Genomic DNA, 576,716 nt, shown 5'->3' with positions numbered 1-576,716 from the left:
GCGAATGCTCTCAAACTAGCATGCCATGGACTTATAAGTAGTGATGGTAACTCATTACAGCACAGTCTCAGCACACCCCATCAGCCTGCCCTGTAAGGAAGAATCCCCTAAGTGACATTCTCACCTGATTTTACCCTCTGTGGAGCCATTATCTGACCTGCCCCTGGAACAGCAAGTGGGGTTACTTCTGCAGGTGCCTAATAGATATATGTTGGATGAGACCACGACTGTGTGAATGTAACTAAAGCCAACAGAAAGAATTAATGAGACACAAAAGGAAAATAACTGTATAAATTCACTTAAGGGTACCTGGAGTTGTCAAATTCACAGAGATAGAACACGGAGCGGTGATTGCCAGGGGCTGTGGGGATGGGAGAATGTGGAGTTACTGCTTAACAGGTGTAGAATTTCCCTTTGGGAAGATAAAATTGTTTGGAGAGGGAACACTCTTTGATATAAATTGTAGCAATATTGTTTTTTGGCTCTGTCTCCCGAAGCAAAGGAAATAAAAGTGAAAATGAACAAATGAGACCTAATTAAACTTAGCCTTTGCACAGCAGAGGAAACCATGAACAAAATGAAAAAATCTACTGAATGGGAGAAAATATTTGCAAACAATATGACCGATTAGGGGCTAATATCCAAAATGTATAAACAGCTCATACAACTCAACATCAAAAAATCAAACAACCCAATTTAAAAATGGGCAGAACTGAATAGACGTTTTCCTGATGAGGAAATGCAGATGGCCAACAGGATGTTAATTATTAGGGAAATATAAATCAAAACCACAATGAGATATCACCTCACACTAGTCAGAGGGGCTAGGATCAAAAAGAAAATAAATAACAAATGTTGGTAAAGATGTAGAGAAAAGGGATTCCTCCTGCACTGTTAGTGGGGATTGGTACAGCCACAGTGGAAAACAGTATGGAGTTTCCTCCAAAAACTAAAAACAGAACTACCATATGACCCAATTCCACTCTAGGTATATATGAAAACATTAATTTGAAAAGATACGTGCAACCCAACATTCTTAGCTGCACTATTTATAATAGCCAGGATATGGAAGCAAACCAACTATTTATCAATAGATGAATGAATGAGTAAAGAAGATAGGGTGTATGTATACACACACACATAAATATATATATATATATATACACACACACACACACACACACACACTACTCAGCCATGAAAAAGAACAAAATTTTGCCATTTGCAGCCACATGGAATGGACTTGGAGGGCACCCTGCTAAGTGAAATAAGTCAGAGAAAGACAAATACTGTATGATACCACTTACATGTGGAATCTAAAAAATACTACTAGTGAATATAACAAAAAAGAAGAAAACCGACAGAGAAAACAAGCTAGTGGTTACCAGTAGGGAGAGGGAAGTGGGGAGCGGCAGTACAGGGGTAGGGGATTAAGAGGTACAAATTAGTGCGTCTGAAATAAGCTGCGAGATGTATTGTACAACACAGGGAATGTAAGCAATAATGACTATAAAAGAAGTATAGCCCTTAAGATTGTGAATCACTATATTGTACAGTTGTAACATATAATATTGTACTCAACTATAACTCAATTTTTAAATTTTAATTAATTTATTTATTTAATTTTGGCTGCCCTGGGTCTCTGCTGCCACGTGGGCTTTCTCTAGCTGCAGCAGGCCGGGGCAACTCGTCTTGTTGCAGTGGGCTCCCTTGTTGCAGAGCACGAGCTCCAGGCGCGGGCTCCAGTAGTTGTTGCTTGGGGACTCTAGAGCCCGGGCTCAGAAGTTGTGCTGCGTGGGCTTAGTTGCTCCACAGCGCGTGTAATCTTCCCAGACCAGGGATCAAACCCGGGTCTCCTGCATTGGCAGGCGGATCCTCATCCACTGCACCACCGGGAAAGTCCTATACCTCAATTTTTAAAAATGTTGGATCAATATCTTGTAATGACCTATTGTTGAAAAGAAATTGATAAAGGATGTATATATATATATATATATATATATATATATATCTGAATCACTTTGCTGTACTAACCATAAACTAGCACAATACTGCAAATCAACCATAGTTCACTTTTAAAAAACATTCTGGAGATGAATAGTAGTGAGGGGGATGCAACAATGGAAATATTGTTAATTCCACAAAACTACAAATTTTGTATATTAAATCTGAATTTTTAAATTTTTACTGTGATTTTATTTTATCACAGTAAAAATCAGTTAAAATAAAAAAAAAAAAAGAACAAGACAGCACTGGGGAAAGAGATAGCTGAGATAAAGGTGCTTTAAAGACACTCTAGCTGTTTCCCAAGAATTGATGCTTTCAAATTGTGGTGTTGGAGAAGACTCTTGAGAGTCCCTTGGACAACAAGGAGATCAAACCAGTCAATCCTAAAGGAAATCAACCCTGAATATTCATTGGAAGGACTGATGCTAAAGCTGAAGCTCCAATACTTTGGCTACCTAATGCCAAGAGCCAACTCATTGGAAAAGACTCTGGTTCTGAGAAAGATTGAGGGCAGGAGAAGAAGTGGGCGACAGAGGATGAGATGGTTGGATGGCATCACTGACTCAACGGACATGAGTTTGAGCAAGCTCCAAGAGGTAGGGAAGGACAGGGAAGCCTGGCGGGCGTGCTGCAGTTCGTGAGGTCACAAACTCAGACACGACTTAGCGACTGAACAACAACTTTATCTGTGCAGATAAAATTTATAGTGAAGAATGTGGCCTGGTTCTTAGACTTTAGACTCACTTCAAACCTCTGGGTTCTCTGGCTTCACACACCTGGGGTTTATCACATTGTGATCTGATCCTTCACGAAGGTCTGGGCTGACACTCTTGTGACCCCCACGGCTCCAAAGAACCTTTGCCTTCAAGAAGCTTGTCTGCTCAAGATGAGATACTAGGATGAAAGTGCTTTCAGAATCATGAGTGTCATAGAAGTTATTTTAGAATGGAGATAGGCTCCTGGGCAGAGACTTCCATTCCTCCCTCTCTGTCTAAGGTCTGGGGACATGAGGCTCCTTGCAGGCAAACTGCCCCCACCCCCCTCCCACACACCCACCCACCCCCAACTGCTCCTTCGTTATGTTATCTGCAGAAGTGGGCTTGGGCCTCAGTGCCACATTCTGACTCGAGCGCCCCATTCCCAACATATTTCAGTGACACTTGTCCTCTCCCGATGACCCCAGGTGAGTCCAGTGAGGACCCTCCCTGAGACCCCCCAGACTCCTTCCTCCTTCCTTCCAATTAAAAAACCAGCACACGCGACTATACTCACACACCTGCTTTCTCTGTTCCACAGTAGTCGCTGGTGTCGACGCTGTATGGTCACCTGCCCTTGATCAAAGCTCCTACCGGCCGTTTTGAACGCAGGCAGGGAGAGGTCAGAGGCTGAGTCTCATTCAGTGTGTATTTCTGTGCAGCCAGACGGACTCCAGGAATTAATTAAATCACCAGATCAGACTGCTGGCTTTTCTTTCCTCCTCTTCTGCTTTGGGCTCCCCTCCCCATTCAAAGGGCTTCCCAGATGGTGCTAGTGGTAAAGAACCCCCCAGCCAGTGCAGGAGACCTAAGAGACATGGGTCCTATCCCTGGGTCTAGAAAGATCCTCTGAAGGAGGAGGCACGGCAACCCACTGCCGTATTCCTGTCCGGAGAATCCCTTGGACAGTGGTGCCTGGCGGGCTACAATCCACAGTGTTGCAAAGAGTCAGACACAACTGAAGCAACTTAGCATGCACCCTCGCCCCATTCAGAAGGCCCCAGGCCTTCAGGCCTCATCAGCTTAAGCTTTGGCCCCAGAAGCCTGTCTGAGGGGCTAAGCTGGCCACAGAGGAAGCCCCAGGCACCCAGTCCTCCCCAAGAATGCTGGGCCAGCAGGGCGAGGAGGAGGCAGAGAGGAAGTAGGCTGTCTGACTCTTCACGGATACCTGAGTTCAACTCCCCAGGAGAAAGGGGGACGCAAGGCCTGGGGTTGAGGGGTCCTTGAGATGTTTCTGGATCCCGACTTCCTCCTCCTCAGCTCCATTCACCCTCCATCCCTGTGAGCTCTCCCTCAAGCCCAGGGTGGGTGGGTACCCTCCCTTCTTAGCTCCCAGTGTTCACAACTTCCAGCAAGCCTGTCTGCCCCAGGAGAAGAGAGAGAGGCTGGTAGCCTGGAAAAAGCTCGAAGCCCTGAGGATGTTCCTTGGCATCCTTGGCCCTACTGTGAGGGGAGCTGCGGGGGGCAGAGCATGGTACCATCAACACAGCCAGCGCACGAGAGAAAAAGAGGTGGGGGACACTGGTGGCGTTGCCAGGGTAGAGCCATCTTTTACATTCTAAATAAAAATCCAAAGGAAAAAAAAAAAAAAGCAAAACTCATAATGTTATTTTTGCAGCTATGACCCAAACCTGGGGAGCCAGTCAGGGAATGGGGGACAGAGGGTGTCACTGAATTCCTGGCCCAAGAAGCCAGGCCCCAGCCTGGACACAGCAGCTTGGCAACGCGACCCGCTTCTCGCCAGGGCCTGCACGGAAGGGAGGCTGAGACCCCAGCGCCAGCCCCGCCTCCTGCCCCGGAGACCCCACAGCCGCCTTTCCCGGACTCTGAATTTTGGATCCTCCAATGGGCCTCCCATCAGTTTGGCCTCGGACCAGCCGGCTGCTGTCTCCTCATGCCCCAACCCCACCACGCCTCCCTCCTCTCGCCACTCCCGCCCTGAGACAATGCGACAACGCTCTGCTGCACAACACAGATGGGCCCGACCGCACCGGCAGTTCTGAGGCCGTCATGGAAAGAAACCAAGAGGGAACAAGAGGCACAGTGCGTGCCCAGCCCCACCTTGGCCCTGGAACGTGAGCCGGAGGCCTGCGCATGCGATCACAGAGGAGAACGCGCCGGAACACGACACAGCCCTGCCCTTCTGCAAACGGCCAGAGCCCGCGGCCACACACGGCAGACCCTTCCCTGCTCCCTTGCAGACAGCAGCGTTGGCCAGGCTCCCCAAGCTTGAGCTCTATCAAAAAGATCCAGGAGGGGGCTTGTTGACCGTCGGACTGTGCTCTCGGCCCAAGAAGAAAGCCCAAACTGACAATTGTTCTCACTCTCTCATATGTGGCCAAGGAGCCCTGGCTCAGAGAAAGAGGAGGACCTAGGGGGAGCCACGCTTAGGGCAGCCCCTGGTGTGCCTCTTAAGAGGAGTGGGCCTTAAGGACTTGATAACTTGTCTCAATCTCCTTTTCCATATCTGTAAAATGAGCCTAATGACACCCCACCGGCTGACTGTATTAAAGGAGAAAATAAGCAAGTACTCCCTGATCTGAGTTACAGTTATGGCAATGATTATCCAGTTGCTTGGTTAATCAACATAAATTTATTGATCACCTACTATATGCCAAGGACATGCTCCACATTGCCTCATCTTATCTTCACAACAACCCTAAGAAGAAGGTATTAGTCTTCCCTTTTTACAGACAAGGAAATGGAGGCTTGGGCAGCCAGGTTAATCATTTGCTCCAAGTTACATTGCCAGTAAGTGAAAATTCTTGCAGGTGTGGGGCCTCCAAAGCCCATGCTTTTTGTACCAAAGGCCTCTGCCCGGATCTCTAGGGCATAAAACATGCACAAGAGACAGGACACACATGGGTGGAATCAATGAAGATAAGGTTAGTATGAGCAGAAGGTGTAGACTCAGGCTGGAGGAGTTCAAACTCCGAGGAAATTCAGGTGTGCAGATGGCAGAAATCAGGTCCACTGTCCAGTGAGCCTGGAGACACCTGGGGCCAAGGTGAGGGCTGGGTGATAGCCTCTGGTAAAGGGCTCCTGTTGGGAAGGGGAGTGAAGGGGGCTGGTTCAGTGCAGCAGTTTACAGAGGCCCAGGGGACAAGTGTCTGTGAAAGTTCTGCTAGAAGCTGTGACGGCCACACTCCCCACCCCAACCCAGGGCACAATTACAACTCAGCCAGGTTCGCCTTCATTTTCTGCAACTTCCCCCTCTTCACCCTCTATCCCCTTGGGGGTTCCCGCCTATCTAAGCACCCAAAGTTTCCAGGTTCCCCCCTTCTTCCATTGGTTCTCCACCCCTAGAATCATCTAGGGCAGCATCCCCAGCTATTTTAGCATCAGGGACTGATTTTGTGGAAGACAATTTTTCCATGGACCTGGGGTGGGTATGGTGGTTTGGGGATGATCCAAGTGCATTTATCACACACTTTATTTCTTATCTAATGCCTCTGCTTATCTGACAGGAGGAAGCAGTCTGAGGCCCATAGGTTAGGGACCCATGTCCTAGGGCACCTTTAAAAACACATATGTGGACCCTAAGCTAGAAATTCCATTTCAGCTGGTCTGGAGGAGGTGAAGAAGGCTGATGATCACCTGAGAGATAAAAGGACTTGCCCAGGGCTGCAGGGAGGCCTGGACTCCCCTAAGCCTTCCTAACTTGGAGCTCAATTCCTGCAGGTTGAAATCACAAGCACATGCAGGGGGCCTAGGGGGGTGTTGGGGGGCAGGGGAGGGGTGGGCACCAAGACAAGCACTTGCCCACAAGTATCTTCTAGTGATGGGACTTCCAGGTCAGAGCTCTTCTCTTGGCCTCGCTCTGTCCCTCAGTGATGACCACCACCGCTCTCTACTGGATGTAAAAACCACGTTCCTTGGCAAAGTGTGACTTTTGGATTTTGAATTCCCAGATGGCTTGGTGGTAAAGAATCCACCTGCCAATGCAGGAGACACGGGAAATCTGGGTTCAATCCCTGGGTCAAGAAGCTCCCCTGAAGGAGGGCATGGCAACCCACTCCAGTTTTCTTGTCTAGAGAATCCCATGGACAGCAGAGCCTGGAGGAAGTGAAGAACAGGGAAGCCTGGCAGGCTACAGTCAAAGAGCTGGACAAGACTGAGCGCGCACACAGTGAAAAATGCTTCTTTGAGAGCCAGGCTGAGTAGCGCCCAAAATAAGTTTTCAAATTCCTGTGGACTACAAAGCCTGTAAATAGAACTTGATGCCACTCAGGTCAGCCCTGAGGGCCCTTAGCCTTGGTTTCCAGGTCTTGAATTGAAAAATAAACATTAATAGGGCTTCCCTTGCGGTCCAATGGACTCTGCACTTTCACTGAAGGGGATCTGGGTTCTATCCCTGGCCAGGGCACTAAGATCCCACATGACATATGGTGAGGCCAAAAGATAGCAGAAGAAAAAAAGAAAGAAAGAAAATAAATACTAATAATATCTAACTCACAAAGCTTTAGCAAGGATAACTAGAAATGATGCTCACAAAGAGCAATGCTTGACAGAGGAATTAGCTCTCCGTCCTCTCATAAACACTCAGGATCTGCTGCAGGCAGATCTGGTGGGGAGAGGACAGCTCCTGTGTTCACATGGCTCCCTGCCGAGGGGGAACTCAGGCCGTTAGAGAGGCGATTAGTACACAGAGAGCTGGGGGCCCCGGGGACACAGCAGGGACACACCTAACCCATCTGAGAACACACATCAAGAAGCTTCCGTGAGTCAGATTGAAGGGGAAGGGAGGCCAGGCAGCCCTGAAGGAAGGGTGAGTACAAGGAAACCCAAGTAACTGCAAGTTACAGCTGAAACAGGAACAGTGCCTTGGTTTCCCAGGGCTGCCGTAACAAATTATCACAAGCTCGATGGATTCAAATGACAGAAATTGATCTGCTCACAGTGCTGCCAGCGAGAACTCCAAATCAAGGTGCCATCAGAGCCAAACGCCCCGCAGGAGACTCTAAGGGAGAATACTTCCTCATTTCTTCCTAGCTTCCAGGGGTCTTGGCCATCCTTGATGTTTGTAGCTACATGACGCTAATCTCTGCCTCTTCTTTCTGTGTCTCTTCTTCCCATAAGGATGGTTGTCATTGGCCTTCAGTTCAGTTCAGTTCAGTCGCTCAGTCTTGTCCGACTCTTTGCGACCCCATGAATCGCAGCACTCCAGGCCTCCCTGTCCATCACCAACTCCCGGAGTTCACTCAGACTCACGTCCATCGAGTCCGTGATGCCATCCAGCCATCTCATCCTCTGTCATCCCCTTCTCCTCCTGCCCCCAATTCCTCCCAGCATCAGAGCCTTTTCCAATGAGTCAACTCTTCGCATGAGGTGGCCAAAGTACTGGAGTTTCAGCTTCAGCACCATTCCTTCCAAAGAAATCCCAGGGCTGATCTTCAGAATGGACTGGTTGGATCTCCTTGCAGTCCAAGGGACTCTCTAGAGTCTTCTCCAACACCACAGTTCAAAAGCATCAATTCTTCAGTGTTCAGCTTTCTTCACAGTCCAACCCTCACATCCATACATGACCACTGGAAAAACCATAGACTTGACTAGAGGGACCTTTGTTGGCAAAGTAATGTCTCTGCTTGGCCACCTAACCCAGAGTGAGCTCATCTCCATCATTAATTACACTTGCAAAGACCCTATCTCCAAATAAAGTCATGTGCTGAGGTTCCCAGGGAATGTGACTTTGAAGGGATCATGATTCAACCCATCACAGAGGGCAGGGGTGGAAGTGGAGAGACATGAGATTCTCAGAGGTAGGCTGGGGACACACACAAACCCTGGACTTCATTCAGGGACATGTGTGACAGGTGGGAGCATTTTAAAATTTAAGTTTTTGAGAGATGTGCTGCCTATGGGATGGAGGGCAGACCTTTCCATCTAAGAACAGAGTTGGATGTTCACAGCAATTCGGTGAGAAGTACTGGTAACTCTCGACAGTCAGTGGGTTTGGTGGCGATCTGGAAGTGGGAAGAAGGAAAGAAGCCACATCGCGTTCTCCGGTTTCTGACTCAGGGAGCTGAACGAAGGCACCTAGCAAGAGGAAGGAGATGGGAGATCCAAGTGAGATGCCGAGGTTTCGCGAGCTCAGGGGAGCTCTTGGGGCTGTGGAATGAGCCCATGGAAGGACCCGGCACCCTGAAAAGAGAACAATGTGTAGTGTGGGGAGAGAAGGAGGCTCAGACCAGGGAAGCACATTTAGGGCTCGGGCTGACGCAGGGCTCACAACAAAGACTGGGGAGGAGGGAAGAGAGGCCAGGGCAGGGGGCAGTGGGCAGTCACACGGGGGCAGTGGCGGTCCTTTCCCTGACCCTCGCGTCCTGTCCAGTTTCCTTTCCACTTCGCTGCGGTGAAGTACTTGACCTCTCCTGAGATGATGGGAGACTAACCTCACAGGGCAGACTGTACAGTTCCCTGTTTATTTACTCCAGCACGTTCTGTGCTCCTGTTACCTAACCTCAGCCTGGACTGGGCAACCCTGGTTTTACCTCTGTCAGCTTCTTTCAGCCTCAGACCCCTGAGTTATCCAGAGCCTCCCATCGAGTCATCTCTGGCAAAGAGCCCACACCCTCTGCTCCCTCCAATAGGGCAGAGGTTAGGCCCATGTGGGCTAATATTGATTGCCTGAGATGGGGCTGGTCTGATTGGAGACGTGCCATAAGTAAAAATTACATGCACATTTCAAAGACTCAGCCTGAAAATCAACGTCAAATATCCCATGAATAATTTTGCATTGATTACATGCTAAATCCACATTTTTAATATATTGAGTTAATTAAAATATATTATTAAGATGAATGTCACGTATTTCTTGGTACTTTTTTAAAACTTTTTTGGGGGGACATGTATACACTGCTATATTTATTCATTTTTGGCCGTGCTGGGCTCTCCCTTGCTGCAGGCAGGTTTTCTCTAGTTGCAGAGAGTAGGGGCTACTCTCCAGTTGCCACGCACAGGCCTCTCACTCTAGGGGCTTCATTTGTTTGCGGAGCACAGGCTCCAGCAGCACAGGCTCCAGCAGCTGCGACTTGCTGGCTCTAGAGCATGGAGGCTTTAGTAGTTGTGGTCCACAGGCTTAGTTGCTCTGCAGCATGTGGGGGTTTCCCAGACCAGGGTTCAAACCCATGTCCCCTACATCGGCAGATAGACTCCTCTCACTGTACCACCAGGGAAGCCCTGTACTTTTTTAAAACCTAACATCACCCATGTGAGTGAAAGTGAAAGTCGCTCAGTTGTGTCTGACTCTTTGCAACCCCATGGACTATACAGTCCAGGGAATTCTCCAGGCCAGAATACTGGAGTGGGTAGCCTTTCCCTTCTCCAGGGAATTTTCCCAACCCAAGGATCGAGCCCAGGTCTCCCCCATTGCAGGCGGATTCTTTACCAGCTGAGCCACAAGGGAAGCCCGTACACCTGTGACCTGCATTCTATCTCTTTTGGGTAGTGCGGCCCTGAGACCTTTCTTGATGTCACAATTTACTTGACACAGAAAGCTTTCCAGAGTCCATCTGGCGCAGGGCACGAGAGGGGAGAACGGCACACTGTATGTCGCACCTGGTTTTTCATGGTCTCATTTTATTTCTCAGAACTCACACGATTCCCTCTCACTCCCTCACTTTTTTTCCCCTCATTTTTTAGATGAGAAAACCAGAGGTCAAAATTTAACTGACATCTCAGTTCCTGGATTTTTTCCGGTAACACAATGTTGTCAAGTCTAATGGTGGTAAGAGTTTTTAAGGAACCCCCTTCAGTTCAGTTCATTCACTCAGTCATGTCCAACTCTTTGTGACTCCATGAACCGCAGCACGCCAGGCCTTCCTGTCCATCACCAACTCCTGGAGTCCACCCAAACTCATGTCCATCGAGTTGGTGATGCCATCCAACCATCTCATCCTCCATCATCCCCTTCTCCTCCTGCCCTCATCAGGGTCTTTTCAAATGAGTCAGCTCTTCACATCAGGTGGCCAGAGTATTGGAGTTTCAGCTTCAACATCAGTCCTTCCAATGAACACCCAGGACTGATCTCCTTTAGGATGGACTGCTTGGATCTCTTTGCAGTCCAAGGGATTCTCAAGAGTCTTCTCCAACACAACAGTTTAAAAGCATCAATTCTTCGGCACTCAGCTTTCTTTATAGTCCAACTCTCACATCCATATTTGACCACTGGAAAAACCATAGCCTCAACTAGACAGATCTTTGTTGGCAAAATAATGTCTCTGCTTTTGAATATGCTGTCTAGGTTGGTCATAACTTTCCTTCCAAGGAGTATGCGTCTTTTAATTTCATGGCTGCAATCACCATCTGCAGTGATTTTGGAGCCCCCAAAATTAAAGTCAGCCACTGTTTCCGCTGTTTCCCCATCTATTTCCCATGAAGTGATGGGATCAGATGCCATGATCTTCATTTTCTGAATGTTGAGCTTTAAGCCAACTTTTTCACTCTCCTCTTTCACTTTCATCAAGAGGCTCTTTAGTTCTTCTTCACTTTCTGCCATAAGGATAGTGTCATCTGCATATCTGAGGTTATTGATATTTCTCCTGGCAATCTTGATTCCAGCTTGTGCTTCTTCCAGCCAAGCGTTTCTCATGATGTACTCTGCATAGAAGTTAAATAAGCAGGGTGACAATATACAGCCTTGACGTACTCCTTTTCCTATTGAACCAGTCTGTTGTTCCATGTCCAGTCTGAACTGTTGCTTCCTGACCTGCATATAGGTTTCTCAAGAGGCAGGTTAGGTGGTCTGGTATTCCCATCTCTTTCAGAATTTTCCACAGTTTATTGTGATCCACACAGTCAAGGCTTTGGCATAGTCAATAAAGCAGAAATAGATGTTTTTCTGGAACTCTCTTGCTTTCTCCATGATCCAGCAGATATTGGCAATTTGATCTCTGGTTCCTCTGCCTTTTCTAAAACCAGCTTGAACATCTGGAAGTTCATGGTTCACATATTGCTGAAGCCTGGCTTGGAGAATTTTGAGCATTACTTTACTAGCATGTGAGATGAGTGCAATTGTGTGGTAGTTTGAGCATTCTTTGGCATTGCCTTTCTTTGGGATTGGAATGAAAACTGACCGTTTCCAGTCCTGTGGCCACTGCTGAGTTTTCCAATTTGCTGTCATAACGCAGCACTTTCACAGCATTGTCTTTCAGGATTTGAAATAGCTCAACTGGAATTCCATCACCTCCACTAGCTTTGTTCATAGTGATGCTTCCTAAGGCCCACTTGACTTCACATTCCAGGATGTCTGGCTCTAGGTGAGTGATCATACCATCGTGATTGTCTGGGTCATGAAGATCTTTTTTGTACAGTTCTTCCGTGTATTCTTGCCACCTCTTCTAATATCTTCTGCTTCTGTTAGGTCCACACCATTTCTGTCCTTTATTGAGCCCATCTTTGCACGAAATGTTCCCTTCATAACTCTAATTTTCTTGAAGAGATCTTTAGTCTTTTCCATTCTATTGTTTTCCTCTATTTCTTTGCATTGATCACTGAGGAAGATATTCTTATCTCTTCTTGCTATTCTTTGGAACTCTGCATTCAAATGGGTATATCTTTCCTTTTCTCCTTTGCTTTTCACTTCTGTTCTTTTCACAGCTATTTGTAAGGGCTCCTCAGACAACTGTTTTGCCTTTTTGAATTTCTTTTTCTTGGGGATGGTCTTAACTCCTATCTCCTGTACAATGTCACGAACCTCCATCCATAGTTCATCAGGCACTCTGTCTATCAGATCTAGTCCCTTAAATCTATTTCTCACTTCCACTGTACAGTCATAAGGGATTTGATTTAGGTCATACCTGAATGGTCTAGTGGTTTTCTCCACTTTCTTCAATTTCAGTCTGAATTTGACAATAAGGAGTTCATGATCTGAGCCACAGTCAGCTCCCGGTTTTGTTTTTGCTGACTGTATAGAGTTTCTCCATCTTTGGCTACAAAGAATATAATCAAGCTGATTTTGGGGTCTACCATTTGGTGATATCCATATGTAGAGTTTTCTCTTGTGTTGTTGCAACCCCCTTAGACAGTAATAATCATAATCTCATTATGTACATAAAATGTCTTATATCATTTACATCATCCCATTGGCTCAAAAAAAAAAAAAACTTAAGACTTCCAGCATAAAATATTTTCATTTTAAAATTTTGTTTATACACAGTAGAAAATTTAAAAGTACAAAGAAATGGAAAAGTCAGCCTCCCGCCCCTGACTTGCTCCCTCTTGCCACTCTCTGCTTCTCCCTCCCCTCCCTCCACCCCTGGGAGCAACACGCCCTGTGTATCTTCCTAGTGCTGGTGATGCACAAACAGAATCAAACGTATGTAGACATATGGCCATTTTTTGATTAGCTATTCGGGACTTTATTATTATTATTCTACTATTTTAACCATTTTAACTGCATGGCTCACTGGCACTAAGTACATTCACATTGTTATGCAACTCTCACCACATATATAGGCATTAAAAAAAAAAACTTAAATATCAGCAGACTGTATCCACATTCCACGTGTTACCATTTGTACTTAGCACTTTATCTTGGAGAATATCAGTACATCAAGGCCTGCCTTTAACTGATATGTCATATTTATATGAAAAGGATTTTATAAATCACAAAATACATTCATTCAGGAAACTAAGTTCAAGGAACACCAGTTTTCCTTGACCGTGACAATGACGGAATGAGGGTGGGACCCAGGCTGACTGATTCCAGTCCGAGCCTGCTTGGACTGGAATCTCCTTGACCTTCCCCATGTCCCCATCTATGAAAGAACAGAAGCAATTCCTGACCCACCTACTTGAAGCTGATGTGGAGACTGAAAGACCTAATAAAACCTAGAAAGTACAATTCAAACAAGAAGCACCATCATTACTCTCATTGTAACTTTTTTTCTTAACGTTTTTCATTGTGGTAAAAGTCACATAATATAAAACATACTGTTTTAACCACGTGTAACTGCAGAGTTCAGCGGCCCTAAGTACGTCCGCATCCTTCTGCAACTCTCACCATCACCCACCTCCCGAACTTTTCACCTTCCTAACCTGAAACTGTCCCCATTAAAACACTAAGTCCCCATTCTCCCTCCCCACCCCCAATCCCCCCCACCCCCAGCCCCTGGCATCCACCAATGTACTACTGACTTTATGAATTTGATTATTCTAGGTACCTCGTAAAAGCGAAATCAAACAGTATTTGTCTGCATCTAATAAATATATTTATTTTTAATGTATTTTTAAGGTTACCTTAATGTATGTCTTACATACAGATTGTAACTTCCTTTTGTTCCCCTTGTGCTTTGTAGGTTCTCATTGGTTATCTATTTTATACATAGCAGTATACCTTTGTTAATCCCAACATCCCAATTTATCCCATCCCCACTTCCCCTCAAGTCACACCTTGGAGAAATTTCAGCAACATAGGGGAGGGCAGGTGTATTGGGACAGGGGGACTCTTCCTTCCTTCGAATCACACCGTCCCTAGGCCTGTACTATTGGCCCCCACCCAGCCCTGCTCTAGATCCTGGCTGCCTCCTTAAGAAGGTTTGGAATGTTCTGAAGGGCTCAGGCATGATGGCTGAGACCCTCATCTCTTGGGGAGGAGGTGGCCCCCAAGGACAGGCTTCCTCAGGAAGGAGACGCTATTCACAGAACCGAGACATAAACACAGACAGAGACAGGCCCTGGAAGTCTGGAGCAAGGTGAGTGGAAAAGTGTCCTCAGCCCAGGAGTGGCTGGTGGTTTATGTACAGCCGGCCGCAGGCTGACCTTTTCCAGGCCCGGGCCCAGCACAGGAAGCTGACTGCGCCCACCAGCACAGCTCCGGCCCAGACACCAGGAGGAAGGCGAGCTACGGGAACTGCAAGGAATCTGCCTGGCCCAGGGGTCTGGCTTGCACCGCCCATGCGAGCAATCAACTGCTTAAAGGGGGGGCTGCCTCATTTCACGTGGCGGCCTTGCCCACAGCCTTTGTGTCTGAGGCTTGCTTCTTAATTGTTCCTGGGTCTCCTCTGGCAATCAGGGTCTTGGAAGGGAAAAGGGAGGGGGGAGAAAGGAGACAAATCTCCTAGGAAGAAAAAGCAAACCCAGACTTAGCCAGGCTAAATCCAGCCACTGGCCAACCAGCCTGGATGTGGCCCACATGTCTTCCCAACTTTTCCAAGATGGCCCCATGGCCCGCAGATGTGCAGGAAAGTTATGCTTACTCTGTGTGATCACAAAGACTGAGCTTCCCCAGGAAGGTTCTGGAGTCTGTTAGAAGAGCCCATGAGGCACAGATCTCCAGAAAATGTACCTAACCTTGGCTCCTCTCCTTGGCAAAGATTCACACTACCTCTGCCCAGAGTGGTGGAAGGCCAGTCCACTCATCCTGTTTATAGAAAAGTGGCGGGGAGGGCAAGAAGACAAGTCCCAGCCTCTAACAAGGCTTCTCACCAGCCTGCCCTGTTTGCGCAGTTCTTTGCCACACTGTCAACCATTCTTTCTTCCTAAAGCCAGCCTGTCAGTATCAGCCGGTCAGTGATCTATGCAGTGGGTCCTAAGAAAGAAACAAGTATGCAAGGCTAAACATTCAAAGCAGACACATTGCAGAGAGTCATCCACTTAACAAAGAAGTTAATTACGAAATTTCTCTGAAGAGACAACTTTCCTAGAGCAGGTAAGACACAACTTTATTTATGTCGTATCAGTGTATTCACAAAAACCTTTTTGGTATAAACCTAGAAACCTATGCTTAATATAAATGTATTGGTTGTGCTGTCTTTTTTAAAATAACTTTATTTATTTATTTAGGCTGCGCTGAGCCTTTGCTGCTCGAGCTCTTCTCTAGTTGCAGACAGCAGGGACTGCTCTCTCTCTGGGGTGAGCTGGCGTCTCTGCGGCGTCTTCTCTTGTTGCGGAGAGCAGGCTCTAGCGCACTCAGGCTCCAGTAGCTGCGGCAAGTGGGCTCAGTAATTGCGGTTCCCGGGCTCCAGAGCACAGGCTTAATTGTTGTGTCCCACTGGCTTAGTTGCTCTGAGGCATGTGGGATCTTCCCAGACCTGGGATTGAACCCATGTCTCCTAGATTGGCAGGCAGATTCTTTACCACTTAGTCACCAGGGAAGCCCTTGTGTTATTTTTCAGTTCTCAGGATAAAAACTTGACTTGGGCAGGTTTAGGGATGGTATCATTATTTCTACCATTCAGGTCAGGAAAGTGAGACTCAGTGTCTAAGCAAAGACAGGCATTCCTAAGGCTCCACAATGACCGGCTGACGGTTCTGTTTCTCAACCTGCCAAAATCCCACTGTTGTCCCTGCGCTGTTTACAGAAAGTGGAGTAGAGGGTACCAGGGGCTGGGATGAGGAGGGAAAGGGGCGATATTACTTACTTTGTGAAGAATCTCTATTTGGGATGATGGAAAAATTCTGGAAATGGATAGTGGTGACGACCGCAAAACATTATAAATGTACTTAGTATACACTGAATGTACACTTAGAATGATTAAAATGGTAAACTGGATATATATATATATATATATATGTGGGCTTCCCTTGTGGCTCAGACAGTAAAGAATCCGCCCGCAATGTGGAAGACCTGGGTTCGATCCCTGGGTTGGGAAGACCCCCTGGAGAAGGGAAAGGCTACCCACTCCAGTATCCTGGCCTGGAGAATTCCATGGACTGTATAGTCCATGGGGTCACTGAACACCTCCATGTACAAGACTTTGGGCTGTGTGCTGTGAGGTGGGGAAAAGAGACAGGGTCAGCACCTTCTGTGAGCTCCTGTCAGCTTGATAATGTGTGAGATAACTGCTACGATGCAACCTCTCTGGGAAACGCATAGAAACCACCTCCAGCCGAGGGAGGGCTCCCAGAGCTGGACCTAGATGGGCTGATAGGATGTGATCGGTGTCTGAGGAGGAAGTGGGTGCACCACACCTGTGGGGCAACTGATACCTGGGACCGATGGCCTTTGGAACACCCAAGGGAGCAGCAAGAGGTGGGCAGAGAGCAGGTCAGTCTGAGAAGAAGATCTGAGTGAGGGCAGAGAGGCGAATGAGGCTGGACGGGACGCTGGAAGTGGACAGTAGGGTGTCCACCCGACTCTGGGAACCTGGAGATTCCAAATGTGCCCATCAGCTTCCTGCCACTTCCAAAGTAAGTGGTAGATGGGCTGGGTACAGCTGGGTTTTTTTAATGGGAATGTGTCCAACAAAGATCATCTGTGGCCCACTTAGCTAGTGTGTGTCTCCAAGTAACTTCTCTCCTGGGGTCCCTGCCAGCCCCAGACACCCACCAGCACCCAAGGGAGCTCTGAGCCTCCCAAGCCTGACCCAGAGGCCTAGAGAGCCCATGGGCTCTTGAAGAGCTGGGCTCCAGTCTTCCTTGTTCCTTGCCCTCAGACAGCAGGGACTTCCTGTCCCATCAACCTCTGACCATCCACCCTCCCACCATTGCCAGCTAAAGGGGAGGAGAGGAAGCCCTGAGGCTCACAGCAAAGCCTCAGTGCACCCCTGAGTCCCAGGAGTGCTCCGATAGAGTCTGGGCCAGCCAGACCTGCTTGGCCATCTATTTGGCTGCAGGATACACAGAATGTACCTTTGGGTGCCTCCAGCAGGTGTGTGTGTGTGTGTGTGTGTGTGTGTGTGTGTGTGTGTGTGTGTGTGTGTACACGCGCATGTGCAGATATGGGCTTCTCGGCACAGGTGTTGGGTAACCTAATGCCCAGCCCGCAGCCAAAGAATCAAGACAGGCTTTGCTTTTGAGGGGGCCGACAAGCAAATCTGAGAAGGTTATTGTCCCTGAGAACCCTGACGTCACAATCCCATTGCACCGAGTCCTCCCTCTTCTCATGGACAGCCGGTCCAGCTGAAAGCAAATGCAGAGCTGCCCATGAATTCAAGCTGTGTGCCTAAGTTTCCACCAACACCTAGGGATGCAATAAGTCTGAGCTGACCTAGTGGTAAAGGGGTCACAGGAAGACCAAGCCCAGGGGGTTTGTAGCACATGGGAGTGAGGCAGGCTTACCCAGCCCTTCCTCCCTTCTCTTAGGGTGGTGGTGATGGAGGCCAAGATGCTGCGACTGATGGGGAAGGAGAGAAGTTATAGGTTTGCTGCAGCAGAATCTCTGGGGCATTAGCAATCATGCATTAAAATTTCCTTACGCTTCCCAGATGGAGAAAAAGAAAAGTCAGCTGCCCCAAGGAGAGAGACATGAAGAGGAGCCTTCTTTCAAGTTGAATCATGTGCCCAGAATAAATTAATCCACACTGCTGTCGAATCCTCCTGCTGGACCCTCACTCTAACTGAGGTTCTTTTTAAAAAAATATTTATTTATTTACTTATTTATTTGGCTACACTGGGTCTTAATTGCAGCATGAAGAATCTTCCATCTTCACTGCGGCACGTGGGATCCAAACCTGGCCCCCTGTATTGGGAGCATGGAGGCTTAGTCCCTGGACTACCAGGGAAGTCCCATAACCCAGATTCTTGCCTCATTCTATCAGCCACCTTCCACATCTCCCCTGCCCCAGCCTTATTCAAGTTTAGCCCTTTACTATCCCTGTCATCTACTGCCTGCCATTCCCTTAGGACTTCATTCCAGACCCTGTTAAGAAAACCATACGGTCACCAGCTTCCAGACTCCACTGCCCCCACTCTGCACACTCCAGGATCCCCCTTCAGATTGGAAGAAATAAGAAGAATTTGGAGTCTTTTCCCCCCAAGCAAGTGGGCATCCATAAGTGGGCGAAATCGGAGCATACTCAGCGTGCAACCTTCTGGTGTTGGGATGAACGTGTAGGCCAGGCCTCAGCCCTGCCAGGATGCCGGGCACTTGGCCTCTTTAAATGCAAATGTCCCTTGTGGCAGCCTTGGCCTCTTCTGCAGGGGTGGCAGCCACCCTGGGAGGAAAGATGAGATTTAAATTGGTAATCAAGCACTGTACCAGATTGGACTCTGACCTTGTTCAGAATTCCACTGGCCTGTGTTCCCTGACCGGCCACCCCCCTTTCTGCCCAATTGTTCCAATTGTTCCCTTGGGTAGCCGCCTGCTATCTAGGCAGTAAGGCAGGCTGTCACCAGCTGCTGCCTTCCTGGCTGCCTTCCACCTGGCTGGATCAGAAGACCTTAAAAATCAAAGAGCTCTGCCTTTCCAGTCTCTTTGCTACCTCTGCTGCTGGAGCATGAGAGTGGTCTGGATGAGGCCTGCTTGCAGGGCATGGGAAGAGGTGAGGGCAGGCCCAGGGAGCTTCTTTTATGCATTCTTGGTTACCAAAGCAATTCCCAGACAAGGTCAGGAATGGCCAGTGTGGGCCCACATGCCTGCTACATCCATGGAAGCAGCTGGAGCCAACCTTCCCCTGCCCCAGAACCCCCTTTGCTTGCTGCAAAACACTACACTTTTGCTCTTTTCTTTTTCCTGGGAAGTCTTCCACCTTCTCTTCTGCATGTCTAAATTCTGCCCTTCCCCCCAGGGCCTGGAGAACCACGAGCCTCTATAGAGTACTTGCAACCCTATCATCCCATCACTTAATGGCAAATAGATGGGGAAACAATAGAAACAGTGAGAGACTTTATTTTCCTGAGCTCCAAAATCACTGCAGATGGTGAGTGCGGCCATGAAATTAAAAGACGCTTGCTCCTTGGAAGAGAAGCTATGACCAACCTAGACAGCATATTAAAAAGCAGAGACGTTACTCTGCAAACAAAGGTCTGTCTAGTCAAAGTTATGGTTTTTTCAGTAGTCATGTATGCATGTGAGAGTTGGACTATAAGGAAAGCTGAGCACAGAATTGATGTTTTTGAACTACAGTGTTGGAGAAGACTCTTGAGAGTCCCTTGGACTGCAAGAAGATTCAACCAGTCAATCCTAAGGAAATCAGTCCTAAAAATTCATTGGAAGGACTGATGCTGAAGCTGAAACTCCAATACTTTGGCCACTTGATGTGAAGAACTGACTCATTGGAAAAGACCCTGATGCTGGGAAAGACTGAAGGCAGGAGAAGAAGGGGACGACAGAGGATGAGATGGTTGGATGGCATCACCGACATGATGGACATGAGTTTGAGCAACTCTGGGAGTTGGTGATGGTCATGGAAGCCTGGTGTGCTGCATTCCATGGGGTCACAAAGAGTTGGACACAACTGAGCGACTGGACTGACTAACTGATCCTTCTCTTACCTCCTCAATTCACGATTCAAACCAAGTATGTAGGGCATTTAGTTGCATGCTGATTTGCCATGCTGTCTCACTGTTTTATCTCCCGAACAAGATGGTAAGCTCCATGGCTTGGGTATCGCCTAGAACTGGCACTTAAAAGGTCTACCGGGAATCAGTGGATGAAAGGACAAATGAAAGAATATATGGATTGTGTGGGTCAGAGCAAAGTTTTCTTGAACACCCAGAATTCTTCCCAAGAAGAGAGCTCTTCTTTCTATTGGCTTTTGTCGCATTGATGGAAACTTTGCTTCCAATGCCTCCGAGAGCAGAGGGAAACCAGGAATGTTTCACCAGGAGGAGTCAGTATCCAGTTGAATTTCCATCAGCATGCAGGGCACTGATGGCTGCTGGGATCAGATGTCCTACCCTTTTTGATCTAATTAGGATCACAGAATGTGCCCACATGAAGCTTTGTTTCCTGTAAATGCACACACAGTTTGTAAGTGCAGGAGGGACCCAGGCAAGGCTGTCCTAAACAGACAGCATGTGAAGGAGGCAGAAAACAGGGCTGTTGGATGGAGGCAGGGAGGAGGCCGGGTGTCCAAGAGACATGAAAGAGCTCCCTACTCCCTCTTCCCCAGCTAGGCTCCATCTGTCCAAGTCTGCTCTCCCGCCCAGGTGAGCAAGAGCCAAAGATGGGGCCAGGACAAGGGACAAGACTGGGAGCGGGGTGGAGGATGGACGGTTGATTCAGGTGGTTCATCCGAGAGACAGCACCTTGCGTGCAGCCCCATCGGAAGGCAAGGCAGCTACCACGCATGCGCTATCCATCCAAAGCGGAAGCAGGGAGGGAGGCTCGAAAAGCCAGCAGAGGAACTTGGCAGGTGGTCCACTGGTTAAGAATCCACCTTGCAACGCAGGGGAAGCAGGTTCAATCCCTGGTCAGGGAACCAAGATCCCACATTCCACAGAGCAACTGAGGCCTGCAGGCTGCAACTACTGACCCTGCGAGCTCTGGAGCCCATGTGCAGAACTGGAGTCAGCATGCCCCAGTGAAAGGCCACATGTAATGCAGCAAAGGTCTCGTGGGCCCCAGTGAAGACCCGAGGCAGCCAAATGAATTTTAAAAAATTTAAAAAGGCAGTGGAATAGCAGACCACACAGGCAAGAACGAAGATCTGGAAAGACAGGTGAAGGGAGGGCTGTTACATCTTTGTACGCAGAGGGCCCAGGGGTTAGGGTAGCAGGTCATTGATGAGCTCTGTCCAGGGGCTTCTGCCTGCCATCTCAGAAGGAAGTCAGGAGCTGACAGCCAAGCACAGAGCAGCCTGTGTGGGAACCCGTGTGCCATCGGGCTCCTCTCTCCTAGGCTGCCATGAGGGCAGAGATCCTCTGACAATAAGAGGCTATGTGCTCGTCTCCTGGGCAGAGGAGGGGCTCAGAGATGAGAACATGAACGGAAGGGAAGGTGGCAGCATCCTACCTACAGGCCAGAGGACCGAGTGTGGTGGGGTGTCAAGAAGTCATTCTGGGGCTCCCCGAGGAGCAGAAATGCCCACGTGAGGTTTTCCAGCAGCGCCCCACCCCTGGGCCCTTCCCCTGTCTCGGGGCCATTCACCCGCCTGTGCACGCAACCCCATCACTGATGAGAGTGAGCTGAGTTTGCCAGTTCCACTCCTGTTATTACTCATACTTTTCCCAGGGAAAGGAACAGACCCGGAGGAGAAGGCAGTTGCCCTGAGCTGGCCTAACTCTCAGCTAACTCAGCCCCTTACTCTCAAGAGGGATATTATGACCCATTTTACAGCCCCTACTGACATCAAAACTGTTAGTCCCAGAACAGGTGTCCAGGTCAGAGAACACCTCACTCCCCAGGTGTATTTCCTCCTGCTCCAGAACGTCCCCCAGGACCCCAGGAGGAAGGGCAGGCAATGAAGGAGTAGAGTTCAAAGGCCCAAGTGTATGTACAGGGGAGCTTCCTGTCCCACTCTAGCCAGAGACACGGAAGTTAATACAGTCTCAGAACTGGGGAGGCAGGGGTGCATGCAGGTGCCGTGGGGAGGGTGGGTCAGACACCTGGCATGTCTGATGACCGCACGCTCCTGAGAGCACACACATGGCACTGCCGAGGCTGGGGACAGAAAGCAGGCCAATTAGGAAACCAGTGCTCCATCCCCAATCCCTCGGCACTGGTTAGGACCCTAGTTCCTATACCTGGCTGGGCGGCAGAATCTCCCGGCAAGCTCAGCAAACATGCAGACTCTTGGAGCCCCGCTGCAGTCCCACCAGGTCAGGACCACGTTGGGTGGGGAAACTGGGCTATGTGTGTCCAACAAGCTCCCCTCGGGTTCTCAGGCCTCATTCCCCTCCCTGAGTTTAGAGTTGCTGGATTTGAATAGGGTTTCTTGTAAATTGATGATGGTCTTGTTTGAGGCCACAGACAGTCCTTCCTAAACAGACCCTGTGCCCAGAACATGGACTGGATGGGCCAGATCTACTCTGAGAGAAGCACTTTACAGCCTGAGCATCCCGCTGGTGCACTTGGCCTCCCCTTTGATTACCTGGGATGGGGTGACTCCCATTACCCCACAGGACCTCTTTCCTAGCATTTTGTTTGTTTTCACAAAATCAACTATTACACATACTTGATGACAGAAACTTGAATGCTATTCTTCCTCCTGTTTAACATGTGTGCCAACCAACCTCACCTGCCAAAGGTAACGTGGAAACCCATCACCCACTGGCTGGCTCAAGATGAACCCAAGGGCACTAAACCATTATGTTATTTTCTTTGGAGCTTCTGTTTGCCTGAACAACAGGCTGCAAAGCGATTTGGAAAGTCAGGCTTAGACCTGGGGTAAAATGGGCAAATGGGCAAAATGCCTGGCCAGGAGAGACAATTTCTTATCTTTTTTTTCTATTTGTTTTTGGGGTTTTTTTTTTGTTTTTTTTTGTTTTTTTTACTTAAGGTATGTATAAGGTCACAGAAGAAAGAGCACTGCTTCCACGTGGCTGGTGCTGAACATTTGCAATTTACCAATGACATCTCCCCCACTCATGAGTTTTCCTAGATCTGAGTCACCCACAGTGAGGCTTACTTAAGTGGAGAAAAATTCCTGAAGTGAATGACTTGCATTCTGGCTTGGGAGGCAATGCCACAGAAGCTCTCACTCTCACCCACACCATCAGGCCTGACGGCTGATGAAAATTGATGGGAAAGGTTGTGAAATTGGGGCTTACAGAAACAGTCTCAGGCGGGTAGAGGGAATTCTGCTAGCAGACTGCTTTCAGGGTTGAACGGCAGCTGTTCCCTGCCTCTACAGCCTGCTAGCCTCTGCCCTGCAGATTTTGGACTCACTAGTCTTGGCAATCACATGAGCCAACTCCTTAAAATAAATCTCTATATATACACATCCTATTGACAAATGCATGGCCTAAGAGACAAGAACACGCTCACACACCCAACACCAGCCCAGCAAGGGAGACCTTTAGTCCCTGCGATGGGCCAGACTGTCACAGTAACAAAATCAGCATTGACCTAGACTGCAGTTTCTATGTGGCTTCCGGCAGGGACACCAAAGTGGTATCCAGGATGGAGTCCATGTCCTCCAGAGACTTTCCAACTCGCCACCAAGTTAAGGAACTTCAGCACAGAAAAGGACCCCAGTGGAGCTCACCTAGTCCACCTCCTCTGTTTCACGGATGGGGAAACTGAGGTTCTGAGAAGGGATGGGACCCACCTCAGGCAGTGCAACCTGACAATGGAAAAGTTGGGGAAAGGTTCTGAGGAGAACATTCCAGACAAGAAGAGTGTGAGTATGAGCGATTGTGTGTGTGTGTATGACGCTCACACTGAAGGTGGAGGGAAGGTGAGGGTAAAGACTGAGGAGAAAGAGGAGGGAGAAAATGCGGGCTCAAGGGGAATGTTCACGTGCTCACCAGGCATCCCACATTTTCCTCACAAAGTCAGGTTTCTGGGGAACAGAATTACTAACCGTGCTGTCAGCTGGGGCCCAGCCCAGAGAGGGAGCCAGCTCGCGTGCTCCCCGTGGGAGTCTAGGAACATGGACGCGGAGCTCAGGCAAGCTGTCTGGGCTGGAATCTGAGGCAGGTGGTGGGTTTTACTTTGTGTAACTACAGGAAATAGTTGAGGTGAACGTGAGACGGAGAGAGAAGAGAGCTCAGGACACAAGAACAGAAGTTGGTGAGAGGAGATGGAGCAGGAAAATAAATGGAGGCCCAGGAAAACCAGGAACGTGTGTGGTGTCAGAAGATTTAAGGGAAGAGTAGGAGTTTTTTCCTTTCAGTAGGAAAAAAACAGGTCAAAAGAATCAAATTCGTTCAGAAAGGGCGCAGTGGCTCTTACAGATGGGCCTTTGGTGCTGCAATGAGAGCCTCGCTGGCCGCGTGGTTGACGGACAAGCCAGAGAGATGTGAGCCCAGGTGAGAACCCAGGGGGGACGTGGTGGAGAGGGCAGGTATGGAAACCGCCCTCCAGAAGGTGGGAGGAACAGTGGCAGGGCATGTAAAGGCAGGAGGGAGGCTTTCCTTTTTCTTAAATGAATGAGACTTGAATGTGTTAAATGCAGATGGAAAACAAACTGGCCCAGGGGAAAGGGCTAAAGACCTGGGAGAGAGGAGATGTTTACGGGGATCAACACGCTGTGAAACTGGGGGTGCCGGTGTGGGGGTGGCTAAGAGGAGATCACAGGGACTTCCCTGGAGATCCTGTGGTTGAGGCTCCGAGCTTCCACTGCTTCCACCGTGGGGGGGACGGTTTCAGGGAACGAAGATCTCACGCAGTGAGATGCATGTGGTGTGGCTATGCAGTGTGGTAGCCATGCAATGTGGCTAAAAAGAAAGAAAGAAAGTTTAGAACAAAAAAGAGAGAGACAAGCATGGACACAACTTCCACTGTGACCCAGAGAAACATCAAAGGGTGCAAACAAAGAGAGAAGGTTTGCTGGCCAGGAAGGGGAAAGTTCGCTTCTGCTGATCTTTATTTTTCTCTTCTTTTTCTAAATAAAAGGGCCCTCATCTTTGGGACACAGGCTCGTTCAAGTCAGAGGAGGCACCGGAGGGTGACAGGCTTAGAGTCCCTGGGTGACTGTCTTCCAGGGCAGGTGGTCGTCCCAGGCATGCATCTGATATGGCCTATGAAATGGAGATTGGCCTCAGACCCAGACTGATGAGACGATGCTCTCAGGCTACCGGCTCACGGTGGCCACAGTGTGAGGCTCTGTGGAGACACATGACCATAGGTACGCTTGTGCAGCCCGGGGCCCGTGTAGCCACTCGTCATCCATCAGACCCCTGGGACTCCCTGGACAATACCTGTCTCAGTCCATTTGGACTGCCATGACGCAGTGCCAGAGACAGGATCGCTTATTAACAGTAGACATTTACTCCTCCCAGTTCTGAAGGCTGAAATTCCAAATCAGGATGCCAGCATGGTCACGTAAGGGCCCCATTCTGGCTTTCTGGTTGCATCTTCACATGTTGCAAGAGGCTGGGGAGCTCTCTGAAGTCTCTTTTATAAGGGCACTAATCTCCTTCATGAGGGCCCCCCGCTAAAGGCATTAGGGGCCACCTCCCAAAGGTCTCATCTACGAATACCATCACACTGAGGATGCGGCTTCAACATAGGAATTCTGGGGACACACATTAAGACTGCAGCAAAGCTCTAAATCCCCCTTCCCCAAGAGTGGTCATCACAATCCCCCCAGGTCAAAAACACATGTGGCGACATTCAATATCCTTTCCTGTAGCTCTTGGAGGGCCAGAATTCTAAGCTGTTGATCCTTGTGTCCCTGCTCAAAATTGCTCTCAGTGTGAAACTGATGCATTTTTGGCTGAATTCCAGTCCTGATGCAAATAATTTGGCTCAGCCACCACTCAGAGATGGCTCCCAGAAAGACCCTCCTCCGGTGCTGGCCTGCTCACATACGAGAGTTTTAACAAGGAGACGTCCAGAGGAGACATGCCACCCCAGCGCCTCTCCCAGCAGCCATATCAGAAAGGAGAACTCCATATCTTCAACCCTTCCCAGCACAGCTGCCTTCCAACCAAAAGAGAATTGCTGGGAGCTTGTAAAGCCCCAAGCCCTCAGCTTTCATTGTCCGGCAGGCAGTTCCTTCGCCTTTCCCCTTATTAATTCAACAGCAGAGAGTACTACAAAGACTTGGGCCGAATTCCAACCACATCATCGCTGGGGAAACAATAAAATGCCTGACTGACTCTAAAGGCTGTATCTGTCACAGAGATAAAGGCCAGTCTCCGATCCTCTCCGACAACGCGGGGCTCAGAGTTCAGCTCAGGAAAGTTCGGTTTGCTCATGGCAGAAACCGTGAAAACTTTTCCTGCTTGGAAGCCCCTATTGGCCCTTCTATAGGACAAACCCAGCAAGAGAGACGAGGCAGCAGACGGTGCTGCCTGTTCGAGGGCCCTGAACTGGGCTGAAAGAGCCCCACACCCACATATACCCATGTGCACCACAACACGCAGGCCCGTGTGGTCTGACTTAGCAGATATCTGGAGGAGGTATCTGGACAAGATTATCTGGAGTCCAGCTGATTTGCAATCAAGAGTACCATTCCTGGACTTCCCTGGTGGTCCAGTGGTTAGGAATCTGCCTGCAGGGGAAGCAGTTTCGATCCCTAGTCTGGGGAGATCCCATATGCCACAGGGCAACTAAGCCTGAGTACCACAGCTACTGAGTCCACGCTCTAGAGCCCGTGCTCCTCAACAGGAGAAGCCACCTCAGTGAGAAGCCCCACACAACTAGAGAAAGCCCCTGCAGCAATGAAGACCCCGCGTGGCCTAAAGTTTAAAAAAAAATGAACTACTATCCCTTACCTCAAAGACTCACGTTTCTGTTTCATTTGACCCTTAGAACTAGCCCATGAGCATCTAAAATTCGCATTCTTATTCCCATTTGGGCTTCCCAGGTGGCACTAGTGGTAAACAATCTGCCTACCAGAGCAACAGACGGAAGAGAAGCAGGTTGGATCCCTGAATTGGGGAGACATCCTGGAGGAGGGCATGGCAACCCACTCCGGTATTCCTGCCTGGAGAATCCCATGGACAGAGCAGCCTGGCGGGCTACAGTCCACGGGGTTTGCTAAGAATCGGACACGACTGAAGAGACTTAACACGAATATTCCCATTTTAGAGATTAGAAAACTGACACCCAGGTTGTGAAACATGCTTGGATCTTAAGTGGCAGAACCACTCAGATCTTCTGACTCCCTGTTCATGGCTTTTTCCTATGAGAGCACACTGCCTCCCTTTTTTAGAGAGTGGCCATTGCATTGAAAGTTAGAAGCAGACTCTGAAGATGTTGTAATTTCTTCATCTTCTCAAGGCCACTTGGCACCAAAGCATCAGAAATGGTCTCCTCAGAGATAAGGTGTAAGAACCACTCTTTGGCATGAGCTTTGACCAAGTCACAACACACACTCTTGCTGCCTGATCAGAGCCAGAAGGTGAGGAAAACTGTCTCAGGATATCTGCTCTATCCACCAATGGAGATTCCATCCAGGCCTTCATCAGGCCGCGTCTTCATGGCATCAAGGGCAGACAGGGTTCCTTCAGTGCTTCGGCTGTATACCAGGGAGGAGGCCTTTCCTCCCAAGGGTCTGGGTCTGCTCTTGCCTGGATTACCCTGAGAGGTTGCTTACAGCATAGGGGAGAACTAGGGGCTGTCCAGAGCAGATTCAGTGAGCAGATCCCAGAAGAGCGGTCCCAGGAGTCCTAAGACCACTTCATGGGCCTCTGGTCACTTTCAGGACAGGTCCAAATGGGTCTGGTCCTAACTGCCGCTTCCTGTTGGAGTGCACGTGTATGACTTCACATGAACTTGCATCACCAAGAACAAGCTTTGATTGTTAGGCTGTGGTCGTCGTCTTGACTCCTTAATTGTACTGGAAGGGACATGAGGGCAGGAAGATGGGCAATCGGTTTCCCAGAGCCATAACCTCCCATTTCTCAGTCCTTTACCCTCCACAGAAGCCCTTCTTCCCTCTCAGGTCCATGACATCCCTACAGGCTCTTCCTATCAAAACCTAATCTCAAGAAGGGATTTACAACTTCAGCAGAATCCAAGTCAACTGGAACTGGAATGATGCCTTGACTCTCCAGGCAAGGAGAATGTGGTCATGGCAGCCCTTCCGGGAACATCATCTGTGAGAGGTCAGAGCCTTTCCAGTCTCCTTTAACAAAATCCTTGCTGATGACTCTGCTTCCTTTGAAGACTTTGCATGACCCTAGTAGGGATAAGGAACTTGGCACCGACCGACACCATTTCCGGGAACACAAGTGAGCCACTCTGGGTCCAGATACCTGATATGAATGTGTTTGAACTTGCACTTCGACATGTATTCCCAAGGCACTGGTCCCAGTTGACAAGCAGAGAAACCATGCCTCTTCTCTAGGTCACACGAGCGTCACCAGACATGCTGTGGCTCCAACACCAGGACAATTAACAGTTCACTGCCCCTGGGGCTCCCCAGGTAGGCAGGGGCTGGAAGCAGCAGCCCTCGTCCTGCATCTCATTCACACAAGTCTGAACCGTCAGGGCACATTTTTGGAGCACCTACTTTGTGCCAGGCACCTGGATAGAGGCTGAGAACCCAAGCTACGTGGGCCCAGTTCCTATGCTCCTCATGGTCAAGAGGAAGACACAGAAGAAACTGACAACTCCATTTAACACGTGGGTGCCTTGTCACAGCTCTTAACACGGCTGGGGTGCTAGGAGAGGAGTGTCCCTAACCCAAACTGGAAGGCACAGGGATGCTGGGGGGGCCAGAGAGGTAGGCGTCCACTTGCAGAGATGATTTCAGTAAAACAGGGAAAGTGAAAGGACAGAGATATAAACAAAATCTGTCGTAAAAAGAAGTCTTCCTAACTCCGGCTCCCCTTTCGTTTCTTTTTATCATCTCCCACCCTTCAAAGCAAAGATTTTTCAAAGTGTCTTTCTCTCATTCCCTGCTCCACTGAAATTGCTCTAAAATCACCAGTAACCTCCTGATTGATGAGCCAACATGCCTACCCTTCATCTCCTAAATCCCTGTGGTCTCCGGTCTCCTGGCCATGCCCTCCTCTAGTGTCAGTCTCCCTGACCCCACCCTCCTGCCTTGCTGCCCGCCAGGCTCCTTGTGAATTCTCTTTGACTCTCCTCTTTCTTTCCTGTTGCTCATTCTCCCCGCGGCCACCTGACCCACATCCAGCTCCAGCTTCCAACCGCCTGATGATATAAAACATTTGCCAAGTGCCTAGCGTGTCCCAGATATTGTGCATAGCACCTCCCATGTATTATCTTTCTTGTCCTCCTATAATTGTGCAAGACAGGACTAAGATTCCTTTCTTACAGAAGTGGAAAGCAACACACTTGTAGACTGTCTTGCTCAAGTTAGCCCAGCTAGTAAGAAGTGAAGCCAGGGTTCAAATTCAGCTGGAGTTTTAAACATCTTCCCGAGTCCCCCAGGTTACACCACCTCTGACTGTCTCTCATGGATTCCCTCCCCCTCATCCAGACAACTATGCTCAACTTCCCATGAGCAGGCCCACCCCTGGGCACCTCAAACTTACTATGTCCACAAGACAGTTTGGATCCTTGCTCCCTGCCGGCCCTGGCCCTCTCCATCATCCCTGCCTCCTTCCCGTCACGTATATGGGCTCCCATCCCAAACCCTGGTCTGCATCATCCCAGACGCCCCTCTCACTGCCTCCTTCCTCTCCCACCCTCCACGCCGGAGTCTCACTCCTTAGCCTTCCCACTTCCATGTCATCTCCCCCGTCTGTCCTCCACACTTCGGATTTCTCTTTCTAAAACTCAACTCTGACCACACTATCCTCTTATTGAAATCCTTCACTGGTGGCACAGTGCCCTCAAGTCAACCTCCAAACCCTTTGGCTTGGAAGGTAAACACCGTTTGGGACCCAGTCACCTGCCTCCCCATCTTGTCTCTTCCTCTCTCCCAGGCCGTCTACAGCCCAGTCACCTCAATCTCGTGGTCCCAGGAAAGCCCCAAATTTTCCCATCCAGTGACTTTGTATGTGCCTTTTCCTCCGTAACACCTATATGGCAAACCCTGTGAAGTTGCTTCAGTCGGGTCTGACTCTCTGTGACCCCATGGACTGTATCCTGCCAGGTTCCTCTGTCCACGGGATTTTCCAGGCAAGAATATTGGAGTAGGTTGCCCTGCCTCCTACCCATAAAAGACCCATGTCTCTATGTCTCCTGGATTGCCAGGTGGTTTCTTTACCAGTGGGATTCCCCTGCAGCTCAGCTGGTAAAGAATGTGGCCACAACGCGGGAGACCTGGGTTCGATCCCTGAACCCCTGGAGAAGAGAAAGGCTACCCACTCCAGTATGCTGGTCTGGAGAATTCCACGGACTGTATAGTCCATGGGGTCACAAAGTGTATCGCCACCTGGGAAGCCCGTGGTTAACCCTACTCATCCTTAAACATGTTCAAATGACACCTCCTCCAGGAAGTCCTTCATCGCTCCTCCCTTCACTCCTGCCCAGGCACATTTCTGTACCTACTCCTCAATCTTCGCAAGCATCAGAGCATCAGATGACATGAAACTGATCCTCAGTTACATACCCCTGCACCCCTAACTAAGTTGTATGGCCCTCTTTGTAGATGTTGACTTAGTGATCTTTGCACGGTCCTTGACAAAATCTTTCTTTAATCAGCATTGATTGATTGCTTAGTTGATTCATCAATTAAGTATAAAACAAGGTCCCCTGTGAAGAAACTGCAGTCCAAATGCGAAAGAAAGTCAGTGTTGGGCGAGGTGATCAAAGATACTCATGCCAAGATGGAAGATACTCATGTGACCAGGAGTCACAGAGGGCTGCAGAAACTCAGGGGAGGAAGATATTGAAAGCGCTTAGGGGGCTGGAGGAGCAGGAGGTTTCCTGGATGGGAAGCAAGTTAATCCATGCACAATCCATGCAGAAGCCCAAGCTCTGGCTTCACATACACCTGGTTTCTTTCCAGCAGCAGCAACAGTTGAGCAGAGATTGGTGCCAATGAGCACCCAGGATCCCTTCCATGTAATTAGCAAGTCTCTGGGGGAGGCCTGAATCCCACAGTCTGGGATGCAGACAAAGCGGATCTGTTCCAGTTATGCTAATTGCTGCCTTTCTCCCACAGAGGACGGGGCGGTGAGAGATTCCAGGAGGCAGCCGTGCGGGAGGGGGAATTCCTCAGCTCAGGCAGCCTGGCCCGCACAGGGAGGGGCCCTGCCAGCTTCACCAGGAAAAGCCGGGTGCAGAGCCTATGTGTCAGCACCATGGGCTGTCTCCGAGAGGTGTGCTTTGAAAACCAGGCATCTTCCTCTCCAGGCACCCTAAAGCTTAAAACGGCACTTTAGAAAAACTGCTTTCTCCTGAAAGCTGCTTTTTAAATGCAAATGACCCTGGAAGAAGTAGCCCGAGAAGTTCCTAAGACCTTTGTATAAATGGGCAGGTATGCCGCTTTACCCAAAGGATCTGCGGGCCTGGCAAGGCAAGTGCCTGAGCTGTGGAGGAAACATTAGAGAAGTCAGGGGGCCCCAGGTCACAAATCCACTCCAGCTGCAAGTGTACCCTCCCCCCCGCCCCCCGACTATTGCCCAGAGGCCCAGTTCCGGACTGGCCTTTCCTTCTGCCACCATCTTGGACCGAAGACCTCGCCAGTACCCAGGGGCACCCACCACCCCATTCCAACGCCTCCTTCTCCACAGCTTCCTCCCCTAGGAATCAACAGCACCCCTGAGGCCACGGGCACCTCTGTAAGTTTACAGCCCTCAGCTACTCCACAGGGTGCTGGTCCAGGATTTTGAGGGGTTGGGTGAGAGCACTCGCAGGGTCTCTCCAGCTCCAGCCTGAAGCAGATTCACAGCAAGGGCTTGTTGAGACAGATCACCTACAGTTTCTGCAAGTCTGAGGTCAAACCTGAGAACTGGCCTTTCTAACAAGTTCCCCAGTGATCCTGGTGCCAGTGCAGGGAACCCTCTCTGAGAACCACAGCTGTGTAACCTTGTCACTCAAACTGTGTTCTGCAGATCAGTATCCCTGACATCATCTGAGAGCTGGTTAGAAATGCTGAACCAGAGCTGCAGTTTAACAAGGTCCCGGGTGACTTCTCTACACAATAAATTTTGAGATGCCTTCACCAAAGCAGTGTTTCTCAGAGTATGGGGCAGACCACCTGCATCGGCATCACCAGGGAGCTTGTTAATAACAGACTCCCCTGTGTCCACAGCAGCACTATCCACAATAGCCAAGACGTGGAAACAGCCTCAATGTCCACCGACAGAGGAATGGATAAAGAAGATGCGGTGCACACATGCGATGGAATACTACTCAGCCATAAAAAGAACAAAATAACACAGCAACCTTGATGGCAAGCACAGATGATCATACTAAGTGAAGTACCTGGGAATGAGAAAGACAAACATCATACGATGTCACTTACATGTATGTGGAATCTAACCTATAACACAAACATTCATTATATGTAGAGTCGAAAAAGAAATTACGCAAATGAACTTACAAAACAGAAAGAGACTCAGACTTAGAGAGCAAACTTATGGTTGCCCAGGGGGAAGGATGGGGAGAGGGGATAGTGAGCTTGGGATGGATGTGTACACACTGCTATATTTAAAATGGATAATCAATAAGGACCTACTGTATAGCACATGAGACTCTGCTCGATGTTATGTGGCAGCCTGGATGGGAGGGGAGTTTGGGGAAGAATGGATATACGTATGTGTGTGGCTGACTCCTTCACAGTTCACCTGCAACTATCACAACATTGTTAATTGGCTCTACCCCAATATAAAATAACAATTAAAAAAATTATTAATGATGTCTTTAGAAAACTTTCAGAAAGAAAAAAAGATATTGTCAGATTCCTTCTAAGGTATCACTTCAATTTTCTATTAACAATATGTGACAGCATCTTTTTCCCTACATCACAGCAATTAATAAGCATTATTATTCTTTTTCACGGGCTTCCTTGGCAGCTCAGCTGGTAAAGAATCTTCCTGCAATGTAGGAGTCCTGGGTTCAATCCCTGAGTTGGGAAGATCTCCTGGAGAAGGGAAAGGCTAACCACTCCAGTATTCTGGCCTGGAGAATTCCATGGACTGTATAGCTCATGGGGTGGCAAAGCGTCAGATATGACTGAGTAACTTTCGCATAACATAACATTCTTTTTCAGTTTTTGCCAGTCATATTGGTATAAAGTCATTATCTCATTGTTACTTTAATTTCCAGCTCCATATTAATAAATTGAGCAATTTTTCCTAACAAAAAGAAAAGAAGCATCCTGAAAGCCCACCCTCCTAAAATAAAACAAAATTTTAAAAACTTCTAGTGCATTACGTTGTTCCTTAAGGTAACTGACTTCCTTTCTTAAACTGCAACACATGCGTTAACTCCTGGTCACGCATGTCTCAGCATGGATTTGTTTATCATAGGGTTTCAGCCTAAGCTATGCCCTTCCTGAAGCTTCTCTCCAGCCAGCTTACTAAGAGACGGGGGAGGCACTACATGAGGCGACATGGGCACTTGGGCCTCAAGTCCAGTTTGATGACAAAAGCCGAGGATGGTTTCACCATATCTTTCAAAACCAGTCCTTGCTCACAATTTTATACCGAGTTTGCAGAGGTAAGTGTCTTGTGCAGACATAAGACAGTAAGTGACCATAACAAGAGTTGGTTGAAAACTTGAGTGAAATGACCCATTTGACTGTGTTCATCCCACTAGACCACACTTGAACTTGATCCCTCAACAGGTAAAATTACAGCTTCCATTGACTGCGGGCTTTCCAGAGGCCAAAAAATCTACATCCCAGTCTCATAATGGGTCGCATCTAATTTCCACATGTCCTCATATGTTGGGAGCCAGCCTGAGGAACTCCGCCCATGGCAAAGGTCATGAGGAAGGAAGCTTGGCATACGCAAAGGCGTGATCAAGCCTCAGGAAACCCCCTGTTCCCAAGCATCTAACCCCCAAACCAGAGTATTTTACGGGGAGCTCTCCCCCATAACCATTTCTCTCAGAGAAGGAGTTAACTTACAGCTCCAGTTAATAAAAAATCCTGGGCGTGACAAGAGTGTTTCAACTTATGAACTCTGAAGGTTCTCTGGCCTGCCTGATCAGGCTCGTCTGGCCGCATGTGATTATTTACACCCTCCCAACTGTGAGAGGCACGGGATGTTTTAAAACTTTCTAAATACAGACTCTTTTGAGAAGTTAGAAGATCATTAGTATAGTATTAGTGGGTTGATTAGGAATAATATTGGTGAAGGGTTTTTTCTTCATTTGTCATGCCAATAATTACTGCTAATTCCCTGCCCTGGATGTGACAAGCATGTCTCAGGTCAAACCTCTCTGCTGACAGACCAGCTTGTGTGACAACCTCTCAACCATAAACAGCACAGAGAGTTTGGAGTATTAACATAGGGCTTTTTTCATTGATGAGTCAATGATTGCCATCAGGCCTCCATATCCTTAGGTACCTGGGAATATATTAATCAATGTATTTGGAATATAGAAAAGGAAATATAGTAGTTTTTTGATGTTAGCAATACTAGACTTTTTGAGTTAATGAATTTTCTCTTTTGTTATAGATCACTGTACTTTGTTATAAATCACTGTGTCCTTGCTATGCAAAAATGTAACTTTATCACTATCTTAAGACTAAATAGATCTTAAGGGGAACATTGGTGAAGGGTTTACATTTGTTGAGCCAATATTTGCTGCCAAATTTCCATATTCCTGCCCTTATAATGAATATAACTAACATATAGGAGAAATAAGTATTAACCTTTAAGATTAATCATGTTAAACCTTAGGTTAAGTAAATTCCTTTCTTGATTGTAACTCACTACACCCTCACCCTATAGGAATGCAACTTTATTTGGAGGGTGGCGCCTGATTTAAGAAAAAAATCACCCCTGGAAAAATAAGTTTTCTGGTTAACTGACCAGTATCAGAAAGGGCCATAAAATGTCAGCAGACCTCATGGCCAGAAGATGATGAAACTCATAAGACCTTTGTATAATTTTATATGAAGCACCTGATTGTGACAAGGGTCAGGTCTGCTGACCCCCACATGACTCTGTATTCATCCCTATGTATAACAAAAAGGTATATAAACAAACCTGAAAAATAAAGAAATCGGGTCAGTTTCTGGAAAGACTGATTCCCCCGTGTCGTTTCTTTCTTGCTCCCCGCTTTCCTGGCTGAATTCCCATCTGAGATGTGGGTACTCACCAAGCCTGCTAATTCTGCCTGGGCTTCTGAGGTCGGACCAGGGAGGCCTCAGTGCCTCCTCTCCTTCGGGAGAATGGAAAGACGCCTGTGGCCTACGTAGGTGGTGACTGGTATTCCATGTAAACCAGTTATTCAGCCTCTTTTCTCCACTAGTTCTCCTACTACACTATCTGTTTCTAATCTCCCTCTATATCTGTAATTAAGGAAGTTTTTTCCAGGACGCCGATTCCGTCCCCACCTTCGAATTACCCTGGATCCACCGGGGCTGGACCCCGGCACTCATACATAAAGTTATCCATGTCTTCCCAAAGATGGTTCATTTTGGTGTTTTGTGAGCTTTGCTGCTGGAGAAATCTTCACCTTAACTTATAAAGCCCACAGTACAAAGGGAGATGCCATTTCTCAGGGCAACTGGTTTCCTGTTCCAAGTTTCTATGTTGGGTACCAAATGAAAGCCTCCCCCTCCAACCCCTCAGCACCAAGACCTCAGACAAGTCCCCAGATTCTATAAGAGGAATAAGAGATGTGTGAATACACAATAGTGTTGGTTCTATTAAAGCCTCATGGCAAATTGCTTTGGGCCACCCTCAAAAGCCCTTCCCAGCTCCAAGTCCTAAGACTGAAGCCAAACATTTTTCTCTTCCTTCTCACCGGCTGGGCTTTAACAGAGAGTCAGGCATTTCAGTATCTGTTCCTTCAGTCACTGAATGCCTGCTGGCTTCCACCCCTGATGTGTCCAGTCCAGGCTCCTTCATCACCCCTTGCCTGGCACTCAGCTCTGGTCCCAGGGCTATGCCAAGAGGGGTGGACAAAACTGAGGCTTCCTATCAACACCTCTGATCTTACTAGTGGTCTCTCCTTATCTGTCTGTAACCATTTTATTGAGAAATAGTTAACATATCATGCAAGTCACCCAATGAAAGTATACGATTTGCTGATTTTTAGTATATTCAGAGCTGTAAAACCACCAGCAGAGTCATTTTTGGAACATTTTCATCACCTCAAAAAGAAACCCTGTACCATCCCCTCACCCCCAAGTTCCTCGGCCAAAGATAACCAACAATCAACTTTCTGTTTCTATAGATTTGCCAATTGTAGACATTTTCATATAGATTCCATTCTATTCCACTCAGATGGAATCATAAAAATGTGGCCTTTAGGACTGACTGATTTATCTTGGCATAATGTTTTCAGAATTCATCCTAACTGTAGGAGGTATCGGACCTTAATTCCTATTTATGGCTGATGATATTCCATTGTATGGGTATTCCCTTTTTTGCTCAACCATCCTTCAGTTGACTGACATCTGGATTGTTTCCACTTGGGGCTATAATGAATAATGCTACCATGAGCACTTATGTACCAAAAAACCATTGCCCTTTACTTTTTGAAAGAACTAGAATGAAAAACAGTCCTGGTGGTCACCCCAACATTTTGGGTGGAAAGCAGCTAATACAAGGAGAGAAGGCAGAGAATTCCTTTGGAGCATTTGCTAGAGTCAAAAACCTCAGGTGCCACTGAGCTGTGAGATCTTGACTAATCCACTTGCTTTCTTTCCTTCATTTTCCCACTTTAATTAATTAATTTAACTTACTTTTTTATTAATTTTTATTGGAGTCTAGTTGCTTTAAAAAGTTGTGTTAGTTTCTGCTATACAGCAAAGTGAATCAGCTTTACATATATCCCCTTTGGGGGATTTTCTCTTTTGTAAGGGAATTGGAAGACCATAAATTAGGTCATTATTAGAGTATCAACTTGTTATGCACGACTTAGTCCAGAAAAAAATAAGGGAAAATTGCCATCATGATGGAATTCAGATTTTCCACTCACAGCCAGATGCTCCAAACCTTCCTTCCTGCCTCCATGGTGACCAGACCCTTTACCCCAAAGTCTTCCCCAGGCCTTCATGACACCCCTTGATAGTGTTGGCTGCTTTATGACTTCATGGAATTTGTTTAAATCCACCAATAGGCATTGGGAAGTTATATATACATCTATAGACGAGGACGGTCCAGCTCCCACTGGGAACTTTAAACTCTTGTCAGCACCAGCTAAGCGTTCTTCCAGAGACTCTTGTTCATGGAATCATCTGCACATCTTTAGAGCTCAGGTGAATCTTGTGAATACCAGGTGATTGCCCTTCCTATTTTGCATGGATTAGGACATGCTCCTCAGCCCCTCTGCTGCTGCTGCTGCTGCTAAGTCGCTTCAGTCATGTCCGACTCTGTGCGACCCCACAGACGGCAGCTCACCAGGCTCCCCCGTCCCTGGGATTCTCCAGGCAAGAATACTGGAGTGGGTTGCCATTTCCTTCTCCAGTGCATGAAAGTGAAAAGCTAAAGTAAAGTCGCTCAGTCGTGCCCGACTCTTAGCGACCCCATGGACTGCAGCCAACCAGGCTCCTCCATCCATGGGATTTTCCAGGCAAGAGTACTGGAGTGGGGTGCCATTGCCTCCACCATCAGCCCCTCTAGTCTTGGCTAAGTCCTAGACAGAATATTCATCTTTTGTGTTTCCTGTCTTCTGATAATTACCAGCCTCTGATGAGCACATCACAGCAGGTACGGGCTTTCCCTGAGTCTCCCTTCCTCTCCGGTCACCACTGATTATCTTTCCCCATTCTCTCTTTGAGTCCTACATGCCCAGACTCACTTGTGCACAACCTTTGAGCTTGCATGCTGTGTGCTAAGTGTCTTCAGTCAGGTCTGACTCTTGGCAACTTCTTAGTTACCGAACAACAGCAACAGAAAGATTTGTACCACGTGGACTAAATTCTTGGTAGAGGAATAATAACTTCATGAAAAACTATCTGAATGACTGTATAAAACCACAGTTTTAAAAAGAATTCAGGGACTTCCCTGATGGACCAGTAGCTAAGACTCTGCATTCCCAATGCAGGGTGCAGGGGCCCCAGGTTCCATCCCTGATCAAGGAACTAGATCCCGCATGCCACAGCCTAAGTTGAAGATCTCACGTGCTGCGACTAAGACCCGACCAAGAACTGGTGCAGCCAAATAAATAAATAAATGCATTTAAAAAAAAAAAGTATTCAGTTCAGGAAATTTCCTGGAGGTCCAGTGGTTAAGACTCAGCGCTTTCACTACTGAGGGCCTGGGTTCAGTCCCTGGTCAGCAAACTAAGATCCAGCAAGCTGCACAGTGAGGCCACAAATAAATAAATAAAAATAATAATAAACTAAGAACATTCTAGTCAAGTCCTATTTAACCAAATTCTCTGGACTTCAGGGCTTCCCTGATGGCTCAGATGGTAAAGCGTCTGCTGCAATGCGGGAGACCCAGGTTCAATCCCTGGGTCAGGAAGATCCCCTGGGGAAGGAAATGGCAACCCACTCCAATACTCTTGCCTGGAAAATCCCACCGATGGAGGAAACTGGTAGGCTACAGTCCATGGGGTTGCAAAGAGTTGGACACAACTGAGCAACTTCACTTGTCAACGGACTTCGGCCTCAATAAAATCTGAAAGATGATTATAAACAGTAAATAAAATGGAGGGAATAGGAGGTCAGCTATTTACCATATTATGCAAATCCTAGGGCACTGTTCCTTGCAGGTGGTCTTCCTATAATCCAAACTTCCTTTGGATCACGGTGGACCAGATGTGAATGTCCTCTGATTTCCTGGGGCTGTTGGCATTCTGAAAGGAGACAAGACGTCTCCAGGGTGGAAGCCACCCAGGAAGGTAGCAGCCACCGGGTCCCCTCAGCTCTTATTCTCCAGGCAGGTGCAGGGTCGGGGAGGAGGATGCCCGCATCCTGCAGGGAACAGGAGCCGCAGGGGGAGGACCAGGTGGAGCCAGCATTCCCAGGCAGGCTGCCAGCCCTGAGCGGAGCCTGCAAGCAGGCGGTAATTAAAAAAGCCAGGAACGTGAGACTTCCCCAGAGTGTCCACAGATGTGGTCTGTGGTCTGACCTCATGGGAAACAGTGGCAGCACCTGGGATTCAGCCGTCAGCGCTGCTCCCTCCCTGGCAACGTTGTTTGTGAGGCCGTCCCTCAAGGAACGAACTGACTGTTCTTATACGGGATACTCTGATGGACTGCTTAGCGTGGGGAAGACATACCTCCCAACTCAGGTGAGCTCAGGTGAGCTTAGAGCTGCCCCCCGCCCATGTCTCACAAGGAGGGAAGAGGTGCTGACACGGGACTTGGTCACACTGGATGCTGCCCCCTTGTCAACCTGTCCCTCTCAGCCCGAACGTTTCCACTGAGTCAATGTTGGCGAAGTGTTTTAAATATGCAGTGCAGTTCATTATCCTTCCTACCTCCATATTCAGTAGAGTCGAGTGATTAAAACAGCAGATTTGAAAGAGACCTGGGCTCAAATCCCAGCCAACCACTTATTGTTCTGACCTGTGACAATTCAGCCTCTTTAAGCCTAGAGTTTCGTATTTGAAATCAGTTCAGTTGCTCAGTCGTGTCCAACTCTTTGCGACCCCATGGACTGCAGCAAGCCAGGCCTCCCTATCCATCACCAACTCCAGGAGTTCACCCAAACCCATGTCCACTGAGTCTGTGATGCCATCCAACCATCTCATCGTCTGTCGTCCCCTTCTCATCCTGCCTTCAATCTTTCCCAGCATCAGGGTCTTTTCAGATGAGTCAGTTCTTTGCATCAGGTGGCCAAAGTATTGGAGTTTCAGCTTCAATATCAGTCCTTCCAATGAACTTTCAGGACTAATTTCCTTTAGGATGGACTGGTTGGATCTCCTTGCAGTCCAGGGGACTCTCAAGAGTCTTCACCAACACCACAGTTCAAAAGCATCATGAAAAAAACTCTGGGACTTCCCTGGCAATCCAGTGGTTAAGACTCTACACGTCCACTGCCGGGTGGCGGGGGGGAGGTGCCAGGGTTCAATCCCTGGTCAGGGAACCAAGGTCCCACATGCTGCATGGTGCAGCCAAAAAAGAAAAACAACTCATCACATAGCAGCGGAGTGAGGATTAAATGAAATGGGACTGGGAAGGCTTTGGTTTCACACTGGGTTGTCTATTCTTCCAAAACCTTCTGCACCTGCGTTGCTGCGTGAGAGCTGGAGTGTCCAGGGCTCCCTTGCAGCCTGTCCTTTATAGCAGCTCCTGTCCACCAGCCAATCCCAGGAGCTCCTCTCCTCAGGGAGCATCCTGTCCCGCCTCATGAGGTGGTTCTGCTGGTGAAACATCTCCAGGACACTCTTTAGGTATGTGTGTATTTCCGGTATCCCACAGCAAGTCAGCTGGGCAAGTTTGGAAAAATTTTGGTGACTGCCAATCTCCTCCTCACCTGCACACCATAGAGCTTGTTTCCTCATTGTTTGTTCTTTTATGAGAAAGTCTTTGAATGAATGTTCCTTCAAAGAAAGCAGGTGGTCCCCTCCTCATAATAGGTTAACATCCAGATTTACACAGAGAACAGACAGACTCATAGGTGTCTTCTGGAAGGTAAGTTCTTCTAGTGCTGTTGTAAGAAAAGGAAAAAGCACAGTGTCTGTAGCCCTAAGTGTAAGTTCAAGTTCATCCACTTACTGAGAGGCCCAGGACCAGCCACTGACTTTGAACTTCAGAGTCTGCTTGCCATCTCTCTCACACGTGTTATCCATGTACCTGCCACAATGAGGAGGCAGAAGCCTGCCAGGTGCTTTCTTCTCCTCCCAAAGTCAGGGTGACCAGCAAAGAAGAAACCCCTCTGATTGAGGGGCATGACTTTGACCCTAAGCCAACCGTCATACGGGACCAGTGGTCACTGGCTTCCTGTTTTTGCCACATCTCCCCTCTGGGCCCCATGAGCTGACCCTGCGTCAGTGTTTCCACTCCTTTCAGCTCTTGCATTAGTTGAAAGCTGATTAGGAAATTCTCATTTGTTTTCACTTGGATTCCCTGGGAGACAGACTGTCTGAGATGGAGGTTTGAGGGCAAGACTTCTACTGGGCAGGGGAGGAGTTGAACTACGATGTCACAACAGCCCAGCTGACCCCACCAGGGGATGTGTAGCTCCTCCATCCCTCCAGAGTGGTCCTGTCCTTGGCAAGGAGGCCAGTTTGTGGACTGCCTCTAGGGAAGGGCTGTGACCGTGAGTATCTTGGTTGACTGAGGGTAATTCCTGGAGAGAGGCACCAACGAGAGCCCTCAACTGCCAAGGCTCCCAGCAACCAGTGGGATGAGTGAGTGCCTCAGTTCCAGAGAGGGCTTCTGGGTGGCCTCCACACATCCACCAGACCATCTGGGTGGTATTTTTTTAATGTTCACATTTTTAAGTTTAAAAATATAAATGCTGTTGTAAGTAAGTAATTGTGTTTGCTTCAAATGGTTCTATCCAAAAATAAGTTTTATATATCTGGAAAGGGCAAACCATAGCTCCCTGAAGAAGTAATTTTGTCAGCAGAAAACTAAGCTGTAAAATACCTAATTTAACGTAAAAATGTTACAATTTAAATGAAGAACTAATGAAGATGGGTTGAAAAATCCAATGTTAAGAAATCAATTATCCTCAAACATATCTATTAATACAAATACAATGCAATTCCTATCTCAGCAGATTTTTGTAGAAATTGATATTCAGATGAAAATGCAAATAACCTAGTATGACTAAAACAGTTTCAGAAAGAATCAAAATTGGAACGCTATCAATGCCCAGTCTCAAGGCTTGTCATAAAGCTACAGTAATCAAGGAAGAGTGTTACTGAAATCAAAACAGACCAATAGATCAGTGAAACACAGTCTAGAGAAAAAACCACACATTTGTTATAAAAAATGGATTTTTGACAAAGGAGCTAAGGAAATTCTGTGGAGAAAGGATAGTCTTTTCAATGAATGCTAAAGGAAAACTTAAATATCTGTGGGGGGAAAAAAGAACTTTGATCAATAAATCACACTATGTACAAAAAAATTTTTTTTAATATCTCTAAACCTAAATATAAAGCCTAAAATTATAAAACTTCCAGAGATGACATAAGAGAAAATCTTTGTAACCTTGGGTTAGTTAATATTTCTTACAGAGGGTACTAAAACTAACATCCATTTAAAAAAATTATAAATTATATTTCATCAAAGTTTTAAGCATCTGCTCTTCAAAAGATACTGTTCAGTTCAATTCAGTTGCTCAGTCATGTCCAACTCTTTGCGACCCCATGAATCGCAGCACGCCAGGCCTCCCTGTCCATCACCAACTCCCGGAATTCACTCAGACTCACATCCATCGAGTCAGTGATGCCATCCAGCCATCTCATCCTCTGTCGTCCCCTTCTCCTCCTGCCCCCAATCCCTCCCAGCATCAGAGTCTTTTCCAATGAGTCAACTCTTCGCATGAGGTGGCCAAAGTATTGGAGTTTCAGCTTTAGCACCATTCCTTCCAAAGAAATCCCAGGGTTGATCTCCTTCAGAATGGACTGGTTGGGTCTCCTTGCAGTCCAAGGGACTCTCAAGAGTCTTCTCCAACACCACAGTTCAAAAGCATCAATTCTTTGGCTCTCTGCCTTCTTCACAGTCCAACTCTCACATCCATACATGACTACTGGAAAAACCACAGCCTTGATTAGACAGACCTTAGTCAGCAAAGTAATGTCTCTGCTTTGGAATATGCTATCTAGGTTGGTCATAACTTTCCTTCCAAGGAGTAAATGTCTTTTAATTTCATGGCTGCAGTCACCATCTGCAGTGATTTTGGAGCCCCCCAAAATAAAGTCTGACACTGTTTCCACTGTTTCCCCATCTATTTCCCATGAAGTGATGGGACCGGATGCCACGATCTTCGTTTTCTGAATGTTGAGCTTTAAGCCAACTTTTTCACTCTCCTCTTTCACTTTCATCAAGAGGAAATTTTTAGTTCCTCCTCACTTTCTGCCATAAGGGTGGTGTCATTGATATTTCTCCCGGCAATCTTGATTCCAGCTTGTGTTTCTTCCAGTCCAGCGTTTCTCATGATGTACTCTGCATGGAAGTTAAATAAGCAGGGTGACAATAGACAGCCTTGACGTACTCCTTGTCCTATTTGGAACCAGTCTGTTGTTCCATGCCCAGTTCTAACCGTTGCTTCCTGACCTGCATACAGATTTCTCAAGAGGCAGGTCAGGTGGTCTGGTATTCCCATCTCTCTCAGAATTTTCCACAGTTTATTGTGATCCACACAGTCAAAGGCTTTGGCATAGTTAATAAAGCAGAAATAGATGTTTTTCTGGAACTCTCTTGCTTTTTCCATGATCCAGCGGATGTTGGCAATTTGATCTCTGGTTCCTCTGCCTTTTCTAAAACCAGCTTGACCATCAGGAAGTTCACGGTTCATGTATTGCTGAAGCCTGGCTTGGAGAATTTTGAGCATTACTTTACTAGCATGTGAGATGAGTGCAATTGTGCGGTAGTTTGAGCATTCTTTGGCATTGCCTTTCTTTGGGATTGGAATGAAAACTGATACTGTTAGGAGAATGAAATGTTAGGAGATACTGTTAGGAGAATGAAAAGACAAACCATAGCCTTGGAGAAAAGATTTGTAGATCATAGTCTGGTATTTTATATCCAAAGTACATAAAGAATACCCAACTCAGTAGTAAGAAAACAAATAACGTCTCCCAAAATGGAGAAAAGATTTTAACACATAATTTGAAAAACAAATGACCATATGAAAAAATGCTCAACATTATTAGTCATTAAGCCAATGCAAATTAAAACACAAGATTCCACCACACACTTGTTAGTGACTGAAAATCAAAATACTGATCATAAGTATTGATGAGGACATAGAATTCTCATACATTGCTGCTGGGAATGCAAAATGCTACAACTCCTTTGGAAAACAGTTTGGCAGTTGCTTAAAAGGCTGAACATGCAGCTGTCATATTATCAGCCATTTCTCTTCTAGATATAAACCCAAGAAAAATGGAAGCAGATATCCTTCCAAAGATCAGTACACAAATGTTCATGGCAGCTTCATCTGCAAGACAGCTCCAAGTCCATGAAAAGGTGCATGGATACACAGATGGTAGTACATCAACATAGTGAGGTGAAAGTGAAAGTGAAAGTGAAGCCGCTCAGTCGTATCTGACTCTTTGCAACCCGTGGACTGTAGCCTACCAGGCTCCTCCCTCCATGGGATTCTCCAGGCAAGAGTACCGGAGTGTGCTGCCATTTCCTTCTCCAGGGGATCTTCCCTACCCAGGGATTGAACCCGGGTTTCCCACATTGCAGGCAGACACTTTAACCTCTGAGCCACCAGGGAAGCCTATAGTGAGGTACTACTCAGCAATAAAAAGGAAGGGACTATTCCATGGTTGGTTAAGTCCATGGGTTCAGAGGAACTGAGGACAGGGATGGCTGACTATGAGTTATGCTTGGATTAACCTCCACCTTGTTCAAGGATCAACTGTAATCATACAGAAACTTCTTTGTGAATGTTCACAGCATCATCATTATTTGTAATAGCCCCAAATCTTAAAATAACCTATTGTCTGTCCACTGATGAATGGGTAAAAAATGATGGAATTTATTTAGCCATTAGAAGGAAGTAGTGATACTTGCTACAACCTGTGAACCTCAAGACATGATGTGAAAGAGTCAAGCACAAAGACCACACACTACATCTCCATTACGACATTTGCATTGGCAGCCTGTAGATACAGAAAATAGACTGCTGGTTGCCCAGGGTTGTGTAGAGAGGGTGGGAAAGGGGAGTGACTAGTAATGGGTACAAGGTTTCTTTGAGAGTTGAAGAAAATGTTCTAAAATTAGCTTATGGTGATGGTAGCATGACTCCCTTGTTGTTGTTCAGTTACTCAGTCGTGTCTGACTCTTTGCAACCCCAAGGACTGTGCACACCAGACTTCCCTGTCTTCCACCATCTCAGAGTTGAATCAGAGATCCCATTCAACCATCGCGTCCTCTATTATCCGCTTCTTCTCCTGCCTCCTTCAGTCCTTCCCAGCATCAGGGTCTTTTCCAATGAGTAGGCTCTTCACATCAGGTGGCCCAAGTATTGGAGCTTCAGCTTCAGCATCAGTCCCAGCATCAGGGTCTTTTCCAATGAGTAGGCTCTTCACATCAGGTGGCCCAAGTATTGGAGCTTCAGCTTCAGTGTCAGTCCTTCCATTGAATATTTGGATTGACCTCCCTTTAGGATTGACTGATTTGATCTCCTTGCTGTCCAAGGGACTCTCAAGAATCTTCTCCAACACCACCATTCAAAAGCATCAATTCTTCAGCACTCAGCTTTCTTTATGGTCCAACTCTCACATCCATACATGACTACTGGAAAAATCATAGCTTTGACTAGATGGACCTTTGTCAGCAAAGTAATGTCTCTACTTTTTAATATGCTGTCTAGGTTTGTCATAACTTTTCTTCCAAGGAGGAAGCGTCTTTTAATTTCATGGCTGAAGTCACCATCTGCAGTGATTTTGGATCCCAAGAAAATAAAGTCTGTCACTATTTCCATTGTTTCCCCATCTATTTGCTATGAAGTGATGGGACCAGATGCCATGATCTTAATTTTTTGAATGTTGAGTTATAAGCCAGCTTTTTAACTCCCTTAGTACGATTAATAGCCATCTAATTGTATATCTTCAAAGGGTACACTTTATTATATGTAAATTGTAGCTCTATTAGAGCTATTTTTAAAAATAAAGCTGTTTTTTAAAAAATAAAAAAGAGATTACTAATGCATACAGAAACATGGATATATCTCAAAATAATTATGCTGCATGAGAGAAAAAAGAGATTACTAATGCATACAGAAACATGGATATATCTCAAAATAATTATGCTGCATGAGAGAAAGTGGACAGGAGAACTTACTCTACCAACATTCCACTTACAAGATAGTCTAAAGAAAGCAGGTCAGTGACTGACTGAAGAGACGGTGTGGGGAAGGATTGCCAAGGGGCATGAGGAAGATTCTGGAAGGGATTGCCATGTTCATTACCTTGATTGTGGTGATGAGGTCACAGTTTCATGATGGCTTCACATAGAAAAGCGTCAAATTATGTGATTTACACAAGTTCCATGTCTGGTGTGTCCATTAAAACTTAATGGTGTATAAAAGCGTCAAATTATGTGATTTACCCAAGTTCCATGTCTGGTGTGTCCATTAAAACTTAATGGTGTAGAAGTGTTTAATGAAGAAGCGGTGGAGGGCGAGGGGTGGGAGGAGGAGGCTGGAAGGAGATGTATTAATAGTTGACTTTAAAAAATGCACAACCTAAAAGTTGAGCATTATGTTTTATTTGGCAGACAAAACTGAGGACTTCAGCCAGTAGACAGCTTCTTAGATTTTTCAGAGGGATTGCTCCAAAGAGGCAAGAGAGGAGCCAGGATATACAAGAGTTCTGCAACAAGCATCAAAAGAGTACTGTTAATTTAAAGAAAGCTAGGACTTCCCTGGTGGTCCAGTGGTCAAGAATGTCCCTGCCGATGCAGGGGACACAAGCTCCATCCCTGGTCCAGAAAGACTCTATATGCCACCAGGCAACTAAGCCAGTGCGCCACAACCACTGAAGCCTGAACGCTCTGGGGCCCGCGCTGTTTGACAAGAGAAGTCACCACGATGGGAAACCTGAGCACCGCAGCTAGAGAAAGCCCCCGCACAGCAGCAAAGACCCAGTGCAACCGAAAGCGAAATAAATAAATTACTGTTTAAAATTAAAACAAAAGTCAAACCAGACATCTCAAGTTAATGAACTTAGTTGTTTTCTGGGTATAAGAAGATGCAAGAACCTGGGCTCATTGAAATCATTCCTTCAATATGAACCTTACTCATCTAGGGGCCAGTATCCTGTATTTCCCATTGTGAGGCCCCTCCGGGTGCACCACTGGCTGGATGGCTGAAGCATCCTTTGTGGATCTGGCAGGCAGCTTTTTTCCCTTGTATTCTTCTAACTAATCTTTAATTCTTTGGTTTAAAATCAATGTGATTTTTAAAAATTGTATTGACATATAGTTGATTTACAATGTTGGGTTTAATTTCTGTTGAACGGCAAGAGGACTCAGTCATACATTCTTATTTTCCATTATAGCATATATCACAGACACTGAACATAGCTCTCTGCTCTGTACAGTAGGAACCTGTCGTTTATCCAGCCTGTGTATGCTAGTTCAGGCACTATTTCTCCTGCACATAATAAAGAAGCTCGCCTTGAGGGAGGGAAGAGCAGTAGTGCTGTTGGGTCCCCAAGAGAATGAACCGCAGGGCTTGTGAAGCCACGTTGCCAAGCGTTTCTTTCTCTTAACTAATTTTTATTAGAGTATGGTTGATTTACAATGTTATGTTATTTTCCACTGTACAGCAAAGTGAATCATTTGTGCATATATATATATATCCACCTTTTAAATCCTTTTCCTATGGAGGCCATTACAAAGCATTGAATAGAGTTCCCTGTGCTATACAGTAGGTCCTTATTAGTTATCTATTTTAGTCGTGTGTAAATGGGGTTGCCTTTGGACCAGCCAGAAAGAATCCGACATAAAGAGTTTGGGGCAACCTAGTCAGAAAGGACAGATGTGCTTGTCTAGAAAGGACACAGGACCCCCAGGAGGACTGATAGCTCCGACCGAACAAAGAAAATGAGTTGAGGTAGCGATGGAATACATGCCTTCACAGTGACTGACTGAGGCGCGGGCCTGGTAGCTAATCCCACTGAAGTTGCCCCGGGAGAATGACCAGGGCAGAAGCAGAGACATGCTTACTTTTAAGTGCGCTCTTAGCGTCTCCATTCCAGGGAGATTATCCCACCCTCTGCCCCTGGCCTCAACGCTTTTAAGTTTCTATATGGCATCTGACTAGGATCACACGTCTCCTGGGAAAGTATAAACAAAGTTAAGTGTGAATTCCTTTGGGCTGAGACAATTAATGCTGGTCCAGATAACTCTGCTCCTTGCTGGACTGAAGCCCTGCTTGCTTAGACCTGTCCTCGATTCCAGTCTCTTCCAGCAGCCCTTTCCCACCACAGCACATACATGCACTGATATGATGTAAAGAAAGTCAAGGTTACATGGTATCAATAACCACAGATCTTTAGGAAAACAAATGACTTGAACCCTTGTTTATATTTGTTTTACAATCATTCCTTTTATTTTCTTAATAAGCTTCTTTTTAAGGAGAGACTATTCCCAACTTCTAGATAAACCCAGTTAGAAAAGACAACTTTGACACCTTTCTTCTCTCCAGGCACCTACTGCTACCATGGAAACCACTGGGAAGGAAGGGGACAAAAAAATACTGACGCTCAGAGGATCCACAGGGTCAGGAGCGGAGAAGTGAAATCAGCTGTGAAAACCCAGAGTATTTTAGGGGGTTGGTTAGAGAAAAGATTCCCAAGGACTAGCCTATCTGTAAGGTGACCACCTTGACTCAATGTTTTCCTACCCTAACAGGAAACTTTCCTTTTTAAAAAAAATTTAAATTTATTTATTTTAATTGGAGGCTAATTACTCTACAATATTGTATTGGTTTTCCCATACATCAACATGAATCTGCACGGGTGTACACGTTGATGCACTCAGCTGCTTCAATAATTTGAACTAACAAGCATCTTTTTTTTTAAACAATAGCAGTAGCCCTGTACTGGTTAGAGGTCTATTAGCCATTGATATACATGAGCAGGACTGAGTTCAGTTCAAAGCTTCCCATGAAGCCCTTGAGGATGTCAGCTATTCTGAGTAAACCAGAGCCTGGAGAAGTAGAAAGTCAAGGCAGTTTGGAAAATGGAGCCTCTGAGGGGTATGGGAGGGGAAGTGCTCAGCACAACCAGAGAACTTGTATCAGAAGTCAGGAGAGGAGGCACCGGAGCAGGAAAGAGGGCAGAAAAAGAACAGGAACCCTCAGCCAGCAATAGAGAAACCACCAAGTAAAGGATGGTGGTCCACCCATTATATGGAAATCTCAGCCATTTAAAAAGTTCTCATTATCCAGTGCTCCTTGACAGCCCAGAGGAGAGAGATGGAGTCGGAGGTAGAGGGGTGGCTAGGGAGGGAGGTTCCCGAGGGAAGGACATATGTATCCCTACAGCTGATTCATGTTGATGTGTGGCAGAAACCAGCACAATTTTGTAAAGCAATTATCCTCCAATTAAAATGAAGTTTTAAAAAATAAATAAAATGAAAGAAAAAAGTGATCATTAAACGTTATTGCAACAAGAAAAATATTCCTGTCACAATGTACAGTGAAGAAAACAAGAGACATAAAAAGGAAACATCAGAGTCTGACAAACTCCGGTGGTGACTGGTTTAGTCGCTAAGTCACGTCTGACTCTTGCGACCCCATGGACTGTAGCCTGCCAGGCTCCACTGTCCATGGGATTCTCCAGGCAAGAATACTGGAGTGGGTTGCCATTTCCTTCTCCAGGGGATCTTCCTGACCCAGGAACCAAAGTCGGGTCTCCTGCACTGCAGGGAGATTCTTTACCGACTGAGATACAGTCAGCTCCTATTTCAGCTCCCTATTTCAACAAACTTTATCTAGTTCAATACTTGAACTAGGGTCGGCCTTGAAAGAGCTGGTCTTCTTTTCCCCCTCCTTCCGGCATCCTGACTCAGAACCCAAGTGCGTTTCATTACTATCTTGTTTCAGCTCTGTGGGGCCTGTGGTCTAGCAACACTGGGAACATAGCTATAGTTTCTCGCACCGTTTCTATGGAGGAAAGCTTGAACATTTTCAACATTCAATTTAAAAATGAATGTTTATTCATTAATTACAGAGGCAATGGCACCCCATTCCATTACTCTTGCCTGGAAAATCGCATGGATGGAGGAGCCTGGTAGGCTGCAGTCCATGGGATCGCTAAGGGTCGGACACGACTGAGCGACTTCCCTTTCACTTTTCCCTTTCATGCATTGGAGAAGGAAATGGCAACCCACTCCAGTGTTCTTGCTTGGAGAATCCTGGGGACAGAGGAGCCTGGTGGGCTTCCATCTATGGGGTCACACAGAGTCAGACATGACTGAAGCGACTTAGCAGCAGCAGCAGCCTAGAAGTATAAACTTTATCCTCATACTGATGCTCATTCACATTTGACTCTTTGCAACCCCATGGACTGTATAGCCAACCAGACTGCTCTGTCCATGGGATTTTCCAGGCAAGAAAACTGGAGTGGGTTGCCATGTCCTCCTCCAGGGGATCTTCCCGACCCAAGGATCAAACCCGAGTCGCCTGCATCTCCTGCATCGGCAGGTGGGGTCTTTACCACTGAGTCACCAAGAAGCCCTTACAACCCCTGTTGTTGTAGTTTAGCCACTAAGTTCTATCCGACTCTTGCGACCCCGTGGACTGTAGCCCACCAGGCTCCTCGCCCATGGGATTCTCCAGGCAAGAATATTGAAGTGGGTTGCCATTTCCTTCTCCATTATAACCCTTATAGCATTGTGCAATATAGCACAATTTATATTGTTCTTTTAGTAACGACTCTCTTCTTCTAGGCAGACTTGACCAGACTGTGTGCTTTGTCTCACCCTCCGCCCCCGCCCCCGCCCCCGCCATCTACTCTTGGAGGTGGGGAAGGGGGCCTCACTCCCAGCTCTTTCTAGGGCCCTCTCATCTCTCTCCAGCAACTATGACACTTGCATGCAGCCTCTTCATGGCCTGCCCTGCCCTGCAACCCTGACAACATTTCTAAGAAACATGCCTTGAGGGGAAAAAAACATTGAAGCACTTTGAACAGCAAGTTGGAAATTGCTCTTCTCATGCTTAAAATCATTCTAGGCCATTGACATTGACATGGATATTCTAGGTCGTTGCTTAAACAACAATTTATTTTCTCAGAATTGTGGAGCCTGTAAGTCCAAGGTCGAGGTGTTGGCATGTTTGGTGACACCCCTCCTTGGCTTGTGGATGGCTACCCTCTGTCTGTCCTCACGTGGTCTTTTCTCTGTTGCAAGCATCCCTGATGTCTTATAAGGACATCAGTCATATTGAATTAGGGCCTACCCAAATGACCTCAGAGCTTCCCAGGAAAACCTGTATGACTAGGGAGTTTTTTGAGTATGTAAGGTAAAGGAGAACCTTTTATTAGCTTTTCAATTTCTTTAATATTTGTTGATCTACTCAAAATATTTATTTCTTATAGTCCCAATTGTGACATTTAAAAAATTTTTCTCAGGTTTTACCCAAATTTCAAATTGATTTTTCTTAGCATCTATTAGCATACCTTTCTTTTGTGTTTTTTAAAATATCTATTTATGTATTTGGCTGTGTTGGGTCTTAGCTGCACGTGGTGGCTCTTTAGCTGTGGCATGTGGGAATCTAGTTCGCTGACCAGGGATCGAACCTGGGCCCCCTGCACTGGGAGGGCTGAGTCTTAGCCACTGGACCCCCACAGAAATCCCTTCTTCTATTTATAGATTTCATCCAAATGGAATTATTCTTTGCAAATGATGTGAGATAGGGATCTAATCTTATGTTTCTCCTTTAGTTGAGTCTACTTTCCCAGGCATCATCTATTCTGGGAACCATCCATTCTCTGATCAATGATTAATGGAGCCCCTTTATCATATATAAATGTCCACATTTACATTAAAAAGTATTTTCTTTCTGTCTTTCTCCTTTCCCAATTCAAATGTTTGCAAAACACAGAAAACTTTTTACTGTATATATTTAATAATCACAACAACTGTACAAGATATTATCTCTTTGTCTCTGAAGAGTAAATAGAGATTCAGAAAGATTGTGTTTAGCCTAGAACTCACCTAAGACTGAGTGGCATGCCAGTATTTCTGACTCCAGATTGATTGGTCTTTTCCCAATTCCCCTACTGCCTGTCTAAGCACCTGACTTCCCGTACCTAATTTTATTCATTATATAAATACCTATTGAACACCTTAAATGTTCTGGACACTATTCTAGGATCTGGGACGGCAACAGCAAAATAGCCAGATAAAAATCTCAGCCGTCCTAGAACTAACATGGCCAAGGGCCCAGGGTAACTGAAAACAGAGGCGGAAACTAAGAAAACCACATTTGGTAACAAGGGCTATTCCAGTACCTGCTCGACATCCATCTTTTCCAGGGGTTCAGGGCTTCCATTTGTAGAGTCAAAGAAAGCCCCGTGAAAGTTGCTTGACTCCGATTTGTAGAGGGGCGGCACTGAACCCCCAAGTCAGGCAAGACACAAGGGAGACACCCAGGCTACACCTCTACCTCTGGGCAATCGCAAAAAGTTCCTTTTGTTGGTCAGCCCTTTCTTCTGTTCCCTGAACGAGGCTAAGAACATATCTCTTACTCTCTGAGCCAATCCCTCCCCTGCATTCATGATTAAGGACTAGTATTTCAGAATGTCTTGGGGGGAAGTGAAGAGCAGACACCTCCCACCATCATGAAGACCTCTTGTAGGGAGGAGTCTTCTCATTTTAAATGTTTTAACATTTAAGACTAGAAATAAAGTCAAACATATGTACTCCATCAACTTCATAGTGATAAATCAGGTCTAGTTGACTAAAAATTGACTACAAGATGGAATAATTTAAAGGATGACTTAAAGGGAATAAAAAATGAATTCCCAACGAACAGTTGGCAATATCCATTTCCATTTTTATAGATAGTAACTGCATTTTCAGCTAGGCCCCCAGGCACCCTGAATAAAAACATTATTTTCGCGGGACTTCTCTGGTGTTTCAGTGACTAAGACTCCATGCTCCTAAAGCAGGGGAGTCAGGTTCGATCCCTGGTCAGGGAACTAGATCCCACATGCTGCAACTTAGAGTTCTCATGCCACAACTGAAAAAGCTTCACACCACAATGAGGACTGAAAATCCCACATGCAGCAACTAATGCCTGGCACAGCCAAATAAATAAATCTTTAGAAAGAAGAGGACAGTATTTTCTAGCTTCTGGTGTGATCATCTGACTGTCTTCTGGCCGAAGAATGTGGGCAACTCTTCAATGATGCTACTAAAAGGGAACATGTCTTCCCTTTCTAAGTTCCCAGGGATTAGAAGTGGACCTAATGGGGGACACTTTGGACTGTGTGGTGGGGAGAACATCCTATGAATGTCACAGCAAAAACTAAGAGCCTGGCTTTAGGGAACACAACCTCAGTACCACCTGGGGACTTGAACATAATACAGGATTCATCTTCTATCTGGTTTAAGTCACTGTTAGCTAGATCTCCTGAGACCAACATTTCCCAAGGTCCTCCCCATTCTTCCAAACATCCACCTTTGGGACTTTCTGTCTATGCATCTGTGCGTGCATGCTCAGTCATTTCTGACTCTTCGTGACCCCATGGACTGTAGCCCTCCAGGCTCCTCTGTCCATGGAATTTTCCAGGCAAGGATACTGGAGTAGGTTGTCATTTCTTCCTCCAGGGGACCTTCCCAACCCAGGGAACAAACCTGCCTCTCTTGTGTCTCCTGCATTGCCAGGTGGATTCTTTACCACTGAACCACCTGGACTTTCTACTGTGATTCAAGTAACTTCTCTTCCTGTTCTTTAGTGAAAGGAGTTGTTGTCCACTTCTTACCAACAATTAGATTCAAACAGAGAACATATCTTACATTAAAGTAACTTTTTTGTTAAACCCTAGGCTTAAGCAACCATAATTCTTTCAAATTTTAAGAAGTGAGATGCTAGACCATGAAGAATTTTGTAGATTTTTATTGTTTTACTATTAAACATTTTAATCTTAAAAATGGTTAATCATAAAGTAAAAGCTAACCATACATTTGTTTTTATACATTATATACACTTGAGAAATAAATAGCATTCTAAGCATTTAAAAAAAGCATCATTATATACAAATAAGGCTTCTAGACGAATGTATAAATACAGGACCCACTGAGGATTCCGTTCCCAAGGCTTCCATTACAAATGCAGGAGCAGAACGTGACCAGGATGCACAGTCATAACACAAACCTTACTTTGTCTAGAAAGCAGTCACAGAAGCAGCAGGACAAGCACACAACTGGATTGAGAAAATACTCTGAACTGAGGTCTTTGACGGGTTATGTCTTCAGAAGTTTGGCATTGAACAATGATACAACTTTGGCACAATACAGATGAAAACAATGTCCTTTAAAAACCTAGTGTTAGTCCCTCAGTCATGTCCACCTCTTTGTGATTCCATGGACTGTAGCCCTACAGACTCTCCTGTCCATGGAATTCTCCAGGCAAGAATACTGGAATGGGTAGCTATTCCCTTCTCCAGGGATCTTCCTGACCCTGGTGGCTAAGACAGCAACGAATCCACCTGCAATGCAGAAGATCCAGGTTCAGTGCCTGGGTTGGGAAGATCCTCTGGAGAAGGGCATGGCAACCCACTCCAGTATTCTTGCCTGGAGAATCCCCTGGAGAGAGGAGCCGGGTGGGCTACAGTCCGTGGGGTCACAAAGAGTCGGACACGACTGAACAGCTAACACTAACAAACACTTAAAAACCTAAGTACAGAGAAAATAGCTCTCCCCCCAACCCCACCTGCCATCACAACTCCTTCCAAATAATATTCATCCATAAAAATCCTAACCCCTTGGCACAGTTGTCCTCCCAGTTCTATATTAATAAAAGGGTTTAGGGTTTCATGGCTGGCTCTGGAAAACCTTCCTTGTTTGTCACGTCTGGGGCATGTTGGTGGGAAACGGCTGTAGGAGAACTGGTGAAGTTGTAGAGACGTGCATACCATGGGCTTTAGCTCCAGGAAGTCTGGGTCCTCACCTGGCTCCACCACCAACCTGATATATAATTCTAGGCCCGTGGCTGAACCTCACTAAGCCTTGGTTTTGTAACATAGCGATAATAGTAGCTGCCCTGCTCACCTTCTGTTATGAGTCTCTAATTAAGTGATGCATGTTCAAATCTTTTGAAAATTACAAAAGGGTTCCTCAGATATCATGTATATTCATTCAAATCAAGATCTAGAAGTAGGGGCTTTTCGAAGAAGTTCAGCACAGAAAGGGCACTGGTATTTGAACAAGATAATTCAAGAAGGAACAAGGATGGCATTAATTACATCTTGGCATCTGCTGTGTGCTGGTTTCCATATGAATAGATATGTGTAATCCCCTCCCATCTTCCTACACAGAAGAGATTTTGCCAGTCATGTCCAGCAACTGGTCACCATTCTGTCCCCAAAACATATGACACTCTGCTGGTGATCAAAGATGTCACTCTGAAGGAGGATGCATGTCAACTATGAAGAAATAGGCAGAAACCACTTGAAGCCTCAGGGTCCCCAACTCTTACATCCTATAGCCCCTCAGTGCCCCTCGTGCATAGTCATGGATCATCTAAACTGGAAGGGAGTCTAGACATCCCAAACCCATCAGGCTTCAAATGAGGAGAGGGTCTGCAGAAATTTACCAAGGTGTCTACTGCCACCTGCTAACTGTCAGTGCTTAGCAAGTATTTGTCCAGTCAAAAAATGAGCAATGGAAAAAATAAGAAAGCCCATGATATGTGCTTTAGAGAGAAAGTTGGGGAGCAGGACGGAATAAAATATAATTGGGACAGATTACCGGTTACCCACTGAACCACAAGAGTGAGAGTTTCTGCACCTCCCGGACCTACTCTCCGCTCCCTGGGTGAACAAGGCCCCAGGTCCTGACACCAGCCAGCTCCCAGCAGAAAGACCTCTCACTCAAGTCAGGTGAGGCCAGGCAGTGGACAGCCTTCCACACAGAGGCTCTCAGAGCCCGTGACCCTTGTCAGGTGGAGCACAGGCTCATGCAGTCACTGAGAAACCAGCCCGGTGGATGCAGAGGTTGAGGCAGCGGCCCTTTGCTCTCGGACCTGGAGGGAGAGCAGTCCTAGAGCAGCAGCGGGGCCAGCAGGCACGGCGGTGCGCGCTCCCTGGCGGCGAGAAGTCCCAGCCTTCCCGGGAGGCACAGAGCTGCCCCGGAGAGCGGGCTCCTCCCAGTGCTCCAGGGACAGGGCCAAGCCGGGTCCTCCCATCAGGTGGCTCCTCCGCTGTAACGTCCCTCCACGGGCTTGGAGGTCGGGTGGGTGGGGGGCCCTGCAGGCACCCTCAGAGATGCTCCACGGTTGGACTGAAAGGAACCACGTGGGAGTGGAGTTGTTAGTTGGCTTCGCAGCTCTGCACCTCTGCTTACCACAAGACCAAGCTTTCTTCCACTCCTCTCCGCCTGTGTTACCTTCTTCCCTTTCAGAACAAATGGAGAGGGTTCTGCTCTTTCCTCCCCCTCCCCCCAGAAGCCACAGAATCAATTTGAGGAACACCACATGAGGGCCCACTCTGGATTCCTCGCTCCCTACATCTCAATGATGCCACCTGCATATTTAGCAGAATAATCACCTTCAGCATGCACGTATATGCACGTGCATGCACATACACACACACACACACACACACACAGGCAACCGCCGGGAAAATGATCAAGCCCTCTTTGCTTTGCTCTAAAAACACAGGAGAGCCTGCAGTATGACCGGAAGGGGGCAGAGTCTAAATCTCAGCTACACTAACGCACCATGGAACCTCTCGGAGCCTCAGTCTCCTTTCCTGTGAACAGATGAACAGCATTCATAGCTGGAGAGAGAATACTCCAGCCCAGAGATGTCACCACTTCCTGGCGTTAATTTATTACTGGGGAGCCTGTTGTTTTCTAGTCTTTTGAGGGCAAACGAAAGGACAACTTGTTTTCTCAAAGAGATAGTTTAAGAGAATTATGGCATTCTCAACTGTTAGGAAGTTCTGGAGTGGGAAAAAGAAGTATGTCAGAATAGCAATCCTTCCCGGGTATGCAATTTACATGGCTCTTCCAAGAATCAGTGAAGTAAAAATGTGTGGAAGCACTTGGAAAGGTATACATTTAAACACAGACATGAAGAATTAAAATTATTATCATAGCAGAAAATCTTGTAAGCCTACTCTAGACTGAGTCTCTTAATTACATGAGCAGTTTTCAGGATGCCACAAGTCCTGTGATCTCCAAGTGTGTGGTCACGGTGATGCTCCTGAACACAAGACAGAGCAGCCAGGATGTAGCTCAACCCTCAGGGCTGGCAGACAGCTAATCACAGGGGGACCCCGGCAAGGGTGCAGCTGCTTGATAATTGATATCTAGATCGAGGCAAGGTGACTCATCTGAGCAAGTGGAACCTCCACGCTCAAGAAAGAACACAGGCTTTCGAGTAAACCAACCGCTTCAAATCCTCACTCTGTTGTCACCAACTGGGGAACCTGAAAAGAGTGATCTAACCTCCCTGAGTCTCAGGTCCTCCAGCTGTCCACAAGGTTAACAGCACCAGCATCATGGACTTGATCAAAGGAAATGAGATGCTGTATGGAAGCACACACGCAGGGTGGGCACATCTACGTGCTGGGGAGCGTTGTTATTTAGTACCTCTGACTGGACCAGGGGTTGGGACCTGGGTGGGGGCGGTGTCTCCCTCCTGCTCAGCAGGCATTTAGGCTCAGAGGGTGTTGACTGAGGCCCCTTCTGAAAGGACCCTCTGCTTCATACCACAGGATCAGCCTTCCTCAATTCTGAAATGATGAGACTCCAGCACAGGGCAAGAGGGACACCAAAGCAAGATGACCCCTTTATCTGTTACAGCAACATGCACACTGAGCATTCCTGCTTCTCAGAAAGGGAGAAAGCTGGACTTCCCCAGTGATTAGAACTCCATGCTTCCAATGCAGGGGTCACAGGCTCGATCCCTGGTTGGGGAACTAAGATCCCATATGCCTCACGGCCAGAAAACAGAAAGGGGGAGAATTGCCTACTTAAATCCACTCACACCAACCTGGGTCCCAGAAAATCTTACAAGGGAAGCGAGCCTTGTGCTTCTCCCTAACTCCGCCTAACTCCCCACTCCACCCTGGTGCCCAGAAGGCAACCAGGAGCCCTGGAACTTCCCATGGCCCTGGTCACTACACAGAAGTTCAATCTAAGATGGGAACATGGGTACCAAGCTTGGGGACTTAGTCACTGAAAGACCTCATTCCAGCAGGACCACGGCTGTGACACCCACAGGGTGAAGCAGAACAAGAGGCAAAGAGACATTCACAGCATCCGACATCCTGTCACACCCAGCAGAAGGTCGGCCTCATAAAGGAAGGGACATTCATCTGCTTTTGTTGGCTTCTGTGTCCCAAGTGCCCGGACGCACGTCCAGCCTGAGGACCCGTCAGCAGGCACTGCATGAACCGCTGAGCACATCCTGCTTACCTGGTTTCATTTTTCATTCTCCAGCCATCCCGACACTTGTGAAACCAGAGCTCTTGGCCAGGCGATATAAGGGTGTTCTCAAGATCTTCTGCACAAAAAGTCAATCTAGAAGGAAAAAGAAACCACTGATGTAGCCAAAGCTCCAGGGGTAGGGACACGGCTGTGCATCAGCCATATGGTGCTTTCTGGATCCAAGGCAGATGGAGTAAGAAGAAAAGAGAAGTTTTCATCTCACCCATCCTGACTCAAGACCCTTCAGAACTCCCCACCGCTGCTACAAGCACACCAAAAGGGTTTCACTTTGATGTTTCCCGTGATTCGGCTCATGCAGCCTTTAATCACAACCCTTCCACCTTCTTCCCTCTGTCTGTCCAAATGGCCACCTGCCTTCCAAGGCATAGCCTCTCTGAAGCCTCCCTGATTGCTCAGGACCTTACTAAGCTAACCCTCTGTTGACTTCTCAGTTTAATGAATTGGCACATCCTTGTATAAATGTCGTTTGTGTTACTGTCGTTACTTCTTATGGCACAGAGTTAATAGCGAAGGTGTTATCTCATTGTAACACATTATATCCTGCCTTGAATAGCTGCGAATTCCTGTATCTGTAGGGGACTATAAACTCCTTGAGTGAAGGAACTCAAGGTCCCTCCAGCATGGTGTCCAGAAATACCCACTGACAAGCATAACTGGAACTCAGCTGTGAGTTAATAGAAAAGATTCAGGAAGTAGACAACAAAGATCACAGGAAGAATCAGTAGTCTTAAAACTATTTCAGCTAAAACATACAGCCCAACTTCCAGCCCATCAGCCTTGGTGATAAGTGGTCAGCGTGACCCCATGGCCTGTAAATCTGACCATGATACTTAGCAGTAGGACAAAAGTCACATTCTGAACAGTCTTCCAAACTTTTACCAGGAAACCCAAACAGCCCATAAACACCCATTACACTCAATCAGAAAATACAAATGAAAACAGCAGTAAGTGACCAAGTCACACCCAGAGGAATGGCAAGAATATCCACCAAAGGAAGGGGAAAAAGAGAACTTTTACTCATTGGCTGAGATGAAAAATTAGTCCAAGCACTTTTGAAAGGGATTAATATCCAGTCCAGTTAGTAAATACATATACTATAACCCAGTGATTTAACATTCCTCCAAGAAGCCCATGGGCTTCCCGGGTAGCTCAGCTTGTAAAGAATCTGCCTACAATGCAGGAGACCCAGGTTTGATTCCTGGGCCGGGAAGATCCCCTGGAGGAGGGATAGGCTACCCTCTCCAGTATTCTTGGGCTTCCCTGGTGGCTTAGACAGTTAAGAACCTCCCTGCAATGCGGGAGACCTAAGTTTGATCCCTGGCTTGGGATGATCTCCTGGAGAAAGGAAAGGCTACCCACGCCAAGGCAGGAGCTGCAGGAGACACGGGTTTGATTCCTGGGTTGGGAAGATTCCCTGGAGAAGGAAAGGGTAACCCATTCCGGTATTCTTGCCTGAAGAATCCCCATGGACAGAGGAGCCTGGAGGGCTACAATCCCTGGGGTCGCAGAGTCAGACACAACTGATTAACTAAGCACAGGCCCTGACCCATGTGCACAAGGAAAACGTCCCAGGATGGTCACCTCAGCACTACTTATGACTGCAGGAAAGCAACAACAAGGTAAATATTCAGCAGAACAATGGCGAAACTATTGTTTGCTCAATGATGGCTTGCGTACCGGAGTTAAACACGAATGATGCTCAGACTCTCAGTCATGTTTGACTCTTGGCGACCCCATGGACTGTAGCCTGCCAGGCTCCTCTGTCCATGAGATTTTTTAGGCAAGAATACCGGAATGGGTTACCCGTTCCTTCTCCAGGGGAGCTTCCCAACCCAGGGATCAAACCCGTGTCTCCCACAGCTCCTGCCTTGGCAGGCAGATTCTTTGCCACCGAGCCACCTGGGAAGCCTAAACATGAGTAGATGGGATCGATATGTGTTGTATAAATTTCATAAACTATGTTGAATGGAGAAAAGCAACTTTGAAAGGAATATCCACTCATGTAAACTTCAGAAGCAACCAAAACAATTCTACAGGTTGCGCATGGATACAAACAGAAGCAGTGAAAGTATAAACATCACGAAGAGGGAAACGCTCACATGTGTTAATGTTGGAAGATTAGTACAATTGATTTGGAAGGGCAGGAGTCAGGCAGCAGAGGGGCTTCTGATTCATCTGTAATGTTTTACTTTTTAAAATCTCATATCTGAAACCAATATGGAAAATGGTTCACATTTGTTAAGGCTTGGTGGTTTATTAGATTTGCTTCCATCTTTCAGGACTTCCCTGATGGTCCAGGGGTTAAGACTCCACGTTTCCACTACATGGGGCACAGGTTCGATGCTTGGTGGGGGAACTAACATTCCGTATGCTGTGTAATGTGGCCCAAAAAAAAAGTACCAAAAATAAAAAACGATCACATTTCAGCTGCCACACGTCGGCACAGGCTGCACTTTCAAGCGTCAAGAGAAGGAGAAAGACACACGATTATCTAGACCACAGCCTTTGTGCTAAAGTTCCCCTCAGCGGGCACCCACCCCTACTACACCCCAGTGCCCAGGTCTCTAGACCAGAATCACCCAGATGAGCGACCCAAGGCTCCACCCCTGCATGGCCAAGATGCAATGTAGGTGACGGATGGAAATGAGACACTTGAAGAACTGTAATGGAGAAAATGCCAGAAGAGGTACAGAGAGTGGAGCCTGCTTCCCATCGACCCTAGGCTGGCAGTGACCTCCCAGAGGCTGGCTGAAGGGTCTGGCCAAGGAAACCCTCCTCTCTTGATGAATGTCCTCCAGGTTTCCTGGCTCCCACTTAGCCAGAAGCTGCTCAGAGAGTCAAGGCACGTTTCAGGGGCTGATTTAGGTGTGGATTTCTCATGTTAGGCTTGGTTAACAGACATTGGGAAACTGCCAGCTGGCATAGCACAGAGGGATCGCTGTTCCTTGATGTTAGGGCCCCACCCACATCCTGGAGTCAGAGCTTCCCAAGGAGGGGTAGAATGCTCTGAAGATAGGATGTCAGGGAATCTAGGACCCCCACAGACCTCATGCAACTTCTGTTGCATGTACAGACCCCAGAGCAAACAGATTAACAAACAGCACTCCTGGTCCAGTGATTAAGAATCTCTGCTTCCACTCCAAGGGGCATGGGTTTGATCCCTGGTTGGGGAACTAAGATCCCACATGCTACTTGGTGCAGCTAAAAAAAAGTAATTGAACTCGTACTAGGGCGTATTAACCAATATTAAAACAAAAGAAGGCAGCTCTCCTGAAGCGCCCTGTCCAAGAGAAACCCCCTTCCTCCAGGCCAGCGCAGGACATGGCAAGTGGAACAAGGACTGGGTTCCAGCCTCCACTTGCCCACCCCTCTCAGCCCAGGGCCTGTGACCAGGGCACAAGCTGCACAAATTGATCTGGAATTCAGTCTTCTTTGCAAAGCATTTGTGGTTTTGCCCCCGTGCTTTGGATAGGAAAAGATGGAAGGTGCATGCTCGCAGGAGGAAATGACAACTCCCTCCAGTATTCTTGCCAGAGAATGCCATGGACAGAGGAGCCTGGTAGGCTACAGCCCATAGAGTCGCAGAGTCAGACACAATTGAAGTGGTTTAGCACGCCCTTCACATGTGCACTTATCCAAGAAAAGGATTTGCAGAGGCACATGCCCTCTGCTAACCATGGACACGGGACAGGAAGAGGGTCATGAGGAACTTACTTCTGCTGGGTTTCCCCAGACTTGACCCGGATGCGTCTGATATGCAGCTCCTGCTTGGAGCCGCGGGGCTGAGTCAGGTAGCTGCGAAGCTCCTTCCACAGGTTGTACCAGGACTGAGACTTGTCCTCCCACGTGAGTCTGATCTTCAGGAGGTCTCCCAAGTCCTCCTCGGTGTAGACTAGGAAGGTGTTGGTGGCATTCAGCCCGATCTGCTCCACCCTGCAAGGGGAGAGGAACGCTGGTCTCTGTCCCCTACCACCTGGAGACTGCAGCACCATGCGGGGTGACACGGTGACAGCCCTTGCCCCTCACGGATGGGAGAGAAATGGGCAAGAGGCCCCTCTCGCCACACCCTCCACGTCCCGGCAGCAGGACCAGCATGGAAGCTCAGCTGCGCCCCACACGAGCAGAGAGCTAACACCACGCACAGCACCCCGGCTTCCTATCCAATGCTCGGGAACCTGAGCATCTCATCATGTAGGCGACTTCCTTGGGGGGAACAGGACCAGGAAAGAACAGAAACGAGAAAAGTGAAAAGTCACATCCCCATTCAGCGACGTCTCGCCCCCTCACCCCACGGGCATCCATCTCCCCCTCTCCGGAACTCCCAGCCCCTCCTGTCTGTCCCTCTCACTCAGCACCTAGGGGAGCCTGCCTCTCCCCATCTGTGTGCATGAGTGTGTGCACACAAGTCTGGTCCCCCACGCTCAGCCCCCAGCCTTGAGAGCAAGTACTCTGATTGCATTTCTTGGCAATCCCAGCATTACTCAGCAGGGCACTCTGCACCTTACAAGTGCTCAACAGGTCTACACTGATTACCATGTGCCCCTCCCACAGATAATGGGAAATGGGCCACGGATAACATGCTTCAGGTTCCAAATTTCCTAAAGCCTCAGGAATCAGGTGTTGCCTGAATGAAACAGCAGTTTCTGCCCAGCTGATTCAGCAGATTCTCACGCTGCTGATTCACCCCAGGAGCTTCCCTCCCAGAAATGTTGTGAGCCCAGGGTTCCCGGGAGAGTGTGAAGCAGGAGGGAGGAACCATCCAGCGCCTCCCCTGCAAGTGCTCACATGCCCCTGCGCACCTCTCCGACTTGTTCTCTGTCCTGCACCCAGCAAAGAAAACCCATGACTTACATTTCCAAAGGCAGAACCTGGGAGTCTGTGTTGGTGCCATAAAGGGTGACATAAAAGGTGGGTTCCATTTCTCCCATGTTCTTGTAGCTGAAGACATGGATTTTCATCTGATAATGGTAAACTGCAGAGATAGCAGAACAAAGACATTTGTAAGCCTCGCTTGTCATCTTAGGATACCCTGACCCAAAGTGAGTCACCCACCACAGTGAGTTTTTAGGGACTGACATCCTTTTGGTCCAGCCCAACCTCTAACCTCCCTCTGACCTCATTCTCTCCAATGGCCTAAGAGGGCACTGCAGTATAGAAGGAGCCCTCTGTGATGACCTGGAGGGGTGGGATGGAGGGGGCGGGAGGGAGGCTCAAGAGAGAGATATATAAGTATATCCTGCCTTGAATAGGATATTCAAGTATGTAAGTATATATATAGCTGATTCACTGACACATATGGTAAAGCAATTATCTCTTCTATTAAAAATTTTAATAAAAGGAAGAAGGAGCCCTGAACTTGGGGTTTGGGAGAACTTTGGGGGACTCTGACCTAGATGCTTTTGAGCTATGTGATCTTGAATAAAAGAATAAGGTATTAACCTCTTGAACCTCAATTTCCTCATATGTAATATAATACCCACAAAACTTTTGGTTTTATAACATTTTATAAAAATGTAAGATGTCATTTCAATTCCCTGTTAGGCCTATCTCTGATCATTTTGATAATCAAATGAGAAAACAAATATGAAAAGCTAAATACAAGATAGAATTTTTAAGTTATTGCAATCATAGAGTGATAAGGAGCCCCCATCATTTACTTTTAAATATTTAACTTTCCTAGGGCATGCACATTATAATCTGGTTTGCAACGATGAGATCAAACTGTAGGAATGTGCTTGTTATAGAGCATGGTGTTCGGAAATAGGGAAAAGGTCCTTTCGCAGGGCAAGGCGGGCAGGGATGAAGGTTACCTCTGAAAGGCATGCCCGCCCGGGTTTTTAGGTACATTTTGCTGTTCCTCTTGTTCCTTGTTTTCTTGGCATTGTAGCCAATGCTATTACAACGGTTCTTCCTGCAACTGAGACAGATTCCCTTTTTGAAGCGGTTGGAGTCTGTGCACTGGAACGCAAAGCTCGGCTTGTCCTGATTCACCAGAGAGTCGACAAAAAGATGCACTGCCCGCTCGTGCTCACATTTCAGCACCTCTGCGATGGCTGGGAGAGAGGGAGACGGAGACGTCAGGACTGAGCTGCTCCTCGGTGATTGGCCTTCTCCATCAGCAAGCACTCATGCATCAGTTATCACTATTTTTCTTGTCACTATTCGTATGCTTGTTTGTGTCATTCTTAACACATGCTGTGCTTTCTTTAGAACTGGAGGCTAGTCCTGCCACTGAACTGCTTGCCCGCCAGGTAGGAAGACTGCACCGACACACACAAAGCAATAAAGAGCAAGGAAGTACGTAGGACAAGCACTAAACAGGGTGATGGAGGCCAGTTGTGCAGGAGGAATCACCAAGTCCTGATGGAGTTGTGTGGTCACAAAATACTGGAAACGGATCTAAAGCTAAACATCACCTAGTCCAGGGATCGGCAAACTACACCTTGCAGGCTGGTCCATTTTTAGTAAAGTCTTATTGGAACACAGCCACACTCATTCATTTGCCTGTTGTCTCTGGCTACTTCCGCGCTATGGCAGCAGAGCAGAGTTTTGAAACAGAGAGACTGATGGCTTGCAAAGCTGAAGATACTTACTAACTGACTCTCTAAGAAAATGTTTGCCAACTTCATTCTAGTTCTTTCAATTAGAGATGATGACCCACAGACCCTTAAAGCTGAAGTCATTTGCTCAGGGTCACAGAGCCAATTGGTTGCAAAGTTAGGAGCATAATTTGAATTTTTCTGACCCAGAGTAATCATTATTTCTTGCAACCAGAGGCTAAAGCCAATAGTTCTAGTAAATCCTGGGACCTTCAGAAACATTTGGCAAAGCTTCCCTTTTCCTTCCTCATTAACATCACCAGACTTAAAAAATGCCATCCTCTGATCACTTGAGGCAGAGCTGCACTCTCCTTGCATAAACTCCCAAGCCCCACAGGACCTCTTGGATGTTACATAACACCTTGGGAGAGGGCAACCTAAGACTGAGTGACAGAGTGGGGCATACAAACAGCAGAGCATCAGAGCAGAGAGAGCCAACTGGGGCCAAGACTTAGAAACCCTAAAAGACTGAGGATCCAAGGCAGTGAGCAAATGAGAAACCCAGCCCATCAGTTTCAGCAGCAAATTCAGTTCTCCCCAAGACTGCTGGGAATAGGCTTAGGCATTCAGGAAGACAGACTTGTTAGTGAGTGAGGAAGTGTCTTGATTTTACTTCTTTAAAATGTTATAAAAAATTAAATTACGGTGCATCCATGCTAAAGAATATTATACAACCTTTAAAAAGGAAAAAGGTAAATAGGTCTATGTACTCTGATGTCTAAGAATGTCCACAATATATACTAGGACTGAAAAAGGAAAGCTGCAGGACAACGTGATTTTGAAAAGTACCACACGCGCGCGCGCGCGCACACACACACACACACACACACACAAATAAATCTTCAAAGCAAAAAGCCTGGAAGGATACACACAAAATATCTATGTTGGCTACCTCTGGAGAATAAAAATAAGAGTGGGTGTGGGAGATGAGAGGGTATTTTTACTTCTTGCTGTAGGCAATTCTATAATGCTTGATTTTTTTCCCAACAAAAAGGTATTCCTTCTGTAACAATAATAACTATGACCTCAAAGCATAAGACAGCAGACCAGAGGCCACAGGAAGACTGTTGCAGGATGATGAACTGTAGGCTAAACAGTGTTGAAGGGCCACTGTGGGGAGAAGTGGGAATAACGAAATGGATGCTGTTGGGAACAATAATAGCTCGGGCTGATTCAGGAGGAGATGCAATAATTGAGTCAAAAGAAAAAATAAGGAACTCACTTCCATATGCGATCGACCCCAAGACGTCGTTGAGTCCACAGCCTGGCTGGAAGTCACCCCCGTTGGGGTAGATGTCGATGTGACCCACAGGCATCTGAATGCCGATGCTCAAGCCAAAGGAGCGCGTGTAGGTGTGCAGGACATCCACGAAGTCTGCGTCGTCAGGGGACAGCCTCTTGTGGATGTCTGCCCCTTCAAACAAAGGCCCAGCAGGATCCAAACCTACAGCAGAAGGGGGAGCCAAGACGGGCCATGTCAGGTGAGCGGAGACCCAGTGGATAGCTGAGTCTGCGAGCGCAGAATGAAGACGTCCGCACCGTGGGAATCCTGCACAGTTTGGTGCCTGCTGTATAGGAATGCTGGCTTTCTTCTCAAGACTCCACCTGACTCAATAAACTGGTCATGAGGTTCAACCGACATGTGGATCCAAGGAACCACAGACTGTTGGAACCGAAGCGGTTCTAGAAAGAACTTGGGCTGGCTGAAACTAAGCCATTCCTCCCTTTTATTCTGCCACTAGGAGCCTTCCACAACCTTGATCTTAGCCAAAGTTTGACAGAATAACTGAGCTACCTATATCTTCGAGAAGGAAGACTCAGTCTCCCCAAACTGAGCTATCTGCATCGGGACTTCCTCTTCCTCTTCTGCTAGTTATGAGTCAGGCCCAGGAGTGGAATGGCAAGAGCCGGGTGCACCAGAAATACTGAGCATCTGCAGGCTTCCAGAATTCCTCTCTTCTGTAGGCGCAAGCACAAAACCCTTTGCCTGCAACCCTTCTGTATCAAACAAACAAGCAACACTGCAGAGAGCTCTGGTTCTCAAATTTAAAACAGCACAAATATCTGTGGGGAGCTTCTTACAAATTCAGGTTCCACTGTGTAATTATGAAAAACTCTGGAAGGACACACAAGTCCCAGATTTCCTGTGTGTATGTGTGTTGGGAGAGAGAGCAGGGCAGGTAACCATGAAGATAGTGGCAACAACAGAGACAATTTCACTGTCTTTTATAATATCTGGGAACCACGTGACTATAAAGGGTTTCCCAGGTGGTGCTATGCCAATTCAGGAGATGTAAGAGACATGGGTTCAATCCCTGGGTTGGGAAGATCTCCTGGAGGAGGGCACAGCAACCCACTCCAATATTCTCCAGCCAACGACAGAGGAGCCTGGCAGGCCACAGTCTATAGTGGTGCAAAGAGTCAGACATGATTGAGGTGACTTAGCACACATGCACACAAGTATAAAACCCATTCCAAAATAGAATTTGCAAAGCATCAAATGCAGATTCCCTGCCCTCCAAGAGATTCTGATTGATAGGTCTGGTGTAGAACCAGAAAGGCTTATTCCCCAGGTGATCCTGGTGCAGAACCAGAAAGAAAGGCTTATTCCCCAGGTGATTCTGGTGCAGAACCAGAAAGAAAGGCTTATTCCCCAGGTGATCCCAAAACTAAGTGGTCTGTGGACCAGATTTTGGAAAAAAAAAAAAACTTCTCCCATGCCTCAGTACTATCTAGAAAATGAAATCTGAATGTCTTAATTCATATAGTTCATGTGCGATATTAAAAGAGTAAGTGCTTGTCAGTGTAAACACTAGCTACTATTACCAAGTAATTACGGGAGCTGAATTCAACCCAGCCTAAAAGGTTCTTTGTTTGCCCTATACACAGAGAAAGAGAGAGAGGACCTAGAGAAAGCGAAGAAAAGATTGTGTGCCATTGGGAAAGGTTTGTTTAGTCTAGAACAACAGTTCTCAACTGGGAGGGGTTTTGCTCCCAAGGGGACCCCCTGGCAACATTTGGCCATGTCTGGAGGCATCTTTGGTTGTCACAATTGAGAAAAGGGTGAGTAGAAGCTGCTGGCATCTAGTGAGTAGAGGCCAAGGATGCCGATAAACATCCTACAATGCACAGGTCAGTGCCCACACAAGTACTGTCTGGCCCCAAACATGAATAGTGCTGAGGCTGAGAAGCCTGGATCTAGAGACAGCAAGGTAGGGAGGAGAATGACCGAGAATAGAGCTGTGACAGCAGGAGATGGGTAATAGAACCCTGTTCCCCAGATCCCAGCGCACTGGAACCAGGAGGCACGCAGTGAGGCTTACGGAGGGTGATTTTAGGAGAAATGAAAGGCAGAGCTGTTGTTCAGAGTGGATAGCAAACCTGTGGAACTCACTACTCATGAGAACTGGTAATAACTGAAACTCTACCTAGTTTCTAAGAGAAGTTTAGAAATATGTATGAATGACAGAGGCAGAAAGAGAGCCCAGGCTGCCTGGGGGCTCCTCTCTAGCCCAGGACCTAAAAGAAAGACAGCGCAAAAGCAGTGGCCTCCCTGAGAAGCCCTCGATGACTCTTTTTAGCAACTGAACGGACCCAGTACTGACACAGGTGGCCTCTCCCTGCCTCTCACCATGTGCCCTGAAGAAAAAAAGAAAGAAGAGAAGCATTTTGCTTTGCAGCCAATAAGAGGGGGGCTCTTGCATCAGTGAACAAAAGTCTCCACCAGACAGTCAGCGCTATGGAAACCAAGCTGGGCCAGAGGAATGCCGCTGGCTGACAGGGCTTCTCGAAAGGCCGGCTGGCTGGCAGGCTGAGCCTTCGCCTCCCCAGGCTGACCCTGCCTGACACGTAGCCAAGGCCCACAAACCCCGCGGGAAATTTGCACAATTTGCTTAAGTAGGAAGGAGAGGGTGAATGCATCCAGTCCAAAAAGAGAGGATGGAGAAGCAGCCCTCCTTCCATTCAGTCAGACTCCCCCAGAGGTGTCCTGTCCAGCAAATGGAATACACACCTGCATGCGTATGCACACACTCTCTTGTGCACACACATAACGCCCAGGAGAACCTCTGCCTCCTGGCCTGGCAGGAAACTGTCACAGCTGCTGCTTCCCTGCCAGCAGGAGGCCGGCAGCATGGCCCAGGGGTGAGGCGCAGGCCCAACGGCCCGGGTCTGCATCCAGCTCTGCCATCAGGGTGTCAAATACCGGGCCTGTGATTTAAGCCCTGAGTCCTAGCTTCCCCATCTGTAAAATGAAGCCCAAAGAATTCTTTGGCCTGGATGCTATATGGCTTACAGATGGCACAAAGGACCGGTTACACACTGAGTGCTTGACATTGGGTTGCATCTAGCCCACAGCCTGCAGCTGGCCACTTAGTTCTTGAATGAACAAATCTGCTTGCTTCTTTCTTTATAAGTAACAAAATGCAAGTACAATTAGAAACCTATGACCTCTTCCCTAGCGGATCAGGGAGTTCCCTCAGAAGCCTAAGAGGGTAAAACTCCAGCAGACCCCAAGTCCACAGTTCTCTGATCCAAGCAAGACTGGGGTTCAGGTACCCCGTGCAGGCCCAGGCTAAGGACCCCTACTGGCCTCTGTGCAGCAGCCTCCCTGGCTTCTGGACTCCACACAAGCTGCCATCTCTGGTCCTCTTGCCAGTCAGGACCGCCCGGTTCCCAGGCCCATGGGAAGTCTGAGGGGTGAGGAGAGGGCACAGGTCTCCCTCATCAGACATGCATGGCAACATGCGTCAGGTCAGCCAGATGCCCCTGAGGTGCTGCCTGGCAACTGGACAGAGGCCACTCCTTGTCATGTTCGCCCCGGGGCCCCGCTCTGCAGAGAGTCTGCAGAGAAGGGGCCGCACTCCGGACAAGCTGGCCCCCACACTCCCTGCAGATGGCCCGAAATACTGATCAGCATTCTGCCCGAGAAGCCCTCATCTCAGCAGCTCCCACCCAGACAGGCAGGGGGAAGGAACCAGAACGCTCTGACGAGCTCCATCCCACTTCAGATTCAGAGACAGGGAGAGGGAGGATCTGCCGTCTGTCTCCGTTGCCAAGGACACTGGCCCTGGGGCCCTGGCGGGGGCTGTGTGTGCTGCCTTTGCACACAGCCAGCCCAGCTCTGCAACACCAGGCCTCTCCTGGGGGCGAGGAGGAGGCACGCAGACAATAGAACCCAGAGGGGCTCGAGGCCCGTGGGCTTTGCTCCAGCCAGGAGTTACTGAGTAGTCACCTGTGGCCACACTGCCCGTTGGACAGTTCAGGCCCCGCTGACTTGAAAATCAAAAGTGAAGCTCTCAAGTTATGCTGGATCAAACAGTTGGATCGAAAGGAGTGTGTGTGTGTGTGTGTGTGCTCATTAGACTTAAGCCCGGGGACAATGATTTGAGGAGGGCGACTAAACCTCACAAATGTGACTGCACCGGGTCTTCGTTGCAGCGTGCAGGATCTGGTTCCCTGACCAGTGATTGAACCCGTGCCCCTTGCATGGGGAACAGAGTCTTAGCCACTGGACCACCAGGGAAGTCCCTCTATATAGTTTCACATCTACCCCGCTGGCTTGTTGAAACTCGACCTGTACTAAGTCATTCTTTAGCTAAGGACTCCCTTCTACCTGAGTCCTGTTTCAAAATGAATACACATGGCCAGGAAGGAAATGATTACTTCTTTCCTTCTGGGTGACCAGTTGGGCCCTCAATGTGTTGGAGGTGTGCGGGAAGCAGGGAGGGAGAACTAACCAAAGAATGCTGGCAGGAGGGCAAAAATTCAGGGCAACAAATTTGCCTCTGACTTTCTCCTAGAGGAAGCTCTATGTATGTGTTTCAGGGGCCTCTGAGTGGGAAAGAGTCCTTCCCACTTTTCCCAGTCACTAGATGATGTAAATATTTAAATCAAATTCTCACATCAGAAGATCACCAACTCTGCCTATGGAGTGTGTATCTCTCTAAATAAACTCAGTTTCACTTAAAAAAAAAAAAAGCACCTCAATAAGATGGAAAATTCGACTTTCTATTGCCAACCTGGGTACCACTACCAGAAAGGTCCCTTTAAGGACAAAGTTTAACCACACATTTTAAACAGGTCATTATCACTAATAAGTAACACCAACCAAACACTGGAAAGAGGCTCTTGGTGAATGAAATAGAAGTCCGAGGCAGAATTCAAACCACAAGCCACACTACTCATTCCTTTCCCTTGAGCTCCTGGAGCGTGGCAGCAGAGACTGAGTGAGCGGCAGAGCTTGCAGGCCGGGCTTTACCCCAGGGCTGCCCTTGAGTCTCTTCAGCTGTCTGGGTGCTTCCTCACCTTTTGCACTAAACCAGTGGTTTTCCAAGCATGCTCCCTGGTGCTCAGGGACCCAGAGATTCCTCCTGAGAAGGGGGAGGCTCAAATAACAAACTTAACACTACCCACAGATACCCAGCTTTAACCAGAACATCCTTCTATCTGATTCATATATTGAAGTCCTGCACAAGTTCAGTTTTCCAAGGGCTCCGGGAGGGAGCCCCAGGAGCAGCCCTGAGTGAAGGAGCCATGCTTACCCGTGATTCTGCCCACCGTGCCTTTCACGAAGTTGCCCGCGTACCCGGCCACGTGAGCTCCGAGGCTGTAGCCAATCAAGTGAACATTCCCAAGAGAAAAGTCCTCCTTGCCCTGCAGAAAGTCACAGAAGGGAAGGAGTGAGGAGGCTGGTCCTGAGCACACAGGTTGCCAGCAATTCAACAGCAGTCATGCCAGGGAAGGGACAAGGAGCCTGGAGGTGGCTGGTAGCACTGGCAGGGCAACATGGATGGGACACAGCCAGGTAAGGGGAGGTGGAAAGGGCTTGGTGGTACTTCAGTCACCCTGCACTGGGGACAGGGTGCAGGTTGTGACTAGAAGCTGCATACCTGAAAGTGAAGGTCACTCAGTTGTGTCTGACTCTTTGCAACCCCGTGGCCTATACAGTCCATGGAATTCTCTAGGCCCAAATGCTGGAGTGGGTAGCCTTTCCCTTCTCCAGGGGATCTTACCAACCCAGGGATCGAACCCAGGTCTCCCACATTGCAGGTGGATTGACAGCTGAGCCACAAGGGAAGCCCAAGAATACGAGATTGAGTAGCCTATCGCTTCTCCATCAGATCTTCCCAACCCAGGAATCAAACTGGGGTCTCCTGCACTGCAGGCAGATTCTTTACCAACTGAGCTATGAGGGCCCTTCCCCTACACGTTTCTGGCAGTGTCTAAGGTGGGGATGGGTAGCAGTGCAGAGGTCAAAGCCACCGGACAAACTGGAGACTAAGTGCCAGACACGGTCTGCAGCAGGGTGCTCCCTACCCATTCTCTTAGGCCCAGGAGCTGCCCACCTCCTCGTCGCCAGCCTGTCTGGGATCCCAGAGTCGAAGCATCAGACCTTGATAGGGAAGGCACTCAGTGATGAGGGTGAGGGGGGTTTGACCCCATGGCTCAGGAACCAAGCTCAACTAAACAACCTAGGCAGAAGACTGAGGACTATTTGAGAATCCTGACCAGAATTTTGCCACAATTCATCAGATTCATGGGCTTCTAAAGGAAAGTCAGGTTAGAATTGCCCAGATAATTGAGTCACTCCGCCAGTGTATCCCTGCCTCCCATTAAGTCCACTGAGCCGGGGCAAATCGTCAACCTATAAAAGTAAATGTAAGACCTCAAGATCTGTTTTCCATGTATATTTTATGCAAGGCATTAGGCTGCATTTGTTTGAACCAACCCTTCCCACCCTCAGCCCAGCCACCCTTCAGAATAAGAGCAGACATCAGTAGGTATTTAAGATTACAAGGTTTTGGGCTTCTCTGGTGGCTCAATGGTAAAGAATCCACCTGTCAATGCAGGAGACACAGATTCCCTCCCTGATCTGGGAAGATCCCGCACATCTCGGGGCCGCTAAGCCCGTGTGCCACAACTATTGAGCTTGTGCTCTAGAGTCTGGGAACAGCAACTACTGAGCCCATGTGCTGCAACTGCTGAAACCCGACACTCTGTCCACGGGATTTCCCAGGCGATAAAACTGGAGTGGGTAGTCATTTCTTCCTCCGAGGGATCTTCCCCACCCAGGGATCGAACCCACATCTGCTGCCTTGCAGCAGAGCCATCAGTGGAACCCTCACAGGAGAATCCACCTCAATGAGAAGCCTTTGCACCGCAAGCGGAGAGTAGCCCCCGCTCGCTGCAGCTAGAGAAAGCGCGTGCAGCGATGAAGACCCAGCACAGCTGAAATTAATTAATTAAATTTTTTTAAAAAAAAAAGATTACAAGCTTCCGAAGGCATCAGCAAGTAAATTCCTGCAAGGAAAGTAACAGGAAAAATCCAGAAATGAGTCAATAATTAGAAAGCTTTCTAAAAGTTCCAGCTTCCAAAATATTTCAAGCGATACTTAATTCAGTAAAAATTTGAATCTCAAAGATATTCTCGGTTCACTGTAATAATCCGATCTTTGTTTCCTAAAAGGGTTCGGATTCAAGATCCTTCTCAGAAAAGGAGATGATTCCCTTCAGTCCCATTGTTACCTGAAGCCAGTCGAGCATCTGTGCGATGCTGAGTCCCACACCCCTTGTGTTATTGACCGCATCTACGTAAAGCTGGTGAGCCAGTGGGAGCCAGTCCACCACCACGACGTTGGCTCCTTTCTCTCTCGTCTGCAGGGCTGACACCAGTTTGTACAACCAGTTCTCAAACATGCCACTCATCTGCAGAGAAAACAGGACTTAAAAAAAAAATTCTTTCTCTGGGTTTGAAAAATACTAGTGAATATGAAATTCAGTTCTGTGACCCTTTCCCGCAGCCATGGAACATTCACATTGGTCCCCCAGACACCAGCGCTTGCCCATGAGCGGGGCCAGCCACAGTCAGGATTGCTATGTGAGCGAGTGTCTTCCATTGCCCTTGATGACGCCTCCAGCTTTTCCCATCGAAAATGTCCAAGCTGGTATCCTGTGTTCCTGCCCCACTGACCAATAGGGCTGCTATGGGATACGTGCTGGTGGCCAAGCCAACCCGAGGTTAGCCCTGTTACAGTCAGGCAAGTAAGTGACCTGGTCCAGCATTCAGAAGCAGCTGAGAAGGGTTGCCCTGGAGAATGGGTTTCTTTCTCAGAGATGCAAGGAGATTCTGTCTCTTAGGCAAATGCCGAGTTAACAAATGACCCCTTCCCACAGCCCATCTCTGCCATCCCTCTTGACCCTAGAGGAGGGAAGATCTGTTGCTGGAATCCCAAATTAGAACTCAGAGCACATTTTCTCACAGAAACAAAGTGTAAATGGTGACTAGGTCCAGTTGTAAACCTATCCATGGGTGCATTATTAGATAAATAGATTTCCTGTGCCTGGCCTGGGAACCCAAAGGCCATTTACAATCTTGCTTCTATGGGAAACTGCTGTTCCAAGTTCCAAACAGATTACAAAAGAACCTTCTGGAATGTGTTTGTCGGTTGCAGGCAGTTTGTATTTGCATTTTGACCAGGGGGGCCTTTAAAAGATCCAAATGGATGATTATAATCATAGGCTGTGAGGTGAGGATGGGCAGACAGGCCCTTAATGATCCCTTCGATTGCATTTGGTACATAGGTGCCTACATAACACCGCCTAGCCAGGCCTGACCCCAACAGTTGGTGATAGACCTAAAGAACCAGCAAGCATGTAACGGATATGAATTTCTCATCATTAAGGGGAGGAACGTCCCCTCCCAATTAGCCCAGGCAGAAGCCTGCTCACTTAACAGTGCCATTTTCCTACAGACTGTCATTAGATGAATGGATAAATCCCTCGCTGGTCCAAAGCTTCTGAGGCCGAGCATTAAAGCCCTTTTTTTGTTGAAGTTTGTTATGGGCTTTTTGATGTGAATGGCTCAGCGAGGGCATAGAAAGACTCCAGTGGCTTTAAATGGAACTATCTCTATGCAAACAGGAGGGCACCGTGCCAACCAGGGCCAGCCAGCCAGGCCAGCTGGCTCCTCACAGACTCTCTGAGCCAGTCAAGTTGCTTCAGTTCAGCTGAGCTCTCGCAAAGGGATGGCCCCCGTGAGGCAGCGGTTGACCAATGTAATTAAGTGTAATTAGAGGGTCCCTTAAGAGCCAGTGGAGCTAGGCTACTGCCCTCAGGAGAGCCACTTTCTGAAAGCCCACTGCGTGCCAGCATTAAATGCCACCCTGCTGGAGTCCAGATTGCCCCCTCAGCAAAGTGCCCATTACATTCTTCACAGCTGTCTGAAATACAAGCAGCCCACAAGAAAAGAGGGGGAGAAAGAGCAGAATCTGGAAGCACCAGTATGCTTTTTAATTGACCAAAACAAAGGAGACCAAATTCCATGTAGAGCTGGAGAGCTACCTCCCCCCTAGGCTCACCGTCCATCCGTGAATGATGAAAAAGGTCTTGGCTGTCACGTTGAAGCCACAGTCCTCTAAGGGCTGGCTGCGGCCAAGGGAGAGATCGCATCCTTCGTGCTCTGGGTCCTCCGAGGTGCGGAGGTTAAATCTCACAGGAGGTTTGGCAGCAGTCGGTACCACCCTGGATTTGTTGAACTCATCTGGGGAGAAAGAAAAGAGCGTGTGGTAACCAGCAGGCCTGGGTGGTGAGAGCTCTGGGGTCCAGTTCTTGTTCACTCTTGAGCAAATTACTTAACCCCTCTGGGTTTCAGCTTTTACATCTGCTGAATGTTTCCATCTCATCTCACAGAAGAGTTGCAAAGATGTTATAAAAGGCACACCTCACCAAAATTTAAGTGTTAATTAGTCGCTAGTATCAACTACTGTAGGGCTTCTTACCCTGGCCCAGAGGATCTCCACAATGCAGGGACCAGGGTTCCATCCCTGGGTTGAGAAAAGCCTCTGGAGGAGGGCATGGCGACCCACTCCAGTGTTCTTGCCTGGAGAATCCCCTGGAGAGAGGAGCCTGGTGGGCTACAGTCCATGGGGTCGCAAAGAATCAGACTCAACTGAGTGACTAACACACACAAACACACACATCAATGACTGAATCTGAAGTAAAGAAGTCTCCCTTACCTTCCTTCCTTCTTTCTAATCCAAATGAGCTCTCTTTCCTTCCCTCAAGCTACTAATTTCAGAGAACGGGTCCTCAATTCTTCTCTTGAAATGCTTGGGACCACTTGCATTACTGGAGAAGGAAATGGCAACCCTTTCCAGTATTCTTGCCTGGAAAAGTCCCATGGACAGAGGAGCCAGGTGGGCTACAGTCCATAGGATCTCAAAGAGTCAGACATGACTGGGCAACTACACTTTCACACAGACTTACATTTCAGAATTCAGAAATTTTCACATTTTAATCAGGTATTATGATGTGTGTATATACACATATATATATAGACACACACACACTATATATATATATATATATGTGTGGTTTGGGGCATTCCTCATTCATCAAACACAACAATAACATTTCTGTAAGGAAATACATGAATACTCATACTCAAGGGTGAACAAAAGAAAAAGAAAAAGATTTTAAAGACCATCTTGTTGGTTCAGGTCAGTTTGGGATGCCAATTGTGTAAGAATTCAGGTTAGGTAAGGCCAGGCCTTGCTGCCAAACAAGCTACCAGTCAAATTTTTCAGTTTTGAAAGATTTTGGAATTGGAGGTAAGGAACTTTGACCTTTTAAACACTGGGCTTCCCTACTGCGCCCACGTCAATTCTGGCACTTACCCCAAACACCTCATGCGACCTCAGTGCTTCTTGCAGTACCAGACAGGTGCCAGACACTTTTTTACCTTATTAAATAAATTATCAAAGCCATAGAGATGCTCGTAAGAGCAGTAAAACCTCTCCTTTCAGCTCCATCGTGTACACACACACACAGCACTATCTAGGAGATGGCCCTACTTCAAAACACAGCCCATGTTACTGATGGTCCCAAGACCTTTTAACACTAGGTACTGTCATCATCAGGGCTTCCCAGGTGAATGTAGAAGATAAGGGTTTGATTCCAGGGTCAGGAAGATCCCTTGGAGGAGCAACCCACTCTAGTATTCTTGCCTGGAGAATCCCAGGGACAGAGGAGCCTGGTGGGCTGCCATCTATGGGGTCGCACAGAGTCAGGTACGACTGAAGTGACTTAGCAGCAGCAGCCCTGTTCTAATCATCCAGGATACCACCCCTGATATCAGGCTAGGAAATTAGACAGTCAAATTGTCCAGTCACCCAGAAATCAAGGGAAAATGGACCAAATGACCATACCAGGAGCTTAATTATCCCAGAGTTAAAAAGAAAGGAAAAAAAACACAAACAAATGGAGTCATGGAAAGAGAGACTACAGTGATAGAGGGGTTGGTGGTGAAGAGGCCAAGGGGGAGGACGTACCAGGTGTAAAAAGGATAAGGTTCCAGAAAATGCAACTAAATACACATGAGCAGAACTCTGTCATTAATGAACAAAAGCCCCAACTGGCAGAAATTTGAACCATGGATATAATTTGTTCAAAATCTCCCAGTTTCCACCTGGATAGCCACTCATAGAGACCAGATGGGAAGTCTAGGGAAAAAGCAAAGAGAGTCTGCTGGCTTCCCAGCACTGACTCATGGATAAACCCACATAAGGTGAACATAAAACATTCACTTTAGCACCTGGCTCTCTCTGACCCCACAGTTCTCTAGCTCATTTCTACTACTTCCAGCCAGCATCACTTCTGCCTCTGGGAGGGACTTCATAGTCGTCCTTCATCCAGATGTCCCCAAGCTCATCCTCTCCTCTCCTCCAATTCCTTGCTCAGAAGTCAGCTTCTCAGTGAGGGAAGTCTGGTCACAGACTAAAGCTATACCACCTTCTCCCTCCAGCCCTCTGTACCTTCCTCCTCTCCTTTATTTTGCTCCATGACACTGAGCACTATTTCTATGTTTTAAGAAGTTGACTGGCTATCTTCTCATCACTGAAATGCAAGATTCCTGGGGGTGTGGGTTTACACCTGTTTTGTTCACTGCTGTATCCTCTTAGAAGCCTGTGTGCTCAGTTGCTCAGTTATGTCCGACTCTTTGGGATCCCATGGACTGTAGCCCACCAGGCTCCTCTGTCCATGGGGTTCTCCAGGCAAGAATATTGGAGTGGATTGTCATTTCCTCCTCCAGGGGATCTTCCTGATCCGGGACGGAACCCACGTCGCCTGTGGCTCCTGCATTGGCTGGGAGATTCTTTACCACGGCGCCACCTGGGAAGCCCCACTCCTAGAAGGGTTCCTGGCAAATAAAGACTTCTTTGAATGAAGGAAATAACCCCCAAATACTTAGAATCACAGAACATAGAAGTTGAAAGGAATGTTAGCATTTTATAGGAGAGGAACTAGAGATGAAACCTACCCTGGTTCAAGTATACCAGAGTTGGGAATGTGTTAAGTAATTTTTCCATTCATTCAGATTAACCCTCCTGCTCATACATAAGCAACTTGGACCAACATCATTTGACCCAGTCTGCAGTTCCTTGAGTCGCAAAGAGTCAGACACAACTGAGCGACTGAACTGAACTGAACAACAGGATAGTAGAAGATGAGCTAATAAGATATGCCTCAGGGGTTCCCCACTCTCCTCTGCTTAACCGACTGACCTGGTACTCCTGTGGGGTGACCCTACCCTTGCTCCTCCAGGGCATGCTTTCTCCAATAGAAGAGACTGAAAAAGGAAAGCTGGCAGCTGGAAGGAAGAAAGGTAGCAAGAGGAGGAGCGAAGGCTGGAAAGACTGCTGGAGAGGAGGAGGAGGCTGGCAGCCTGGGGTTCTCTGTCCAAATTACCCACCAAATCCTCCCCGAAAACGCTCCTCAAACCAGAGCCAGCTACCCTGGCGCCTAAAATTTCAAAGCACCTAGCCGAGATTAAAAAGAAGAGCGCCAGATGACAGCTCTTTCTAACAACCTTCTTGCCTGGAAAACCCGCAGGTTCAAAGAGGAGGGCAAGGTTGAAGAGCTGCTGGCAGCCAACTCTGCTGGCTGGACAGCATCGATAAGAGTGCATATTAACGGCAAAGGGGTGGAGCCGGACCGAGCGCGGGGGAGCACACCCGGCAGCCGGCAGGCTCTGGGATGCCCTGGTCAGAAGCGCCGAGGAACAAGCGAACTGCAAGACCAATTAGGAGGAGCGAATGGACAGCGCAGGCGGAAAGCAGGGAGGATGCTGCAGGATCGAGGAAGAAGGGCAAGACAGAGGGCACTGGCCCCGAAAAGAAGCTCTGGGGGTGGTAATGAAATAAGTGAAATAAGTTACCTTGCAGCCGTCCCTCTGGACCAAGGGGTATGGGGTCTCCCGTGGCAAAGCAACAATAGGCGCTCCACAGGCAGAGCTGAAGAACGGTGTTTCTCATCCTTACCACCCCCTCGCACTCCCTTCTCCAAACTGGGACTTTTAAAAAGACTGAAAAAACAAGACAAAAAACACCTCTCGAAGTTTCCAGCGGTCCAAGCCTGTAAAACCCCAAGTGGGAAGCCCTCGCTCCACCAGAGAGCGGTGGCCTTAGACAGCTGAAGGTGGAGAAGACGGAAGATGAAAACTCGGCTAAACTCAGCCGCGGGGTGGTGGGGGGAATGTGAAGGGGCTTGAACCAGAACCAGACCGGCCCTCTCTCGGGCGCCTGCCCAGGAAGCCAGGGCTCGCCACTGTCACCCAGCGAGCTCCCGGCGAGGTACTTTTTAAGTATTGGGAGTCATCTGATCCATCGCCAGATGGTGATTTGCATAATTTATTCCCTTCCCCGGGCTCTGATTGGTCACACCTTCGCTGACTCCAGAACCAAAGACTCCCCAAAGTTTGAATGAAAGCGCCGCACACTCACCGCGTGGACACTCAGCAAGCGCAGGCTTGTTTCCTCCCCAACCGGCTCCGGGGGCAGCAGCGCTTTCACCACCCTACTTTTTCCCAGTGTCCATTTCCGGACCCTAGATTCTCTGCCACCCCCTGCAGCTCCAGGGGAGTCTTTGCCCCATAGCCCTGCTCGCTCTGTGATCGCGATCCCTGGAGAAGGAAGGTTGCCCTCCCCAAGGCGCAAAGCCATCCGCGCGCGCGCACAATGCTCTCTCCTCGCCCCGGGCCAACGGTCCGAATGGAGAAAAGACACCTGGTCACCCTGTGATCCTTCTTTACTCCCTTTCCTGCTGCGAGCGAGGCCCGTGACAGGTGCAGACTGCGCGATCCGACAATAACCGGGCAGAGTTAAGAGGCTGTGGGCGGTAGCCTGGGTGTCAGAATCGCTCTGACCCCTCTTGGAGTGCTAGCTTCGCCACTAGCTACAGAACTTAGGACAAGCCACGCAACTTCCCCAAAGCCGTTCCTTCCTCCCCCGTACACCGGTGGTAACAGTTCCTGTCGGTTAGGGATGTGGCAGAAATTAAAAGATCCAGGATAATACCATCTGAGCTTCTCTGGTGGCTCAGCTGGTAAAGAATCTGCCCGCAATGTGGGAGACCAGGGTTCGATCCCTGGGTCTGGAAAGATCCCTGGAAAAAGGGCATGGCAACCCTCTCCCGTATTCTTGCCAGGAGAATCCCATGGACGGAGGAGCCTGGTGGGCTACAGTCCATGGGGTCGCAAAGAGTTGGACACAACTGAGCGACTAACACACACACACAGGATAATACAAACAGCGCTGGGTGCGGTGCCTGCCGCGTGGTAGGCGCTCTCGTACCTGGGGCTGCAGGGCTAGAGGGACGCCAGGCGACACTCCCCTAAGGAAACAATGAGCCGGGCTTGGGGGTCTCAGACTCGCAACCAGTGCCAAGTGTCGAGGCGGAGGCGCGCCCCCCCTTATCGAGGAGAATGAGGCAGCTTCTTCCTCTCCGTCGTCATTTTGCCCTCCTCTTCTTCCCTTCATTGCGCGCGTCCCTGCTCCTCCCGCGGGTGCCAGCTCCAGGTTCGCGCTCGGATCCCCGGGACCGCACCCCCCCTTCCCGAGCCTGCATTTGGGCAGGGGTCGGGGGCTCGGCCCGGGGCCCTCGGCCGCCGGCGGCCAGCACGACTCCGGAGCCGCTGCGCCTCCACAGCCCTCGGGAGGGCCGAGGAGGCGGGAGAGAGAAAGCGCCGCGGCCGGCTGCGCACCGCCATCCGCCGGCTTCCCGCCAGACTACACCTTTGACGGCAAGTAACCCCGCGGAGCGGAGAAGGCAATGGCACCCCACTCCAGTACTCTTGACTGGAGAATCCCAGGGACGGCGGAGCCTGGTGGGCTGCCGTCTATGGGGTCGCACGGAGTCGGACACGACTGAAGCGACTTAGCAGCAGCAGCAGCAGCAACCCCGCGGAGGCCTGGAACCAGTCCAGCTCCTGCCGGCCGAGAGGAAAACCGCCCGGGCAGCCCGGCGTCCCTTCCTCGCCGGTGTCTGCGCCCCCGCCTGGGGGATCTGTGTGGGGAAACCAGTCTGGAGCAGCTGGTCCTGTTCCGACTTATCCTCGTTCCGTTTGTCACTGCAGTTGCCAGCGCCCGAAGCGCGCTTCGTCCGTCCTGTGCTAGAATTCATTAACAAGAGGCAGGCCTGCTCTATTTTTTCAGTGTAAACCTCACTGGTCATGAGTAAATGGTATTTCCAGATATTTCCCCCCTCTTCTCAACGCTCCCCTTCTTCACTGGCAAACTCTACAGACATAAGTCAGGTATCATCTCTATTCTACAGATGAGAAAATTGAGTCAGAGGAACAGGGTGTAGCTCTGAAGCAAGTATCTGATAACCAGTTCTGTCTCTTCTGCTCTTAGTTTGATTTAGCCAGTTGGCCTCTAAATAGGAATGTTTGGGTGCCAAATCTCCATCTCTTGCCTGGTTGAGTCAGTAGGCAGCCTGTGAGTCAAAAATCCCCCTCTCTGTTCTGAGTTACTCAAATCATGGCCCCTAGAACTTTAAATGGACAGTGTGGAGGGTGTGTCTTGGGGACCTCTGTCACAAATGAGATTCCCTAGAAGAGCTAGGTACTCCTGCAAAGCTGGTTATCCTACCTGGAAAAAAAAAAAAAAAGATTCAACAAGATCAATCCTCATCTTTTAACTGCCAAGGCTATGAAACCATTTAGATTTTATTACTGGTTGGTTAGAGTGCCCTCCTGTGTCTCTATATTAAAACATCATGTGAGAACTTTCAAAGCACATAATGAAGCTATAATCACAGCATTAGAGTGACATATAACATCAACTCTCTTATGCAAAGCATAACATATATATAAAATATGCAAAATATTTTCTAGAAGAACCTCAATGAGGGCTTGGGAGCCTCCTGTGTGGAGGAAGACCCTGCCTGGGGAGTTTCAGCAGAAACTTTGTATCGAGGTCTCACGTTACTCTAGCAAAGGTTCTGAGCATTTTTCTAGGCAATCTACCATCTGAAGACACCTTCCTAGGTTATAGGAATGAACTTCCCTTTAATAAGAGGAGCCCATTTTCCACTTCAGAAGCTGAAAAGCAAAATCACACCTTGCCAGCCTCCCTTGCAGCTAGAGTTCCTGGTTTAAACTCAGCCAATCAAACTCTAAGGTGAAAGCCAGTGAGTCTAAAAGCACACAGCCACTCCTCTGCCAACAGGGCAGCAGGAGCCAGCTCTGCTTTGGGTAGGGGAAGAAGAGGATGGGATGGTGGTACCCTCAGGCATCCCCAGACCAGCCTGCAGAGGGACTTGGGCAATGCAGTCTGCCTGAGTATACTTTCCAAGCCTGGTTCTTTTGCCCTGCAGATATTCTGATATTTTGATTGCAGTAATTCTGATTACTATTAAAAAAAATATGTTTTTTAATAGTTCCACTATACATTACAATTATTTTCAATACATTAATTAAGATTTTTAGTTGGAGTTTCAATATCAAACTCTCAGAAATTAACAGAATGAACAGACAGAAAAGTAGAAGGATATACTAGACCTGTAAAGCACTATGAAACGATTCAACTGTAAGATTTATACAGTTTCCACACAACAGCAGGACACAAATTTTATTCAAGTTCCCATAAACTATAAATCAAAAGACACTGGGACATATTCAGGAATTCAAACAAACTAAGGTGCAAAAACTTCATGGTCTAAAAGTTATTGAAATCATACAGAGTCTGTTCTCTTATCACTGTGGAACTGTGTTAGTAACTCCCACAATTGCACTCATCTCACATGCTAGTAAAGTAATGCTCAAAATTCTCCAAGCCAGGCTTCAGCAATATGTGAACCGTGAACTCCCTGATGTTCAAGCTGGTTTTAGAAAAGGCAGAGGAACCAGAGATCAAATTGCCAACATCCTCTGGATCATCAAAAAAGCAAGAGAGTTCCAGAAAAACATCTATTTCTGCTTTCTTGACTATGCCAAAGCCTTTGACTGTGTGGATCACAATAAACTGTGGAAAATTCTGAAAGAGATGAGAATACCAGACCACCTAACCTGCCTCTTGAGAAATCTGTATGCAGGTCAGGAAGCAACAGTTAGAACTGGACATGGAACAACAGACTGGTTCCAAATAGGAAAAGGAGTACGTCAAAGCTGTATATTGTCACCCTGCTTATTTAACTTCTATGCAGAGTACATCATGAGAAACGCTGGACTGAAAGAAACACAAGCTGGAATCAAGATTGCTGGGAGAAATATTAATAACCTCAGATATGCAGATGACACCACCTTTATGGCAGAAAGTGAAGAGGAGCTAAAAAGCCTCTTGATGAAAGTGAAAGAGGAGAATAAAAAAGTTGGCTTAAAGCTCAACATTCAGAAAATGAAGATCATGGCATCTGGTCCCATCACTTCATGGGAAATAGATGGGGAAACAGTGGAAACAGTGTCAGACTTTATGTTTTTGGGCTCCAAAATCACTGCAGATGGTGACTGCAGCCATGAAATTAAAAGACGCTAACTCCTTGGAAGAAAAGTTATGACCAACCTAGATAGTATATTCAAAAGCAGAGACATTACTTTGCTGACTAAGGTCCATCTAGTCAAGGCTATGGTTTTTCCAGTAGTCATGTATGGATGTGAGAGTTGGACTGTGAAGAAGGCTGAGTGCCGAAGAATTGATGCTTTTGAACTGTGGTGTTGGAGAAGACTCTTGAGAGTCCCTTGGACTGCAAGGAGATCCAACCAGTCCATTCTGAAGGAGATCAACCCTGGGATTTCTTTGGAAGGAATGATGCTAAAGCTGAAGCTCCAGTACTTTGGCCACCTCATGAGAAGAGTTGACTCATTGGAAAAGACTCTGATGCTGGGAGGGATTGGGGGCAGGAGGAGAAGGGGACGACCGAGGATGAGATGGCTGGATGGCATCACGGACTCGATGGACGTGAATCTGTGTGAACTCCGGGAGATGGTGATGGACAGGGAGGCCTGGCGTGCTGCGATTCATGGGGTCGCAAAGAGTCGGACACGACTGAGCGACTGAACTGAACTGAACTGAACCAGTATCAAAAGATATTTGAAAATAACCCACAGATTTTCAAGTGCAATGTGACATTTACCAAGAGCAGTCTTTTACTTAGCCATTGAAGGTCTCAATAAAGTTAGACTGAATAAAATACAGAAGGTGATTGCAGAGAAGAAAGCATTTAAGTGAGAAATCAATATCAAAGATATTTTTTAAACTCCATGCATTTGGAAATTAAATGTCCACTTTTAAAGGATGCTTGTATCTAAGAAGCCATACGAAGGAAAATTAGAAAGTATTTGTAACAGAATGAAAATGAGAGGCCACCACCTGTAGGCCACCAGGCTCCTCTGTCCATGGGATTTTCCAGGCAAGAATATTGGAGTGGGTGCCATTTCCTCCTCCAGGGGATCTTCCTGACCCAGGGATCAAACCCATGTCTCCTGCATCTCCTCCACTGACAGGCAGATTCTTTACCACTAAGCCACCTGAGAATCCTGTGTGTGTGTGTGTATGTGTGTGTGTGTGTGTGTGTGTATCACTTTGCTATACATCTGAAACTAACAAAAGAAATGGAGTATATAGTTAAATGCACAGCTTACTCAAACTCCACTTTCCAAGGTCAGAGAATGAAATGAAAAATAGAAAAGACTATTAGGCTGAGATGGGACTTAGTTCAGTTCAGTTCAGTTCAGTTGCTCAGTCATGTCCTACCTTTTGCAATCCCAAGAACCGCAGCACGCCAGACCTCCCTGTCCATCACCAGCTCCCAGAGTTCACCGAAACTCATGTCCATTGAATCAGTGATGCCATCCAACCATCTCATCCTCCTCCTCCTGCCCTCAATCTTTCCCAGCATCAGGGTCTTTTCCAATGAGTCAACTCTTTGCATTAGTTGGCCAAAGTATTGGAGTTTCAGCTTCAGCATCAGTCCTTCCAATGAACACCCAGGACTGATCTCCTTTAGGATGGACTGGTTGGATCTCCTTGCAATCTAAGGGACTCTCAAGAGTCTTCTCCAATACCACAATTCAAAAGCATCAATTCTTCGGACTTAAGACAACTCTAAAGAATGAAAAGGCTTTAAGCCCCAAATCTTGGCTGGCACTTGGATCCCCTGAGTGATGTTGACCACAAAGTTGGAAAGAGAGTGCCAAATCTCCATCAAGGAGGTAACATCCTCTGCTTACTTGGCTCTTAGCTCTGGGCAATAAGCAGGAGTTAAAGTAGCCTGACTCTTGGTAAATTCAAAGACCTGAGGTCTCCAACTCCTAAAGCTTGTATTTCTCAGAAGCAACACTTCTTCCAAAAGGAATAAGCTAGAGGAGCATTGCCCTGTGTGGGCCTGTGATGTTAACAGGTGTCCCATGGAATAAATAGGGCAACACTGAGTTAAACAAGTTAAAACAGGCTTCTTCAATGCAGGACTTCTTGGGACATTTGCTACACTTTAACTCTCAGTAGCTTCAGGTTTGAGATTAAGACCCTTCAAGGACTTTTGGACTCAGAGAGAGAGGGAGAGGGCGGGATGATTTGGGAGAATGGCATTCTATCATGTATACTATCATGTAAGAATTGAATCGCCAGTCTATGTCTGACGCAGGATACAGCATGCTTGGGGCTGGTGCATGGGGATGACCCACAGAGATGTTATGGGGAGGGAGGTGGGAGGGGGTTTCATGTTTGGGAACACATGTAAGAATTAAAGATTTTAAAATTAAAAAAATAAAAAATTAAAATCAATTGAAAAAAAAAAAAAAAAAGACCCTTCAAGTGGCCTATGACACCCTCCATGAACTGGCCCAGGGACACTACCCTGTCGTTTACCCGCCTCCTCTCCTCTCCCTGCCTCCTGGCAATCCTGGCCTTGTCTTAGCTCCTCTGTCTGGTCTGTCCAATTCAATACCCACGAGCTCTTGAGTACTCGAAATGTGGCAAGTCTAAATTGAGATGTAAGTGTCAAATGCATACCAGATTGTGAAGGCTTGAACAAAAAAAAAAATATTTTAAAATTTTGTTCTTTTTTTATTTTTGACCTCACTGCAACTCATGTAGGATCTTAGTTCCTTGGCCAGGGACTGAACAAGTACCCCCTGCAGTGGAAGCTCAAAGTCTTAACTACTGGACCACCAAGGAAGTCCCTATAATTTTCTCTTTAAAGCTTTCTCTTGTTTGAATATTTGCTTTATTTGGCTGCCTCAGGTCTTAGTTGCAACAGGTAGGAACCTCATTGCAGCACAAGGACCCTCTAGTCCTGGCTCTCTGGCTCAGTAGTTTCTCCACAGCCTGTAGGATCTTCCCAGACAAGGGATCGAACCCACATCCCCTTTATTGGCAAAGCAGATTCTTAAACACTGAACCATCAGGAAAGTCCCCCCAAAACTTTTTATGCTGAGTAAATGTTGAAATGACAATATTATAGATGCATTGAGTTGGATAAAATGTCATAATAAAATTAATTTCATCCTTTTCTTTTTACTTTTTCAATGATTGCGGGAGAATTTTTCATTCCATATGTGGCTCACATTTTATTTCTAGTGAATGTTCTAAAGGAGAAGGCGATGGCACCCACTCCAGTACTCTTGCCTGGAAAATCCCATGGATGGAGGAGCCTGGTAGGCTGCAGTCCATGGGGTGGCTAAGAGTCAGACACAACGGAGCAACTTCACTTTCACTTTTCACTTTCATGCATTGGAGAAGGAAATGGCAACCCACTCCAGTGTTCTTGCCTGGAGAATCCCAGGGACGGGGGAGCCTGGTGGGCTGCCATCTATGGGGTCGCACAGAGTCAGACATGACTGAATCGATTTAGCAACAGCAGCAGCAGAACGTTCTAAAGCATCAACATTTGACCTTTGGCCTATTTAATGCTAACCCTTATCAGACTTCAGATATCTGCTTGGGTCCCTTCTTCAGATCCCTGGTGTAGATTTCCTGTAATAATGCTCTTTTCTTTCATAGGACTTACCCAGGTCTTTAATTAGACATTATTTGTTTGGCTATTTGATTCATGTCCCTCTCCCTGTAGTGTATTAAGTCCCATGAAAGCAGCAGCTGGATTTGTTTCTGTTGTTATTCTTTCTCCCAGAGCCTAGCATTAAGCTTGGTGCATAGAAGACTCGTTAAATATTTGTTGAATGACTACATAAATGACATATGAGGTCAATCTCCAGGAAAGAGATAAACTATTCAACTTTTGCTAAATTAACCACAGAACCCTCACCCCATAAACGGTTTAGTGAAGGATCAGAATTCCCCAGGAATATAGTTTGAGAAGCACTGGATTGGGGGCTGTAGCTACAGAGAGAGAGTTAACTGAGCCCCAGTTGAAATCTCATCTGCAATAGGGCCTCAGCTCTCCTATGCTCTGAAGGTAGCTCTGGTTTGTTTTATGTTTCCTTTCTCTACAAATCACAAGCTTCAAGCCCCTGAATTCTTCCACTTAGAAGACAACTAAAGCAGGGGTCCTCAGCTTCCTGGATCTAGTACCTGTACCTAATGGTCTGAAGTGGAACTGATTCAATAATAGCAAAAATAAAGTGCTTAATAAATGTAATGTGCTTGAATCATCCCGAAAGCTTCCCCCCACCCCCTATCCTCAGTCTGTGGAAAAACGTTCTTCCGTAAAACCAGTCCGTGGTGCCAAAAAAAGTTAGGGAACACTGATCGAAAGGAAGCAGAGTAATTCTCCTTAATAAAGACATTTTCATGCAAATTCATACACAGCTTATGCATGATTGTATGTTTCTCTCCTGCATCTATACAAGCATAGAGCGGGTGAAATATTGAGTTTAATTAGGAGTTTGGGTAGTTTAAAGGAATTTACCTAAGAACCATGTCAGGCCTGATGCATTTCTTTTGGAAAAGAGAGCATGATAAGGGGCTATGTGATCAATTGACCCAAAGGTTGAGGCCCAAGGAAAGATGGTCAAGTCAGACACTCATACCTCCTGAAAAAAACAACCAGGGTGGTTCAGTTCACGTGTTATTTTAACTCCCAGCGTTAAAACGTGCCTTCTGGGATACCATTGTTTTACAATGTTGTGTTGGTTTCTGTTATACAACAATATTAATCAGCCATATGTGCACTTATATCCCCTCCCGGTTGAGCCTTCCTCCCACCCCACCCCATCCCGCCCATCTAGGTCTTCCCAGAGCCCAGAATTGAGCCTCCTGTGCGGTACAGCAGCTTCCCACTAGCTATCTATTTTACACGTGCTAGTGTATATATGTCAATTTTAAAAAACAAATGCACACATTAAATGCAAACCTTTGCAAAATAGTTTTTTAATAATTAAAAAAAAAAAAGTCTTCTGAAACTAGCCCTGAATACAAAAGCTAAATGGTCACTAAGGGATTGGCAAAGAGCCTGGGGATTCTGAGCAGCCTGGAGACCAGCACCATCCAGGGAAAGGACCAAAGGACCACAGGCGGCCGTGGGCAGAGTAAGCCAGCTGAGCAGACCCCACTGTCCCACCTGCCCTACCTTTTCCCTCACCCATCACCTCCACACAGCAGAACAGAGAAAGGAAAAGACGAGGCAAAGGGGCTCATTGCCAAACTGAGGAGCTTTTTAAGTGTTTGCAGACTGGAGAACTGGATCACCAAACTAAGTTCATTTTTAAGTGCTCTGGGACTGTCCAAAGCTCTGGGTGGGGATGGGGGGAGAGAGGGGGGAGGGGAGGGGGGGGGAGGGGGGAACAAGAACAAAAGCTTTTAAACCTGACTCCAAAAGGTCCATTTTCTAGCAAAAAGAACTGACCTAAGGATATCTAAATAGACCAATAACCACAAGAAAAGATTGGAAGAGACCAACAAGCTTATCCACATAGACTCCCAACATGCCAGATGGACGTGATTCCCCAGGCAAATTTCCTTAAACTATCAAACCCTTGGTTACATCTCATTTTTCATCTATTTCTGTACCTACACCTATTAACACATACTCACAAGCTTGCTAAATTAAATTAGTAATGACTAAGGTCGAGTGGCCTTTAAATCCTGCCTACCAATTGGCCATATGGGCTAGACTCTCCCTACTCCTCCTCCTAAACGGTGCTCTCACACCTTCTCTTTTCCCCTCAAACCCCCAGCATCATTCCCGTCCTTACTCTTAGCTGATGACCTGGCTTCCCACTTTACTAGAAAAATAAAATCTATCTCAACAGTACATCCACAAGCCCCCACTGCTGCATTCCCACCTATTTGCACCTGTACCCATGTCCTCAACCTCACTTCCAGTTCCCAAAGATGAGCTGTCTGTGCTTCTAAATAACCTCCTCCCTGCACACACACACGCTCCCACACACACACACACACATTCACACACTAGATTCCATCCCTTCTCACTTACACGTGGGCATCACTTCAACAATTCCTCCCTCTCTGATGGATCATTTCCATCAGCATACATACAAACACAAGTTACAATTTCTCCATCTTAAAACATTCCAGGGACTCTACTTCCCTCTCCAAAGTCCTCCTATTTCTCTACTGCCCTTTACGGTAACATTTCTTTGGACTCCCTGGTTCCAAGCCCTTTCCTCCCATTCCCTCTTGAGTTCCACCTCTTCCCCAAAACACCTCTCTCCAAGGTCACCCTGCACAGCCAGGGGGATCTCGGTTCTCCTCTGACTCCATCACAGTCATTCCCTCCTCCCTGAACTCATCTGATTTTCCTCCTCACTCACGGGTCCCTCTTCCTCAGTTTCCTTTATTGACTGACTTGGAGAAACCCCAGGTTCATCTATGGGCCTCTTCTGTTTCATACCTAAAAATCACTCCCTTGATAATCTCACCTGCTTTCATACCTTCAAAGCCATCCGTACGTGATTCTCCAGTATATTCTTCTAGACTGAACTTCCTCTCCGAACTTCAAACTTGTTTATCAACTTATAGGCCTAAAAGGCACCTCAAACTTGCCATGTTGAGAACTCAATCTCTGATCTTCCCCCCACATCTACCCTTGCCTCTGTCTTCCAAATCTCAATAAATGGCAAACTAATCCTTCCAGTCACTCAGGTCAAAACCTAGAGTCAGCTTTGCTCCCTTTTTCCTTATTCCACAATCAGTATCCAACAAATTCCCATGACTTCACCGTCCAGATTCATCTGTGGCTGGTGAGAATGAGAAGTTGCCGTGTAGCACCGGGAGAAGTCTGGTGTTCTGTGATGACCAGGAGGATGGGATGGGGGGAAGGGAGGGACGTTAGCAAGGGAGGAGATGTATGTGTAATTATGGCTGATTTGCATTGTTATATGGCAGAAACCAACACAACATTGCAAATTTTAAAAAATATACCTGTATTTAAATGAAAAAATAGAGGAAAAATAAAGATTCATCCTGAATCTAACCATCACTTACCATCACCATTGCTCCCACCGTGGTCCAAACCACCATCATCTGTCACCAGAAATAAACCGCCTGTAATACACTCCTGCTGCTGCTGCTGCTGCTAAGTTGCTTCAGTCGTGTCCGACTCTGTGCGACCCCATAGACAACAGCCCACCAGGCTTCTCTGTCCCTGGGATTCTCCAGGCAAGAACACTGGAGTGTGTTGCCATTTCCTTCTCCAATGCACGAAAGTGAAAAGTGAAATTGAAGTTGCTCAGTCGTGTCTGACTCTTAGTGACCCCATGGACTGAAGCCCACCAGGCTCCTCCGTCCATGGGATTTTCCAGGCAAAAGAGTACTGGAGTGGCGTGCCATTGCCTTCTCCCAATATACTCCTTTGATGCCTCAATTCATTCACTGTAAAGATTAGTTCTTACAGAGACTTTCCTGGCAGCCCAGTGATTGGAACTCCATACTTCCACTGCAGAGAGGGCAGGTTCAATCCCTGGTAGGAGAACTAAGATCCTGCATGCCTTGTGGCATGGCTTAAAAAAAAAAAGATTTGTTCCTAGAGTAACGTGTGAAGTTCTGCAAGTTCTCTTGACCTCTTGGACGGTGATGCAGACGCTGCTCCCCAAGCTCACCCCTCCTCATCCTGGCACTCTGACTGTTCTTTCAACACGCCCGGCATATTTCCACCTCAGAGCTTCTGTTTTTGCTCTTACTGCTTCTGATCCCCAGATATTGTCAGAGCTCACCCTCCCACCTCCTTCAGACTTTTGTTCACATGTCACTGGGGCTTCCCTGACACCCACTTAAAAATTCAAAGCTCCTCCCAGCACGTCTCCTTCCCCTGCTTTTTTTCCCCCTGCTATTTTTCTCCATAACACTTCCCACCATCTGACATGTTATACATCTTGGCTACTTACTTGTTTACATCCCACTAGGATGAAAGGGATTTTTGTGTATTTTAACCATTTCTATATTCCCAGTTCCAGGACTTAACAAATACTTGTTGAATAAATGCATTAACAAATTCTGAAGCCTTTTAAACTTTTTCAGAGCCAGAGAGAAAAATAAAAGCTTCAAAATGTTTTCTACAAAGTCAGAGTAACATTGATACCAAATCTGACAAAGACTGAAATGCGAAAGAGAGAAAGAAAACTAGAAACCAACCTCAGTTCAAATATTTTCAGTAAATATTGCCAAATAAAACTCAACAGTGCATTAAAAGGAAAATATATCATGACCAGCTGAAGTACATTCAATATAAATCTGGCTCAATTCAAGGAAATCCATAAAGATAAATGCAAGGAAATCTATAATTCACCACATTTATATATCAAAGGTGGACCCAAAAAAGTTACTTCAACAGATGTTTGAAGAAATTAAAAATAAGATAATCCAATAACAAGGGTGATTACATAATTACTGTGCAAAAATCTCTACTCTTCCAATGCCATGGAAAGTGTTCTTTAGCATATAAGCATGATAGATAAAAGAAAAACATAATAATCTTGACTACACAAAATTAAAAAAAAAAAGACTTTAAACAAACTCAAACTCTAAACAAACTTATCTACATAACAGAAACAGACTCACAGATGTAAAGAACCAGACTTGTGGTTACCAAGAGGGAGGGGGAGAGCGAGAGGGATGAACAGGAGCTTGGGGTTAGTAGATGCAGACCATTACATTTCGAATGGATAAACAACAAAGTCCTACTGTATAGCACAGGGAAGTATATCCAATCTCCTGGGACAAACCATAATGAAAGAGAGTATTTTTTAAATGTATATATGTGTATAAACTGAGTCACTTTGTTGTACAGCAGAAATTAGCACAAATCAACTATTCTTTAATATTTTTAATGTCAAAAATAAATAAAATTAAATTGAAACCTGCCTGCAGCTTGAGGAGAAAAAAAGACTTCAGACAAACTCAAAAGACAATTTAAGGATTTCCTTGGTGGTACAGCGGATACGACGGAGAAGGCAATGGCACCCCACTCCAGTACTCTTGCCTGGAAAATCCCATGGAGTCTGGTAGGCTGCAGTCCATGGGGTCGCTAAGAGTCGGACACAACTGAGCGACTTCACTTTCACTTTTCAGTTTCATGCATTGGAGAAGGAAATGGCAACCCACTCCAGTGTTCTTGCCTGGAGAATCCCAGGGATGGGGGAGCCTGGTGGGCTGCGGTCTATGGGGTCGCACAGAGTTGGACACGACTGAAGCGACTTAGCAGCAGCAACAGTGGATACGAACCTGTCTGCCGATGCAGGAGACACAGGTTCGATCTCTGGTCTGCAAAGATTCTGCATGCCAAGAGCAACTAAGGCCTGTGCACAATTACTGAGCCCTGCTGTAGGGCCCGCAAGCCACAACTACTGAAGCCTGTGTACCTAGAACCCTTGCTCTGCAACAAGAGAAGCCACCGCAGTGAGAAACCTGAGCACCGCCACGAATAGTAGTCCCTGATCTTCACAACTAGAGAAAGCTCGAGTGCAGCAATAAAGACCTAGTACAACCGCTAATTAATTAATTAATTAATTTTTACAGAGATAATTTAATCTGTGTTAGAAAGCATTATATACAAGAACTCACTTTCTAGATTTTTAATAAAATTTTATCCCCCCAAAATTTAATATGTCACTTTCATGCAAATTAGAAAATGGATTTCCTTCCTCAAGATACTTTACTTTGGGGAAGAACTATAACTATGCTAATTTTGTTAGGACAAGACCGTTCATCGCTGTCTTCCAGAAAAATGGCATAATAAATATTAAAACCGGGAACTTCCTTGGTGGTCCAGTAATTAAGACTTCGACTTCCAATGCATGGGATGCCAGTTCAATCTCTGATCGGGAGTTAAGATCCCACATGGCTGGAGGCCAAAAAACCAAAATATAAAACAGGAACAATATTGTATCAAATTCAATAAAAACCTTAAAAATGGTCCACATCAAAAAAAGCTTTCAATAAATATTAAAATCTATGATTTCTATGATGTGAAAAGTATCTGTTAGGTTAAACAATATACAACCCACACAACCATTAAGAACATCTGTAGTCTAGACTTAAATCATTGTAAATAGTATTATTTACTTAAATGAACATCCACCAGGATTAAGTTAGTGTTGGATATAACCTTTTTTTTTTATGTAGAATTACAAGCATTCTTGGTCCCCTCCCCCACCAAATTCCAGTAATACCTTCTAATCATCGGAATAATCCTAAACACTGCCAGAGTTTTCCAAAATCCCCCAGGAGATGGCCCTCCTCTTGGAGAACCGTGATGTAAGTTGACTGGAAGGCGTAAAGGAAGACTTTAACTCTTTATTTTACACTTTTCCATACAGTTTGAATTTTTCACCATGTGCATGCATATAAAATGAATAATTAAAATATAATATATAAATAAACTACATTACTACTCTGTAGTAATGTAGTAGTAATAAAACATTACTACTCTAGAAAGGAACTAAATATTAGGGATGGAAGAGTGATTCCAATAAAAGACACAGTATTTATCCCAATACCTAATAGTAGCAGAGATCTAAAGTCCACCAGAGTCTCAGCAGTAACTGGTTGAAAGAGCATGTTCTAGAAAGCCAAGAGTTTGGATTTCTCCCCTCCTAAATCAACAAGCACCTCTACTTTGTCTTGCATCTCGAAACAGATGGATGGCATAGAGTGCGACAGTGTTCAGACTTGCTCAGATGAGAAAGTACCTCAAAGTCACGATGCTTTTTGCTGAAGAGCATTAAATTTTAAAATATTTCATTCTATCACATGAGCTATGATCTCACATAAAACTGCTTATTTAATAAGTGTGTTGCTTTAAAATGTTGGTTTAATTAGGCTTATGCACTATAAAACAAGGTGGAAAAACAATTACAGATACAGATGAACACCCAGCTTTAGAAGCAATATTGGCCAGTTCCGAATTTTTACAGTACTACTCCTTCGCTGCTTATTTGTGGTCTTTTATCTGTTGGAAGCGCGCAAGTAGTAGGAAGCACAAAAACTTATTTTTAAGAAAAATCATGCCTTTCCTGGAAGCCTAAAATAAGTTCAAAATAAAACTTTTTAAGAAGGTAAAATTGAAATTAAAGGCTGTAGTTTGGTTAAGAGTATTGTACCAGTGTCATGCCCTTAGTTTTGATCACTGTACTGTGCTCACGTAGGATGTCAACATTAGAAGGGTAAGGGATAGGAAAGGCTCTGGACTATTGTTACAGCTTTTCTGTAAGGTAAAAATTAACCCAAAATAAAGTTTTTTAAATTATGGGAAAACACTTGAATTTGAGAATACTGTGTACATCAATTTTTTTCCTGCAAAAAAAATTCTCCTGAGAGAAGGCAGTTATTCCCTTTCAGTTAAGAATGTTTTATCTCTTCTGGGGACTTGCCTGATGGTCTAGGATCTACCAAAACAGGGATCCCAGGTTCAAGCCCTGGTCAGGGAACTAGATACTGCATGTGGCAACTAAGCCCTAAGCAGCCAAATAAATAAATGAATAAATAAATAAGAATGTTTTATCCCTTCTTGAAATGCACCAGAGTGAGCACAATTTGGAAAACACAGTTTGGGGCTGGGGAAAGCAACCTGAGATCCCAGCTTGCAAAAAGTCCTTAAGTGATTTTAACCCACACCCTCAACAAGAACCACTGGGGAAATGCTGTCTGAGGTCTCTTTCCAAACCCTTCATCTTGTCCACTCGGCAAATTCTTATTTATCCTTAAAAGTCTAAGTCAGAAATCACCTCCTCCATGAAGCTCTCCTTGCCAGGAAGACACCAAGAAGAATTCTAGAGACATTTTTTCCCAATGAGGTGAATTTACACTGTAAGCCAAAAGGAGCCTACTCCTTCAGGGGTAGACCATAGTGGATGTCATGGTTCATCACCCAAATGCCCCCTTCAGGTCCAAGGCAGGCATCCCCCTAGAGACGATGGGAGCGTCAACTAGTGAGGACTGGTAACTGTGTCTCTTCCTGGGAGTTACTCTTGGCTTAAGGGAATTGCCTGCCCAAAGTCACTCTCCCTTCTTTCAGGGCAGCCTGTATATATATTGTCCGGTCAACTGTAGAGTACCAAGGCCAGGTTCCCTTTGCCCCAGTTCAACACAGCTCTGCAGGCCTGACTGTGACGCCTCTATGGCATCGCAGTTCACCTGCCCGCTCTGCCTACTCCTGCTGCCCTGAACGCTCACGGGTAAGATCCCAGGAGCATTTCCCTGATAAGCCACCTGCTCACAAAATCCTGCATCAGAGTCCATCTTCTGGGGAATCCACCCTATGACAATCACAATTGCCAATATTTGGAATTATCCTATCCACTTCAAGAAACGCATCCTTCATTTTGCTGTACAAAGTCATTACCCACAGCATAATTGACTGCAACATGTTTCTAACAGTAACATATTGTAAAATCCATCAACAGAGAACCATAAATCACAGCTATGGTCGAATGATATGCAGCTGTATAAAAGAATAAGGAGGCGCTTTATGTCATTATATGATGCAATCTTCAATTTATAAATTTAAGTGAAAAAGAAAGACATAGAAGAGTATGCATTCATATTGAGGTTTGACAGAAAACAGCAAAATTATGTAAAGCAATTATCCTTCAATAAAAATAAATTTAAAAAAAGACTGTGCAAAGTATGCTATCATTTTGTTTAAAAAGCACAAAAAACACATGTACGTGTTTATATATTTTTACATTTATTTTATCTTATTGCACTTTTTGTCTGCTCTGAGTATTGTCGTGTGAGTGTTTTTTCTAGCTGTGACAAGCAGGCACCAACTACTCTCTTGCTGTGGTGCTCGGGCTCCTTGCGCTGGCTTCTCCTGTTGCAGAGCACTGACTCTGGGTGCTGAGGCTTCAGCAGCTGCATCACTCAGTAGTTTTGGCTGTCAGGCTTGGTTGCTTCTCGGCATGTAGAACCTTCCTGGACCAGGGATCGAATCCATGTCCCCTGCACTGGCAGGCAGATTTTTAACCAGCGGACCACCAGGGAAGTCCCATGCTTATATATTTGTAGAATATTTCTGGAAGAATTTAGAAAAAAAACTAGAAACATTAGTGGCCTCCGGGAAGGACATTTGAATGGCTATGGTACAAAGTGGAGATAACTTCTTCAGGGGGGGTTTGTTTGTTTGTTTGTTTTTTACCCCATAGCTTTTTTGAAGCTTTTGAATTTCAAATTATAGAAATACTTTGTTCAAAGCTAAATAAATGAAAATAAAAGAAAGTAAATGTTAAGGACTGAAAGGAGGCCTTGGGCTTGGAGAGCATTAGCCATGGAAAGTCCTCAGGAAAGAGGTTTCAATCGAGCCATGGATACAGAACTCTTCAGGGGACACAGTGAGCGCAGAACAGAAAAAGAGGAAGAGAGAAAGAAGAAACAGAGGTACCTCTTTTGAGATACCTGGGAGAGCAGGCAGGAGAGGTTCCTTGGGCTTCCCTCGGGGATCTGGGCCAAACAAAGCCCCTTGCTGGGCTGGCAACCTAGAACCCCAAACTACTCCCATCCAGGAACAAGCCTCGCCAATCAAGCCCCTCTCCTTTAAGCATCTGACCTGGGAAATGCCAAAGAATTTAGTAGGAGCCTAAGAGGGAAGCCAAAGAGATTCACTGAATCGGAATGGCAGAGGGGCCGAACCCAGCCATGAGATAAAGTAAAGATGCGTGGAGCAGCAGAGATTGTGGGGAACAATCCTTGAAAGATGAAGGCATCAAACAAGAGAAAGCTGAGTGACAATAATGGTGGCTACACGAGGCTAAGGTTCACGAACGCTGCCAGACCTGTCTTAGACAGGAGGGTGAGGAAGTGTGGTCCTCAGAACAGCAACATCAGCATCCTCTGACAGCTTGTTAGAAATGCACATTCTTGGCCCAGCCCCAGGCCAACAAAACCAAAAATTCTGGAGGTGGGGCCCAGTGATCTGTGTTTTCACCAGCCCTTCAGATGCACTTACTCTGATGCACCTTACAACCTCTGCTGTAAATCTTAGACCCAGAGGTCCAGCTGTCCTAAGAGTCCTCTGTGCGTACGATTCCTGCCTGTGTATGTCTTTACAACAAACCCCACTCTAAAGTCAGCATAAGCTTCCTAGCAGAAGATCTTGTTTCCTGCTCCAAATGTGCCTAATACAATCTTACCACAATGGGAAAACCAACTCCTACTCTTGTTTGGAGACTCAGCTCAAAGGCCACCTCCTCCGAGAAGCCTTCCTTACAGATCTCTCTCAGGCTGTGTCGCTCTGCTATGTTCCTGTAGTCACCCTCTTTGTTGTTGTTCAGTCGCTCAGTCGTGTCCAACTCTTTGCGACCCCATGGACTGCAGCACGCCAGGCTTCCCTGTCCTTCACCATCTCCCGGAGCTTGATCAAAGTCATATCCTTTGAGTCGGTGATGCCATCCAATCATCTTATCCTCTGTCACCCCCCTTCTCCTCCTGCCCTCAATCTTTCCCAGCATCAGGGTCATTTCCAATGAGTCAGCTCTTTGCATTAGGTGGCCAAAGTATTAGAACTTCAGCTTCAGGATCAGTCCTTCCAGTGAATATTCAGGATTGATTTCCTTCAGGATGGACTGGTTTGATCTCCTTGCTGTTCAAGCAACCCCCTAACGTCTGGCATATCCTATGTCCTGTAATCAAGGACCTATTTGTTCATTTCTACTAGAGTTGGGACTGAGTCTTCACTGTATCTCCAGCACTGGATTCTCAGTTAATACTAGTTCTTAATAGCTATTATTATTATCAAGTAGTCAATAAGTAAGCATATATGGAATGATTACTATTTTCCATGGATCTTAGTAGCTTCCTTAAACAATGCCTAACTCCTCTCTTGTGAAGTTTCCCAGGAGGGCAAGCCTGATGAGCCAAGTGATAATTGTTACTAATGGGTGGTAACTATCCAAGCTGAATTAGCCCTTTGTTTTTGTGCCAGGAATTCCACATAGTTGGCAGATAATCACAGGGCAGAAGCCACAGAAGATGGCCCTGGGACTGGCCCAGCTGACTGGGTCCGTGTTTGAGATGCAGATAAAAGGGCCCTTCTCTCAAGGATCCTGCCTAACACGGAGGCAGATGCATAACAGATCATTTTAACACACACTACCAGTTCTAAAAGATGATACAATAAGATAACCAAGGAAAAAGAAGAGGAAAGAAAATAAGAAAGTATTCAGTATACATGCATAACATATATGAGTGAACTAGTACTGTGTGTGTGTGTGCGCACGTATGCTCAGTTCTTTTTAAGGGTATAATCTAAAACTTGCATGTGCTGTTCCTACTCACATCCTGTTGGCTGCAATTTAGTTATGTGGCCATAGTTTTCTGTAAGAAAGATTGGGATGTGTAGTTCTGCCCAGCTAAATATCAGGGTGTTTTATTAATAAAAGGAAAGAGAGCATGCATGATATTGGGATCAGGTAGTTACTCTGCCCTAATGTCTGCCCTTGGAAAATCCCATGGACGGAGGAGCATGGTACGCTACAGTCCATGGGGTCGCAAAGAGTCGGACACGACTGAGCAACTTTACTTACTTACTTACTTAATGTCTGCCCTTGGAGAAGGCAATGGCACCCCACTCCAGCACTCCTGCCTGGAAAATGCCATGGGCAGAGGAGCCTGGTAGGCTGCAGTCCATGGGTTCGCTAGGAGTCACACACGACTGAGCAACTTCACTTTCACTTTTCACTTTCATGTATTGGAGAAGGAAATGGCAATCCACTCCAGTGTTCTTGCCTGGAGAATCCCAGGGACGGGGGAGCCTAGTGGGCTGCCGTCTATGGGGTCGCACAGAGTCAGACACAAGTGAAGCAACTTAGCAGCAGCAGCAACAGCAGCAGCAGCAGTACTGTAGCCTGCCAGGCTCCTCTGTCCATAGAATTTTCCAGGCAAGAATATTGGAGTGGGTTGCCATTTCCTTCTCCAGGGCATCTCCAGGGATCGGATCTGTGTCTTCTGCGTGTCCTGAATTGGCAGATGGATTCTTTACTGCTGAGCCACCTGGGAATCCCCGAACTAACACTGTGAGGGGGTCAGTTCAGTCCAGTCACTCAGTCGTGTCCAACACTCTGCGACCCCATGGACTGCAGCACGCCAGGCCTCCCTGTCCATCACCAACTCCCGGAGCTTGCTCAAGTGCATGTCCATCAAGCTGATGATGCCATCCAACCATCTCATCTTCTGTCGCCAGCCCCCTTCTCCTCCTGCCTTCAATCTTTCCCAGCATCAGGGTCTTTTCCAGTGAGTCAATTCTTCTCATCAGGTGGCCAAAGTATTGGAGCTTCAGCTTCAGCATCAGTCCTTCCAATGAATATTCAGGACTGATTTCCTTTGGGATGGACTGGTTGGATCTCCTTGCAGTCCAAGGGACTCTCAAGAGTCTTCTCCAACACCACAGTTCAAAAACATCAGTTGTTCAGCACTCAGCTTTCTTCATGGTCCAGCTCTCACATCCATACATGACTACTGGAAAAACCAGTGGATAATGAGTGAATAAACAAGGAAAATATATATAACTGTTACTGTCCTCATTTCTACAACTAGTCACAAGGCTATAGTGAATAGTTGTGACTTTCTTCTCCCTATTCCCCATTTCATATTCCATCGGTCCTCAGCCACTATCTTAACTGTTTGCATTCTTTACTTGGTACCAAAACCCAAACCTTCATTCCTGAGAAGTCTGAATCCTCAGTGGACCTGCCTTTCTTCAGTTCAGTTCAGTTGCTCAGTCATGTCTGACTCTTCACGACCCTGTGGACCACAGCACCCAAGACGGATGGGTCTTAGTGGAGAGTTCTGACAAGATGTGGTCCACTGGAGAAGGGAATGGCAAACCACTTCAGTACTCTTGCCTTGAGAACCCCATGAACAGTATGAAAAGGCAAAAAGATAGGACATTGAAAGATGAACTCCCCAGGTCAGTAGGTGCCCAATATTCTAGTGGAGATCAGTGGAGAAATAACTCCACAAAGAATGAAGAGACAGAGCCAAAGCAAAAACAACACCCAGTTGTGGATGTGACTGGTGATAGAAGCAAGTTCTGATGCTGTAAAGAGCAATATTGCATAGGAACCTGGAATGTTAGGTCCATGAATCAAGGCAAATTGAAAGGGGTCAAACAGGAGATGGCAAGGGTGAACGTCAACATTTTAGGAATCAGTAAACTAAAATGGACTGGAATGGGTGAATTTAACTCAGATGATCCTTATGTCTACTGCCTTTCTTAGTGGCTGTATTTTCACATTAACTTCTATCATTGGACATGAAAGTCCTAAGAGACACCCCTAAAGAACACCCATGGTTCTAGACATAGTCCTCTTTGTCCCAGTGAAATGATAGTAACCAAATTTCCTCAGGAACTGGGGTCAGTCGTGCCTGCAGTATGCATAAGCAAGTGGCACTCTTGTCTTCCAGTTCAATGGAATCATTACGGAGTCTCCCGGTGGAAGAACCGTTCCTCTCTTGGGAACTAAGACCTCCATAGCCACAGATCCCAAAGATGCAAGAATTGCAGGCAAAAATTCTGTGAATGGGTTAAGTGTCAGTATTAGTGGAGCCACTCCCAGTCTGTCCCTCGATTTCTAGACCCTATGCTCTACCTGTGGGATAAAGCAGCACCCTGTCTTGGTTACCGATTCAAAGCACAGTCTACATCCTGTAGGCGGAAACCTCAGCATTCAGGTTGTTAATCCCAATTAGCACTGTATCCAAGTCTTCTATTCCATCACTCAGGCCAAAGGGGCCACGTGGTAAGCACAGTGATGTCCATGGGCTTGAGTCCATTGTTAGTTCTTGAAATCAGTTCCTTGGTCAGAAGTAAGATTATATCAGTTCAGTTCAGTTCAGTTCAGTTCAGTCACTCAGTCATGTCCAACTCTTTGCAACCCCATGAATTGCAGCATGCCAGGCCTCCCTGTCCATCACCAACTCCCAGAGTTCACCCAAACTCTTGTCCGTCGAGTCGGTGATGCCATCCAGCCATCTCATCCTCTGTCATCCCCTTCTCCTCCTGCCCTCAATCTCTCCCAGCATCAGAGTCTTTTCCAATGAGTCAACTCTTCGCATGAGGTGGCCAAAGTATTGGAGTTTCAGCTTTAGCATCAGTCCTTCCAAAGAACACCCAGGACTGATCTCCTTTAGGTATACATCAAGTGTATGAAGCATCCTATAAATTCATAGATGGTGATGGTGCTACATGTCAAAACTGGAGGAGGCAAATCCACATTCAGAATACTATTTATTCCATTGGGAACAAAACATTCTGCCCTTCCTTATGAAAGGGGCCCAGTGTAATCAATCGGCCACTGTGTGGCTGGCTGATCTGCCAGGAAAAACTGCTCCTTTGGGGGCTTATGATGGTCCCTGCTGTTAGCAGGTTAGACTTTCAGGAAGAACAGTATCCATATTAGTTTTGGACTTCCCATGTGATGCAAGTGGTAGAGAACTTGTCTGGCAATGCAGGAGATACAAGAGCATTAAATTCCTCCTGCTTCACAGTCCCAGCTGTTTCTTTTAAGCTGGTTAGCCCTACCATTACAGATACATTTGATTGGCCTGAGTTTTGAAGGTACTTTCATAAATTCATTACACCGCCACTATTGTTTGCCTGGGAAAATCTTGTTTCACACCTCAAGGTTCAGCTTGAAAATTATCTCCTTTCTAAAGACTTTCTTGTCTCCTGCTTCCCCCCACGTCATCTCACACTTGCCCTTGATTTCATTGCTCTGCGCCTGGACTCTCTCAGCACTTGGATTCTATCACTTGTTCCAAATTATCGTTCCCGTGTCTGTCTTTGACTAGGCTGAAGATTTCTTGTGACAGAAACTAAATTTTATGCACCTATTTATATGTGTTAAACATGATAGGTATGTAATAAACTTTCACAGAACGAACAAAAGTGATAATGGTGACTTCCTCTCCTTAGAACAAGCACAAGGGGCTGGCAGGAGGGATGAGAGGGGAATTATTGTTTGATGGGATCAGAGTTTCCTTTCGGGAAGATGCAAAAGTTCTGGAGATGGATAGTGCTGAGGGTTGCACAGCTGTGTATTTCATGCCACTGAACTACACACTGAAAAATGGTTAAAGTTGTAAATTTTATGCATGTCTACTTTGCATAATTTTTTAACAAAACTAACAATAAAATACTGTTTATTCTCACCTACAAGATGAAGTTCCACACCCTATTTCTGAGATTGACCTCCAGGATCAGGACCTTCCCACAAGGAAGGAAGCAAGTCCACGGAATTTCACTGCAGCCTTACTTACAAGAGCGAACGCAAGGCAGGAGAAAGGACAACTCAAATGTCCAGCAGGAATATGGATAAATAAGTTGTACCAAATCATACTATTAAATACTCTATAAAATTGAAAATGAATCAGTGAGAACTTCATTGATTAAGCTTATGTGAATTAATTCACAGATTAAGCTTATGTGAAAAATAAAGGCTGCAAATTTTATCTACAGTATGACTTAGTAAATCTTAAAATGAAACAATATAACATTGTTTATAGCCACATTCATATATATACTGTTAATAAAAGTATAAAAACACGCAATTTCAGGTGAGTGATTAACCTGAAGGAAGGAAGCAAGAAGGGCTGAGAGTCTCAGCCTTCAATATTTTATTTCTTACAAAAGGAGACAATTCTGGGCTTTCCTGGTTGCTCAGTGGTAAAGAACCCACCTGCCAACGCAGCTGATGCGGGTTCGATCCCTGAATCAGGAAGATCTCACGTTCTATCCAGCTCGAGGGCCGAGAGCCACAACTACTGAGCCCACATGCTGCAACTGCTGAAGCCCGCGTGCCCAACAGCCCGTGCTCTGCAACAAGAGAAGGCACCGCAGTGAGAAGCCTGGGCGCCGCATCTAGCAAGTAGCCCCCACTATCTGCAACTAGAGAAAAGCCCATGGAACAGCGAAGACCTAGCACAGACAAAGATTAAGTAAAGGAGAGAATTCTGAAGTAAATCAGGCAAACAATCACACATTTGTTCAATCAAGTGAACGGGCTCTATGGAGGTCAATTCTATTTTTCTGTGCATCGCTGTCTTCTTAAATGATTTCATTAAAAATTCGATAAAGTAAAGGTCCAGTTCCTTTGTGATACATGTTTTGACTAACCAAATCCTCGGGACACAACAATTTACAACTCAAGCATGTACTTATTTACTGATGCATGAGGCAGTGCCAGAAGATTTGAGTTTGATGAAATAATTGCAATGGGATGATTTGGGTGACAAAAACCTCACATCAAACCACCTGATGTACATAAGCACAAGTAGGTACACACACACACACACACAGAAAACAACCAGCTGCAGAGTGCTGAATGAAAAATCCAGAGTGCCCGCAGGAGTTCAGCAACAGAATAGAAATGGAATGTCTTCTCTCTTGTATTAGGAATCAATTAGGTCACTGAAAAAAGGAAAATGAAAGTGTTAGTCTCTCAGTCATGTCTGACTCTTTGCAACCTCATGGACTATAGCCCACCAGGCTCCTCTGTCCATGGAATTCTCCAGGCAAGAGTACTGGAGTGTATTGCCATTCCCTTCCTCAGGGGATATTCCCAACCCAGGAGTCCAAGCCAGGTCTCCTGCATTGTAGGCAGATTCTTTACCATCTGAGCTACCATTGCTTGACAGTAAAAGGTTCCACTAAGGACAGCCAGTGCAAGTAAGCCTGTTACCCAGAGGCTGGTAACATTGCAGGCAGAGGAGCCGTGAGGAGGGCTGATTTCTCATCTTCTGGCCTAAGAGGGCCTCCCAGGAGAGCCAGGCTCTCTCAATGAGGATAAGCAGGAAGGGAGGGAGCCAGTGGCCACCTGCCCAAGATGCCAGCCACTCACAGAGGAACTTTGCCAAGGCCTCTAGTGCACAGAATCCTTAAGAAGCCTCCAGAGCAACTGCTCACTTACTGCAGAAATCTCTTTTATAGCACCTATCAAACCTCTGGGGCTTCCCTTGTGGCTCAGCTGGTAAAGAATCCACCTGCTATGCAGGAGACCTGGGTTCAATCCCTGAGTTGGGAAGAACCCCTGGAGAAAGGAAAGGCTACCCACTCCAGTATTCTGGCCTGGAGAATTCCATGGACTGCAAAGAATTGGACACAACTAAATGACTAACCTCTGTTAAACACATCCAGAGTTGGGGCCCCACCCTTTTTGAGGAAGCCAATTCCATTATAGGCCATTTTGGCCGTTGGAAGAGTCATATTTTTTAAGGAAATAATCAGAACTAAAGCAGGAGGTATAATAGTACAAGGGTTTCCCAGGTGGCGCTAGTGGTAAAGAATCCGCCTGCCAATGCAGGAGGCTCAGGAGACAAGGGTTTGACCCCTGGGTAGGAAAGATCCCCTGGAGGAGGAAATGGTAACTCACTCCAGTTTTCTTGCCTGGAGAAACCCCATAGACAGAGGAGACCGGCAGTCTACAGTCTATAGGGTCACAAATAGAAACCACTGATGTAGTGGGCTTCCCTGCGGCTCAGCTGGTAAAGAATCCACCTGCAATGCAGGAGACCTGGGTTCGATCCCTGGGTTGGGAAGATCCCCTGGAGAAGAGAATATAGCTACCCTCTCCAGTATTCTGGCCTGGAGAATTCCGTGGACTGTATAGTCCATGGGGTCACAAAGAGTTGGACACAACTGAAATTTAGCATGTACAATCGCTGTGTAAAACGTGTATGGGCTATCTATCTGTCTCTGCATGGGTACCTGGGAAATCATACACCAAAATATAAAATACTGACACTTTGGGGGAATTCGCTGGCTGTTCACGGTTAGGACTCCGTGCTCTCTCTTCAGTAGCCTGGGCTTGGCCCCTGGTTAGGGAACTAAAATCCTGAAAGCTGAGTTGAGCAGTCAAAAAAATAAAATACTAACAATCTGATTAAACTCTCTGAGGGCTGGAGTTATTTGGTGATTTTTTTATTTTATCTATTTATTTGTCTGTATTTTTAAAATGAGGGCTGCTCAGGTGGCTCAGTAGTAAAGAATCCAATGCAGGAGACACAGGAGACATGAATTCAGTCCCTGGGTCAGGAAGATCCCAAGGAGAAGGAAACGGCAACCCACTCCAGTATTCTTGTCTAGAAAATCCCATGGACAGAGGAGCCTGGAGGGTTATAGTCCATGGGGCGGCAAACAGTTGGACACAACTTAGCAACCAAGCAACAACAACAGACTTCCATTTCGTCATTTCATCCCTGACCCAGCAAGGGAGGTGGTGTTAGCAGGCCTTCCCACTGTCCAGGTGGGTTCATTACGAATCAATAAATATTTCCTGCCACACAGCAGGCATGGATATTCAAAGAGACTGAGAGCTTTGAGCAATGTTATCCCCCAGCGCTTCCTCAAAGGCTCATCAGTAAAGAATCTGCCTGCAATGTGGGAGACGCAGGAGATGCAGCTTAGATCCTTGGGTGGGGAAGATCCCTTGGAGGGGAAAAGGGCAACCCACTCCAGTATTCTTGCCTGGGAAATCCCATGAATAGAGGAACCTGGTGGGCTATAGTCCATGGGGTCGCAAGAGCTGGACATGATTGAGCAACTGAGCATACACGCACGAGTTTTCTAAAACAAGCAAGTTTCACTTTGGTGAAGTGGGAAGAGATAGTATTATACATATTAAAGTTTGGTGGGAGCCTTCTGAATGGGAGAAAATAATAGCAAATGAAGCAACTGACAAACAACTAATCTCAAAAATATACAAGCAACTTATGCAGCTCAATTCCAGAAAAATAAATGACCCAATCAAAAAATGGGCCAAAGAACTAAATAGACATCTCTCCAAAGAAGACATACGGATGGCTAACAAACACATGAAAAGATGCTCAACGTCACTCATTATCAGAGAAATGCAAATCAAAACCACAATGAGGTACCACTTCACACCAGTCAGAATGGCTGCGATCCAAAAATCTGCAAGCAATAAATGCTGGAGAGGGTGTGGAGAAAAGGGAACCCTCCTACACTGTTGGTGGGAATGCAAACTAGTACAGCCACTATGGAGAACAGTGTGGAGATTCCTTAAAAAATTGCAAATAGAACTACCTTATGACCCAGCAATCCCACTGCTGGGCATACACACCGAGGAAACCAGAATTGAAAGAGACACATGTACCCCAATGTTCATCGCAGCACTGTTTATAATAGCCAGGACATGGAAACAACCTAGATGTCCATCAGCAGATGAATGGATAAGAAAGCTGTGGTACATATACACAATGGAGTATTACTCAGCCGTTAAAAAGAATTCATTTGAATCAGTTCTGATGAGATGGATGAAACTGGAGCCGATTATACAGAGTGAAGTAAGCCAGAAAGAAAAACACCAATACAGTATACTAACACATATATATGGAATTTAGAAAGATGGCAATGATGACCCTGTATGCAAGACAGGAAAAAAGACATAGCTGTGTATAACGGACTTTTGGACTCAGAGGGAGAGGGAGAGGGTGGGATGATTTTGGAGAATGGCATTCTATCATGTATACTATCATGTAAGAATCGAATCGCCAGTCTATGTCTGACGCAGGATACAGCATGCTTGGGGTTGGTGCATGGGGATGACCCACTGAGATGCTATGGGGAGGGAGGTAGGAGGGGGGTTCATGTTTGGGAACACATGTAAGAATTAAAGATTTTAAAATTAAAAAAAAAAAATAAAGTTTGGTTGGGAGATACTGCCATGGTTCTTCCTCACCAATGTAAAATAAGCCCTCTTTTGTTTTGCATCCATTGGTCTCCAGTTCTGTTGTATTCTCAGGGAGGCAAATGGACCCAAGCTGGGCCATCTGAAGAGAGGTGAGGTCAAAGCTTGAAGTGTGGCCGGATCACACTGGACCCACTCCACCCAATCTAAAGAGAACGAAGCTTTCCAGTAGCCATGAGAGATTTAAGCATGTCCACACTTCAGATCACTGAGTTGGGAAAAACCAGTTTCCTCTCAGGAAAGGAGGTTATACTCAGCCCTCCCCTTCCAGCAATGCAGTGATGTGTTTGAAATATTTATTTATCCATTTGGCTCCACTGGGTCTTAGTTGTGGCACTGGGGGTCTCTGTTGTGTCATTGGGGATCTTTTGTTGCAATGCATGGACTCTCAAGTTGTGACTCATGGGCTTATAGTTATGGGATCTTAGGTCCCTGACCAGGTATCAAACTCACATCCCTTCATTGCAAGGCAGATTCTTAACCACTGGGCCACCAAAAGGAGTCCCAGAAGTGCAGTGATTTTAGAGCTAGTCCAGCTAAAGACAAGTTAGAGCAGGGATGTTTTGGTCTGAGCACTCCTGAAGAAGATCTTATAATAACACCTGGCCTTTGCACAGCACCCTGAGAGAAAGTTTCTCAGGCATCATCTTCACTGACTCAACCCAGAATTCTCTCTCCTCCAACCATTCCAGCGAAAACACACATTGTATCCAAATATGGTCTGTCTACGCATATGTCCACTTTCCTGGGAAGAAGGGTCCAAGCTTTCATCAGTTTCATCAGATTCTCCAAGGAGCATGTTGACCCCAGAAGATTTAGGACCACTGGGGTGACAGGTACAGCCCAGAGATGGTTTTTCAGAGGGCCAGCTCTGATTCTTCCTCTGTTATGGGAAGAACGGGGCTGCGTGGTTTCTACTACCTTTTCCAGCTCCGACTTCACATTGTCCAGCCCCCTGGAAGCCAGAACTTATTCCCAGAGTCCGGAGGTAGCCCAACTTTCACTGTCTGTCAGGGCCTCCCACGAGACTGCTTTTAGAGCAATAAGGATGTCTGCCTGCCTGGTGACAGGATTTGTAGCCAACAAAACCCTCCATGCAGGCTGTCTGGCTGCAATTTATTCCGCTCTGTCACTTTGACTGCAGCCAAATGCCAGAAGAAATTTGAATCTGAATGCTGCTGCTTCTGAAATAAGCTTAGAAAAATATACAGACTCTCCTCAACAAAGAGAAAGCCTAGCTGAATTTGAAGAACCCCGTTTGGGGCGGGTTAAAGACACACAGGCAGACACTGTCCAATGGAGGCGAGTCTCGGGAAACCAGACAGAGATTAACTTCTTATTGGAAGGAGAACTTGAGCCTGCAGGAGATGCAGTAGCTTTACCCAGAAAGATGGATGAAGGCAGGGTGTGACCTGAAAGGATGGGGATAGGTTAGAAAACCGTTACTGAGCTCACCTGAAGCTTCTATTGGCGAAATCATGGGGCTTAGTAGGGGAAGGCAATGACACCCCACTCCAGCACTCCTGCCTGGAAAGTCCCATGGATGGAAGAGCCTGGAGGGCTGCAGTCCACGGGGTCGCTGAGGGTCAGACATGACTGAGCAACTTCACTTTCACTTTTCACTTTCATGTATTGGAGAAGGAAATGGCAACCCACTCCAGTGTTCTTGCCTGGAGAATCGCAGGGATGGGAGAGCCTGGTGGGCTGCTGTCTATGGGGTCGCACAGAGTCAGACACGACTGAAGTGACTTAGCAGCAGCAGCAGCAGTAGGGGAAAGGCTACTTCCAGTGGAAGGATGTTCGTTGCGGCACAATTTGCAACAGAAGCAGATGGAGACACGTGTGCCTACTCGTGCATCACTAGGAGACCAGGTAAATGCACGGTGGAATACTACCTGGCCATTAAAGAGGATGCAATAGGTCAGAGCAGGCGGGTATCGAAAACACTTTTCTTCTTAAGTGAAGAAGAAACAAGTCTCAGCACCTGGAGCGCATACAGTAGGTGACACTTCATGGGAATACGCTTCTGTGTTCATACAATGTCTCTGCAAGAATTCTCAAGAAACACGTTAGGAGTGGAAAGCAGACTGGTGGCGCTAGTGGTAAAGAACCCGCCTGCCAACGCAGGAGACATGAGAGACGTTGGTCTGATCCCTGGGTCGGGAAAATCCCCTGGAGGAGGAAACGGTAAGCCACTCTGGTGTCTTTGCCCGGAAAATCCCATGGACAGAGGAGCCTGGTGGGCTACTGTCCACAGGGTCGCAAAGAGTCAGACACGACTGAAGTGACTTAGCACTTTTTACTAGATACTTTATCTAGACCTTTCAGATTGCTTACCATGAGCCTGTATTCCTGCTTGAAAGTTTAAGTAAATAAAGAAGCTTTGAAAGAAAAAAAAAAAGCAGCAGCCACTTTCCTCCAAAATCAGCTCTGCCATGGAACCATCTTCCCTTCCCAGACGTAGTGGTCTATTTTATGTGTGAACTGGCTGGGTATATCTAACTTGCAGATAGATAGACCCTGGGAAGAAGGGTCCAAGCTTTCATATAGAATTTGCCATATGTCAGCAACAACTTACATAACATTTATATTGAATGTACCACTACCATATTTACTTTGTATTGAGTATTACAAGTAATCTAGAGACAAGAAGGTAATACTGGAGGATGTATGTAGGTTATATGTAAATACCATGTCCTTTTGTATAGGAGACTTGAGCATCCTCCAATTTCCGGTTTCCATGGGTGTCGTGGAAAACCACCCCGTGTGGATACTGAGGGGCCACTGTATGGTAGGTTCCCTTCCTCTGGAGGGCCCGATATGAGGGCGTGAGGGGATCTCTGTGACCAGACCCCTGGAAAGGCAGAGGTGAGGGGACCTTTATTGCCTGCTGGGGAAAGGGCCAGGTGTGAGACTCCCTCGGGCGGGGGTTGGCCACGGACCTCGCTCTCGGGTGGCAGAGCTGGGAGGAAGGCAGCCTACCCTGCCCTCCATCAGCCAGCACGTGGGGCACCCTTGCCCTGGTCTTCCCACGGACACTTTGGTTACTCCCTTAGGATTAACCGGTTGGTTCCTTTGTCTCCTCCTGGCCCTTCCTCACGATGTGACTTTCTTTTTCTTCTCCCTCTCTCCACGTCTTTTCTCTTCCGTGTCTGCTTTGTGAGCAAGGTTACACCAACACGGCAACAATAAAGATGTTGCCAGGTTTCTGGTTCCTCCCTGCTGTGATCCTATTTGCCTCAGTTCAGTTTCTGGAGCCAGCCATTTCTGCTGAGTGGAAAAGACAGTCAATCAGCCAGTTACTTTGTCTCAGAGAACCAAGAAATAAGTTTAACCGTTTTCCCCCAGCTTTTATTGTTGGACCAAATCAGACCAGGCAATTCAAGATGATTGAAAATGACATGTATAGATATCCTCTTTTTTTCTCTCTTCCCAGCTCATGACACACTGCATTATTCATTCCGAGTGTGTCATTCAGTCTTCATTTCACCATGAAAGGGGGCATAAAATGATCTGAAACTAACATCCTTGCATTGGGTGGTCCCTTTGAAATAAGTCTCCTTCCATGGATCCCAGCTTTAATTAAGCAGTCCATCCACAAAGTTATGATTAAGGCATCACTTTAGGCACTGAAAGGAAACAAAGGAGCAGAAAAAGAGCTTATGTGCAAGAGGGCTACATAAAGCACACACATAAATAGATCATAAATTAGCTAAGCAATATAGAGCTAAATAAATGACAAATGAGATCACTGTGGGCTAGAGAGCTCTGAAGGCTCCGGCCTGGGCATTGATGATAGACAGAAGTCAAGAAATAATCCTTCTCTAACTTCCATTTTAGGGATTTCCCTGGTGGCTCAGTGGCAAAGAATCCCCCTGCCAAAGCAGGAGACACGGGTTCCATCCCTGGTCTAGGAAGATCCCCTGGAGAAGGAAATGGCAACCCACTCCAGTATTCTTGCCTGGGAAATCCCGTGGACAGAGGAACCTAGAGGGCTACAGTCCATGGGGTGGCAAAGAGTCAGTCACGACTTAGCAACTGAGCAACAAGCACAAACTTCCATTATATCACTCCATCCCTAACCTAGCAGGGGAGGTGGTTCCAGCAGGACTTCCCACTGTCCAGGGGGGTCCAGTTTGAGCTAATAAATATTTCCTTTCACACAATAGAATGAATGCCCAAAGATATGAGAGGTTTGAGCAATGCTACCTGCTTACAGCAGGCTTCCCCAATGGCTCAGTGGTAAAGAATCTGCTTCCAATGCGGGAGACACAGGAGATGCAGGTTCCATCCCTGATCCAGGAAGATGCCCTGGAGGAGGAAATGGCAACCCACTCCAGTATTCTTGCCTGGAGAATCCCATGGACAAAAAAGCCTGGAGGGCTACAGTCCATGGAGTCTCAAAAGAGTTGGACATATTGAGCACCTAAGCATGCCCCCACGCATTAATGCTACCACCAGGGCTGGAGCCTCCCTGGTGCTCCGCTGACTATATGAGAGAAATAGACAAGCCTGTCCAAGCGAATGAGAGCATCAACAGATACAAAAGCCTAGAGACAAAGAGGAGGGCGAACAAACCAGGCACACACATGCACGGGCGTACACATACGCACAAACACACGTGCATACACACGTGCACACACACGCACAAACACGGGAACACATACACTCCCCGTTTTCCTCAAATTACACTTCTGCCTGAGAGAGTATAAACAAGCAAAGGATTAATCATGCATCAGCTGAATCAGGATTTGAAAGGATAGCTTTAACGGATGGGCCCTTGTGCCCCCTAGGAATCCACCAAGCCCTTTCCGCAAGATTAACATGATGGTCTGCAAGCTTTCACCTGGGTCTTTCTGACTTCCTGTCAGAAACTCTTAAAGGAAGTGATAGCAATTCTTTTCAACAAAATAAATACATAAATGAAAGGAGCTTGATTATCCAAGCAAAGTTACACACGTTGTCTCAGAACTGATAACCTTTGGCACAATTTCAGTTACACACAAAAGAATTATCAGTGAGATGAGGAATTTGCACAAGGGGCAGGAAACAGTGGGGTGAGGTGTTTGCTTCAGCTCATTGGTTCTGCAGCTTCAAATGGACAAGACTCTGTCATCAGGTGACCAGCTCAGATCACTCTACCTGGGAACTGTTGCAACCTCAGCCAGTGTGGGCAGGAAAGAATGGAGTGTGACCTTCCAAGAGATATGGCCTCCACTTTTCCCTGGTCCGTGGGTCTGTTTATCTACACAGTCAGGATAATAAATTCAAAGAAAAGTTTCCACGTGGGAACAACTCCTGCCATCATCTTGACCTTTACTCCCAGGTAGATGGTCAGTGTGAGAAGGGGGAGCTTTCTGGGGGCCTCTGAATGAATTCACAAGCAGAGTGAAATCTAACTTCCTCCATGATATTTCCTCCACCCGGCCGCTGGGCTCTGTAGTGTCCACCTTCGACAACCTTTAGGAAATACAGACTGAGATCACGGAACGCTTGCCAGCAAATCTTCACCCATTGGTGGAATCCCTTCCTGTGTCCTGGACAGAGTTCATCCTGCCGTCGGTGCTGAGATGCAGGTGATGAAGGGAACAGGCCAGTTCAGCAGGCAATCAGCTCATTCTATTTAAGTCACTGTAAATACTAGAAGCCCTTTATTTGAGGTTAAAGCTGTTCCTGATAACGCCCAGTATTGATTTTAGTTCTGTCTGTGCCCTTATTCATGTGGTGGCCCGAGTTCCAGAAGATTGTCCATATGAATCCCACCTCCAAGTCCTGTCTGATCCAGGCCAAATGCCCTCTGCTTGCCTTAGTGGAACCCAATGACTGTGAGCTTCAAATCCAACAGGCCATGTTTGGAATCCCTTCTCAGCGATGGTGGAGCAGACAGACTCCAAGATGGTCCGATGAGACCCACCCCTGGCCTCAGGCCCTTGTGTAACCTCCTCCTCCAAGTATGGGCGACACTTGCGACAAGCTTCCCACCCACAGAATACGGAAAAGCAGTAGCAGCAGGGTTAGTTGCTCAGTTGTGTCCAGCCCTTTGAGACCCCACGGACTGTAGCCCACCAGGCTCCTCTGTCCAAGGGGTTCTCCAAGCCAGAATATTGGAGTGGATTGTCATTCCCCTTCTCCAGAGGATCTTCCTGACCAGGGGATCAAACCCAGGTCTCCTGCATTACAGGCAGATTCTTTACCATCTGAGCTACAGGGAAGATCTAGAATACAGAAAAGGTGACAGGATATCACTGCCATGATTGTGTTACATAAGATTCTAACAGACCTGGTCTGGTTTTGATGGGCAAAGGTGGTTTGGAGCAGGGAACAGTACTTGAGAATGTTAAATCTGGAAACCGCCCTAACTTAGAGGGTTTCAGAAAGGAATGATATCTGAATGGGTGGCAGAAGACAGAGGACTAAAGAAGGGGGAGCCGACTTACGCCATGGGCCTTGTTTAAGGAATCAGCACCAGGACTTTAACATTCCAAGCTCCAGCACTGGGAGGGCTCCGTAATGGTGACGGCATCATCTCCAGAAACCGTGGCTCCCGCTCTGTGCTCAGCCTAACTTAGACTGCTGGCGGCACTGCTGCAAGTATCCCAGTGTTTCACTTCATTAGGTCTGAGCCAAAGAGCCTTATTTTTTAATAATGTTTATACGTTTATTTTTATTCCCGGCTGTGCTGGGTCTTTGTTGCCGCCTGGGCTGCTCATAGTTGCAGACTTCTCACTTTTCTTGTTGCAGAACATGGGCTCGAGGGCGTGCAGGCTTCAGTGGTTGCAGCATATGGGCTCAGGACTCTAGAGCACAGGCTTCATAGCTGTGGTGCATGGGTTTAGTTGCTTCACAGCATGTGGGATCTTCCCAGACCCCACCTTTGAACCATGGTGTTGGAGAAGACTCTTGAGAGTCCCTTGGACTGCAAGGACTGTCAATCCTAAAAGAAATCAGTCCTGAATATTCACTGGGAGGACTGATGCTGAAGCTGAAACTCCAATACTTTGGCCACCTCATGTAAAGAACTGGCTCATTGGAAAAGACCCTGATGCTGGGAAAGATTGAAGGCAGGAGAAGAAGGGGACGACAGAGGACGAGATGGTTGGATGGCATCTCTGACTCAATTGACATGAGTTTGGGTGAGCTCTGGGAGTTGGTGATGGACAGGGAGGCCTGGCGTGCTGCAGTCCATGGGGTCTCAAAGAGTCAGCCATGACTGAGCGACTGGACTGAACTGATGCGGGATCTTCCCGGACCGGGGATCGAGCCTGTGTCACCTGCATTGACGGGTGGATTCTTATCCAACAAGCCGCCAGAAAAACCCTGGAAGAGCCTTGGAGTTGGGACCGCACCCTTTTGACCTTTGAGACTCCTCATCGAGTCCGTTTCTCACGCACTGTAGGTGCTGGTTCAGTTTCAATGACCTGAAGTCAGTTGGGAAGAAAGCTCAGTAATTAGTCTATGGAGAACTTTGCTGGGAAAAGAGGGGAAGAAAGGCACAGAAGAAAGGAGCTGAGGGAAGAGAAAGAGGAGTTGGAGGAGGGAGGGAGAGGCAGAGTGGGAGCCCCAGGGATGCTGAGAGCAGGACCCCCAGGAAGGAGTGAAGGAGATGGAGGGGCTCTGAAGCGAGAGGGCAGGGGTAGGGTCTCCTGGAGGGCTCCTGGAGTAGCAGACTCAGGCTTCTTCCAGGAACCAGAAACAAACTTGCTGATATGAGAACAGCCATGTGGTTGCCAAGTGGGGACCAGGAGAGGGCATTTGGGATTAGCAGACACAAACTATCATAGACAGGATGGGCAGACAGCAGGGTCCTGCTGCATAAGCAGGGGGCTGCACTCCATACCCTGTAATAAACCCTAGTGGAAAAGGAAAATATAACAGGAGAAATGAACGATGGAAAAAAAAGGAATTCTTCCTCCGGGAATAAGAGAGCATCTGGACCCAGCAGTGCTGGACGCGATGCACGGTTCCCAGAACAGGAGCACCACCTAGGCACAGTCACTGGTACTTGCCAAAACTATGTCTCAATTTTTTTATCCCCCTTGAAAGTGTGGCCACTGTAGAAATCACCGCTGAAGGTAAGTGGGAATGACGGGCAATTGGCAGCCAGGGGCCAACAGCAGAGAATCATCCTTTCACCCAAAGAAAGGAATAAAAACTTTTCCATAGTTGCACTTGATTGTATCTGCATTAAGAAATTCAAGCAGAATACCCAAGAAGTAATAAAAATGATGGGTACTCATGGATTGAGGGGTAGGAGGGTGACAGAGACGGGGAAAAGGATAAAAGTGAGGAGACTATTTGTATTGCTTTTTAATATTTAAAAAATATTTAATATTTTAATATTTAGTATTTTAATTTTTTGACTTTTGAACCACCTGAATGTATTCCCTGTTGTTGCTATTGTTGTTGTTTAAAGAAGTCAAGACTTTAAAAAATTGTCTAGTGAATTTCAAATGCATCAAAGAAAAGAAGTCCCTTCAGAAACAAAGAGAGGGGAGCAGAAGTTGGATCCTATATCTAGTTCCTTTCAAAGCTGGGAGTGTCACAAAGTAAAAGATGCTAGGCCAGTATTATTTATTAGAGCAGTTGGGTATGGTGGGGCTCACTTGCACAGAAATCAACAGTCTCTTCACCTGTGTAGTGAGAAGGTTAGGCTAGAAGCCCTCATCAGCCCCCTGCAGCTCTCACGCTCTCCCAGCCTTTGACTGGCAGTCTTAGCTGGTTTGGTGTTAAAGGCGGGGCACTGCTTGTCCCCACTACAAGCCACCCTTTGCAGGGCTGAGGCTGCGCCATCCTCTCTTTCCCCTCCTGCCCCATTCACACTCTCACGTTTGAAAAGCTTGAAAGTCAGCCCAGTTTGAAGGAAATACATAGTTCATGACATCAGTCACATTTACACGTCAAGGTAAACAGAACTTTCCAGCCACACCCTTTGCCCACAGAAATGTTTAAAAGCTTTAACTGAATGCTAAACTGGTGCCATCTAGTGGCCCAGGGTGTCACTCAGCACCTTGTTCTTCAAGGGAAGCTTTTGTGAACACTGGGTTTCTTTCCAGGCTAGCCCTTGGAAAAATTGTGAAATCCAAGGCAAATTTTCCCATAGTTACATCTTCCCCTCTTGAATTCTCCCCCGTGACAGGTAGGTGTACTGGAAAAAGAGCAAATGTAGGTGTCCAGACGCCGATTAGCTGTAAGAACCAGGGCAAGTGACCAGCTCCCCTGAGCCTCAGGTTCATCCTCTGTGAAATGTGGGTAGCTCAATCATCCTTTCAAAGTCGATGTGGGGAATAAGCATGACGAAGCGTACATAGCACTCAACATACAGTAGATGTACTCTAAATATTAATTCCATTCTCAAGTACATCTTTTTTTTTTGCAGCACCACTCAGCACGCAGGATCTTAATTCCATGACCAGGGATGGAACCCATGCTCCCAGCAGTGGAAGCTTGCAGTCTTAATCACTGGACCACCAGCGAAGTCCCTAGTACATCATTATTTTAAAAACTGGAGTGAAAAGGGAATTTCCTGGTGGTCCAGTGGTTAGGACTCGGTGCTTTTACTACCAGACAAGGGTCAATGCCTGGTCAGGGAACTAAGATACTGCACAGCCAAAAAACAAAACAAAAAACAGGAGTGAAAAGATAAATATTGAGCTCTGGTTCCTGGAAGTATTCAAATAGAGGTTGGATAATTTCCTGTTTGGATGCCAGCAGGAAATAATTCCATGCAGAGAAGTCACCAGAAGAGGCATTAAGGAACTCAAGTGATGGGGGCAAAGTTAAGGGAACTAACAAGAGACACTAGACATCCAGAGACTAGCAACCACTGAAAGACATTTCCATATCTACAACAGATTGGACAAGAAGGTATCAAAATGGAGTCAAGAGATATCCGAGCTTGGAGGATGGACCACCTGGCTGAGGCTGGAGTTATAAAGGGATGTAGGCACCCCAGGACCTGGTGCCAAGGCAGGAAGGAGGCTATGAAAAATAGCCCAGCCTATTTGCCTGACCTTCCAACTCCTACCTAAACTCACCATGGGCCACACTCAACCAGAAGTCAGCTGGCAGGGAGGCTCGGGTTGTAATCTCTGGGCTCAGCTTCATGGGGCACAGATGTCAGAGAATGGATCTGGGGGAGACACCCAGAGAGTATCCAGTGCAGGGTGTCATAGAGGAAATCCTTGTTTGGGGGGAAAGAAGCAGATTAAGTGATGTCCATGAATAAATTCTAAGGAGAAGTGTTAGGGGAACCACTGACTGAAACCACTCATCCTGGCCAGGCAAGATAGTAACCACTTACATGAGTTAAGGGGATTCTTTACTAGCTGAGCCACCAGGAAAGCTCAAGAATACTGGAGTGGGTAGCCTATCCCTTCTCTAGCGGATCTTCCTGACCCACGAATGAAATGGAGTCTCCTGCATTGGAGGCAGATTCTTTACCAGCTGAGCTAAGACCTGGGTTTGGTCCCTATCTTACAGAAGGAGAAACTAATAAGAACTAAAGGAATGCAAAACTAACAAGCTATTAGTACCACCAACTGTCAGAAGCTGGGAAAGATAAAAAGGAGAGAGGAGACTCCAGTCCATACGCCCTACCAACTTCCCAGAATCCTTCTCGATGAAATCCACTGTGACTGGGCAATGCATGCACCGCCAGGAAGGACCCTGGGTCAGTTGGTTCCAGGGATCCGGGAGAGCCAGGGGAAGAAAGTCTTAATCCCTTAGCAGGATTTGCTTGGCTCTCCCCAGCCTGAGCCTTCCATACAAAGCTATTTGATCTCCCCTTAGAAATTGGCTTCCTCTGCCAGGAAAGGGGAATTCTTTACATGACAATAAGGAAAATGTAACCCCCTTACACCAAGGGTGGAGTACGGTTGGCCAGAGAGAACCCAGAAATTAATCCCACCCCCATAAAACCTAGGACTTCAAGCCACGTGGCAGAGCAGCTCTCCTGGTAGCCCTTACCCCGCTGCTCTCTCCCTGGGCACTCTTTCCTAACAAAGCTCTGCCAGCAAGTGTATCTCCTCAGAAAGTTCATTTCTGAGTGTCAGACAAGAGCACACTCTCACCCTGGAAGGGATTCCCCTTCCTGTAAGAGAAAAAAGGTAGGAATGAATATCTAACTTTGTGCTATTCACTATGTCTTTTAACTTTCTCTTTTTCCTAGCAACCCAGCACAATGGGTTTATTATCTTTTCTTTTTTTTCTCTCACCCACAGATAAAGGAGAAAAGCTCAGCAAAACCAAGTAACTTGCACTGAGACAACTGACTGGGGAGTAGTGGAATTCTATCCTAGTTACTGGATGTCAGTGCCCCCTCTAGAGCTTCTGGGGTGGCTCAGCTGGTAAAGAACTTGCCTACCAATGCAGGAGATGCAAGAGACACGGGTTGAACCCCTGGGTGGGGAAGATCCTCTGGAGAAGGAAATGGTAACCTGTATCAGTATTCTTGCCTGGAAAATCCTATGGACAAAGGAGCCTGGCAGGCTACAGTCCATGGGGTTGCAAAGAGTTAGACCAACAGAGCAACAGAGCGTGAACGCGCGCGCGCGCGCACACACACACACACACACACACGCAATGCCCCTCTATCCCTCAAATGACCCCCTCCCCGCTAGTTCTAGCTTTGGGAGGTTGGGGAAAGACTGATTGGAGGCAGGGAGGAGCTGGCAGAAGCACCCCCTCCTAAGAGGCAAAAGAAAAAGGACTCCACCCTTGGTGTAAGGGATTACATTTTCCTTATTGTCATGTAAAGAATTCCCCTTTCCTGGCAGAGGAGGCCAATTTCTAAGGGGAGATCAAATAGCATTGTATGGAAGGCTCAGGCTGGGGAGAGCCAAGCAAATCCTGCTAAGGGATTAAGACTTTCTTCCCCTTGCTCTCCCGGATCCCCAGAACCAACTGTCTGAATATTATTCTAGGGGGCAGGGGAGGTGGATGGTAATTCTACAAGACAGAATATTGAATAGTCACTCATCTGAAAATCCTCAAAGGCATTCTTTTCTGAGAAGATGGTTGGACTAATTTATATTGGCCAGCTGATTGAACAGCCAGGCAGATGAATCTTCTCCTGAGAGACTGATAGCCTCAACTGAAAACAGTTGTTTGGACAAACTGTCAAACTCCTGCAGGGCCCACTTGACATCTGTGTTTGTCAGGTCAGTGAGGAGAACGGCTCTGACCCTGAGAGGCTCAGGGTCTGTTGCCTGCTGCTCCCTGGAGATCTACACAGCAATTGAAGCCCCAGTGGTCGCCATCAAAGAGAATTCACTGGAAGAAGGTCCCAGGGGAGCCGTGTTTCAGTTATGCTTGAGAAGTCCAGAGGCATTTGCTGTTCCATTCCTGTTACCCAAGCGTGGCCTCTCTGTATACCAGAGCCAAATCAAATCAGGGTAGCTTCGTGGTAGGATAAAAAAAATCTGCCTGCCAATGTGGGAGATGAGGGTTCGATCCCTGGGTCAGGAAGATCCCCTGGAGAAGGAAATGGCAACCCACTCCAGTGCTCTTGCCTGGGAAATCCCATAGACAGAAGAGCCTGCCAGGCTTCAGTCCACGAGGTCTCAAAAGAGCAGGACAACACCAGAAAAGGAAAGCTTTATTTCTTTGCCAGGCAAACAGGAACACACCGAGCTCCTGCCTAGAAAAACTAGGTGTCTCAATTCCAGAGGATTTGATGAAGTGTTTTATAGTCAGTTCAGTCAGTCAGTTCAGTCGCTCAGTTGTGTCCGACTCTCTGCGACCCCATGAATCGCAGCACGCCAGGCCTCCCTGTCCATCACCAACTCCCGGAGTTCACTCAAACTCACGTCCTTCGAGTTGGTGATGCCATCCAGCCATCTCATCCTCTGTCATCCCCTTCTCCTCCTGCCCCCAATGCCTCCCAGCATCAGAGTCTTTTCCAATGAGTCAACTCTTCGCATGAGGTGGCCAAAGTACTGGAGTTTCAGCTTTAGCATCATTCCTTCCAAAGAACACCCAGGACTGATCTCCTTTAGAATGGACTGGTTGGATCTTCTTGCAGTCCAAGGGACTCTCAAGAGTCTTCTCCAACACCACAGTTCAAAAGCATCAATTCCTCGGCCCTTAGCTTTCTTCATCACCAACTCGATGGACATAAGTTTGAGTGAACTCCGGAAGTTGGTGATGGACAGGCATGCCTGGTGTGCTGTGATCCATGGGGTTGCAAAGAGTCAGACGTGACTGAGCGACTGAACTGAACTGAACTGAACTAGCTTTCTTCACAGTCCAACTCTCACATTCATACATGTCCACAGGAAAAACCATACCTTGACTAAATGGACCTTTGTTGGCAAAGCAATGTCTCTGCTTTTTAATATGCTATCTAGTTTGGTCATAACTTATGTTTTATAACAGTGGCTCAAAGATGGGGTCTCTGACAAGATTAGGGTGTGAGCTGGGCTTGCAGTCCCTTAATCTCTTAGTCTTGGTGAACTTCTCTGATCTCTTTAATCTTGCCTCAAGTGGTCTCCTAGCTGCTGCTTCTTGAATAGCAACAGTTGGGATCCACCCTTTGGAACTCAGGGAAGGTCATGGAGGCTGGAGTCTTGCCCATAAGAAATGGGGGACAGAAAGGCCTCCGAGCCTGGGAGTCCCACAGGCCTCCACTCAGTTTCACTCCCACCTTCTTCACCCTTACCAAACTCATATTACCTCATCTGCTACAGCTTTTCTGGTATTTTGCAGAATTTTCCAGACTCTAATCTGAGGTTTCTGGCCTTACCAATCCACCTAGTGTCAGAGCAAGAGGAGTCGTCCTTGACATTGCTTTCACTGGGGTCACCTTGATGAATGCAGCAGCAGTGGGCTGAGAAAGGGAGACTGTGACCTGGGCACAGAGAACATTGTAACAGCTGGAGGGAAGCTTGGCAGCCAGTCAAGAGCTGGACGGTCCTTGGAACTTCCCTGGCAGTCCAGTGGCTAAGACTCCATGCTCCCAATGCAGGAGGCCTGGGTTTGATCCCTGGTCAGGGAACTAGACCCCCAAATGCTGCAATGAAAGGTCCTTCATGCCACACATAAGACCTGGCACGGCCCCCCTCCAAAAAAAGGAGAGCTGGACGGTCCAGAGGCAGGATGGAGAAGCACAGGCTAGCCGTAGTGAGCCAAGGTGTTGCTGTTGTTCAGTCGCTTAGTCGAGTCCAACTCTTTGCAACCCTATGGACTGCAGCATGCCAGGCTTTCCTGTCCTTCACCATCTCCCGGAACTTGCTCAAACTCATGCTCATGGAATTGACAATGCCATCCAACCATCTCATCCTCTGTCGTCCCCTTCTCCTCCTGCCCTCAATCTTTCCCAGCATCAGGGTCTCTTCTAATGAGTCAGCTCTTTGCATCAGGTGGCCAAAGTATTGGAGCTTCAGCTTCAGCATCAGTCTTTCCAATGAATATTCAGGATTGATTTCCTTTAGAATTGACTGGTTTGATTTCCTTGCAGTCCAAGGGACTCTCAAGAGTCTTCTTCAGCACCACAGTTCGAAAGCATCAATTCTTCACCATTCAGCCTTCTTTATAGTTCACTCTCACATTGGTACATGGCTACTGGAAAAACCAAAATGGACCTTTGTTGACAAAGTGATGTCTCTGCTTTTTCGTACACTGTCTAGGTTTTTCATTGCTTTCTTTAAAGTGAAAGTGTTAGTTGCTAAGCCTTGTCCTACTCTTTGCTGACCTCTATCTACGGAATCTTTGCAATGTTATTTATTGCATTTAATAGACTACGATTTCATGTAGAAGTAACTTTTTGTTTTTCTTTTTGGCTAAGCCACTCAGCTTGTGGGATAATAGTTCTCTCACCAGGGATGGAACCCAGGCCCCCAGCAGTAGAAGATAGGAGTCCTAACCACTGGGCTGCCAGGGAATTCTCAATGACGTAAATTTTTTTATTTCTTCTTCTTTTTTTTTTACATGTACACACTGCTTTATTTATTTTTGGTGATGCTAGGTCTTCATTGCTGCACACAGCCTTTCTCTAGTTGCAGTACACAGGCTTATTGCAGTGGCTTCTCTTGTTGTGGAGCACCAACTCTAGGCTTGTGTGCTTCAGTAGTTGGAATACAGGGGCTCATTAATTGTGGCTTGCAGGCCATAGAGTGTACAGGCTTCAGTAGCTGTGGCACCTGGGCTCAGCTGCTCTGTGCCCTCTGGAATCTTCCCAGACTAGGGATTGAACCTGTGTCCCCTGCATTGGCAGGCAGATTTTTGTCCATTGTACCACCAGGAAAGATGCAACTTTTAAATGCACTGGGAAACCAAAAAAATCCATGTGACTTGCTTTATCACAGTGCTGTGAAACTGAACCCACAATATCTCAGAGGTATGCCTGTATTGAGAGAAGTGGAAGACTGTGTTACAGGTTCAGCTATGGGCTGGCAGCACAGTTAGGCAGGCTAATGAAGGTACCAACTTTTACAGCTTACAACTACAAAATCATGTGACTTTTACCAAAATTTCTTGAATTCATCTACCACTCTCCATTCTCTCTGCCAAAAAAATTAAACTGAACCTCATCAGTTCAAGCCACTCCCATCTTTTACCAGCCTCTGGCCTTGCCCCTGAGGCATCCCAAATTTCTTTCTATAGCGTGATCTTTTCAAAAGTTAATCTGATCAGGTCACCTCTCCCATGCCCATCCCCAAAGGTTTAAACACTTTCAGAAGTCCCTCATTGACCTTGAAGATGAAAGTTGCTCAGTCATGTCTAACTCTACCATCCCATGGACTAGACAGTCCATGGAATTCTCTAGGCCAGAATACTGGAGTGGGTAGCCTTTCCCTTCTCCAGGGGATCTTCCCAACTCAAAGAGCAAACCCAGGTCTCCTACACTGCAGGTGGATTCTTTACCAGATGAGCCACGAGAGAAGCCTGTTGACTTTAAGTTAAATTCAAAACTCCTTGACAGATAAATAGGCTCCCTCCAGATCAGGTTTGCCACTCGCCCTTACCTCTCCCCACCCACAACCAAAAGGAATCCAAGCCCTTGCAGTTCCCATAGCAGAATTTTCTTGCTGGCAATAATAATTGTTTCTCTCTTACTGTATTGCCATGACCAGCTAGTTCCTTCTGGTCATTCATGGTGCAGTTGCCATGTCGTCCGCTCGGGAGAGGCTTTCCTACTCTACATGTTCACCCTACTTTTGCAATTTCACACTGTATTCTGACTGGCTGTTCACCTCCTAGTTACCTATCTCTCTGTCCCTACCCTCATTCCAAGACTGTGGGTTCCTTGGCAGCCGAGGCTCTCCTAGTATTTGTTAGAGCATAACATCCAGCACAATGGCAGCACATCCTAAATGTTCGATCAATATTCATTGAATGGCTAAGTGAACAAATCAACTGATTGCTAAGGATGACCCCTATTTGCAGTACGCAATTGCTTTAATAATTAAAATTTCTTAGAAATAAATATAGTAAAATTAAAATATACTTTTCCCAGTACATGCAAAAGAAAGCCTGTTTTCCCTTGAGTATTTTCCCAAGGGTTTGTAAACTTGTGCCATGGACCTTTTTTATACTATGGTTTGTGAACCCCTTCACAGGATATTTTTGTGTGCATGTCCGACTCTTTGCAACCCCATGGACTGTAGCCCTCCAGACTCCTCTGTCCATGGGGATTCTCCAGGCAAGAACACTGGAGTGGGTTGCTATGTCTTCTTCCAGGGGATCTTCCCAATCCAGGGATTGAACCCAGGTCTCCCACATTGCAGGCAGATTCTTCACCTTCTGAGCCACCAGGGAACTCCTGTATTTTTAAAATACAAATAATAAAATACTGTTACAAAGGAACCAATATGATTGCTGTGTGGTTTGTTGCCTACATTCATAGTGGAGAAACATGTTAAATTTCAGATAGAAGTTCTAACCTCACTGTTTAACTAAACAGATTGGAGGAAAATATGTATCTCAAATACAATTTAAAGAGTTCACTTAAATTTTACAGAAAAGTCACTGAGGCTATAAAAGGAAGACCCAAAGTGAAGTGCTAACACCACCAGTGACCCTAAGTGAATAACCAGTAAGATGACCTGGGTGAGAAAATGCACCTTGGCGTTTTTATTTTCAAGGAAAATAAATCTTTTGCCATATGAAGATCTACAAGTTGCAGTGGGGAAACCAGATGGCAATCTTGAACCAGATGCTTCAGTTAGTACATACTTTATATGGGCTGCTTTACAATTGATTGTGTGATATTCTCAAACTGAGAATTTATGATTAACATAATTGCATCCCATCCTTTGGATCTCCCTAATTTTTCCTTTTGGGCTTCCCTGGTGGTCAGTGGTAAAGAACTTTCTGCCAATGCAGGTGATGAGGGTTTAATCACTGGGTTACAAAGATCTGCTGGAGAAGGGGATGGCAACCCACTCCAGTATTCTAGCCTGGGAAATCCCATGAACAGAGGAGTCTGGTGGGCTACATTCCATGGTGTTGCAAAGAGTCAAATATGATTTAGTGACTAAACAACAACAACAGCGAATTGTCCCTTTACAAATAATTTTCATATAATCACATAACCAAACCTAATGAATCTTGATGAATAAATGTCTCATCTATACCTAAATAATATATAGTATTGTCCTAGAACTACAAACTTGTTTCGCTTTGTTTTTATATTGGAGTATCCTTGATTACCTCATTTCACTTCCCTGGTGGCTCAGACGGTAAAGAGTCTGCCTACAATGAGGGAGACCAGGGTTCAGTCCCTGGGTTGGGAAGATCTCCTGGAGAAGGAAATGGCAACCCATTCTAATATAATTGCCTGGAAAATCCTATGGACGGAGGAGCCTGGTAGGCTACAGTCTATGGGGTCGCAATGAGTCCGACCCGACTGAGCAACTTCACTTATCCTTGATTAAGTATGTTATGTTAATTTCAGATGTACAGCGAAATGATTCAGTTATACTTCTACATATGTATTTTTTTTTCAAAAGTCTTTCCCATTTAGGTTGTTACATTATACTGAGCAAAGTTCCTTGTGCTATACAGTAGGTCCTTGCCGGTTACACATTTTAAACAGAGCAGTGTGTACATGTCAATCCCAAACTCCCTAACTATCCCTCCCCACCTACACTTCCCCCTTGGTAACTATAAGTTCGTTCTCTAAGTCTGTGACTCTATTTCTGTACAAACCTGTTTTTAATTGACAGATATTTAAAATACATAACTTTATTTCTGTATACAAAAAAGGAGAATTTTGACACGGTCCCTAAGCCTCTGATTCGTTTTCAGATCTTCTCAAACATTTTCCACATTCCCTTTCTCCTCCGCCTTCCCCCACCTCTACAAATCTCGTTTCTTTTGGCTGGGACTCTCGCGAGTGTCGAGGTCTCATGAATTCTCCCATGAGCCACCGCTCTTCCTTTTCCGGTAAGCGGCCTGAGGTGAGTGTGTCTTCGGCGTCTTTCTCTAGTGATGAATCCTCCGGTAATCCCTGCCATCCTGGCATTCTCGGCGCCAATTTCGAGACCCTCAGAAGAAGGATTCTCGCACCTACTGATTCCTCCCTGGTGGAGCAGTCCTGTGCTGGGGGACGCGTCGGAGCCCCCGGCTCGGCGCCCCTCTGCTGTCGGGCCTCTACAGGCCGCAGTGGGCGAGAATGGGGGTGACGAGGTTAGACGCCGGCTGTGGTCGGTGCCGACTCCTGAGGGCCAGTGTCTCGCGGTGAGTGGTGGCCGCGAACGCAGCGCATTTGGGGCCGAATGGAGAGAGAGTTTTGAGGGGGAATAAGGTCAAGTCGGGTCGAGGTTTACTCAGTGGCTGAACGTGAGTTGAGCTGCGCTTAACGCGGATAATACCCTGAAAGTGTATGGGAAGCTTGGCTTTCTTGCGAATCTGTGTGAGTAAAGGAGGTTACTGTAGAGGGGTGTCGTTAGGTCGCGTTAACTTTGACCTGAAGGATCTGATGCTGAGCAGGGCGCTGGGCTCCTCCGCACGGATACTTGGATCCAGATTTGGATGGAAACGGGCTGTGTTTTCTTTCAGAGGGTTAGGGGAAGGGCGTCTGTGCCACTAGTCTTAGTGTCAACGCTGCTGTAGGCGTCTAGTGGTGGTAGCTGAGATGAAACTGGATTGAGAGGAGGATGGCTGCAATGATGGCATTTCTTAGGACACCTTTGGATTAATCATGAAAACAACTACTCTCTGAGCAGCTGTGGACAGAGTTTATAGTACATATTAAACTGTGAGTTGTTGTAAATACATGTTGACAGTTATTCTTGCTCCCAGGTGACTCCTAAAAATGGTGCGCTATTCACTTGACCCAGAAAACCCCACAAAATGTAAGTGAGCAAGCAGCATTTCTTATTTTGGAGTATGAGACACCCAGATACCAAGATTAACCCAAAAAATTTTTTTCCGGTATTTTTTAGCATGCAAATCAAGAGGTTCAAATCTTCGTGTACACTTTAAGGTATGTGAATCGTAGTTATGTTCTGAAAGAGTTGTTCCTTGAGTATTTTTTAACCATTCTGAAAAGGTAGCTGCGATGATGGGTTTCTTAGGACACCTTTGGATTCACCATGAAAATAAATCATTTCTGAGCAGCCACCTTTTAATGAACACCTTGACTTAGGATTTGTGGAATTGGGTAAAATTACTAGAGAACTGCTTGAGAAACTAGTGCACAGATCAAGATATGGGAAACGTAGTTTACAAGATAATGGAGAATACATTAACAGTGAATAAACAGGTTTAGGATTCACATTTCTCCACCTTCAAAGCAAGCCTCCCTGGCTCATAACAGATTGTGTAATATGTTTCAAGAGGGGAAAGGATTTGGCTCTTGATAAAGGTTGACACTTTGAAAATACTAGAATTTGTTTAAATCTGATTTTTTTAAAGGGTAGCTAATTCACAGCTTACATTATTTATGTTTAGAACACTCGTGAAACCGCCCAGGCCATAAAGGGTATGCATATCCGAAAAGCCACCAAGTATCTGAAGGACGTCACGTTAAAGAAGCAGTGTGTGCCATTCCGCCGCTACAACGGTGGAGTTGGCAGGTGTGCACAGGTAAGAGTTCCTAGTTGTCCTTTAAAAAGACATTTTGTTAGGGAAGGGAGTAGATAAAGTAAAAATGGCCAATGTCTTCCTTTACTGAGGCTCCTTACGGTTGCTGTGATGACAGTCTTTGGGACACCTTTGGATTAACCATGAGAAAAAGCATGTTTTGAACAACCTTGATGTTGGTCAAAGTAGATTCATCATGTAACATTGATTTAATTTTTTTTTTTTTTTAAAGCACAAGCAACTTTATTTTTTCAATCTTTTTTCTTTTGTAACATTGATTTAAATAGAGGGAAATTACTAATAAACTCTCTGGTTTTGTTTTTTAGGCCAAACAGTGGGGCTGGACTCAGGGTCGATGGCCCAAAAAGAGTGCTGAATTTTTACTACACATGCTCAAAAATGCAGAGAGTAATGCTGAACTTAAGGTACCCACACTACAAGCATCTTTACACACGCAGCTTGGGTTGTTGACTCAGTAACAGTTGTTGTCTGGATCTATTTTCTTGGTTGACTTGTTTTTACTTTGACTTGATGAAAGTAGCAAAATTTCCCATTAAAAGGACTATCTTAAATCTCTACTTTCAGTTTCCAACAGGAAAAAAGGTTTTTTTAATAAAGCATTTCAGGAGCATGGTCTGCAGTAATTTCAAGCCTAAAACTCTAGAATTACCCACACACACAGACATAATCCCAGTACATGCAAGAGAAACGCTTTTTCTCCCCTTGAGTATTTTATCAAGGGTTTGTAATCTTGTGCTGTAAGTGTTAGTGCTCAGCTCTGACCCCGTGGACTGTAGCTGGCTAGGATCATCTGTCCATGGAATTCTCCATGCAAGAATACTGGAGTGGGATTGAACCAGGTTTCTTGCATTGCAGGCAGATTCTTTACCATCTGAGCCACCAGGGAAGCCTTTTTTATACTGAGGTTTGTGAACCCCTTCACAGCATATATTTAAATACAAATAAATACAATTACAGAGGAACCATATGATTGACATGTGGTTTGTTGCCTACATTTATAATGGAGAGATGTTAAATTTCAGAGGTCAAAACAGCAGTGTGTAACTGAACAAATCCTGTACCAACCAAACAGATTTATCCATTTGAGCAGTTACCCTTTACCTTTTTGCATTTGAAAAACTGGGTTAGAACTGGAATTAATATAGGTCTGTTTAGCTGTAGCCCTTGTAGCTGCTAATCCTTGCCGTCATCAAGCTTAGACATAGATCCTTTGAGATTCCTGTAACTCCACTCCCTAATGAATACCACTTATAAAATAGGTGCAGTTACCAGTACTGAGTTTTGGTAATTACTTAGATTTAAGGGAGGGAACTTAGAATGAAATTAAAAATATATATATATGCTATTTAAAGTCATAAGGACTTGAATGATACAGTTTATGGTGTTAAGATAAAGGTATTACCTGATATAAAAATTTTTTTAAATGTTACATGATTTTGCTCCCTTTTCCCAGGGCTTAGATGTAGATTCTCTGGTCATTGAGCACATCCAAGTGAACAAAGCCCCCAAGATGCGACGCAGGACTTACAGAGCTCACGGTCGGATCAACCCCTACATGAGCTCTCCCTGCCACATTGAGATGATCCTTACTGAAAAAGAACAGATTGTTCCTAAACCAGAAGAGGAGGTTGCACAGAAGAAAAAGGTAAATTACTTAGTCTCTGCTGTTTAACTTGGCGTATTAGATTGTGGTTGCTGTGATGACTAACTTAGGACACCTTTGGAATAACCATGAAAGGAAGCTATTCTGAGCAACCACCAACCTCTTATAATCATTTTATTTTGGCTTTCATAAGTCTCATTAGTTTTTTTTTTTAATCTTGGAAGATTATTTTTTATTTTAATTGGAGGTTAATTACACTGTTGTGGTTGTTTTTGCCATACATTCACATGAATCAACCATGGGTGTACATGTGTTCCCCATCCTGAACCCCCTCCCCATCCCATCCCTCAGGGTCATCCCAGAGCACCAGCCCCAAGCACCCTGTCTCATGCATTGAACGTGCACTGGCGATCTGTTTCACGTGTTTCAGTGCTATTCTCTCAAATCATTCCACCCTCGCCTTCTAGAGTCCAAAAGTCTGTCCTTTACATCTGTGTCTCTTGTCTCGATTATAGGGTCATCGTTACCATCTTTCTAAATTCCATATATATGCATTAATATGCTGTATTGGTGTTTTTCTTTCTGACTTCACTCTGTATAATAGTCTCCAGTTTCATCCACCTCATTAGAACTGATTCAAATGTATTTTTTATTAGCTGAGTAATATTCCATTGTGTATATGTACCACAGCTTTCTTATCCTCATTAGCTTCTTAACATCGAGCGGGAATTTCGTATCATTCAGTGTGTTAAAACTGTGTGATTATATGCTGATGTCCACACCTAGATGGCCATGACCACTTCAGATGTAATTTATCTGGAACGGGGCACCTCCTCCCTGCAGTCCCTTTCTCCAAGAAACTTATTTTCAGTAAATGATTACATTTAGTTCTTTAGCCTGGAACCTGGGAGTGACTGAAATCCTAATGGATCTGTCTTCTGTCGATATTATCCTCCATCCTTTTTTGCCACTTGGTTATTTCCAGCTGGGCTCCCAGCCTGTAGTCTTCCTTCTCTTACTGCTCTAATTGCCTCCTGGCTGCCTTTCTCTCTGTGCCACTTCTTTATGCCAAAGGACTCATTCCCTTTATGATGAAATTTCGATTACCTTCATTAAGATATAACTTCCTCTTTTAGATGTGTGGTTCTCCTGGAATCATTCTTCTAATAGTGCTTTTATTTTTTCTTTCCCCAGATATCCCAGAAGAAACTGAAGAAACAAAAACTTATGGCCCGGGAATAAATGCCGCAAAAAATAAATGCAAATAAAAGTGAAATTGTTGGTTGTCTTAATTAGTAAATGTATTTCAAGCGTTAGCACAAAATGGATCAAATGAGTTTTCATTAACAGGTTGTTTTGCATCTTTTGGTAGGAATTGAGAACATGGGAAAATTTCTGACTCTCTTTTCCACCTACTTTATTGAACTTAAAGCACCCTAAGTCTGCTACTCGGAGAAGGCAATGGCACCCCACTCCAGTAGTCTTGCCTGGAAAATCCCATGGGCGGAGGAGCCTGGAAGGCTGCAGTCCATGGGGTCGCGGAGAGTGACTTCACTTTCATGCATTGGAGAAGGAAATGGCAACCCACTCCAGTGTTCTTGCCTGGAGAATCCCGGGAATGGGGGGCCTGGTGGGCTGCCAGCTATGGGGTTGTATAGGGTCGGACACGACTGAAGCGAATTAGTAGCAGCAGCAAGTCTGCTACTAAAGTAGCATTTACTGTATTGAGTTATGCATCCATAAACTGGGGTTGTAGAGGCTTTTCTGTATCACAAAGAGGAACCTTAGCAGTGGTTGACTTGTCACCTCCTAACCCAATCCAGCCCTGAGTTTATGTTGATTTGCCTGTTCTGGACTTTTCATCTAAATTACAATGCTTTGACTTAGCATGTGTTTTTATTTCAGGGTTTTTGTTGTGGCATGAGGTGTTAAGTTTCATTTGTGTCCTCTTTACAACCTCCGGGACTAGCCTGCCAGGCTCATCTGTCCATTGGATTATCCCAGCAAGAATACTGGAATGGGTTTCCTCCAGGGGAATCTTCATGGCTCGGGGATTGAATTTAGTGAACATTGGAGGACCTGCAGGACTCCTAAAGCAGCATTTACTGCTACTGCTATGTGTGTGAGTTGCTCAGTCGTGTCCAACTCTGGGACCCCACCGACTGTAGCCTGCCAGGCTGCTTTGTCCATGGAATGATCCAGGCAAGAATACAGGAGTGGATTGCCATTCTCTTCTCCAGAGGAACTTCCCAACCCAGGGGTCGAACCCTGGTCTGCACTGCACGCAGGCTCTTCACTGAGCTACCGCAATGTAGGATCAGTGGAAGTTGCTTAGTCCTGTCCGACTCTGCGACCCCACAGGCTGCAGTCCATAGGGTTCTCCAGGCCAGAATACTGCAGTGGGTAGCCATTCCCCTCTCCAGGTGATTTTCACAATCCAGGGATCAAACCCAGGTCTCCCGCACTGCAGGCATATTCTTTACCAGCTGAGCCATCAGGGAAGCCAGGATCAAAGACTAGCTGTCCCAATGGGAGTGAAGTGGTACAGCCATTTTCTGTAAAGAGAAATCCCTCTCAAAATCGACTTGAATGTTAATTTCCCCTGCTCTGGAATTTAAGACCCTTGTAGTGGGTCTTAAAATGGGGAAGGAAGTGTCAACCCACTCTGGAATTTTTGGCCGGGAAGTCCCACGGACAGGATCCTGGCCGGCTACAGTCCACTGGGTCGCAAAAAGTCGGAGACTTAGCGACTGAACAGGATGAGGAGCTCAGCCACAGCTGCATTCGAAAACAGCCTAGCCGTCGCTGTGAAGCAAGTTTTCACACAGGTGGTGAGCCGCTAGCAAACGCGCCATCCTCCGGGCGCAGCGTCCTGGGTCTCGCTGAGCGACGGGGCACCTAGGAAAGCGAGCGCTTCCGCTTCGCCTGCCCGTTCGAGTGACGGCTGCGGCCGCGCCGGAAGTCGTCCACGCCCCCTGCGGGCGTCCCCGTTACGTCCGGCGCGTCGTCAGGCTGACGCAGACGCGCCTTTGTCGGCCCCTCCTGCGGTGCCATTGGCTCGGCTGTGGTGACTCCCCGCGACCCTCTTTCCGGAAGCGTGGATAGTGTCCCTGGGACTTGGTCGTCGCGGGTGAGCCGGACCCGGTAGTGGTCTGGGGGGATCGGGGCGGCCTCGGTGCGCAGCGCGGCTCTCCTGCCCTCACGGTACACCAGCCCCCAGCCCCGCGCCCCCGCCTCCCGTCCACCTCGCCCTTTGCCTGCCCTGCGCCCGCATCCACCCGCTCCTGCCTCTTCTTACCTCCGGATCCGCTCTCTGGCCTGAACTGTCGGTATCACTTTTTATTATCGTCACCCCCGTTCTCTCTTCCTCTCTCCTGTCTCAGTCCTTACCTTTGACTCGGCCTGACCCGCTCTCTTGTCTCCAGACTGATTTCTGGAGGACTGATTCCTTCCAGGAGCTGGTTTTCCCTCCACAGCTGCTCCCTGTTCTCATAGAACTTCAGCTTTTTCCTGTTCCATTGTATTGGATTAAGTCGAATGAAAGAAATTCTTGTCCTCCAGCAGTTTCGATCCATTTATCTCAGTGTGTTGTAATATTCGAGAATTGGCTTAGAGACAGTAAATAAAATTATTTTTATCAATTTATCATAGCCACCTCTAGACCGTTCTAAGCCAGTTTCTAGGCCTTTCTAAAGCCATAATTATGACAAGTAACTAGTAGTAATTGTTCTTGAGAATTTATTTAAAACAATTTCAAGTAGGTTAGAAACGTGAATCTTTATGATGGAACGGTTGCAAGTCATCGTATTATCCTAGTTCTCGGTAGCATTGCTAGTTGTTTTGAAGGGTTTCATTGCTTTTTAAAGTTTGTTAGAAAGGGGAATAACGTGGAGATTGTGTGTTTTGGGAAGGAAAAATGGAAGAGCGTTTAGCTAGGAAACCAGAATTAGGAGTTCTGGTTTTAGCCAGCTCTAGTTACCTAAAGTGTGGGCTTTGGACAGGTTACAACTTTTGAATCTGTTTTGGGTTTTTTTTGTTGTTTTTGTTTTTCCTTATAGTAACAACACTTAAATAGTACTTATCATATTCGGACGCTGTTCTGAGCTTTGTATTCCTATTATCTAGTCCACACTACATCCCTTTTATATAGGTACTAATATATATCTTTTTACACATGGAAGAATTAAGGCACTGTCTGGTCAAATAACGTGCTCAGGAACACTGTCTAGAAAATAGTGAAAGCAGGTCTCAAATCCAGGCAGCTGCCCTGGTTCCTGCTTGATTATTATGCTTAGGTACTTGTAAGACCTAAACCAATCTGAAGCGCTTCAGATGAGATTCTAAAAGTCTAGTAGCCCAAAATAATGATTCCTGGTAAGATGCTGAAAAAGACTCATGCTTCTTTGGTTTATTTTGACCAGAGGATATGTTCTTTAAATTTTTGGAACAAAATGTTTTTTGCAAATTCCTAAATTATTTTAATTTAGCTAGCACGTGTGAGGACACAACGGAAGTCAAGTTAGCACACACATGAGCTGCTGCTGCTGCTAAGTCGCTTTAGTCGCGTCCGACTCGGTGCAACCCCATAGATGGCAGCCCACTAGGCTCTCCCATCCATGGGATTCTCCAGGCAAGAACACTGGAGTGGGTTGCCATTTCCTTCTCCAGTGCATGAAAGTGAAGTCTCTCAGTCGTGTCCGACTCTTTGTGACCCTGTGGACCATAGCCTGCCAGGCTCCACTGTCCATGGGACTCTCCAGGCAGAAATACTGAAGTGTGGGTTGCTATGCCCTCCTCCAGGGGATCTGCCTGCTCAAGAGATCCGACCTGCGTCTCTTCCGTCTCCCGCCTTTCAGGCGGGTTCTTTCTACCACTCGTGCCACCTGAGACTAGAGGACTGTTTTAAAGAATCCAGTTTTGAATCCTTTGTAAAATAGTGGTCATTCCCTGATGTACATTTACATTTTTATTTCAGATTGGATTATCTATATCATTCCTCGCTTGTATTGTGAATCATTTTAAATTGCCTAGTTTAACAATGCTTACTCATTCACCAGTAATTAGTCCGAATTCCTTAATGTTTGGGTGACTCCTTTTCTTTATATGTAAATAGAAATTCTAGAGTACCCAACCTTACTAGGTGTTTTGAAGATTAAATGAGCTGATGTGTATAAAGGGCTTAATTGCCTCATTCTCAGTGCCAAGAAGTGTTGGATGATGACCCCATAGACTGTAGCCCTCCAGGCTCCTCTGTCCATGGGATTTCCCAGGCAAGGATACTAGAGTGAATTGCCATCTCCTTCTCCAGGGGATCTTCCCCACCCAGGGACTGAACCCATGTCTCTTGCATTGACAGGCGGATTCCTTATCATTGAGCCACCTGGGAAGCCCTGTCTTTCCTTCATCACCAAATTTACGGTTGTGAAACAGTGATTGGAGAGTTTTGGCGGCAGGCTTATCCTCACTCTTATTTTCAAGTCTGCCACCTCTTACTCCTTTCCCTTGTAGACAGCAGCACTTTTATGAATAGACTCTTGCTTTACGATAGTACCTGTAGTGTGATTTAAGTTTTTCCTTCAGTGTAGAAATAGTCTTTTTATATATTTTAATCTAGGTGAATTCCTTCAGTCATTAATTTGTTTTTTCTGCTGTTTGTCAGTAGTTCAGGAACTCACATCTGGGACAATGGTGTGCATTCCCTGCATTGTCATTCCAGTTCTGCTCTGGGTCTACAAAAAGTTCCTGGAGCCGTATATATACCCTCTGATCTCCCCCTTTGTTAGCCGTATGTGGCCTCGGAAAGCTATACGAGAAACCAATGATAAAAACAAAGGCAACGTAGACTATAAGGTAAGAACATTAAACTGCCTGGAATGGGTGGGGGCGGTACACTCAGGGTAAAAGAGTGACTTTTGGAAAGTCAAGTTCTTTGAACCAGAAGCTTCATTAATATGTTTAAATTTCCAGAGAAGGAGAAATACGTATGATATCCCTTATATGTGGAATCTAAAAATGTAAATGATACAAATGAACTTATTTACAAAACAGAGACAGACTTACAAAAGGAACTTATGTTTGCCAGAGAGAAGAGTTAGAGAGTTTGGGATGGACATATACACTGCTATTTTTAAAATGGATAATCAACAAGGACCTACTGTGTAGCACATGGAACTCTGCTCAGTGTTATGTGGCATCCTGGATTCGAGGGGATTTGGAGGGAGAATGGATGCATGTATATGTATGGCTGAGTCCCTTCACTGTTCATCTGAAACTATCACAACATTGTTAATCAGCTATACTCCAATATAAAATTAAAAGTTCAAAAGAAAAAAAATACTAAATTCTAAATTTCTCTCTTTTTTAAAATAGGGGTTTGGAATTTTCTTATAAGAGATGTAATGAGTAGATTCATAGAGGTTTTCTTCTTGTAATGCAGTTATTTTTTTAAATGAATATTTAGACAGCTTGTTTTCCTTAGTGTTGGTGATTGATAAATTCAATCACCTGCACAAATTTAGCCATCCTTCACATTTCCAGTAGGTTTTTCATTCTGAAGTTTGTGTTTTTAAAGAGAATATCTCTTATAATGTCTTTTTGTGGTAATGATATCTAAAATGTTTTCTCATTTTAGGGTGCAGACATAAATGGATTACCAACAAGAGGACCAACAGAAATGTGTGATAAAAAGAAAGACTAAACTGATTGTCCCAAAGGATCTCATTGTTTTAAAAATGGACCTGATACTATGAAGCACCTTCTTTTTAATTGTCTCTGATCTTTTTCCAAGACCAGAATTTGGGTTAGATGTTAATAGTTTAGACATTTACCTGACGCTAATCAGGGAATACCTGGTATTTGTATTTAAAATGTAGCTAGTTATATTTAACAACCTCATTTCTGAGTTCCTTTTTCATTAAAGTAGCTTTCATTTCTTTTATTGCAGTTTTAAAAATATGAGTAAATATATAAGGTTTGTGCCAGTGGACACTGTTACTAAGTCAGTACCTAGAAATTTTGGGGGTCTCTAGCTTTTTTTATTCAGGCTCTTCAAATTTGAGGAGTGTAATTTTACTGTGAAACATTGCAGTGAGACTGTGCAGTCAAATGAAAGGTAGTTTTTAAAGATGATAATGACTTGAAATAAAGATGTAATTACTGTCCAACTCAAAGGAGTAGCTTATCTGTGAGAATAGTAATTACTATTTATTGCTCTGAGGAAGATAGAAAAGACAGGGAAATAGGGGAAACCTCTCTGAAAAATGGAACATCTTTTACATAAATGTCTAATGTGTAATATAAAATTCTAATCCTTGTTTTGTTCCTTCTGTTCCTACAAATGTATTAAATATTAAATAGCTTGTTGTTCTTTTTTCTTTTAAATATTTAAAAGCAAGATTTTTTAACCATATCAGAAAGCAGGATTGGAAGAGTGTGATGGCATCAGGATAGTTATGGGGCAGTGATACTTTCTTCTTTTAAAAAAAAAAAATTTAGATTGTGTCAGTTATTTTGTTCCATAGTAATACACCCTAAAGTTAGTGGTTTTTAGCAGCAGTGATGTGACTGGTAAGTTACTTGCTGGTCTGGACCTGTCTGCATGGTCTTTCATCCCTGGGCTTCTTCCCTCTACTGTTGGGATACACAAATATTCAAAGATGACAAGACATACCTAATGTTTGTTCTCTCTGAAGCAACGAGAAGTTAGAAGGAACTCCCCACTTTGGGTCCCCAGTGAAGTCCTGGATCTTAATTGAGGCTCTGTTAAACTGTGTCTGGTTAAGTCATTGATCCACCTTGAACTTCCTTTGATAGAAATGAGTCTGTTTCAGCTTTTCTACCCCAGCACACCTGAGGGATTAGATAAATTCCTGTTAGCAGCTAAATCCAGTTGATTAATTTGGATTGCTTTTTAAGGTATTAAAAACTATATTGTGAAAGTAGCAGATGTTCATAGTAGAACAAGGCAAGGACAGGTTAAATGAAAAATGAATGTTCTTTCTCTACTCTCATTCCTTTATTCTGGCTCCAAAGATAGTAACCACTATTAGCTTTTCCTATTTGCCTGCAGTGCAGGAGACCCGGGTTCGATCCCTGGGTTGGGAAGATCCCCTGGAGAAGGAAATGGCAACCCACTCCAGTATCCTTGCCTGGAAAATCTCATGGACAGAGGAACCTGGTGGATTGCAGTCCATGGGGTCGCAAAGAGTCGGGGACGACTGAGCGACTAACATAACACACACATAGCCATCTAGCAACTTTGTTAAAAGTAGTTTTTATTAAACATACCATTTACTAAAAACCAAATAATATTGCAAGGTTTATAATATCCTTATTCTCATAGACCGCAAAGGATTTACTCATTTAGCTGTTGCTTTTATCTCATGATTTGTCTTCATATTTCTAAGTGATACATGTATACAGTTGTTGGAGCTATCAGCTGTAAGCATGGGAGAAGGCAATGGCACCCCACTCCAGTACTCTTGCCTGGAAAATCCCATGGATGGAGGAGCCTGGTAGGCTGCAGTCCATGGGGTCGCTAGGAGTCAGACACTACTGAGCAACTTCACTTTCACTTTTCACTTTCATGCATTGGAGAAGGAAATGGCAACCCACTCCAGTGTTCTTGCCTGGAGAATCCCAGGGATGGGGGAGCCTGATGGGCTGCCGTCTCTGGGGTCACACAGAGTAGGACAGGACTGAAGTGACTTAGCAGCAGCAGTAGCAGCTGTAAACATTACTGACTTCTGCCATGACTGAGATAGAGCTATTTTACACTATATTACCTCTTCTCCCACACATCCTCCAAATACTTTTTTGTAAATTTTGAGTCAAAATTTGGAAAATTTTACCAACTGATCAGTATGTATATCATTATGTGTGCTCTAGATGTCTTCCATTCGTCCCTCCAAATCTTTGCTTCCCTCACCCTACCCTCCTGCTCAAGAAAGCTGTATGGACTACATCAGTGGGCTTCCTGTGACCTCTGGGATTTGTTGGTTTGGCCAGTGGTATCCAGGAGATGGGAGAGGGTAAAGGAAGGTGTGAGGTCAGGGTATTTTTTCCCTTGGCTTCTTCCCTTCAAGGTGTCTTCAGGTCAGATGTGTTCCTCAGTCAGAAGTCCCTGAACCTCATGGTGACCAACTCCGCACGACTCCTTGCAGTTTCCACTGACCTCTCCCTCTCCTTGCTGCTTTGGCCCTGGGGGTGATGGCATCTGTTAGTACTGGCTCTGGGTCGCTGCCTTATCTCACAGGTGCCATCGTCTCCTTGCTGGGACACTGGTAGGATGAGCAGGTGACTACGGCTCACCGTTTGGGTTGTGAGTGTAGTGCGGTCAGTTTCCCTTCACGGAGCATCGCTTTCCTGCATTACTCTCCCTTTTCTCCCGCTACGCGTCCTCCGTTGACTAGGTGCTGCCTGGGTGCGGGCCACAGGGCCGGTCCTTGGGACTTCTCTTCACCACTCCTGTGTTGCATCTCTTGTTCCCTGGATCCCACAGCTTCCTCTGTGGGTTTACTCCTTCACTGCTCCTGAAGCATACCAATTTTTCTAATTCAGTACTGAATTTCATAAAGTTAATACAGATAATTTTGAAAAGTGATCCCCTAGATCATCCCAGTTCATTTAAACCTACCTTCCTTAGAATTGCTGATCTTCTAGGGCCATTTCTACTTCTAGCAATCTCACATCAAAGAGACTAGTGGTTCCCAATCTTGTATTTTTACATACTACTAAAAATATATTTTTTAACAAGTTGAGCAGATTTCCCTGGTGGTCCAGTGGGTTAGAATCCGCCTTGCAATGCAGGGGCCGCAGGTTTGATCCCTGGTCAGGGAACTAAGATCCCACTTGCCACAGAGCAGCTATGCCCAAGCGCTGGAGCCTGAGTGCTGAAATAAACAGCCGGTGCTGCCAGAAATTTTGTTAAGCTGAAGAGGATGATCCATAGTTAGGGGAAGCGCACTGACAAACCGCCCACCCTGGCCAGGTGCCACAGGAACCATTCGCGTGAGCTGTTTTATGACAGGAGGTCCTGGGAGGGAACACAGAACTAATGAGGCTCCACCAACGGGAAGAGTTCAGGAAAGGTCGGAATGAGACACCACATGTCCGCCCATCTCCCAGAATCCTCTCTGGCGTTCATCTTGGCTGAGCAAGGCATGCACCACCAGAAAGGACTGTGGAGTTAGAATGATTGGCTAAAGAGAACCCAGAAACTAATCCCGTCACCATAATACCTCAGACTGCAAGCAATGGGACAGAGCTGTTCTCCTGGGTTCCCTTACCCTACTCCACCTGGGTGCCCTTTCCCAATAAAATCTCTTGCTTTGTCAGCACATGTGTCTCCTCAGGCAATTCCTTTTTGAGCGTTAGACAAGAACCGGGTTTCGGGTCCTGGAAGGGGTCCTCCTTCCTGCAGCATAGTTGCCAACATTTTATTTTGCCAAGTGGGACTATATTAAAAGGATGTGATTTATTATCACCGTTATTTCATAAAAGACATTTTGACAGCAAAAGAGTGAAAATGAACATGGAAATAACAGCCCGTTACCATGAATACATTTATAAAGGAGATCTTTGTGTTTTCATGAGAAATTCGCAATTTTGGCCATGTTTTTATGGTTGCTGAAAAATCATCTATCCTTGGACTGGATTTGGTAGTCACTGTTCTACACCACACAAGTATTCTCTTGCTCCACCCCATATCAGCCCTAACATGTCAGTCTGTATTATATGTATGTTAAGTGTAGAGTCTAGGATTCCAAAGCCATACCCTTAAATTGTCTTGAAATATTGACCCCCTGCAGAGCAGTCACGGTGGCTGATACCTTGTCAGACAGACCTTAGTGGGAATAATGGGGCAGAAGTGAAGAGTGTGGACTAATTAACATTGACTTATTTTCAAGGTTTGATTTTACCTTTAGCATGACTTTTTATCTTAAACAAGTGTGCAATAACTGATTTCATTCTAGTTAACTGCATTTCCAGTCTCTTGGACGGACACGTTTTCTCAGACAGCCCTTTGAGGTTTTCCTGAAAGACTTGGGTTTTGTCATGTCTTTTTCATTGTTAAGCTTCATTCCAAGGAAACAAGTGAGTCAGCACTTACTCAAAATGACCCTTTCTGACATGTTGATCTGTTCAACAGATTGATGGGATTGAAAAGAACTACCCACTGATCCTAAACCTCTTGAGCTATCTAAAGCTAAATGTCCCAGGTTCACTTATAGTCAAAAGAAAATCCTCCCAACAAAACCACCAGCTAGTTCTGTCTTCAAAGTCCTATTTATTAATAAGGCAACAGTTCCTTAGGGAAGAAAGACTTCTGGTAGATGAAGGGAGAGGTTGGATTGAGAAGGTATGACTGAGAAGGGTATGGTGGAGTAGTTGCAAAGTATACTTAAATGGTCCAAATGTTGAGCTGATACGGACCTTCAGATATGCCTAACCCCATCCTCTCATTTCTACTAAAATGGTTAAATGACCTAAAAAAAACCCAAATGTGGGAACAGGGCACGCTTCCTGCAGGACTGCTACGTACACTTGTGCTCTGTGCACTGCCCGTTTGCAAAGGGTTCCGTTCACACAGAAAACACTCGTAAATGATGCCTCGGGATCTATGCACAGCACATCCACGGTTCTAGAGGTCCTGCTCCTGACTTGTAATTCAGCGGGTGAAGTTTCACACTTCCTAGGTGTCTTCATTTTCTATTGTTGCATAACAGAGTATCACAAACTTAGTGGCTTAAAACAACCCGAGTTTATTATCTCACATTTTCTGTAGGTCAGCCATATGGGTATAACATGGCTGGATTGTCCACTTAGGGTGTCACCAGGCTGAAACCAGGATGTTGCAGTTCTCATCTGGGCTTCCAAGTTCACTGGTTGCCAGCAGAACTCATTTTCTTATGTCTGTAGTACTGCAGTGTTCCCACTTTTCTCTAGTCAGCCTAGAACTACTCTTAGCTCCTAGAGGCTCCTTGTAGTTCCTGGGCATGTGGCCCCTATAGTCAGCTCACAGTAGGTATGTTCGCTTTCTTCCAAGGAAGGCAGAGCACATCTTTGACTTCTAAACTGGGACCACCAGAGAAAATGCTTTTAAAGGGCTCATGTGATTATGTCAGGTCCAAGTAATTTTCCTAATTTAAGGTCAACTAATTTTAGATATTAATTACATCTGCAAAACTCTTTTGCAGCAGCATTTAGTTGAGTATTTGATTGTTATTTGAGAGAAGATGTGTTTACATCAGGGGCCAGGAGAGAAGCTATTGGAGGTGATGGAATTTCAGCTGAGCTATTTCAAATCCTAAAAGATGATGCTGTTAGAGTGCTGTACTCAGTATGCCTGCAAACTTGAAAAACTCATCATTAGCCACAGGATTGGAAAAGGTCAGTTTTCATTCTAATCCCAAAGAAGGGCAATGCCAAAGAACCCAAACTACTGCACAATTGTGCTCATTTCATGTGCTAGCAAGGTAATGCTCAATCCTTCAAGCTAGGCTTCAACAGTATGTGAACTGAGAACTTCCAGATGTACAAGCTGGATTTAGAAAAGGCAGAGGAACCAGAGATTAAATTTCCAATACCCGCTGGATGGATCACAACAAACTGGAAAATTTTTCAAGAGATGGGAATACCAGACCACCTTATCTGTCTCCTGAGAAAACTGTATGCAGGTCAGGAAGCAACAGTTATGCAACAGGACGTGGAACAACAGACTGGGTCAAAATTGGGAAAGGAGTGTGTCAAAGCTGAATACTGTCCCCCTGCTTATTTAACTTGTATGCAGAGTACATCATGTGAAATGCTGGGCTGGATGAAGCACAAGATGAAATCAGGATTGCCAGGAGAAATATCAATAACCTCAGATATGCAGATGATACCACCCTAGTCGCAGAAAGCAAAGAGGAACAAAGAGCCTCTTGATGAACATGAAAGAGGAGAGTGAAAAAGCTGGCTTAAAATTCAACATTCAAAAATCTAAGATCATGGCATCTGGTCCCATCACTTCGTGGCAAATAGATGGGAGAAATAGAAACAGTGACAGACTTTTATTTTGTTGGGCTCCAAAATCACAGCAGATGGTGACTGCAGCCATGGAATTAAAAGATGCTTGCTCCTTGGAAGAAAAACCATGAAAAACCTAGACAAGTTATTAAAAAACAGAGACATTACTTTGCCTACAAATGTCCATATAGTCAAAGCTATGGTTTTTCCAGTAGTCATGTATGGATGTGAGATTGGACTATAAAAAAAGCTGAGCACTGAAGAATTGATACTTTCCAACAACATCCGCTGGATCATGGAAAAAGCAAGAGAGTTCCAGAAAAACATCTGTTTCTGCTTTATTGACTATGCCAAAGCCTTTGACTGTGTGGATCACAATAAACTGTGGAAAATTCTGAAAGAGATGGGAATACCAGACCACCTGACCTGCCTCTTGAGAAATCTGTATGCAGGTCAGGAAGCAACAGTTAGAACTGGACATGGAACAACAGATTGTTTCCAAATAGGAAAAGGAGTACGTCAAGGCTGTATATTGTCACCCTGCTTGTCTAACTGCTATGCAGAGTACATCATGAGAAATGCTGGACTGGAAGAAACACAAGCTGGAATCAAGATTGCCAGGATAAATACCAATAACCTCAGATATGCAGATGACACCACCCTTATGGCAGAAAGTGAAGAGGAAAGGAACTAAAAAGCCTCTTGATGAAAGTGAAAGTGGAGAGTGAAAAAGTTGGCTTAAAGTTCAACATTCAGAAAACGAAGATCATGGCATCCGGTCCCATCACTTCATGGCAAATAGATGGGGAAACAGTGGAAACAGTGTCAGACTTTATTTTTTGGGGCTCCAAAATCACTGCAGATTGTGACTGCAGCCATGAAATTAAAAGATGCTTATTCCTTGGAAGAAAAGTTATGACCAACCTAGACAGTATATTGAAAAGCAGAGACATTACTTTGCCCACTAAGGTCCGTCTAGTCAAGGCTATGGTTTTTCCTGTGGTCACGTATGGATGTGAGAGTTGGACTGTGAAGAAGGCTGAGTGCCGAAGAATTGATGCGTTTGAACTGTGGTGTTGGAGAAGTCTCTTGAGAGTCCCTTGGACTGTAAGGAGATCCAACCAATCCATTCTGAAGATCAGCCCTGGGATTTCTTTGGAAGGAATGATGCTAAAGCTGAAACTCTAGTACTTTGGCCACCTCATGTGAAGAGTTGACTCATTGGAAAAGATTCTGATGCTGGGAAAGACTGAAGGCAGGAGGAGAAGGGGACGACAGAGGATCAGATGGCTGGATGGCATCACTGACTCGATGGACGTGAGTCTGGGTGAACTCCGGGAGTTGGTGATGGACAGGGAGGCCTGGCGAGCTGCGATTCATGGGGTCGCAAAGAGTCGGACACGACTGAGCGACTGAACTGAACTGTGGTGTTGGAGAAGACTCTTGAGGGTCCCTTGGACTGCAAGGAGATCCAACCAGTCAATCTTAAAGGAAATCAATCCTGTATATTCATTGGAAGGGCTGATGCTGAAGCTCCAATACTTTGGACACCTGATGTGAAGAGCCGTCTCATTAGAAAAGACCCTGATGCTGGGAAAGCTTGAAAGCAGAAGAGAACCAAGGGGACACGATGGTTGGATGTCATCACCAACTCAATGGACATGAGTTTGAGCAAGCTCCAGGAGATGGTCAAGGACAGGGAAGCCTGGCGTGCTGCAGTCCATGGGGTTGCAAAGAGTCAGACACGACTAAGTGACTGAACAACAACACCAGCAACATCCTAACTTGGCCCCAGCAGGAAGCAGACACAAATACACAGTGACCCCGCTCCTGAGTTCTTCCAGCGTGAAGCACAGGATAGCTCCACTATCCACCATTAGGAACTGCAGTGGTCTGGCTGTCCGAGTAACTTTTTTCTGAGGCGTGGCCTCAGGGCTCCAAATAAGGAAAGATGAACAGGGACTCTGTGCACTTAGCTGTGTAGCTGGGCCTTCCTACAGGCAGGAGGGACTTGAGAACCGAGTAACCTCTCACTCAGCCAGGCAATCAGCACCCCGGACCTGAGCAGTCACATCCTCTGAGCATTCTGGCAGCTGGGTCTTATCTGACTGCTAAAGGCTGGCATTGCAGGGAATTCATCATCATTGCATGCAGGAGGCCTAAGGGACTGCTCATTCCAGTCTTCTGCACAGCTTACTGGCTGTCCAGTAAGTGTCTGTGTCCTCGCAGGTCCCCCAGTCTCAATTTCTCATCTCGAATAGAGAGACTTGGTTAATTGCCAGTGTCCCTTCCCGGTGGCAGTTTTATTTGATTATCTGCTCATCCAGCCTCTGGATGAATGCACCCTCTGTTTGAATACATGAAGTGATTGGAATCTCATTTTCTTTCCAGGTAGACCATTTCACTACTAGGAAGCTTAATTTTACTTCACAACCTATTGTGAAGTGTTTTTCAGGCCATTAAATTAGCTTTCTACATCAACTCTTTCTCATAGGATTGTCTGGAGATTTTAACAAAATACAATACATAGGTCGTAACAACTTGTAAATGTGAGTGTTTAATTATTAGTATTGATCTTATTGTCAAAACTTCTTACATGGAACTGAAATCTGCAAGCTGTAACTTCAGACCTGTGGTCCTAATTTGGTTCCCAGGCACACCAGAAATAAATGGGTCATGACCTCTGAAAACAGTAATCATATTTTTCTCAAGTCTTCTCTCTCTCTCTTTTTTTAAAAAGTATTTATTTGGCTGCATCCAGTCTTAGCTGTGGCTCGTGGGGTCCTCACTGAGTCATCAAGGATTTTCAGTAGGGTGCTCGGATGCTCTAGTTACGGGGTTCAGGCTCAGGTGTTGTGGCCTGTGGGCTTAGTTGCTCCACTGCGTGTGAGATCTTAGTTCCCTGACTGGGGATTGAACCCACATACCCCTCATTGCAAGGCGGGTTCTTAATCACTGGATCACCAAGGAAGTTCCTCTCAAGCCTTTTCTTAATCTAATTGTGCATCCTCGGTGCTGTCACAAAGAAGGCAATGGCACCCCACTCCAATGCTCTTGCCTGAAAAATCCCATGGACGGAGGAGTCTGGTGGGCTGCAGTCCATGGGGTTGCTAGGAGTCGGACATGACTGAGTGACTTCACTTTCACTTTTCACTTTCATGCATTGGAGAAGGAAATGGCAACCCACTCCAGTGTTCTTGCCTGGAGAATCCCAGGGACGGGGGAGCCTGGTGGGCTGCCATCTATGGGGTCTCTCAGAGTCGGACACGACTGAAGCAACTTAGCAGTAGTGCTGTCAGCCATTTCACACTGGGCATGAAACTTCTCTCCCTCCTGACTGCCCTTCACAGGATAATCTAGTTCTGGTTAATGTACAGTATATGTCCCTTAGGAGGGGCACCTGGAAACTGGCAGCTGTCATATATGTGAGTTGATTACCACCTGGATTATGTAGGTGAATTAAAATGTATAGAAAAAGGCATGCTACATGCATTACTCACTTTATCTCACAGCAACTATGGCATATGAATGGAATGTTACTGTCTCCAGAAGACAACAAGTCTCAAAAAGGCTGAGTGACTATTATGGGCTGCATGTTTGTCTCTGCCCCCCTCCAACCCCAATTTATATATTGAAGCCCTAACCCCAGTGGGACAATATTAGGAGATGGGGTCTTTTGGAGGTAATTAGGTTTGGGTAGGGTCGTGAGGGTGGAGCGCCCATGACAGGATTAGTGTCTGTATTAGGAAAGAAAGAAACTAGCCCCTCTTTCTCCACCACGTGGGGCTACGATGACAAGAGCCATCGGCAAACCAGGAAGAGTGTTCTCACCAGATACCAGATGAGCCAGTGGCTTGATCACCAGAGGCTGAAGTCCCCAACCTCCAGAACTGTGAGAAATAAGCATCTGTTGTTTGAGCCACCCAGTCTGTGGTATTCAGTTACAGGAGATAACGAAGAACTGACTAGGGGAGTGACTGTCTCAAATCATTCAGCTCATAATTATGGAACCAGAATTCAAAGTCAAGTCTGACTCCAAAGTCTGCTCTTCTCTCTTCAGAAAAGTTGGAAATGGGAGCACTGTTCACCGACAGGCTTGAAACAATAATCTAGAGATAGTTTTGATACTGCTTGTGGAGTGGCCTTCTAATAGGCAGAGGTCTTTTTAGGCCCTTTGTGAAGGGGCCTAGGTGAAGATTTGTTCACAGGTGGAATCTGTTCCAACTTGCACCACAGGAAAGCTGCACTTCCGGACTTTGTAAACTGGTAGTTATAAAAGATTCAATTTAGGAGGTTTTGAGAGACCCCTGGTCTACCCTTTGGCTCCACCTTATGACCCAGCCCTTCTTTCCCTCCTGTTTTTGTTTTGTTTTGTTTTGTTTTTCAGTAATTATTTATTTCGCTGCGTTACGTCTTGGTTGCAGCTTTTTTACGTGGGATCTTGTGTTGCAGCACGTGGGCTTCTGTCTAGTTGGCATGTGGGATCTTAGTTCCTGCCCAGGGATTGAACCTGCATCCCCTGCATTGCAAGGCAGATTCTTAACCACTGGACCAGCAGTGAAGTCCCTCCTCTTGCTTTTAATGTTCTGAATTTTGTATTTCATGTGTTTGCAAGTCACTTTAAATACTTTGGAGAAGAATCTAAACAAACTAACAACTGAATAATTAGTCCCAGCTCTTTCCCCTTTTCTCCATCATAGCTAATCTGAGTTTTCCAGAGTACAGGCAAGCTCTTTTAGTAGCCTGCTCTACTTACTGAATTTATAGTTATCTAATACCTTCTAGGATCCTTTTAATTTGAGCCATAGCCTACCCATTTTTTAACAGTTTTCAGTCTACAGCATTTAAAAATCTTTAATCATACTCTTTTTTTGGAATAGGTGATATGTTCATGAGGTACAAAATTCACAAGTTATAAGAGTGCACACAGAGAAAGATTTCTTCTTCCTGTCCTGGTTCCCAGGAACCCACTTCATCTCCTAAAAGTCAGTGAGGTTTACCAGTTTCTTCCAGAGTTATTTTTTTAAGGTGTAAGCAAATACACACGTAGGTATGTATTTACTTTCTCTAAGTCAAAAGTAACATACAAAATACATTGCTTAGTTTTCTTCTTTGAAATAGATGGGGAAACAGTGGAAACAGTGTCAGACTGGTTTTTTGGGCTCCAAAATCACTGTGATAGCAGCCATGAAATTAAAAGACGCTTACTCCTTGGAAGGAAAGTTATGACCAACCTAGACAGCATATTGGAAAGCAGAAACATTACTTTGTCAACAAAGGTCTGTATAGTCAAGGCTATGGTTTTTCCAGTGGTCATATATGGATGCGAGAGTTGGACTGTGAAGAAAGCTGAGCGCCGAGGAATTGAGGCTTTTGAACTGTGGTGTTGGAGAAGACTCTTGAGAGTCCCTTGGACTGCAAGGAGATCCAACCAGTCCATTCTAAAGGAGATCAGCCCTGGGTGTTCTTTGGAAGGAATGATGCTAAAGCTGAAACTCCAGTACTTTGGCCACCTCATGCAAAGAGTTGACTCATTGGAAAAGACTCTGATGCTGGGAGGGATTGGGGGCAGGAGGAGAAGGGGACGACAGAGGATGGGATGGCTGGATGGCATCACGGACTCGATGAACGTGAGTTTGAGTGAACTCTGGGAGATGGTGAAGGACAGGGAGGCCTGGCGTGCTGCAATTCATGGGGTTGCAAAGAGTTGGATATGACCGAGCGACTGAAATGAACTGAACTGAACTGAACTGATATCTTAAAAGTATATCATGGCATCCAGTCCCACCACTTCATGGCAGATAGATGGGGAAACAATGGAAACAGTGACAGATTTTATTTTCTTGGGTTCCAAAATCACTGCAGCCATGATGATGGTGATTGTAGCCATGAAATTAAAAGATGTTTGCTCTTTGGAAGAAAAGCTATGGCAAACCTAGACAGCATATTAAAAAGCAGAGATATTATTTTACCAACAAAGTTTGTCTAGTCAAAGCTATTTTTTTTCCAGTAGTCATGTATGGATGTGAGAGTTGGACTATAAAGAAGGCTGAATACTGAAGAATTGATGCCTTTGAACTATGGTGTTGGAGAAGACTCTTGAGAGTCCCTTGGACTGCAAGGAGATCCAACCAGTCCATTCTGAAGGAGATCAGCCCTGGGTGTTCTTTGGAAGGAATGATGCTAAAGCTGAAACTCCAGTACTTTGGCCACCTCATACAAAGAGTTGACTCATTGGAAAAGACTCTGATGCTGGGAGGGATTGGGGGCAGGAGGAGAAGGGGACGACAGAGGATGAGATGGCTGGATGGCATCACCGACTCGATGGACGTAAGTTTGAGTGAACTCTGGGAGATGGTGATGGACAAGGAGGCCTGGCGTGCTGCGATTCATGGGGTTGCAAAGAGTCGGACACGACTGAGCAACTGAACTAAACTGAACTGAACTGATACCTTAAAGGTATACCATGCCATCCAGTCCCATCACTTCATGGCAGATAGATGGGGAAACAATGGAAACAGTGACAGATTTTATTTTCTTGGGTTCCAAAATCACTGCAGCCATGATGATGGTGATTGTAGCCATGAAATTAAAAGATGTTTGCTCCTTGGAAGAAAAGCTATGACAAACCTAGACAGCATATTAAAAAGCAGAGACATTATTTTGCCGACAAAACTATTTTTTTCCAGTAGTCATGTATGCATATGAGAGTTGGACTATAAAGAAGGCTGAGTACTGAAGAATTGATGCCTTTGAACTGTGGTGTTGGAGAAGACTCTTGAGGGTCCCTTGGACTGCAAGGAGATCAAGCCAGTCAATCCTAAGTGAAATCAATCCTGAATATTTATTGGAAGGACTGATGCTGAAGCTGAAGCTCCAATAGTTTGGCCACTTGATGCAAAGAACTGACTCATTGGAAAATACCTTAATGCTGAGAAAGACTGAAGGCAGGAGAAGGGGACAACAGAGGATGAGATGGTTGGATGGCATCACCAACTCAGTGGACATGAGTTTGAGCAAGTGCCAGGAGATGGCCAAGGACCGGGAAGACTGGTGTGTTGCAGTCCATGGGGTTGCAAAGAGTCAGACATGACTGAGTGACTGAACTGAACTAACTTAAAAAGAGTAAGTGTATCTTGAAGATCAGTGGCTATTAGATTGCCTTTTCTCTTTTAACATTACCAAAAAAACTATAATCACACTTAATAACAGATTATCAAAATATAGGAAGCAAAAATGGGCAAAGTTGAAAGAAGAAAAGAGATAGTTTATAATAATAGTTGGAGACTTCAATACAGCTCTCTCACTGATAGAACCACCAGAGAGAAGGTAAGTAAGAAAACAGAGGACTTGACCAATGCAGTGAGCCAACTGGTTCTAACAGACACATGAAGAAAACTTTACTCAAAATCAACAGGGTACACATTCTTCTCAAGTGCACATGGGTCATTCTCATATAACAAGAAGCATAGGTTAAGCCATAAATTGTCTCAATAGATTTAAAACATAATATCCTGTAGAGTATCCTCCCTGACCACAATGAAAGGAAATTAGAAATCAATCACAGAAGGACAACTGGAAAATTCACAAATTTTTGGAAATTAAAAACCACACTTTAAAAAAATTTTTGGCCATGCCAAGTGGCATGTGGGATCTTAGTTCACCAACCAGGGATTGAACCTGTGGCCCTTGCATTGGAAGGGCAGAGTCTTAACTACTGGACTGCCAAGGAAATCCCTAAAAGATACACTCATAAGCAACTAGTGGATAAAAGAAGAATTCACAAGGGAAATTAGAAAATATCTTGAGGGAATTCCCTGGTGGTCCAGTGGTTAGGACTCCAAGCTTCCACTGCCAAGGGTGTGAGTTCAACTCCTGGTGGAGGAACCAAGATTTCCAAGCTGCATGATATGCCCTCCCCTCCAAAAAACCGTTGAGACAAATGAAGATAAAAACACAATGTAGCAAAACTTATGGGACACAGTGAAAGCAGTGCTAAGTGAGAAATTTATAGTTATACATGTTTACATTTAAAAAGAAGAAAGATCTCAAATCAACATTGCAATTTAAGGAACTAGGAAAAAAAGAGCAAACTAAACCCAAAGCTAGCAGAGGGAAGGAAATAGTAAAGATTAAAGGCAGAGATAAATGAAATCAGGAATAGAAAAGTGATAGAGAAAATCAACGAAACCAAACTATGGTTCTTCAAAAAGATCAACAAAACTGACAAATGTTTATCTAGATTGCCTAAGAAAAAGAGAGAGAAGAGTCAAATTGCTAAAATCATAAGTGAAACATTACAATCTATGCAATAGAAATTGAGAAAGATGATGAGTACTATGAGCAACTGTACACCAGCAAAATGGATAATCTAGATGAAATAGACAAATTCCTAGAAACACAAAACCTACCAAAACTGAATCATGAAGAAATAGATATCCTGATTGATCTATGACTAGTAAAGAGATTGACTCAGGAATCAAAAATCTCCTAACAAAGGAAAGCCCTAGACCTAATGGCTGCTTCACAAGTGAGTTCTACCATCATCCAAAGAAGAATTAACACCAATCATTCTCAAACTTTTCCCAAAAAATTGAAGAGGAGGTAACACTCCCTAACTCATTCTGAGTTTTTCCTTGCCCTAATGTCAGCATTACCCTAATGTCAGAGCCATTACAAAGAAAAAAAAGAGAAACATACAGATCAATATCTCTGGTTTATATAGATTCAGAAATTCTCAACAAAGTACTAGAAAATTAAATTCAACAGCATATTGAAAGGAGTATACACAAGCAAGTGGGCTTTATTCCTGGGATGCAAGAATTCTTCATCATGTTGTTGTAGGGCAGAAACCAACACAACACTGTCAAGCAATTATCCTCCAATTAAAAATAAATTTTTAAAAAAGAATGGTTCAACACACAAAAATTGCTCAATGTAATATATCACATTAACAGAATAAAGGGGAAGAAACTCGACATCATCATTTCAAATGATGAAGAGAAAGCATTTGACAAAATTCAACATCTTTTTATGATAAAACACTCAACAATCTAGAAATAGAAGGAAACCAATATGATACTACTACTCAGCCTGATAAAGAAGGGAGATCCTGACTTGTGCTGCAACATGGATGAACCTTTCGGGCATTATGCTAAATGAAATAAGCCAGTCCCCAAGAGACAAATGCTGTATGATTCCATATGAGGTATCTTAAACAGTCAAAGTCATAGCGACAGAAAGTAGAAAATGGTTACTATTGGTGGGTTGGGAGCAGCGGGGAAAGGGAGGTAGTGTTTAATGGATGCTGAGTTTCAATTGGGGAAGATGAAATAATTTTGCAGACAGGTGTTGAGGACAGTTAAACAACAATATAAATGTATTTAATACTACAGGAATATACATTTAGAAAATGGTTAAGATAGTAAATTTTGTTTGTTAACCGTAATAAAAAGTTTTTAAATTATCAAAAAAACCCACTATAGTAAATATTTTGCATGTACACTATTTTATTTATGTACACTTTTTTTTTTGGCCCCACCATAGGGTATATGGGATCATACTTCCCAGACCAGGGATCAAACCCATGCCTCCTGCAGCAGAAGCACAGAGACCTAACCACTGGACAGCCAGGAAATTCCCTTGAGTGTACACTCATATTTGTAAAATAGATTTCTAGAAATGTGTGTTGCAATGTCAAAAGGTATGTGTTTCATAATTTTGAAAATATTGTCACACTGTTGGCTGTGCTGACATACACAGCCTCCAGCAATGTATGGGGCCTAGTCCCCATATCTTTGCCAACAGTATGCTATCAAATTTTTTGAATGTTCACCAATCTGATTTGAGAAAAAGATTTCAAGGTAGCTTTCATGTGACTTTATCCTGTTATAAGAAGAGTTTTGGTGTTTAAGAGCTGTTAGTGTTTCCTTTTCTATTAACTGTTCCTGTGTTGGGTAGCGGTGTTTTGAAACCAAATGCAGGCATATACAGTTCTTTTAAATTTCATCCAAATCTTTTTGTGTTCACTGTTGTAGTTAATTTAAAAAATTTTGAATTGTAGTTTTCCAACCAAGTCTGTTGGCTCTTGTTATATCTTTGCCAGCCAGTGGATTTCGCTGGTCAGTTTCTGACCACAATGTCCAGTTCTCCAACTGGGATTTCCTGAATTCCAGGGACGTCCAGAGACTCTTTGGTCCCAGAGTCATAAAGGTCAATTTTGAGCTACAATCTCTCCTTCCACCATCACCTCTCTTTCACCGTAAAAATTCAAGTTCATAATTAGATCACCAAAAAACAACCATAAAAATCCATTCTCCTTGAATTTTGCCATTATATGTTGTTTATATTAGAAGGTGAATTCTTGGAATTCTGAGTAATCTAGTTGTATAACATTCGGTAACTTAAAAAACCCCCAACTCTTTTTTTATTACATTTTCTCAGGGGTAAAATTGAGACAATAATACTTCACTTACAAGATTATGAAAATTAGGTCCAATTACGTATATATTTTGATATATTACATGTGTATGCATGTGTATATGTTTGAATATATGTGCATATATTATTTTTGTATATATTGAATATAGACATATATGCACACTGTATTGTGTGTATGTTAAGTCGCTTCAGTCGTGTCTGAATGTGTGTGACCCCAAGGATTGTAGCTTGCCAGGCTCCTTTGTCCATGGGATTCTCCAGGCAAGAATACTGGAGTGTATTGCCATGCCCTCCTCCAGGGGATCTTCCCAACCCAGAGACTGAACCTGTGTCTCTTACATCTCCTAGCATTGGCACAACTAGCGCTACGTGGGAAGCTGTACAAATGCATACAAATTGAAAAATACATTTGCAGTCCAATTCTACTCCTCAGACTTTTAAATAAATTGAAATTGTTTTACTTATTGTGTGTCAAGCTTAGTTTCATTTAACAATCTGCTGTAAAAGTCTTTCCTTGTCGTTAGATAACTTTCTACATCCTTCTTTTCAAAGGCATGGTGTTCTGTTGTATGGATGTGTCATAAAGCATCCAGTCAGGCCCCTGTTGTTGAACTTGTAGTATTTCGGTGACATTTTTTAGTCAAGTACACAGTTTTGCACACACAAACAATAGGGAATGATGGATTACCCAGTACATTAGTTTGCTAAAACTGCAATAATAAAGTAGCACAAACTGGGTGTCTCTCTTTAAACAATAGAAATTTATTGTCTCACAGTTCAGGAGGCTGAAAGTCAGAGATTAAGGTGTCTGCAACACTGATTTCTCCTGAGGGCTGTGAGAGGGTCTGTGACATGCCTCTCTGCCAGCTTCTGGGCTTTACTGGCGATCTTTCAGGTCCCGTGGCTTGTAGGTACACAGCCCTGAATCTGCCTTTATCTTCACGTGGCATCCTCCTTGTGTTTCTGTTTCCAATTTTCTCCTTTTATAAGGTACCTGCCATACTGAGTTAGGATCCCTTCTAGAGACTTCATTTTTCTAAAAATGTATGTATTCATTTAGCTGCACTGGATCTTTGTTGAGGCACATAGGATCGTTTTAGTTGAGGCATGTGGACGCTTAGTGGCAGTGTCTGGGATCTATTTCCCTGACCAGGGATCAAACCCAGGCCCCCTGCATTGGGAGTGTGGAGTCTTAGCCACTGGACCATCAGGGGAGTCCCTCTAGTGGGTTCATTTTAATTTGATTGCCTCTGTAAAGATTGTATCTTCAAATAAGGTCACATTTTAAGGTACTAGGAGTTAGAACTTTACCATATGAATTTTTTTTGACAAGGGAAGTATAATTCAATCCATAGCACCTGGTGAAATGGTTTATTAATTAATATTTTAAAAGTTTGGTGGTGGTGTCAGCTTAATTGCTAAGTCATGTCTGACTCTTTGCAACCCCATGGACTGTAGCCCACCAGGCTCCTCTGCCCATGGGATTTTCCAGGTAAGAATAATGGTTGCCATTTCCTTATCCGAGGGGGAAGCGGGGATGGATCTTCCCTACCCAGGGATTGAACCTGGGTCTCCTGCATTGCAGGCAGATTATCAGCTGAGCCACCAGGGAAGCCCCGCAAAATGTTTACTAAGTGCCTACGGGAGCCTTGGACTATGCCAATAAACAGAAAGTCCCTTCTTTAGGAAATTTACATTCCAGCAGCAAGGAGGCAAATAAACAGATAACTCTACAATGTGTCAAGGGGTGAATAAAGGCGGTGCATAAAAGTGAAGGAGGGGAAAGGATGGATAGTGTTGGATTAGGGGACAGGAGGTGAGGGTTGGGAAGTGTCCCTATTTTATGCAGGGTGGACAATATCACATTTGACCAATCTTGTAGGAGATAAGGGAGAAAGTCTTCACAGTGGTCTAAGTTAATTATAATTTGTTTTACTTATTTAATTGTCTTCTACCTGAGCGCCGAAGAGTTGATGCTTTTGAACTGTGGTGTTGGAGAAGACTCTTGAGAGTCCCTTGGACTGCAAGGAGATCCATCCAGTCCATCCTAAAGGAGATCAGTCCTGGGTGTTCATTGAAAGGACTGATGTTGAAGCTGAAACTCCAATACTTTGGCCACCTGATGCAAAGAGCTGACTCATTTGTAAAGACCCTGACGCTGGGAAAGACTGAAGGCAGAAGGGGACGACAGAGGATGAGATGGTTGGATGGCATCACTGACTCAATGGACATGAGTATGAGCGAACTCTGGGAATTGGTGATGGACAGGGAGGCCTGGCATGCTGCAGTCCATGGGGTCACAAAGAGTTGGTCACAACTGAGCGAATGAACTGAACTGAACCAGAAAAAAGGGCTTCCCTGGTAGCTCAGCTGGTGAAGAATCTGCTTGCAATGTGGGAGACCTGGGTTTGATCCCTGGGTTGGGAAGATCCCCTGGAGAAGGAAAAGGCTACCCATTCCAATATTCTGGCCTGGAGAATTCCATGGACTATAGGGGTCACAAAGAGTCGGACATGGCTGAGCAACGTTCACCTCACTTCACCAGAATGTAAGTTTCTTGAAGGCAAGAAACAATACAGTTGGTAACATTCCAGTGCCTAGAGCCATGTCTGGAATTCATATGGCATGCAATAAAATATTCTTTACTGAAAAAAGGGGAAAGAGTGGTCCAAGCAGAGGAAACAGTAGGTACCTTAGGTCCTGACCTGCAAGAGTGTGCTGAGTACCTGCAAGGAGGCCCTTCCAATTAGGTCTGACAGAGGCAAGTGGAGGTGAGATTTGAGGGGTGGGATGGGGTTGGGATTGAGGCATCTTGTAGGCCATTTAAATACTATTGGATTCAAAAAAATTATGTATTTATTTTTTGGCTGCACTGGGTTTTTGTCACTGCCAAGGCTTTTCTCTGTTTTCGGAGAGCTGGGGCTACTCTCTAATTGCAGTGTGCAGGGTCCTCACTGCGGTGGCTTCTTATGTTGCTCTGCGGCTCCTGTGGCTCAAGGGTGTGAAGGCTTCAGCATGTGCAGTTTCGGGGCTCTAGAGAACAGGCTCCACAGTTGCGGGGCACTGGCTTAGTTGCCCCATAGCATGTGGGAATCAGAGCTGGAACCATGTCTCCTCCCACATTGGCAGGTAGATTCTTTACCACTGAGCCTTCAGGGAAGCCCCAGTGGTTTTGATTCTGAATGAGGTGAGAAGCCACTGGAAGTCTTTTAGCAGGCAAGGGACACGGTCTGATTAATGGAGATGGAAGGAGGGAATCATGTTTAGAGGTTCAGAGAAAATCAAGGTTACAGAATAATCTCATTTTGAGATTTGCAGTATATTTCATTCTTTGGGTAAACCTAGGAAAAATTCCATCATTCCATAGCCATTTATTTGATCATATTAGAAACCATTTACTACTGAAGGACTATGGTGGAATAATTTTTTGTTGTTGATTTGGTTCAGTTCTATTTAACGCTAAAGGAAATTTCAATTTTGCAGGTATAAATTTTATTAGTACGATGTTGATGAGGACGTCCCTGGTGATCCAGTGGTTAGGGCTCTGTGTTTTCACTGCCCGCTCCTTGGTTCAGTCCCTTATCAGGGAACTAAGGGCTACTCTCTAATTGTGGTGCTTGGGCTTCTCATTGTGGTGGCTTCTCTCATGGATGAGCCTGGGCTCTAGGGCTCGAGGGCTTCAGTAGTTGCAGAAAGTGGCTCAGTAGCTGTGGCTCCCGAGTTCTAGAGTACAGGCTCAATAGCTGTGACACATGGTCTTAGTTGCTCCCCAGCATGTGGGATCTTCCCGGATCAGGGATTAAACCTGTGTCTCCTGCATTGGCAGGCAGATTCTTAACCCCTGAGCCACCAGGGAAGCCCTATGCATTTTCTGTTTTCTAGTTACTTTCTGAGTAGCATGGGTATTTCTACAGTCCCAAACTGGGAATGTGTTGGCAAGATAGGTAGCCATTTGGGAGTTTTCTTTTAAATTTATTTTTATTTATTTATTGGGTTTTTTTTTTTTTTTTGATTCACTGTACGGCTTGTGGGAATCTTAGTTACATGACCAGGGATTAAACCCAGGTTCATGGCAGTGAAAGCCCAGGTCTTAAACCACTGGATCACCAGGGAATTCCTGGAAGTTTTCTTTTATTTATACTTTAAAACTTTTGAGTGTGTTTGTTTTCTACTACTGCTACAAAAAAATTGTAACACATCTAGTGGCTTAAAACAAACAAAAAAAAATTATCTTACAGCTCTGTGGGTGAAAAGTCTGACTCAGTCTCAGTGAGCTAAAATCAAGGTATCGGCAAGACTGTGTTCTCCTCTGAAGGCTCAGGGGATAATCTGTTTCCTTGCCTTTTCCAGATTCTGGAGGTCACTCCCACATCCTGTCTCTCATCATTTGCGAAGCCAGCAATGCCTGAGCCTTACGTTGAATCACTTGATCTTCTGCCAGAGCCATATTTATGACTCACTTTTTCTGTCTCCCTCTCACTTTCTACTTTTGTGATCACAATGGGCCCACTCTGATAATAAGGGATAATCTATTTTAAGGTCATCTGATTAACAACCTTAATATTATCTGTAACCTTAATTCCCCTTTGCCATGTAACCTAACATCTTCATAAATTTTGGGGATTAGGATGTGGACATCTTCTAGGTGGCCATTATTCGAGCTGCCACATGGAATAATTTTAATTTAGAGAAGAACTGCAGGGTACAGACAGTTTCAGAATATCCTCCGCCCAGTTCCCTTAAATGTTGGTATCTTACTTAACCATCACACATTTGTCAAAACTAAGAAATTAACTTTGGTTATCCTTAACTAAAGTCCAGCTTTATCTGGATTTCATCAGTTTTCCCACTATTGTTGTTTTTGGTTCCAGGATCCAATCCAAGATACCCTTTGCATTTAGTGTGACGTTTTTTATGGCTTTCTTGTTAGTGCTTCTGCACTAACTAAGACACTGAAATAATCAAGTCAGTCAAAGTTATCGTGCTATTTGTGCAGGCAGTATTGAATGTTGGTGACCAAGGATGATACTTTGCACATTACAAACACAATAAGTAGTTTTCAAAAGACTGCTACTCCAACTCATGCATTATATATTGTGAAAACCATTCCTATTATTATTCTCTGATTTATCATGTTTGCTTAGCAACATTATAACAAGTGCCTAGGAACACTGGTTTCTAGTGAAACTTTTATTTTAAGCTATCCAAAAAAATACAAAAAGGAGAGGATATTAAATCTCACAAGCAGGATTGCCTCGAATAGAATAAGTTGCTTCTTGGTCTATAAGTCAGTTCTGAAGAGATGCTCACAATCGTTGCTAGGTCATTCTAGGGTAGAACAGACTGTGTACTTTTTGTACAGGCAAAATTCTAAAGTACTTTGAGGTTTATTTTGGTGCTTGACTCTCTTTTTGCTTCATAAATTTAATTATCATGTAATTCATATATATATTACAGAAAAATTAGAAAACACATATAAAAAAACTATTTTTAATCATGCATGATCTTATTCCCCAAAGAGAATAACTGTTAATATTCTTTTAGCCTCTCCTCTTTGGGGAGTATACACATAAGTATTACAAACATAATTTATTATCCAATTTTCAAAAATAAATTATATTTTTATGAAATAATACCATACCTTGAGAGTGCCTTGGACTGCGAGGAGATCCAACCAGTCCATTCTGAAGGAGATCAGCCCTGGGTGTTCTTTGGAAGGAATGATGCTAAAGCTGAAACTCCAGTACTTTGGCTACCTCATGAGAAGAGTTGACTCATTGGAAAAGACTCTGATGCTGGGAGGGATTGGGGGCAGGAGGAGAAGGGGGACACAGGATGGGATGGCTGGATGGCATCACTGACTCGACGGACGTGAGTCTGAGTGAATTCCGGGAGTTGGTGATGGACAGGGAGGCCTGGCGTGCTGCGATTCATGGGGTCGCAAAGAGTCGGACATGACTGAGCGACTGAACTGAACTGTTTCTACTCCATGTATCATGAACACGGTAGACATGGCATTATTTACAGTGGTTGCATAGCCATGTCCACTTCTTTTTAGCTAGGCTCCCAGGTATCTTGTATTTTAGTATATTTGTTGTAGTAATTCTGCAAATTCAGAGAACCTGCTGGCAATAAAAGCTGGAAAAGTATATATAAGACCTCTATAATACTTCATTATACTGGCATATACTATTTATATTAAGGGAATAACACTGTTACCTATCTCACAGCGTTATTTGAAGAAATTAAGTATTGGACAGCACACAGAAAACAATCCGTAATCTGAGTTGTTAAATTACCATCATGACACCAATAAGCGTTCTGTATGGGAAGTATAATCATGGTCTTGTATACATATGTTATGAGAAAACTGGCTGGAGAGGTGAACTAAAGGCTCAGTGACATCAGTCTGGTAACCTCAGCTTGCTGCTGCTGCTGCTAAGTAGCTTCAGTCGTGTGCGACTCCATAGACGGCAGCCCCCCAGGCTCCCCCATCCCCGGGATTCTCCAGGCAAGAACACTGGAGTGGGTTGCCATTTCCTTCTCCAGTGCTTATCTGACTACAAATTCCCTGCTTTTGGCGCTGCACCATATCAACACTCTTGTTATGTCGGACCTGTTCTTTCTGACAGGATGGCAGGCTGTCCCTGCTACCCGAGCTCCGTCGAACACTATTTCCCTATTTCCCAAATTCTTCAGAGTCCTCCAAGGAACTGCTTGATTCTGAGGTGACTATTGGGTTGGAATGAACAGGGACCTTTAATAAACGTAAGTTCCCAGCACAAACGCTGCGGGGTAAGCCAGGACGTCAGCTCTAGGGTGAGAAAGTCAAGCAGCGTCTCGGTTTTGCCACGTGGCTTTGCCGTTACCCTGGAGGCGCAAGCCGGTGGAGAAACGCCTAACGCCCCCAGCTCAGGACTACGTTTCCCAGAAGCCCGCGCGCCGCAGCCACGTGACCGCCAGCTGGCGCGCGCTGGGCCGTTCGGCCCCCAGCGGCGTTCTCCGCTTGCTTCTCTCTTTAGTCCCCGCCTCCGGGCCTCCGCCTTGACGCTGCCCGGGCCGGAGCCGAGCCGAGGAGCCGGAGCCGTGGAGACGTGGGAAACATGGAGGCTTGAGGCGGCGTGCGCCACCCCAGCTGCGGCGGTGACCGAGGCTCGTCGTGTCCCCGCTGTTACCCAACCGTCTGTCCGTGCGCTGAAAGCGGATCTCCCCGCCGGCTGAGGCAGGTGGGCTGTGGCGCCGCCCCCCGGCCGCGCGACCCTGGAAGCCGGGCGGGGCCGCCAGCCCCTCGTCAGAGCGGCTTTGGGAGCAGCCTCCCCTCCCCCGGTCGGGGCTGGGCAAAAGAGTGCCCCAGCCGTGCAGGCGCTGTGCCTGGGCCGCGAGAGCCGCCCCCCGCATCCAGGATTCAGTGGCACTCGGCGCCGAGAAGTGAGGGGGTGTGTTAGCCAAGCGAGTGGGTGGGGGCGGGCCTCAGTCCGTGTGGGCCACCGAAGAGCAAGTCGGTGATGCGGGAGGTGGGATTGAGGTGACCGGTGGGCGTGTGATGGGCAGCCGAGCAATAATATTGATTTTGGGGGGGGGGCAGTTTTTATTGAGATGTCATTTACATAGCATAAAATTCACCCTTTAAGAGTATTATCAAAGTATAACTCAGTGTTTTCTTTTTTTTAAAACTCACTGTATTTTAAAAAGCATAGTCACGGGGTTGTGCAGCTATCTTAATTTCAGAACATTTTTGTCACCCAAAAAAGAAACCTGTACCCTTAGAAGTCACTCCTTATTTTCCACTCCCCCACTCCCTGGCAGCTAGTGATTGTGTTTTAACTGAAAGGTGAGAGGGTGGGAAGTTAGCTCGTCGAGTGTTGGTGAACACTGAGTACTGGGTTAACAGAGTTGATAGGATGAAAGTACTGAAATACAGAGAAGTACTGGGATGATTGTAATAGGGCCAGCAGAGGAGTGCACAGGATAGACTTGCTAAGGGGAAGGTTGGAGGGAGAGATGTGTAGAGAGAAAGTGTGCTGAAAGAGATGAAAACGTGTGTGTAGACTGTGGAAGAGGGACCCCTGAAGAAAGTGTGTGTGTGTGTGTGTGTATTTTTAGAGCACTCTTTCAGAGGGACCCTGACTGTGTGTATGTGTGTTTAGAGCACTCTTTCAGAGGGACCTTGGCTTTGGGCGGATCAATTGAGGTCTCAAGAGGGGAACTGGAGGTGGGAGGGAAGAGGATCTATGGGAGTAGGTGAATGGTTGCTGCTGAGCTTGAAATTTACCAATGTAGATTTCTGAATGGTTATCCTGCTTTGTGTTGTTTATCTTAGATAATTCTCTCTGCAACTCAGATAGACTGAGCAAATATAACTCTTCCCATTCTGCAAATGAAGAATCAGTCTTTTAGCTGATAGGTGACTTCCTGAAACTCATTAGATTAGTAAATAAGGCAAAATGAGTGGGAATAAAATAGTAATTGATGCACGTGGATTAAGTGGCAGAAAATTGAGGTGGGGCAGATGTTATAGGAGGGCTTCCCAGATGGCTCTGTGGTAAAGAATCCACCTGCCAAGCAGTAAATGCAGGTGAAACTCGGGTTCAATTCCCTGGAGAAGAAAATGGTGACCACTGGGTCACTATTCTTGCCTGGAGAATCCCATTGACAGAGGAGTCTGGTGGGCTACAATCCATGGGGTCGTAAAAGAGTCAGACACTACTTAGTGACTAAACAACAACAACAAATGTTACAGGAAGGAGTTTTAAACTATTCACCTATTAAATGTCTTAAATCCCTATTATAATGATAAATAGGTCAGGGACTTTGTACTTTTTAATTTGGAAAAGTTCAACCTGGGCTAACGTGATATACCCCCATGTACCCATTACCCAGCTCTAACAGTAACTCAGGCTAATTTAGTTTCATTTATGGCTCTGTCAGTTCCTAGTCCCGCTCCATTTTGTAAATACTTGAGTATATATCTCTAGAATATTGGGTCATTCTTTTTAATATACCCACATTATGATTAGCATACACCCCAAATAATCTTTTATATTTAGAAGGACTTATTTTTTAAAATGTGGCATCCATCTGATACTGAATAAGCAGTGCAAACATTTTGATGTTTGACTTTCTGAAAACTACAGTATTGTTTCCAGATTTTTCCAGTCAATCCTGCTCTCCTGATGCTTCTGTTTTCTTGGTTGATATGGTTCATCCTTCTATAGAAAGTTTTAAGAATTGTCACTTTGGCTGGCTTTTTAGTGGATGGAGTTTTGTGAGAGCATGAGAAAGATAGAAGTGAACTATACCACAAAACGCACAAATAACTATTATATCTGATAATGCTTTAAGGATTTGGGGAGTTTGATCATGCTTCTCTCCTCTAGATGATTTCACATATTGTTAGAAGTTGTTTAATGTGTGTATGTTAGTTTTCTATGATTACTGTAACAAATCACAAATTTAGTGGCTTAAAACAATACAAACTTAATTCTTTTTAAAATTATTTGGCTGTGCCGGGTCTTAGTTGTGTCATGCAGGACCTTGCATCTTCGCTGCGCCATGGGTGATCTTTAGTTGTGGCATGTGAACTCTTAGTTGTGGCACATGGGATCTAGTTCCCTCTCCAGGGCTGGGATCCCGGCACCCTGCATTGGGAGTACAAGAGTCCCAGCCAGTGGACCGCCTGGGAAGTCCCCAAACTTATTCTTTTGAAGTTCTGTGTTTTAGAAGTCCAAAATGGGTCTCACCAGGCTAAAGTTAGTTGGTCAAGCCTGTCTTCCTTTTGGGAAGTTTCTAGGGGAGAATCTGTTTCCTTGTCTCTCCCAACCGCATTCCTTTGTTTGTGACCCTCTTCATCTTCAAAACCAGCCGCGTTGCATCATTCTGTTACGCGGTTGATCTGACCACAGCTGGGAAAGATTCTCCATTTTTAAGGATCTTTGTGATTAGATTAGGTACACCTGGGTAATTCAGAGTAATTTCTCCCAACTCAAAGTCCTTAACTTAATGATTCCTGCTAAGTCCCTTTTGTTATGTAAAACACCAGAATCACAGGTTCCATAGATTAGGATGTGGACATCTTATGTTCAGGGATACTTTGTTAAGTGATTTTGTTTCCTGTTACAAATGCAGTGTGTCATCTTTCACTTCGTAAGATAATGGGGTTAGTGCTAGAGAGGACTGTTTCATTTTCCCTTTAGTGACGGTAAACAGATAATGTAGGAAATGTCTGTGACATTTGTAGAGTGACACCTTTAAAAAAAAGTGTAATAATGTGTTAAGTCTTTCTGTCTTTCGGTCTTTTTCATTTGGTCTTTTTCACATTCATGTTTTTTCAGTATTGCATGCTTGTAATCAGAGTGTACCCATAATGCTCAAGTCACAGGACACTCTGGGGCAGTGATGGTTCCCTGCCTGGAGTGAGAGACCAGGTGCTGTCTGTCCTAGTGGGTGATGGAGGCACCTCCAGTTCAATAGGAAGACAGAGGGAGATAAAATTTTAAGGAAGAACAAACTACTGTGAGAGTTGAGCTCGAATTCCCTTCCAGGGTTTTCCTTAATGTAACTCAGCTGCATGGTTGTGGGCCTGAAAAGCAGAGGAGCAAGATGGCCTTTGCTGCTCTTCCTTTCCCAGGCTGTGGAGAAGACGCTGAAACTTCTCAGTGGAGATTTCAGGAAGTCCTGTACTTTGGCATTCTGTTTCTTGAGGGAGTTCCACTTTGCAGCTTAGCTCTCAGGGTCTTAACTGCCCCTGAGCATGAAGGTCCTATCTCTCCGATGGTGGTGTGTTTTAGGTTACCGCTAGGGGCTTCCCTGGTGGCTCAGATGGTAAAGCATCTGCCTGCAATGCAGGAGACCAGGGTTCTGTTCCTGGGTCGGGAAGATCCCCTGGAGAAGGAAATGGCAATCCACTTCAGCACTCTTGCCTGGAAAATCCCATGGACGGAGGAGCCTGATAGGCTACAGTCCATGGGGTCACAAAGAGACCGACATGACTGAGTGACTTCACTTTCACTTAAGCTAAATATAATGAAAATATAATAATAATATTAATAGGTAATAATTACTTATTATTATTAAAAAGTATAATGGGAATCATTAAATATCTGTGCCTATCTTTAAGCTTATTTTCCCTCGTAAGATTCTTAGCTGAGCTTAATGCTATGAACTTCTTAAAAGCTGCTTGCAGTTTTAAGTGATCCTTGTGTTGGTCTGTTCCCAGACAAGTAATTTAGTAGGGCTGAGAACAAGTTTACATAGCTCTTATATGCTACAGACTTTTTGTTTTCATTCTTTTAGGAAAGTTTGGTCAATAGTTTTTGATGTCTTCTCTAGATTTTAGCGTTGTTTTAAAAATTCAGACACCAGGCAAGGGGTGGAGATGGGTGAAATGGGTGAAAGTGATCAAAAGATGCAGACTTCCAGTTATGAAATAAATCATCTAGGAATGTAATGTGCAGTGTGGTGACTAGTTAATATTACTGTATTATATGTTTGAAAGTTGCTAAGAGTACATCTTGAATTTCTCGTTACAAGAAAAAAAATTAACTTTATGGTAGTAGATGTTAACTAGACTGATTGTGGTGATGATTTTGCAATACAGTATTTGTTGTGTTGTACACCTGAAACTAATGTTATATGTGAATTATATCTCAGTTGAGAAATGCAGGCCCCCAAAGTGACTGTAACTCTCCGATAAGGTCATTGGGGGGGGAAAAAAAAAACCAAACGTTTTTTGGTATGTTATTTGACTGATAATAAATTTCTTTTTTAGACTGAGTCAATCACAGAATCTTGACAATTATTCCTTCAAAATATCTCTTGCAACCCTCCACCTTAGAATATTTTCAGAGCCTCCTGTGTCAGTCAAAATTTGATTTGGCTATACATGCAAATACTAGCTTAAACATATCATTACTTTGTTTCTTATGTAAAAGAAGTCCAGAGGTGGACAGCTCAGGGCTGATGCAGTGGCTCTACTGTCGTTGGGGTGCTATGCTCAGTCGTGTCTGACTTTGTGACCCTACGGACTGTAGCCCACCAGGCTCCTCTGTCCATAGGATTTTCCCAGCAAGAATCCTGGAATGGGTTGCCATTTTCTCTTCCCAGCCTAGGGATTGAACCCATATCTCCTATGTTGACAGGCAGATTCTTAACCACTGAGCTGCCTGGGAAGCCCACTGTCATTAGTGACCCATCCCCTTTTCCAGCTTCTCACCCTGTCATCTCTAGGGTACGGCCCTTGATTTCTGTGTCCAGATGGTAATTTATGGCTTGTCAGATAAATGATCTGACACCCACAAGATGGTTATGGACTAGATGTTCAGTTCAGTCACTCAGTCGTGTCCGACTCTTTGCGACTCCATGAACCGCAGCACGCCAGGCCTCCCTGTCCATCACCAAGTCCTGGAGTCCACCCAAACCCATGTCCATTGAGTTGATGATGCCATCCAACCATCTCATCTTCTGTTGTCCCCTTCTCCTGCCCTCAGTCTTTCCCAGCATCAGGGGCTTTTCAAATGAGTCAGCTCTCCCCATCAGGTAGCCAAAGTATTGGAGTTACAGTTTCAACATCAGTCGCACCAATAAACACCCAGGACTGATCTCCTTTAGGATGGACTGGTTGGATCTCCTTGCAGTCCAAGGGACTCTCAAGAGTCTTCTCAGTTCAGCACCACAGTTCAAAAGCATCAATTCTTCGACATTTAGCTTTCTTCACAGTCCAACTGTCACATCCATACATGACCACTGGAAAAACTATAGCCTTGACTAGACGGACCTTTGTTGGCAAAATAATGTCTCTGCTTTTCAATATGCTGTCTAGGTTGGTCGTAACTTTCCTTCCAAGGAGTAAGTGTCTTTTAATTTCATGGCTGCAGTCACCATCTGCAGTTATTTTGGAGCCCAGAAAAATAAAGTCAGCCACTGTTTCCACTGTTTCCCCATCTATTTCCCATGAAGTGATGGGACCAGATGCCATGATCTTAGTTGTCTGAATGTTGAGCTTTAAGCCAACTTTTTCACTCTCCTCTTTCTCTTTCATCAAGAGGCTCTTTAGTTCTTCTTCACTTTCTGCCATAAGGGTGGTGTCATCTGCATATCTGAGGTTATTGATATTTCTCCTGGCAGTCTTTATTCCAGCTTGTGCTTCCTCCAGCCCAGCATTTCTCATGATGTACTCTGCATATAAGTTGAATAAGCAGGGTGACAATATACAGCCTTGACGTACTCCCTTTCCTGCCCAGCATTTCTCATGATGTACTCTGCATATAAGTTGAATAAGCAGGGTGACAATATACAGCCTTGACGTACTCCCTTTCCTATTTGGAACCAGTCTGTTGTTCCATGTCCAGTTCTAACTGTTGCTTCCTGACCTGCATAGATATAGATATTTTGAAATCATCACTGTACCTAGGAGGAGTTCACTAGTTTAGAAGACCGAGAGATAGATACAATATTATGGTTACAGTGGGCATAGTAGAAGAGATGCCCTTTAGTAAAGTATCCCCTTCGGGCATCAGCTTGCTTTCTGGCCTTTTTTGCTTCCCTCCCTATTCCAGCCATGTTGAGCTGCTTTCAGTTCCTGGAATGGACCCTGCCTGTTTTGCCTAATCCTATGCCTACTCACAGGATTTTCTCTTTACTTTGAACCCCTGCACCCAACCAGGCCAGTCCTTCAGGTCTTAGCTTTTTATGGCATGACCTCTGGGAAGCTTTCACTGAGTATTGGATAGTTGCCATATTATAATTTTTTGTTGATTTGTCTGGATCTCATACTCAGCTGTAAATAAAATCCATCTTTCCCAGTTTTAACCTTGGCTCTTAGTATTAGGCTGGCCATATGGTAGGCACTCACAAAATACTGACAGGGTCGTGCTTCCATAACCACTATGATGGAGCTTAGGTATTGCTAGTTTGTTTTATCAGCCCTGTAACTCTTTGATATTGGCACATTGAGTTGTTAATATGAATCAATAATTGTGAAATAGTAAAGCTCATTCTCTCCAATTTAGGAGAGTTAATTAACTCCAATTAAGAGTTAATACTTAAAGCAACACTTGTGGATTGTTAGGTAATTTATAATATATAATATTTATATTTTATATAAAATGTTTTTATAATAGTTTATAATATTATAAAAGGTCAGCACCCCCATGTCTTACCTACTGTCCTTTTTAGTGTGGTTCCTGGAGACAACTACTTCTGTGTTCGTAAGTAATATGTCTAAATGGCTATATTGTGATTTATCAATTTTAGGTAATAGCTCTTGACTCCTGTTATGGTAGAAGAGGTCCTTTTCCTCCTCCTACCCCTCTTCCAGCCCTTTTGGTGTGGGCACTTAAGAACTGGCGCTTAGCGTTTACACTATAATGACTGCATAAATGTCACTGCTGAACTGAGTTTACCTTGTTTTCCCGCCCCCAGCTCTATTTACTTTGTTTCTATGAGCACATTACTGATTGTTACCAAATGTGTGGAAGGACCTGTGGGGATTGGAACCCAGGACACTTACCCAAGAGGTTACTCTGGCTACTGCTGTTGCCACGAGCAGTGAGTTGTTTTTCATCCCTGTCCCAGAGGCTTCATTGTCTTTGTTGGTGCGCAGGTAAAGTACAACCCCAGACCTTGGCAGTTCGCAACTTGACTTGAATGTCTTGAATGAAGGCTCCTCCCTTTTGTTCATACTTTCGGTTTGGAACTCCTGTTACTAATCTGTTAAGACCTTCTAAATGGCTCTTACTATTTTTTGTGTCCTGTTTTCTATTTGTCTTGTTCTTTTTTAAAAAAAATATTTGTTTTTGTTTATGTTTGGCTGTGTCCAGTCCTAGTTGTGGCACGATAGGATCTTGTTGGCGGAACCTTTTGTTGCAGCCGGCGGGCTCTTTGCAGTGTGCAGGCTTCTCTCTAGTTGCAGTGCGTGGGCTCAGTAGTTGCAGCATGCGGGCCTAGTTTCCTTGTGGGCTGTGGGATCTTAGTTTCCTGACTAGGGATTGAACCTGTGTCCCCTGCGTTGAAAGGCAGATTCTTAACCACTCGACCACAAGGAAAGTCCCTTGTCTTCTTGTTCTTGATTATGGGTGTTTCCTTGACCTTATCTTCTGTCTATTGAGCTTTTAAATCAAGTTTTAATGTCAGGTTTCTTTTCTTGTTGTTTATTTCCTTGACATCTTGTTCTTGGTTTATGGGAACAGTGTGGTACAGTGGTAGAGAGCGTGGTTTTCTGCACCTGGACTGCCATGGCCTGAAACCTGATCTGTCACTTTCTAACTCTGTCGTCTTGATCTTGGGCTTGTCACTTAACTTTTCTTTGCCTCAGTTTATTCTCCTAGGCCCAGAGTTGGCAGACATTTTGTCTAAAGGGCCAGATCGTAAAAATTAGGCTTTGTGGACCCAGAGGCAAAATGAAGAACATTATGTAGATACTCACATAACAAGGGAGAGAAAATTTCTACAAGTGTTTATTGATGAAGTAAAAAAATACAGTGCTAATAATGATTGAGAGCTTTTTTTGCTCATAGAGGTTTGCTAATGAGAAGAATGAAATTTCTTTTGGGGAAGAAGGGAACCATATTACTTAGTTGGAGTTCTGAGTTACTGTTTGCTATCATCAGAATTTATCACAGATGTTTATATCTAATGCTGATGTGTAATGAGATTTTCTGTATTTCATCTTTGAATATACCTTTTTGTTATTGTTGTTTAGTAACTAAGTTGTGTTCAACTCATTTGTGACCCCATAGATTGTAGCCTGTTAGTCTCCTCTGTCCATGGGATTTCCCAGGCAAAGGTAAGTATTGCCAGTGGCTTCCCTGCTGTCTCGGGGAAAGAAGCCACCTGCCAATACAGCAGGCGTGGAGCCACAGGTTCAATCCCTGGATCAGGAAGAGCCCCTGGAAAAGAAAGTGGCAACCCACTCCAGAATTCTTGCTTGGGAAATTCCGTGGACAGAGGAGCCTGGCAGGCTTTAGTCCATGGGGTTGCAAAGAATCAGACACGACTTAAGAGACTAAACAACAAATATTGCCAAATACTGACATCAATTTATGAGCATATATATTAACTTTTTGGCCACACTGCATGACTGGTGGGATCTTAGTTCCCCAGCCAGGGATCGAACCTGGGTCCATGGCAGTGAAAGTCCAAGTCTTAACCACTGGACTGCCAGGAAATTCCCTGTGTGGTTTTAATAGAGTGTGTTAATTGCTTAGAAGACATCTATAGAGTTATGTTAGATTCATTTCTGATTTACCCTTTAGTAAATCATTCCACTGTGGAGTGATCACTTCCAGTTAAGATTATGTGGAAACTCTTTGTTGCACAGTAAAATAGTTTTTGAAATGTGGAAAGTACTTTTGTACCTGCATTGAGGTCTGAAAAATGCTATTGGAAGTATAGTTTGACTTTGAAAAATTTATCTATTGCATACTTGTGTGGGATTGGAGATCTCAAGTCTTATTTTGATTTCTGACAGCATCAGAAGCGTGTAAAACAGCTTGCTGTTACTTGTGATTCACACAGTATCAGTTAATTTTACAGATCAGTGCTGTTGGCCTCTAATTTTAGATTGAATTCATTGAGAAATGTTATTAAATCTGGAGCAAAAACTAATTTCCAAAGCCATTCAGTGTTTAATAACAGTGGTTGAAGGGGGTTCTTCTTGTTCAGAACAATTTCAGTCTCAACCCTGAGCTTGAAAAATTTAAATAAAACTGTACTGTTGCTAAGCCATTGTATTGTTGTTTGGTAGAATGTATCAGGATATTCAACTTTTATTTCTAGAAAAACTTTATGGAATTGATAGTTAAGTTCGTGAGAGTGGATGAAGTTAACTATTGGCACTCCTGGTTCAGTAGCAAGATAGATTCAAATATTTTATACAGAGTATTCTGCTCATTTAATGATAGGCTTTAAACACTTTGCATTTAAAAATATATTTAATTTACTTAAAAATAGAAATACTAAATCTACATGTTAGCATAAATAACATGTTTTTGTAAAAAGGTGTTTATTTTCCGAAGTAAAACAAAAGTTTGTAAACACCTTGCATTTTCACAAGGTTTGTAAACTTGTCCAGGTGAGCTTTTTTACTACCATACACGTTTGCCACCATCTGTTGTTATTCATCTTAGCAGATTTCACTTCAGGTTGTACTGAGTTACTACTATCTTTTCAATTATTTTGGAAACCATTCATGGCCGCAGTTCTTCTATACAGACTGTTCTTTGAGCAGTTATTCTCACTAAAAGACAAGTGTTAAGGATGTTTTACTTTCTCTGAACACATTTCTTTGTCTGCTATAACCAAACATGGTTTAACTCATGATTGGTGAATGACTTGCCTTGCTTGGTTAACAGATGAACCATTTGGAATCTTACTCAGTTGTAGCCTCATTTTCATTTTTGTATTTTTGAGAAGACATTCTGCTTGTGGTGAGATGATTTTACATTTTCAAATTTTCCTGATTGTTGTTCTGATGAGTTGGGAGTGAGTGCTGTGTGGTGGGGCAGGTCATGTTGGTAATATCTTCCCATCTTGTGTTCTGACACAGCTGTGATGCTTTTACGTGATAAATGTAGTACTTCAGCATCTAATTATTTATTTCATTTACCTACCTATTTGGCTGCACTGCATCTTAGTTGCTACATGCAGGATCTTTAGTTGCAGCATGTGGGATCCTAGTTCTCTGCCTAGGGATTGAACCCAGGCCCCCCACATTGGGAGCAAGGAGTCTTAGTCATTGGACCATCAAGGAAGACCCTTCAGCATCTAATTCGATTAAAAAAAAAAACTACACTCCTCTGTGACTTAAAAGTGTGACATCCCGGGATTACCCTGGTGCTCCAGTGGTTAAGAATCTGTGCTTCCACTGCAGAGGGCATGAGTTCGATCCCTGGGCAGGGAACCCAAACCCCACATGCTGTGCCAGAAAAATGGGGGAAATATGAATGCACATCAAAAAGAAACACTAGAAGATAAAACAGAAATTACAAAAAAAGGAAAAACATGACCTCAGAGTCTGCTTTGTTCTTGTTTTGATGTGAGAGCTCCCCACTGGTAATTTAAGATGTTGAAGTGGCAGTATGCCTGACACCTGATCTGCTGTCAATGTCACATGTGTCATCGAGATTTGAGTAGCAGTATAAACTACCAGATACAGTCCTTGTCCTCGCAACTCAACTCTGTTGTCGTATCTCGAAAGCAGATTTAGACAATTGCAAACAAATGACCGTGGCTGTGTTCTCATCGAACTTTGTTGACACAAAAGTTTTAATTTCATATGATTCCACATGTCACAAAATACTGTTTTTCTCTTGACTGCTTAAAAATGTAAAAATCATGCTTCATGCAGCAGGCTGGATTTAGAACTTGGGTTATCATTTGCTGACGCATGATCTAGGCAATGAGAACAACAGTACTTGCCTCAAAGGATGTGGTGAGGGTTAAACAACTCAGTGTGTGTCTAGCACTTTGAATAGGACCTGGGGATATAGTAAATGCTATGTAAATCTTTGCACTTATTATTTTTTATTATCTCCCTGAAGATATTATTTTTAATTTTTTTCCTTAGAATCACCTGTTTTATGATTAATTTCTTTGGTTTGTTACTGTTATTATTTGTTTATTTATTTTCCGATTGGAGGCTTTCCTCTCACAAGTCGAATCATTTTTGGTGGCCCATTCTTAATTAAGATCAAGACTCCCAGCATTGATTGGAAGCTCTGTGTGTGAGCGGATTGTGGTGAGTGGTGGGTTGTAGGCAGCAAGCCAGCTTTTTAAATGGGGGAAATCCCATATGTCTCTATCTTTTCCTCTGGTTCCCCCTCCATTTCTCTTAGGAAGAACCCTCCAGTCTCCTGCCTGAGAGGCTGGGAAAGCTTCTGTGTAGCTGTGCAGCAGGCCCATCTGAATGTCACTCCCCTGTTTTCATCCTCTGCCTCGTTACTGTCTCCATCCTTGGCTTTAGAGTCCATAGTCTCTCCAGTCAGATTTCTGCAGAGCGCGCACACGATTTCCTACTGGGGCGGGACGGGGGAGACGCGCAGACTTGAGCCCGTGCCTCACCCCGCCTTTCATGGTGCCCTTCTCAGTTCTGTTGCCTTCCCAGTGCTCCGTGGGGTGGATTGGCTTGCTTCTTGGTAGCATCTCCTTTGGCAGGTGGGTATGCTGGGGACATCCTCAGCTCTGCCAGTTCAGTCACTGCCTCTCTGTCACCTTTCCATCTTTCACACTTCCTCTGATCTTACACTTGTAGGCTTATATCTTTTTATTTTCATTACTCTCGTTTCACTGAAGTGGGATACCCAACTGGACTTACTCAGTATAGCACTTGGAACATAGTAACCTTGAAGAGAATGTTCCATTACTTGGACTAGTGGCACTTGTGGTGTCTCACGTGTCCTTTGGCCAGTGATTACTGCCCACTGTTTCTCTGGACTCTTGTTTCAGGGATGAGGTTTTGCCTCAAAGTCTGTTGTGTGCAAATGTGTGTGTATGTATACGCACATATATACATTCTGGAATATAGTTTGTGATTTATGGAGTCTCCGCCTACGTTGTGACAAAGTGCACCTAGCATGTTATTTGCATATTTTGAGGGTGTTAGGACAGAATTTGGTGAATCAGTCTGTATAGAAGAGGAGATTCACTTTTTATGTGAAGAACTCGCCCACCAGTGCAGAAGACATAAGAGACTCGAGTTTGATCTCTGGGTCTGGAAGATCCCCTGGAGGAGGGCATGGCAACCCACTCTGGTATTCTTTGCCTGGAGAATCCCATGGGCAGAAGAGCCTGGTGGGCTACACTCCATAGGGTTGCAAAGAGTTGGACACGACTGAAGCAGCTTAGCATGGATGCACGCACATATATCAAATATTTCACAAATTAAATGCAAAATATTAAGCATATCATTTCTTGTTCAGAGTATTGTTTTCACTCATGACAGTAAAGCTGACTAGAGGAAATAACTGATCAGAAAATACTGAAAAGCAGTATTATATAAGAGTCAGCAGACCAAGGTGTAGTTAAATTAACTATGAAAAGGGAAAGTGTAATTGCTCAGTCATGTCCGGCTCTTTGCGACCCCATGGACTGTAGCACACCAGACTCCTCTGTCCATGAAATTCTCTAGGCAAGAATACTGGAGTGGATTGTTGTTTCCTTCTCCAAAATTAACTGGTAGTTAGTTTAACTTGGTAGTTAAGTTCCAAATGAGTGGTGAAGCTAATGAGCACCCTTGGACTAGAGACAAGAGTGTGCTTGTGTTATGTTTAGTGACCAGGGTTTCAGGTGCTGTGGGACAGGTGTGCGGGGGAACACGGGTGTGGAAGGCCAGAGCAGAGGACTGGGTGAGCACCCTCGGTGTTGAGAACAGACCCGCCTTACTTTGTTTTGGTTCCTGTTTGCAAATTGAGGTTCATACACTGCTTGTTTCAGAGTCACTGTGGATACTTTTAAGAAAATGTAGATGCCTGGGCACTACCCTGACATTCTGAATCTTTGAGGCATAAGCATTTGCATTTTTAGCCTCATGCTCCACTGGTGTTTTTTACATACCTTTGAGAAGTACTGGTGTGGAGGATGGTTGGAAATAAAGTTAGAATGTGAGCTTTCAGACTATATGGAAGGTCTTGAATCTCAGTACTGGGCTTTTCAGGTAATGAAGAATCATTGAATGCTTTTTGAGCTGGTGAGTGAAGTGGTAGAAGTGGTAACTTCACTAATATTAAAAATAGGCTTAATATTTTTCCTTGGCTTACCCTACCCTGAGCCAGGTCCTTTACTGAGTGCTTTTTTGCATGCGTCATATTGCTTCATCCTTAAAAAAATCTTAGGGGTTGAAGTATTGTTGTTTTCTTGTGATGCAGTGGGGTTTGATAAATGGTAAAATGGAGAATCAGACTGATTATTCAGTCTTAGCAGGGTCTATCAGACACTAGAACCTTTGGTCTTAATTTCAATGCTGGACTGAATTTCCTGTTTTTTAAGGATTTATATAGTAGTGAAGTGTACAGTGAATCAAAATGGAGAGATTGGAAGCAAAGAAATCAAAGTACTCTTGCGCTAAATCACGTGAGATTGAAGAAGCCTGGTCCTGAATGGAGGCAGCCGGAAGATCAAGAGATTTGTTTAAAAGATGACATGGAGAATTGTGGGTATTGTAGAAGAACCCACAGAACTTGGTGATGTTGTCGGAAAGTCACCCTAGTAAAGTGTTGAAGACCAGGCACCCTGGGCTTAGCCTAGGTTCCAGTCCTGCCTTTGCTACTTACTATGTCTTACAGACACATGGGACCTCAAGTGTTTGGTAAATTACTTAACCTGTCTGTGCCTTAGTTTCCTCACCTGTAGAATGAGGAAGCTGTGCCTGCCTTTCAGGTTCGTTACTGGGGACTGGGTGAGTCAGTGAGTGTATCGCGCGTTGTGTAAGCCAGCGTGCCCCTAGTGCTGCCGCTCGTGTGGCTCCCCTGCCTCTGGTGCTCCTGTGTATTTACGTAGCTTCTTATAATAACTCCGCTGGAATGCTTATCAAATGTGCTTAGTAATTTATTGACAGATTTGTCTCTCCCACCAGGATTTGAGTCCATTAATGGCAGGGACCTGGTGTTTTTTACTTCTTTTTTCATTTTCAGTAAACATCACATCACCTACATTTATAGTAAGTGTGTAATAAGCATGTGTGGAATATACGCTTGGGTATGTGAGTGAGATAACTTGAGCCAAGAATCCTGATAACATTGACAAGGAATAGTGACTTTTGGAGGGGTGACTTGTTTTAGGCGACAAATGTTAAATTCTACTTTAAGATTTTTGATGATAGCAAGACATCAAATTGAAATATTCAGTAAGTAGAGATTTATGCTTGGGTTTTGACTGAGAAGTCAAGACAAAATATTAGTTCTGGTGCCACTCAGTAGAGTTTAAAGCACAAACCAGAAGCACATAAAGATCCTTCCTGAAGGACAGCAGAGAAGGAGAACAATCCATTTTTTTTTAACTTTACATGTTTCTGGTTTTAAAAAAAGGTCAAAGCAGTGTAGGAAGACATAATGTGAAAACTCCCTTTCCTCCAAATTTCCAGTCTCATTCTTCAGAGGTAACCAGTCTTGGACCATTGCTTATGTTTTCTTCCAGAAATTATCTAGTCTGTATAAGAATTTACACGTTTATTTAAACTAATGGGATTTTACTATATGAACTGTTCTGTGTCTTTGTGTTTGCTTTTACTGATAACTTGCCATATGGGGATCTCTTTACACGTTAATGCATAAGGTCTACCTCATTCTTTTCAGTGGCTGCATTGTATTCCATTATATGCTTATTCTATATTGTAATTAATCTCCAGATGATGGTCATTCCGGTTTTATTGACAGCTTGCTATTCCAAATGATTAACTTCTGGATGTATAGAACTTGTCAACTTGTATGAGTTTACCAAAACCAACTTTTTGGCATACTTAAAAATCTGATAGATGTTGCCAAATACTTAAATTCATGGTGGGGGGTGCCTGTTTCCTTACTACTCTCTCACTGCGATTAAAGTTTTGTTTTTCAACCTTTACTAATCTAATGAGTAAAAATGATACTTTGCTGTTTTAATTAGCATATTTTATTCTTCATTTATACTGAAGATCTTCTAATATATTTATTAGCTGTGAGACCTTGGCTATTTCAGGAAGGTTTTTTTTTTTTTTTTTGAGTACTGTCTCTGTAACAGGTGCTTTAAGTTACCTAGGGATATCAAGATGTAAAGCCTGATTCATGCTTCTCAGGAATAATCTACCTTGGGAGATATAGCATATATACTCCAGAACAATGACATTTAAAGGTAGTTTTTCCATAATGGGGACTTTACGCTAAAGTAGTGGGAAGAGAAGACTGGTTTTGAACAAGAGTGGTATCAGTTTTACATATGTTAAGATTGAGTTACTGATTACATTAGCTTCCCTGGTAGCTCAGCTGGTAAAGAACCCGCCAGCAATGCAGGAGACCTGGGTTGGGAAGATTCCCCTGGAGGAGGGCATGGCAAGCCACTCCAGTGTTCTTGCCTGGAGAATCTCCATGGACATGGGAACCTAGTGGGCTGCAGTCCATGGGGTCACAAAGAGTCGGACACGACTGAGCAACTAAGCACAGAACTGACTGTGTTGCATTAAAAATAGGTCTACTAAAAGCATCAGCATGCTGCTTATTTCTAGTATAAATTTCTGTAAGATACGGTGTTATCCACAAAATTACTGGAGATACACGTGTGTGTATATATATATATATATATATAAATATGCATGCACGCTCAGTTGCTTCAGTCACGTCTGACTCTGTGGCTCTATGGATTGTAGCCCACCAGGCTCCTCCGTCCATGGGATTCTCCAGGCAAGAATACCCAGGTGGGTTGCCATGCCCTCCTCCAGGGGATCTTACCAACGCAGGGATCAAACCTGTGTCTCCTGTATTGCTGGTGGATTCTTTATTGCTGAGCCACCGGGGAAGGCCTTATATAAATATAAATGTAAATATAAATATATGTTATGCTTCCCTGGTGGCTCAGAGGTTAAAGCGTCTGCCTGCAATGCAGGAAACCTGGGTTCGATCCCTGGGTCGGGAAGATCGCCTGGAGAAGGAAATGGCAACCCACTCCAGTATTCTTGCCTGGAGAATCCCATGGACGGAGGAATCTGGTGGGCTACAGTCTACGGGATCGCAGAGTCGGACACAACTGAGCAACTTCACTTTCACTTTCTATATTATCCTTAAGTTTGGGCTTCCTTGATGGCTCAGTGGTAAAGAATCTGCCTGCCAGTACAGGAGATGCAGGTTCGAGCCCTGGATCTGGAAGAGCCCCTGGAAAAAGAAATGACAACCCACTCTAGTATTCTTGCCTGGGCAGTCCCATGGACAGGGAAGCCTGGCAGGTTACGTGTAGTCTATGGGATCGCAGAATAGTTGGGCATGACTTAGAAACTAAATAACAACAACAACAAATCCTTAAGTTTGAAACATAACTCAAGTGTTCTAGGCATTCCAATCAGAGGTTGGGATAGGAGAGATCTGAAAGTAGAATCGTGGACACCATTGGTGAGCCTAGGAGACAGGCTCAGTTACTGACATATTGAGAAAAAGAGCTAAAAGCCGGAGAAGTCTTCCGACGCACAGTGAGAGTGAAGAGCAATAGGAGTTGTGGTGATTGGCTAGTGGGTTTTTGAAGTTCCAGTTTATTCTGATTTTCGTTAGTAAGGATCTTGGGGGTTCCACACACATTGAGTACAGGTGATTGTGTGTGTGTATGTTTGGAATCCTTGGTGTGAATCAGATGCAGAAGAGACGCCGTTGGGCCTCAGTTTCCCTCTTTGCTTTCTGTGAATGTGGGAACAGGTGGAACTTTCTGGCAAGAGTACCTCATGGGTAATTGTCTGCTTGGCTGAGCTTGTTCCTTGGTGTTGCAGCTGCCTCGGGTGCTGCCTTCACTCTCTGTTCTCAGCAGATAGTACTTTGTTGTTGCCCAGGGGAGTGAGGGTAGGGGTAACTGAGCAGGATGTCCTAGGCAGGCCTGTTGCCCCTGGGCTCTGGCCGTTTTTTGGCTCTCTGCCTCTGGACTTGGGTTGCTGTTCATACTTTTGGTGCCCTTGATTGAAGGCTCTTTTGCCTTCAGTTTTTCTTTTGTCATTTTTCTTTTCAGCCCATCTCCAGCTGTTTTATATTTTATAGGGATTCCTCACAGCTTCTGGTTTTCTGTGTCTTTTTGAGCATGGCTGTGTAGTAATTGACAGTGTGTGTGTGTGCGTGCACGCATGTTATTTCTAGGGTTGGGTGAAGGAAAGAGGAGAAGGAGACATTGCATTTTGTGTTCAGTTGGCTGTCCTGGTTTTCCTTGTTAACATTCTGTTCAGTCTCCTCTTACAGCTCACAGGCTTCATTCATATTGTTTTAGAGAGATTTCATATTGGCCCTGGGTGGAGCAGTTGTTTTCATACTTTGACCTGTCCTAGCAGCTTTGAAAATAAAATTTATTTCGTATAAATCAGTAGAAAATAGGCAAAGGATATAAGCAGGTAATGGCCTCATTCACAGCACGAGAAATGAAATGCAAATTAATGCCATATTGAAAACTATTTTCACTTATCAGTTGGTGAAGATTGAAAAGTGTGATTAAAGATCGGTGACTGTTGAGTGGAGAAATAGGCATTGCTGAAGTGGGTGGAGGTCGGCAACCTCTAAGGAAGGCAGCAAGGCAGTGTAGGAGAGGGAAGATGATGTCCCCCCTCCCCTTCTGAGTTCTTAACTGAGGCCCTGTGGTAACAGGGCCTGTGGTAAAAGGTCAACAGGGGAGAAAAGAGAAGTTTGTTAGCATGCACACCTCATGGGAGACACCTAGGGAAAAATGAGTGGCTCCTGAGGTGGCTCAATTCAGGTTTAAATACCATCTTAAAAGGGGAAGGGAAAGGGGAACGTAGGCCTCGTAACGCAGAGTAAATGATTTTTAGGAAGGATAGATGGGCCTCAGAAGCACAGATGAGAGGTGTGATAGTTTGTGACAAAGTTTATCTCAGTGTTGTGTCAGCTTCTTGGCTCCCCTGGGATAAGAATCAATCTTCTTTGGTTGATGAAACTGATCAGTTTATGATAATGGAGTTCCTTTTGGAGAGTCTGGCTTCAGGCAGATAAGGAGGGTTCAGAAAAGGCCTCACCCTGCATTTACCGTTTTCAAGTGTGTGCAGCTCAAAATAAAGTGTCACTGTGGCATATTTTGAGGTGGCATATTCTGCTGCCCTTCAGCAGTATCTACCAAAATTAGAAATACATGGGATCTTTGACCCAGCAATTCTGTTTCTGTGGATTTATTGTACCTATATACTGATATGTGTGTGAAGTACCTTGTATACCAGATGCTTACTGGTGAGTTATTTGTAGTTTACAAAAGACCATAAATTACTTAAATGTCCATCATTATGGGACTTACGGAATTAAAAACCAAAGTGTTACAGAGTTAAGAAAAATAAATGCTTTATATATAGATATGTAATGATTTCTAATATATGTTAACTGGGAAGAGCAAAGAGGCATATGTAGTGTGTTACGATTTGTGTAAAAAGGAAAAAAATATGTGCTTATATATACACAGAAAATCTGTGGAATGACACCCAAGAAACTAGTAATATTTTCTCTGAGTTGAGAAACTAGGTGGTTAGAAGGGATGGGAGAGAGACTTTTTACTGTATATCTATTGAACCCTGTATATTTTGTACCATGTACGTTACTATAGTATTCAAAAAATAAAATACAAATAAGAAATCAAGTCTGACTTAAATTTTCATTAATAGACTCTATGATATTGTTGCCTTATGAGGTGGATGGATGGAGTTTTGCTCTTTTGAAAAATTTATCACTTATGGACCTAATTCAACTCCCAAACTAAATTTTTAATGGATTGTTGTTAAGGTACCTAAAGAAAAATGAAGTACTTGTCTATTTGATTGAGAACAGAATGTTCTGATCTTCATTTTTTTCCTCCAGTAGTTTTATATGCAGCATTTTAGTTTTTATTTTGTTGTTGCTGGCTGTGCTGGGTCTTTGTCGTGGGGTGCAGGCTTTCCCTGGTCGTGGCACAGCGGCTTCTCCAGTTGCAGAGCGTGAGCGCTGATCTAAAGCCCAAGGGCTCAGTAGTTGTGGTGCAAAGCTTAGCTGCTCCCTGGCTTGTGGGAGCTCTTAGTTCCCCAACCAGGGATGGAACCCATGTCCTCTGCATTGGAAGGCAGATTCTTTATGTGTCTTATCTTTCCATCCCCTTAATAGGGTTTTCATAGACCAAAAGTTTTTAATTTTGATGGAGCTCAATTTATTGATGTTTTCTTTTATGGGTTGTGCTTTTGTGTAATGTCTTAAGTATTTCCTGACCCCAAGTCACGGTTTTCTCCTGTGTTCTTATCTAAAAGTTTTATACTTTTTAAGTTTACATTTAGCTCTGTAATTCATTTTGAATTAACTTTGGTATAACATGAAAGGTTTAGGCCAGAGTGTGACCTGTTGATACCCAGTTGTTCTAGCATTATTATTTGAAAAAATTGTCCTTTTATTGAATTGATTTTGTTGAAAAACTCCAACTGGCTGCAGTTTGGTGGGTCCATTTCTAAGTTTTTTGGTTTTGATTTATGTGTTTGTCACTGTGTCTTTGGATTTAATTCTCTCTTTTGACCAAACATGTGTGACCTGTCAGTAAACATACATAGTGATGGAAATTTTAAATTTAGAGTTTAAGAGCTGTCAGCTTTAATAATTTGTATTATAACATTAAACTGTTTGCTACAAATAGATCTCCTTAAGGTTGTTAGTTATAGGCATCATAAAAGAATACTTCACATTTTTATCACTGTTAATTTAGTTATGATGTTTTTTTGTGTTTTCCACATATGTTAAAAATTTAAATTTGAGTCAGAAATGGAATAGTCAAGGAGGTGAAAAAAAATTTAATTAAAAAATATCAAAGTAATATATAGACATAGGTTAAAAATCAAATAATATGATGGATGGACTTATGATGAAAAACTGTACTACCACCCTCCCCACTCTCAAATCTCTGAGCTGTTGCTTCTTGCTACTTACCTCCTTATTTATAACTAATATGCTTTTACTATTATTTTCTGATTCACTTCTAACATTGACCTCCTACCTACTTAGTGGAAGTCAGAGATTGTACCTTCTTAAAATAATTTTTTTAATGTTTATTTTTATTTCTTTGGCTGTGCCGGGTCTCAGTTGTGGCATCTGGGAGTAGTTCCCTGACCAGGTATGGAACCCATACTCCTTGAATTGGAAGTTCAGAGTCTTAGCCACTGGACCACCAGGAAAGTTTCGATTTCACATTCTTAAGCCACCACTCTCATTTCTTTTTCTGGCATTTCCCTAGTATAGTTATTACCTCACAATTTTTGGTTTAGTCTTTATATTATAGTGATTACATAAATATTCATAACCTGAAATGAGTTATACCCTGTGACTACACAAACTTTTCTTGAACAATGTTTTTTTTCCCCCAGAATACATAATTAAATCATTTACTTTGTGTTCTGAGTAATAGTCATTCCTTCCCCCCTTCCTTCCATATTCTCCGGTATTTTAAAACTCTACTGAATAAGGTCGGACACATCAGGTGACCTATGGTAGTTCTGTGTTTTCTTCCCCAGAAGGTCAGTGGGCCATGCTGACCCTTGTTCCAGCTGTTGCACAGCTCTTGACCTGTAATTTCTCTTCACCTATCTTGTGTTGAATCCTGTTTCCTCAGTTCCGTGTCTTCATTTTTCTTGGTTTATTTCCTTATACCGAAATTTTCCAGTAGCTTCAAATGGGTGCATGGCAGGTTTTTGAGTGTTGGGAAATCTAAAAATGCTGTTCTACCTTCATACTATCTGGGAGCTTTTGGCTAGGTGTAGAATTCCAGTTAAAATTTTTTTTTCTTAATTTAAAGGTATTGCTTCCTTATCATCTATCTACCTTCCAGTATTGCTGCTGCAAGATTAAGAAACCAGTTTTTTTCTTTTTAAGAATTAATGTATAGACAGACAGGAATAGAGGGTAGTGAAACAAAACCTTTGTATCTCTTCCCCATTTTCAGCAAATCTAAACAATAATCTATTTCTATTCCTTTCTCTTTTCTTTTCTAGAAAGTATTTATGCGACTGAAGGCTCCCCTTTCCTCACCCAATAACATTATATGAAAGTATTCTTCTGATTTTGCTTTGTATTTTTCCCGTATATGTTTTAATACTTGTAGTAGCTATGAATATATCCATAATATTGTTTGTACACTTTAAAGTCATATAAATGAAATTAAACCATGTCATTATTCCATAGCTTTCTTTAAATAAATATTTTTGAGATGTGTGCATGTTGGTAATTGTAGATCTGGTTAACTCATTTTCACTAGTGGATTGTATCCCATTGTTGAGATTAAAAGAATAAAGGGAGGTATGATATTTTTTAAACTAGGTTTATAGTTTCTTACATTTAGGTCATGGGTAGGAAAAGTATGAAAATTATTTTGAGCACACTTGAAATTTCTTTTTATTCTTTGTAGGTTGTTTTGTGGAAATGAAGGATTAAGGACAAGTAATCCACCAGATTAAAAGATGGGATCAAACAGTAGCAGAATTGGTGATCTTCCTAAAAATGAGTACTTGAAAAAGTTATCAGGCACAGAATCTGTCTCTGAGAATGATCCGTTCTGGAATCAGCTTCTATCATTTTCTTTCCCTGCACCAACAAGCAGGTAAGAGGTAACTTGGAAATTGAAAATTTGTACTGAGAGCCGCATAAACTTGTGTGGCATACTGATTTTTGAAAAAAATTTTACTTTAATGTTCTCTCTCTTCATTTGTTGTACATGTACTGGTAGAAAACTCAAAAGTTATGGAAAGGAGAAATGTTTTTCTCTTCCCTTTTTCCCACTGAGCCACCTCCTTTCTCCAGAGATGATTCCTGGTAGCAGTTTCTTTTGAATCCTTCCAGAAATAGTAAAACCATGTATTTCATGTAGTTTTACAAGACTGTTTAAAGACAAATGCTAGCATACCACACATACCTTGGTTTTTTCTTCTTGGTTGCTGTCCTTGCTTTTTTCCCCACAGTTAATATGTACCTGCCTTATTCTTTTAAGTGACTGTAGAGTATCAATGTGCGCTTAGTAGCTCAGCTGTGTCTGACTCTTTGTGACCTCATGGGGTGTAGCCCGCCAGGCTCCTCTGTCCATGGGATTCTCCAGGCAAGAATACTGGAGTGAGTTGCCAGTCCCTTCTCCAAGGGATAGTCCTGACTCAGGAATCAAACCAGTGTCTCTTTCATTGCAGGCAGATTCTTTACCGCTGAACCCCTGGGGAAGCACCAATAGTATCCACAGTATATGAAATCAGTTTATTGGTGAACGTTTAGATTGTTTCCAGTGTTTTCTTATAACAGATAATGCTCCATATATAATTTCTCATGCATACAAGTAAATTTCTAGTATAAATTCCTCAAAGTAGAATTGCTGGATCAGAGGTTATGTGCATTTGTAATTTTGGTAGATATTACCAAACTGCTTCATGGAAGTTGTACTAATATATACTTCTACCATCAATATATGGGGAGGAGGTCTGCTTTCCCACCCCTTTATCAGTTTAATGCATTTTTAGACTCTGGCCTTTGCCATTTTGGCAGGTGAAAACCAGTATTTCCTTTTTAACTATTATAAAAACTGACCAACATATAACTATGTAGAGTGACTAGAATGTTGAATTCCCATTATTTAGTATGTAGATTTTAAGGATTTTTATTTATTTTTAATAGTTTTATTATGATAGACTGAACAATGGGCCCCCTAAAGATATCTCTGTGGCCTAGTCCCTGAAATCTTTGTCTATGATGATATGTTGTAGCATGTATCAATATTTCATTCATTTTTATTCCTGATTAAGATTCATGTATATGAATATACAATTATTTGTTTGTTTATTCATCAGTTAACAGCCATTTGGATTATTTCCATATTTACTTCATCTATATTTTAAAATATTCTAAAGTAAAGTAAAATACAGACATTTTCTTTATAATCATAATACCATTATCACATCTTAATAATCACAAAATTAACTGAAAGTGAAAGTGAAGTCGCTCAGTCGTGTCCTACTCTTTGCGACCCCATGGACTGCAGCCTACCAGGCTCCTCCCTCCAGGGGATTCTCCAGGCAAGAGTACTGGAGTGGGTTGCCATTTCCTTCTCCAGGGGATCTTCCTGACCCAGAGATCGAACCGAGGTCTCCCACATTCCAGGCAAATGCTTTATGCTTTTGCATAATGCAAATGCAAATGAGCCACCAGGGAGTGGTAAAAATTAACAGTGATACCACACAAAATAATAATAGTTTCACTTATCCAGTCCTTCTTAAAATTTCCCTAGTTGTTTTGTAGTTTGTTTTTTATAATTAGGAAATAAATAAGGTGTATACATTGTGTTTGGTAGTTATATTTCTTGAATGTCTTTAATCTCGAATAGAGGTATATATTTCCCAACTCCTGCCACTATTTTTTTTTCCCATATGCCTATGCTGTTCATTTTTTTTTTCTTTTAAGAAACTAGGTCAGTTTTTCTGTAGACTGTTCCACCTTCTAGATCTACCTGACTACTTCTTATATTTTGTTTTTTTTTTATTTGAATTTTCTATAAATTGAACATCAGATTTAAAGATGATAGAATTTGGGTTAAACATTTTTGGTAAAAGTAATTCATAAGTGATGCTAGGTACCTTATATTATGTTCAATTAGGATACAGAAAATGTGCAGTCTTAATCAGTTATCATGTTAAGGCTGAGAGGTTTGGTTGTGGTTTAGCATCCATTGATGATTTTGGTTCCAATCACCTATTTCATAAGAGATTACAAAATGGTATTATTTTTTATTTGGTCATTTCTTGTGCATTTATTAACTGGAATTCTCCTGTAAAGGAGTGCTTTCATGAATTAAGTTATAGTAAAATATAGTTTTTATTATATTATTACTAAAGGGAAACAATTCTTTTCTTCTACTGATTTTCAGTAATGAAAATGGTTCAATACTGAGAACTAAGTCTGTATTTCTTCTCTCCCTGACCCTAGAGTTGGAAGAGCTATCACTCTGTCTTTTGACTATGAATTAAATATATATATATGTAAAATGTATGTATATGTGTTATCTTTTAACAATCAAGGTTATGTTTATTTTCTTATGTTTGAGGATTCAGGATTATTGGCATTTGCTTTTTGTGAATTGTTTATATATTTTGGCAATACGTTTTGATTTCTGAGTTTTAGATATAGTTGGATTGGACTCTACAAGGTTGACTTAGTTTACAGTTTTGTGATAATGTGAGTTAGTTATATATTATGGGAAGTGGCTACATATTAGTGCTTCTGAGATCCTTGGAAAATTAAAGGTGGTTTTGGATTGATGAGAGAGGTCAAACTGAAGATGAGCTATAGTATCAGTATATTTTGAAATCATTTCCTTAATCCTGAAGGAATTATCATTGAGTATCTCTGCTCATATTGTAATAAGACTTAGAGGAAAAAAGAGCATATAAAGATAATATTATTTATTATTCAAAATAAATTTTCTTTTCACTTATGTAAACTGTACTACAGTCCATTTGTGCTCTGCTAAAAGACATTAAAGAGACTTAAATGAGTTCACATGTCCAGAGTGTCCAACAAGGTCTTCCCTTGTGGTGGCAGTGTGAGAGGAGAGTCTGAACTGCAACAGCTGGAGTCACGGTAGGACAGGCATTTAGGAAGTTTTGTCCCCTGTTGACTATTAGTTGAAAGAAATGCAGCTGAAACTGTAACCATAGGAGACATTATGCTTCCAGAAAAAACCACAAGGAAAAGTACTGCAAGCAGTGATAGTAGCTGTTGGATTGGGCTCTAAAGGAAGGGTAGAGAGATTCAGCCGGTTAGTGTGCAAGTTGGAGATAAAGTTCTTCTCCCAGAATATGGAGGCACCAAAGTAGTTCTAGACGACAAGGATTATTTCTTATTTAAAGGTGGATAAAATTTGAATGGGAAAGAAAAAAATTAATAATAGCTAAAGTGGAGATCAGCCCTGGGATTTCTTTGGAAGGAATGATGCTAAAGCTGAAACTCCAGTACTTTGGCCACCTCATGCGAAGAGTTGACTCATTGGAAAAGACTCTGAGGCTGGGAGGGATTGGGGGCAGGAGGAGAAGGGGATGACAGAGGATGAGGTGGCTGGATGGCATCGCTGACTCGATGGATGTGAGTCTGGGTGAACTCCGGGAGTTGGTGATGGACAGGGAGGCCTGGCGTGCTGCGATTCATGGGGTCGCAAAGAGTCAGACACGACTGAACAACTGAACTGAACTGAACTGAAAGTGCTCTTAGATGGAAAGGAGGAAGAAGATTGTGTGTGTGTGTGTGTGTGTACTTGATTTATGCTGAAGAGCTGGCACTTCAGAGCTTTGGGAAAAGGATGAACTTCTAAGCAATAGTGGTGGGAATAAATTGTTAGCCATTATTGTCTATTTCTTGATTTCTGCTGGTACCTTGCAGTTTGAATTATTATGGCTTTATAGTTTGTTTTGCTAATTACTGCTTTTTCTCAAAGATCCTTTGTTGTTCACATGTATTCTTCATGTCATTTTTATGTTAATTCATCCTCATTTATAAAGGAATCTTAGAGTAAAAAGCTGTAAAGTAAGTAAACTGTACATTATGGTGGAAGAGGGATAGCTAGTCAAAATATCCAGAAAAGCTTTGTTTGTGGTGGTGCGTATACTTTTGTCACTTTGTTTGAAGTCCCTCTCTCCTCTCCCCTGCCCTCAGCTCCTCAGTGCTAGTATTTGGTATGTGACCTGTAGAATGTTAACACTGAGCAGGCCTTGAGGTGGAAGGTGCCACCTCATTGATAGTTAGGGATGGTATTAGTTGCTTTATGAATTTTTCAACTCTAAGATGACTGTATCTGTAGGGAAAACTCTGAATCCAAACATTTCTGAGATTGCTCACTCCTGGAATTCCTTGGATCCCATATGTGCTTTCCTCAAGTGCAGCCAAAAATTGGTGTCTGCCAACTTTTTTTAGAAGCACTAAGTCCTTTAGGACTAATCTAATCTCTCCTTACTGTAAACTGTTTTTGGCACCAGGGTAGCAAGATTTTGTTATAGTTTCCAGGCATGGTTGAAAAATGTTCAGATTCTTCAATAGTTTTCAACTTTTCACCTTATTAAAATTCCTTGTGAAGCAAAGGTGTGAAATAAAATCAAGATTAAATCTAGAGTAAATTTTAAGTAATATACTGCTTTTCTTAATAAAGTGTTTTAAAATTATTTATATGACTGATTTCATACTAAAGTGAAAAGGGGAAGTGTTCACTGCTTAATCATGTCTGACTCTTTGTGACCCCATGAACTGTAGTCTGCCAGACTCCTTAGTTCATGGAATTCTCCAAGCAGGAATACTGGAGTGGGTAGCCATTCCCTTCTCCAGGGAATCTTCCTGACCCAGTAATCAAACCCAGGTTTCCTGCATTGCAGGCAGATTCTTTACCATCTGAGCCACTAGGGAAAATATAGCAACGAAATCAAAATCAATGCAGAGCTAAAGACAGAGGTAGTAAAATCATCTTTGTCTGCAGTAAATAGTTAAGAGATACATGAAACAGAGTTGTAAAATATAATGTCCAAACACTAAGCTATATATGTGTATTTCAGTTCAGTTCAGTTGCTCAGTTGTCCGACTCTTTGCGACCCCGTGAACCACAGCACGCCAGGCCTCCCTGTCCATCACCATCTCCCGGAGTTCACTCAGACTCACATCCATCGAGTCCATAATGCCATCCAGCCATCTCATCCTCGGTCGTCCCCTTCTCCTCCTGCCCCCAATCCCTCCCAGCATCAGAGTCTTTTCCAATGAGTCAGCTCTTCGCATGAGGTGGCCAAAGTACTGGAGCTTCAGCTTTAGCATCATTCCTTCCAAAGAAATCCCAGGGTTGATCTCCTTCAGAATGGACTGGTTGGATCTCCTTGCAGTCCAAGGGACCCTCAAGAGTCTTCTCCAACACCACAGTTCAAAAGCATCAATTCTTCGGTGCTCAGCCTTCTTCACAGTGCAACTCCCACATCCATACATGACCACTGGAAAAACCATAGCCTTGACTAGATGGACCTTAGTTGGCAAAGTAATGTCTCTGCTTTTAAATATACTATCTAGGTTGGTCATAACTTTTCTTCCAAGGAGTAAATGTCTTTTAATTTCATGGCTGCAGTCACCATCTGCAGTGATTTTGGAGCCCCAAAAATAAAGTCTGACACTGCGTATATAGTTACATATAAACCTTATGGTAGCCACAGACCAAAAATCTACAATAGATACATACGCACAAAGAGAAAGGAATCCAAACATAACTCCACAGTTAGAAGAGAGGACAGAAACTACAAAAACTACCAGAAAATGATGAACAAAATGGCAATAAGTACATACCTATCAACAATTACTTTATAAATAGACCACATGCTCCAATCAAAAGACATAAAGTGGCGGAATGGATACAAAAGCGAGACCCATCTATGTGCTGCCTGCAGGAAACTCATTTCAGATCTGAAGACGCAGACTGAAAGTGAGAGGATGGAAAAGTTTTCCCATGCAAATGGAGACAGAAAGCAGGGATAACAATACTTATATCAGATGAAGTAGACTTTAAAACAAAGACTGTAATGAGAGACATTACATAATGATCAAAGGATCAATACAACAAGAAGATATAACAGTTGTAAGTGTATGTGTATATATATATATGTACCCAATATAAGAACACCTAAATTCATAAAGCAGTTAACAAACTTAAAGGGAAAAATTAACAGTAACACAGCAATAGTAGGAGACTTTTAACACCCCACTTACATCAGTGGACATATCATCCAGACAGAAAATTTGTAAGGAAACCCTGGTCCAGATGACACATTAGACCAGATGATTGATACATACATATACATACACACATACATCCATACATATAAACATTCTATCTAAAAGCATGAGACACGGTAGGCCACAAAATAAGTCTTAGTAAATTTAAGAAGATTGAAATTGTATCAAGCAATATGAGACTACAGATCAGTTATAAGAAGAAAGAAAACTACAGAAAACTCTAAATGTATGGAGGGTAAACAATATTCACTAAACTCTCCAGCCCATTATATGTCCATTTTATTGTCATATGATTATTCATAGTAATCTCTTATAATCCTTTGTATTTCTGTGCTATCAGTTGTAATTACCTTTTCATTTCTAGTTTATATGAGTCCTCTTTTTCTTGATGAGTCTGGCTAAAGGTTTATCAATTTTATTTTTTCAAAGAATCAGCTCTTAGTTTCATTGATCTTTTCTGCTGTTTTAGTCTCCGTTTCATTTATTTCTGCCCTGATCTTTATTACTTCTTTCCTTTTTACTAACTTTGGGTTTTGCTTCTTTTTATAATTCATTTAGGCATAACGTTAGATTGTTTGAGATTTTTGTTGTTTCTTGAGATAGGCTTTTATCTCTATAAATTTCCCTCTTAGAACTGCTTTTGTTGTATCCCATAGGTTTTGAATCATTATATTTCTTTTTTCATTCATCTTCAGGTTTTTTTTTTTTCTCTTTGATTTCTTCAGTTACCTAGTAGTTACTTAGCAACATGTTGTTTACTGTCTATACCTTTGAGGTTTTCTGTTGGTTTTTTCTTATAACTGATCTCTAGTCTAATATTGCTTGATAGTATTTCAAGAAAAAAAATGGATTAATTCCTAGGATATGCAATCTTCCAAGACCAAGTTAGCAATAAATAAAGAATATGAGCAGACTGGTTACCAGTAATGAAATTGAATCAGTAATCAAAAAGCTCCCCAAAACCAAAAGTCCAGGACCAGATGGCTTCACAAGTGAATTCTCCCAAACATTTAAGGAAGAACTAACACCTACTCTTCTCAAGCTATTCCAAAAAAACTGCAGAGGAAGGAACACTTTTGAACTCATTCTGTGAGACCAGTGTCACCTAGATACTGAAAGTGGATAAAGACCACACACAAAAAAGAAAATTACAGGCTAATATCACTAATGCAAAAATTATCAACAAAATATTAGCAAACTAAATTTAGTAGTACATTAAAAGGATCATACACCATGATCCTTGATGAAAGTGAAAGAGGAGAGTGAAAAAGTTGGCTTAAAGCTCAACAATCAGAAAATGAAGATCATGGCACCCGGTCCCATCACTTCATGGCAAATAGATGGGGAAACAGTGTCAGACTTCATTTTTTGGGGCTCCAAAATCACTGCAGATGGTGATTGCAGCCATGAAATTAAAAGACGCTTACTCCTTGGAAGGAAAGTTATGACCAACCTAGATAGCATATTGAAAAGCAGAGACATTACTTTGCCAAGTAAGGTCCATCTAGTCAAGGCTATGGTTTTTCCAGTGGTCGTGTATGGATGTGAGAGTTGCACTGTGAAGAAGGCTGAGCACCGAAGAAATGATACTTTTGAACTGTAGTGTTGGAGAAGACTCTTGAGAGTCTCTTGGACTGCAAGGAGATCCAACCAGTCCATTCTAAAGGAGATCAGTCCTGAGTGTTCATTGGAAGGACTGATGCTAAAGCTGAAACTCCAGTACTTTGGCCACCTCATGTGAAGAGTTGACTCATTGGAAACGACTCTGATGCTGGGAAGGATTGGGGGCAGGAGGAGAAGGGGATGATAGAGGATGAGATGGCTGGCATTGCCAACTCGATGGACGTGAGTCTGAGTGAACTCTGGGAGTTGGTGATGGACAGGGAGGCCTGGCGTGCTGCAGTTCATGGGGTGGCGAAAAGTCGGACATGACTGAGTGACTGAACTGACTGACTGACTTCATGATCAGTTGGGATTCATCCCAGGGATGCAAGGATGATTCAGTATCCACAAATGAATATGATATACCATATTAACATATTTAAGACCAAAGCGTATGATCATCTCAGTAGATGCAGAAAAACTGACAAAAATTCAGCATCCATTTATGATTTAAAGAAAAAAAGAAACCCTCAACAAAGTGTAGATATAAAGGGAACATACCTCAATATATGACAGGCCCACGTCTAACATACTGTGTGGTGAAAAATTCAGAGCATGCTCTAAGATTAGGAACAAGACAAAGCTGTCCAATATTGTCCACTATTTTGTTCAACAGAGTATTGGAAGTCCTAGCCAGAGCAGTCATAACAAGAAAAAGAAATTAAAGGAGTCCAATTTGGAAAGGAAGAAATAAAACGGTCACTCTTTGAAGATGACATGATACTATGTATAGAAGATTCTAAAGATACCACCAAAAAACTATGAGAACTAATAAATGAGTTCAGTAGAGTTGCAGGTTACAAAATTAGCATACAGCAATCTGTTGTGTTTCTGTACATTAACAATGAACTATCAAATAGAAATTCAGAGAATAATCCTATTTAAAATTGCATCAAAAATATTTGGGAATAAGTCTAAACAAGGAGGTAAAAGATGTATACTCAGAAAACTATAAGACACTGATGGAAGAAATTGAAGACAACACAAACAAATGGAAAGGTATACCCTGCTCATAGATTGGAAGAATTAATATCGTTAAAAAGACCACACTCCCAAATGCATTCTATAGATGTAGTGCAGTCCTTATCAAAATACCAATGGCATTATCTGTGGAAACACACAAGACACTAAAGAGCCAAAAATATCCTGAGAAAGAACAACAAAACTGGAGATATCACATGCTCTGATTTGGAACTATACTACAAAACTACAATGATCAAAAAAAGCATGTTACTGGCATAAAAACAGACACAGATCAGTCGAACAGAATTGAGAACCTAGAAATAAACTCATGCACTTATGTTCAGTTAGTCTATAACAGATGAGGCAAGAATATACAGTAGGGAAAAGAAAATCTCTTCACGAAGTGGTGCTGGTAAGACTGGACAGCTACATGTAAAAGAATGAAATTAGAGCATTTAACACTGTATACAAAAATAAAACGGATTAATTACTTGACATAAGACCTGAAACCATAAAACTCCTAGAAGAAAACATGGGTAGCATATGCTCTTTGACACTGCTGTTAGCAGTATTTTTTGTGTATGTCTCCTCAGGCAAGGGAAACAAAAACAGATAGACTAGTGGGACTCAATCAAACCAAAAAGCTTTTGTAGAGCAGTGGAAACAATTGAGAAAATGAAAAGGCAGTCTACTGAATGGGTGAAGATGTTCGCAAATGATCTATCAGATGAAGGATTAATATCCAAAATGAATAATATAATGAGGGATTAATATCCAAAAAGAACTCAGACATCTTAACATTAAAAAAAAAAAAAGCAACCAGTTTAAAAAAAATGGGTAGAGAACCTGGATACACCTTTTTCCAAAGAAGGCGTACAAATAGCCATTGGACACATGAAAAGATATTCAGTACCACTGATCATCAGGGGAATGCAAATGAAAACCACAGTGAGATACTACCTCACACCTGTCAGAATGGCAATCATCAGCTCAATTCAGTCGCTCAGTTGTGTCCGACTCTTTGCAACCCCATGGACTGCAGCACACCAGGCCTCCCTGTTCATCACCAACTCCTGGAGTTTACTCAAACTCATGTCGATTGAGTCGGTCAAAAAGACAGCAAATACATGTTGGTGAGGATCTGGAGAAAAGGAAACCCTTGTGTACTGTTGGCAGAAATGTAAATTGGTGAAGTCTAACTGTGGTGCTAGAGAAGACGTGAAAGTTCCTTGTACTGCAAGATCAAACCTGTCAGTCCTAAAGGAAATCACCCCTGAATATTCATTGGAAGGACTGAAGCTGAACTACCTGAGACAAAGAGCTGACTCATTGGAAAAGAGTCCAGTCTTCCTGATGCTGGGAAAGATTGAAGGCAGGAGGAGAAGGGGATGACAGAGGATGAGATGGTTGGATGGCATCACTGACTCAATGGACATGAGTTTGAGCAAACTCTGGGAGAAGGTGAAGGACAGGGAAGCCTGGCATGCTGCAGTTCATGGGGTTGCAAGAGTCAGACACGACTTAGCAACTGAACAACAACAAAGTCACTATGGAAAAAAGTATGGAGTTTCCTCAAAACATTAAAAATAGAACTACCATACAGTCCAGCTATTGCCCATCTGGGTATTTTTCCAAAGAAAAAGAAAATGAGATACATGAATCCCTATGTCCATTGCAGCATATTTACAATAGCCAAGAAATGGAAGAAACTGAAGTGTCTGTTGATTGCTGAACGTATCAGAATTCATATAGCCATTTACTTTTACCGTTTGGATTGCTTCCAGTGTTTTCCTATTACATATAATACAGCAATAGCCTTATATGTATGATAGAAGTGATTTCTATCCTGTGAGTAAAGGATGGTAAAATGACTTCCATTAATTCTTTCAGTTCGTGTTGGCAGGGCATGAGAAACAAGTGTTAACAGGTCAGGAAGAGACTTTATGGAGCACTAATAGTGCTTCCACATGTATTTCTTGTTTTTTTGAAAACTGATAAGGCTGGTCACATGTGGTGGCCTGGCAGCTTGGAGGGTCCTTTGACCACAGAGGACTGATTGGAAAGATCAAAATCTGTCCACGTGTCCCCCATTTTTGGTACATTTGTTGGAAAGCTGAGGATTAGAATTGTGATTCCTTGTGGGTTCTTGTTAAGTGGATTTTGGTGAAAGCATTATTTTAAGGAGTTTTCTTTGGGGTAAGTGAGTGGTAGATTCGAAAGTCAACAAACGTTTACTAACACGCGAGGCATCATTTTGTGGTTCATGCACTCTAGTGATAGAGACAAACAAGTTAACTAAGTAAAATGCAGCATTTAGAATATTAGAACATGAAAATAAAGGAAGAAAAGTTGAAAGATGTGAAAGGGAGACTAAAATATGAGGCAACTTTGATACTTCACGCTTTAAACTTCACACATTGTAATAAAGAAAAAAATTGATGTTGATTAACAATAGACATGCACAATTGGACTATGTCTAAATGCTGTTTCTTGACTTTGTAATCCACAGATTTGCAGTAAATCCCTAAATGTATTTCATGTAATGTATGAATAACATATGAAACATATTAAAAACCGATATCTACGTCTCAGCTAAAAAAAGGATGCTTTCTAAAACTGTTTTTGTTTAGTCGCTAAGTCATGTCTGACTCTTTTCATGACCCCACGGACTGAATAGCTTTCTAGGCTTCTGTTTCCATGGGATTTCCCAGGCACGAATACTGGTGTAGATTGCCAAAAGCTTTTATTTTAAATTGATATTTGATTAGAGCATTAACACTGGATGAACTTAGCTTTCTAGATTTGAGAGCAGTGCTGAGCAGTGTAGTGATACCTTGTATGCTTACCAGGAATGAGAATCATTTTGCCAAAAAGTGGGCAAAGCGTAGAGAATAGAGACAGCAGAACATGATCGGGGGAGCGTAGATTTTGGAGTCAGGCTGACCTCAGCTCTGCTGCTTATTAGCTTTGTTAGCTTTATTAGCTTTGTGAATTTAGTGTGTGTGCATGTGTGTTCAGTCCTGTCCGACTCTTTGTGACCCCATGGACTGTGGTCCATCAGACTCCTCTGTCCATGGGCTTCTCCAGGCAAGAGTACCAGAGTAGGTGCTGTTTTCTCCTCCAAGGGATCTTCCCAACCGAGGGATCAAACCCAAATCCCTTGCGCCTCCTGTTGTTGGCAGGCGATTCTTTACCATTGAGCCACCTGGGAAGCACAGGGAAGCCCCTTAATCTCACTGAGCTTGTTGATGGTTCTGTAAAATGGCAATGATATTACCTACCATGTAGATTTGTAGGGTGGAGAAAAACCATAATGTACATAAAGTGTGTGACTTTCCTCTTCTCTCCCATTAATTTAAAAGATCAAGGTCTCTGTCTTGAAAGTTACTCTAAAATACTTGAGGGGTGAAAATAAGCAACACAGATTTAACCAATTTTCTTACGACTGTTTTATTCTCTGATTGAAAATCGTATGACTCTGTTGGATTAATCATTCAACTATTTTAAAAATCAGGCCAAACACAGAGTATGGTAATATTTGTCAATGTCCTTTTTATAAAGGCTACTTTTTAGAAACCTTTATTGCATAATGAAAATTGTATTATGTATACTGAGCACTAGATGGTGCTCAAATAAGGCAAGAAGGCAGCTTTTGGCACAGTCACACAATCACTAAGCTTATTTTTTCTCAGTACCAAAGTAATTCATGTTCATTTTTAGCACCTTTATATACAGGAAAGCTCAAGGAAGGCAAAAAAAGATTAAAATAATACTAATCCAAAGTAACCGTTGTTGACTTTTGGTGAATATCTTGTCAGTTCTCTCATTTAAAAATGCTTGCACCATATTCCACACATTGTTTTGTTAACTCACATGTTCTCATGTCATTGTTTTCACATCACATAATTTTAAGTGATTATAGAATGTTTTGTCTTATAGATGTCCATAATTTATATCATTGAACGTTTTGGTTGTTTCATATTTTTTTTTATTAAGTGTAAAACTATGATGAACTTGATTGCAGTCAAGTCTTTGTGCTATCCCTAGTTGTGTATCAGGGCTTCCCTGATAGCACAGATGGTAAAGAATCAGTCTGCAGTGCAGGAGACCCCAGTTCGATTCCTGGGTTGGGATGAACCCCCTGGAGAAGGGATAGGCTACCCATTCTGGTATTCTTGGGCTTCCTTTGTGGCTCAGCTGGTAAAGAATCCACCTGCAATGTGGGAAACCTGGGTTGGATCCCTGGGTTGGGAAGATCCCCTGGAGAAGGGAGAGGCTACCCACTTCAGTATTCTGGCCTGGAGAATTCCATGGACTGTATAGTCCATGGGGTTGCAAAGAGTCAGACACGACTGAGTGACTTTCACTTTCACTAACTGTGTAACTAGAGTGAGTTCTTAGTAGTTGATTTGCTGGTAAAACAGTCTTTTTTTTAAAAAAATCACACAAATCTTTCATTGTATAAAAGTTAGAAAATACAGAAACAAAAGGGAAAAGAATAGTGTATCCTCATCACATAGAGATAACCACTTTTGATATTTTGGTATGTTTTTCCATACTTTAAAAAAAATGTTCATTTGGTTGCATTGGGCCTCAGTTGCATCGTGCGGGATCTTCCGTGTGGCGCGCCAACTCTCTAGTTGTGTGCTCAGTAGTTGCGGCATGTGGGCTCTCTTATTGTATGCCTCCCGTTTGTTAGGCACTGTTTTTAAGGGCTGGAAACTTTGTAGTGAACATGAGGGACAAGGTTCCTGTCCTCATGCAGCTTATATTTTAGTGGAAGAGATGGGCACTAAACAAGTAAAGAAATGAATGCATAAAGTCATTTCTGAAAAATGAAGCAGAGCAAGCTCATGGAGAGTGGTCGAATGGGAGCAAATGCCAGTGGGAGATTTCTTTAGCCAGAGGGTCTTGGGGAAGCAGCATTTAAACAGATGTGAGTGAAATCGGGGAGCCCTGCATGTTCTGGGGAAAGAGTATTCCATCAGATAGAAGGAACAGCAAGTGTAACAGACTTGAGGCAGGCCTGCATTCTGCATGTTAGAGGAATAGCAAAAAGGCCAGTGTGGCAGAGCAGTGAGCAAGGAGACAAATTACATAAGGACTTTTGGCCGTGGTGAAGGTTTTTTGTGCTGTGTGGTATTACAGAGACGAGCATGCTTTCATGTTGGTATTTGGGAATTTAGTCTAGTCTGCTGTAATTTATTAACTCTCCTATAATGTAGAAAGGTTTTACTCACATAGTTTGTTGTTACTCACATAGTTTGTGGTATCATTTACATAATATAAAACTTATCATTTTAGCCATTTTTCTTTTCAGTTTAGCCATTTTTAAGTGTATGATAAACGGTGGCATTAAGTACATTCCCAGTGTTTTACAGTGATCACTGCTCTCGATTTCTAGAACTTTCCCTCATCTCAAACAGAAACTGTGCACATTAAACTCCCTATTCCCCCACTTCCCAGACCATGGTGATCTGTACTCTACTTTTTGTCTGTGAATTTGCCTATGCTCAGTACCATGTATAAATGGAATTGTTTAATATTTATCCTTTTGTGTCTGACCTTTTTCACTTAGCATAATATTTTCAAGGTTAATTCATGTTGTAGTTAGCACACATCAGAATTTCCTTTCTTTTTAGAATGAATAATATCCATTGTATGTATTTCCCACATTGCATAGTGTTTTTTTAAGTATCAGTTTGTAGAACTTTTTATATTTCTTTTAAATAAATGCCTTTCATTTCTCTTCCACATTGTTAGGTTCTGGTTCTCTCTCTTGATTTTCTTTTTTCAGGGATCCTCTTTGCATTATAAAGAATATGTTCATTCTCCTAAGAGACTGGACTGATGTGAACACGAGTGTTAATTTAGCAGTTACGTATCGAGTACGTGCTATGTGCCAGGTGCTGGGCTCACTGCCTTAGGTGGGTTTCCTCATCTAGTTCTCAAATCAAGTCTGTGAAGTTGGTACTATTAATATCCCTGCCTGTCAGAAAACAGGCTTGGGAAGGTTTTCCCAAGTCATATGGCTAGTAGTTAGCATGGACCAGATTCAAACCACCTTTATGTATCTTCAAAGATGAATTCTGTTGGGTATCATGCTACATGGTCTCCATTTGGAAGTATAGACTGATCACTGTCTGAGCTTCAAATAATGGCTAAAGAGATGCAGCATGAACTTACAGATGTTCATCTTCAAGAAAACAATCCCCAGGTTTATATACTCACGTTTTCAAGCACTTTGAAAATGAGGTTTGTAACAACACATACATTGTTTGAGTGCCATTATTTACAATATGAATGTAATAAATATATTATTTACAGTTAATATTGATGGATAACCTTGTCTCAAGTGGAGTGTGTCTTCTCTGTTTAAGGGGAGCTGCCAGAATGAGCCTTTCTCAGAATTTCTTCATCTGTTTCCTCCATTGAGAAACAGGAAAAGAGACTTTTACTAAATTCGGTCACAAGTTTTTAACTGACAGAAACTATTAAGTGACTATACATTTTTTTTTCTTTGAATTTTTGATGCCTGTCTCTGCTTTCATAGTTTTATTCTCTTTGGCCCACTTTATGTATGATTTTATTAGAGCTTCTCAAGTTGAAACAATCTGCTTTGTCATTAAGGTGGGCCTGGGATAACTCCGAAACCGTTTCCTAAATTCTGGTTTTTTCATCATATGTTCAGGTGACCAAGATAGTGTACTTGGCCATTTTTCTAAGGGAATAAATAACTTGAGACTATTTTTTGCATCTTATTTTCCCAAGTTGAAGAACCAAAAGAAGTTCAGTTTTTACATCTTGAGTCAAAACCTTTGTTCCCCTTTGTTTTATTTATATACTTTTCTATGCAGAATCATTTGAAAAGATGCTTGAGTTTGTCCAGGGTTGATTGCTCCCTTAAACTAAAAGCTTAAGTGGAGGAAGACAACTAATACTGTTTAAAGCATTAAAACAAGGGAGAAAATGAGTTTTGCTCCAAGTGTACCCTTCTTTCCTTTTCTCACTGTGTTGGTTGGAATCTGAATTTTTAAGTCATTTTTTCTGTTGCTTTCTTGAGGAAAAAAATGCTGTATGATCTTGCTGGTAGTTGCTGAAATTTTGACATTTTAATAGTTAGGGTTTCTTTCATTTTGGCAGTTGAATGACAGCATATAGGATTGTCTGTGAATCACATGAATATAAATACTTTTTGGTTCTACTTGGTGCATTAAAAAGTGCTATAATAAACTTATATGTAGTTTTTATCCTTTGACTTTCTCCTATGAATAGACTCTTTTAAAACCTTAATGTTCCCACAGTTTAACCACTGAATGGGCTGATTCTTGTTAGTTTTGTGAATGATTTCCGTAATTCTTTCTTTGCTAAAGAAAGGGGAAAATGTCTTTAGAAGTGCTTCTATGCTTTTCTGAATGGTTACTTGTTGATTTTACTTAGGTTGCGTCTTAAGCTGACAAACATACAATCTGTTGGAGAATGTATGCTGTAGGCTGAAAATGACACTGTTAATGTAAAGTGTCAATTTTGACATCATTTTATAGTGGAATTTTCAGTGAAAAAGACTTACAAATTTTCATGTTTATTTTATGAACCTCATAGCTACTTAAATTGTTTAGCAAATCAGTGTCAGAAATCTATGAATAAATCTCCCTTCCACAATTTTCTGCCCATCTGGTTTTCATTAAAAGGTTTGAACTATGAGTTTATCATCTTTTGTTATTGAGATTCATATATGAGATTGGTGTGCTTAAAAGCAAAATAAAACCAGTCTAAATTACTGAAAGTTGTGAGTTAGGGAATATGTAATTTAAAATTTTAGCTTTCTTACCAAACTATTGTTTATGATTTCCTAGCTATTACAAAAATGATCTATCATCTTACCACTTCCCTTATTAGACTTAATTTTTCTGTTTTCTTCTACTTCTTTGTCATTCACATACTTTTTAAATGATTTAAATCATAACATATCATTTTTATAATGGATAATACATCTATGACAACTTCATTTAGGTATATATGGAAACTCTGATTAGTTACTTGTAATGTTCTAGGTTGATGTTATGTGGGTTTGCCTTAATAAAAATGTAGCTAAATATTCATATTGAAGTTGTATTACATGGACTTCCCTGGTGACTCAGGTGGTAAAGAATCTGCCTGCAATGTGAGAGACTTGGGTTTGATCCCTGGGTTGGGAAGATCCCCTGGAGGAGGGCATGGCGACCCACTCCAGTATTCTTGCCTGGAGACTCCCCATGGACAGAGGAGCCTGGTGGGCTGCAGTCCATGGGGTCACAAAGAGTCAACACAACTGAGCAACTAAGCACACATTCTTATTTTGTGACCTAAGTTACTTAGCTTCTCTGTTTCCATCACTTGTAGGGATGATGATAGTCCTATTTCCTTAGTCAACTTTTCAGGGTTTTTAAAAGAAGTCACATGAAATAATCAAGGTGAGAGAACTTAGAATAGTATATAGGCTTATTATATACTGCTTCCCTGATGGTTCAGATGCTAAAGAATCTGCCTGCGATGCAGGAGACCCAGGTTTGATCCCTGGGCTGGGAAGATCCCCTGGAGAAGGAAATGACAATTCACTCCAGTCTTCTTACCTGGAGAATTCTATGGACAGAGGAGCCTGGTGGGCTACAGACCACGGGGTCATGAAGAGTTGGACACGACTGAACAACTAACACTTTTACTTTATACATATTGCAAGTTGTAGCTAATCAGCAGATATATTTGCATATCAACAATTAATATGCTGAAGTCTTTTTTTTAAACAAACAAATTTATTAACATGTATATGTCACATGTACCTGGAAGATACCCAAGGAAACTTAGTACCTCCCCAAGATGGCCAAAGCCACCTGCTTAAATATCATCTTTAGCTAAAGACAAAAGAAAGGTTTCTTTTGGTTGAGGGAGTCAGGGAGGAAAGCCAGTTACAGGAAGTTAGCAGGAAAAGCTCAGGCTTCTCTGTCCATGGAATTCTCCAGGCTAGAATACCGGAATGGATAGCCATTCCCTTCTCCATGGGATCTTCCCAAGCCGGGGATCGAATGCAAGCCTCTGTATCGTACCAGGGAAGCCCAAAAGCACGGTACACAAAGGTAAATCTAAATTTAAATGCCTTCTCCATTGGTAAGTGTTTCTGGAAATTTAGTCATTTTTCTCTTCCTGGTAATAGGAGACACCTTTACATAAATGAAGATTGTCTTTATAAGTGTAATTTCACCTTCAGTTCAGTTCAGTTCAGTCGCTCAGTTGTGTCCGACTCTTTGCGATCCTATGAATCGCAGCCCGCCAGGCCTCCTGTCCATCACCAACTCCTGGAGTTCACCCAGACTCACGTCCATCGAGTCAGTGATGCCATCCAGCCATCTCATCCTCTGTCGTCCCCTTCTCCTCCTGCCTTCAGTCTTTCCCAGCATCAGAGTCTTTTCCAATGAGTCAACTCTTCGCATGAGGTGGCCAATGTACTGGAGCTTCAGCTTTAGCATCATTCCTTTCAAAGAAATCTCAGGGTTGATCTCCTTCAGAATGGACTGGTTGGATCTCCTTGCAGTCCAAGGGACTCTCAAGAGTCTTCTCCAACACCACAGTTCAAAAGGATCAATTCTTCGGTGCTCAGCCTTCTTCACAGTCCAACTCCCACATCCATACATGACCACTGGGAAAACCATAGCCTTGACTAGACAGACCTTAGTCGGCAAAGTAATGACTCTGCTTTTGAATATGCTATCTAGGTTGGTCATAACTTTTCTTCCAAGGAGTAAATGTCTTTTAATTTCATGGCTGCAGTCACTATCTGCAGTGATTTTGGAGCCCCCCAAAATAAAGTCTGATACTGTTTCCACTGTTTCCCCATCTATTTCCCATGAAGTGATGGGACCGGGTGCCATGATCTTCATTTTCTGAATGTTGAGCTTTAAGCCAACTTTTTCACTCTCCTCTTTCAGTTTCATCAAGAGGCTTTTTAGTTCCTCTTCACTTTCTGCCATAAGGGTGGTGTCATCTGCATATCTGAGGTTATTGATATTTCTCCTGGCAGTCTTGATTCCAGCTTGTGTTTCTTCCAGTCCAGCGTTTCTCATGATGTACTCTGCATAGAAGTTAAATAAGCAGGGTGACAATATACAGCTTTGACGTACTCCTTATCCTATTTGGAACCAGTCTGTTGTTCCATGTCCTGCATACAGATTTCTCAAGAGGCAGGTCAGGTGGTCTGGTATTCCCATCTCTCTCAAAATTTTCCACAGTTTATTGTGATCCACACACCTTATTACAAGAAGGTAACTCTTAACCTCGTTTTCAGAGCTTCTTCTGTTTCTGCAGTTTCTCAATACAACCAGCCCAAAATGATCTTTATATCAAAGAGACATATTTTGGGGTGGCACACTCTGCTCCCCTAATTCCCAACTTTGAGACTGCCCTACTAAGTTCTATTTTTGTTTTGTTTTTTTTTTTTTAATTTTATGTTTGACTGCACTGGATCTTCATTGCTCTGTGCGGGCTTTCTCTGGTTGTGGGAGGCAGGGGCTACTCTGGTTGGCAGTGTGAAGGCTTCTCACTGAGGTGGCTTCTCTTGTTGCGGAGCATGGGCTCTAGGGCACGCGGGCTTCAGTAGCTGTGGCGCGTGGGCTCAGTAGTTGCCGCTTCTGGGCTCGAGGGCACAGGCTCAGTAGTTGTGGTGCACAGGCTTGGAAGCTCCGTGGCTTTTGGGATGGTCATGGATCCGGGATCTAGCCTGCGTCTTCCGTATTGGCAGGTGGATTCTGTTATCACTGAGCCACCAGGGGAGCCCCTTATTGAGTTTTAGAATCTAGAAGCTGAGTGAACCATTCCAAGTGAACCATATCTCAGTGAACCATTCCAAGTCCTGAGAATAGAATCGTTGTTCAGTTAAAGGGTCATGTCTCATTTTAGGACGCAATTTTTCAAGTCAGCTTCCAAAGGTAGGCCTATATGGTGCAAACAATCAGATTTATTAAGAGTCATTTCTATAGAAACACAAGAAAAGTGAAGGTTAATGACTGAAGCAGAGTGTAAGCCCAGTTTTTGAGTCCTGAGAGTAGCTGGTTAAGATTTCTAGATGTTGGGCTCAAAGAATCTTTTTTCTTTTTGTTGTAAAATACAACTAGCAAAATTTACCATTTTAACCTTTTTTAGGTGTACATTTCACTGGCATTAAATGCATTTACACTGTGTGTAAATGATCACCGTCTAGATCACCCTCTAGAACTTTTCAACTTTCCAAGTATATGCTGAAGTCTTTGAACATACTTTTTAAATTTTTTTGGCCATGCTGAGAGGTGCATGAGATCTTTGTTCCCTGACCAGGGATCAAATTCAAGCTCCCTGCCTTGGAAGCACAGAGTCTTAACTGCTGGAACCACCAGGGAAGCCCTGAACATATCTTTTTTTGTAGAAAGTTAAACAGTTCTTTTCCTAAGTCTCCTCTTCCCATGTTGAAACACTCCCAAATTCTAAATTATTTGAGTTCAAATTACTGAAAATCTGCTAAATATAAACAGTACTTAGTTGCAATTTTGAGTTTTTAAAAATAAATTATTTTTCTCTGTAGTGTGAATAATTTTTCAAAAATTTCTGATTTTGTGTGGGAATCCAAATTGTTTCTGCATTTGAGAATATGATAAGATTCTCTCTTAGATTGCATTGTTGTTCTTCCACCTTTTTCCTTTCCTTAATCTCTGAGATCCAATACCATGGTCTGACAGTTTCCATTGGCACTCTTACATTTCTTAAAAATTCAAAGTGTGGACAGATGAAGGATGAGACACATGGGTTGATAGAAAAGAGAAAGTCAAAATAGAAAAAATATGTTGGATAGTAGAAATTGCCTGAAGGACCACAAACAATTCCTTCTGAGGCTGTATGTTGGCCCTGTGATGTAGGTCATAGGTCATCAGTTACCAGCCTAAGTATGCAGTTTCTGTTAACTCCAGTGGTGAGTATTTTACTGGCCAAGTGTAGCTTATCTGACCTGTTATACCAGCTGACTGAGATATGGTAAATAACTCATATATATTTTTGAGTAAAGTATTAGTTGCTCAGTTGTGTCTGACTCTTTGCGACCCCACGGACTGTAGCCCGCAAGGCTTGCCTGTCCATGGAATTCTCCAGGCAAGAATACGTGTGAAAATTATCAGGAATAGATACTAACTTCATTAGATGACCCATTTTATATATTTATTTTGGTTGTGGGCACTTGAATTCTTGAACTACAGGCTTCATATGAAATTAGGTTTTTTCCCCTACCAACAAATGTTCCTTCTTGTTTTATTTGTCACTTTTGGAAAACTGCTTGTCATCTGACAGTGGTACTCTGTTGATGAATGAAGGGATGTATGCTGTAACACTGAGCTCTGGTCTTTTTATTTTCATATACAAACTAAGGGCAGTGTCTCCCTGAGGTTGTGGTGGAGAGCAGATCTAACCATAAGGCCAGGGTTGTTTTTATTTTCTTCTGTCGCCTTGTGAATTGTGGCTGATGACATCTGGACACATTTTCTGCATAAGAGGGTAATACAATTGATTATCTCTTTTTATAATGAAAAAATACCCACAGTTTTAAAACATTTTTAATTGGAGGAGGATAATTGCTTTGCAGTGTTGTATTTCTGCCATATAACAGCGTGAATCAGCCATAAGTATACATATGTCCCTTCTCTCTTGAGCCTCCCTCCCACCCCACCCCTCTCAGTTGGTTGTCTTAGAGCTGAGTTTGCTGTATCCACTACTTTTTACTTTGTATTTGCTAAGTTTCTTCATTTTCTATCACAGTCGAGCATTTCAGTATCCTCTTCCCTATACCATTCTTCATATTAAGGCCAGAGTTGTTTGCCATGTCAGAGGATTGTAATTCAGAGTTTAAATCCAGAGAAGTTGTAAACTCTATACAGTGGTTCTTGATGTGCCCCACCTCCACGTTAGCTAATACAAAAGTTGATTGCCTGGTACAGTGAATGATTTTACGTGGTGTTGAATAGAACTTTAAAAAAAGTTACAGTGGCATGGTAATTTGCCAGTTAGATGTTACATCCTTTATGAGTTCCTCTCCATAGGCGATTTTAAAGGGGGGGAAAATCTGAATTTGTCTTGAAGGTTCTTATGCTTGCTTACTGTCAACATGTGCTTATCTGAATATAAAAATCATTGGATTAGGTGGAAAAGATCTGGGTTTGTAATTTTGCAGATTTAGGAATATTTGTGGGTTAAGCCACAGTTATGCATTTTGGTGGGAATGGTAATTGGTTAGATCTTTCTGGAATGCAATTTGCAGTATTCACCAAAACAAAAATGTCATTGATCTAGCAATTCCACTTCTAGAATTTATATTCAAGAGATGATTGGACAAGTTTAAGAAATGTATGTAGAGATGTATATGTTTAAAGACAATTGGTAGCAATGTTTATGATAATTGAAAATTGCTAACAATCTAAGTGCCAGTAAGGAGATGTGATGAATGAACAAGCAAATAAAAATGGTGCATCTGCACACTGGAACAGAATACAGGCAGTAATAATGAGTGTTTATAGACACTGCAAGGAGATCCAACCTGAAGGAGATCAACCCTGGGATTTCTTTGGAGGGAATGATGCTGAAGCTGAAACTCCAGTACTTTGGCCACCTGTTGCTAAGAGTTGACTCATTGGAAAAGATTCTGATGCTGGGAGAGATTGGGGGCAGGAGGAGAAGGGGACGACAGAGGATGAGATGGCTGGATGGTATCACTGACTCGATGGACGTGAGTCTGAGTGAACTCCGGGAGTTGGTGATGGACAGGGAGGCCTGGCATGCTGCAATTCATGGGGTTGCAAAGAGTTGGACATGACTGAGCGACTGAACTGAACTGATAGACAGAAAAATCCACAGCATGTTAAGTGGTTAAAGCCAGTTACAAAATCATTCATATAGCATAATCTTGTTTAAGCAAGACTGTGTTTTTAATATATGTATTTTTAAAATGTATATATTTATATAATTCTGTTTTAAGTTTTTATAGCTTTATTTTTATGATTTTTAACTTGTTATTTTGAAATAATTATAGATTCATAAGAAGTTGCAAAAAAAAAAAAAAATAGTACAGAGAGATTTCTTGCATCCTTTCCTGTTTCCCCCAATGGTATCATCTTTTGTAACTCTAGTTCAGTACCCGAACCAGGAAAGTGACATTGGTATAAGCCACAAAGATTATTGAGAGTTCAGCAGTTAGTGCAGTCATTTGCATCTGCATGTAGTAGTTGTTTAATCACTAAGTGGTGTCCGACTCTTTTGTAACTCCATGGACTGCCAGGCTTCTCTGTTCATGAAATTTCCCAGACAAGAATACTGGAGTGGGTTGCCATTTCCTTCTCCAGGGGATCTTCCCAACCCAGGGATGGAACCTGTGTCTCCTGCTTGGCAGGCAGATTCTTGACTACTGAGCCACCCGGGAAGCCATGTAGAGCTCTGGACAGTTGTGTCACATGTTAAACACCACCACAGTCTAGACGCATCACTGTTTCATCCTGGCAAGGCTCCCTTGTGCTTTCCCTTCATAGCCACACCCATTTTTGTTTTACTGGAATATAATGCTTTGCAGTGTTGTGTTAGTCTCTGCTGTACAATGAAGTGAATCAGCCATATGTATACATATATCCCCTCCCTCTTGGACTTCCCTCTAAACACCCCCATCCCACCCCTCTTGATGGGACCCCCATCCCACCCCTGTAGGTCACCACAGGATGCCGAGCTGAACTCTTTTGCCTTACAGCAGGTTCCGTCTAGCCAGCTGTTTCACATGTGGTAGTATATGTATGTCAGCCCAACTCCCAGGTCATCCCGCCCTCCTTTCCCCAGCCCTTGTCTGCGTGGCCTTTCTCTACTCCTGCATCTCTGTTCCTGCCCTAGAAAAGAGGCTCATGCACTGGTTCTGCCTCCCCCATCTCTAAACCCTGGCAGCCACTCTTCAGGTTTCTGTCTCTATAATTTTGTTATTTCAGGAAGGTTATTTAGAATCATGCACTAGGTAACATTTTGAGATTGGCTCTTTCACTCAGCATGGTATGCTTGAGTTCTGTCAGCTTATTGTGTATATCATAGTTTACTCCCCCCCCCGCCCCGCCCCCCCGCCCCCCTGCTGAGTAGTATTCTGTTGTATGTATCCTATAGTTTGTTTAAACAGTGACCTATTGAAGGACATCTGGATTGTTTCCAGTTTTTTGTTTTTATGAATAAATCTTCATAAACATTTGTGTCCAGGTTTTTCTATAGGTTTTTGTGTGAACGTAAGTTTTTATTACTTTGAGATAAATACTTAAGAGTACAATTACTGGGTTATGTGGTAAACGTTTAGTTTTATACAAGACTGCCAAAACTGTTGTCCATAGTGGCTGTATCATTTTACATTCTCATGAGTAATGTATATGATATCCAGTTTCTCTAAATCCTTGCCGCATTTGATGCTATCACTCTTGTTAATTATTTTAACAGCTCTGATAGGTGTCTAGCGTTACCTCATGGTGGTTTTAGCATAGTTCGTTTTTGCCGTAACAAATAAAAATCAATTTCCTTTTTAAAAAAGAAAAATTGCTTTGATCTAAGTTTCTTTCCTGCCACTTATTAAACATCACTTAATACTGAGAAGTTTTGCTAGGTGAATAAGGAATATTGATTTCCTTTGTAATCCACTGGGGTTGTGATTCTACTGTAGTAACATATTAATGGAAATAAAATCAAAGCAGATCATCTGCCATTGTTTGACATAGCTGTTTTGATGCTATTTCAAAATGTAGAACTACTTCAAAAATTACTACATTATGCTGTCTACTTCCCCTCTGCCCTGTAGAGAGGAGAAGGGTGAAGATTGGTAGATTAGTTATAAGATGCATTAAGGAATAAATAAATGCAAAGTTGACAGTTTAACATTCATGGATTTGTTTCCATTTGTTGTTGAGTATGTGGAGCTGAGTGCTGAGTACTTTCTGTGTAGTGTGAATTGCACTCTTAAGCATTTATCTCAAAAAAATAAAAACTTATGTTCACACAAAAACCTGTACTTTCTGAGTACATCATAGTGTAGCCCTCACAACTGTCCTATCAGATAGTCTCATTCTTACCTTCATTTACATGTGAGGAAACTGAGATGCTCAAATTAAGTATCTTGGCCAGTCCTACCAATTGGAATGAGGAAGCTGGAGTTGAAATATGTGGCTTTGGAATTTTTCATTATATGGGAGCATATGTTGTCTTCAGTAATGGGAATGGTTGGAAATCTATTGTGCCAGAGTGAGTTTGTTAATTGATGGTAACGGTTAAATTGAGAGGTAGCACACTTGGGGTATAAGAATTGAAAGTGACCAGCCTGTGAATCTAGTGGCTATAGAGTCATCCATATTATTTCCATTGCTATTTCTTCCTAGTGTTCCAGTTTGATGTATTATTTTAGTGGAATTAAACTAGAATTTTTAAAGATAATGTACTTGACTGAGTTCTGCTCTAGTAACAGTTAGTGGTTTATCTAAGTTTACTGGCCCAACAGTGGGCAACACTGGTCAGTCATAGTGGTTGTTGGGTGAGCACACGGTTAGGCTTTATTGTATGTATCTCTAGGGACACTATTATTGTTGTTGATGCTGGTCACATTATCTTTTTGTCTTTTGCTAAGAATCTGAGGATGATTGAAGATGTTTAACCATTGTATACCTGAAGCACCTTGCTGGTGCTGTTAAGAGTTCTGTTCGTGTATATTTTTGAGTATCTGTTTGTTGGTTTCCTAGTTTATGTAGGATAAAATCCAAACTCCTTAAGGTGGCATTAAAGTTCTTCTCTCTTTTGCTTTTTTTTTTTTTTACCTTACAAGTCTTCTCTGCTACCTACTCTCCCCACTTACTTGGCTTTCTCATGGTGAATGTTGGTGCACTCAGCAGAGGTGGCAGAGATGACATTGATTATTTGAGACATAACTTAGAAGTCGTCCAGCCATGTTACTGATACTCAGTGGGGCCTTTTGTGAAAACTCTCACTGGAGCCGGTAGAGAATGAGAGGTTGGTTTTGATGACAGTTCTCTCCCGAGGGATAGTCTCTTCATGAAATCAGAGCAGAGAAGGGGATAGACTTACTATATAGCCCAGAAATGGCTGTGGTAATGTTTAAAGAACTTCCCTGAAGTTGTGAAAATCTTGATAATCATTCCCTTGCTGAATTATCTTCAGGAAAGCCAGTGGAGGTTCTTAAAACAGGACAAAGCCCTAGACCAGTTTCAGATACTCCCATGTGCATGACAGATTCTCGAGCATGGCTCTTCGGCTCCATCGGTCCTGTTGTCCACTGGGATGTCACTTGTAAAACTGAGATTCCTGTTCTGTGAATCCATCTGGTTTGGTTGCTGCAGGAGTGATAGTGCTCTGAGGAGGAGGAGCTGGTCTGCTCTCACATACAGGGATTGCTTCGGACAGAGCCACACCTGATCCTTGGATCAATAGGATTGTTTATCTATTAGAGTTTAGTTCCCTTAGCAAATGTTTGCTTGAGGTGACTAGTTTTCAGTATTTATTCCTAATCTCCCATTAATGACGTTTCAGATGGACCTTGTGGAGTTAATGTATACAGGAAGTTTGAAGACCTCTGTGGTGTTAATTTATTTAATCTGTATTGGTGTGAATATTTGACTGCTCCTTCTTTGCCCCTCTATTGTATGCTTCTGGTGCCCCAGAAGCTTTGTTGCTTTCAGAAACAGTATTCAGTTTCTAATTGTAATTGTCTTGGAAACAGGCATATTTTGCAGTTGAGTTTTACTTTTATTTACTGCAAATGATGATTTGTTAGTTGCCTGCTGCCAGAACATCTGAGCTCATTTGTTTAACTCAACGGTACTGTGCATAGATGCCTGTAACACGCGGCAGCAGTTACCAGCCATCCCAGTTGCTTACCACCCCTTTTTAGCTCTAAATCAAACAAATGGGAAAGAAGATTATTCTTAAAATGTTCCAAGAAGTTTAAAATTTTGGAGGATGGGAGGAAAGGAATTCTATTATAACAGTGTGTTGCTTTTGGCAAGGGTGTCCCTGGCTGGTTTCTTTTGTAGAAATAACAGTTCAGAGTGCAGAAAATGCAACAAACAGAGCTCTGTAAATCCTTAATTTCATAGGTAACTGTCATGTGTTTTTCTTCTGGCTGAGCCACTATCAGGTGTGGTGGGGGGAGGCATGGGCGAATGAGACACTTTCCCTCTTCTCACAGAGCTTATAGTCTGGACATTCAAGATGCTATGACCTGTGGTGGTGATTTTTGAGGCTGGGTATGAGCTGTGTTGGATTGTGGCCATCAGTAGGGGACCCAGGCCCTAGGGGCCTAATCGCAGAATGGCAGTGCTGGCTGGCTCACCACCAGACAGAGCTTTCCAACAAAGGTGGGATAATTCCTTGAGTGACCAAGAAATCAGCCTGCTTCAAAAAGATACATTATTTTACATTTGGAAACAAATCTGGTTTTGAATTGTGCTGGAGAAGACTCTTGAGGGTCTCTACCACTGCAAGGAGACCAAACCAGTCAATCCTAAAGGAAATCAACCCTGAATAGTCATTGGAAGGACTGATGTTGAAGCTGAAGCTCCAATACTTTGGCCACCTGGTGGGAACAGTAAGCTCATCAGAAAAGACCATGATGGTGGGAAAGACTGAAGGCAGGAGGAGAAAAGACAACAGAATGAGATGATAGAATGGTATCACCAACTCAGTGGACATGAGTTTGAGCAAATCTGGGAGATAGTGAAGGACAAGGAAGCCTGGCATGCTGCAGTCTGTGGAGTTGCAAAGATTGGACCTGAATTAGTGTCTGAACAACAACAACAAAGGTGTCTTTAAAAATATTTTTTAAAAAAATTAAACTTGGGGATGGACATTGCCTTGAAATCTAGAGAATGTGAAGTATTTCCTGAGGGAGGGGAAGAAATCAATTTTGTCCTCTTAAGTGTCTGACAAAAGGCTTTCATTGATTCGGTGCATTTTTATTAAGTGCCTGATTTGTACTAGGCTGGGAATGTGTTGATGAGCCAGGAGCCCCCTGTCTAGTGGGGGACATAGATAGATAAATGGTTTGTCTTGCTACAGGGTGCTCAGTTTCATGATTGAGTACTTTTGGGATAGAAACCAGGCTTCTTACCAGGGCTTAGGTGATCAGAGGTGGTTCCCTGGAGGAAATGGTGTCCAAACCATCCTCACTGATACATGTTGGAATTAATTCTTTTTTCAGGCTTATACTGTATTCAAAAGAAACCAGAACCTTGTTTTGGTTTTTGTTTTGGGAACACTCAATACCTTTCTGTTGAGTGTAAGTTGAGAAACTGAACTCTGTACTCCAGACATCTGGTATATTTCTCCAGACTTGTAGTTAGTTTACTGTTCTCCAGTGTTGACTAACCTCTGCTTCCCAAAATCTGCCAGGCTTCTGTGGCTGCCATGCCTTTGCATACACATTCCTTGTGTCTTGAAAGCCTTCCCTTTTTGTCTGCCCAGCTGCCTTCTCTTCCTCCTTCGGGATGGTTACCTCTTCCGGGATGCCTTTCTTGACTGCTCATAGGGTGGGTTGGGTGCACCTCCCGGAAGCTCATGCATAGGGCTGGGTTTGATCTCTGTACTTCCCCTGCACCAGAGAGTCTGTTTCTTCACTCCAGTGTGTAGCCTGGAGGCAGAGACAGCATATTTCACAGAGCCCGGCATGTCCTGGGCACCCAGGCAGTGTTTGTTGAACAAGTAAATTCTGAAGCTTTTGAAGGTTATAGCTACATGTGTATAATTGAAGCTCTTGGTTCCAGCTGGTTTTAAGAGAGTGTTATTGACTGAAGAAAGTAGACGTACCAGTGAAACAGATTTTATACATGTGGTCTAGTTATTAACCTCGTAAAACTCTTCACAATCTTTTGCATTTTATACCTCTTTATTTTTATTTTTTGCCGAAGTAACCCATAAACTGAGTAATTCATAGTTCCTACTTCTTGCCAACTACTAATGTGTATTATTAAATCTGACCGCAGTGATTTATTAATTAGAAGTCTTTCACTTTTTAGCAAAAATCAATTTGATTTAGCGTATGTCAGTAAAAGGAAGGGGCTTATGTGATGAAGAGACAGGGCTGTCTCCTAGAACCCCAGAAACACAGCTAGGCTTCAGGAAGAACTGGTCTCAAGAATTAGAAGGCCAGTGGGAATCCTGAGTGTCTTTTTTGTTTATCTCTGCCACTCCGTGGATAGAGGATGGCTCCCTGTAACCCTCAGCTTGGCAGCCCGTTTCCAGCCATGTGGATAACCTGTCTTTCCATCTCAATTCCAAATTCCCTAAGACTCTGGCATAGCTTAGACTCTGATCCAGTCAGCTATGGCCAGGGAGTGGGGTCAGGCTGAACAAGCCTGTCTGCCTCTGCTCACCCCTGAGGAGTAAGTTGGTGGGACTGTAGAAGAAAGGGAAGGGAGGACAGCAGACAGATAATGTGTGGTGGGCAGACACTCCAGAAATACCTAATGCGGGGATAAAGACCAGGGACGTATGAACAGTTGACTGTACAATCATTTCTAGGTAATTTTGGCTAAAAGTTTTTCAATCTTAGAAGAAACTTTAAAGATTTACTTTGAAAAAATATTTATCTTTGAATATGAATATAATGTGGGGCTTCCCTGGTGGTTCAGAGGGTAAAGCATCTGCCTGCAATGCAGGAGACCCGGGTTCAATCCCTGGGTCGGGAAGATCCCTTGGAGAAGGAAATGGCAACCCACTCCAACATTATTGCCTGGAGAACCCCACGGACAGAGAAGCCTGGTGGGCTACAGTCCACGGGGTCGCAAAGAGTCAGACATGACTGAGCGACTTCACTTTCTTTCTTTTCTTGAGATTCTTAAGGTAATAGCATATTCATTGAAGTAGTTAGTTCTACTACTAGTAGTTAGTAGCTTTGTGTGTATGTACAACACTTCTTATGCATGATACTGACTTCAGTTGCTGGGAGACAAGTTCTGGATATAATAGATATAAAATTATAATAAAATATAAAATATATATAAAATTTAATAGATATAAAAGGTTAGACTGGCATGTATGTGAAGTTTTCTAGTGGCCACATTAAAAATGTAAAATGAAACAGGTGAAATTCATTTTGAAAGTATATTTTATTTGGCTCAACATATCCCCAAAGTTACAATTTCATGAACATAAGGACTAATAATGAAGTATTTTCTGTTTTTTTTAACAATTTTTGAAATCCGGTATGTATTTTGTATACCAGTGCATCTTGGTTTGGACTGGTCACATTTCAAGCGGTCAGTCACTACGTGTAACTAGTGGTTACCATATTGGACAGCATAGTTCTAAAACAGTTAAAGTAATCCATTTTCTTTCATAGTTTCTCTAAAATTTTCTTGTCAAAGGCGTCAGTACTTATGGATTGTTCTTTTCAAAATATGCTTCAGTGGCAACAGCAGAGCACCCTAGGAGGTAGGGATTTTTCAGCTTGCCCTGAAAGAGTTGCCTGTGTGGAGCATTCACGGTGTGCCATGTGTATGGGCAGAAAAGAACATTTTCAAACCAGTCACCAGGCTGTTAAGGGCTGGTTCTTTTTTTTTTTTTTTTTACTTTATTTTACTTTACAATACTGTATTGGTTTTGCCATACATTGACATGAATCCACCATGGGTGTACATGCGTTCCCAAACATGAACCCCCCTCCCACCTCCCTCCCCATAACATCTCTCTGGGTCATCACCGTGCACCAGCCCCAAGCATGCTGTATCCTGCGTCGGACATAGACTGGTGATTCGATTCTTACATGATAGTATACATGTTACAATGCCATTCTCCCAAATCATCCCACCCTCTCCCTCTCCCTCTGAGTCCAAGGGCTGGTTCTTGTTCTTACTAGACTACTGACTGATTCCTGGAATGTTACTTAAACTCCTTGGAAGCCTCTGTTTGCTTATCTATTAAAATAGGGTTTTTAACTGTCCTCATTAGAAGAGGTTTTCATATGCTAATAAATTTTGAAAGGGCTTTGAAAAACTTCAAAGATTTTACATTACACAAACTGAAAGCATTATTTTTATTTATTATCAGGGAAAAAAGTACTGCATTTTGGCAACAGTAGTAGCTATCATTGAGGTTTTACTTTATGCCAGGCACTGTTCTAAGTGCTATATTACATAATTTAATAATAACACCTTTTGAAGCAGGTACTTTTTTTTTTTAATAATTTCTGTTTTATGTATGAGAAAGCTAAAAGATAATAATCCTAAGTTTACACTGCTAGTAAGTAGTTGAATTGGAATGCACTTTGTTTTAATTGTGGCAGAATACATACAACATAAAATGTATCATTTTAACCATTTCTAAGTGTTCACTTCTGTGATATAAGTACATTCACATTGTTGTTTAATTATCTCCATTATCCATCTTGGGAACTTTTTCATATTCCCCAGCTGAAACTCCATACTCTCCACATACTAGCTTGCCATCTCCCTGCTCCCCACCTCACTGTTCCCAAACGCACCAGCAGCAACCACCTTTCTGCTTCGTCTCTATGGGCTGCCTACTCTAGGAACCTTATATATGTGGAGTCATACAATATTTGTCTTTTTGTGATTGGCTTATCTCACTTACTGTAATGTCTTCAGTGCACATCCGTGTTGTAGCGTGTGTCAGGGTTTCCCTTTTTAAGGCCGAATAATATTCCATTATACACCTGTACCATATTTTGTGCCATCATTCATCCTTTGATGGACATTTTGTTGCTTCTGCCTTCTGGCTGTCGTGAATAGCGCTGCTGTGTATTAGTGTACAAGTATCTCTCCGACTCCATGCCTTTAATCCTTTTGGATGTATGTATACCCAGAAGTGGAACTGCTGGATCGTATGGTAGTTCTGTTTTTGATTTTTTGAAAAATTGGCATACTGTTTTTCACAGTACTTGCTCCATTTGGCATAACCATCAGCAGTACACAAAGGTCCCAGCTTCTCTACATACCCTCCAACACTTCTTTCATTTTCTTTTCTTTTCCTTCTCTTTAAAAAAAAATAACTCAGCCTTAATGGATGTGAAGTAGTATTCATTGTGGTTTTGAGTCACATTTCTCTAAATGACTAGTGATAGTGAACATCTTTTTTCTTACACCTGTTGGCTATTTTTATGTCTTTGGAAACATAAAGTCTGCAAAATCTGAATCCTTTGCAGATATTTAAATTGCTTTTTTTGTTTTTGTAGAGTCAGAGTTTTTTAGAAATGTATTTTGGGTATTAATGCCTTATCAGCTATATGATTTGCAAATACTTTCTCTCATTTGGTTGGGTTGACTTTTCACTCTGTTGATAGTATTCCTTGATATGCAAAAGTTTTTAATTTTGATGTAGCCCATTTGTTTTCTTTTGATGCGTGTGTTTTTGGTGTCATATGTAAGAAACCACTGCTGAATCCACTGTCATGAAGCTTCCCTACTTTTTAAATCTAAGAGGTTTATGTCTGTCTCTGTCTATGCCTCCTGTCTTTGTCAGTTTGCATCTGCCTCAGTTTTTCTGTATATTTATAAATTATTGGAGTTTATACATGTGTTTTGTCTCTTGTTTCTTTTTCAGTGTTGTTGAACTGTTTGAAAGTATTATAAAAAATAATAGCATTTATCTAAAGAAGTTTAATCTTATGATAAGTACTTACCTTGAAGCTGGGCACATGAGTCTCCCGCCTTGTGCTCTGCGTTTGGAAATACCTTTCTTGAATTTTTCTATAAGTCCCTCCAGTCCCGCCTCTCCTCTCTGCTTACATACCTAAAAGGCAACGCGCCCCAGTTGCTTTTTTTTTAGGTGTTTCATGTTGAGAATTATAGTAAATTTTCTAATTACATTGAGAATAGAAGTTTTATTTTGCTGATTTACTGTTTACCAATGTACACTGTATTTTCCTTCTGAGTTTTTATTATGTTTATTTTTATATATTCCTTTAACTGGTTAGTATGAACATGATTGAAAGTGAAAGCTACTCAGTCATATCCAACTCTTTGCGACCCCATGGACTATACAATCCATGAAATTCTCCAGGCCAGAGTACTGGAGTGGGTAGCCTTTCCCTTCTCCAGGGGATCTTCCCGATCCAGGAATTGAACTGGAGTCTCCTGCATTGCAGCTGGATTATGATTAGTGTTATAGTTAGGAACATGATTAGTGTTATAGTTACTAATTACCTTTCTTCTCTTTCTCCAGTACTGAGTTGAAGCTCCTAGAGGAGGCAACCATTTCAGTCTGCAGGTCTTTAGGTAAGGAGGAAAAATGAGTGTGTGTGAGTGTGTGTGTGTGTGTGTATGTGTGTGTGTGTGTGTATGTGTATGTGTGTGTGTGTGTGTGTGTGTAATGTGGGGCAGTTATTTTAAAATTTCTGTTAACAAATTTTGTTACTGCAATATGAATTGAATTGATGAAGTGATATATTTTTGATGATGATAATTATGATTGTACTAATTATTCTTGGTGCTCATTGATGCCACTAGAGGGTACCATTCAGTTAACAGCAGTGAGACGCATGGTTGCATAATTTGCAGTCATGGTAATGGACTCTGCTAAGACATAGAGCTTGTTCTTTTTGCAAATTTTGAAATACTGAGAAAAGCCCCCAATATTGTTTGTTTTGTAGTTGCACGTATAGTTCCTAGAGAATATAGGATCATTCATCCTTTGCCAGTTGCAAAAGATGCTGTTGTTGGTTATGTTAACTAGAATAATTATTACTCATTAATAGGAAAATATATTCGGAAGCTCTTCAAATTAGTAATAACAACCTTGTGTTAATGGTAAAGTGCCTGAGCTCTGGAATTATTTTATGGTCTTAATTATAGCTCTGCTACTTAATTATTAGCTGAGCTTTAATTTCTTAATCTAAATTGCAGAATTTTTGCAAGGAAAAGTCAGATAACATGAAATATCCAGTACAGTGCCTAACATTTGTCATTATTCATTATTTCTGTCAATAAATGTTACCTTTTTTGGACCTCACTTCTCAAATACTTTACTGTCCAATTGGTAACAATTGGAAAGAAATGTATGGCTTAAAAAATGTGGATAATTATACTTACATTTCACTGTTGCTTTGAAAATTAGAGGTAGTATATCTGTGAAACAAGTGGGGCACAAGAGCTTAACGAGTGATGACAAGCTTGTTTTTAAATCAGGCTTATGGATATGCTCCATGTAAGCTAACTCCCCTTTAACTTACTCTGCCAGAAACAGTCTTTGATGAAATATTTTTGCTTTTAAAAACAAATTATGTTGGTAATGATAGAGGCGTTATTATAATAGTTGCCTTGAATTTTTTCTTTAGTTATAACCATAGATTTTGAGAATTTTGTACTAAATAGAGCTGACTTTCAAAAACCTGTGTGACAGTTTGCTGAAAATTAATTTTGTATAACAGTGATATCAGTGAAGTTATTATGATATAGTTTTTAAGTGACCTTGGGGTTTTTACAAAAATAGCATTTTAAAATTGGGAATAATACTTATTAATACAATGTGGAGAGCATACTAAAATGTAAAAAAGGTAGTATTTGCTCATATTCCACAACCTTCACAAAGCTGTTGTTAATATTTTGCCTTCTGTTATTTCTTCTTTGGATATACGTTTACATACGTATTAAATACACACATACAATTATTTCAATCTGTGTTTTTCACTTGGTGTTATATATTTAAGTATGTCATTCTGTATTTAAAACCACTTTGGAGAATAGCAAAAAGAAAAATCACTGCTAATCTTTTGTGATAAGATCAAAATCTTAGCAGAGTATTCTGTGTGTATTGATTTATATGCACAGTTTTATGTAAATGATATTATTTATATGTTATTTTCACTTAGCAGTACTCAGGAGCTTCTTTTCATGTCAATAGATATAAATGCATATAGATTTATTCAAGGGTTTTGTGGGTATATGACAATTCTCTTTTATTTTTTGGTCTGAAAATGTTTTCATTTTTCCTTTACTTTTGGAAGAGAGGTGTGCTGGGTGTAGAATTCCAGTTTGGCAGTAATTCTTTCCATACTCTAAGGACACCATTCTGTTATTTTTCTGGTTGTTCTCATTTTGTTGAGATTAAAGCTGTCAGTGTTAGTGTTGTTCTTTTGAAAAAAAAAAAATGGAGGTTTTTCCCTTCTGGATACTTTTGTGTTTTTTTTTTTAATCCTTTGGTTTTCAGCATCTTAGAATATGCTCAGGAGTATTTTTCCTTCCTTTTTTCTTTCCTTCATACCTTTTTCCTTCCTCCTCTTTCCTCCCTCCCTCCCTGCTTGTTAGATCTGTGGTTTGATGTCTTCCATCAATTTTGGAAAATTCTCAGCCATTATTGGTTTATATTAATACATTATTTCTGTCCTGTTCTGTCTTTTCTCTCCTTCAAGGGTCTCTGTTATACTTCCGTTAACATTTTCACTATGTCCCATATATTTGTTAGGCTCTTTTTTTTTTTTTTTTTGTATTTTACTTTTTTTTCCTCTCTGACCTTCCATAGGATATTTTCTATTAATCTGTCCTTAGTTTACTAATCTTTTCTTCTGTTAAACCATCTATTGAGATTTCTAAAATGAAAGTTAAATATTAGAATGGCGTTAGATTTATAGAAAAGTTGCAAAACCATGTAGAGAGTTCCCGTATAACCCTCATCAGTTTCCTCTATTGTCAACAACTTACATTTATACGGCATATTTGTCCCAACTAAAGAGTTAACGTTGGTACATTACTATTATCTAATCTTGACCCTCTTTTCAGATTTTACTAGTTTTCCCACATGTCCTTTTTCTTTTTCAAGATGCTACATTGCATTTAGTCATCAAGTCTCTGTAACCTCCTCTGGTCTCAGACTTTCCTCATTTTTAATGACTTTTAAGCGTTTTGAGAAATGCTGGTAGAGTATTTCCAGAATGTCCCTCTATTTGTTTGATGTTATTCTCATGGCTAGATGGGAGTTACGGGTTTGTAGGCATCACAGAGGTGATGTGCTGATCTCAACACATCATATCAGGGGTACATGCATGAGTTTCACTGATGATGTTGACCTTCACTGTGTGGCCAGTGTTGTGTTTGTCCATTTTCTCCACTGTAAAGTTGTGTCCCCTGTTCTCTGTTGCTTTCATTTTGAAGGACAGTTTTTCTAGATACAGAGTTCTTGGTTGGCATTTATTTTCTCTCGTCCCTATGACTAGGTTATTCCATTGCCTTTTGGCCTCTTTTCAGATGGAAAGTCTGCTGTTTAATTGTATTGTTGTTCTCTTGTAAATAAGTCATTTTTTTTGTTGCTAATTGCTGTCAAGATTTTGCCTTAACTTTTACAAAATTTTGAAATTTATTCTTTATTCTATTTGGGGTTTTACTTAGATACATAGATTAATGTTTTTATCAATTTGGGGATGTTTGTGGCCATTATTTTTGTTGGGCTTTTTGTATTCATCTTTATTATTTGTATCTACACATGAGGCACTCTGGGTCCAAGACAAATTTCTTTACCTCATAGTGAATTTTAAGTGCATTCCTGTCTGTTTCCCCCTAGTTCTTACCTGTTAGAATAGTGCTGTGAGAGCCAAGTCAGTTGTTTTATGTAAGGAGGTGAAGATTGCTCTGTGTTCACCTTGTTTGCTTCTTACCAGTTGTTTTTTGGGACTTGTTACCTTTGAATCTGTTTAGCAAAGTATCAGGTGAGATGATTGGCATTGAGTGTTCTGGTTGGAGTAGACAAAAGTACTTTTAGCAGTTAGGCCTGCTAATGATCCAACAAATAAAACTTTTGTTCAGTTCTATAGGATTTGTGTTTTGTTAAAGGGCTTCCTGTTTTTTGGGGTGGAAAAGGACTGTCCTCATTCAGCATTTTTCATGAGCATTGATTTTTGTGTATTTCTTCATGGGTGTTTTATCTTTAATTCCTTATTAAAAAAAATTTCCCACCCATACAAAAGCAGACAGAGAATAATACAATGACCTCCCATATGTTCATCTCCCAGTTCCAGTCATTTTCAACTCATGACCGGTCTTGTTTCATCTGTTGTTCGGTTGCCTAGTCTTGTCCGACTCTTTGTAACATGTGGACTGGAGCATGCCAGGCCTCCCTGTCCCTCACCATCTCCTGGAGTTTGCCCAGGTTTGTGTTCATTGCATCAGTGATGCCATCCAACCATCTCATCCGCTGATGCCCTCTTCCCCTTCTGCCCTTGATCTTTCCCAGCATCAGGGACTTTTCCAGTGAGTCATCTATTCATATCAGATAACTGAAATACTGGAGCTTCAGCATCAGTCCTTCCAGTGAATATTCAGGGTTGATCTCCCTTAAGATTGACTGGTTTGATCTTGCTGTCCAGAGGACTTTCATGAGTCTTCTCCAGCACCACACTTTGAAAGCATCATCTGTATCTCTCACTTATTTATTGGCATATAAACATGTGTAGAAAAGTGCACAAATAAAAAAAGTATATATGAATCCAAAAACATATCCTCACATAATTAATTTGGCACAAACCTTAAGCATTATATTTTTCATCCATAGATATTGTGGTATGTATCTCATAGTAATGATTTTTTAAAGGAAAAAATACCATTATCTACTAAAAACAAATTTTTAGTATCATAAAACATCCAGTGACTCTTCAGATTTCTATTTGTCTCAGTTTGTTTGAATCAGGAGCCAAATAAAGTACACACGTTATTATTAGTTAATGTGTCTTTACAATTCTTTTTCATAGCTAATTTCTCCTGAATTTCTTTCCCTCCTCCACCGCCCCCAATTTTTTCTTATTGAAGAAAGTGAATAGTAGAGTTTTCCACAGTGAGATTTTGTTGATTGCATCTTCATAGATGTTAACATGTCTCTGTCCTCTGTGTTCAGTACATTGGTTATTGGACCTTGAGCATCCATTGGGTATTCCCAATGGGAATAGGCATTTTAGTGAGATTATTATCATTATCTGAGTATTACCTAGACTTTGCTTGAACTCCTGTGGACACAGAGAATTCCTTTTTCACACAGTCATTTTAGTTAACAGATTCAAGCTCTAGAGTCAAATTAGTTTTCTACAAAGTATTATCATTACCTGAATTTTACAGGTGAAGAAACTGAGGTAGAGAGGTTAAAGAAGTTGACAGGTGTCACACAGCTAGTCAAGTGGTGGAGTTGAGCTTTGAACCTAGTCACTTTTTATAGTCTAGTTCCACATGCCTTTCTGCCTTCCTGTCAGATATCCCCTGTTCTTACTCTGGCTCCTGAAGCTCCAGAGCACAGGCTTTAGGGGCGTGGGCTTCAGTTAGTTGCAGCACGCCGCGTCAGGAGCTGCAGTGTGCAGGCTGAATTGCTCTGAGGCATGTGGAATCTTCCGGGACTTTTAAGCTAAACCCAAAGCTTAAAAGTAGGAAATTTTTGATTCAGAGTGAAACTCTAACAATATCTAATCCCATGCCTATTCTAGATTATGAAAGCTGGACAAAACCTGCCCTAACTTAGTTGCCCCTTGGTACTCATTAGTGGAGTTCTTCACCCAGCAGCAGTGGGCATCACCTGGGAGACTGTCACAGATGCAGAATCACTCCACACATGTGGAATCAGAATATAAGCTTTAATGAGAATGCTGTGTGATTTAAATGCCTGTTGAACTTTGAGAAGCACTGTCAACTTCAGTAGTGTAGGGTGGCCATGGGATTCTGCACTTCCAACAAGCTCCCAGGTAAATGCTGTTGCAGCTAGTCCACGAACCACACTTGGATTAGCAAGGTGCTACACATTTTATCATAATGAGAAGATTATGCAGTTACTTGGGTCTGCTCTCAAGCTGTGACAAGAACACATACCCAGTAGATCAGTTCAGTTCAGTTCAGTCATGTCCGACTCTTTGCGATCCCATGAATTGCAGCACGCCAGACCTCCCTGTCCATCACCAAATCCCAGAGTTCACTCAGACTCATGTCCATTGAGTCAGTGATACTATCCAGCAATCTCATCCTCAGTCGTCCCCTTCTCCTCCTGCCCCCAATCCCTCCCAGCATCAGAGTCTTTTCCAATGAGTCAACTCTTCGCATGAGGTGGCCAAAGTACTGGAGTTTCAACTTTAGCATCATTCCTTCCAAAGAAATCCCAGGGCTGATCTCCTTCAGAATGGACTGGTTGGATCTCCTTGCAGTCCAAGGGACTCTCAAGGGTCTTCTCCAACACCACAGTTCAAAAGCAGCAATTCTTTGGCGCTCAGCCTTCTTCACAGTCCAACTTTCACATCCATACATGACCACTGGAAAAACCATAATCTTGACTAGACGGACCTTAGTCGGCAAAGTAATGTCTCTGCTTTTGAATATGCTGTCTAGGTTGGTCATAACTTTTCTTCCAAGGAGTAAGCGTCTTTTAATTTCATGGCTGCAGTCACCATCTGAGGTGATTTTGGAGTCCAAAAAAATAAAGTCTGACACTGTTTCCACTGTTTCCCCATCTATTTCCCATGAAGTGATGGGACCAGATGCCATGATCTTCGTTTTCTGAATGTTGAGCTTTAAGCCAACTTTTTCACTCTCCACTTTCACTTTCATCAAGAGGCTTTTTAGCTCTTCACTTTCCGCCATAAGAGTGGTATCATCTGCATATCTGAGATTATTGATATTTCTCCTGGAAATCTTGATTCCAACTTGTGCTTCTACCAGCCCAGCGTTTCTCATGATGTGCTCTGCATATAAGTTGAATAAGCAGGTGACAATATACAGCCTTGACGTACTCCTTTTCCTATTTGGAACCAGTCTGTTGTTCCATGTCCAGTTCTGACTGTTGCTTCCTGACCTGCATATAGGTTTCTCAAGAGGCAGGTCAGGTGCTCTGGTATTCCCATCTCTTGAAGAATTTTCCACAGTTTATTGTGATCCACACAGTCAAAGGCTTTGGCATAGTCAAGAAAGCAGAAATAGATGTTTTTCTGGAACTCTCTTGCTTTTTCCATGATCCAGCGGATGTTGGCAATTTGATCTCTGGTTCCTCTGCCTTTTCTAAAACCAGCTTGAACATCTGGAAGTTCACAGTTCATGCATTGCTGAAGCCTGGCTTGGAGAATTTTGAGCATTACTTTACTAGCATGTGAGATGAGTGCAATTGTGTGGTAGTTTGAGCATTCTTTGGCATTGCCTTTCTTTGGGATTGGAATGAAAACTGACCTTTTCCAGTCCTGTAGCCACTGCTGAGTTTTCCAAATTTGCTGGCATATTGAGTAGACCTGGGCTAATTGGACAGTTATTGAGCACTAAACAGGTGTACTGTAATGGTGTACTTATTCCCGTGTACGTTTTTTCTTTACAGTTTTGAGTTCTGAGATGAGACAACTTTTCTCCTATAGTTTCTATCGTTTTCACTTGTGAATAATTTTTTACTGTTTATAATTAAGACCAAGCAGCAATTTCTCTCATTGCTAATTCCCCAAATTAGATTTGAAATTGACAATAAGCTTGGTCCCTGAGCAACTTCAATTTGACATTTGGTTTTAGAAATGTTATGATATGCCCACTTTGATTTCAATTCTTAACTTTAACTTTTTAAAACGTTTTCTTCTCTTGCAGTTGAAAATAATCCTCGAACAGGAAACCTTGGTGCACTAATTAAGGTCTTCCTTTCTAGAACCAAAGAACTAAAACTTTCAGCAGAATGTCAGAAGTAAGCTGGCTGCTCTCTCTAAATTCAATTTATATTTAACAGTATGACAATTATTCACTTATTGGTAGAAATAGGTTATGGTCTTTTGAAAGCTATAAAGGAATTATTCTCATTATTCAGGGAAAAAGTAAAAGAGGTTTTAATTAACTGTCCAAGTCATTTGGGTGAAATTGTAAATTCTGGAATCTGATTTTAGTTAGCATTTTAAATAGTCTTTAGAAATATGTTCTTTAAGAAGATTAATTGTGTAATTTAAAAAGTTAATTTTTTCCTATTTTGACTGCTGGATATATCTAGTTTAATGACTTAGTGTGAATATTATTCCATTCTACATTTGTGTCCTTTATTTCTTGCATATTAGATGAATGAAGGTTCAGATTAGACATTATGGTTTTATATTTATATAGTGGAAGGTTCACCTTTTATGCACTCAAGAATTTTTTGAAACTATTTTTGGATGATAGTATCTTAAAAGATTGCTCATTTCCCTGTTTCCAAACAATTTATGTTGAATTCAATTAAAATTGTTTTGAGTCCATAATTATTAATACAAATAGCAGGTATACAAAAACTGTACAACTGGTGATGCCCCATTTAAAATTTGGTTGTGTATTTGCATATATTTTCTTTATGTTACTGTATTTTTTATTTTCTCTGTTTTTAGTTTAGTTTTGTTTGAATTGCTTATATGCCTAAATTGACTCACTGTGTAAAATACAGAATAAAGTATGAGGTAGACTGTAGTAGATGTCATTGGTCCAGTGTCATAAATCATGGGCCATGAAGAAAGATATGGACGTTACTCTAATATTACAAGCAAAATGAGAAATTATGGACTAGAAATAAATGGATTGTGCTCGTGATTAAATACTGATTCTTGTGTGATTTGTTCTTTCCAGCCACATCTTCATCTGGCAGACACACAATGCTTTGTTTATTATTTGCTGTTTGCTGAAAGTGTTCATTTGTGAGATGTCAGAGGAAGAGTTACAACTTCATTTTACTTATGAAGAAAAATCTCCTGGCAGTTACAGTAAGTCTTGCCTTAGATGACGTTCTGGGGTAGTGTGTGTAACATAAGGATAGAATTTGAAAAATAAAAGTATAATTTTGAAAATTCTACTTTTCCTCATAATTTTCATTTTTAAATGAACTGACACCATTCCTATTTCTTTGCCTATATTAATTTGAGCTAACGGAGACTCATAGATTTTTTCTTTTTTTTCTTTAAATAAGGGAGCTGGTAGGATTGAAACTTCTATTTATTTTGACTTCTGCATATATCACAGATATTTCTTTTTTTAGGAAGCAAATGTTAATTTAAATGCCATTACTAGGCTTCCCAGGTGGCATAGTGGTAAAGAATCCTCTTGCCAAGTCAAGAGATACAGGTTTCGTTCCCTGGGTCAGGAAGATCCCCAGGAGGAGGAAATGGCAACCGCTCCAGTATTCTTGCCTGGAGACTCCCGTGGACAGAGGAACCTAGCGGGCTACAGTCCATGGAGGAGGGTGGCGAGGAGTCAGACATGACTGAGTGACTGAGCATGTACAGTAGGCTTGTATGTTATTAAGGGAGACAACCAATCAGTATTACAGATTTTATAAATGTTAAAAGTTACTTTCGTGGGGCATAACAGTCTCTGAGTCTGGGTATATTTGGGACTCCTTGATCAGAAATAACAATTTTATTTTCTTTTGCTCTTATTCATCATTTATTCTTTCACATCAACCTACATACAAATATTCAATGGCAAGAATATGACAGGACCTCATTAAGGGCACAGTAAAATATAAACAAAAAAGATGGAAGCTCAAGCCTTATTTTTTTTTTAAAAGAAGTAACAAATAATTCTGTTACAATAAATGTTACAAAGAAAACACATTTGATATGAAGACAGAAAATAATAGATCAGAAATAACAGGATTTTTCATTCTTCTTGACTACAGTAATCTTTTGTTCTTTGAGAAATAACATTTTAAAGGATAATTTTATGATGCCAAAGTATATTGCCTTTTTCTGAAGTTATAGGAAGAGTTTATCATTTTCTTCTGATATTGGTGAGAATTTTTTTTTTCCCCAGTAGTTAGGAGGGCCTATAATTTTCAGGATCAGCTGCTGGTGTTTCATTTCTTAGCATTAAAACTTACAATCTGGAAAATAAAGAGATTATTAACAAATGAAATACAAGGAATGCAGTTTTTAAAAATTTATATTTAATTAAAGGATAATAGCTCTACAGTATTGTGTTGGTTTCTACCAAACATCAACATGAATCAGCCATAAGCATACCTATGTCCCCTCCCTCTTGAACCTGCCTCCCACTTTCCTCGCCGTCCCACCCTTCTAAATTATTACAGAGCCCTGGTTTGAGTTCCTGGAGTCACACAGCAAATTCCCGTTGGCTGCCTGTTTTACATATGGTAATGTGTATGTTTCCCTGTTAACTCTCTCCTTATATCCTTCCCTCTCCTTCCCCCACACCTGTATAAGTCTGTTCTCTGTATCCTTCCCCCACACCTGTATAAGTCTGTTCTCTGTATCCTGCGCTCTTCTTCTTTCCCCACACCTGTGTAAGTCTGTTCTCTGTATCCTTCCCTCTCCTTCTTTCCCCACACCTGTGTAAGTCTGTTCTCTGTATCCTTCCCTCTGCTTCCCCCACACCTGTGTAAGTCTGTTCTCTATGTCTGTGTCTCCTTTGCTGCCCTGCAAATAGAAGGAATGTAGTTTTGCATCTGCCTTTCATGTTTGCTTCTCTCTTTCTCAAGGCAAAGGCACTTTTGCTTCTGAGTTTCCTGGGTTCATTTTTTCAAAACACCTCTCCCTTTATTGGGCTTTCTTGCCCACATAGGGCTTTATACATTAATATGTTTAATTTACTACTTGGATAATCAGCCTTCTATATTTGTTAAATAGATACTGGTGTTTAGATGATTAGAGCTTTTAATGGGGATTGTGCCTTTCATGTGTTAGTTTTGTTAATGTTAGGCTTTGTCTTTCTGGTCCCAACTGTGCCAAAGGTAGTTCTGTTAGTGAATTGCATTCCTTTCCAGGAAGTTCTGTCAGCAATAATGGAGTGAATGTTTATCCCCACTGAGCCTGAGAGCATAGTCCAGCCATCACCTGCAAACCCAAAACTTTGTTTTGCGTTATGTGAGAAGAATTAGGGAAATGTTGTGCTTTGTTTAATATAATATCATTTTTATTTTAATATAAAAGCATTTATTCATGACTTACCATTGAGAAGATTGATGTGCTTGAGAGATACAGTGTACATTTTTGGTGACCCTTGCTGTACCTGTACTCCCCACTCGCATCCATGCTTGAGAACCGTGGTTTTATTGTACATCCCAGGTGGCTTCATGTCGAGTCAGGGCAGATGACACTCCTCAGTCATGGCCACTTTATCACGATGGATGTCTCACTGAAGGAGCCATCAGTGAGGGCGGCTAGTTGATGGTTCTGTGTGTTGACAGACTGTCCTCTTCCTTTATTTGGTTAGCAGTTCAGGATTTTATAATGCTCTTTTGTTCTTTTCACTTGCAGCTGAGCTGCTGTTTGTCCACCAGCTTAAGTCCAGTGGACATCTTCTTAAGGTTAAAGACTTGCTGTTTTTGGCATATGTAAAATTATTTTCATCTTAGCTTTAGGTTGTTTGTTTGAGACTCCTTATCACTACTGTAAGTCTCAGTGACATTGATATTTTCAGCCACTGCTGAGTTTTCCAGATTTGTTGGCATATTGAGTAGACCTGGGCTAATTGGACAGTTATTGAGCACTAAACAGGTGTACTCTAATGGTGTATTTATTCCCATGTACATTTTTTCTTTACAGTTTTGAGTTCTGAGATAACTTTTCTCCTATAGTTTCTATCATTTTCACTTGTGAATAATTTTTTGCTGTTTATAATTAAGACCATTAAATGATTGCACAGATACTGTTGAATGGAAAAAAAATGGAACCTCTCAGTACGGTAGCTGAAAACATTCATTGATTAGCCAGTGTATGAACATTTGACTTAGCTGTGTGAAAGACTGTTCAAGAATAGATAAATATACAATGGTAAGGATTCTTTGAAGGTTAAATTGACAAAAGTAGAAGACTGTCTGCAAACAGCTGAACAAATCAACTGAGGCTTATTAGGATCGTTGGGTTATTGTAGCATACTGCATTTTTTTGTTTATCCCAACTCACTGTAATATTGCCGTGATCAAATGGATATTGCTGCCATATTCAGTGAAGCTGTCTTTATGAAGGTAAAGTGACTCTCAGTATGCTTTCAGTTTATAATTGAAATATGTGAGGATTTCATATTTCAACATTTTCCTGTGGGCTCTCTATGACATGGTAGTAGATTGTTTGCTGGAGGGAATTTGTATCATTATGCAAAGATAGCTCTTTCCACGATTCCATGCTTTCAGGAATAGTTAAAGGGACAAAACCAGCCCTAGGCAAAACTGTGAAGTACTACAAAATTGTCTGCATTCTTCCTTTGCTTTCGGTGCAAGTTTTTCTTTCCTCAGTGTTAGTATTATGTCCTGTTCTTGCTGACACAATAACTGATATTTTACAGTTTGTATGCATAAAGCCAATATTTTAAGTCCTTGGGGACCTAAATCTGTTGCTGGTTTCGTTAAGCACTTAGGGTAGCGTGTTTCCTTAAGCCTTTGATAATGCTGACTGTGAACTTCTATTTGTTTGATCTTAATCTAAGGCCCCAAGTAAGGGAGGGATTTACATTTGCTTCTAAAGGGACCCAGAGATCGCAGCATCGACCACTTTAGTCTCCCTTCGTAGTTCTTGGCTTAATGGGGCTGTCAAGGTCAGTGTCCCAGTGGCCAGACTGAAGGCTTAGGTCTCCCAGTAGCTGGCTTCATCCTCAGGGACACCCTGTCCTTAAGAGTGTGCTTCTTGCTCAGTGTTCTACTTCATACTGAAGCTTGTGGTTATTCTTTTTGGTTGTGGTACTAGGGTCCTTGGGAGATTTCCTTTACTTCCTGGAAGCCCATTAGTGCACTGAAGAGTTTATTTTAGCCAAGAACTCATTATTTTTGTACAGGAGGGCTCTTTGGAGTAACTACTCCACAGTACTGCTGCCAGTGGAAGGCAATTATCGTTTTTTTACAAAGTTTAAAACAAATTTTTCAAATGAGGGAAGATACCTTTGGATGTTGAGAGACTGAAGATAGAAGCAAAAAGGAGGCAGCCTTGGCAGAGAGAGCTGGGCAGAGCAGGGGCTGTGGGCTTGAGGGGCCTGAGAACCAGTTAACACAGCTGTGTGCAGATTAGAAAAGAGACTTGTCAAGTCCAGGTAAAAGGCTTGCTTGAGTACGTTTTGTTGGCACAGAGTAGTTCAATATATATGTTTTTAAATTTTTTTCATTTATTATTTTTTATTGGCATCTAATTGCTTTACAATATTGTGTTAGCTTCTGCTGTACAACAAAGTGAATCAGCTCTATGTATACATATGTCCCCTCCCTCTTGAGCCTTCCTCCCTTCCCCGTATTTATTTTTTTAATTATTTATTTTGTAGGACTTGCTCTCAAGCATAGTGGATTAAATATACATGATCATCTTTGCTTTCTCCTGAAACCGCCAGAAAATATCAGTAAAGGAATTTTGAACAAGTTATGAATTCATTAGGTTAAAGAGAAAGAGGGGGAGACAGTGTTAATCACAATTTGCAAGTTGGAAAACTGAGTGTTGCTGAGCTAAACTGACCACTGAAAGCTGGGAGCTAAGTGCCTTCAGGGTTGGAGAAACAAGCCCGTTCTTGCCACAGAATCTGGAGAGGTTTAGGAATTGGAAGTGCCAGGCGTCTCCAAAGGCAGACAAGCAAGGGGATTGACCGGAAGGTCTCTACTCTTGTGACGTACATCATGGGACCACCCCTTTCCCAGTTTAATACTGAAATCTGTTCTCTATAGAGGCTGGACCAGCGGAGCCTCCCTGTATGAGTTCTCGGCACGGTGGAGGCAGTGGTGTAGGGAGAACAGGGTTGGGAGAAGAGGCTACCCGTGAAAGAGTAAGGCATCTTGACTTGGCTTCTAGAATGCTGACGTTGGGCTTGTACCCACTCCACTCCCTTTCCTGCCATAAGTGGATACTCTTCTGAATAAATGAACCAAAAAACAGGGAAAGACTCAGAGAAACTGACATTTGGGTGCCCTTCCGTGAAGTGTCTCAGAGCCCTCCGCTGGCAACCCCCGCGTGGCAGGCTGTGCCTCTGCACCTAGAGCTTCCGTCAGCGTGTGCCTCTCCCGGCAGGTAAATGGGAGCCAAGGATCCCATACAGGTGAGAAGACTTACGATTTATGAGAGACCAAAACAAACAAAAAATTAAGTGAAATGGAAATTTATGGGAAAAAAGTCTGTAATCACACCTCTGGAACACAACCACTTTCCTTCACATTCACGTCTGGCTTAAAACTTTTTTGAAACTCTTCGGAATTACCTTCCAAATCTGAGGTGTGTTTGGAGGTGCTTAGGCTCATGATGGCGGGCTTTACTGCTCTTTCTCTGCTTGCTCTGGTCCCTCATGCCTGGGGCCGCTAAACCAAAAATTGTGCTCGGGGCACACAGTTGTATTGAGTGACATGTATTTTATTTTTGTCTTAATACAAAACTTCATAGTTTAATCTCATTAGTTATGGATAAATAATACAAAAAACCCCCCACAATAGTTGAAAAATGTGACTCAGAGAAAAAAGAAAGTGTAGATTTAGCATAGATTTATTCTTTTAAAATATTCAGCTTATAAGATTTATAATCTGACTTTGAAGAAAAATAAAGTGTTTCTGGGAAATCTTGACTTGTTTTTGGTCGTGTAACAGGGGAGAGTGTGATTCATGCTATTTTGTTCACTCCCCTTCTTTTATGTAATCAGTAGAATAGAATGAATTAAATTTTACTAACAGCACATTTTATGATTAAATCTCATGGACTGTATTATCCTTGAGGGTAAACAGAAGCATTTCTGTTTGACCACAGTAATAGCACTCAACCAGAATTATTGCAGATTTTATTGGAATGGGTAGGACACAGGTTTATAAACATTGTAATGCATGGAAATGTAGACCAGTTTTATTTTTAGAGAAGAGTGACTCCATTTGCTTTTCCTTAATTGATTTATGGAGGCATGTTTGATGCTTAAGTATGATTTTTAATACTTTAGGATAATGCAAGTATTAGCTTTACAATTAAAATAGACAGTAACCTAGATCCTCAGAAAAACCATGATTTTTCTGAGTATGAGTTTGTAGTAAGTATAATCTAGCTATGTGTCTTCATTTTAAGAGTCTTTTGCTCTGAACTTTCAAGTCCTCTTTGGAGTGTGGCTCTGTTAATTCTGAAGTTTTAAGTACCTGTGTTAGCACAGTATTGGGCACCATTTAGAAACTGACAGTTTGACTGTTTTAAATTAATTATTTTTGGCTGTGCCGAGTCTTCTGGCTGCGTGGGCTTTTCTCTAGTTGCAGAGTGAGGGCTACTCTGCAGTCTCGGTGCAGAGGCTTCTCACTGCAGAGGCTTCCCTTGTTGTGAGCTCTAGGGCACATGGCTTCAGTCGTTGTGGCACGTGGGCTCAGCAGTTGTGGCTCGCGGACTTCAGAGCACAGGCTTAGTAGCTATGGTGTACAGGCTTATTAGTTGCCCTGTAGCATGTGGGATCTTCCCAGATCAGGGATTGAACTCGTGTCTCCTGCATTGGCAGGCAGATTCTTTACCACCGAGTCACCAGGGAAGCCCTAGTTTGACTTTCTGAATGTAAAGAAAACAGCAGCCATTTGCTCTCTGTCTTTTAATAGTCCTTTCAGTAACGACGCGTAACCTGATTTAAGTGACCCGTATGTTTCTTTTTTCTGGCTGCTGCTTAGTTTTCCATCAGTGCTATTTTTTCCCCTTCCTTGAGTAAGTGCTGTCAAAAGTTTTCTTTTCTCCCTTTCTTCCACACCTGCCACCCCTCTGACTCTGATGGGAGGCGTTTTATCAAGACAATGTTTTGTTATCTCTGGTTCTCTCCCTAAGGTCAAAATGAGACAGTTGAGTCTTCTCCACGATACTGAATGGGTGCCAAACAGAAAGCACTAACAGGGAGCAACCACAGCTTAGTTTCACGTGTAGATGATTAGAGCTGTGAAGTGAAGTGAAAGTCTCAGTCGTGTCCAACTCTTTGCTACACCATGGGATTTTCCTGACCAGAATACTGGAGTGGGTAGCCATTCCCTTCTTCAGGGGATCTTCCCAACCCGGGGATCGAACCCAGGTCTCCCACATTGCAGGAGGGTTCTTTACCAGCTGAGCCACAAAGGAAGCCCATTAGAGCTGTGAGTGACCAGAAATCTTGTCTTTCTCTATCTTTGCTTTCTCGTATTTGTGCCTCCCTCTGCTGATACTCCTAGGGACTACTGAAGTAGCGTTTGGGCTTTAAAGTGGGAGAACCTCAAGGATGGGGTGAGGTTTCAGTGACCTTGTTCTGCAAAATATTCTTAATAAAAGATTGTATTTATTCATTGTTTGAAATAGTTAAGTCAAGGACTTGAGTATGTATTGATGGCTGTGTAGGATATCACCTTGATGTGTAAAATCATCTGTGGTATTTCCAGTCTCTTGCTTAACGTGGCTCAGAATACTCACCAGGGATTTGTAGGGTCTTCAGTGACACTTGGTTTGGTTGACTGGATTTTTTTTCTAGCTTTGTGTAGAAACGGGTCTTTGAAAGTAATTTGTAAATTCCACCCCACCCTCCCTTTGGAAGTCTGAATTTAGGTTAAATCTGAACTCTGCCACTTGTTGTAGGTAAATACCCTCTCTGAGCCTTGATCTGTGAAATGATGATGATACCTACTCCTTAGGAGTGATTGTTAAGATTAATGTGGGCTAGAGAGAATGGAATGTTTCTGGTTTAAAGTATTAAAATATTTGGCTGGAGCTATAGAGGCAATTTAAAACTCTTTAGGAGATTAAAAAAAGCACACACACAACTCTGGTTTGTAAAACTTCACAACATAGTAAACACATTCAAATCTCTGCAAAGTCCTTTACTCAGAGAACATCAATTTACTTTGTCATGGACCTGCAAACTGTAAGAAATGCATGAATGTGTTACTGTAATTTTTGGCAGGTGAATTTTATATTTACTTGTTTTTAATTGAAACTAAGGAAGATGTTTGGCCTCATATGGAAGCTGAGTGATGAATGATGCATGGAAACTAAGGCAGTATGAGTGACTTGTTTAATGTAAAGCCTGATATGCAGTCAAATCTTATCATTCTTCACTTGCCTTGCAATTATTTGCTTCTAGAGTAACCCCAGAAATAAGAATATAGTATTATGCAAGAATGTTTTTGTTTTAGTAAATGGAAATTGTCAGAGATTTCACTTGGAATTTGCTTATTCTTATCTTTAGTTTTGTTAGAACTTTGGCCTTGAAATACTGTTTTACTTGTATGAGATGGATTTATCAACATTATTTTCATTAGGATTACATTGATAACGAAGCTGTGAATGTACTCCTTAGTTAACCGGCTGTAAACTTGACTGAAGTCATGATTTGGATGGCACATGGATCCAAAGAGAGGTCTTTGTCACCATTTTAAGATTTGAAATTTAGATGTGTTTACACCCGTGGAGGGGAAAAAAAAAATCCAGTTAGTTGCCATCTGTGGGTCCTGAGCACGTGTTCCCTCACCTCTGTAATCAAAAAATTTGTGCAGGCTGCTTGGCTAAACCAGGGGTATGTTAGTAAACTGGCCAACTTATTTGGTCTAAAGTGTTCTTTAGGAAATGAGTGAGTGATTCTGAAAGTTACTGGGTCTGGGTCACCACAGTCTCTAGGGTAAGGCATGGAATGACAGTTCAGCAAATACATACTGAGTATATATTATTAATACTTGCCAACAAACCACTTGTTGGAATAGGTTATTAACTCACACGGGTCATGTTGGACAGCTCTGGAGGAGAAAGGTTGAGTTGGCTCTTCTGACTTTCCTCCACTTGTTGAGCTAAGTGGTAGTGACCTACTGCTTCTAGAGTGAGACTTAACGTGGTTATTGAACTTGAGTCTTGCTGTGTATTCTTTTTAGCATTGATTGATGTCTTCAGTATGATTTAATATTCTCTTCAAGCTTTGCACTGACCTCTCAGAGGGCTGCTGTGCCACTTCTATTTATGGCAAGGCAGGAAGGAATTTCTTCAAACTGAATACCAAGTGATATTATGGTCTAGAAAAAAGAATTGCTAAACTTCTCTTTGAGATGCCAAGTGCTTTGATGTTTTAGAAGCAACTGCTAAATTTGGACTTGGACACCTGTATTCAGTTCATTGAACATGTATTGAGTGTACATTATGTGCCAAACTCTTTGTCTGTCTGTCTTTTTCCCATAAGAGGGTCAAAGTCCAGTGCATGTATGTGTGCTTGCAAAGTTGCTTCAGTCGTGTCCGACTCTTTGCAACCCTTTGGACTGTAGCCCACCAACCAAGTTTCTTTGTCCGTGGGATTCTCCAGGAATACTGGAGTGGGTTGCCGTGCCCTCCTCCAGGGGATCTTCCTGACCCAGGGATTGAACCCTTGTCTCTGGCATCTACCTGCACTGACAGGCAGGTTCTTTACCACTAGTGCCACCTTTGGAAGCCCCAAAGTCCAGTAGCGGCCTGCAGGAGCCTGCTTTACCTGTAGTCAGAAGCTCTGGGATAATGCAGCCAGCATTTACAGTAACAGACAGATGCACAAGGCATAGATGCTGTGTAGATGATTGTTTTTATTTAAGGTGAGCAAGAGACTTGGGTGTGTGCCAGTGTTGAAGGATATTCTGAGGAAGTGGATCCTGGGAGTGAATTGAAAAAGTAGTGGGTTAGAAAGAAGTCATAGAAACTGAGGGAAGAAAGAATTTTGTAGATACAGGTGTCAGTAACGTCCAAAGCTGAAAGCCACATATGATCCTGATTGACTTCGTAAGTTAGAAAGTCACTTAGGTTTGAGAAGTTTGGGACATAGGAGCATTTCTGTTGCAACAGTAGTTTGCAACCAACCTTTGCTGCTTACTTTGTGACTTGGGAAAGCCATTTTGACTTTGGTTTTTGTAAAGAGGTGTTTAGACCCTCAGTGAGTTCCAGTCTATAATCAGTGGGGCTCCATGAGTTCAGAGAACGCACTTCTGGGTCTGCAAGGAGATCAAGGGTAGGGTCAGATTTTCATTGGGGGAAGAAGTGCAGGTAGTCTATTTCTGGTTTAAACAAAACAGCTGAAGCAGCTTGAGTTTTTATCTGTTTTATATATTTTGACTTCAGTACAACTTTTATTTGAAAAGACATAGTACAGTATAAGAAATTTGAAAACCGCTGGTCTATGGAAGTCATAGTTGCCTTCAGACATTAAAAGCAATATAATTAATAGCTGGTGTTCAAAATTCCTCTACTAGATAAAGGTTATAGTAGATGTTAACTTGCTCAGCGTATAGATTTTATTCAGAGGGCAACTTAGTATCTGAGTTTCTGTAATAATGATTATTCTCATTAGGAATGAAAACTGAACTTCCAAACAACTGAATTCTATTTTATACTTTGTTAAAAAAATTTTTTTTATGTGTCTCACCAGGTTCTGATTCAGAAGATCTTTTGGAAGAATTGCTCTGCTGTTTGATGCAGTTAATCACTGATATTCCACTCTTGTAAGTTCTGGCTAAGCCAGGATTACTTTTCTCTTCTTAGTGTATTGAAGATGCCAGTTGATCGTGTTGAAGAGTTTGTGGGTTGTGGTGTAGTGCTTTCATGTATTGCTTTTATGTATGCCTCCGTGTACATCCATGGGCTTCTTGCTATCTTGTGTGATAACAGTTAGACTTTGATGACCCGTCATCAACACAAGAATTTTATGTTGTTGAGGGGAAAATAAACTCTTTAGCAACACGAAGCATATGATAAGCACAGAATTAATCTGTGTAAACCAGGGTTTGAGAGAAAAGCAGTTTGAATCTGATACATACATGGTAGATATAGCTCCTTGTCCATCCATTATTTATTCTTCCCTTCTTCCTTGCTTCTGGATTTTATATCTGGTCTCTTTTGGAGAGGTTGGATTTCTATTTCTAGCTTCTCTTGAAGCTGGATGTGGTCAGTGAGATGTAGGGGGAAGTCCTCCAGTGAAACTTACAGGCACAACTCTTTATGGGGACCTGACTCACCTAAGAGACACATTTATATTTTCATCTGCGAGAGCCCACTGTCCTATTCACCAGAGTGTGGGCAGGGTCTCCTTAGAGTTGTGTTGGACATCTTGGCACCATGAGCTAGGAAACTTACAGCAAAGTCTACTTTGACGGCATTGAGCTGTTGAACCAAAGTTCTACCACTACCACTACAAAGATCAACCACTACCCCGCTCCTGCCCCCACCCCTGGAGTTCTCATGTAAGAAAAATAGACCTTGTTTACACTGTTATAACTAGATTTCTGTTACTACAGCTGAATGCAGTTCCTGTATAATTCAAAATGTTTGTTACTTTTAAAACAGTTATTCTCAACCTTATTTGTCTCTCAGAGGAGCCTTTTTAGAATTTTTTTTCTTAATTGCCTCTCCAGAGTCCTAATGAAATTTGAATACTACAAATACACTGAATATGTGTGTATGCTTTATGACTTTTTGGAAGGGCCTACATCATTATAATATCTGTGAAGTTTTTCTCCCCTGAACACACCAATTTTCACCCACTGGAGGGTGATCTCTTACACCCACTATTAAGAATGCATATTTTATTATTAAAAAAAATTTGTTTATTTTTGGCCACACCACATGGCAGGTGGGATCTTAGTTTCCTGACAAGGGATCTAACCCATGCTGCTTGCAGTGGAAGTGCAACATCCTAGCCACTGGACAAATGGGGAATTCTCGAGAATGCACATTTTAGAGGAGTTATTTTTTGAAATAAAAAAGTAGGTTTTAAGTTTTATCATCACAAAATCTCAGTCTGTTTAGAGATATTGTTGGAAATAAGCCCCTTGTCTGTGGCCCCAAAGGAAAGATGGGTATTTGTGAGAAAACAGGCCTCTGTTGTGCATGAGCGCAGCATCCAGAATTGTATTGTGACAGTTGCTCAGTCGTGTCCAACTCTTTGCGACCCCATGGACTATACAGTCCATGGAATTCTCCAGGCCAGAATACTGGAGTGGGTAGCCTTTCCCTTCTCCAGGAGATCTTCCCACCCAAGGGATTGAACCCAGGTCTCCCACATTGCAGGTGGATTCTTTACTAGCTGAGCCACAAGAGAAACCCTTGTATTATAGGCTTATTGTATTATAGGAAGAATTGTATTATAGGCTTAGAAATGAGAACCACCAAACCCTGTTGTGACCTGGTCTGGTCATGTGCAGCCTGGAAGGTAGGGCTGAGATAGCTGAGGAATCACCAACAGGGAAAGGGCATGGAGAAGGTGTCCCAGGTAGTGGAACTCTTACGACAGACACAGTTCTTTACATGCCTGGTATCCTTTCTCACCTTCTTCTCCAATATTGTTGGGGGAAGTGTGTGCCCAGCTTAGTTTACAGGCTCTTTGGGAACTAAATGTGGCTCCATGACAGTTTGGGCCAGTTACACGTAAGCAGAAGTCAGGAGCTTGCAGAGCATGTATCTTTAGCTCATCACCCTTGGCCCTTCTCTTCCTACCTGGATGTGGAGGCAGTGCTCTGGCCTTCTTGAGTCTAGGATGATGGGTGCCACACACAAAGGACAGTGTCCCAGGAACATGGGGTGTTGGTAATGTTATCGAAGGACTACACCAGCCCTTGATGACTTATCTTTGATTTTCTTCTTATGTTAAAAGAGCAAACAGTTACTTTGGTTAAGCCACTGTGGTTAGCGTTCTGTTACATATGGTCAGATGTGGGAGGGGGAACACACATATTGCTTGTTGTCCTTGTTTAGTTGCTAAGTCGTGTCTGATTGTTTAGCGACTCCATGGACTGTAACCTGCCAGGCTCCCCTGTCCATGGGATTTCCTAGGCAAGAATACTGGAGTGAGTTGTCATTTCCCTCTCCAGGGCTCTTCCCAACCCAGGGACGGAACCCGCATCTCCTGCGTTGGCAGGCAGATTCTTTACATTTAGCCACCAGGGAAGCCCTGTGTATTGCCTACCATTTGTTTATTATAGTATGTGTGAGGCTTCTTGTGTTCCTGATGTTAATTTTAAAAACAGCACCACCTCTATTACATTTGTTATTACCAAATACCAGCAATTTCATATATATCCTAAATAAGTACCTTGTTTTTGTTACTGTTGTTGATAAAATGTTGTGGTAAAGTTAAGGGGGATGGAAATGATAAATCCCCTTGGGTAGTCAATAAGCCATGAATACAGTGTAGAGACCAGCCACTTAAACACTTGGAGAGCAAGTAGACAGTGTTGTAATATATCAAACATTTCAGTGTTTTAATGTGTTTATACTTTTTAAATGAACTGAAAATGCACAGACAACCAGATGTCTTGTATTATGTACACTCAGCTTTAACCAGCTGCTGAAACAATTTCTTATGATTTAATGTTCTTGGAACTCCATCTTACAAGAAGGTTTGTCTTGGTAACAGTTTCCATGTGAAACCAAACTCCTCTTCAAATGTTTCATCTACTATAACCATAGTGCAGTGTTACGGATCAGCTTATAATTTAAGGAGGAATATTAACCTGTGAAAACTGGCGATGCTCTGACACACCTGACTGTCATCTGTCTTGCTATAAACGTTGAAGTTTAATGTGCTGCCTTAGTGGCTGAATAGCAAGAGGTATCTAATTTTAATGGCCTTTGTGGGTAATTCAAAACTTTTCTAGCTTAAACATTTGAGACTCTGAAATCATTCTGTTAATATTGAATGCAAGTGATTACCAAGAACTAGAGTGATTACAAGAATTTAGAAATCTGTAAATTTAATTTAACTGATTCTTCATCATTGGGCGAACAGGATCTACTGTGGTAAACTCCTAGAATTTCTAAGAATTCATCTGCAATGAAAATTTTTTTTTTAAGTTGTAAGTGGATTCTGCTTCTCAGTTTGGATTTGTTGATAAAATATTAATTCTATGAGGTGTTAATCTTCAGTGTCAGATTAAAATTGCACACCTTCTGGGAATCCTTCCTTATTAACCCCATACCTCTCAGCTTTTATAAATGTATTTAAAAGAAAGATTAAGTCAGACATGGTCTTGTGACTTGACATTTTTCAGCATGTATTGGGTTGATCCACTAGAATTAAAGTGTCTTTCAAAAGTAAAACTTTGTCTTTTTAACTGTTGTATCTTCTTGATCTCAAGGAGTTGAATGGGAGAGGTATAAGATATGCTAAAGGTATGTCTCTTAAGACACTAATGGAGAGTGAAATGGAACATGGTTGGCAGGCTAGGGTTGAAAGCACTACACTTAGAATTTGGGACACTGGCTGAGGTCTTCTCGTTTTACCATGGCGGTTGAATGGAGACCCCATGACTGTACCCAGTGATGGATGGGGCCCTAGCAGCGTAAGCAGTAATGTTGGATGAGCCCAGTACTTGATGCTTTGAGCACTGCTGAGGATGCTTTTCTTTTATTATGAAATAGAGTTTGTTTTGAGAGCTTGAACAGGGTTTCTTTCCTTTTCTGTTTGCTGCTGTTTCTGTCAAAGCTCTCACTCTCAGCTGTTTACAGTGAGGCTGTTGTTGAGAGCAGGCTCTGCTCCTTCCTCTGGGCCCCAGTCTGGACAGGTCCTGGGAGGTCTGCTCAGAGCGGGCCTTGCTGTGAGCTCTGGCCCCTTCCTCTGAGATCCGTTTATGTGTCTTCTCCTTTATTAACCTGTGAACTCAATGAGGAGGAAGGACCAGGGCTCCTTAATTCTCAGCCTGGCCCTGATGGGCAGATATTTTAATTCTGTAATCTAAGAAACTTTATCTAGTTTTGTCGTAAGTTACATATTGATAAAGATGTGATACTCATAACAAATTGCCTTCACTGCCTTTTCTGGGGGAGTGTGTGTGTGTGTCTGTGTGTGTCTGTGTGTGTCTGTGTGTGTGAGTGAGTGTGAGTGATGGGACTTAGTCTGCTGCTTGGGTGCAGGAGGTACCTGGTATCATCTACTGGCCTTGTCCGCATTACTCGTTCTGCTTCGTTCACGCTGCTGTTCTTGCTAGTTTGGAACGTGCCAGGCCACTCCTGTCTTTAAGGCCTGTGGCCTTTCGTCTCCTGCCTTGAATATCTTCCCTCAGGCATCTGCATGGCTCATGTCCTGTCCTCCTGCAAGCTTCCTTCCTTCTGCTCAGAGTTTGGCTTCTTGGAAACAGTTGCTCTGCCTGCCCTAAAATAGCACCCCTTCATAGTCTGTCCTTTCATCATGCTTTATTTTTTTGTCCTAATGCTTATCACTACTTTTCATATTATTATTTCATGTTATTTTATTTCTCAAATAAAATTAGAATGAAAGCAACGTGGAAACAAGGGCTCTTCCTGTGCCAGCACTTGTTTTGCTCACTTCTGTCCCCTTAGTATTGAGGTTAGCCTGGCATGTGGAGGACTCGAAATAATTGTTGAATGAGTAAGGCCCTGGGGATACAACCTATTCAGTGTGCTTAAATATTTTGTTTGTTGCTCATCATGTGGTCTGTATGGAAACAGGGTAGTGTGCTAAGGGATAGTCCATTGCAGATAGAGTGGCTCAAAGCCCCTTGCAGTTGGTAAAAAAAGTGAAAGTGTTTGTCACTCAGCCATGTCTGACTCTGGTACATGGTATTACAAACGCTAGGTGTCTTACAGACATTCGCAGTGTGGAGGCGCAGCCAGAAACTGAAACACTGAGAAATCACATCTCACAACATGTAAGGAAATGGTAGATTGTTGTTGTTCAGTTGCTAGTGTCGTGTCCAACTCTTTGTGACCCCATAGAATGCAGCGTGCCTGGCCTCCCTGTCCTTCACCGTCTCCCAGAGTTTGCTCAAACCCATGTCCATTGAGTCCATCCAACCTTCTTGTCCTCTGTCGCCCCCTTCTCCTCCTGTCCCCAATCTTTCCCAGTATCAGAGTCTTTTCTAATGACTCAGCTCTTTGCATCAGGTGGCCAAAGTATTGGAGCTCAGATAATTAGCTATAAATGCTGACTAGTCAGGGGCCATTTAGTTTAGGGAAAATCAGCGTTATATCTCAGTAGTACTCTTGCCTGGCAAATCCCATGGATGGAGGAGCCTGGTAGGCTGCAGTCCATGGGGTCGCTAGGAGTCAGACACAACTGAGCGACTTCCCTTTCACTTTTAACATCGATGCATTGGAGAAGGAAATGGCAACCCACTCCAGTGTTCTTGCCTGGAGAATCCCAGGGACGGGGAGCCTGGTAGGCTGCTGTCTATGTGGTTGCACAGAGTTGGACACGACTGAGGCGACTTAGCAGCAGCAGTAGCAGCAGCAGTCCTTAGATTATCCCTTCACAGTGTAATAATTTCTTTTTCATTAAGCTAATCTCCAAAAATATATATATTGTGAATATACTTTGCTATGTGTATTTACTGTGTTAGGCCCTGGGCAAAGAAAGACATGACTTTGGAAGAGCTTTGAGATGGATGGATGCATAGAAAGCCCACTGAGAGGAACAGTTGGTACATGCTGCAGTCATTTGGAGCTGTAGTGATGAGCTGTGGCCAGACCTTCAAGGAGGCAGAGAGGAACTGCATAGGGACCTTTGGGTTATATATCATGTGTTTGGGGAATACAAGTGGATTCATTTGATTATAGCAGAGGGTTTGTGGGAGACTAGGGCTGGAGAAGCTGTGTTGTTTGATGAAGTAAAGACTTGCATGTTAGAAGGACTAAATGTTGATGATGTTTAAGGTTCTCTTTATAAAAATGTATAAGAACATAATACATATATTTTAGAGCTAATTTCTCTGATATCCATTTTGGATGTATTTGGGGAGGAATGGAACTGTTAAGAATCTTATTTATAAAATTAACGTTGCTGGATTTATGAAGGTAAATAAAGTGATATAAAATACATACTTACTTGATTCACAGGTGTTGGTATTGGCTTAGATGTCATACTTTATAAAATTTGAATGTTGAAAACTTTTGGTGCAAATGATGAATAGGTGGTTCAAGAACCTGAAGAGCTGTAAACAATTCCTTTATGAAGTCTGCAAGTCTTTGAGAGTGAAGGAATTGGAGACCCCGTGTTGGCAGTGAAGGGCCTAACTGTTGGGAAAATGTCTTTCTGGAGCTCTGCGTGTTGATACCCAAACTTGTTTCAAATCCAGCCACAACAGAGTGGGTGGCTAAAAGAAGTCAGCATTTAAATTTTAGGTGCTGTAAATATCTAGTATAAATTTCTGGCTGGATTAGGTATTCAAGACATTATAAGCACTGAATTAAAGGTGATAGCATTTTCAAATACCAAGACATAATTAAGTTCACAGTAGCTTATTAGTTTGAAACTTGATTTCTGGTGCTTCCGCGGTGGGTCGGGGGGAAATCCTAGTTTAAAAAATGTAACATGTAAGTCTTTACTGGGCTTACTGAAGAAATCTGACTGAGATATATCCAGTACCACAAATGTTAATATTACAAGATATGTGCTCATATTGTTCATAGTCACATAATTGAGTATTGTCGAGACATGTAAGAGACATTTTATAGTAGTAAAAAAACCCATTAATTCTGAATCCAGAAGCCAGTGTTTGAATCTTAGCTTTACCGCTCATCAACAGTGTTACTTCAGGCCTCAATTTTCTCATTTTAAAATTGAGGTGCATAGATCATAGACTGTCACTTGGAAAAGACACTTGAAGGCATCTAGTTTGGTTTAATATTTTAGATGTGGAGATTGAAGTGCATCAGTTTGGAGATCACCTCACGTAGCCATTGAGGGATGAGCTGGCAAGGCGATAGTGTAATACACCACGACCTTGGCTGCCTAGAGGGACCAGCAGCTGGGAGGGGGCCTCTCATCCTGGGATGAGGTCTGTTGAGGGCTCTCACTGCCAAGGATCTGTTGCTTAAGATTGTGTTGAAGACCAGAGTAAATCACTTGAAACTGCTTTTGTAAATTTTAAAATGCTTTATGATTATATAAAGTGTATATAACCACTGAGGGTCCAGTGGTTAAGCATCCACCTTGCAATCCAGGGGATGCGGGTTCAATCCCTGGTCAGGGAACTAAGGTTCCACACTGCTGTGGAGTACCTAGGCCCACGTGATACAGCTTCTGCAGCCTATGCGCTCTGGAGCCTGCACACCATAGCTGCTGAGCCCGAACACCACAAGTGGAGTCTGTGTGCAATAACGAAGGCTCCAGCATAACGCAACGAAGATCCCACAGGCCACAACTAAAACTGACATAGGCCTCCCCCCACCGCCAGAGTGTATTGCTTTACACATAGTGGCGCTTCTCTGGTGGCTCAGATGGTAAAGAATCCGCCTGTAATGCAGGAGACCCAGGTTCAATTCCAGGGTCAGGAGATCCTCTGGAGAAGGGATAGGCAACTCACTCCAGTATTCTTGCCTGGAGAAGTCCCATGGACAGAGGAGCCTGGTGGGCTATAGTCCATAGTGTTGCATAGAGATGGATACGATTGAGTGACTAACACACACATTACACATAGTAAGTGTTTAAGAAAAGCATTGGCTATGTTTTGTTCTGAGTTAATTTTCCTATTTTAAACTTCTCAATAGAAACTAATAGCCCTTGGTCATGAACTAGTATAGTGGTCATGGAAAACAGGATGTGTAAGAATCAAAAGAACAAGGCTGAATCCTTTGTGTGAGAACTGAAGTAAGTTTCTGTTGTGTCAGGCTGCTTCAAGGAGCTTCTCTGACTGCTTTGGAGGACTGGCTCTAGCCTGGCATTAGGTGTGAGAGACTAGCAGCAGCTGGAGCAGAGTCCTGAATCCTGACATTTTGCCTTGTTTGAATATTTCCTTGAAAGTTATTGATTCTATAGAGGTATATAATCATTGAATTTTTAGAACAGGAATTAAGCTTATGTATGTACTCAGTCATGTCCGACTCTTTGTGGCCGCATGGACTGTAGACCACCAGGCTCCTTTGTCCATGGAATTTTCCAGGCAAGAATACTGGAGGGGGTTGCCATCGCCTACTCCAGGGGATCTTTCCGACCCAAGGGTCGAACCTGTGTCTCCTGCATAGACAAGCGGATTCTTTACCACTAGTGCCACCTGGAAAGCCCTTATCTTATACATTTTCATTTTGTGTATGATGGCACTGAAGTAGAGAGAAAGGAAGTGACTTTCCTAAAGTCAGTTTCTAGCATTCTTGTGTATAACTCAGCCCTGAAAATGTTGAATTTCTGCCTTCAAAGAATCTTTACTCTTATACAAGCAAGACTGGTGACTTCCTTGGTGGTCTAGTGGTTAAGAATGTGCTTTCCAATCAGGGGACATGGGTTTGATCCATGTTTGGGGAACTAAGATCCCACGTGGCTTGGAGGAGCTAAGCCCCTGTGCCACAACTAGAGATGCGCACTCACTGCAGCTCCTGAGCTCGAGCGCTCTAAGCCTGTGCTCTGCCCCAGGAGCTGCCTGCGCACCACAGCTACAGAAGCCCCTGCACGCTGCAGGGAGTGCCTGTGGGCTGCAGTAGAGACCCAGTGCGGCCAAGGTAAATTAATAAATAAAAGTAGAAAAATAAAAGCAAGACTGGTACAGGATGCTTTCGTTAATTTCTTTTCCTGTTATTAGTACAAGTATCGCAAAATATGAATGAGCTGGTTTAACATTAATAACTGAATTGTAATTCTACCAACGAACAGTTGACTTTTTTTTCCTTTTAAATTTTTTGTCCTACTTATGTATCAATAAGTTAATTCTTTATAGAGTTGTTTCTTTGGGGGACATAATCCAGATTACATTACCTTTGGATATTTAAAGCTAGTCTTTGATGCTGATGTACTTGTCTTAGATTATAATGTGTATGTGCATAGGGTTTGGGAGAACAGTTGAGAAGCACAAAGGGGTTATGCTGAGAACTGATGTTTTATATCTCTTTACTCTCCAGAGACAATCCTTTTCATTATTAGCTATTTTGATGGTTTATACATACACCTTTACCCTTATCTTTCCTTTATATATTTATCTAAATAATATAACAGTATTTCATTTTTTTAAATTAAAGGCTTTACTTTTCAGAACAATATTAAATTCACAGCAAAACTGAGCAGGAAGTACAGAATATTCCTGTATCCCTCTTCCCACATATAGCCTCCTCTGCTGTCAGCATTTCTCACCACAGTGGTACATGTATTATAGTCGATGAACCTACATTGATGTATCACTATCACCCAACTCATAGTGTGCATTAGGGTTCATTCTTGTTGCATTGTACATTCAGTGGGTTTTGACAGGTGTATAATGACATGTGCCTGATGTGCTCTTGTCCGTGGACTCTCAGAGTCAGACACGACTTAGCGACTGAACAACAACAGCTACAACATCCATCATTATAGTTTCATAAGCATACTTTCACTGCCTTAAAATTCCTCGGTGTTCTGCCTGTTCATCCCTCACACCCCCTTAAACCTTGGTCGCCTCACTGATCCTTTTACTGTTTCCATATTTTCACTTTCTCTAGAGTGTCATGTGGGCTTCCAGGTGGTTCAGTGGCAAAGAATCCGCCTGCCAATGCAGGAGACATTGGTTCAACCCCTGGGTTGGGAAGATCCCCTGGAGAACAAAATGGCAGCCCACTCCAGTATTCTTGGCTGGGAAATCCCATGGACAGAGGAACCTGGCAGGCTATAGTCCGTAGGGTCGCAAAAGAATTAGACATGACTTAGTGATTAAACAACTATAATAATAGAGTGGATAATAATATAGTTGGAACCTACAGTACAAGCTTTCTTAGATTGGCCTTGTTCATTTAGTAATGTGCATTTAGGTTTCCTCTGTGTTCACGGCTTGGTAGCTCATGTCTTTTTAGATCTGAATAGTACTTCAATGGATGCAGTATGAAATAAATTCCCTTGATACATCTATGCACATATATAGCCCTCATATAAGTTTTAGAATTGGAATTAAGTGTGACCATTTTAAAATTTGATAAAAATAGAGTCAGTTTGGTAAAAACTTGTTCCCTAAAGGGAGTATATCATTTATAAGTTCCATCAAAAACATTTAACAGAGCCTTGCCAATATAGTATAGTATAGATTTTTTTGTAAGTTAAAAGTGGAAATCAAGATGGCAGAGTAGAAGGACATGTGCTTATCTCCTCCTGCGAAAGCACCAAAATCACAACCGGCTGTTGATTTTTCAACAGGAGAATGCTGGAACCCACCAAAAAGAGATACGCCATGTCTAGAGACAAAAATGGAAATCATATTAATGATTCTTACATGCATTCTCTCATTGCAAGTGGGGTTGAATATCTCTTCATGTATTTAAAAGCCATTTCTAAGTTTTGATGAAGGTTCAGCAGTCATTTCTAATTTTTGAGAGCTCTTTTTCTCTAATTGTTCCTTGCTTGTGATGGAACTTTTAAGTGGGGATAATTGTACTTTGGATACCCATGTAACAATTTCAGCATATTTGCTTTATTATTGTGTATCCACCTTATCAGTGCATCTTAATTTTTGATTTTTTAGAATGTTTCTAAAAACTCTTCTTGGTTGAGCTTTATTTCAAGAAGATAATATGGCTGTTTCATCCATTTGATGCATCATTACATATATAGCATTAGTTCTTTGAGAAACCGTAAACACTTGGAATGTGTTTAATATATTTGATCCACTCCATTAATATTTTACATATGATGAAGTTGACAGATAAGGTGACTGATAAAGGTAATTGAGTGACATTTCTGATACTAGAATGCAGATTTCTTGACTCCTAATGTCCAGATACTTTCCGCTCCATTGTTAGTACTTTTATAATTGAGGAGTATTACCATGTTTTTGAAATTTTTTAACTTCAAAACTTCTCTGCTATTGACAGTATCTGAAATATACCACTTTTTAGTCTTTCCTCATATTTTACTTCTGAAATCTTCATGTTGGCATGACATTGATATTTCTAATGTTTGGTATTAATTCTTTGAACTTGTCAGTTGTTTTTGTTAAACTTATGTTCCATTTACAGTACTGTCAATTTCTTATCCAATAGTAAGTCAGAGGAGGATGTTTTTTTCCTGCACATTCGTTGACTTTGCCCTTAGCCAACACTAACACCCATTTCATGAAGTCTTTTGTCTTTATCCAAGTGTTCCACTCTGCCCAAGCAGAGCAGTGCAAGGTCATGGCGCCTGTCTTTTTTCTTCACATGAAATTAATAACTTGCTCCAACAGTAGTTTGTTCTAGGACATTTCCAGCCCAGATGGTGGAAAGTTCTTGGGATAATATGGCAGCCGAAGGAACGTTTTAGCTTTTTAAAGTTGACTTTGTTTTGGCAATTGTGTAATGAAAATCTTGTGAAGATTATACAAGGGCATAAAACAAGAAAGATCTGTTGGCTTAAAACATTTTTCATCTTTTAAAAACCACCACACTCAGCATGGTGGAACTTTGGTTTCTTTCAAGTATTGGCCTGTCTTGGCTCTTTTCCTGATTATTTGGCACCTAAGATAGCCCAATTAATAGATTTAAAATTTTGTTGTTTTGAGTATAATGTTGGCTTGAATTCCTTTTTTGAGCATTATAGAAAGTTACAGCAAGAATTGACCTTAGAGATCATCTTGCCTAATGTACTTATTTACAAATAAGAAAACTGAGACCCAGGGGAGTTATTTTTTGAAATGAACAGAGTAACTTCAGTAGAGAATTTAGAAGCAGAGCCTCTGTTTTCTAACTTGGGGACAGTGACTCATTCAGCATACAGCAGTATGTTTTAGGTTTTTGTTTATTCTTATTTCAGTGTCATCAGATTTTAATCAGTAAAAGATTGATTTTATCATTTATGATAATCCTCTATTGTTAGTTCTTGATTAATTTCATTTTCAAGCAGGTGATACCTTTATGTTGTTCAAATACCAATCTCATAAAAGTGCACATGAACCATCTCCTGCCTGTCCTTGTTCCCCATCTCTCCAGCCCTCCTGTTTGTCTCCATAGTAACCACTGTTCATGCTTGGTTTCTTACGTATCCTTCCTGAATTTTTTTATGCATGTATATTCAATTATGGATTTAGATTCTTATTTCCCCCGTATTCATGTAAAAGGTAGGAAATTATGCAATGTTTTGAATTTTCTTCTTTTTTCAGTTAGCAGTCTATCTTGGCAGTTTCCGTATACAAGCATTTAGAGAGCTTTCTCATTTTTGTGTTTTAAGTAAAAAGTTTTTTGAGATATACTTTAGGTACTCCAGAATTTACCCTTTCAAAGTATCTATTTACATGGTTTTTAGTAAACTCACAAAAGTTGTAAACCTGTCACTGCTATCTAATTCCAGAACTTCATTACCCCAAAAGAACCCCTCTACTTATTAGCAGTCATTCCCCATTTCCCTCGCCCTCCTGCCCGTAGTAACCACTAATCTGCTTCTTGTCTGTATAGACTGTCCCTTTGCAGACATTTCATATAAATGGAATCATACAGTGTGTGGCTTTCTGTATCTGTCTTCATTCATAGCGCAGCATGGTTCATCCATGTTGTAGCATGCCCCAGTACTTCATTTCTTTTTATTGCTGAAAACTATTCCGTTGTAGGAATATATACCACATTTTGTTTATCCGTTTGTCAGTTGATAAATATTCCGGTTGTTTCTACTTTTTGACCATTATGAATAATACTTCTGTGAGTATTCATGTACAAGAGTTTGTGTGGACATGGTTTTCAGCTCTTTTGGGTGTGTATCTAGGAGTAAAGTTACTAGGTCATGTGGTAACTCTGTGTTTGACTTTTTGAGTAAATGCCAAACCTGTCTTTAGTGGCCTCATCATTTTACATTCCCACTAGCCTTGTATGTGAGTTCTGATTTGTCTACATCCTTTTTCATTCATTTTTAAAAGTTGCGTTGTATTCTCTTGTATGTCAGTATCAGTCTATATTTAATCATTCCCCTATTGATGGGCATTAGGATTGCTAACATCTTTGTGCTAATGTCATTTGCTCATTCTTATATTGGCATCTTTATTGTATCTATTTCTAGGGCCCATTTTGCATTAGAATTGTTAGTCCTTTTTGACAGTGTGTTTTTTCTGTATGTGCCTTTTGACTCTTTTTGCTATTAGTGTGTGTGTTTTTGCCATGATAAATTTTTAGAAACTATTTTTAAGAAATGGAATTTATCAGTCTGTTACAGCTCTTAGGCCTTCCAAGTTTCTTCTTACCTTTTTGGCCTCATCTCTTACCACTGTGCTTGCAAACTCCCTTCAAGACGCATTGGCCTCTGCCATTCTTTGAATAGTCTAGGCATGTTCCTACCTCGGGGCCTTTGCATGTGCTGGTCTTTCTTTCTAGAAGATTTTTCCCTTGCTTGTTTATTTCTTTCAAATCTTTGTGCAAATGTCAACTTCTTGTTGAGTGTTCCCACTTAAAATTATAACACACCTATGATAGATGTCAAATTTTGAGGTTAATGAAATATGTATTTACTTTTTAAATAACAAATTAGATGTTAGAATACTGTTAGTTTCTTATGAAGGAACAAAAATTTCTAGGTGTAAAACCTTTCAAATAGTGCTGAAATGCTTTTAATGACTAAATGCCTTCAATGAGACTGAATCTGTGGCTTTGCTAGTAAGTTTAACTTAGGTCTTTGGCAAGTGTAATGGTTAATTTTTGTGTGACAGCTTGAGTTGAGGGATGCCCAGAGATCAAACGCTAGTTCATTATTTCTGGGTGTGTCTGCGAGTGTGTTTCTGGAAGTGATTAGCATTTGAATTGGTAGATTTTGTGAGAAAGATCATATGCACTAGTGTTGGTGAACGTCTTGCAGTCCATTGAGGACATGAATAGAATAGTAAGGTGGAGGAGGGGCGAGCTTGCTCCCTGTCTTTAGTTGAGACACCCGCCTCTTTCTGTCTTTGGATGTTGGCACACCTGTTTCTTGGGCCTTCCCACTCAGGCCGAGGCTTTCCTGCTTCTCAGGCCTTTAGGTTTGGACGGGAACTACACCGCTGGCTTTCCTGGGCCTGCAGATGGCAGATAATGGGACCTTTTAGCCCCCATGATTGCGTGAGCCAATCTTTTACAAATAAATTACTTTCCATATTATATATCCTTATATCCTGTTGGTATATTTAGGAGAGCCCTAAATAATGCAGCAGGTGTGGCTAGTTCATTGCTATTGTCTAAATGTTCCTGTCCTCCACAAAATCATATTTTAAAACCTAACCTCTGCAGTTAGAAAAGACCTTGATCCTGGGAAAGATTGAAGGCGGGAGGAGAAGGGGACGACAGAGGATGAGATGGTTGGATGGCATCATCGACTCAATGGACATGAGTTTGAGTAAACTCTGGGAGTTGGTGATGGACTGGAAGGCCTGGCGTGCTACAGTCCATGGGGTCACAGAGTCAGACACGGCTGAGTAGCTGAACTGAACTGAACCTCTGCAGTGATAGTGTTAGAAGGTTTGGGGCCTCTGGGAGATGATTAGGTCACGAGGGCTGTGCCCTCATGAATGGGATTGGTGCCCTTCTAAAAGATACCCATGAAAATGTCCTTGCTGCCTTCCATAATACGATAACACAGCAAAAACACACTTAATCTTTGTGAACCAGAAAGCCAGCTCTCATCAGGTACTGGATCTGCAGGTATCTTGATCTGGACTCTCTGCTTCCAGAGTTGTGAGGAGTACATTTTCATTGTTTATTATATGAGTTTGTTATTGCAATTCAAAAGGACCGAGACACTGGGTTGTTTTTCCTAGCTGCAAATCTCCGGCACTTTGATTGTTTACAGTGAAGTGAGAGACAGAAATAATTCAGAAAACCTTTGGTCAAAATGAGATTAGAGATGATCCTCAGACCTTCTCTGCTGATACTTTTTTTTTTCAGGAAATTTTCCAGTGGAGACAGCCAGTTTGAAGCAGTCTTTCTCCCACTCATTTTCCTTTATGTCCTTCCCATTTTGAAAATTTAAATTAAATATAGTAAAAAATAGTCACCTGTAATCTCATCGTCCAGGATTGCTGTTTTTGTTCTTCTCATATTAACATCTGTAGGTGTATTCATTCATACGATGCACAGTCCTGACCTGCTGTGTTTGCTCAGCATCACATCATGAAATAAATATTTAAATATATTGTTTCAAAAGCAGATGGAATAACTTGTTTTTTGAAGCTAGCATACCCTGATACTGAAACCTAACGATGACATTCCACAAAAAAGAAAGTCACAGACTTACATTTCTCATGAATATAGGAGAAAAATCTCTAAAAAAAGTAGCAAATTGTATCCAGCAACATAAGAATAGAATTATACAGTATAAACAAGTGGGCCTTATTATCTCAGGGGTACAATATTGTTAACACTTGAGAATCAGTATGCCACATTAATAAAATAGAAAAGCTATTTGATTGTCTCAGTAAATGTGGAAAAAGCGTATGACCAAATTCAACATCTATTCATGGAAAAAAAGACTCTCAGCAAACTAGGAAGAAACATCTTCAACTAGATGAAGGGCATCCATGAAAAACCTGCAGTTAACATCACACACAATTATGAGAAACTAAGAAAGCCCCCTTCAGCGATCAGTGCAAAGAAATAGAGGAAAAGAACAGAATGGAAAAGACTAGAGATCTCTTCAAGAAAATTAGAGATACCAAGGGAACATTTCATGCAAAGATGGGCTCGATCAAGGACAGAAATGGTATGGACCTAACAGAAGCAGAAGATATTAAGAAGAGGTGGCAAGAATACACAGAAGAACTGTACAAAAAAGATCTTCATGACCCAGATAATCACGATGGTGTGATCACTCATCTAGAGCCAGACATCCTGGAATGTGAAGTCAAGTGGGCCTTAGAAAGCGTCACTAAGAACAAAGCTAGTGGAGGTGATGGAATTCCAGTTGAGCTATTTCAAATCCTGAAAGATGATGCTTTGAAAGTACTGCACTCAATATGCCAACAAATTTGGAAAACTCAGCAGTGGCCACAGGACTGGAAAGGGTCAGTTTTCATTCCAATCCCAAAGAAAGGCAATGCCAAAGAATGCTCAAACTACTGCACAATTGCACTCATCTCACACGCTAGTAAAGTAATGCTCAAAATTCTCCAAGCCAGGCTTCAGCAATATGTGAACCGTGAACTTCCAGATGTTCAAGCTGGTTTTAGAAAAGGCAGAGGAACCAGAGATCAAATTGCCAACATCTGCTGGATCATGGAAAAAGCAAGAGAGTTCCAGAAAAACATCTATTTCTGCTTTATTGACTATGCCAAAGCCTTGACTGTGTGGATCACAATAAACTGTGGAAAATTCTGAAAGAGATGAGAATACCAGACCACCTAACCTGCCTCTTGAGAAATCTGTATGCAGGTCAGGAAGCAACAGTTAGAACTGGACATGGAACAACAGACTGGTTCCAAATAGGAAAAGGAGTACGTCAAGGCTGTCTATTGTCACCCTGCTTATTTAACTTCTATGCAGAGTACATCATGAGAAACGCTGGACTGAAAGAAACACAAGCTGGAATCAAGATTGCCGGGAGAAATATCAATCACCTCAGATATGCATATGACACCACCCTTATGGCAGAAAGTGAAGAGGAACTAAAAAGCCTCTTGATGAAAGTGAAAGAGGAGAGTGAAAAAGTTGGCTTAAAGCTCAACATTCAGAAAACGAAGATCATGGCATCTGGTCCCATCACTTCATGGGAAATAGATGGGGAAACAGTGGAAACAGTGTCAGACTTTATTTTTTTGGGCTCCAAAATCACTGCAGATGGTGACTGCAGCCATGAAATTAAAAGACGCTTATTCCTTGGAAGAAAAGTTATGACCAACCTAGACAGCATGTTCAAAAGCAGAGACATTACTTTGCCGACTAAGGTCCATATAGTCAAGGCTATGGTTTTTCTTGTGGTCATGTATGGATGTGAAAGTTGGACTGTGAAGAAGGCTGAGCGCCAAAGAATTGCTGCTTTTGAACTGTGGTGTTGGAGAAGACTCTTGAGAGTCCCTTGGACTGCAAGGAGATCCAACCAGTCCATTCTGAAGGAGATCAGCCCTGGGATTTCTTTGGAAGGAATGATGCTAAAGCTGAAACTCCAGTACTTTGGCCACCTCATGTGAAGAGTTGATTCATTGGAAAAGACTATGATGCTGGGGGGGATTGGGGGCAGGAGGAGAAGGGGACGACCAAGGATGAGATGGCTGGGTGGCATCACCGACTCGATGGACGTGAATCTGAGTGAACTCCGGGAGTTGGTGATGGACAGGGAGGCCTGGCGTGCTGCGATTCATGGGGTCGCAAAGAGTCGGACACGACTGAGCAACTGAACTGAACTGAACTGAAAGCTTTACCTCCTCTGTGATTAGAAAAAAGTCAAGGGTGTTTGCTCTAAGCATTTCTGTTTGCTATTATATGAGGCCCTAGACAGTTCAAGGAAACAAAACAAAGAATAAAAGGCATAGAGATTGGAAAAGAAAAAGTAAAACTGTCTTTATTTGCTGGCAACGTGATTGTTTATGTAGAGGGCCATGAGAACACAGAAAAGCTACTTGAGCTGAAAAGTGAGTTTAGCAAGTTTACAGTTTACAAGATAATTATACAGAAATCACATACTAGTAGCAAACAACTGGAAACTAAAACTTTAAAACTTCCGTTTTAAAACAATGTGAAAACATGAAATAGTAAATTCAACAAATATGTGTACAACTTACACACTGATAACTAAAAAGCATTGCTCAGTGAAATCAAAGAAGACCAAAAGGTAGACATACCTTGTGTTCATGAATTGGAAGACTCAATGTTGTTAAGATGTCAGTATCACCCAGATTGAGCTACAGAGTCCATTTATCACATTTGTACCATGTTTTTTGTTTGTTTTTTTCCTAGACACTGACAAGCTGATTCTAAAATGTACTGGGAAGGGTAAAGAACCTAGAGTATCTGAGGAGATAATTGAAAAAGAGGAACAAATGGAATACTTACATCTGTCTCTTCCCACTGTGCTCTAAAGCTACAGTTGTGTTTTTGCTTTTGAGGTTGAGTTCTTGTTTTGGCTGTGGTGGGTCTTTGTTGCTGTGCGTGGGCTTCCTCTAGTTGTGGAAAGTGGGGACTAGTCTTTGTTTCGGTGCCCAGGCTTAGCACCGTGGTGGCTTCTGTTGTTGCAGTCAGGAGTTGTGGTGCGTGGGCTTGTGGTTCCATGGCAGGTGGAATCTTCCCAGTCCAGGGATCAAACTGGTGCTCCCTTGCACTGCTAGACTGATTCTTAACCATATGGACCTCCAGGGAAGCCCAAAGCTACCGTTTTGAAGGTAATATGGTATTGACCAAATAATAGACAATCAGTGGATGAGTTTAGTGAAAAAGTGTTAGTCACCCAGTTGTATTCGAATCTTTTGTGACCCCATGGATTGTAGGCTGCCAGGCTTCTCTCTCCATGGGATTTCCAAGGCAGGAATACTGGATTGGGTAGCCATTATCTTCTCCAGGGGATCTTTCTGATTCAGGGGTGGAACCTGAGTTCCTGGCCTTGCAGGCAGATTCTTTACCATCTGAGCCACTAGGGAAGCCCTGGAGGGAGCCAAGAAATAGACCTGCACTTCTGTGGCCAATTTTTTTTTTAAGAAAAACAGCAAAACTATTCAATTGGGGAGGGGAATGTTTTTAAACTATTAGTGCTGGAAAAGATAATTATACGAGAAAACGAAACAAAGAAAACTTTAACTTCTACCTTCACGTGTAACACAGAATAATACACACAGTCTTGGTTTAGGCAAAGAAAACTTAGAAAGGATACAGAAAGCAATAGGCAAAAAAGGAAAGTTTTGATAAGTTAAACTTCTTCAAAAATAAAAATCCTGCCTCCTCAAAAGAGACTATTCAGAAAAGAACAGTCACGCCACAGATGGGAGAAAATGTCTCTGAAACATAACTAAAAAAAGAATTTAGTCTTGAATATATAAAGATCTCTTACAATTTAAAAATAATTAGGCAAATAACCCAATTAAAAATGAACAGAAGATTTAAATTGATACTTCACAATAAGGATCTGTAAATGGCCAGTAAACATATTGAGTTTTGATGTTATTAACCATTAGAAAATGCAAATTAAAGGTATAGTAAGATATCACTACCACTAAAATATAGATACCACTACCACTATCAATACCACTAAAATAAGTGTTGTCCAAGGTTTTGGGGGGAGGGAAGGATATAGAATATGGGGTATTTTTAGAGCAATGAAACTGTTCTGTATGATACTGTAATCATGGGTACATGTTATTACATTTGTCAAAATTTATTGTGATTGTAGAAGTCACATGGCAATAGTGAACTGTAATATAAATTATGGACTCTGGGTGATGATAATTTGTCAATGTTAGTTAATCATTTTTAACATATATGCTACTCTGGAGTGGTGGAGGAGGCTACACATCTGTGGGGGCAAGGGATATATGGGAATTCTCTGTATCTTCAGTGTTGCTGAGAACCTCAAGCTGTTTTGAAAATTAAAATCTGTATAAAAAATTGCTGTGATATATAAAATGGTACAACCAGTTTGAGGAAAGGTTTGACAGTTTCTCGTGAAGTCAAACATCCACTTCTCTCATCTAGCAATTTTATTTTCAGGCATCCACCTACAAGAATTGAAAATAAGTGTTTGCAGATGACTTATATGCAAGTGTTTATAAGTCTTTTAAAAATACTTTTTCATAATAGCTCTGATATGGAAACAAATGCCTCTTAACATCATCTTGTTGTCTCTCTGTACTTTATCCTGGGTTATTTCTTATGACTTAATGTCCAAATCACTGAATCTCTCTTCAGCTGAGTCTAAATAATCTGCTGTTAAACCCGTTTATAGAGGTTATTTCTTTCCCTCCTTCCTTCCTTCCTCCCTCCCTCCCGCTTCTCTTCTTGCGTCCCTCTTCTCTCCTTTTTTCCTTTCTTATTTATTTACTTATTTTTAAAAATCAAGTTTTAAAATTTGGCTGTTGTTTTTTTCAGCTCAAGACATTTTTTTCTAGCACTTAAAAAAAAAGCCTGCTATATTTATATAGTTTACAGATCCTTGAGAAAATTTTGATTTGATAAATTTGGTTTTTATTCCATAAGTAGAACAAGTGTATTTGTGTTTGGTAATTAATTACGATTTTTTCTTTTTCCTTTTTTCGTTTTTTTTTTTTTAATTCTTTATTAAATCATACATTGACATGAATCCACCATGGGTGTACATGAGTTCCCAATCATGAATTAATTACTATTGATAGAGGTTTCTTTGTTTTGTAAGTGTATTGTGCTTCTTGTTCATGTAGTCTTCTCTCTTTATTTGCCCTTTTTGATTGTTTGCTAGTTTTTGTGTTTGTAGAGTTGTAAAAATAATATGATAGGATGATTTTATCTTTCTTCAGAGAGGATTGTCTGTTTCTCTGGGTGCCTTGGATTCTTCTTAATTCTGTTTCAGAATTTTCCTGGCCACCCAGGGAGCTTAAAGCTCAGTTCCAGTCCATGAGACTGTTGATTTCAGGATCCCCTTGAGAATCGCTGCCCTGTATGGGGAGTGGATTTCTGCAGCTTGCTCCCTGGACAGCCTTGGACTCCAGCTTTTGTCCCCTAGACTGTCAACCCTGTCACAAGCACTGCTCAGATTCCCAACCACCGCTTATGGATCAGGAAACATCCCAAGGCCAAAGCAGTTTCAGAAGTCAAGCTGACCTCTTTAGGTTTTCCTAATGCCTCAGTCTTGGCCTTGTATTAATAATTCTTCATATTTTACTAGCTGTTTGGTCTTTTTAGAACATGCCCTTCCAGACCCTCCATCAGTGATTTTTGTTGACTTCATCAGGAATAGTCTTCTGAATTTTCTGTCCATCACTGCTGGAAATGGAAGTAGTCTTAAATCCTGTTAGCTCTTCAAATATTATATAGTTCTGTAAGTTAATGTGTAAGTGGTGTCTTATTACATTTTCATTATTTTCTAATATTAGTTGATACTTTTGGGTTCAGCAAATATTTTCTTGTATGATATAGAGTATGAGAAGCTTTATGGTTGTGGGTTTTCTGGAAAAGGTGAAGCTAGTGCAAAGTTTTGAATGACAATATGAGTCAGCCAAGCAGTTTGGAGGTGAGCATAGAGGGAGCTTGAGGCCTCACACAGACTTGGGAAATTGAAGAAACATGGTAAATAGATAGATAATTGATGGATAGTTACATTTTATCCATGTGTGCCTTCAAAATGTATTTAAGTGACTATTTCAGAGGTTTTTCTATCTAGATCATTTCCCCCCATTGTTCAGTTGCTCAGTCGTGTCCCACTCTTTGCAACCCCATGGACTGAAGCACACCAGGCTTCCCTGTCCCTCAGCATCTCCCGCACATGTCTGTGGAGTCGGTGATGCCATCCAACCATCTCATCCTCTGTCATCCCCTTCTCCTCCTGCCTTCAATCTTTCCCAGCATCAAGGTCTTTTCTAATGAGTCACTTCTTCGCATCAGATGGCCACAGTATTGGAGCTTTATCTTCAGTATCAGTCCTTCCAATGAATTTTCAGAGTTGATTTCCTTTAGGATTAACTGGTTGGATCTCCTTGCAGTCCAAGGGACTCTCAAGAGTCTTCTCCCACACCACAGTTCAAAAGCATCAATTCTTTGGTACTCAACCTTCTTTATGGCTCACCTCTCACATCCATACATGACTACTGTAAAAACCATAGCTCTGAGCATACAGACCTTTGTTGGCAAAGTAATATCTCTGCTTTTTAATATGTTGTCTAGGTTTAGCATAGCTTTTCTTCCAAGAAGCCCAAGCATCTTTCCATTTCATGGCTGCAGTCACCTTCTGCAGCGATTTTGGAGCCCAAGAAAATAAAGTCTGTCACTGTTTCCATTGTTTCCCCATCTGTTTTCCATGAACTGATGGGACCAGATGCTATGATCTTCGTTTTTTTGAATGTTGAGTTTTAAGCCAGCTTTTTAACTCTCCTCCTTCACCTTCATCAACACACTCTTTAATGCCTCTTTGCTTTCTGCCATAAAGGTGGTGTCATCTGTATATCTGAGGTTATTGGTAGAACCCAAATCTGTGTTCCTTATTTTGAAGCTGACTTTTAAAATACTAGTTATTTTTAGTACCGCTTATGATAGAAAATGGAGTAAATGAAAATATGTTCAGTAATATTTTTGCTGTTGCTACTAGTTCTCTAACTGTGGCCCTAGGAGTCTAGTGAATTATTTGGGCGGGAGACATGCTGTGTGGCACTTGGGATCTTGGTTCCCCAACTAAGAATCACACCTGCACCAGCTGCACAGTGGAAGTATGGAGCCCTGCTGGACTGCCAGGGGATTCCTCTGTGTGTGTGTGTGTGTGTGTGTGTGTGTGTGTGTGAATTCTTCTGTATGTGTGTGTGTGAATTTTTGTGCAGAGCACTGAATCATAAAATAGGGTTTAGAAGCTGTGAGTTTCAGATATTTTTTTGTCATGTAAAGTTTGTGCATCAAGGAATGTATTTTTCTTGGTTTTGGTAAACCCAAAATTAATTTCTCACTGGGCACACAAGCACAAAGAGACTACTCAACAAGTATGTGTGTACTTGTGGCCAGTCAGTGGTGCCAGAGATACAGTTGTGAATAAGACATAGTTCTACTTGTGGGTTGGATAGGACAGACAATAAGCAAATTTATATATAATGTTAGAATGTGACAAGTACAGTGGAAAAAAGTAATATCATGGTATCTTAGCCAAGATTGTACAGGAAGGCTCCTTATGAAGTGAACCTTTTAATAGAAACCCAAAGTCAGAGAGGGAATCCTGTCACTCTGTGATGGGAGAGCTTCTAAAGCAGAGGCACAGCAGAGGAAAGGCCTTAAGGTGGGTACATGAATAAGACATAGATTGTAGTTGTGGGAAGGGTAGGTAAAGAAACTAATATATAATGTTAGAATGTGACAAGTACAATAAGAAATGAGACTATTCTACAAGTATGTGTGTACTTGTGGCCAGCCACAAGATGCCAGAGATACAGTAGTGAATAAGTGAACAGGAACTAAAGAGTCTCTTGATGAGGATGAAAGATGAGAGTTAAAAAGCTGGCTTAAAACTCAACATTAAAAAAATGAAGATCATGGCATCCAATCCCATCACTCCATGGCAAATAGAAGGGGAAAAAGTAGAAACAATGAGAGGCTTTATATTCTTGGGCCCCAAAATCACTGTGAACAGTGACTGCAGCCCTGAAGTTGAGACGCTTGCTCCTTGGAAAGGAGCTATGACAAACATAGACTGCATATTAGAAAGCAGAGAGATCACTTTGCTGACAAAGGTGTGTATAGTCGAAGCTATGGTTCTTCCAGTAGTCATGTATGGATGTGAGAGTTGGACCATAAAAAAGGTTGAGCACCGAAGAATTGATGCTTTCAAATTGTGGTGCTGGAGAAGACTCTTGAGAGTCCCTTGGACACAAGGAGATCAAACCAGTCAATCTTAAAGGAAGTCAATCCTAAATATTCGTTGAAAGGACTGATGCTGAAGCTTCAGTACTGTGGCCATCTGATGCGAAGAAGTGACTCATTGGAAAAGACCCTGATTCTGGGAAAGATTGAAGGCAGGAGGAGAAGGGGATGACAGGGACGAGATGGTTGGATGGCATCACCGACTCAATGGACATAAATTTGAGCAAACTCCAGCAGATAGTGAAGAGCAGGGAAGGTTAGCGTGCTGCAGTCCATGGGGATGCAAAAAGTCAGGCGTGACTTAGCGACTGAGCAACAGTAGTCATGTGCACAATCTGTTCTCTGTTGATTTGTGGATCCATTTTATTGTACATTTCTCTAGAAACACAGGTTTGTCCTGTACACTCAGTTCTCAGTTGAATTCCATTGGTTTGTCTTCTTTTTTTGTCTGTGTATTGTCAAATACCATACTGTTTTTATTGCTACAGCTGTGTAACATGGCTTGATATCTCATAGGGGAAGTTCCTCTCTTCTCTTTTCAGTTTCAAGGTTGACTTAGCTATGTGTTTATTCTTTCAAAAATGTTACAGTTTCTGAAAGAAGCTCAGTGAGAATTTTAGTTGTAATTAACCTGTGTAGAATTATGTTTGTGATATTTTGTCATTCAATTCCATTCAGTCATCCTGTTTGCCCTTTATTAGTGTTTTAATACTAATAAATGAGTGCTGACCAACAGGATGAATAAGATATTCTCTAATAAGTCGGTTAGTGGTATTCTGGATCGTTTTTTTCATGAAAGTCCCTTCGCATTTTTATTGGAATGAGTATTCCTTTTGTATTATGATTGTGTATTATATGACCTCAATGTGTTTCTTTCTTGCTTTTTTTTGCTATTCTAAGTTTTGTATGCCTGGCATGCTATTCTTTTGACTATTCAGGATGTTCCAGTTAGTTCCAATCAAAATTAGAGCAATAGAGATCCCTCTTGTCTCTCTATCCTTTATCCATTGAATGCCTATTATGAACTCGAGTTGGGAATACAAACAACTAAAAAACAAAAGAATCCCTAGCTAAAATCTCATGTATTCTGGTAAGAAAGATAGACTTGACTATAAATCATTGCCTCTTACACTTTAGGTCTTAATGTTGCTTTTTCAGAGGAGCTTTTCTTTGATCCTACAGTTAAGATTGGAGTACTGTATAATCTTTTCTTCTTGTTACTTGCTCTTTTTTCTTTATGATCCTTTTTGGAGTAATTATTACTTGAGTTCTTTTTTTTCCACTGAAGTGTAACATCCACAGAGGTTATTTGTTGTTAATGGATGTATCTCCAATGTGTACAATTTATTAATGTGTAATATAATGCCTGTTTAGACATAGTAAGAATAAATTCTTTATAAATATTTGTTGAATGATGTATCAACTGGAATACAATATGATAAACACATTGAGTTTTTATCTGTGGATCTGTGAAACACACCAGTGGCTCAGATGGTAAAGAATCCACCTGCAGTGCGGGAGACCTGGGTTTGATCCCTGGGTTGGGAAGATCCCCTGAGAGATCCAAGGCAACCCACTCCAGTATTCTTGCCCGGAGAATCCCCATGGACAGAGAAGCTTGGCAGGTCGCAAAGAGTCAGACACGACTGAGCGACTAAGCACAGCACAGCACATGAAGCACACAGGAAGGATTACTTAGTTTCATTCATTTAAGAATTTTGAGGAATGGATTTTCAGTTTGATATGAAAATGTCATTTTGAGTCAGTACTCTTTTATGCTACCAGCTTTCCCTACCTTCCAACATCAAAACCTCTTTGCAAAATTCTGTGGCAAGAGAGGATGGTCCAAGGGTTGAAACTTTTCCTGTTGTCCCATTTGTGAAGTTGTTAGGCCCAAATAATTTCAAAGGAGAACAGCCTTTTGTTCTAAATCTATAGTCTTTCCTTAAGGTTGTTACATCTAGTATTTATTAGTAACCATAGTCTTTAGTTTAGACAAAGGATAACCATTTCTTCCTGGTTCTGGGACCTAGAGTAAGATATTGAATTGTAAACCACTAGTGTTTTTTATTTTAAATTATTGATGCAATGACTGAATACATTAACAAATATATTGGAGGTAGTCACCTATCCAGATTACTGTACCCGGTGGCAGGATATTTGTTCTTCAGGATTTGTCTTCAAGCCCTGACTATAGAGTATAGATTCCTGGTGGGCATGGGCTGTATGAATAAATGATTGTTGTGATTCAAAATCCTTTGGGCTTTGCACCTAAATCATCATTAGCAAAGAATTAATGAACCATAACACAGCACATCAGGACTGTTTTTGATTCATTTTGAGAAATAAGAGGGAATAAAAGAATTGCCTTTAATGTGGTTAGTATTTACAATAATATTTATGGAAATTTCAGGAAAGAGAAGTGTCATACTGTATTACATTTCTGAGCAGAAATGAGATTTATTCTTTTGGGTTTTATTTTGTATACTTCCAAAAGATATTTCTATCCATATGAACTCCATATATATTTGATAGAACTTAAAAATCTGGTGAAAGTGAAAAGTGGAAGTGTTAGCCACTCAATTGTACCTGACTCTTTGCGACCCCATTAACCTGCCAGGATCCTCCATCCATGGAATTCTCCAGGCAATAATACTGGAGTGGGTACGCATTCCCTTCTCTAGGGGATCTTCCCGACCCAGAGATCGAACCTGGGTCTCCTGCAGGGAAGTCTAAAAATCTGGTAAGCTTGCCCATTTCTAGAATAAAATCATCTTTAATTTGCTTGATGAGCTTCCTGTAAGTAGGTGTTAAGTGTTTTCTTTGCACTTTGCATGAATATTTCAGTTCTGTAAAAATATTTTGATTTTTTTTTTTGGAGCTGTTACTCTTTTTGTTGTGTTGTTGAGATCTTCACTTTCCTGGTCTAACACGTTACTGTTTTGCCTGATAATTGTGTTTAAAGTTTTGCAATAATTGAAAAATTTTGATGCATTTGTTCCTGTTTGTGCTCCCTACTCAGCTGAAATTGTTTCCTTTTTATTTGATCTGAGGTTTGTTTCTAAAAGGGGTTAATGATTTTTGGAGGACAGTAGTAGTCTTTCGTAAAAGAAATGTGCTTAAGAAAAGGATAACTTGTTTACTATTCATATTTTGCTGAACAGGCAGAGTTGGCCTTGAGACCGTACACTCTTAAAGAGAAGATCTAGAGTTTACCATTGTTCTTATTATAAAGGGAATATCAACTCAGAAAGTCATTGTTGTCGTCCCTACCCTGTGACTTCTCTTTGGTTTTACAATCTGAATGTTTGTTTCTGTGTTATAGCTAAACAGGGGTAAACATACGGGCTTTAGAGTGGATCTTTGCTCTCAGTTATTTCCATTATACGCTAATATACTTGTCATTCATCAGTAGATGGAACTGGAAAATAAGAAAGTAATGAGATATTTCACCCATTACAAGAACTAATGACAAGGAAAGGTTCCATATTTTTACTTGACTTAGTTTTTATATTAAGCATATTAGTATTTTTAAAATAATCCAGAAACGTTGAATATTTTGATTTTATTTTTAAATGTATAGTTTACTTAGAAAAGAGCAATATCTTCCTAACTGATCATTATTCTGCTTTGTTTCTTGTTTTTTCAGAGATATTACGTATGAAATATCAGTAGAAGCTGTGTCAACAATGGTGGTTTTCCTTTCTTGCCAACTCTTCCACAAGGAAGTTTTGCGACAGAGCATCAGTCACAAGTATTTGATGCGAGGTCGATGGTATGTTTCTATTTTAAATTTGTCAAGTTCTTTATTGTATTTATCTATAGTTCTTGTCTTGTCCTCTTTTCTTAGTGTTGTTCCATATCTCCAAACAGACATTTCCTCTGGTTGTTCCATCAGAACTTCAGACTGATCCCATAAGGATGTGCTCTCCTGGCTAAAATAGCCATCCTCCCCACCCCCTTCATCCTCCAGCTTCTTTACCTTCTCTGGTGGTTTCTTTATAGAGTTGAAACTGTGAAGTCCTCTTTTTCTTCCTGCTGCGTCATTCTGTATGTCTTAAGGAGTCATCCAGTCTTATTTGTTCACTGAAATTATTTCTAGCTTCCCGTTCCCATTAGCTCCATTGAAACTACTATACAGTGTATGCTTCATAACCATGTGTTTGGACTTCCCTGGCAGCTGCTTCACTGACCATCCCTCCTTTAATTTAGGCCGCAAATATTTATTGTATGCTAGGCATGACACACACACACATGCCTTTGTCTTTCTCACATCCCTCTTGCCACCTTGATTATACCTATGGCACATTCACAGAATCCTTCAGGACTCTTCTGGAACACATTTGAAAATCACTAATAATAGAGATGAAAAGGCCTTAAGCATTGGCTCAAGAGCCTGTTTAAAAGCTTTCCCCAGCTTGCAGGAATTGATTCATCACTAATTTATGAACACATTTTCCTTTTAACCTATTTTCTCTCCCTTCTCCTCTCCATCCATTACTGAAAGATAGAGTCTTAACATTGAAAACAAAAGTCTGTATATGTATGGATATATTTTTGTATGCATGCATAGATTGAATGATTTCATATTTTTATTTATTTTAAAAAATGTAAGGTTCAATAATTATATTGGTTGTATGTTGAATATTTTGGATATATTGGGTTAAGTCAAATATTACTGTTCACATCAGTTTCTGTATTTTTTAACTCTTGCTTTTTCCTATTGATTCTGTTACTACCTCCCTTCAAGTGTCGAATACTGTATTATATACTGAATTTGTAATATCTCACCTGTTGTACTGACTACAAATAAAGTAACTGAAGCTTAAGAGTTGAAATGATATGATGAATAACATACAGCACAGTAAGAGGAAAGCCAGAATTCATTCAACCTGAAGTCTGATCTCAAAGCCCATAACCGTCTCTGTTTTGTGACAGTGCTAGATTTTCTTTGAATTGTGCTAATCCCTTTTATGTCAATAGATTATATTTATCACAATAGAGTCAGTTGACTCCCCAAAATATGAGTTTATTTTATTTATCTTTTTTTTTTCTTTTTGTGTAGTCTTCCATACACCAGCAAACTTGTGAAAACCTTATTGTATAACTTCATCAGACAGGAAAAGCCGCCTCCTCCAGGAACGCATGTGTTGCCTCAGCAGTCGGATGGGGGAGGACTGCTCTATGGACTGGCATCAGGAGTAGCAAGTAAGTCTTACCAGAATTTGTCAGTTCTGTGGTGTATGTAGTAGGTTTTGTCCAATTAGTCATAAGAAATTCTGTTCACTTGGCTGCCAGTACTGTTATATTGCATCTGTGTAGCTGGTTGAATGTGAAATACCGGAAATTATAATTTATAGAGAATTTTTTCATTTGGTGCACTGATTTATACAAGGAAGTGGATATGCAAATCATGCATAGATTGTTAACCTATAAGATAGCATTTTTCGAGAAGAATATAAACATGCATATTGTATGCATTCTAGCTGTGCAAAATAAATACAGTTATGCTCTTGGAAACTTTTTATCACTTACGTTTTATGAGGAAATTGTTCTATTTTAGGGGCTTTCTTGAGTAGGATTTTATATGACTAATTAAGTGTAGTTTTTTTATTATACACAGTGTTTCCTTTGTTTGGTGACAAATTAGCACATTTTGAAGAGGCTTGTAATAAATTCTGAAGTGGCACAAGCATGAATTTTGTCAGATTGGAAGCAAATTTCATTAACTGAAGAATCCTTTCCCATCATCCAGTAAAGCCTCATTTCTGCTTCACAGTGTTTTGACTTAAAAGAGACTAGAAATACCAGAGGACCTAGGTCATGTGAGGTTACGTCAGCTGAACTTGTGCTTTGTTCTGAAGGAGAAACAAAAACTAGGCTGGCGCTTTGGCAGTTGTAAGGTCTGTGTGGGTGCTCTTACTTAAGAAACCATGTATGGTCCACTTAATTACACAGTGAAGAGTTCAGCTGTCTGAAGGAATTTTAAATGGAGCTGAGTTCTGCAGCTGAATTAGGCAGTGACACGCTCTCCACACTCTAGCCAGGGTGTCAGTTTGATAGGAAAATGGAGTACTGTGTGATAATTTATGAGATGATTAGTCTCAGGAACCTCTTTGGATTGAAAGACCTCTGTTCTAGGTTGTCTTCTTTTGACTTCTTTTAGTATTATAAGTTGTACATTTGTAATCACTCTTGGCTTTGTCTCTGGTGCTGAGCATGCTGCCTTGACCATCAGATCTATAGAGGTTCATTCTCCGAGTCACCCCTCTTGTGGCCCTCATTGTTTCAGATAAGGAGGCTTTCAAGGCTTGCTCTTGTGTGGTCTCTAAAGGCAGCACAGGAGGGGCTTTGTGTGTTCCATGGAAAGGCTTGATTAATCTGTTAGTAGTTTTTCTTTTGGCCACATGGCATGTGGGATTTTTAGTTCTCCGACCAGGAACTGAACCTGGTTGCTTGGCAGTGAGAGTCCAGAATCCTAACCACTGGACCACTGGGAAATTCCCAGTGTTTTCTCTTTTCAGTCATTAAACTAGTGTTAGTGTTCAAAAGCTGAGTATTTTCTAGTACTCTCCAGTATGGTTGGAGGAGATAGGATAAATTCATTAACTGCTTTCTTTGGAACAATGACAATACTTTACAGTTTTTCAAAGATGTGTATAGTTCTTGATTTTTCTTGCAGTTATATGTCATCATAAAGAAAGAAGTCCAGTATGGTATATGATGTCATCTGTACTGGGTGCCAAAAGACTTTTTAATTTCAGATATACTCTGCATATCAGAAAGAAGTTGCCAGTTTGTCTCGCAAATGTCTATCAAAGTTGGAATAGATAATCTCTTAAGACTATTTCCACAAAATTTTGAATGATTCTCTAATCTTTTCCCCTACCATTAAGAAGTTTAGTATTCAGCTAAGGGCATTAAAATAGACTTAGGATTTTTGTGTGCCTATAGTGATAAAGCATTTTGCATAGCTTCTTAAGTCTTCTTAAAACTATTCATGTAAAAGTATAAGTGATGGAGTAATTTATTATTTTATAGTATGTGGCCCAAAAGATTGAAAAAAAAAAACAACCAAAGGATATTTTTCTTCTAAAAAGCACACTTACGTATTTTGTGCAAAAAAGAAACTTAATGAGAGGGAGGTTCAAAAGGGAGGGGATATATGTATACCTTTGACTGATTCATGCTGAGGTTTAACAGAAAACAACAACGTTCTGTGAAGCAGTTATCCTTCAATAAAAAAATAAATTAAAAAAAGAGAACAGTCATAGCCATGTAATTTTGAATTAAGCTACACTCCATGAAAGTCAATCAAGTTGACAAAGGAAATATTTTAAAAATTTATTTGTTTTTAATTGAAGGATAATTGCTCTACAGTATTGGATTGGTTTCTACCAAACATCAACATGAATCAGCCATTGATTTACCCTTGTCCCCTCCCACCTGAACGTCCCTCCCACCTCCCTCCCCAAACCATTGCTCTAGGTTGTTACCAAATCCCCGTTTGAGTTCCCTCAGTCATACAGCAAATTCCCATTGGCTTTCTATTTTACATTTGGTAATGTATGTTTCCATGTTACTCTCTTCATACCTCCCACCCTCTCCTTCCTCCCCTTCAGGCTGTGTCCGTAAGTCTGTTCTCAGTGTCTGTGTCTTCATAGCTGCTCTGCAAATAGGCTCATCAGTACTACTATCTTTCTAAATTCTTTCTAAATTCTAAATCTAAACAGTATATGATATTTGTATTTCTCTTTCTGACTTATTTTACTCTGTATAATAGCTCTAGGTTCATCCACCTCATTAGGACTGACTCAGATGCATTCCTTTTTATGGCTGAGTAATATTCCATTGTATATATATACCACAGCTTCTTTATCCATTCCTCTGTCAGTGGACATCTGGATTGCTTCTGTGTTTTAGCTATTATAAATAGAGCTGCATTAGGGAACACGTGTCTTTTTCACTTTTGGTTTCCTCAGGATAACATGCCTAGTAGTGGGATCGCTGGGTCTTATGGTTGTTTTATTCCTAGTTTTTTTAAGAAATCTCCATACTGTTCTCCATAGTAGCTGTATCAGTTTACATTCCCACGGACAGTGCAAGAGAGTTCTCTTTTCTCCACACCCACTCTAGCATTTATTGTTTGTAGACTTTTTGATGATGGCCATTCTGACTGGTATGAGATGATACCTCATTGTGGTTTTGATTTTAATTTCTCTAATAATGAGTTGAAGTTGAGCATCTTTTCATGTGTTTGTTAGTCATCTGTATGTCTTTGGAGAGATGTCTGTTTAGGTCTTTTGTCTACTTTTTGATTGGGTTGTTTGTTTTTCTGGGATTGATTTATATGAGCTGTTTTTGAAATTAACCCTTTGTCAGTTGTTTCATTTGCTATTATTTTTTTTCCCATTCTGAGGGTTATTTTTTTGTTTATAGTTTCCTTTGCTGTGCAGAATCTTTTAAGTTTAATTAGGTCCCATTTGTTTAGTTTTGTTTTTATTGCCATTACTGTAGGAGGTAGGTCATAGAGGATCTTGCTGTGATTTGTGTCACAGAGTGTTTTGTCTATGTTTTCCTCTAAGAGTTGACAAAGGAAATTTGACTTTAGTAGTGTCATCTTTTAGTTTGATGATCTTTTCGTTGGTAGTTAAAGAATTTTCTTTAATATTAGCTTGAGAAAGATACGATTTGGAAGGTCCTCACCAAAAAAAAAAAAAAAAAGAGAGAGAGATGCTAAAGCCAAATGTAAATTGTAAACCCTTTTGGATTACATTCATTTTCATTGGGATTAAATTTTTCCTGGATTTAGAAAGCATTTCCTTTCATAGCAGGATATGTATAGTATGGTTTGCTTAAATTATTTCCTTTGAATTAGGGTGCCTTATTTCAAAGAATACAACAGTTTTCAGCAGTGAGGTTTTTGTTGTAACTGGAAAGGAAGAAGAGACTCTTTTTGTTAGAACTGGGGTCCAGAGGAGTAGTGAGCCATACATCTGGACCTTCAAAGAGTTTGGGAGGGCCCTCTCTGGTTTATTCTCAATTTTTCCAGATTTATATTTGATTGTTTCCCAGACTTTAGCAGAAACTCTGCTGCTTTTTACATGCCTGACTTTCTTCCTTTTTTATACTTTTGCTTGGGGTTATCTTTCTAATCTAGAATCCTACTTCCTCCTCTCTCTGCTGTTAAGTTTTCTGACCCTCCATCCCTTAAGATTCATCTCAAGTACCACCTTCTCCACAAAACACTTCCTTTTCTACCTCACAGCTAGATGTGGATTTTTCTGAGGCGCTTAACACTCTGCTTTGTCTTATGATTACTAGGTTCAAGCCTCATTCTCCCTCCATTGGTTCTATATACAATAAAACTTCACAGTTCACAGAGCAACTTTTATGTATCTCACTTTATTCTTATAGCAACCTTGTGAAATAAATGGTTTTACTTTTTTAATATAGTTGGTAAAGAGCTGTTTCTAGTTATTAAATTATTTGTCTAAGATCACATAGCAAAGAGGTCATGTTGGTTTGCACTTTAGCTCTGTTCTTTTGACTCTTGACCTTTGCTATCTGGGCTTTTTTTGTTTTTTCATTTTTCCCTATTTAAAAAATTTTTCAATTGAAATATAGTTGATTTGGGGCTTCCCTGGTATCGCAGCTAGTAAGAATCTGCCTGTAATGCAAGAGACCCTGGTTTGATTTCTGGGTTGGAAAGATACCCTGGAGAAGGGATAGGCTACCCACTGCAGTATTCTTGGGCTTCCTTGCTGGCTCAGATGGTACAGAATCTGCCTGCAGTGTGAGAGACCTGGGTTCAATTCCTGGGTTGGGAATATCCCCTGGAGGAGGGCATGGCAACCCACTCCAGTTTCTTGCCTGGACAATCCCTTGGACAGAGGAGCCTGGTGGGCTACAGTCCATGGGATGGCAAAGAGTAGGACACAACTGAGCAACTAAGCAGATTCCCACTCTTTTTTAGGTACTTTTCCTATATAGGTCCTTACTGTTTGGCCTTTCATTGTCACCACTCAAGTCCTGAGAGTATAAGCTGCTTCTTGACTTATGTGAGGGTGTCACTGCAGCAGAGCACCTTATATTCGTAGACTGTCAGTAAATACTTGTGTGTAATTAAATACCAAAGCTAAGACAGCTACCTCAGGACCAGGAGCTGACTGTGGCTCAGATCATGAACTCCTTATTGCCAAATTCAGACTTTAATTGAAGAAAGTAGGGAAAACCACTAGACCATTCGGGTGTGACCTAAATCAAATCCCTTACGATTATACAGTGGAAGTGAGAAATAGATTTAAGGGACTAGATCTGATAGAGTGCCTGATGAACTATGGATGGAGGTTTGTGACATTGTACAGGAGACAGAGATCAAGACCATCCCCAAGAAACAGAAATGCAAAAAAGCAAAATGGCTGTCTGAGGAGGCCTTACAAATAGCTGTGAAAAGAAGAGAAGCGAAAAGCAAAGGAGAAAAGGAAAGATACACCCTGTGAATGCAGAGTTCCAAAGAATAGCAAGAAGAGATAAGGAAGCCTTCCTCAGTGATCAGTGCAAAAAAATAGAGGAAAACAACAGAATGGAAAAGACTGTGGAGATCTCGTCAAGAAAATTAGAGATACTAAGGGAACATTTCATGCAAAGATGGGCTTGATAAAGGACAGAAATGGTATGGACCTAACAGAAGCAGAAGATATTAAGAAGAGGTGGCAAGAATACACGGAAGAACTGTACAAAAAAGATCTTCACGACCCAGATAATCATGATGATGTGATCACTCACCTAGAGCCAGACATCCTGGAATGTGAAGTCAAGTGGGCCTTAGGAAGCATCACTACAAACAAAGCTAGTGGAGGTGATGGAATTCTAGTTGAGCTGTTTCAAATCCTAAAAGGTGATGCTCTGAAAGTACTGCACTCAATATGCCAACAGATTTGGAAAACTCAGCAGTGGCCACAGGACTGGAAAAGGTCAGTTTTCATTCCAATTCCAAAGAAAGGCAATGCCAAAGAATGCTCAAACTACTGCACAATTGCACTCATCTCACACGCTAGTAAAGTAATGCTCAAAATTCTCCAAGCCAGGCTTCAGCAATACGTGAACCGTGAGCTTCCAGATGTTCAAGCTGGCTTTAGAAAAGGCAGAGGAACACAGAGATCAAATTGCCAACATCCACTGGATCATGGAAAAAGCAAGAGAGTTCCAGAAAAACATCCATTTCTGCTTTCTTGACTATGCCAAAGCCTTTGATTGTGTGGACCACCACAAACTGTGGAAAATCCTTCAAGAGATGAGAATACCAGACCACCTAACCTGCCTTTTGAGAAATCTGTATGCAGGTCAGGAAGCAACAGTTAGAACTGGACATGGAACAACAGACTGGTTCCAAATAGGAAAAGGAGTACGTCAAGGCTGTATGTTGTCACCCTGCTTATTTAACTTCTATACAGAGTACATCATGAGAAACGGCTGGACTGGAAGAAGCACAAGCTGGAATCAAGATTGCCGGGAGAAATATCAATAACCTCACATATGCATATGACACCACCCTTATGGCAGAAAGTGAAGAAGAACTAAAGAGCCTCTTGATGAAAGTGAAAGAGTGAAAAAGTTGGGTTAAAGTTCAACATTCAGAAAACGAAGATCATGGCATCCAGTCCGATCACTTCATGGGAAAAAATGAGGAAACAGTGGCAGACTTAATTTTGGGGGGCTCCAAAATCACTGCAGATGGTGATGGCAACCATGAAATAAAAAGATGCTTATTCCTTGGAAGGAAAGTTATGACCAACCTAGACAGCATATTAAAAAGCAGAGATATTACTTTGCCAAGAAAGGTCCCTCTAGTCAAAGCTATGGTTTTTCCAGTGGTCATGTATGGATGTGAGAGTTGGACTATAAAGAAAGCTGAGCACCGATGAATTGACGCTTTTGCACTGTGGTGTTGGAGAAGACTCTTGAGAGTTCCTTGGATTGCAAGGATATCCAACCAGTCCATCCTAAAGGAAATCATTCCTGAATGTTCATTGGAAGGACTGATGTTGAAGTTGAAACTCCAATACTTTGGCCACCTAATGGGAAGAACCGACTCATTTGAAAAGTCCCTGATGCTGGGAAAGATTGAAGGCGAGAGGAGAAGGGGACAACAGAACATGAGATGGTTGGATGGCATCCCTGACTCAATGGGCATGAGTTTGAGTAAACTCCAGGAGTTGGTGATGGTCAGGGAGGCCTGGTGTGCTGCAGTCCATGGGGTCTCAAAGAGTTGGACACTACTGAACAACTGAACTGACCTGAACACTCAAGGTAAATGTAAACTCAGTTATATAACATGTCTATGACTTATTGAAGTCTTATGTTTGCCCATCACTTCAGTAGTTAATTTGGTTGTTCAGTTGCTAAGTAGTGTCCAACTCTTTGTGACACTGTAGACTGCAGCACACCAGGCTTTGCTGTCCTTCACTGTCTCCTGGAGTTTACTCAAACTCATGTCCATTGAGTCGGTGATGCCATTCAACCATCGTATCCTCTTTGGTCCCCTTCTCCTCCTGCCTTCTGTCTTTCCCAGCATCAGGGTCTTTTTCAGTGAGTAAGTTCTTTGCATCAAGTGGCCAAAGTATTGGAGCTTCAGCATCACTCCTTCCAATGAATATTTGAGATTGATTTTCCTTTAGGATTGACTGGTTTGATACCCTGCAGTCAAAGGCACTCTGAAGAGTCTTCTCTAGCCACAGTTTGAAAGCATCAAATTTACATACATGATTTTACCTCCTTGTTGTTTAGTATTTTCTTTTTTTAACATTTTATTGTGGAAAATTTCAAAGATGTGCAGACTATGCATAACCCATCTTTAAGACTTATCACCATTTTGCTTTTATCCCCACTTTTAAAAAGCTTTCTTTGAAAATAAGCTCACACACATATATATATAATAATTCCAAAAATAACCTCTCCAAATTATCAGTATATACCTTTAACCAGACTGATTTATTGTTGACATTTTAATCTGATTTATTTTGTATTTGTTTTCCTCTCCACCCTCTATTCTGCACACACGTACACACACAAGTTTTTTTCTTTTAACTATTTGAAGATAAATTATATGCATCATGGCCCTTTACCCGTAAATACTTGAATGTGTTTTTTTTTTTAAAGGGGATGTCTCTATTTTTTAAGACTTAAAAAATTGAAGTATAGTTATTTTATAGTGTTGTTAGTTTCAAATGTACAGCGAAGTGATTCAGTTATCCATATATATACACACATATATATTCCACAATATATTAAAAGATAATTGAGTATAGTTTCCTGTGCTACATAACAGAAGGTTCTTGTTTTTTACCTATTTACATATAGTTTGTATATGTTAATCCTAAACTCTTAATTTATCTCCCCATCCCCTTTGGTAACCATGAGTTTGTTTTCTGTATCTGTGAGTCTCCTTTTGTTTCATAAATAAGTTCATTTGTATCATTTTTTTGTTTGTTTAGATTTCACAAATAAGCTATTTCATATGATACTTGTCTTCTTCTGTCTTACTTCACATAGTGTGGTAATCTCTTAGGTCCATCCATGTTGCTAGAAGTGGCATCAGTTCATTCATTTTTTATGGCTGAGTAATATTCTGTTTTGTGTTTGTTTGTGTATGTATATATATATGAAAGTGAAAGTGTTCGTCGTTCAGTCATGTCCAACTCTTTGTGACGCTATGGACTGTAGCCTGCCAGGCTTCTCTGTCTGTGGAATTCTCCAGGCAAGAATACTGGAGTGGGTAGGCAATCCTTTCTCCAGGGGATCTTCTCAACCTAGGGATTGAACCCAGAGGCAGATTATTTATCGTGTGAGCCACCAGGTAGCCCTACGTGTGTGTGTGTGCGCGCGCGCGTGCGTGTGTGCACGTTAGCCACCAGGGTAGACCTACGTGTGTGTGTGTGCATGCGTGCGTGTGTCAAAGCCCAGGAGTGGGATGCAGAATCTTATAGTAGCTCTATTTTTAGTCTTCTGTGGAACCTCCATACTATTCACTGTAGTGGCTATACTAATTTACATTCCACCAGCAGTGTAGAAGGTTCTTTTTTCTCCACACCCTCTCCAGAATCTGTTCGTAGACTTTTTGGTGAAGGCTATTCTGACTGGTTTGAGTTGATGATTCATTTTAGTTTTGCTTTACATTTCTGTAATTAGTGATGTTGACCATCTTTTCTGCCTGTTGGTCATCTGAATGTCTTCTTTGGAGAAATGCCTGTTAGTTCTTCTGCTTATTTTTGATTCGGTTTTTATTGGGTTTTTTTTTTTTTGAGTTGTATGAGCTGTTTGTATATTGTGGAAGTTAAGCCCTTGTCAGTCACATTATTTGCAAATATTTTCTCCCAGTCTTTTGTTTTGTTTATGCTTTCCTTTGCTATGCAAAAGCTTTTAAGTTTGATTAGATCCCATTTGTTTATTTTTATTTTTATTTCTTTTGCCTTGGGAGACTGACCAAAGAAAACATTTGTAAGATTTACGTCAGAGAATGTTTTGCCTGTGTTTTCTTCTGGGGGGTTTATGGTGTGTTGGATTATATTCAAGTCTTAAAGCCATTTTGGGTTTATTTTTGTATATGATCTGAGGGAGTGTTCTGACTTCATTGGTTTACATGTGACTATCCACATGTCCACCATCACTTGCTGAAGAGACTGTCTTTTTTCCATCTTGTCTCCTTCATCGAAGATTAGTTGACTATAGGTGTGTGGGTTTATTTCTGGGCTCTCATTCATACTTTTGTTTCTGTGCCAATATCATGCTGTGTTGATTACCATAGCTTTGTAGTGTTATCTGAAGTCTGAATGTGTTATGCCTCCAGCTTTTTGTGTTCTTTTCCTCAGGATTGCTTAGGCAATTCTGTCTTTTGTGGTTCCACATAAATTTTTAGGATTATTTGCTCCAGTTCAGTGGAAGATGTCATGGGTAATTTGATAGGGATCGCATGAAGTCTGTAGATTGCTTTGGTTAGTATGTATGCCCTTCTTTCTGTTTAACTATTGGTCCAGAGGTATTGGTCTTGTTAGTAAGTGCTTGGATGATGTTTGATTACCACTAGTAAGTTTATTGAAGTAAATGAGAGTAATGAAAATTAACTTCTATAAATTCTGTTCTTTTTTTCTCTTTTTGTTTTTTAAATTATGAAAGTTTGATAACACATTTATAGGAGGCTTGGAAAATACAGAACGAAGTTACATATAGTTCCATTCTATATTACAGTTATTTTCAGTAGATAAGTTAAGATTTTTAATTGGAGTTTTCATATCAAACTCCTAAAAGTTAATAGAATGAATATGCAGAAAAGTATAAGAATATAGTAGATCTGAAAAGCACCTGGCTCAGATGGTAAAGAATCTGCTTGCAATGCAGAAGACCTGGGTTTGATCCCTGGGTCAGGACAATCCGCTGGAGAAGGGAATGACTATCTACTCCAGTATTCTTTCCTGGAGAATTTTATGGACCGAGGAGCCTTGTAGACTGCAGTCCATGGGGTTGCAAAGAGTCGGACATGACAGACCGACTAATACACACAAATACAATTTTCACACAGCAGTAGGATACAAAGTCTATTTAAGTTCCCATCGATTATAAACTAGGAGACACTGGATTATATGCAGGGACATAAACAAGATGCAAAAATCTCATGGTCTAAAGGTATCAAAATCATACAGAGTCTATTCTCTTATCACTGTGGAATTAAGTTGAAAATCAATAACAAAAGATACTTGAAAGTAACCCACATATTTTTAAGTCCAGTGACATTTACCAGGAGAGATCTATGACTTAAGCCATTGAAAACCTCAATAAGGTTAGAAAACTGAAAAAACAAATTTTGTTCTTTGTTTAAAAAAATAATTTTCATATATATGTCAAATGTGATTTATTTATTTTTCTGGAAGTGGTCAGAGTGAATTATATATTAATATGTTACTTTATCTGGTAATATCTATAATACATGCTGACAAACTTTTATTCATAGTTTTGGAGTACAAAATTACACTCTGGTCCCTTTCTAGTGCCTGAATTTGTTCTGCTGGGAGCCCATCATGGCAGATAATTGAGTCAATACTATTAACCACTGGGGAATGTGTTGTTTTGAGGCATCTCTAATGGGTTTAACTGACCCTCTCCTTTTGTATTACCTTGCTTTCTCTTCTTGCTCTCTGTAGCTGATATGGTCTAATTTATTAGGATTGGTTAAGTCTGACAGTACGGTACTACAGCATGAAATAAGTTGGAACTCCAAATTCCCTGATTCTGGACACTGTATTTTCTTATTCATCTAGAGTAACTGCCCATTAACTGTTTTGGCAGATAGCATTCAGTTGTTAATGGCTTCATTATTAATTTTATTATCTAAGTATTTTCCATATGTAACTTTTATGTCCTGTCCCCCTTCAGATTTTATAATACAGGTACAGACCTTTCAGTGTATCTATCTCAGATATAATTTTGTTAGTGTAATGTCATCCATAGCTCCAGCCAATGCATAAGATTTACTCTAATTTGAGCCCTGGATTGTCATTAGAAAAATATTAATATTTGGGGGCTTCCTGCTTTATTCAGAGTTAGGTGCTAGACATCATATTGAGAGGATTGATACATTCTAATTACAGTGTGGAAAGCAGAGTGTTTATGTAGGTGGCACGTGTAAAATAACAGAGAGTATTAATATAACTAGGGATTTTGTGACTGTTCTACGTAGACGAGATCTCATTTCCTGGGTTCCCAGTGAAGATTTGCTGTGAGGGCAGTAAGTAGTGTGGTTTTCCCAGATAGCAGACTTTTAGAGTTAAAGTGGATTCCTACAGTTTTCCCTGACTTAGGACTGATGCACAAGGATCTGTATGAAACTGGACCTTGTGGTCCTCCAGTGGCAGGAAGTGCTGAGCAGGCCTTTTGTGAGTTCAGATGAGGCCCCTTTCTTCTTGTATCTCCTCTGTTTGGATTGCACCACAGAGACCTCTCAGTTGCTCTTTCTCTTCTCTCATTCCTGAAAGTCCTTGTGGATAAGAGTGGATTTCCAGAATTTGATATGGAGAATTGGGTTATTTGGGATGGAGCCCCAGCTTAGCATGGTCCTTAGACAAGTTCTTTAACTCTTTGTATCTCATTATTCTAGTTATAAAGCTGAAAAATAAGGGTTTTTGTATTAGGTTATTGTTATTGTGAAGAGTAAGTGAGATACTGTATATAAAACCAATTTTAAAACTATACAACATCCCTCCTCAGGTAAATGACTCTTATTATATGTACCAAAACTCTGCAGTTTCTTGCTAATCAAAATAAAAATAATTTAAAAGAAAATATATTAAACAGATGACATAAGTGACTGGAAAGTCTCTTAACAAATTTATATAAGACAATTAAAAAATCTGAGAGACTATTTTATCTTTTTTGTCTGCTCAAGCCTTAAAATTTAGGTAAAAAATGTTTTGAAATACTGACCAAACTGAATATACCAGTCATACTTTTGCTCATTCTCCAACTCACTTTTCATTTTATGTGGTGCAAAATTTGGCTAATGACAGTCAGAAAGGAAAATCTGATTGTTAAATAGATATTGCCCACAAGAGATTTCTCCTTGCTTCCTAAATGAACTTGCCTTGACAACAGTCACTGTGGTACTAGTTTTTCTCACTAGTTTTTCATAAGATTATATTTTCTTTTTAATATTTTGTTTATAAAATTAGCCAAAAATTTTAGTAAAGAAAAAATGCTGACCCACCCTGAATTGTAATAAATATTTCAAATGTTCAACTAGTCCAAGATATCTTAGTTAGTTGGTAAGACAATTGATTCTTGATGCTTACTTTAATCTATAAGCAAACCACCTTATACTGTTAGAGATGTTTTACAAAACATGTGAATGAAGACTTCTACCTGTGTGACTTGTTATGTGACGGAGCAGGGTATATGGTGGTAACATTTTGTCAGATCACCGACTCAATGGACATGAGTTTGAGCAAGTTCTGGGAGTTGGTGATGGACAGGGAAGCCTGGTGCGCTGCAGTCCCATGGGATCACAAAGAGTCGGGCATGACTGAGCGACTGAACTAACTGACTGCTGTAACAAAATACCATAGACTGTGTGGCTTGAACAGCAGATATTTATTTCTCAACAGTTTTAGAGGGTGGAAAGTCTAAGATCAAGGTCCTGTCTGATTTGGTTCTTGGGGAAAGCTCTCTTCTTGACTGGTTGCACAGTATCTTCGCATGGTATTTCTTCACTGATGTCTCTTCTTCCTCCTACAAGGTCACAAATACAATCCTGGGGGCTCCACCCTGATGACCTCAGCTAAACCTAATCACTTTCCAAAAGCCCCACCTCTTATTACCACCATATTAGGATTAGGGCTCAATATATGAATTTGGTGGGGAGGACTCAAAACATTGAGTCAGTAGTAGGTATTAAGTAGGTCATGAAGAAATTCTCACTGAAATTCTCGGTTTTGGAGGCTGCTAGTCCCTTATGTTTTTTGATAGCTAAGGTACCTTTTAGCTCCAGTCATTCTTTATTTTAAACCACAAACTGTATAGTGGTAGTGCTGAGGGTTGGTGGCCAAAGTAGATCACCCACAGCCCATTCAAACCTCACTAATATGTTTAAAAACAAACAAACAAAACAGAAGTGGCATTACAGAATGCATAAGGAGATTTTCCAATAATAATCCTGTGATTGAAACAAATTATTTTCTTTTCTGATTTTGGAAAGTGAAAGTGAAGTCACTCAGTCGTGTCCGACTCTTTGCGACCCATGGACTGTAGCCCACCAAGCTCCTCTGTCCATGGGATTCTCCAGGCAAGAACACTGCAGTGGGTTGCCATTTCCTTCTCCAGGCGATCTTCCTGACCCAGGGATCGAACCCAGGTCTCCCACATTGCAGAAAACCTGCTATAGTGTAACATCAAAGATTTCAAGGGAGGAAATGAAGCCAGGTTGAAAGAAGAAAGGGGAGGAGGCAGGAGAGGGGGAGCGAAAGGGGTGGCCTTACAGACGTCTCCTGCCACCTACAGATATCCAGGCGTTATGGGACTTTTCCCTGGGCTGCCAGAGAAGGGAGGACTGGAACTCAGCCCTACGAGAAATCAGAACCAGAATACGAGTTCTCTGCCAAGAAGAGGTGATCAGTCTCCAATCCTCAGCTCAGGCTGAGGGCCCTTCCACCAGATTCCTGCGTCCAGGACTGGGGACTAGAAAAACAGGGAAGGATAGGAAGGGTTAAGGAGAGGAAAGAGAGAGGGAAGGGGAGAGCGGTCAATAAAGTCTCTTGTTCCTTATCAGTCGGGGCACTCTGGCCAGTTGTCTGCGTCAGGAGGAGACCAGGGACAAAAGGGTCCCAGTTGCGGCCACTCTGTCTGGTCCATTGGCAGGCAAGCTGGCCCCTGAGTACCCCGAGTGGTCAGGATGTCAGTCTTGGCGAAGAAGAGTCCCCGCCAGAGTCGCCATTTGTTGCAGGAAGAGGGACCCCTTCCAGGGCCCGAAACTGGGCCCTTGTCTAACACTCAGAAATGAATTGTCCGAGGAGACACATGTGCTGACAGAGCAAGAGATTTTATTGGAAAAGGGCACCCTGTTGGAGAGCAGTAGGGTAAGGAAACCCAGGAGAACTGCTCTGCTGTGTGGCTCACAGTCTCGGGTTTTATGGTGATGGGATTAGTTTCCGGGTGGTCTTTGGCCAGTCATTCTAACTCAGAGTCTTTCCTGGTGGCACACGCTCAGCCAGGATGGATGGATCTGATTTTGGAGGCCACCCCATATTATGTCCTTTGGAGGGATTTTGGCTTTAGATTTTGATAATTTGGTATCATGGAAGAAGCACAAGTATTTGGCTGTTGGTAGTAGACCTAAAACTGAATGCTGGTCTTGCCATTTACTAACTAGATGTTCCTGGGCTATTTAACCTCTCAGTGACTCAAATTCTTCAAGGTAAAATGAGGATAACTCTTTCCTTTGTAGGGCCTCTGAGGTCATCAGATGAGCCAATGTGTAGACAAGAGCCTGTTACCCAGTAGGTACACAATAAATGGCCACTATTAGTAGCAAGTATTACATAGTTATATTTGAAAGATAACTTCTGTTTAGAAAAAATTCAGTGACATTTCAATGATTTACTAAGATTTTTAATGTAAATTATGAAAATATCTGTTATTTGGTATATACATTTATAGTAGAGACTAAAGATAATCACTAAAAGAGTTAGGTTGAAAGTTTATATTGTGAGAAGAAAAAATAAGTTATAACATTTATTGTTTTTCTTTTGATTCTATCCTTTGATCTTGTCTTTTAATATATTTTCAGGCTTCTAAGTAGCCTCTAATACCTAAAAAAAGGATGAAGCAAAGGAAGAGTTGACTTTGAAATTTCTTGTGTATTTTTTCATTTTAAGACAAAGCTGTGATGTGATTATAACTGAGTATTTAATGTTTTAAAGAGCCAAGCCTAGTTAAATGTGTTCTGCCAAACTGCTTTCCATCATAAGTACTGAGGTTTTACACAATAACTTCTGATATATGGCTTTTCCATTTGAATGAGCCATCAAAAATGTTTTTTTTTCCTTTGCTTGCTGTGCTGGCTGTCCCAGCCAAACTATAATGCCAAAGTAGTGATTATTTGTTTAGGCAAATGCTATACTAGAAATTAATAAAGATTTGAAGATTAAAATTTATCTCCCTCAATTGTTATTGAAAAAAAGTTACTGAATTCCTTATGATAGGTATGGTGTGTAGTAGTTGTAATTTATTTTATGTGACGATTGTTTTTGTCTTCAGTTTTGGCTTCTTCTGGGCTGACTCATTGAGAGAAAGAAAAACTACAGTAAGAGAAAAAGTATGTGACACTCAGAAACAGGCATAGTTGTGAAAACATTCTAATTAAAGCACTTTGAACTTTCAAAAAAGAAAGTGGTTTATAAATAATAATTATATTCTAGATTCATTTTTATTTGGAATGATCTGATATCTGATAGGTCTTTATATACCAGGTGAAAGAGTGACTTTTTCTTTCTACTTGTTTATTTTCAGGAGTGAACTCATTTTGTGGCTTATAAAACATAGTTAATTTCAGATTCTGTTTCCTTCTAATGGTTCCTTGCAGGGCTACAGTGAGCATTTAGATTAGTATCTGTGACACAAACATCATATTTTGTTGTAGAGTCATAATATAAGTTACTTTACTTTTAATTGCTCTCTGAAAAAAGTATTATTTTAGGGACTTGTTTGATAGTCCAGTGGTTAAGAATCTGCCTGGCAGTTCAGGGGACACGGGTTCAACCTTGGGTCTGAAACGATTCCACATGATGTGGGGCAGCTAAGCCCCTGCACCACAACTACTGAGCCTGCACCCTGAAACAAAACATAGCCCCCACTTGCCACAACTAAAAAAAGCTGTTTTGCAGCAATGAAGACCAAGCACAGCCAACAAATTAATGAGTAAAAATTTTAAAGTATTATTTCAGATTTAAGAGTTTTAAAAAATTTTTATTAAATGATATTCATTGAAAATGTCAAAATAATAGTATTGACTTGTTATCTTTTATCCTTGTAATTTGCTGGAAATCACTCCTAAACCAGTTTCTAGAGATGGTGTTGAAAAGTCAGTATGCCAGCCCTCTGTTCTCATTTTGTTCTTCACTGATTTGAAGGGAGGACTGAAGCTTCTTTTATCCTACAGATAGTTTGGGAATCAGTTCATTCATATTCACCAGGAGGAAATCAGAATAATGCAATCAATTTCAAATGAAATCTTAGGAATAAATTTCTAAGACTTGCTGTCAGTGTTACTTATTTGACATCAGTGACTTAATCTGTTTTTGAGAATCTGCTAACATAATTTATTTTATTGTGGAATTTAACATATTAACGATACTTTAAACATAAGAATACTAAAGTCACAGAATTCTAATTTTGGGGAATGTAAATCTTATTTGAAAAATGAAGCAATTAGAGCAGATTTGCCTTAAAACTGTTAAATTCTATCACAGTCAGTGAGTACAACTTTCATTAAGGAGCTGCTTTAAAATTTACATTGATTTCAGCGTGGACGTTTGGAGTAAATAAAAAGATTAGATTTATTCAAGATAACTTGCTGAGAGAATTTGTGAATGGTAGTAAAAACCCCCATAAATTATAGTTGGTATAATTTTGAGACCATTTTTACATGAATAAATAATAATATAAAGTCTAGAGTTAGGATTCAAAAACTTCCCTCTTAAAATGTTTCTGCACCTTACTTTGAAATGCATAAAATAAGCTACATTGATGGGGAATATGGGGATGCATAGATGGATAGGGATGTTATCTTAAATAAAGCAAAATGTTGATATAAAATCTAGATGGTTAGGATATAGGTTTTTAGTATATATATAATTTTAGTATATATATAATTCCTTCAACTTTTCTGGATGTTTAACCATCTTTATAATAAAATGTTTGGGAAAAAATAGAATCACTGTGATGTTGGATTCAGTCAGTTCAGTTCAGTTCAGTCCCTCAGTCGTGTCCAGCTCTTTGCGACCCCATGAATCGCAGCACACCAGACCTCCCTGTCCATCACCATCTCCCGGAGTTCACTCAGACTCATGTCCATCGAGTCAGTGATGCCATCCAGCCATCTCATCCTCAGTCGTCCCCTTCTCCTCCTGCCCCCAGTCCCTCCCAGCATCAGAGTCTTTTCCAATGAGTCAACTCTTTGCATGAGGTGGCCAAAGTACTGGAGCTTCAGCTTTAGCATCATTCCTTCCAAAGAAATCCCAGGGTTGATCTTCAGAATGGACTGGTTGGATCTCGCAGTCCAAGGGACTCTCAAGAGTCTTCTCCAACACCGCAGTTCAAAAGCATCAATTCTTCGGCGCTCAGCCTTCTTCACAGTCCAACTTTCACATCCATACATGACCACTGGAAAAACCATAGCCTTGACTAGACGGACCTTAGTCGTGGATGATGGATTAGTGTTGTAAATTTCAGCTTGTGGACTAGTGTTGTAAATTTCAGTTTGTCCATTAAAAAGTTATCTCCTAACTTCTAATCCTTCCAGAATTTCTAGCTAAGTTTTTAAAGAATATGGTTGTCTGGCCAGACCTGGACTCACACCCTTACTGCCAGCTAATTAGCTCTATAACCTTGTGACAGTTTTGTATCTTCTTCAAGTCCTTTCCCATTGGTGAAAATGGAATCATGATTCCTTTCAGGATTTGATAAATGCCTCTTCATTTTTCTCTTGTACTTTGCCAGACTGTGATCCTTGAAGACCCATTAAATCCAATTGGATGCAGTGGTGGAGAGAGAGAGGGAGGTACCATTCATCGTGTTGGCCAGCAGCCTCCGGAATCAATTCTGCAAGGCCATGGGGGTCCCATACTTGACAGAGGCTAAACAAAAGAAAGGAGGGAGAGAGCAGTGGTTAGCCATCCTCACCAGAGCACGGATAGCTTTTGGCATCAGATAGGTCTGATCTGGAAACTGGGCTCCGGTTTTGTTACTTATTTAACTTCTCTGAATCCTAATTTTCTGGTTTTAAAGGTGGAACTTAGGACTTCCCTGGTGGCTCAGTGGTAAAGAATCTCCCTGCCAATGCAGGAGACACAGGTTCTATCCCTCATCAGGGAAGAGCCCACATGCCGTGGAGCAGCTAAACCCACATGCTGCAACTACTGAACCTGTGCTCTAGAGCCCAGGAGCCACAACTGCTGAAGCCCCCGCTCCCTAGAGCCCGTCCTCTGCAACAAGAGAGGCCACCGTGGTAAGAATCCCATGCACTGCAGTGAAGAGTAGGCCCTTGCTTGCCACAACTAGAGAAAAGTCTGTGCAGCAAGGAAGACCCAGCACAGCCAAAAATAAATAAATAAATAAAAATCTTTTTAAAAGTAGGACTTAGAATATCTTTACCTGTGGGCTTTTGTTACATATAAATAACATATGACAAGTAGTGAATATATGTCTAGAACATGGTAAATACTGATAATAAATACTAGCTATAGTTTGCCTGGCTCATCTTCCCCAGCCCCACCTGTATCAATTCCTCTAGTTTTCCAAACACATTACATATTTTTATCTTACATGTTTCATGTTCCTTTAGCTTTTCCGCTTAGAAAATTAAGAAAATTCCCCCCCCCGCCCTTTATAGGTTATAAAAAGGGAAGAGAATCACAGATCCAGGATCTTAGCATCTTTAACCGTAACTTCAGTTTGAAAACCTTGCTAGTTAGCAGTACCATTTTTCAGGCCATTTGAGTGGTGCAAAGTGAAAGTGAAAGTCACCCAGTCATGTCAGACTCTTTGCAACCCCATGGACTGTATAGTCCATGGAATTCTCTAGGACAGAATACTGGAGTGGGTATCCTTTCCCTTCTCCAGGGAATTTTGCCAACCCAGGGATCGAACCCAGGTCTCCCACATCGCAGGCAGATTCTTCACCAGCTGAGCTACCAGGGAAGCCCGAGCGGTGCAAAAGCAAGCCGAATTGGAGCTAATTTTGCAATTCCGCATGTCACAAGTGATAGACCGTGCATTTTCTTCCGCATGTCACAAGGTGATAGACCGTGCATTTTCAGTCTGACCGGTGTTATAGTCTCTGTGGCTTCCGGTGCTGCAGATTAAGGGGTAAATGTTGAAAAATTGTAAACTTGTCTTTTCAAAATTCATTCTAATAATACTTCCTATGCCTCTTTGAAGTTAGTTTCTAACCCTCAGTTTATTCTACAAAGTGTACACAGATGAACAGATATTAGCTTTAAGAAAGGTTTTATTTCAGTCGTAATTATTCCAAAGTATAAATTGTTCCACAGATATTTCTAAAAGTAAAATAGTTTTGCCAAGAATTGTCTGTCGGTCCAGGGGTTAATCCCCCGTGCTTTCACTGCTTTGGATTTCTCACCCCTTCTCCCCCGACCCGGTGTCTTCTATTGTCTGCTCTGACTGAAGCCAGCAGGCAGAGAAGTTTGGAAAATAGAGTTCACAGGTTTCTAGCCCCCTGTATTACAGATCATAGATGGGGAGAGTGTGTGGAAATGAGAGCAAAAAGATACTAGATGTCCAGATCTGTGATACTTATTTTGCAGAGGTTATATAATTTTCATCAAGTCACACAGCTCGTAGATATCATGTGTGGCTATCTTTCTCCACACTGTATGCTCTGTGAATGTGAGAAACATATGTGTGTTCATAGTCTTAAGCATTATGGCACAGGGGCACTCAAAGTTATGAAAATTTTAAAGAATAAGATTAGCTATAATTCTCCCACTATAATTAATCAGTTATTTCCATTTTTTTCATTCTTTTCCTTGTCCTTGTATAGAGGTATATTTTTATACATATAACAAACTAGATATTAAAATAGGTATTAAAATATGCAAATATTGTTTATCTTGTCATTAAGGTTATGAAAATAAAATTACTATATACTTGAAAAGTTTGAGTCCTAATAAAGGTGCAGTTTAAATTCAAGCTGTTACTTTTATTAATTTCATTTCCTGACTTGGTCAAATCAGGAGAGCAGGCAAATTTTTGCTGTAAAGCAGCTAAAATTACTTCCTTCTTTTGGCTGTATGATTAATAGCACATGTTTTGAGGTATCCGGTTGCTAGTATTCAAAGGGAAGATGTCAGGGTCCCAATACTTGTGCCAGTTCTCGTGTTGCTAATGGAGGTCACTGGTTTATCTGGGCACAGTTTCCCTGAGTGAGGGTAAAGAAAGGACTCAAAAGACAGGGTATATATCAAACCATTCAGTCATGTCTGACTCTTTGCGACCCATGGACTGTAGCCCACCAAGCTCCTCCGTCCATGGATTCTCCAGGCAAGAATACTGGAGTGGGTTGCCATTTCCTTCCCCAGGGGATCTTCCCAACCCAGGGATCAAACCCAGGTCTCCCACATTACAGGCAGACGCTTTAACCTCTGCGCCACCAGGGAAGCCCAAAAGCCAATTAGCTGTTCCATCATCTTAAGTAGGAGGATATATTTTGGGGACGCTTCAAAAGATATTCAAATGTGGCATGATAATGACTGCTGATTGGTCTCCTCCCATCTTATCTGACTACATGGATGCCAAGAATAGATCATATTTCTAGGCCTCTTTGAAACCGTGTATGTATGTGGTCTGTAGTTCAGCCAAGGCAAGGTAAGGAGCAGTGGTATAGGCAGACATGCAGATAAGAGTTCTTAAAGGAAGTGGGTGTCACCATCTCTTATCTGTTGACTTGAATGAAAATATAATGGCTGGAGCTGGATTAGCCACATTGTATCCTGAGTAAATGTAGAAGTGGAGATAGTACACAGTGGAACACAGGAGAAAAGGAACCGGCTCTGGAATATCATGGAGTAGTGTGCTAGCTCTGCTACACCTACTTTTGGACTTCTGTTGAGGCCATAATTAATAGAGGTCTGTTACTTGTAACTTTCCCTAATCCTGACTTATACTTGGTTGACCATGTATGGTGTATGAGACAAGGTAATGTAATAAACTAGCTTTCTAGGACAGATTATTTGTAGGAGTTATCAGAAGAGTCACACAGAGACCAGAAAAGTGTGATGAGATAGAATAGAACCTAGTACTTCTCCCTCTCCGCATACCAGCTTATCTTCAGTTCCCCAGCATTTTTGTTACACTCTTCACAAAATACAGCATTTGCGTTCAGAGTAAAAGAAACAACAAGACAGTGAATTATGTAAGTAATCTTTTTTTGTTGTTGAATTCTGTCAACCATAGTAATTTATGCATTATGGAGAAAACTGTTAGAGCCATTAACAGTGCTTTCTCAGGCAGCCTGTAACAGCTGAGGCAAATGAATAATAGCCTTCAAGATCCAGGAGTTTGTCAGGAACCACTTGACAGTGTTCAGGTTTCATGTTTTATAAATTAATGTACACTTACGTTCTACTTAAGTAATCATATCTACATTTATTACTATTAAGATGGGATTACACGACAGTCCAGTGACTTTAATTAACTTTCTAAAAATCTTAGTGTAAAGTTAATGGTCCAGGAAAAAATATCATGTTTGTTTTCTGACCTTGCTTATTTCTGGCACATCATGGATGATCTCCAGAACGTTTAGCCTACCTGTTGGAGGAATAACATGTGTATGGTTTGAGTCTAGTGGAATTTCTTAGCCGACTGGATTTTTCTTCCTCTCTTCTGTCAGTTATGTGATAACACTGTAAAAAAGCCTGAAACTTAGATTTAAGCCTGCCAGTTTTGTGACCTTAGGGAGTGATGGAGGGCATTGAATTTCTACTTTCTGGTAGCTTTTGTGATCTGCTGTTTTGTTATTTTTCTGTCTCTGCTATTCTTTTTTGGGGGGCTGCACTGCATGGTTTGTGGGATCGTAGTGCTCTGACCAGGGATTGAACTTGGGCCCTGGTAGTGCAAGTCCAGAGTACTAACCATGGGACCACTAAGGGATTCCTCTGTTGTTCTTTTTACTTCTAATATTTCTCTCATGTCTTCAAAGTCTTCATATCCTTAATCTCTCTTAGAATTTCAGTTGTCTTTCTGAATTCTGAGTAATTTCTTCAGATTATCTTCCAGTTCACTCATTCTCTTTCCTATTGTCTCATCTGTGAAATCCTTTCACGGAAGTTTTCTAATGTTTGAAATATAACATAGGTGCAATAAACTTTATCCATAGTTAAGTGAGAGGTTGATTAAGGTGAAGCCTTAGAATTGACTGTTGAAATGTAGTAAGATGGAACTTATTGGTACTTTGTCAAGAATCACTTTGGTGGAAAACTAGTTAGGGTGGGTTGAGAGGAGAATGGGAGTCAGAGAATGTGAAGAAAAACAAGGCAGCAACTGAAAGGGGGCATGGGTTTTACAGAAGTTTTTTTGTTTATTTTTGGTTGGGAAAATGGCACAACATGTTTATATACTGTGATAGGAATGATCCATTTCAGTTCTATAAATATTACTAAATGCTTGCACTTATAGAACTTACATTTTAGTAGAGATGGAAAAATTCTTATTCCTTTAAACAGGAGTGAAGGCAGAGTATGTACACACTGACACAGATGTGTTTGTGGATTTTAAAATGGAAATACAGGGTAGTTATCTGATAGACTCTATTGAAAGTCAGTTGAGCATGAAGTTTGGGGGTTGGTTTTGGAAGTTTACAAAATGAGAGCTGTAGAAGAGTTAAAGAAATGGACACCAAAGAAACGTAATAGGATTGCTGGACAGAGCTGACAGCCCACTTGAAATCCACAGGGAGGAACTTAAACGCAATTGGAATGGTCATATTGTTGTTCTTCAGTTGTGTATAGCCGCTTTGGAACGTGGAGTTGGTGGAGAATTGGATTGAGTCAAGGCTGGGGTTCTGCTCGGCAGATACAATGGAGGAAAGCAGGAGTGTGAGGGAGTCGGGAAGGAGTCTGCGAGGGAGTGATCCTAGTCTGGTCCCCCGAGTCCGAACTGGGTTAGGAAGGAGTGAAGACATGGGGTTGGTGGTGGACAAAGACAGAGGGGGTAGAGAGGGCTGACCAGGTCAGACATTGTTGGAATTGGATATCAGAGGAGATGTCCTGGAAATCTGGGAGGTGGCATTCAGAGTGGAGTATATGAATTCAGAATTGGGGTGGTAGTACAGTCATTAGCAAAGAGAATGTGCAACTAGGGCATGACCATGGGAGTGGGTAGTTGGGGTAGGTTAGAGAAAGCAAACAAGCAGATCAAGGCCTTGACAACCATATTGGCTTAACTGTGAGTGTGTTGGTATTTTTATTAAAGATTTTTTTGTTATGGACCATTTTTAAAGTCCTTTTTGAATTTGTTACAATATTGCTTCTGTTTTATGGTGTGTTTTTTTGGCTGCAGGGCATGTGGGATCCTAGCTCCCTGACCGGGGATCAAACCCACACCCCCATTATTGGAAGGTGAAGTCTTAGCCACTGGACCATGAGGGAATTTTAAAATGAGGACTGGACAGTGTGGAGGGGCAGACAGTGAACCAGGCGCTCAGCTAAGGAAAAAAGCAGGAGTGACAACGCTATCTATAGATGACTGCAGGAAGAATTGTTGATGAGTTATGTGGTCTGATGGGATATTTCAGAGCACCTGGGATGTCAGGAGAAATGGTTTGGAAGCTGTAATGGTTCTCTGTGGTACGTGGGTTGTGGGGAGAGAAAAGCACATCCCCACTTACAAAGGCTCCAGAGAAAGAGCTGTCCTTGGGGGATACCCAGGTTTCTGTTAGATCAGGGGCAAAGAGGTTGAGCTTGAAAATATTGAGGATTTTTTCTGATGAAATATGTGAGTTCTGGAGGTGATGGGGAGAGAGCTATGGGAAAGTCTAAAACAGTTTTAGAATTGCATTAAAAAATTTTTTTTTTTTTGGCCATGCTGCAAGGTTTGTGGAATCTTAGTTCCCTGGGCAGTGAAAGTGCTAAGTCCTAACCACTGGACCACCAGAGAACTCCCTGGTTCCATTATTATTAAAATAGATTTGTACACGAGTCAGTTTAGTTAAACTAGACGTATAATCAAGCACACTAGATCTCAGTAAGTCTCCTTACGCTGCAAAAATCCCACTCAGGGCATGTGTACTAAGGCTTAGTGTCTTCATATTTCTTAGATGAAACATGAAGTTCTGATATTTTCTCTCCTTACCCACTCTGGAGACTACTCATGTTAGTATGTGTTTATGGACTGCTAACTGGATTGTATTGAATGTTCTAGGGATATTTCTTCAGTCTCATGAGTACTTTCAGACCATATGATCTATAGTGTTCACTCTTATTTGTATTTGCTACCTCCAGCTTTCATTTGGGGATCATTTAGGTCTTGGGAACTTTTTGGGTTTATTCATTTGGTTTTCTGTTTTTCAGCTATTTATGAAAGTCCTCTCATTTCATAGATTCTAGTTTCCTAGTCCCTTCTAAGCTTTAAAAGCAGCTGTTGCTGCCTTTAAGGCATTTAAAGATTCATTTTAAAATAGTCAAAATTTTGGAAGAAATACTTCTCATCTTTTCTTGAATGTCACTTTCAACCAAAGAGTAATAGTTACTCATAGACTCTCAGTTTTAATGCCCAGAGAAGTAACAGCTGGAGACCTATATGGAAAAAATGATTGTTACTGAGGTGGGAATAAATCTGTTCTACATACTTTATTATAGTCTTTTGGTTTATATTTACTCTTTCACAAGGCAAAGTTGGATGCTAATTTCAGTCCAGTCACTCAGTTGTGTCCGACTCTTTGAGACCCCATAGACTGCAGCACGCCAGGCTTCCCTGTCCATCACCAACTCCCAGAGGATTTTATTATTAGAAATTTATTTGTGGATTCCAAATTGATTCTTTTTGGTTATTAATACTGTTTAAGTTAGTAAACTTATTAATATAGTTTCGGACAAAATCTCTTGCATAATTCACACTTTAATCTTGATCTTTATTTGGAGAAAATAATTTCATACAAATGTTTTTACAGTAAAGGTAAATTCAGTCTACAAAAATGAAAAATTAACAATTACTCATTTTCCTACTTGGTGTAATATAACAAACTACATTGTCAGGGTGCAGAGAAACCACAGTGTAGAAGGGAGACATTCATCTCAAGCATCCTACAGTTGGCAGGGAAGACAGTCATGCCAGCCAAGGGCATGCAGTAGTACAGCCGTGTGTAAGAGACAGAAGGCGTTTGTAGTTAACAATGAAATTTATAGCCCTGATAAGGACCTATAATTTTAACATGGGTGACAAACAGTACTGTTGGATGTAGTACATTCAGCTGAAGGAGGAGTGAATGGTTGTATTTGGTTGAAAGGTACTTACTGTTTCTCTTCCATCACTAACACACATACCTATATTTTATGTTTTGTTGGAGATGCCTCACTGCCAGTAGATGGAAGGGTGGCCAGGGTGTTGAGGGGTTACAGACCATGTATCATTGAAAAATATTTTGGGACCAGGGCTTTTTTGGTTGAAAGAGGGGAACTCTTGTGAAACTATACACTGCCAGATGCTTAGAACTGTGATATGAGGGCTTGTCCTGTTTCCCTACAGGAATATTTCTCCCAACTTCACCCACATCCATGCAACCACCATGACTTTGTCTTATCTGAGTACAGATTGAATTCCAATTTACTTACTTCACTTTTTCAAAAATTTAAGCACATTATTTACTCTATCCTTATAGTAAATGGTAAAGTCCTTGAAAATTGTGTGATTGATATCCTAGTTTATATATTTCTAATGTACATAACTCTGAAGATTTTTAAAAACTTAAAAATCTTAACCATCTCTCACTTCATCAGTATGGGGAAACTCTGCTTTAGAGGCCAGCCCTGGGACAGATGGAATGAAGTTACTGGGGAACCAGATACGGGCCTGTTCAAGGAAGGACTGTCTGTTCTCTGAGCACACAGGCACAATGCCCCTTTCTTATTTCCTGGATCATAGTTATTTGCATGGGAATATGAGATAGGATTTAGCTCAGAGGACACTAGGTTTCTTATTCATTGTGTTTCCTTTCATTGTCTACACTTTAGGATTCCCACCTGGCTCATCTTAGGTTCTCATAAATGTTTATTTAGAGGTGTGATTCTCGAGTTTTACTTAAACAAATGAATTCTGTTACCTTTCATTGTTTTTCCTTTTTGAAAACAGGTGTTATCTTCATAAATACTGAATTATTTCAGCAGATTTTTTTTTCAATTTTTCTTTAATAGTTCTATTTTCTACTCTTAAAAGAGTAAGACTTTTAAAGTTTCATATGGCTTATATTATGCTGGATTACAAATCAGAGATTCTGACAGATTTCAAACTACAAAGGTAGATAAAATGTTTTAGTGTGCTATGAGTTTCTAAAACATTTTCCTCTGTTCTTTTATGGTGTGTTTTTTTCTCTTTTCTGAGATGGTCAAAGCATTCCTTTTGGGAGACAGGCTGGGGGTAGTAATATCATGTTGTTTTGTGTTAGGAAAATTGAATTTGACTCAGAACTGTTTTAGGAACTAACAGTCACCAGATATTTTAAGAGTGCTTTAAATGTGAACATATGTAAAAAAGTGAAAATCTTAGTGACCTTCTCACCACCCTTTCCCCTTTCCTAGCACTATAGTATGATTGGCTGTAGTTCAAGATTGTGTATGTTGCTGTTTTATATTCATTTTAAAATGAAAAAAAGAATTGCTAATGAAAGTTTCCTTAATATAGGCTGATTACATAGAAAGAGAGATACTTGAGGACTGGGTGGGCCCTTTAATAAATAGGGTATGTTTTCATCAATAAACTAATATTTTAGTATATTTCTTTTAAAAAATACTGTTCTAAAGATATCATGTAAACTTTTTCAAATTTCATGGTTTCTTTTACTACATTATTTTAGAAATCAAAACATTGTAATCAGAAAAGCAAGTCACATTTAGTACCAGTAATCAGAGGTAACCACTCTAAGCGTTATGGTATATACTTATACTTATCTTACAAAAGGGAATGCCTACTGTGTTTTTTTAGCGGGATGCATTTTAAGTTTAACATATAGAAAAATGTAAAATTAGTATATAGTTCAGTTCATTATCAAAAATGAATGAACATACATGTAATTACCAGTCAGGACCAGTATCCCCAGCACCCCGGAAACTCCTCTCCTAATAGCTCTCCTCTCTCAGCTGCAGGGGAAACCGCTGCTGTGACTTGTAGCACCATAGATTAATTTTGAACTTTATATTGATGGAATCATATGCTATGACTATCATATGTATTCTTTTCTGTCTTCTTTGATTTGTAAAATTCATTTATGTTTTTTCATGAGGCATAGTTTGATCATTTTTGTATTAGTCCATCTTAAGACTATCTCATATTGTATTTCTCTTTCATACTGTAATAAGTATTTGATTATTTCCAACTTCTGCCTGTTAAAATAATGCTGTGTACATCTTTGTACATGTCTTTGCACATATGTAAGCATTTTATTGAATATAATAATTAGGCAAATTGCTGGGTCCTAGCTGTGCACCATTCACCTATAGTGGGTACAATTAAACAGTTTTCCAAATTATTTTCACCTATTACACTCTCACTAGAGTATATGAGAGATCACTTTGTTCCATATCCATGCACAACATGTTTTTGGAGAAGGAAAGGATGGAGTTGTGTTTATTGAGATATAATTTATATACAGTAAAATTTACCTTCTGTTAGTTTAATGAATACATATAGTCATATACTAACCACCATGAGAAGGCAATGGCACCCCACTCTAGTACTCTTGCCTGGAAAATCCCATGGACAGAGGAGCCTGGTGGGCTGCAGTCCACGGGGTCACTGAGAGTCGGGCACGACTGAGCGACTTCACTTTCATTTTTATGCATTGGAGAAGGAAATGGCAACCCACTCCAGTGTTCTTGCCTGGAGAATCCCAGGGACGGGGGAGCCTGATGGGCTGCCGTCTATGGGGTCGCACAGAGTCGGACACGACTGAAGTGACTTAGCAGCAGCATAACCATAAGATATTGAACATTTCCATCGTCTTAAAAAGTCTCCCTGTGTTCCTTTGTAGTCAAACCATAACAACTGGCTCTCCAAAATAGTTAAGCATTGCAGGTATCTACCACTTAATATCATTAATCAATTCATGAAAATCAGAGATTCTGCCAAAAATACTAATCTAGAACATATGTACCATTATTTTAAATTTTAAAAACTGTATATATAATAACTCAAAATATTCAACCGATTTTTAAAAGTACACTAAATGCCAGTGTTTAACAAACTAGTGTGTTTTTATATAAAATGCTTAAAACATGGCTTCCTGATCAAAGTAATGACTTAAATAATAATTTTTTCTCTTCTGTTTAGTCATTTTTTTTCCTCTTTCTTGTTTACAACCTTTTCAGCTTTTGCCTCTTACTGTATAACACTTAGCAAAATCAAGGGCTCATTGTGAAAGGTCTTAGAAAACACATTTAGTATATGTGCCCAGTGGTGGAGAATGTCTCTCACAGGGCATGACACTGAGATGCCCTCTTAGTTATCAATAACATCTGAGACATTCGTCTTCTTTATTTTTTTTTTAGCACTCAGTTCAGTTTCAAAATGTCAGTGATTCTGTCATACCAATTACCTTTGTAATGAAATTTAATTCCCTCCCCCCCAATACATTATTTTTTTTTAATGTTTTGAGTTTTGGAGGTATAAATATAAAAGATTATTTTATAAACACTAGTTGAAAAGGATTAAACTGAGTGACATGTTCTAGGAAGTTTAGATATTAAAAACTAGGTGACAGTCTACTGGGAAAATGTTAATTTTGTTGACATTCTGAGTGATACGCCTGGCTTTCTAACCACAGGCTTGGTTTTCTCTTGTGTTGATGAATATGTCACAATTAATTCAGCCAGTTCCTTCGTATTTAATATTTAAGTATATATGTTTTCGTTGAGCTTTAAGATGGCTAGCTCTCTATTTGATCTTTGTATTCATTCTTTTTTTTTTTTTTTTTGGCTGTGTTCAGTCTTTGTGTGGCACACAGGCTTTCTCTAGTTGTGGCGTGGGCTTAGCTTGCTGCAGCACATGTGCTTTAGAGCACTCAAGCTCTCGAATTGTGGTGTGCGGGCTTAGGGGCTCCGCAGCATGTGGGATCTTAGTTCCGCAGCCAGGGATAGAAGCCTTGTTCCACTCACTGGAACGTGTATTCTTAACCAGTGGACCTCCAGGGAAGTCCCTGTATTCATTCTTTAGAATAAACGGTAGAGTTGGACTTGTTAGGCCAAATAATCTGCACACTGCTAATGCTTGTGATGCACATTACTTAATTTCCCTTCTTAAAAATGGGGTCCATTTACAGTCCTGCCTCTGGTGTCTGAAAATAGCTGTTTCCTAGTATCCTCCTCACAGTTAAAGTATTATAATTTGAAATGTAGGACTAAAGCCAATTTTTGAGACCTATATTTAGACATTTAAAAATAGCATGCTTTCCCTTTAAATACCAAATATAAAATCCCTTTTGTTTATATACTTTTAAAATATAAGTTCTGTCTTATACACTGTAAAAATAACCTTTGGTAAGTAACTGAAATACTAAAGAAAGTAAAGTTGAAGTAAAGGAGCAAATTAAGTTCATAAGTTGAAGCCCTCTAAGGAATATAAAACATGAAAAAGATGTAGCTCTTTTCCATCAAGGAGACCACAAGAAGGCTTGTGCGTAAGTTACATAAATTGTCCAGTGATGTTCAGTTGCTAAGTCATGTGAGCATGCCAGGCTCATGTGTCCTTCCCTGTCTCCTGGAGTTTGCTCAAATTCATGACCTCTGAGTCAGTGATGCTATCTAACTATCTCATCCTATGTTGTCCCCTTCTCCTTTGCCTTCAGTCTTTCTCAGCATCAGGATCTTTTCCAGTGAGTTGTTTCTTTGCATCAGGTGGCCAAGGTATTGGAGTTTCAGCTTCAGTCCTTTCTATGAATAGTCAGGGTTGATTTCCTTTTGGATTGACTGGTTTGATCTCCTTACAGTCTAAGGGACTCAGAAGAGTTTTCTCTAGCATCACAGTGCAAAAGCATTGGTTCTTCCGCACTCAGCCTTTATGGTCCAACTCTCACATCCTTTTATGACTCGTGGAAAAACCATAGCTTTGACTATATAGACCTATGTGAGCAAAGTGATATCTTTGCTTTTTATATGCTATCTAGGTTTCTCATAGCTTTCCTTCCAGGGAGCAAGCTTCTTTTAATTTCATGGCTGCAGTCACAGTCCGCAATGATTTTGGAGCCCAAGAAAATGAAATCTGTCTCTGTTTCTACTTTTCCCCACTTCTGTTTGCCATGAAGTGATGGGACCAGTTGCCATGATCTTAGTTTTTTGAATGTTGAGTATCTAGTCAGCTATTTCACTCTCCTCTTTCACCCTCATCAAGAAGCTCTTTAGTTCCTCTTTACTTTCTTCCATTTTAGTGAAACTGATGTGAAGAGCTGGCTTATTGGAAAAGACTCTGATGCTGGGAAAGATTGAAGGCAAAAGGAGAAGAGGGGAGCAGAAGATGAGATGGTTAGATAGCATCACTGACTCAGTAGACATGAATTTGAGCAAACTCTGGGAGATAGTGAAGGACAGGGAAAACTCTTAAGAGACATGTACTCTGCAAAGAAGTTAAATAAGCAGGGTGACAATATACAGCCTTGACATACATAAACTTGTATGCAGGACAAGAAGCAACAGTTAGAACCAGACATGGAACAATGTCATGACTGATTCAAAATTGGGAAAGGAATACGTCAAGGCTGTATATTGTCATCCAGCTTATTTAACTTATATGCAGAGTACATCATGCAAAATGCCAGGCTGGATGAATCACAAGCTGGAATAAGATTGCTGGGAGAAATATCAACAATCTTAGTTGTGCAGGTGATACCACTTCAATGGCAGAAAGTGAAGAGGAACTAAAGAGCCTTTTGACAAAAGTGAAAGAGGAGAATGAAAAAGCTGGCCTAAAACTCAACATTCAGAAAGCTAAGATCATGGCATCTGGTCCTATCACTTCATGGCAAATAGATGGGGAAAATGTGGATACAGTGTCGGATTTCATTTACTTGGACTCTAAAATCAATGCAGATGGTGGCTGCAGCCATGAAATTGAGACACTTGCTCCTTGGAAGAAGAGCTGTGACAAACCTAGACAGTGTATTAAAAAGCAGAGAGATCACTTTGCCAACAAAGGTCCACTTAGTCAAAGCTCTGGTTTTTCCAGTAGTCATGTATGGATGTGAGAGTTGGACCATAAAGAAGGCTGATCACCAAAGAACTGATGCTTTTGAACTGTGGTGCTGGAGGAGACTCTTGGCAGTCCCTTGGACAGCAAGAAGATCAAACCAATCAATCCTAAAGGAAATCAACCCTGAATGTCCATTGGAAGGACTGATGCTGAAGCTGAAGCTCCAATACTGGCTACCTGATGTGAAGAGCTGACTCATTGGAAGAGACCTTGATGCTGGGAAAGATTGAAGGCGGGAGGAGAAGGGGCGACAGAGGATGAGATGGTTGGATGGCATCATTGACTCAATGGATTTGACTTTGAGTAAACTCAGGGAGACAGTGAAAGACAGAGAAGTCTGAAGTGTTGCAGTTCATGGGGTTGCAAAGAGTCCGAGGTGACTTAGTGACTGAAGAACAACAACATGGTAGTTGGAACATTCTTTGGCATTGAGGATCTTTGGGATTAGTATGAAAACTGACCTTTTCCGGTTCTGTGGCCTGCTGAGTTTTCTGAATTTGCTACAGTTTGCTGCATAAAGTAGCACTTTAACAGCATCATCATTTAGGATTTTAAATAGCTCAGTTGAAATTCCAGCATGTCCACTGTCCACTAGCTTTGTTCCTAGCAATACTCCCTAAGGCCCACTTGACTTTACATTCCAAGATGTCCAGCTCTAGGTGAGCAACCACACCATCATAGTTATCCATGTCATTATGACTTTTTTGTTTAGTTTTGTGCATTCTTGCCACCTCTTATTAATCTCTTCTGCTTCTTTTAGGATCTTACCATTTCTGTCCTTTATCATGACCATTCTTCATGAAATGTTCCCTTGATACCTCCAGTTTTCTTGAAGAGATCCGTAGTCTTTTCCATTGTGTTGTTTTCCTCTTTGTCTTTGCCTTGTTCATTTAAAAAGACCTTCTTGTGTCTCCTTGCTGTTCTCTGGAACTCTGCATCCAGTTAGGTATGTCTTTCCCTTTCTCCCTTGCCTTCTGCTTCTCTTCTTTTCATAGTTGTTTGTAAAGCCTACTCAGACAATTGTTTTGCCTTCTTGCATTTCTTTTTCTTTGGAATGGCTTTGGTCACTGCTTCTTGTACAGTGTTACAGACACCTGTACATGGTTCTTCATGCACTCTATCTACCAGACCTAATCCCTGAATCTATTAGTCACCTCTACTGTATAATCATAAGGGATTTGATTTAGGTCGTACCTGAATGACCTAGTGGTTTTCCCTACTTTTTTTTTTTATCATGCTTTTACAGTTTTTAATGTATGAAATCTGAAACAATTCAGATTTATCACTGACAAAGAGGTAAATACATACATCAATTTCTTGGGTTAACGTTGTGGCTAAACTCACTTTAAAATTCAGGGTTCTAAGTGACTAGGGAGTCCTCCATACCTTGAAGAGCCTTCCTTCCCAGTGAGATGAGTCCCTACTAAACCTGTGCTAATATCATCGTATTTATCACATTTTAATTATCAGTCTTCCGTTAGATTGGGGATTCCTTTAGGGCAGAGACAGTTCACTTTGTCTTGAAATAGGTACCAAATTATTTGTCAAATGAGTAGTGAACAACACTAATCTATGATCTGATTTAAAATCCTAAAATTTAAACATTTATACCAAGGCTTTGATTTAGCTTGTGCTAAATAACTTCTAAAATCTGTAGGTTTGAGGCATTTTATTATAAAAAGCTGGTACGCATAAGAGAATAAGAACTTGAAGTCATCATACATTTACTTCATTTTTTAGTTTGACCTTCTAGTAAATCTTTAGCTTCATTGATTTTGGCTGCTATATAAGGAGATCCTCCCTTGTCTGGGTGATTTAAAAGCATAATTCGTCGATGAGCATCTCTTATTTTGGCTTTATTGGCAGTGGGGCTTACACCTAGTATTAATGTTGCTTCCCGTTTTGTCATTTGGGGTTCAAACCCACCTCTGTAATAGCCACCACTGAAGGCAGAGTTTGGTAGACTTTGAAAAACTTGTTTTACTTGAGGCTCCATATGCTTCCTGGCTTGCGAAGCATAACGACCTGCAAATCCTGCAGCAGCAGTGGTCAGTCCAGCTGCTACCACTGTATTGGCCATGGCACCTGCTCGGTTCCCGTGCCTCCACCAGGAGCGTGGTTCATCCCAGCCCACCAAGTTTATGCCTCTCTCACAAAGCGATTCGGCCACCACCAGCACTGACAAACCACCTAGGCAAGGGCGCCCTAGGACTTTTCCCTGCTTTTTGCAGTATAAGCCTGAATGTTGTAATAAGGAGCTCATGATCTGAGCCACAGTCCCCTCCAGGTCTTGTTTTTGCTAACTGTATAGACTTTTACATCTTTGGCTGCAAAGAACATGATTAGTCTGATTTTGTTATTGACCGTCTGGTGATGTCTATGTGTAGAGTCATCTCTTGGGTTGTTGGAAAAGGATATTTTCTATGACCAGCATTTTCTAATGACAAGACTCTGTTAGCCTGCTTCATTTTGTACACCAAGGCCAAACTTGCCTGTTAATTCCAGCTGTCTCTTGGCTTCCAATTTTTGCATTCCAGTCCCCTGTGATGAAAACATCATCTTTTTTTGATATTAGTTCTAGAAGATGTTGTAGGTCTTCATAGAACCGGTCAACTTCGGCTTCTTCAACAATGTTGTTGGAGCATAGATTTGGATTACTCAGATGTTGAATGATTTATCTTACATATGTAAGTATGGTCAAAACCAGACTTTCATAAGTACAGTACTGAAGAGAATTGTAATCAGAGTACTATAAAAGCAGTTATTTTTTGCATTATTAGAACAGATGAGTCTGATTTGGACCTTGAGGAATTTTTTAAAGCAAAAAAGTATGAGAAAGAAATGAAAGAAAAAATTTTAAAAATGGAAGAAAGTAGAATGCCTTCTTTGGTTATTTGTAAACTTGAAATGTCTGTAAACCAGTGTCAGTTCTCTTCACTGATTTCTGAAATATTTTTTCTTCCAGGGTCATCCTTTGTCTCCCCATAAACTCATGACAGTTTATTTGCTTTTCTTTTCTATATTTGTTTCTCCTTTTGACTATAAACTTCATGGATAGGGTCTCATTGTCTTTGGGTTCATTAGTGTCTGATCTAGTTTCTTGCACTTCGACTGGTCCATACCAGTACCTTACTAAATGATGAGATGAGTGTATGTAAGTGCCCAGGTGATAAGTACATACTTGGTGACAGTATGTTTCCTCTGTGTCTGGTATGTGACCCTTAAAAGAAATTAACTTCAACGAAGTTAGGTGATCTTCAGATATTTTTCCCATGCAAATGTTTCTCACTGGTGATGCAGTTATTCTGTATTTTGATGGTATCAGTGTCAGATCCTGATTGTGATATTATACTATAAATTTATAAGATGTTACCATTAGAGGAAATTGGTTGAAAGGTTCTTTTTTTTTTTTTAATGAGAGCATATGCATCTATAATAATCTCAAATTTTTAAAAAAGATCACTAACCAAACAGTAGTGTTTTGGAACTTGATAGCACATAATGAGCTCCTTATTGCAAAATTCAGGCTTAAACAGACGAAAGTAGGGAAAACCCCTAGTCTACTCAGGTATGACCTAAAGCAAATCCCTTATGATTATACAGTAGAGGTGATAAATAGATTCCAGGGATTAAATCTGATAGACAGAGTGCCTGAAGAACTATGGACAGAGGTTCATAACATTGTATAGGAGGTGGTGACCAGAACGATCCCCAAGAAAAAGAAATGCAAAAAGGAAAGGCAAAATGATTGTTTGAGGAGGCTCTACAGATAGCTGAGAAAAGAAGAGAAGCAAAAGGCAAAGGAGAAAGGAAAAGATAGACCTAACTGAATGCAGAGTTCCAGAGAATAGCAAGGAGAGATAAAGCCTTCTTAAGTGGACATCACAAAGAAATAGAAGAAAACAATAGAATGGGAAAGACTAGAGATCTTCAAGAAAATTAGAGATACAAGGGAACGTTTCATGCAAATATGGGCTCAATAAAGGACAGAAATGGCAAGGACCTAACAGAAGCAGAAGAGATTAAGAAGAGGTGGCTAGAATATACAAAAGAACTATACAAAAAAGGTTTTAATGACCCAGATAACCACGGTGGTGTGGTCACTCACCTAGAGCCAGACATCCTAGAGTGTATAGTCAAGTAGTCCTTAGGAAGTATTATTACCAGCAAAGCTAGTGGAGGTGATAGAATTCCAGCTGAGCTATTTAAAACCCTAAAAGTTGATGCTGTTAAAATGCTACACTCAATATGTCAGCAAATTCTGAAAACTCAGCAGTGACAACAGAACTGGAAAAGGTCAGTTTTCATTCCAGTCCCAAAGAAGGGCAATGCCAAAGAATGTTCAAACTACCGTACAGTTGCACTCATTGCATATGGCTAGCAAGATAATGCTCAAAATCCTTCAAGCTAGGGTTCATCAGTACATGAACTGAGAATTTCCAGACATATGAGCTGGATTTAGAAAAGGAGAGGAACCAGAGATCAAATTGCCAACATCTGTTAGATAATAGAGAAAGCAAGGGAATTCCAGAAAAAATCTGCTTCTGCTTCATTCACTACCCTAAAGCCTTTGACTGTGTGGATCACAACAAACTGTGAAAAATTCTTAAAAAGATGTGGTTACCAGACTACCTTACTTGTCTCCTGAGAAACTTGTACACAGGACAAGAAGCAACAGTTAGAACTGGACGTGGAACAACGGAATGCTTCAATATTGGGAAAGGAGTATGTCAAGCCTGTATATTGTCACTCAGCTTATTTAACTTGTATGCAGATTTACATCATTCAAAATGCTGGGCTAGATGATTCACAAGCTGGGATCATGATTGCCAGGAGAAATTATGAACAACTTCAGATATGCAGATGACACCACTCTAAAGGCAGAAAACTAAGAGGACCTTAGCCTTTTGATGAGGATGAAAGAGGAAAGTGAGAAGTCTGGCTTAAAATTCAACATTCAAAAAACTAAGATCATGGCATCTGGTCCCATCACTTTATGGCTAGACTTGATGCGGAAACGTGAAAACAGTGACAGATTTTATTTTCTTGGGCTCCAAAATCACTGTGTATGGTGACTGCAGCCTCAAAGTTAAAGGAAGCTTGCTCCTTGGAAGGAAAGGTATGATAAACCTAGACAGCATATTAAAAAGCAGAGACATCATTTTGCCAACAATGGTCTGTATAGTCCAAGCTATGGTTTTTCAAGTAGTCATGTATGGATGTGAGAGTTGGACTGTAAAGAAAGCTGAGTACTGAAGAATTGATGCTTTTGTACTGTGGTGTTGGAGAAGACTCTTGAGAGTCCCTTGGTCTGCAAGGAGATCAAACCAGTCAATCCTAAAGGAAATCGACCCTGAATTGGAGCTGTAGCTCCAATACTTTGGCCACTTGATGCGAAGAGCTGACTCATTGGAAAAGACCTTGATACTGGGGATGATTGAGGGCAAGAGGAGAAGGGGGCAACAAAGGATGAGATTGTTGGATGGCATCACTGACTCAATGGACATGAGTTTGAGCAAGCTTTGGGATATGGTGATGGACAGCGAGGCCTGGAGGTGCTGCAGTTCACAGAATTGCAATGAATTGGACTTCACAGCACTAAACAACAACACTTAATTGTGTTAGGGCACTGGTTTGGCTTCTAATAGAGATCAGATACCAGTGGCATAAAAAAAATAGAAGATTTACATTTCTCTCATGTGAAAGTCTAAGCTAGTCTAGGGGTATAGGCAGGTTTGCTTCCTGAGGCCATTCAGAGAGTATAGTTCCTTCTCTCTTGTTTTTCCATTCTCTTGGTCGTGTCCTCATGCACAAAGCTGAATCTGCCTGCCCACTCCTCTACCTGAGTTCTTGCACATGTGAAGCATGAGGATTGGAAGAGAAAATAAGTTCTTTTTAAGGATATAATCTAAAACTTGTATGTGCTGTTCCTACTCACATCCTGTTGGCTGCAATTTAGTTCTGTGGCCATAGTTTTCTTGTAAGAAAGATTGGGAAGTGTAGTTCTGCCCAGCTAAACATCAGGGCGTTTTATTAATAAAAGGAAAGAGAGCATGATATTGGGATCAGGTAGTTACTCTGCCCTAATGTCTGCCCTTGGAGAAGGCAATGGCACCCCATTCCAGTACTCTTGCCTGGAGAATCTCAGGGACGGGGGAGCCTGGTGGGCTGCCGTCTATGGGGTCGCTAAGAGTCAGGCATGACTGAGCGACTTCACTTTCACTTTTCACTTTCATGCATTAGAGAAGGAAATGGCAAGCCACTCCAGTATTCTTGCCTGGATAATCCCAGGGACAGAGGAGCCTAATGGGCTGCCGTCTATGGGGTTGCACAGAGTCGGACACGATTGAAGCGACTTAGCAGCAGTAGCAGCAGCAATGTCCGTCCTGGAATACTTGTTCAGTGACTTCCTTGGCAAAACTGTCTTCCCTATTTCACTATACTTATAGAGGAAAAGTATAGATACCTTAAGAGTTAGGTATATTTGTTGGATCATGATGGCAATAAAATTGATATGAATATTTGCTTCCCCTTTCTCTAAACTCCTCAGAGACAAAGTATGATTTTTTTCTTGTTTGTGTTTTTTTACCTGGCATAAGGCCTAACCGTAATTAGGTACTTGCTGCCTATTTTTTCTGTATTGATTGAAATGTCTCTAGCAGAATTTTCATAAGTATTTATCTGACCTGCTTTCTCCTAATTTCTTCATGATACCTGTTTTGTTACAGGATTACAGCTCAAATATATGAATGTGACCCTTTTATCAGATTTTTATAGCTATGGAAGACAGTACAGTATGTTATCATGTGTTTTTGGTATAGTTTTGCTTGAATAATTAGTGTTTTATAATGTAGATGTTAGATGTAAGAAATCAGTTGTAGTGTGGCAAGTGGCATGTTTAGTAATGTGAAGAAAGTAATTTACCTTAATTCCATTGTCTTAATAGTTTGAGTTCAAAATTTCTTAAAATGAGTTGTTTTTTCTTTGATTATTATTTTACTGATGTTTCACTTTGTCACACTTTATATTTTTCTCACATTTTTATTCTTAAGGATAAATAATCTTGAGTCACTACTTTTAAAAGGTTGAATCACCAACACTCAGTTTTTTCTTTTAGTTAATTTCAGTACTCTTAGTTAGATGAATTTTATTTTAAGCATTTATTTGGAGACCTGAGGGATACAATTAAAGAACTTTGGAGATCATTCTTAATTTGGTTTTTAGAACAGAAGGAAATATACTGTAACTTTCCCTTATTTTTCTGGTGGAGAGAAACTTTTTTTTGCCAGCAGGAAAATGCAATTCCACTAAGATTCTTGGGTCAGAGATCAGAGGCTTGGATCAGCAAAAAGAAACGAACTTTTGGAAGAATTTTAGTCCAATATTATGGGCCAGTTTAAACTACAATGTAGGCAATGGCAGGGTGCCTCGCTTTTCCCTATAAGGAAGGAAAAGCCACATGGCAGTGATATTTACCAGAGTAAGGAAGGAGGGCTGTATGTTGGGAGGGGGTGAGGTGGGAGAGCTTCTCAATAAAATGTTCATTTGTCTGACATTATAAGCAGCTTTACAGCCCTCTTGGAAAAACTTGAAGGGGGTTAAAAAAAAAAAAAGACTTGAAGTTCTGTTAAAAGAGAATCAGAATTTTGTTTGTTAAATTTGTCCAGGGCTAGTCGACTCTTATTTCTCCTAGTAATGAAGATGTGCAGCTGTGAAGAGAATCCAAAAAAAAAAAAACTTATATTTTACCTTGGAGAGCATTTTGTGATTATTTTTACTGCCGATTGAACTTTCTAGTTGTGTTTTTCTTTGCTTGCAATCCTGGAACACACAGTGGTGGATATAGGGGTAGGTAGTTACGGAGCAGACTCTGAGTGGAAGGAAGTGACTGGAAATTTTTTAAAATGTCAAGATAAACAGCAAATCAGTCCCAAAGCAAATAATATTTGGCTATTGGTTGTACTTTCTTATATAATTTTGCTTTTCTTATTAAATGCCTCAAATTTGCCAACTATATTGTGAACATTGTTTTGAATAAATTTAAGTTTGTGTGTAGTGATCACTTATTTTTTTAGTTTGTTTTTAATTGTGTGTGTGTGTATATATATATATATATATACACACACACACACACACATACTCACATTATTTTTTTTAAATATTTTTTCCATATGGTTTATCATGGGATGTTGAATATGGTTCTCTGTGCTATACAGTAGGACCTTGTTTATCCTTTCTGTATGTAAAAGCTTATATCTACTAACCCCAGCCTCCCACTCCATTCTTCCCTCACCCATCCCCCCTTGGCAACCACTAGTTTCTTCTCTATGTCTGTAACTCTGTTTCTGTTTCATAGATAGACACGTTTGTGTCATATTTTAGATTCCCCATGTAAGTGACAGTCTTTTTTTCTTTCTGACTTATTCCACTTAGTATGGTCATATCCAGTTGCACCCATGTTGTTTCAGATAGCATTAGTTCATTCTTGGTTATGACTGGATAGTATTCCCTTTTATGTATGTTGCCACATCTTCTTCCTCTGTTTGTCTGTGGATGGACAGTCAAGTTATTTCCATGTCTTGGCTATCATGAATAGTGCCACTGTGAACATAGCGGTATGTGTACCTGTCCCTGGAGGCTCACAGGCAAAGAATCTGCCTGCCGGTGCAGGAGGTGCAGGTTTGCTCCCTGGGTTGAGAAGATTCCCAGGAGAAGGAAATGGTAACCCACTCCAGTATTCTTGTCTGCAAAATCCCATGGATAGAGGAGCCTGGCATGCTGCAGTCCGTGGGGTTGCAAAAAGTTGGACATGACTTAATGACTAAACAAAAACAGCTGGATATATGCAGAGGAGTGGAATTGATCATACGCTAATTCTGTTCTTAGTTTTCTGAGGAACCTCCAACAAATAAGTCTTTTGCCTCTTGTTTAGGTTTATTCCTAAGTTTTTTGTTTTTAATGTGATTAAATGCATTTTTTAATCCAGTTTCAGTATCAAGGAGACTTTTCTGGCCTTGTCAAGTGAGTATATAGCTATGATTCTTGTTCTGTACTTTGGCACTGTATATATAGTATGAGAAATATTATAATATATTTTATATATATATAACATTGGGGTTTGGTAGACTTATTTGTAAAATAAAAATTTGGACTTGGTTTGTTTTTAAAAGTTGGCTCTTTGACTCTGGTTTACACTCTTCTGAAGTTATTTATCCATTCAGACTTTCATTGTCTTTGCCAATTTGGGTATTTTGTATTTTCCTAGATATGCATATTTTGCTTAGGTTTTCAAAAATATTGGTATAAAGTTGTACATGAAATTTTCTTATAGTTGCATATATGTTTTCATATGTAAAGGAAAACTGAGAAAGGTATATAAGAAACTTAATAATATCCTGATTATCTTTGGAAAGTGGAAGTGGAATTATGGGAACAGGAAACGATAGTCTTTAGAAGTCTTATGTCCATGGGCAATATGAGAATTTCCAAATGATGGACCTGTTTTACTTTCATAATCAAAAAAGAGTATTATTTAAAACTTTAGAATATGAGAAAGTATACAGTATTGTACATAAATAGATTCATCTTGCTAGTCCCAGCACGTTTGTTGTGTGTTTTCTTCTCAAGCTGGACTCTGGACTGTCTTCACCCTGGGTGGCGTGGGCAGCAAAGTGGCCGCTGCCTCAGAACTTTCTTCCCCTCTGGCCAACCAGAGTCTTCTGCTTCTGCTGGTGCTGGCCAACCTGACAGATGCTGCAGATGCGCCAAACCCCTACAGACAGGCCATCATGTCTTTTAAGAACACACAAGGTTCGTGGTACTTTTTTACTCTGAATATTCTTTTCTAATGAGGAAAGAGGGTATTGCTTACCCCAAATTGTTTACTGTTTTTCAGCAGTGGGGATAACTGTCAATTTGTGTATTTTCATATTGGTTTAAGATGAGAAAAACTTAAATTTTATGTCCGTATTCTCAGGAAGGTCAAGTAAATTTCAGATGATAACTGCGGTTCTTTATATCTATTTATATTTGCATTTCTTTCCAAGATAACCAAGCCAGCATGGGCTTAATTTAGGTCCCCATTTCCTACCTACTGGGGCTTCCCCTGGCGGCACTAGTGGTAAAGAATCTGCCTACAGTGCAGTAGGTGCAGGAGATGCAGTTTCAATCCCTGGGTCAGGAAGATCCTCTGGAGGAGGGCATGGCAACCCACTCCTGTATTCTTGCCTGGAGAATCCCATTCACAGAGGAGCCTGGCGGGCTACAGTTCATAGGGTTGCAAAGAGCTGGACACAAATGAAGTGACTTAGCACATAGTCCTACCTATTAGGTGAAGGAATTAACCAGGAAATGATATGTTGTTTGAAAATTTTTATTTAAAGTCTGTGTTCCAGTTAGAGTTTTATAGAACTAAAAATAATAACAGAGCTTAGTAAACTTTTCCTGCAAAGGGGCAGATGACTTTGCAGGGCCTTCTGGTCTCTGTCACCCCACCTCTTAACTGACTTTGTAGTATAAAAGCAGCACAGAAAGAAAGTGAAAGTCGCTCAGTTGTGTACAGCTGTTTGCAACCCCATGGACTAAGGAGTCCATGGAATTCTCCAGGTCAGAATACTGGAGTGGGTAGCCTTTCCCTTCTCCAGGGGATCTTCCCAACCCAGGGATCAAACCCAAGTCTCCTGCACTGCAGGTGGATTCTTTACCAGCTGAGCCACCAGGGAAGCCCCAAGAATACTGGAGTGATTAGCCTATCTTTTCTCCAGTGGATCTTCCCAACCCAGGAATTAGACCAGGGTCTCCTGCACTGCAGGCGGATTCTTTCAGCTGAGCCTCTAGGGAAGCACAAAAAAGCAGCACAGGTAATACATAAGCAAATGAGCAAGGCTGGGTGCCACTGAGACTTTATTTCCAAAGCAGGTGGTGGTCTGTGGGCTGTCATTCGCCAAACCCTGAAGTAGAGCATGCGCAGATATTTTCATATTGAAACAGTAATCACTTATGAAAAGGTTACACTCCTAAAGCAAGATTAATATGGTAGCTAGGTTTTCAAAATGTATCCAACACTAGTGTAATTAAGATGGGTTAGAAGTGCAGCTATTGGATGGGAACACTTTCAAGGCTTCTGGTGTCCTATGCTTGTTCCTTTCCAGAGCTGTGCTAGAATGTCTCTTATAGACAGCAGATGAATGTGCCAGTTTTTGTGCCTTTGTCAATTCTGGCATTTTTATTTGCAGGGGATATGTGTGTTTGTCTAGGGCTTCCCAGGTGGCACAGTGGTAAAAAAATCCACCTGCCAATGCAGGAGATGCAAGAGTTGCAGGTTCGATCCCTGAGTAGGGAAGATCCTGTGGAGTAGGAAATAGTAACCCACTCCAGTATTCTAGCTTGAAAAATCTCATGGACAGAGGAGCCTGGTGGGCTACAGTCCTTAGAGTTGCAAAAAGTTGGACACGACTGAGCAGATACACATGCGCACAAACGCGAGTCTCTAACAGTTTAATAGGTAAGTAATGAAAACTCATACTTCCCTGGCTATTCAGTCGTTAAGACTCTGCACTTCCAATGCAGAGGGCGCAAGTTTGATCCCTGGTTGGGAAACTAAGATCCCATATGCCATGCAGTGCAACCAAAAAGAAAAGAAATGAAAACCCATGTATCTAATAGTATTTTGTATTCTCATTTCTGTACTCTTCTTAGTGACAGTGTGACTTTAGGGTTAAAAAAGGAAGTTTTAGAGGCAAGGTGATCTGAGTTCCTGTCACACTCCTGTTATTTCAGAGCTATCAAGCCTTTCACAATAAACCTTATCAGGCCTTATCTCATTATCAGGCCAATATCAGGCCTTATCTCGATAAGCCTCAATGACTTTTTCAGTAAAATGAAGATAGTTTCACCTGATCAGATTTGTGTAAGTACTGCACAAGGTAAGGTTTTAAAATAATTAGCTCGGACTTGGCAGCATAGCAGGTGTTCAGTATATGGTACCTGCTGTTGTTACTTTTACTGTGCTAACCAAAGGATACTGTTCAGGGTTAAACTTTTAAGAGTCATCTTTGGAGAGACTGTGATATAGTGATTCAGAACATTGGCTTTAGGGTTAGACTGACCCTAAAGGAGTCATATCCCAGATTTTATTTTAAGTATTAGATTCCTTATTAATGAAGCAGGGATTATAATCTCTGGCTCATAAGATTTTATAAGAATTAAGTGAACATTTATCATAGGACAGACTCACTAAATTATTGCTGCTTTTGTAAGAAACAGTATAATGTGGTGGAAACAACAGGAGCCAATCTGGAATGTTCTTGGAAAAGTTGATGTATGGCAGAGGCCATCACAATATTGTAAAATAATTATCCTCCAATTAAAATAAATAAATTTTTTTAACAAGTTGCTTAATCTCTGTAAGCCTCTACTTCTTTAAACTGGTCAGAGTAATGACATGATTGTCATACAGGTTAAATAAGGGATAATATGGATAAAGCTGTCAGTATAATGGCTGGTTCACAGTACTTACTAGCTAGTAACAGACACACAACATATGTATTCCATTGGTAGTCAGTCTGGTGAACTTGTTGTTTTACTGCCATTATAAGGAGGAGTAACTGTGTCCAGGACCCTCCTACACTGCGTTTTCTGTAGATTGTGTAATATTTGCATCCTTAATATATTCAGCCTTTCCTTTTTCCATCCCTTGCAAAAATATAGGTCAATCTTAACAAAACAGTTACTTTTGTATGTGTCGAAAATACAGAGTAAGTACTAAACAAGGATTAGAATTGAAAAAATAATCTTGTGTTTTGAATGTGGAGGAAAAGTGAGGGCATTTTGTAATATTGTTAAAGATATTTTTAGGTACATTATTCTCACAAATGTAAAGTTATAGAAAGGAAAATCTGAGAAGCTTAGGGCTGTGCTATCAAAGACTTCGCTGGTACATGTTTCTTTTCCATAAGAGCACGCCTTCTGGAAATGTTAGAACAGTGTTGTGTTTGTTTGTTTTGTTTTGCTAGTGGTTCTGTGTCTTGAAAAAAAGTTCTTTGTGCTTACTTGTTAAAACATGTTAAAGTATTGTTCTTTGTGCTGTCTTGTGCTAGTATTTTATCTGTTGAAGCTATAATTTTCTCTTAAGTCAGTTAACCTAGCTTTACCTCCTTTTTAACTTCCTAACCTTGCTTGCTTCAGTTTTTAAGCAAATTCAGTAAACTGTAGGAAAGGGACTATGTCAGTTTTGGAATATCGAGAATTTTTCCTGTGTGGGTTGTAATTTATGCTTTTCATCACTTCAGTAATTCTACTTAAAAAAAGTTTCTTAGTAGTTGTAGTCAATTAGTTTTCAGTTTTCCTTTAAACAAAAATGTTTTATAAGTTTTCCAGTAGTTGTCTTAGATTTGGCATGTTCTGTCTAGTATAGAAGACAGTGTTGAGCAAACTGATTTTAATATTTTTGTTATTTAAATTATATATTATCCTAGCCACTTTCTTCATAAATGGATTAATTGCATAGATGAATACTTTAGCTCTGATAATTCATTTGAAAAAAATTAACTTCAAGGCAGTTGTTTTGTTTTGTCTTTTTAACTTTTATTTTACAAGAGGATTTCCTGTTTGTCTCTGGATATTTTTATTTAGGACTAATGGCTGTTTAGTTTTGGTATTAATAACAAAGCATTTCAATGTCATGGTTAAATTATATGTGTTAGAGTTTTTTTTTTTTAACCTACCTCCATAGCTATATTTATTTAAGTTTATATTTTATTGACAATTTAATTCAGCTGTATTAATGCAAAAATAGTAATGGAGTCAAACTACATGACTTAGTTTAGGTTGTTTTTTTTAATACTTGGCTTAAAAAAAGCCACTCTGTTGCATGGTATTTGCTCATATATTTATAATCATTGGAAAGCTGTGGTTTAGATAGTACCAAGAAATAAATTGTCCTGGTTTGGGTTGGATTGGGTTGGGTTTTTGTGTTTCTTTTTGTGGGGGATTGTGTGTGTGTGTGTGTGAGAACATTTCAATTCTATTCTCTTAGCAAATTTCAAATATACTATCAAGTGTAGTCATGTGTTAGTTTAGTTCTTTTTTAAGTAAAATTTAGAACACTAATTGCAATTTTGAGCCTGAAATGTAGCAACTTATATAAAATTAATTGGAATTGAATTGTATACATTAACAGTGCTTTTATTATTTATATTAGACAGTCTAGAAAATGTAATATTTTTAAGATTTTGTGTTTTCTGTGTTCCAGATAGCAGTCCTTTCCCCTCATCAATTCCACATGCTTTCCAGATTAACTTCAACAGTTTGTACATGGCCCTGTGTGAACAGCAGACATCCGACCAAGCTACTCTTCTTTTGTATACATTGCTCCATCAGAACAGCAATATTAGAACGTACATGTTGGCTCGCACAGATATGGAAAATCTTGTAAGTATCATATTAAGCATAGTGTTTGTATTTTATAATATTTTGAAGAGTAATTTCTTTTCCCAGGAGGATATGTATGTTGTTGGCCTGCCTACAAAGGTGGATGGTCAGGAGTTTGATAGGGGGATGCCATCAGGCAAAGGCCAAGGTCTGAGTTTTACAGTGTAGGAGGCAGTGCACGTAGAGATGGGGGTCACAGAGCAGAGGCAGAGGGCGCATGGCACAGCAGGCTTCCCTGTCCTTAAGGTCCTGAACAGCCAGCCTGCTGCCCATGATTCAGCCTGGATCACTCCCATAAGACATGGCTACCATTCTCAAGAAGATATATACCCTTTTGGTTCCTTTCCACTGCTAAGTGTCCACCCACCATGTTCAAGTCACAGTTGCTGTGTATTACTGATAAGTATGGCTAAAAGGAAGAGTGATTTTTTTCAACTCAACTCCCAAATGTCCTATCCCTTCAACCGGCTTAGATGCTAAGGCCGTCTTGAACTCAATTCCTGGAGTGTTATAGTTATTTTAAGGTACTATTTGCCAGGCATCACAGAATTGCACATTATCCTTCACTGTGTGAATGAGATTGGTTCCAAATTTTTGCTCATAGACAGAAACCCCTCTAGGCAATCACTGATTTCCATTGTAACTAATATGTAAATAATAATGTTTCTATGAAAAGTAAACTACCTCACTAAAGTGTTAATGTCACATTTGAAATACATAATATCTAGGTAATGTTGAACTATTCATGCATTAATAAAATTGTGACCATCTCTGAAATAGCCAGCAGCTTGCTGGTGGCAATAGGAATGTCCCCTCTACACCAGTTTTTACAGAGTGATAGCAGGATTCCCCAGGGATTTGGTGGGCCATTTTTTTCAGCATTTAAGATGAAAATAGTAAGCATAGAATATTAGAATTTGTTTGAAGAGTATATTCTATGTCAAAGTGACACTAAGGACAGAAAAATGTGATGAAAGAACCTGTTTGCACACCAGCTGTATGTGGAAAGCATTAGCTTAAATAGCAAAATTGGATGTGACAAGGTTCTGTTCATGTGAGTAAAAACTTGTAAAGAAAAGGCTTATTTACTAATGGGTGAGTGAATATAAGGAAACAGTTCTGAGCATGGTGTAACCTAAGGGAAATGATGGCAATAGGCAGAAAGCCCATGACATCGTCTGCTCTAGAAAGTTCCATGGTAAGGATGTTTGTTGGTACATAAGATCATGCAGGAGAACAATTGTCTGTATATGATGACTTAACACCAGTGAAGAGTTAAAAGGTTTTGTTTGGGGATTTTTTGGGAGAGGAGTGGGGAGAGGTGAGGCTTGTATTGAATATTTGTTTTCATTTTTAATGTTTTGCATGGATTACTTTTATAGTATTTTAGCTGATGTCCTTCCCTGTCCTTTTTGTTCTGTAATTTGTTGAATCTGATTAGAAAATATGTTACTAGGAAATTCACTATGCTGGTCTGGTTTTGTTGTTAACAATTCTTTTATCCTAGCATCTTTGCTATTAAAAAGGTAATGTTTAACATATTACAGTGTTTCTAAGAACGTTGTTGTTTAGTCGTTAAGTGGTGTCCAACTCTGTGACCCCAACGACTGTAGCTTGCCAGACTCCTCTGTCGTTGGGATTTCCCAGGCAAGAATACTGGAGTGGGTTGCCATTTCCTTCTCCACAGGATCGTCCTGATCCAGGGATCAAACGAGCCTGCTGCATTACAGGTGGCTTCTTTACCGACTGAGCCACCAGGGAAACCCTGTTTCTGAAAGTACCATACTGTATAGTTCCTGCTAGGCTGCAGACTTGCCTCTGTTGGGTATCGGGTGCTGGCCATGAGCCTAAGTGCTCTCTGTAAGCTCAGCCTTGTCTTGGCTGCGTTGGTCTCACTGCTGTGCGCAAGCTTTCTCCAGCCGCAGTGAGCTGGGGCTGCTCCCTGGTTGTAGTGCACGGGCTCCTCATTGCCGTGGCTTCTCCCGCTGCAGCGCTTAGACTCTAGGGCCTAGGCTCAGCAGTTGTGGCGCACGGGCTTAGTTGCCTTAGGACATGTGGGATCCTCCCAAACCGGGCATCAACCCCGTGTTCCCTACATTGGCAGGTGGATTCCTAACCACTGGACCACCAGATAAGTCCCTAAACTCAAACTTTATACAGTGGCAGAGCTTTGCAGTAGGGGATGGTTTTGTCTTCTGATACCTCAGCTCTGCAAATGGAAAGTAATTTCAGTCACAGGCTGACTTGTGAAATTAAAGCAAAGGATACGTGATAAAAGTATAGAGGTTGAAAACATTAGTTTTATAATAAAGTATTTGAAATAATAAATTAAAATTTTTATTCACTAGGTTTTACCAATTCTCGAGATTCTGTATCATGTGGAAGAAAGAAATTCACACCATGTGTATATGGCTCTTATAATATTGTTGATCCTTACAGAAGATGATGGCTTCAATAGATCCATTCATGAAGTGGTAAGTTTCCTTCATGTTGATCAGAGCTACTGAATGGACATGTCAGTCCATAAAATTTACCACCCTTAGTGTACCCTTCTTCCTTCTTGTAGATGTTTCTGCAAATGCCTGACTTAGTATTTTTCTTCAGATTTATGAAGTGGTCTTTTTTTTTCCCTTCTGAACGACTATTATTAACTGCTATTAAAAACTCTCCCCAAATAGTTTCTTTAGTTTTTTAGATAGAAATGTTTATGCTGTCCTGAGGTCATTTTTCCTCTCCATTTCTACTTTTTAGTTGTGCTGGAAATGATCAAATAGATTTTCTCCTTTTATAGAGAATGAATGAAAGAATAGGGAAGAAGAAAAGGACTGAAAAATTGTTTTATAAAACAATGTAAAATAGTGTACTATAATTTAACTCCTAGTGAGTTCCATTCCCAAACTAGTTTTTTCTTCCTCAGTGGTATTTTGTGTCAAAGTAATTAATGTACATAGTTTTAAAACTTACACAGAAGTACTAGATTTCAGTGCAAAATAGCAGACCCCATGTCCATCCCATACCTGATTGCCCCTCCCCCAGGACAAATGCCATCAGTTTTGTCCATGTTTCTAAATATTTCTTGATTTTTCAGATTTATAGATATTAACTGTTACCATCCTAAGATAGAATATATGATATTAGTTCTCCTTACCATACATCTTGAGTGTGGCCTCTGGGTTCCTAGGCCTGTTTCCAGCACAGAGACTTTCCTCTCCCATCTTATTACCATTCTGGGATAACTCAGCTTTTTACATTATTGTGATTTTGTTAACTGTTACTCTACCCTCAGATGGACTGTGTGGTAATTGTGTTTCCTTTCTTGTACATGTTTTAATTTTTCTGTAGAACATCATTGCTTTGTTTTATGTTCATGTACCAATCACTAATGCAACTCCCGCTACTTCAACAAAACTGAGAATCCCCCCTCAAGCTGTTACAGCATACTGCCTATTTCCTCAGTTTCATTTTTGTTTTTAGCTCCTGTCTTCATCCTCATTAGGGGCTTTCCTCAAATATGTGGTGATTCTTGCTTGTTTATTTCTCTTTAGGAGCAGGCACTAAAACTTTGTTTGAAAGTTCTTTGTGTGGGCAGGACTTAATCAATATAATGTGCTCTACATAGTCTATTTCTCTGGATATCCTGCTCTCTGTAAGCCTTTTCTTTTGGGGTGGTCAGTTTCTTAGAAGGGATTCTTACAGTCTGCTATGGGGGTCTAGTATGAGACAAGACTGGGAGCTTCACTCTTCAGGTATAAACACTTGCTTCTTTAGAAGAGATTTTATGTGATCTTTTCTCTCCTGTTCCCATTGAAGTTATTTTTGCCTCTTATGTAGTATGACTATCATTTCAACTAAGGTTTAAGGAATACTGGTGCTATAGAATGGAGAAGGCAATGGCAACCCACTCCAGTACTCTTGCCTGGAAAATCCCATGGACAGAGAAGCCTGGTAGGCTGCAGTCCATGGGGTTGCTAAGAGTCAGACACCGCTGAGCGACTTCACTTTCACTTTTCACTTTCATGCACTGGAGAAGGAAATGGCAACCCACTCCAGTATTCTTGCCTGGAGAATCCGAGGGACGGGGGAGCCTGGTGGGCTGCCGTCTGTGGCATCAGAGTCAGACACGACTGAAGTGACTTAGCAGAAGCAGCAGCAGTGCTATAGAAAGAGGATAAAACATATAAAATTTTTGATTCTCATATTTAGTAAAGTACCTGAAGAAAAAAAATTGCATTGCTTTAGTTTTTTTTTTTTAAGAGCATTTGTCTTTCTTTTGATAAGGAATGAAAAAGGATGATTTTCAAAAATGGTTTTCAATTAAAGTACAAAATAGAAAGTGTACAGATTTTAAAGGTACAACTTGCAAGTTTCTACACATGTCTATACCTGTGTTAATAACACCCAGATCACGTTATTGAACATTTCTAGCATAATAGAAGACTCTCTTTTGCATATTCTGGTCAATACCCTACACCACCCAGAGTTAACTACATTCTAGAAGAATTCCCTCCCAGTAGATTAGCTTTTACCTCTTCCTGAAATACAGTTGTTTCTGGGGAAAAATTGGTACAGGATACATGGACTCTCACAGCATTTTTCTTAAAACTACAGTTATTTCAAAATAAAAAATTTATTAAAATTTAATTTAAAACAGTGGGGAGAAATTTGGAAAAATACTTCTCAAGAGAAGATATATAAACACATGGAAAGTATATAAAAATGGTATATAAGTATATAAATGGTATATAAGTATATAAAATGGTATATAAGTATATAAATGGTATATAAGTATATAAAAATGCCTGTCACTGGGCATTAGGAAATGAAATTAGTGTGCTCTCTTCTATTTTGGCTTCTCTCACTCAGCACAGTCTTGCTGAAATTCACAAATGTTACTGCATCATTAGTTTGTTTTTTTTAATTGCCATATACCATTCCGTTCTGTGAATATGCCACTTCCCCTTCTTGGTGAGTATTTGGCTTTTTTTCCACTTGGGGCCTATTTTTGCTTAAGCAGCTGTGTGTATATGATCCAGCAATCCCACTCCTGGGCATATATCTAAAGAAAACCATAATTCAAGAAGATACATGCACCCCAGTCTTCCTTGCAGCACTGTTTACAATAGCCAGGACGTGGAAGCAACCCAAATATCCAGAGGAATGGATAAAGATGTGGTACATATATACAATGGAATATTACCTAGCCATTACAAAGAATGAAATAATGCCATTTACAGCAACATGGAGATTGGGGAAATATTGTATGATATTGCTCTTAATGGGCTTCCCTTGTGGCTCAGCTGGTAAGGAATCCACCTGCAATGTGGGAGACCTGGGTTCGATCCCTGGGTTGGGAAGAACCCTGGAGAGAGGGGAAAGGCTGCCTACTCCAGTATTCTGGCCTAGAGAATTCCATGGACTATACAGTCCTTGGGGTCGCAAAGAGTTGAATATGACTAAGCAACTTTCACTTGCTCTTATGGGAAATCGAAAAAGAAATGATTCAAAGGAACTTATTTGCAAAACGGAAGCAGACTCACAGACTTAGAGAATGAACTTATGGTTTTAAGGAGGGACGGGTGAGGGGGTGGGAAAGTTAGGGAGTTTGGGATTAACATGTACACACTGCTATATTTAAAATGAATAACCAACAAGGACCTACTTGGAGCACGAGGAGCTCTGCTCAATATTATGTAACAACTTAAATGGGAAAATAACTTGAAAAATACATGTATATATGTATAACTGAATCACTTTGCTATACACCTGAAACTATCACAACATTGTTAATAAACTGTATAGTAATATGAAGTTGAGACTTTTAAAAAATTGTTTTCACTGCATATGCTATAATTAAATTTTATTTCTATTTCTTGATGAAAAAGAGGTATAATCAAAGATTTGTACATTTAAAAGTTTAAGATTACCCTCGTGTGTGTTCTGATTATGCCGTAGATAGGAAAACTTCTTTGAATAATCTAAAAACATCTGTTTTACTTGTTTTTGGCGGCACTGGATCTCCGTTGCTTTGCTTGGCTTTCTCTGTTTGCAGGGAGCAGGGGTTTCTCTTCGCTGTGTTGAGTGGGCTTCTCATTTTGGTGGCTTCTCTTGTCGCAGAGCACAGGCCCCAGACAGGCAGGCTTTGGGAGTGGCAGCACGCGGACTCAGTAATTGGGGGCTCATGGGTTTACTTGCTCCGCGGCCTGTGGAATATTCCTGACCAGGGCTGGAACCCATGTCCCCTGCTTTGGCAGATGGATTCTTATCCACTGTGCTACCAGGGAAGTCCCAGCAAACTCTTCACAAACATTGTCTGTTACCATATTCGTTATCTGTTTTTCAGTCTCTTTCTTGGTTATTGGGTGAGCCCCAAGAATAATCTGGGATTTTTTGTTCCTGAAAACAGACACAGCATTGCTAATTTCCTATGCTCTTTAAATCAGGAGCTGAGCATATTACATGCTGATCAGTTTCGTTGTCCCATTTATAAATATGCTTGCTGTGGAAATACTTGCTTGTGGCTCAGAAAAAAAAAATGTGTACTTTAAAGCATAAAAAGTGAGTTGTTTATGAGAAAAGTTTAAAATTAAAGGAAATCTAAATGGCAGTATTTGTAAATGTTATAATTGACTACCCAGAAAATTCAAGACTCTAGTGTTAGAAATGTTAAGAAAGTTGAACAAACTTTCTCGATCACAGATCCAGAAACTAAACTATACAAACTAAATATTGTTTCTGCATACAAATAACAAAAACCTTCAAAATGTGGTATAGAGAGAGTACTTAACAATAGCAGTAAAACTACTGTGAACCTAGGAATCAATCTAAAAGAAGTATAATTTTTTAATGGCACGAATTGTCACTAGTTGTTAAGTTGTATCCAACTCTTTTGCGACCCCCATGGACTATGGCCTGCCAGGCTCCTCTATCCATGGGATTTCCCAGTCTAAAACAGTGGAGTAGTTGCCATTTCCTTCTCTAGAGGATCTTCTTGACTTAGGGATAGAATCTTCGCCTCCTGCATTGGTAGGTGGATTCTTTACCACTGAGCCACCAAGGAAGCCCAAATGAAAAATACTAAATATGTATTAATAAGAGAGAGATACTGTGTTCACAGATGGGAAGACTCAGTGTCATAAAATTATTAATTTGCCTTTGAATTAATTACTATGTTCATCTGATCAAAATCTTAGCAGTTTGTGTGTGTGTGTGTGTGTGTGTGTGTGTGTGTGTGTGAGCCTTGAAAAGCTAATCCCAGAAATTATAGGGAAAAGCAAAAAGCCTAGAAGTTTTTGAAACATTTCATTGTGGAGTTATTCACCCTACCAGATAGATCAGTTGTAAAACTTTTATTGTACTAAGATTGTGTTTTATTAACAAGGGAATAGAAAATAGACAAATGGAAAGAACTTAATTCAGAAACTACACACTCAAATATGGAAATGTGAAGTGTGATAGAAGCTCAGTCACTCAGTCTTGTCCGACTCTTTGCAACCCCATGTACTGCAGCACACCAGGCTTCCCTGTCCATCACCAACTCCCAGAGCTTGCTCAAACTCTTGTCCATTGAGTTGATGCTGCCATCCAACCATCTCATCCTTTGTCGTCCTCTTGTCCTCCTGCCTTCAGTCTTTCCCAGCATCAGGGTCTTTTCCAGTGAGTCAGTTCATCACATCAGGTGGCCAGAGTGTTGGAATTTCAGCTTTAGCATCAGTCCTTCCAGTGAATAGTCAGGACTGATTTCCTTTCGGATTGACTGGTTTGATCTCCTTGCTGTCCAAGGGACTCTCAGGAGTCTTCTCCAACACCACAGTTTAAAAGCATCAATTCTAAGTAGTAAGTAAATTTTTTTTCTGAGTTTGAGAACATGGCTCATCCAAATGGAAAAAGTAGAATTAGATTATCGTGTCCCACATACAAAGAGAAATTCCAATTGGATTAAGACTAGCTATGAAAAACTGCACTTAAAAATCTTCAAAGAGAAATTAAAGGATAATATTTCTATAAACTTGCTGAGAAAGGGATTTCTTAAGTGTAAAATGTATAAACCATGAATGAAAATAAATGTTTGACTACATTAAAATAAAAATTTTCACTGTTTGAATAAGTGAAAATGAAAAAAAGATACAGAAAGATGGGTTAGCATTTTTAATTGTAAGGACCCTTATAATCAGTTGCAAAAACAAAGTGTTGCTAGAATAATGGACAAAGTAATAGAAAACAGAATAAAAACCTGAATGACTGGTCTGATAAGCATCTTTAATGGATGTTCAACTTGATGATTCATCAGCATCATTCTTATTAAGGTAACTGAAATGTTGTGTGCTCATCAGATTGGCAAAAAATATGAGATGTCATATGTTAGGTGAGGATATAGAGAAAAAGGACTCTCATATACTGGTAGTAGCAGTATAAACCGACAGAACCACTTTTGAGAGGAATTTAGCCTCTCACATTCCTCATATTACCTGCGAAAATAAATATTTTACCTCCTACCAATTCCATTTCCTGATTTGAGTCCTAGGAAAAACTTTATTCACAAGAGCACATTTGAAGGACTGTTCCTTGTAGTACTGTTCATAGTGTTCCAAAAACTGCAAACAGCAAAAACATAAATGAAATACTACAGAGGAACTGTTAATACAATGAATGAAATAGAACTACATGGACTGATCATAATAAATTCAAAAATATTCATAATAATGAAGTATCACATTTAGGAGAGTGGTTGCCAGAGGTTAGCTGCGGAGCTTTAGGTGCTTTACAAGTGAAAATATTAACATTTGCTAAAACTGGGTGATGGATACAGTGGTGTTCTCTAACCGGAATATTCAGTCAAGCTTTCTGAGTTGATGGAAATCTTCTGTAATTGCACTGTCCAATATAGCAAGCAGCCCTTGAAATGTGGCCAGTGTGACTGACAAATTGAATTTTTAATTTTATTAAATTTTAATCTGTGGCTGGTGCTGCTATGGTTGGTGCTGGTTGGATACTGGAGCTCTTTACTTTTTAGTTAATAATATTAATATTATTAAATTAATGCTAATTATTAAATTAATATTATTTAATTTAGTTAATAATATTAACTAAAATATCCCTGTTAGCTCAGTCGGTAAAAAATCTGCCTGCAACGCAGGAGACCCCAGTTCAGTTCCTGGGTCGGAAAGATCCGATAGAGAAGGGATAGGCTACCCACTCCAGTATCCTTGGGCTTCCCTTGTGGCTCAGCTGCTAAAGAATCTGCCTGCAATGCAGGAGACCTGGGTTCGATCCCTGGGTTGGGAAGATCCCCTGGAGAAGGGAAAGGCTACCCACTCCAGTATTCTGTCCTGGAGAATTCCGTGAACTGTATAGTCTGTGGGGTCGCAAAGAATTGGACACGATTGAGTGACTTTCACTTACTTAACCAAAACATACATACATACGTAATTACTAATTTTTAAAAACATTTATATGGTTATTTCTTTTTGGCTGCAGCAGGTCTTAGTTGCAGCACATGGGGGTTTCTTTGCGGTGCCCGGGCTTCTCTCTAGTAGTGGTGCACGGGCTTAGAAGCAAAACATACACATATTTTTAAAAGAAACTGTTCAGTGGCTTTGCAGTTCTACTTCCTAACAAATTCTTGGTGATGTGCTCATGAAGTCACTAAATACCACAAACAGAGTAGCTTAAAAGGGATTTTACAGGTATTTTTGTTTTCTAAATGAATGTGATTCCTAACTTAAGGTATTTAATGTCAGGATACAAAGAGTATGGAGAATAAGGACTCCCTGTTTCTGAGTTTACTGTAGTGACATTTTGGATAGTGAGGGCAAGGATCTATGTTGCAGCATTGTTTTTCACAGGGGAAAAACTGGAAATAACCTAAATTTCCATAATAGAAGAGTGGATAAAACAATGGGGCCACCTGGCACAGGACTATCTATCCAGTGTTTGGATGGAGTGAAGTAGAGATGATGTTTAGCTGTTTACCTGGCATGGCACCAGAGAGAGCAGTCATCCAGTAAGAATGGTTCTCAGCTATTTGTCCTTTGTTCTCTACTCTGCATTAATTGCCAAACCAGGAGGAGGTCCTGGGGTAGTGGCTGGGGGAAGCAGCTATTTTACTAACTAATATAGAAGTAGTTCATAAAAAAAAATTAGTACTATTAATACTAGGTTGGCAAATGTGATGAATATTCATTTTTCTTATATGTATCCATATAGAAGAGTTTCAAAGATGTATTGAGTGAAAAAACTATGATGCAAGCAGATATTTCAGAATATCAGGTTACTAGTGCTGCCATAGCAAACTGGGTGGCTTAAAATGAACAGAAATTGATTGTTACTGTTCTGGAGACTAAAAGTCCAAAGCATGGTGTCAACAGGGCCATGCTATTGCTGAAGGACCTAAGGGAGGTGATTCCTGTCTCTTGTTATCCGTCCTTGATGTTCTTTGGCTGGCAGCTGCATCCAGCCTCTGTCATCACATGGCCTTTTCTCATGTGCCTCCTCTTCTTATAAGGACACCAGTCATATAGGATTTTATACTACCCTAATCCAGTATAAGCTCTCTTGATTTACAAAGACCCTATTTCCAAATAAAGTCTCAATGACAGGTTTTGGGTGACACCAGTTTGGAAGACACTATTCAGTATGATACATTATGATGTTGTTTATGTAAACTAGAAACTATACAAAGGAATGCGTGTGTGTGTGTGAGTGTGTGTGTGTACATGTGTTTCTGCGCATGCGCACATGTTTCAGTTTGCTATACACATAAAGTATTTGAAATGGACTGGAAAGATATATTCCAAACTCAAGATAGTGGCTGTTCCTCTTTGGGGAAATAAAATGGAATTTTTATCTTAAAAAATAAAATATTAAGTGTTAATGTTAATGAAATGTTACTGTCAATTGTGGGAGTATGTAAGTTAATTATTCTTTGTGCTTTTCTATGTATAAATTTAATTTCTTGAAGAGTTGATACCATATATTACTATGTAATATTCTAGCCTATATAACATATGGAAGAAATGTATTCAATAAAGATAAATCGTATGGGGAAAAAGGCTGAAAAGAAGATATAAATAATTATATGTTTTTTGCAGAGAAAGGTATTTTCAGATCCTCCAGGGCTTTTCTTCTACATATTAATTGAGTTATTTTAGCATAAAATGATAAATAGATATAATATGTAATCAAGCTGATAAATCTATAGGTATTAAACTATATGAACATTGAATGCAAGAGGTGAGGAATTTCTTTTATAAGAACCAAATAAATAGGTCAAGATCTACAGCTAGGTAATGAAGAAAATTTTCTGTATGCTGCCTGTTATATATCAGTGTCCTGTGGAAAGCTGTGTGAGCTCTATAACTAATTATTTTTAATTTTTCTTAGACACTACCAGAATTTCCAGACAATAATTTACTTTTCACAGTAAGAAAAGATGGACCTTTATGTGAATGCTAAATTGTATTTCTGATTTTCATAGTAATGTCGTAAGTTTACTATGTGGATACTTACTAAATATTTACTGAATGTTGAATGAATAAGACTACTTTTATTCAAAACACTTGTTCCATCCAGTTTTCTAATTGACACACACAGGCAGATGTTAAGAACCAGTGACCTCGGTTTCAAATAAGGGTGGCTTATGATAATTTATTTGTAAACACAGAAGCCAAAGGAGAAGAGAAACCAAGCTATATTCAGGCTTGTGACCTTTTAAAAGACAGAGACTCTTCTCACTAGTTAAGCTGCCTGTTGAGTGTCCTGGGTTAGTATTCCCCTGTAGACTTAGAGCTGTGATTCTTAACCTTCTTGGTCTTTACATTTAAAAATAGTTGAGGACAGCAAATAACATCTTTATGTGGGTTATTGTTCTCTATGTTAACTGTATTAGGAATTAAAACTGACACTTAAAAAATATTTGATTAGTTAATTTAGAAATAATTATTGCAATAAACCCATTACACATTAGCATCAGTAACAGATTTTTATGAAAGTAACTGTTTTCCACAAACAAAAATTTAGTGAGAAGAGCAGCATTGTTTTATGTTTTTGCAAATCTCTTTAATGGATTGCCTCAACAAAGTCTCAGGTCTTCTTCTGTATTAAATTAATTGTGCCATTAGGCATGTTAGGTAGCCTTCAGAAAACTGAACTGTACACTCGTGAGAGAGAGTGCAGAGAAACGTCTTGGTATTAGGATGAAGATAATTTTGACCTTGAGAATGCTCCAGAAATGTCTCAGGGACTCCTAGAGGTCCCAAGACTGCATTTTGAGAACTTGCCTTTGACACTAAGTCAGAGGAACTGAACATCGTGTCGTTATAAAGAGTCCACTGGCAAATGTCACTGTTTTGAATATTTTCAGGTAGTACCATTTGTTTTACACGTAGGTTACCTCTTCTAGTTGATTAAGGCATTATTAGTCATGAATAAATGGAAATGCTTCAAATTTTACATTTTTTACTTCACAGACGACACTCAAGTTACCATGTACTGGGCATTTCTAAATGCCATCCTTGTGTGGTACGGAGCCTGCTGTCCATGGCCAGGGTTGGGTTATTTGTGATGGGGATGCTGGGTGACATAGGTCTCTTGCTAAAGAGTTGAACTGACTAGAACAAATAATTTCAAGATTTGTATGGAAATACAAAAAACCTTGAATTGCCAAAGCAATCTTGAGAAATAAGAATGGAACTGGAGGAATCAACTTGCCTGACTTCAGGCTCTACTACAAAGCCCCAGTCATCAAAACAGTATGGTACTGGCACAAAGACAGACATATAGATCAATGGAACAAAATAGAAAGCCCAGAGATAAATCCACACACATATGGTCACCTTATCTTTGACAAAGGAGGCAAGAATATACAATGGAGTAAAGACAATCTTGAACAAGTGGTGCTGGGAAAACTGGTCAACCACTTGTAAAAGAATGAAACTAGATCACTTTCTAACACCGCACACAAAAATAAACTCAAAATGGATTAAAGATCTGAATGTAAGACAGAAACTATAAAACTCCTAGAGGAGAACATAGGCAAAACACTCTCAGACATAAATCACAGCAGGATCCTCTATGATCCACCTCCCAGAATTCTGGAAATAAAAGCTAAAATAAAAAAATGGGATCTAATTAAAATTAAAAGCTTCTGCACAACAAAGGAAAATATAAGCAAGGTGAAAAGACAGCCTTCTGAATGGGAGAAAATAATAGCAAATGAAGCAACTGACAAACAACTAATCTCAAAAATATACAAGCAACTTATGCAGCTCAATTCCAGAAAAATAAATGACCCAGTCAAAAAATGGGCCAAAGAACTAAATAGACATTTCTCCAAAGAAGACATGTGGATGGCTAACAAACACATGAAAAGATGCTCAACATCACTCATTATCAGAGAAATGCAAATCAAAACCACAATGAGGTGCCACTTCACACCAGTCAGAATGGCTGCGATCCAAAAATCTGCAAACAATAAATGCTGGAGAGGGTGTGGAGAAAAGGGAACCCTCCTACACTGTTGGTGGGAATGCAAACTAGTACAGCCACTTTGGAGAACAGTGTGGAGATTCCTTAAAAAATTGCAAATAGAACTACCTTATGACCCAGCAATCCCACTGCTGGGCATACACACCGAGGAAACCAGAATTGAAAGAGATACATGTACCCCAATGTTCATCGCAGCACTGTTTATAATAGCCAGGACATGGAAACAACCTAGATGTCCATCAGCAGATGAATGGATAAGAAAGCTGTGGTACATATACACAATGGAGTATTACTCAGCCATTAAAAAGAATTCATTTGAATCAGTTCTGATGAGATGGATGAAACTGGAGCCGATTATACAGAGTGAAGTAAGCCAGAAAGAAAAACACCAATACAGTATACTAACACATATATATGGAATTTAGAAAGATGGCAATGACAACCCTGTATGCAAGACAGGAAAAAAGACACAGCTGTGTATAACGGACTTTTGGACTCAGAGGGAGAGGGAGAGGGTGGGATGATTTGGGAGAATGGCATTCTAACATGTATACTATCATGTAAGAATCGAATCGCCAGTCTATGTCTGACGCAGGATACAGCATGCTTGGGGCTGGTGCATGGGGATGACCCACAGAGATGTTATGGGGAGGGAGGGGGGAGGGGGTTTCATGTTTGGGAACACATGTAAGAATTAAAGATTAAAAAAAAAAATTGAACTGAGTGGAAAAACTATGGGCACTTACATGAAGGTGAAGATGATATTTCTTTCCTTGTTTATTTCTGTCTGTTTCCATGCCCTTTTCTCATTTTAAATATTGTTTGGAATTTGGGGGAAGGCAGACTTAGCAGAGAAATGTCTTTTATTGGTCTTTTAGAAGAATTAATGTCAACCATATTATTTAGATTTAGTCATATTTTTCTGATTTCATGGATTAAAGTTATGAGGTTTTGGGAGCTGCTACTGTTTTGTTGTTGTTGTTTAGTAGTCCGTAGTTTCCTGCTCTTGACTTTTTCTGGCAGTTACTGTTTTATTGTTGTCATCATGGTGATGAGGAGGGGAGGGAAGCACTTATGTGTGTGGTGGTATGCTCTTTCCCTGGAAATAATGCATGGGTGGTTCATGCTGAGTCGCTCGCTGTACACTTAAAAGTACTTTTCTATACTTATGTGTTGGTTTCTCTAGATAAGAATTCTAGAATGATCATCTGTTCCTCCAAATTTTGTAGACGTTTTTATGTTGTCCTTCAGATGTATACTGTTCAAGATGAGAAATCTAATGTTAGTCTGCTTTTCTTTCTTTTGGTGATAACATGTTTCTTCTGTCTAGAAGCCAGTAGGATTTTGTCATAAACTGTAGACTCAGAAATCTTACAGAATACATTTTGATTTTTTTCCCCCAGTATTTTTGCTTAAAGTGTTGCAAGTTTCTCTTTCCCTCAAAGGAATTTTCTGTTACTAATTTTCTGTTTTTCTTCTACAGTCCTTCCTTAGTGTCAGTGGGGATTGGTTCCAGGACCTGCCGTGGATGTTCAGATCCGCAGATGTTCAGGTCCCATAGTCAGCCCTCTGTATCCGTATCTGAGGATGCAACCACCTAATATGGAGGACTGACTGTTATGCTTATTGAAAAAAATATCTCCATATAAATGGACCCATGCAGTTCAAACCCATGTCATTCAAGAGACTGCAGTCTCTTCTTTCTAGAACTCTTAATAAGTATATTTTGTCTTATATTTTGTCTTTTTGCCTTTTATTGCTGTTTTCTGAGGGGACTTCTGAGTTTTGCCTTTCAGATCACAAATCTCTTTTCCATAGTGCCCGTTCTGCTAGTTCTTTTCTCTCTCTTAAGTTTCATTCATCACTCTTTTTAGTCTTGAGTGGCTTTTCTTCATTCTGTGATTCTCATTTCTCATAGTGGCCTGTTCTTATTTTGTGGTTAACAGTATTCTGTCAGATCTCATCAAAAATACTGATTAGAATTTTTAAAAAGTTTCCCCAGTCTCTTAATTTATCTTTGTTTAATTGGGGGTCTGTTTGTTCTTCTTGTTTAGTTTCACTTTATTTATTTCATGCAATATTATTTATAATACTTATTTCATACAATTTAGCTTTCATATTATTTTTTATTTAGTAAAATTTTAATTATAAACCCAATAAATGTAAACATAATTGGAAAAAATAGTATAATGAATTTCTGTGATTCATCAACCGTCTTATGTTCTTATTTCATCTACCCACTCCACCCTCTCTGCCTTTTCTGTTTTGGCTAAAATAGATTTCTTAATCGTATAAATCACATATATAAAATTTCATTTGAAAATATTTAAATATTTCATGCCCATAAATGTGAGCATAAAAAAATAAATATAGCACCATTATCACATCCAACAATATTGACAATATTTTATTGTGCCTACTAATATTGTTTTCTTTAAAATGTCTTTCTTGAGTTGGTTGATTTGAATCAGTTTCCAAAGCCTGCTTAATGCATTTAGTTCTTAACTCTTAATCTGCAGCAGTGTTTTCCTCTCTCTCCCTACTACACCATTTATTTTTTATAGAAACTGGCTTGTTTATTTAGTAGAATTTCATACATTTGGCTTTGGCTGATTATATCATTGTGTTATTTATCATGTTTTTCAGTCCTCTGTATTTCATACTTACTGGCAGTTAGAACAGAGGCTTGATTGGATTCAGCTTATCTTTTAGATTACTGAATTTCTCTGCTTTTTCTGTAGCTTCTTGTTGTCTGTTCATAGTTGTAAAAGAAAGTCAGACTCACTTGTTTTGAAAGGTGGAGGTGTGCCTCCTTTCGGAAGATGTGGATGGTAAGAGTCCACTGCAGAGAGAGGGCAGGAATCAGCCAGAAGTCTTGTTCTTTTCCAGGAATAGATGGAAAGAATGTGGCACCTTGGCTCCATGTCAAGGAGAAAAGAAGTGGGGGTGACCTCAGTGGAAGAGGATGTTAGGAGAGTTCTGTGCCAGTGGCGCCTGTTGGGTTTTGTGCGTTTTGCCTCCTTCACTGTGGCCCAGAATTGGCTGTGGTGTTGTGCAGTTTTTCTGTCTGTCTCTCTGGGTTGCATGGCTGTGGAACTACACCAACTGAAGCTAGACAGTTCTCACTTACCGAGGCATGGAGGCAAGCCCCAGAGCCTCCTGCTCTGAAGAGTCTGAGCAGAGCGTGGGCCCATCTCTTCTTGAAAACCTTGGCTAATTTACACTGTTGGTCTCTCCTTGACACAGGGATGCAGATTTTCTGTGGTTGTTGCGACAACTCTACTTTTCAAGACACTCCTTGGTTTTCTTATTTTTTGCTTTCAAATGAGGGACCTCTGACGGTTGTGCTGTCAGTCTTCTCTTCCGTACCTACCTTTTTAGATACAGCTCCTTTTTGTCTACTAATGATATTGTCGTCTATTTTTCTTTTAATTTGAGAATGAAGAAGAAGTAAATACATCACAGTTTTGCTATCTTGAACTGAAATTGTCATGATTTATTTTTACATACTATGTAACTCACCTTCAGAGCAAATCCATGGCTTATCAGAAATTGTAGGCATGGATAATCCCTTCTTCCATAAAGCAATCATACTTACTTAAACTTTTCTTCCCCATTACAGATGTTAAAAAATATTACTTGGTATTCAGAGCGGGTTTTAACTGAAATTTCACTGGGAAGTCTCCTGATACTGGTTGTAATAAGAACCATTCAGTACAACATGACAAGGACAAGAGTAAGTATTCCATAGCTGTTTTTCTACCTTTGTATATACAGTGCAATAAAGACTATAGTTTAAAGCAGTCTCAATATTTAGAGTGCTAACATTCTCATGGAATATGGTAGAAAAGTTTAGATCAGCATATATTCTCTGTGTTATGATCCTAAGGTAATGTTTCTAGTGTCTATGTCTATTTCATAGGTTGTATGATCAGAGAGATTTTACATGAATAGTAAATAAGCAGTGTAGCACCTTTAGATAAAAGATATTGTATGCCTTTGCCAAACTGATAAAACTGACTTAAGTTTAAGAAGTGGCAACAACAAACTTTAAGAAGATGCAGACACAAGGAAATATGAATTCAGATGAGACAGAAGCATAGAAGAAAAGATAATAGTTTCACTTTAAAGAGTGAAAGGAAAATTTCAACTAGGTTGTATTTGGTATACCTTAGAGCAGATGTCAGCTCCAGCCACTAGAGAAGTAGTATACAGAATTCATAGCTCAGGGACATGGTCAAGTTTACTGCACCATTTTTAGTTACTCCCTTCTGGGAGGCTGACGTAGATACACGTCTACAATCTTTTATCTGAAACTCTACATGTCTACAGTCTTTTATCTGAAGCTCTTGGGGCCACATGTGTGTTTTAGAATGGAGAATTTTTTTATTTTAGAAAGATAATTATAGTTCTTACACTACACAATATGTAATTGTTAGGTTCTGGAGCCACACACTGTAACTAGACATTAATATTTCTGCAGTGAAATATTTCAGTCTTCTCCAGGGTGGGCTTAATGAAGACCATAAATACCATCATCGTCTTTTGTGCCAGATGTTGCTTCCAAATTAGTGGTGAAAAAACTTTCTGCACTTTACGGGTTTTGGAATTAAAGGAAACGGATTGTGGGTCTGAATTTTCTGAAATTAGTGACAGTTGACTTTCCACTTGCTTCTGGTTAACCTTGCTGAAAATGTCTAGAAGACCTGATGTGTGTTTTAAACTTCTCTCTGATGTGTGTTCAAACATCTGCTCTCTGGCAGGACAAGTACCTTCACACAAACTGTCTGGCGGCTCTAGCGAATATGTCTGCGCAGTTTCGTTCCCTCCATCAGTATGCTGCCCAGAGGATCGTCAGGTAAACACAGCTAAGAAAGAGATGCTGGTTTTGGTTTTTTGAAAAGAATACTATGGTGGTCCCTTTTAAATGCTATCTATGAGGAATATCACATTTTTCTACTTAATTTTTAATCACCTTCTTGTTTGGTTAAAAATACCTTGTTCTGCTTTGTTTGCTTTGTTTTCTAATGCAGACTTTTTAATCAGAGTCAGTTGTATTTGCTTTCAACCTTTTTATAAAAATCTAGGTTTAAGCTTGTGTGATAGCCTTTTGCAGAGGAGCAGGTCTATTCCTTAGTAATGCAAACTAAATCTTGATTCACGTATTTGCTAAGCATCACTCTGCCCTTATAAAGGAGTTATCTACTTGTTTTAGAGAATTTTTTTCATAGCAGTTAACCATTTTATTATTTCCTGTTGCTGGAGAAGGAAATGGTGACCCACTCCAGTATCCTTGCCTGGGAAATCCCATAGACAGAGGAGCCTGGCGGGCTACAGTCCATGGAGTTGCAAAGAGTTGAACACGACTGAAGTGACTAAGCATGCATGCATGCATTGCTGCCATCATGGATTACCACAAATTAGTGGCTTAACACACATTGTATGGCAGAAATCACTACAATATTGTAAAGTAATTAGCCTCCAATTAAATAAGTTAAAAAAACCACACACACACATTTGCTATACAATTCTGTAGGTTAGACATTCAACAGGGGTCTCACCAGGCTAAAATCAAGATATCAGGAGGTCTGTATCCTTTTCTGAAGCCCCTCGAGGAGAGTCTCTTTCCTTGCCTTTTCCAGCTACCAGAAGCTGCCCACATTCCTTGGCTCATGGCCCCTTCCTGTGTTTTCAAAGCTAGCAACAGTAGGCTGTTGAGTCCTCCTCACATCTCATCACTCCAATGACCTCTTCTATTTTGAGGACTCCTGTGAATGCCTTAACCCTACCTGAATAATGCAGGATGATCTACCCACCTCAAGGCCCTCGGCTGAATCACAGCTCGAGTCCCTCTTTCCTTGTAAGGTCAAATATTCACAGGTTCATGGAGAGGCGATGTGGACATTCTCAGGGAGCCATTATTCTACTTGTCAAAACATTACCAGAAACTCCCGTCCCTTCCCTGTTCTTTGCCAAAGACAATCTTTCAGGTTAGGAAAACTAATTAACAAGCCAATGAATGAATATCATCTGCAAGATTTTACAAATACGGGTACTTTCTCATGTTCGGGCAGGATGCTCAGTATTGTCCTAGCAACTCCCAAGTAGACCATCTGTTGTGCGTTCAGTGATCCTAGATTCTTTCTTTCAGTGGTTGGTTTTGAGGCAGTGCAGCGCTGACGATCAGTGGTGTTCCAGTCATTGGTGATGATCACAGCTCCATGTCACTTGTAAACTCAGATCGCACTTTCCATCCTTTGGTTAGAGACAGTTATTGACCTGGGCTCATTTTTAATAATTAGTCATAATTAACTTACGTTCTTAGTCTATTTGTCTTCAGAATTTAGCACAAGATAATTTTCTTTGACTCACTGCTTTAATAATACATCATTTTGAATTTTATTTTATTTTTTTGGTTTGTACTTGAGAGATTGTCCATTTGACTGACTTTGGACTCAACTTTGGAACTCAGCTTTCTGTGCTGACTAAAGTAGAAAGCCAGTGGTATTTGGAGAAATAAGAAATATTAAACTCATGATTTGGGAATATTTAGATCAAGTTTATTATCATTAAGGAGTAGTGCTTTAATTCATTTTACTGGCACGCTTTTTTTTTAGCATTTAGTGCACAACTGTGTTAGGCAGTGCCAAGCATATCAAAATTAGTTATAAGAATTACTGCCCTTACATAGTTTGTAATTCAGTAGCCAAGATTAGGCAAAAAAAACAACGTATAATAAATTCCAGCAGAATGTAGTAAATATTAGAGTGAAAAGAAAAATCTCTGCAGTGAGGGTGAGAGGTTGGTTTAGAGAATGGTGAGGTCACATCTCATTAAAAAATTGGGCAAATAAATAGAGAGGGACAGCTCTAGAGACTGGCCTGATAGGGGAAAGCATCAACCAAACAACCCAAAACAAGAGGTGAGAGAGCATGGTTTACATTTAGAAGATAACTGCTTCATTCATTTGATATGTTGTGGACTGGTGCAGGGATTATAGGAGAGAAGCTTGGAAGAACCAGCTGGGTCCTTCCTGTGGAGGAGTTTATAAACTATTAGATTCACAGTTCAGGACAATAGAAGGAATAGAAAAGATCTCATTTTCTATACCAACAAAAAAAGAAAAGTCAATGAGTGAGTTGTAAATGGATCTGAAAAGAAAGACTTTAAATGTCTAGAGTTATCAGTGTTAGCTGATGTTGGTCTGCTGTTTGTCACACTGAAGGCCGTGCAGTTCTCACAGTTCCCCAGTGTGGTCAGCGCTTCTGGTCCAGGTGCCATGATGGAGTAGCTAGACCAGAGCATCTGTATCGCGTTGGAGGGAGCTTTAGAAAGGCGTAATGTTGGCCCCACTTCAGATCTGCCGAATCAGAACCTTCCATTTCTACAAGATCCCAGAAAGATTTGTTCATGCCTTAAAGTTTGGAAAGTACTTTGAGTTTGGGCCTGGAAATAAGATTTAATTCCTTAGGAAATACTTGTCTTGAATTGGAAGTGGGAGCAAGCTTTTTTTGTATCTTGAGGAAACTCATTCTCCACTAAATGTTTGTGTTTAGGGTATAAAATCGTAAAGTATAATAAGGAACACATAACCCAAAACTGTTTAGATACACAGAAGATTTATTACAGCAGCACATCTCAAGACTCACCAGATGCTGTAACAGCCCCTTCAAGTGAGAAATCATTAGTTTTCACATTTACGTTTGTTAAATCCTTTTTTAGGAAGGGACTGCACAGTTTTGTATCCATCATTTGCAAGCTTAGAGGAGTCAGTATTTCATGTGCTCATCAACAAAATGCAAAACAGAGTAACGTGTTTCATTACTGTGAAAGTTAAATGTGAATAAAGCTTTAAAAAGTCTTCAGTTCAGTTGCTCGGTTGTGTCTGACTCTTTGCGACCAAATGAATCGCAGCACACCAGGCCTCCCTGTCCATCACCAACTCCCGAAGTTCACCCAAACTCACGTGCATCGAGTCAGTGATGCCATCCAGCCATCTCATCCTCTGTCGTCCCCTGCTCCTCCTGCCCACAATCCCTCCCAGCATTAGAGTCTTTTCCAATGAGTCTACTCTTCGCATGAAGTGGCCAAAGTACTGGAGTTTCAGCTTTAGCATCATTCCTTCCAAAGAAATCCCAGGGCTGATCTCCTTCAGAATGGACTGGTTGGATCTCCTTGCAGTCCAAGGGACTCTCAAGAGTCTTCTCCAACACCACAGTTCAAAAGCATCAATTCTTTGGCGCTTAGCCTTCTTCACAGTCCAACTCTCACATCCATACATGACCACAGGAAAAACCATAGCCTTGACTAGACGGACCTTAGTCGGCAAAGTAATGTCTCTGCTTTTGAATATGCTATCTAGGTTGGTCATAACTTTCCTTCCAAGGAGTAAACGTCTTTTAATTTCATGGCTGCAGTCACCATCTGCAGTGATTTTGGAGCCCCAAAAAATAAAGTCTGACACTGTTTCCACCGTTTTATATGGAATGATTTCATATGGTATCTAAGGTGTTGTTTCATATTAAATGACACTGTGTGTTCCACAAATCTTTGGTATTCTAGGAAAACTGCAAACATACATGATATGGGTATTGCTCACCTGTGAAATTTTTTGAAAGTACTGTGAATATGGATATTTGATATGATCATTATTTGGAACTATAGGGTTATTAATTCAGTTAAAATATTGATGTAGAGTAGATCTTATGCAAGAGATTGTTGTGAGTTACAAATACATTATCACGTACTTCTTGCCCTTAAGACTTTCCCTGTTGCCTCTCTCATCCCACCACCTCCTTCCTCATAGCTCCTTCCTCTGGCTCCTCCAGCTTTGGCCCCTGGTCGCGACTTAGCAGCACCAGCAGCTCAGCTGGTAAAGAATCCCCCTGCAATGCAGGAGACCCCAGTTCAATTCTTGGGTCGGGAAGATCCCCTGGAGAAAGGATAGGCACCGGTATTCTTGGGCTTCCCTAGTGGCTCAGATGGTAAAGAATCCACTTGCAGTGTGGGAGATCTGGGTTTGATCCCTGGGTTGGGAAGATCTCCTGGAGGAGGACATGGCAACCAACTCCAGTTTTCTTACCTGGAGAATCTGCATGGACAGTGCAGCCTGTTGGGCTACAGTCCATGAGGTCGCAAAGAGTCGGACACAACTGAATGACTAAGCACACACATACTTTTCTCCAGCATTTCATATTAGGTTCTTCTCTCTTTGCTTCTTTTCCTTGGAAGTTCACATCTATGCCTGTGACTTTACCTATACTGAAGACCATCCAGATCTACATATATAATCCCAGTCTTTTCTCTTTTTTCCTGAGGCAGGCAGTACAGTGTAGCAGTTAAGAGCACAGATTCTGAGTCTGGGACCTCAGCTTCAAAACTGACTAACTGTGGAATCTTGGAGAAGTTACTTAATGGGGTGACGATGGTTGCTATCTCCATGAATATTTGTAAAGTGATGCGTAGTGTTCACCATGAGTGTTGGTCACCTTAACCCTAACTCTTCTAGCTTTGCTACTTGAATGTTCCACACTTTTGTCAGACTTTTATTATGTTTAAAACAAAACTCATTTTTAAACATGCTCTTCCTGTTGAATTCCATGTCCAAGATAATGTCCCTCATTGCAGCCATCTAAATTACCAAGTCAGAAGCCTGCAAATAATTCTGTAGTGTTTATTCCTTCTCGTCACATGCTCTATCTGACTGGACCCTGGCATTCTTCACTCTTATCTTTGTAGTGTGCCTTTATGCCCTCTTTTCTGGTTTACCTTGTCTTGGTTCATGTGTTTATCATCTTCATCCAAAACTAGGTCTTTAGTTGGCCTTGCCCTTTTGCTTCCCTCCCTGCTCCTCTGCAGTTGATCTTTGCAGTGTTCCATTCATTTGAAAAGCAAATCTGTATTGCTTCCTATGCTTAAAACCCTAAAATGGCTTCCTGTTGCCAGCTGGTAAAAATTCAACCTCCTCATAAGTCATGACTCTCAGACACAGGTAGGTTTTGCCCTCAGGGCACATCTGGCAAGGTTGAGAGTCAAGGTGTTTTTGTTGTTGTTTTGTTTTCTTGCTATTTTATTTTTTCTTTAGGCACAACTGGGGAGGAGGTTGCTTCTGACATCTAGTGGGTAGAGGCCAGGGATATTGCTAAATATCCTGTAATACACTTGACAGCAAAGAACTGTCTATCCCCAACAGCAGTGCTGGGCAGCCTTGTCCTAGAGTGACATGATCTGAGCCCTGCCCTTTGCTTTTTTAAAAAAAATAATTATTTGGCAGCACTGGGTCTTCCCTGGGCTTTCCTGGTGGCTCAGCTGGCGAAGAGAGCCTGCAATGCAGGAGACGTGGGTTTGATCCCTGGGTTGGGAAGATCCCCTGAGGAAGGGAGGAGGGAAAGGCTACCCACTCCAATATTCTGGCCTGGAGAATTTCATGGACTGTATAGTCCACGGGGTTGCACAGAGCTGGACACAACCGAGTGACTTTCACTGTGTCTTAGTTGTGACAGATGCACTCTTGGTTGTTTCATGTGGGATCTAGTTCCCTGACCAGGGATCGAACCTAGGCCCCCTGCATTGGGAGTGCGGACTGTTAGCCACTGGACCAGCAGGGAAGTCCCCTGCCCTTTGCTCTTCATCTTCTATTGCTACTTGACACTCAGCACTCTGTCCTTACTGAATCATTATAGTTCCCTCCTTTCTCATAGTTGCTCTCCTGTGTCTGGATAATTGTGGTCTGATACCAGAAAGAAGTTGAGGCAGTTCCTGGAGGCACCTCTTCTCTCTGTAGGTTCTTTCCCACCAGCTTCCTTACCCTCCATTCTGTTTTATCTTGAACCTACAGTGGTCAGGTGCCCTCCACCCCCACCACCAGTACAGCTTCTAGGCCTTTTTTTTTCTTTAAACCCACCCCTCTGGCTCTGTTTATTTCTTTGTAGCAGTCTAGCGATCACACAGTCAGTTTCTGGTCTGGGAGCTAGTTTCTAAGGTAGAAATGGAGAGGAAAGGGGCCAGGGAAAGGAAAAAGTCACATGTTAGAAAATATGGATTCTCACAGAGGAGAGTGTTGAGGAGAGAGAACTTCAGAATCTTGACCTGGCCAGTGTAGGTCCTTGTGACTGACTCACTGACCTGGCCCAAAGTTGTAAGTCTTGTTGCTTAAGCAGAGTAGTAATTACTGGGGGTAAAGGATATGTCTTGAATTTCTTTGGATCACTTTATGAGAGTAGCTGTCAGTAGGCACACAAGAGGATTTTAATAAATATCAAGTGACTGATTCTTAGAAGATGGTCTGGCATCCTGAATTTAAAGCTTGGTTCTGGCACTCATCATTCTTGAGACTTCATCTAAATTGATTCATCCCGCTTTGCAGATATTTGCTGCTTCTTAAAACTTGTGAAGTTAATGACAAAACCTATTACTGAAAATTTTATGGTCTTTTAAATTTCCTGAGAATAAAATAATATAAAACATAGATTAGATTGTCACTGAAACCATTTGGTTAGAACAGTACAGTGCTGTTGGGATATTTTTGGTAAAATCTGATCATGTAATTTAAAAAATTTTTTAATTCTTCAATCCATAATTTATGCCACCTTTTCTTACTGTTAACAGCCACTAGCAGTAAACACATACTCTTCAGACTGTAACCAGGTTCACTGCTTTCCATCTTTTCTTTGTCTAGCCCAGATTGGTAGTTTATGTAAGGTGGCTTGTTTTGCTCTGTATATATGATATATGTATATATAACTCAGCTTTTTTCTGAAGACTACAAAAAGCACAGGTTGGCTTATTTAATGCTGGGTTGTTAGTTCCTCTGTTTTCAACAAATTTAGATCTTTTAGAATAGCTCATGGCCTCAAAGAAAGTTGGACAATTTGCTTTTAAATACCTTCTAGTATTAGCTTACCATCTTAGGCTTCCTCACTTTTGTCCTCACTCAATTAAGTCTTCAGGAGTTCTTTTTTTTTTTTTTTTTTCCCCCTAAACCAGCTAATACATTGAACTGGAAACATACAAGACAATGTTAAGGAGCAAAACGGACTTTTTGTCGTTGGGATGTGTTTATATTATACAACATAAAATATTCAAATATATAATAACACTGGTTGTTTCTCCTGATTTTGATGTTTCAGGAATACCGTCTTATTTTAAAATGTAATGTCCATTTGATGGGGAATTCATACCTGTCACCTGTAGTGTCTCCTTACTTGTCTCTCTTTTGTTATATTTAGGATTAGGGAAAGTCTGGAGACTTACATAATTTAGGGTGTTGGTGTTGCACAGCTGATAAGTGCTGTCACAAGTTTGTCCAGATTAAAATCCCACGCTCATTCCCCAGCACTTCATGGAAAGACTGGCAGAACATTATTAATGAGAGTAACTCACCTACCATGGGACCATCGATCCAAACCCTCTGGGGGTTCTGAAACAGATGGTTCTCTGTAATCTAGGGTGGACAAGCCCTTGGTTATTCCATTTGCTGCTCTCGAACTCTCATTTCAGCTTCCTTATATAGCTAAGTCCTTACAGTTACAGTAGCAAAGACTGGAGGGTCTTTCTTTTCCCCATCCTCCCCCTTCCTTTTCTCTATTTCTTTTGCTCTTTCTTACTTGAACTGGATAATTGAGAAAGGTATGGATGTGTCAGGTCTTGCAATGCATAGTATATGGATATGTTCCTGGAAAATAAACATGGAAAAGACAAGAACTGTATCTTCAGTCTGAAATGTTTAATATTTTTCTTACATCTAATCCTTGATGTTAGATTTTACTTGCAATTTAGTAAGTATGTATTGAGCTTTTGCTACATATGTACCACTGCCAAGGTCTTCTTTAGTTTCGTATTTGTTTACATTTTAATTTCAAACTAATGCCATTCATTGTATCTAGAAATTAAGTGTTATAGTCATATTGGTTTTATTTTTTAAAACTTAATTCAGTTTCAGCCTCATACCATTATCTGATTTCATTGTAGTCAGGAAATTGTTTCTTTAGGGAAGAATTATCTGATATTAAGAGTAATAGCAAGTAGTTCAGCTTTGTTTCTAAAATCTTGGTAAGTTGTTTAACTTCTGTTTTCCATCTCTAAGATGATATATGATACCTACTTTGTTGTAGTGTTGTCAAAGTTAATAATTGGCTTATAAAGTCTTTTGTAGCTCTACTTTATAATAACATTTTGAAGTCATTTTAGTCTAAAAATAAATCTACATAGCTTTCCTACCAAAAAATCTCTTGTTCTCTGTTAATATCCCTAGATTGTGATTCCTTGCCCAAAGGATCATCAAATTGAGGGACATACTTGGGAAATGTAGGCAGTGAAGACCTCATTGAATATATATAGGAAGTTTTTGTTTTGTTTTTTAGATGAAGGGGTTTAATAATAGTATTTTATTTTGGATTGGTAGGAGGTCTGAGCAGTGGTTTTGCAGTGTATTTCTTTTAAACTTATGTGATTTATTTTTTAAAAGACAGAATTAACTTGTTCTAGCCCAGTGCCTGGGCCATAAAGTAGTTCCAGTTTCTCCATTGCTTTGGTCTTTGCTGATCCTTGTTTGCTCTTGGCAAAGCAGTAGCCAAGAAAGGAAGGAGAGGAATGTTTTGCCTTAAAAATCTGGCTTCCTGCACTTCCTACAGCCAGTGGTACTTTGAAAGTAGCTACATTTTTTAAAGGAAAGCTGTGACATGGTTTGCTTTTCAATTTAGCCCTTTCTTTAGAAGTTAAATTGAGAGCATTTAGACAGCTCCCAGTTGAAAACTTGTAAGTTTCCAATAGAAAATTTCTTACTGTTCAGAGATTCCTGCCATCATACAGCATAGCATCTTGGTAGATTTGAGGGGACATGTGGAAAGTTTGTAACTGAAAGTTTAAGTTTCAGTTTAGACTGCTGCACATTCAAAATGTCAGTTTTTAAAGAAGCATCTCATACATTTATCTGAATTTTTGTTTCTTTTAAGTAAAAGTTGACCTTTGTGGACAAGATTGTCACATGGAAAGTTAAACATTAGAATAATTTGCATAGCACTTTATAAAATGTTGCAGTCACATTACAGAGGTAATGAATGGGAGAGTTCAGACCTTGTTCTTTTAGCCTAGAATTATCTAGCCCCCATTCCTGTCTACTGCTGTGAAGGATCTGAGATTCTTACTCTACCTTCAGGTTAACAAATGAGCCAGCACAGTTTTGTGGGTCCTGGTAGAGACTCAAGATTTCATGGGGGAGTCAGAGACAAAGGACAGTTTATTGCTCACAGTAGTGTGAACCAGAGTACCCTAATTTTCTCGTGAGGTTCCCCATGCTCACAGAGCAGCATGTCCAGGGTCCGGTGACATGTGCACACGCAGTGGTTTGCATTACAGTAGAGAACCCCGGGCTTAGGAAAGTGAAAGGTGCTCAGTCGTGTCTGACTCTTTGCAACCCCATAGACTATACAGTCCATGGAATTCTCCAGACCAGAATAGTGGAGTGGGTAGCCTTTCCCTTCTCCAGGGGATCTTCCTGACCCAGAAATCCAACTGGGGTCTCCTGCGTTGCAGGCGGATTCTTTACCAACTGAGCTATCAGAGTTTAGGAAACCCCATCTTTTATAATAGGCTTCAAGCAAACCTGCCCAAACTTTGCTTTGGATGGAGACACCTTTAAAATATTTGATAGCAGCAAACTGCCCTCTGTTTTTGAGGGGAGTCATTATTTCTACTTTCTGTGTCTGTTCACTCTACAAAATCCATGAAAAGAAAACCCAGAGCACGAGGCTGTTAATGCTTCTGCTTACAAGATGTGCAGAAACATCAGAGAACTGAGGGGAACTCTTCCCCTGTAGTCTTAGTGCCTAGTTATGCCTTTCTGTTGCCAATTGGAAAAATCTGTCATCAGGTCATTAGGTGGCTTAGTTGATCCTGTTGTAGCTTTTATATCTCACTTGCTAACACATTGGCTTTCTGTGTCTAAGAAGCACTAAAGGACTAAAGGCCTCCCTAGCCTCTGGGTTGCCCACGTGTCATAATGAATCTTCAGCTCTGGAGTCAGTGTCATGAATGCAGCCCTTAAAACCTTGTTTCTGAGTGGCTTTGACATTACCCAGATATTTTGGTATTAAACACAAATCATGAAATTTTATATTTGGAAGGCCCTTTAAAGAACATCTAAGAGAAGTTTGCATGTTTTACATGCGGCGTATTGACACCTGGGTTTATTATGTGCCTAGTGTCAGTGAACGCTACTGCAGAAGTGGATGTAGCAGTCAGGCTTCCCAGCTCCTTGCCTAGTGTTCCTCCCAGAACAAAAGAGAGAAAAGGTGTATGTTCATGCACACGTATTCCCCTCCTTCCCCGTACATACATAGTTGTGATACCTGATATGCTGATAATGCTAAGGTCAGGTTAGAGAAATAAAAATGACTTACTGAAGCCTTTTCCTTCTTGATAAATTGCACATGCTTCATGGACTTAGTTAAAAAGCATTTTCCAAGACAAAGAAAACCAAGGGTTATTCTAAGAGGAGAAATGAGAGTAAACAGAAGGGTAAAGAGATTTAAAATGACTCATGTGTTCAATATAAATACACAGAGAATCGGATATATTATACTTGATCCAGGGACCCACAAGGGAAGGGAGAATGTGGTTTTAGGACAGATGGGAGGATCGCTGGGAAAAGGCAGATACTGCAGAGGTAGGTAAATACTCCCACCACCAATCCCGATGAGTACTCTGAGCATTTAACATTTGTTCATTCACTTAATGGGCCTCAATTTCCTCATTTACAAAATGGGAATATCCTCCTAGGACTGCCATGAGGAATAAATGGGTTATTATGCCTAAAGCACTTAGAATATATTGTCTTTTCAATAGCAGTCATCTAGGAATTACCAGAAGGAAAAAATTCTTTCTTGTTAGAGGACAGACAGCACCATGTCTTGTTTATGGTGGCTCAGTAAGTATTGGAATGAATGATGAAATTCTGACACTGATTGGATTTAAAGAACATAGTTAAAATCTTTGGCTCTAGATGAGGAGAAAACAACATGCCGTATAGACCACTGTTGTTATTTTTGTTTTTATTTATTTATTTTTGTACAGCTGGCAACTGCCATATGCTACACACTGGGCCCTATACATGTTATTTGTGTTATATGATGATACATGTACTGTTATTTTCTTTATTTTTTTATTTTATTTTTTATTTTTTTTAAATTTTATTTATTTTTTTTTCACTTTTTTTAAAAAATTTTAAAATCTTTAATTTTTACATGTGTTCCCAAACATGAACCCCCCTCCCACCTCCCTCCCCATAACATCTCAGTGAGTCATCCCCATGCACCAACCCCAAGCATGCTGTATCCTGCGTCAGACATAGACTGGCAATTCAATTCTTACATGATAGTATACATGATAGAATGCCATTCTCCAAAATCATCCCACCCTCTCCCTCTCCCTCTGAGTCCAAAAGTCCGTTATACACAGCTGTGTCTTTTTTCCTGTCTTGCATACAGGGTCGTCATTGCCATCTTTCTAAATTCCATATATATGTGTTAGTATACTGTATTGGTGTTTTTCTTTCTGGCTTACTTCACTCTGTATAATCGGCTCCAGTTTCATCCATCTCAACAGAACTGATTCAAATGTATTCTTTTTAATGGCTGAGTAATACTCCATTGTGTATATGTACCACAGCTTTCTTATCCATTCATCTGCTGATGGACATCTAGGTTGTTTCCATGTCCTGGCTATTATAAACAGTGCTGCGATGAACATTGGGGTACATGTGTCTCTTTCAATTCTGGTTTCCTCGGTGTGTATGCCCAGCAGTGGGATTGCTGGGTCATAAGGTAGTTATGTTATTTTCATTTGATAGTGAAGAAACTAAGTTTCAGACAAGTAGTTAGTTTATGGCCACCTTGCTGAACAGTGAGAATACTGGGCCTTTATCTGTCCTCCAACCCAATACTCTACTACCTCCCATTGTCAAGTGCGTCTTATAAATGAAGCTTTAAACTAAAAGCATGCAAATAATTTGTGTACAAGGTATTTTAATATCACATCCTGTCCTGAGTAAGTTATTTTCGATCTTCCTAAGCATGTGATTCCCCTTGTTGACGTATTTTTTAAAAATTGTTGACTTTTAGTAACTGAGGAGAGTCCAGGGTGAATGAGGGGGATCTCAGACTCTTTGTAATACTGTAGCAGCTTTTCTCAGTTGGGGTTCCATGAGGGAGTCCAGCCCTGTAGAGAATGAAATGAGTGAGAGTTTGCTCAGTTCTTCCAAGGATGGCACACAGACAACACCTTCCTAAACATGTAGGAGAGAAGTTGATTGATTAACCAAACTCACACCTTCTTAGGAATTCTGGTTGAAGAGGATCTGAAGGGCTTTTTCGGTTTGAGACCCACATGTTAAGATAAACTACTATAGGAACCCAATATGACACTCCTGTTAAATTTTTCCATCATAACTACCAGGAGTGCCTGTTTTCTTACCTTCATTAGTCAAACATAAAGACCACACTGAAGCCCAGGAAGACTTGTATATTATTCACTTAATGAACTTTCATGCACTCAGTAGTCCTAGAAATTCAGGAGTGTACATAACCCTGTCATTATTTACTACTTAAGCATAATCATGGGACCTTTGTATATAAGGTAGTCAGAGACCTTCATATCATTACAGATTTCCCATTTAGAGTCACTTAGTCTTAAATAAATTACTGGGATTCTAAATGTACCCTTTGAGAAACTAGAGTAACTGCTTCTAATAATGTTTTCTTCAGAGTATTTTATGACATGGTTGTGATTTTTTAAAACAAGGGTAGATATTTAAGGGTCATTTAGTCATTTATCAGATATTTTCTACGTCTGCTTTGTGTTAGACATTGCTGGTCGTGGGAGATTCACGTCATATATTTGTGCTCTGCTTTCAGAGAGTTTCTAATCTGGCCAAAGCAGTGGGTTAATAACCACAGGGCAGCATAAGAAGTATGCTGATGATGGGGTGGCAGGGAGAAAGCACGACAGCTGATCCGAGTACCACTGCAGCCTTCCCCAGTCAGGCAGTACTCAAGTTTTCCTTCTTTTATACTGATGATAAGAGAGGTGGTTCTTTTCTCCAACTGACTTGCTCTCCTAGGTTAAAATTGCATTTATATAAATATGGTTCCCTTTTAGCTAGTTACAGAAAAACTCACAAAACTTAACTTCAACTAACTTGATTCCTAGAGAAAGCTCATGAAATTTTTTTAATATGTATTAAAATAAAAGCAATTACTGCATAAGCTATCTGGCAAGCTGACCTTAGAGCAACTTTATTTTCCTATTCTGAAAACTTTTCAATTTTTGCTATATTTGTCAGATTATTGAAATACTCATATGACTTTAAAATTTGATGTGACTGAAGATGCAGATTAGATCAGTGCTTCCCAGATGGAGTGGCTTGGGAAGTGGCAAGGAAAGTGTGTGCTGTGTGTTGTTGTGGAAAATGTACTCATATAGAAAGGGACATGTCAAACCTGTGAATTTGTAGATTATCAAGTTAGCTAGAGTCAGTGGACAAAGTTTTAAGTATTCTTTTAAAACTTTTCAAATAAGTGATCAGGTTTTTCCTTTTTAGCTTGGAACTTCAAAATGTATTTAAAGAGAATACTATAATGAATCTTTAGGTTCCCATTCAACAAACATATTGATTCATAACTGGCGTTATTGTGTTTATGTCTCAACCTTTTCCTCCTTTGTATTGAAGCAGTTTCTGACAGTTTACGTAGTAAAACTGCATTGTTTTAAAGGATGAGTTTTTAATGAACATCTATTATGATTTGGTCCCTCCACAGGTGGTAGAGAGGAAAATAAAATCATTATTACCACTGTCATTCAGATATGGACATTGGCCATATTTTTAGTGCTTAGTCATTTAGAATCCTGTTTCGTTTAGGACTTACTCTTTGTCACACACAGTGCTTGTCATTGTTATTTGGAGATTCTCCAAGTGTGGCCGTAACCCTGTATGTGGTACATAATTTCTGTTTCATAGGCGAGGAAACAGAGAGAGAGATGAGGAAGCATGTTCAGGATCAGATGCCTCGGAGGGTAACAGAGCTGAAATCGGAATCCTTGAGTGGCCCCAGCCTAGAAGTGTTATTTCTTCTCCTTATGGCAGACCTGACGTTGATAAATACTGAAAAGGAGAAACAGATGTCAACACTTTAAACCCAAGTTCTCCAGTTATGAATGAGTGGAATATCTACTGTCTAGAATTCCTACAGTCTCTTTTTTCTTGAATCACACCAGTGTGGAGGTTTTCAGTTTCCTTCGCAGACCACAGAGGTGCCATGGACCGAAACCGCTCTTTATATGCCGTTCCCACTGTGCTGACATTTGCACCAGTGTTACGAAAGCGCTGGTGCCTTAGCATAAATCAAGGCAGTGGCACCAGACTATACCGGGGATCACTGTGTTTTCCACAGTCACACATTTGCAGGTGAAAAAGAAAGCCACAACAGTAAAAATGATTAGTTGTGATAAATCTTGACTCTTGAGCCCATGTCTTTGTAATATTCTATGTGATGAAGTGAAGTTCACATGAAAACATATCCTTGCATACTGAACTACAGTGATTATGTGTGTGATGGAGTTGTGAGCTGGACCAGCCTTTTTTTTTTTTTTTTTTAAATAGGATACCATTTTCCCATGAAAGAACAAGTGACAATCTGTGGTTATTTAGACTTGGCAGACATTTTCTTGAAAATTAATAAAATGAGCCTGTCACTTCAAGAAGACAACCTCTGGTGTTGGTTGCCAGTGATAGAATTGGAACTTACAAGCAAAAATAGAATTTTAAAAACCTCGTTTTGGCACCACGAGTTTGACAGCTTCCCAATAATTAAAGATGTTTGTGATGACATTGAAGATTGTATTAATAAACGTGGGACTTTGGGGAAACTGTATAATGCAGTGTCGACACATTTGGGAGATCTGTGTAACTCAGTGAAGTGGTATTTTTCAAATGACCAATGCATGAAGTTTCAAAATTATGTGTGAGTGAAAAGATTCATTAAAAGTACAAAAATGTAGGTACAAAAAAATTTAGACTAATGGATCTGAATGCAGCAGACTCAAAGGTTTTTTGGATATGGTGTCTGATGCAACCTTTTTAACTTGTCTTTAAGAAACTACCACTTGTTTTCTTGAAATATCAAAGAATAGTGTCTGCACCTTTCTGTAAAGGGCATTGAAATACTGCTCCCTTTCCCAAGCTGATACCCTTTTGAGGCTATATTTTTTTGCGTGTACTTCAATTAAAAAAACATATAGCAGGAGGTTTGACTTCAGAAGTAGGAAGGAGTATCTGTTTTCTGTTAAGCCAGAGAGTAAAGACTTACAGAAATCAAAAATAATGCTCCTCTTCATTGCATTTTCTTTTGGATTGAAAAGGAGTTGTTTCTCATTATTTTATTTATGTTAACATGTAATGTGTTCATGATTATATTTAAATGAATTAACAAGAGTTTTAGATTTTTCTGTTTCACTTCTACTATAGTTAATGTTTATATGTTTATCCCACATATAAAAAGTTCTTTGGGGTCCTCAGTAATTTTTCAAGGGTCTAAAGGAGCCCTGAGATAAGTTTAGGAATCATTGTTTTAATGCCCTTGTAGAGAGAGGGATGGAGACAGTGAATGTGAGTGTGTTTGTATCACAGGGGTCACTGTATATACTTTTAAAATATCTACTGTTTCTGAATTAATTATACCCCTACTTCCTTCCATCAATATAATCAATACCTGGCTATGTTTGTATTATTCATGCTTCCATTTAATAAATATTTATTGAGAACAGAGTTATCAGAGTTTGGAAGAGAAAGGGGATATATAGAATATATAAATCATGTTTATTCCCTGTTAGAGCACATGGTTTCTATCTTTAAAAGTCAGAAATTGGGGCAGTTGCTGTACTAAATTATCTTTTAAGTTTATTGCCCATCTTGCTTGGGTGTAGCTATAAAATAAATTTGTCCTGGTTGTCTATTGCTGTGTAACAAACCACCCCAAAACTTAAAACGATGATGTATAGTCCTCTTCCCCAGTGCTGTGGATTGATTGCTTAACCGAGTAAGTCTCACTCCAGGTTTTTCACAGACTTGCATTCAGACAGCAGCTGGGCTGGGTGTCCAGTGTGACCCAGTCTCCTGGCCAGCAAGTGATGCCAGCTGTCAGCTGGGAGGTCTGTTGAGATGGTGACTGAAGCACCTCATTTTTCTCACATGACCAGTGCACCAAGCTTGGTTTTTTCACAAGTTCCCAAGAAGGATGCTCCCAAAAATGAACATCCCAAGAGTGACAGAAACGGTTTCTGAGACTTCCCCGGTGGTTCAGTGGTTAAGAATCCTCCTTGAAACACAGGGTACCTGGGTTCGATCTCTGGACAGAAAACTGAGATCCCACGTGCCATGGAGCAACTAAGCCCAAGCAACACAACTGCTGAGCCTGCGAGCCACAGCTAGAGAGCCCCTGGACTGCAACAAACCCTGCGTGCAGCAGCTAAGACCTGACGCAGGCAAACAAGTAAATAAATGTTTAAGAAAAAAGAAAAGAAACTAAGGTTTCTTATGACCTAACTCAGCTGTCCCTGAACCTCGCTTTCAGCACATTTTATCAGTCCTGAGCAGGTCAAAGGACCAGAACAAATTCAAGAGATAGGGGACCACACAAAGACATAAACCCTGGGAGGCTTGGTTCATCTCTGGCTGTCTTTGGATGCTAGCTGCCACAAGACTAATAAATTGTTACCCAGGGTAGCTGGAGAAATGAACTACTGCTTTCATCCTCAAATTCTAGGCTGAAGATAAATGTCTAAATTTTGATTCCAAAGAGAAAATTAAGCCGAATCTGCTCAGATGCTATCTGCATTTCGCAGAAGGTCTGTGACTTTTGCCTGTGTTCAGTTTCTTTGGTTCAGAAGGAAACGCCCACTTTCCAGTAATGATGTCTTTACTTGCACCAAGGTGGGCGGGGTTCCTGTCCTGGAATTGCTCATGGGCTACACTTGCTGGTCACCCAGTGATTGACAATGGCTAGCTCTTATCTTTGGGTTGAGAAAGCTTAGGGCTGTGTGACCTTAGGGCAGTGTGACCGGCTAGATGTTCCATCTGACGGGCAGCTGCAGGAGTCCTGTTTGAGGGAGGTTGAGGGGCAGCATTGAATATGGAAGGCAGAGCATAGAGATGGTTTAGGGGGCATTTGTGTAGCAATCACATGGACTCAGGTTGAATGTGTGTTTGCTGTGGCTTTGAGCCTTTGCTGAAGAACATGATGGGGGGTATGCTTCAGCTCAGGTTCCCCTTGGTGGTGCTGTTGCGCTATCAACTTCCAAAGAGAACATCTTTTGTACCTTTTTTTTTTTTTTTTGGCAAACATTTTATTGGACACCTGAGGTGCACCAGACCCTGGGCTAGACTGAGGGGAACTACCGAAAGTCATTCAGTCGTGTCCAACTCTTGTGACCCCATAGACTGTAGCCCACCAGGCTCCTCTCTATGGGATTCTCCAGGCAAGAATACTGGAGTGGGTTGCCATGCCCTCCTGCAAGGGATCTTCCTAAACCAGGGATCAAGCCCAGGTCTCCTGCATCGCAGGCAGATTCTTTACCAGCTGAGCTACCAGGGAAGCCAAGGGGAACTCAGACATGGTTACTGTCTTCATAGTCTAATCATTGCTATTCACTTTCTTGACATTTTCTGAAAAGGGGAAAAAAATAACATGTAATTGAACACAAGCCAGGTCTAGAACTGCCAGTAGATGCTCTGAAGGTAGACACAAATTTGCCTAAAGACGATGTATTCACACAGTTTAAAAATGTTTTAAAGTTACATAAAAGAGTATCAAATAGTCCTTAAATATATTTTTAAATGCCCAATATCACTCTAATAAGAAAAATGCAATTTCACTGAGATGCCATTTCCACCTGTCAGATTAGAAAAACTTGTTTGCATGGTTATGTGGAAACATTCTTGAACTTTTCTGGTGAAAGTGTAAAAATGGTACAACTCCTATGAAGAACAGTGGCCATATGTGAACAGATCCTAAATGTATTACCCTGTGACTCAGTAGTCACACCTGCATTACAGTGTATACTTTATTTTGGCAGTATTTTTTAATAAAAAGGTTAGAAACAACTCAGGTATCCATCAGTAGAGACATTTCAGTAAATATGGTACACTGATACATATGTATGTATACATTTGTATGTAACTACAAAGACTTTAAAGAATAATAGTAAGGGTACTGAGAGAGGACTTTCCAAGATATATTACATGAAAAAGTAAAGCATGGGCCCATACATATACGGTAGTTCCCCCTTACCCGAGATTTCACTTTTCTCGGTTTCTGTTACCTGTGGTCAACTGTGGGTTGAAATAGTAAATGGAAAGTTCCAGAAGTAAATAATTGATAAGTTTTAAATTGCATGCCATGTCCCACAGTTTTAAATTGCATGCCATGTCCCATGAGAAGTGAATCATCCCTTTGTCGTGCATCACTTAGTAGCCACATCGTGTGTTTGTGTGTCCTCTGTGTTGAGAAGGTTCAGTTCAATAATATGATGGCTTCAAAGATTCCCTGAGTCTATCCAATAAAATTCATAATGCTGTGTATTTGGGCATTTAAGGTGTTTGCACATATGCCTGCACATATGGCTCTGGGAAGCAGATCCTTGTGCGTGCATGGGGGACGTGTTTGACGATGAACAGTGCACACTGGAGTGAGAACCGCACCCTCCTCTGTTCGCTGTATGATCTTGGACTAGTTACCTAGCCTTGCCATGTCTACGTTTACTCATCTATAAAATGTGGGTCATAATAATTCCTATTTTGTAGCATTATTGTGAAGATTAAATCAGTAGCAGTATGAAAACCTTTTAGAACAGTGTTTAGCACATTTATATGTTAGCCAACCTCTTCTCCAAATTTGGGGATAAAATGGCAGACTTGATTCTCAGTGACTGTTACTGTTCATTATTAACGACCCTCAAAACTCTTCACAGATATTTGTTCATAGCTCGTCTTTTAGGTGCTCTGCCGCAAAGTGATCCCTGGGGTCTCAAGCAGGAGGCCCTTATGGATAATTTGCATGAAGATACCCAGAATGAGCAGCTGCAGGGGAGTTCGCTTCAAGGAGATAAATCTCATTATACTCCCGAATCTCAGGTGTGTCTTTGTGTCATTAGGTAGCAGGGAAAGTCTTCAGGCGTCTTTCTGGGGAGAGCACGTTCATCTTACTAGATGATGTGAGCCAAGAAGAGACCTGTTTGGACTAATCTGACTGCTCGGTTACATGCTGTGTTCTCCTGCCACCTCAGAGGCTACATAGGTGCCTTTTGGAGCAGCCAGTTCATACTTTTCCATCCCCCTAGATTCTTATTCTTAAAAAGCTTTATGTTCATTTCCCATTTATTGATAATTAGCTTCTATAATTCATCCCTGCCTATTTTCCTCCCTGAGTTGCACCGTTTATGAAAAAATTTCTGCATGTTGATTCTCTTCAAGAGGGCTATGCTTGATCACATTGAAGCGCTTTTGAAATACAAATAACATGACTGAGAATGGCTCTTTATATAAATATTTCCATTAATGTATTGGGAGTTGGTAAAGCTCACGTGGTAAAGAATCTGCCTGCAATGCAGGAGACCCCAGTTCGATTCCTGGGTTGGGAAGATCCCTGGAGAAGGGATAGGCTACCCACTCCAGTATTTTTGGGCTTCCCTTGTGGCTCAGCTAGTAAAGAATCCACCAGCAATGCATAATGGATATTTCACACACCACCCTCACAGAAAGGAAAAGCTATAAGTTCTTTCTGATAGGTTTAAAAATAAGGTTTTAATTTTTAGATTATCTAAGAGTGATACCTGAAGTGTGAATAAAGCATTCCATCACCAAAAAAAAAAAATTAAATTTTCAAGTCTTTTATACAGATTCTGTTTTCCTCATATCCAGATTCAGACCGTTCATGTTTAGATTGAATTAGCTTAAATAGATTTTGTTTGCAGAAGTCTTTGCTTCTTTGTGAAGAAAAAAGGATAGTATGAGGGTTTTATAGTAGTCTGGTTTTTTATTGCAGTTATGAAATAGAATATTTTGTGATAATTAAAAGATTTAAGCTTTTTTTTCAAGCCACAGGTATTTTTTTTTTCTTTCATGGTGATGTATAGTCCTTAGTTAAAATTGTGCTTTGCTTTTCTACCAAACCATTTGCATCTATTTTGCTCATGTATACTGTATTTCATGTTGTTGTTCAGTTGCTAAGTCATGTCTGACTCTTCGTGAGCCTATGGACTGCAGCACGCCAGGCTTCCCTGTCCTTTACCATCTCCTAGAGTTTGCTCGAAGTCATGTCCATTAAGTCAGTGATGCCATCCAACCATCTCATCCTCTGTTACCCCCTTCTCTTCCTGCCCTCAATCTTTCCCAGCATCAGGATCTTTTCCCAGTGAGTTGGCTCTGCATCAGGTGGCCTAAAGTACTAGAGTTCCAGCATCAGTCCTTCCAATGAATATTTAGCATTGATTTCTTGTAGGATTGACTGGTTTGATCTCCTTACTGTCCAAGGGACTCTAAAGAGTCTTCTCCAGCACCACAGTTGGAAAGCATCAATTCTTCGACATTCAGCCTTCTTTATGGTCCAAAATAGCTACTAATCCTGACTGATCCAGACACTGATACCAGTGTAATCTTACGCCATTTTGTTTAGATTTTCTTAAAATTGGATCATGTACCAAGTGTTATGAAGTCTGAAGTAACGATATATCTCCTGCAGGTAGAAAAAAAAAGTGAAAATAAACCTTATTGAAGACTGCCTGTCATCATTTCCTATATGAAGTGTTCACAGCTTGAAATAGTGTTTTCCTTTAGCCTCTTAGTCTTTATAGCAGTTGATTATGATACTGTGCTATGTTGAAAGGATTTCATCAAGTACACCAGTCACATTTAGGTTCAGCTATGAGTAACTGAAAACTGACAATCCTAGTAGTTTTTTCTTTTTTAAGACTTTTTTATTTATTTATTATTTTTGGCTGTGCTGGGTCTTCGTTGCTGTGTGTGGACTTGCTGTAGTTGCAGTGAGTGGGGCTACTCTTCACTGTGGTGCCTGGGCTTCTCGTTGCGGTGGCCTCTCTTGCTGTGGAGCACAGGCTCCAGGCATGCAGGTTTCAGTAGTTGCGGCTCCCGGGCTCTAGAGCAGGACTGAGTAGTGTAGCACACGGGCTTAGTTGCTCTGCAATGTGTGGAATCTTAGTTGCTTCCATGATGAGGGATCAAACCCGGACATTGGCAGGTGGATTCTTACCCATAGACCACCAGGAAAGCCCCTAATAGGTTAAAAAAGAAAGAGAGGTTTTTTTTCTTCCAGGTAAAAGTTAAAGTAGACCTTCACGGGCTGATAAGGAGGCTCTGCTCCAGGAAGTCTGTGTGAGCATCCTTTAACTGCCATAATAAATCACCACAGTCTTAACTCCCCAAAACAACACAAATGCATTATCTCACAATTTTGTAGGTCGGTAGTCTGACTTGACTCACTGGTTGTCTCTGCTCCAGGTTTCTTCACAAGGCCTAAATCAAGCTGCTGGTCTGCTGGGCTCTTCTCAGGAGACTCCAAGGAGAATCTGCTTCTAGGTTCCAGGTTGTTGGCAGAACTGGTTCCCTGTGATGGTAGAACCAAGGTTCCCAGTTCTTTGCTGATGCTCAACTGGGAGCTACTTCATAGTTCCCAGAAGTCACTCTCTAGTTCTTGTACATCTCAGAGCCTAGTGGCATATCAAATGGTTCACATGCTTAGAATCTCTTTTTTTTTTTTCTGCCACACCCCCCTGACTCTAGCCAGAGAATGTTCATTGCATTTCAGGGCTCTTGTGATTAGATTGTGCATATCTGGATGGTCCAGGATAATCTCCCTATTTTAGGGTCTGTAATCTTAAAATAGGGAGTTATGCGTGTGTGCTCAGTAATATCCTACTCTTTGAGACCCTTTGGACTATAGCCTGCCAGGCTCCTCTGTCCATGGGATTTTTCAGGCAAGAATACTGGAGTGGTTTGCCATTTCTTCCTCCAAGGGATTGTCCCATCCCAGGGATTGAACCCATGTCTCCTGCGGCTGCTGCATTGCAGGTGGTTTCTTTACCTGCTGAGCCACTGGGGAAGCCCAAAAGGATGCACTCAACATGGACTCGAACCCAGTGACCCTGAGATTCAGAGTCTCATACACACAGATCCCAAGGATTAGGGCGTGAGTAAATTCCTTTCATTGTACCTCCACCAGCCCTAGGTTCTGATCTGCCTATTTATGGGCCCAGTCAGCCCTAGGTTCTGATCTGCCTATTTATGGGCCCAGTCAGCATCTGAGTTTAAGCCACAGGATAGAGGAAGAGACAAAGAATAAAAATGAGGCAAGGCACCAGGTGACTTTTAAGGAAGGTTTCCAGAAGATGCCTTCATACCTTATAAGCCAGAACTTAGTGACCTGACCACATGGAGCAATAGCGGAAGCTGAGAAATGTAGTTTTTATTCACTGCAGCCATATGCTCTGCTAGAAGAATCTGTTCCTATAGAAGGGGGAAAATGGGCCACTGGGAAACAACCAACAAGTTAACATTTTTCCAGTTTCTGGAAAACAAGCAACTGGAGGGTGTTGTACTAGCACAAGTACCACACTGTAAACAGGGCAGCAGTGGCTTCCTGAGTGAGCTAAGGGCCCTCAGGGGCAGATTGAAGCGAACCCTCAAATAAGCGGTGTCCCTTGACACCAGAGCGCGAATTTCTATACCTAGAAGAGCATCTCGTCTTGATTTATTCATCTATTCTTGTGTAACTGGCGCAGTGCTTTTACAGCGTGGATTTTAGTAAATATTTCTGCAGTGAACAAAAAATGCTATTGCTCATGTGGCACTTGGAGTAAGATTGTTTTATAAAGTTACAGTGGATTTTTTTTAATCCAACTTTCTGTGAAAATACACTCTTGGATATTGAATTCCAACTAGAAATCCCCACAGTATATAACCAATCCGTCCTTTTTTGTATTATGTGGGTCCTTAATACCTGCAACATTTAAGGTTCTAACCTACTGGGAAAAAATGTGCAAGTATGATTTAGGAATAAGAAATTCAGTTTCAAGCCAGTAAAATTTCTGTAAGACCAACTGTAAAATAAGACAGAAAATAGTAAGTTGTTCAAAGTGCTATAGGAACATGGAAGTGGGGAGTAACTCTTACCTAGGATAAAATGGATGAGTCCATGAAGTCCATGGCAGTCAGCTGTGAAAGTATGAATAATATTTCAGCAGGTGAAGACAGGGAAACAGTAGAATCATATATGTAACTGAAAAAACATCAGTGTGCTGACAGGGAAGATGGATTTTGGCAAGTATTTAGAACGTCCTTTCTTTATCATCTGGTGGCTCAGGTAAAGAATCTGCTTGCAAGGTGGGAGACCTGGGTTCAGAGAGTCCCTGGGTACCATGAGATTGCAAACAGTCGGACACATCTGAGCAAGTAACACTAATGCAGCCTATGTTATTACAGAAGAAATACTTTTTTTTCTCACTTTATATCAATGAATGTTTACTTAAGAGCTTTGCTGGTCTGCAGCCTCTATTCCTTTTCCTGTTAGCAGAAGTAAAATCAGATACTGGGACTTCCCTGTCAGTCCAGTGGTTAAGACTTAATGCTCCTAATGGAGGGGGCATGAGTTTGATCCTTGGTTAGGTAACTAAGATCCCATATGCCACACAGAGCTGCCAAAAAAGAAAAAGATTTTCCTAAGAACCAACAATAAAAAATTAAAAAGAAAAATCAGATACAGATACTTTGTTTTAGGAGTCATATTAATGTAGCCCTCTTCAAGACTAGTGAGAACTATATTTGCATTTAGACTCTGACTAAGGTTCTTCTGGTAATTTTTTAGCTTTAGATACGCTGGTACAGTATGAGGCATTTTAATGGCTGTTTAACGTCATAATCTTTGGATCAAGACTGCCATTAATTCAAAGGAACTGGACACAAATAGATTTACTCCACCCTGTTCTGTTTTGCAAAGTGGGCATGCTGACACTAATAGCTAAAAAGGGTGTGGTAGCTTTCATATATTTCAGAGTCTTTCACAAAGAACAGTGTAACAATAGCCTTCATTTCAGCTTAACCTAGGAAAGGACTAAGGTAATTAAAGCTATTCGACAGTGGCTGCACACCTTTGAATGCAGCATAAGAGAGACTGATGAAAAGTCAACACAGTAAGGTTCCTCTGAAATCCAAGATGCTGTGGATCTGATTTTGTGTTTTGTTCTCCTGTAGATACCATTTTCCCTTGGTGGTGGCCACATGAGCCGCCAGGGTTCTCAAGCCACCCTACTCCCCTGAGAACAGCACTGCTCTACTAGTATCTCTGTTCCTGCTGCACTTTCACATCAGATTTTGTTTGAAGAAAGGGTTTCCATTACTTTAAATACGTATGTTGCAGAAAGCAGGGGACCCCTTTCAAGGCCCACAGAGTGGCTCTTGTCTAACACTCGGAAATGAATTGTCCGAGGAGACGCATGTGCTGACGAAGCAAGAGACGTTACTGGGAGGGGTGCCCAGGTAGAGAGCAGGAGGGTAAGGGAACCCAGGAGGACTGCTCTGCCGTGGGGTTCACAGGCTCGGGTTTTATGATGGGAGGGTTGGTGTCCGGGTTGTTTTTGGCCAGTTATTCTGACTCGGGGTCCTTCCTGGTGGTGCATGCATTGCTCAGCCAAAATGGATGCCAGCGAGAAGGATTCTGGGAGGTGGTAGGACACGTGGCGTTTCCTTTTGACCTTTCCCAAACTCTTCCGGTTGACGGTGGCTTGTTAGTTCTGTGTTCCTTACTAGGACCTCCTATTGTAAAATAACTCACACAAATGATTACTATGGTGCCAGGCCAGGATGGGCAGTTTCAGTCAGTGTGCTTCCCCTAACACATACATACATACTCACCTCCATGAATAAATGACTAAGGTGAAAATTAGAAAAGACTTCCTGAAGTGATATAGTAATGATGTAATTGATCTTAAGTTTCCTCGCACTTCTCAGAAGGCAGTATATTATTCTAAGGTATGATAGCCATCTTAAAAGATCTAAACGAATATACTTTAGAATAATAGCATTTTTAAAGTAACATTAGTGAAGTCAATGTTTTTTAAATAAATAATGGGTTTATTTGGCTATTTTAAGCTCTGCATTTTCTTATATACATGTAATTTAGAAACATTTTCTTTTGTCTTTTTTTTAATGTCTACATATAGGTTATTGAGTTTTTCTACTTGGCTCTTAATCATTTACTCTCTCTTGTTCTCTGCTCTCCATAGAATTTTATCTGTTAAAAGATACAATGTAGGTTCTTGTGGAGAAAGTCTGTTTTATTAATTATAAGGCACATGTCCCATACTGCCAAACCAAGTATACTGAGTGTTTTGAATTAAATATTTATTATTTCATTGACTGTTTCCTCTGACTTCCATTAAGACCTCCAGAAATAATGCTTCTCTAATAAACCTTTTGTTTGTTTTGGGCCAGTATGCAGATTGGTATGGAATGAACCATTGCTCTAGTACTTAGGGTGTGGTAAGTTTTTCTCAGTAGCATATCTAACTTCAGTATAGTTCATTTCTGGCAAGATGTTCAGTCTCTGTCATGGTAGGAAACACTTGGGTTTTGTTCTCATTAGATAATAGTACTTATTTGGAAATAGTGACAAGTTTTTGATAATGGCATGGAATAAGAAACTTTAGACATGTGCAGAGATTAAAAAGGGCTTGATATTACAGGTCTGTCTTACTTTTTTAATTAAGACAAAGCGTCTGTGCATATAGAACTGAGCTTGGGATCTATAACCTAATTTTCTTCTTCCCTTGAATACATTTAGTGTGTCTGACTAGCAAAGACCAATATTTCATCATGGGTGATGGTTATTTTTAATTTTTAGGACAGTTTTTTAAATTGCTTTATTATGTACAGGAAATTTCACCTCTTTGTATATAGCTTTTTGAGTTGACAAAACACCTATAGCATGAATCTACCACCATGATCAAGATAAAGATAATTTTTATTCCCCTGTACAACTCTATAGGCATACCCTTCCAGCCACCCAAGCCTTTTTCTGTTCCTGTATATGTGAAATCATATGATATGTAGTCTTCTGAGTCTGGCAGTTCATCCATGTTGTTGTATCATTCCTTATTACTGAGTAGTATTTCATTGTATGGATACTACAGTTTATCCATTTGTCTATTGAAAGACATTTGGATTGTTTTCATTTGGAAGCATTTACACATGAAACTGCTACGAATATTTGTGTAGTTTGTGGGACTGTAAGTTTTCATTTCTCTTGGTTATATGCCTAAGAATGGTGTCTTTGGGTTTTTTTAATCAGTATATGTTAAAGAAGGGGTCGTTAAGAGTCGGACACAACTGAGCGACTTCCCTTTCACTTTTCACTTTCATGCATTGGAGAAGGAAATGGCAACTGACTCCAGTGTTCTTGCCTGGAGAATCCCAGGGACGGGGGAGCCTGGTGGGCTGCCATCTATGGGGTCGCACAGAGTTGGACACGACTGAAGTGACTTAGCAGCAGCAGCAGCAAAGAAACTGCCAAACTCTTTTCCAAACTGACTGTACCATTTTGCATTCCTACTAGCAATGCATGAGTGTGCATTTTCACCAATAACTAATACTAACTTTTTGTAAAAGCCTTTCTAGTAAATACATAGTAGTATCTTGTTGTGCTTTTAATTTGCATTTCCCTGAGGATAATAGTGTTGAGCAGCTTTATGTTCATATAATTGATTTAGCTTGTTTATATTCACGTATTCATATAACTCGTTACATTCATATAACTTCTTTGCTGAAATGTCTATTCATACCTTTTTTTTATATTGGGTCATTTGGTGTTTTGTGTTTTTTTTTTTTTAACTATTGAGAGTTCTTTATATATTTTGGATATAAAACACACAGGTATGTGTTTGCAGAGATACATCGACCAGTCAGTGACTGTCGCTTCCTTTCATAGCATCTTTCAAAAAGCAGAATTTTTTATTTTGATGAAGTCTAATTTGTCATTTTCTCTTTTATGAGTCATATTTTTGATATCCCTTTGATATCCTTTTCCTAACCCAAGGCTACAAAAATATTCTGCAGTGCTTTCTTGCATAAAAGTTTTATAGTTTCAGGTTTTATTTTTCATTTTCTTGCATATGGTACAAAGAAGGAGTCAGTGTTTATCTTTTGCTCATGGATATGTAATTATTCTAGAAATAACTGTCAAAAAGATATCCTTTTTCCAGTGACTTTGGCAATTTAGCTCCTGGAGGTTTTTTAAAGAATTTATGGAGATGAGCCTTTCACCATCAACGTCCTTTGTATTTACCACATATAAGAATGAATAATGAATGAAAGAGAAATTTAATAAGTCAAAAGAACAGTGATAAAACTGGCAAACATTTGAACTCCCTGCCCCCATTTTTCAAGAGACTGACCTGGTTGTTTTATGTACGGGGTCATTGAAATATGCCCCCTGCAGCTGTACCTCAGAGCTTTGTCCAGCTTGTCACTGAAAGAGCCCATAAACATCCTTGTCCCTAACCTGTTCCTTTCTTCTCCAGGTTTCACTCTGATGGTGGTCTGTCTTGAGTTGATAATCATCTGAATCACAGAAGCCACACTGCAAATTATTAAAGGCACATTTTTACCTTTATATTGATAAATTGACTTAATGTTGGAATGATAGATTTATAAACATCAAAGCATTTTTTAAAGTAAAGAATTAGACTGAAAACAACCAGACTCACTTGGGTTTAAAATGAGTCAGCACCTATGCTCTGTTGAAGTGTGAAGGAAAAATTGCTTCCCTTTCTGGACAGTATACTGCTTCCCTGGTGGCTCAGATGGTAAAAGCATCTGCTTGCAATGTGGGAGACCTGGGTTCGATCCCTGGGTGGGGAAGATCACCTGGAGAAGGAAATGGCAACCCACTCCAGTACTCTTGCCTGGAAAATTGCACAGATGGAGGAGCCTCATAGGCTGCAGTCCATGGGATCGCAAAGAGTTGGACACGACTGAGTGACTTCACTTTCTTACTTTCTTTCTCTTCTGGACAATAACGATTTGTATAGCAGACTTTGAATATGCTTCACGTACAAGTCTTGCATTTGAGAAAAGATTCAGTACAGTTCAGTTGCTCAGTCATGTCCGACTCTTTGCGACCCTATGAATTGCAGCACTCCAGGCCTCCCTGTCCATCACCAACTCCCCGAGTTCACTCAAACTCATGTCCATCGAGTCCGTGATGCCATCCAGCCATCTCATGCTCTGTCGTCCCCTTCTCTTCCTGCCCCCAGTCTCTCCCAGTGTCAGCATCTTTTCCAATGAGTCAACTCTTCGCATGAGGTGGTCGAAGTATTGGAGATTCAGCTTTAGCATCAGTCCTTCCAATGAACACCCAGGACTGATTTCCTTTAGGATGGACTGGTTGGATCTCCTTGCAGTCCAAGGGACTCTCAAGAGTCTTCTCCAACAACACAGTTCAAAAGCATCAATTCTTCGGCACTCAGCTTTCTTCACAGTCCAACTCTCACATCCATACATGACCACTGGGAAAACCATAGCCTTGACTGGACGGACCTTTGTTGGCAAAGTAATGTCTCTGCTTTTGAATATGCTATCTAGGTTGGTCATAACTTTCCTTCCAAGGAGTACGCATCTTTTAATTTCATGGCTGCAGTCACCATCTGCAGTGATTTTGGAGCCCAAAAAAATAAAGTCTGACACTGTTTCCACTGTTTCCCCATCTATTTCCCATGGAGTGATGAGACCAGATGCCATGATCTTTGTTTTCTGAATGTTGAGCTTTAAGCCAACTTTTTCACGCTCCTCTTTCACTTTCATCAAGAGGCTTTTTAGTTCTTCACTTTGTGCCATAAGGGTGGTGTCATCTGCATGTCTGAGGTGATTGATATTTCTCCCGGCAATCTTGATTCCAGCTTGTGCTTCTTCCAGCCCAGCGTTTCTCATGATGTACTCTGCGTAGAAGTTAAATAAGCAGGGTGACAATATACAGCTTTGACATACTCCTTTTCCTATTTGGAACCAGTCTGTTGTTCCATGTCCAGTTCTAACTGTTGCTTCCTGACCTGCATATAGGTTTCTTAAGAGGCAGGTCAGGTGGTCTGGTATTCCCATCTCTTGAAGAATTTTCCACAGTTTATTGTGATCCACACAGTCAAAGGCTTTGGCATAGTCAAGAAAGCAGAAAGAGATGTTTTTCTGGAACTCTCTTGCTTTTTTGATGATCCAGCGGATATTGGCAATTTGATCTCTGGTTCCTCTGCCTTTTCTAAAACCAGCTGGAACATCTGGAAGTTCACGGTTGACGTGTTGCTGAAGCCTGGCTTGGAGAATTTTGAGCATTAGTTTACTAGCGTGTGAGATGAGTGCAATTGTGCAGTAGTTTGAGCATTCTTTGGCATTGCCTTTCTTTGGGATTGGAATGAAAACTGACCTTTTCCAGTCCTGTGGCCCCTGCTGACTTTTCCAAATTTGCTGGCATATTGAGTGCAGCACTTTCACCGCAATTGGAAATAGAAAAGATTAGAGCTATATTTTCTTTATATCATCCTAAGTTACAGCATGTGTTCTTGGAAACTACTAAAGTACTCCAAGTAAAGACATTAAGAATACCTAAAATTTACCATGGTTTGAGTGTGAAGGTAGAATTTGCATAAGTTTTGTATTTTTGCTTCTGATTCTGCTTTGTCCTGATACTGTTCTCAATGAGTAACAGGAAAATGCTTGCGGACAGCTAAGTGGTCTTTAAGGTTTTTCCTGTTTGGAGTCCCCCATTTTAAGTGATGATGAAATTGGAAGAAGCAGAAAGGTCTGCCTGCTGCTGCTGTTCTCACATCCACTGTCAGTCAGGTTCCTCCCATCGTCTCATCTACTCGCCTCAGCTGGGAGGAGAGGAGAGTGTACTGAGCCCACAGGGGAGAGGTCGTGTTGATGGGATGATGGATATTCTCATCATTTCCAACTGAATGGTCGCATCTTGCCCCCTGTACCATTAAATAGTTTCCTAAGGCTGCCGTAACACAGTACCAGAAACTGGGAGCTTGAAACAGCAGAAATCTATCATCTCACAGTTTTGGACACTAAAACTCCAAAACCAAGTTGTCAGCAAGGCCACGTTTCCTCAGAAACCTGTAGCGTAGAGTACTCCCATTCCTTTTCTAGCTCCTGGTTCTGCTGGCGTTCCTTAGCATTGTTTGGCTTATAGTTACATCACTTGAGTTTCTGCTTCTGTCATCAAAAGGCCATCTTCTCCCTGTCTGTTTCTGTCTCTCTTCCTTTCTTATGTGGAGACCAGTCAGGTTAGATTAGTGCCCACCCTACTCCAGTATAACCTCATCTTAACTAACTGTGTCTGCCGCAACTTCACACCCAAATAAATGACATGGGATTCTTTTTAAATTTTAAAAAATCTAGCAGTTAGGCCCTTTGAGAGAAATTATTGTCTCAGTTCCTGTTGCTAGTGATTTGTAGACCTTTGCTTACTCTTAAGGAAGGAAGTAATTTTATGTTTATGGTTATGACTCTGAATCCCGGCCCAGCCTACAGTGTGATTGTTGTTGTAGTATAAAATGCACAGATACTCTCATAAACAGGATAACTTGTGGATTATTGAATATGGGACATTAATTTCTGTCAGTTTTCCTCTAGTGAATCAGTAAATACTGTGCTTTCTTAATGCTAGGCATTGTTCTGGGTGCTAGGAAAGCAAACATGAAAATTCAACATCTTCCCTCAAAGAGGTTATGGTTGAGTGAGAAGACAGATAGGAAGACAGGTACAAGTACATTTTGTTAAGTGGTATATTGGCAGTAAGCACAAGGCAAAATGGGAAACTAAAATTCAAAGCACCAAAATGTGCTTGAAGCCATCAGAGAGGGTCTCATAGGACAGAAACACTTACTGAATGAAGGAAGAGGAGTTTGCCAAAACAACAAGGAGATGGGATGAACATCTCCAGATAGTTTTGGCAGCAGGTGCAAAGACCCAGAGGCAAAAGAACATATGCCTGTCTTTTCATCCAAGGAAGGGTGTCCTGGTGTGTCTGTCAGTTACTGTGGCAGTAAGGATAATACTCTAGTTAGTTTGGTGAGAGCATTAGGCTGGTGAGACCAAAATTGGGCTTTTCATCTGCACCCACCTCCACCAGTGAGCTTTCTCAATTTCACAATGACCACATTCTTGTAGCAAAAAACTCCCATGATCCTTGCCTGCCAGCTCACAGATGTGGTTATAGAGTGTGCCACCATGTCTGTGTGGGTGAAAAGTGAAGGAGTGTGGTTCTTTCAGTGCATATCCATGAGCACACTAAAAAATGACTCCAGAATGGTCTTCTGATGATGGGTTATTAGCATAATTTCCATATATGAAGGCTTGTTCTTATTTTTAATGACCTCAATAGATTTTGTGTTGCATTTTTATCTTGTGTGTATTTTTCTAGGTCTATCTGCTATAGAAAAGATGTGACATAAATATTTAATTAGTCTGAACAGAAGCGGCCTTTCTCATGGCTCTAGATTATTTTACTTCTCTGAGCTGAGACTTGTGCCATGTAGATTGAGAGAATTAAGACTTGGAACTCAGATTTTTCAGAATAATTTTACAATTGCTGTAAATCTTTCTGTGCCTTTTTGTCAAGAGCTGCTGCTGCTAAGTCGCTTCAGCCGTGTCCGACTCTGTGCCACCCCATAGACAGCAGCCCACCAGGCTCCCCCCGTCCCTGGGATTCTCCAGGCAAGAACACTGAAGTGGGTTGCCATTTCCTTCTCCAGTGCATAGAAGTGAAAAGTGAAAGTGAAGTTGCTCAGTCATGTCCAACTCTTAGTGACCCCATGGACTGCAGCCTAAAAGGCTCCTCCATCCATGGGATTTTCCAAGCAAGAATACTGGAGTGGGTTGCCATTGCTTTCTCCATTTTGTCAAGAGAGAGTTTGTAGAATAAAATGACCATAGAAGTGAGCAAGCTTTTTTGATGGCCATAGAATGTGCTGAATATGCTATTTTGTACCTAGTTCATTGTGAACTCAGTCTTTCCATTACATTCTTAGTGTTTATACCCAGACTACTTAATGTAGACAGATGTTTGTGGACTGAGCAACACTTGAATGTAGCGTGTAGTCGTTATGAATGTCTCTTGAAGACTAGATTTTTAAAAACAAGTCTCTTAATTTCCCAAGATGATGTGTAAAGATAAATTTTAAAAAATTCAGGCTAAGTTCTCTGTCTTTAATAGCTATTTCTGTAATGAGCAAGTGCTTTAGGTCTTTCTTTCCTTGAGTTAACTCCACCCCCACTGGAACCAATTTGGCATCTGTGGGTGGCATCGCTTAAATGTGTGCTCTGTCAATCTACCACTTCCCTTGACATAAAGAGGAACATAATGACATATAGAAATGTTTCTTTTAAAATATAAATTGTAAACAAGTCCAATCAAGAAATTGTTTTCAAGTAAGTTTTATTTCCTTGAATAAAGGAACTTGAGATGAATGTCTGCATTTGTGGATTTTTTAGACCTTGTTATTAGACCACAAGTAGGATAGACAGCAACACTATTAACACGTTGAAATACAGTTTCAGGCAATATAGCATAACTGCATTGCTGGAAACCAAGCCAGCTCCACGTTGCTGCGTGGCCTTACTGGGCACTTGTAGAGCAAACTGTGATGGAGAGCCACGGTGACATTCTTTTTAAATAGCTGCCTTGTCTAAAGTCAAAAGACTTTTAAAAATACATATGCCATGTAAAATGGAACTCTGGTAATAAATCGATTTGTTTATCCACACCTGTAAATAGATTGTAACATCATCTTTAAAACAAGGGGGTGATGTTATACTTAATGAGTGCCATGTAAGTTGCCATCTGCTTAGTCTAATATTTTTAGGTATTTGGTATATATGATGCTGTTTACAAAACTTAAAAATATTTTCAAGTGACTTATCGCCTTTGCTTTTGTAGTACATATGTGAAAATCAGTGTCTTTAACTTCTTGGTTTTCTATAAAAAGGAGAGATTCTAAAAACTATGATCAAGTCTCCAAAAGCAAAGTTGAGGTTCTCAAAAACATCCTTGGGAAATAAAATTTGTCCCTAAAAGATTGTATGACTAATCCTATAGATACCATCAAATGTATATTTTAAAACAAATGTTTTAAAATTAGTAAGCAAGTACATTTACAGTGATGTCATAAAATTGCTGTGTAACATATTTGCCTTTTTTTTCCCACTGCTTCCTGCCCTCTTTTTAGTTTTAGTGTGCTTGTTGTACAGTATTCTGTGTTACAGGTATATAATATAGTGATTCAAACTTTTTAAAGGTTATATTCCATTTATAGTGATTTAAAAATATTGGCTATATTCCCTAGGTTATACAATATATCCTTGTAGCTTATTTTATACATAATGGTTTTTAATATTGTACAGGAGGCGATGATCAAAGCCATCCCAAAGAAAAAGAAATCCAATAAGGCAATGGTTGTCTGAGGAGGCTTTACACATAGCTCAGGAAAGAAGAGAAGCAAAAGGTGAGAATGGGAGAGATATACCCATCTCAATGCAGAATTCCAGAGAATAGCAAGGAGAGATTCAAAGGCCTTCTTAAATGAATAATGCAAAGCAGTTCAGGAAAACAATAGAAGGGAAAGACTGGAGATCTCTTCAAGAAAATTGGAGCTGTCAAAGAAATATTTCATGCAAGGATGAGCACAATAAAGGACAGAAATGGTAAGGACCTAACAGAAGCAGAAGATATTAAGAAGAGGTGGCAAGAATACACAGAAGGACTATACCAGAAATATCTTTATGACCTGGATAACCATGATGGTGTGGTCACTCATCTAGAGCCAGACATCCTGGAGTGTGAAGTCAAGTGGGCCTTAGGAAGCATTACTACGAACAAAGCTAGTGGAGGTGATGGAATTCCAGTTGAGCTATTTCAAATTCTAAAAGATGCTGCTGTTAGAAGTGCTGTACTCAATACGTCAGCAGATTTGGAAAACTCAGCAGTGGCCACAGGACTGGAAAAGATTAGTTTTCATTCCAATCCCAAAGAAGGACAGTGCCAAAGAATGTTCCAACTACCATACAATTGCATTCATTTCACATGAGAGTAAGGTTATGCTCAAAGTCCTCCAAGGTAGGCTTCAGCAGTACGTGAATCAAGAACTTCCAGACTTACAAGCTGGGCTTAGAAAAGGCAGAGGAACCAGAGATCAAATTGCCAACATCAGTTGGATCATGGAGAAAGCAAAGGAGTTCAGAAAAACAACTACTTCTGCTTCATTGACTACACTAAAGCTTTTGACTGTGTGGATAACAACAAACTGTGGAAAAACCTTCAAGAGATGAGAATACCAGACTACCTTACCTATCTCCTGAGAAACCTGTATTCAGTCAAGAAGCAACAGAACTGGACATGGAACAAATGACTCAAAGTGGTTCAGTAGTTCAAAACTGGGAAAGGAGTACCTCAAGACTATATCTTGTCACCCTGCTTATTTAACTACTGTACAGAGTACATCATGTGAAATGCTGGGCTGGATGAATCACATGCTGGAATCAAGGTTGCTGAGAGAAATATCAACAACCTCAGATATGCAGATGATACCACTCTAATGGCAGAAAGCAAAGAGGAACTAAAGAGTTTCTTGATGAGAGTGAAAGAGGAGAATGAAAAAACTGGCTTAAAACTCAGCATTTAAAAACCTAAGATCATGGCATCTGATTCCTTCACTTCGTGGCATGTAGAAGGGGAAAAAGTAGAAGCAGTGACAGAAATTCTTTTTTTTCCGGTGGCGGGGGTTGAGGGCGCTCCAAAATCATTGCAGATGGTGACTGTAGCCATGAAGTTAAAAAATGCTTGCTCCTTGGAAGGAAAGCTGTGACAAACCTAGACAGTGTATTAAAAAGCAGAGACATCACTTTGCTGACGAACAAGGTCTGTATAGTCAAAGCTGTGGTTTTTCCAGTAGTCATGTATGGATGTGAGAGTTGGACTATAAAGAAGGCTGAGCACTGAAGAATTGATGCTTTTGAACTGTGGTGTTGGAGAAGACTCTTGAGAGTCCCTTGGACTGCAAGGGAATCAAACTAGTCAATCTGAAAGGAAATCAATCCTGAATGTTCATTGGAAGGGCTGATGCTGAAGCTCCAATACTTTGGTCACCTGGTGCGAAGAACTGACTCATTTCGATTCAGACCCTGATGCTGGGAAAGATTGAAGGCAGGAGGACAAGGGGACAACAGAGGATAAGGTGGTTGGATGGCATCACCAGCTCAATGGACATGAGTTTGAGCAATCTCTGGGAGTTGGTGATGGACAGGGAGGCCTGGCATGCTGCAGTCTATAGGGTCGCAAAGAGTCAGACACGACTGAGTGAGTGATCTGAACTGATGGTAGTTTTAGTTTTTTGAGAAACCTCCATACTGTTTTCCACAGTGGCTGTATCAATTTACCTTTAGATCATCAGTTTAAGAGGCTTCCCTTTTCTCCATGTCCTTACCAACATTGGTAATTTATGCTAGTTTTGCTGGTAGCCATTCTGACTAGTGTGAGGTGATACCTCACTGTGGTTTTGCTTTCCATTTCCCTGATGATTAGTGATGTTGAGCATCTTTTCATGTGCCTGTTGGCCACCTGCATGTCCTCTATTTTGGGGGGATCTGTCTCCTAAAGTAAAGAAAATAAGAACAAAATAAACCAGTGGGACCTCATGAAACTCAAAAGCTTTTGCACAGCTAAGGAAACCATTAACAAAGCAAATAGACAACCTACTGAATGGGAGAAAATATTTGCTAATAATATAACCAGTAAGAGATTAGTACTCAAAATATATAAACAGCTCATATAACTCAACATCAAAAAAACAAAAATGTGTGGAAGACATGAACTATTTGCCTACTTTTAATTTTTCTGATTAAATTCACATTGTAAGTCTGTTGATCTTAAGGAATGTAATTTAGGATGCAAGTGCTTATTCAATGATTTTTAAATTAGAGAATTTGATTAACTTTAAGTATCAGTGATAGTATAAATCCTGATTAAAATACTTGTTACACTGCAAATCTAGGGGATTTTCTTATTTGAATTTCACACATGAAATAAATCACAGAGAAGAAGTTTATATCGTAGTGTTGCATTGTTGTTGAAGAGATCCTTTTTAATTATTATTACAATCTCTGTTACTCTGTAGACCTGGCAGTGACATATTAAGTCATTTCGTCCTTTCTGAGCTAGTACTAGATTGTTCCTTTAAATGTATTTTCCAATGTTTGGGCCAGTCTGTTAATCCTTCATACTAGAGATTTTTGGGATCTTCATTGCTGGCAATAGATTTTGCTCCAGGGAAAATGACTTCTGCTGCCAGGGAGTTAAATGATTCAAGGGTTGTGCTTCCACTGCTGCTGTGTAGTTAGTTTCCTGACACTCGTCCCAGATTTTCCTTTGCTTATTTTCTTGGTTATCCTTAGATATCCACATTATATTGGAAGTTTTATCCTGTGTAAAATTATGTGTTTGAGAGAGATTTTATAAATTTTTTGATTTGCAAAAATCATCCCTGGCAACTTAATGATATTTAATGCATGTTAATGAGCTAATCAATGATATTAAATATGTCTTGTATCCAACTGTGTGTGTTTTAATAAATGGTACTTTTTTTATGTTGCTAACAAAATGAATTGTTGTTCACCAGTGACTTTCATATTTCTAAATCTAGGGGGCTTTTTTTTTTCTCTTGTCTCCTCAGTTGCGTTTGACCCTTTTAACTACTCTTTCCTTAAAACAGTCTCTTCTTGATGTCTTCATCTTCCTTGTGGGTTGATTGGTTTGTTTGTTTCTGTGAAAGTTTGTCTTCCTCTAGTTTAGATTTAACATGATCTTATGAAGCTATTAAATGTTGATGTTTCTCCAAGTCACCTCCACTCCTTCCATAGGTGGTCTCAGCCACTTCCGCTTACAACTCACAAACACACATCTCCAGGCTAGACCTACCCTTGGACTTCTGAAACCTTTTGTGCAGTCAGATACGTGGTATCATCTTTGAGTTTCTCAGCGTCATCTCAAAGGCACAAAGTCCAAAATGGAAATCTTTTCCTTTCCTAGCACTCCCTGATCCTCTTTCTGTTCCTTGCCTCAGTGAATGACATCACCTTTTATGCAAGCCTGAAAGCTGGGAGTCATTTTTGATGCTTCGTTTCTCTTACCTCCCACGTCCAATTCAGGCCCCAGTCTTGTAAGTAACTCTCTCAAATTCATTCGCTTCACTTCTTTACCCATCGCCTTAGCTCTCTATTCAGCTGCAGTAACTTCCTAACAGGTCTGTTACCAATTCACCTTGTCTGCAGCCAGACTGATCCTTCCCAAATGCAAATCTTACCCTGTAACTCTTCCACTTAATAGACTTCAGATCTTGCCATTAAAGAGAGGCCCCTCTACCTCTCCACTCCTGCGAGGTCTGCTCCTGCCACCCTGTCTTTCACTTGCACAGGAGACATTTTCCCTTCCTTCTGAATTTCACTGTTGGTCTTATGTGTGATTGTGATTTTTTCATCTATTGATGATTGACTGGTTTTATTGCAGTCTGCCAAAAGGAAAAAGTTTAATTATTACAAGTGTATTTTTAGGTGGAATTCTTTTTTCCAGTTACATTTAGTTGGAAAGGTAGGATTAATAATTAATTCCTTCCCTTCAAGAGTCCTTGTTACCTCCAGTTGTAACTAATGCATTTTTGTTTCTTGTTTATTTTATTTTATTATGACCTCCTTGATCACTCTATTATGTAGAGAGAAAAATTTTGCGTATCTAATTCTGGATGTCATAACTGGGTAGAAATTCAACTTACTTTAAGGAATAATATTCTAACTGTTGCACTTACTTGTATCTGTGGGATGGGGCTGTTTGTGAAATTAGAGCAGTCCCTTTTGCTTAAAGATGCATAGTAAGAGCAACATGAGCGACTTGCAAGAGCGCTTTGAAAGACATGTGTTGTGGGTAGAAGATTGAATATGATAACCTCCTGTTGCCCTCCCAAGCCCATTTTCAAGCATCCTTATTTTCCAGTCCCATCTACTGAGAAAACCTCACAGTCTTGTTCATGTCTAAGCCCTGTTAAAGTTTATTCATATCTCTTTCAGTTAAAATAGCAAATGTTTTTACTCAGTTATGGAGTAAAGAATGTAAGTTAGTTCATAGTATTTTGAAATACTTGAGAAGTTGAGGTTGTAGTTCTTCTCAGCATTCATTTCTCAGCTCAAATGTCATTCCATTGGTGAAGCCTTTCCTAAGCACCCAAACTAGCCCCTCCAGTCCCTCTCCCACCACCTTTTTCATATTTTATTTTATTAACTGAAATATTCTTTTTTTTAACTCATGTATTCTCAGTCTTCCTCTGTTCAACTGTATGTTCTGTGAGATCAAATCCCATGTTCATGAAATGTCCATATTCCTGTATTCTTGCCATTCCCATTAGCTTTTTTTTTTTTAAGACATTTTCCATTTTGATGGCCAAAAATTGGTCTTTCTTGAAATTTTGCTTTTTTTAATCACTGGTGAGAGTAAACTGTTTTCAAATGTTTATTGCTTATGCATTTTATGAAATAGTAGCATGTGCACTTTGTTTATCAGTTCTGTTTTTCATCACTTATTGATTTTAAAGACCTCTATGTAGACACAATGAAAAATTGACTGTGTTATAAATATTTGTGTTCTCTTTTAATTTTGTTGATTATTTGACATTCTGAATATTTATAAAGTCATACCAATAACACTTTTTCTTAGGGCTACATCTCCCATTTCCCTCCTTTATTTTTCTCATCCTTTAATGGATCTTTCTTTACATTCAGCTCTAATTGATTTGAATTTTGTTTGACTTGCTGTGTAAGATATATGTCTCCTTGAGGGTTTTTGTTTGTGTGCTTGTTTTCACATATGTTGCTTGGTTTTTCCATATTAAAAAAAAAAGTCCCTCTCCCTTCCAAAGTTTAAATGGCAACCTTTATCACATACTGGATTCTGGGTTTTGGTTTTCTTGGCTGTTATATTGATTCATATGTCTCTTTTTCTTTTAGTACCTTTTCCTGATACTGTTATTATTATAGACTTACACATTTGAATAGCGTAAGGCTAAATTCCTCCTAATTACTATTCTTTTTCAGTCTTCTTGGATCTTTTACCTGTTTCTTCTACACAGTTGCTTAGTACTTGTGCTTCATGCATCTGGGATATAGGGGTCATATGAATGGACTTCAGGCATCTGAAGATCTTGAAATTCTATATAAAATATTTTGTGTGACTTGGTACACCTTACTGTAAGGGAATCCATATCTTTTATTGGCTTTTAAGATGAGCACTAAATAAAAGAAATTTAGGAATCACTGTGAGAGAGTTATATTGTCAAAATCAAATATTCCTATTGAGATTCTGAATCTGTGGAGGATAATGGCCTTCTTTGTACTTCGTTTTCCCATCCAGAAGCATATTGGTGTCTCTTCATTTATTGAAGATTTTTTTTATGCACAATAATAAATTTTTATAATTTTCTTCATACTGGTCCCAAACATTTATTATTTATTTAGTTTTCTTGATATTTTGAACCTACTGGTGAATCTTCTGACAAGCTTTTTTGAAAGAAAGTAAAAGAGGGCAAGAGGAAGGGAAGGAGAATGAAACAAAAAGAGAGTTTGGAAAGGAATACACAGAATATTTTCGGTAGTCCATAAAGTTTAACTTGCCCCTGGTAATCTCATTTTTATGTTGTAATTTTCTTGTCAAAGTATTGTAAAATGCATTATTAGAAAGCTTGACCCAGGGTCTTTTTAAAGCATCACTCCTTTGCTTGCGGTTTGAGGATCATTTACAGACTTAAATGTTGTTCCAGGACAAAACATTTTCATATTTTACTTTGGTGAGGCATGACCATATCAAGTAACATTTTAGAACTATACATTGCATAACCTTGGACATTTTCATATAAGAAGGCACTAACGGAAATTTTATTTTTTTATGAAAGTGCAACTCTTAAGTAACAGTGACTGTTTTTTATGGGATAGCTCCAGACCGCATTTGCTTACTTCCCACGCTCTAGTTTTTCTGACATCCTAAGCTTTAAGTATAGAGGTCAGGGTGACATTTTAGGGCTCTAGATTTTAATTCCATAATCTCAAAATGGATATTATTCTCTGTATCAAAAACACTAGTTTGATTTTATTTTCTAGATTAAAAATAAATTAGTTTTTTGATGTTTTAGTATTCATTTTTGAAAATCTTTGAAATTGCATACTTAAAAGTGTAGTATAAAGATTTCTTAACTTACCTTTAACTCAAATTTCCAAAATGTTAAGTTTTTACCACATTAGCTGTATTGTGTGCTATTTTTTCCTGAAACTTTGAAAATAAGTTTATAAACAAGATGTACTTTTACCACCAAGAACTTCAGTGTATATTTGTTTAAGTTAGAAAATTAACATTGAGAAAATACTCTTGTCTAATCTACAAGCCCTCAAATTCTGTCATTTGCCCCACTAATTTCCTTTCTAGGGAGGAAAAAAATGCTTTTTTATTCCCCTTGTCTGGGATCCAGTCCCAGAATCACATACTACATTTTAGTTGTCCTCTTTATTCTTCTTTTATCCAGAACAGTCCCTTGGTTGGTTTTTCCTTATCTTTCAAAATGTGAGCAAAACAGAGGGTTTTTTGTTTGTTTTTCTCTTTCTTCTTTTTAAAGAATACCCCTCATTTGGATTTGCCTGATGATTTTGTGTGGTTAGACTTATGTTCCGCTGTGATCATATCAGGAGACTCATGAGGTCTCCTTTACTGATGTTAATATTCACTGTGATCACTTGTTAAGTTGATAGTGATGTGCATTTTTAAAGAGCACAGTTTTTATGTTTTCTTTAGTTTTTGCTTTCCTTTGGTGGATTGAGCCCTAGAGTCCTTTTGAAGACTCAATAAAAATACCTATTTAATTGTTCAGTTCAGTTCAGTCGCTCAGTCGTGTCCGACCCTTTGCGACCCCATGAATTGCAGCACGCCAGGCCTCCCTGTCCATCACCAACTCCCAGAGTCTGCCTAAACCCATGTCCATCAGGTTGGTGATGCCATCCAACCATCTCATCCTCTGTTGTCCCCTTCTCCTGCCCCCAATCCTTCCCAGCATTAGGGTCTTTTCCAATGAGTGAACTCTTCGCATGAGGTTGCCAAAATATTAGAGTTTCAGCTTCAACATCAGTCCTTCCAGTGAACACCCAGGACTGATCTCCTTTAGGATGGACTGGTTGGATCTTCTTGCAGTCCAGGGGACTCTCAAGAGTCTTCTCCAACACCACAGTTCAAAAGCATCAGTTCTTCGGCGTTCAGCTTTCTTCACCGTCCAACTCTCACATCCATACATGACCATTGGAAAAACCATAGCCTTGACTAGACGGACCTTTGTTGGCAAACTAATGTCTCTGCTTTTGAATATGCTATCTAGGTTGGTCATAACTTTCCTAAACCTGTTTTTAAAAAATTTTAACCCTATCTTCTCTTGTACTTTTATTTGGAAGAAGTGGACAGGAATAGGACTTTGGAGAACTTGCAGAGCAGGTGGGTCCTGGATTTAGTTATTCATTGACACAGTTAGAAGGCCTCTGGGCTTGAGTGTGACAGCATAGTTGGTGGATTCCACTGGGTAGAATTCTTCCATTACTAATTGACAGGATAGTTAACATATCACTTCTTTATTCTGAAGTTTTTCATTTGTTAACTAGGGATTATACATGGTTTTAATTACCACAGTGGACTATGGGGACAAAAAACATAAGTAGGCCATAAATGTGAAAGCATTTTTCTTTTTTTCCCACATTTCTCCTTCATATATTTATAGCTGTATATAGAAAAACATGGAAAAGCTATTGATGAGTGTTTCCCTGTGCACTGATGGCCAACACAGAGATCTCTAGTGCACTTTTCTAGGAGGTCTGTCCTTGACTTGTTTCTATTCAGTGCTTCTGTTAATGAATTCTTACAAGAAATCATGAGATTCCCAGTTTTATAGATGACAAAGTTAGAGCGCTGATATTCAAAATTATCTTGACATATTAGAAGGAAACCAGGCACTGCAAGATGACATTTCCTAATTTAAGTTCCAAAGATCAGTTGTAAAATAAAGGATTGGAAAGTTTGTCCTGTAATACATTATGTTTGGTCACCTGCTTAATATGAGCAACTGCTCCAAAAGCCTAATGTAAACTTACACTCATCAAAAAATATTATACTGTTCTATGCCTGAAAGGTAACAGTAATATTATCACTGTTTTAAGAATATTTAAAAATTAGAGTATATCTAGAGTAAAGTAACTGAGATGTTGATATTTCTGTCTCAGCAAGATTTCAATCAGATGCCATATAACTACTTTTCAGCTTGAAGTATGAAACCAAAGAATTTTTCACATAATGAGAATACATCTCTGACATGTCTGATAGTCACCTGGGGTATTTTCATTCAATCTCTATTAAAAAAGAAAGAATATTTCAAGAGGATTAAGAGGAATGAAACCTAAATTGAATAGTAGCTCTGTTTATGAAAAAACTTTAGCTTAATTTTAGTCATACAGTTTGAAAAGTTTATTATTTGTTTAGCATAAATGGAAATTGTCTTAAAGGTATATTATTACCAAGACCGTCTTGAAACACTTTTTTTGTTGATTTTTGGCAACACTCAGATTTTCTTCCTGCCACCCTAGCTGCCACTCAGTTTTCATTATCAGCTTCTCTCCTCCCTCATCCCTCTCTCCATTCCTCTAATTTGGAAACACTAATTCCTGGGGCTCGGTTCTGTCTCATCACTTTGACTGTAGATTGTCTCAGACATGCTCTCAGACTTTTGATTTCCATGTATGTGTCAGTGTCTGTATTTATCTGTATCTCTGGGTTATTCCACTCCTCTCCTAGCTTCAAACTTAGACATATAGCAACATTTCCTGACCTCTCACAACTGCAATACCTGAAATTGTATCTGTTCTGAACCAAAGTCATGATCTTTTCCATAAAACCCATCTCTCCTCCAGTTTCTCCTGTCTCAGCATGTGTAGTTTCATTCAGTTCATAATACCAGAAATCAGGGAGTTTTTCTTGACATCTTCCTCCACTGACATCATCTCCCACTCCAGTCAGGACGCAGGTTTTACTGGTTTTTCTTTGCCCAACCCGTGCTCTAAGCCATCAGCAGTATTTGCCTAACACTGTTGCAGTAGCTTCTCACTGGTCTTTGCTTTTCTGCTCTTGCCTGAGTCTAGTTTTATCTTTCAACTTTTGCCCCTCTCCAGTTTTTATCCTTGCATTGGAGAAATGTATCTTTAAAAATGTAAATCAGACCTGGTGGCTCCCCTACTCAATCCCTTCCTTAATTTTCCATGATAGGGCAAACTCGCTAACACAGCCCACAAGCCCCTGCATGCACCTGCCTCACCTTTGACATTCATTCACTGTTACAGCCACCGTGCTGACCTCTCAGGTCTGCTCTCAGGTCTGTGAATGCACCCAGATCGCCCCGCTGTAGGGCATTCCCTCTGATCAAAAGTCTTGCTCCTGTGCCCCTTTAAAATTTAAAAAACTGATTCTTTAATTTATTTCCTTGATACATGAAAATGGCAGAAAGTTCAAATAGTACAAAAGATGATACAGGGTGAAAACTGATTGTCTCCTCCATTCATATTTTCCATTTTTTGTGGTCCAATTTATGAGTCTTACTTTTAAATAATTCTCGGGTATATGGTTTATTTTTGAACTTTTTTGTAGCATTATTTTTCTTTCAAGTCTTTGACCAACTTGGAATTTATTTTAAGAAGCAAAGTAGAGAGTCCAGCTGTATTTTTTTTCTAGTTATCTACCCAGTTATCCCAGTATCTTGTAGTGCGTAACAGTTTTCTGTTTTAAAGTGCCACCTTTATCTTATACTAGATTCCTGTCCTATTTGAGTCTATTCTGGTGTTTTGTCTGCTCATGCACTGTACCAAACTTTCTGACAGTGTTGCTTTAGAGTGTATTTTAATAGGTGGTAGAGCTGGTTCCATCTTCAGGATTTCCTGGCCCTTCTTAAATGTTTAATTTTCCATATGAACCTTAGTATTGTCTAGTTTCTAAAAAATCTTACTGATATTTGTGAGCATATTAATTTTTAGAATAACATGAACATTTGATAACTTTACAATCCTAGAGTTGCCTGTATAAAAATATTTTTTCCGTTTTATCGAGTCTAAAATTTTCCTATTATTTTATTTTAAAATTTTCTAAATGTATTATTTTATATTGTGGTGTAATTGACATATAACATTATTAGTTTCAGATGTTGTTGTTTAGTCACTAAGTCTCATGTCTTGACACTTTGTGACCTCATGGACTGTAGCACACCGTGCTCCTCTGTCCGTGAGATTTCCTAGTCAAGAATACTGGAATGGGTAGCCATTTCCTCCCCAGGGGATCTTCCTGACCCAGGGATTGAACCCAAATCTCCTGCATTGGAAGGCAGATTATTTACCGCTGAGCCACCAGGGAAAGTTTCAACTGTACAACATAATGATTTGATATTTATGTGTACTGAAAAATAATAATAAGTCTAAAACCCACAGTAAGTCTAGTTAGCATTTGTCATCATGCATAATCACAATTTTTTTCCTTCTAAGTGAGAACTTTTTAAGATTTACTCTTTTTGCATCTCAGTGAAGAGAACAAATATGCAATGCAGTATTATCAGCTTTAGTCTCCATGCTGTACGCTCATCTTCATGCACGACATGTATTTTAATAACTAGAAGTTTGTACCTTTGGACCACCTTCACCATTTTACCCCACACCCCCAGCCCCTGCATCTGGCAACCACCAGTCTGTTCTCTGTATCTATGGGCTTGGATTGTTGTTTGTTTTATTTTCACATAGACGTGAAATCCATTCTTCAGTCAGTCAGTTCAGTCGCTCAGTCATGTCCGACTCTGCCACCCCATGGACTGCAGCACGCCAGGCTTCCCTGTTCATCACCAATTCCCAAAGATTGCTCAAACTCATGTCCATCGAGCCAGTGATGCCATCCAAACCATCTCATCCTCTGTCGTCTCCTCCTCCTCCCACCTTCAATCTTTCCAGCATTGGGGTCTTTTCTAGTGAGTCACTGCTTCCAATCAGGTGGCCAGAGAATTGGAGTTTCAGCTTCAGCATCAGTCCTTCCAATGAATATTCAGGACTGATCTCCTTTAGGATGGACTGGTTTGATTTTCTTGCAGTCCAAGGGACTCTCAAGAGTCTTCTCCAACACCACAGTTCAAAAGCATCAATTCTTCAGCACTCAGCTTTCTTTATAGTCCAACTCTCACATCCATACATGACCACTGGAAAAACCATAGCTTTGACTAGATGGACCTTTGTTGGCCAAGTAATATCTCTGCTTTTTAATACGCTGTCTAGGTTGGTCAAAGCTTTTCTTCCAAGGAGGAAGAATCTTTTAATTTCATGGCTGCAGTCACCATCTGCAGTGATTTTGGAGCCCAGGAAAATAAAGTCTGACACTGCTTCCACTGTTTCCCCATCTATTTCCCATGAAGTGATAGGACCCGGATGCCATGATCTTTGTTTTCTGAATGTTGAGCTTTAAGCCAACTTTTTCATTCTCTTTCACTTTCATCAAGAGGCTTTTTAGTTCTTCACTTTCTGCCGTAAGGGTTGTGTCATCTACATATCTGAGGTTATTGATATTTCTCCCGGCAATCTTGATTCCAGCTTGTGCTTCTGGATGAAGCCCAACATTTCTCATGATGTACTCTGCATATGATTAAATAAGCAGAGTGACCATATACAGCCTTGACGTAGTCCTTTTCCTATTTGGAACGAGTCTGTTGTTCCATGTCCAGTTCTAACTGTTGCTTTCTGACCTGCATACAGGTTTCTCAAGAAGCAGGTCAGATGGTCTGGTATTCCCATCTCTTTCAGAATTTTCCACACTTCGTTGTGATCCACACAGTCAAAGGCTTTGGCATAGTCAATAAAGCAGGAATAGATGTTTTTCTGGAACTCTCTTGCTTTTTTGATGATCCAGCGGATCTTGGCAATTTCATCTCTGGTTCCTCTGCCTTTTCTAAAACCAGCTTAAACATCTGGAAGTACATGGTTCAGGTACTGTTGAACCCTGGCGTGGAGAATTTTGAGATGAGTGCAATTGTGCAGTAGTTTGAATATTCTTCAGCATTGCCTTTCTTTGGGATTGGAATGAAAACTGACCTTTTCCAGTCCTGTGGCCACTGCTGAGTTTTCCAAATTTGCTGGCATATTGAGTGCAGCACTTTCATAGCATCATCTTTTAGAATTTGAAATAGCTCAACTGGAATTCCATCACCTTCACTAGCTTTGTTCATAGTGATGCTTCCTAAGGCCCACTTGACTTCGCATTCCAAGATGTCTGGCTCTAGGTGGGTGATCATGCCATCGTGATTATCTGGATCAAGAAGATCATTTTTGTATAGTTCTTCTGCATATTCTTGCCACCTCCTCTTCATATCTTCTGCATCTGTTAGGTCCATATCATTTCTGTCCTTTATTGAGCCCATCTTTGGATGAAGTGTTCCCTTGGTATCTCTAATTTTCTTGAAGAGATCTCTAGTCTTTCCCATTCTATTGTTTTCCTCTATTTCTTTGCTTTGATCACTGAGGAATGCTTTCTTATCTCTCCTTGCTATTCTTTGGAACTCTGCATTCACATGCGTATATCTTTCCTTTTCTCCTTTGCCTTTCTCTTCTCTTCTTTTCTCATCTTTTTATAAGGCCTCCTCAGACAACCATTTTGCATTTTTTCCTTTTCTTTTTCTTGGAGATGGTCTTGATCCCTGTTTCCTGTACAATGTCAGGAACCTCCGTCCATAGTTCTTCAGGCACTCTCTCTATCAGCTCTAATCCCTGAAATCTGTTTCTCACTTCCACTATAAAATTGTAAGGGATTTGATTTAGGTCATACCTGAATAGTCTGGTGGTTTTCCCTACTTTCTTCAATTTTAAGTCTGAATTTGGCAATAAGGAGTTCACGATGTGAGCCACAGTCAGCTCCCAGTCTTGTTTTTGCTGACTGTATAGAGCTTCTCCATCTTTGGCTGCAAAGAATATAATCAGTCTGATTTCAGTATTGACCATCTGGTGATGTCCATGTGTAGTCTGTACTATCATTTTAAAGATTTCTTCATATATGTTTGTGTATAACTTTTTATTTATTTTGAATACTTCATTTTTTCATATCATTGCGATAGAACCATGGCATTTTTAAAAAACTGTTTTTTTAATAGAGGAAGGCTTTTTAATTTTGAACTCACTTTTTTTTTTACCACAGTCATGTATTGCTTGTAATCGACTTTTAATTGAATCGTGTCCCCCTCCCTAACCCACACTGTTAATTTAGCTAACTTGAATACTTCCTTAAGATGTCTGCTTATAATTCACTTTGTAAAAGCCCTTCCTCAGCCTCCAGATCTCAAGATCTCCATTTTATTCCTCTTGAAGCATTCTATACTTTTCCTTTAGAGTGCTTATTGCACTTTGAAGTTTGAAATTGTACAATTTTGGTGGAATTTTATTATTGTCTAACATCTATCTTTCTGTCTTGTAAGGTGTATATATGGGTAAGAATTGTGTGTATTTTCCTCCTCAACTTATCTTCAGTGTCCAGCACTGTTCCGACATGCAGTAGATCGTGCTCTATAGATGCCATGTAGCTGATTTACCTGATTGATTCATTACTCGGTTGAATGGATGATTGGATTGTCCATTTTTGGCAATGTTACCTATTTTTAATCTTTACATCTCTTAGTTTTATTTTCAGTTCTACCACACTTTAAAGATTACTTGCTGCCTTCTTAGGAACTTGATATACTTTTGGTATGGTTTTTCCTACATGGTTTTCAAAGACAAATAGTCTAGGCATATCAATTGATGTGTTTACTCTTTGGTTAATTGACTTTGTCAAATTGATTCGATATTTTTCTGTTTCAAAATTGTTATTTTTAAGTAATCTAAAATGTGACACAAATTGCTCTGACAATGATAATATTAAACTATTTTTATAATACTACTTCAGAGTTTTGGAGTAGTTGAAAATTTTTACTTTCATGTTGCAGTTTGTGGAATCGAGGCTTAGATAAGATCAAGTACCAACTCTTGCAAAACTGCCAGGGGTTGGGCTGAGTCTCGGTTTCTAAGTTTCTGACTCTTAGGTCAGTGTTCCTCTGCCATGGCACCTTCCACATTGCTGTAGTCATCTTGCCTGTCTCCCAGGAATGTGTTTGTAATACTGCAAAGAGGGACTAGCTCACATTACTTTGCTCTACCAAGACAAATTTTATATAGTTAACTAATGCCACCATATTTCTAGACTTTTCCCTCTGTCAGTATATCTCATTATTTTCCTTTTAAATAAATTTTTTCTTTAAGAACAGTTTTAGGTTCCTAGCACAACTGAACAGGTAGTACAGAGAATTCCCACCATACTTTCTGCCTCCTCTGTCACTTGGCCTCGGCCAGTGTCAACACTCTGCCCCAGAGGTGACACATTTGTTACCACTGGTAAACCTACTTTGACATGTCATTATCACCCAAACTCCATAGTTTACATGAGGTTTCACCCATGGTGTTTTGCATTCTGCGAATCTGGACACATGTATAGTATCATGTATCCACCATTATGGTATCATACACAATAGTTTCACTGCCCTGAAAATCCTCTGTGCACTGCCTACCAATCCCTTCCCCACTACCAACCCCTGGCAACCACTGACTTTTTTTTTTCAGCTGTTGCCATAGTTTTGCTTCTTCCAGAGTATCATAGATTTGAAATCATACATTCTATAGCCTTTTCAAATTGGCTCCTTTCACTCAGTAACATGCATGTTAAGCTCTCTTCATATCTTTTCATGACTTGATAGCTCATTTCTTTTTAGTGCTGAATAACATTCCACTCTCTGATGTACCACCGTTTATTTATCCTTTTCCCTGCTAAAGGACATCTGAGTGATTTCCAAGTTTTTAGCAATGATGAAAAAAGGTGATATGAACATACGTGTGCAGGTTTTTGTGTGAACATATATTTTCAGCTCATTTGGGTAAACAAGCTCATTGGGTAAGCATGGTTGCTGGGTTATATGGTAAAAACATGTTTAGTTTTGTAAGAAATCTAAAATGGTCTTCCCAAATGACTGTACCATTTTGCATTGCTATCAGCAATAAGTGGGAATTTCTGTTACTCCACATCCTTGTCAGCATTTGGTATTGTCAGTATTCTGGATTTTGGCCATTCTGATAGGTGTGTAGCAGTATCTCATTGTTTTAATTTGTATTTCCTTCATAACATATGATGTAGAGCATCATTTCTTATGCTTATTTGCCCTCTGTATATCTTCTTTGGTGAGGTGTCTGCTTAGGTCTTTTGTCCATTTTTTTTTAACTCAGGTTGTCTATTTTCTTTTGTTTTCTTTTTAATATTCTCTTTAAAAAGTCGTTTTTTCTTGGGTGCCATTTAGTAAAAACACACAGGAAGCTTTGAGGTCATTAAGAATGATTTATTTTTTCAAAGGAAAACTCTCTTTCTGTTTTTCTCCTTTTACCCTTGTCTTTCAGTTATACCTGCCGCCACTTGCGGAGATATGTTTATGTGTTGGACAAACTGTATTTCCCCCACTCTCACTGTTCTACGCTTCAGCATTGCTTCTCGACCCTCAGTGACAATGGAGAGGAACTCTTGTCTTTAACTTGCTCTCACATTCTCAGATCCTATGCTTCCAGGTTATTAACCTCTGCTGTCCGTTTACTGCATGGTGCATGCTGTATGCTGTATGTGACTGACGACCGCATGCTTTAATGGGATACATGTCAATTAAATGATTAAGGAGGAAATTTATATTTGAAGTGATGCTGAATTCTTGAAAATAATGGCTGAGGTGTTTTGTTTTGGTTTTTTTAACAAATGTCTTAAGTACTTTGCTATGTTTCATGGGAGAGAGAAACTAGTTGTTATGTAAACTCAACAGAACTTTTCGCCACTTCATTTGGAAATCTTTTAACTTATAATAGTTGGGATGCTCTGTCTGGTTTATGTATGAAATAGACTACAATAACTATTACTTACATATGGATTTTGAGTTCTCTTTCTTACTCTGCTTGTAAGCTGAAAGTTGACTGGGGCTTCACTCATGTTTTGATAGACATACGTTCAAATCTAAGCAGATTTGATTTTATAAGAAGGTAGAAATTATTCATTGGAATTTTGTATTTCTTACTCATTTTATTTACATATAGAGGAATTATAAAATCAACAAATTACATGTGTCATAGATGAATCTAGATTAAACATAATGATGGGTGGGAGTAGTAAGAAAGAGACAAGCCATCAGTCTCACATGTCAGAGAAAATCATGCCTGCTGTTTAGTAAAGGGGCAGTATGACATTACTGCTTTGTACTTGCACTTGACATTTTTGACACTTTCTGTAAGTCAGAGATGACGCAGATCAGCACTGTGTACTGTTAGCCAAGTATGATGTGTGAAGGCAGTGCCTTCACTGCCAGTTGATTCAAGGAAGAAAGAAAAAACTCCATGACCATCCTCTAGAAAAGAACAGGCTTTTAGAATTAAAATAGAGCTTTCAGGTGAAGATGTATAGGAAAGCTTCACAATATACAGTTTATATATCTAAGTGAAAACACTTTGATTACTAGGAATTGAGGACAGTGTGACATCTTAAGGTGACAGCCTTTTCTTGGCAGCAGAAACATTTTAGACACCCATATTCCCAACCCAGGGATCAAATCCAGTTCTCCCCCATTGTAGGTGGATTCTTTACCTCTTGGCTCAGCTGGTAAAGAATCTGCCTGCAGTGCAGGAGACCTGGGTTCAATCCCTGGGTTGGGAAGACCCCCGGAGAAGGGAATACTGGCGTTACCCACTCCAGTATTCTGGCCTGGAGAATTCTATGGACTGTATAGTCCATGCAGTTGCAAAGAGTCAGACACGACTGAGCTACTTTCACTCACTCACTCAGTGATGTTGGTCAGATTCTTACTGAATCAATAATGACATTTTTTAAGAAATGAAAAAAATCAAGGATCAAAAAGCAAGTGGAAATAATAGTTCAGCTCTTACGTATATAAGAGAGGAGAGTTTAGTAAAGCCAGTGACTTTCAACTGACTTATATAAAGTGAGTGAACATCAGATAAGTGAATACTCTTTGGACCTGAAGACAGAACGTATCTGATTTCAAGGAATGGAGAGAGCAGCTACTAATCACCGCACCTCTGAATTGAGCAGCATGATTGACCTTGTCCTTATTTGCTAGTGTGCTAGTTAGGGTTCTCCAGAGAAACAGAACTGATAGGGTGTATGTGAGAGTGTGAGTATGTATGTGTGTGTGTATAGAGGGAGAGATGGAGATTTATTTTAGGGAATTGGCTTTGGCGATTGTGGGGGTGAGTCTGCAATAGGATGGGCAGAAATTTGGGTATTGATGTTGCCACCTAAATTGCTAAATCCATAGGGCAGGCCAGCAGGCTGGAAACTCAGGCAGGATTTTTATGTTGTAGTCTTGAGGCAGAATTCCTTCTTCTTCAGGAAGGCTGTTTTTGTTGTGAAGGCCTTCACCCAGATTATTGAGGGTCATCTGCTTTCCTTAAAGTAAACTGATTATAAATGTTAATCACACACCCAGATACCTTCACAGCAATGTCTAGATACGTGTTTGACCAAACCGCTGGGCGCTGTAGCCTGGCCAGGTTGGCACATAAAGCTGCCACCGTACTATGCTGCTTCTGTTTTTCCTGTGTGTCTGCAAGTGCATCATGTTGGTCATACCAGACTGTGAGCTTCCTGGGGGCATAGACACTGAATCTTAACTCCTTATTGTACATCTTATATCGCCCCGTGCCTGGTGCATTGCATTAGTACCAGTTGCAGCAGTAATATCATCTATTCAAGCCAGATATCTGCCAAACCATCTGCCACATGTGACAGCATGCCCCAGTACTCTAGAGTCTCCCCTACTTTGCAGTAACAGATGGGAGAGAGTTCCCAGTTGACCATGGGAAGATAAAAGGAAATGGAAGGAAAAGGACCAGGAAATCAGAGTAGGCAAGAAGAAAAGAGAACAGTTGAGACGGGGGAAAGATGAAGGTCCCACATGGCTGAAGAAAGCAGCGTGCTTTCTCTAGCCCCCTTCACCTAATTCCTGGCCAAGTTAAATCCATGCTCAGTTTCTGAATCACTGTAGCATTTCTTTCCCATTTTCCTTTTTGCTCAAAGCCACCCCTTCTTCCCAACCCCACCCCCAGCCTATCACCACTCCAGGTCATTTCTCATCCTCAGGAGGTTGTTCTGAACTCTCTCTCAGTAGCGATGTAAGGTATTAACCCTCCGAACGGAATATTTTTCAGTCCAACATCCTCATCAGAACTGAAAAGCCTTTAAGACACATTAGTAAAGAAATGTCAGGCCCTGGTAGGCCTGATTAAGAAAAGATTCTGATGCCAGCAAAGCTTATGGCATTTTGAAATGCTGCCCGCTTGCAACTCTGACTGCCCTGACATCTTATCTCATAACAGCATTTGCATCAGAAGTGTGTGCATGTCTCTTGGCCTCCAAATTCTGCCCGGCCCTCTCCACTTTTCATGAACAGCAGAGAAGAAGTGCAGAAGTTAGGGACGTGGGCTCCCCCTCCTCCTCCCCTGCTGGCTTTATCCGACCCCAGCACTTGCAGGCTGAGACAGTGGACAGGAAACACTTAGATTTGGGACGGAGCTCAGAATGGGGGCAGAATTCGCATTAAAGGAGATATCTGACCGCCTTTGTGGTGTGTTCATCTGCAAGTGTTGAACATCCTGCACACACAGTGACACATGGTCAGATGGGATCTAGTCCCTGCATTTGAAAGATTTTTCTTTCAACAGAATTATGTTGTATGGAAGGACAAACCAAGCCCAATGTCTGAAAAAAGCAATCACAGACTTCTTTCACAACCTCAGCTTTTGGTTATACAGAATGTTTAAAATATAATTCAGTTCCTAGAAAGAAGTATAAGCCAGTTCCTTAAGAAGGAACTTTTTTTGCTGTTGTTCAGTTGCTAAGTTGTGCCCAACTCTTTGTAACTCCATGGACTGCAGCATGCCAGGCTCCCCTGTCCTTTACTATCTCCTGGAATTTGTCAGATTCATACCCATTGAGTCAGTGATGCTAACCTCTGCCACCTCCTTCTCCTTTTACCTTCAGTCTTTCCCACCATCAGGGTCTTTTCTAATGAGTCAGCTCTTTGCGTCAGGTGGCCAAAGTATTTGAGCTTCAGCATCAGTCCTTCCGATGAATATTCAGGATTGATTTCCTTAAGGATTGATTGTTTTGATCTCCTTGCAGGCCAAGGGACTCTCAAGAGTCTTCTCCAGCACTACAATCTGAAGGCATCAGTTCTTTGGCACTCAGCCTTTTTTATGGTCCTGCTCTCACATCTGTGCATGATGACTTGAAACACCATAGGACTATACAGACACTATACATAAGACTATATAGACCTTCGTCATCAGTGATGTCTTTGCTTTTTTAATATGCTGTCTGGGTTTGTCATAGCTTTTCTTCCAAGGAGCAAGCATCTTTTAATTTCATGGCTGCAGTCACCATCCACAGTGATTTTGGAGCTCAAGAAAATAAAATTTGTCACTACTTCCACTTTTCCTCCTCATATTTGCCATGAAGTAATATGACTAGATACCATAATCTTAGTTTTTTGAATGTTGAGTTTTAGACCAGCTTTTTCACTCTCCTCATTCACGTTCATCAAAAGGCTCTTTAGTTCCTTTTCACTTTCTGCCTTTAGAGTGGTATCATCTGCATATCTGAAGTTGCTGATATTTCTCCCAGCAATCTTGATTCCAGCTTGTGATTCATCCAGCCTGGCGTTTCACTTATGTACTTTGCATAGAAATTAAATAAGCAGGCTGACAATACAAAGCCTTTTTGTACTCCTTTCCCATTTTTGAACCAGTCAGTTGTTCCATTTCTGCTTCTTGACCTAGACACAGGTTTCTCAGGATACAGGTAAGGTGGTCTGGTATTCACATCTCTTTAAGAATTTATACACAGATCGCTGAGATAGAAATTTCAGTCATTCTACTGTAAATGTATTTCCAGTTTATGACTTCTTTTCATAGCATCCTTGAGAGATAGCTTCTGGATGCTTCCTATCTCAGGAAGTGGTAGAGTTCTTGCTGTTCTGTTGTTAGAAAGATTGTCATAGGTGAAGTCTGCATGCCAGTAACATTCATATATTGGTCTGGCTCTGCTTGAGGGAAATACTTTGCTGCTTATCAGAGCCCTTCTGGTTTTTAAAAACATCTGTCATGATTCCCCTTAATGTTTTTTCTTTAGCTTAAATAGCTTGGTTATGCTAACCATTACTGAGACAAATGATGTTTAGATTATACAGCCTTCTTTTTCTCTTTCTCGATAATTATACTCATCAGCAACTATCGCAAGAATTGGTGTCCAGTAACCGACAAGGTCCTATTGTATAGCGCAGGGAACTCTGCTCAGCTCTGCTCAGTGTGGCAGCCTGGATGGGAGAGGAGTTTGGGGGAGAATGGATACATGTGTATGTATGGCTGAGTCCCTTTGCTGTCCACCTGAAACTATCACGACATTGTTAATTGGATCTACTCCAATATAAAATTAAAAGCTTTAAAAAAAAAAGTTGGTATCCAGATTTGGATGTAATATTTCAGTTGTACTTCATAATTTTGGCCTTTGTAAATCAAAACTATATAAATTACAAGCTAAATTATAGTTATAAATTGTACTGTTAATTTGTCCTGAGACAGACAATACTGACTTTTTAAAACAGGCACACCTAAGCTCATGTGAAATTTCCAGATCTCTCTCACATGAGCACACATCTCCTTAGACTTGTTGCACATTTGATTTTTTTTTAACCTAATTGCGGGCTTTACATTATTCTTACTTTAGTATGTTGATTTTGTCCTGTCTTTCTCTGAGTCAAACCTTGTGAAGCTATAAGCTTTTCATACCTGGTAGCTTCTTCTGTTTGTCCTCTTAGCGCTGAGATCGACCCTCAGATTACTGACCAGAGAGTTGACAACTGTAGAAATAAATGTAGAATTCTGAGTGAGCATTTGAGAATTTTAATTAATCGCTAGTAACTACAAGTAAATTCTGTCCTGTCAACCCAGTGGACTATTTTGCAGGATTAAAAATATAAGGAAAAATGAGTTCGAAATATGGAAGCAGTCTGATATAATGTTGAGTTTAAAAAGTATATAAAGTTATGTGTTGCTATAAATACAATTGTATAAAATTATATACACATGGACAAAAACTAGATAATGTATAAAAATAGTTGTGAACATTAGAAAATATACATGACCTTCTTTTAAAACTGTTTATTTTTTTAGAAACATGCAAATTTAAGTTGCCTCTCCCGTTTCTGTGCCTCTCTCTACTGCCTCAAGGAAAATCTGTGTCTTTAGCTTTTCTCCTCCCTCCCTGCATATATAATATCCTTTTTATTAACTGACAAAGACCTGCAGTGTAACTTATGGGAATAGATACGAGTTCCTGATCTGATCATAGTAAATTTCTCCTGTGACTTATGTTAGAATTTTCATTAATTCTTTTTGTTTGTTTGTTTCCTTTCTGAGAATGGGTTTATAATTCTAAGCATAACATTAAGTCATTTCTCTAACCTGTAGCACTTTCAAATTTAGGAGTGCTTTTCCCCATTCAGTATGTCTTTTATATTGTGGTTTAAAAAATCACATCTGGTGCGTTTTTATTGCTTTGAAAGGTCTCATCTTCAATCTAAATCTAAAATAATATTCTAATGAGTTTCCTCAAAAGAGTTTATCACTGAAACAGTCTTAGCATCGTGTATGCTGCTCACTAAGTCTGTAATGAATAAATATTTGAAACTGTAGTCATAATTTTTCATGCATCTGATACTGTCTTAATAATTCTGTTGTGGCTATGTGCTATATTGATTTTTGTGCTACTTCTGTGGCATGAATGAAATGTATTATCCCACTTAAACCATTACGGTTTCCTTTCGAATTACATATTCACTACTTGATCTTGTCATCAAGCATATCCCATTTTCTGTATTGCAGTGTTCAGTCTTAAGATTTACTACTTTAATTCTCAATGCCATATAAATCAAAATAGAACAGGTAAATTCAGATCAGAAAACTAGAGAGGAATGAGCAATAGTTAAATTTTTTTTAATCACTTTTCTAAATTAGTACTGTTTTCTGATCTGGGGATTTGCGGATTTCTTTTTTCATCTCAAGATTTATAGGAATGAATCACAGCCGTGCACTATAGAGGAGGGAAGAGGGCACAGCTTGACAAATCTAGCAGCCACCTTTGCTCGTCCTCAGAGCTTTGCCTGACACCCTTTTCTTCACATTGTGACCGCATACTCTGGGCTGTCTTCCCACCATTTTGCTATTTCTTTTTAGGCTCTTTTTGAAAATATTAGAATTCCTTAAAGTTTGACCACTAAAGTCCTCCTCTCTTTTCAACTTAAACTCTTACCTTAGGCATTTTAATCTATTTCTATTAATATGACTTTACATGTCATCCAAGTGCCAATTGATAATGCCGCTGCAGTGCTGAACTCTGGCCCCATGCTGTCAGCCGTCTTCACATCATCAGCAGCACTCGCACCTCTCACAGGCCCCATCTCCCGGGTGAACTCAGCCTTTCTCCGTTAACTTTTTCTTTTAGTCTCTTCCATCTCAGTAAGTTGTGTCTCCATCCACCAAGTTACTTATGTCCATCCCATGAAAATCTTTGGCATTTTCATTCCCTCACTTCCTACATCCATCTTCTGTTCATTTCATCTCTGTGTCCAAAAGGTAAGTAGTATTTGCCTTCTTTTGTGTCCCTACTGCCACCACTGTAGCTCAAACCATCTTCTCTCTCAGCTAGACGGAGAAAACCTACCTGGTTTCTTCTCTTCCAGGGTCATTGCCCCCACCCCTAATTCCACATCTAGCAAGCATCTTCAGATCCTCTAAATCCAGTTTGTGCTCTTCCCTGCTCAAAACCCTTCACTGGGTCCCTTTGCCCTTAGGGTGGTACATCCTCCAGCCACACTAATACTTTCCTTTTCTAGGATTCATGGACCCCATTTCCATATTTAGGCTATTTGTGTGCTCTTCCCTGTCTAGAAAGTTCTTTCCCCAATTCTGTATTTCTTCTGTTTTTACTTCCCCAGACATTTCCCCTTATTCCCAAAACCACTGTTACACATAATACTGCATTTTCTCTTACACACATGTTCGTTCTCTATCTCAGAGTAGACTATACACTCCATGAGGGCAGAAAATATGTGCTTTTTTAAAATTTATTTTTCTATAAGTGGATTTCATTGGTAAAGAAGGCATTCAAGTCTTAGTTAACATACCTGTGGTGCATAGGTAAAACCAGAGTTCCCGAAGATGAGTACTCTAAACAACAAAATTAAAATGTCTCATATAGTTTAGACTATGTAGGATTTGGAATGTACAAATTCCCTAAGTTGGATGCTCTTTCCCTGGGGCTCCATTTGCAGGGAATTTCATGTACATATTCAGACATGCAGACTTGCATAACTGCTTATTATAGAAGTATTCTTGGTTACTAAATGTCTAACAGAGTTAAACATACAGGGTTTCCTGTATATGGAAGAAAAGTAATTTCACCCTTTCTCCGTGCCTTGGCACGTCATGATGCCAGCCTTACATTTACTTGACTTCCAGAATTTAAATAGGTGGTGATGTAAATCAGAAGTTAATGTTTCACCTACTGACACTAAGTAACTAAATGATGAGAGAGGTAAATCCTTCTCAATTTGGCCACAGACTGGGAATGACATTTACTCTAATCCCATCCCTCTAAGTTAGATTGACAACAGAATGATTTATTTCCATCATGCAAAAGATGAGGAATCAGAGGAGAAGATGGAGAAATTAAATTGTTTGACAAAGATCACACAACAAGCTGGAAGTCTCTGGAGATCAAAGTTTCATCTCACTGAATGACACTGCATTATAAAGTGAGATAAATGCATCTCACTATACATGTGCTTAATGAAGTATGCTCAGTAGATAGTGCCTCTAATTTTGTTTTTAATTGGGTTGAGATTTTATCATTTCAGCTCAATCCTGTTATATTTTATATGTGTTACATTTTAAATCTCCATCTTAAAGATTTGAACTGGAATGGGAATTGAAGAGTTACTACTTTTCTTAGGCATTTTTCCACATGCAGTCTTACATTGATCTTAAACTAGAGTCAGATATGTTCCAAGAGTTTGCTCGTTCTGCACAACAGTTGTACAAACTGTCTGTAAGAGGCAGTCATTAAAAATTAATTTTTAAATGAACTTTAGATGTACTGTATAGATTTTCTAAAGGCTGTATATTAAGAGTATGCATACAAAATATTTTCTTTGCCCAGTAGTGATAATAATAGCTGACATTTATTGAACTCTCTTACTCTGTAATGGACACTGTTGTAATTATTAACTATTTTTATTTTTATGCTCAAAGCAACTCTGTGAGGTAGTTAATATTATACTCTCTATTTTATAAATGAGGAAAGTGATGCACAGAGTGCATTAATCCTTGCTTGAAGATGGTAAAGCCAGTATTGGAACTGAAATTATTCTAGCTATAAAAACTCCACTTGTTACCTAAGATGCCTTTTAATAAGTAACTTTGCCCTTGTTGAAATCATTTCAAACCATCTCAGAGCCTAATACAAATCTGATATTATTTGATGATTACACTTTTTAAACTATTTGTGTTTTGTGTTTACATTTTTGAACTTTTCTGCCCACCTAAAATTTCACTTGGAGATAGTTTGTAAAACTGGCTAAAATTCAAAATTGAACTGTGGACTGTAAAACCAGAAGAGACTCAAAACTGTATTTCTTGGTCCTCTAAATTTTATAGGTACCATTTAGTCTTGGTTGCTACTCTCTAAACACGCAGTGTCTCCTGTTTTTCAAAGCTGTTAATCCTTATAAACGTTTCATAATGTTGTATCCCAAATGTCTAAGTTTGATTTTAATTTTTGTTACAGTTTTGATGTAGTTTTTCCTTCTCAGTAAAAAAAAAAAAAAAAAATACAAGCTATTCTCAAAATATTTTTAACCATATTTCACAGAGTAAGCATTCATAGGCCGATTTTCAGGGTAACCCAAGGATATGTTTTACATTTTACTTACCATTGGGAAAAGAAAAAAGAAGAGCAGTTAGCAGCTGAATATAATTTCTAGTAGTGACTAAAAGTCTTATAGCTTCCTCTGTTTAGTGACTAACAATTTGGTCATCCTTCTAACTTTGATAAATAATCAGCCGCTTTCCTAAGGATTTAGGAGTAGTTACTATTTAGATTTAGATAGTTACTATCTATATATGTACATTTTTTAACAGGTAACATTTACATAAACTTAAAAATATTTGTTATTTTAACGTTTATTCTTGGTGTACTTCATGTTAGTACCAGTAATTCCTTTTCCTATGTGCACTGATTCTCAGGTAGCACATACTAGAAGCTAATAGAAAGGTCAAATCCCAGTTATTCATGACTGTAGAGGTTTTACTCCATGGACTGTACATCCTGGCATGTGGTGGTTGTGGCAACAGTGGGAACCTAGGCAAAGAGCAGTTTGTGTCTTGTTGGGGTGAGTCTACCTTTTAGGACTTATGTAATGTCCTTCAGTCCTAAACTTCTAAAGTCATGTTTGAAGATAGGAATGCAACTACATGTACTAAAATATGACCATATTTTAGTATCATTTCTGTAAAGTGTTAGAAAATAAAGGAAAGGTTAACAAATTAGTCTGAAACTAGGAAGTAAATAGCTACAGGTAAATTTATTTCTGCATGTGCAGTGAAACAGGTTCATCTGAGGAATATTATTCGTAGTATAGCTGGTTGTACTGTAGCCTCTGGTTTCCTCTTACTATCCTTAAATGGTCAGGAAGGGAACATCATTGTGGATTAAATGCAAATCTGTAGGCTTTTTAATTCTTGCTGTTCTCTTGTCTTGCGGAACAGTGTTTTACTTAGTGGGCAAGATACTGAGGCAGTGTGTGGTGATAAGGAAGGAAAGAAAAGAGCTTTAATTTTCATACTTTTAAAAATACTTGTTCTTAAGAACACAGCTGGCTTGATTTCTGTTGCTGGCACTAGGTATCAAATACAAGAGGTATCCAGGTTACTGAATTTTGCATGACTCTTGGTAAGAGTTTGTGGTATTTCCTGTTAGAGAATCTTATTTCTCTCATTGTCTGGTTTTCTAGTCCCTCCCTTCCCTACATTTTGTGAATATGATAATGATAATATTAACTGGTTTATACAGTGAATCCGTATACATTAATTACTTGCAGTTCCACAGAACAGTGATCCACTTGAGCTAGAATTGTAATATAAACTAAGAGCTACCAGTTGCAAACTTGTAAATATAAACTACATGCGCATCTTTCCTTTAAGTGAGACCAAAGTCAATTGACTTTAATTTGCATTACTTTTTATAGCCAAAATGGTGGTGGTTTTGTTCTCTATCTTGGAAATATTACCCCAAACAGTAAAATGAATGCTTAAAATTAACTGCTTTATTTACTAACTCAGTGTCTTTGTATTCTTGGGTTTGAATTTGTTGGCACATGGCTTGAAATTACATACTTAAAATGAGTCAATGTTCATTAATTTCAAGAATTTAAAATTAAAAAGTAATCATCTCAAAGGGTAATATGGCCTTGTTTGTTTACAGCATGTAGAAATTTGACATGTCTCCCCATAACCCAAACCACAGAACTTTCTCTCCCAATACACGTTGCATTCTTTAGCCTAATGAAGCTATGTGTAAGATTTTGGGGATGCATTCCCTAATTTTGTGTATTTACGGAAACTCGTTTTCCCTCTTATATAATCAAATGACATTTCTTCTGATGACCTATACTTGTATAAATGCAGTAGTTATGTCTTTGCCTACTAATATTTGTTATTCATATATTTTTCTGAGGAGAGTTTAGTTTTCATTTTATTACTTTTAGATGTGTTACCTCATTAAAAATAACTTTTTGGTGTCGATATTTCAGCTTTGAGTTTTAATGCCTGGTTATTTCAAACAAACTATGGTGTTCAAAAATTACAGTATTACCTAGAATTACTTATCTTCCTCCTTGAATGTAAAATACCACTGAAAAGAATAATATGCAAATGAGATGTATTATATATTAGTTTGGGCATCCTGGTGGCTCAGCAGTGAAGAATCCGCCTGCAGTGCAGGAGATGCAGGTTCGATCCCTGGCTCAGGAAGATCCCCTGGAGATCTTAAAATGGCAACCTACTCCAGTATGCTTGCTGGGAAAATCCCACTGTCAGGGGGAGCCTGGGAGGCTACAGTCTATGGGGTCACAAAGGGTCAGACATGATTGAGCAACTGAGGATGCATGCCATACAGTAATTCATTAGACTGATTCTTTAAAAATCACTAATCTTTAGCCTAAAAGAGATGATTTTCCATGGATATTTTGTTTTTCTGATTTTTCTCTGTAGCAGATACCTCTGTCCTTATTGTCAAGGTGGACAAACAGAGCTCTGGTGTTTAGAATCGGACAAGTTGTAGGTGATAGAATCAGGGTATGACCAGCATTCCAATTCACTCATTTTACCCACGAGACTTAGAGTAATTTTTTATTGTATATTACCAGTGAATGTGGTCGTCTTTTTGACAATCAAATTTTCACCTATTACTGTGTGTCCCTGTATCCTCTAAAAGCAATGGTTTATCTATTGATATGATTTTTAGTAAAATCCATCTGGATTGGGCATTCTCTTTGGTTAATATAGATATATCTAAAAGCCCTACTTTTAAGTTGTGTTGTTTGTCAGGATTCACATTCTCTGTGGTGTCATTGAATATGGTGAACCTCACAATAGTGTAATACCAAAAGCAATTCAAATTTGAACCTGATGGATTCAGTTCATAAGTAGGACAGGTGAGTGGATGGGTGATCTCAGGTAGGCTTCACTGACTAAAGTGACTTTTAAAAAGTGATTTGAGGGCAGATATTTGGTGGACTAGTAGGTTGTTCCAAGCATAGGAGGGTGGCATGAAAGAATATACAGGCAAGAGTAGGTGAGAAAGACAAAGGGTTCATTTAGGAGAAAAGAATGGCTACTGGGACAGGGTGTGGGAGGAGATGAGATCAGACATATAAATTGGGAAAGAGTTGTGGAACCATTTGGAGACAAGAAAAACACTGTACTTTAAATGTTGGGAAAGCCAACACTCTGATTAGAGGAGAAGGTACGATGAGGGACTTCCCCATGGTCCAGCGGTTAAGATTCCACGCTTCCAACGCAGGGGGTGCGGGTTCAGTCCCTGATTGGAGAACATGAGGTGCAGCCAAAAAAAATAAAAATAAAAAAGTGTGGTGAACTTACACTCCAAAAGAGAATGATGGCAGTTCACTGTTTAATACGGAAGGCAGTGATTGGGCGGAGCAAAAAAATTGAAGTGATTATTAAGCAGGAGACCATTAATATATCATTCAAACTAGGACCCTTAATAGAGTGAAAGGGAGTTCTGTGTAATAGTTTTCCTGGGACAAAGTGTGTAAAGTGGAACAAGTCCTGGGCAAATCAGGGCATATGGTTCTCATGTTGTTATTCATTGCTTACTTGGAGCTCATTCATAGATTACAAAGATAGGAAATATTAAAATCCTGAGTTTTGAAAGTGCTATACCATAATATTCCTTAACAAAATAAACTGTAAATAGTTGTATCAGACTCTGCCCAAGACTAGCAGGACCCATCACTGAGGTTGATTTACAGATGCTGGCGTTTCCATGACAGTGTGGCAGGATGCTTATGTGTTGAGACAGGCTGCCTAGACTTGAGAGCTACTTCTGCTGCTGGGTAGCTGGGAATCTTGAGCAAGTAAGATGGAGATAATCGGGAAACCTCCTCTCTAGATTAAAGTCAAATTTAAATGAGGTGACATACACAAAACACTTAGCACAATGCTAATGTCACGTACTAAGCAACCAAATTCTGTCCTTATTGTTTTTCCTATGATTAGTGCAATCACTACTCCTGTTTATATATTGGTGGTTAGCATGTTTTCAATTTAAGCTAATTTAAAGTAACAAATACTGATGTTGCTGGTAGCTTTCCACCTTTTATTTGTAATGATAATTCCGTAATTAAAGAAATGTTTGGAAAACTAATTTTCATTCCAGCTTCCATAGAACACAATTCACATTTCACCTTCTATATATCTATGCCAGTTCTTATTTTACAGATGTAGACAGACAGATTGTCACAGTCATGTTATTGAATTATTGAATACAGCAACTCTCATTTTGCTTTCAACTAAGTCTTAAAGATGTTTTCAGTAGCATTGTGTTTCTCGGATCCACTTCCTGTTGTGCAGCAGACTGCTGGCTAAAGAGTAATCATTTAATTTTCTGTTTTAGTTTTTTTTTTTTTTTAAAGGATAAATTTAGTTTTGCTAGGGGGTAGGGTATGTCTTGGCAACTGAAAATAATGATGTGTTTTAGATCTTTTCCTTGGTGGTTCAGGAAGTAAAGAGTTCGCCTGTAATGCAGGAGACCCAGGTTCAATTCCCTGGAGAAGGGAATGACTCTCCACTCCAGTATTCTTGCTTGGAGAATTCCATGAACAGAGGAGCCTGGCAAGCTACAGTCCATGGTGGGGGTGGGGGATTGTGTCACAAAGAGTTGGACATGACTGAGTGACTTTTGCTTTAGATCTTTTATGCTTTATGGAGAAGGCAATGGCACCCTACTCCAGTATTCTTGCCTGGAAAATCCCATGGACGGAGGAGCCTGGTAGGCTGCAGTCCATGGGGTTGCTAAGAGTCAGACAAGACTGAGCGACTTCACTTTCACTTTTCACTTTCATGCATTGGAGAAGGAAATGGCAGTCCACTCCAGTGTTCTTGCCTGGAGAATCCCAGGGACGGGGGAGCCTGGTGGGCTGCCGTCTATGGGGTCGCACAGAGTTGGACACAACTAAAGCGACTTAGCAGCAGCAGCATGCTTTAAATAATTCTTCAGAGAGATTCTTGAGATTGTTATCAGTAATGCAACCTGAACATGCCCTTCTTTGGTCCACTTGAATTTTTTTAAAATTGAGATATACTTTCTCTACAATATTGTGTTAGTTTCTGCTGTTCGGTGAAGTGAATTAGCTCTGTGTATGGTCCACTTGCGTTTATTATTCCTTTTTCCTAGAATGTTCTTTCCTCAGATATCTACTCAACTCATACCCCCCACTTTCTATAAGTCTTAATATCATTTCTTCAGTGAAACCTTCTCTGACTACCCAATCAAAAACCAGAGCCTCTCTCCACTCTGTATTCTTTCTTTAGATTCATTTTCATACATGACAATTATTTCAGAAGCATTGTGATCATCCCCATACTTCTGAGATATATGTATATTGCTGGAGTAATTATAAACTCTGACTCTGTGATGCAATAAAACTTGTGCTTCCGTAATGTCTCAGTAACCTAGTCCTTAGGGAATTGAGCTTTCTTTCTGAATTGAAATTGCTTGTAAACAAGGTTATAGAATGTCTGATCTTTTTGATTTGGGGTAAGTTGCAGTGTCAGTGGCTAAGGGTGAAATAGCAGCACTGTTTCAAGTATAGCCCTCTGGAGGAAAAGCAGAAATGAATTTCTCTTTAAATGGAAGAGAACATTCCTACTCCTGGTCTTTGAGACTCAGGAACCTTGGGACCTACCTCAGCTTAACAACCTCTCTGTGTGTGTTAGTCCACGCAGGGCACCATAACAAAATATCATAGACTGGCTGACTTAACAGATTTGTTTTCTCACATTTCTGGAGACTGAAAGTCCAAGATCAAGGTATTACTAACAGAATTGATGTCTGGTAGAGGCTCTGCTCTTGACTTGCCGATGGCTGCCTTCTGATTCTGAGCTCTTCTTTATACCCATGTAGAGAGGGAGCTCATGTCTCTTCTTGTAAGGACAGTAATTCTGTCAGATTAGGGCCCCATCCTTATGACCCCATTTAGCCTCAGTTACTTCCTTACTCCAAATTCAGCCACACTAGTGGTCTGGACTTCACTGTAGCAATTTTGGAAGGACACATACATTCAATGCATGACATGCTGCATCCCAAACTATTTCTGTTTCTGAGTTTAGTTAATTAAACTTTTTTGAGAATCTTTCCATAGGCACTATGCTAGGTACCAGGGAGACCAAAGTGAATTATTCCATGCTCAAGAATGTAATAATTTAGTGAGGGAAATAAATGTGGATACAACTAACTAATATGATCAATGTTTTTTCTAAGTTTGAAGGTGAGTAGAAATTTGCTAGGCAGATTTATGTAGAAAGGGATATAAAAGCAAAGAGGGTAGCATGAACAAAGGGTAGTGTATTCGGGAAATGATGAGCAGATCAATGTGGACATTGTGTGGAGTGAAGTAGGGGGCAATGGACTCAAACTTAAAATATGAAACTCCTCTGTAGTGTTTGTCTTCACTAATGGTGTCACAGCATTATCTGAAAAAGTAGAAAGACAATGAAGAATAATGAAGAGACTAGGAATGATTGCCACTTATAACCTACAGAGGAGACTAATAGTACAAATAAAGTACAGTAGAACAAAGCATGTAATTAGTGAGATTATTTTAAGGGAACAGAATTTCCATACACATTGAACTAAGTATATATGCTTAGTGTCATATTTGAGAATCAGGGTGAAATTTTAAAATCTGTGATTATATTAGAGGTGGGAAAAATGTTGCAATCACAACTTCAAATAAGGAAAGATATTAGATTAAAAATCTTTGGTTTCCTCCATTGTTTCTATGTAAAATTTGTAAAACTGTGCATTTTTTTCATGTAAATATTTAAAAGTCACTGTTCACTTCCCATCAAGATAGAGGAACAGAGAGTGGATTTACCCTTCTACTTGAAACAACAATGAAAACAGACAAAATATATGAAACAGTGGTTTGCAAGATACTGAGCGTGACGCATTCAAAGAAACTAATGCCTGATAGATGAGAAACAAAAGGAAATGGTCCCAACGAATACTGCAGATTACTATTGTAAGAGAATTTCTGGATCACTGCACAGAATTACAGCTAATCAGTCAACAGGTCGACTCACACACACACACACACACACACACACACACAGAACCCTCAATTAATCCAAAAGAAGACAAAAGAAAAAAAAGGAAAAGGGAAAGAAAAAAGAATAGACGGGACAAATAGAAAACGGACAGCAATGTGAGCGACATAAACTTAATTCCATGGGTAGCTCTGATCAAAAGAAAGAGGTGGTGACTTCAGAGCATATGCTCTCTAGGAATTAAAAAAAAGCCATTTCTCAATGGTAAAGGAGTCAATTCATCAAGAGGACTGTTAGAATCCTAAATGTATGTACCAAAGACACAGCAACCTCAAGATGTATGAAGCAAAACACAGGTAAAATTGCAAGGAGAAACAGGCAAATCCACATTTACAGTTGGAGATTTGGATGCTTTGTTCTCAATAGTTGATAGAAGGAATAGACTGAAAATAAGCGTGAATATTGAACACCCAAGCAACACTATCAGTCAGTTTGATCTAATTGATATTTATGGAGTATTCCAACCAATAACATTCTAATACACTTCCTTTTCATTTGTATACGGGAACATTGATCAGGAAAGACCATATTCTGTGCCGTCAAAACAAGTCGCAGTAATTTTAAAAGGGTTCCAGTCATGGAAAGTATGTCCTTTCACTATAAAGGAATTATGATCGAAATCAATAATAAAAAGTTTCCTGGAAAATCCCCCAATATTTGGAAATTTATACTTCTGAACAAGCCATGGATCAAAGAAGAAATCAAAGGGGATTTAGAAAGTAAATTAGACAAAATGAAAATACAACAGTTCAGAATGTGTAGGATGCCACTAAAGCAGTATTTAAGGGGAAATTTATAACCTAAAATGCCTATATTGGAAAAGAAGCGAGATCTCAAATCAGTGACCTCAACTTTTACCTTAAGAAACTAGAAAAAGAAGAGAAAATTAAACCAAAATAAGGAAATGAAAGATAGTAATAAAGAGCAGAGGGCAATGATATAGAAAATAGAAACGCAGTAGAGAAACTCAGAATTCATTCCTTGAGAAGATCAATGATACTGATACATCTCTACCCAGGATTGTATGTTGAGTAATTTTGTACTGTATCCTGGACATAGGAATGTTATGGCATAGAGAATTTGGATTCTATTATAAATCAAATGATCTGTCTCTGATAGAACATACTCTCTTTACTGGAGAATTGGGGATTAAATGGAAATACATTTATACAAACATCAAAGATTTTAAATTGGAATGTAAGTATAGTACTAAGCTATCTCAAAACTATGGTTTTCCAGGAAAAAAAAAAAAATGCCCCTTTTGCTTTGAGTCTTTCTCATGAAATCCTCCTAACCTGTGCCCTTGGCTTTTCCTGCTGAAGCACATCCCTTTCTTTGAGAACAACCATCTAACCCCAGCACAGCCTTGACTTGAGATGCTTTGCTCAGTTTCAGGACCTGCGGCATTTCCAGTGATTCTCCAAAACAGAAACTGCATACTGACCACCTGTGGTCTAGACTCAGTCCAGAGAGGTGCTGTGCTTGGTTTTGCACAGTATGTTTTAAAAGTCAGCATTTGTTGCTAATATATAACAGATAAATAGTAACCCAGGGCTGCATTTCTCCTTAGGCTTTTTCCTTAGGCTCCCCATGAAGTGTTTTTGCACAAATTGTCTCATTTAATTCACAGCAATTCTTATTCAGTAGCTTTCACCATCATCACTACCACATGTAAGGAAAATGAGTCTCAGAAAAGTTAAGTAATCAAGTTCCTGTAGCTAGTAATTGGAGGACTGGTGTTTATACAGAAATATATCGGAATTATTCTAAACTCTGTCTTTATAACATCAAAGCAAGGTTATTTTTATCTTTCATTTCAGTTGAAAAACAACATCATATAATATTATGTAATGATAGCTACAGTGCTCCAGGTGACAAATTTATTACATTATTTAAATTGTGCAGGGTTAACATTTTCATTCATCTGTCAATTTTCCCTAAATTCCCTAAGGCTAGATTTAACACAGGCTGCTTTCTCATTTCTAAAATGTTGACATTTGCTGTTTGTACTGTCCAAATAACTTACTAATTAGTAATTGAGAAATATATTCATTTTAACACTCTTTTCCTATTTATTTAAATACTTTAACATGTTTCCCTTCCATGAAAACAACAGCTAATCACTGCCATGAAACAAGGATAGGCATTGATGTCTTTATGTTTTCTAAAGGAACACAGAACTTAAACTTTACTTTGAATAAAAATTGTTCATGATTTAGATAACAATTTATATCTTTCATCAAGAAACAAATGTCTCTTCCCTGCAAAGATAGACTTGTATATTCTAGCTTAATAAATATTTACTTTTTGTCTGAATAGATTAGATTCTTTAATCCCAGACTGTTTGTGTCTATCTAAATAGTACTGTTATCAGACTAGAGCTAGTATTTCCAGTTTTCCACACATAGACTATTTGACAAATAATTAAATACATGTCTTATACGAAAGTCAACTGGAATTAAATGCTAACTTATTCTTTGGGAACATTTATGGTGTAGGTCATATACCTTACTCAACCAAAAGTGAAGTATTAACCTCCCCCACTTTAGCTTAAATTTTAAAAGAAATTAAACAGGTTCGTTTTTTAAATAAAGTATCTTTTCCCCAAAGCTTTCATTTTTAATTGGGCACCGTCCAAGAAAATTAGAATCAGAGACACTCTTTTTATGTCTGCAGTGAATATTGGTCAAATGCCCTTATCAGGTGTAGTTACAGTTCAGTGAAAAATCCCTGTGTGGCCCAAAGATACCAAGCTTCAGATTTTAGATACTTGTGGCAAAGTACAGTTTTGTACATGAATACATTGACATTGTTATGGAATAGAAGGAGCACTGGATTAGGAATTAAAGAGACCAGAATTATTCTGTTTCTCAGCATTCTGTGTGACCTTGGTCAAGCTATGTATCGCTTCTTTTGTTTTTCCTCAAAGCCCAAAGGAGGGAGCTGGATTGTATCTTTGTGATCACTAATCTAATGTACCATTCATTGCCTTTCAGTGTGCTGTAAGAAGACTGCATTGTACAAAGTATCTCCCAAGAATGGGTTTTAACTATAGCTACAGGACCAGCAGAGGGAGCACAAAGCATGAATTTATGTCTGGATCTTAGGAAAATTGGAGGAGGGTGGGGGCGGAGGTTATATGGTTAAACATTAACCACAGTCCTTAAAGCAGAAGATTGTGTTTTATCAGGTTATGTTCAGCTTGATTTGAGCTATAATTTTGTCTTGAAATGGTGGCATTTTTATAACAATGGACAGAATTCTACCTCTGTAATTACTGGTAGTTATAATAAAGAGCTATGTTCTAAAATGACATTTAATAATGGTTACTTGTGAGGATTACTATGGTTTATGTTCTGTATTGTTAAATATATTTTAATTTAAAAAATCATAATTTTTATCATATCGAATATTCTGGTTGATACTGTAGTAACTCTGCTGTTTGAAATTAACCCAGAACTAAAAGAGACTGTGACTATAAGTATTACAGGCTTTTAAAAGTTCTGTGTATGTGGTACCACATTTATCCCTGGAACTGTGGATTTCCACAAATTTTCCAGATAACAAAAGCGTGTTTCACAAAAGTACTGCCTTAAAATGGTTTAAAAGCATTTCAGATAAGAGATGTTGCTATTGCAGGCAGGGTTTCTCAAATTTTCAGCTTGAGTTTTCAGGGCATGTGCACATTTGAGTCTTTTTCTTGATGCTTTCATTGCTGTGAGCATAGACTGTTGTGCTGAAGAGTAATGGTAGTACATTTTAAGGTAGTACTTTTTTTGTTTTATAATTATACTGTTAAACATTTTGGGAAACCATCTTGACTTTCTCTTCTTCATTAATTTTATTATTTGGATTTTTAGCTGAGGAAGCCAATAGTTTATCTTGTTGATAATTGTGTTAAATCAGACTAATAAGACTTTTGAGTTAAGTTCACAGCTTTCCTTTGGCCATCAATAAACCATTTCTTGCATGGAAATCTTTCTACATTTGTGATTTGAGTTTGTCTCTAGAGCTGGGAATGGGGCCTCCCCATCACCTAGAGGAGGGTTTCTTATGAAGTTCCTGTGAATTTATATTTGATTTCTTGGTGATTCTAAAAAAGTTTTTCCAAACTTTAACTCAAAGTATATTTTATCTACCACCAATCAGTCAATATTTTTGACTAAAAGGATATTTTTCCTAAAAGGAAAGTGGAGTAGGGAATAACTAAGTCTCTTTGTAATTAAAGGAGGCATTGAAAAGGAGTTGGGGAAAAAAAGAGGAATGGAATGGACGTCTCTGCCCTTGAAACTGTGTTCACGAAAGATATGGAATAAATATACAAGCAAAAGATAAAGAAAGATGTGTGTTACAATGTGTAGAACAAGTATAAATTAGTAACTAAATACACAAGGACTGAAAGGAAGTAGGAATAAGAGGATAGAGTTTTTACAAGTCTTAAGATTTTTAATAGTAATGAGGCTGACAGATGTTGAAAAAAGGCATTTACCAGTAAAGACCTATAATTCCAATTAAGACTTCCTGTTCCTATAGCCCTCCCAAAGACTAATTGTATTTGCTAAATTGAGATGAAGGGCTAACCAGAAAGAAATCCTGAAGTTCTAGTTGGGATCTTTGAATTAAGGGTCTACCAACCATCTTCCTGATAAATGGGTTGTAAGAGGAGGTATTCTGCATCATTTTCTAAATACAGTTATTAGTGTCATGTTTCCTTTGCCTATCTTTGTAAAATCTGACATAGAGTAAACATACTTTATTTGGTTGGTTTCCCCTGAGAGGAAATTTCTTTACACTTAGGAAGTGCCTTACGATTTGTGATAATAACTTATAAACTGTTCATCCTGGCTCCTCTTGTGTTCACTATGAGATAATCTCTCTTTTCAAGTGAATGTTCTCATTAGCTATCATTTCAGTCCTAATTGTTGCCATAAATTAGTGACATTGTGCTACAAAATTTTTATTTTTAAGTGGATCTGCTTAGTGTGCAGTTTTTCAAGGGACTAAGAAAGGGTGGCAGAGAAAGACAGTCTGATTTGTGTCAAGTCAGAAGATGCATTTCTATTCTTTATAGAATATTTTTGTATTTTTTAACAGAGAAGAGAAAATACCACAGAACTTCTAATAAGACTTGATTGATATCTTTAGAATTATTAGGGTGGTACAAAAGTAACTGGTTTCGGACCTTGAGTTTTAAAAAATTATAACTAGGTTCAAACATATCTTTATTAATCAAAATAGTAACCGTTACAATCAACACATTTTTGCCAACAAGAAATAGTTTGTTTATTCCTGTAGCATAAAAATCTGTGCTTCAGGATTGGACAAACTCTTGGAAAGCGTTTTCTGCCTCCTGCTGGTTGTGAAAGCATTTTCCCCACAAAAAGTTGTTGAGATGCTTGCAGAAGTAGTAGTTGGTTGTGGAGAGGTTGGGTGAATATGGCGGATGAGGCAAAACTTTGTAGCCCAGTTCATGCAACTTTTGAAGGGTTGGTTGTGCGATGTATGGTCGGGCGCTGTCGTGGAGAAGAGTTGGGCCCTTTCTGTTGACCAGTGCCGGCTGCAGGATGCAGTTTTCAATGCATCTCATTGATTTGCTGAGCATCTTCTCAGATGTACTGGTTTCACCAGGATTCAGAAAGCTGTAGTGGATCAGATGGGCAGTAGGCCACCAAACAGTGACCATGACCTTTTAGCTGCAAGGTTGGCTTTGGAAAGTACTTTGAAGCTGCTTCTCGGTCCAGCTGAACTGGTCATTGCCGGTTGTCATATAAAATCCACATTTCATCCCACGTCACAACCTGATCAAGAAATGCTTCATTGTTGTTGCGTAGAATAAGAGAAGATGACTCTTCAAAATGACAATTTTTTTCATTTGCAGTCAGCTCATGAGGCACCCACTTACCAAGCTTTTTCAGCTTTCCAGTTTGCTTCAAATGCCATAGGACCATAGAACGGTCAACGTAGAGTCCTTTGGCAACTTGTGTAGTTTGTAAGAGGATCAGCTTTGAGGACTGCTCTCAGTTGGTCGTTGTCGCTTCTGACGGCTGGCCACTGCTCTCCTCGTCTTCAAGGCTCTTGTCTCCTTTGCAAAAACTTTTTGAGCCATCACTGCACTATACATTCATAATAGTTCCTGGGCCAAATATGTTGTTGATGTTGTGAGTTGTCTCCACTGCTTTATGACCCGTTTTGAACTCAAATTTAAAAAACCACCTGAATTTGCTTTTTGTCTAACATTTCTATAGTCTAAAATTAATATAAAATAAAAAGCAAGTAATGAGTCATTAGCAAAAAAACATAAAGCAAGAAATGCACGTTAAAATGATGTATAATATAACCATATTTATTTCAGAATGTATTCCAGTATCAAATGGCAAAGTTCAAGAGTGTAAAACCTCAATTACTTTTTCTCCAACCTAATACATACTAATTACAAAATACCTTGTGTCTTGCATTGTGCTTGGGTTTATATAAGGATACACATTTTTAAGTATGTTATCTGTGAAAGAAGTATAAACAAGTAAGTGAAGACTAGGGATAAAGTTTTTCTTTTCAGATAAATCAAATTACCGGTTTTTTAATTTAGTTAGATCATTCTTACTCATAAGCATTTCTGACCAAATTTAGTCAAAACGGGAAAAATCTGCTTAAGAAAACAACACTTCTGCATTATGTCCACTTATTATATGTCTTCCATTGAATTACTTTAAAGGTTAAAAACATAAAAGAGGTTTTTCATGCTTGTCTTTGTGAAAAATAAAATTGTTTTTAAGCTAATGATAGGTTCTCTTGTTTCATGCCTTTTTTTTTTTTAACTACAGTTATCAGGTCATGTATTTTATCTATTATTTAAAAAATATTTTTTTTACTTATAATAACTCATGTAACATTATTTTAAAAGTTATTAGTTATCTCTCCATTTTCTTTCTGTTTCCTCCCTGTGTTGTCTCTGTAATCAGGAAAATTCAGTTCCTGAGTGTCAAGCATTTTTTGAAAGAAGTATTGTTTAGTTGAATACTTGGTTGTGTTGCCTGACATGCACACAGTGCCAATTATACTGGACATTGTAACCATAATTTCAAGTTCTTTCCAAGATACCTAGTGTGTTTTTATGGCAAAGAGATCGGATTCTCTAGTTGCAATTCAGGATGTGCCCTTGCTTTATAGATTTTTATAAATGAGTGTCTTGTATCTTTTGCTTTCACTTCAGAGTGTTAGCAGATGAGTTACTGCATTTTCCTTCGAGTGTTGAACCAGGGAGCAGTATAGACTTGATGGCACTTCAGTGTGGACCAGCACATCTTCCCCTGCGTTGTGCTCTGTTCTGCTAGTCCACTAAATATTTGCATTTTAACAAGCCTTACTGGACAAGTCAGCAAGCGGGTGATACTGAGGTTTCTTATTTTGTATTCTACCTTCTTTTTTTAAATTTGGCTGAGCCAGTTCCTAGTTATGGCATGCAGGCTCTAGTTCCCCAACCAGGGATTGAACCCAGCCCCTCCTATTCCCCCCCACCCCACCTCCTGCATCTTAACCCCCATCTTAACCACTGGACCATCAGGGAAGTCCCTGTATTCTCCCTTCTGTGCCATAAAAACCAATGCCATTTTAGCACTTGTCCAGGATGAAAATGAATTTTAAACAAGTTACTCTATACCTAAAATAATGCTTATGGTTATTAAGTCACGTATGTGTGAATGAGTGGGCAGTTTGCTCTAACCTTGCTTCTTTTTGTAAATGTCAGTGTTTTAGCAAACATAATTGTGTAGTTAGTTGTTTTCTTCATCTTAATTTTAGGTCCTTAAAAATAAGATTTTTGTGTTCTAAAACAAAGACCTCTTGTTTCCAATTTTGTAAGGCAGGATTATGGATGTCTTTGCAGTTTCTTTTACTAGAGTAAGAACGATAGACGAGAAATAGAAGGACATTATTAGTTGCAAGCATATTTGGACCCTGTTTTATGCAAAGCACTGTAAAAAGATCTTCAATCAAAGCTGTACATGAACTTAGTTAGCATTTGGGAGAAAAACCATATTTACAATACATGTATGTATTTTACATATGTGTGTAGGTGCATGGCAATTTAATAGCATAAAGCAGCATATTAAATAAGTAGGAGTACATAGTTTGATAAAGAGGAAAAGCCTGCCTGCCAAGGTCCTTTCTTAAAATACCATTTCTATTATATTTTGCAAGTATCAATACAAAGGGACACATTTTATGAAATAAATTTGTTCTAGTCTTGAAAGACTTTGGGTCTTTAATCACTCATAGGTGTTTAATGCTCAGATTTCCTCCATATTTATTAGAACCATTTCTTCCTCAGCCTTTCCCCCAACCTCTGACTTGGTCTGACTATCTTTGGCAAAGGCAACTGAATCTTGTCTTTGGCAATCATTGCTCTGCTCAACTTTCTCTGGATAGATGGAAGGATTTTTCATGAGAAGCAGAAAAGTGGAATGAAGAAGAAAAACATTGTGCGAACAGACCAATATTTCAAAAGCAATAGTTACCATCTTCCACTCGCTACAGATAGGTTCATCTACATGCACAACCTCCAAGGTCCTCTACCCCACGCTCCCAGTACAGGTCAGCAGTCATTTCACACTGCATCAGTAGTCAGTCTTTGCATGATTATAACCAGATATTTTTTCATGGATGATCCATATAGTATAATATGGTAATAATTACTTCCTTAGAAAAATGTCTTTAATCTTTAGAATAAAATTTTGGCAGGGTTTAAAATTCTATGTTTGGTGTCATTTTTACTCTGCATGTAGGAGACATGCCTCATTGCTTTGTAGTTGTTAAGACGTCTAATGCCCTACTAATTCTTGACAGTTTGTACATGGTCCTCTCTCCCTTTCTCTCTCTCAGTTTTTATGAATTTTTTTGTCTTTAGTGTTTTAAAATTCCAGTCATATGCTATTTTGCTTCCTTTTTACCTGTTTTCTGGATTCATGATGAGCTCTTTTAGTTTGGAAATTCATGTTTCTCAGTTTTGAGAACTTTCCTTGGAATAATTATTTAGTAATTTCCTACTTTCCATTTTCTCTGCTCTTTTAGAACATCCTATGTTAAACTTTGTGGACCAGATCTCTGCCATTTTTCCACTATTTACCATCTCTGTCTTTTCTGTTCCACTTCCTGGGAAAGTTCTTCAAATTTATTTTTCAACTCTTCTATTGGTTTTTTTCATGTCTGCTGTTATATTTACATTTTCCAAGAGCTCTTTTTTGTTCTCTGATATTCCTTTTTATATGACTTCCTTCTTGTTCCATGGCTGCAATAGATCTCTTCCTTTAGCTTAGTAATTGTAATCATTTGGGGATTTTCATCTTGTCCCTGCCTTTTCTCTGTTTCATCCAGATTCTTTTTTTCTTTTTGACTTTTTCTGGTTATCGTGGCAGAGTTGATATTTAAAAGTGAGCCACTAAAGAACATATTGGAAGTTCTGTGTGTTGGGCTTTGATGGCTGGTGACTTCATTTCAGAGTCCTTCAGCTGAGCTAGGTTTCTGGAGAATCTCCAAGTGTCAGTATCTCCAGGTTCTTCTGTCTTTCACTTCTCGGTTTTTTTGTCTTTTTTTTTTTTTTTGGCTCTACTGTACAGCTTGTTGTTGTTATTCAGTTGCTCAGTGGTGTCTGACTCTTTGTGACCCCATAGACTGGAGCACGCCAGGCTTCCCTGTTGTTCACCATCTCCCAGAGCTTGCTCAAACTCCTGTCCATTGAGTCTGTGATGCCATCCAACCATCTCATCCTATGTCAGCCCCTTCTCCTCCTACCTTCAGTCTTTCCCAGTATCAGGGTCTTTTGCAGTGAGTAGGCTCTTTGAGTCAGCTGGACAAAGTATTGGAGCCTCAGCTTCAGCATCAGTTCTTCAATTGAATATTCAGGGTTGATTTCCTTGAGGATTGACTGGTTTGATCTCCTTGCAGTCCAAGGGACTGTCAAGAGTCTTCTCCAACACCATAGTTTAAAAGCATCAATTCTTCAGCACTCAGCCTTGTTTATGGTTCAACTTGTTACATCCATACATTACTACTGGAAAAACCATAGCTTTGGCTCAGTGGACCTTTGTGGGCAAAGTAATGTCTGTGCTTTTTAATACTGTGTCTAGGTTTGTCATAGCTTTTCTTCCAGGGAGCAAGCATCTTTTAATTTCATGGCTGTAGTCACCACCTGCAGTGATTTTGGAGCCCAAGAAAATAAAATCTGGCACTGTTTCCATTGTATCCCCATCTGTTTGCCATGAAGTGATGGGACTGGATGCCATGATCTTAGTCTTTTGAATGTTGAGTTTTAAGCTAACTTTTTCACTCTTCTTTCACCTTCATCAAGAGGCTCTTCAGTTCCTCTCCACTTTCTGCCATAAGGGTGGTGTCATCTGCATATCTGAGGTGATTGATATTTCTGAAGTCTTGATTCCAGCTTGTGCTTCATCCAACCTGGCATTTCTCATGCTGTACTCTGCATATAAGTTAAATAAGCAGGGTAACAATATACAGCCTTGATGTACTCCTTTCCCTATTTGGAACCAGTCTGTTGTTCCATAACCTGTCCTAACTGCTGCTTCTTCACCTGCATACAGGTTTCACAGTAGACAGGTAATATGGTTTGGTATTCCCATCTCTTTAAGAAGTTCCCCCAGTTTGTTGTGATCCGCACTGTTCAAAGGCTTTAGCATATCAGTGAAGCAGAAGTAGATGTTTTTCTGGAGTTCCCTTACTTTTTCTAGGATCCAGCAGGTATTGGCAGTTTGATCTCTGGTTCCTCTGCTTTTTCTAAATCCAGCTTGTACATCTGGACGTTCTCGCTTCACATATGGTTGAAGCCTAGCTTGAAGGATTTTGAGCACAGCTTGTGGGATCTTAGTTCCCTAACAAGGTATTGAACCCAGGCCAATGACAGTGCAAGTGCTGAGTCTCAAACAGTGGACTGCCAGGAAAATTTCCCACTTTTTATTTTTTCTTAAGTAATTTGTCAGTAATTTTCCTGAGTTTATAAACCACACTTGATAGCATTTTCTGAGCTGATTGGGGGATGAAGCCAAAGGTTTCAGTGTTCAGCATCTAGGTTTTTACCTAATTACTTTCAATATAGTACTCCCATTGTCACTTGGGCCTTATATCCCTAAGTCCAGAGTCTGCCTGCTTCATCCTTGGAGAGTGAACACCGCCATTCTTTTCCCAGGATGGAGGTAGGCACTTATTGAACTAAATGGGAAAGGAGAGGGAACGCAAAGTCTGACTTTTTCCATTTTTAAAATTAATTAATTTTTTGTTGCCCTGGGTCTTCCTTGCTGAGTGGGGGCTGCTCTGTAGTTGTGGTACACGGGCTTCTCCTTGCAGTGACTTCTCACTGCAGAGCACAGGCTGTAGGTGCACGGGCTTCAGTAGCTCCAGCATGTGGGCTCAGTAGTTGCGGCTCATGGGAAGTCTCACTTTTTAATCCAGACTTTCAGTCACCTGTGTTGGGCCTCATCTGCATCCTCCTTTAAATACCTGGTACTGTCTGAAGCAGGGCAAAGACTAATAGAGTTTTGCCAAGAAAATGCACTGGTCATAGCAAACACCCTCTTCCAACAACACAAGAGACGACTCTACACATGGACATCACCAGATGGTCAACACTGAAATCAGATTGATTATATTCTATGCAGCCAAAGATGGAGAAGCTCTATACAGTCAACAAAAACAAGACCAGGAGCTGACTGTGGCTCAGATCATGAACTCCTTATTGCCAAATTCAGACTTAAATTGAAGAAAGTAGGGAAAACCGCTAGACCATTCAGGTATGACCTAAATCAAATCCCTTATGATTATATAGTGGAAGTGAGGAATAGATTTAAGGGCCTAGATCTGATACATAGAGTGCCTGATGAACTATGGAATGAGGTTTGTGACATTGTCCAGGAGACAGGGATCAAGACCATCCCCATGGAAAAGAAATGCAAAAAAGCAGAATGGCTGTCTGGGGAGGCCTTACAAATAGCTGTGAAAAGAAGAGAGGCGAAAAGGAAAGATATAAGCATCTGAATGCAGAGTTCCAAAAAATAGCAAGAAGAGATAAGAAAGCCTTCTTCAGCAATCAGTGCAAAGAAATAGAGGAAAAGAACAGAATGGAAAAGACTAGAGATCTCTTCAAGAAAATTAGAGATACCAAGGGAACATTTCATGCAAAGATGGGCTCGATAAAGGACAGAAATGGTCTGGACCTAACAGAAGCAGAAGATATTAAGAAGAGGTGACAAGAATACATGGAAAAACTGTACAAAAAAGATCTTCACGACCCAGATAATCATGATGGTGTGATCACTAATCTAGAGCCAGACATCTTGGAAAGTGAAGTCAGGTGGGCCTTGGAAAGCATCACTACGAACAAAGCTAGTGGAGGTGATGGAATTCCAGTTGAGCTGTTTCAGATCCTAAAAGATGCTGCTGTGAAAGTGCTGCACTCAATATGCCAGCAAATTTGGAAAACTCAGCAGTGGCCACAGGACTGGAAAAGGTCAGTTTCCATTCCAATCCCAAAGAAAGGCAATGCCAAAGAATGCTCAAACTACTGCACAATTGCACTCATCTCACATGCTAGTAAAGTAATGGTCAAAATTCTCCAAGACAGGCTTCAGCAATATGTGAACCGTGAACTCCCTGATGTTCAAGCTGATTTTAGAAAAGGTAGAGGAACCAGAGATCAAATTGCCAACATCTGCTGGATCATGGAAAAAGCAAGAGAGTTCCAGAAAAACATCTCAATGCCAAAGAATGCTCAAACTACTGCACAATTGCACTCATCTCACATGCTAGTAAAGTAATGGTCAAAGTTCTCCAAGACAGGCTTCAGCAATATGTGAACCGTGAACTCCCTGATGTTCAAGCTGATTTTAGAAAAGGTAGAGGAACCAGAGATCAAATTGCCAACATCCGCTGGATCATGGAAAAAGCAAGAGAGTTCCAGAAAAACATCTCTTTCTGCTTTCTTGACTATGCCAAAGCCTTTGACTGTGTGGATCACAATAAACTATGGAAAATTGTGAAAGAGATGGGAATACCAGACCACCTGACCTGCCTCTTGAGAAATCTGTATGCAGGTCAGGAAGCAACAGTTAGAACTGACATGGAACAACAGACTGGTTCCAAATAGGAAAAGGAGTGCGTCAAGGCTGTCTATTGTCACCCTGCTTATTTAACTTCTATGCAGAGTACATCATGAGAAACACTGGACTGGAAGAAACAAGCTGGAATCAAGATTGCTGGGAGAAATATCAATAATCTCAGATATGCAGATGACACCACCCTTATGGCAGAAAGTGAAGAGGAACTCAAAAGCCTCTTGATGAAAGTGAAAGTGGAGAGCGATAAAGTTGGCTTAAAGCTCAGCATTCAGAAAACGAAGATCATGGCATCCGGTCCTATCACTTCATGGGAACTAGATGGGGAAACAGTGGAAACAGTGTCAGACTTTATTTTTTGGGGCTCCAAAATCACTGCAGATGGTGATTGCAGCCATGAAATTAAAAGACGCTTACTCCTTGGGAAAAAAGTTATGACCAACCTAGATAGTATATTCAAAACCAGAGACATTACTTTTCCAACAAAGGTCCATCTAGTCAAGGCTATGGTTTTTCCAGTGGTCATGTATGGATGTGAGAGTTGGATCATGAAGAAGGCTGAGCACCAAAGAATTGATGCTTTTGAACTGTGGTGTTGGAGAAGACTCTTGAGAGTCCCTTGGACTGCAAGGAGATCAACCCTGGGATTTCTTTGGAAGGAATGATGCTAAAGCTGAAGCTCCAGTACTTTGGCCACCTCATGCAAAGAGTTGACTCATTGGAAAAGACTCTGATGCTGGGAGGGATTGGGGCCAGGAGGAGAAGGGGACGACGGAGGATGAGATGGCTGGATGGCATCACGGACTCGATGGACTTGAGTCTGAGTGAACTGCGGGAGAGGGTGATGGACAGGGAGGCCTGGCGTGCTGCGATTCATGGGGTCTCAAAGAGTCAGACACAACTGAGTGACTGAACTGAACTATCTGTACCTTGCTAGAGTTCTAGAATATAAGATCATTTGGTCTTCCTTCACTTCTAGCTTAGGTTTCAGCTCTTTCTAGTCCCTCTTCCACTCTCTATGTATACTAGTCCCTGAGTTTTCTCATCCATTGCCATGGCTTTAATTTTTGATTGTATGTTTATCGTTCTCAGAATCATATCTCTGACCTGCATCTCTTTCCTGAAGCCAGACTCATCTTGCAAATGTGTACTTGAAACTTTCACTTGGATAATGAATAGGCATCACAAACTTAGCAGATCTAAAAAGGAATGCCCAAAAGTCCCCCTGGAACTACCCCCCCCCCCCCGCCCCAGCGGACAGTCTCCCATCTCAGACAGTGATACACCTACCTTTCCATTTGCTTCTGCTAAAAGGTCAGATCATATCCTTTGTTCTTCTCTTTCACCTCAAATCCAGTCTGGCAACAGATCCTATTGGCTTTGGCTTCAGCTCAGTGTGTATACCAAGGAGAGAAACTGGAGGATTACTCTTAGGAGAAACTGAAGAGTGCTAAGACAGCTGTACTTCTAGACAAATGGAAGAGAATGCTTGTTGGGTTTTTTTAGTGCAGTAAAAATATGGAAAGGAGATACTTGCCTAACCATAAAAATACCAGATATTTCTATAAAGAATCAGAAACCAGATAAACTGTGAAATTTTAAGCTTAGCAAAAGTACTTTTCAGGGAACTTCTACTTCGTATTTTATTCAGTGAACTAATATTGAATACCTGCTATGCACCAGGCATTGTTCTAAGTACTGGGAATATGTGTGTTCAGTCATGTCCAACTCTCTGTGACCCCATGGACTGTAGTCTGCCAACATCCTCTCTCCATGGAATTTTCCAGGCAAGAATACTGGAGTGGGTTGCATTTGCTCCTCCGAGGGATCTTAAGCAAAACAGGTGAAAATCCTGGCCATGGTGGAGTTTACCTACTGGTGCCGGATCAGAAAACTTTTTCTGTAAAGGACTAAGTAAATATTTTAGTCTTGGCATATCAGATTGTATCTGTCATTGTAGCATGAAAACAGCCATAGATAGTATGAATGGATGTGACTGTGAGCCAGTAAAATTCTCTTTACAAAAGTAGGTGGTCGAGGAAATTCCCTAGTAGTCCAGTGGTTAGGCCTCTGCTCTCTCAACTGCCAAGGGCCCAGGTTCAATACCTGGTCAGAGAACCAAAATCCCACAAGCTGCACGGACAAAAAACCAAAAGACAAACAAAAAGAAACAGATGGTGGGCAGGATTTGATTTGTGAGCTCTAGTTGGCCAGCCTCTGTTTTAGTGGATAGAAACAGTAAAAACATATAAGTAAAGCATATAGTATTTTATAAATTGAGGAATAGTATAGGAAAACATGGAGCAGTAGAAGGAAACCAGGGCGTGCCAGGTGTGGGTTTGATAGACCTCAAAGAAGAGATGACGTTTGAGCAAAGACTTAAAGATAAGGGAGCTAGCCATTCCAGACTCCAGTGTGAAAAAGGAAACACTTTGTGTTCAGGATACTTCATGGAGAATAGCTCACAGAAGAAATGCAGAGAGTGTTGGGAACCTCAGAGACTTGAACGGAGGAGTCAGCACCTCCAGAGCATAGTCTCAGCCTCCCTCCCCTCTCCCATGTGGCTTTCTGTGTCTGTGTGTCTGCATTTGTGTGTCATGTCTGTGGTGTCTCTTCCCTTTCACTCTGTCAGCTTAGGTTCATTTTCTCCTCTTGCATGTGGATTTTCTCCATGAAGTGAAACCATGATCTTAGGCACCTTACATCTTTACAGTCTTCTAAACAGAGAGGAGCAGCAGTCTTTCTCACCATTCCTAGTTGGGAAAATCTTAGGGAAAGTTTTCAACTGGCTCAGTTTTAAAGCATGTATCCATTGATTGTTCTTTGTGACCCAGGGGATGGGGTATAGTCGGACACAACTGAAGCGGCTTAGCAGCAGCAGCATGTACCATGAAGTCAGCTTTTTTCAGGAGAGGCAGTTCTTTTCCTTAAAGAAGTAAGTGGAAGTGAACCATGCTGGTCAGAAAAAAAAAGCCCACCCTAGATAAGATGATAAAATAGAGTGGTTATGAGTATAGGCTCTAAGTCAGGTTACTGAGGCATAAATTCTGTCTCTTCCACGTATAAGCAGTATAATCCTTGGCAAGCTATTTGCCCCTCTAATGCCCTAGTTTCCTCTTGTATATTGTGATGATAACATTAATACCCTCTTCATTAAGCATGTTGTATATTAATTTAGTTAAAAATGTGAAAGATTAAAAAGGTACGTGGCATAGAGTACATCTTAAGCAAGTGACAACTTACTGTCCTTATTTATCCTTAGCACATAAAAGGATAACCAGTGGGGTCTGCCCTAGGAATGTAAGGTTGCATTAACATAACACATCATTGAGTACAGTCTGCTGTATTAGTAGACTTAAACTGTATGGTCATCTTAATAGGTATAGGAAAGCATTTAGTGAAATTCAACACCTATGCAGATGATAAGAAAATTCAGTTAGCAAGGAATAGAGGAGAATTTCCTCACAGCTAAAGTCATAATTAATGGTAAAAGACTAAAAGCATCTTCCCATGGATCAGGAAAATGGCAAGGATGTTTGCTTTCATGTTTATTGATTATTGTGCTAGAGATCCTAGCCAGTGCAGTGACTTGAGGAAAAGAAATGTTAATAATCTAGGTTAGATAAGAAGATCTAAAGCTGTATTTATTCCCATAAAACATGGTCAGATGTTTGAAAATCCTAATGAATCTATAAAAAATCTACTAGAATTAATAAATGAGTTTAGCATAAGTATAAGATAAAAACAGTATAAAACAATAAGTTTACTTTAATATTTTTTGTGATAAACAACCATAAATTGAGATTTTAGAACAATGCTATTTACAGTAGCATAAAAATATGAAATAGCTTAAGAATGAACATAGCAAAATCTAGGTAAGATCTATACAATGAAAACTGAAACACTGCTGAAAGAAAGAAGACCAAAATAAACAGTGATCTCATGCTTATGGATCAGAGACTTAGTATTAAGATCCTGAAACTGACCAATATGCTCAAATGATCCATATCAAAACCCCACCATACTTTTTGGTAGAAGTTGATAAAGTTGATTCTAAAATATGTATGAATGTACAAAGGACCAAGAATACCCAAAGCAATCTTGACAAAACTTAAGTTGGAGGATTCAAACTCCCTGATTGCAGGATTTACTCTAAATTATAGCTAGAGTAACCAAGACAATATGTAGTAGACCAATGGAATAGAATCCAGAAATACATCTGTGCATATATGGTCAGTGAAATTTTGACGAGACTGCCAGGGTAATTCACGGGGTGAAAGGGATAGTCCTGTCAACAGATGGTTCTAGAATAATTAAATATTTATATCCCCCAAGCCCCAATAACAACAAAATGAAATTTGACTCTTACTGCGTGCCGTACATACATATTAAAGTTCACACGGAGCACAGACCTAATTATAAGAGTTAAAATTATAAAACTTCTGGAAGAAATCATAGGAGAAAATCTTTGGAATCTTGGGTTAGGCAAAGATTTATAATACAAAAAGTACAAGTAATTTTTTTAATTTCGTGAATTGGACTTCATCAAATTCTAAAACTTGACTCCACTTCCCCTACCTCCCTCCAGAATGGGAGAAGTTGTTTACAAAAATAAATAACACCCAATAATGAGATTCAAAATAAGGAAATATAGATTCTTTTCTCAGTATATTTAAGGTCACTGTTTAATCTTCATCAATGTTAAATTCTTTTTTTAGTTTTATATCACACACCCTACTCTGTGTTGTACTTAGGATATATTTGCATGCTTATAACTTACAGGTCATGAGAGACAGCTGCCTCTGAATAGACTGTAATTTTATCTCAATGACAGTACCCAAATGTTTAAAAAATGATGCTACAACCAGTTTGATGTTCAGCTGATAGCAGGTTGGTCAAGAGGATGAGATGGTGAGACGGCTTCACTGACTCAACAGATGTGAAACTCAGCAAACTCCTGGAGACAGTGGATGTCAGGGAAGCCTGGCATGCTGCAGTCCACAGGGTTGCGAAGAGTCAGACATGACTTAGAGACTGAACAGCCACAACAAAGTTGGTCTTTTTTTTTTTTAATTGGTAGAAAATTGCTTTACAATTTTGTGTTGGTTTCTTCCATATGACAACGTGAATCAGTCATAATATCCCTTTCTTCCTAAGTCTCCCTTCCCAAATTGCTTTACAGTTTTGTGTTGGTTTCTGCCATATGACAACGCGAATCAGTCATAATATCCCTTTCTTCCTAAGTCTCCCTTCCCAAACTTCCAGTTTTAAGTTCTGGAGATCTGATTTACAGCATGGTAATCACACGACTGAGTAACTAAACTGAACTGAACCAAACTGATATACTTGAAAGGAGCTCAGAAAGTAGATCTTGAATGTCCCCACCACAAGAAAGAAATGGTAGTTGTGGGATGGGATAGAGATGTGAGCTAAAGCTGTGGTAATCATCATTTGGCAGTGTGTCTGTATTAAATTAACATGCTGCACACCTTCCGCAATGTCATATATCATTTATTATCTCAGTAAGGCTGGGAGAGAATATTTTAAAACTGACAAAAAAGAAAAATCTATTAGAGGGCTTGTGTCTGGAATATATGAAGAACTCTCACAACTCAAGAAGAACAAAACACTTTTTTGAAAAATGGACCAAAGATATGAATAGACACTTCAGCAAAGAAAACGTGAGCCCAAGAAAATTCATTAGGGGAAGGCAAATTGAAACTACAGTGACATCTACTTCACATCCACTAAAATAGCTAAATGTAAAGTCTGAAATATCAAGGCTTCCCTGCCCTCCACTTCCCTGCTACCAAAAATGTAGAACGAAATTTGATGGTTTCTTATAGAGTCAAAACAATTGGCATACAATGCCACAGTCCCACTTCTAAGTATTTATTCAAGAGAAATGAAAATATATGTTCACATAGAAACTTGTACAAGAGCATTTATAGCTGCTTTATTCATAATAACTCAAAACTGAAAACAACCCAAATGTCCCCAAATTGAGATTCATTCATACAGTGGAGATTCCTCAGCAGCAAAAGGAGCAGACTGCTGACACACAGAACATGTGGGTTAGTGTGAAGAGTGTTATGCAGAGGAATAGAAGCCAGACATGAAAGAGTGCAGGCGATGTGAGTGTCTGTGCATGAAGTCTAGACGAGGCAGAACCGCTGTGATGGAAAGCAGACCCCTGGTTACCTGGGGTCGGGTCTGGGGAGGTGCATATTGGACGAGGGACTTGACTTCAGAGGGGCACAAGGGAACTTCCTGGGGTGAGGGAATCATCTCTATCATGGTTACGGCGATGAGTCACATGGATGTTTGTATTTTTCAAAACTCTTTGAATTGTTTGCTTAAAATTGGTCCATTTTATAATACGGAGATCATTCCTCAATAAAGCTGATTAAAACTATCCAGCAGCCTGAGACTACGTTTAGTCATGAACTGAGTGATCAAGTGAGTGTGGCTCAGAGGCAGGGTGAGCATGGCCTCTCACAGAGGGTGTGCAGTTGTGCCTCGAAGGAGAGGCAGCATTGAGACAGGCCGAGAGGAGGAGGGGTTCGCTGCCCGGAGGAGGAGTCCGTGTCTGCAGCGGAGACGGCGGGAAGCTAGGCGTGGGGAGACTCAGTTTCTAGCTATAACTCTGCTTTAATAAATAAATTTAATAAGCTTGGTATTTTTTTGCATTTTAATAGCTCCGGAGGGTTTATAAAGGACTTCTGTAGTCACTGCTCTGTGTCACTTCGACCTTGGCTGAACCACCAGCTCTGTTTCCTCATCTGTGGAGTTGAGGTCCGCCTCATGTCTCTGGTGGCGCTCCTTGTGTGTCAGAGGAAGGACTGGGGCATGGAGAGGCCGTGACTGCACATTGTGAGCAGCGGCAAGGTTCTTGTGGGCATGTCTGCAGTGGTCAAAGAGGGACCTCCACCGCCCCTCCTAGTCACTGACCTCTGTCTGCCTTGCCTCCTCTGCAGGCTTATACACTCACTCTCCTCGCCCCAGCACCACCTGTTTCCCCACGTCCTGCTTCTCTCCCAGCTGCCGGGGGCCAGCTTCTGCCCCCTCCTCCCTACTGAAAAAAGTTTCTTTCACCATCACCGTTGATTCCTTGCCTTGTGTCAAATCCGGTGACTTTATTCTTTTCAGTCCTTCTTTACCTTTTAACAGTGGCGAGTGCTCCCCCCTTAAGATGGTTCTCCTGACTTCCAGAAGAATGTCTTCTCTTCCCCTTCTTCTACTCCGAGCTTTCGTCGAATACACTTTACTGGCTTTACCCAGAATTCTGTCCTTGTTTTATACTAGAAATGTGTTATCTTTGGGTGATCACCTGTACTTTTGTGATTTCAACTGATGCTAACAGCCCTTAAATTTCTTAACGTCTCTCCTGAGCACCTGGTGTTTTTGGAATCTGGACATTTCTAACCATGGGCATCTGGGTATTCCAGAGCACCTCTGAATTTCATGGCAGAACTGTTAAGAACACCACTCTGAGAGCCCATCTGCCTGAATTTGACTCCGGACTCCACCACTAGTAGCTATGAGCCTTACCCACTCCCCGCCTCAATTTCATCATCCCTTCAAAATAAAACAAGGCTGGAGAATGACGGCATACATATCAGGTGGTATCTGATGATGAACAGTGTCGTCTGCTCCATCAGTCTGCCTGCTCCGTCAGTCTGCCTGCTCCGTCAGTCTGTCTGCTGCTGCGCTTGTTGTCAAGACACAGCTTTTTGTTTCCCAGGTCTTCTCCCGGCTCTTAGGCTCTTCTTCGTTATATCCCTGGCATATTCAGTCACATTCTCAGCCAGCCACTAGATTTCCCAGACCTGAGAGTCATCCAGGATTCCTTTTTTCCCCCAAATAGCTCATACCTGCTCCAATTCAAGCCCTCCTTACCTCTCACTTTTAGCAGTGTAAAAGTTACGCCAAATTATCTATTTCCACTCCTGTTCTCTTGCCCACCCTGTCCAACCTTCCCATCCTGCCTAGGGGCCGAGAATCTTTCTCAAACAAGTGTAATTGTTATGTACCTGTACCTCCTTGCACAGGTGTGGATTGTTCAGGTTCTGTGACAGGGCCTCTGCAGCCACCTCGAGATGAGAGAGCATCAGGGAGAGACGGAGGACAGAGAAGAACGAGGGGGCTCGGGCACCCCTCCTGCCCATCCCTTCCTGCCCCCCTCCCACCTGGACACCAAACACAGCAGCTTTGCATTTTTCTCTTTTACTTATCTTTGTAGTCCTGCTGTCAGAAAACACCTCTGGCTTTCAGGATGAAGTCCAAGGTCTCACTAAGACACGAGAGGCGCTCTATGAGCTGTTCCCGTTCCTGCCCTGACCGTAACGTGGGGTGCCAGATACTTAGCACCTTATGAGCCTGTGTGCTGCTCTGTTGACTGCACCTGCAGGGCTCGGATTTCTCTGCTTCCTCTCATACTCTTCTCTCTGCCCACGTTACCTTTCCCATTGCCTGATTTACTTGGCTATCTTCAGATTGGTCCTGAAGATTCAGCGCAGGCATCATCTCCAGAAATGATTTCCTGTCCCCACTTCAGGTGTGATCAGACACCCTCATCTTCGTCCCCATTTCTGCCCATGCATCTCTCCATCACCAGTGACAGGAGCACTTGTATACAAGTATATCCTCCTTGACCAGACTGTGCCCTCCAAGAGGGCAAGGCAGAGGTCTTGTGGCTTTTGCTAGTAGCTATATCCCCAGCAGACAACTTGTTCATCCCTGACACGTAGTCAGTTCTTGGTAAATGATTGAGTTACTGTCTGTCTCAGTAACTTGACGGTGCAAACCTCTTGGCATTTTTTTAAACAGGTCCTGCTGTTCCTGCTGGATTGATCTCTTGGCCTATTGCTCCCCGCTCTGTGGACTTGTACTAGCTTTGCCTCGTAAGCTCTGGGCACTTCCCTGATGGCTCTGTGCCTTTCTTTTGCTTCTGCACCTTTCAGAATGGCTCTCCCTTCCCCTTTACATTCCCCCACAGGCAAACCCCTTAACCTTCAAGGGCGCCGTCAAGATAGATTTCCTCTGGGAGACATGCCTAGCCTTCAGCTTTACTCCCGCAGCACTCTCTCAGACCCGTGGCGTTCTCTGATTCCAATATTGTAGACATTTTCCCCCTTACTCCATTAGACGTCTCTCTACTCATTTTCTAAGACTGATTAGCTTCCATTAGCTTCTCACTCCATATAGAAAGGTCCAGGACTTTTGAGGTGCCATAAGTGGCCCTTCACAGTCTGTCTTTAAACTGTCTTATCTCCTGCCACCAACTGGGCACCTGAATGACAGCCCTTTGCAGCAGCCAGTGGTTTTCGGAGCACATTCCAGGTTGGACTCATCATGCGTGTTTATGTGCTTCTTTCTTTTATGAAATGCTGACTGTTGGCAGGGACTCTGTTTTCTTCAGGATAGTGTGTTCTTTTTTATTAGTTTTTTATATGTGTAATATTTCAGGCATACACCAAAAAAACAGAGTAACGTAGAAGTCCCCTAGATATGTTGTTATTGTCTAGTCACTAAGCTGTGTCCAACTCTTTGTGACCTCATGGACTGTAGTGCCCCAGGCTTCCCTGTCCTTCACTATCTCCCTGAGTTTGCTCAAACTCTTGTCTAGTGAGTTGGTGATGTTATCCAACCATCTTTTCCTTCGTGGCCCTCTTCTCCTCCTGCTCTCAATCTTTCCCAGCATCAAGGTCTTTTCCAATAAATTTGGTTCTTTGCATCAGGTGGCCAAAGTATTATGTGCATTGTATGTATATATGTAGTATAACCAAAAAAAAAATATATAGTATGTATATATCTAGTATAACTGAAAGAATATTTGAGAGACAGAGTGTGCTGAACCTCTCATTTCTTCCTCCCTGATCTCATTTCCTTCCTTTCTCAGAGAATGATTACTATCATAAATGTCATGTTTATCATTTCCATGTGTGTTTTATTACTTCAAAAGTTTTATCTGTAGAAGATATATAATGTTGATTTGCAAGCTAAAGACACTGAATAAATAATAATGCCTTGTTCACATTCTCTACCAGGGTCCTTGCTCATTGAACAACATTGTTTTTTTTGAGATTTATCCCGTTTAGATAACCTTTAATTGTTACATAGTGTGCTATTATATGACTATCCCAGTTTATTTATCCATTGTATTCTTGACCAGAGTTTTTAATGCTTTTAGTTTTTCACCATTAAACAAATTTATAATGAACATGCTTGTACAACAAGGAAAATCCAGTCTTTTTCTAATTTAAATTAAGTATCATGACAGCTATATTCTGAGTATCAGTGCACTTGGGAGTCAGTTTCACTTATTTCCAGAATCAGAATTACCCCTTCCGTACAGATATCATGTGTGATGCTTACTCTCACTAGCATTTAACTGGGGCTGGTACTTTGAATGCAAAAGCTTTAAGCAAAAGTTACTTTTCTCAGCAATTTGCAAATCATGTCTCATATAAATGTAGGTCATTGTGCCCTAAAAATGCTAAATGGAAGACGAAATTAGAATTTTTAAAAAAAAATTTAAGAAAACTTTGAGAGCTCTGGCTAAAAGAACTGAGAAAAAAGCCTATTAGATGGCAGAAGAATAATAGCCTGAGTAAGTGTGAATTCTGTTTCTCATTCGCGATAGAAAACTAGAAGTGACCTCAGATCATCTGTTCCTACACCAACCTTCTTAAAAACAGCTGGGAGCAGTAGCTACAGGTTCTTGGGGTGAACTATATCAACACTGCAGGCCCGAAGCAGTCAAATTTTCCTTTGTGTCCAACTGAAAGAGCTTGTGTTTGAATTGCAGTTCCCTTCCTTGTTTTGTCTTCTACTAACAAGGAAAGCAGATTGTTAGTATTCTCTTTTAAAATAAACAAACTAGCCTTTCTTCTCTGAAGAAAACATTATCAAACCCTCTTTGCTTTGATTCCCAGGACTCATTTCATAAATGTCTTCAATTGATGATAAGAGCTACCATAGGTTACCTCTTTTGTTCTTCTCTAAAGGGTATGCTCTTAGAACACTGACTGAGAAAATCCCAGGGTTGTTGAACCCATGAACAGAATGCGCTGCTGTACTTCCATTTGCCCCCTTTCCTCTTACTAATACCAAAAAGCTCACTTTTTCCAGGTATGTTTACTGCTTTAGCTTTCTGTTCAGGCACCCAGTTGATGCCCCTTTGAGTCTTGCCTTGCCAGATACTAGAATCAACCACCAAAGACCATTCCATCTCAAAAAACTTCTGAAACTCCATTTATTTCAGAAAATTCGCTAAGTAGTACAACTTCACTTTCACTTTTCACTTTCATGCATTGGAGAAGGAAATGGCAACCCACTCCAGTGTTCTTGCCTGGAGAATCCCAGGGACAGGGGAGCCTGGTGGGCTGCCATCTGTGGGGTCGCACAGAGTCAGACACGACTGAAGTGACTTAGCAGCAGCAGCAGCAGTATATTTAGTTATGTAATATAATGGCCTTGAAGGCCTTAGAATGTGGCCTTGAAGCTGTGTGCAGAGCTGGCTTGCCTGGGTGTATGTCTGCTTCTGCAGCCAAAAGTGTGCTGAGCAGAAGCCTGCTTTTGTACATAGCTCTGTGATTTCAGAGGGGTGCCAAGGTGGCACTAGTGGTAAAGAGCCTGCCTGCCAATGCAGGAGACATAAGAGACGTGGGTTTGATCCCTGGGTCAGGAAAATCCCCTGGAGGAGGAAATGGCAACCCATTCCAATATTCTTGCCTAGAGAATCCTGTGGTTAGAGGGAGCTGGCAAGCTATAGTCCATAGGGTTGCAAAGAGTCATACACGACTGAAGTGAGTTAACAACATACTAACTAATTAGGTGAATCTTACTAATTTCCCCCTGTTATGCATTTCCTTGTGAATATGCTTTATACACTATTTCAACATATTTTTATCTCTTAATTTTCATTGCCTGAAAAATAATTTGTATTTTTAAGAATATATACACCTTGCAGTTCAGTAATATGTTCAATTATTCTTTTACTCAGCAGTTTTACTTTATCCTATAGTCAGTCTCATCTCAGGTATGCTAAAAATTATGTACAGGAGTGTTCACTGCAGTGCTGTTTATGATACAAAAAATTGTAAACATTGCAATGATACTTTTCTAATGGATTAGTCAAAGTGTGGTTTATACATATGCTTGGGTATCAGTTTACTAAGTCAGTATATGTTTTATTGAATGAATCAAAGATTGTACTATTAAGTGGGAAAAGTGCAAGGTACAGAGCAATACCTATTTTGTGAATTAAGAAGCATGGATGTATATGTACAGTATTCATTCCTATACATGCTTTGATGAATATAACATTTCTGGAATCATAGACAATAAACTGCTAACATTTGTTACCAGTGGGTTATGGGAGTGAATGTGGGGAAAAAGCATGACATTTACTTTTAACCTGGAAAAAGAAAAAAAAAAAGGCAAAGCTAAAACTCAAATAAAGAAGACCCATAAAAATAAAACGACAGAAACAGTGCACAAACCTGTACAGATTGAGTCTTCTTCCTACTTCTTTACACATTTCCACTTCACTCTTGTCACTGTCCCCTGTTTTGCTTCTGTGCTTTGCCTTCTGTTTGGAAATGCCTTCTCTCTCTTCGTGCATGGATGTTTTTTCCTCTTCAAGACTTTATGTAAAGTCTAACCCCTTCATGAAACTTTACTGGACTATTCCATTTCACAGAAATCTCTCTTTATCAACATATGCTTGATCAGTGTTACATGATTTCACAGTTATTCACCCAGTAATTATTTCACAGATTTTCCTGAAGTATTTGAATATGAATCTAGAGAATATTCTCGGCTCTATTTGCTTTGTGCACATCCAGCATTACCCATAAGTGTTAAGAAACTTTTTCATTTTTTAACATTTTTATGTTAGTTAATACTTAATCTGGAATGAATACTTGGTAGTCTTGTTTTCAATAATTATCCCATTTAAAGCTTCAGAAATAATTAGGTATTTTCCTAAGTTGATATTCAGATCAATATTCTATTTAGAAAGATACCACTAAGAACTACTAGAGTAATGCTTCAGGCCTTAGAAAGGATACTACAGAGGGTGAAGGGAGGGGGGTCAGGGTTGGGAACTCATGTACACCTGTGGTGGATTCTTGTCAATGTATGGCAAAACCAATACAGTATTGTAAAGTAAGGAAATAAAATTTAAATAAAGTGAAAAAAAAAAAAAGATACTACAAGCCATACTTATATGGAAAAGTACATGGACTCAGAATTGTCTTTATTTTTAACCCGTTGTCTAGCCCAAAGAGGAATTCTTTTTTCATTAGATATAGTAGATGTAATATTAGGATCATATACTTATATATATTTGAAACTCTGTTATTTGGCATATACCCATTTATGATTGTTACAGCTTCTTGGTAAATTCATCACTATAAAATTTCTCTCTTTATCTCTAGTAATAATCTTATCCTTAAACCTACTTTGTCTAATATTAATATAGCCACTCTGCCTTTCTTACGATTATTGTTTGTATTAAACAATATCTCTTTTGAATCATTTTACTGTTCACTTATCTGTATCTTCAGATTTACAAGTTTGGCTCTTATACATAGCCTATTTTGGGGTTTAGTTTTTTTACCTAGTCTGACAATCTCTTATCATTTAACCAGAGGGTTTAATCCATTTATATTTAATGTAAATTTGTTTTATACTTGAAAATCGCTCACTTAGTTCTGTTAGGATCCATCTTAGAATAATCTTTACTCTTGGTTAGAATACTACTCCTAAAACATCATCTTTCCAAGAATTCAGCTGAGTGTTATCCACTCTGACAGGTTGGAACTTCAGCATACCTCCAGTCTTCTGTGATTTCCAAAATCTCTGTTTGGTTTGTGCCTCCTGAATGGTGGTTTACTGTCATACCTTGTGAGGTCTGTCTTTGCACAGCACAGCATATTATTTAGTCAAACACTCAAGAATTGACACTGAAGCAGGTCTTGGACCTCCCTCTTGCAGTTCCCTGCAGTCTAACAATCTACTCTGTAAATTCCAGCTGCCACAGAAGCCCCAGATTCATATCTGTCTTCTCAGTACAGTACTCTTGTGCACTGCTTGGGCCCCAGCTTTCTGAGCCACAGTCTTAAAATGTTCCTCTGGCTAGAAACTCACTTTCTAGGTAATGAATCACATGGGCCCCCAGAAGGCTCCCCTAGTGGCTCAGATGGTAAAGAACTACCTGCAATGCAGGAGACCTGGGTTCAATCTGTGTGTCAGTAAGATCCCCTGGATAACAGAATGGCTACCCTCTGCAATATTCTTGCCTAGAGAATCCCATAGGCAGAGGAGCCAGGTGGGCTGCAGTCCATTGGATCCCAAAGAGTCAGACACAGCTGAGCGACTAACACAACACTGTGGATCTGTCTTATTTTAGGGATCATAATCCTGTATTCAGATGTTGTTGAGCATCTGAAAGCAGTTATTTCGTATATTTTGTTCAGTTTTTAGTTGTTTACACAGGCAAATTATCCAGTACCAGTTAATCCTTCATGGCCAGAAGCAAAATCTTATAATACAATATTGAAAGTCAGTCTTTTTGAGAAATAAGAATATAAAGCCATAATATAGAATCATGGATTCTATATTATGCTAGAGAAATAATCTGATACATTTATTTGAAAGATGAGAAGACTGAGATACAGCAAGCTCAAGTGATTTGTAACAGAGTATACACTGAGTTACTCCTAAAGTCAGTTCATGTCCCAGGTTTTCTAAATTTCTGTCCACTGTTCTTTCCATGATAGTAATCTTCTGAAAGTTTCTCTTGTACTTGAAATACAGTCTTAAACTGGCAAACTTTTATTTTTTAGAGCCCTTAGAATTTAAGCATTCTTTTCACTTTATCATTTATTATATCAATAGTATTGTTAATCCTGCTATTCACACAGACATGAAAAAATAATCATTTACAAGTATATTTTGAAATAATTGACATTCTGTGTAATTATATAATTCCATATAAAACCTATGAAAGGAGACACTTAGTTCTTTTAATATAATTGGACTTTTGTTTGTTTTTTCAGTTTGTTTTCCTTGCTGTCAAAAAAACACAACAAAGTTCTGGAACAAGCCACACAGTCCTTGAGAGGTTCACTGAGTTCCAATGATGTTCCTCTACCAGATTATGTAAGTAGTTACCTTACTTGTCAATAAAAAATTTTTCCTTTCATTGCTAAATTAAAAAATAACAATTCCCCCTCTTCCTAAGTTCTGACTGATCTTGGCCACTGAGAAACCTGTAATAGAAAATAAAGAAGAAACATTTGAAATCAAGGGAAAACGTTTTTTCAAAGGTTATTAACACGTGGTTGAAGAAAGTCAAACCTAAATCAATGATTGTTAATAATTAGAAACCTTATTACCTTAGTCAGGAAGGCCACCCAAACTAACTACAGAGAAACGAAAGGAGGAATTTTATAAGAAGTATGCAAAGGTTTCTCACTAAACTCAAGGGGAAGATATAGACCTGGATTTCAGAGAACAAGAACTTAAAATTGAAAAGCCATTGGATTCTTCAAAATAGCCTGTCTTTCTGGACATTTAGTTTTGTTATCTGCTTCTTTTTGCTTCAGATTTATTCTGCTGCTGCATCCCATAGGCCCCTTTTCTATAGTTGCTGTCTGAAATAGCAGCCTTCACCCCTCCTCCCACCCACTTCCCTCCCAACCCTTAACGTGTTTTAATGCGAGTCATGCCTTTTGCTGACTGTTCAGAGTCCTCTAATTCTCATGTCCTGGGAGAGAGAGACTCTTACTGGCTCTGCTGGTGGTCTCGTTCAGGGTGTCTGCCCTGGTCTCGTAGTCATGGTCAGCAGAGAACAGCAGTAACATGTGGCATTTGTTCCCCCTTCTTTAAAGATGAAGAGGTTATTACCACCTGACCTCAGAGGATGATAACAGAATAGAATAGACACAGCCCAGGGAAGAGCAATGTGGAATAAGAGGGGAACCCGTTGTGTGGGTTCCTTTAGGACAGCGACGTTGCCCGTGACACTTCTCATATTGTGGAGCATGCTTAGATGAGGATACGAAAAACTTTCATGTCACAAGTCACAGAGATAGTTCATCCAGTTCTAATAAGAACCTCCCTATTTGTTTATCTGGGGACAACTTAAAGTCGATATTCAGAAACTTGAGCAGAGAATTTTTGTATTCTGAGTTTGAAGTGGTGATGTGTACCAGACAGCCAGAGAGTTGTTTTGCTTGTTTCCTGCTGTGGTTTGTTTCATTTCTAAATGGTTGTGCTGATACGAGGCTGTGGGAACAGCACCCAGTCCGGATATCAGACACTGATAAACAGAGATAGCTATGTGCAGCCACAACCTGACTGGCGCTGTTTTTCTTCTCTTATATTTATTTATTTAGTGTGTGTGTGAAAGGTGTTATGATCTGTCATCCCATTAAGGTATTAAGTTTGAAATTCCAAAGTACTTCTCTCTTACCAAAAAAAAAACTATCTTTTAAAATTTTCCTGCCAGCTAAATATTCTCATCTTTTTGAAAAAAATGAGCATTATGGCTGATTTAATTCTTTCCTTGTCATAACTTGTTCTAAGAAAAGTAATTCTTTATACTTGCTCCTTGGAATCCACGTTTGGGGCCAGAGTGGCAATAGGGTTATGTTTATTAAGAATATGTATTTTGTTCACCTGTAAATGTTTTGTCATTTTTATACACGTATAATTTGATTTATATAGTATTCCTGTTGTTTCATTCCACACAAAATGTGTTGAATGTGTATGCTGAGGTTGCCTTAGTAGTATTCTCCTTTAATCAGAGGCCTGAAAATTGATATTTTCTTTGAGAAAATGGGTCATATTTAATAGCATTTGCCAGTTATGGAGGTAATTATGCAGCGAAAGCACAAGCTGAACTCGTAATGGATATATGAAGTCTGCTATTGAACTGTACAGTTTTGAGAGTCCTTGTTTTCCTCTAGCAAGGAACTTCTTGAAGCATCTGCTTTCTAGAAATACAAGGAAAATTCCATATGAAGCTGTCATTGACAGTCTTATTTTAACATTTATATGTATGAGACTTTGCAAATCACAGTGTTTTTCAAATAGGTTTATGAACTTGAATTTTGCTGCCTTTCCCTAGAGCTAAGTGAAGAGGGTGGGTAACACTGATTCAGTCGTAGTATCGATGATTGTGAATCACTCACCCTGCCACTAGGCTGAAAGATGACTAAAGAAAACAGTAGCAACCTCAAAAGTAAGTGCTTTGGTAGTTCTTCTTGGTGACAACTCATGTTTTATTGGTCATTCTTATTGCTAAAAACACTATGTATGAGAGCGTGAACTTTTGAAACCATGTTCTCATTATCATTCTCTTTTAACTTGGCCATTAATTGGACGGATAAAGTATGTTCCCTTTTTCTTCCCAAGAAATTTCACTTGTTAAGTGTCTTTGCCAACAACCACATAAAATTCTGTGTCCTCACCGAATGCATTAGAACATTTGTTTGTAAAAGACGGAAAAGGAAAATGAAAGGGCCTTAATGCAGCAGTGAATTCCCAGATGTATACTTTCTACACCAGGACTGAGAGAACTATATTAGCAGAGAGTTTGAATACGTGCATAATAATAAGGATTTGTTTTTCTTCTCACTGTAGTACATAGAGTACTTTCAGACTACCTAGAGATTTCTGAGTTTATTAAGAAAAGTTTATTGTCATTATACTGTATAATTCACCAGTCAGTTGAGTAACAGCATAGAAAACAAATAGCATGTTATGAAAACATTAATATTAGTACTTTAGTACAACCATTTTGTCTGAACCTCTCAGGGGAAACCTGAAACCTTCAGCCAGCTTCTAGATAATGAGGAAATGCCCTGACTGCTTAAGGGAAAATAAAACAAAAATTGCAGTTGAGCTCTCCATTGGGAGAGAGAATGCTCACTACAGTGATAGCTGGTCAGAGAGTGATTAAGGCATCTAGGAAGGCTAGTGAAGTTCAGTTGACTTGGCTGAGTTTTGATGTCTTTATATCAGAGTTTCATAAAATTTAATTCAGCAACTAAAAAGACATGAGAGAATTATTAGAGAAGAATCTTTCAACACTATTTTCATAAGAATTAACCCCTAGGGACTTCTCTGGCAGTCCAGTGGTTAAGACTCTGCGCTAACACTGCTGGAGGTACAGGTTCCATCCCCAGTCAGGGAACTAAGATCCAACTTGTTTCAAGGCTCAGCCAAAAAACAAAAAAAGAATAAACCTCTAAAATAACTTTGGTCATATAAAACACAACCTGAATATAGGCGGTGAAACAAAAATAGTAAATGCATTGTAGCTGCTTTTGAAATGTAACTGTGGCTTTTAACTAGGACTGTTGTCACAATTACATGTAAACGTCGTTTCCCTAATTTCTAGTGATTATCTCGGCAACTAGTTGAGATGACTAGTTTATCCTAGGTGGAATCTTAAGGAACCAAATTATATTGCCGTGTGATCATCAAAGAACTTTTTAACCTTTTCATAGGATCCACTTTCCGATCTCATTCCAATCATAAATGCAAAGGCACAAGCCAAAAAGACCCTGGCCAAAAATAGTAAGGAGCCAGGTCAGAAAAATCCCCAGATGTAGAAATAGTAACTAAGGGTTTATCATCAACTTGCTAAGCAAGTACAGTCATCCCCCTCTTAGCTCCAGTTTTGCTTTCCGAGGTTTCATTTACCCACAGTCAACTGCAGTCCAAAAATATTAAATGGAGAATTCCAGAAATAAGCAGTTGATAGTTTTACATTTCACACCATTCTGAGAAGCATGATGACATCTCTCAATGTCCAGCTCCATCCTGCCTGGGACATGAATCATCCCTTTGTCCAGCATATCCCGACAATTAGTCACATAGTAGCCATCCAGATTATCAGCTGCCTGTTGCAGGAGAGCAGTGCTTGTGTTTAAATAACCATTCTTTTGCTTAATGACCCTAAAGCACAAGAATAGTGATGCTAGCAATTTGGATATTCTCTTCTAGTACCTAATTCATGAATCAAACTTTATCATAAGCTGCACGTATAGGAAGAAACATAGTATACGTTGTCTCTCAATGTCTGAGGGGGATTGGTTTTAAGAGCACTCACATATACCAAGATCCAAGATGCTCATGTCCCTTATATAAAGTGGTATAGTACAGTCAGCCCTCCATATCCTCGGATTTACTCAACCATGGATAGAAATTTCTATTCAAGGCTGGTTAAATCCGCAGAAGTAAAACCTGAAACTATGGAGAGCCGACTGTATTTATTGGAAAAAATCCACGATCCAATGCAGGATGGCCAGTGACTGCTGATGGTTCAGGGTTTCTTTCAGGGATGATAAAAATGTTTGAAAATTAGATTATGGTGATGGTCGCACAATTCTGAATGTACTAACAACTGTTAAATTGTACATTTAAATTAACAAAGTACATGCTTGTGAAGGCTTCCCAGGTGGCTCAGTGGTAAAGAATCTGCCTGCCGATACAGGAGATGCAGGTTCGATCCCTAGGTCGGGAAGATCCCCCAGAGGAGGAAATGGCAACCCACTCCAGTATTCTTGCCTAGGAAATCCCATGGACAGAGGAGCCTGGCAAGCTGCCCTCCATGGAGTCACAGAGAGGTGGCCACGACTGAGCGCCTGTGCACTCATATGCACATGTGGTTGTGGATGTTATCTCAGTGAAGCCGTTTAAAGAAGTAGTGTTTGGAGCACTATGGGAAGAAAAGGACTGCTTGTTGAGTGTAATAACATATAGATAATAGCTTGGCTGACACTGTGGCATGAGAGAGAATTTAGAAAAATTAACTTTATACTCTGAAAAAGTTAATATTTTCAAAAAGGGAAAATATGTTTCTTGAGCATGACTTGACTTTAGAAACTGCTAAAGTCAACTAGATAATGCAATTACACAAGTGTGTTCAGTCAGTCAAGTGTCTTTGCAACCCCATGGACTGTAGCCTGCCAGGTTCCTCTGTTCATGGAATTTTATAGTTAAGAATATTGCGGTGGGTTGCCATTTCCTCCTCCAGAGAATCTTCCTGACCCAGGAATGGAAACTGCATCTCTTATGTCTCCTGCATTAGCAGGTGGATTCTTTACCGTTAGTGCCACCTGGGAAGCCATATTTTTCAGCTTGATTTAACAGCAAAAATATGGAAATAAGGGGGAAAAAAATCTATCTTTAAGGAACTGATTAAAGTTTAAGTTTATCCAATGCAGTATTCTTCAGACATTTTTTAAAACAAATTCAATCCGTATAGATTTATATGAAAAGATATCCATAACACTTTGTTTGGTAGAAAAAAACAGAAAACCATACTTTATAGTATATAGGTTATATGTACATGTATGATTGAAAGTATGCATTTAATTTTTCTGGAATAATGCCTAAGAAAATATTAAGTAATGGTTACCTATGGGGAGTTAGACTGAAAAGAAGGAAAAATAGAACTTATTACCTTATACTTTTCTTTTTAAAGATGTTTACGTTTTTGTCATGTTTATGACTTATTTGCCCCTCCCTTCTCTCCTTTTTCCCTCCCTCAGTCCTTTCTTTCTTTATTATTTCATATAATTTTAGACTTACAAAGGATTTTTTTATTTTTTTTAATTGGAGGCTAATTACTTTATAATATTGTGGTTTTTGCCATACATTCACATGAATCGGCCATGGGTGTATATGTGTTCCCCATTTCCATATAGCCTTCACCAGCTTTCCCCTTTGTAAATATCTTACATAACCATAGAACATTTTTGAAAACTAAGAAATTAACCTTGGTACAATGCTGTTAACTAAAACACATACCTCATTTGAATTTTACCAGTTTTAACACTATTGCCCTTATTCTTTTCTGTTATCTAGTCCAGGATCCTGCATTGCATTTTGTTGTCATGTTTCCTTAGTCTTTCCATGGATATCATGACCTTTGACACTTTCAGTTCAATTCAGTCTCTCAGTCGTGTCTGACTCTTTGCAACCCCATGAATTGCAGCATGCCAGGCCTCCCTGTCCATCACCAACTACCGGAGTTTACTCAAACTCAGGTCCATCGAGTCCGTGATGCCATCCAGCCATCTCATCCTCTGTCATCCCCTTTTCCTCCTGCCCCCAATCCCTCCCAGCATCAGAGTCTTTTCCAGTGAGTCAACTCTTCGCATGAAGTGGCCAAAGTACTGGAGTTTCAGCTTTAGCATCATTCCTTCCAAAGAACACCCAGGACTGATCTCTTTTAGAATGGACTGGTTGGATCTTCCTGCAGTCCAAGGGACTCTCAAGAGTCTTCTCCAACACCACAGTTCAAAAGCATCAATTCTTTGGCGCTCAGCTTTCTTCACAGTCCAACTCTCATATCCATACATGACTACTGGACAAACCATAGCCTTGACTAGACGGACCCTTGTTGGCAAAGTAACGTCTCTGCTTTTGAATATGCTATCTAGGTTGGTCATAACTTTCCTTCCAAGGAATAAGCGTCTCTTAATTTCATGGCTGCAGTCACCATCTGCAGTGATTTTGGAGCCCCAAAAAATAAAGTCTGACACTGTTTCTACTGTTTCCCCATCTATTTGCCATGAAGTGATGAGACCAGATGCCATGATCTTCATTTTCTGAATGTTGAGTTTTAAGCCAACTTTTTCACTCTTTTCTTTCACTTTCATCAAGAGGCTTTTGAGTTTCTCTTCACTTTCTAGCATAAGGGTGGTGTCATACACTTTAGAAGAGTACTAATCATTTATTTTGCAGACTGTCCCTCAGTTTGGGTTTGTCTGGCATTTTCTCATGATTAGATTGATGTTATGCATTATTGGAAAGGATACCTCAGAAGTGATGTGCCCTTCTCAGAGCATCATTCCAGAGAATACATGGGGTTGGTCTATATTCATGGTGATGTTTGGGTTTCCCAGGTGGCACTAGTGGTAAGGAACTTGCCTGCCAATGCAGGGGATGTAAGAGAGGTGACTTCATTCGCTTGGTTGAAAAGATCCCCTAGAGAAGGAACTGGCAACCTATTCCAGTATTCTTGCCTGGAGAATCCCATGGACAGAGGAGCCTGACAGGCTCCAGTCCGTAGGGTCGCATAGAGTCAGACATGACTGAAGCGACTTAGCACACATGCACTGGTGATGTTTTTACTTGATCACATCACTAGGATGATGTCTGCCAATATTCTTCACTATAAACTTGCTAATGTTCCCTTTGTAATTTCTGTATGCTTTATATAGTAGTTATTGTCACTATACTGGAAATACTTTATTACATATTTCCACTATATTGGAAGAGTATATGGGGAAGATACTTCGAGACAATGCCAGTATCCAGTTTTTTCCTAAACATTTTCCCACAAATCCTAGCATCCATTGATCAGTCTTGTCTGCATCATTATTTTACTGAGTTTGGAATGATTTTCTATTTGTCTCATTCCCTCTACATTTATAAATGGAATTCTGCAAGGAAGAGTTGTCACCTCACCCCAAAGTTCTTGCCTGTGCAGTTATTTATTTCTATCAGTATAAACTCCTGGATACTTATTTTCTTCTTATCACCCAGGACTGTTGTTATTTTGTTACTCAGGTTATTCCAACTTTAGCCATGTCAGGTTTTGTCCGCTACCCTTTGAATATGCATCAGCCTTTTTTTTTTTTTTTTTGCATCCTTCACGATGCTCCAACTCATCTCATATTTCCTCTGCTTCAGCCCTAAAATCAATCAGTTCTCCAAGGAGGATCATGAAATTTGAATCAAGATCTGAATCGTTACTTTCATAATGTCAATACCAATGTAAAAAACAAGAATCAAACATTGTGAATAAGGTTACAAATCTTACTACCTTCCCTACAACTGCTCTGAACGTAAGTAAATTCCAAGCCCCACACGGATTAAGTCCCAAGAAGTTTCTTCTTTAGAACAATTGATTTTAAAAATCAAATAAATGAGGCCTCTAGCAAATGAGCAAGCTCCACACCCACCCCTGCCACTTTTTCTTCCTAATGAAAAACCAGGATTTTAACATAATCAGACTTAATTTTCTTGGTTGTGTTATAATTTGGTTTTGAAGCATTTCTGAACTGGGAGTTTCAGAAATGTTCTGAGAATGCTTCTACAGACAATTTGAGTAGGAGAAATCCCCTCTTGCTTAAAAGAGAAAAATAAATTCCTTCGCTCTTAAGCACACCTGAATTGAGATAAAGACTACTGCCCTTTATTCCTGGAGAGGAAATTTGTCCTGTCTCTTCTTATAGAATACGGTAAAATGTCCTTTTTAAGGATTTTTTTAAATTATCATGAAAAGTACTTAAATAACTTCTATGTTCCCTCTCAGTTCAGTTCAGTTCAGTCGCTCAGTCGTGTCCAACTCTTTGCGACCCCATGAATCGCAGCACGCCAGGCCTCCCTGTTCATCACCATCTCCTGCAGTTCACTCAGACTCTCGTCCATCGAGTCCGTGATGCCATCCAGCCATCTCATCCTCGGTCGTCCCCTTCTCCTCCTGCCCCCAATCCCTCCCAGCATCAGAGTTTTTTCCAGTGAGTCAACTCTTCTCATGAGGTGGCCAAAGTACTGGAGTTTCAGCTTAAGCATCATTCCTTCCAAAGAAATCCCAGGGTTGATAAACGGATATTTGCATTGAAATCTGACAATGATTAATTAACTTTCTAAGAGAAGTTTAAAGAATACAGAAAAAATAACCCATGCATATTAAATTCAGTAGCAGTGTGTGATAAATTTGTGAAAACCAGTGAGCACAGTTTCCTTCTTCCCCCTCCCACTGGAGTGAAAATATTCTTACCTGCTGCTGTACGGAGCTAATATAAAAACATCTTTTCCTAAGATTCTTCAAACTTTCTTTGTTAGAAATCACTTTAATTTTCTCTTTGCTCAACTATTTATTGTTTTTCCCTCTGTTTCTCCCTTTCTGCCTGAGTTCATAGTTCCTAATAGGAAGAAAAGAAGTCTACTATTTGGAATTTTCTTTGATATATCCTTGATTTACATGGCAAATAGAAAGCAGCTGTCTATTTAAGCATCTAATTCTTGAAACCATCGTCCCCTCAAGCGTCATCTGGAAATAATGTAGCCTGTAAAACAAAGCTAAGAAGAAAAGGCAATGTTTGTTTTATGTGGGATGAATGATTTCTGTTGGGGTCCTTTAATTCAGCTATTATGAGGGTTATTAAAAACCAGTATTACAAAAGAGGTTTAAATGAAAAGAATTTTTGAGCTGGTATCTTATTATTACAGTTGATTATAGTCAAAGCTGCAAATATTTTATAAATGGCACTTTATTATAGTTTCTCCAAATAAGACCCCCAAAAACTAGTAATCATACTCACTGTATGAGTGGAAACTCAACTCTTTCCTTAGTGGATTTAATTTCTGAGAAAAAAAAAAATTGTATTGAGAATTTAGCTGTGCTTGTTTTGTTGGAAATTTCATGGCTTTCTGAAAACTTCTTAAGAAATCTTTAGAAGAATATTTGAGTATTACCTTATAAATGCAAAAATGAACATGAAATCATCAGAATTTATCTAAGCTTCAGGTATTATTAGAAGATTCAGTGAACACCAGAGAAAGTTAAGCCTAAATTGTTTCTCAGCTTATCATAAATTATTTGTGTTTCCAAGATGTGAGTTTGAATATCTCAGTCATGAGAAGTGATATGCTTTGGGAAGCAGAAGACAAGTTAATTTGTGCTTTGACAATTGTTAGATGCTTTCCATGCTTGGAGTGTATTGGTTTTCTTGATTTGCTAACACAACAAAGTAGTTGTTTGGAAAATGGACTTATAAGAACTAAGTTTCAGTCCTCGAAACTGAAGTGACTTATCATGTTTGTTTAATAATAAACTGGGCAGGCATGCATGGTTAATTATTTTTATGCATTTGGGTCTAATCTCTCACTTGGAATTGGATAACGAGCTAAAGCTCTGCTAATAATAAAACAAAAGTTATTCTTACTCAAATTTCAATTCACTGACCAGTATGATACATCTTAATAAGAAAGTTAATACTGATTATTAAAAGTTTAGTACATTTTTAGGCTTAGAAAAGAAAGAAAGTGAAGTCGCTCAGTCATGACTGACTCTTTGTGACCCCATGGACTGTAGCCTACCAGGCTTCTCCATCTGTGGAATTTTCCAGGCAAGAGTACTGGAGTGGGTTGCCATTTCCTTTTCCAGGGAATCTTCCTGACCCAGGGATCGAACCCGGGTCTCCCACGTTGCAGGCAGGCGCTTTGCCCTCTGAGTCACCAGGGAAGAAAACAAAAGTAAGAAAGTGAAAATGAAAGGAAGAAAGTGAAAGTGATGCTTACATGGATGTCTTTGAATAATGTCATTAACCTTTTCAACTTTTTCTGGAGATTGGGGTCTTCAGGAACAGTATGACATTCTATTCCTAGAGCTAAACACCCCTTGAGTTATAGCAGCTTTAAAGATGGAGCCATTGTCATTCTGAACTTTAAAGATCCCACTGACATCATGAGAAGTCAGTACAGTAAGATTTTGTCCATTCATTAACCTTGGGCTTTAGTGAATACTGTTGTTGATGTGAAAATAGGTGAGGGTCATTGAGCTCTTTTTAACGGAACAAACTGTAACTCCTGGAGTGTGGACTGATGGAAAAACTGCAAGTTGAGCACAAAATGCTGTTAGGCTTAGAACATGAAAAGGTTTGTCATTAATTCAGTCACTAAGTTGATCTGTAAGCATTGTACATTAAAAAAAAAAAGATATATTTTGGAGCAACACAATAGTATCCTTGTGACCTCATTCAAATTCAAATTTGAGATCATAGAAGATACCAAGTGAGAGATTAGACTCATGCATAAGTCCTAAAGTCCCCATACCTGTTGTGAATGCTCCACTTTTGCTATTGTTCAGTCCCTAAGTTGTGTCTGACTCTTTGTGATCCCTTGAACTGCAGCACGCCAGGCTTCCCTCTCCTTCACTATCTTCCAGAGTTTGTCCAGACTTAATGTCCATTGAGTCGGTGATGCTATCCAATCATCTCATTCTCTGTCACCCTTTCTCCTCCTGTCCTCAATTTTTCCCATCTTCTGGGTCTTTGCCAGTGTGTCAGCCCTTTTTATCAGGTGGCCAGAGTATTGGAGTTTCAGCATCAGTCCTTCCAAAAAATATTCAGGGTTGATTTCCTTCAGGATTAACTGGTATGATCTCCTTGTTGTGAGAGTCTTCTCCAACACCACAATTTGAAAGCGGCAGTTCTTCGGCGCCCAGCCTTCTTTACGGTCCAACACTCACATGCATACATGACTACTGGAAAAACCATAGCTTTGTCAGCAAAGTCCATATATCTCTACTTTTTAGTATGCTATCTAGGTTTGTCATTGCTTTCCTTCCAAGGAGCAAGCATCTTTTAATTTCATGGCTGCAGTCACCATCTACAGTGATTTTGGAGCCCAAGAAAATAAAATCTGTCACTGTTTCCACTTTTTCCCCATCTATTTGCCATGAAATGATGGGACTGGATGTGATAATCTTTGTTTTCTGAATGTTGAATTTTAAGCCAACTTTTTCACCCTCATCAAGAGGTTCTATAGTTCCTCTTCGCTTTCTACCATTAGAGTAGTATCCTCATATCTGAGGTTGTTGGTATTTCTCCCGACAGTCTTAATTCCAGCTTGTGATTCATCCAGCCCAGCATTTCACATGATGTACTCTGCATATTTGTTAAATAGCAGGGTGACGATATACAACCTCGATATATTCCTTTCCCAATTTGGAACCAGTCCATTTTTCCATGTCCAGTTCTAACTGTTGCTTCTTGATCTGCATACAGGTTTCTCTGCAGACAGGTAAGGTAGTCTGATATTCCCACCTCTTTAAGAATTTTCCACAGTTCTTTGTGATCCACACAGTCAAAGGCTTTAGCATAGTCAGGGAAGCTGAAGTAGACAGTTTTCTGGAATTCCCTTGTTTTTTCTATGATGCAATGGATGTTGGCAATTTGAAATTTGATCTCCATATAATTAATAATATTATCTTGGTTAACAGTAATACTACTTACAAAAGAGTAGTACATGCATAAAAAAAACTCCATATGGTATTTGAAATTCCTTATTCTTTCATCCAAAAAGTAATGAGCAACTGGTATCTTCTCAGCCACTTTTTTCTCTGTTCTGTGAAGACATCAGTGAAAAAAATGTCTGCCGTCATGAAGCCTGCATTCTAATGAAGAGAGATGTGTAATGATTATATGCACAGGCAAACAAATGAACAAGTGAATGAAATGTAAGAAGTTCCCATGGGAAAGTAAAGCAGGGTAAAGGGATTGGGAGCACAGGCCAAAGGAAGGTAGCAGTGTAGTAATGGGTGGTCAGTGGAGGGTTTGCCTCTTTGGGAAGGTGATGTTTGAGCACAGCCCAAGGAAGGACCAGCAGTGAGTCATGTAGAGGCAGTGTGTTCTAGGAAGATGGAACAGTGAATGTAGAGGGCTTGAGACAAGAGCTTCTGTGAGCCTGGCAGGGTTTAGTACCTGGAAAGGGGATTATCGGGACCATGTTTAGAATCATCTTGAATGAATGCATATTGATGAATGATCTAGAAAAGTTTTGGATAGAGTAACAGCCTGAAAATTAGAAGAGTGTGTGTGTGTGCACGCACATGCATGCGTGCACACACACTGAGTCATGTCCAGCTCTATGGACTGTAGTCTGCCAGGCTCCTTTGTCCATGGAATTTTCTAAGCAAGAATACTGGAGTGGGTTCCCATTTCCTTCAGTTAGAAGACCTGTGTTCTGGTTTTTTATCTTTAATTTGCTATGGTCTTAGGCAGTTTATTTTGCCAGTCTGATTCTTGATTTCCTTGCCTTTAAATTGTATCTTAAAGTAGATTTTTTATGTGTGACCTCTTTAACATTGGCATTCTCTGGTTCCATTAGTTCTCTGGAGATACACTGGGTATATAGGAAGAGATGTGCTTTTCTGCAATGCACAGGAATTACAGAGAACTCCACTCTCTTTGTATTCTGTGTGAACCATGTCTCTGGAACACGTCCCTGAAAACCTCAGATACACTGTGCTTGGTGTACCTTGGAGTTACATGACAGTAGTGGGCCTGGGTGTGTGACAAAGCTTGTTAGGAAATACAAAATGATGATGCCGATCCTTTCTTTAATGATTTGAGATAGATATTTGTAGATATCACAGTGATGTACATGTTTGTAGATAGGATAAATATCAGCTTATGTTTTATAGAATGCTACAGATAAAAGGCTGCTCTGCAAAGACATCATAAAAGGTTTTAGTCATTTTCATCTGAGTCTTACAGAGTGGAAGGGCTTTCAATTAAGAGTATATATAGTGGTTAGGCATGTAAGTTTTATGAGGAGAATTCCTGGGAATGTGGATCCAGCTGCAAAGTTTTTAGTTTTTTGAAATTTCCCCATGAAAACAACAAATAGAATGCATCGACAAACACAACATTTACAACAAAACCAGGTGACAGTGTAGCCACATGAAGCCCCACATACTGGAGGGTGGGTAGAAACTACCTCGAGCTACAAGATCCTTACAACATCAGTGAGAGGAGCTGGAAGGATGAGACAGCCAAGGGACCACCTGCGAAGGAGACAGGGATTCACCGGAAAGCTCGCAGGCCAGCGCCTGTAACTGGAAGGGGTTTGCACACTGTAACCCAGAGTTCAGTGACAGGGGTCTGCTCTAAGAGCTGAAGGGATTCCAGCCTCTGGGCCCTGTCAGCTCATAAAACTAAATGGCTGAAGCTCTCTTCTAGGACCAAGCCCCACAGTGAGGTGGAGCTACCAGAAATGGAGCCCCCAGAAGAGGTCAGGGATTATAAGCAAAGAAAAAAAAAAAAAGTTCAGCTAAATGTAGGGTTGGGAAAGAGAGCCAGGAGATTCTAGAAGGTGCATGGCCGTGTTTATGGACACTTCACAGAAAGGTGAAGAGAGGCAGAAAAACTTAACTTTATTACAAATGAGCAAAAGAGAGAAGTCACAGTCAAATCCAGTGTAAGGAAAGAAGACAATAACTCCTGTATCAACAATATGATCATGAGATATACCCACAAAATAGATTAAAACTGTTAAATAACTTTTCAGAACAACTTTTAAAAAGCTAAGAAAATGATAGAACAGAACAACATAAATCAGGATTATAAAAACTCAAATGGACGAATTTTATTTCTAAATAAAATTAGAAATAAAAATTTTCAGAAGTGTAGACTATCCACAAAGATAAAATATTTAGTAAATAAACAGATAAAATTCCTTAAGAAAAACAGAAAGTGAAAAGGAAGAAAATCTTGAAAGCAAAAAGAAATAAAAAATATTCGCAAGAAAGTGACTAGATAGTGTAGGCAGAAATCCAACATATATAAATTAGGAACCCGCAAAAGAAGAAAGATACTAAAAGCTGTACTTCAAAGAAACTTTCCTAAATTATGAAGGAAAAGATTTGAAACTACACGTTGAAAGAGCATATGTTGTATGCCTTTGAAAACTCAACCCAGGACAACAAATACCAACACAAACTCCAGTGAAATTGCACAGTTACAAACTAGAGAGAAAAAGACTTGAAGAGTACTCAGGAAGACCAGGTCACTTTTAAGTAAAGAAAATAAAATTGTCAACAGGCTTTTTGGCAGTTTTTTTATGCCACAGTAAAGTGAAATAACATTTTTAAGACACTCTAGGAAAGCAGATATGAGGCAAGAATTTTCAGTCAGTTCACTTCAGTCTCTCAGTTGTGTCTGAATCTTTGTGACCCCATGGACTGCAGCACACAAGACTTCCCTATCACCACTCCATCACCAAGGATTTTATATCCCACCAAACTGCCTTCAGGGCTTCCCTCCTAACTCAGTGGTAAAGAATCTGCCTGCCAGTGCCAGAGACACAGAGACACAAGTTCTATCCCTGGATCGGGAAGGTCCCCTGGAGTAGGAAATGGCAACCCATTCCATTATTCTTGCCTGGAAAATTCAGTGGACAGAGACGAGCCTGGCGGGCTACAGTCCATGGGGTCACAAGAGTCAAACATGACTGAGCAACTGAGTGCACACGCAAACTGACTTGCAAATGTAAGAAACACAATCTTATGAAATATAAGAACTCTGAGAATACTGTTCCCTTCCCCAGGGCTCTACAAGAGTCAGTGAGTCAGTCAGTCAGTCAGTTCAGTCGCTCAGTCGTGTCCGACTCTCTGCGACCCCATGAATCGCAGCACACCAGGCCTCCCTGTCCATCACCAACTCCCGGAGTTCACTCAGACTCACGTCCATCGAGTCCGTGATGCCATCCAGCCATCTCATCCTCTGCCGTCCCCTTCTCCTCCTGCCCCCAATCCCTCCCAGCATCAGAATCTTTTCCAATGAGTCAGCTCTTCTCATGAGGTGGCCAAAGTACTGGAGTTTCAGCTTTAGCATCATTCCTTCCAAAGAACACCCAGGACTGATCTCCTTCAGAATGGACTGGTTGGATCTCCTTGCAGTCCAAGGGACTCTCAAGAGTCTTCTCCAACACCACAGTTCAAAAGCACCAATTCTTCGGCGCTCAGCCTTCTTCACAGTCCAACTCTCACATCCATACACGACCGCTGGAAAAATCATAGAGAGTAGTGCTCATCAAAGGTTTTCTGTTGCTGTCTTTGTCATCTGTCTTTGTTTGGGGTGTTTTGTTTACAACCCTTTCCTTTGAAAATGCAAAAACCATTCTTAGTTCAGAGACCACATTGGAACAGGCCACTAATCTCATTTGGCCCGTGGTTTGTAGTTTGCCGGTCCCTGTACTAGATAAAGAACTTTAGACAACCACAGTGACTGGGGAGATACAAATATAAAGACTGGTGAAGAGCATTATGTATATTTGTACTCGTAGAACTAACACGAAACAACATTCATGAAGGAGAGAGTGAAGATAGTATGTCAAGGCTGTGTATCTGACCATGCACATTCATCACAACTATTAAAATATGGAGGAGGGAGATGGGGAGAACATGTAAACAGAATAAACTGCCGATGACCTGATGGTTAACTCGGTTAAAGGATATTATTTCAGATGCTGGGAGAGAAGTGGGAGGAAGAAGATGAAGTAATGAGTTAATTTGATATTGCTTACAGTAGCTAACCAATAGAAAATGACAAAAAATAAGAAACAGGAATTACATAAAGTTCTTCACATACAGGTAAGCATTAAAACAAAAATACAAATTTCCGAATGCCAAAAAATATAAAAAAGAAAGCAAATAAAATATACCACATATGAAAGGCTTTCCTGATAACTCAGATGGTACAGGATCCACCTGCAATGCAGGAAACCCAAGTTCATTCCCTGGGTCTAGAAGATCCCCTGGAGAAGGGAATGGCTACCCACTCCAGTATTCTTGCATGAAGAATCTCACAGAGGGCTACAGTCCGTAGGGTTGCAAAGAGTCAGACATGACTAAGTGACTAACACTTAGATAAAAAACCTGGATGAATGTAACATAAAATTATATGTGAGAGCATTGGAACCAAACAAGTTGATCTTCAGTCTAAAACTATTGATAAGAACTGGTTGAATAAATTTTGGCACATTCACATGATAAGAGTACTATCCATCTATAAAAATAAATGAAAAATATTGCTATATGAAGTTCTGTATGTTGCCACATAATCATCCTCAGGATAGGTTGGTGATACCCATTTATATCTGAATCTATTTATATTTATTTATCCATTTGGAACTATTTATATTTGAAAAACATGAAAGGACAAACTATAAAAAAAAATTTTTTTTGACAGTTACCTATAAGGAGAGTGAAGGAATAGGATGAAAGTGATTTCTGAAAGATAAAGGTAGACTCTGTAATTCCTATTGCCTTAGGTTTAACTTAAACCTATATAAAGAGTTCCTAAGTTAAGAAAAAGTTCCTTCAGTAGAGCTGGTTTGAATATTACTGATTATACATATAACATGAGGATAAAACAGTTTGAAAGAGTAGTCTCTAAAATTTAAATAAATTGAAATAAATATATATCCAGTCAGTGGTATAACCAAACATCTTAGTGACTCTTCTTCTCTAGTAGGCTGTACCTTAAAGACACAACTGAAAAAAATTTAAACTGTTTTTACTAATCACAGTTGTGTAACAACCTTGGTATTGTTATTTCAAGACCTGTGCTTGTAACTCAAGATAAAGCAAAGGAGCAATTGTACAATATTCTAATTTTGTTTTCCCCATTGCCTTGGGAACCTGGAGGCAGTGTATGTATATATAAAATAGAAGAGATTGAATAAAAACTCTTTGATCTTAGTTTAAATAGGAAGTCTTTGTATGGACTCAGATTTTTGTTTTTTAATATCTGTAGGTATGTTTAGCCACTCTGTTTCTGTCCTTTGAACTCACAGAAATAGTGACCAGCCTAGTAGTACAGCATTGAACATCACTAGCAACAAGATTTCTACTAAAAGAAACAAAGGATTCATCCCGCCTTTCATGTAAGATGGTAGCAAAACAATAGATACGAGAAAACACCTCTTTAGGGAAATGTTATAGCTGACCACTGAAAATGGAATGATACTATTAGAATATCACCATTTAAGGAACCTTAAGAAATGAATGGAGCCAAGCAATGAACATGAGTAACTGCTGACTTAGACAAAAAAGAGAACCAGACATGATGTGTCTCCTGATATAGAACACACCATCATTCATGAAGTAGTCTTGCTTTAAAAAAAAAAAAGACAAGAAACGCCTAATGTGATCAGGCCTCTAGATTCATCTGCCAGTTTATTGGAAATATGTAGCACAGAGAAACATGAAATGCCACCATCAAAATCCATATTGCAAGAAACTCTATAGGAAAAATAACCTGATTTAATCAACTAATACATTACAATGAAAAAGAGAGAAACATCCTTTAATAAATCAAGTTGTACTATAAAGACTTTATTTGGATCCTCATACTAACATACTCTTATTAAAAACAACAACAAAAACCATTTTTTTGCCAAATAAAAAAGTTAAAGACTGGATATTTAATAATTTTCAGAGATTACTATTAACTCTTTATATTTGAGGATAGAATTATAGTTTTAAAAGAAAAATCTTTATCTTTTGGAGGTACATATCAGTATATTAATGGCTGAAAGATATATCTGGAGTTTGCTTCAAAATGACACTTGGGAGAAGAAAGTGGCTGAGTATAAAGAAACTAAATTGGCCATAAGTTGAATCATGGTTGAAGTTGGATAATAAGTAAATGGAGGTTCATTATTTTATCCTATCTTTGTATATATTTGAAATTTTCCGATTAAAAAGTTAAAGAGGTTGCAAGCCATGTGAGCGTACTTATACTTAACACTGCTGACGTGGTAGAAAATGGTTAGATGGTAAATTTTACGTTACATGTACTTTACCACAATTTTTTCTTAAGTTAAAGAATATGAGCATACGAATCTGAAAAAACTAAGTTTAGCTTTCATGAGACCTTGACTTTAACCCTGCTGATCTTTGGTTCCCTCATTTGTTAAATAAAAACAATAATACCTTGCCCATGGGATTGTACAAATGAAATGCGATAATGCATAGAAAGTACTTAGCACAATATCTGACATATAACTATAACTTTATAAATATGTGATATAAAATCTTCTTGCCTGGGAAATCTCATGGACAGAGGAGCCTGGCGAGCTACCGGTGTTCATGAGGTGGCAAAAGAGTCGGACACAACTCAGTGACTAAACAACAACATATAAATATGTACTGTGTAAATATCAGTGCCAAGTATTACTACCACTACAGCTTCTGCCACCTACAGTAGGAAAATATGTCCTTCATCCTCCCATGACTAAAAAGCTTCCCATGACTAAAAGCTTATTATGAAATAAGCTTACTCTGCAAGTTAGATAGACTTGAGTTAACTCTAAGTTTTAGCACTTACTTGATACACTACTTTGGTTAGTTAATATTTAGTGACCTCAGAGGAGTTACTGTAGCTCCCTAAGCTTTGGTTGTCTCATCCACAAAATGAGGATGCTAATCCACAAATGAGGATGCTACTCTGTAAGTTGGATTGGATATTGGTGATTATACATATCACGTTCTTGACCTAATGCCTTGATCATAGTAGGTTCACAGTAAGTGATGGATATTGTCATACCATGATTGTACTCTTTCATATATGATTATCATTATTCAGGAATGGAAGGAAAGACAGGCTTTTCCATTTATCCTTCCTGGCCAGTATTTATCTGGACATAAGAATAAGCCTAGTGTGCTGCAGTCCGCAGGGTTGCCAAGAGTCAGACACGACTGAGCAACTGAACAACAATAGCAAGAATAATGGATTTCTGATTTGATTATGGACTTAGATTTAAAATGGATTTAATAAAACATTTATTAAAGTTGTACCTATTTCTTTTGAAATTTCAGTATCTTTTCTTTGTTTCACTGGTTTTTGTTTATCAGTAGAGCCTTATCTTCCTTGTAGCTCAGACTGTAAAGAATCCACTTGCAATGCAGGAGACCTGGGTTTGATCCCTGGGTTGGGAAGATCCCCTGGAGACGGGAATGGCAGTCCACTCCAGTATTCTTGCCTGGAGAATCCCATGGATAGAGAAGCTTGGTAGGCCACAGTTCGTGGGGTCTCAAAACAGTCAGACATGACTAAGCAACTAACACTGACTGACTCAGGGCCTTATCACCTTTCTATTTAGAGGCATGAATGTTCCTCTCAAGAGTGCTCTGGTCGCAGTTTAAAGATAACTGGAATACAGATGCCCATTGTTAACCTTATTTTTTTCTAGTTAAAAAACCCTACACCAAAAAGGACCTATTAGGTACCAGATGTAAATAGAAAAGCACTCTTTCCCACTTGCGATTCAAGTACAACAAAGATGAGGTCTGCACCTAACAGAAATGCTCCAGAACGGATTCCAGAAATACAGTGTAGGTGACTACTCAGATCTCTTTCTAACTCTGTATTCTGTGAATGTTTTTTGTCTCTATTTATGCTATCCTCACTGCTTTATTTCTTCTCATCAAATAAGACATTTCTCTCATTATAGCATCATCATTACTATTTACAGAGCATTCACAAGAGATAAAGCATTACACAAAGCTTCATGGAACTTGCATGATGCTAGGAGGCCTGGCCATTGTCCTTAAGGAACCTATCGAGTCATTAAGATCACAAGGGGCAGCCACAGAGATTTTTTAAATGAATTGCTTGTATTTATATCCTCAATATGTAAATAATAATACATGTCTACTTACTTTCCCAAAAGAATGAGAGAAAGCTTTCAAGTATTATTACATAAGTCATTGATAAATCACATGTCTGAGCTTCCGTGTTGCCATCCAAGAACAAAGACTCTAGAATCAGACATACCTGGGTCTGAATCCTGCTTCCCTCTCTTAGTAGCTGTTTAATAGCAAGGAAATGACTTAATCTTTTGAGTTTTAACTTCCACTTCTGAAAATAATCACAACAGTCCTACTATTACTTGTTCATTTTTAAATATAAATTAAAGGAGGGAATCATCCATTCAAAACATATGATTTTATTAATGTCATATTTTGCCCCAGGTTGAGAAGATCCCCTGGAGAAGGAATGCACCAGTATTCTGGCCTAGAGAATTCCATGAACTGTATAGTCCATGGAGTCACAAAGAGTTGGACATGACTGAGCAACTTTAACTTTCACTTGAGCATATAGTGATGATTGAACAGACATGGACCCTGCCCCCGCCCCACCCCCTCCCACCTCAGGGAGTTAGTGGAGGGAAGAGCCCACTCAATTAGCAAGCAGATGAATACACAATCATAAACAGAGTAAGCAAAATAACTATAGCATAATGCAGGAGAATCGTGAGAATCTTAATTTAGATTGGGGGATGTGGGTGAGCTCGACTGCTTGTTGCTCTGTGAGAAAGTGATATTTAGCTGAGACCTGATAGATGAGTAACAGTCAGTGGAGAAAGAGTGGGAGTAGTATGTTTACCAGCATACGCAAAGGCACTGAAGCAGGACAGGGCTGTTGATTCAGGAAGCTCTAAGCAGACCAGAATGTCTTGCAGTGTGGATGTGCTGAGTAGGGAAAGTATTAAGTGGGATTAGAAGTATAGGTCAGTATAGTCAGCCTGATGGGCTCCTCCTTTTAAGTTTAGATGCTATCCATAATTTGGAATCAAGCCATTACAGGGTTTTTTTGTTTGTTTTTTGGTGTGTTGTTGTTGTTTGGCAGCACTGGGTCTTTGTTGCAGCCCACAGGTTTTCTCTAGTTGTGGTACGTGGGTGTAATTTCTCCACAGCGTGTGGGATCTTAGTTCCCTGCATCTGGCCTAATGTGCCTTTGAAAAGAATATTGTGGCAAAATGGCTTAAAGAGATGAGAGTTAAGACTCAGAGTCCAGTTGAATCAACCCGGTGAGAGATGATAGTGGCTTGGAACTCAAGAGAATTCTAGGCTGGAGATGGAAATGCAGAATGAGATATTCAAAATCACAAGGGAGATGAGAGCACGATGAGAGAGAAAGTGGCATGAGAAGGAAAGGACCCCTGGGGGGCTGCCAGCCTTCAGAGGTTGGATAGATGAGGAAGTGTGTGATGTCAGGTAGGCATGTCTTAAAAGGAAGAAAGAATGCACCCACTATAGGTTGAAGATTGAGGATGAGATGAGGATTAAAAGATAGCCACTGTATTTGGCAAAACAGAGATGATATCTGGGCATGTAGAAATGGGAATTATTTTGAACAGTATAAACTCACAGGTAGCTAGATTAATCATGAGAAGATTCTTTTAGAGATTAGATTTTTTAAAAGTGAAGTCTAAGAAAGAAAGAGTACAACATTACTTATTCTCCATCTCCTGGTTAGGACTTCCCTGGTGTCCCAGTGGTTAAGAATCTGCCTGCCAGTGCAGGGGACACAGGTTCGATCCCTGGTCCGGGAAGATTACACATGCCCTGGAGCAGCTCGGCCTGTGCGTTGCAACAAGAGAAACCATACCAACGAGAAACGCTCGCACCGCATCTGGAGAGTAGGCCCCGCTTGCTACAAGCAGGAGAAGCCCATGTGTGGCAGTGAAGACCCAGACCTTCCTACATACCCTTCCTAGCATACCCGACTTTTATGAAGTTTTTATGTGGATGAATGGTAATAGTTATGCATGCATGCTCAGTCGCTTAGTTGTGTCCAACTTGTGACCCCATGGACTTACAGCCCACCAGGTTCCTCTGTCCATTGAATTTTCCAGGCAAGAAGGCTGGAGTGGGTTGACATTTCCTTCTCCAGGGGATCTTCCCCATCTATGGATAGAACTGCCACCTCCTGTGTCTCTTGGCATTGGCAGGCAGATTCTTTACCACTGCTGCTGCTGCTAAGTCGCTTTAATCGTGTCCGACTCTGTGCGACCCCATAGACAGCAGCCCACCAGGCTCCCCCATCCCAGGGATTCTCCAGGCAAGAACACTGGAGTGGGTTGCTGTTTCCTTCTCCAATGCATGAAAGTGAAGTGTGAAAGTGAAGTTGCTCAGTTGTGTCCGACTCTTAGCGATCCCATGGACTGCAGCCTACCAGGTTCCTCCGCCCATGGGATTTTCCACGTAAGAATACTGGAGTGGGTTGCCATTGCCTTCTCCACTTTGCCACTGGGCCACCTGGGAAAGCCGATTAAATAGTACAGTATACTAAACAACATCTGCTGTCTTGCCTAGCAAATGGTAGTTACATGGCAGATACCTGTGCAAGTTGGTGGGAGAGGTGGAAAGGCAGCAGGAACTGCATGTCCGAAAGGCCCCTTGGTGAAGTGGACCAGGGATGGTCAGGACACAGGGACATCTAGTTTGGCTAGAACATCAAATATGGGAAAGGAATGAAAGAAGTGAAGTGAACTACATCAAGCAGGCCTCATAGATCAAGGCAGGTGAGTTCAAACTTTCCTTAGGACAAGAGGACCTTTAGAACTCCTTCCAGCTGAGAAGGACCCAAAGACAGAAGGAAAACAAAGACACTTCTAGCTAAGAAAAAAAAAAAAAGCCCTGGAGAACTTCAAGTAGCTATAGGAGACAAAATGGTGAAAAAAATAAAAATAAAAAACCCAGAGAGGTCCAGGGAACACATTTTGAAAACCTACTGAGGTAAAGATTCAGGCATGTTACTTGCCATTCAGAGCACCAAGGGCATAAGAAATGGAAAAGCAGAGCAGAGACTAAAAGTTAAGGGTGAACTTTGGAACTGCTGTCTAAAATTTTGAAAAATAGCAAAGGAAGACATTCTTCTAACAGGATACACAAAGTTTTACTAATTAGTACATTAGAAATGATGCCACAGAAATAGAGTTGTTCCTTTTAAAATAGGGTGCTTCCCTGCTGGTCCAGTGGTGAAGACTTTGTCTTGCAACTCAGGGGACACCAGTTCGATCCCTGGTCTGGGAAGATCCCATATGCCGCAGAGTAAAAGCCCATGAGCCACAGCGACTGGGCACGTGTGCAGCAGCTGCTGAGCCTGGGGGCCCTAGAGCCCATGCCCCACTGCAGGAGAAGCCGCGGCAGTGAGAAGCCTGCACACGAAACTAGAGAGCAGCTTCTGCTCTCAGCAACTAGAGGAAGCCTGCACACAGCAGTGAAGACCCAGCACAGCCAAAAACATGTACTTTTAAAAAGTCAATAAGAGAACAGTGGAAAAAAAAGAATCCAGAAACATATCCAAGTATACATGGCAATTCAGTCCAATTATCCCGAATTTCACATCAGAGGGGATAAATAATTGAATCATTGTTATACTGGGTTAGCTGAATGATAATTAAATAGAAAAAAAATGATATTAGTTACTTGTTTAAAACACAAGTTAAGAAATTTCCTGGCGGTCCATTGGTTAGGACTCAGCACTTTCACTGCTTTTCCCAGGTTTGATCCTCTGGTCAGGGAACTAAGATCCTACAAGCCACATGGTACAGCCACAAAAGGAAAAAAGAAAGGTTATAAGTCAGGATATACATCAGGACTGTAATTAATAACTCATGATAAACATAATAACTAAATACGCTGGTTACTTTTCTTTAAACCTGTGCATCTGTCAAATTTTAAATTAAGTTGTACTTACCAAGCAAAGTGGAAAGTACTAAAGTCAAAATGTACAGTCTGCCCAAACCAACTCAGGTTATAGGAAGCTCCAAATTGTTTCCTCATAACACTGATATTATTTCCATGAGATTGCAGGATCTGTATAAGTATCACTTACCTTATATAATAAGCCTTGCATTCACCATCCCATCCATGGTTCAAAGGAAATCCTCTTTGAAAGCACATATAAATGTTTGTCATTTTCCTTTCAAAAAAATATAGAGGAAGAGGTTTTGAAAAGCAAGTACCAATGAGGGAAATGAGTGCTATGTAACAGAGAATGACAATTAGGGAGGGAGAGTGTGTGTCTGAAAAGGCTTTAGATGATTATTTTCTTTTCAATCTTTCATCCTAGTGTCCTTACTATTACATTACTTATGTAAAGCCTTCTGTCCATTGAGTTCAAAGCGCTTACAGTCATCAAGTCATTTATTTCTTGGATTTATTGAATGGGTGCCCATTGTTCAAAAGCCCGTGGGCGTAAGTACAAAGTTATAAAAGCACACAAATTAAATGTGATAGCACAGGAACAAGAGAGAATGCCAGCAGGATCACTACTGTGCCTATTGAGAATGCCAGACTCTTGTAAAGAAAGAAAAGAAGAGAAAAAGAAAAGGAATAAAACAGCCACCTAGGATTCATCATACTCTGAGAGTTGCAAAATAGATTTGTCACTCAAAAGTAGTGACCATAAGGTACAGTTAACAGGTCTAATTGAATTTAGAGAGTGCTCTGGAAAATGGTCCAACTCTTCAGACTCTGATTCTACTCCAGTAACAAGGCAATGAAATGATTGTTCTCTCGCCCTCATTTTACAGAGACGATATTGAGGTGCAAGGGGATTTGGTGAACTACCGTTGTCTCAGTCATAGAATTTGGAGCATGATCTTACACTGAGTTCAGTTCAGTTAAGTCACTCAGTCGTGTCCGACTCTTTGCGACCCCATGAACCACAGCACACCAGGCCTCCCTGTCCATCGCCAACTGCCGGAGTCTACCCAAACTCATGTCCATTGAGTTGGTGATGCCATCCAACCATCTCATCTTCTGTCGTCCCCTTTTCCTCCCACCCTCAGTCTTACCCAGCATCAGGGTCTTTTCAAATGAGTCAGCTCTTCACATCAGGTGGCCAAAATATTGGAGTTTCAGCTTCAACATCAGTCCTTCCAATGAACACCCAGGACTGATCTGCTTTAGGGTGGACAGGTTGCATCTCTTTGCAGTCCAAGGGACTCTCAAGAGTCTTCTCTAATACCACAATTCAAAATCATCAATTCTTCGCTGCTCAGCTTTCTTCATAGTCCAACTCTCACATCCATACATGACCACTAGAAAAACCGTAGCCTTGACTAGATGGACCTTTGTTGACAAAGTAATGTCTCTGCTTTTGAATATGCTGTCTAGGTTGGTCATAACTTTCCTTCCAAGAAGTAAGCATCTTTTTATTTCATGGCTACAGTCACCATCTGCAGTGATTTTGGAGCCCAAAAAAATAAAGTCTGACACTGTTTCCCCATCTGCTTCCCATGAAGTGATGGGACCGGATGTCATGATCTTAGTTTTCTGAATGTTGAGCTTTAAGCCAACTTTTCACTCTCCTCTTTCACTTTCATCAAGAGGCTTTTTAGCTCCTCTTCACTTTCTGCCATAAGGGTGGTGTCATCTGCATATCTGAGGTTATTAATATTTCTCCCGGCAATCTTGATTCCAGCTTGTGTTTCTTCCAGTCCAGCGTTTCTCCTGATGTACTCTCCATAGAAGTTAAATAAGCAGGGTGACAATAGACAGCCTTGACGTACTCCTTTTCCTATTTGGAACCAGTCTGTTGTTCCATGTCCAGTTGTAACTGTTGTTTCCTGACCTGCATACAGATTTCTCAAGAGGCAGGTCAGATGGTCTGGTATTCCCATCTCTCTCAGAATTTTCCACAGTTTATTGTGATCCACACAGTCAAAGGCTTTGGCATAGTCAAGAAAGCAGAAATAGATGTTTTTCTGGAACTCTCTTGCTTTTTCCATGATCCAGTGGATGTTGGCAATTTGAACTCTGGTTCCTCTGCCTTTTCGAAAACCAGCTTGAACATCAGGAAGTTCACAGTTCACGTATTGCTGAAGCCTGGCTTGGAGAATTTTGAGCATTACTTTACTAGTGTGTGAGATGAGTGCAATTGTGCAGCAGTTTGAGCATTCTTTGGCATTGCCTTTCTTTGGGATTGGTATGAAAACTGACCTTTTCCAGTCCTGTGGCCACTGCCGAGTTTTTCAAATTTGCTGACATATTGAGTGCAGCGCTTTCACAGCATCATCTTTTAGGATTTGAAACAGCTCAACTGGAATTCCATCACTTTCACTAGCTTTGTTCATAATGTGCTTCCTAAGGCTCTCTTGAGTTCACATTCCAGGATGTCTGGCTCTAGGTGAGTGTGAGTGATCACACCATTGTGATTATCTGGGTCATGAAGATCTTTTTTGTACAGTTCTTCTGTGTATTCTTGCCACCTCTTCTTAATATCTTCTGCTGCTGTTAGGTCCATACGATTTCTGTCCTTTATTGAGCCCATCTTTGCATGAAATGTTCCCTTGGTAGCTCTAATTTTCTTGAAGAGACCTCTAGTCTTTCCCATTCTGTTGTTTTCCTCTATTTCTTTGCATTGATCGCTGAGGAAGGCTTTCTTGTCTCTCCTTGCTAGACTTTGGAATTCTGCATTCAAATGAGTATATCTTTCCTTTTCTCCTTTGCCTTTCTCTTCTCTTCTTTTCACAGCTATTTGTAAGGCCTCCTCAGACAGCCATTTCGCTTTTTTGCATTTCTTTTTCTTGGGGATGATCTTGATCCCTATCTCCTGTACAGTGTCACAAACTTCCGTCCATAGCTCATCAGGCACTCTGTCTATAAGATCTAGTCCCATAAATCTATTTCTCATTTCCACTGTGTAATCGTTAGGGATTTGATTTAGGTCATATCTGAATGGTCTAGTGGTTTTCCCTACTTTCTTCAATTTAAGTCTGAATTTGGCAATAAGGAGTACATGATCTGTGCCACAGTCAGCTCCCGGTCTTGTTTTTGCTGACTGTATAGAGCTTCTCCATTTTTGGCTGCAAAGAATATAATCAGTCTGATTTCGGTGTTGACCATCTGGTGATGTTCATGTGTAGAGTCTTCTCTTTGTTGTTGGAAGAGGGTGTTTGCTATGACCAGTGCATTCTCTTGGCAGAACTGTATTAGCCTTTGCCCTGCTTCATTCCGCATTCCAAGGCCAAATTTGCCTGTTACTCCAGGTGCTTCTTGACTTCCTACTTTTGCATTCCAGTCCCCTATAATGAAAAGGACGTCTTTTTTGGGTGTTAGTTCTAGAATGTCTTGTAGGTCTTCATAGGAATCAGCGAACTAAAATGGACTGGAATGGGTGAATTTAACTCAGATGACCATTATATCTACTACTGTGGGCAGGAATCCCTTAGAAGAAATGGAGTAGCCATCATAGTCAACAGAAGAGTCCGAAATGCAGTACTTACACTGAGATTCCCAGTTAAACCTTGTTTCATTTCTTTCAGCATTTTAGCTTGTGTTCTTAGGGGCTAGCTCAGCTGGTAAAGAATCTGCCTGTAATGCAGGAGACCCCAGTTTGATTCCTGGGTTGGGAAGATCCGCTGGAGAAGGAATAGGCTACTCACTCCAGTATTCTTGGGCTTCCCTTGTGGCTCAGCTGGTAAAGAATCCACCTGCAATGCGGGAGACCTGGGTTCAACCTCTGGGTTGGGCAGATCCTCTGGCTATACATGTTTCTTTCTCGTCGTCTCCTTCATATGATGATTTTAAAATGGATATCTTCAGGGATTTACCTGACAGTCGGGTGGTTAAGGGGCTTCCCTGGTGGCTCAGCTGGTAAAGAATCTGCCTGCAATGTGGGAGACCTGGGTTCAATCCTTGGGTTAGGAAGATCCCCTGGAGAAGGGAATAGCTACCCACTCCAGAATTGAGGCCTGGAGAATTCCATAGACTCTACAGTCCATGGGGTCGCAAAGAGTTCAGCACAACTGAGTGACTTTCACTTTCAGTGGTTAAGACTCTGTGCTTCCAATGCAGAGGCTGCAGGTTTGATCCCTGGTCAGGGAACTAAGGTTCCATATGCTGTGTGTGGTGTGGCAAAAAAAATTTTTTTTTCTCTTCAGTTAAGTAAATCAGAAAAACTTAAGCTAATTCTAAAATGAATTGAGAAGAGGAAATGCCTCATTTTTCAAGAAGTCAATAGATAATTAGACATTCTAAAATAAAGAAATGAGTATACACGTATTATTTCAGAATAAGAAGACAGATGTTGGAGGAAATAGCTAAAATGGCTCAAACTACTCACCTCTGGGGAGTGGGTGTTAACAGAAGGAACAGGAGGATGGATCTGGGGGACTGACTGCTCTTATTTTGTTTCAAATCTGGTAGTCATCCCAGCTTTCACACTTTTTGTTACTTTGATAAAAATTAAGACAGAAGTTTAGGGGGAAAGAAATAAGGAACTGGAAACTATACACATGTAACAATAAATACTTGGGCTCATTTTCAAAACTGAATTTAATATATTATTCTCTAAGGCTTAGCCTATAAAATAGCAAGCTTGTCAGCACCCTCACTTTATAAAGCAGAGTCTGATTTTTGGTAATTCAAGAGAGATTGGCTAAAACTGCTAATAAATTATGCATTCCACAATTAGGCATTTTCTCCTACTTCTGGTATTTTTCTTTCTTTAATTGGAAATCTCTAATGACATTGACTGAAACTCTTGAAAGCACTATAATGTGAAGTCTTAAATGGGACACTCCCTGTGCTTCTTTATTCAAGTCTCTGTCTAAATTGCATTTTTTGATCCTCCCGTTTCTCCCTTTTCTTTGCTTTGAAGGATTTCCCACAATTCACAGTTCTCTCCCACTGGACTCTAGGCTCCATCTAGGGAAGGACTACATCCATTGGTCACTGCTTGAATCCTGAGTCTCATCCAGTGCCTTTTCACAGTGCCAGTCTTTCAGTGTTTGTTAAGTAAATGACAGATTTCGTCTGGAAATGCTGTGTTAACTAATAAATAGCCATTGGAAGAATTGATTAAATTGTACCAATTAGCCAGGTCACCTGAAAGAGTTAATAAGATTTCCCCAGCTGTCTAGGGCACCTTGAACCAGATCTTCCAGGGGCAGTAAATTACAGGGGAGCATGGAATACTGGGCAGGTGTTCAGTATCCTTCCTGTTACCAGAGCTCTTTGGAAGTATAAGGAATTTTCACATAGCAACTGTTTTTGAAATCTTCTGTAAAAGGCAGTTTGTAACTGTATTTTTGTGTGTGCAATTTAATGAGATTTTAATTTCTCCCTCTGTCTTTATATGTCTTTCAGTTTTTGAATTCTTTTTACACAACACGAGCAATTCCTATCCCATTTACTCAAATTTTGAATGGCATAGAGTTGAAACCATTCAGAAGGTTCTAATCATTCTTTTATTTGGTTTGTTGGCACACCAAAGAGTTAGAGTTAGCAGTCACTGTTGAATAATAACCAGTAAATTAGTTCAAATAATGTCACAACATGTTTTCTTAAACATAAATCAAACACACATACAAGGAGAAAAACTCCTTCCTAAACATTTTGGTTGGAGAGGCATTTTTATTAAGAAAGCAACTAAATTGCTAAAATTGATTTTATACTGCTATTTTCTTATTCTTTAGATATTTGAGAATTCTTGTTCACCTAGCTCTCAGTATGATCTTTTGGTAAAATCCAAGTAATTTTCAGAAAGGTTCAAACTTATCATTGGCTTTATTGATGCAGTGAGACGGAGGTGTCTCTCTAATCGCAGCTGTGCACGTTTAGGTCCTTGCCAAAGCTAAATGAATGGCGCCCAATACAGAAGACTTTCTCTTGCACTTATGTATGTTTGTGACTGTTGCACACATACTACAACATGTTCAGTCTGTTCCACTCGAGCCTGTGCACATCTAATAACCTCTCTGACTTTGGACCTTAAGGAAACTATGGTTTTCCTTTAACTAAAGAAAAACTGAAACTGCCTGTCTTTATTTACAAACTTGTAATACAGTGGACCAAAGAGAATTACCATTAAATTGCAACTTAATGGTCTGCACATTGTAGAAAAAGCTGCATCTTCATTGTATTCCTGGTACTGTCAGTGTGCTTTTTTTTATGAGATGCGCTAATTTTAGATTTATTGTCAATAATACTAGCATTGATACTTAAAAGTTTCCTTGTTACAATGTACTCGTTACCCTAAAATGTCTTTTACTTGCATTTCCTATCTTCCTCCTAACACATTTTTTTTCCTATTCCCAAATTGATACAAGTAGACTTAAATATACCCAAAGAGGAAAGGAAAGGGAAAATATATTCCTTGTTGTCAAATAAATTTCAACTGGAGAGACTCCTTGAATAGCCTTTTCCCCACATTTTTATATTAATATCACCTTTCCTTTTCCGCTAAAAGAAGTATTTGTTTCATGCTACCTTAGCCCTCCCCCATTTTTATTTTATATTTTACATATTGATAGTTGTTTCTACAAACTTTTGTCCAGGAAAAATTTTCAGAAAATAAAATTAAGCATCTCTCTTTTCCCAAGAAATCAGCACCAAATAGCAAAATGGCAGGCAACCCCAACTCATGACTTAACTGCTAAACTATGTTCCTAAGGTGGGGCTTTTAAAGTCCCCCAAATTAATTCCGTGTTATAGAAACATTAAAATAGATGTAAGTGAATGAAAAATTTGTAGTTTATAACTCTATATTCACAAACAACAGCATGTTCAAAATTGTTTTGGGTGCCTTTGAAGCTTTTGAAAATATAAATCCAATGAATTTTCAACTGAAGACATCTTGTTTTAGTAACTCTTCCTGTAGTAAGCATTCTTCATTACTCTAAGGACCTTCAAACTCCTTTTAAAATTAGTTTCTGCCACAAGAAATAAATTGCAAATTTAATACAGGATTGCCTCCCAAAGTTTTTGAATGGTAATTGCTGGGCAATAGGCAGTTGCCATGGCAACTTCTTCAGTGATCCCTTACTCTAATTGTAGCAGCAGACTGAGTCACCCTCATTGCCATTGACCTTGACTGAATCATGAGCATTGGCAGTTGTTTGGACGAAACATAGGCATTGGTCCCAGGCATTAAGCAACCATAAATACAACCTTTGGTCATTATGTGGAATATAGTTATAATGTAGTGGATTTCAAATCAAGCTGTCTTCGATCAGGAGTCACTTATATTTCAGCGGTAGACTTGGAATATTTTTGAACACAGTATTTCCTAAAAGGATTAACCATTTAGTATAGCAAGGTCGTAAGATCTCAGATTCACAGTTAGCTCAGAGCATTTCATTGAAATGCACACAAATGTTTGAAAACTCATTTAAAATTTCAGTGTCATGGAAGCACTTCTCTGTGTAAGTCAGAGAACAGTGCACTTGTTTGATTGACTTAGTGCCTAATAGTTAACATACATCCCAATTACATCTAAATCTGATATGAAACTTTGGTTTACTATTACTGTTGCTAGTAAAAGTAACGATTTCTTGAGCTCCTTTTGCAGACTGGCATTGGTATTTTATATACACATTATCTTGTTTCCACTCTAATAGCTTTGCTGATAAAGAAATCAAGGTTTAGAGCTTGCCTGTGATCACATGAGCAGTAGTAGAACAGGGATTCAAAGGCCAGTCAGGTTGACCACAGAGCCTTGCTTGTTAACTACTGTGCCATAGTACTCCTCTTTCATATTCTGGCCAATTTTCCATAAAATTGGGGAATCATAAGAGTAATTGCTGCTGATTTGAATCCGTAAGAATCTTTTTTGGTGTCTAGATTGAGATGTAGCATACTTCAGTTATATTTGCAATATTTCCAAATGAAAATAGCAAGTTAGTTTTTTGTTCCCTTTTGTAGATGTTAAATTCCTTATGTATCTTGAAAATAGTATCTTTGAGATGTTTCTATTTTATAAAATTAGACAGGATTCTGAACTCCAAGGTGTAAAGGACAAGGACTACATTTTATTTTATAGCCTCAGAATCTGTTCCCAGTGCTTAGTGTTAGTAAGTAAGTGTTAGTCGCTCAGTCGTGCCCAACTCTTTGCGACCCCATGGACTGCAGCCCTCTGTCCATGAGATTTTCCAGGCAAGGATTCTGGAGTGGGTTGCTGTTTCCTTCTCCAGGGGATCTTCCCAACCCAGGGATCGAACCCAGGGCTCCTGCACTGCAGGCAGATCTGCTGTAATGTCATGACATTGGCCTTCAGTTGCTGTTTGTGAAGTTACTGTCTTCTGTGGTTATGTTCATTACTCTGTTTCAATCAGCTGGGAGTCTGTTCTGTCAAATTTTGTTAAATTGTGGGATGAATTTGTTTATTCCCATCTAGAAATAATTGATAAAGATAGCATTAATTTTGTGTTAGAGGGAACTTCTGTTTTAAAAATAAAAATGCCTCAAGCATAAAATATAGTTTGGCTCTTAACATAACAATTCAAAAAATGCATCCTATATTACTGCTTTTTATTTTAATTTGCTAATTATCTGAAAAATAAAGTAGAGTGCTATTTAATGCTACTTGAGACAATCTCTGTACAGACCTTTTGCAAAAGCTTATTTGCCAGTGCTTTGCTAGAAATCTCACAGACACATAAGAGTTTCATGGCGTGAAGTTTGAAGACCATTAGTTGAGTGGGGGAGGAGGGCTTGCAAGATCACTGAGCTAATTGTTTTTTGAAATTTTTCAAATCTAAACAAGTAGAAAAATTTTACAATGACAACCAATAAACCAACACCTAAATTCTGCAGTGGATATTTTACTAAACTTGTTTGTTACCTACCTGTTTATCTCTAATGAAGAAGGAAACAGCAACCTACTCCAGTATTCTCGCCTGGGAAATCCCATGGACAGAGGAGCCTGATGGGCTACAGCCCATGGCGTCACAAGAGTCGGACACGACTGAGCAACTGAACCACCACCGTCATTCATCTCTGAGCTTCTGTCAGTTCGTTACTGTCTTTTATACATTTCATCCTGAGTTGCCCAGGACCCGTTAGTTTAATAACATACGTGGTACTCCATTGTCCAGATGTACTGTAATTTATCTAACCAGGCATCTACTGTTGTACATTTGCTTTCATGGCAGGCATAATGACCCTGAAGGGATTGTGTAAAGTGTCCATGCCCTAATCCCCAGAACCCATGGATTTGTTACTTAAAAGGAACACCGAAGATGTAAGTTTATGAAGATAGGGAGATTAGTTTGGCTTATTCAGGTGGACCCAGTCAAAACATGTGAGCCCTAAAAAGCAGAGAACTTTATCAACATCTGGAGCAGATGACAGACTTTTAAAGGGGAAGTCCAAGAGATGCAAAGCTAAGAGGAATTTGACACAGCATTGCTGGTGTGACATGGAAGGGGCAATGTAATTTGGGCAGCAGGAAGTTCCTAACAGAGATTCCCGGCCGATAGCCAGCAAGCAAATAGGAAACCCAGCTCTGCAGTCTTGAGGAACTGAATTTTGCCCACACCCTGAATGAGCTTCGAAGGGGATTCTCCTTCAGGGCCTCCAGATACGTGCCTCATGCAGCTGACGCCTTGATTTTGGGCTCCTGAGACCAGAGCAGAGGAACCAACCAAACCAACCAAACCAGAGCAGAGGAACCAACCAAACCTGAATTTCGGTAGAACAGCGAGATAAATCAGCATTGTTTTAAACTGTTACATTTGTGATAGATTTTTATGGCAGTAATAGAAAATGAATTCAGGGATGGTGAGGATTTTTTACTTCAATATAAACATTCACAAGGCTGAATCCTTGAGTACAGCCTTACTTATTTCCTTAGCGTAAATTTCTAACATTAGAATTCCCTGGACCATGTTTAGTCCGTAAGTCTGACTCTTTGTGACCCCATGGACTACAGCATGCCATGGGCTTCCATGGTGGCTCAAGTTGGTAAAGAATGCATCTGCAATGCAACAGACCCAGGTTCAATCCCTGGGTCAGGAAGATCCCTAGAGAAGGAAATGGCAACCTGTTCCAATATTCTTGCATGGGAAACCCTATGAACAGAGGAGCCAGGCAGGCTACAGTCCATGGGGTCGCAGAGTCAGACACACCTTAGTGACTAAACGACCACAATACACCAGGTCTCCCTGTCCTTCGCCATCTCCCAGAGTTTGCTCAAACTCATGTCCATTGAGTCAGTGGATCCCATCCAACCATCTCATCCTCTGTCACCTGCTTCTCCTCCTGCCTTCAATCTTTCCCAGCCTCAAGGTCTTTTTCAGGGAGTCAGCTCTTCCAATCAGGTGGCCAGAATATTGGAGATTCAGCTTCAGCATCAGTCATTCCAATAAATATTCAGGGCTGGTTTCTTTTAGGATTGACTGGTTTGATCTCTCCTTGCAGCCCAAGGGACTCTCAAGAGTCTTCTCCAACACCACAGTTCAAAAGCATCAATTCTTCGGCGCTCAGCCTTCTTTATGGTCCAGCTCTCACATCCATACATAGGTTTGACTATACAGACCTTTGTTGGCAAGGTGATGTCTCTGCTTTTTAATATGGTGTCTAGGTTTTCATGGCTTTTCTTCCAAGGAGCAAGCGTCTTTTAATTTTGTGGCTACAGTCATCATCCACAGTGATTTTGGAGCCCAAGAAAATAGTCTGTCACTGTTTCCAGTGTTTCCCCATCTGTCTGCCATGAAGTGACGGGACCTGATGCCGTGATCTTATTTTGTGAATGTTGAGTTTTAAGACAGCTTTTTCACTTTCCTCTTTCACCTTCATCAAGAGTCTCCTTAGTCCAAAGAAGACGTACAGATGGCTAACAAACACATGAAAAGATGCTCAACATCACTCATTATCAGAGAAATGCAAATCAAAACCACAATGAGGTACCACTTCACACCAGTCAGAATGGCTGCGATCCAAAAATCTGCAAGCAATAAATGCTGGAGAGGGTGTGGAGAAACGGGAACCCTCCTACACTGTTGGTGGGAATGCAAACTAGTACAGCCACTATGGAGAACAGTGTGGAGATTTCCTTAAAAAATTGCAAATAGAACTACCTTATGACCCAGCAATCCCACTGCTGGGCATACACACCGAGGAAACCAGAATTGAAAGAGACACATGTACCCCAATGTTCATCGCAGCACTGTTTATAATAGCCAGGACATGGAAACAACCTAGATGTCCATCAGCAGATGAATGGATAAGAAAGCTGTGGTACATATACACAATGGAGTATTACTCAGCCATTAAAAAGAATTCATTTGAATCAGTTCTGATGAGATGGATAAAACTGGAGCCGATTATACAGAGTGAAGTAAGCCAGAAAGAAAAACACCAATACAGTATACTAACACATATATATGGAATTTAGAAAGATGGCAATGACGACCCTGTATGCAAGACAGGAAAAAAGACACAGCTGTGTATAACGGACTTTTGGACTCAGAGGGAGAGGGAGAGGGTGGGATGATTTTGGAGAATGGCATTCTAACATGTATACTATCATGTAAGAATTGAATCGCCAGTCCATGTCTGACGCAGGATACAGCTTACTTGGGGTTGGTGCATGGGGATGACCCACTGAGATGTTATGGGGAGGGAGGGGAGGGGGGTTCATGTTTGGGAACACATGTAAGAATTAAAGATTTTAAAATTTAAAAAAAAATAAAAACGTAAAAAAAAAAAAAAAAAAAGAGTCTCCTTAGTTCCTCTTCACTTGCTGCCTTTAGGGTGATGTCATCTGCGTATCTGAGGTTATTGATATTTTTCCCAGCAGTCTTGATTCCAGCTTGTGATTCATCCAGTCTGACACTTCACATGATATACTCTGCATATAAGTTAAATAAGCAGGGTGACAATGTACAGCCTTGACGTACTCCTTTCCCAGTTTTCAACCCGTCTGTTGTTCCATGTCCAGTCTAACTGTTGCTTCTTCACCTGCATACAGGTTTCACAGGAGGCAGGTAAGATAGTCTGGTATTCCTATCTCTTGAAGAATTTTCCACAGTTTGTTGTGATCGATGCAAAGGCTTAATCATAGAGAAGCAAAAGTAGAAGTTTTTCTGGAATTCTCTAGCTTTTTCTCTGATCCAACGGATGCTGGCAATTTAATCTCTGGTTCCTCTGCCTTTTCTAACTCAGCTTTTACATATGGAAGTTCTCAGTTCACATAATGTTGAAGCCTGTCCTGTGTCTGTGCTCAGTCACTAGTCATGTCCAGTTCTTTGCAACCCCATGGACTATGGCCCTCCAAGCTCCTCTGTCCATGGAATTCTCCAGGCAAGAATACTGAAGTGAATTTCCTCCTCCAGGACATCTTCCTGACCCAGGGATTGAACCCATGTCTCCTGCAGCTCCTGCATTAACAGGCAGATTCTTTAAAACTGAGCCACCTGGGAAGCCCATGTTGAAGCAAGCCTAGCTTGAACGATTTTGAACATTATCTTGCTAGTATGTGAAATAAGTGCAATTGTGGGATAGTTTTAACATTCTTGGTGTGGCCCTTCTTTGGGCTTGTAATGAAAACGTACCTTTTCCAGTCCTGTGACCACTGCTGAGTTTTCCAAATTTGCTGGCATATTGAGTGCAGCATTATCACAGCATCATCTTTTAGGATTTGAAATAGCTCAGCTTAAATTCCATCACCTCCACTAACTTTGTTCAGAGTGATGCTTCCTAAGACCCACTTGACTTCATACACCAGGATGTCTGGTTCTAGGTGAGTGACCACACCTTAGTGGTTATCCAGGTCATTAAGAACTTTTTTTGTACAGTTCTGTGTATTCTTGCCACTTCTGCTTAATATCTTCTGCTTCTGTTAGGACCATACCATTTCTGTCCTTTCTTGTGCCCATCTTTGCATGAAATGTTCCCTTGGTATCTGATTTTCTTGAAGAAATCTCTAGTCTTCCCATGCTATTGTTTCTCTTTATTTCTTTGCATTGTTCACTTAAGAAGGCTTTCTTCTCTCTCCTTGCTATTCTTTGGAACTCTGCATTTAGATGGATAGGTTTTTCCCTTTCTCCTTTGCCTTTAAATTCTCAGCTATTTGTGAAGCCTCCTCAGAAGACAGCCATTTTGCCTTTTTGCATTTCTTTTTCTTGGGTATGGTTTTGATTACTGCCTCCCATACAGTGTTACAAACCTCCATCCATAGTTCTTCAGGTACTCTATCAGATCTAATTTGATTTAGGTCATACCTGAATGGCCTAATGGTTTCTTCTATTTTCTTCAATATGAGTCTGAATTTTGCAATAAGTGGCTCATGATCTGAGCCACAGTCAGCTCTCAGTTTTGTTTTTGCTGACTGTATAGAGCTTCTCCATCTTGGACTGCAAAGAACATAATCAGTCTGATTTTGGTATTGACCATCTGGTGATATCCATGTGTGGAGACATCTCTTGTGTTGTTGAAAGAGGGTTTTTGCTGTAACCAGTGGGTTCTCCTGGCAAAACTCTGTTAGCCTTCCCCCTGCTTCAGTTTGTACTCCAAGGCCAGACTTGCCTGTTACTTTTGCATTCCAATCCCCTATGATGTAGAAGACATCTTTTTTGGTGTTAATTCTAGAAGGTCTTGTAGGTTTTATAGAACCATTCAACTTAAGCTTTTTTGGCTTTAGTAATTGGGGTTATTATGATGTTGAATGGTTTGCCTTGGAAACATACTGAGATCATTCTGTGATTTTTGAGGTTGCACCCAAGTACTACATTTCAGACTCATTTGTTGACCATGAGGGCTGATCCTTTTCTTCTCAGGGATTCTTGCCCATAGTATAGATACAATGGTCATCTGAACTAAATTCAACTATTCCTATCCATTTTAGTTCACTGATTCCTAAAATGTTGATGTTCACTCTTGCCATCTCCTGGTTAACCACTTCCAATTTACCTTGATTCATGGACCTAACATTCCGGGTTCCTATGCACTATTGTTCTTTACAACATCAGACTTTACTTTTACCACCAGACACATCTACAACTGGGTGTCGTTTCCATTTGGCTCAGTGTCTTTATTCCTTCTGGTGCTATTTCTCGGCTCTTTTCCAGTAACATATTGTACACCTGCCAAACTGGGGGCTCATCTTTCAGTGTCATATCTTTTTGCCTTTTCATACTGTTCATGGGGTTCTCAAGGCAAAAAATGCTGAAGTGATTTGCCATTCCCTTCTCCAGTGGACCATGTTTTGTCAGAATTCTCCACCATGACCGGTCCATCTTGGGTGGCCCCGTACAACATGGCTCATAGTTTCATTGAGTTTCACAGAGCTGTGATCCATGTGATCATTTTAGTTAGTTTTCTGTGATTGTGATTTTCATTCTGTCTTCCCTTTGATAGATGAGGATAAGAGACTTGTGCAAGCTTCCTGATGGAAGGGATTGGCTGTGGGAAAATCTTGTTCTGGTGGGTAGGACAATGCTCAGTAAATCTTTAGTCCAGTTTTCTACTAATGGGTGGGACTGCGCTCCCTGCCTGTACTTTGGCTTGAGGAGTCTGCAGTCTCTATTAGGGCTGCCATGCTCTCTGGTGGGCTAATGGCAACCTACCCAAGAGGACTTATGCCAACATGCTGTGCTTCCCAGGACTGCTGCTGCCATTGTCCCTGACCCTTTGGCAGGCTGCTGTCGACCCACACCTCTGCCAGAAACTCCCAAACACAGGCAAATCTGGCTCGATCTCTCGTGGGGTCACTGCGCCTTTTACCTGGTGCGCACAGGGTTTAGTTTGTGCCCTCCGAGGAGTCTCTGTTTCCCCAGTCCAGTTCAGTTCAGTCGCTCGGTCGTGTCCGACTCTTTGCGACCCCATGAATCGCAGCATGCCAGGCCTCCCTGTCCATCACCAACTCCCAGAGTTCACTCAGACTCACGTCCATCGAATCAGTGATGCCATCCAGCCATCTCATCCTGTGTCATCCCCTTCTCCTCCTGCCCCCAATCCCTCCCAGCATCAGAGTCTTTTCCAGTGAGTCAACTCTTTGCATGCGGTGGCCAAAGTACTGGAGTTTCAGCTTAGCATCATTCCTTCCAAAGAAATCCCAGGGTTGATCTCCTTCAGAATGGACTGGTTGGATCTCCTTGCAGTCCAAGGGACTCTCAAGAGTCTTCTCCAACACCACAGTTCGAAAGCATCAATTCTTCGGCACTCAACCTTCTTTACAGTCCAACTCTCATATCCATACATGACCACAGGAAAAACCATAGCCTTGACTAGACGGACCTTAGTCGGCAAAGTAATGTCTCTGCTTTTGAATACGCTATCTAGGTTCGTCATAACTTTTCTTCCAAGGAGTAAGCATCTTTTAATTTCATGGCTGCAGTCACCATCTGCAGTGATTTTGGAGCCCCAAAAAATAAGGTCTGACACTATTTCCACTGTTTCCCCATCTATTTGCCATGAAGTGATGGGACCAGATGCCATGATCTTCGTTTTCTGAATGTTGAGCTTTAAGCCAACTTTTTCACTCTCCACTTTCACTTTCATCAAGAGGCTTTTTAGTTCCTCTTCACTTTCTGCCATAGGGGTGGTGTCATCTGCATATCTGAGGTGATTGATATTTCTCCTGGCAATCTTGATTCCAGCTTGTGTTTCTTCCAGCCCAGCATTTCTCATGATGTACTCTGCATATAAGTCAAATAAGCAGGGTGACGATATACAGCCTTGACGCACTCCTTTTCCTATTTGGAACCAGTCTGTTGTTCCATGTCCAGTTCGAACTGTCTGACCTGCATACAGATTTCTTAAGAGACAGGTCAGGTGCAGTCCTGTGAAAATTCTGTACTCAGATCCTGCTGACCTTCATAGTCAGATTCCCTGGGGATTCCCAGTCCCTTTGCTGGATCCCCAAATTGGGAAGTCTCTTCTGTGGCCCAGGACCTCGCAACAGTGTGAGAACTCTGGTATATTCATTCTTCAGTTTGGATCACCTACCAGGTGGCTATATGGTAAGGCTAATGGCGACCTCCTCCAAGAGGACTTAGGCTGCACATTGCACCTCCCAGGACTGCTGCTGCTAGTGCCCTTGTCCCTGTGGCAGGCTACTGCTGACCCACACCTCCGCAGAAGCCCTTCAAACACTCGCGTGCAGGCCTGGCTCAGTCTCCTGTGGGGTCACTGGTCTTTTCCTTGGGTCTTAGTGCACACAGTTTCGCTTGTGCCCTCCAAAAGTCTCTGGCAGGCATGCGGTTTGATTTTGACATGATTGCACCCCTCTTACTGGCTCACTGAAGCTTCTACTTTGTCCTCGGACAAGGGGTATCTTCTTTTGGTGGGTTCCAGCATCCTCCTGTTGATGGTTGTTCAGCAGCGAGATGCGATTTTGGTGTTCCCGCAGGAGACAATGAGCACACATCTTTCTACTCTGTCTTGGGGCTTAGTCCCCAGCATCTACCAGATCATATGTTCTGTTTTACTTATGGGTCACATCACTTATTTTATGTATCTTAAAATTTTGTATTCAATGCCAAACATTGTATCTGGCATTGAATAGAAACAGAATCTGAAGCAAAAATTATTTATGACTATAAAAGGGTACATCTCTGCTGCTAGGCTGCCAGCATGAAGTTGGATCCTTCTGGTTAGGACCGGAGTTGAGTTTAGGTTTTGTATCTTCATTGTACCACCAACTTCAACTTCCCTCAGCAGTTGTTACCTGTGTTTAAAGAATCGGTCTGTGTTTTGTGGGGTTTTCCCAGTATTCCTTTACCATACCCTGCTTTCAGCAGTCCATGTAGTGGAGTTAGAGAAGAGAAGGAGTATTTTCTATTGTCCTGGTCCAGCCTTAATCTTGGGGAGTCCTTAGTTGCACCTGGGTCTTAGAGGTAGGGCTTTCTCAGCATCTCTGCCTCTCTTCCCCTTGGCAACCAAACTGCCTAGTATCTGTGGTGGGCCCTCAGTGGGACCCCTTCCCCACTGATAGTAGACGTCTGCTTGGTATTGGTAGAGGCGTGGGATCCTAGTCCCAACCTCCAGTGTTAGGTTTTGGTTTCTGTCCCTTCAACCAGAATGGATCTTTGCCTAGGTCCTTGGGGTAAGAGGGTTATTGTTTCTTATTCAGGAGCAGTTGGGTTTTGTTCCTACTTCTCCCCTAGAAACAGTGAAAATTTGCATTTGCTCTAGACTAAAAGGGTTTGCTCCTCCAATAGCTTAAGGCTTTTGCTTAGCATGAGAAGAAAGTCTGGGAAGGAGCAGAGTCTTGGTGCCTGCCTGCAGATGCAGCTGGTCACCTTCTGCAAGCTTGAGCCAAATGGAGGGGCTCCTGAGCGGCTGGTGGAGGCCGGTGGAAGAGAACTTTGGGATGAGTGCAGACTCCACTGGATCTGAAGCTCTCGCTTTGCAGACTGACAGACTAGACCACACTGAGCGGTTAAGATTCATTAAAATTGTGGCTGATTTCTTCTTACCCACTTCTGTGAAGACCACCTCTTCTGCCTGTGCTTGGCCAAAAGCGACGGAGTACTTGTCTTCCTTCCTTCCTTAGAGGGGCTTGTCCCTCTTGGAAATTCATTTCTCTTGATTGCCTTGCAGAATCATTCTCTTAAGAAGATGGCCTTAAGAAGACTTTTGACTATTAAATTATCTGGCTATTCCTCCTTGTTACGGTAGGAGATGGCATTCTTTGCCACTTTCCACATCCTTAGCAGAAGTCAATCTGGGTCTCTTAGTGCTTCCCTACGTTGCCCAAAGTGCCCATTTGTTTTATATTTGAGACCCAGAAAGTGACTTGTCCAGTCGATAGCAAAACTGAGACAAGAACCCATGTTAGAGCTTCTCTCTATTAACTTGTAGCTACCTCTTTTTTTCCTTTTTCCCTTTTTTAAACATCAGAGCTGCAGCTCTCTTACGTGTGATGCTTTACTGCCTTTCTTAGCATCACCCATCCTTCTCCCCAAGAAAGAATGAAAAAAGAACACCAAGCGTCTTAGGTCTCTGATGTTTGTGTGAAATCCCTAACCTAGAGTTTAGCGATTATTTTCCTTCTATGCATTAACAATATCAAAGATAATTAACAAATACTGCAAAAAAGTGAGTTTTTGAAGAATCAGTAGATTCCCTGGTTTAGAGACTGACTGTTTTCAAACTTAGCCCTATGCATTTTTATTATTCTCAAACAAACTTATTCTCAAAGTTTGTTTGTTTTGTTTTTTCCCTTTCCAAGTGAACAGTGACACTTAGGTGCCACAGTAATCTGAAGTAAATTCTAAATTTTACTGAAGTTTGAGGTCACCGTAAAGATTTTTCTACTATGAGTTAACATTTTTGGTTAGTCTAATAAAATTTGCTTTCTGAATTCAGTATTTTCTGCATTCTTTATGGAAATTAAGACTTGAGACTAGGAAGGGATTTTTAAAATCTCACAAGCACTTATTTTCACAAATAAAAAACTGCAACTTGGGTTAAGTGGCTCCTTAAACTCACATAGCTAGTTACCGGCAGAATTGGGATGGAGCTGGGACTCTCATATCTCAAAGTGGGGTGATAGGAAGCACTCATTAAACTGTCAAAGTCATTTTTAAAAAAGCAATACATCTTCCTCGAGAATTATTTTACTTAGATGTTACTTTTATAGGATCTGGAAGGCCATTGGTTTTATAATAAACAATGTATTTTGGAGAAGAGTAGGCGTGAATACTAATCCTTAATATAAAACATTGCTGTTTCAAAAAACATTATCTGTTTATTTGGCTGTGTCAGGTCTTGGTTGCGGCACCCCGAATCTTCACTGTGTCCTGAGGGATCTCTTGTCGTGGCACTCAGGTTCTCCAGCTGTGGCACGCTGGGTCCAGAGCGTGCTCACTCAGTAGCTGTAGCACTCTGCCTTGGTTGCTCTGTGGTATGTAGGATTTTAGTGACCCGACCAGGGATAGAACCCGTGTTCCCTGTGTTGCAAAGTGGATTCTTAACTACTGGAGCACCAGGGAAGTCCCAAAACATTGCATTTTTAAGAACAAAATGGAAAACTCCAAGCTCAGGGGCCTTCTTTCATGGTCCAGTGGTTAAGACTCTGCACTCCCAGTGCAGGGGGCCCGGGTTCGATCCCTGGTCAGGGAACTAAGATCCTGCATGCTACATGGCATGGCCTAAATGAATTAATTAATTATATTTCCTTGTTTAAAAAAAAAGCTCCCTGTGTGCTTCCTCTCTTCTGCCAGCGGGAGGGCCGGGGGAGGGGTGAGAAGCACAGTTCCGGCCCCCAGTGCTTCCCAGTGTGAGTAGCCAGCTAAGGTAGATGCTTGTGGGGGGCTGCAGCCTAGCTCGATTTCAATCCGCACATTTCTTTTTTGGAGTTCTCTGGCTGTTTTCCGGGTGTGCAAAAACATGTAAAGTTAACCCATGTCCCCGGGCAGTCACCGTTATCTTGCTTTCCCGCCACCAGTAAGCATGCTGTAAATAACAGGCTTCCCAGGATTCTAGTTTAGGCTCATGTGCCACATTCAGACCCTGCCCAAGGGATGAAGAAAACGACCGCCTCATTTTACCCAAGACAGTGGTGCCAGAGCTCAAGCCTTCCCCCGCCCCCGCACCCCCCGCCCGCCGCATTATTAATGTTTCACATCATTTCCTCTGGGCGCAGGATTATTCTTCAGCTGTAATTCTATATGTAGTAGAAAGCTAGTTCTTGCTGTCAGAATCTCGATATTCTGGGACAATTCCAGTTCTGGCTGGAAATAGCATGGTCACAAAGCTTTTCAGCAATGTGTGCCAGTGAATTTTAACAACAGAGAAATAGCAAGATTCCATCACTGAATGACTGGCTTTGAAGGCCATTTGCACGTTAACTTTAAAAGCGTCTTTCCTGTAGCTTCCGCCCTACTCTCCCCCACTTTGGCCAAGTCCCATTAATTTTGTTGAAGGTTTTTATTTTCTGCTGAAAATGCAGGAAATTTAGACAACTCTCTTGGAATCCCCCCAAAACTAATACAAACAAGATACATATGCTTCTCTTAAGGAAACTAAAAATAAATGATTTGAAACTATTTAACTGTATAAATTCCCTCTTAAAAGAAAAAGGAAGTTTATATAACGAAGCAGCTCTGACTGCTGTTGACAGAGTAAGGTGCTCCCACAGCTGCCAGCTTGTCCATTTGACATGAATTCACTACTTAGCACAGATCATGTTCACTGTTCATTACCAGCATGTACAAAACCATCAGAAACATCTGAAAAGGGGGCCATTTTCTCAAGGCCCTTATATTTACATTTGAGATTTTCTGCAATAAAATAAGCCTGGCCTTTTTTTTTTGAGAAGAAAGTCTGTTTGACGTGGGATCCATTCCTGGCATGGAAGTTGTATGTACTAAAAAGAAAATACCATGAATGAAAAAGACACAATATTCTCCACGTATTTTGCTACTCTACCAATGAACCATCTGATTTTATCTCTGACAGAGCTAATTTTGGTTAGTTTTTGGAAATCTGTCTTTTAAAAAAAAGAAAACATGTCTTTTTTAAAAACTTTATTTTATTCCATAAATGTAATTTGTACACTTCCCTAACGGACTAGTTTTGTAAATTAATAAAAGTGGGATTTAGCACATATCTAAAGCTAAGAGATGTGATTCTTTGCACTTATAACATTTGCATTAATTTATCCACTTTGGAAAGGCAGTTATCTTTACGGTCTTTCTGTAACAGTATTTAAAATTTAAATGATTTATAGAGTTACATGTTAAAATAGGTATTATCAGAAAATTATAATCAATCCCTAATTTAAGCTTATTTTAAATTTCTGAATTACATTTAATTTCTCATTTTTGTTTTGTAATTGTTTTGCAACATTAAAATACACAGTATGCTTTCTAGTGTGAGTGACAATATGGCAAAATATGATATTGTATAAAATGTCTTTGCTCTAGCTCCTGTGATTATATTTTCAGTCAATTTTAGTAATGTCAGAAAAACTTTATGTTCTTGACATTTAATTTATAAATCTGCAGCTGAAAATAATCTTTGAACGATAGCATTAGAATTAGAACTTGTCACAGAAACAGTAAAAAAGAATTAAAATACCTAGTAATTCCTTTAAGTATATGAGAATTAGTATAACTTCTAAGGAGCCTCAGTCAGACTGATGAATGTAAGTTGAAACCTAATGTGGAGTATACTTACTGAGGTAGTTTCCAGTTTATACTTTACCCGACTTGGGGATAAAATAAATGATCAGTAGTTTGGTTTGGGTTTAAATGAGCAGGTACCTGTTTGGGGGTTGAGTATATTAACCTGTTTGTTGCTGCAAATTACTTAATGAAATATCAAGAATGAATTATCAATATGTTTGAAAGCAGAAAGTGTAAGCTATGAATAGGTAATTCATTTTTTATATTTAAGTGTAATATATTAGGACTTAAGGGTCCTAATACATACAACATATATATATATGTATATATATATATGTCATATGTAACATAAATGGGTACAAAATACTTAGGAACATGAAATTCTGCAGAAAGCTAATGTTTTGACTTATGTTACTATGATAGTCATACCGTCTCACTGGGTTGCTCTTAGATGAGAGAAATTTGAGAGAAAATTCTGAACTCAAAGTTCCTTTCTCCTCTTTTTCTAATTCAAGTAGCAATGTAAGATGAAAACACAATCGAGAGAACTATAATCAGTTATGTTGTCGGTTCCCAATATGAAGGCTAATCCCTTTTCTTTGCTCCAAACACATAAAAGTAATAGATGAACCATAACTAGAAAAAAACCTTGAAACCATATAGCCACACCCTAAAATGAGAGAGGTAACTTCTTGATCAACAAGGAATAGTAAAAGCACTCGAAGCAGATCGCAGGGTCTGAACCAGTGAGGCTGCCAAGTTTCTTGTCTGGAAGGAGGCAGGAGTGGCTGGGAGCTCAGCTGCTGCAAGGCAGGCACAGCACTCAGGGGCCCTTGGGAAGCAGCATGGTAGTGCTGGGTTCCCTGCTAGAAACTAAGAGGTAGAATAGACCCCTTACTGAAAAGAGCCTGAGTAGAGGCACTAGTGATGACCCTTAAGTTCTGTGTGTAGGGAGGTGGGAAGACCCAGAACCAGCCTCACTCTGGAATCTTGAGCCTATTGTGAGGGGATGTGGCTTGATGACAGACCTTGCTTATCCTGCCTTTAATGTGATTGCAGGGCAGCAGCCCTGATAAACCAACGATGAGACCTCGTTTCAGACTGGGAGCTCTAGAAAGCTACTGCATGACCTGTAGGCTTGGGGGATTAAGCCATACTAAGTGAGCCTACATAACCAAAATTCCAAAGTATATGCTAAAATCTAACTTAATACTAAGAAAGACAGCCAACATAGTCATGATCATGTTTAAGGTAAGTTTATCCAAAGAGAAGCAAAAATTAATAGGATAATTTTGAAAGTACTCTTAAGTATTTTTAATATCCTCAAAGATAGATGAAGGATATAGTATTTATTAAGAAGAATAAATAAATATAAAATAAAAACGGTGAAATGAAACAAGAACATGACTCAGAACTATTTCATTAGAAAGCTTAGAATGAAAAATATAGTCATTAGATATGAAAGCTCAGTAGACAAATTCTAAACTGGGCAGTATCAAAGATGGTTAGTAAATTGTAAGATAATGAGAAAAATTATCCAAATTATCTTTATGGAAGAGACTAGGTTGTCAGATGGAAAGAACACTCTGAATACTAAGCAGGATAAATAAAGATAAATCAACACTGAAACACATGGTTGTGAAACTCAAGAATGTTAAAGAATGAAAAGTAAATCATAAAGGCTATCAAAAAGCTTTTCCACAGGGCAACAGTAGTTAGGTTTGTATAATAAACTGCTCAAAGCCAAAAACAGATGCCAGAATAAAGTGAACAAGTATCTTTAAAGTGTGTAAGGAAGTAACTAATTCTATACCCAGATAAAATATAAGCGTGAATGTAATATAAAGACATATTTCAACCACGCTAGGACTGAAAGAGTTTATTATCTATAGACTTCACTGAAAGCACTATTAAAGGATGTACTTCAAATAGAAGAAAAGTTTACCTGTAGAGAAGCGGAATGCAAGAATTAGTGGCGTGCACTGAAATCCATATGTAAAGTTAGTTAACCACTGACTTTTTGTTCAGGTGCTCAGTCCTGTCCGACTCTTTGTGACCCAATAGACTGCAGCATGCCAAGCTTCCCTGTCCTTTACCATCTCCCGGAGTTTGTTCAAACTCACATTCATCGAGTCAGTGATGACATCCAGCCATCTCATCCTCTGTTATCCCCTTCTCCTTCTGTCTTCAGTCTTTTCCAGCATCAGAATCTTTTCCAGTGAGTTGGCTCTTCACATCAGATGGCCAAAGTATTGGAGTTTCAGCTTCAGCATCCGTCCTTCCAGTGAATATTCAGGATCAGTTTCCTTTAGGATTGACTGGTTTGATCTCCTTGATTTCCAAGAGACTCTTAAGAATCTTCTCCAGCACCACAGTTCTAAAGAATCAGTTCTTCAGTGCTCAGACATTTTTATTTTCCAGCTCTCGCATCTGTACAGGACTACCAGAAAAACCATAGCTTTGACTATATGGACCTTTGTAGGCAGAGTAATGTCTCTGTTTCTTAATACGTTGTCTAAGTTTGTCATAGCTTTTCTTCTAAAGAGCAAGTGTATTTTAATTTCACAGCTGCAGTCACTGTCCACAGTGATTTTGGATCCCAAGAAAATAAAGTCTATCACTGTTTTCATTTTTTCCCCAACTATTTGCCATGAAGTGATGAGACTGGATGCCATTATCTTCGTTTTCCGAATGTTGAGTTTTAAGCCAGATTTTTCACTCTCTTCTTTCACTTTTATCAAGAGGCTCTTTAGTTCCTCTTTGCTTTCTGCCATAAGGGTGGTATCATCTACATATCTCAGGTTATCAATATTTCTCCCTGCAATCTCGATTCCAGCTTGTGCTTCACCCAGCCCAGCATTTCACATGATGTACTCTGCATATAAGTTAAATAAGCAGGATAACAGTATACAGCCTTGACATACTCCTTTCCCAGTTTTGAACCAGTTTGTTATTTCATGTCCGGTTCTGTTGCTTCTTAAGCTGCATGCAGATTTCTCAGGAGACAAGTAAGGTAGCCTAGTATTCCCATCTCTGAAGAATTTTCCAGTTTGTTGTGATCTCTACAGACTCTGATGCTGGGAGGGATTGGGGGCAGGAGGAGAAAGGGACAACAGAGGATGAGATGGTGGATGGCATCACCGACTCGATGGACATGAGTCTGAGTGAACTCTGGGAGTTGGTGATGGACAGGGAGGCCTGGCGTGCTGCGATTCATGGGGTTGCAAAGAGTTGGACACGACTGAGCAACTGAACTGAACTACAGTCAAAGGCTTCAGTGTAGTCAGTGAAGCAGAAGTAGATGTTTTTCTGGAATGATCTTGCTTTTTCTGTGATCCATTGGATGTTGACAATTTGATCCCTGGTTCCTCTGCCTTTCCTAAATCCAGCTTGTACATCTGGAAGTTCTCAGTTTACATGCTGTTGAAGCTAGCTTGAAGGATTTTCAGCATTAACATTGCTAGCATGTGAGATGATTGCAATCGTGTGGTAGTTTGAACATTATTTGGCATTTTCCCTTCTTTGAGATTGGAATGAAAAGTGGCCTTTTTGAGTACTGATTTTCTAAAAACCAATTTGTGGGTTTTTTAAAAAACATGAAATTAAAAACCTAAGCAACTGTAACAAAACAGGGAAGAATGGGGTCAGCACCTTGCTGTTCAAGAAGTTAAAGTGTGTTAACCTCCTTTAATCTTGTTCAGGAGGTAAAAAGCAGTATTTTATCTATTTTTTTAAATTTACTTATTGGTTACAGTGGGTCTTTGTTATTGCGTATGGGTTTTCTCTAGTTGCGGTGAGCAGAGGCTGTTCTCTACCTGCAGTGGCTTCTCTTGTTATGGAGCAGGATTTTAGAGCACGTGGGCTTCAGTAGTTGCAGCTCACGGCCTCTAGGGTGCGGGCTCAGAAGTTGTGGCACACAAGCTCTGCTGCTCCTCCGCAGCATGTGGGATCTCCCGCATGCTGGAAGCCGGGTCTCCTGTATTGGCAGGTGTTTCCTATCCACTGGGCCGCTTTATCCCTTGGACGTTGTTCTTACTTTCCTTTTTTCTGTCCCGTAAATGTTGATTTGTTGCTGGATGTTGCTCTTAATACAAGTGGAGGAAAATTATATGGAAATAAGTATACCTTTTTGTGTGCTAGATGGGGGTGGTAAACTTTTCCACCAGCGTCCAGATAGTAAATATTTTTTATTTTGTAAGCCGTGTAGTCTTAGATGTGAAATGTATTTTTCCTAATAATAATAGCCATTCCTACTTTATTTTGATTAATAGTTCATGGTATATCTTTTTCCATTCTTTTACCTTCAATCTAACTTTATTTAAAGTGAGTTACATTGGAAGTTTCTTGTAGATAGCATATAGTTGCATCATGTATTTTTTATCCACTCTGTCATTGTTCAGATTTTAATTACTATAATCTCTTTGTATGGATTTGCTCTAGATACTTTACATATATAGCTTACATAATTTGCCACATCTAGTAGTGTTGACATTTTCCCAATTCAAATGAGAGGTAGAAAGTATCCTCTCTTTAAATTCCTTTGCTCTCCCTGATTTATAATATAATTGTCTTAGGTGTTCCTTTGCCTCCATTGAGAACCACATCAGTGTTAAAATTTTTGCCCCAACTGTCAAACATAATTTAGAAAACTCAGAAGGAGGAAAGTGTCATATTCACCTATGTTTTTGCCTTCCATTGTTCTTTCTTTCAAGAGATGTGTTGATTACTTACTTTGAATTTTGCTCTTATTAACTATTTCACATTCAGATTCCCAAAGACTATTAACTCCCAGGAAACAGAAACAAAACATTAGGCTGTTTATCTGTAAATATGAGCATTGAATGACAGTGCAGAAAAGTGAGGTCATATTCCGAATTAGAAACTCTTCTTGGAGTTGATAAGACCCTACTATCACTTTATATTGAGCAAGTTTAGTGATGTAGAGTGGTACACTGATAAGAGTACAGATTAGGATCTATTAATCAAAGCTCCAGATTTTCTTCTAGATTGGCAAGTAATTTATTAATGTGAAATTTATGATTATCACCATATTTAGTTCAAAAGTTATAACTCAAATCCTTTAAACTTAATTCTAAAAATTCTTGACAAAAATAATCTTGAGTTCTTGTGCATGATCTTTCCAGTGCTGTTATAATTGTAAAGCAGTTGCCCTCATTCTAATTAATTCTATGTCAAGGAGGAAAATACTGACTCTTACGGGGATTTTCTTTCTTTATCAGGCACAAGACCTAAATGTCATTGAAGAAGTGATTCGAATGATGTTAGAGATTATCAACTCCTGCCTGACAAATTCTCTTCATCACAATCCAAACTTGGTATATGCACTTCTTTACAAACGAGATCTTTTTGAACAATTTCGAACTCATCCTTCATTTCAGGATATCATGCAAAATATTGATTTGGTAAGTGTAAATGGAGATATTTACTGTTATTCTTTTTTAAACAGAGAAAGTTTAACAAAACTTGGAAAAAAAAACCTACAATAGTCTCTTGAACGTTAACTGTATTTGCCATCTGTTCTAACAATTGTCACCTTCCACATGTGTGTATGTGTTATATACAGACACATATATATATAATGCACATATATGTCTTTAGGAGAATCAAGATTATATTTTATATCTTAATAGTTCTGGATTCTGCTATTTTTACTTAACACATTTTCCTGTGATATCAATTCTTTGAAAATCTCACATTTTAATAACTGTATAACCTATATTTCATGGATCACAGCCTTGTCATGGCATGTCAAAGGGGCTTGAAGCTATGAGCCACTCTGTGCCAGGCCACCCAAGAGGAACAGGTCATAGTGCAGAGTTCTGACAAAACGCAGTCCACTGGAGGAGGAAATGGCAACCCACTCCAGTATTCTTGCTGGAGAAACCCATGGACATATGAAAGGGCAAGAAGATTTGACACCAGAAGCTGAGCCCTGCAGGTCGGAAGGTGTCCAGTATGCTACTGGGGTAGAGTGGAGGGCAGTTACCAACAGCTTCAGAAAGAAGGAAGCGGCTGGGCCAAAATGGAAACAACCCTCATCCTGTGCTGTAAAGAACATATTTCTTAGGAACCTGAAATGTTAGGTCCATGAATCATGGTAAATTGGATGTGATCAAGCAGGAGATGTCAAGAATGGACATTGACATCTTAGGAATCAGTGAACTAAAATGGATGGGAATGTGAATTTAATTCAAATGACTGTTATATCTACTACTGTGGGCAAGAATCCCTTAGAAGAAATGAAATACCCCTCATAATCAACAAAAAAGTGAAACGCAGTACTTGGGTGCAACCTCAAAAACAATAGAATGATCTCAGTTCATTTCCAAGGCAAACCATTCAACATTACAGTAGAAGTCTATGCCCCAACCACTGATGCTGAAGAAGGTGAAACTAACTGGTTCTATGAAGACCTACAACAATTTTAGAAGTAACGCCAAAAAAAATGTCCTTTTTGTCATAGGGGATCACAATGCAAAAGTAGGAAGTCAAGACATGCCTGATGGACAGGTAAGTTTGGCCTTGGGGTACAAGTTTGGCCTTGGGTAACACTGTATGGGAACCAGTGACCAGAACCAAAGGAAAAGAAATGCAAGAAGGCAAAGTGGTTGTCTGAGGAAGCTTTACAAATAGTTTAGGAAAGAAGATAAGCAAAAGGCAAAGGAGAAAGGAAAAGATAATACCAACTGAATGCAGAGTTCCAGAGAATAAAAAGGAGAGATAAGAAAGCCTCGTTAGGTGAACGGTGCAAAGAAATAGAGGAAAACAATAGAATGGGAAACACTAGAAATCTCTTCAAGAAAATTGGAGATATCAAGGGATATTTCATGCAAAGACAGACATGACAAAGAATAAAAATGGTAAGGACCTAACAGAAACAGAAGAGATTAAGAAGTGGCAGGAATACACATTCAGTTCAGTTCACTCGCTCAGTCATGTCCGACTCTTTGCGACCCCATGAATCGCAGCACACCAGGCCTCCCTGTCCATCACCAACTCCTGGAGTTCACTCAGACTCACGTCCATCGAGTCAGTGATGCTATCCAGCCATCTCATCCTCTGTCGTCCCCTTCTCCTCCTGCCCCCAATCCCTCCCAGCATCAGAGTCTTTTCCAATGAGTCAACTCGTTGCATGAGGTGGCCAAAGTACTAGAGTTTCAGCTTTAGCATCATTCCTTCCAAAGAAATCCCAGGGTTGATCTCCTTCAGAATGGACTGGTTGGATCTCCTTTAGAACTATACAAAAAAACATCTTACTGACCTGGTTAACCACATTGGTGTGGTCACTCACCTGGAGCTGGACATCCTGGAATATGAAGTCAAATGGGCCTTAAGTGGCAAAATTCCAGCTGAGCTGTTTCAAATCCTAAAAGATGATGCCATTAAAGTCAATATGTCAGCAAGTTAGGAAAACTCAGCAGTGGCCACAAGATTGGAAAAGATCAGTTTTCATTCCAATCCCAAAAAAGGGCAATGCCAAAGAATGTTCAAACTCCCATGCACTTGTGCTCATTTCACATGCTAGCAAGGTAATGCTCAAAATCCTTCAGTTAGCTTCAGCAGTATGTGAACCGGGAACTTCCAGATGTACAAAATGGATTTAGAGAAGACAGAGGAACTAGAAATCAAATGGCCAGCACTGATTGGATCATGGAGAAAGCAAGGGAGTTCCAGAAAAACATCTACTATTGCTTTATTGATGACCTTGAAGCCTCTGTGTGGATCACAACAAACTGGAAAATTCTTAAAGAGTTGGAAATACCAGACCACCTTACTTGTCTCCTGAGAAACTTGTATGTGGGTCAAGAAGCAAAAGTTAGAACCAGACATGGACCAATTGAATGGTTCAGAATTGGGAAAAGAATATGACAAGACCATATATTGTCATCCTGCTTATTTAACTTCTCTGCCTAGTACATCATGCAAAATGCGGGGCTGGATGAATCACAAGCTGGAATCAAGGTTTCCAGGAGAAATATCAACAACCTCAGATATGCAGTTGATACCACTCTAATGGCAGAAAGCAAAGACGACCTAAAGAGCCTCTTGATGAGGGTGAAAGAGGAGAGTGAAAAACCTGGCTTAAAACTCAACATTCAAAAAACTAAGATCATGGCACCTGGTCCCATCACTTCATGGCAAATAGATGGGGGAAAAGTGGAGACAGTGACAGATTTAATTTTCTTGGGCTCCAAAATCACTGCAGACAGTGTCTGCAGTCATGAAGTTAAAAGACGCTTGCTCTTTGGAAGGAAAGCTGTGACAAACCTAGACAGTGTATCAGTTTGCTGACAGAGGTCCTCATAGTCAAAGCTGTGGTTTTTCTGGTAGTCATGTACAGATGTGAGAGTTGGACCATAAATAACTCTGAGCACAGAATTGATGCTTTCAAATTGTGATGCTGGAGAAAACTTGAGAGTCCTTTGGACTGCGAGGAGATCAAACCAGTCTTTCCTAAAGGAGATGAACCCTGGATACTCGTTGGAAGAACTGTTACTGAAGCTGAAGTTACAATACTTTGGCCACCTGATGCAAAGAGATGACTCTTTGGAAAAGACACTGATGCCGGAAAGATTGAGGGCAGGAGGAGAAGGGGACAGTTGAGAGAGAGATGGTTGGATAGTATCACCACTCAATGGACATAAATATGCTCTGGGAGACAGTGGAGGACAGAGGAGCATGCTACAGTTCATGAGGTCACAAAAAGTCAGACACAATTTAGCGACTGAACAACAATAACCTGTATTATGGAGGTCCTAAAATATGTTAACCCTTACCCCATTATTGCTTATTTGATTGTTTCTAATATTTTGTAATTAATTCATAATTAACAGTTTCTAAATAAATTATAGCTCACCTTTTTTAGTTCTGTTGTTGATGTAGTCTTAAAACTGGAATTGTACTAGTTTTTACTGTCAGAGGTGTCTATATTTTCAAGATTCACCCCATGTCAAATTGCTGTCTAGATGTATTGTACAGCTAATGTATCTGTATATCATCTCCTACTTCTGCAAGTGATCTATGAGAGGAAATACCTCACTATAGTTTTACAGCTTTGAGTATTATATTTATTTTAGCATTTGCTATTTTGTATTAAAAATGGTATTTCATTATTGTTTTAAATTTTTATTTCTTTCATAATTAGTGTGAGTGAACATTTTTCACAGTTCTGTGGACCTTCACTTCCTGTTCTTTTTAAAAAGATTTTTCTGCTAAGCCTTCTATTGCTATATTAATGTTTCCCAGTTCAATTTGATTCCGCAGATATTTGTTGTATAGCTCATCAGGTTCACAGTTGCTGTGCACAAGAGGAAGGTGAAGAACTACCATCCCTGTCCTTGTTTTACTTATATTTGTTGTTGTTCAGTCACCCAGTCATGTCCAACTCTTTGCCACCCCCATGAACTGCAGCATGCCAGGCCTCCCTGTCCCTCACCATCTCCCGAGTTTGCCCAAGTTCATATTTATTGCATCGGTGATGTCATCCAGCCATCTCATTCTCTGACGCCCTCTTCTCCTTCTGCCCTCAATCTTTCCCAGCACTGGGGACTTTTCCAATGAATCAGCTATTTGCATATCATTTACTTAAATTTAGGAAGATTTTAAATAATTATTGCTCAAATATAAATATATACAGTTATTTCCATCATGACTGAGCACAGGTACATACCTTCCTCCAGGGTATGCACCTCATAGTGAAATTGCTGCATAACATGGACCATTTCCTTTGTGTGCTCTGCTAAGTTGCTTCAGTCGTGTCCGACTCTATGCAAACCTATGAACTGTAGCCCACCCAGGCTCCTCTGTCCTTGGAATTCTGCAGGCAAGAATACTGGAGTGGATTCCCATTCCCCTCTCCAGGGGATCTTCCCAACTCAGAGATCAAACCGCGTCTGTTACGTCTGACCTGCATTAGCAGGCCGATTTCTTTACCACTAGTGCTACCTGGGATGCCACCGTTTTACTCTTTGACCAGTGGTATGTAGGATTCCTGTTGCTTCACATCCTCGTGGACCTTAGTTTTGTCAGTTTTGTAACAGCACCTCACTGTGGTTTTCACTTGGGTTTCCTCGTGTGATGCCTAGGCAAGCCTTTTGCCAGTTTTTCTGCTAAGTTATATATCTTTATGTAGATTCTTTGTTCTAGTTATGTTGTTAGGCCTGTCTTCATTATGTTTTGCAAATATCCAGTCACTAACACAAATACAAACTTTCTGACATAACTTTAAAACTCCTCTCAGTATAGTCAGACATCTAGTTCTCAGTCCTATTCTTTTCTTGGAGAACTGCTTCCAGCCCTAGCCATGTTGGACTCTGGTTCTCCTGCCCAACTGCGGAACATTCTGAGAATTTCCCTCAGCTGTCCCTTTGGTTGGTCTTGGCTCCTGTGAAGTCCTCTTTCTTGGTTTACTGCTTCAGATTGGTAGAGCTTACACTACTGTAGCCTTCTGGAAAAGGGTATATGTGAGATAGGTTTTTTATTTTTTTAGTTTCTAATATCTTAAAATGTTTTTCTTCTTTTTTACTACATGACTGTTGTCTTAGGAAGCTTTGGGGGGATCTCTCTATTATTGTGTCCTGAAACTTCATGATTTGCTGTGCCGTGGTCAGTTGTGTTTGGTGCTTAGAGGGTCCTTTTAGTCTAGAGACTCATGCTCAGAGCTTTCAAATACTCATTGAATTATTTCTTCCTGGTTGTTTCTCTGTCTCCTGCTATTTCCTCTCTTTGAAACTTTTATGAGAAAGATGGCCATTTCTTTTCAAGCCCCTTCATGTTGGTATCACTAAGTATTATTTCTTAGATCCAGTTTCCTCATATTAAGAGTCCTCCAAGCTCCTGACTGGGGTCTGTGCATCCATCTGTGAGGGTTTTAAAAGCTGAGGTAGAAAGAGACTGCCTAATATTGGGGTTGGGGAAAAGAGGGTGAGAGTGACCTCTAAGGTGTAAACTTCCTGGCTTCTTCCAGAATAACAGCAATATATAGATGGACGCATGGACTCTGGTCACATTTAAGATATTTAAGAATAGTTCTATCCATTCTCATAAGCCAAGTAGATTAATTTTTGCTCATCCCATTAGAGTCTTGTGTACTTGTTTGTACTTAATTGAAACCAGCTTTGAACTATAACCAAGCTCCCATTCCAGACTCTTAACACATAAATTCTGTGAGTTGCTAAATACTCTGGAATCACACAATTACGCTGACTTTAGTTGAGTTTAACTACCACTATGTATACTCTTGCAGATCTGTTCATTGATTTGCTCCATATCACTGCTGTGTAATGATTGCTGGTAAACAGAAATAAAAACTAAAACTCTTAACTGTCAGTTTAGTTAGTGTTTTCATGGACTTTCCTTAAGCTGCCTCAACTATATACCTAACAGTTGCAGCTATAGCAGGTTATTTTGCCATTCACACCCTTGTCATTTTCCTGAACTACTATCAGTATTATTTAGATTTCATTAACAAAACTGGGGCAGCTGAGAACCATTGTCATCTTTTCAGTTAGAATAAAGCTGAAACATCATTTCAAATGAGCATGGTTATATCTTAAAGTTAGACTTGACATTTAAGGTCTGTAATTAAATTCTCACCATTATGAACAGGTATGTAGATATATTGATATTTAGGATGTGTGATAGCATCCTCAGGCCACTTCTCAAATATTTCTTCTCTGGCCCCATATCCTTCTCGTTAAGTCTGGGTTTAACCAGAAGAGCATCTCCATTTAAAACTGACAAGTATTGTTAATAGGATCGTGAAACAAATGGTTATCCGAGACACATAAATCACAGCTTATCCCTACCTTTTTCTGTTGGCTAGATTCTTTTTGACAACTCGGTAGTCTAGTTTATGCTCCAAGAATGCATGTTAGTGTCTGTGCTACAATGAGAAAACCCAGGCACCAAGAGATCTTTCAGTTCAGTTCAGTCACTCAGTCGTGTCCGACTCCTTGCGACCCCATGAATCACAGCAAGCCAGGCCTCCCTGTCCATCACCAACTCCCGGAGTTCACTCAGACTCATGTCCACCGAGTCGGTGATGCCATCCAGCCATCTCACCCTCTGTCGTCCCCTTCTCCTCCTGCCCCCAATCCCTCCCAGCATCAGAGTCTTTTCCAATGAGTCAACTAACTCTTCGCATGAGGTGGCCAAGGTACTGGAGTTTCAGCTTCAGCATCATTCCCTCCAAAGAACACCCAGGACTGATCTCCTTTAGAATGAACTGGTTGGGTCTCCTTGCAGTCCAAGGGACTCTCAAGAGTCTTCTCCAACACCACAGTTCAAAAGCATCAATTCTTCGGCACCCGGCTTTCTTTGCAGTCCAACTCTCACATCCATACATGACTACTGGAAAAACCTTGACTAGACGGACCTTTATTGGAAAAGTAATGTCTCTGCTTTTCAACATGCTGTCTAGGTTGGTCATAACTTTTCTTCCAAGGAGTAAGCGTCTTTTAATTTCATGGTTGCAGTCACCATCTGCAGTGATTTTGGAGCCCAAAAAAATAAAGTCTGACACTGTTTCCACTGTTTCCCCATCTATTTGCCATGAAGTGATGGGACCAGATGCCATGATCTTCGTTTTCTGAATGTTGAGCTTTAAGCCAGCTTTTTCACTCTCCACTTTCACTTTCATCAAGAGGCTTTTTAGTTCCTCTTCACTTTCTGCCATAAGGGTGGTGTCATCTGCATATCTGAGGTTATTGTTATTTCTCCTGGCAATCTTGATTCCAGCCTGTGCTTCTTCCAGTCCAGCATTTCTCATGATGTACTCTGCATAGAAGTTAAATAAGTAGGGTGACAATAGACAGCCTTGACGTACTCCTTTTCCTATCTGGAACCAGTCTGTTGTTCCATGTCCAGTTCTAACTGTTGCTTCCTGACCTGCATATAGGTTTCTCAAGAGGCAGGTCAGGTGGTCTGGTATTCCCATCTCTTTCAGAATTGTCCACAGTTTATTGTGATCCACGCAGTCAAAGGCTTTGGCATAGTCAATAAAGCAGAAGTAGATGTTTTTCTGGAACTCTCTTGCTTTTTCCATGATCCAGCGGATGTTGGCAATTTGATCTCTGGTTCCTCTGCCTTTTTGAAAACCAGCTTGAACATCTGGAAGTTCACGGTTCACGTATTGCTAAAGCCTGGCTTGGAGAATTTTGACCATTAGTTTACTAGCATGTGAGATGAGTGCAATCATGTGGTAGTTTGAGCATTCTTTGGCATTGCCTCCATGGAAAAAGTAGAGTCTACTTTTTCCCTGGGAGAGTCTCCAGGAAGTGCAGTCCCTTCTCTGACCCCAGTTCTCAAAGAAACTATCCAGAAAGGAGAGTTTCTGGATAGGAAAGGCAGAGCCTTTCTTACTTCTTTTAATAGTATATTGCTCATAGCAGTCTTAACAATCACAGTGTTGAGAGGAAATCAATTTTCTTTATGAAGACAAACTTTACAGGCTAGCTTGTAGCTAAAAAGCCACTTCTGGAGATTTCCTGGCAGTTCAGAGTTTAGGACTTTACACTTCCGTTGCAGGGGGCACAGGTTTGATCTATAGTCAGAGAACTAAGATGCTCCAAGCCACATGGTGCAACCAAAATAAAGTGAAAAGCCAGTTCTCTCCAGCCTATTCATGCATTTGTCCAAATTCATTTCTAGTTCTTGCTAGTACCATTTTGGGGAGTAAAATACTGAGATTACAATTCATTGTGCATATGAGTAAAAGGTTCAACAAAACCCTTTTCTCTGTTACATGGGAAATTGGCCTGGGTTTGTCTGTTTTTAGCTCTGTTCCTTGGAAATCTGTTGAAGGTAGAATGTCAGCTGTGTTAATTCAGTAATACTGCTGTGATAAAATGAGAATATAATAAAATGACATTTGGTTGGTAAGTTGAGTCTGGGCTAGAAGGACTATAGCTTTGGGCTTCCCTGAGTGAAAAAAAACCTCACAGCCAGGCATGTCCTTTTCAGGGACCTAGAAGCTGAGAGTGTCACAAAGGGCATTGGTTTCTGCTTGGTATCTGGCTTCTCAGCTTGGGTGGCTTTTGGATCTGCCCACTGTAGTCCTTTCTCTCACATCGGCACTATCATTTGAGGGTCCAGAGCCTTGCCCTGAGACTACTATGAGCATTCCCAGCAAAAACAAAAGCCTGTGACTGTGCTGTTCACATTCTCTTTTTCTTGATCTTGTATCGTTTTAAATTAATCTGATGTGAACTGTAGCCTATTATACTTTTTTTTTATTTTAAAAACATTTTATTGTAAAAAATTTCAAATGTATACAAAGTAAACAGAATGGCTGTTATACTCTTGAGTCTCTTGATGTCTAACTGGAACTACGAATTCCACTTAGGAAAGGGCATTGCAGTACTAAAATAATATCTTCTTAGGGTACTTATAAATAATCTCTTTCACGTTCCAGGGTGGAGAATATCCTGCTTTTTCCAAGATGTATCCAGATCTTTGAATTATAGAACTATCCAATATATCCTTTTTTAACTTCCATATTTCTAACCTGTGTCAGCCTAATTGTTTTTAGTCTGCCCTATGGCACACTCCTCCCCTTTCTATCATAACTGTTACCTTTCTCTGGACCTCTCTGATTTCAGTTTCTTTCTTCTTTCCTTCTTGTCATTTTTCTCCTTTTATCCTTTCCTTCCTTCCATCCTCCCTCCCTCTCCCCACTTTCCACCCTTGTTTTCTTCCTCTGGATAGTCACTTGAATTGTGTACAACATATGTCAGATAAACTATATCTGTGGTGTATTGGAAAGAAATGTTTTCCCTGTAATTACCAATACCTCTTTTCATAATAACCCATTTTTTCTCTTTCTTTCTGCTAAAAGACTAACTCAAAATTTATTTTTTCCTATGTTCGTAACTGTAATCAGTGATGGATGATCATGTTTTAACACATTGTTTGGATTATTTAGTGTTAAATGTTTAAACCACATCAAAAGCCATTTGTTCCTTTTCTGTTAATCATTAGCACTGCTAGCTTTATAGTGTGCTTGCTGAGCATTTATATGTATTATGTCTTTTAATTTTCATTAAAAAACAAACTTGTGAGGTATATTTGATTTTAATTTTCAGTTGCAAATAAAGAAGCCAGCTTAGAAAGATTTAAGTTGCTCATGATCACACATTCAGAACGTGATAAAGCCAGAACTCAAACCAAGGTAGTTTGATTAAAAAAAACAACCTTGTTTATAATCATCTTGCCTGATTGCTATCACCATTCACTAAAAGTTCCTCCAGTTTCTCATTGATTTGCCTATTCACTACCTGAAAAGGTCTGAAAACAAACCTGGAAATTTACTTTCTCCTTCTAACTTCCAGTGATGTCAAATCAGTCTTTACTCCATGGGTAAAGTAACCAGCTATTGAAACTTTAAAAATAACCCTAAAGGACCATATTTTTCTTGAAGGACATGAAAGAACCATGCAAAGGACTTAACCTAGATCCATTTGAAGCTTAGTCTCCTTTGGAAGAAGCAAAAAGCAGAGTCAAGGTGAAGAAATAGAAGGGCCCTCACTGTTTTTCTCACAGTATATAAGCAAATAGAAATAAAAGCGGAGTGATAAACTAGATTTATATCCTGCCCTTGTCACCAGAATGGACTGCTTATTGACACTGCAACTGTATTCAGTGAAAAATGCAACCTCAGGGTAAACATTTGCCTCTGTGCTGTTGTGCACGTCTTAAAACTAGATAAATATATGCCTAAACATTTTTTGAGTCTCTATTAAATGCTGGGAATAAGACTTAAGTAGCTTTACATATATTACCCTTTTATTCCTCTTAAACCACTAAACTAGTTACTATTATCTCACTTTACAGGTAAGGAAACCAACAGGCTTCCTAGGTGATTTTTAACACAGATCTCCACCTAAGAATCATCCTCTTAGGGAATTCCCTGGCCAGTGGTTGGGACTCAGCACTTTCACTGCCAGGCCTCAGGTTCAATCTCAAGTTGGGGAATTAAGATTCTTCAAGCCACACAGCACAGCCAAAAAATAAATAAATAAATAATAGAGTTATCCTCTTAAATAATGATCACATTTGCATAGAGCTTTATCACTGAGGGTTATTTGCATATGCCTATCTCACTTGACCCATAAATTATCCCCATGAGGGAGGCAGAGCAAGGCTTCAGAGGTGAAATTGTTGGTTCAACGTCACTTAGCTAGTAATCACTCAGCCTTTAATCCAGGTCTTCTCATTATAAACTCCATATTTTCAGCATTCACTTGGATAAACCTAAATAAGATTCTAAATGAGCAGATTTTCCAACAACTTTTTGTTGAATACTGTCATCCAAAATAGTGTTGGGCATGCTGGAAATTCATTCAAAATCATTTTAAACTTTTTACATATTTTGAAAAGAATGCCATGATAAAGATATAAATAACATTTCCACTTTTTGCCTCTTTCAGCACTTTACCTTCTCCTGCCCTCGCCTAAATGCTCCTGAAATCTTGGCTTAAGCAAACCGTTGCTATTTCTTCTTTCATGGAGTTAACCTTGAAAAGTATTGGTAGAGGAGACTATGAATCTACTGTTATTTTTAGCTGACAGGCAGTTGAGAGTTGATATTTTTTATTAAGACATTAAGCAATAGTGAATGTCTGAGATAGGAGTGACTAACTTTGGAGTACTTTTAACTTCTGCAGAAGGAGCTATACATGTGCGTTTCAGGTAGCCAGATTATTATTAGCCACTAGCACATAGCCTCTGCATCTAACTCATAAGATGATATGATCTGGCTGAATTCAAGCAACAGGACAAAACAGAAATACCACACCAAACAGGAGAGGGCATGAAAGAAATGTCATGGCTGACTGTAAGTAGAGGACAGAGACAGTGAACAACAATAGTTTTGTGGTATGGTAAAGGCAAGAACTGTTTTTGTCTCTGGACAGTGTAAAATTTATACTAGATTTTCCAGGTCTGGAAATACAGAAAACCTAGTTGCCTTAGCACATTTCAGTTGCCTGTATAACAGTTCCACAAATGTTAAACAAGGTTAAATGAGAATTCATTATTTTCTTCCAAAAAAAAAAAAAAATCAAACACAAAATGAATCAACTTTTTCTTCTGCAGTGTTCCTTAGCTCTGTAAATGACATCAATATCTACGAGTTGCTGTGTCAAAAAAAAAAAAAGATTGAGGAAAAATGAGTACTATTGGGAATAGGATTGTAGAATTACAGATATAAAGAGTGAAGTCAGAGAGGACCTCTCTGAGAAGTTACATTTGAGCTCAGACTTGAAAGAAGTAGAAAGCAAGTTGTACAGATACCTGGAATCAGTTAGGGGGAAGGTTGGGGGCATGTCTGTGTTTCCCTCTAGAACAAAAGGGAGACATGCTTACTGACCATTATAAGAGTTTGTGTTCCCTAAGCTCAGAATTCTCTTCCTATAATATAACCCACTGCATTTGCAGGGGTCATCTGTTCGTCTTGAAATCACCTTGTGCAGCCCCACTGACACCAATGGACAGATCATTCAGATAGAAAATCAGTAAGGAAACATTGGCCTTAGATGGCACTTTAGACCAAATGGACTTAATAGATTATATAGAGAATATTTTTTCTAAAGGCAGTAGAATATTCTTTTCTAGAGCACATTGTACTCTCCAGGATAGACAGCATACTAGGTCACAAAACAACTCTAAGTAAATTTAAGAAAACTGAAACTATATCAAGCATCTTCTCCAACCAGAGTACTATGAGACTCCAAATCAATCAGAAGGAAAAAAATTGCAATAAACATGTGGAGGCTAAACAATTTGCTGCTAAACAACCAAAGAGTCACTGGAGAAATCAAAAAGGAAATTTTTTTAAATCCTGGAAACAAATGAAAATGTAAATGATCCTATGACTTGTGATCCAAAATCTATGGGATAAAGCAAAAACAATTCTAAGAGGGTAGTTTCTGACAATACAAGCCTATTTCAGGAAACAGGAAAATTCTCAAATAAGTAACTGAAATAGAGACTGAAAAAAAAATATATAGTAAAGATTAGTGGAACTGAGACTTGATTCATTGAAAAGATAAAAAAAATTGGTGAACCTTTACCCAGATTTAGCCAGAAAAAAAGAGGGCCTATATCATGATGGTGTGATCACTAATCTAGAGCCAGACATCCTGGAATGTGAAGTCAAGTGGGCCTTAGAAAGCATCACTACGAACAAAGCTAGTGGAGGTGATGGAATTCCAGTTGAGCTGTTTCAAATCCTGAAAGATGATGCTGTGAAAGTGCTGCACTCAATATGCCAGCAAGTTTGCAAAACTCAGCAGTGACCACAAGACTGGAAAAGGTCAGTTTTCATTCCAATCCCAAAGAAAGGCAATGCAAAAGAATGCTCAAACTACCGCACAATTGCACTCATCTCACATGCTAGTAAACTAATGCTCAAAATTCTCCAAGCCAGACTTCAGCAATACGTGAACCGTGAACTCCCTGATGTTCAAGCTGGTTTTAGAAAAGGCAGAGGAACCAGAGATCAAATTGCCAACATCTGCTGGATCATGGAAAAAGCAAGAGAATTCCAGAAAAACATCTCTTTTGCTTTCTTGACTATGCCAAAGCATTTGACTGTGTGGATCACAATAAACTATGGAAAATTGTGAAAGAGATGGGAATACCAGACCACCTGACCTGCCTCTTGAGAAATCTGTATGCAGGTCAGGAAGCAACAGTTAGAACTGGACATGAAACAACAGACTGGTTCCAAATAGGAAAAGGACTGCGTCAAGGCTGTCTATTGTCACCCTGCTTATTTAACTTCTATGCAGAGTACATCAGGAGAAACGCTGAACTGGAAGAAACACAAGCTGGAATCAAGATTGCCGGGAGAAATATCAATCACCTCAGATATGCAGATGACACCACCTTTATGGCAGAAAGTGAAGAGGAACTCAAAAGCCTCTTGATGAAAGTGGAGAGTGAAAAAGTCGGCTTAAAGCTCAACATTCAGAAAACGAAGATCATGGCAACTGGTCCCATCACTTCATGGGAAATAGATGGGGAAACAGTGGAAACAGTGTCAGACTTTATTTTGGGGGGCTCCAAAATCACTGCAGATGGTGACTGCAACCATGAAATTAAAAGACGCTTACTCCTTGGAAGAAAAGTTATGACCAACCTAGATAGCATATTCAAAAGCAGAGACATTACTTTGCCGACTAAGGTCCGTCTAGTCAAGGCTATGGTTTTTCCTGTGGTCATGTATGGATGTGAGAGTTGGACTGTGAAGAAGGCTGAGTGCCAAAGAATTGCTGGTTTTGAACTGTGGTGTTGGAGAAGACTCTTGAGAGTCCCTTGGACTGCAAGGAGATCCAACCAGTCCATTCTGAAGGAGATCAACCCTGGGATTTCTTTGGAAGGAATGATGCTAAAGCTGAAACTCCAGTACTTTGGCCACCTCATGCGAAGAGTTGACTCATTGGAAAAGACTCTGATGCTGGGAGGGATTGGGGGCAGGAGGAGAAGGGGACGACAGAGGATGAGATGGCTGGATGGCATCACGGACTCAATGGACGTGAGTCTGAGTGAACTCCGGGAGATGGTGATGGACAGGGAGGCCTGGCTTGCTGTGATTCATGGGGTCGCAAAGAGTCAGACACGCCTGAGCAACTGACCTGAACTGCTATCAGGAAAATCAGAATCAAAAAAGAAGTTTCAACTGATACCACAGGAATACAAAGGATCATAAGAGATTGCTGTAAAAAGACTGTATGCCAGAAAAATGTACAACTTAGAAAGGGACAAATTCTTAGAAATGCACACTCTCCCAAAACTGAACCATGATGAAATAGAAAATATGACCAGACCAGTTACAAGTAATGAAATTGAATCAGTGATTTTAAAACCCTCAACAAGCAAAAATCCAAACCAAATGATTTCATGGGTGAAATCTACCAAACATTTAGAGAATTAATATCTATTTTTCTCACCCTATTTCAAAAATTACAGAGTAAGCACTTCTGAACTCACTCTGTGAGGCAGCATCATCCTGATACCAAAACCAGACAAAAACATCACAAAAAAAGAAAACTACAGGCCAACACCACTGATGAACATAGATGCAAAAATCCTCAACAAAATATTACCAGGCTGAATACAACAATACATTAAAAGGGTCATGCACCATGATCACATAGGATTTATCCCAGGGATGCAAGGATAGTTCCAAATCTGCAAATCATGTGATATACAACTTTAAAAACAAATTGAAGAATAAAAATCATATGATTATCTCAATAGATGCCGAAAACTCTTGACAAATTCACCATCCACTTACGATTAAAAACTCTCCACACAGTAGGTATGGAAGGAACATACCTCACATAGTAAAGGCAGTATATGACAGGTCCATACCTCATATTTATAGATCAGGAAACTCAGGTATGGAGATGTTAAATAACTTGCCTTAGTTTATAAGGAAAGCTGAGATTTAAATCTAAGCTATCTGACACCTGATAAGTGCTCCCAACCACTCCACAGTTCTACATCTGGAAGAAGTTGAGTGTCACATTGTTAGTAAGTATCACAAGCAAGACCCAAACTAGGCCTCTGACTCTTTGAGAAATTTGTAGTGTACACTACCATGATGTCTAAATCCATTTCCTTGTACATGTTTGATCTGTGTCTAGTCCCCCAGTTACATTGCATCTTTGTCCTTTTTACACATTGCATCATTTTTAAAGACACAAAATATCATCTATTTTCATATAAATTCTCTGAATATCTCTTCCACTGAATAAGTTGTCAAGGGTATCATCAGTGTATTGATTAAAACACAAAAACTTGAAGTACAACCAAAAATCAAAAAATATTTTCTCTGAATTTACTTATTTTACACATACAAAATGTCCATTTAAAAATAAAAAGACAATTATGATTTATAAAAATCAATTTCAGTACCTGCTGTGACTAAACTCTGTGAACAAAATTTTATCCCAGAATTCCCCTAAAGAGCTTAAAATCTGACTTGGAAAAAACAAGAGCCATAGGCACATGTTGAAAACCAACCTGTCATGGACAAAATAAGCAACTTGCAAAGGAGCTGGTGCCAGCAAACTGCCTGAGATAAAGAGACGATTTATTTGGAATCAACAGCAGTGTAGCCAGGCATTGGCTGCCTTTGTTTTCACTCACTGCCACCGTCTTTCAAGGCACAAGCTTGTTAAGGTTCTGGCTCTAGCTGGATCTCTGCTTTCCAGAATAAATCCATTTCAGTGGCATTTATGTCATATCATGCACCTTCCCCACTAGAATGGTTAGGAGAAAACTGATTGTGCCTTTGAACAATTAATATTTAGGAGAGTAATCCTGAAAGAAAATTTAGAAAAAAAATTGGAAATAATTCTTAGCAACTTAAAATATCTTACCTATAAAATAGAAAGCATGTAAATGGAAATACTCAACTTTTTAAACAATGTAAATTTTTATATTTTGCAGGTATCTCTTGTCTATAGTGTATAGTATAGCTCTTAAATAAAAAGTGACCCATGGTCATCTTGATTTATTAACATTGTGGTTTGTAAGTGATTTCCTAAGAAATGATGATATTCTTTTAGTTTTTAATGACAACTGTTAGGAGACAGTGTTATTTCCAGAATGTTACTGTCTTAGCATCTTGCTACATAGTTCATTCTGGCTGTGCTGTGACATGAAACCAAAAAAAGAAAAAAAAATTATAGTTTGCTGTTGATTTTCCCTGGTGATCAGAGATAAGAGTATTGTGGATAAATTAAATTGATAAATAATCCCCAAAACATCATTTTAGCCATTAGTTTCAAATTCCTTTCTTCCTAAGACTTGTTTTTACAGTTACTGTTAAGCCTCAATATTAACAGATTTTAAGCTTTGGCTTTCTCTTCCTGCCTTCTGATGAATGCTTCTCTCTAAATGAAATATAAATGCAAGGTGGGGTAGCACAAGAAAGCTCAGAATTGAGGAACCTACTTAATTCACAGAATGGATAATCAACCCTGAATATTAAGGGGATTGGCTCTGATTCAGCCATCAAACCCTTAATAGAGAGGACTGATTTAGGAGAGCGGGTGAGTTAAAAGCCAGGTCACTCTAAGAAGTGGAACAATGATCATTTGACTACCATGTGAGAAAGGCATCTACTGAAAATATATCTCATGTATCTACTTGTTTAAAAAAAATAACACTTTGCATTCCAGGTGATCACCTTCTTTAGCTCAAGGTTGCTGCAAGCTGGAGCTGAGCTGTCAGTGGAACGAGTCCTGGAAATCATCAAGCAAGGGGTTGTCGCACTGCCCAAGGACAGGCTGAAGGTAGGACTGGGAGAAGAAACATACTGTTGTATCTGTTGATGTAAATGTTATTGTCTGAGTAGGCTCTATTCAGAATCATACTACTTACCCAGCACTTGTGCTGGGAAAAGCTCTCTAAATATTGCCTACTCTCCTGTACACCGACATGCAGAGCTGTGATGAAAGATTCTGATAGTTTTCCAGAAGAAGTCGCAAAAGGACTCTTCACCACTGCATACATCTCCTATGAGTAACCGCTGCATAATACTATGCATAATACTTTATTCATAATACTATGAATAAAGGAGCACCTTATTTTTTAACCCACTGAAATAAATTCAGTCTTGTGTGTATCATCAGGGTTGATCGATAGGTGGTGTGGTGGTGATAGTGATGATGATCTGTTAGCTGCAGGGGTAGCTAGTACTTACAAAGTGTTTACTCAGTGCTTTTGGGGGGGTCTAAGTGTCTTATATATTAACTGATCAATCAATCCTCACAACAGCCCTTTGAGGTTAAGTAGTGTTAATCATCCTAATTTTCAGATGAGGAATCTGGTACAAAAATAGGTTAAGTAATTTACCCCAAGTCATACAGTTAGGGAATTAATGAACTAGGAGATCCATACCCCGGTCTTCGGCTCCCAAGTCCGTACTTGTAATCACCACATTATTCACTGTGTACCTGGGTGTAGCTACAAAAAGAGGAGTATTTTGTGGAAGAGGTAGGAGAAATACAGTGTTTAGAGGAAACATTTAAATCTGTGCACTAAATGTGTTCCTGAGGCAATATCATGATATAAAACTCATATTTCAAGACTTAATTTTCCCACAAGAAAAGATGTAAAGGGGATATTTGGGGAGAAATGCGTGAATGTACGACATTGTCGCCTATTTTTACCTTAATACTTCTTTTAATTTTTTCTTTCATTACCTCCCTTTTTTTTTTTAGAGTGCTCATTCCTAAATGAACAACACACAGGGTATCATAGAGAATGTTCAGCCTTCTTCATAGTTTTGGTCACAACTCTTTTCCAAAGTTACTGTTTGGGGGTTGTGCTTTGCAGCACTATCACTGGAACCACTGCTTAATAAACATTGTAGGATATGAAAATATTTTCAGTTACAGCAACAGAGTTTGTCAAGCAACAGTGCGTTAGTCATGATCGCTTGCAGAAGTTCCACTGTACTCGGATAGCCTTGCAGTAGAGGGCGGGGGGTGGTCTGCTCCTCAACTAACATGGCACCAGCATGTGGCACCGGCATAAAACCTGATCACAGTTCACCAGACCCTCCAGCTCTGACTTGACTCTCTTTCCTGACAAGTCCGTAAGTGTAGAGAATTCATATTATTTCCTCTCTTACCTAAAGTAAGATATCTGAGGTCTCTTAGGTTTTTTCTCACCCTTTTGAATTTATTTGAACTATGCCATGTTACAGGGCATGATGATTAGAGTGGCAGCTCACAGGAAGTGATGGATCTTGGTGTTTAGGAAAGTCAAGAAAGAGGTGTAACAAGAGACTGTAAGGAAAGGGTAATGGAGAGGAATGAAGGGAAGGGGGATTTGAATGAGATCAAAGAACCAGTGAAGTAGAAGTCATGGAAATTGTGATTAGAGAGCAGTATATTTAGACTGAAGGTGTTCACAAGGAGCAGATCTCCATGACAACATGGTCTGGGTTCAGCTGTGAGCGGGGGACTGAAATGATATGAATGTAAATGGAAGTCAGTGTGATCGAGCCAGTTAATGGTTTTGAAGTCAACCATGGGCCATACACGTGGGCATCATACTCAACCCAGGATGATAAGCCATGGGGGGGAAGAAAGACTGAGCCAAACACTACAGTAAATAGGAGAGCAGCCTAGGAATCAGCATGCAGCAGGTAAAAGGAAGAGAAGAAGTTGATACTGGCCTCATAGGAACAGAGCTTTGTAAATTTAAGAGTAGAGGAACAGCCAAGGACCAGCAGTGAAGACAAGACACCAGCTGCACCTCCAGGCCCTGAAGACTAGGGAGTGTGAAGAACCATCAGCTTCTACTTCCAAAGGCTCCAGGGGTTTGGAAGTCCTGAGGGGCGAACCAGGTTCTTGTTTAAGAGGTGAGGACGAGAGACGGAAGATCCAGTGCAGGAACTGAGAATGTCGCGGGACATAATAACCATGAAGTCAGGGTTTGAAAAGGCAGCATGGGGCACGGGAGGCAGAGAAGTAACGGGAGGTTGGATCACGGGAGAGAAAGCCCAGAGCAGGATGGGAATGAGAGTTCAAGAGAAGGGGGCGATGACGAGTGATGAGGTTGTGTGACGTTAGGTTAAAGCTTGCCACAGGTTCCATCAACCCTGAGCAAGCCTTTGTCAAGCATCTGCTCTGTGACAGCTATTGCTCTTAAGTGCCTGGGCACAGAGTGAGCAAAGATCCTTGCCATTTCAGGGCTTGTAATTTAGCAGGCGGAAGCAGACGACAAATAATCAGCATGGTGTAATGAATAACAAAATGATCTAGAGTGGTAGATGCTCTGGAAAAGAAAGAAATGATCAAGCAAACTTAAGAGGGTTTGGGCGTGCCAGTGAGGATGTGGTGGGAGAAGGTTGTAGAATTAACAGAGAATGGTATAGCCAACCTTTAACCAAAAAAAGAAGGTGAGCAAATTAGATGTGCTGATTCGAAGTAGAATCCTAAGCAGTGCCTGAAAAGGCCCAAAGCCAGGAGGATGTCAAGCATGTTGAAGAAATAATGAGAAGAACAAAGCAGCTAGAACTGTGTGGACAAGGGGAGAGGAGCAGAAGGTAAACAGAGATGATAAGGGGTAGGGCAGGGCAGTGGAATGAGGAGCCAAGGCAAGATTTTGAAAAGAGGAAAGGCATGCTGGGGTTTTGATTCTAGGCGGATCACTCTGGTTGATGTGTTGAGAGTAGATTGTAGTGTGACTGTGAGAGCAGAGGGATCAGTTAAATTATTGCTTGACTTGGACCATGGTGGAGAGGTGGAAGTGCTAACTGTTTGTCCAAGTAATTGTCTGGTTGGCAGAGGAGTGCACTTCGACCTTTTCAGTTCAGTTCAGTTGCTCAGTCACGGCCGACTCTTTGCTACCCCATGAATCGCAGCATGCCAGGCCAGCCTGTCCATCACCAACTCCTGGAGTTCACTCAAACTCACGTCCATCGAGTCGGTGATGCCATCCAGCCATCTCATCCTCTGTCGTCCCCTGCTCCTCCTGCCCCTAATCCCCCCCAGCATCAGAGTCCTTTCCAATGAGTCAGCTCTTCGCATGAGGTAGCCAAAGTATTGGAGTTTCAGCTTTAGCATCAGTCCTTCCAAAGAACACCAGGACTGATCTCCTTTAGAATGGACTGGTTGGATCTCCTTGCAGTCCAAAGAGACTCTCAAGAGTCTTGTCCAACACCACAGTTCAAAAACATCAATTCTTCAGCACTCAGCTTTCTTCACAGTCCAACTTTCACATCCATACATGACCACTGGAAAAACCATAGCCTTGACTAGATAGACGTTTGTTGGCAAAGTAATGTCTCTGCTTTTCAATATAATATCTAGGTTGGTTATAACTTTCCTTCCAAGGAGTAAGCGTCTTTTAATTTCATGGCTGCAGTCACCATCTGCAGTGATTTTGGAGCCCCCCAAAATAAAGTCTGACACTGTTTCCACTGTTTCCCCATCTATTTGCCATGAAGTGATGGGACCTCTTCGTTTTCTGAACGTTGAGCTTTAAGCCAGCTTTTTCACTCTCCTCTTTCACTTTCATCAAGAGGCTTTTTAGTTCCTCTTCACTTTCTGCCACAAGGGTGGTGTCATCTGCATACCTGAGGTGATTGATATTTCTCCTGGCAATCTTGATTCCAGCTTGTGCTTCTTCCAGTCCAGCATTTCTCATGATGTACTCTGCATAGAAGTTAAATAAACAGGGTGACAATAGACAGCCTTGACGTACTCCTTTTCCTATTTGAAACAAGTCTGTTGTTCCATGTCCAGTTCTAACTGTTGCTTCCTGACCTGCATACAGATTTCTCAAGAGGCAGGTCAGGTGGTCTGGTATTCCCATCTCTTTCAGAATTGTCCACAGTTCATTGTGATCCACACAGTCAAAGGCTTTGGCATAGTCAAGAAAGCAGAAATAGATGTTTTCTAGAACTCTTGCTTTTTTGATGATCCAGCAGATGTTGGCAATTTGATCTCTGGTTCCTCTGCCTTTTTGAAAACCAGCTTGAACATCTGGAAGTTCACAGTTCACGTATTGCTAAAGCCTGGCTTGGAGAATTTTGAGCATTAGTTTTCAAGCATGTGAGATGAGTGCAATCGTGCGGTAGTTTGAGCATTCTTTTGCATTGCCTTTCTTTGGAATTGGAATGAAAACTGACCTTTTCCAGTCCTGTGGCCTGAGTTTTCCAAATTTGCTGACTTTTTAGGAGATAGTATAGTCTGTGTCAGACTTCCCAGGTAGTACTAGTGGTACTGAGTCGGGAAGCTCCCCTGGAATAGGAAATGGCAACCCACTCCAATATTCTTGCCTGGAAAATTCCATGGACAGAGGAACCTGACAGGCTTCAGTGCATGGGGTCACAACGAGTCAAACACAACTGAGCATTATCTGTATTATTTACAAAAGTTCCAGGGAATGGTGGCTACACGTAGGTTCTGATGGACTGGTTGAAGAACTGGCATGCAAGTATTGGAAGAATTACTTACGGAAGTGAATTTGGACTTGGACTAGGCGGTGTCAAGGACAATTTTGAGACATTGGCTAGCTTCATCTTTCATAGATGCCTGGCTCCACTTCGCTAAATGTTGTATGACTCATCAGTGTACGCAGGTCAATGTACGTGTACGTAGCTAGTAGTATCTAGAGGCTGTCTGTACTAGAAAATTCAGAGCAAATTTTTGAGGCAACACCTTAAGAGAATTTGGAAAACTTTCACAGAATCACCAATCCTGTGGAAGAACAGAGGGCATAATTACAGGAATTCACAGGATCCAAGCACAAGAGACTTACTGTCTTCAAGTCCTGGAAGAATTGTTTACTAAAGCAGAGTTGTCCTTACTATGTTGATCTCAGGAACAGAAACAAGGAGGTAGACGCTTTATACAGAAAAATTGCATTTCAGTCCCATATAAGGAAGAGCTTTCTGCGAAATGGAACTAGTCGACCCTTGAACAGTGCACAGGTTAAGGGCACAGACCCTTCATATAGTCAAAAACCCAGATGGAATTTAGTTGCCCTCTGTATTCCCATGTAGCTCAGTTGGTAATGTATCTGCCTGCAATACGGGAGACCTGGGTTCCGTTCCTGGGTTGGGAAGTTCCCCTGGAGAAGGGAGTGGCAACCCATTCCAGTATTCTTGCCTGGAGAATCCCATGGACAGAGGAGCCTGGCGAGCTACGGTTCATGGGAATGCAAGAATTGGATATGACTTAGTGTTATCTTTCTTTTCTTTCTTTCTTTTCTGTATTCATAGTGCTTCTGAACCCATGGGTTCAACCCACCATGGAGGGTAAAGTACTGCAGTATTTACTATTAGGAAAAAAAAAAAAAAAACCTATGTGTTAAGTGGATCCATGCAATTTAAATCCTTACTGTTCAAGAGTCAACTAGACTTAGAGATGGAATAGGCAACTTCTGGGCAGTGATGCAGTCACTCTCACAGAAGATGGTAACATTGGGGAATGATGGCCACTTGACAGGGAGGCAGACAGGTTCCATGCTGGGTGACCTCTGTTGGCACGAGCTGGCCAGCACAGAGAGGGGAGGAGTCTCAGGCTATGTGCAGGTCCAGCAGAAAGAGTGCTGAGATCTATTCCCAGAGCTTGCCATTGGCAGCAGGAACAGACAATAAGATGTACATGTGCAATTATTTGCTGTTCCAACTGCAAGGACTCAAATACTGGTTGGCAAATCCAACTACGTGACTTTTAAGAACCTTTCCATCCCTGAGAGTATTATTTTGTCTGTGTATACCAACATTATCATTCTCCTCAAAGCAGGAAATTGCATGCATTTTTGATAACAGTTTTACTCTCAGATGATGCAAGAAACAGTAAGGCTATATTATTAATCTGGGGCTTTTTTTTTTTTTAATGACAAAGAGCTCACATTTCAGTTCATCATAGCAAAGGAAGAAGAAGTCAGATTTGTATGCCAGAAGTACAGAAATTGCTAGAAGTTGAATATGGGTCATAACAAGAAAACATATAATACAAGAGGGATGGAAAACAAAATAAAAAAATATTAACTGTACAATCACTGATTGTCCTGTGCAGATGAACATGAGAAGTACGTTTGTACTGAAGTATGTTTTCAACTCTGCCTCACAGTTACTGCCTTCTCCAGTCTCCTCCGCATCACAGAAAACCGCCAGGGTGCATTTCGCAGAATCCTCCCTTGTAGTTCTGAGTTGAAGTTGCCAAGGAGAGGCACAGTTGCATAAATGGAAAGCAGAAGAGTTATTGTTGTTCAGTCGTTCAGTTGTGTCCAACTCTCTGCGCCCCCACGGACTGCATCACGCCAGGCCTCCCTGTCCCTCACCATCTCCCAGAGTTCACCCAAGTTCATATCCATTGAATCAGTGATGCCATCCAACCATCTCATCCTCTGCTGCCCTCTTCTCCTTTTGCTTTCAATTTCCCTCTGCATCATCTCTTCATCAGGCAGATGAGAAGGAGCCATTATTCTCCAGAGGCAGCTCCTGCTTGGCTTCATGCTGTGTAGGCAGTGAGGGTCGTCGATGGCTCCCATAGATCCTGAGGTTTGCCTCAGCTGCTTGCTGAGAGCTCTTGAGAACCACCCCAGTGCTGTAGACCGTCTTCTGTCACAGCTTCTCTGATCTTGCCTTTCCAACAGTTGCATAAATCTGTTTTCCCTACAAAATCCTTTATACTTAAGTTATAGAGAGTAACTTCTGTTCTCCCTACCAAACCTGTCAGAGAAATAAAACCCCTGATTGCAAACAGAAAGCAATTTAATATAGAAAATTTAGCAGTCATTGAAAGGACCAGAGAAGCCAACTTCACCAAAAGCCAGTGCTGGCTTTCAGGAAATCAGAAGTGGCAAGTGTCGTTACCGATGGTCTGGCCTGCCTGCAGCATCTTTATGGAGGTCTGCAGGGAGATTGCTGGAAACCACTGGCAAAACGCTTGCTGTAGCCCACAGCCTGCCCACCGCTGTTACCAGAGCACCAGTGGCCTCTGTGTCTCTTCTGCCTTCTGAAATACCAGTTCATCTCATCGCCACAGTCTAACCCAAAGCCCTTCTGGGGAGATGCTGGGCTGTAGTTTCCAGGCTTTCACCATGAAAGGGGAAGTAAGGTGCTTGAGTCACCAACAGTGTGGCATACCATCAAAAGAAACAAGAAGCAAAATGAGAAGCTTCTTGATGAGCATGGAGTTTTTAAACGATGTGTACTAAAGATGGAAAGAATGTTATGTACAGAGAACAAATGTAATGGAGTGGCATGAGCTTAAATAAATGTTGTCAGAAGACTCGAATTGGAAGGGGACTTTGACCCTCTGAGAGGAGAAAGCAACAGAATAAGTTGTGGGCCTTCAGCATAAAAACAGTGGACAAAATTACATAATTGATTGATGCATTCTCCCATTTTCAAATGCTCGTTTATCTGCTTTATTTGAGAATAATCTCAAACTGGAAAAGAATATATCTTTTAAACAAAATCAAACCCCAAGGTAAGTATAAGAATGGTACAAGAGCTGCCAGCCTTTTTTCGTCTTAAGCCTCAGATACACAGTTTCTCACAATGCTGGCAGATATAGCCTGTGTGTAAAATTTGAGAACTCAAGCTCCACATTAATACTAATAGTGCTGTAAGACACTCTTCTAAGCGCTTTATAGCACCATGAATTACTGCTGTTGTCCTGATTCTAGGTGAGGCAGCTAAGCCTCAGAGAAGTTACTGTCCAGAGGCAAAACTGAGGTTCAAACCAAGGCAGTCTTTTTCCGGAGTCTGTTTCATTCACCCTGTCCTGTACCTTACCTTCTTCCTTGCTGGTAAGACCACACTGCGATTGTTTGGTTCCATCTGAGCATCTCATCAGTAAAATAAACTGTTCACAAGCAGATGAAGTTATAGTAAAGACCCTCTTAAGTCACATGAGGTTAGGAGCAGAGAATATGTGACTTGGGAAAAAAAAGGAAAATAAAAGAACCGTGTTCAACTACTTTAAGGATTAAACTCTAAAAGAGGAATTAAGCTTTTTATTTTATACCACAGGGCAATGAATGGGTAGTGACTGAACACAGACAGGTATTAGTTCCACCTAAGGAAATGTTTTCTAATGGGTCAAGTTCTTTAGTAGTCCATATGGAGCTTCATGAAGTAGTGAAGTGGACTCACAACAAAGTCTGAATGGTAAATGTGAAAACTGAGCCAGATGACAAAGGGGCTCAAGTCTATAAGACAGAGGAAAGATGGAAAGAGTTCTTGTTGATAAAAAGTTGTACAGGATGATCCCAAAGATTTCAGGCAGTTCTTTTTTTTTTTTTTTTCAATACTTATTTATTTGGCTGAACCAAGTCTTAAAGTTGTGGCATGTAAGATCTTTAGTGGCAGCATGTGGGATCTAGTTCCCTGACCAAGAATCAAACCCAGGCCCCTGTATTGGGAGCACAGAGTCTTAACCGCGGGACCACCAGGGAAGTCCCTCTTATAATTCTTGTGCTGTGTTCTGTGCTTAGTCACTCAGTCGTGTCTGACTCTGCGACCCCATGGACTGTAGCCTGCCAGGGTCCTCTGTCCATGGGGAGTCTCCAGACAAAAATACTGGAGTAGGTTGCCGTGCCCTCTTCCAGGGGATCTTCCCAACCCAGGGATTAAACCTAGGTCTCCGACACTGCAGATTCTTGACCTTCTGAACCAACAATTCTTATGAGTAAGAATTCTTGTAATTCTTATGAGTCTAGAATTCTGTCTTCTAAAATTCCATGAAGAAGTTTTGTAGGGCAGTGCCCTAATAACATCCTTCAACTGTTCAGAGGTCAGGCTCTGTTGAGACCTGATAAGGTCTGGAATCCTTAGGCTGGACTTCTAGACCATCCACCATCTAGCCCAGCCTGCCCTTCCACGCCTTTGTCTCCCTACTTAGTGCTACCCCAGCCCCACCCGACTCTCCAGTCAAGCAGAACTAGCTCTGTGCCTTCTTCCTTCCCGCATGTTTGGATTTGCTTATACAACTTTCTTTTCCCGATATACCATTCTCCATCCCTCCGCCTTTGCTTTTTGTTTATTCAAATTCTAAGCATTCACCGAAGCCCTTGATAAATCTAACAACTTTTATGAAGCCTTTCCTTTTATTTCTCAACCTGTCTGTGTCTCCTCCTCTAAATACCCACTGTATTTTATACGTACATTTTTGGGAACTCCTCTCCTGTTCTACCTCTATGCAGTTATTTAAATATTTTCTCTCTCCCACTCACCTATAACTTCCTTGAGAACAGGGGTCACGACTTAGTCCCCTGCATCCTACTGACGCCTACCTAGTTCAGTGTCTGGTACTGGTAGTTACTTAGTAAATGTAGTAACTAGATAAATGAAAAGCTCATTTTACATATTCTAAAAAGGAAATGGGGACCTGTTATAGAATTCAAGAGTTCTGGAGTGAAATATCCTATCTCCAGACCTGCTTTTCTAATTTTTAATTTACCACCCTCTTTACAATTTTAATTCACTTAATTGTCTCTCCCTATATGTGTCAGGCACTGTTCTAAACTCTGGATATAACAGTGGGCGAAATAGACAAAAATCCCTGCCTCATAAAGCTTTATTTTTGTGTGTATGTGTGAAGGAGATGACAATAAGATAAATAATTGGCAGGTGTGCAGTATAGTGACTCTCCATTTTTAAAGTTTATTCCATTTATAATTATTGTGAAGTATTGGCTCTATTCCCTGTGTTGCACAGCATATCGTCGTAGCTTCCTTTGCAGTGTTTGCTGTCTTCAGTTCAGTTCAGTCGCTCAGTTGGGTCTGACTCTCTGCGACCCCATGGACTGCAGCACGCCAGGCCTCCCTGTCCATCACCAACTCCCACAGTTTACTCAAACTCATGTCCATTGAGTCAGTGATGCCATCCAACCATCTCATCCTCTGTCGTCCCCTTCTCCTCTCGCCTTCAATCTCCCAGCATCAACTCTTCACATCAGGTGGCCAAAGTATTGGAGTTTCAGCTTCAACATCAGTCCTTTCAGTGAACACTCAGGACTGATCTCATTTAAGATAGACTGGTTAGATCTCCTTGCAGTCCAAGGGACTCTCAGGAGTCTTCCCCAACACCACAGTTCAAAAGCATCAATTCTTCGGCACTCAGCTTTCTTTATAATCCAACTCTCATATCCATACGTGAGTACTGGAAAAACCGTAGCCTTGACTAGATGGACCTTTGTTGGCAAAGTAATTTCTCTGCTTTTTACTATGCTGTCTAGGTTGGTCATAACTTTCCTTCCAAGGAGTAAGCGTCTTTTAATTTTATGGCTGCAGTCAGCATCTACAGTGATTTTGGAGCCCCAAAAAATAAAGCCTGCCACTGTTTCCAGTGTTTGCTGTCTTCAGTTCAGTCGCTCAGTCATGTCCGACTCTCTGCGACCCCATGAATTGCAGCACGCCAGGCCTCCCTGTCCATCACCATCTCCCAGAGTTCACTCAGACTCACGTCCATCGAGTCCGTGACGCCATCCAGCCATCTCATCCTCTGCCGTCCCCTTCTCCTCCTGGCCCCAATCCCTCCCAGCATCAGAGTCTTTTCCAGTAAGTCAACTCTTCGCATGAGGTGGCCAAAGTACTGGAGCTTCAGCTTTAGCATCATTCCTTCCAAAGAAATCCCAGGGTTGATTTCCTTTAGAATGGACTGGTTGGATCTCCTTGCAGTCCAAGGGACTCTCAAGAGTCTTCTCCAACACCACAGTTCAAAATCATCAATTCTTTGGCACTCAGCCTTCTTCACAGTCCAACTCTCACATCCATAAATGACCACAGGAAAAACCATAGCCTTGACTAGATGGACCTTAGTCAGCAAAGTAATGTCTCTGCTTTTGAATATACTATCTAGGTTGGTCATAACTTTTCTTCTAAGGAGTAAGTGTCTTTTCATTTCATGGCTGCAATCACCATCTGCAGTGATTTTGGAGCCCCCCAAAATAAAGTCTGACACTGTTTCCACTGTTTCCCCATCTATTTGCCATGAAGTGATGGGACCAGATGCCATGATCTTCGTTTTCTGAATGTTGAGCTTTAAGCCAACTTTTTCACTCCTCTTTCACTTTCATCAAGAGGCTTTTTAGCTCCTCTTCACTTTCTGCCATCAGGGTGGTGTCATCTGCATATCTGAGGTGATTGATATTTCTCCTGGCAATCTTGATTCCAGCTTGTGTTTCTTCCAGTCCAGCGTTTCTCCTGATGTACTCTGCATAGAAGTTAAATAAGCAGGGTGACAATAGCCTTGACCTACTCCTTTTCCTATTTGGAACCAGTCTGTTGTTCCATGTCCAGTTCTAACTGTTGCTTCCTGACCTGCATACTATCTTAGGTAGTAGTAAATAAGAAAAATGGGGGCTCCTCTGGTGGCTCAGTGGTAAAGAATCCACTGCCAGTGCAGGAGACATGGGTTCAGTCCCTGGATTGGGAATATCTCCTGAAGAAGGAAATGGCAACCCATTCTAGTATTCTTGCATGGGAAATCCCACAGTGGGCAGGCTACAGTTCATGAGGTCACAAAAAGAGTCAGACATGACTTAGCAACTGAACAACAACAAATAAGAATATTAGAGGAGTGCAGACAATATTGGGGAGGGAGCAGTTTTATTAACAGATAGTAATAGATAGGGTGTTGAGAAGAGAAGATATTTGAATCAGTGCCACCTTGATTGTCTTTTACATTTTATTTTAAAATAATTTTAGACTTACAGATAAGTTGCAAAAGTAATAGAGACAGTTCATGTAAACCCTTCATCCAGGATCCTCTGATGTTAACAACACATATAACTACATATAACTATAGTACAATTATCAAAACCAGAGAATTAACGTAAGTACAATATTGTTAACTAAATTACAGACCTCATTTGAATTATGCCAGTTGTTTTCTCCCAGTGTTCTTATTTTGTTTCAGAATTTTTTCAAGACCCACATTGTATTTAGTTCCTAAATCTCCTTGGTCTCCTCCAACCTGAGATTGTTCCTCAGTCTTTCCTTATCATTCATGACCTTGATGGTATGGGTGTTTGCTGGTCAGTTATTTTCTAGGGTGTCACTCAACTTGGGTTTTTCTTATGTTTCCTCATGATTATATTGAAGTTATACAAGCATTTGGCAAAAATACCATAAAAGTACCATTGTGTCCCTCTCAGTTCATTATCTCAGGAGATACCTGGTATCAGCCTGTCTCACTACTCTTGATGTTACGCTTAATCAGTCAGTTACTGTGATGTCTACCAGATTGCTCCAGTGAAAAGTGACTATTTCTGCCTTTGTTTTCAATTACTATCTTAGGAGTGAGACTTTGCTAACATCCTGTTTCTCCAGACACTTTTGCCTTGATTTTATCATTCATCAGTGGAGTGTCCCTACACAGTTATTACTGTGGTGTTTACGTAACGAGAATTTTGTATTTTATCCTATAGATTATAATTCAATACTGTCATTTATTCTGATGCTCAAATTGTTCTAGCTCTGGCCAGCGGGAGCTCCTCCAGATTAACTCCTGTATCCTCCCCAGCCCTGGAATCAACCACTTCTTCAATGACCCCTGATTCCCTTTTTTTTTTAATGGTATTTAGGAAACAAAACCTGGGCGTTAGCCACCATCTTCTAAGAACTTTCTGCACTCTCCCACTCGCCTGTTCTTTCCCACCCCCTTTCTCTTCAGATAGTTAGCACTTCCTCACTCTGCTGTGATCCCTAGGTACTCTTTTGTATCTGTCCCTCCCCTATGATAAACTTCAGCTCCTCTCTTTTGGGTTGTCTCTCACTAGTTCTGTTTTTAGTCCATTTTTTTCTACTTACTCTGATCGCAAATTTTACTTTCTAATTTCTTTAGTGAACAGCTCTGGCCCAAGAACCCTTCCATGGGCCATCGCAGATACTAAAAGTTAATTTTATAGTTCACTGTAATACTTACCTTAAAGCAAAATGAATTACTCTGTACAGGCTATATGTTTGAATGTTACTTTGTTGTTCATTTATTATACTATATATTCAGAAAGGAAATATCCTTTATATTTGAGACAGTAAAATATAAGTGAGAAATATAACTCTTGGTTTTTTTTATTTATGACTGAATAAATACAGAGATTTATTGATCTGTGGAAGGTCTCAGGCCAGTTAACTCTAACTTAGAGGAAGATCTCATTGAAGCCAAGGTCATGGATAAATTCCTTAAGTGGGACGGTTAATTTTTTTCTGGAACATAGCAAGAAACTGTATTCTTGACGGCAGCTTACCATCTCACTCTGTGGTTGCAAGAGGGACAGATAGATGGAGGATGGATGATTCAGCTTAAAAAGAGAGAGAGAGAGAGAAATCCATTCCCAGCACTAGAAAAGAAACCAAAGTTACGTTTACTCACAGATGGTGAGTCACTCTCAGTTGGTTTAAATGATAGCACATTATTACCACAGATGTTTCCAGAAAAAAAGGCTGTTTATAATCAAGCATTATCTCAATTATTTTAATCATCTTTTTGGGTTGTTTATAATAAAGTGAATCACTTAAAACCCCTAGAGTTTAATTCACAGGATTGTGCTGTATCTAAAGTTGATTGAAAATTCAAGCTGTGTGTTGAATAATATTTGTACTATGCCACATGACAGCACATTATAGTCTTTTGGGTGGTTCACTAATATATACTGATAAAATAATTGTTGGGTATGTAATAATAGCTTTGTGCATGAGATTGATGTAAAAGAGGTTATTTCACATTGGAAATGCTGGTATAGTGAGCTCTTTGTGAAAGTGCACAACAGTATGTACTGCTGTTATAGTGAGCTCTTTGTGAAAGTGCGCAACAGTATGTACTTATTGATTTGTTCTTTCTTAAAATATAAATTAAACATTTAGAAAATTTAGAACCGCCTTTTGGGTTGTTAAGAGCAGCACAGTGCCTCTTACTCATGAGACATTAGCCAGCTAATGTCAACTGAAGAAGATGAGCCAAAAGTTTTTGAAGTTTTCCTTGCGTTGCAGAACTGAAGCCAAATTTGTTGAAGAATTATTCTTCCAATTTTGGGCAAGTAAACATTAAGATCTGGAAGCCCATGGCATAGTAATTGACTTTCAACCAAATAAAATATTTTTCAATCAAATGTTATTTGACATAGCCTTGTAAAATATTTGTATAATATCCTGTGTGGGAATATATACTCTTTGGATAAATCTGTCTATATAGTTAAACAACTTGGCTGTTCAGAGTAAATAGTATTAATATCATTCTAAACATCCTCTTCTTACTGGTATTGCGTGAAGTCTGGGAAAGGCAATACCAGGTAATTAGTTTTTTGGGACCCTCCTGCATAAACAGAGACATAAAGAACAGGCTCTGAAATCCTATGATGCTTATTTCTCCTTTCGAGTTTGGAAGGAAATAAATAAAACTAGTGTGTCCTCCAGGAGCTCAGTCAGAAGCCACAGCTCAAAGTTTCTCACTGTCTGCATCTACAGCAGGGCCTGTCCACTGGCTCCCATTTCACTGACTAGTGAGCATTTGAGATGTCATGATGATTGGTCAGAATTCATCCAGGGATTTCCCTGGCATTGCAATGCATAAGAATCCGCCTGCCCGTGCAGGAGATACCGGTTCGATCCCCGGTCTGGGAGTATGCCACATGCTGTAGAGCAAGTAAGCCCATTCGCCACAACTGCTGAGCCTGCGTGCTGCAGCTATTGAAACTCACACGCCTAGGGCCTGTGCTGCGCAACTAGAGAAGCCTGTGCACAGCAACGAAGACCCAGCGCAGCCACTCAAATTAATTAATTAAAAAAAAATTCATCCAGATCCGTGCAGGTTCTCAGCCACACACACCACCTCATACTTCATTATGTAAAGTTTCCCGGTCGCCTCTTCACTTCGGTTTAGTGAATTACCCATGTCATTCGAGGATTAAGAATTCTGCCATATCTAATGTTTGAAAGTTAGGTCATGCTTTTCAGGGGGAATGAACCAGAATACAGGTCCTCTTTTAGGGTAAGTAGAAGGCTGTGCAGGAGTAGAAGTTGCTGGCACTGAGGGACTTTGCGTTCCATCCCCTTAGACACCTGATAGACTACGGAAATTCAGAGAGGCCAGGCAGTGTCATGCTAATGAGTTTTAAAGTCTTCGTTTTATATCCACCTCTTAGAATCCTTACACTACTATTAATAGTTGCAAAAAAGACATACAAAAAGCTGACTGAACTTTTTAGTCTTTTCAGAACATCTTGATACTGACTGGGCTTCCCTTGTGGCTCAGCTGGTAAAGAATCCTCCTGCAATGCGGAAGACTGGCTTCAAATCTTCCCCCACCTACCATCAGAAGCCTGTGCATGTTCCCACCCCTCTTGTTTCCCTGTCAGTTCTGTCTCCAGGGCCAAATACTGAGTGTCACTGTGGTGTGCCCACTTCCTCCTGGATGCCCCGCCTCCGGGTCCACAGGAACCATCACTCATCGTGTCCACAGACACACTCTTCTGCATCCTTACACATCCACTCTCTCACGTTTCCACCCACGGGAATACGACTAGCCCGGCTCCTCCTCTGGGGCTGGGACCCAGCAGTGGCCTTCGGAGTAACTCCTGATGTTGTCTTTAACTCTTAAGTTTAAGAAGCACAGCAGTAGATAATCCCCCAGACACGCCGGCACTCTCCACCCTTTGGGCCTCTGCTTGGGCTTCTTCTTGCCCTCCTTGTTCTCCCCCAGGTCCCTGCACATCTCTCTCCTGCATCTCCTTCAGGTCTTTACTCACATGAGCAAATGCAGCCTCTCACCCAGGGAGGCCTGCTCTGACCTCCCTGCTTAAATTTCAGCACTCTCAGTCCCCCTAATCCCACCATAGGTCTTCCTTTTCCACAGCATTTATCACCTAGCCTACTATGATATGGGCTTCCTTGGTGGTAAAGAGTCTACCCACAATGTGAGAAACCTGGGTTCGATCCGTGGGTTGGGAAGATCCCCTGGAGAAGGAAACAGCTACCCACTACAGGCCAGTATTCTTGCCTGGAGAAGCCCATGAACAGAGGAACCTAGCAAGCTACAGTCCACAGGGTCACAATGAATCGGACACAACTGAGCGACTGACGTTTCATCACTTCTTATACATACTATGTTATTGTTATTCTTCTTTCAAATAACATAAGCTCCAGGAAGGCACAGATCTGCACATTTTCACTGATGTATCTGCAGTTGTATCTGGCACATAGTGGGTGCTTTAGTATCAGTATTTGCTGAGTGGAAGAGAGGGAGAGACAGGAACGGGGGACTGTTGACCACTGAGTGATGGTCCAGATGCTAGTTTAAATAAAGATTGTTTTTTAGAGAACAGCTCTTTATAGACTTTTGCAAGGTCAGCTTTCTCACCAAAATATTATAGAGAAGCTAGTAAGTTCATAGTGGAGGCCCTGGTCACTTTGTTGAAATCGTTACATTTTTTAAGTGCATAATAACTGTGTCCCACTGCAAGACACTGGTCTGAAGACCTCCACTTTAGTACTCCTCATCAGTAAGTTAATTACTATGTAAATTGGCCTCACTAAATTTTTAATAGTTTCTCAGGAGTTCTCTTTTTAACTCTGACCTGCCATGATGTCATTATAGTTCAAGCAGAGTAAAATATTCTGATTTATGTTATTAGAATAAAGTTTCTTAGGTGGTCTTATTCTATTGCTGAGTCTTTCTTGAAGGGTGAAGAACATGTGGGAACTATCAGGCTTATTTGAAGCCATTTTTGTTTCCTGTATTTTAAAAATCATTTTGGACCTTTTTTCCCTTACCATTTTCTCTTTTTGAAATACTATCTTAGTTACCTTTTACTTGTAGGTGATAATTAAGAAGCACTAAGCGTAAAAGGGACAGCTCTGTGCTGGGCTTCTCTCCTTCAAAGGGGAGACAAGCTCCATTCCTGCCATTTCCTTCAAGCCCCAGTGATCTCTGCAGAAGGTTGGCCAGCAGAGTGGCTCTTCCTCCCATTTTAACCCTCCTTGAGTTTCTCGTCCAGTAAAGACAGAGATCGAGTCCTATTTATGAGTTACTTCTGCCTTTCTTAGAACAGTAAACATGATCATAAATGGTTTCAGAAACTGCTGGGATAATGCTGGCTTTAGGACCATTCAGTCCCCATGTGAGGAGTATCACGTGTAATATGTGATCTCAGATGCTCGTGTGCACGCCTCTCACCACACATGCAGAATGCCATTCTAGCTTTCCAAGTCACCAATTTTATATGTTACGAAGGAAGCAAATGGTGAAAGTGAAGGGACAGTCAGACTCAGTTGAATCCCTCAGGGCACTTTTTTTTAAGATAAGGACCATAGGAAATTCAGAAAGTGTTAAGTCGCTCAGTTGTGTCTGACTTTTTGCGACCCCATGGATTGTAGTCCACCAGTCTCCTCTGTCCATTAGGTTTGCCAGTCAAGAATACTGGAGTGGATTGCCATTTCCTTCTCCAGAGAATCTTCCAGACCCAGGGATTGGACCTGGGTCTCCTGCATTGCAGGCAGAGTCTTTACTATCTGAGCCACCAGGGAAGATCCAAGGACTAAGGAAGCAAATGACAGAGAACTTTCACTTCATGAATCTTAAAATAGAAGATTTATTTTAAATAGATTTCTTTTACATGTAACCCAGATATAAGAATAACACAATTATTTTGTAAATTAAACAAATAGTAGCAAAAAATTTAAACGCTATAGTCTTTTAAAATGGCGCAACTGCTCTTTAATCTGGTTTACATATCCATCTTTTGACTCAGCTCCTTTTTCTTTGTTATCACCGAGTTACGTTTATTGAGCATTTGCTCTATGTCACGTCCTCTGGTAGGTATTTTTTTCTTTTTTTACAAGTGTTCTCATTTCGTCTTCCCAATGACTATCTGAACTGTAAGGAAAATTTACATTTTGCAAGTGAGAAAACAGGCAAAAGAGATTTTAGAGATGAGAGAAGGACTTGTCCAAGATGGTTTCAGTCCATCTTAGCTTTGAGCCATAAAGAAGCTATTCCTTCTTTGAAGTCTTAAAAATTTGTCTCCTCCTAACTCACAGTGCCATTTGCCTATTAGATCAATTTGTTTAACCTAAAACATTCATAATACATGTAATTAAGTTCTTGGTTTTGACAGTATCTATATACAGTGTTGTAATCTTTGGAATGTTTGAACGGTTATACCCATAGCTACTTCAAGGAGTACTCTTGAGGTTTTCTCATATGTAATGATGAAATTGTACTACACATGCAGTAGCTTCATGGTTTGTTTTTTTTTTTTTTTTTAGTAGCTTCATGTTATATTTACTTTTTTTTTAATTTACTTTTAAGATAGATAGGTATTCTTCATAAACAAACTGACTCATATTTATAATGTCTTACATTATTTTTGTTTAATTAAACATATTTTAGATTTGTAAGCAGTTTCTAGGCTATTTTGTCTTCTTAAGCTTAATTTTTATTTTTCTACTCTATGATCTCAAAGATTATAAAAATTTGGTCTTTATTATCATTACATCTGGCATATAGTTGTGAAAACTAGAAGTCTTAATTGAAAAATGATAGATATCTGATTTTTCTATACAAAAAGAGATTTTCGCCCGGTTCTCCAAATCATAGTTTCCAGTGACAAAGAGACACAAGTTCATTATGCAAGGGCAGCTCTGAAAAATGTTGATCCCCTTCCTTTGAAAAGGGGATCAAATTTAATCTGTTACTTTATCCTTACATCTCTGCTATTAGTTTTAATATACTTACTTTCTTTGGTATAATCAGAAATTTGTGATTCATAAACTAAAATTTCCTGAAGAGAGAATCTACTGTGTTGGTTAAAAAACAGAACCAGTTATAATTCTTTATCTGTCCCAATCTTGACTTTTCTATGAGGTTGACTATATGAAAGTTACTGATATTGTTTCATTGCCTCTACAGTTACTGCTCAAGTCATTTATTACAATCCTTGCAGAATATTTTGTAATCTAATATGTGTAATAATGCCAAGAAATAATAAAACCAAGAAATAATGGCTCCCAGATAGTTACAGAACTATATATTTTTAATGGATAATAGGTGAAGACTGAATTAGTTCTGATAAAAAGGGTGACTAACAAATTATATATAATAGTTTCTTTTCTGAGTTCTGTTTATTTTTTTAGTATTCTCAATACAGCTTTTCTGCATAGCTTTTTTTAAGTAAAATAATAAGAAAACTAAACTGTATTTGGTTCTTATGATTTTTGAAGGGCTGTTCTTAAATTAAGCATGTAGCCCAAAAGTTTGAAAATTTTTAAGGTGATATAAGACTTTAAAGAAACCAAAGTCCACTGTCTTATTAAACACTAATATGATTTATTACACATAGCAAAATGGTCCTTTGAAGGAACAAAACTGCTTTCATTATGGTGGCTTTCACTTCTGGGGCAAGTTGGAAGGGGCAGTGATTGGCATATAACTAATTACACCAAGGTAACTGCTAAGTATCTGGCCTTACAGTTAGTTTTTTATACAGCATTTGTTGGTTTTAGAAGATTTGAGGTCCTAAAACCCTAACACAGTTCTATGAAGACTGTGAATACAACTGATACTTAACAGTGAATCTGAGACAATTAATTTATTAACAGTTTTTGTTTTCTTGTCAATTCAGCACACCAGGTTCTTTATAAAATTCTTGCCTGGGAGCTCTGAGGGCAATAGGAAATACCCTGGACACTGAACATAACTGATAGAAATCTAATCCATTTTGAAACTTGGGAATAGTGATACAGTCTTTAACCCAAGCATAGCTTAAAATATGAAATTTGGACAAATAGTCTAGGGGGTTTCTCACATGATCTCTCAAATGGAACTGATTCTGTTACATTTAAATAAGAAAGAGTATTTTAAAAGCACTTAGTGAACTTTTCTCTGGTACTAGCTAAGTTAAACCAGCAAATTTTTGCTCAGTGAGATTGGAAGAAATATATTTGATACCCATTTTCAGAAGTAGGTTCAGTCTCAAGAATAATAACTTGTTCGTAGTCGTACATCATACCTAGAATGAAGTCAGGGTCCTGGCCACTGATAAATCCACCCCCTTTTTTTTAAAATTTTTAAAATTGTGAGACAGTGAATATCCATGTAATCACTGTTCAGAATAAGAAATGGAACATTGCCAACAGGCCAGAAGTCCTAGTGTATGTACCCTGTCCCTCTATGAATACACACTCTCTTGACTTTGGAAAGAATTCTCTTCTTTTTCTTTATAACTTTACCATCTGTATGTATAATGCCAAACATTATGGTTTCCTGTTTTCAAACTTTTTGTAGAAGGAATCATGCAGTTTATTTTCTTTTACACCTTTCTTCGTTCACTTAATGTAGTTTATGGGAGATGTTTATGTTGTTACACAAAGTTTACTCCTTTCCGCTGATGTATTAGTATCACATTGTGTAAACAGTCCATGATTTATACATTTTACTAACGGTAAACATTTAGATTATTTCCAATTTTAAGCTGCTAAAAGTTCTCATGCTATCTTATATATCAGTATGTATGTATATATTTTAATCTCATTTGATTTTAAGCTTCTTGGTATATTTTCTATATTTCTATTCCCTCTATAGTGTTTAACATAATACACTGCCTTGCACCGAATACCTCCTTATTAAATATTATTGAATTAATTTTTTAGTTCATTAAGCATGGTTGAAAATTAGCTTAAGAATACTTTTAAAAATTTATTTACTTTAATTGGAGGCTGATTACTTTACAATATTTTGGTGGTTTTTGCCATACATTGACATGAATCAGACTGATACCCTACTAGATAATACCCATTGCAGAAAACAACTATAAAGCTCAGACAGATAATACAAAATAACTGTAAAACTCCGACAAATAATACAAAACACAACTCCCTATAGGTACTGAAGAGTGAATAGAAACAAAGAGACTCTGGTGGGGAGCTCATGCTCATTTAGAAGAGGGAAACAGAAAGCTGTATAAGTAAAGCCATGTGCATGACTTTAGCCTGGGACTAAGCACAGTCCATGGAGTTTACTGTGTGGTGGCAGGGGACTCACATGGAAAAACTCTTCGTTTTTCTGACCTGGAGAACCTCAAAAGTGAGGCTGGCAAAGTGTGAGTGCTGAAGAGAGTAGCAGAGTCCCAGAAGGGGAAGAACCAGAAGAGAAGCCCCCAGATTGTATCTGTCTGCACCTCTGACTGATGCCTGAACCACATGTGAGAAACAGACTCAGAGCAGCTCAGCCAGTGACCAAAATTCTGAACTCAGACCAGACTTGCCACCAAAAGATGCAGAAACATAAACAGCTGCAAGAAAACTGGTAGAGAGTACTTTCACTTGGAGGATGGAAAACAGCACATGTCTCATCTTTGAGATCTTTTAGCCTGAGGCCAATTGCAGTCCCAGGCATACACAGCAGAGATGGGACATATGGGGAAAGACGTAGCCTTCCTGGCCTGAAGAACCAAAAAAAAGAAGCTGAGAATCCATAAACTCTGAAAATAGTGGAGTTATCCCAGAAGACGAAGAATCAGAGAAGAGGATCTGTAAAGTCCGTCTGCCTGTACCTTGAACTAAACATTGAATTACACATCTATAGACCAGACTTTAAACAGCCTAGCTAAAAACAGAAGAGCTGAACAGAGATTGGTGCTGCTGCTGAGAATTATATAGAGTTTGCAGTTCAAACGCAGACAAGAATCTCCACAACTTAATGTTATTCAAGATGTACTCCAAAGGTTCCCAGCATCCAAGGAACCAAGAAAATGGAGCATGTTCTCTGCGCAGAAGAAAATCAATTGGGATCAACCTGAAAATGAACCAGATGTTGAAACTAACAGACAAGGATTTAAAAGCAGTTACCGTAACTCTCTTCAATGCTTTCATTGCATGAAACATGTTTTTAACACATGAAAACTCAGCAGAGACATGAGAAGGCTCAGCTGAGAAATAATGACAATAAAAAAGTCAGTAGTTTGCAGATATGAAATACTAACACCAAACAGAATAAATATAAATAATCCCACATCAAGGCACATTATTGTCAAAACTGTTGAAAGCCAATAATAAAGACCAAGAGAAAAAAATGGCATGGTACATACTGAGGGACAACAATCCAATTAACATCCCTTCTTATTAGAAACTCTAGAGTGTTGAAGAGAATGGAACAAAGTCTTTAAAGTGCAAAAGAAAAGTTAGTCAACCCAGAATTCTGTATCCAGTGAAAAGATCTTTCATGAATGAAACCAAAATAAGACATCAGGTAAAAAGAAAACCAAGAGACCTTGTTGCCAGCACACTTGCATTATAAAAAAAAAATGCTAAGAAAGTCCTTTGAGCTGAATGAAAATGGTATCAGATGGAAACTCAGATTTTCAGATGCAGAAGAAGGCCTGTTTACCAGAAATGGCAAATATCTAGACAAATGAAAAATATTCATATCTGTCTCTATTTTTCTTCCTTTCACTCCCCCTTTTTTGCTTAGTTTTTTTCTCTTTTATTTTTAAATAAGCTATAGTTATTTTTATTGTATTACAGTATAGTTGATTTGAAGTATTGTGTTTTTGCTATACAGCAAGGTAAATCAGTTACACATATATCCACTCACTTTTAGGTTATTCTCCCATAAAGGTCATTACAGAGTTCTGAGTAGAATTCCCTGTGCTATACAGTAGGTCCTCATTAGTTACCTTAAAACCAAAGTTATCACATTGTCTTATGGGATTTATAATGTATGTAGATGTACTATACACACACATACACTCACACACTCAGAGCTGTAGCATAAAGGATAAGAGACGATGAATATGATCCTGTGTCATGGGGTCCTGTATGACATTCTGTATTTTCCCTGAAGTAGTCGATTATTATCTGTTATTTGACTATGAAAAGTTAAGGGTATACATTGTAATCCTAGGGTAGCCACTATTTTAAAACACAGGAAAATCAACAGCTAAAAAACTAACGGAAGAATTAAAATAGAAATCTAAAAAATATTCAAATAATTACCCTCTCCTCTCCCCGGGTAGGAAAGGTGTAACAAAGGAACAAGACAGAGGATTCAAACAGAAGCAAAAAATAAGATGATAGAGACTTCTCTGGTGATCCAGTGATTAAGAATACTCCTGCCAATGCAAGGGACACAGGTTCAATCTCTGGTCCAAGAACTAAGATCACACAATGAGAAGCTTACACACCGCAGCTAGAAAGTGGCCCCCATTTGCCACAACAAGAAGAAGCCTGCACACAGCAGCAAGACCCTGCATAGCCAAAAATAAATAGTTTTTGAAAATAAGGTGAGAGACCAAGCTAAACATATCAGTAATTAAATTAAATGTCAATGCACTGAATACTCACTAAAAGGCAGGGATCATCAGAATGGATAAAATAAGACCCAACTATACACTGTGCTTTAAATATAAAAGTATAGGTGGGTTGAAAGCAAATGATGGAAAAAAAATCTAAGTACCTTACAGACAGTTAAGCATAAGAAGATTAAAATGGCTGTATTGGCGTCAGCTGTGCTGTGCTTAGTCACTCAGTCATATGCAACTCTTTGCAACACCATGGACTGTTGCCCTCCAGGCTCCTCTGTCCATGGGGATTCTCCAGGCAAGAATACTGTAATTGGTTGCCATGCCCTCCTCCAGGGGATCTTCCCAACCCAGGGATCGAACCCAGGTCTCCTGCATTACAAGTGGATTCTTTACTGTCTGAGCCAACAGCGAAGCCCAAGAATACTGGAGTATGTAGCCTATCCCTTCTCCAGGGAATCTTCCCAACCCCGGAATCTAACTGGGGTCTCCTGCATTGCACTCAGATCCTTTACCAGCTGAGCCACCAGGGAAGCTCCCTAACATCAGCTGTTATAAAGTAAAACCTAAGATGAAGGGGATACTTCAAAATCATCGAAACATCAGTTCAACAGAAGACGACATAATAATTGTAAATCTATATGCACCAATGACAGAGCTTCAAAATCATGAAGCAAAAAAATAGACAATTCCACCATTATTTTAAAGATTTTAACAGCCTCCTCTCAGCAATTGGTAGAACTAGACAAAAAAAGAATCAGCAAAAGCATAGGACATCACTTTGACTTGATTGATATTCATAGACCGCCTTACCCAGTGATGGCAAAATTCATCATTTTGAATGCATATGGCACATTTACCAAGACAGACCAGAATACTGAGCCATAGAACAAGCCTCAATAATTTTTAAATCATTAAAGCTGAATTAGATAATTAGAAATCAATATAACACTAGAAAAGGCAAAATTGTGACTGAAAAACAGAGCTATGGCTGCCTTGAACCAAGGTGGACAGGGCCGGGATCAAGTACGAAGGGCCAGGAGGGGCCGCTCGTCTGTATCTTGATAGTTGTGATGGTTGCATGATTATATACAAACAGCAAAATTCATCAAATTGAACATTGAAATTAGTGACTTTTAATTGTATGGTGCTTGTTGCTGTGTGCAGGCTATTCTCTAGTTGTGACAAGTAGGGGCTACTCTGAAGCCAAAAAAGAAGGAAACAATCGGCTTGATCATTTTCACCTCATAAAGGCTTCCCATTGCCTTGGCTTTTCATACTGCAGGTGATGTAGGCACATGGGCTCAGTGGCACAGGCGCTTAGTTGCTCCACAACATGTGGGATCTTCCCAGACCAGGAATCGAACCTGTGTTCCCTGCGTTGGCAGACGAATTCTTAACCACTTGGCCACCAGGGAAGCCTCCCCCACCCCAAGGGGTTTTTGAAAACAACATGAACAACTCACTCCTTCCCAGGTGTCTTTAGGAAATGAACATTCTGCACTTTATATTGTCATTTCATTTTCATGTAAATCTTCATATACGAGTCAGATGACCAGAAAAATCATTTTGTGCAGCTGCAGTCTCAAAACCTAGACAACATAGCACTTGCTATTACATTGGAGTTGTGAATTACTTGAACAATTACAATAGTACGTTTTACCGAAACATCTTTCAGTGGTTTACTTCTGGCATAATCTCTGTCTCATGGAGAGCACACGAAAAGTATGAAATAACTTACAGGGTCACCTAGAAGTAGGCAGGCATTGGCAGTTTTTCTTAATGTGTCTCCCAGACTCCCAAAACATCATAATACTTTTCATATGGTTGCAGCTATGGTCATATTTATATTTATACATACATACTTACTGGGGGGTGTGTGTGTGTGTATCACCCATCCGAAAGTAGGCCCATATACACAAACAGAAAGATTATTCCCCAAAATGAAAATATTTACTTTGAGTAGTAAGATTAAGGGTGGGCTGAGTTGGTTTGGTTGCTTGCTTGCTTTGCTTTCTGAAAATTCCTTTAAATGTTGTTCTGCTGCAGTAACAGGGTGCTCCTGCTAACACATTTCTGACATTGCTCTGTCTAAATGGAGGATAAACATGACCGCAGCCTCTACAGGAAAATATGTGCTAGCAAGCTTTTAAGTGTATAGGGTTTAAACTTTTCCCATGTTATATCAGATCCTTACTGTAAATTAGCCAGACTCTTTCCCAGCAGAAAATAATAATTATGTCTTCCACTGGAAAAAGCACTTCATAAAACTTTTTTTTTTCTAGTAAACAGAGTAAACATTCTTTTGATCCCTCTGCTTCCCTGCCTCAAAACTTAAACTACCATTCCTTGTTTCCAAGACTCAGAGCAGAAAATGTTTTGAATTCTCGGTGTTGGAAAAATTCTGATATTTGCTAGCCTTACCCACTACCCCCATCATCAAAATGTGGATAAAATTTCGAGTCTGTAGTTTAGCTCATTGTGCCTGTTGCCAGTTTCCCAAGGAAGGATCCCAAAATGTGTGTTTTTCTCTTGATTCTGTCATTGCCTCCCTGTTCATCCTTCACTGAGCCTCCTGGTACCTGCATCTGCTCAGCTGTGTGTTGGTACTGTTTGTTGGTGGTGACCCCGATCTTTGGAGGGAAGTTCAAGGAGAGGTGTAAGGAGTACTGGGCATGGGGGAGCACCCCCGATTCAGACCTGCACCCAGCCAGCAGGACCTCCGTCCTCAGGAGCCGCACACTCAGCTCTCAGACAGGAAAGTAGAAAAGAACCTGGAAGGAAGGAAAAGCATCCTGAAACACCGAGTTTCCCTGGCTCCTCCTCAGAACAAGGACCTCATCCCCAGGGTCACCAGTCCTCGTCCATTGGCTGTAAAGGCCCTGCTGTCCGTCTTTCTCCAGTGAGGAGGCAGTGTTGAAGGTGGGTCCCTGACCTCCTGGACTCTGAGTTGATGCTCATCTGGAGAAACCCTGCCCTGCCCACCTCCCCCCGGCTCATCAGCAACCTCTCTTATCAGGACTCTGTGAGTCTAATCACGTCAGGCCTTTTCCACGGCAGTTTTGACGTTATCACTCTCTAAGCCTTCCGCTCCTCTCTCCCTGACTCACATGCCATCCAGCTCCTGAACTTGAGTCTGACGGAAAGCAGCCACGTTCAGAAGAAAATGGAAAAATGTTTCAGTTCTCGTGGAACTTACCGTATAAGAAACTCATGTGCTTTGCAGAATATTTACAAGAAACAGTTCTTGAGATTAATTAAAGCCCTCAGATGTGCTTTTTGGCCATTAAACTCAATAGTCATTTGTAGCTCTGTCCACAAAGCGTTTTAAATAATTCAGTTTTCATGTTAGGAACCAGGCTCATTCTCCTACCACAGGTAATTTTTAAATTAAACCTTTCAGTTGTGCTGGTTTTCTCAATTTAAGAGTACCATGCACCGTTACTATGTATGTAGATTATTGACATTTGACGTGGTTCATAAACATAATATTGAAAATTTTATTTTTGCCCTTGATTTATAAACTGTCATGTGACTGATCAGAGTCACAATTCAGATGGTTTTAAAAGAACCTAGGAAGCTCCCTTTCCCTTCAGTCTTTCCTTTCTATTGCCAAATGATTTGATCTTTGGTATAAATAAACCTTTACTGACTCCCTGAAAGTGAATGAGTAGACGTCTTCTGCTCGTCTGGTTCTGGAGACAGCTCAGCTCAGTGTCACCAAGAATCTAAGAGTGGAGTCCAAGAAAGAATACATCTTGTGGTCCTAAAACCATGAAGAAAAGAAAAAGACGGATCGAATGCTTAAGGAAGCTAGAGGGCTCGTTGGCTTTTCCTCTGTCCGGGTTTTCTGCGTTATTCTTGGTGGATGAAATTAGCATTCTCCCTCTCCGTAAACCTCGACCATTTCCTCATTGCTGCTGTGACGTGCTTTTGCGAGAGTGAGGCTAATCAAGTCCAGGTTCCTTACTGCTAGTTCAAGCCTGCAAGCCTCTTGAAAGCTCACTAGTTTCAGATTTTGTTTTCTTTATTTTTTATAATTAAGGGCCTGAAGCCATTATTTAGAACTTTTCCCCTTCTCCCGCCTTCAAGTGTTCACTTGACTATTTTATGTTAGGGTAATTGTGTGTGTTTTCTAAGCAAGCGTAAATTAGAGATGTTAAATCTGTCAAGCTAACCTTTGATGAAAGTTTACTTGAAGTCAGCACACATATTTTTAAGCATATGCTTTGACCAATTCTGAATTAATGTGAAAAAATACAAGATTTATTTTTTCCATTTTAAGCATAAATACAGCATCTGTGGTTGTATTTATGAGAATTACCTTTTCATTTACTTAAAACATATAGATATTTATTTCTTTTCAAGGTTAAAATGTAAATGATCTTGCAATTAATTACACTATTTACTTTTCCAGTGAAGTTGTTTCTGTACTTTGAGGTACTTTCTATATAACTCCCCTCAGATTGACTTCCTGCATTTTTCTCTTATTTATCTGAGTATTTGTTGGTTTTAGGTTATTGCATTTCCCCAGTTCGAAAGCTAAACTCATTGGTTTTGGTCGGGTGTGGGGGGGATAAGTTTAAATGATGAAGACCATTGAATCTGCTGTTCTAAAATAATTTTAATAGGCATATGTTTGTAGCCATGCAGGTTAAAAGGCCCAGTAAAATAGAAGGGAATCTAACATGGGGGTGTCATTTCTTAAAGGGATACCACATGTTTGTGAAGCCCTCGTAATCGCACTTGAGCGAGCTGTGAATGGAGTCTGGCAGCTGCCCTGTTTGCGCGGAGCTGGCTGGCCCAGCAGCGATAAGCAATAGACAGGCTGGCTCCTTCAAGGAGTCTCGCAGTAAAGTCTGAGCTCTCAACAATTCTGAAACTCACTGGCCGATTTTCCCCTGTGGGCCATTTATTTATCAGGAAATGAAATTGGTTACAGGGTTTCTCACATTGCCAAACCTCACTGACGAAATCTGGTTTCTTCCAAAGTTCAGGAGGAGCCTTAACTCTTTACTGTTGCCCAGCATTTCATGCCTTGATGACGGGTACCTCTGTCCATACTAGGATTTGAGGAACCCCACACGGAAGGGGCTGGAGTGAGGAGCAGGCTGTGGAGTGGGCCTGGGGGCTGCTTCCATAGGTATAAAAGATGACCCTTTGGGATAGGATTTTTTTTTTCAAGGGGCTTTTGCTAGTGGCTCAGATGGTAAAGAATCTGCCTGCAATATGGGAGACCCAGGTTCTATCCGTGGATCAGGAAGATCCCCTGGAGAAGGGAATGGCTACTCCACTCCAGTATTCTTGCCTGAAGAATTCCATGGACAGAGAAGCCTGAGGGACTACAGTCCATGGGATTATAGAGTCAGACACAGCTGAGCAACTTTCACTTTCAGTTTCTTTTCTTTTTCAGTGTTGATACCTTCATCTTTCAAAGTGAAGTGTCAGTTTCATAGAACTGATTCTTTTTTTCATTTAAAAAAAAAAAGGCCTTTAAACATGACACGAACCACCTTATTGGCAGCATATCCTTGTAACTTAGACCAAAGATCATTGTTTAAATTTTGTGAAACTGCAAGGAATAAAAACAGACTCTCGGAGTTGTGCACAGAGCTGTACGGCATAGAGAATGTTTGGATAAGTGAAGGTTAAATTATTACAAAGTATATAATCTAGTTCATATGTTTAAGGAGCGGAACTAGGCTAAATTATCTAAAATATTCTGACGTACTGAATTATTTCATTTTGTAAAACAGAATCTGACTAGCAGGGCATTCGGCTGTGTGCTGGTCTGCGGAGTGCAGTCTACAGTCTCGACCTCCTTTGGAATTAGCAGGCCCAGAGGTAATACGCAGCAGGCATGTGGCAGTTATTACGGCTGTGGAAGTGGCTGCTAGCTAATTGATAGCAGTAGCAGCTAGGAACAGCCTTATTTAATTTTCAATAGTTCCTATGAAAAGATGCTGTAAATGAGAACCTTTGTCTTACCATTATTGTCCTTTCTCTGACGTTAAGCATCTAATATTTAATGTATGCACTTGGTAATATTTAGGAGTGAATTCTTTAGATTCTTTCTTTTCCCCCTCTTTGGAGAGACTTTTCTTTCAACTTTTAGCCCTGATTATTTTAGGCCCCCAAGTTAGTAAAGAATTACTGTTAGCAAACACTAGTTCCCTTGACTGGCATGGCTCCTGTTTGCTAAAAATATATAAAGTCACAAAGCCAACCCTTAGCCCATGCAGGCCAGTGACTTTGCTCATAATCTGAACCCCAAAGAGACACACTGGTTGCGTGAAAGGTCAATGAATGAATCATTTTCTCTCTTCATCACTAGAGGTAAGCTTTTGTGAACTTGAATTGCACGTAGAGCATTGTGTCCATGGTTTCCTTTGTATCCTGGAGTGTTACACAGGCTGAAGTGGGTGGTTCCTTGTAGTCAAGAGGGATCTTATTTTTCTCCATTCAGTTTCAGTATGTTTGTAGCAAAAGACCATATTTGGGGCATTGAAAGCACAGCCTTTCTTTTAAAATGTATGTTAGAGGAATTTCACAAGAAAGTAGTCAAATAATATGTCTAGCTCTTTTTCTTATTTCTCACAACCTCTGCCATTAAATAAGTAGCAGTCTTATTAAATTTGTGCATTCAGCCTTCTTCTTGTTGATACAGAGATGAGAAATAATAGCAAGTAAGGTGCTATAAAAGATTTGCCTTCCTCTCTGACCATCTGTATCTCCGCCCTAAACTGCAGGATCTGAAAATGAAAAATCAGGGAGTATTTTAGTCCTTTGTACTCGGTCTCCATATTCTCTCACAGAGCTTCTTGTCATTAACAGTCCCTGTTAAAGAAAAACACCGAGCCGTATTGAGGGGTTTTCAGATCAAGATATAATGGGGTACAAGGAACCATGTTGGCTCTGGGTCATTACATTTATTTATGTTGTTCCCACAAATCCTCCGACTTCTGAGTCCTTGAATAAATATCTTCAACATCCAGTGACTACCATTCCTATTCTTACAAAATTATTATTTGCAATTAGGATTTGCTTGCTTTTCATTTATTTATTCAACTAGCATTAATTGAGCAGCAGCTTTGGTCTGCACAGCACTCTGCTAGAGGTTGTCCCCAAAAGAGCCTTCTCATTTAGGAGGGCACAGCTCATAGATCCGCAGTCCAAGACTCACCTTTTTCAAATGAGGACTCTTAAGTTAGATTTGGGGATGCAGATGGCAAAGGAAAGAGACCGCTCCAACCCTGCAGGACTTTGAGGTGCCTTGATTTCTCTGACTAGAAATAAGTGATGATGGACAGAGCATGGACCCCACCCCAGTGCCCTGAAGCGTGCAAGTGGAGAGGCAGGCAGGATGCTGTCAGTCTTAAGAGTAAATCGTGTGTCCACTGCTGTGGAGTTTTGGGCTAGTTACTTAACCCTCGCTGCACATCAGTTTCTCACCTCCAGGGCAGATCTGTCTCATAGCCTTGCTTCCCTCCTGAGGTGGCTGGGGAAATGTAAGAACCAATAATGCAAAGTTCCTAGCACAGAGTAAGCCCTCAGTAATTGTTAGCCGATGTCATTTTCCCATTATCTGCCAGCCTCACTCTTCAACAGCAAAACCAAGAACTAAAGCTGTAAATTCTAAACAGTGAATTTCTGCACACTTTATTCCTGGAAGAGGGCTATGAGCCCTTTGCTTACAGCCTGATATATGATCTTAACAAGCTTGGCCATCTGGTTCTCAAGACTATAAGAGATTAGAAGCCACAACTTAAAAGAACTTCCACATAGTAGGTCAACAGTAGTAAAAATCAAGGGCCACCTGTCCTGGTATAACAAGAGAAAGAATCTTACTTTTTGTTATCTTCTAGGAACTTTTGCACACAATTCATCACGAGAAGTTGCAGGTCTATAGAGGCCTTGATCCTGGGGAAAGGGTGGGGCAATTATAGGATCTCCAGTTGAGGTCATCTTTGTCTTAGAGAAACGTAAGGCCTCATCTTTCAGAACAGCACATCACTCACCCCAGCCCAAAGAAGGCTCAAATCACTAATCTGAACGCTCAAAACAAAGAAGTCCCTGTTGTTGCTGCTCAGTTGCCAAGGCGTGTCTGACTGCAGCCCAGGACAGCAGCACACCAGGCTTTCCTGTCCTTCGCTGTCTCCTGGAGTTTCCTCAGACTCATGTCCGTTGAGTCAGTGATGCTGTGTGATTTTATTTAACTGGTTGGTGGGTCTGATATTTCAGTTTGAAAGGAATCATAGTCAGATCCTCATAAACAGTAACTTTAAAATTCTTTTTAAGTAGCAACTGGTTAGATTTATAGTAATTTACCCACTCTGGTGTTCTTGCCTGGAGAATCCCATGGACGGAGAAGCCTGGTAGGCTACAGTCCATGGGGTCGACTGAGAGACTTCACACACACACAGGTTGGGCACCGTTTCTCATGATCACATCAGTAGCTGTGTCAGAACTCGGTTGTCTCCTCTAGAAAGTTCCACGTTGTGAAGTGAGGCTGAGCCAGCGGATCTAACACTGAAGCTCTGCTCTGTCCATAACCAGCCTACTGTGCTACTGCTTTTGTTTTGTTCATGCCTCCTCAGTAAACATGCTATTCTCAATATTGAAAAAAAAAAAACTGAAAATTTGGTATTACAGATTTTTTTCCTGATTCCAGTGTTTTTAAAAGACACTTTAGGGACTTTCCTGGTGTTCCATTGGTTAAGACTGCATTTCACTGCAGGGGGTGCTGGTTTGATCCCTGGTCTGGGAACTAAGATTCTTTATGCTGCATGCCATGACCAAAAAAAAAAAAAAAGACACCTTAGTGTATGTATTTATGAAAAGAACTGTCAATTCCATGTTTACTGTTTATAATTCACATTTACTGTTAGAGTTGGCCCTGCCTGTATCTCACAACTGTACCACTCTCCAGTTGAAGAAAATAGGCAGTTTGGAATGTAATCACTCCTGGAGAAAAAATAGGAGAAGCCACGTCCTTGTTTTAAATTTCCATTCTTATCCTCAGCATATGAGAGCTGCGCATGATATTGAAGTTGTTACAAAAGCAGCCAAGTGCCAGGGTTCACTTCGTGGGTTGTTTTAATTTGTCTTACATTTCTCACTTCCAGCAGCCCAGACTAACAAAAAAACTCTTCAAATAATTTAAGAAACAGTATTCTCTACAGTTCCCTTCGTTTCTCAGGAACAGCATTGGGGTGTGCCTGTTCGCTCCTATAAGCCTCAGGGTTTGTGGGAAAGATACAGAAGAGCCAGACAGGGTTTTTCTCACTCTTAAGGAAGTGGACAAAAAATATGCCTTCTCTCAGCATTCATTGTTATAACAGGGAGATAAGAGATAATTTAGAAACCCTGTTGCAACCCCTTTATTTCATGAATAGAGAAATGAAGAGAATCGACTCATGGCCCAAGGTCACAGACTGCAGGGGCAGATATATCCCCAGAGCCAGGTTTCCTGATCCATTTGTACTGTGTGACACTTCTCGACATTCAAGGGGTACTGGAACTCCTACCGTCAGGTTGAATCATCCATCAAAGCAGCCTCAAAATTTTTGAAAGTCCAGCTATTACTAGTAATTGGCTCTTGGCTGTTCTTTATATAGAAAAATGATGCCATGAGTTTGTGCTTTCTGCTGATGTCGTGTTTGTGTTCATTCAAATACTCTTTCCCTGACCTGTCTTCTTTATGACCAACAGAATGTCTTCCCTAAAGGACCATTTTTGGAGTATTGTGTGGCCTGTCCCAGTAACATCGCAGGTCTGTCTAGGCCTTATCACATTCTCAGGCTAGGCCTCAGGGGCTCCGTGTTCTAGTACCGTGTTTTTAGAGCTGCATTTCAGGATTGTATTTGAATGCACATGAGCACAGTAGGCAACACGTCAGTCTCATAATCTGAAGGTCCTGAGTTCAAACCTCAGAGAGGGCAACACAGAGCTATTCCAGTTCCCTGGTGGCTCATGATAAAGAACTTGCCTGCCAATCCAGGAGACGTGGTTCAGTCCCTGGGTCAGGAAGATCCCCTGGAGGAGGTCATGGCAACCCACTCCAGTATTCTTGCCGGGAGAATTCCATGGGCAGAGAGCCTGGTGGGCTACAGTCCATGGGGTCGCAAAGAGTCGGACATGACTGACTAACACTTTCAATTTTACTTTCAGTAAAAGTTCAGCCTGTGTGCTGAAGTTGAACATATGTACACTCCTTGGTGTACTCCTAACATGAATTCATGCCCTTGCGTGCCAGGAGACACGTATGAGAATAGCTATAGCATCATGGTTCGTAATAGTCAAACCTAGACACAACCCAGTGTCCATTAGTAGTAGAATTAATTTAGAAATTGTGAGGTGTATTTAAACAATAGAATACTGGTTAGCAGTGCAAATGAGTGAACCATAGCAAGCCCGCTGTATATGAACCTCACATGTATAACGCTTAATGAAAGACTCAGTGAAAGGGTATATATACTGTGTAATTTCATTAATATGAAGTTCAAGGAGAGGCAGGCCTCAAAGATAGTGCTAAAGAATGCAAATGTAGGTGGCAGAGGTACAAGAAAGAACAAGAAAGTGATGCTGTCAAGGTCAAGACGGTGGTAATGAGGAATGCTGTGGGAGTGTTCTTTGTCAAACCCAAGTGGTGGTAACAGGAGTGCTTGCCTTGTACCAGCTTAGTTGTCCTGTACTTGTGTTTGTGGACTTTTGTGTCTGTGTGTTATATTTCATAACAGAAAAGGCTAAAAACAATGAGGCAATCCTTAAAGAATCCTTTATTTCAAAAATGAGTTAAATATGGTAAATCATTGAAATGTTAAGGAGGTTTCAGTGAAGGCAAAAATATTTTTATTGGTATGTAAGATTCTTCTCCCTGTTTTTGTTTGCATTTAGAAATCAAATTATTTATCTCTCCTTAAATATAATCTGGCTTCCCTGGTGGCTCAGTGGTAAAGAATCTGCCTGCCAATGCAGAAGGCTCAGGTTCCATCCCTGGGTGGGAAAGATCCCTTGAAGGAGGGCTCACTCCAGTATTCTTGCCTGGAAAATCCCATGGACAGCAAGCCTTGTGGGCTATAGTCCATGGGGTCACACAGAGTCGGACACAACTGAGCGACTGAGCATGCACACAGGCTCAGAGGAATATGTATCAAAATGTTTAATAGTTGTATTTGGACTGTGGAGCTGATGATAATTTTTTAAATCCCTGTTTTAAAATTTTTCTTAAGTGAATAATATATTTTACTATGAGACATGAGATAGACATTTTGTTAAAATTTCAATTGAAAAACACATTCACTCTGATTGCCATTATTTTAACAAATAGCAAACATTGGTGAGGGGGTTATGGAGAAATTGGAACCTTTGTGCACTATTGGTAGGACTGTAAAATGGTGCAAGCACTATGAAAAACAGTTTGGAGGTTCCTCAGAAAATTGAAAATAGAGCTACCAATGGTCCAGCAAATCCACTCCTGGGTATATATCCCAGAGAATTGAAGGTAGGATCTCAATTGTTCCTGTTCCTTGTTCCTGGCGGCACTCACTGTTCATCATAGCCAAAAGGTGGACAAATGAATAAACAAAATCTGGTCTGTACATACAGTAGAATACTATTCAGCCTTTAAAAGGAGGGAAATCCTGTCACATGCTACAATATGGATGAGCCTTGAAGTCATTATGCTAACTGAAATAAGCCAGTCACAAAAAGACAAATGATTCCATTTATATGAAGTAGGTAAGATAGATTCATAGAAACAGAGAATGGTAATTGCCATAAGGGAAGAGAAAAAGAAGTTGTTTAATGGTCTGGAGTTTGAGTTTTGCACAGTGAAACATTTTTTGAGATCTTTTTCACAACAGTGTGTATATACATAACAATATTGTACACTTAAAATTGGTTAACATGGTAAATTTTATGTTGTTTACCACAAAAAAAAAAAAAAAGGAAGATAGCCTTGTCAGTATGAATTAGAGGAGTTATTATGGTGAATATATGGACTTGGGAGTTAAGGGAATAAGGAAATAGATTATATCCCTGCTTTCTTGAAAACAAAGGCCACATCTTCTGCGGGTATTTCAGTGATGTGATGTGATGTGCATAGAAGCCCAAGCCAAAGCTCTTGATTGGCCTGCAAGCACTTTTTAGACAATTTGTGTTTCTGAGTTATTCTCTCTGATCTGGCTGAATTAAACTAATAACTTTAATTTCATAGCTACAGTCACTGTCAACAATGATTTTGAAACCCAACAAAATAAAATCTGCCACTACTTCCACTTTTTCCCCTCCTATTTGCCATGAAATGATGGGACCAGGCGCCATGATCTTAGTCTTTTGAATGCTGAGTTTTAAGCCAGCTTTTTCACTCCCCTCTTTCACCTGCATCAAGAGGCTCTTTAGTTCCTCTTCACTTCCTGCCACTGGTGTGGTATCATCTGCATATCTGATGTTGTTGATATTTCTCCCAGCAATCTGATTCTAGCTTGTGATTCATCCAGCCTGGCATTTCACATGATGTACTCTGCGTATACATTAAATAAACAGGTGGACAATATACAGTCTTGTTGTACTCCTTTCCCAATCTTGAACCAGTCAGTTGTTCCGTGACCAGTTCTAAGTGTTGCTTCTTGAACCATATACAGGTGTCTCAGGAGACAAGTAAGGTGGTCTGGTATTCCCATTTCTTCAAGGGTTTTTACAGTTTGTTGTGATCCACAGAGTCAAAGGCTTTAGCATAATCAATGAAGCAGAAGTAGATATTTTTCTGGCATTCCTTTGCTTTCTCTATGATCCAGTGGCTGTTAGCAATTTTATCTCTGTTTCCTCTGCCTTTTCTAAACCCACCTGGTACCTCTGGAAGTTCTCAGTTCACATACTGCTAAAGCCTAGCTTGAACATTTTTGAACAAAACTTTACTAGCATGTGAGATGAGTGCAGTTGTACAGTAGCTTGAAACTCCTTTGGCATTGCCCCTCTTCAGAATTGGAATGATCTTATCAGGTGGTTAATAAATACTTGCAGGAGTGAAAAAGAAAAAAAATTAATGTATAGACATTGTTTGGGTCTTGATTTAAATAAGCCAACTGCAGACAGGCCTTTTTGACATTTGGGAAACTACACACTGATAAGTATTCAGTTTAGTTCAGTTGCTCAGTCGTGTCCGACTCTTTGCGACCCCATGAATCGCAGCACACCAGACTGTTCATCACCAACTCCCAGAGTTCACTAAGTATTATATAATAGTAATTATTTTAACTGTTTCAACTCTGATACATTACGTGGATTATATTTTTTAAATATGGTGGATAAGAATTTGGGCAGACTGGATAATTTTGAAGCTAGCCAGTAGGTACATTGGGTTTCTTATGCTATACTCTCTACTTTTGTGTGTCTCAGCGTGTGAAATTTTCCATAATAAAAATTTTGTTTTTTTAAGTAAAGCAAACCTACAGTTTTGAACATGGGAAAAAATTAAATTTATTTCAGTTGGAGATCTAGATGAAAAAGGAAAAATATATATTTGGAACATGGTATCCCAGAAGCTTTATTAAGAGAATTTAATATACTCTTGCCAGACATCTCAAATACACGTTAGCCTCTCTACATATGCGTACAAAGCTTAAAAATTCCCTTGCATCAGTTTACTGTAGTTGTTTTTATTATTTTTAACTTTCAAGTAAGATTTAATCAAATATATCATAGCTGAAAATTCAGAGTGGACCTCAAAAACTGAATGTAAAAGTTCTTACTGTTAACAGTTTCTTTAGGGAATGTGAAATCATAGAGCTCATTATGGAAGACTTCATAAAAACTAATCTGTTTTCAAAATTCTGTGTTTGATATAAGTTTTTGCATGTTTATTTCAAAGACATTTTCTTTGTAAATGATAGATGACTTTTTGGAGAATAGATAAAAAGAGTAGTTTAAGATCACTGAAATCTCAGAAGTTCATTTTTATTAACCAGTGACTAGGTTTGTGAGACATCCCATTTTGAAATCAAAGAATTTATGTATTTCCAAGCTAGAATCTGCCTCAAAAGATTGCTTTGCTAGGCATTGCAGTTGTTCTGATAAAAATTTTTGTGATGTTTGCAGTTTTATGATAAAGAATCTATAGAAAGTTTATAAATTATAAACTATCCATTTATATGAAGTAGAAAGCATGGGACTTGCCTGGCGGTTCAGCATTTCCTCTGCTCTTTCACTGCAGGAGGCTCAGGTTCAATCCCTGGTTGGGGAATAAGATCCTCTGTGACCAAAAAAAATGTATAAAACCAAAATTTTTTTTAAAAACCTCATTCTTTGGGAAGTGACCGGTTTTACCATCTCCCTATTGTTTTTTGCATACATGACCCTATTCATGTTTTTTTTTTCCCCAGTGTCTTAAGTGCTTCTTCCCTGTCAGAACTCACCCCTTTCTCTCTAGATTTAGAAATTACCTCCTCCTCAGCAAAGCCTTGCCCCACCACTCTGCTGCCCCACCACTTTAGAGGCCTTCCCAGGGAACCTGCCGGGCTGCAGCCCATAGGGTCGCAAAGAGTCAGGCACAACGGAGCACACACACACAGCTGTCCCCTAGACAGGACGTTCCTCTGGGTCAGGGACTGTCCTAAACCACACTCAGCTTCTTGACTCTGTCATACAGTATCTTTTCATTATTACAATTTAATATTTCTTTAGTTCTGTCTATATATTCATTTATTTATAAACTACACCTTCAGTACAACTTAGACCCTAAAGCTTTTTATAGTTCAGAGGGAAATTCTTTAGGCATAGATGCTTTTTATCTCTTGTGAATAATTCAGAATCTGACTGTGTTTCCATCCGCTTTCTAATGTGAGTTTTCCATGTACAGGCCTGTGTGAAGTGTGAGAAGCTGTGCAGAGTCTGTCAGGATCTTGGTGGGAGGGTCCCTTGGACGTATACTATGCTGAATATATGCTTGTTCTCTTGTTTCCTTGTCCTGAAAATAATTGTGTTTTCATGAAAGTTCCAGTTAGTAGGGGTCTAGTTTCTAACTGGAGAAAGGGGAAGTGAGAGTTGAGTAACAGCTAATGGTGACAGAATATTCCAGATACAGAAAGCACCAATGTGAGAATTTGGTTGCCTCTTCCCCTTAGATGAAGTCAGGTTGCCTTAGTGGCTTTCCAAGTTTATCCTAATCACCTCCTTTCTGTCACCCACTCCATTCCCATTCCTGATTTCCAGAAGTGAGAAAAAAATGCCATGGGGCAGAACCCCGGGAATGAAATTTGCTTGTACATTTCTGAATGGGAGCATATTGCCTCAACTTTGTATAGAGCCTGAACTCCCTTATTGGAATCAGTTTTGTTAAGCTGGAACCCTTAACCCTAATGTGTCCTAAGGACTCCTGTTTTTGTCCCAGATAATTCACAGGGCAAGGTTGGGAGGTAGAGGGGGGGGACACATGGCAAGCAGTGTGACCTTGGAACCACGTGCGTTCCAAGCCTGGGAAACAGGGTCCTGTGAAGAACCTTGAGTTCAATCCAGTTTAACTCTCATCCCAGGAACCTCAAGGCTTGCTGTTGTCTCCCCGAATATGTGAGAGGTAGTTTCCTGGCTCAGACTTCCAGCAGGAGGACTGTCCATTAGTCAGTGTGCATCTGCAGGCCCTGGAGATATTAGAGTCAAGGCCCGGGGACTGACCAGGGCATTGGTCAGCAGGCCCTGAACCTGAACTAGATGTGGGTGTGTTTCCTGGACTGCAGTCAGAAACTTAGTCATTGACAGCTGGTCTCTCCTTGTTCCTAAGCTGTCATTACTGCTCTCTATATCCACAGGCTGATGATCAAAAGCTGAAATTGACAAAATTAAGGAAAGCATCTCCCTTCAGAAATAAGTATTAGGACTTCCTTCCAGGCTCTGTTTCCCATTTCCAGCTTTCAAAGATAGAGACCAGAGAACCAGCACGGTGATAAACCCTTCCAGACAGCACGCTTAGTCTGTGAGACAGGCAGAACTGCGGGCTGTTGTCAGCAGCTACCGCTGACCTAAATATACAGGCTGTGTGACGTCAGCCGCACTGAAACCCCCTTCCCAGAGGCAAACGGGCTCAAGGAAACCATATCACAAAGATAAAGACTCATTAGAATGGAGCCAGACAAGGATGGAACCGGATTTTATTTGTCTGTTTGTTTCTAGTGAAAAACAAAAGTAACAAAGGTCACTGGACTCAACATATGACCATCAGCAGAGGAGACTCTTGAATTTATTTCTGGATCTGTCTCTTCTGAGCCCTCATCTCCCTTTCTGGGGAGGGGCAGCGGTGAAAACCAGCCAAGCCTCCCTCCCTCCCTGCCCCCCTGCTCCCTCCCTTGCCCGGGTGGCTCTCACCCTCTCCTCTGTTCACCCCTCTGCTGTTCCACCGTCATCTCAGGTTCAGTCCCTCACCCTGTCACCTGGACCCCTGATCTAGTCGCCAAGCTCCTTCTCTTCTGGGGGCTTGCTTCCTGCCCTCCTCAATCAAATGGATCCCATTGCTTCCTAGGTAATCCTCCACAGCAGCATTCCAGTCCGACCACTGCTCTGCCCAAACACACACAGTGGCTTTTGCACAGACCAGAGTCTAGAGTCGGGCTCAGTAAGGATCTGTAAACCGGCCCTTCAGCTCTGTTTCACATCACTCCCCATTTTAGTCCCCATTTTCTCAACAGCTTGAACTTGGGCTGGTCCTTGGGCACCCTTGTGCTTTTCTGCCTCTGTGTCGTGTCTTATGTCTCCCCCTCTGTCCATAATGCCTTTCTTCCTATCTTCGCATGCCCAACTTCTACCCATCGTTTACAGACCACTCAATTGCCACCTCCTCCTTGAAGCCTCCCTTGATGCCTCCATTTAAAGTGATGACTCCCTTCCGTGAACTTCCTTACGTTACGCTCATTTGTACACCTACACGATACTTATCACTTCTGCCTTGTCTTATACTTATTTTTATAAATGTTTTATCTCCAGATGTAGGTTGTAAACACCTTGGTGCAGGCTCTGTCTTTCCTTTTTGGTGTTTTCTATGACAGTAGTTCTCACTGGTAAGTCATCAAAGGTTTTTTTCTTTAAGCCACAGAGAACCAGGACCAGATTTGGGGGTGAGGGGAGAGGTGGGCGCAAAGTTTGCAGGATTCTAGTTCGCCAACCAGGGTTCAAACTGACACCCCCTGCAGTGGATGTGACAAGTCCTAACCACTGGACCGCCAAGGACATCCCCCTTGACCAGAACTCACCGTTGCACCTGTGGCCCTCTTGTGCTCTTTGGAGGGCTGAGACCTTTTTCTTGTTTGGCCAGGCTTCCAAATAATTCCCTGTGCTGAAATGCTGCCCCACCTCACCGCCTCCTTCAGGACCACTCAGGTCCACCATCACATCCCAGCCTCCCCACCTGCTCTCATCTGCAGGGTCTGCGTCTTTCCTAAGCCACCATAGCTCCTGACGGGGGGGGGCACGTTCCTCACTCAGCAAAGTCTGCGTTCAAAATATAAGCCATATGCAAACCTGTGTCCAGTCCAGGCGTCTTGTGGGAAGTGTACAGACGGATGCCTGTGGGTGGGCCAGCAGGCACCTAGCACTGGAGGGGCCTTGAAGGACATTCAGGAGAGTGGGAAGCGTTTGAGCCTGTTGTGTTGGAAGCGATAAAGTGGTGGGGAGGACATCTAAGCTCTGAAGAGCAGTCTCAGAAACAGAGCCTCACGGAGCAGGGAATTGCCTGGGGTTTGCAGAGGACCTCAGAGAGTCGTTTTGGCAGAGGCTGATGGTTTGTATAAAGGAGAGGAAGCAGACGGAGCTAGGAGGTCACTTGGATTGTTCGTGCACATCCTAGAATCCATCTAAATCAGGACTGGTAATTAGTACATTGCTTCTTCTAAACAATAGATTACACTGGAGAATTGCTTTTTGATGACTCCCCCCCCCCTTTTTTTTTTTCATTTGCACTCGTCTTAACTCTCCAAGTAACTGTTATGATTACTTAGAGGCCATATGACATGTTTTTTGTCAAATACTTTTATGGTACAAAGGATCACTCTAACTTAATTTTAATGAGTTATCTTAAAAGTAGAGCAAGAAATTTTTACCTGTTTGATAATATGTAGGTTAATATTTGGGGATAAAATTGTAGGATTAATGCCAAAATAATTCAGAGGAAGGAAGTTGGAAATAGCTGAAACAAAAATGACCATCAGTTGACCGTGATGCCCGTGGTGGAAGGGCACACTCTTCTCTCCACTTCTGTGCATGTTGTTGTTTGTTGTTCACTGCTAAGTCAGGCCCAGTTCTTTATGACACTGTGGACTGGCCAGCTTCTTTATCCTCCACTATCTCCTGAAGTTTGCTCAAACTCATGTCCATTGACTTGGTGATGTGATCCAACCATCTCATCCTCTGTCACCCCCTTCTGCTCCTGCCCTCCGTCTTTGACAGCATCAGGGTCTTTTCCAATGAGTTGGCTCTTCACATCAGGTGGCCAAAGTATTGAAGCTTCAGCTTGAGCACCGGCCCTTCCAATGAATTTTCAGGGTTGACTTCCTTTAGGATTGACTGATTTGATCTCTCTGCAGTCGAAGGGACTCTCAAGAGTCTTCTCCAGCACCACATTTTGAAAGTATGTGTTCTTCTATGCTCAGCCTTCTTTATGGTCCAACTCTCACACCCGTCCATGACTACTGGAAAAACCATAGCTTTGATTAGATGGACCTTTGTCAGCAAAGTGATATCTTTGCTTTTAAATACACTGTCTAGGTTTGTCATAGCTTTTCTTCCAAGGAGCAAGCGTCTTTTAATTTCATGGCTGCGTGTGGGCATCCCTAATAAAATGTTGGGGGAGATGTTGGGCTTTCGATGGTACCGAGTAAGCCTTCAGCCTGGGCTGCTGGCCCAGCCCTCACAGCAGCTCTGGGGCTGCCGTCTGTGCCTCGCTTTGCCCTGCTGCAACCCTGACCACCAGAACAGCCAGAAAAACGGCCAGGAGTCAGCCAGTTGGTTGGGCTCTTGGTATAGTCACAACAAACGATGAAGACCCATCAGCCAGATGGCAGAGGAGACCATTATTTTTGTATCTGCCATTGTGTTAAAATACCATATTTGTTAAATCATCAGTGGTTATAATTAAAATGTAAATATTAATACAAAGGAAGGAAGGATGCATGGGTTAACAGGTCACCTTACAAGAGGGATTTAATCAGAAGTTTTATCTTAACATCCTTCTTCATCAGAAAGTTTTTTGTATGTTCACTAGGATGGAGAAACTGTGGAAGATGTATCAACAATGTAAATTACTCTTGCAGTAAGCACAATAGTCTCTCTTCCTTAAGAAAGTAAAGCAGTATTTTAAAAGCCCCAGAACTCAGATGTCATCCCTTTCGTGCTAAATATACAATAGTTCTCTTTTAGGGGAAATTTATAGTTTCACCTTATTTTCCCAAATTTTTATTTTTTAAAAAATGAAGCAAATGTTCGATAGTCTTTTCTCTAAATAAACTATGTCCTTTTCTCTAAGTATAAAAAAAGTATTTTATCATTTAAGTATTCCTCTAAAATATGTTGATTGTTTAAATTTAGAATTTCTCTTAGAAATATCCTTCAAAACGTTTCTGAATACTTTGGAGGTAAATTCCAATGTTAGTTAACATGCTTGCAGTGTATAGCAAACTGAGTTATCGGTGGTTAGTCCCTGAAAGCAAATTAAGAGATAAGCAATGCATGTTGCTTTATTGAAATATGTAAATTTGGATTAATCAGAGCCTGTATTGTAAAACGTAAGACTGCTTCCTGTTAAACTACTGTCAGGTTTTGGAAATGACCATAGATCTTCAAATACTTCACCTACAAATCTTTTACTTGCCTTCTGTGGCATTGCTTTGAAAAATAAATAAATAGACCAACCAACCAAAACAGAAAAGGCAGGGGTCCCGCTATTCCCAGTTTTCCTTTGACTGTACCTGTCCCAGGGCAGGAGATGAGCTCGTTTAGGGCCCTTCTGGGGCACTGCTTCCGTGGACAAGGCCAGAGTCGGCCAGCAGCCCTGCCCACCCCTCGCTGTGCCCCCGGCCCCACGTGAGTCACTTAAACCTCACAGCCAGCCTTCCGCATCGGCCCCTTACCGCCGGCAGAGCAGGCCTCATCAGCAGTAATGGTTTACAGATGAGGTCACTAAGTGTCAAAGGAGTCACGTTATTTGTCCAAGTTTATTAGTGTCAGAACCAAGTCTAAAATTCAGATATCCTGAATTTTCTCTCCATTACGCCATTCAGAGCCTAGATGGGAAAGATACATATTAGTCTTCAAAGGTTATGCCTCCTTACCATGGTGTTTATTTCAGTCTCATGTAATTGGTACATATGACCATTGCCATGAGGAGCATAAAAGTACCAACTGCCTGCCTTTTACAACCTCCAGCCTGTCTAAGCTGGGGAATTAAAAGGGACAGGAGTCCAGTGCCCTGCCTGGTCCAGCCTCGGCTTCCAGGCTGTGAATGACAGAGGGCACAGGGCTCCGGCCCCTCAGTTGATACTTGCATTTGTCCCACCCCAGCCCGTCCCCGCTGCACATGGAGTCACTGCTGCCCAGAACACAGGCAGCATCACCTCCCAGCCTCCTTGCTTAGCTCTTTCCGACCACTGTTCCCCAGGTCTGTGCCCCTCTGGGTGTATATCCTCCTATTTAAGACTTGCAGATTATTTAGCTGTTTCTCCTCAATTTTAGAATTTCCATTCAGCTCAGAGCACATTCGAATCTTTTATTCAGGTTGCTTTGTATGTAATGGGGCTTAAAATATGGCTGCAGCATCTTTAGCAAAGTGTTTTGGACTAATAAGTGATTTATGATTTGTCTTTTGTCCTGAGTTTCAGGAATACCTGCCTCTCAGGAACTGCCCTCACTCTCAAGAACTTGAGAGTGAGACTTGGAAATCAGAGGTGTTCCAGAAAAGGCTGCATCCTTTTGAGGTTAAAAAAAAAATTAGTGTCATTCAGTGGTGGACAGAAGTGTGAATGCCCAGGCAAGGGCAGAAGTTCCAGCTTCTTTGAAGTGTGCAGGAAAGGACTGGTGTTGATTGCTGATAAAGCTGTGGGTTAGAATGTTTCACGAGGATCACTCATCACCACCTGGTCCACCTCACTGTTCTGGAGCCACAAGCCGGTAAGAATTTGAAGCCGGTCCCTTTCAAATCCTACACCCACGTCCCTGAGAGGAATCAGGTGCAACTATGTGGCCAAATCAGAGAAGAATGCACATATGAAAGGATCTGCGTTAATGAGTCTGAGGGGCTGGGACTACTGCCTCCATGTGCAAAGGGCAGTCCTTTTTTTTTGGCTGCACCGGGTCGTCTTGCTGCGCTCGGGCTTCTCGTTGCGGTGGCCTCTCCTGTTGCACAGCACGGGCTCTGGGGCACTCCGGCTTCAGTTGTTGTGGCCCATGGGCTCGAGAGCACAGGCTCAGTAGTGGTGGCCCACAGGCTTAGTTGCTCCACAGCATGTGGAATCTTTCTGGATCAGGGATCGAACCCATGTCTCCTGCATGGGCAGACGGATTCTTATCCACCATACCACCAGGGAAGTCCAAGGGCAGCCCTTTTTATGTGATGTTTCCAGTTTATGAAATACCCCTTTTAAAGATTGTACGAAGGTAGTAGGGTAGGTGTGAGGCTTTGACCCAGGATGTGAGCTGTGTCAGTGCCAGGCCTGGGCTCTGCAATGAGCCCCCTTCAGAGCATGTAGAGTCAGTCACTCTTTTCTGGGCCTCCCAGTCAGGTTGGCTAGTACCACCGCTTTGCCACCTCTGAGCATATGTTTTAAAAAATTTGCCTGCAGTGGTATTGCTTATTCATAAAATGGTAAAACATTCCTTTCTTAAAAAAATTATGGGAAAAAATTAAAATCATGTGAACTTAGCTGGTATACAGTGCAGTTAAATTTCCAGCCTGCCCTGAAGCCTGCACCACACTCCCATTTTGAATATGGAGGGCTGGTTTTTAAACTTCTAACACACTAAGACAAGAAACTTAAAACTTATGTATTTTGGTATAGGAAAGGGTAAAAGCAGGCTCCATGAATAGCAAAGAACAGGCTTTTGTCAATGGAAGATTAGATCATCTTGAAGCACTGTTTCGTTTTTTTTTTTTTTCCGCCATCCTTTCCCTTTTTTTCTCTCTTATTACCTTCACTTTGTTTTCAGACTCCACGGAGATGGTTCCCAGCTTCTGTCTGTGTCTTAGGGCCAGCCTACCCAGTGGCCCCAAATACTTATTTCTTGTTAGGTCTCTGCCACATTTTAGCCTTGCCATCTGAAACTGTTGTTGTTCAGTCACTAAGTTGTGTCCGACTCTTTGTGACCCCATGGACTGCAGTATGCCAGGCTTCCCTGTCCTTCGCTATCTCCCGAAGTTTGCTCATATTCATGTCCAGTAGGTCGATGATGCCATCCAGTCATCTCATCCTCTTCCTTGTCTTCCTGCCCTCAATCGTTCCCAGCATCAGGGTCTTTTCCAGTGAGTCAGCTCTTCACATCAGGTGGCCAAAGTATTGGAGCTTGAACTTCAGCATCAGTCCTTCCAATTCAGGACTGATTTCCTTTAGGATTGACTGGTTTGATCTCCTTGCTGTTCAAGGGACTCTCAAGAGTCATCTCTAGCACCACAATTTGAAAGCATCAATTCTTTGGTGCTCACCCTTCTTTATGGTCCAACTGTCACATCTGTACATGACTACTGGAAAAACCATAGCTTCAACTGTGTGGACTTTTGTTGTATAATGAAATAAATGGTTGTTATTAAAGGCCTCGGTATCCCCACGTGCCAGTTGAGGGAGCCATACGTGGTGTCTGTCCTAACTCCCCTGTTGGAGGATACCCTTTGCCATCCTGCACCATCCTTCTTCCCGATTCTTGAGAACCTGTGCTCCTTCATATGGCTCCTCCAGAATGGAAATTCTTTCTCTCTCAGCTCATTCTTTCCCTTCTGCCTTCCTGAATCACAGAATATCTAGGACCCAAGAATTTGATTTTCTAACAGGTGATACCAATGCTACTGGTCAGTAGATCTCATTTCTCTAACTTGGGTGGGGGTAGGAAATGGGTATAGTTTGTTGGGGGGAATGTCTGTCACTCTCACACACTCACACACTCACACTCACACACACACACATAAGTGTCACCATCAGCACCACCATCTCTACCACCCAGTCACCTGAATAAACTTCACCCCTCACCTGCTGCATAGCCCTCTCCCTGATGCCTGAAGAGTCCAGGAAAAATGAGTACAGTTCAGACTCCGAGCCCAGCCCCGTGCTCTCTGCCCCCGGCCTCTGAGCCCACTCTTCATTGCTGCCTTGCCTGTCCCTGCCTGAAGTGGTGGTCTCCTCACCCCTTCTCTACCTTAACAGCCCAGCTCCCCCTGCCTCCAAGGGGACTGTCCCAGACGCAACAGATGTATTCATCTCCTCCTGCTGGAAACTTTTCTGTGGTTCACGGCCTGTATCGCTACTCTTGGTATTTAACAATGAGATGGACATTTACATGTTTCGTTTGTGCATTTACAGTTTGTCTCCGTGCTAGATTTTCAGCTCTTTGACCATCTGAACTTTGCTTTATACTTGCCGTTCTCCATAAAGTTTTCCACCCGACAGATTGATTAGTTGACTAAGATAGAATGAGAAGAGAAGAGGAACAAGTCTGGTAAGCTAGGGAACCTCTGGTTCTTTCATGTAGTTGTGCGTATTTTGGAATATATACATCTTTAACTTGCAAAACTTTTGGAAGTTTAAATCTCAAGCACATTTTTTTCACTGTAAAATAAAATGCAGCCTGTATTCCCTAGATGTGTAGGGATATATTCCCTAGATACATAAAATACCTATTTTATACAGCTTTTTGGTTAATTCTTCTGTAATTATAACATAGCAGGTGTAAGTGCTAAATCATAGACATCTGTGGTGGTCCACATTAGACGGGGGATAGTACACCACTCAGCTCCTTCAGCTTTATAGTTTAGTGTACAGTGGGACAGGTTCCCCTTCTTAGTTTTGGTCCTCGTGGTCAAATCACATGGCTCCTGTGCCAGTGTTCCTCTCATCCCACCACCACCACCCACCGCCCTTCTCAGACATACCCCACCACCCACTTTGCTCTGTCTTTGCTTCTTCCTGTTCATGTTTTCCTTGGGAAAAATTAAACAAACTGCTTCGGTCAGTTCATTCTGATGCATTCATTGCTTATCTCCTCTATCTTGGGGTTTTCAGTGAATTGAGCGTCTCACAACTGAGGGCTGTTTTACATAGTGAGACAATATCTTAGTGTGGTGTGTGTGTATGTCCTTAGTTGCTCAGTCGTGTCTGAGTCTTTGTGACCCCATGGACTGTAGCCTGCCAGACCCCTCTGACCATGGGATTCTCCAGGCAAGGATACTGAAGAGGGTTGCCGTTCCCTTCTCCGGGGGATCTTCCCAACTCAGAGATTGAACCTGCATCTCGTATGTTGCAGGCAGATTCTTTACGATCTGGGCCACCAGGGAACCCCCTTACAATGTGATGCATCATACCAAATCAAACTTTTGAATCATTTGATAATATGTTTACTGGCTTCAGGGGGATAAAAACACAACTATTTTATCAATAGCATTTTTTTTTTTTTAATTTTGAGGCAGTGTCAGTGGCTTCCCCAAAGGGAACAAGCTCAAGTCTAAGGGAGTTTTGGACTAAGATAATGAGTATGTTCCCTGTATTAGAACAGTTTCTTGAGGAAATCAATGTATAGTCACTTAATATGAATTCCAGTTAACTTGGTGGACCTTATATAACTGTTAAGGGTTTTTATGGTTTTATTTGTACATTTTTGTACCTTCTTTTTAAAATTGAGTCTCTTCAAGTGCTAACATTCTGTGATTCCAGGATCCCATAGTATAATGGTCCAGGAAAGTAATACAGATTTTTCTAGGTGACCTAGGCCTGTCTAGTTGAAGCTGGGAGTGCTCATTTTCTAGATAGCTCTGTCTCAGTGACATAACCATGACTGAGTGGAATCTAAGGCAGACTCACTCCCTAACAACAAACAGGATTATTAGGAATCTTCTGGAGCATTCTGCTGCTGCTCCCTTTCCTCCCAGTTTCCTCATTCCCTTTATTAGTCCTCATGATTGTGGAGAAGGAAACCAACCTCATTTTGTGCTTTTAATTCATCAATCACGAATGTTGGAGCAACCACGGGTCCAGGACTTAGCCTCTGACAGGAAGTCACAGATGTGGTTCGTCTGCTGATGGATCATACTTGCGTCCCTGGGAAAGAGAGCCATAGGGAGCACTGAGGCTGCACTTAGGCTGTGAACTGCTGGCCTCCTTTAGAATCATGGGATTTAAGTGGAATTTTCTCCAAGTAGATTGAAGAAAGTGTAATTGGCTTAGCAACCACAGGCTTTTCGTAGAACACTGGGAATAGATTATTCTTTCCATAAGCAGAGGGAAAAATTCTCCTATATGGTGGATGCAGAGGGATATTGATGATCAGAGCCTTGTTTTAACTTCCTGCTAAGAAATAATTCAGGCAAGACTTTTTAAGAAGACTTGAAAAACTGTCACATTTGCTTATAACTTAAATCCTAAGAATGTTCAAAGGAGATAACTCTTAAGAAATTAAAGACAACTTCTTACCTCTGCGTTCATCTTAGTTGGAATTCTCTTTCCAGATATCTCTGACATACTGTGGTAAAGAGTGTCTTCTCGCCTAATATAATCACAGAGACTCTCTTTCAATCATAGGCACCACAGTCTGTCTGGGGAATGCCAGCAAAGCGTCTTCTGTGTCTTTGTCCCCACAGCCACCACGTGTCACCCACATGTATCTCCCAGCACGGACATTTCAGACATAGCAAAGATCCTTGCTTTTCCAGAATTTGTCTAAACAAGATTCAGAATCTTTCTCCAAAATCTCTATCTCCCACTCTCTCTTAATTCACATATTAATCTGAAAAAAAAAAAAAACAGTATAAAGAAATATTATCACAGACGCACTAATCAGGACTTACTGTTTACATTTTAAGGCCTTAACTTACCCCATTTTAAAAACCATATTATAGTGTTGACAAAAGGAAAAAGTAAAGGACTCATTAAAAACGAACGTTTCTCCATTCACATATTATGTGTCGGTTCATGACTAGTACATTTTGATGAACTCATTTATTTTCCATAATTAGGTATATATTGAAATATAAAATATGACTGTGACTATCTATATTAATGTCATCCATTATCCAGGATCCAGTTTCCTAGGTAAGCCAGATTATGACAGTGGTAGGATGGTGGTAAGCAAGGAGAAGAGGTAGTTTGAGAAGTAATTTATTGAGTTTGTAAGTATTGCCCCCAAATCCCAGTTAAGTCAGTTCATTTGCATCTCAAATTAATTTGGCTCATTTTGCCCCAAATAAATTTGGGCAGTTATTCCACTGACTCATCCAGTGTACAGGACTCAATTTTCCCCTCTTGTCCCCCACCTCCCCAAAATGCTTACCCGCTTGGTCATACCAACTCTTTGCAACCTCATGGACTGTAGCCCACCAGGCTCCTCTGTCCATGGGAATTCTCCAGCCAAGGATACTGGAGTGGGTTGCCATGCCCTCCTCCAGGGGATCTTTCAAACCCAAGGATCGAACCCATGTCTCCTTATATTGCAGGCGAATTCTTTACCATCTGAGCCAACAGGGAAGCCCAAGAATACTGGAATCGGTAGCCTATCCCTTCTCCAGGGGAACTTCCCAACCCAGGGATCAAACCAGGTTCTTCTGCATTGCAGGCGGATTCTTTCCCAGCTGAGCTACCAGGGAAATCCGCCACCCACCCAACACACCCCACTCCCGCCCTGCCAATAACTCTGAGTTTTTTACAAACAGCTATTTTTACCTCTTCATTCATTCATTTATTCATTCACTCAGCAAATATCTCTCAAGTCCGTGGCAATCTTCTAAACTGGATGCATCAGTAGCGGGGGGGTGGGGGGAGGGGGAAATCCCTGCCCTCATGGAGCTTTTATTCTACTAGGACTTTTATTTCCTAGTAATGCATTTTTTTTTCCCTGGGATCTCACTCTCTTAACCAGGTATCTGAAAGTGAAAGTGAAAGTCACTCGGTTGTATCTGACTCTTTGCGACCCCATGGACTACACAAGGGAAGCCCAAGAATACTGGAGTGGGTAGCCTATCCCTTCTCGAGTGGATTTTCCCAGCCTAGGAATCAAACCAGGGTTCCCTGTATTGCAGGCAGATTCTTTACCAACTGAGCTATGAGGGAAGCCCTAGGTATCTGAGTCCTGTCCAAAATAAGGAGCCCACTGCAGGAAGAATACACTTTTCCAGTCATCTGTGGCTCCCCCTCTGGGCTGGCTTTCAGACAAGAAGTATGCCAGTAAATTCTTAACTTTTGCCCTTCATCTCCCACCATGGAATCAAAACATTCTCCTCCTCCCGGTCTGCTGTATTCAAAATAATTTGCATTTAGAACAGGTTTTTGGATACTACAGTACTCAGTCAATACTCGGTCAGTACTCAGTGCTGCAGCTCAGTCTTCTTGAGGAGTTTACACCCTTGGCAACTTCAGCTGCCATCTCAGAGCTAATGGTGTTTAAATTAGAACTATCTATCCCCAACATGCCTCTTCTCTCAATTCTAGGCTCACTGAATGAATAGATATATTATCCCAGCGCTTGAGGCCCCTGTCTGTCTTCATCCCTTCTTTCCAGCAGCATCCCCAGCTGCTGGCCTTGGAGCCTGTGTCTGGGCCCTACAACTTGCCAGGCCTGCAAGTGTGTCATCGGCCTCAGTGTTTGCCCACAAGTTCTCGCCACGAGCAATGCCAGCTTCCTCCCTGCCCCCAACCCAGCCCCTATAGGTCAGTACCCACTTGTCACAGCCTGTCTCAGGGAGAGCCTGTTCTTCCCTCCTGCTCCTGCAGGCTGCCCTACCAGTGCCCCTTCTCCCGAAAAGAGAGAGAAATTTCAAACGGAAGACATCCCCATTTCATGACCCCCTTTAACCTGGACCTGTGAGAGAGAGTCTGTCTTCAGACTCCAGCAGACTTCAGATTCTGGCTGATGGTGTGATGGTGGAGAATTCATCACAAGTGTAGGCTCAATCTTACATTGTATCTTTCTGTTTTTCCTAAGAGTTTTTGGGGTTTTTTTTGCCACCAGTCACAGAGCCATTAGTGTCCCTTGTAATCTCAGAGGTGGTCTTCTGGCCGGAGCTTTCAAAATATTCATAGGTGTCCACTCACCCTGGGTCTCCCAGGTGGTGCTAGTGGTAAAGAACCTGCCTGCCAATGCAGGAGACATAAGAGATGCAGGTTTGATCCCTGGGTTGGGAAGATCAGCTGGAGGAGGAAACAGCAACCCACTGCAGTATTCTTGCCTAGAGAATTCCATGGACAGAGGAGCCTGGAAGGCTACAGTCCATGGAGTTGCAGAGTCGGACACGACTGAGCGACTTAGATGCGGGCTCACCTTGTAGCTCTCTTCTTCCCAGGGAGATCCCGAAGGTGCCCACTGCCCAGCCAGCCAGCATGCGCCTAGACATGCAAGGTATTGTGACTGTATTCTGAGCCACCTCATGACAGACTTCTTAAAGTCAGCTTTGTATCTCTTAATTTATAATTTTTAATAAATCGCCCTTTAGGGAATTCCCTGGCAGTCCAGTGGGTAGGACTTCACACTTGCCCTACAGGGAGTGTGGGTTCGATCCTGCACCCCACACGGTGCAGGCAGAAGTGAAAGTCGCTCAGTCATGTCTGACTCTTTGTGACCCCCTGGAATTCTCCAGGCCAGAATACGGGAGTGGGTAGCCTTTCCCTTCTCTAAGGGATCTTCCAAACCCAGGGATCCAACCCAGGTCTCCTGCATTGCAAGCAGATTCTTTACCACCTGAGCCACCAGGGAAGCCCAGGAATACTGAAGAGGGTCACCTATCCCTTCTCCAGCGGATCTTCCCGACCCAGGAATTGAGCCCGGGTCTCCTGCATTGCAGATGGATTCTTTACCAACTGAGCTATCAGGGAAGCCCCCAAAAATAAAATTAAAGTAAAGTAAAAACAAATGACCCTTTCAGTTTTCTGTACTTCAGATTTAGTTTTTCATTCACTTTGAAACTAATTTGCATAAAACAGGACTGCTCCACATCCAGTGTTCCTTTTATTTACAGACCAGTGCTTATCTCCTTTATGTCAGTTAAGCAATAATATTTGATTCATTTACAGTGGATTCCATCAGACAAAGAAGAGCCTGCGGTTCAGGCTTGTTCAGATTGTAATTTAGCTGGACCGATCACATGGATGCTTCTCGTAGAGCTTGCGTTCAGGCCCACCCACGGTCGTCTGAGCCTGGTGTTGGCCGGTCTGCCTGCGGCGCGGCCCTTGCACCTTGTGTCATGTTCCCACCATTCTTCCTCCTGCTAGCTTATCCCCGCTGTTGGAGGAGCAGCAGTTACTCCTTTTCCTTTTCCTTTCCTCCAAGTGTAATGCTTCATATATAGTTGGCGCTCACCTCCTGTGTTTAGTTTAAGGACCCATTCCTGAAGGACCCAACATTACACAGTGAGATTAAATCAGGGAAGGAATAGTAGGGAAACTGGTTCTTCATCCCCAATTTACCCCACGATAAAATAATTGCCTGTAAATGCCTACCTGGATATCTTATGCCGGGATTTTGAAATCAGTTTGCTTTCCATGTGCACAGAACCTGACCACCACAGCCCCGGGGCATGCCACTAGCAGCCACTCACCTCTCCCACCCCGTCCCACACCATCTCCCAGCAGTGATGGGCTGCCTCGTTGCCAGCCATCACCCATCACTTGTCTATTCAGAGGCTTGATACGGTCTTTGAAAGAATTTTTTGTAATGTGCTGTCTAGCTGTTTGATTTTAAAGCACACTAAACTTTCTGGAGCCACGCCAGGGACTTGCTAGAGTTTCTGATGCTATCTGTATAAATGGTGGAAGGGGGAAAACTCCATTGAACTTTTGCGGTAATAAAATTATTGCAGTTGAGCCCTACATCTGTTCGCTGAACTTCCTGTGGGTTTCTACCAGATCACATGGCTGACAGCAGAGACAGTCTTTAAAGCGTTTGGTCTACTTATTATACCCGAGTCTCAACCACCAAATCAGACCTTTGCTTTGTCTCTGGGCTGGGCGTCCGGATGTCCCACTGCGGTGGGTTGATTCACTGGAGCTGATAAAAAACATTCCGGCCAAACTCGAGAGAGTCTAGCATTACCTCTGGCTCCAAAAGTCAAAACAACAAGATTGTTGTAAGTAGCTTTGGATTGAGACCAAGCCCTGAGCTTGAGAGATGGGTTTTCCCTCCTTGTTGAGCTGAGTCACAACTGTCTCGGAAGGAGAGGGGTGAACGCCTGGGTCTGCGGTGACCAGCTCCCCACCCTCTCCTCACCCCTTCTTGCCGTAACTGTCACACCAAAGCCCCCATCCCCCCAGAGCCCCCTCCTCTGCTTTCCCGGATCTTCAGTGGGTTCTCAAGCCCATCTACCCAGGAGTCCCTCACTGAGGCCCGTAGGGGGGCCTTAGAAGGCAAAAAAGGAGATGAGGTAGACGAGGGAGGACGGCTTCAGAGTCGGGAAGACCCCGGTGGCCTGTGCCCTGCTGACCGGGTCAGGAGTGAAGATGCTCTCAAGTGAGGAACCTGGGCCTCCCTGAACCAGCGCAGGATGGCATCACCGTTCTTCACAGGCATGAAAAGAGCAGAGCAAAGAGTGACTTTTTCTAGGCTGTTGATCTGACATTCAGACTATGACATTTCTTGGGCTGAATCTTAACAAAATGTGTCCCCAGTGTCTTTAGTGTAAATAGAGCCTTTTGTCTTTCTTTTCCTTAGCTCTCAGAGTTCTAAGAGTATTGTTGTTGCTGTTCAATTGCTAAGTCATATGCGACTTTTTGTGATCCCATGGCCTCCCTGTCCACCACCAACTCCCGGAGTTCACTCAAACTCATGTCCATCAAGTCGGTGATGCCATCCAGCCATCTCATCTTCTGCTGTCCCCTGTTCCTCCTGCCCCCAGTCCCTCCCAGCATCAGAGTCTTTTCCAATGAGTTAGCTCTTCACATGAAGTGGCCAGAGTACTGGAGTTTCAGCTTTAGCATCAGTCCTTCCAAAGAAATCCCAGGGCTGATCTCCTTCAGAATGGACTGTCTGGATCTCCTTGCAGTCCAAGGGACTCTCAAGCATCTTCTCCAACACCACAGTTCAAAAGCAGCAATTCTTCGGCACTCGGCTTTCTTCACAGTCCAACTCTCACATCCATACATGACCACTGGAAAAACCATATCCTTGACTAGACGGACCTTTGTTGGCAAAGTAATGTCTCTGCTTTTGAATATGCTATCTAGGTTGGTCAGAACTTTCCTTCCAAGGAGTAAGTGTCTTTTAATTCATGGCTGCAGTCACCATCTACAGATCTGTTTTAGAGGAACACATATTTTTAAGAATGTCTGTCTCAGTCTCAACCCAGGTGGGCTCTCTCTCCGACTAGATAGACAGGGAGACATTGGGAAGGGTGTCAAATTCGGTGCTCCTTGGACAGGGTTCGTTATGCAGAGGCTGTGCTCCGGTGTTTTCCAAATTCTTAAGATTTATGCCTGTTATTCGCCCTTTTAAAATCTTCCCAGTACACTGTCTTAAAAACAGCTCATTGCAGGAAAGAGGAAACTTTTTACCTTGTGCTTTGTTATGTTTGTTTTGTTATAGCCAATCCCGGAGAAAATGCTCTGTTTTTCTTACTGTTTATGCTTTATCCCCCTTTCTGAACCTTTTAAGTGCTGGTGAAAAATTTCAAGCAAATAACCCACAGCCCACTTGTTCCCTTGAGGAAGGAGGAGCTGGTACTAGAACTTGAGGGGCGTGAGCGTGTACTGTCTGCAGTGTTTGGGTTTTGCTAGTAACAGAAGTGTATCCACGCCACTCTGTCTCTGCTTGCTCTCTGGGTTGCCCTGTGTCCAGTGGCACACACTCCACGGAAGCGGCCATGCCTGGGACCTCAGCCCACTTAGCCACGAGCTCTCAGACCTCAGCAGGCCAACCACAGCCTCGTGTGTGTCTTGATTGTTAAGCATTTGGGGAGTCTTAGCCTTTAAAACCCAACTGTTGTCACCCCCCAGGACAGCTCAGGAACCTTCAGATATTGACCCTCTCCGCTGAGCCTGCCCCCAGGTAACGCCTGTCTGAGTGGCAGCCCGCAAGTGCTTGACGTGAGGGCTGTCCCTCAACCCAACTCATCCAGCCCTTTTCTCCAGGTGGACCCAGCAGATCCTGGGGGGCATGCAGAGAATCCCAAAGTGGAGCCCTTACTGGGGTCATCTCATAAAACCACACCCAGGAGACTCAGAAGAAGCCCAAGGCCCTTCATTTTCTGCAAGGCGAGAGAACCGAGTCCTGCAGAAACGCTGTGACTTGCCCCATGTGGCTCAGCCTGCCAGTGGCCGATCCAGGAAAGGGCCGACGCCTCCTGACCCCCAGCAGCCCGGGGCCACCTGGGCTCCAGAGCTGGAGAGCGGTCCCGTCCGTTCCCGTGAGGACACTCAAGCACAGAGGGCTAGTGACTTAGCAGCTGGGAACACGGAAGAAATGCTTGAGGTTCTTTATCATTACTAGAGAGACATGAAGACCTCGTGTCTGTGTGTGATGTAGACATTTTAAAGAAACGCGCAGCTAGGTCCCTGTCGACTCTGAGGGGCGCGCAGGGGAGAGGTGTACTTTTGTTTGGCCTCCAGCTCCTCCGCTTCCTAGCTCTGTCCTCTTTGGCGTCTTATTTGTTCTTTTGAGCCTCGGTTTTCTTATCCATTCAACATAGTTAATAAACGTATGTCACAGGGTTATGTGTAGAGTTGAAGCCATGCGCTCATTCATTTAATTCATTGTTCAGCAGACATTTCCTCAGTGTCAGCAGTATGCTAGATGCTGTCATCTTAGCAAGGTCCCTGCCTTCCTGGGACCTGTGTCCTGGAGGGGAAGATGGTACCCAAGTAAACAAACAAATATGCAAGCTCAACCCCAACTGCTGTGGAGGAGACCAGCCAATGAGCTGAGAGATGCTGCTTGTTACTGGGTGGTCATGGGTGAGGTGACCCACGCCCCTGACCCCTGGGCACCCTCGGTGTGTCCCTTCCTCAGAGTGCCCCTGCTGGGTGGGCTCTGTGAGCCAACAGGAGGCCTGGCGTCCCCACGCCTGGCCACCTCAGCCTCTCCAGCCGTGTCCTCTCGGAGCTAGACGTCACACCCCGTTGGAGGTTGTTGCGTCTGCCACAGAACTATCCAGGGAGACTGATGTAAAATACAGCTTAGAGGTGACCCCTCTCTTCTCATCACGATAGCTCTGAACTCCCCTCAGAGCCAAGCCCCACCTCCCGTCCAGTTAACCAGCTGCAGCGCAGGGATGTGCACAGACAGGAAACCATGCATTTGTTCATACAGCTCGCTCTTCAACAAGTGAGGATCCAGACAGATGGAAGGCCCTTCTTCAAAACCTACCTTTGCTTGTGACAGAACTTTACTACTCTCTCCAGAGTGAGATGGATCATTTTGCAGTAAACTCAAGCAAAAATAAAAACAAGGCATTTTCAGCTTCGTTTCTACCAGGTGGTGGAAAGGGAAGCCCTGGAGGGTGCCAGATGCTTCTCCTGGTGGCCTTTTCCTGGATCTGACTGCTTGTGACCTAAAGGCAGCGTCTGACTCGTGACTCGTCCTAACGGGAGAGTTGTCAGAGTTTCCCCCAAACCACGAGGGCTACTAGATTTGTGCCAGCACATGAACGCAGTGCCATCCCCTGAGCAGCTCTTGCCTAAGTTTCTTTAGCTTAATTGGAGGGAATTCTTGAGAAAGCAATTTGCTCGTTCTATTTCCATCCCACCCTCCCTGGAGGGACAGAAAGCGGTCTCGGGTAAGCTGCCTCATGTCCTTTCCTGAGGCCTGCCTTCTTAGGAAAACCCCTGAATAGTCACTTGATGGAGAAAAGGCTTCACATCTTTTAGTCATTTTTGTCACTGACAACCAGAAATGCGTCGTATTTGTGACATTCCCACTTAAAAATGTAGGATGTTATTATTCCAGCTGAAAGAGACATTGCTGTGTTGAGGAGCAGGTTTCAAGCCGCCACCTCTGAGCCCACAGCCCACTCCCTCCCCTCCAAGACAGTGTGAAAGGTTTTCTAAGTTGAGGCCACTCCAAGAGCTAGGACTTGCATCCTCATTATTAGAGGGTGAAGTTTGTTTCTTCTTCGCACACACAGTCCACCATACTTTCTTGGTTCTTTTGGGGGGGCGCTGTGCTAGGCCTTCGTTGCTGTAGGGGGGCTTTCTCTAGTTTCAGGGAGCGGGGGCTGTTTCCTGTTGAGGTCTGTGGGCCTCTCACCGCGGTGGCTTCTCTTGCTGCAGACCACAGGCCCTGGGTGTGCAGGCTTCAGTGGTGGCTGCACTTGGACTCGGTAGCTGTGGCTCTCAGACTTAGGTGCTCCGAGGCACGGGGAGCTTCCCAGACCAGGGATCAAACTGGTGTCCCCTGCATTGCAAGGTGGATTCTTAAACACTGGACCACCAGGGAAGCCCCACTTTCTTGATGCTTGACATCTTTGTGGGGTTGGTCATTTCTTTCAGGACCAGCAGTGTGTGGGTTAGGTTCTGTCCATATAGTGACAGGGCCCCGTGGAGCCTTGGAGAATTGGATCTGGGGACAGAGCAGTAGGCTGACTGTGGTATCTGTGACTGTGGTATCTCTTGTCAAACTTTCCCACCGAGTCAGACCCAGGCTCCAATCCTGACTCCTCCCCACGTGCTGTGTAACCTGAAATGAGCCACTCAGCTGCTCCAGGCCCCACCTCACCTTCCATCTGTGGAGCTGGCCATGTGGGCCTTGCCAGGACACGTCTGGGGAGCTTCTAGGCCGGCCTGGTGCTCAGGGAGTGCTCGGTTGGTGGCAGCCGCTCACTGCACCCTGTTGCTACAGATGCAGGTTTTTCACGGAAAAGAAGATCATTGTGTTGCTACCTATAAAACACCTGGTTCCGTGACAAAGACCTTTTGCCACCTCCGAGAACCCTGTCCCCATACCTGAGAACTCCGTGCCAGGCCAGAAGCGGTGCAGAGCACGTGAGGAGGCTCATCAAGGGTGCCCGGGCCCCAGAGACTGCACAGCTGCTGAACATCTGTGGCGCGCCCAGAGACTGTGGGCCCAGGGTGGGAGGGGTCCCGCAGGACGGAAAGCCGGGGGACCGAACCGAATTCCAGTCAGACCAGGAAGCGCCAGAAGTGCCGCACCCCCCACTGCTCGTGGTTTGTCTGCCAGACTGACCCCCGGAGCCCAGCGGGAGAAGTGGTCCCTGTGCACGAGCACCAACACGGCCCTCAGCGCACACCGAGACCATTAGCCTGCACTGAGGAGAGGAGAGGACTGATTCAGAAACACTGATGCCCTGAAAAGGCCTGGGTTTGCATTCAACCTGGATCGTTTTGCAAAGTATGGGGTAAAATGTATGAGGGTGGATATAGCGGTAGGTAGGGCTGAAGTGTGGGCTGCTTATAAATCCCATTTGTGTATAGACTGTATTTACTGATGCCCTGGGAGCCATGGAGTGAAGTTGGTTTCCATTAAAGCTGTAACAGATGGGGACTGTGCCGTTGTGGTATGTTGAGGGAACAGCCGTGACCAGAGGACCCTCCTTCCCGTGATATCCTATACATTTTGCTAAAATTTAACTCAAAACTCTACTTGCCACAAAGAATTTCCTGCATAACCCCGCCCCAGGGTCATCATTCTGGAACTCTGAGGATCCAGCACTTAGATGTTAAGTCTTAATCACTGCACAAGTTATCTGAAAAATCTCTTTAACTCTGTGTGAAAGTGAAAAAAGTGAAAGTGTTAGTCGCTCCGTCGTGTCCAGTTCTTTGCGACTCCGTGGACTTTAGCCCACCAGGCTCCTCTGTCCTTGGGATTCTCCAGGCAAGAATACTGAAGTGGGTAGCCATCAAGGGATCTTCCCAATGCAGGGATCAAACCCGAGTCTCCAGCGTTGCAGGCAGATTCTTTGCTGTCTGAGCCACCAGGGACCCCCATGTGTGTAACTCCTTACTCCCGCCCCCTCTTAGCCCCTAACCCACTACCTACCACCACCACCCCTCCCCCCACGCCCTCACTTTTTGTTTAAAATTTTTTAACTCATTTTAGTTCAGGCTCATTTTCCCTTCACCTGGACCAGGCCCTGTCCCCTCCAGTGCCCTCTAGTTCTCCACCCTGTGATCAAGTGGTCCCTGCACAAAGCCTCTCCCATCAAGCCCCCCTCCTGAGACCCCTCAAAGGTTTCGAAGGCCCTTCGAGCGGAGGCCAGGACTCTTCATGCGATTCCATCCTCCCCTCTGGGCCCTGCTCACCAGGGCTGGCTCCCCCACTGTCCCTCTTCTCGCCTCCAGCAAAAAGTGCCTCATGCCTTCCCTGCCTGCTGTTCCCTCAGAAGGCGCTGGCTTCCCTCTTCGCCTGGCTGCCCTTCCACCTCCCGCAGGCCTGTGTAGCCACTGGTCCCTCCTTAGTGGGACTCCCTTCTTACGATAGTAAGTTCCCTACATACACACCTTCAAGTTGCAGACTTTCAGAGGTGCATTCGGTCAACATCGGGCAGAAGTGAAACTGCAGCTCGCCCTCTCTCCTGTTGCTGACGATCCTTCAGCTCTGCCATCGCCCACCTCCTCCCCCCGCTGCAGTCAGTAGTTCTTGCCTGGCCACTCGGTGCCAGCCCCTGTGTGCCAGCCCTGCTATACTACTGTGCTTGCCAAGGCACTGAACTGTAAGATTAAAAATGTTTCCTTTATTTTTTGGTTTGTTTTTTTTCTCTGTATTATTTGTTTGAGAAGTATTATAAATCTATTACATTATAATACTGTGTAGCCAGTTGTGTCAGTTGGGTACCTAAGCTAACTTGGTTGGACTTACAAACGTGTTCTCAAAACAGAGCTCATTCATATGTAGGGGACTTACCGTACTCTTCCTTACTCACCTCCATTGTTCCGTGGCTGCCGCTTCTTTGTCCCTCTGCTCCAGGAGAAGTAACCTTCTGTGAGGACAGGGACTATGCATGGTGAGGCCCTGATGCACACTGCCTGGTGTGCACAGGAGCAGACATCCAAGCAATAGAATAATGAGTGAGTGACTCACGTAAGAGAGATTGACTACTGTAATATACGTAAAGTATTTACCATTGTGTCTGGGACCTAATTGGTCCTTATATGGTTGATTGCTTCTTTGAGTCATTCATCAAGTCATTTGTTAAGTGTCTGACCACTCTCTGAGGGGACACAGCCGCAAACACAGTGAATATAGAATCCCTGCTCTCGTGGGCCATGCGTTCTGTGTGTGCGTCTCCCTTCTTCTCTCAGCCCTCCCCCTCGACCTTCTGCCCTGCCCCTCCTCCTGGGACCCTTGCCCCTTGTCCCCGCCCCACCTGGGACACAGGTCACCAAACTGCAGCCACTCCTGCTGGCGTCACCTTGGCCTGAGAAGCATCTGCACCAGGGACCTTTGGGGACCCCAGGCTCCTTGGCTGCCAAAGGGGTGAGGAGACGTCACTTCCCCTGCCCTGGCTGGAATAATAGATCAGGAGTAAGATCAGAAAATGAGAAGCCCCAATCCTGGTGAAATGCTGCGGTGAAAGTGCCACTTCCAGGAATCTGCACGTGTTCTTCCTTCTCACCCGGGACTGCAGAGTGCAGCTAGGCCACCCGGAAGCATGGCAGAGCCAGGCTCCCCTCTGCTGCCCGCTCCACAGGGCCGGAGTGCCCCCACCTCACCCCCACCCGCCACGTCCACCCGGGCCTACGGTGCTGCCAGCCTGCACAGTGAAGGCCGAGGAGCTGTGGGGGGGAACGTCCTTGCCTCCAAGGTGACTCAGCCCTGAGAGGGAATGTGTCTCAAGGAGACCCAGTCAACAGGACTCCAGCCACGCAACAGACAGTCTCTACTTGAGCACTGTCTGCCCCAGGCAGGGCCTGCTTTCCCGCCTGACGTCTCTCGCTTCGCCTCATGCCCTGACCAGGGCCGGTGGGCTTGTGTGCCCTTCCCTCGGGGGATTCACCCGGCCTCCAGGGGATCATCGGGAGGCTGGATCTGTGGCCCAGGGCTCCCAGGCCCCCTGCGCCCCCCACACACTGTGTACAAACTCCCGCTGCTCTCACACAGGCCTGTGAGATTGATCAACTCATCTTGTTTTTGTTGCAGAAATTTCCAGAACTGAAATTCAAATATGTGGAAGAGGAGCAGCCCGAGGAGTTTTTTATCCCCTACGTCTGGTCCCTGGTGTACAACTCAGCAGTAGGCCTCTACTGGAACCCACAGGACATCCAGCTGTTCACAATGGATTCCGACTGAGAGCGGCCCCGTTCCCCGCCCCCCACCCCACCCAGCCTCTGACCCCCTCCAGCCGCAGCCCTTCTACTTATGTTCTTTCTGGGGAACGGAGGTAGACAGATTCCCTGGTGTGTCTTCTATTAAAGAGGATCACACAGGCGTGTTTCCCTTGCACACGTGGGTGTGGAAAATTGGTGCCAGTTGGCAATAGATCACTCAGTTTAGATTCTAGTGCAAAAAGTGGGAGGGGGGTACGCAACCATAATAAATATAAAAACCAGCTATTTCACATGCAATCTTATTTCTAAACCAAAAATCTAGAGCTTTTCCAGGAAACCTGATGCCTTAGGCATATAACACTTTATCAGTGCATACTTCTTTTTCTTTTCTTTTTTGCATGCTCAGGATTTTTGTTTTGAGAGTGTGTGTCTGTGGTGTGTTTGTGTTTCAGCATTGAGAAATATCAATCTGAAAAGATGACAGGACAGGAATTAATAAGGAAACGAAGCCGTGTATGTGTGTAGTGGCCTTTCAGAGGACCCGTGAGGGAAGCCTGGGCAGCTGAATACAAGCCTGGAGATCCTCCACATCTTTCCCTCAAAGAAAGAAATGGCTCCTCCTCATGAAGCCCAGATTAGCTTTTCTGTGGATTTGGCCTCTGAGCTATAGCTGAATTAAATTGGAGTCTAGCACAAATTAAGTTAATCTTCTCTGTATTAATCATTAGGAAAAGAAAAGCTTCATTTTGAAAGCAGTCTTTTTTTCTTCAACCAGACCAGTAGGAGAAAAAGGAGACCAATTTGATTAATACGGTGTTCCACACCAGATGAAAGACATGTTTTCTTGTCCATCTCTGACTTTGTTTAAACTCTTCTGGGGCCTGTGTGAGCCACAGTTGGCTCCCTGAGCTCCTCTGAGGGACGCGGCCACTGGGGTTGCCCTGGGCAGAGCAATGGTCACCGAGGACAGAAGGGATAGGCCTTTAGAGCCACGCTCTGGGCCCACGGCCACCCCTTTGGGCCTAGTTTCAGTCTCAAAGACACAAAAGTTATGTGCTTTTCTGCAAGGGAAGCACCCGTTTCAACCTGCTGTTGCCTAATCTATATCACAAGCAGCTTCTCTCCTGTCCCCGGGCTGGCGACCAGAGTCACTTCGATCCATCGCCAGCGTCTCTCACACGGAGCCCTGGGAAGGTTAAACACGTGACGCGCCAGCGCGCCTTTGTGTGGTTCCCCCCTTGAGAAGCCCGGCTGCCCGTCCTCTCGGCAGTGTCTGAGGCCGGCCGGTTTCATCTTCGGCAGGACAGGGCTGAGACCAGAGCTCCCCGAGGCTGGCTGGCTGAGGCAGGGCCTGCGCTGGGTGGACGTGCGGCCTGGCCACTGCCTCCTCAGCCTCCGGCCTCTTGAGAGTCTCTGCCAGTGGCTGGGACCCTGGGGTTTCCCTGAAGGTCACAGACAGGGCCTCAGACCAGCAGGTGAGGCCTGTGAAGGGCTTCTGCTTAGTCTGGCCTGTGGGGGAGGCAGTGTGAAGGTGGAAGGCGGAGTCCTCCAGTCAGAAAGGAGAAAATCCTGGATGCCCATTTCAGGCCACAGTTTTTTATATTTCCTCTATGGAAGCGTGATACATAGCTTTAATTTGTTTCCCGAGCGTTCTGATCTGCTTCCTTTCCTTTAAACCAAAACGCAACTGTTTTAAAGGGTCACGTGGCACAGAGGAGCCCCTGGTAGGACCCCAGGACTGTCCTCAGAGGCTGAGGAGCGCGCAGTGGCGTGGGACAGTCCCTGGGCTGCAGGCCTGTCAGTTCTGCCGACAGGAGGACTGGAGTCCCCAGCACTCGGCCACAGGGCAAACCCAAGAGAGCTTTGACAGGGGAGCCGCGCAGCCTCTTCCCCAGGCGCCCCGGCTCACGGGGCGCCCCCACAGCCCCGTTCTCCAACAGTGTCCTCCCCTACCCCCCGCTCGTAACCACACGGTAGAGGTCCTCACGGGCCTAAAAGTTCAGCTGGGGCTGCAGCCCCAGAGGCAGCGTGCAAGCACACGCTCCAGACACCACTGCATCACAGCCTCGGCTCTGCAAACCCTCCAGAGGCTTTTCTTCATTTTTGTGAAAGATTTATTACGGGACAATAAATTTAAAATGATAAACTTGAATTATGCTTGCATTAATTTGCTTTAGAAATTTTTTCGGTTTTCCACAAAGCAAAAACATGTAGAATGAGGCAACACAAGATCATTCATTGTGTGTTTGCATGTAAACTCACATCTGATTTTGCCCAAGATACAGAGCTATTTTTGCAGTGTGTCATCTATCATATTGTTTGTTTTTAAAAGAATGTGCTCCTCTCAGTAGCACCTTTCCTTAAGAGTTCAAGGCACTGTGCAAACAAGCTTCAGAACTGTAGCTCTGGTCCCATCACCCACTGAGGCTGGTGTCGCAGGATCTGTGAACAACAGCCTTGCAAGGTCGGCGTCACAGAATGGCCGCCATTCAGCAGTGCAGATGGAAGCGGGGCTGTGGAGGAGCTCAAGGACAAAGACAGAGAAAGGAAAGAAGGTCCCTGAAGCACAGAAAGTACACGGTACACACAGTCCTCTTCTTCGGAAGGAAATGAGAGGAGCTGGAGAAGACAGGAAAGAACATAGGACCAGCGTCAGTGGGAACACTCAGCTGAGTGTTCCTCCAGCTTGTTAGAACATCCCCGCCCCCCGCAAGAGGAATGTGGCAGGGGGTGCTTTTAGGCCCTAAATTTCTTAATATCTCATTCTTAAGGCAACATACTGTCCTTTCGGTTCTGTGCAGCTGGGGTCTTGCCTCAGGCATTTCAGTTCTCTGCATAACTGAGTCACTGCTTTCCAAGAGCCATAAATTAGAGCTGTGGTACTTGCTGATACTTAATAGACTTCAGTTTGCAAGGTCAACCCTTTGGTCTCTTACTTTCTTCCTAAGCATGGTGCGTGGAATTTCAGTAGCTGCCACTTGATATTAGAGACTGATCCCCAGGCTTTCTGACACCAAATTCAGGGCTATTCCAGTGTCTTAACTTCGCCTCCAGGAGTCAAGGAGTTCAGGCTTCTAGTCTCTGATGAGCCAAGCTTCCTATGACACAGCTGAGGAGTGAATTCTATAACACAATCCACAGCAAATAATGCATTTTTATTTTTAAGAATTAAAAGCATAAAATTTAATCTCATTAGGGATCTCCCACCCAAAATAAGAGAGTCATCAGGAACTTCCCACCCCCTTGGTCAGGTCATGTATGGCAGCCCCTACCCTTTTGACTTCACCAGGCTATCAAAAGTGCCAGCTACTCAGACACAGCCTCTGGGAAGAGGAAAGCCATCCCACGTGACTTTAACCAGATAGTGCTTCATCATTTTGTTGGCTCTGGGATGACTCCAACAAAGTTTTAAAGTATTTTGGCAGGTTTCCAAGCCACCATTAGCCAGAGCATTGGTTTAGGTTACCTAGCACTCCATTACTATCAGTAAAGACTATCCTTTGTGGATTCTGTGATCCAGCTTCTAAGTCACTTCATCCAGTCCCTGAAAGTGGATTGAGGGGAAACCACGAGTGGCCCCAGTGCTTAGCAAACGTACCTTCCCTCCGGAGGACATGCACTGTTAACAACTGAGTGCATCCTCCGACTTCAGCTTCACATCAGTTCAGTTCAGTCGCTCAGTCGTGTCTGACTCTTTGCGACCCCATGAATCGCAGCACACCAGGCCTCCCTGTCCATCACCGACTCCCGGAGTTCACTCAAACTCACGTCCATCGAGTCCGTGATACCATCCAGCCATCTCATCCTCGGTTGTCCCCTTTTCCTCCTGCCCCCAATCCCTCCCAGCATCAGAGTCTTTTCCAATGAGTCAACTCTTCTCATGAGGTGGCCAAAGTACTGGAGTTTCAGCTTTAACATCATTCCTTCCAAAGAAATCCCAGGGCTAATCTCCTTGAGAATGGACTGGTTGGATCTCCTTGCAGTCCAAGGGACTCTCAAGAGTCTTCTCCAACACCACAGTTCAAAAGCAGCAATTCTTCGGCGCTCAGCCTTCTTCACAGTCCAACTCTCACATCCATACACGACCACTGGAAAAACCATAGACTTGACTAGACGGACCTTTGTTGGCAAAGTAATGTCTCTGCTTTTGAATATGCTATCTAGGTTGGTCATAACTTTTCTTCCAAGGAGTAAGCATCTTTTTATTTCATGGCTACAGTCACCATCTGCAGTGATTTTGGAGCCCCCCAAAATAAAGTCTGACTCTGTTTCCACTGTTTCCCCATCTATTTGCCATGAAGTGATGGGACCAGATGCCATGATCTTCATTTTCTGAATGTTGAGCTTTAAGCCAACATTTTCACTCTCCACTTTCACTTTCATCAAGAGGCTTTTTAGTTCCTCTTCACTTTCTGCCATAAGGGTGGTGTCATAGTGCCCTTAAAAAAAGAAAGATGAGAGAGCTCTCTCCATCAAAGGGGACACAACAAAGAGACCACTGTAAGCCAGAAAGAAAGCCCTCACCGGGAATGGAATCATTCAGCACGTTAATCTTGGACTTTCCAGCCTTTTCAGAAATGAGAAATCAATGTCTCTTATTTAAGCCTACCATAAGTCTATGGTATTTTGTTGGAACACCCCAAACTGACAGTATAGGCGTACAACCCAAGGCTTCAAATTATCTGTTACAATCAGAAATATCCAGGTATATGAGAAGACCAAATAATATGTTATATGAATGAAAACCATCAGAGGGGGCCTCCCTGTTGGTCCAGTGGTTAAGGGTCTGCCTTGCAATGCAGGGGATGCTGGCTGGATCCCTAGTCCAGGGACATCCCGCCTGGCAAGGGGCCCTGTGCACCACAACTCCTGAGCCTGCACTCTTGGGTCCTTGAGCCACAACTACCGAAGTCCACGTGCCTGGAGCCTGTGCCCCGCAAGGAGAAGCCACTGCGATGAGAAGCCTGCGTACTGCAAAGAAAGAGTAGCCCCCGCCTTGCCACAACTAGAGAAAGCCCTCAAAGCAGCAAGACTCAGTGCAGCCAAAGTAAGCATTTTCTTATTTTTAAAACATTTTTAAGACTCAGAGGGAAAGAATGCCCACAGTCTCTCCAGGTGTCTCAGTCACAGAATTCGAACCACCTATGCTTTCTCAGTTTAAAAGCAAACGGTGTGCCCAAGAATTCAGAGAATTAGAAACAAAGGGAACCAAATGGAAATTCTAGAACTGAAAAATATTACAGCAAGAATTAATAATTCAGTCGATGGGTTTAAGAGCAGATTAGTCACAACTGAGAAAGGAATGAGTAAGGTGAAAACTTCAGAGCAAAAGCAAAGTCAGAAAGCGAATCGAGGGTAAGAGACAAAGGATACAGTGAGGAGGTCCGACCTGAGTGTAGTTCAGATCTCAAAAAAGTAGGAGAGCGAAAGAAATATTGGCTGAGAACTTTTCCAAAGCTCAAGAAAGATATCAAACCAAAGATTCAGTAAACCCAAAATCTCAAATGGGATAAATGAAAAGTCCACACTTAGACTCATCACAGTAAAACTCCTGAAAACCAAAGAAAAGATGTTAAAGCTACTGAGGGGTGGGGCATGGGTAAGAGAGGGATCACCATCAAAGGAGCAACAATTCAACTGACCACTGACTTCTCAGCAGGCATAGTGAAATACAGTGACTCTGAACTGCTGAAAGAAAATGACAGCCCACCTCAAAATTTCTAACTGGGGGAAATATCCTGCAAGGATGAAGAATAGACATTTACATGCAGATAGCTGGAAGAATTCATTAGCACACATACCCTAAAGGAAAATTAAAAGTATCCTAAAGGCAGAAGGAAAATAATCCCAAATATAAGGACAGAGCTTTAGGAAAAACTGAATAGCAATGAAAATGAGAAATATGCAGGTCAACATAAATACTACATAAAACAAGAATTGTGTCTTATGAAGTTTACATATGTGTTAAAGGCATATAGATGGGGAGGGCTTATATAGGGTTTAAGTGTTCTAAGCTCCACGCATCATACTAGAAGAGAGTTTTTAAAATCTCAATTAATATTAGATTTTTGTTAAGTCTAGGGTGTATATTGTGATTAATATTAGTAAGGATGTGTAACTTTCAAACTAATGACAGCTGAGGCTGCTGCTGCTAAGTCTGTGCGACCCCATAGATGGCAGCCCACCAGGCTCCCCCGTCCCTGGGATTCTCCAGGCAAGAACACTGGAGTGGGTTGCCATTTCCTTCTCCAATGCACAAAAGTGAAAAGTGAAAGTGAAGTCACTCAGTCGTGTCCAACTCTTAGTGACCCCATGGACTGCAGCCCACCAGGCTCCTCTGTCCATGGGATTTTCCAGGCGAGAGTACTGGAGTGGGTTGTCATTGCCTTCTCAAAACTAATGACAGAAGAGGGAATAATTCCATGGACAGGATTAAGAGCTTCACAAGGAGGGTAGAAAAAAAGAATAGGTGAGGCAAATAGAAAGCAGGTTGTAAGATATACATGATAAACCCATTATTACATTAAATGTAAATGGACTAACAGAGACTGTCAGGCTTGATTTTAGAAGAACTACCATAGTACCACTGGAGAAGAAAATGGCAACCTACTCCAGCATTCTTGCCTGGAGAATTCCATGAACAGAGGATCCTGGTGGGCTACAGTCCATGGGGTCACAAAGATTCAGACATGACTGAGCGACTAACCCACACACACCATAGTACATACAAACTTCCAGTTATAAGCTCCAGGGATATGAAATAAAACATGATAAATATAATTCAACACTGCTGTAAGTTATGTATGAACAGTATTAAAAGAATACTTCGTAAGAGTTCTCATCACAAGGGAAAACTTTTTTCTGTTCAGTTTTTTATATGAGATGATGACTGTTCACTAAACTTACTGTGGTAATCATTTCGTAATAAAGTCAAATCATTATGCTATACACCTTAAACTTCCAAAGAGCTGTATGTCAATTGCATCTCAATAAAACTGAAGTAATTTAACATAAACAAAAACAATTATATGCTATTTACAAGAAACACTTTTAAAACGTGAATTTTGAAGGAAAGGATAGAGAAATATATACCCAGCAAACAGCAACCCTAGGAAACTATTGTAGATACATTAACATTACAGCAAACTTTAAGGTAAAAACATTATTAGAAATAAAAGCAGTCAGTTCAATTCCCAGAACTAGGTAGTAATTCTAAATTTTATGTACTTAATGATACACTCTTAATTAAAAGTTGATAGAATAGGAAATTTTGGCAAATATGCAAGTATAGTTAGATTTCAACATCTATTTCAGTAAGAATAAAGCATAGAAAAATCAAGCTACAGAAAATGTAAACAATGCAATTAGAAAACTTGGCCAAATAAATACATGTAGAACACTACATTCAACAGCTTCCTTTTCAAACACAAATAGCACATATGCCAAAATTTGTATGCTGAGCTATAAAAACAAGTCTGAACAAACTTTAAGGGAGTTAACGCCAATGAAATATGTTCTCTGACCACAATGCAATTAAGCTGGAAATCAATTACAAAAAGATAATGTAATAATCCTCATTTATTTGGAAGTTAGTCAAAGCTATGTTTTTTCCAGTAGTCTTGTATGGCTATGAGGGTTGGACCATAAAGAAGGCTGAGCACCAAAGAATTGATGCTTTCGAACTGTGGTGCTGGAGAGGACAGCATCTTGGACTGCAAGGAGATCAAATCAGTCCATCCTAAAGGAAATCAACCCTGAATATTCATTAGAAGGACTGATGCTGAAGCTGAAGTTCCAACACTTTAGCTACCTGATGTGAAGAGCCAACTCATTGGAAAAGACTCTGATGCTGGGAAAGACTGAAGGCAGGAGGAGAAGATGGTGACAGAGGATGAGATGGTTGGATGGCATCACTGACTCAATGGACGTGAGTTTGAACAAACTCAGGGAGATAGTGGAGGACAGGGAAGCCTGGCGTGCTGCAGTCCATGAAGCTGGCAAAGAGTTGGACAGGACTTAGCGACTGAACAACAACAAATTTGGAAGTTAAACAGTTAAACGCATTTCTAAATAACCCATCTGTCAAAGAATAAATCATAAAGGTAATTTGAAATATTTCAAATAATGAAAGATATCAAGCCATTTTTCAATAATGAAAATACTACATATTCAAACTTAAGAAAACTTGTGAGTTGAAACTAAAACTATGCTTATAAATTTATCTCTTTAATTGTATATGTTGAATAGAAGACTTCCCTGGTGGCTCAGATGGTAAAGAATCTACCTGCAATCCTGGAGACCTGGGTTCAGTCCCTGGGTTGGGAAGATCCCCTGAAGAAGGAAATGGCAACCCACTCCAGTATTCTTGCCTGGAAAATTCCGTGGACAGAGGAGCCTGGTGGAGCCATGGGGTTGCAAAGAGTCAGACATGACTGAATAACACATACACACAGAATAGAAAAAAGGCTGAAAACCAATTATCTAAGCAACCACCTGATGCTGGGAAAGATTGAAGGCAGGAGGAGAAGGGGACGACGGGGGATGAGGTGTTTGGATGGCATCACCGACTCGATGGACATGAGTTTGAGTAAGCTCCGGGAGAAGGTGATGGACAGGGAGGTCTGGCGTGCTGCAGTCCATGGGATGGCAAAGAGTCAGACACGTCTGAGCAACTGAACTGAACTGAACTGAAGCAACCACCTAGAAATTTTTTTATAAAGCAAATGAAACCCAGAAATAAAAGCCAAAATGTAGAACACAAATAAACAATAAAGGGAATCAAGAAAGTGAAAAGTTCGTTCTTTAAAAGGATTGACACCCCTGTAACAAGATTGATGAGGAAGGAAGATCAGGTGGAAGGGTGGGGGAGGGACAGGAAAATAGCCAGTCTCAGAAGTGAAAAACGGGTGAATTCGTTCAGCTTAGGCACACATTAAAAACATGTAAGAGGATATTATACTAATTATACTGATTATACTAATCAATTTTAAATATAGATGGAGTGATGTTTCAGGACTGCATTCAGTTCAGTTCAGTTCAGCAGCTCAGTTGTGTCCGACTCTTTGCGACCCCATGAACCGCAGCATGCCAGGCCTCCCTGTCCATCACCAACTCCCGGAGTTCCCTCACACTAATGTCCATTGAGTCGGTGATGCCATCCAACCATCTCATCCTCTGTCGTCCCCTTCTTCTCCTGCCCTCAATCTTTCCCAGCATCAGGGTCTTTTCAAATGAGTCAGCTCTTTGCATCAGGTGGCCAAAGTATTGGAGTTTCAGCTTCAACATCAGTCCTTTCAATGAACAGCCAGGACTGATCTCCTTTAGGATGGACTGGTTGGATCTCCTTGCAGTCCATGGGACTCTCAAGAGTCTTCTCCAACACCACAGTTCAAAAGCATCAATTCTTTGGCACGCAGCTTTCTTTATAGTCCAACTCTCACATCCATACATGACCACAGGAAAAACCATAGCCTTGACTAGACGGACCTTTGTTGACAAAGTAATGTCTCTGCTTTTTAATATGCATACATATATGAAAACTAATCAAATCATCCACTTAACACATGTGCAGTTTTTGTATGTCAATTATGCCTCAATAAAGCTGTTTTTAAACTTTGGATTAAATGAACAAATTTCTTTTTTTGAAAAAAAAAAGCTCTCTAAAACTGACATCAGTGTGGGATGAATTGGGAGACTGGGTTAACGTATAAACACAATTGATAATGTGCATAGAATAGATAATTAATGAAAACCTACTGAGTAACACAGGGAATTCTGTTCAGTGCTCTGTGGTGACCTAAATGGGAAGGAAATCTAAAAAACAGGAGATATATGTGTCCATATAGCTGATTTCCTTTGCTGTACAGTAGAAACATTGTAAAGCAACTATACTCTAATAAAAATTAATTTTAAAAAATAGGTAAAACTGACATCAGAAGATCTTGAAAATTGGAATCGTCCTTTATCTATTGCCTAAATTGAAGCCATAATTTAAAACCGCTTCCCAAGGAAATCTGCAGGTCCAGATGGCTTCACTAGTGAATTCAATTAAACATCTAAGAGAGAAATAAATGCCAATCTTGCACAAACTCTTCCAGAAAATAGAAAACCTCCAAATCGATTTTATGAGACTAGCATAACCTTAGATATCAAAGAAGCAGAAGATATTAAGAAGAGGTGGCAAGAATACACGGAAGAACTGTACAAAAAAGATCATCACGACCCAGATAATCATGATGATGTGATCACTAATCTAGAGCCAGACATCTTGGAATGTGAAGTCAAGTGGGCCTTAGAAAGCATCACTACGAACAAAGCTAGTGGAGGTGATGGAATTCCAGTTGAGCTGTTTCAAATCCTGAAAGATGATGCTGTGAAAGTGCTGCACTCAATATGCCAGCAAGTTTGGAAAACTCAGCAGTGGCCACAGGACTGGAAAAGGTCAGTTTTCATTCCAATCCCAAGGAAAGGCAATGCCAAAGAATGCTCAAACTACCGCACAATTGCACTCATCTCACATGCTAGTAAAGTAATGCTCAAAATTCTCCAAGACAGGCTTCAGCAATATGTGAACCGTGAACTCCCTGATGTTCAAGCTGGTTTTAGAAAAGGCAGAGGAACCAGAGATCAAATTGCCAACATCTGCTGGATCATGGAAAAAGCAAGAGAGTTCCAGAAAAACATCTATTTCTCCTTTCTTGACTATGCCAAAGCCTTTGACTGTGTGGATCACAATAAACTGTGGACAATTCTGAAAGAGATGGGAATACCAGACCACCTAACCTGCCTCTTGAGAAATCTGTATGCAGGTCAGGAAACAACAGTTAGAACTGGACATGGAACAACAGACTGTTTCCAAATAGGAAAAGGAGTACGTCAAGGCTGTATATTGTCACCCTGCTTATTTAATTTATATGCAGAGTACATCATGAGAAACTCTGGGTTGGAAGAAACACAAGCTGGAATCAAGATTTCCGGGAGAAATATCAATCACCTCAGATATGCAGATGACACCACCCTTATGGCAGAAAGTGAAGAGGAACTCAAAAGCCTCTTGATGAAAGTGAAAGAGGAGAGTGAAAAAGTTGGCTTAAACCTCAACATTCAGAAAATGAAGATCATGGCATCTGGTCCCATCACTTCATGGGAAATAGATGGGGAAACAGTGGAAACAGAGTCAGACTTTATTTTGGGGGGCTCCAAAATCACTGCAGATGGTGACTGCAGCCATGAAATTAAAAGACGCCTACTCCTTGGAAGAAAAGTTATGACCAATCTAGACAGTATATTCAAAAGCAGAGACATTACTTTGCCGACTAAGGTCCATCTAGTCAAGGCTATGGTTTTTCCAGTGGTCATGTATGGATGTGAGAGTTGGACTGTGAAGAAGGCTGAGTGCCAAAGAATTGCTGGTTTTGAACTGTGGTGTTGGAGAAGACTCTTGAGAGTCCCTTGGACTGCAAGGAGATCCAACCAGTCCATTCTGAAGGAGATCAACCCTGGGATTTCTTTGGAAGGAATGATGCTAAAGCTGAAGCTCCAGTACTTTGGCCACCTCATGCAAAGAATTGACTCATGGGAAAAGGCTCTGATGCTGGGAGAGATTGGGGGCAGGAGGAGAAGGGGACGACCGAGGATGAGATGGCTGGATGGCATCACGGACTCGATGGACGTGAGTCTGAGTGAACTCCGGGAGATGGTGATGGACAGGGAGGCCTGGTGTGCTGCGATTCATGGGGTCACAGAGAGTTGGACATGACTGAGCGACTGAACTGAACTAAACTGATAAGAATCTAAAATTACAGGTCAATTTTTCTCATCGTCCTGGCTAAAAAAGGTCTATTCATTAGCAAATAGAAACTAGCACTATATAAAAATGCATCATGATGGGGTCTTACTTGGTGGTCCAGTGGATAAGACCACCTGGTTCTCCTCCCAATACAGGAGGCCCAGGTTCGATCCCAGGTCAGGGAACTGAGATCCCAAGTACCACAACTAAGCCTGTGCATTGCAGCAAAGACCAGCACAGCCAAAATAAATAACAGAAAGTACTTGTAAATACATCATGATTAAACTGGGCTTATCTTTCAGAAACCAAAGTCATTCACATCAACAGAATAAAAAGAAAACTAAATGATAACAGATGTGGACAAAATTTTTTTGATAAAATTCAACAATCATTGAGTGCTATGTTTAGCAAGCTAGAAAAATAAGGAAATGTCCCTCTGATAAAGCTATCTACAAAAAACCTACAGCAAACGCATCATACTTAAAGTATCGAAATTTTCCTTCTAAGATCGGGAGCTAGAAAATTATGTTCCATTTAACACTTCCATCCAAATATGATACTAGATATCATTCAAATGATAGTACCATTCAAATGATACCAGATACTAATACACACGCCACAGTACAAGGGGAAATTATACTGATTTCTGCTGCTACTTTGAAATGCATCACCAAAAGGAAAAAAGAATGGATTCATGGAGGAATAGAAGGAGGGAAAGATGTGTAGTGAAGCTAGTATGGTAACCTGGTAAAATCTAGAGTGGCAGGATCTAGATGGTGGGTATATAGGTGTCCACTGTAAACTTCTTTCAGTTTCACTGTGGGTCTTGCCTAGTGGTCCAGTGGTTGAGAATCCGCCTGCCAGTGCAGGGGACGCGAGTTTAATCCCTGGTCTGGGAAGATCTCACGTGCCATGGGGCAGCTAAGCCCGTGTACTGCAACTGCTGAAGCCCACACATCCGAGAGCCCGTGCTCCGCACTGAGAGGAGCCCGTGCACCATAACTAGAGTAGCCTCTGCTCAACGCACCTGGAGAAAGCCCGTACGCAGCGACAGACGCAGTGCAGCCCAAAATAAATAACTTCAATTAATAAAGCATTACATTTTTTTAATTTATTTAAAAAAATTTCACTGTGTACTGGGGGAGGGGGGCAATAGTACCTGAGGTCTTAGCCCAGCACAATTTTTTTTTTAAATATTGGATCAGATGGAAAGAAACTGTCATCTTGTGCAGATGACATGATTATTGTAAATAAAAGAATCTACCAATAAATGGGCAGAACAAGCAAACCTTCTGGGTGCCAGGTCATGTACAAAAATCATTCATGTCTCTATACACCAAGAACAATGAGAAAATGAAAATTTTTAAGTGTACCATTTACAGTAGCCTTTTAAAACTCCATGAAGTACCCAGAGATCAATCTTAAAACAAAAGTGAGTGAAATTAAAACCCTAGGTAAGTGGAGGCATATTAGATTCATGAGCTGGAAGGCTCACCATTGCTATTGCAGCTACAAAGGGAGGGAAGGAGGATTCTCCTGAGAGTCTCCATCACCCACGAACAGTCTTGTTTCCCCGCAAAGAGCCCCACACACACCCCTCAAAGAAAACAAGCCCACATCCAGCCTGCCCCTGAGCCCAGCCCAGTGTTTGGCCGTGGCCTTCCTTCCTAAGTACTGGAGGAAGCAGCTTGAACTAATTCTTTCCCACTGCCCAACAAGAGACTCTGGTTTCTCACCCCCTGTGAGTGGATTCTTATCATCTACCACCCAACCACCTCCTCAAGCTCAAAGGCACATTTTAGGTGATATTATTTGCAGCAATTATGTAACATACCCAAACTAATTTAGGCAGAAAAGGATTTATTTCTGGGTATTGGGCTGGGGAACTAAGGTACACAGCCAGGAGAAATAGCCAGTTGCTCCCCAGGATTGAGAGGCAGCCTGGCTGCTACCCCACCCAGCACTCAGCACCCCTCCACACAGCTTAGAGACCAGTCACTAAATTCTTCCCATAGCTGCCCCAGAGGAACCAGTGCCACCACTTTCCCCGAATGCCTGTACCTGCCACCTCCCCATGCTCTTTCCCACCCCCATCTCAGCCAGTGCGCTTGGGGAAAGCCAGGTGCTTGCAGAACCCTGGCTGCAGGGGAGCCTAGAAAATGAAGCCTCTTGCTCTCCAGCCTCTTGTCAGGAAAGCCCAGGCCACAGAGGTGGGCATGTGCTTGAACCAAACTGTGTCATCTCTCACTTTACCTCATGCAGTTGTTTGAATCTTAAGTGAGATAATACTTAAAGCATAGAGAATCTAAATTCTCTGAGTCAGAGATTTATGTCTGATTTCTGCATATCTGTATCCCACACCTTTAACAAGAACCTGACCTCAAGAAACACTTGTCGAATATGCCAGCATTTAGCACAGCTTCTAGAACATTATAAGCACTCAATAAATAATAGCTAGTATTATTTCACATGATAAGAAGTCTTAGAGAGGGCTCATACAGCAGCCCAGTGCCATCTAAAGGACCCAGACTCTGCCCATCTGTACCTTTGACACCCTCTGCCGGGTTTACCGCATAGTCACAAGAGGGCTGCCACAGTTCCTGGTGTTGCATCAAGGCATGATCTCATCTAGGACACAGCTTGGGTCTTCTCTTCCGGAGGTCCTCTCACATTCCAGCCCAGGCCTCCTTCCCACGCCTTTTCCTATAGCATCGTTGGCAAGGAGAGGTTTCCACCATCATATCACACTAATCAGGATCTGGAACCTGGATGGATCAGCTGTATAAGGGGGAGTGAACACTGGAATGTAAATCGGTCTCTTTTAGGAAGAAGGAAATAGGAGGCGGGGGTGGAAGGGTACCCAACAGTAGGCTGTGATCAGGGACAGAGAGGAAAGGCAGAGAACCTCCATCCGGAGGCCTCCTGAGTCCCAGCTCTCAAACCTTTCTGTTGAATGAGACTGCCAGGAGCCAGGGGACCGTTCTCAGGACAAGGGCCTGTTCAAGGTCAGGATGTGTGCGGGGTGGACAGACCCACAGCCACTTCCTCACCAAGGCTCCCACACACAACCTACATGGACAAATGGCGGCCCCTCCGTCTCCCAGAGTCAGCTTAATAGAAAACAGGGTTTGGTGGGGAACAAACAATTTATGACAACCGAGCCCTCAAACTGGAAACATCTGTCCTCGCCGCAGCGCAACACCTCCCACCCAGCCCAGCCTGGCTCCTGAGGGGCCCACCCGGCCAGGCTGGGGACTCAAGAACCTTCTGGGGATTAGCATAGAGGAGCCCCCAGCCTGGGAGGAGTCCCCAGGTGCCCAGCCTCCTCACGCTGGCCTTCGGGCTGCCCCCACCCCTAAATCCCCTAAAGCCATTGGGGCAGCGGGGGAGGTTAGGGCTGGCGGTCCCAGAGGAGACCTGGCTTTACCCTGTGAACCCCTGGGGGCCAGGGCTGGGCAGGGAGATGTTCTAACATCAACCCCCCTGCCTCGGCCCAGGCTATCCCTGGATCCCCCTTCCTCTCCTTGTCTCTCTGTCCCCCCTTTAAGACCAGGCTCAGAGTTGTCTTTGCCAGGCAGCCCGGCCCAGGCTGGTTGGACGAACCCACCCCCCTCACCCAGGAGTCCCTGTTGGGGCCCTTTACTGTGAAACTCTTCACGGCAGCACCGTTGGCATGCCCATCACCCTGCTGGCATCTGTGAGGCCCCCAGGGAACATCTGGGGCAGGAGAAGTGATGAAACGCACCTGGGACGTAAGGGGGCATTGCAGGGGGGTGGGGCCCACCAGTTCCCAAAGGTGAAGCTGACTCCTGCACATACAGCCCCACCCGGGGCATCCGTGCAGTCCTCCCGGCCCCACCAGAAGGAACCCGGCTTCAGAGCAGCTGGCTTGGCTATTTGGTGGGCGTCTGTGCAGCTGGGTCGTCCAGTCTGCCACAGGGATGACAAGCGTGTCACGGGTGGGGCTGCAGGAACGCTAGAGATGCGAAGCCTGGGCAGCGGGGGCTCAGCGGGTGGCAGGGGCTTCGCGGTGGCAGCTGCCATGGGCAGGCTGCCAACAGTGTTGGTTCTGAACTGAAGTCACCTGGGTGACCGCCCCAGAGGAGGCACTGCCCTGCACGCTGTGGAAGAGATGGGCTACAGAGCGACCAGCACCTTGGCCGCAGAAAGCTGCAAGACGGCCGGCCTGGGGGGGGCGAGGCTGGGGTGTGGAGGGGGCAGAAGGAGCCCTGTGTGGGCCAGGAAAGAGCACATGTCCTGACTGCTCCAAGGAGGGGCTCCCGAGTGTGCGGAGCAGGGACGCCCAGGGAGGGAGAGTCCTGTGCGGCGACACTTCACCCGGCCCCTGGCTGCCCCGTCCGGCTGCCCCCAAGGGCCCCTCCCAGGCCCCCTCCCTCTCAGGCCTGAGCCTCAGTACCCACTGCCCCCTGCCAGCCCCAGGCCAGTGCAAGCCCCCACCCAGGGCACGTACTGGCAGAGCAGGGGGTGTCCAGGCGATGAACACACCTCGAAACCAGCCCACTGCCCCCCCACCAGAGCGCAGGAAGCCCAGAGCCAGCCCCCCACTCCCGCTCAGTCCAGAGACCCGAAAACCAGATGTGGGTTGAGACCGCCCTTCCAACATGCACACATCTTCAAAGCAGGGCTATTTTCCATGTCCTTTGGGCAATTTTAAAACAAGTCTGTAAAACTGGAATTTTAATAGATGACATATTGGCATGAGTGTAAGCACATGGGCACATGTGTGTGTGTGTGTGTCGCGCACACATGTCTGGGCACCTTTGGAGACGACCTTGGCTACAGCATCCTCGGAGGTGGGCGGGGTGGGTGTTTCCTAAAGGCCCTCCAGGTTCACGTCCACATTCCCTGTGTGTTTCGTAGGAGCTGAGTCTTCAAGAACTGAGAGAGGCAGCGCGCTAGGAGGCCCGAGGATCTGTCTCTTTCTTCAGTGGTGTTTGGACAGAACAAATCCGGGGACGCCCCTCACTCCAGCCTCTGACCACCCTCCATCCTTCTTTGCAGATGCAACCTTCAGAATCAGCCACTCAGTTTTCCACCATCACCAGGGCCAGCCAACACCATTTTTTGAGCTTAACACCTATCACCAACTCAATGGACATGAGTTTGAGTAAGCTCCAGGAGATGGTGAAGGAGAGAAGCCTGGCGTGCTGCAGCCCATGGGGTTGCAAAGAGTCGGACACCACTGAACGAGTGAACAACAACAGTTCAGTTCAGTTCAGTTCAGTTCAGTTTGGTTCGGTTCAGTCGCTCAGTCGTGTCCGACTCTTTGCGACCCCGTGAATCGCAGCACGCCAGGCCTCCCTGTCCATCACCAACTCTCGGAGTTCGCTCAGACTCACGTCCATCGAGTCAGTGATGCCATCCAGCCATCTCATCCTCAGTCGTCCCCTTCTCCTCCTGCCCCCAATCCCTCCCAGCATCAAAGTCTTATCCAATGAGTGGCCAAAATACTGGAGTTTCAGCTTTAGCATCATTCCTTCCAAAGAAATCCCAGGGCTGATCTCCTTCAGAATGGACTGGTTGGATCTCCTTGCAGTCCAAGGGACTCTCAAGCGTCTTCTCCAACACCACAGTTCAAAAGCATCAATTCTTCGGTGCTCAGCCTTCTTCACAGTCCAACACTCACTAGACGGACCTTAGTTGGTAAAGTAATGTCTCTGCTTTTGAATATACTATCTAGGTTGGTCATAACTTTTCTTCCAAGGTGTAAGCGTCTTTTAATTTCATGGCTGCAATCACCATCTGCAGTGATTTTGGAGAACAACAACAACCACCACCCTATTGCCAGGGCTTCCCAGGTGGCGCTAGTGGTGAAGAACCTGCCTGCCAATGCAGGAGACATAAGAGTCGGAGGTTTGATCCCTGGATGGGGAAGATCCCCTGGAGGAGGGCATGGAAACCCACTCCAGTATTCTTGCCTGGGAAATCTCATGGACAGAGGAGCCTGGTGGGCTACGGTCCATGGGGTAAGACACAACTGCAGCAACTTAGCATGTACACATGCCCATTACCAATCAACCACGAGTTCCCAGATTCATTAGAATTATTCCATTGAGGTGGAGGCCACTGTCATCTGCCTGGTCAACACACCTCTGCTGGCCTCCTACACGGACCTCTCTCTGGGCTTCTATTCTGACCACAACGACGTGGCTCTGGAGGGCATGGGCCACTTTTTCTACAAATGGGTTAAGGAGAAGTGCAAGGGCACCCACCATCTCTTGAAAATGCAAAACCAGAGCTGCAGCCGCTCCCTCTTCCAGGACACGCAGAAGCGTCTCAAGACAAGTCGGGTAAAACCCAGGATGCTCTAGAAGCCACCCTTTTCATGGAGAAGCACCAGAACCAGCCCTTTTGGATATGCATGGCCTGGGTTCTGCTTGCACAGAGCCCCACCTCTGTGACTTCCTGGAGGGACATGTCCTAGAAGATGGGGACCACCTGACCAACATCCACAGGCTGGCTGGTCTCATATCTCCTCCAAAGACTCACCCTCAAGCATGACTAGGAGCCTCTGAAGCCCGGCAGCCTTTGAGGAAACCATCCCCCCTCAATGTCAGGGCTTCTGCCAGAAGCCCCTCTCTGCAGCCACCAGGCAGACTTTTAACACCCTGGAGCCTCTCCCAAGTCTTTAACCAAACGGAAACCATAAAGCTTTTTGCAGCAAAAAAAAAAAAAAAAGAACTGGGGAGAGAAGAGTGATGCTTCAGAGCCAAAAGATGAGGGTGAGGGAGCCCCGGAAGCCTCCTGTGTAGGGTGGGGCGGTGAAGCACAGCCTCATCTGAAATCACTGCTGTGCCCCGCAACACTCATGTACCCCTTCTCCTTGGAACCCAGCTGTCTGTCTGTCCCAGCTTGGAACCCAGATGTCTGTCTGCTGTCGGGCTGCTTAATAAGTTCCAAGGACGGGGGCTTAAAGCACAGGGATTGATTTCCCCCAGTTTTGGAGGCTGGATGAGCAGGATGGGGGTGTTGCTGGGGTTGGGTCCTCCTGAGGCCCCTCCCTGACCTGGGGATGGCGGCCTCCTCCCCGTGTCCTCACTGTCTTCCCTCGCTGTGTCTATGGCTTAATCTCTTCCTTTAAGGATACCAGTCATATTGGATGAGGGCCCAGACTCATGACCTCCTTTTACCTTAACTGTTAGTTGCTCAGTCGTGTCCGTCTCATCGAGACCCCATGGACTGTAGCCCGCCAGGCTCCTCTGTCCATGGGACTCTCCAGGCAAGAATATTGGAGGGGGTTGCCATGCCCTTAACCACCTCTTTAAAGATCCTATCTCCAAATATAGCCACATTCTAAGGTTCAGGGCTTCAGCATATGAATTGGGAAGGCCAGGGGCGGCGGGGGATGCAATCCAGCCCATAACCCCAGACGCCATCCCTGAGTTTGCTCCCACCAGCAGCCCTCCGTTTTCAGTCCCGCTCCTTGCTTCCCTCTTCGGGTGGGCACGCGGGACAGTTGCCTCCCCCTGCTCCCACCCATAACACACACGCACCCAGGGCAGGGCCTCGCCATGCTCTCTCTGGCTTGGAAAGCTGGACCCGCCTCTGGCTGAAACCACCCTCAGCCATACTGGCCTCCCCACGCTTCTTCCACCTGCCAAGGCCACTGCCCACCAAGTCACACCAAGTCCCCCGCAGGTCTCTCCTGATGGATCTTCTGGCAAATCCGCAGCCTCAAAGGAATCCACGCCCACTGGCCCGAGGGGCTCTCTAGCTCAGCCCTCCGCGGCAGGGCCCTCACCCTCCCTGCTCCTACGGCGGCTTCCCGCACCCTGAGTGCAGCTGGTTCACTGGCTGCTGGCCTTGGCCTGTCTGCCCATCCACGGGCGCACTCGGGGAGGGCAGCACCAGCCCTCAGACCTGTGCTCAGGGACAGTCTCAGCTCCACCCCACTGTCCACACGCTCGGGCCGCATCAGAGCTGATGCGGGAGAGGGCAGAGGGAATAACTGGAAGAGGCAGGCTCTGTTTTTACACTTTGGGGTGAACCGATTTGCGGATGGTGAGCAAAAACACGTCCATCTGGGCAGTGCGTCCTTAACTGGGCTGGTGGGCGTCAGAGGAAAAACCGCAGTATGCTCGAACTCTCCCAAAAGCCATGAGCGGGTTACTGGGGAGCGCTGCCACGGCCCCCCAGCGGGTCAGATCTGAGCACCTTCCCATCACCTCTGTCCCCAGCCTGACGGGCACCATTTCCCTCACTGCTGCCATCCCAAAGGTTGGCTCCACACTTGTGAACCATGCTGCTCAGACCGTACCTGGGCAACAACCACAGGGACAGGGATGGGTGGGGTGGGGGGCTTCCCCTGGGGTAGGGGTGGGATGAGAGGCAATGGGGGCTCTGGGACGTGGTCTGCACCCAAGATGTGGATTTGGAGTCCTGTGTGCCAGGAGAGAAGCAGCAGGCTCAGGCGGATTCCTGAGAACACCCACGTTCAAGGGGTGACTGATGGAGGGAACCCCATGAGGGGAGGCCCAGCAACAGGATAAAAGGAGGAAACCGGGAAGGAGGGAGGCGGCAGAAGCCAAGGGTCAGGGTGTTTCCTAGAAGCCGAAATGGTGGCCTAGAGGTGAAGAAAGGTCAGGCAGAAACCAGCCCATTAACTTTAGCCACCAAGAGATTCTGGGGTGGTGACGGGGGTTTCCGTTCAAGCGTGGGAGCAGGAAGCAGACGGCAGCTGTCTCAATTATCTACTGCTGTGTAACAAATAACCCCAAATTTAGTAGCTAAAAGCAACTGATGCCAGAAACTCAGCCTCTCTGTGTATGGATGCCAAATCAAATCTCGAGACAGAGTTTTGGGTGAAGTAGAAAAAGATGAACTTCCCCGGTGGCTTAGACGGTAAAGCGTCTGCCTACAATCCAGGAGATCTGGGTTCAAACCCTGGGTCGGGAAGATCCTCTGGAGAAGGAAATGGCACCCCACTCCTGTACTCTTGCCTGGAAAATCCCATGGATGGGGGAGCCTGGTAAGCTACAGTCTGTGGGGTTGCAAAGAGTAGGACACAACTGAGCAACTTCACCTTACCTTACTGCTTAGCCAGGCAAACGGGGACACAGCCGGCTAATGCTCTCAAACCTGTGTGTCTGTCCCCCATTTGGGAAAGATAGTGAGAAATTTTGTATTAATTGTCCAAAGAGAGTGTGATCAGCTCATGGACATTCTGATGGTGGTGGTGAGGTTAAGTGGGAGTCAGCATCACTGACCTTCATGTCCACCTGGTCTAGGGTCTATGCCTGTGGGCAGCATACCATGATTAATTGTTAACTTCTCCTACCTGGAGGGGGTTTCAGTATCTCTAAAATAGCTCAGAGATACTGTTGTATGTATCCTGTGGTAGGAAAACAGGACCTTGCCCAAGGCTGCTCGTGACTGTTTCTCCTTGGTCTCCCGTTCCCTCCCGTCCTTAATTAACAACTGCTCGAATCTGCCCACTGGAACTCAGGGGAGGTCTTGGAGGGTGAATGCAGGCTGTTCCCTATAATCAAAGAAATGGGGGTGCAGGGGGGCCTTCCCTGGTGGTACAGTGGATAGCAATCCACCAGCCAGTGCAGAGGACATTGTCTCGATCCCTGGTCTGGGAAGATCCCACGTGCCTTGGATCAACTGAGCCCTGGCACCGCAGTCACTGAGCCCACGCTCCAGAGCCCATGGTCTTCAACAAGAGAAGCCCCCACGGCGAGAAGCCCTCACATGGCAACGAGGGAGCAGCCCCCTCTCTCCACAACTTGAGAAAAAGCCCTCACAGCGACGAGGACCCGGCACAACCAAAAACTATACAATTAATTAATTTTAAAAAAAGAAAGGGAGACATAGAAAGGCCTTGTGCTCAGGAACCCCCTGGGCCCTGCCTGGTGTCACAACTGCGTCATCAAGCTCACAGCTTCTGTGGCTCAGCAGTTTGGACAGAGCACAGAGAAGACAGCTTGTTTCTACCCTGTGATGTCTGAAGCTCAGCTGGTAAGATTCTACAGCTGGAGGACACTCAGCAGCTGGGGGCCAAAGTGACCTCACGGCATCTTCATTCACACTGGTGGCAAGTGCCGACCCTTGGCCGGGACCTCAGCTGGAGCTGGCAACCAGAAAATCTGCCCATGGCCATCCTGTGGCCTGAACTTCCTCACAGCATGGCAGCCTTAGGGAGCTGAGCTTGGACATGGCGGTCAGGGTGCCAAGTAGGCTTCCAGCAAACAAAGCAGGAAAGCATCACCGATTCAGGCCTAAGGTCCCACAGCCTCACTCTGACCCCATTCTACTGGTCACGGGCCCACCTGGATTGAACAGGGTCATGGTCACGGGGTGGAAGGGGAGATGGGATCAGAGGGGCCGTGGCCAGCATCTTTGAGGATATAGCCTTCTGTGTCAGTGAGCTGAGCAGGGAATAGAGGAGGCGGAAATTGCATAGCAGGGGGTTTCAGCGGACAAACACGGGTCTGTTTTAGGCCGAGGGGAAGGAGTCAGTGAAGAGAGAGATGGGAGCCTCAGAAGCGGGAGGGCTGGCGTGAGGGCTTTCAGGGCTTAGGGGAGCCTCCAGGACAAGGTCACATTTCAGCTGGGCCTCAGAGTGTGCATGGGGGACAACATGAGGAAGGGCCCAGCCCACACGAGAGCAAGAGGAGGGTCCTGAGAATGGGAAAGTGACTCCTCTCCACCAAGGCCTGGTCCCCATGGGGTCCAAGTTAGGGTCTTGATGGTAATTCTGACTTTGGCAACATGGAGCAGGCTTAGGAAAGGGGTTTTAGAAGAAAGGCAATTCCGATTTTCCATTCTAAACCCATTCCTCTTGTTCCTGGAACCCTAGGCCACAATCACCTTTACTTTGTGGCTTCTTTAAACAAGACAGAAGGAATGTGCACACATCAGGACATTGATGTAAAAATCACTCAACTAGGTGTGCGCCTGTGTGTGAATGTATGAGAGGAAGAGGGAGAAAGAGCAGGAAGGAGAATGGAGCCATCACGTCTCACATCCACCAGCCATCGCATCAAAATCTGTGGAGGGGTCGCCTTCTAGGGTTAAGCAGTGCAAAGCCCATGCAACCATACTTGGCTGCCCGAGTGTAACCTCCTATCTGTTGAGGAACATCTTCCAGGCCCAGGCCCAGGCCCAGGCCCCAGGTCCCTCGTCCTGCCTGCAACAGCTGCCCCCAGGCTCCCCACCCAACAGGCTTAGCCAGGTAGGAGCTTGCAGCTTGCAACTCCCTGGTCCCCCAGATCATCAAGACTCCCCTCCGGGCCCTGCAGGCTTCCCCTCACTGCCCCCTGGGGAGGCTGGTCCCTTGGCTGAGCAGGAATGGCAGTGCCTTCCAGTCCTGGCCGTGCACTTCTACAAAACAGCAGAGACAGGGGTGGCAGCAGGGCCGCGTGACCTTGGCTCTGAGACTTTGACAGGGCCCCACCCTCTTACCTGAGTCATGGAATTCTCCAGAAGTGGGCAGGACTGCTGCCTGGAGCCAGGAGAGGTGAGGTCATGGGTCTTGTCCAGCAGGGTCCCGCCCCTCCCTGGGGCAGGGCCGCTGAGCTCATGCTTCTGGAAGCTCACTCACTCGACCTGGAGACTCACCCCAACCTGGAGACACAGCAGCTGGGAGGCTCCCTGTTAGTGCTGTGTCTCCTTCTGGACTTGAAAGCCCTCTGCCTTTCCATCCCCTCCATCTGGGAGAGAAGACGGGGGCCTGGGGACCCCATGAGAAGATGGGGAGGGAATAGGGGCTTCTGGGCAACAAGGATGGAGTGCAGCATGACAAGGCATGGGGGTGACGAGTGCTGTCCCCCCGCGGGAGTGAGATGGCGCGGGGAGAAGCTGGCTGGGGGTACAAAGGCATCAGGTGCAGCGGCACTGGATTCCGGGGCACAGACCTCAGTCCTCCAGGGCGCTGAGCCAGGCATGGACTTGCAAAGTCAAGGCTGCTCTGCCAGAGGCAGCTGAGGACGGTGAAGGGTGGGGTCCTCAGGAAGGCTGTGAGACCCCATGCGGAGGGACACATGGGTGCAAAAGGACCACGGACGGTGGATGGCAGTGCAGGACGCCCGGCCCCTCAGCACCGTGACCTCCTCACGGCACCATCGCATCATCCATCCTCCCACCCACGCAACCCAGGCCCAGCTCACGGCCGCGAAGCCGAGGTTCCAAGAGGGAGCCCTGGACTCTGGGTCACAGGGTGCCCCAGCAGCCTGAGCTGGCCCTCCTCTCCAGAGCAGGACTCCCCTGGCCCCCCAGCCCCCCGCCAGCCGCGCTCCCCTTTTCCCAGAAGTGGGGGGGCTTTGGTCCAGGTGACCAGGCCAGAAAAGGGGAGCGGCCACCAGTGGAAGGAGGTGGGCCGGGCCGCCCGCAGGGCAAGCAGAGATGGGCCGCCAGACCTGCGAGCCTGTGGCCCGGATGACACCTCCATGGACAGGTGTAGACACTCCCGGAAACACAGGTCTGGAATGCACAGAGGCCAGGGCTGGGGCTTCTGACGCCACCCGCCTCCCCAGACGACCTGAACCCTCAGAAGGCTGGGGGGGTGTGTTGGAGAGCAGAGCTGCCCCGGGCCAGACAGTTGGAGGGCGAGGTGTCACCCTGGGGAGCCTGGGGGTCAGCAGACTTCAGGGCTAAACCACAGCGAGTCACCCCAGAGCCCTGACTCTGGAGCTGGGACGGTCTACGGCCCTGGGTAAGGAGGCTGCACGGGGTGGGGGCAGGGGGAGCCAAGACCACCCCCAGCCCTGAGCATGGATGGGACTCCCCCTCCCCCTAGTTGCTTAGAGGGCTGGAAAGGGCCGGCAGGGGAGGATTTAGAGCCAACTCTGCCCCTTCCCCCATCGGCTAGGCCCCCCTAGGCATCCCGCTAGTCACTCTCTGGTGTAGCCTGGGGACTTCCAGCCACTGCAGGACGTAGGGAGGCGGGCTGGGACACCCGGGCTGCTTGGTTTGGAGAATATTCCGGCACCTGTCTTAACAACTCACTTCAGAGCTGCACAGGCATACTCCCGACACGAACACACACAGTCACACATTCACACCCAGACACAGTACACACGCTCACACTCACATGCATACCTGCAGCCAAGACGTGGTCCTCTCCTAGAAGCAGGGAGCATCCCAGGAGGGCAGATGGAAGGGGACCCTGGCAGGTCACACTTCCCGGCCATGGACTGCAGCCCTGGACAGGCTGGGCCAAGGTCACCCCACCCGTGGGGATCATGCCAGGGTGAGGTGCAGACACCGCAGCATCTGCCAGGACTCCCAGCAAACCTCCCCTGCTGGCCTCCAGGTGCCCACTCCTCCCCAGGCCAGGCTGGGGCCTCTGCAGGCGCACACCTAATGCCCAGGGCCCACCCTAGGGCTGGCTTCCCCAGCTTGCGCCCTGAACACCAGATCCTGGGTAGGCAGGGCTTCCCTCCCTCTTACACACACACATGGCCTGAATGAGGAGGAGACGGATCAGACAGCGAGGCCACAACAGGCGTGCCAGCTCCCACTGCCAAAGACCCCAGACTGAACACTCACCCGCAGCCCACAGCCCTGTGAGTGCCCCCCGAGTTGGGCCCAGGGATGGGGGTGGGCGGTGCTGTTGGTGCCCAGGAACACTGCAGCAGGCGGTGAGGGAGCAGGTCCTGTCTGTCATTTACCATGTCTGTGACCTCTGTGACCTCCGCAAGGAAGTCCCACTCTCGGGACACGGATTTAATGAAACTGTCCATCTCATAAGGCTCCCGTGGGGCTTAAATGTGATGGCGTACGAAGACGGCAGTGTGGAGGCTCAGTAGACAAGACCATTTTCCCAAGGCCTGGGGGCTGGTAGCCGGCCCCAAAGCCGCCCGACCCCCGTCCCCGAGCTCAAGTGG

At 41.8% G+C, this 576,716-nt stretch overlaps 4 protein-coding genes, 4 non-coding genes and 2 pseudogenes across 12 annotated transcripts; 8 read left to right on the top strand and 2 right to left on the bottom strand.

Moving 5' to 3' along the window:
• Positions 1 to 56,093: 56,093 nt before the first annotated feature.
• LIPG (lipase G, endothelial type) lies at positions 56,094 to 79,201 on the bottom strand. The gene is made up of 10 exons (XM_068994003.1): positions 79,105 to 79,201; positions 75,248 to 75,429; positions 73,416 to 73,595; positions 71,432 to 71,543; positions 66,112 to 66,333; positions 64,101 to 64,343; positions 63,142 to 63,262; positions 62,005 to 62,223; positions 58,258 to 58,362; positions 56,094 to 56,115 (listed from the first exon to the last, which is right to left on the bottom strand). Exons 1-10 carry the CDS (start codon positions 79,199 to 79,201, stop codon positions 56,094 to 56,096), a joined length of 1,503 nt encoding a protein of 500 aa, XP_068850104.1.
• Positions 79,202 to 125,685: 46,484 nt separating this feature from the next.
• Positions 125,686 to 130,242, top strand: RPL17 (ribosomal protein L17). Its single transcript, XM_068993566.1, has 7 exons — positions 125,686 to 125,958; positions 126,523 to 126,575; positions 126,666 to 126,706; positions 127,174 to 127,308; positions 127,632 to 127,730; positions 128,780 to 128,971; positions 130,124 to 130,242. Exons 2-7 carry the CDS (start codon positions 126,536 to 126,538, stop codon positions 130,169 to 130,171), a joined length of 555 nt encoding a protein of 184 aa, XP_068849667.1. The 5' UTR covers positions 125,686 to 125,958; positions 126,523 to 126,535; the 3' UTR covers positions 130,172 to 130,242.
• LOC138097781 (small nucleolar RNA SNORD58) lies at positions 126,382 to 126,447 on the top strand. Its single transcript, XR_011146521.1, has one exon. It is a non-coding gene; the product is annotated as a small nucleolar RNA SNORD58 (small nucleolar RNA).
• On the top strand, positions 126,777 to 126,841 carry LOC138097780 (small nucleolar RNA SNORD58). Its single transcript, XR_011146520.1, has one exon. It is a non-coding gene; the product is annotated as a small nucleolar RNA SNORD58 (small nucleolar RNA).
• On the top strand, positions 127,409 to 127,474 carry LOC138097782 (small nucleolar RNA SNORD58). Its single transcript, XR_011146522.1, has one exon. It is a non-coding gene; the product is annotated as a small nucleolar RNA SNORD58 (small nucleolar RNA).
• Positions 129,019 to 129,082, top strand: LOC138097779 (small nucleolar RNA SNORD58). Its single transcript, XR_011146519.1, has one exon. It is a non-coding gene; the product is annotated as a small nucleolar RNA SNORD58 (small nucleolar RNA).
• Positions 130,243 to 131,941: 1,699 nt separating the features above from the next.
• C21H18orf32 (chromosome 21 C18orf32 homolog) lies at positions 131,942 to 136,272 on the top strand. 4 transcript variants are annotated; one of them, XM_068993869.1, is made up of 3 exons: positions 131,942 to 132,059; positions 134,592 to 134,779; positions 135,561 to 136,272. In XM_068993869.1, the coding sequence occupies exons 2-3, from the start codon at positions 134,615 to 134,617 to the stop codon at positions 135,624 to 135,626; spliced, it is 231 nt and encodes a 76-aa protein (XP_068849970.1). In that variant the 5' UTR covers positions 131,942 to 132,059; positions 134,592 to 134,614; the 3' UTR covers positions 135,627 to 136,272. The 4 variants fall into 4 exon arrangements, with proteins under 4 accessions (XP_068849970.1, XP_068849971.1, XP_068849969.1 ...); XM_068993870.1 differs by having other exon boundaries at positions 131,944 to 132,059; positions 134,589 to 134,779; XM_068993868.1 differs by having other exon boundaries at positions 131,978 to 132,133; positions 134,589 to 134,779.
• Positions 136,273 to 159,480: 23,208 nt separating this feature from the next.
• On the top strand, positions 159,481 to 551,470 carry DYM (dymeclin). Of its 2 annotated transcripts, XM_068994001.1 has the most exons (18): positions 159,481 to 159,603; positions 181,436 to 181,627; positions 214,675 to 214,727; positions 222,027 to 222,120; positions 223,020 to 223,153; positions 233,715 to 233,787; positions 261,270 to 261,395; positions 262,686 to 262,828; positions 303,974 to 304,156; positions 308,598 to 308,776; positions 311,125 to 311,250; positions 325,881 to 325,994; positions 327,022 to 327,116; positions 376,968 to 377,132; positions 421,774 to 421,876; positions 472,147 to 472,329; positions 489,121 to 489,234; positions 550,951 to 551,470. In XM_068994001.1, exons 2-18 carry the CDS (start codon positions 181,488 to 181,490, stop codon positions 551,098 to 551,100), a joined length of 2,175 nt encoding a protein of 724 aa, XP_068850102.1. In that variant the 5' UTR covers positions 159,481 to 159,603; positions 181,436 to 181,487; the 3' UTR covers positions 551,101 to 551,470. The 2 variants fall into 2 exon arrangements, with proteins under 2 accessions (XP_068850102.1, XP_068850103.1); XM_068994002.1 differs by lacking the exon at positions 376,968 to 377,132.
• LOC138097712 (mitochondrial import inner membrane translocase subunit TIM14 pseudogene) lies at positions 296,076 to 296,426 on the bottom strand (annotated as a pseudogene).
• A 17,347-nt stretch (positions 551,471 to 568,817) lies between the features above and the next one.
• Positions 568,818 to 569,392, top strand: LOC138097488 (ferritin light chain pseudogene; annotated as a pseudogene).
• The last annotated feature ends 7,324 nt before the right edge of the window (positions 569,393 to 576,716 follow it).

This window comes from Capricornis sumatraensis, chromosome 21 (assembly GCF_032405125.1).
Source record: "Capricornis sumatraensis isolate serow.1 chromosome 21, serow.2, whole genome shotgun sequence".
NCBI classification, from domain to species: domain Eukaryota; kingdom Metazoa; phylum Chordata; class Mammalia; order Artiodactyla; family Bovidae; genus Capricornis; species Capricornis sumatraensis.
The sequence above is the reverse complement of the archived record's forward strand: the minus strand, read 5'-3'. Positions and strand labels throughout refer to the sequence as shown.

Bases quoted from the DNA above. Each gene is read 5' to 3' on its own strand.
- DYM (XM_068994001.1), top strand. From the start codon at position 181,488: ATGGGATCAAACAGTAGCAGAATTGGTGATCTTCCTAAAAATGAGTAC. The intron at 223,154-233,714 runs GTAAGTCTTGCC...GTGTCTCACCAG, and splicing joins AAAATCTCCTGGCAGTTACA to GTTCTGATTCAGAAGATCTT. The intron at 325,995-327,021 runs GTAAGTATTCCA...GCTCTCTGGCAG, and splicing joins ACAACATGACAAGGACAAGA to GACAAGTACCTTCACACAAA.
- LIPG (XM_068994003.1), bottom strand. From the start codon at position 79,201: ATGAGAAACACCGTTCTTCAGCTCTGCCTGTGGAGCGCCTATTGTTGC. The intron at 62,224-63,141 runs GTAAGTCATGGG...CTCCCCTTGCAG, and splicing joins CAGGTTCTGCCTTTGGAAAT to GGTGGAGCAGATCGGGCTGA. The intron at 58,363-62,004 runs GTAAGTTCCTCA...TTTTCCTTCTAG, and splicing joins TCTGGGGAAACCCAGCAGAA to ATTGACTTTTTGTGCAGAAG.
- RPL17 (XM_068993566.1), top strand. From the start codon at position 126,536: ATGGTGCGCTATTCACTTGACCCAGAAAACCCCACAAAAT. The intron at 126,576-126,665 runs GTAAGTGAGCAA...GGTATTTTTTAG, and splicing joins CCCAGAAAACCCCACAAAAT to CATGCAAATCAAGAGGTTCA. The intron at 126,707-127,173 runs GTATGTGAATCG...ATTTATGTTTAG, and splicing joins ATCTTCGTGTACACTTTAAG to AACACTCGTGAAACCGCCCA.
- C21H18orf32 (XM_068993869.1), top strand. From the start codon at position 134,615: ATGGTGTGCATTCCCTGCATTGTCATTCCAGTTCTGCTCTGGGTCTAC. The intron at 134,780-135,560 runs GTAAGAACATTA...TTCTCATTTTAG, and splicing joins AAGGCAACGTAGACTATAAG to GGTGCAGACATAAATGGATT.